This window comes from Bufo bufo, chromosome 1 (assembly GCF_905171765.1).
Source record: "Bufo bufo chromosome 1, aBufBuf1.1, whole genome shotgun sequence".
Classification (NCBI taxonomy): Eukaryota; Metazoa; Chordata; class Amphibia; order Anura; family Bufonidae; genus Bufo; species Bufo bufo.
Window position 1 is genome coordinate 571,371,121 of NC_053389.1, and position 538,271 is coordinate 571,909,391.

At 43.4% G+C, this 538,271-nt stretch overlaps 1 protein-coding gene across 1 annotated transcript; it reads right to left on the reverse strand.

Annotated features, from left to right (window-relative positions):
- Positions 1-27,807: 27,807 nt before the first annotated feature.
- CAMK1D (calcium/calmodulin dependent protein kinase ID) lies at positions 27,808-426,600 on the reverse strand. The gene is made up of 11 exons (XM_040413206.1): positions 426,012-426,600; positions 249,133-249,264; positions 115,083-115,157; positions 69,737-69,875; positions 68,416-68,542; positions 65,862-65,937; positions 61,641-61,753; positions 58,504-58,582; positions 42,788-42,875; positions 35,288-35,420; positions 27,808-28,157 (listed from the first exon to the last, which is right to left on the reverse strand). Exons 1-11 carry the CDS (start codon positions 426,101-426,103, stop codon positions 28,030-28,032), a joined length of 1,182 nt encoding a protein of 393 aa, XP_040269140.1. The 5' UTR covers positions 426,104-426,600; the 3' UTR covers positions 27,808-28,029.
- Positions 426,601-538,271: the final 111,671 nt, after the last annotated feature.

Below are 538,271 nucleotides of genomic sequence, written 5' to 3' on the forward strand. Positions count from 1 at the left end.
ACTTGCTTTGCTGTTCCCCAACTCTCTGGACATCGCACTCTCTGCTGCCCAGCATGCTCAACACAATCCCTCATGAAAAAGGGAGGGGGGATAAGGGTGTAGTGGAAATAACAGACATGTGTGACATTTAATATTCCAGAAAGAGGGAGATAACCATGTGTTCAAAGTACAAGATGTTACACAAGCAAAAGATAAACACCAGAAGCGTGGTCATTTGACTGCTTATGCGAGTGGGTTACAGAGGCATTTTAGCTACAGACTGTACATTGGTAAGCGACCAGTCTTACTGCATGTAACCCATTTGCACACAATCATTAAAACTGGGAAACCTGTTTTAATATATACCACTTAGTGTGTAGCTCCAACTATAATTTTACATTGGATTCATACATATTATAGTAATGGTGGCAGATCCTGCAATATTGTCAGAATCCACTGACAATCAAATGTGTATTGAGGGACTCCCAAATGTCACCTGATGGCAGATAACAGGGAAAATAACGATAGGGCATAAATAAACATGAATAATCTGTTTTCTATCCTTCCCTGGTCTACCTTACCCCATTAAAATAAACAAGCATGAGGCATTTATATCTATGGTGAAGTCTTCTATCCACATTAGAAGCCACCTAATCTATTTAGCCTACCACTTTGGCTGGTCTCTGGGATACTTACGGTAACTAATGGCAGTGCAGTCACAGAGATCTGCAGCCCATGGGGCACCGTCAAATCATAATATAACCTGCTGCTTTTATATGTCGGGTTACCGATAAGAGCTTGCCGCCATAACATATATTTGTGCGGCAGTAAGCAAAAGGTTAAAAATATACAGAGAACTTGTAAAGGCAAAGTAGAATTCCACAGATATAAGGAAACACATAAGCCATCTCAAGGCTGGACCATTTACCCCCTTCTCAACCAGATGTATTTAAGATTACATTTTGTATTGCTTTCTCCTCATATTAGCCCCAGTAACAGGAGGAAAACAGCCCTAAGAGGTTTTAAGAAGGCTGTTGCCCCCTGACCTGTATATATAGCGCTCATTGAGGTAAAAAATACAAATCTTTGTGTGACCTTGTTCAGGTAAGACAAGTTTAGCAGGCAGATTCAGTGGCTGGTAGCCATGTTAGTTCATAGAGAAAATTGGCACCCACATTTCAAAGGTCCTTGTGCCAGAATTGCACCTTCTTTTTTTGGTGCAAATCAATTTAAACAAATGTATTATTGACCTGAACCAGAAGCATAGATGGTTGCACCTTGCTTTAACAGTGCTTAACCCTTTCATGACCAAGGGTCATTGATCCTCGGCGCCGGGGTCTTTTCCACATGAGCATAACTAGGCCTGATGAAGGGCTACTGTTTAGCCCGAAACGTTGCCATTATCTGTTGTGCATCATGTCCGGCTGAATAAAACTCACAAATTACTTCATCATATCATTTGGAGTACCGTCTGATTATACTAAGTCCTCAAGGGTCATTGATGCCCCCGTGACCATGTCTAATTTTGCAAATCTGACATGTGTCACTATATGTGGTAATAACTTTGGAACGCTTTTACTTATCCAAGCCATTCTGAAATTGTTATCTCGTGACACATTGTACTTCATGATAGTCATAAATTTGAGTCTGTATATTTCCCCTTTATTTATGAAAAAATCCCAAATTTAAAAAATGTAGAAAAATTCACAATTTTCAAAACTTCTATGTTCTCTGCTTTTAAAACAGAAAGTGATACCTCATAAAATATTAATTACTTAACATTCCCCATATGTTTACTTTATGTTGGCATCATTTTGTAAATATCATTTTATTTTTTGGGAGACGTTAGAAGGCTTAGAATTTTAGAAGCAATTCTTAAAATTTTTAAGAAAATTTCCAAAACCCACTTTTTAAGGACCAGTTCAGGTCTGAAGTCACTTTGTGGGGCTTACATAGTGGAAACACCCATACATGACCCCATTGCAGAAACTACACCACTCAAGTTACTCAAAACTGATTTTACAAACTTTGTTAACCCTTTAGGTGTTCCACAAGAATTAAAGGAAAATGGAGATGAAATTTCTAAATTTCACTTTTTTGGCAGATTTTCCATTTTAATCCATCTTTTTCTTTAACACATCGAGGATTAACTGCCAAACAAAACTCAACATTTATTACCCTGATTCTGCGGTTTACAGAAACACCCCACATGTGGTTGAAAACTGATTTAAGGGCACACGGCAGGTCGCAGAAGAAAAGGAGCGCCATATGGTTTTTGGAAGGCAGATTTTGCTGGACTGGTTTTTAGATGCCATGTCCCATTTGAAGCCCCCTGATGCACCCTTACAGTAGAAACTCCCAAAAAGTGGCCCCATTTTGGAAACTAGAGGATAAGGTGCCAGTTTTATTGGTGCTATTTTGGGGTACATATGATTTTTAATTGCTCTATATTAAAAAAAATTGTGAGGCAAGGTAACCAAAAATGGCTGTTTTGGCACCGTTTTTATTTTTTACAACAATTATCTGACAGGGTAGATCATGTGCTATTTTTATATAGCAGGTTGTTCCGGACGTACTGATATCAAATATGCCTACTTTCTTTGTTTGTTTGTTTCAGTTTTACATAATAAAGCATTTTTGAAAAAAAATTATGTTTTTGTGTCTCTATTTTCTGTATGCCTTATTTTTTTTTATTTTTTAGCCGATTGTCTTGTGCAGGGGCTTGTTTTTTGCAGGAAGAGTTGACGTTTTTATTGGTACCATTTTTGGGTACATATGATTTTTGGATCGTTCATTATTACACTTTACAAGGCAAGGTGACCAAAAAATTGGTTGTTTTGGAACAGTTTCTATTTATTTATTTTTACAGCGTTCACCTGAGGGGTTAGGTCATGTGACATTTTTATAGAGCAGATCGTTTTACACAATAATAGCATTTTTTTAAACAAAAAAAAATGATGTTTTAGTGTCTCCATAGTCTGAGAGCCATAGCTTTTATATTTTTTAACTGATTGTCTTAGGTAGGGTATCATTTTTTGCGGGGTGAGATGATGGTATGATTGGTACTATTTTAGGGGGCATACACCTTTTTGATCGCTCGGTGTTGCACTTTTTGGCACTGTTTTTATTTTTTATTTTTTATGGTGTTCAGCTAACGATCATGTGATATATTTATAGAGCCGGTCGTTATGGACGCGGTGATATTCAATATGTGCAGTTCATTTTTTTCATTTTTTTTTATCTCTTAGAAATGAGCGGATATAGGAAAAGGCAATTTATTTTATTTTTTATTTACATTTTTATTTTTACTATTTTTTTTATTTTCACACTTTATTTTATCAAATCCCTCTTGGATCTTGAATATCCAGTGGGGCTGATGGCTGTACTATACTTTGCAATGCTCTTGCATTGCAAAGTGAAGTACTATCAGGTTTCCTGATAGATGGCAACACCGGACACCTTTGCAAAGCGTCCAGTAGCCATGGCAACCATCAGGCCACAGCTCGGCAGCCTGATGGTTGAGAGAGGGAGCCCTCTCCTTCTATTAACCCCATGCATACAGCTGACACTCTCTGTTGATGGCTGCAGCTTTCCTGAGCCGCCATCACATTCAGCAGGACCGCAAGAGGAAGGGGGCTCAGATGGGGCCAATGTTGTTAATTCCAGGGGCTAGCAGGTGCAGAGCACGGCTGGCAAAGTTAAAAGCAGGGGGCACAGATCGGCAGCTGGCGCTGATCGTGCAGAGGGCACGGAAGGGGTTGGCGGGACACATTACAGGGGACAGATGGGGGCTCAGATCGGGGCAGGGGGCATAGATGAGGGGCACATATTGGGGGCAAAGATCAGCTAATGCCTGATTTCAGGCTCTGATCTGCAGAGTGAAACCGGCATTTTTACACTGCTGCGCTCCAATTGGTTAGTCTGCATAGACTGACCAATCCGAGCGATTGCCAACAGGGGACCACTCTGGACTCTGCACTGTCCCTGACATCGGCAGTGCAGGGGCAGAAGCTTTAATCCAAGCGCTTTGCAGCGATTGGATTAAAGAGCTGCCATGACGTCTATACACGTGCTAGCTGCACGGGGCATGTGTAATTAGCACGTATATAGCCGTATGGCAGTCGGGAAGGGGTTAAAAAAGGGGGCATGGTTTTATTAAGTTGTAAAATATCCCAATTTATTACTGTTGTGCGCCAATATTTCCTCAAAGTGTTTAACTTTAATCAAGAGGAACTCTATCAAACTGTGTGCACCACTGTGATAAATTCAGCACCTGGTCTAAGTTGATGCTGTCCTAACTATTAAATTTGTTAGATGTGTACCATGGCTCAGCTGTCATATATGCCATATACTGTAGTATTACCTAATGTGCAACAAAAGTGAGTACACCACTCAAAGTTTTGTAAAAATGTTATTATATTTTTTCATGGGACACTGAAGATATGACACTTTGATACAATGTAAAGTATTCAGCGTACAGCTTGTATAGCAGTGTAGATTTGGTGTGCCCTCAAAATAACTCAACACACAGCCATTAATGTCTAAACCGCTGACAACAAAAGTGAGTACATCCCCAAGTGAAAATGGCCAAATTGCGCCCAATTAGCCATTTTCCTTCCCCGGTGTCATGAGACTCGTTATTGTTACAGGTCTCATGTGTGAATGGGGAGCAGGTGTGTTAAAATTGGTGTTATCGCTTTCACACTCTCTCATACTGGTCACTGAAAGTTCAACATGGCACCTCATGAAAAAGAACTATCTGAGGATCTGGAAAAAAGAATTGTTATTGCTATAATTAGATTGCCAACACCCTGAAACTAAGCTGCAGCATGATGGCCAAGAACATACAGCGGTTTAACAAGACAGGTTCCACTCAGAACAGGCCTTGCCATGGTCAACCAAAGAGTGCATGTGCTCAGCGTCATATCCAGAGGTTGTCTTTTCAAAATAGATATATGAGTGCTGTTAGCATTGCTGCAGAGGACAAAGGGGACGTACTGTACTATGGACATGGCTGTTTTGATTGCCTTTCCTTACTGACATTTCAATTTAATAAAAAGTAGTGTTTCCGTCTCTGCATGTGTACCAAACACATCTGTTCACCATCTGAAATAAACAGCTTTATTTCTGAAGACTTCACACAAACTGGATCTGCTTATGTTAAACCCCCTAAGGACCCGTGACGTACATGTACGTCATATCTGGACGTGACTTAAGGTCCAGTGACATCATGCTGATCGGGTGGGTGCAGCAGCTGCCCCCGCCCGATCAGTGGCACGGACCCGGCAATCACTGACAGCGAGATCCCTGCTGCATACGCCGGCATCTGTGAAAACACCGATGCCAGCGCATTAATCCTTGCACTGCCGCGGTCAGCGCTGACCGCGGCACGTGTGGTATCCTTCCGGGTATGGGGTGTCCATCAGGTCCCCGTGCTGCTGTGACGGGGACCCGATGGCAGGTAAGGCAGCCTGATGCCTTCCTTAGGCATCGTGGCTGCCTTCCGTGAGAGCCTGTGAGATCCAGGCCCCTGGATCTCACAGCAGGAAGCTGTAAGTGTATTAGAGTGGTAATACATAGGGATGAGCGAACCCGAACTGTATAGTTCGGGTTCGTACCGAATTTTGGGGTGTCCGTGACACGGACCCGAACCCGAACATTTTCGTAAAAGTCCGGGTTCGGGTTCGGTGTTCGGCGCTTTCTTGGCGCTTTTTGAAAGGCTGCAAAGCAGCCAATCAACAAGCGTCATACTACTTGCCCCAAGAGGCCATCACAGCTTTGCCTACTATTGGCATGGCTGTGATTGGCCAGTGCAGCATGTGACCCAGCCTCTATATAAGCTTGGGTCACGTAGCGCTGCACGTCACTCTGCTGATACAAGCGTCGGGAGAGGTTGCTGCTGCGACGTTAGGGCGAGATTAGGCAGATTAACTCCTCCAAAAGACTTTATTCAGTGATCGATCTACAGCTGTGGATCATTGAACTGCTGATATTGAATTGCTCACTTTTTTTAGGCTGCCCAGAGCGTTTTTATATCACTTTTTTCTGGGGTGATCTGCGGCCATTTTGTGGCTTGTGGTGCGCCAGCACAAGCTACCACCAAGTGCATTTAACCATCAATAGTGTGGTTATTTTTTGCTATATCCTAGATCAGGTGCAGGCTGAGCCTGTGTCACCCAAGTGCATTTAACCATCAATAGTGTGGTTATTTTTTGGCCATATACTACATCAGGTGCAGGCTGAGCCTGTGTCACCCAAGTGCATTTAACCATCAATAGTGTGGTTATTTTTTGCTATATCCTACATCAGGGTCAAGCTTTCATCAAGTGCATTTAACCATCAATAGTGTGGTTATTTTTTGGCCATATACTACATCAGGTGCAGGCTGAGCCTGTGTCACCCAAGTGCATTTAACCATCAATAGTGTGGTTATTTTTTGCTATATCCTACATCAGGGTCAAGCTTTCATCAAGTGCATTTAACCATCAATAGTGTGGTTATTTTTTGGCCATATACTACATCAGGTGCAGGCTGAGCCTGTGTCACCCAAGTGCATTTAACCATCAATAGTGTGGTTATTTTTTGCTATATCCTACATCAGGGTCAAGCTTTCATCAAGTGCATTTAACCATCAATAGTGTGGTTATTTTTTGGCCATATACTACATTAGGTGCAGGCTGAGCCTGTGTCACCCAAGTGCATTTAACCATCAATAGTGTGGTTATTTTTTGGCCATATACTACATCAGGGGCAAGTTGAGCCTGTCACCGAGCGCCTAAAAAATAGGCCTGACATTTCTATTCCTCCAAATCAGTACAGTTTTAGCTGGTCAAGTTATATTTAGTGACCGTAAAAGCACAGTTTTTGTTCTGGGTTGAAAAACTATTCCCAAATTTGCCATTCTCAAAATTAGTAGTTTCTGCTATATCAGGCCTACTTTAAATCTATCCCAAAAAGGATATCTTAGATTGAAGGTGCTGATAGTGTCATTCTGAAAAACTTAACACACACGCTACCGTGCAGATACAAGTCTAATTCTGTGATTAAAGGTATATCTGTCACACAGCGCGTAAAAAATAGGCCTGACATTTCTATTCCTCCAAATCAGTACAGTTTTAGCTGGTCAAGTTATATTTAGTGACCGTAAAAGCACAGTTTTTGTTCTTGGTTGAAAAACTATTCCCAAATTTGCCATTCTCAAAATTAGTAGTTTCTGCTATACCACGCCACAGCTAACTGCACCACCACCTGATACGGAACGTGTTAGCAGGAGGCAACATTTCACTAACATGGTGGAACAGTACCTGTGCACACCCCTCCACGTACTGACTGATGGTTCAGCCCCATTCAACTTCTGGGTCTCCAAATTGTCACGTGGCCAGAGCTAGCCTTTTATGCCTTGGAGGTGCTGGCCTGCCTGGCGGCCAGCGTTTTGTCTGAACGTGTATTCAGCACGGCAGTGGGGGTCATTACAGACAAACGCAGCCGCCTGTCTACAGTCAATGTGGACAAGCTGACGTTCATAAAAATGAACCAGGCATGGATCCCACAGGACCTGTCCATCCCTTGTGCAGATTAGACATTAACTACCTCCCCTTAACAATATATTATTGTACTCCAGGGCACTTCCTCATTCAATCCTATTTTTATTTTCATTTTACCATTATATTGCGGGGCAACCCAAAGTTGAATGAACCTCTCCTCTGTCTGGGTGCCGGGGCCTAAATGTGTGACAGTGGCCTGTTCCAGTGGTGGGTGACGTGAAGCCTGATTCTCTGCTATGACATGAAGACTGATTCTGTGCTGACATGAAGCCAGATTCTCTGTTACGCGACCTCTCTCCTCTGCCTGGGTGCCTGGGCCTAAATATGTGACAGTGGCCTGTTCCAGTGGTGGGTGACGTGAAGCCTGATTCTCTGCTATGACATGAAGACTGATTCTGTGCTGACATGAAGCCAGATTCTCTGTTACGCGACCTCTCTCCTCTGCCTGGGTGCCTGGGCCTAAATATGTGACAGTGGCCTGTTCCAGTGGTGGGTGACGTGAAGCCTGATTCTCTGCTATGACATGAAGACTGATTCTCTGCTGACATGAAGCCTGAATCTCTGTTATGGGACCTCTCTCCTCTGCCTGGGTGCCTGGGCCTAAATATGTGACAGTGGCCTGTTCCAGTGGTGGGTGACGTGAAGCCTGATTCTCTGCTATGACATGAAGACTGATTCTGTGCTGACATGAAGCCAGATTCTCTGTTACGGGACCTCTCTCCTCTGTCTGGGTGCCAGGGCCTAAATGTGTGACAGTGGCCTGTTCCAGTGGTGGGTGACGTGAAGCCTGATTCTCTGCTATGACATGAAGACTGATTCTGTGCTGATATGAAGCCAGATTCTCTGTTACGGGACCTCTCTCCTCTGTCTGGGTGCCAGAGCCTAAATGTGTGACAGTGGCCTGTTCCAGTGGTGGGTGACATGAAGCCTGATTCTCTGCTATGACATGAAGACTGATTCTGTGCTGACATGAAGCCAGATTCTCTGTTACGGGACCTCTCTCCTCTGTCTGGGTGCCTGGGCCTAAATATGTGACAGTGGCCTGTTCCCGGGGTGGGTGACGTGAAGCCTGATTCTCTGCTATAACATGAAGACTGATTCTCTGCTGACATGAAGCCTGAATCTCTGTTATGGGACCTCTCTCCTCTGCCTGGGTGCCTGGGCCTAAATATGCGACAGTGGCCTGTTCCAGTGGTGGGTGACGTGAAGCCTGATTCTCTGCTATGACATGAAGACTGATTCTCTGCTGACATGAAGCCTGAATCTCTGTTATGGGACCTCTCTCCTCTGCCTGGATGCCTGGGCCTAAATGTGTGACAGTGGCCTGTTCCAGTGGTGGGTGATGTGAAGCCTGATTCTCTGCTATGACATGAAGACTGATTCTGTGCTGACATGAAGCCAGATTCTCTGTTACGGGACCTCTCTCCTCTGTCTGGGTGCCTGGGCCTAAATATGTGACAGTGGCCTGTTCCAGTGGTGGGTGACGTGAAGCCTGATTCTCTGCTATGACATGAAGACTGATTCTCTGCTGACATGAAGCCTGAATCTCTGTTATGGGACCTCTCTCCTCTGCCTGGGTGCCTGGGCCTAAATATGTGACAGTGGCCTGTTCCAGTGGTGGGTGACGTGAAGCCTGATTCTCTGCTATGACATGAAGACTGATTCTCTGCTGACATGAAGCCTGAATCTCTGTTATGGGACCTCTCTCCTCTTCCTGGGTGCCTGGGCCTAAATATGTGACAGTGGCCTGTTCCAGTGGTGGGTGACGTGAAGCCTGATTCTCTGCTATGACATGAAGACTGATTCTGTGCTGACATGAAGCCAGATTCTCTGTTACGGGACCTCTCTCCTCTGTCTGGGTGCCTAGGCCTAAATATGTGACAGTGGCCTGTTCCAGTGGTGGGTGACGTGAAGCCTGATTCTCTGCTATGACATGAAGACTGATTCTCTGCTGACATGAAGCCTGAATCTCTGTTATGGGACCTCTCTCCTCTGCCTGGGTGCCTGGGCCTAAATATGTGACAGTGGCCTGTTCCAGTGGTGGGTGACGTGAAGCCTGATTCTCTGCTATGACATGAAGACTGATTCTGTGCTGACATGAAGCCAGATTCTCTGTTACGGGACCTCTCTCCTCTGTCTGGGTGCCAGGGCCTAAATGTGTGACAGTGGCCTGTTCCAGTGGTGGGTGACGTGAAGCCTGATTCTCTGCTATGACATGAAGACTGATTCTGTGCTGACATGAAGCCAGATTCTCTGTTACGGGACCTCTCTCCTCTGTCTGGGTGCCAGGGCCTAAATGTGTGACAGTGGCCTGTTCCAGTGGTGGGTGACGTGAAGCCTGATTCTCTGCTATGACATGAAGACTGATTCTGTGCTGACATGAAGCCAGATTCTCTGTTACGGGACCTCTCTCCTCTGTCTGGGTGCCTGGGCCTAAATATGTGACAGTGGCCTGTTCCAGTGGTGGGTGACGTGAAGCCTGATTCTCTGCTATAACATGAAGACTGATTCTCTGCTGACATGAAGCCTGAATCTCTGTTATGGGACCTCTCTCCTCTGCCTGGGTGCCTGGGCCTAAATATGTGACAGTGGCCTGTTCCAGTGGTGGGTGACGTGAAGCCTGATTCTCTGCTATGACATGAAGACTGATTCTCTGCTGACATGAAGCCTGAATCTCTGTTATGGGACCTCTCTCCTCTGCCTGGATGCCTGGGCCTAAATGTGTGACAGTGGCCTGTTCCAGTGGTGGGTGACGTGAAGCCTGATTCTCTGCTATGACATGAAGACTGATTCTGTGCTGACATGAAGCCAGATTCTCTGTTACGGGACATCTCTCCTCTGTCTGGGTGCCTGGGCCTAAATATGTGACAGTGGCCTGTTCCAGTGGTGGGTGACGTGAAGCCTGATTCTCTGCTATGACATGAAGACTGATTCTCTGCTGACATGAAGCCTGAATCTCTGTTATGGGACCTCTCTCCTCTGCCTGGGTGCCTGGGCCTAAATATGTGACAGTGGCCTGTTCCAGTGGTGGGTGACGTGAAGCCTGATTCTCTGCTATGACATGAAGACTGATTCTCTGCTGACATGAAGCCTGAATCTCTGTTATGGGACCTCTCTCCTCTGCCTGGGTGCCTGGGCCTAAATATGTGACAGTGGCCTGTTCCAGTGGTGGGTGACGTAAAGCCTGATTCTCTGCTATGACATGAAGACTGATTCTGTGCTGACATGAAGCCAGATTCTCTGTTACGGGACCTCTCTCCTCTGTCTGGGTGCCTGGGCCTAAATATGTGACAGTGGCCTGTTCCAGTGGTGGGTGACGTGAAGCCTGATTCTCTGCTATGACATGAAGACTGATTCTCTGCTGACATGAAGCCTGAATCTCTGTTATGGGACCTCTCTCCTCTGCCTGGGTGCCTGGGCCTAAATATGTGACAGTGGCCTGTTCCAGTGGTGGGTGACGTGAAGCCTGATTCTCTGCTATGACATGAAGACTGATTCTGTGCTGACATGAAGCCAGATTCTCTGTTACGGGACCTCTCTCCTCTGTCTGGGTGCCTGGGCCTAAATATGTGACAGTGGCCTGTTCCAGTGGTGGGTGACGTGAAGCCTGATTCTCTGCTATGACATGAAGACTGATTCTCTGCTGACATGAAGCCTGAATCTCTGTTATGGGACCTCTCTCCTCTGCCTGGGTGCCTGGGCCTAAATATGTGACAGTGGCCTGTTCCAGTGGTGGGTGACGTGAAGCCTGATTCTCTGCTATGACATGAAGACTGATTCTCTGCTGACATGAAGCCTGAATCTCTGTTATGGGACCTCTCTCCTCTGCCTGGGTGCCTGGGCCTAAATATGTGACAGTGGCCTGTTCCAGTGGTGGGTGACGTGAAGCCTGATTCTCTGCTATGACATGCAGACTGATTCTCTGCTGACATGAAGCCAGATTCTCTGTTACGGGACCTCTCTCCTCTGCCTGGGTGCCTGGGCCTAAATATCTGACAATGGACTGTTCCAGTGTTGGGTGACGTAAAGCCTGATTCTCTGCTATGACATGCAGACTGATTCTCTGCTGACATGAAGCCAGATTCTCTGTTACGGGACCTCTCTCCTCTGCCTGGGTGCCGGGGCCTAAATATATGACAATGGACTGTTACAGTGGTGGGTGACGTGAAGCCAGATTCTCTGCTATGGCATGAAGACTGATTCTCTGCTGACGCGAAGCCAGATTCTCTGCTATGGGACCTCTCTCCAATTGATATTGGTTTATTTTTATATATTTTATTTTTATTTTAATTCATTTCCCTATCCACATTTGTTTGCAGGGGATTTACCTACATGTTGCTGCCTTTTGCAGCCCTCTAGCTCTTTCCTGGGCTGTTTTACAGCCTTTTTAGTGCCGAAAAGTGACTTCAATGGGGTTCGAGTTCGCGACGAAGTTCGGGTCAGGTTCGGATCCCGAACCCGAACATTTCCGGGAAGTTCGGCCGAACTTCTCGAACCCGAACATCCAGGTGTTCGCTCAACTCTAGTAATACACTTACAGCCAATGCATTACAATACAGTAGTATTGTAATGCATTGTAAAGGGGATCAGACCCCCAGAAGTTGAAGTTGAAGAGTGGGACAAAAATAAAAAGTAAAAAAAGTTAAAAAAAACCCTGTGTTTTCCATAATAAAATAAATAAATAAAGTTCGAAGTAAAAAAAAACAAAACGCCCCTTTCCCAAAATAAAACACATAAAATTGAAAAAAAAAAAATGAAAAACAGACATTTGGTATTGGCACGTCCGTAAAGACCGGCTCCACTAAAAGTGCAACACCAAGCGATCAAAAAGGCGTATGCCCCCTAAAATTGTACCAATCTAACCATCACTTCATCCTGCAAAAAATGAGCCGCTACCTAAGACTGTCGCACAAAAAATAACGAATAAACTATGGCTCTCAGACTACGGAGACACAAAAACATTATTTTTTTTGTTTAAAAAATGCTTTTATTGTGTAAAATGCAAAAAAAAATAAACAAGTAGACATATTAGGTATCGCCGCGTCCGTAACATCCTGCCCTATAAAAATACCACATGACCCCTCAGATGACCACCGTAAAAAAATACATAAAATAAAAACGCTGTCAAAAAAGCCATTCTTTGTCACCTTACATCACAAAAAGTGTAATAACAAGCAATCAAAAAGTAATATGCACCCCAAAATAGTGCCAATCAAACCGTCATCTCATCCCGCAAAAAATTAGACCCTAATTAAGACAATCGCCCCAAAAATTTAAAAACTATGGCTCTGAGAATATGGAGACACTATAACATGATTTTTTTTTGTTTCAAAAATGCTGTTATTGTGTAAAACTTAAATAAAAAAAGTACACATATTAGGTATCGCCGCGTCTGTAAGTACCTGCTGTATAAAAATATTACATGACCTAACCCCTCAGATGAACGCCGTAAAAAAAAGTGTGTAAAAAAAAAAGCCATTTTTTGTCACCTTACATCACAAAAAGTGAAATACCAAGCGATCAAAAATTCATATGCACCCTAAAATATTACCAATCAAACCGTCATCTCATACCGAAAAAAAATTGGCCCCTACATAAGACAGTTGCCAAAAAAAATTTAAATAACTATGCCTTTCAGAATATGGAGACACTAGGAAAATATATTTTTTCCAAAAATGCTTTATTATGTAAAACTGAAACAAACAACCAAAAAAAGTCATATTTGCTCTATAAAAATACCACATGATCTAACCTGTCAGATGAACATTGTAAATAACAAAAAATAAAAACGGTGCCAAAACAGCTATTTTTTGTTACCTTGCCTCACAAAAAGTGTAATATAGAGCAACCAAAATTCATATGTACCCTAAAATAGTACCAACAAAACTGCCAACTTATCCCGTAGTTTCCAAAATGGAGTCACTTTTTTTGGAGTTTCTACTCTAGGGGTGCATCAGGTGGTCTTTAAATGTTACATGGCAACTTAAAATTATCCCAGTGAAATCTGCCTTCCAAAAACCATATGGCGTTCCTTTCCTTCTGCGCCCTGCCGAGTGCCCGTACATCAGTTTACGACCACATATGGGGTGTTTCTGTAAACTAAAGAATCAGGGTAATAAATATAGAGTTTTGTTTGGCTGTTAACCCTTGCTTTGTTACTGGAAAAATGGATTAAAATGGAAAATTTGCCAAAAGAGTGAAATTCTGAAATGTCATCTACATTTTACTTTAATTCTTGTGGAACACCTAAAGGGTTAAGGCTATTTTCACACTTGCGGCAGTGTGATCCGGCAAGCAGTTCCGTCTGAACTGTCTGCCGGATCCGCTGATCTGGATGTGACTGAAAGCATTTGTGAGACACATCCGGATGCGGATCCGTCTCACAAATGCATTGCAAGAACGGATCCGTCTCTCCGCTTGTGTGCTTATGCACACTTCGGTATCGCCCCACCCGGGTTTCGCTGTCACACTTCGTCAGGAGCGTAATAGCGAAACCCAGGTCGGGTGATACCGAAGTGTGCATACCATTGTTTTATGCGTTTTATCAGAGATACTGTTGTAGAAATTGAAATTTAGAAAGTTGCGAACTTTTAATTTTTTTTTGTACATTTTTTTTTTTTATAAAAATGAAAAATATTGACTGAAATTTACCACTATCATGAAGTACAATGTGTCACGAGAAAACAATCTCAGAATGGCTTGGATAAGTAAAAGTGTTCCAAAGTTATTACCACATAAAGTGACACATGTCAAATGTGGTCCTTAAGCTGAAAAATGGCAGGGTCCTGATGGGGTTAAAATCCAGTTACCTGTATGTGTCTACATTTCTCAAAATAACCTGTACATTTGTACTGATGCCCTCACCTAACCAGGAAACAATAGAACAAGAGGATTTCTTCATTCCACCAGACAAAGCATGTTAAATCAATTGTTACCAGCACAATCAAAAGGTTATGTTCAGGTTACATGACTCAGACCACGCAACTCAGTCTAGAAAAAGAACAATAAATATTGCTAAATGGCTGCAGCTTTCTTTTAAGAAATGCTATTTATTTTTTAACCACAAAGCAAAGCTTTATAAGCAAATGGGCATAAAGAGGAACCATCTCATGCTACAACTTAGATGCTGCTACTGACCATGGCATCTAAGGGGTTAAATGTTCAGGATCAAAGTTATCTACAATTGTAGCCACTAGAATAGGGTATTGGGTATATAACACAGCCAGCATCCACAAATAGTGGTGGAGACACATGGGGACATTTATTAAGGTTTCAACATCATTATTGTGGGTTAAACATATTGCAAGTTAAGATGTACGCCATATTTGTGCCATAATTTGCTATTTTTTTCAACTTGTCAACACCTTTCTGAATTGGCTGAAAATTTGGCAGGTCTTATAAGGTGGAGCCTGCCAGATTTACCACAAGTTGCACCAGAAACTGGCTTAAGTTATAGCTGAAGTCTACTACAGCTCCTGGGCGGTTTAGACTTCAGTTTCTAGTGCACAGGGGTACATCTTACACCATCACATGGGGGTCAAGACTGGTGTATGGGAATGTCTTGATATATGTCCCTCACAGTACTGCACCATCACTGTGCCATAATAGTACACCACGGTGAAAAGTTGATGATTTGGCTCACTAGTCAAGTGTCACTGAAAAGTATATAAATATGTATGCATGTATTTAACCTATAGATACCTCCTAGTTGACATCATATGGTATATCACAGTGTTCATATGTGAATGATCTTCCCATTAACATGGCAAACTGAGCCAATAGATCAGGGACATGTTTTAACATAGAAAAAAAACATGATTGAAGTGGTTGGCTGTAATCGGCCAATTACATCATAGATACATTGTTTCGGCTTTAGACTTGGCAAAAAAATTCAACTTGGCAGGCCTTCAGCCATATTAAATGTAAAGTTTTCAAATGAAGACTTGCTGAAGTGTTGTTTTTTTTTTACGTATATGCAAGCATCTCTTATCAGGGGTGATTTCAGGGCTGGCAGTAATAATCATATGAACTTCTTTGGAATCCAGGCATAGGGGTTAATTGACTCAGAAATAACTTTGGTCAGTCCCTAGTAGCTTAGGCTACTTTCACACTAGCGTCGGGGCTCCGCTTGTGAGCTCCGTTTGAAGGGGCTCACAAGCGGCCCCGAACGCATCCGTCCAGCTACTAATGCATTCTGAGTGGATGCGGATCCGCTCAGAATGCATCAGTCTGGCAGCATTCAGCCTCCGCTCCGCTCAGCAAGCGGACACCTGAACGCTGCTTGCAGCGTTCGGGTGTCCGCCTGGCCGTGCGGAGGCAAGCGGATCCGTCCAGACTTACAATGTAAGTCAATGGGGACGGATCCGTTTGAAGATGACACAATATGGCTCAATCTTCAAACGGATCCACCCCCATTGACTTTCAATGTAAAGTCTGGACGGATCCGTTCAGGCTACTTTCACACTTAGATTTTTTTTAAACTATAATGCAGACGGATCCGTTCTGAACGGATCCAAACGTCTGCATTATAGGAGCGGATCCGTCTGTGCAGACATCAGACGGACTCGCTCTGAACGGTAGTGTGAAAGTAGCCTAAGTAGTACATGCTTAGGTCAGTTATTTTTCACCTACTGGTATAAAAGGGCACTAATCCCTGGTGAAAGAGTGGTTACAGCACAGAGAGGCCACAGTGGCTGTCAAAAGGAGTCATAGCAATGTTCTTTTAAGCACCCTAGCACACAAAATGTCTATAAATACAGTGATCCCTCAAGATACAGTACAATTATTTCAACAAACAATGGTCTTTTTTGGCCATCGCAATTGGTTGTTATTGGTTGTCTAGTAGGTTGTCTGTGGTACTACATGCTCTGTACTGCCCCCTGTCTGTGCCAGGATGAGCTGCTCCCTTGGACACCAGTTTAGCTGTGACTCCATTTTATTTTTCTGGCACATCTATGTACGACCCTGAAGAAGCTCTCCATAGAAAGTGATTTACAGCTTCCAGTGTCTATCCCTGTCTGTGTTACTTAAGGACTAATTTTACATATCTTGCTTATCTGCTTATTTTTCTTAAAGTTTAAATTTTTCATATTAGGGGATGACATTTTTGGCTTTGGAACCAATTACTGGTTTTCCATAGAGTTATGGACTTAGGTTTCAATAGTTTCAACTTACAATGGTTGTCCTGGAAAGAACTAATAGTGTAACTTGAGGGACCACTGCACTAATAAATATACTGTAAAGCCCATGCTGTTGTTGTATATGGCTGTTTAATGAATATCCCTTAGTAACATAGCTCCTATTTTTAAAAAGGAAATAGTAATTACGGTAAGTAAAAAAAAGAATCATACTGTACTTCATACTGAGGTGATTAAACTGGATTTATTTGAGAAAACAGTCTGGCATCCCTTCAGCTTCTTGTAATGATGACAATTTTGATATGTAAATATGATTGTCAAGGCAGAAAATCATTTGCTACATAAAGCTTCATTACAGTGGCTAATTTTAATCATACTCGGAAGTTTGAAAGCTGGGTGTTATATTGGCATGCAGTTTAAAATACAACCCCCCTGTTAACTGAAATAGAGACTAAAAGGACACTTATTTCCTCTGCAACAGCAGCATTCATTTGGTAGTTTTCCATTTCATAGTTAAACATGCAACATATTGCGGTGCATGCTGCATCTTAATATTCTAAGCCAATGGTGTAATTGCCTTTCTAGTCGATGGAAACAAACCACAAAGTAACTGTCATGGCACACTCGTTGCTGTGGATTTAGATCTAGTCATATACCTTTTCATTTTTTGGAATATACATAACATGTTCTTTATAACATTTTGTGACAGTGTATGAGTACATCATTTGTTGATGGTACATAGGAAAACAACAGAAATAGACAACAGTGAAAACAATCTGTAAATGTTCAGCTTGTTCCTCAACTCTTATTACATACACATTTAAATTACTGTATCAACCTCCAATAACAATTCTCTTTGTATCAGAAAAAATATACTGTAATCTCCAGAAATACTCATTACACAGTCATGAGAGAAACAGACCACACCCTCTTTGGATTCTATGATTTATGTATCAGGGCATAAAAATACTGGTCCTTGGAAGGTCTTAAAATTAAAGGGGTATTCCTATCTGAGACAATGGTGGCATATCGCTAGGATATGCCCCCATTGTCTGATAGATGCGGGTCCCACCTCTGGAAATACATTTGCAACGCTCCTGTGAGCATCGCGGCCTTCTCTGTGCTCACCAAGCACAGCACCATAGATTGTACTGCGGCTGTGCTTGGTATCGCATCTCAGCCCTAGGCCAGGTGACCGATGAATGTGTCGTCACTGACCTAGGAAAAGCTGAGAGAGCCGCTGCCTTCTTAAACAGCTGATCGGCGGGGTCCCAGGTATCGAACCCCTACTGATCACATACTAATGACCTATCCTCCTTTAATGACAAGTGGAAAACATTTCAGACGGTTGACAAACTTCCCAGGAGTGGACATCCTAGCAATTTCACCACAAGGGCAGACCGTGTAGTTGTCAGAAAAACGGCAAAATTTTTTAATAAAAGCTACCTCTAAGGCCTGAGCTACATCTCTACAGGCCTGAGTTTCCATGTTAAATGTTCAAGTTCATGACAATGCAATAAAAAATAAAAAAAGACTAAACAAGTACAGCTTGTTTAGAAGGGTCGCCAGGAAAAAGCCTCTTCTTTCTAAAAAGAACATGGCAGCACAGCTTAATTTTGCAAATTGGCATCTCAACAAACCACAAGACTTCTGGAACAATGTTATTTGGACAAACAAGACCAAAGTGGAGACATTTGGCCATAATGCGTAGTGCTATGTTTGGCAAAAACCAAGCACAACAAATCAGCACAAACACCCATATCAAGTACCAAGCACGTTGGTGGAGGGGGTACAATTTGGGTTGGTTTTGCAGCCACAGGACATGGGCATCTTGAACCCATTGAATCAACTATGAATTACTCTGAACAGGCCATGTATCCAACAGTTAAAATTTGGCTGCAACTGTGTTATGCAACAGGACAGTGAATCCAAGCACACCAGCAAATCTACAACAAAATGGATGAAAAATAAAAGAATCAATGTGTGGCAGTGGCCCAGTCAAAGTTCAGACCTCAACCCAATTGGGTTGCTGTGGTGGGACCTTAAGAGAGCTGTGGGTAAATGAATGCCTTCCAACCCTTAATAAACTGAAGAAAAGTAGGCCTAGATTCCTGCAGATGTAAGAGACTGAAAAAACTCACATAGAAAATGAATACTTCAAGTTATTGCTGCTAAAGGCGGCTCATCATAGTTTTTCACACATGGCTTTTCCATTTTGGGTTAATTTTTGCAGAATAAATAATGAAACGGTGGAACCTGTTATATCATAATTGATATGTAAAACCATAGAATTCAAAGTGGGTGTTTTGCTCGTGACTTTGTGTAAAATAAAAAATGAAAATCACTCCGGCACACTGACTGTGCCACAGTAAAATGTTCCTTATGGAGACTTCTACTGACATTATTAGTTACTGTATTACATTATAGGTATACTATTGACTGCCGATGTTCCTCACCCAAATATACAGAGGGTGTTGAATACCAGATGCCAATTATAACTTATCATGTTCATGCATTTAAACTGTATACAAACTGTCATAAAATCAGTAAACATACATAGTAGTAGGGTGAGACAGCCACTGTGTCAGGACAGCGATACAAGGCATAAAAAGACACCGACATACTGAAACATGCATAGAAAACAGGAAACACATTGTCAACACACAAGAGTGACAAATTATGGCCAGAAAATCTAGCCCATTGACATACTGCATAGATAATAAGCACAGGACATTTGCCACAAGAGCTAGCTGCAACCCCTCAAGCCAAAACCATTCCATAAAGTTAGCCCTCAAAATGACAGTTCTCTTTAGAACAGACACTATTGAATTTTTGTGGATTGTTTCCACTGAGCAGTACTTTCGCCTAGAATTGTTCCAAAGAAAAGGAAAAGGCAACAGAAGTAGGGAAGAGACTGCTATATAGTGGATCATGCATTGTCGTTTTCATGCAATTGTATTAGTTTGCATTTCTTTTAACTGTTATTTCATATTAAAGTTCTTAATTCTTAATACCAGGTCTGCACTGAAGTTCAACCCAATATGCAGGTCCACTGGTGCAAAAGAGGTTAAGTTACTTAGGAAGCCTGCAACTTTGATCTTTTCTGTGTGCACTTTTCACTTTTTCTTTCCTTAAAATAACTAATGGACAAATAATGTATTTAATACCCAAATGAAAAGTTGCCAAGTGGATATTGCTGCCTTCTCACATCATTTCATTTTCTGGGAACAGACCTTCATTCAGTACATGCTTGTTTCTTTATTTGTACTTTTTAGGTTTAAATCAGTATTACCTTGTAGCATTGACAGTCTATTGATTTTACCCGTAGGACTGGACTGCTTGATTTTTTATTCTGCATAGCTATTTTTAGTAGTCAAGTCACTTTGGGATACATTATATTGATATGGAAAGTTTGCATTTAAAGAAATGTGTCACATTGAACTTGCAATGCCATGTCTAGACAGCATGTTAAAGAGCAGGAGAAGCTGAGCAGATTGATATATGTTTTTTGTAGAAAAGGGGTGAGAAACAAATAGAGCTGTGGTCTGTCATGTTGTAGATGAGGTGCCACGAGGGGGGACTATGTCCAATCTGTCACATTGAACTTGCAATGCCATGTCTAGACAGCATGTTAAAGAGCAGGAGAAGCTGAGCAGATTGATATATGTTTTTTGTAGAAAAGGGGTGAGAAACAAATAGAGCTGTGGTCTGTCATGTTGTAGATGAGGTGCCACGAGGGAGGACTATGTCCAATCTGTCACATTGAACTTGCAATGCCATGTCTAGACAGCATGTTAAAGAGTAGGAGAAGCTGAGCAGATTGATATATGTTTTTTGTAGAAAAGGGGTGAGAGACAAATAGAGCTGTGCTCTGTCATGTTGTAGATGAGGTGTCACGAGAAAGGACTCGTGATTGCAGATTGATCTAGGTTTTTTTGTAGGCAAGGGGTCAGTATAACTTAATTTATTGATTTAAATGGACACTCAAACAGATAGCCTTCCCTGTATGATACTGCATACAAAGATAGTTGTCAATCATTGAGTAGGACTACCCACTGGAGTCAAAAGTCCAGAATTAGCAAGGATTTAAATAACTTAAAAAAGTTATATTATATTTTTTTCCACAAAACTATACATTGAAGAAGAACGCAAAAAAATGTATTATCTGACCTGATGTAATCTGTAGTGAATGTAATCTTCTTACCAGTGTCTGTATTTGTGAGTTATAACCCACCTTCTGCTTCTCATCTGTGTCATGTGATCAGCAATCAGCATCCTATGTGTGGACAGGAAGTCAGTTTCTCCATGTATTCCTATAGGAGCCTCACTCTCAGTCTCATAGGAATGAATAGAGAAGTAACTGACTTCCTGTCCCGTGTCAGTTGGAGATCAGAGAGTTGGTCACATGGCACAGCTAAATATTAGAAGGGAGTGGATAGCTCACAAATACAGTTACTGATGAGAAGAGTACCTTTACTACAGTTTACATCATGTACCTTTCTAACAGTCAGAGAATAACATTTTTGTTGGAGTTCTACTTTAACTATATAAGTCTGCCTGTTCTGCTCTATAACATACTGCAAGCAGATCAGACAAATTTAAGGGGGTTATCCAGGGGGCCAACACAACCCCCGTTTCACATGACTGAAAGGACCATGGGCTGCCACACCCCACCCATTTGTGTTGGATTGTCATAACATCAACTAATTTGGCCGTACTGACATTTTATAGCCCCTTGTGGTCACATGATACCTGTAGTTACAGGACAATCTGGGTGCAAGGATGGAGTATGCAGGAGACTACCTTCTATTGAATAAAGTAGACAGATGTAATTTCAAGGGGCTGACACTTATCTTTCCTTAGCAATCATATTTATCTAACGTATATCTTCTTCTGCACATGCTAACCAAGTCTTCAATGTGTTTGGTGTGGCCATATTGTCCACCATCTTATATAATTTATATATTCTCGAACTTTGCAGACATTTATAGTGATTTTGTTTTTTTGTATTTTCACATGCATTTTGCAGTCTTTGACTTTGTTTTAGGTGGGTATGTAACCAAACCCTAATACAGATAATTATGTCTAAAAACTTGCCAGTCCAACACAAGACTAATACATTTATGCACCCATTTATGCACCCGAGTGACGTCACTACTAGTATCAACTAGCGTGGGTAGGGCTAAGCTCTGTTCACTTGAATGGAGCTTAGCCCCGCCCACGCTATTTGATACTAGTCGTGACGTCACTGGTCCCAGCGGTAAACAGTGAGAAGGCGCGGCGCTGCTGGAGCGCCGCTGCCTTCTCAAACAGCTGATCGGCGGGGGTCCCGGGTGTCAGACCCCCACCGATCAGATGCTGATGATCTATCCAGAGGATAGATCATCAGTTAAAACAAAGTGCAGAATCCCTTTAACTTATCTGCTAAAGGTCCATCTGTGCTTGCGCAGTGGATCTGGTCCCTAGGGTTTTTAGTCCTTGTCAGACTGGAAGTGATGACATCACATCCATTGTTCACATGACTGAATTATTACTGGCCTCAGTGGAACAGTGGATGTGACATCATTATTTCGGTCAGATGGGGACTGAAATTTCTGGGGACCAGATCCACAGTGCTGGAATTGAGGGACTGACATCAATGCGGGTCATACAGAAAAACTGTAATGCACAAAAACTGCTTTAGGCTCGATTTAAACAGTTGAGGTGTTTTTACCTACTTTTGCATCTTTTTACACTTCTTTTTGCATATATGCTTTTTGGTGTGTTTTCTCCTGGAATAGCATCAGCTCCAGATGTTAGCTGAAAGTCTATGGGAAACTTAGGACACATGTTTTTTGCAAGTTATGTTTTTTCAATTTGGGCGCATTATTTGTCTATGGTATTTTGATATAGTGTTTTTTTCAGTCTCTTTTTCCCTACAGAGCAGGGGATGGAAAGAAGAAACACAATTCAAATATGTATAAAAAAAAACATTAAAGAAAGCCCTGAAAAAACAAGTGACATGCAAAAAAAAGCATGGGGTTTTTAAGGAGTCTTTATTTTAACCTGTCATGCTGATAATGGTGTCTGACAAGACATGAAGCTGAGCAGAATGATATATAGTTTTGTGGAAAAAGACTCAGTATAATTTGCATTTTATTCATTTATATCCATGCTCATTCTGGGCTTTGAAATCAAGGAGCCTATCAGTGACTGACAGCCTACCAGTGAATGACAGCCTTTCCGCTATAATTGAGTATACAGCGATAGCTGTCAATCACTGATAGGGCCTCCTCCTTGACTTCAAAGCAAGAATGTGCTGGAATTTAGATGAATGAAATACAGATTACACTGAATCTTTTCCCATACAACTATGTATCAATCTGCTCAGCTCCTCCTGCTCTATAACATACTGCATGCTGATTACACTACATTTCCATGGTGACAGGTTCCCTTTAAAGCATGGCTAAGTAAAAAAAAAAAGTGTAAATAATGGCTGTGCTTCATTGTATAATCATAACTGTGAAGGAGTAGGTCTTTTTTGGGCTTCCTTAAAGTCTTCCTCAGCAAAGTTATTCCCTAGTTCGCATGCACAGCTAGATGCATTTATCATAGAAGCAGTGGGTATCTCCCTTCTATGCACATTTGCTAGTACTATATGGCAGTGACTTTCCACTATGTTTGTTTTCATCTACGAGCACACACATCAGGGGAAGGAAGGGAGAACACACAGGATGCTCTCCTGCTCTTGAAAAGCTGTGAGGAGGCAGTGATTTTATCAGGGCTCACAAGCTCAGCTAACTCTTATATACCACCATTTCCTGTGAGCCATCTCTTGTCTCTGTTGCTGGAGACACATCTTGCCCAACAACAGGCAATGCACTGCAAATTAGGTCGATGTAAGACCTCCCAGTGGCCATGATTTTACAGCTTTTTTTTCAGGAGGATAAAGGCAGATTTCTTAGATGCAGTGATTTAGAAATTAGCTAATTACACCATTCTCCATTTTCTTTCTTTCGTGATTTCTTTCTTTCATGATCCTGTCTGCTCCCTTGAGAATCTTAACAATGATACATTGATTGGAAGTACTATTAATTGGCCAGTTTCATTGTTAATTAATATCTAAATATTTTAGTTAAGATGTATTGCAATCAATAGCAGCACATTTACTGCAGTTGAAAAGCAACTTATCAAAATATATTGAAATATATTTTTGTCGGATACTAGTGACATTAAACGGGAAACTTTTACATTAATGCATGCAGTTTTTGTGGCCTTTTTTTTTTAGCCAAACACATTGTATAGAAAAGTATTACTTTTCCTTGAATACCATGCTCAGAGAGATAAAAGTGATGTACCTGTTATTTAAAAACTGGCTTATGATACAAAGAACAAAAGACTTCTAAATATAATTACCTTTATGATTTTACTTTGTTGTGTTGTTACTGCTCTCCAGCTTCCTTGCAGCATTGATGGTTACAATCCTGCGTAAGGACATCTGAACCATGGTGATGTCACTATGGAAGACATGTCACTGAGATTGGCAATATGTCATTACGCAGGGTCGTAAACACTGGAGCAGCATGGAATCTGGAACGAAGGAGAATCAGAAAGATGAGTATATGACCAAACATTCTTCTATTTTATGCTTTTGGGAAACTCTTGCCTGACAAACAGCTAGTTAGTATGTTTCACTAACTAGAACAAATTGCACTTATCTACATATAGAAACAAGGACATTATACACCAAAAGCCTACATACAAGCATATAACACTTTAGCCTACAATTATGTATTCCAGGAACTGCTAGAGAAAAATATCCAAGTCCTGCTGAATAGATAGAAAACACTCTAACTAGAAAACCATCTGCCTGCATATTCCCGATCTTAGTCACAAGATATTATTTAAAAAAATGGACACTTTTTTTTAAAGAAAAGGCAACAATGAAGATTATAACATTTGAGAAATGTATGTGAAACTGAAGTATTTTTAATTATTTGTAACTCAGAGATACTGTATCTTGATTTATAACTATAAATAGCATGCCTACAAATGATAAAGGAATTTTTAGAAATGGTTAATAGCAATTTGACTTGATTGATTAGTTGCTACTTAGTACACAACTAATAATGAAATCCATGAATTAAACTGTATGTAACTGGCATCTTTTTAGTAAAAAAAAACCTAAATTTTTATGCTCTTATGTGTCTTTCAAAGTTTTTGAATATGACACTTCTAGTTCCAGCATATACATTAGAGGAGATTTATGGAACTATCTAAAAGAAAAACCCATACTGACCAATCACAGCACAGCTCTCATTTCATATTCTGCTCTGTGCTATTCTTTTAGGCAGTTTTCATTAATCTGCTTCACTGTTTTAAACAATGTTCTTTTTAACTTGAAAATATATTATTTATATAGCCTTAATAATATAATTTTACATTTAGGTATTATCTCTATAGGTACCAGTGTTTCATCTGTATGAAAAGCTGAAACTTAAAATGGTATACGCTAGAATGTTAAAGGGATTCTGTGGGAAACCAAAAAATTCCTGTATGCCTTTGATAATTCATAATGGCTTGTTTTGTCTAGGCGGCCATCAGTAGAGAAATTAAAATGGCCACTATCAGATTCCTTCACATGGAATCTGTCCTAATGACAGCAGTCAGAGACGGGAGAAGAAAAAAAGAGGGTTAGTCGCTGGGCCTTCAAGAAGAGGGTCCGGGAATAACTTCGCAGGGTGCCAAAGGGAAGGCAGACAGTGTAAAAGGAAGGTTCTACTCGATTGGGCAAAGATATATATAGGACAAAATTATTGGTAGAGCAAAGGAGGGCAGGCTGCCAATGGTCTCAACCTAACCCTGATGCCCTCAGGGTAGGTGATAGGAAAGAAAAGTAGTGTTGCGTCGAAACGCTAAAAAGGACCTTTCTGGTCCTTTTTAGCGGTTTGACGCAACACTACTTTTCTTCCCTAATGACAGCAGGACCTGAGTTAGAATTCAGAGCAGGAGCTGTATGGAAGCTCTGTTCTCTGCTTTATCCGCTCTGTAAAACACTATATTGTCTGTAGATCACAGCTGTAATCTGTGCCTGCCTCGGAGCTCACTTCTCACCTGTACTCACAGGACTGAATGACCAGATGGGAGAACGGGTGAGAGGTGAGCTCCGAAGCGGGCACATATGACAACTGTGATCTGTAGATTATATAGTGTTTTACAGGGCTGATAAGAATGAGCTTCAATACAGCTCCTGCTCTCTCTTCTGCATTCTGACTCAGGCCATTCTGCTGTCATTAGGATGGATGTCATGTGAAGGAATCTGACAGCGGACATTTTAATTCTTCTATTGATCATCCATAGACAAAACAAGCAATTATAAATTATATAAAGGCATTTAGGAATTTATTCATATTAACAAATGTTTCCTTAATATGTATTTATTCCACTTATCTTCCAAAACACAGTAGTAGTGATAAAAAAAAATGCTAAAAAAGTAGTAGTATTTATAACAATAATTTTCTATTTCCCTACTACTACCTTTAGTTGTCATTTTCTAAATTGTGTAAATGTTCTATTGCACAAGTGTTTGGTTGTGAGCACTTAACAAAATCTATTACTAACAAAAATAATTTCCTTAGTTAAAGTATTTGCTGTGTCTACAATTTTCCCATATTTTCGATCCCTAAATACAAGATAATAGTAACAAAAATATATTAAAAATAGGATATTTTTAACCAAAAAAAAGAAAAACACAAAGTAAAATAAAGTTTTCTTAAATGATTCAAAATAATACATGACAAAGAAAAGGTATAAGTAATGACCTAAAGTATACTTAAATACTTTTGCATGACGTTCTGGAGATAGACGTTATATCATCTAACTTAACCAAATGAAGCTTATAAATCCTACTGTTTGCAATGAAAATATATCTGTCTGCTAATTATAACCCCCCCCCCATTATCTTTAACAACCCACACTGCAAGTTTTCAATAGATTATCTCTTATTTGTTTTTTTAAATCAAATACAATATGTGTAGGCGCATTTATTTTGTGCAGATTTAGAACTTCTAAACAAATAGGTGAAAGTCTAATTTTTGTAGTCCTAAATTATGGAACAATGTGAAATTGACTGCAAATAGCAACTTCTGTAAGAGCATAGTTTTGTGCAAAATAGCGGATAAAACATTTGACACAATTTCACAAATACTATATTTCAACTTTAGATTTTGATTCATTTTTTTCTTTTTGTAAAATATATTACCAGAGCAAGGTCCTTACAGCTAATTACAAAGCCCTTTTTAATACACTTTCATTTGCCCAGTCTTAGAAAGGAACCTGATTTTGGTGAATAAAAACTCATGTTTAGTGGCAGGTAACCAGAATGCAGGGAAAGTACATTAGTGGTATTACCACTGTAAATGTACGGTATGCACTTTTTAAGGAAATATCTGCACCTAGAAAAAAAATGTTTAGTGTAACAACCCCTTCACCAATTTTCAACACAAAGAAGTGTGTAATGTTTAGAGCAGCCATTAAAGGGTTTTCTGAGAATATATATCAAATAGTCTATTCTTAAGATCTATGGGGTACCCCACCACCAAACACAATGAAGGCAGCGCTTCGACCCTTTCAATGTTTATCCAGGCACCCTGGTGCTTCCATACATCCAGCTGCGTCTAACACTGCACCTCAGCCCCATTCAAGTGCAGGAGGAACACAGCCCTTCTATTCTGCTGATCAGTCAGGTCGGACTAGTGTCACATTGGGGCCTATTCCTAAAGATAGGCAATCAATGTGTTTTCCTTAAAGTTGGTGTTTTTTTTGAGAAATCAGGGGAGGGGCAAAATTGAATGTCATTTCTTAAAAAGATGTGATTGTGTCCACGCTGGAATATGTTCCAGTGTTGTCATTCACAAAATATGTTTTTTTCTTTCAGATTCTCATACTTTACTTACAATATTCTGTGCAAGAAAAAAAAAGAAAAAAAGAACACCATGATTTCAATGCAAAATATCATATTAGCATAAAAATATAAAGTAAACCACCAAAATCAGTAGTAATGAAATAATCCAGTTGAAACCTCAATTAATGAAAAAATACAACATATACAATACCGATACCCACGTTGAGAAAAAAGCAAATTATCAGAAAAAAGTAATGTCCAGTAGTAAGAATATTGCAAGACTCATGCAGCACCAGATACAGTCAAACTATTTTGCCTCATTGGAGCTGGAGCCATTGCAGTTTATTATACATGAAACCATCTCTGTTGAAGTATAAAATATGGCCATAAAAAATTCCTTTTATGTACTATGAGTCCATCCTGCAGTGCACAATTCAGAATTAAATCAAATGAAGAGAGTCAACTCCCTGACTCAATCTTTGGCTGCTTATTTGCTTCCAGAATGCACTGTTGTGATTGAGGCTGGTCTTGGCCTACGATCCCCACCTACTGCTGTAATAGCCGAAGATGAGGTTACTCCAGATAGGAAGCTATATGGGCTGGATGGAGACTTACCTGTGAAAAAAGTACAAATAAAGATGGAATTATACCAGGCACCATGGAACACAAACATAATCTCACATAATATAAGTTATAGTTCATATTTTTTAATTCACAAATGTCCTACATCAGTTTGATAAGCTTTGAATTTTGGCAAGTAAACACATAAATAAACAAGGAAAATGCATATGTTTAATTTCAAAGCATGAGAACAGCAAGTTAAGGCACCCAAAGTTCTCATTATGATCTTAAAGGGAACCTGTCACTTTGAACGCTGTGTCTGGGCTGCAGGCAGCATGTTATAGAGCAAGAGGAGATGACACATAAATAGTTTCATAGGAAAAGATTCAGTATAACTTGTAATTTATACATTTATATCAATGCTCTTCCTAGGCTTTGAAGTCAAGGAGGCGGTCCTATTAGTGATTGACAGCTATGTCTGCATGCACAGTCATAGGGGGAAGGCTGTCAATCACTGATAGGACTGCCTACCTGACTTCAAAGGTCAGAATGAGCAGGAATTTAAATAAATGAAATACATGTTATATTGCATATTTTCCCACAAAATTATGTATCAATCTGCTCAGATCCTCCTGCTCTATAACAGGCTGCCTGCTGAATATTTTGCATTGTCATGGTGACAGGTTCCCTTTAAAGAAAAGGATAGCATTTACATACCCTTGTTAGCTGCTTATTTACTATGTCATAAGGACTATGTATTCCAAACTGACTTACCCCTGCCAGAGGCATTACCTACCCACCTACCTACTTAATGTATTTAAAATGACATAAGTACCACACTTAACCCCTTGGATACCTGAGGTTTTTTTCTGTTTTATGCTTTCGTCTTTCTTCCCTGTTTTCCCGTAGCCATAACTTTTTTATTTTTCCGTTCTAATAGACGTATGAGGGCTTGTTTTTGCGGGATAAGTTCTACTTTTTAATGCCACCATATAATATGGGATACAATGGAGTGGGAAGCGGGAAAAAATTAAAAATGACCCCCATAACTTTTTTCATAGTTATGTCTACTGAGCTGTGTGGGGGCTCATTGTTTTTTTGCAGGACGGTCTGTAGTTTTTATTGATACCATTTTGCATTGTGTCTGACATATTATTCAATTTTTTTTGGTAATAGAAGCAATGAAAAAATGGCTAATCGGCCATTTTGATCCTTTTTTTTGTTAGCCATTTACTGTATGGGATAAATATTTTAATATTTTTAATAATACGGGCATTTTCAGACATTGTGATGCCCATGATGTTTATATTTTTTATTGTTCATGTATTTATTTTTTTAATCTCGGGAAGGGGGGTGATTGAAATTTTTATATTTCTTTATACTTTTAACAATTTTTTTAAACTTTTTTATAGCCCCTCTAGGAGGCTACAAAATACAGTACTCAGATTGATGACAACTTATACTGTATTCCCATTTATTGACAGTATGGGTTGATTTTGCAGATGTCCTATGTTGGCCTGCCACCTGCTGGTCAACATAGGAACTGCAGTTCCAATATGCTGGGTCTCTTCAGAGAAACTCAGCATATTAAAATGAATGACTGGCATCCCCGATCACTGCATGGGGATGCTGGTCTTCACCCAGACATGCGTGCTTCTGGGTTTATCGCTATTTAAATGCCGTGGTCGCACTTAACCACAGCATCTAAAGGCTTAAATGGCTGCGATCCGCATTATTGCTGGCCGCGGACATTACCCACGGACTTCTGCTGCTCGAAACAGAAAAGACCTGCCGGCTATGGCCCGCTGCATGCGCGAGTGGGCGCCATGTTTAAAGACCCTCCCAGGGTTAAAGAAAGGCACCCACAAAAATGTTTATTCTGTGGCTTATTAGAAAGGTACAAGATGTAAACTGTAGTGAAGGTAAATTTGGCTGTAGTTGTGAGTTATCCACTTTCTTCTAATCTACAGCTGTGCCATGGGATCAACACTCTTACTCTCCAAAGGGAAGACAGAATATTGGGACAAACATTGAGACTCTTACAGGATTGAATACTGACTTCCTGTCCACACATAAGAGTATGAGGGACATTTATCAAGACTGGTATTACCATACGCCAGTCCTGACCCCTGTGCGCCGGAGTGAGATGCTCCTAATTTGCTAAGTGGCAGATGCCTCTTAATAAATTAGACAAATCTCTGACAGTCAGTGCGGCAGAAAATGAAGTCTACGCCAGTCAGGTCCTATAGTATACATTAGCTATAACTTAGGCCAATTTCTGGGTTAAGTTATAGTAAATCCGGCAGGCTGTGCTAAGGCTACTTTCACACTAGCGTTTTTGCTGGATCCGGCAGGGTTCAGCAAAAACGCTTCCGTTACTGATAATACAACCATCTGCATCCGTTATGAACGGATCTGGTTGTATTATCTTTAACATAGCCAAGATAAATCCGTCATGAACTCCATTGAAAGTCAATGGGGGACAGATCTGTTTTCTATTGTGTCAGAGAAAACGGATCCATCCCCATTGACTTGCATTGTGGGTCATGACGCATCCCAGGACGGAAAGCAAACCGCAATCACCTTGGGTCACAAAAAATAATCAAGATAATGAAAATAAAAAACAGTGACAGGGGTGCACAAACAAGCATAAAACCTGGCCAATAAGCAATGCTTTTTGACGTTGAACCCTTATCGACAGACCGTCTGCAAAACACATTGCTTAGTAGTCATGTTTTATCCTTGTTTGTGGTGTTTTATGTATTCTAATAAATTGTGGTAGATCTAGTTCACCTGTCACAGTTTTTTTATTTTTACTATCTTGATAATTTGTGACTTTTTTATGTCACTATTCTGGCATAAAGAAATTTGTAAATGCCTTTCACTGTGTCAGTTGGAGAGTCAGAGTGTCGGACACAGCTGAGAACCAGAAGGGAGTGGATAACTCACAAAAACAGTCATTGGAAAAAAAGATTTTTTTTCTAATGGGACAGAGAATTGAAAAAAAGTTGTGGAAGTGTTCCTCTAATGGGGTTGTTCCAAGAAAAACTGGGATCCTCGCCGATCACAAAAACAGGGACCCTATATTCCCCCGTTGTTCCATTCAACCTATGGGACTGCCAGAGATAGCTGACATCTGTACTCAGCAGTCCCGCAGAGCTGAATGGAGTGGCAGCACGCAAGCGTAAATGAAGTACCATTCATATGGGTGCACGAGACCCTTATTATTGTGGTCAGCGGGGGACCCAGCAGTCACACCTATTCCAATCAGACAATTATCCCCTATCCTCTGAATAGGTTATAAGTGTTTGTCGTGAAGCAACAGCTTTGTCTTTGTACACAGGGAATAACACTGAAGCTTCTATATTACAACCATCCATGTCATTAATGATAGGTTCTCTGCATGTCTATGACATTCACTATAATATAAACTGTGCTACTGCAAGTTTGTGTGCAACCCTTTGGAACATTTTTTATTTCTTCTTTACTATAAATGCAACCAGCAACATTAATCACCTCAGCCATAGTTGGACAAGCAAGCTAATATACTGGTAATATTTTCCTATGTAGAGAAAAGTTATTGGAAAATTGTCTGGTTTCCTGTTGGCTAAGGTTTACATAGAGCACATTCAGAAAAGCCAAACAGCACTGTCTGTATTGTATTATTAATCCTACTATTTTAATGAGATTTCAGGACATATCGAAACCAATGTCCAATATAGTAAATTCATTATTCTAATATCTACAGTAAAATATCAGACAAGCGACATAAAATACAGATGGGCATATTGAAAGTGGTAACTGAAAGTTTTAAATCTAATGCTTATGACATGTTAAACATCAGATCAGTGTGTGTCTGTCTCCTGGCACTCCTGCGGATCAGCTGATTGAAGGGCTGGTGCCACTCGTGTGACTGCTGTGCAGTACCCTCGGGCAAAGGGTATCTGCAAATGCTTCATTATTTAAACGCCATCTGTCAAATGTCATGCTATGTAGGTCCCATTTTCATGTGTGTCCATATTGACGAGTAAAATGATGTTTTAATATATGCAAATGAGCCTCTAGAAAGAACAGAGCTACTTCTATACTTCCAGCATAGATTTGTATGACAAAAATCTAAGACAAGCCTCCAAAAGCCTAAAAAAAATCATGTTATACTCAATCCTTTCTCCAGCGCCATTTTCTGCATCACTGGTCTGGTCCTCCTGCCGCTGTTAGCAGTAATGTGCCAGTATACAACATGTGACTGCTGCAGCCAATGACGTTCTACCGCTGAGTAAAGTGATTGCCAGCAGTGGTCACGTACCATACACCTGCAGGTCACTGACATTGGGATGTGCAAAGTGATGTGCAGGTGTAACTGCTGCAGCGGAGGCATGACTGAACCAGCAACTGTAGAAAAGGGGTGAATATAAGATTTTTTCTTTTTGGTTTTTCTTTCAGCATACACTTTTACAAGGTTCCTTAAAACATGACTCCCAAAAGACATTTGCCTTATACTGTCATGATGACTGAACTTGTTTTGCATAAAAGCTTGTTTAGAGCTATGGTACACTAGCCCAAGGAGGTGGATAAAGTATTTACATCATACCGAGTTACTCTGGGTGTCACCTCATGTAATGGCTCCCTAGAATATAGCCTTGGGAAATTCACAACTCACTTTATATGGCATGCTGAATTTTGGATCTTTTTTCTTACTTTTGTGTAGATTTAGCATTAAAGCATATGAGCTTATAAGATAAGTCAGTAAGTTGAGTAGTTATATGTTTCTTAAGAGGACCATATACCTAAGTTGGTTTATGATTGAACAGCAGTTGAACAATCATCTGAAGAACGTTCATTTCGCAGACACGGCCATACACATTTTAGTTCATGTTAGCCGTTACAGTTGTTCCAACTGCCCATACAGTAGATGATCAATCAAACCGATGGATGATGGGCGACAGATCTTTCTGAGAATGTTCTTTCAAAGAAAGACTTTCCATCCATTAACGATCTTTCCTTGAACGAAAGATCTTTTGTCTGGCTTTTATACAGACGGTGATGGTCTGTTATCAGTTAGCTAAAATGATGTTAAATTTCACCAGATAGTTTGCAGTTCATGCTGATGATATTTCAGTTAGCTTTATCTAATGATTACAGCTGACCTGCTATTTGTACACTTGTTTAGACTGGTGCAAACCATATAGATTTGTTTGACTCCGATTTTGACAGTGTGGTTCACTGTGACAACGGTTGCTGTGTTCTCTCACATTGTTTGCTCTGGCATACTGGCTACGGTGGATGCTGTGTAGGCTGATTGGCATGAGAGTTTAGGCAGCCTTTGTTTGTCTCTCTGTGTCCAACACTAGGTAGTTCCTTACACGTAGCTATGTAGGCTGTCTGCATACACTGTTCTAGCTATGACGTTTCCCTCTGGCTGGTTGTGTGATGTGATGTGTGCTGGCTGCAGCTTTATGTGTGAACGTGGGCCTGTGTATTTGGATACTCTTTTACTTGTTGGTGTCTGGTTCGTTTGGGGCTTCCCTGTTCTTTCTGGGTGTGTCTGCTAGGTGGTCAGATTACCTCCTCACCCTGCTATAATACCCTGTTAGCTGTGAGCCTGGGGGTCAGTCTGTCTCCAGCCTTGCTGGGTGCAGGAGCTATGCACCTGACCTGGGTTATTCCATCTGCCATGTCTGTGTGGCCACCTAGTAAGACATCAAGGTCACCTTGTCTGTTCCGTGTCTTGTCTGTGGCCGCCATGTGTCGTCCTGCATGGGGTCCAAGCATCTGCTTGTCTGTCTGTGTCTATGCCTTCGGTGGGAGGGCTCCTGGGTTCCCCAGAGGGAGGACATCTGTCTTATCTAGATTTGTTCAGTGTCTAGGTCGATGTTATCCTGGCAGTGCTTACTGCTTCTGTCTAGTATGTTCTGCCTTCGGTGAGAGGGTCCCTGAGTTCTCCGGAAGTTCTCTGTGTGCAGCTCTACCTGTGACTGCTATGTGTCTTTCTGCATGGTGTCTAGGTATCTGCTTATCTGCCTGCTTGAGCATCTCTGCCTGAGGCCGCCATGTATCTGTTCCACATGGGGTCCAGACAGCTGCTTGTGTGCTGGTTCCTATTTGTATTGTCTGTACTGTATACTGTGCGGTTTGTTCGGGTTTCGGGTACGTGTGCTTGGGTTCCAGTCCTTGTTTGTGTAGACTGCTGGTGCTTGCATCAGCAGTCTCTGCAGGTAAGTGGCCAAGTGCACCAGGACCATCCTGCAGGTGTGACCAGTGAGCCTCGGCTAAGTTTATCCCCAACATCTGGGGCTCTGTGAAGAACGGGGCTCATTGAGTCTCTGCCCTCTGGGTTTGGTCCCAAGTAAAACCAGTGCACTTGGTCCAGTGGTATTTCCTGCCACTGGTCCCGTACCTGCTTATCCAGTTTCCAGCTCACTGTCATGTCTTTTCCTCGTGTTTGTTTGCTTGAGATGTTCTAGCGGTCAGTAGGACCTTAGCTAGAACATCATAGATTTGCTGACAGGCCATGTGACCAGTAAACTTTATGTCATTGGCCACAGCACTCACTGAAATTGTATAACGCAATTATTGAATAGCTCCAAAGAAAGACTTAATTTGTCAGTAACATTATTAAACTTAGAGGTTCTCCGGGCTTTTAATATTGATTACCTATTCTGAGGATAAGTCATCAATATCAGATCAGCGGGGGTCCGACACCCCCGCCAATCAGCTATAAGGAGATGGCGCATGCAGTGTGCACATGTCTTTTCCCTTCTCTCTTCCTGCTCGCTGCTGTATGTCTGTGGGACAGTCGGACAGGAAGAGAGAAGGGAGACAGAACGTACTCACTATGCGCACCGTCTCCTTATACAGCTGATCTGCAGGGGTGTTGGGTGTAGAACCTCCACCAATCTGATATTGATGACCTATCCTGAGGATAGGAAAAATCGAAAGAATATGTAGGAGCAGCACACAAAGGTCTCAGCGACCGCACCAGAATGCACCAGCCACGCCTGAGCATAGGAAACATCAAAATAATATGTAGGATCAGCACACAAAGGTCTCAGCGACCGCACCAGAATGCACCAGCCACGCCATTTACTTATTTATCTATCCTCAGGATAGGTTATCAATAGAAATAGCCCGGAGAACCCCTTTAATAAATTATATCAGTTATAATGGAGTGAAAATGTACTTACAGTCTTTGTGACTTGTTCCATCTGGAAGAGGGCTTGCAGGGCTGTGTCCACTGGACATACTTGAACTGTCTTGGCTGCTTCCAAGGTGCAATCTTCTCATGTGTCTCACTACTGCAGTAGCATTAAATGCTTGCTGAATGAGGACAGATTTACATGTCAGAAAAAAGATATTTGCCTGACATCTCAAATAGTTTCATGAACTCATTCACCCTTGAAGAACAGGTAAGTTTATTAATTAACCCACCCTCGAAATTACACTGTTAATAATAACACAATAAAATAACAAATGGCCTAGTAAGCTTTATACCTCATTACAACAGTATTTCAATATTTTTTTTATAAATTAGGGCTCATGCACATGGCTGGAGCTTCGGTCCACATCCGACTCCCATTTTTTTGTGGATTGGATGCAGACTCATTCATTTCAATGGGGCCGAAAAAGATGGAGACAGCACACCGGGTGCTGTCCGCATCCGCAGGTCTGTTCCAAGGCCCCACAATAAGATACAACATGTCCTATTCTTGTCCATTTAGGGAAATTTTTAGATGAATGTGAAAAAATGGAAGCATGCACTTGGCTGAGATCTGTGTTTTGCAGATCTGCTATTTAAGGACTGCAAAATGGATGTATTTGTGTTCATGAGCCCTTACAATGATTTGCTCTGTCCAAATCTGATATCAAACACACATTGAATATACCAAATTAAGACTAAGACAAGATGCCTTCTGTACTATACAGAGTAATGCTATTCAATACAACACCAGAATACCAATTATATGCAGTTTTTAACTACAATAGCATATGTGAATAAACATATATGGGGGTTATTTATCAAACTGGTGTAACGTAGAACTGGCTTAGTTGCCCATAGCAACCAATCAGATTCCACCTTTTATTTTCCAAAGGACCTGACAAAAATGAAAGGTGAAACCTGATTGGTTGCTAGGGGCAACTAAGCCAGTTCTACTTTACACCAGGTTGATAAATTACGCCAATACAGTAAGTCAAGTTGAAGAATCTATCTAAAAATGGTAACTGGCAAATGAGTATTTGGTTTTGTCCTGGAGTCAATATTTGGTGATAGGTGATAAGTATCAATCTTAGTACAACACCTTTAAGTTGACTCCATATCCTACCATGATGGGAAAATCATGACATTTATGTACTGTATATATCTTTTTATTACATTACTTTTCAGGCTTATGTAGTACTTAATGGGAGTGTATCATTAGAAAATGAACTACTGCTTCAATGAAGCTTTTATGTTAGATATACCTTTACATATCTTTTAATATTTCTTGTGATTCTTTTTAAATTTACCTGTCATTATATTTGTAAAAAAAATCCTGAAATCTTATAGTTTTCACTTTCACATAGGCTGACAATTCCTGTTCTGTGGAGATCACTTTTCAGCAGTCATCTCTTTATCATCTCAAGCAGGATTACAATGACAACACCACTGTATAGATGACACAGGATCCACCAATGGGTGATGGGCAGAGCTTATCTACTCCCATCTCAGCACAGTAACCTCTGCACAGGTCACATTGCATGTCTAGAAAACTGTCCTATATAAGGCGCTATGATCCGCTCCAGGGCTTTGGAAACTTTATCCACCCCCTCCCTCCAGCAGCACAGACATACACAGCAGGAAGGGAAAGACAACAGGCAGACAGACAGGGTGTACAGGTACACGCTAGAGATCCACACAAGGGACAGACGGAGAGAAGGAGACACAGCCAGCACTGGGAGTTATTGCAGACACTCTAATAGGAGGGGTGATTTAAAGCATGCCTTGCACCAATCCCAGTTCCAGTTGGAGCATTAATGAGGAACACTACTGTGTGGAGACACTAGGGGTCATAACTACTGTGAGGGGGCACTAATATGTGCCAGCAGTAAAGTGGCATAACTACTGTGGGGGCACTAAGGGGACATTACTAATGTGTAGGGGCTAGTGTTGATCGAGCACCGTAGTGCTCGGGTGCTTGGGCTGAACACATCGGGATGTTCGGGTTCTCGACCGAGCACCCGAGTATAACGGAAGTCAATGGGAGAACCGAAGCATTAAACCAGGTACCACCTGCTCTGAAGAGGGGAGGGTGCCTGGTTCATAGGAAAATGTCAGAAAATTATGGAAACACCACCAAAATGGTTCTGGAGCAGCATGGGGAGGATGTCTGAATGCATCTTGTACTCGCAGGTCGCTGCTCCGAATAGTACGCCACTTTTACAGACTGACAATAATACGCACAAAACCGAAGAAAAAATCGATGTTAGAGGAAAAATTGATAGGAAACATTCTGTCCTGTATATTTACTTGTATATAAAGTGCAAGTGCTGCCAAAAATTACAAGGAAGAGGCATTTCGATACAACTTGTATATCACATAAAGGAGGGCCTCATTCACATTGTGGTACAATTGTTCATGTAGTGGGACTCCTACACTCATAAAGCATATGCACTAAGTGAAAGGGTAGCCAAAAAGTACAAGGAACTGGCACTCCAATACACCCTTTGTTACACATAAAGGAGGGCATCATACACAGCCTTAAAAAATTATGATTGATGGCCTGCTGGTGACCCTCAAAAACATTTGAAGCAATGGCCTGTGGATCTGACCATCTAAAACATTATGGGCAAGGGCCTGCTGCCGCTTTGGTGACTCTAGATAACCTGGGGACGATAGCATGTCCCCGTGACAGCGATGATCCATTCGGATGTCTGCCCTATCAACTTTCGATGTTATTTTCAGCCCAAACCATTTATACCATGGGTAACGGGGGAATCATGGTTCAATTCCGGAGAGGGAGCCTAAGAAACAGCTACGACTACCACATCCAAGCAAGGCAGCATACGCACAAATTACCTATTAGGTATAATTAGGTGAGAGCCTGCAGGTGAGCTGACCCTGTAAAAGATTTTAGGTGCAGGCCTGCTGGTGAGCTGACCCTGTAAAAGATTGTAGGTGAAGGTGTGCTGTTGAGCTGACCCTGTAAAAAATTATATGCGAGCGCCTGCTGGTGAGCTGACCCTGTAAAAGATTTTAGGTGCCAGACTGCTGGTGAGCTGACCCTGTAAAAGATTGTAGGTGAAGGTGTGCTGTTGAGCTGACCCTGTAAAAAATTATATGCGAGGGGCTGCTGGTGAGCTGACCCTGTAAAAGATTTTAGGTGCCAGACTGCTGGTGAGATGACACTCTAAAACATTATATACCAGGGCCTTTAGGTGAGCTGACCCTGTAAAACATTATATGCGAGGGCATGCAGGTGAGCTGACCCTCTAAAAAATTAAATGCGAGGGCCTTCAGGTGAGCTGACCCTGTAAAAGATTTGCAGTACGGACCTGCTGGTGAGCTGACCCTGTAAAAGATTTTATGTGCGGGCCTGCAGGTGAGCTGACCATCTAAAAAATTAAATGCGAGGGCCTCCTGGTGAGCTGACTCTGTAAAAGATTTTAGGTGCGGGACTGCTGGTGAGCTGACACTCTAAAACATTGTATGCGAGGGCCTTCAGGTGAGCTGACCCTGTAAAACATTATATGCGAGGGCATGCAGGTGAACTGACCCTCTAAAAAATTTACCGCGAGGGTCTTCAGGTGAGCTGACCCTGTAAACGATTTCAGGTGCAGGCCTGCTGGTGAGCTGACCCTGTAAAAGATTTGAGGTGCAGGCCTGCTGGTGAGCTGACCCTGTAAAAGATTTCAGGTGAAGGTCTGCTGGTGAGCTGACCCTCTAAAAAATTATATGCGAGGGCCTGAAGGTTAGCTGACCCTGTAAAAGATTGTAGGTGAGGGCCTGCTGGTGAGCTGACCCTCTAAAAAATTATATGCGAGGGCCAGCAGCTGAGCTGACCCTCTAAAAAATTATATTCGAGGGCCTGCAGCTGAGCTGACCCTCTAAAAAATATATGCAAGGGCCTGCATGTGAGCTGACCCTGTAAAACATTATATGCGAAGGGCATTATATGTGACAAATAAGCATGTTGATATGATGGAAGAGGAGGAGGAGGATGAGAAAAGAAAGATTCAACCATATACCCTTGTTTGTGGTGGAAGGGGTGTATGAGAATACAGTGTATTCAGTACATTATAAAGAACACATTTAAAGTGTCTTTATGTTCAGCCGCTTTCCTCTGGTGGAGTTGAGAAGTCATAGTCAATACAGGCCTTCATTTTTATAAGAGTCAACCTGTCAGCATTTTCAGTTGACAGGCGGATACGCTTATCTGTTATAATGCCACCAGCAGCACCTCCAAGGCGTAGAACGCCAGTTCGTGCCACGTATCCAGCTTGGACACCCAGTAGTTGTAAGGCACCGAGGGATCATTGAGGACGCTGACACGGTCTGCTATGTACTCCTTCACTATCTTCCAAAATTTTTGCCTCCTTGTGACACTAGGCCGCGCATCAGGGTGAGGGTGCTGGCGGGATATCATGAAACAGTCCCAGGCTTTGGAGAGTGTTCCCCTGCCTCTGTTTGAACTGCTGTGTGTTCCCCTTGTCTCCCCTCCTCGGTTGGCCAAGGAAGTACAGACTCTGCCGCCAGCGTTGTCAGATGGAAATTTTTGGAGCAATTTTTCAACAAGGATCTTCTGGTATTGCACCGTTTTGCTTGTCCTCTTCACCAGAGGAATGAGAGATGAGAAGTTCTCTTTGTAGCGGTGGTCGAGAAGGGTGAACAACCAATAATCCGTGTTGTCTAAAAGGCGTATAACGCGTGGGTCGCGGGAAAGGCAGCCTAACAGGAAGTCAGCCATATGTGCCAGAGTACCAACAGGCAAGACTTCGCTGTCATCATCAGGAGAATCACTCTCAATCTCCTCATCCTCTTCCTCCTCTTCTGCCCACCCACGCTGAACAGATGGAATTAAACTTCCATTCAAATGCCTGGGGTAAGGACATTTGTACGCTACGCTGGAACACGGAAGTGGATGTGGTCGCTGATGGTGCTTGCGAAGGTGCAGGGCGGGATGCGCCTTCGACAGGGGATTGGCCAGCACATAACACAGGGGAAGAGGAGGCAGTGGTGTGTTTCCCGCAGACACATATTGTGGACCCAAGCGTTCGTCCCACTTATTACGGTGCTTGGATGCCATGTCGCGGATCATGCTGGTGGTGGTGAAGTTGCTAGTGTTCACACCCAGGCTCATTTTCGTATGGCACAGGTTGCAAACTACTATTCTTTTATCGTCCGCACTTTCCTAAAAAAATCGCCATACTGCGGAACATCTACCCCTTGACAAGGGAGATTTCCACAAGGGGTTGCTCCGTGGAACAGTTGCGGGCCTGTGTGGTGTGGACCGTCTTCTCCCTTTTTTCATCCCACTGCCTCTTCCAGCCTGCTGCAGTGCTGCAGATCGCTCGGCTTTCCACCTTCCCACGGTCGGTCAGTGACCTCATCGTCCACCACCTCCTCTTCCACTTCCTCACTCCATTCATCCACCTGATTTGTTGACCTAACCACAACCTAAGTGATTGACAACTGTGTCTCATCCTCTTCATCAACCTCTTGAGACAGTAATTGCGGTTGACTCATTGGCAACTGTGTCTCATCATCATCCACCTCATTAAAGACTAATTGCCGTTCCCCACAGTCATGTTCTTGCGACTGTGGATGTTCAAGAGGTTGGGAATCAGGGCACAAGATCTCATGTCCCTCTTTAAGTGTGCTTGGCGAGAGGGCCAAATCAAGTAATGGCGATGAAAAGAGGTCCTCGGAATATCCAAGTGTGGGATCACTTGTTTGGCCAGACTGTAAATGGTGGGAGGAAGGAGGATCAGGGTGAGGATTGTGTTGACCAGACTCCTGGCTACTGAGACTGGACTTGGCGGAAGACAGGGTGGTGCTTAACCGACTGGAAGCATTATCTGCTGCAATCCAACCGACCACCTGGTCGCACTGGTCTGACTTCAAGAGTGGTGTCCTGCGCGGCCCTGCAAACTGGGACATGAAGCTAGGTATCTTGGATGATTGTTTTTCTTGTGCTCTGGCAGCAGGCACTGTTTCTCCGTGCCCAGGGCCATGGCCTCTGCGTGCATCAGCATCACGAGCACTTCCCCATCCCTTACTGCTCGCCTTCTTCATTTTAAATGTGATATATGCTTGAAAGTATGTCACACGTACAGTAGCGTAGGATTTGGAAGTGTATGTGCAAAAAAATTTACAAAGGTATTTGTGATGAGAAAACGTTATACAGGTAATGTCACAGTTCGCAGTGCCTACGGAAAAAGTGTACTGGATGTCACTGATATTTTAGGGTTGCGCACACTTTAAACAGGAGATGTGGCACGGATAATTTAACTGTCCGCAGCGGACACCATTTACGGAAAAAGTCCACTGGATGTCACTGATATTTTAGGGATGCACACACTTTAAACAGGAGATGTGGCGGGTATAATTTAACTGTCCGCAGGGGACACCGTCTACGGAAAAAGTGTACTGGATGTCACTGATATTTTAGGGGTGCGCACACTTTAAACAGGAGATGTGGTGCAGATAACTTTACTGTCTGCAGGGGACACCGTCTATGGAAAAAGTGTACTAGATGTCACTGATATTTTAGGGATGCACACACTTTAAACAGGAGATGTGGCGCGGATAATTTAAGTGTCCGCAGCGGACATTGTCTACGGAAAAAGTCCACTGGATGTCACTGATATTTTAGGGATGCGTACACTTTAAACAGGAGTTGTGGCGTGGATAATAACTGTCCGCAACGGACACCGTCTATGGAAAAAGTGCATTTAACTGTTGCGCGAATAATTTAACTATCCGCAGAGGCCTATTACACGGTATTTTGTGCAGGATGCGGTAAAAATATATATTGCTGCTGTCACACACAATAGTCCTTAAAAGGACTTTTGCGTCCCTGAAAAGTTTTTTGTATAAAAATCTTCCTATTACACTCCCTACACTGTCTGTTCCTTCCTTAGCACAGCTCTCCCTAACACTGAGCAATTTAGCGCAGGTTGCGCTACAAACATATATTGCTGCTGTCACACACAATAGTCCTTACAAGGACTTTTGGGTCTATGAAACGTTTTTGTAGAAAAATTTAATTCAATTACACTCCCTACACTCTCTGTCCCTTCCTATGCTCAGCTCTCCCTGACTTAGAATGAGCCGAACGCGCGTCATCGGGTGCTAGATACGCGTTCCGGCAAGCCAATCACTGTAATGCCAGTAGCCAACATGGCTACTGGCATTACAGTGAGGGCAGTACTTACCTGCACGTTTATTGTCTGCTTAGCAGCCACAAAATGTGGGGGGGGAGACTTGAGGATTGCGCCCGAGCACATGCGGTACTCGGCCGAGTACCGCCATGTGCCGAGCATAGCGATGCTCGAGCCGAACTGGTATTCGGCCGAGCATACTTGCTCAACACTAGTGGGGGTCAAAAAAATTAAAATAAGAACAGATTAAATTTTAATTTGTAATAAAAATATAGATGACATATTTCCTTTAAAATAGCAGAAAAAAGTTATTTTGTAATACTTACCCTCCATTTGCTTTTCGCAAAGTTTTTACGGATTTGAGCGCTTACAGATTCATGTATGTTTTTACAGAGGGCTGTATCTCCAGCAATCCTGAAAAACAATCCAAATACAGATTTTGTATTTTAGCATTCACACTTTTATAAACAGTGATAAATCGTCTCAGTGATGGACTATGAAATTCAAAGGCAAAGTGACAACACCGAAGAACATCCACACATTTGCAGACGTCTCAGAGGTGTAATTTGAAGCTCCTAGGTCCCAGTCCAAATCTGTAATAGAGGCCCCACCTACAGGACATTCTCCCTCTCATTGCTTTGCCCATGTAACTCGCTGTCATCACTGTAGTTGTGGGGAGTGATGTGCTGAATATAATGTGGGGGGCCTAGAAAACCTCACTTAGGCCTCATGCACACGACCGTATTTTTTTGCGGTCCGCAAAACGGGGTTCCGTTTTCCCGTGATCCGTGACCTTTTTTTCGTCCGTGGGTCTTCCTTGATTTTTGGAGGATCCACGGACATGAAAAAAAAGTCGTTTTGGTGTCCGCCTGGCCGTGCGGAGCCAAACGGATCCGTCCTGAATTACAATGCAAGTCAATGGGGACGGATCCGTTTGACGTTGACACAATATGGTGCCATTTCAAACGGATCCGTCCCCATTGACTTTCAATGTAAAGTCTGGAGTCCCTTTTATACCATCGGATCGGAGTTTTCTCCAATCCGATGGTATATTTTAACTTGAAGCGTCCCCATCACCATGGGAACGCCTCTATGTTAGAATATACTGTCGGATATGAGTTAGATTGTGAAATCTCATTTCCGACAGTATATTCTAACACAGAGGCGTTCCCATGGTGATGGGGACGCTTCTAGTTAGAATATACTACAAACTGTGTACATGACTGCCCCCTGCTGCCTAGCAGCATCCGATCTCTTACAGGGGGCCGTGATCAGCACAATTAACCCCTCAGGTGCCGCACCTGAAGGGGTTAATTGTACTATCATATCCCCCTGTAAGAGATCAGGGCTGCCCCCCCCCCTCCCCAGTTCGAATATCATTGGTGGCCAGTGCGGCCCCCCCCCTTTCTCCCTCTATTGTAATAATTCGTTGGTGGCACAGTGTGCCCCCCCGCCCCCCCCTTCCTCCCTCTATTGTAATAATTCGTTGGTGGCACAGTGTGCCCCCCCCCTTCCTCCCTCTATTGTAATAAATCGTTGGTGGCACAGTGTGCGCCCCCCATTGGCCCCCCTCCCTCTATAGCATTAACAACATTGGTGGCCAGTGTGCGGCCTCCCTTCTACCCCCCCCCCCCCCGATCATTGGTGGCAGCGGGTTACTAGCAATAGTACAATAGTAAAAGATTCATACTTACCTGGGAGCTGCGATGTCTGTGTCCGGCCGGGAGACAGTTCATTTAGCAATGCGCCGCACAGACCTGTCACTTAACAGTAGGTGGAGCTCCCGGCCGGACACGAACATCGAAGCAGCCGGTAAGTATGAATCTTCTACTATTGTACTATTGCTAAGTAACCATGGCAACCAGGACTGTAGTAGCGTCCTGGTTGCCATGGTTACCGATCGGAGCCCCAGCGATTAAACTGGGACTCCGATCGGAACTCCGCTGCCACCAATGATGGGGGGGGGGGAGATGGGAGGCCGCACACTGGCCACCAATGTTGTTAATGCTATAGAGGGAGGGGGGGCCGATGGGGGGCGCACACTGTGCCACCAACAAATTATTACAATAGAGGGAGGGAGGAGGGGGGGCGCACACTGTGCCACCAACGAATTATTACAATAGAGGGAGGGAGGGGGGGGGGGCGCACACTGTGCCACCAACGAATTATTACAATAGGGGGGGGGGCCGCACTGGCCATCAACTGGCCACCAACCTATTATTACAATAGAGGGGGGGGGCCGCACTGGCCACCAATGATATTCAAACTGGGGAGGGGGGGGAGGGTCTGCCCCCTGCTGCCTGGCAGCACCCGATCTCTTACAGGGGGCCGTGATCAGCACAATTAACCCCTTCAGGTGCCGCACCTGAAGGGGTTAATTGTGCTGATCACGGCCCCCTGTAAGAGATCGGGTGCTGCCAGGCAGCAGGGGGCAGTCTTGTACACAGTTTGTAGTGTATTCTAACTAGAAGCGTCCCCATCACCATGGGAACGCTTCTGTGTTAGAATATACTGTCGGTTCTGAGTTTTCACGAAGTGAAAACTCAGCTTTGAAAAAGCTTTTATGCAGACGGATCTTCGGATCCGTCTGTATAAAAACTAACCTACGATCACGGACACGGATGCCAATCTTGTGTGCATCCGTGTTCTTTCACGGACCCATTGACTTGAATGGGTCCGTGAACCGTTGGCCGTGAAAAAAATAGGACAGGTCATATTTTTTTCACGGCCAGGAAACACGGATCACGGATGCGGCTGCAAAACGGTGCATTTTCCGATTTTTCCACGGACCCATTGAAAGTCAATGGGTCCGCGAAAAAAAACGGAAAATGGCACAACGGCCACGGGTGCACACAACGGTCGTGTGCATGAGGCCTTAATTGGTAGATTGTCTTTCATAATGTTCTTGTTTCAATTGATCTTAAAAGCTATAGACACCTTCAGAGCAATTTTATGATTGCATTTTACTCATTTTGGGCTAAAAATCATTTTTTCAATTGGTCTTTATTAAAAATGTTCAGCCATTTTTGAGTTACAAGGGTTAAAAATATGTTTGTAGATCAGAGATAAGGCTTCACATGAGGGGAGATGGGACTTAGAAGTGATACTCTACAAACAGACAGATTTGTATACCTTCTATCTCAGATATGGATGAACATTTTTAATAAAGACCAATTTAAAGAAATGATTTTTCGCCCAAAACGAGTAAAATGCAATCATTAAAAAAATTGCCCTGAAGGCGTCTATAGCCTTTAGCTGCTTCATTACCAGAGTGTTTACCCTTCTGCCAGGCCATTTTTCCAATTTTCGCAATGGGCCTATCTAACTGCAAATAACTACGATAATTCATTTCTGAGCCAACCTACATGCATTTAATTAGATTTTTTTCGCAGGACACATTTAACCTTTCTTTGTGCCATTAGATGACAGATATAATCTTTTTTTTTTTAAAATTAAAGGGACAACTGTGAAAATTATGAAAGAAATTTATATTTTTCCTTTCTTATCAATTTTCCTTTCTTGTCAACTACAAAAGATTTCAAGACAAAACATTTCTAAAACCATTACCGTATGTTTGTACCGTGAAAATGAATGCTACTTGTGCAATTTTTCTAGTGGCTGGGCCCACTGCAAGACTTCAAAGAACTGGATCACATTTTGGATTTTGGCAGCCTATTAGGCCCCTTTCAGACGAGCGAGTGTCACGCTCCGGACTCTCAGCGCAGCTCCCGTCCTGAACTTTCAGCAGTGACGGGGTCCCATAGTATTATATTGATTTATGATGCTATGTAACCCTTACAGTTCTGGAATGAATTGGATAACACTGACAACATTATGTCAGTGTTATCTAATACATTCCATAACTGTAAGGGTTACATAGCATCAGAAATCAATATAATACTATGGGACCCCGGCACTGCTGAAAGTTCAGGACGGATACTGCGCTGCGAGTCTGGAGCGTGACACTCGCTTGTCTGAAAGGAGCCTTAGAAAGTTCTTTAAAGTGACTATTTTTTTAATGCTAACCCCCTAAGCAATTTATCATGGGAAAGTTTGACAGTTTAAGCTTTTGTTTTTATTTTAATTGTTTTATAAATAAAAAAATGTGTGCTTTTGTATATTTTATACACACAAAGTCTGCTATACTATTGCTAATATATTTTTGATTAAAAAAAAATATTAAAGAGAAAGGGGAAAAAATGCGTGTATGTGTGTGTACGCAGTATGCTATACTATTGATACAGTCATGTGAAAAAATTAGGACACCCTTTGAAAGCATGTGTTTTTTTGTAACATTTTTAATAAATGGTTATTTCATCTCCGTTTCAACAATACAGAGAGATTAAAGTAATCCAACTAAACAAAGAAAACTGAAGAAAAGTCTTTTCAAGATCTTCTGTAAATGTCATTCTACAAAAATGCCTATTCTAACTGAGGAAAAAGATAGGACACCCTTGCCCCTAATAGCGAGTGTTACCTCCTTTGGCTGAAATAACTGCAGTGAGACGGTTCTTGTAGCCATCTACCAGTCTTCAACATCGGTCTGAGGAAATTTTACCCCACTCCTCAATGCAGAACTTTTTCAGCTGTGAGATGTTTGAGGGGTTTCTTGCACGTACAGCCCTTTTCAAGTCACCCCACAGCATCTCAATGGGATTCAAATCTGGACTTTGACTTGGCCATTCCAGGACTCTCCATTTCTTCTTTTTCAGCCAATCTTTGGTTGATTTACTAGTATGTTTTGGGTCATTGTCATGTTGCATGGTCCAGTTCCGCTTCAGCTTTAATTTTCTAACTGATGGTCTCACATGTTCTTCAAGCACCTTCTGATACACAGTAGAATTCATCGTGGATTCTATGATGGTGAGCTGACCAGGTCCTGCTGCAGCAAAGCAGCCCCAAACCATGACACTTCCACCTCCATGCTTCACAGTTGGTATGAGGTTCTTTTCTTGGAATGCTGTGTTTGGTTTACGCCAAACATGTCCTCTGCTGTTGTGTCCAAATAATTCAATTTTGGACTCATCTGTCCAAAGAACATTATTCCAGAAGTCCTGGTCTTTGTCAACTTTATCTCTGGCAAATGTCAGTCTGGCCTCGATGTTTCTCTTGGAAAGCAAAGGTTTCCTCCTTGCACACCTCCCATGCAAGTTAAACTTGTACAGTCTCTTTCTGATTGTAGAGGCATGTACTTCTACATCAACAGTAGCCAGAGCCTGCTGTAGTTCTCGAGATGACACTTTAGGGTTTTTGGAGACCTCTTTTAGCATCTTGCGGTCTGCTCTTGGGGTGAACTTGCTGGGGCAACCAGTCCTGGGCATGTTGGCAGTTGTTTTGAAAGCCCTCCACTTGTAGACTATCTTCCGGACAGTGGAATGGCTGATTTCAAAATCTTTTGAGATCTTTTTAAATCCCTTCCCAGACTCATAGGCTGCTACAATCTTTTTTCTGAAGTCCTCTGACAGCTCTTTTGCTCTCACCATGGTGCTCACTCTCACTTCAACAGTCAGGAGCACACCAAACTAAATGTCTGAGGTTTAAATAGGGCAAGCCTCATTCAACATGCAGAGTAACGATCTACTAATTATGTGCACCTGGTGTGAGATCTGAGCCAATTTAAGAGGGAATACATGTGAGGGTGTCCTATCTTTTTCCTCAGAATAGGCATTTTTGTAGAATGACATTTACAGAAGATCTTGAAAAGACTTTTCTTCAGTTTTCTTTGTTTAGTTGGATTACTTTAATCTCTCTGTATTGTTGAAACGGAGATGAAATAACCATTTATTAAAAATGTTACAAAAAACCACATGCTTTCAAAGGGTGTCCTAATTTTTTCACATGACTGTAACTAGTATATAATAGTATACTATTATCCGATACTATAATAGTATATAATAATTATAGCTTTACATGTTTTATTTTTTTATTTGAGTTTTGTAAATTTATTTATTTTTTCACTTTTATTTTTTCATGAAAAAAGTAAATTAACCACTTCCTGCCACAGTCAGAATTCACAGACAGCAGGCTCACAGTTCACTTAACAACCAGTAGGGGTCATGCTCACATTAGATCAGATGCCAGGGAGCTCTTCGGCTGGTCTCTGGGATCTTTACTGTGACTGCAGCTGTCTAATGACAGCAAGGCCACAGCAATCTGCAGTGCCACGGGTGCTGGCACATCATAATGGAACCCGATGCTTTTATATGGTGGGTTACAATTAACAGCTTTTTTTTATAAAACGGGCAGTAGTAAAATATAACTTTTAATCTAATATGTAAAATTGGAAGCCCACAATTCTGTTCATAGACACCACTACCATTGGGCGAGTGTCACCAGTGGTCCCTACCATCAAGGTATATTGCCTACAGATGGAGGGAGAAAAAAGGAGGTAAACTAACATGGAAAGGCAAACGCTTCTTACCAGATAGTAGATAGATAATAATAGATGTATGTGTCTCTACGCGTTTCTTCTAGTTTATAGCCCCAGAATCATCAGGGAACACGGGGCTGACACTACATCAATATGGACAGATTTGTCCTCAATGTGGGCATCAAGGGCGGTGTATGGTCCCACCTCCGGATCCAAATACCCCTTGTAAGATGGGGGGTGCTGTGGCAAGGGTTCTCTCCCAGAAGTGATGTCTGGCGTCCCTTATTTGCCTGTGGCGCATGATGATTCTGGGGCTATAAACTAGATGAAATGTGTAGAGACACATACATCTATTATTATCTATCTACTTGAGCACTTATATAGGTTTACTTGCACCCTTCATTATTAGTGGTAGAATCTACCCTGTGTCTGGTGTTGGTTGTCTCTTTCTGCTATATACACATACACGGACCAGGCGGTGATACAGCAGCGTGGTTCTGGTCAGTGGAATACAGCAGTTTCCCCCGCCTTTGGGGAGGAGAACAACCTGAAGGTGTGCAATACTTGAAGTAAGTCACCACCTGTGTAGACTATCTGGTAAGAAGCGTTTGCCTTTCCATGTTAGTTTACCTCCTTTTTTCTCCCTCCATCTGTAGGCAATATACCTTGATGGTAGGGACCACTGGTGACACTCGCCCAATGGTAGTGGTGTCTATGAACAGAATTGTGGGCTTTCAATTTTACATATTAGATTAAAAGTTATATTTTACTACTGCCCGTTTTATAAAATTTGCTCTGCACATTGCGGTAGTCTGCTTGGACCATATAGGCCCATAAAGCAGAACAGCTTTAGGCTGCTTTTTGATTGAATTAACAGCTTTTGCATCCTGATGTATAAAGTCATGCAGCGGTGAGCAAATGGTTTATCTTACTATTTTATTTTTAAAGGTATTTATATGTGTATTTCAAATTATGTCTATGTATTTATAATATTGTATAATTTTATGTAAGCATATAACTGAAACTGTTCAAATCCACATTTCTAACATATTTGAAACATCATACAGGGAAATTTTGCAGACGGTGATATGCTAGAAAATATTGTACATTATACTAAATAATCAGAATGGGAAAGCTAGGCGCCCATCTCCACGTATATGATATTTCATAAGTGAAAACATTTTGTTTTACATAAGCAAGAGAAATTCTGTTTATTTTGATATAGCTACAATGTAATATGCAGAAAATATGCAGAAAAAGTCTTACTGATAATATTCATTTGGGAAAGATCTATGTATTAGTGTTTCCTAGAAAAACAAACACGCGTGCTTAAATACATAATTACAATTACCACAAATTTATATGAATTCTGAAACATTTCAGAAGATTAAAATCACTTTCTCCTAAATAGTTTATCTGTTTTAATCTGCTATTCAGTTAGATCTGCAATAGTTTGGCACATAAAAATAATTGAAATTTTGTGGCAGAAGAAAACTGCTTACAGAATATATGGTATAAAATGCACGCCACACTTTTTCCACAATTTCATCATGTGCTTTCCTTTGCAAAGGGTGAAATTCTTACCTGAAATCTACAAATCGAAGGGAGAATTTATCATTGTACGTGTATTTGAAGTTATTTTTTAGATTAGCGTTGCTATATAAGCATCAGTGCCAAATTAGTTTTCTGCCAAATCTGAATGGGGCTTCGTACAAAACCCCGTTCACTTGCATTCTATGTATATGTAAATCTGCCATGAGTGAACATGGTTTCAGAGTTGTGTTGAAGGATACATTCCTATGATGGTGCCGGTTTAACCACCTCCGGACCGCTGTACGCACAGACGCGTCCTGGAGGTGGTTGATTCATTCCTCCTGGACGCATATACGCGTCATCTCGCGAGACGCGAGATTTCCTGTGAACGCGCGCACACAGGCGCGCGCGCTCACAGGAACGGAAGGTAAGAGAGTTGATCTCCAGCCTGCCAGCGGCGATCGTTCGCTGGCAGGCTGGAGATGTGTTTTTTTTAACCCCTAACAGGTATATTAGACGCTGTTTTGATAACAGCGTCTAATATACCTGCTACCTGGTCCTCTGGTGGTCCCCTTTGTTTGGATCGACCACCAGAGGACACAGGTAGCTCAGTAAAGTAGCACCAAGCACCACTACACTACACTACACCCCCCCCGTCACTTATTAACCCCTTATTAGCCCCTGATCACCCCATATAGACTCCCTGATCACCCCATATAGACTCCCTGATCACCCCCCTGTCATTGATTACCCCCCTGTCATTGATCAACCCCCTGTAAAGCTCCATTCAGATGTCCGCATGATTTTTACGGATCCACTGATAGATGGATCGGATCCGCAAAACGCATCCGGACGTCTGAATGAAGCCTTACAGGGGCATGATCAATGACTGTGGTTATCACCCCATATAGACTCCCTGATCACCCCCCTGTCATTGATCACCCCCCTGTCATTGATTACCCCCCTGTAAAGCTCCATTCAGACGTCCGCATGATTTTTACGGATCCACTGATAGATGGATCGGATCCGCAAAACGCATCCGGACGTCTGAATGAAGCCTTACAGGGGCATGATCAATGACTGTGGTGATCACCCCATATAGACTCCCTGATCACCCCCCTGTAAAGCTCCATTCAGATGTCCGCATGATTTTTACGGATGCACTGATAGATGGATCGGATCCGCAAAACGCATCCGGACGTCTGAATGAAGCCTTACAGGGGCGTGATCAATGACTGTGGTGATCACCCCATATAGACTCCCTGATCACCCCCCTGTAAAGCTCCATTCAGATGTCCGCATGATTTTTACGGATGCACTGATAGATGGATCGGATCAGCAAAACGCATCCGGACGTCTGAATGAAGCCTTACAGGGGCGTGATCAATGACTGTGGTTATCACCCCATATAGACTCCCTGATCACCCCCTGTCATTGATTACCCCCCTGTCATTGATTACCCCCCTGTAAAGCTCCATTCAGACGTCCGCATGATTTTTACGGATCCACTGATAGATGGATCGGATCCGCAAAACGCATCCAGACGTCTGAATGAAGCCTTAAAGGGGCATGATCAATGACTGTGGTGATCACCCCATATAGACTCCCTGATCACCCCCCTGTCATTGATTACCCCCCTGTCATTGATCACCCCCCTGTAAAGCTCCATTCAGACGTCCGCATGATTTTTACGGATCCACTGATAGATGGATCGGATCCGCAAAACGCATACGGACGTCTGAATGAAGCCTTACACGGGCGTGATCAATGACTGTGGTTATCACCCCATATAGACTCCCTGATCACCCCCCTGTCATTGATCACCCCCCTGTCATTGATCACCCCCCTGTCATTGATCACCCCCCTGTCATTGATCACCACCCCTGTCATTGATCACCCCCCCTGTCATTGATCACCCCCTACCTGTCATTGATCACCCCCTACCTGTCATTGATCACCCCCCTGTCATTGATCACCCCCCTGTCATTGATCAACCCCCTGTCATTGATCACCCCCCTGTCATTGATCACCCCCCTGTCATTGATCACCCCCCTGTCATTGATCAACCCCCTGTCATTGATCAACCCCCTGTCATTGATCAACCCCCCTGTCATTGATCAACCCCCCTGTCATTGATCACCCCCCTGTCATTGATCACCCCTCTGTAAGGCCCCATTCAGACATTTTTTTGGCCCAAGTTAGCGGAATTATTATTTTTTTTTCTTACAAAGTCACATATTCCACTAACTTGTGACAAAAAATAAAATCTCACATGAACTCCCCATACCCCTCACGAAATCCAAATGCGTAAAATTTTTTAGACATTTATATTCCAGACTTCTTCTCACGCTTTAGGGCCCCTAGAATGCCAGGGCAGTATAAATACCCCACATGTGACCCCATTTCGGAAAGAAGACACCCCCAGGTATTCCGTGAGGGGCATATTGAGTCCATGAAAGATTGAAATTTTTGTCCCAAGTTAGCGGAACGGGAGACTTTGTGAGAAAAAAATAAAAAATATCAATTTCCGCTAACTTGTGCCAAAAAAAAAAAATTTCTATGAACTCGCCATGCCCCTCATTGAATACCTTGGGGTGTCTTCTTTCCAAAATGGGGTCACATGTGGGGTATTTATACTGCCCTGGCATTCTAGGGGCCCCAAAGCGTGAGAAGAAGTCTGGTATCCAAATGTCTAAAAATGCCCTCCTAAAAGGAATTTGGGCCCCTTTGCGCATCTAGGCTGCAAAAAAGTGTCACACATCTGGTATCGCCGTACTCAGGAGAAGTTGGGGAATGTGTTTTGGGGTGTCATTTTACATATACCCATGCTGGGTGAGATAAATATCTTGGTCAAATGCCAACTTTGTATAAAAAAATGGGAAAAGTTGTCTTTTGCCAAGATATTTCTCTCACCCAGCATGGGTATATGTAAAAAGACACCCCAAAACACATTCCCCAACGTCTCCTGAGTACGGAGATACCACATGTGTGACACTTTTTTGCAGCCTAGGTGGGCAAAGGGGCCCATATTCCAAAGAGCACCTTTCGGATTTCACTGGTCATTTACCTACTTACCACACATTAGGGCCCCTGGAAAATGCCAGGGCAGTATAACTACCCCACAAGTGACCCCATTTTGGAAAGAAGACACCCCAAGGTATTCCGTGAGGGGCATGGCGAGTTCCTAGAATTTTTTATTTTTTGTCACAAGTTAGTGGAAAATGATGATTTTTTTTTTTTTTTTTTTTCATACAAAGTCTCATATTCCACTAACTTGTGACAAAAAATAAAAACTTCCATGAACTCACTATGCCCATCAGCGAATACCTTGGGGTCTCTTCTTTCCAAAATGGGGTCACTTGTGGGGTAGGTATAATGCCCTGGTATTTTAGGGGCCCAAATGTGTGGTAAGGAGTTTGAAATCAAATTCTGTAAAAAATGACCTGTGAAATCCTAAAGGTGCTCTTTGGAATATGGGCCCCTTTGCCCACCTAGGCTGCAAAAAAGTGTCACACATCTGGTATCTCCGTACTCAGGAGAAGGTGGGGAATGTGTTTTGGGGTGTCATTTTACATATACCCATGCTGGGTGAGATAAATATCTTGGTCAAATGCCAACTTTGTATAAAAAAATGGGAAAAGTTGTCTTTTGCCAAGATATTTCTCTCACCCAGCATGGGTATATGTAAAAAGACACCCCAAAACACATTCCCCAACTTCTCCTGAGTACGGAGATACCACATGTGTGGCACTTTTTTGCAGCCTAGGTGGGCAAAGGGGCCCATATTCCAAAGAGCACCTTTTGGATTTCACTGGTCATTTACCTACTTACCACACATTAGGGCCCCTGGAAAATGCCAGGGCAGTATAACTACCCCACAAGTGACCCCATTTTGGAAAGAAGACACCCCAAGGTATTCCGTGAGGGGCATGGCGAGTTCCTAGAATTTTTTATTTTTTGTCACAAGTTAGTGGAAAATAATGATTTTTTTTTTTTTTTTTTCATACAAAGTCTCATATTCCACTAACTTGTGACAAAAAATAAAAACTTCCATGAACTCACTATGCCCATCCGCCCATACCTTGGGGTCTCTTCTTTCCAAAATGGGGTCACTTGTGGGGTAGTTATACTGCCCTGGCATTCTAGGGGCCCAAATGTGTGGTAAGGAGTTTGAAATCAAATTCTGTAAAAAATGACGAGTGAAATCCGAAAGGTGCTCTTTGGAATATGGGCCCCTTTGCCCACCTAGGCTGCAAAAAAGTGTCACACATCTGGTATCTCCGTATTCAGGAGAAGTTGGGGAATGTGTTTTGGGGTGTCTTTTTACATATACCCATGCTGGGTGAGAGAAATATCTTGGCAAAAGACAACTTTTCCCATTTTTTTATACAAAGTTGGCATTTGACCAAGATATTTATCTCACCCAGCATGGGTATATGTAAAATGACACCCCAAAACACATTCCCCAACTTCTACTGAATACGGAGATACCAGATGTGTGACACTTTTTTGCAGCCTAGGTGGGCAAAGGGGCCCACATTCCAAAGAGCACCTTTCGGATTTCACTCGTCATTTTTTACAGAATTTGATTTCAAACTCCTTACCACACATTTGGGCCCCTAGAATGCCAGGGCAGTATAACTACCCCACAAGTGACCCCATTTTGGAAAGAAGAGACCCCAAGGTATTTCGTGATGGGCATAGTGAGTTCATGGAAGTTTTTATTTTTTGTCACAAGTTAGTGGAATATGAGACTTTGTAAGAAAAAAAAAAAAAAATCATCATTTTCCGCTAACTTGTGACAAAAAATAAAAAGTTCTATGAACTCACTATGCCCATCAGCGAATACCTTAGGGTGTGTACTTTCCGAAATGGGGTCATTTGTGGGGTGTTTGTACTGTCTGGGCATTGTAGAACCTCAGGAAACATGACAGGTGCTCAGAAAGTCAGAGCTGCTTCAAAAAGCGGAAATTCACATTTTTGTACCATAGTTTGTAAACGCTATAACTTTTACCCAAACCATTTTTTTTTTTACCCAAACATTTTTTTTTTATCAAAGACATGTAGAACAATAAATTTAGAGCAAAATTTATATATGGATGTCGTTTTTTTTTGCAAAATTTTACAACTGAAAGTGAAAAATGTCATTTTTTTGCAAAAAAATCGTTAAATTTCGATTAATAACAAAAAAAGTAAAAATGTCAGCAGCAATGAAATACCACCAAATGAAAGCTCTATTAGTGAGAAGAAAAGGAGGTAAAATTCATTTGGGTGGTAAGTTGCATGACCGAGCAATAAACGGTGAAAGTAGTGTAGTGCTGAAGTGTAAAAAGTGGCCTGGTCTTTCAGGGTGTTTAAGCACTGGGGGCTGAGGTGGTTAAAGTGTCAGCAATGGATGGTGCTAGGTGTGCTGACATTGGAAGTACCCTTTTTTAAAGGGTAACTAAACCTTTGCAGAAACAACAAAGGTGCAATAGTTCTTCTCAGAGCGCTGTGTACATTCAGGTTTCATCGGCTCTGCTCCGCTCTTCCAGTGTACAGAGTACGGATCCTAAATACTTTCTATGAATCCACACTCTGCATGCTAGAAAATCCAAGCAGAGCCGATGAACCCTAAGGTGCAAGCACTACTATTTGGGCATTCAATGATTTTTTAAAGGACTTGTCTGGGAATAAATCCTTTTTCCAGGATGCCCAAAGCCTGCCTCCACTAGGTAAAGAATCATACTTATCTACTCCCCACCGCTTCGGTCTTTCATGCTTGCTCCAGCATTTCCATCTTCAACTCTGCAGATTGTTTACTTCCTCCCCAACAACTGGCTTCAGCAGTGATGTGTCTCTTGTGGGCATGTGATCGCAGTGGTAGGCTGCAGCAAAGCAGGTGACCATGCCCATATTGCAGTGGTAGGCTGCAGCAAAGCAGGTGACCATGCCCATGCCCATGCCAGGTCGGAAGTAAGCAAGCCACAGACCAGTAGATGATTTATTCCTGGACAACACCTTTAAGGGTCCATACACACGTCCACAAATGGGTCCGCATCCGTTCCGCTATATGGGGAACGGGTGCGGACCCATTCATTCTCTATGGGGCTGGAAGAGATGCGGAGAGCACACTATGGCTTTCCTGGCTTTGGCCCCGAACTTCCGGGCTGCGGCTCTGCATAAAAATAGAACATGTCCTATTCTTGTCTGCAATTGCGGACAAGAATAGGCAGTTCTATGGGGCCGGCCGAGTGTATTGCGGATCCTCAATACACTACTGACGTGTGAATGGACCCTTAGTGTTACAAGTAATAGTTATAAAAATAATGAAATGAAAAATCAGATCAGAAAGTTGTTACAAATATCTACACAATAATCATAATAAAATAGGATTGTGCATAAATTATAAGGTTTGCGCTTTTGTTTTGCTACTACTCTGTTCTGACTTATGTTTGCATCTTTTCTTTAGGCTCCCTAGATCGTTTATGACATGGGGTGATGCACCACTACATATGGCATAAGACTGTGAAAGGATATGGCATGTTAGAAAAGTGTTTTATGGCATATAGTGGATGAGATTGCCTTGCAGTATAAGTGTCCCCATGAAATGCTACTTTATTTTGATCATTTACAAACAGTATATGTGAAGCAGAAAAAGTCTATGTGAAAGCAGCAAGGCAAGTGGGTGTACACCAGTTTTATCAATCTCGCTCCAGTAGCGGGGTGCAGTAACATCTCTAGAAAAGCAAGTTTTGTAAAGATGTGCCAGTAAGTCTCTTCATGCCGATTAAGGCGCTCTCTCCCCAAGGAGAGATAGTAACCCCAAAAAACTTTATCAAACAACATTACTGCAAATTATGGCAACACAGACTCGCAAGACTGACTTTAAAGGTTCGCGATATAATAAATCCCTCCCTATGTGTTTACTGAACAGCGGCTGTCCAGGCACATGCTGCGTAGTACAGGAAAGACAAAAAAATACAAGCTGCGTTACATACTACATTTATATACTGTAATGTGCTTCTTTAGGAAAGCAATTTAATGAAGCTCTCTAGATTACAACTGTCAATGAGATGGGACCATGTGTATTGGCTTTAAATTACATGATGAATCAGAAATTAGGAAAATATAACAAAATGGCTTTATCTTGTTATACAGTCAGGTCCATAAATATTGGGACATCTACACAATTCTAACATTTTTGGCTCTATACACCACCACAGTGGATTTGAAATTAAACGAACAAGATGTGCTTTAACTGCAGACTGTCAGCTTTAATTTGAGGGTATTTACATCTAAATCAGGTGAACGGTGTAGGAATTACAACAGTTTGCATATGTGCCTCCCACTTGTTAAGGGACCAAAAGTAATGGGACAATTGGCTTCTCAGCTGTTCCATGGCCAGATGTGTGTTATTCCCTTATTATCCCAATTACAATGAGCAGATAAAAGGTCCAGAGTTTATTACAAGTGTGCTATTTGCATTTGGAATCTGTTGCTGTCAACTCTCAAGATGAGATCCAAAGAGCTGTCACTACCAGTGAAGCAAGCCATCATTAGGCTGAAAAAACACAACAAACCCATCAGAGAGAGAGCAAAAACATTAGGCGTGGCCAAAACAACAGTTTGGAGCATTCTTAAAAAGAATCCGCAAAAAACGGAAGCCGCCCGTGTGCCTTCCGCAATTTGCGGAACGGAACGGACGGCCCATTGTAGACATGACTATTCTTGTCCGCAAAACGGACAAGAATAGGACATGTTATATTTTTTTTGCGGGCCACGCAACGGAGCAACGGATGTGGACAGCACACGGAGTGCTGTCCCCATCTTTTGCGGCCCCACTGAAGTGAATGGGTCTGCACCCGAGCCGCAAAAACTGTGGCTCGGATGCGGACCCGAACAACGGTTGTGTGCATGAGGCCTTAAATGTACTGGCTTTTCTGTTTTCTTTTCTTCATTTCTAATTAATGATATCCGCATGCAGCCAGTGCTGGGGAAATGCAGTATTAGAGGAATGGCCATCCGTTCCTTCTTAGCGGCTCTCTGCTCAGTTATTGGAGATCCAAATGTAGTCCCCTATATGACATCCATGTGCCCTATGCCTTGATGAAAAAATCATTATGCCTTATGCAGATAAGTTCAGTAAAGTATAATTACCATGGATGTCTCAGGGCTTGTTCACAAGTGTATCTCTTGTTTGGATCCTTTTCCATCAAATGGCTGATAAAGTCTTTAGCTGTTTGGATACAAAATCAAAAGTTTATATGGGACAGCCGCTAAATTCAGCTCTGTGATATAAGGCAGCTTGCTCTTGTGCAGTTGTAATTTGTCTGGGAATTGACAATTTTCCTGTAAATTTATTTTCACTTGTTGTGACGGAAGCCTGTGATTGGCTGCATTGTCACGTGTCACTCTGTCGACAGATGTTGATTTCAGAGCTGCAGGGAGAGAAAGAGACGCCCTGGGAGCAACAGAGACAGAACCCAGTAGTACGGAACATGTAAGTATGGTCGGCCAGTCTGGAAGGTCTGTATCAGTCTTGGATAACCCTTTTAATTCATAAAATCACATGCATAGTGAGCCGGGTTCACATCTCCACAATTATTTCCGTTATTCAACTTATTAGAGTGCAAACAACGGATATGACAAATGTGCTGGATAGGGCATATAACTGACCCGAATGGAGCTGAACAGACTCCATGGAATACAATGGAGTCCATTTAGTTTCCATTCGGAATCTTGTTTTTTTTAACTTTTTCGTCCAGTCTTTTTAATGGAATCTGTGACAGAGGCCCCAAATGGAACCTCCAACATAGATGTAATCTCACCCTTAAAAAATGGTTTAAAAGTGAAATTTTGAGTAATTGGTGGAGACTATTTAATCTTTAATTCCATAAATCTACATGTATCTCGCACTGAATTAAAGGGGTTGTCTTTATGAGACAGGTTAGAGAAGAACTACAGACCATTGAGCAGGCCACTCTGATAGCCTCAATACACCCATTTATTTTATGGTCATCTATTCATTTGAATAGTTTCTATGCAATACTCAATGTCCCCAATAGTTTCTATGTAATACTAAATGTCCCCAACATTTAGTATTACATGTGGAAAAAATGATAGGCTTTAAGCCAAACCCATAGCAGGCCACCATGACAGCCTAAATCTAAGAATTTTAGTTGTCACTTTTTGATACCCTTTCTTAAAGAGTTTTTTTTGTTTAATGTTAATAAGTGTTAGTCATTACATAATCAAAAGTACTGAAGCATTTGTTTAGTGTCTTCTCTCCTCTCTGCACGACACAAAGCGAAATGGACTCAATAGAAAGTCTATGGGCCCTTCTTGCACCTGCCTTGTACAGCAAAGAGAGAGAGCATGCTAGGTAAGCGCTTCTCTCCCCTCGTTCTAGAGATTGATGGGGGTCTCAGTGCTCAGACCTCCACTGATCTAAACTTTTGAGATGCCCCTATAAATAAATCAAAAGTTTACTGAATGTACAGTGCCGCTTTACAACATATTTTATGCTGATCATGCTGGACCGATGTACATAGCTTATTAAAGAGGACCTATCATTTTTCCTGAAATGTCTGTTTTACCAATTAGTGCCATTCCCCATTTAATACCAATTTTGGACCGTCATTATTTTCATAGAGCTCTATTTTGTGCCATTTCTCTATTATTCCTCTAGAAATTTATGAATGAATTGCCAGAAGTCTGCAATGAGGGTCGAGCTGGGTGTTACCAGTTGGAGGTGTCTCTGCACAGTCTGACACTGGCATTGCTGATTACATAGAGTCACACTGTGCAGGGACAGAATTGTTATTACATGTGGAATGCAAACTGTTACTAAAACTGATGTCAGGTCCTCTTTAAGAGGGCTCTATCTTTTAATAAGCTGAGACCCTGAGCTCCAATGGTCAGCATGAGGACAGGCTTTCAATCTCTAGATATTAAGAAAAATGTTTCCAATTTTTTAACTGAGAGCAAGAAGACATATTGAAAATGATGAAGAATTAAAACACAATGACTCACATTTACTAATGTGATTGCGCCTAGAATTTGGTGCATTTGTGGTACACTATGTTGCATTAAATGTGTTGTCCACCTTTGTAGTGCTTTTTTCAGACCCGCCAGTATGGCCAAACCCACGGTGGTCACCTGCTTACCTGACCAACTTCTGGGTTCCAACTCCATTGCTACCCTTTGTGCGCCACTGGTCCCAGGTGTATCCGCATCAACATCCTGTTCGATGGGGGTCACCTGACTGCCGCAGCCACTGACTGATCGTAGTGGTAACATGTTACCTATGTGTCACTTCACTAGGTCACATGACACATGAGTGAAACATCACCGCCGTGGCCAGTCATTGGCTGTGGCAGTCATGTGACTCACATCAAATAGGATGTTGACACAGGTACACAAGGAGGAATGAAGGAGCTGGAATCAGGGGTCAGGCCACCTTTAGGCAACACTGAAAGTAAACCAATAGTTGGTGTAAAGTTAGACAAAAGTGTCTTATCCATGCAGTAAATGTATCATCCAGTGTGAACCATGGTGATAGATTTAGACTAAATTAACACTGTCTGCATCTCTGACAAGATTAGTAAATCTGCCGCAGAGTGTTTTGTAAAGCTCTTTATTCTTAAATACTTATTTTTATTTTTATTTAACATCTTTATTACTATACAAGCAGTACACAAAAATATAATTGAAAATTAGTATACATTTTCAAACCCACTTATTTCCCCCCCCACCTCTTCTCCCCCCCAACCCCCCCCCCCAGCATGTGATGCATGCGCCCCCGCCTCCCCCTACTACCACCCCTAAAAAATTAAGGGAAGGGAGGAGAGAAGAGGGGGCAAGAAAAAAAAAATATATAAAAAAATATATATAATATAGAATAGTAGTTTTTACATTCATAGGGTCCTATCAGAGTTACCAGCCATCCCATATCTTAGACCATTTCTCAATTCCACCCCTCTGCTTATAGAGAATCCGCTCATAGTTTTTCACCTTATTGACCAGATTTATCCATTTATTTACTTCTGGGGCCTGACGTGCAAACCAACTCCGACTGATCAGGACCCTGGCCATTAATAGTATTCTACCTATTAAGATCTTTTGGGGTTTATGACTAGTTAATATCGAGAGATCGTTCAGTAAAAACAATTGTGGCTCAAGAGGAATCTGTGTTTTTAGTTTGTAAGTAAGAAACTGATTAATACCACTCCAATATGCCCCGAGTTCTGGACATTCTTAAATACTTAACATATACATTTCAGCATTTCTCTTACCTGAATCTGATATATCATCCCAATATGGAGAGTCGAATTCGTAATCTGCCTTCAGAATCTGTTCAAACAATTTTGAATCGTTTTCATCATAGAAAGGCGGATACCCACAAAGCCTGAAAGGATAGATACCAGTATATCTAATATTATTATGAGTGAACTGTTTTTCACTATTTCACACTAAGACAGATGAGTAGGTAGACGTTCCTTAATAATAATAAATTCACAGCCTGATGAACGTTTAAAAATGAACAAAACAAAACCTTTATTGAAGTCCGTTTAAAAGGGGGCAAAAAGCCTATATGTTACAGTCTGTGACCATCAGGCAACCAGTCTCAAAAATGCACAGAGAAGGGTAATAAATAAATCCTCTGTGCAGTTGAGGGACGGGGCTAGAAATATGGCTTGCTAGCTAGTAATTGTTGATAATATACAAGTCAGAAATTGGAGCACGGTACTCAGTGTAAAATGGACGCTAGTGTGTTTCTAGCCCGTAATCCTAATGATTGTATATAACAGGTGTGGTTGTAGAACCTAGTTCATAGGTCGCGTAATGCTAAATACAGTTGGTCGCACTGTCTCTACATAAGTGAAGTCTCTGTGGACATATATATACACTTTAATGTAGTGCAGTGTTCAGACCAGCCTATTTGTATAGCCTGCGGCCAAGATATGAGTCACAACCCTACACCTGTAGCCAGTGTATTTTGGCTATACACAATCACACGTAGCCAGTATATTTTGGCTCAATTCACACAGCTATAGCCAGTATATTTTGGCTCCATCCATACATCACATTCACACTCTAAGGCTTCAGGGTAACGTATCGCATCAAGTGCAACCCTGCCTAGAGAGCCGTGCTCGAATAAATAACAGCAGCTCTACGCGTTTCCACTTGACATGTGGTTGTCACGTATAATCAGGAGCTTATGTGCCTATGTCAGGACAAAGTGCCGCTCTGTAGCGTGTTATGGCTCTGGCGCTGTAATAGGCGCGCGCGGCCAGAAGTACACCGTCATCATATGGCCGAAGCCCCGCCTATCGGGAGGGGTGTGCCGGTTACACAACCAATCAGAATTAGGGGCGGACTGCATAGTTCCGTCCTCTGACCGGAGGAAGCCGTAATGATTCTTACCCCTCTCGGCAAGTATAGCGCATTAGCGCGATTAATGGGGGAATCTCAATCGCGGCCCATACATTATCAATTGATACAGAGACATGTCCGCTGATAGAGACCCACAAAAAATGGTGATAGGCCGAAAAAGCAGGTACCGATCCCCGTCTGGGCTATGTACTGCCAGCGGGGAGGGGCAACACCACTCAATACAGGCTGTTGCCTTGCTACTGTGGCCCACAGCTGAACATATCCATTATGCAACTAGTGTACATTAATGTCTGTAAGTATGTACACACGATAAGTGTACAGAAACAATGGAAAAAAGTCCTGATTGAATAATGACATAAAGCAGTACATCAGAGAGAAACGTGCAACCCTAATATAGGATACAGTGTATCCTACTGCTGTAGTGTAGCTGATACATCAGATAAAACTGGCATATGATATGGCCTCATTGAGCCCTTGTGGTTGAACTGTCTGCAACTTATAGGTCCACATTGCTTCTTTACGTAATAGGGGTATATCAATGTCACCTCCACGGATTGATATTTTCACTTGTTCAATCCCCTGTACTCGCAACACATCAGGGTTACCGTCATGCATCAGGGTTACCGTCATGAACTGTTTTTCACACAAACTCATGATATCGAAACAAATTATCTTTAATAATCATAATAATGAAATGTAAACATGAGCAGTGATCAAATTTGTTCATTTTATGCTGAAATAAAAAAAAACATTTGGGCAGCAATCCAATAGTGTAAGCCTGCAATGGGCATGAGAAGAGGTAAAGACAAGACAAAGTCTAAAACTTCTGTGTTGAGATGTCACTCCACTTTCTACACCATCCAATTACTGAAGTAAGATTGTGACCACAAAAATTCACAGTTGATAGATCCGACTTAGGCTACTTTCACACTTGCATTCGGAGCGGATCCGTCTGGTGTCTGCACAGACGGATCCGCTCCTATAATGCAAACAATGGTATCCGTTCAGAACGGATCCGTCTGCATTATATTTCACAAAGAAATCTAAGTGTGAAAGTTAGTCAGACGGATCCGTCCAGACTTTGCATTGCAAGTCAATGGGGGACGGATCCGTTTGAAAATTGCACCATATCGTGTCAACTTCAAATGGATCCGTCCCCATTGACTTACATTGTAAGTCTTGACGGATCCGTTTGGCTCCGCACGGCCAGGCGGACACCCGAACGCTGCAAGCTGCATTCGGGTGTCCGCCTGCTGAGCGGAACGGAGGCCAAGCGGAGTCAGACTGAGGCATTCTGAGCGGATCCGCATCCACTCAGAATGCATTGGGGCTGGACGGATGCGTTCGGGGCCGCTTGTGAGAGCCTTCAAACGGAATTCACAAGCGGAACCCCGAACGCAAGTGTGAAAGTAGCCTTAGAGAGTCACTGTACACACAATTCCATTTCATTCAATAAAGAATGGTGTAGCGAATTTCTAAATCACTTCATTTAAAAATATGCCTTCATCTACCTAAAAAAAAGCTGTAAAGTCAAGGGGTCTCACTTCCACTTAATTTGCAGTCCACAGACTGTTGTCAGGGTAGAGATGTGGGGGTGTCAGAGCTAGTTTCTGAACATCATAGCACCCTCCTGCCTTTCTGTGTGATTTATCCCTCCTTATCAGCATTCTGAGCTCCCTAGAAGAAAGCATAGTGGGAAGTAAGGGAACTGAGGTCACTGCATTCAGTGCTGGCAGAAGGGAGACGCCCCCTGCTTCTGAGAGAAATGCATCTAGCTGTGCAGCTTAAACAGGGAATAATAGGGCTGAAAGAGACTTTAGGGAAGCCTAAACATAACTGTTCCTTCACAGCTCTAACCACAGCCACTTCTCCACGCACTTTTCAAAACTTGAGTGAGTGATGTAAAAAGCAAAATGCTGCAAATAAGCCTAAAATGGCAAACTATATGTTTTTAAAGCCAGAAATCTTGAGTGCTGTGACTGGATAAATTCCATCTGTGTCTCCAAACTGTGTTAAATTATTACTATGAACACAACACAATATTTGTCCAGTGTAGTATATGCTATCCTTTTTAACAAAATGTGTACTATATTATTATAGAGGAGGTAGTATGTGACTTTACTAATACTGAAAGTGACTGTAGTTACATGTATACCTTTGACTGCAAGCAGGGGTCAGCAACCTCTGGCACTCCAGCTGTTGTGAAACTACCAATAAGTAGAAGTCTGTATAAACTGTCATAAACCAGCTGTGTAAAATATGCATATACTTGGTTTTCTACAATTTGACAAGGCAATGCAGACACTGTTACAAAAGAGCAATCTGTACAAAAAAGGCTTTTGTTATAAAATCACAGGAAATGTCATGGACTCAAAAGAACTCGTCTGACTAACATGCTTTGCCATCAATAGTGTATTGAATGCACAATAAAGCAAATAAAACAGTCTGGAGGTAATTATTATACATTACTGACTGGCACTTGTGCAAGACAGATACAAATATTCTTGGATTACAATGTGTTATATTTCTGGTAATGGCTGGTGTTCAGCTATTTCTTCTAAATATAGTCTGTTTCTCTCTATGAATGGCTGTACTTATTTGTAAATTATGTCATCGTCATCAACTCTATGGGGAAATAATGTTTTTGGGCAGCATACAGACTGCAGTTTTTATTGTTATATTTATAACATGTATGATTATTACTGAATCTGTCAGAAGTTTTGACCATGCTAAAATGCTGATTATGGTAGGTAGGCGTTTGGCAGCAAAAATGTTCAATGGGGGAACGTAAATATGTGGCGATCTTACAGACTGCATAATATTTATGTGAATTTATGTGACATGGTCAGGAAGGGGTTAACTACATTGATTATTGTACAATTACTACAATGGTGCAAAACTCTTTTACTATTATTTGTCAATAATTTATCATCTCTCTGTCACTTTGCGAAAGAGAAAAAGTTTTAGCAAACAAAAACCAGGTCCAATTTGGAAATGTACTCCATTTTACCAGACATGTACCAGAACAGTGCATACAGTTCCATCGTGGGTCAGCCTTGACAAGTCCCCCAATTCAAAATAATATGTGAAAGAAAGTTAGTGTGATAAGCAGTACTTACAGAATATATGCAATTACGCCAATGGACCAACAGTCTACTGCTTTACTATATGGTTTCTGGGCTAGGACCTCTGGAGCTGAAAATATGAAAGACATACATTAAGTGTACAACTCACGGACCGGTACTTATCAGACATTGGGGGCATATCCTAGCGATATGCCCCCAATGTCTGAGATGGGAATAACCCTTTAATAGCAAAACGAAATTACTAAGCAACAGATGTTTCACATGGTCCTCTGACTTTATCAAAAGCAAAGTAGCTTTTTGTAGCATTTTAACACATTTTTAGCTCCCATAGAGAAACCTATTGTAAAAATGCTACTGACTGAATAACAAATTTCATATTTCCACATAGACTCTTTCATGATCTACCTATACTCAGGACTGTAACGCTAACAAGGAACTTTCCTCTGTGTCCAGAGAAAGGAAGTTTCTGCACTAACATAGAAGATGATTCTTTACTGCAAGAGCAGTGAGACTCTGGAACTCTCTTCTAGAGGAGGTGCTTGGATAATTTTCTTAAGTGTAATAATATTACACTCTAAGTTAGAATTAATAGAAAATACTGTACAGGTAGCACTACTGCGTCAGGTCTCCTGGATGGGTGCTCTCAGCCAACAGATTTACTGAATCTTTAAAAAAGCTAAATGTCAAAAAGAGACTGGGCACTCGCTATACCTGGAGTAAGTGGCACTTTAATTTTTAGAATAGTCAGATACGATAAAAAACATATCTAAACATATACAATGTTTAAAAACTCACAGTAAATGTATACAATGGTCAGATTATTAGATATTTATAGGTTATATGCATTTACTGTGAGTTTCTAAACATTGTATATGTTTACATATGTTTTTTATCGTATCTGACTATTCTAAAAATTAAAGTGCCACTTACTCCAGGTATAGCGAGTGCCCAGACTCTTTTTGACACTAAGTTAGAATTAGTTAGAATTATTAGAGAAGAGTCCATGATCCAGGGAGTTATTCTGATTGTGTGATTAGAGTCAGGAAGGAAAAAATGAGCAAAATTGGCTTTGACCTTATGGGGTTTCTTGCCTTCTTCTGGAACAACTTTGCATGATGATAGGCTGAACTGGATGGACACATGTCTGTTTTGGCCATACCAACTGTGTTACTATGAACTTAATAACACATCTGGCTGCAGCAATTTGATTAAAAATATATGAGAAACAGCAGGAAATACACTGCTTTTCTTTATAATTATGTAAACCTTTTTTTCTGTTTTCTTGTTCCATAGGCTTCCCTATAAGACTCCAAAAAAGTATGTTTTAAACATTACAAAATAAAAAAAATGCCACTAAACTACTTGCAAATCTCAAAAAAAAAAAAAGTAGAGTGCAAATGAAGGTGCTCTAAGGGGGATAAATCATAAAATATAACAGATCAGAAATTATTATACAAAATCATGTACTCAATGAGTAACATCTCGTATTTAGATTTTTTTGGCTGGTTTGCATGTTTATTCATTTCTGAAAATGATTGTAAAGTCATTTGTCACAGTAAGCACAAATAGTGGCTTTTGTTCACTACGTTACATGAAGTCTATCTGCACTTTGCATATATCTAGATGTCAAGTCATTTCTACCAACTAAATAGATATTCTGGAGACATTGTAATGTCACAAGACATAATCACTGTTTACTGAATCTATTTTTAAAGTAAGGTTCACTTTTATACAGCTGTCATTTTTTGCTGCCTTTGGCAAAGTTCTGTGGTGGATTGTGCTGAACATTCATGCAATGCCACTTAAATAATGTCGCTGTGGCCTGAAGTTTCTGACTGTCCTTGTCACAGACTCTTGCATTATGTTAAAATTTTGTCTGAAGAGCCCTTCTAAAGCACAAACGATAAATGTGACCTACTAACAAAAATTACATCAAAACAGATTTGTAAGGTAGCATAAAGTAGTGACAGAGACCCTGATTTCAGTGCTGGGTCTCTGCCTCTCAATGTAAGACACGCACTGCCATGTCCTCAATATTCATGAGCTGAAGACTAACCCTGGTCTCCTGCTTCTGATTGACAGCTTTCTTCCTACATTATGCATAGGAAGAAGTCTGTCAATCAGAGGCTGGAGAGAGGGGTTAAGTCTCATTCACACGTCAGTGTTCAGTCAGTGATTTCCATCAGTGATTTTGGGCCAGAACCAGGTGCGGCTCTAAACACAGACTTGGTGCAGGTCTTTCCCTTATACCTCATGTCTGTGGAGGCTCCAATCCTGGTTTTGGCTCACAATCACTCATGGAAATCACTGACATGTGAATGAGACTTTAGTTTTGTTGACCTCAGAAACAAAATTTAGAAGCTGTAGCTGTCTCTGACAAAAAACAGACCACTTTTTAAATCCCAGACAACTCCGTTAATTTATTATACGGTATGTGGCCTGGAATACTATGAAATATTAATTTGGACATGCTTGGAGTTGTAGTTTCACAACAGCTGAACAGCTGGAATTCAGAAACCACTGCTTTATTATTACAGTAATAGGATTTATGTTTATCCGTATGACAGCTGAACAATGTGTCACTTACCAACATACCCAGGTGTTCCACAGGCTGTGGACATCACATCTCCTTTACCTTCCATCTTTGAGAGACCAAAATCACTTATCATAATTTTTGACTCTCCTTCTTGACTGAAATATAGTAGATTTTCCGGCTAAAAAGAAAGAAATACCAGAAAGAAATGATTTAACTGGTTAAGCTCACACCTTCCTGACTTTTAGCCTGTTAGTGATGCTAATTTCTGAAAAGATAGCATTTTCAATAGCAATCAGCTGTGAACTAACATAAGACATTTGAGGCCTTTCCTGGGAGATGACCTGGACATTGTCAGAAGAACAGCAGTGGAGAATAGTTGGAGGTGAATATCTCTTTTATGTTTTTAAGACCTTCGGACCAAGCTGCCAACCTTTTTATCTAGCTGGGACACCGGTTAAAAAGGACTGTCTTACTACAGTATTATATATTCTCCATTTCTCCATTAAGTCTTGTAAAACATAATTTTTCTACTGGAATTATTTAAAAAATATTTCTGTGTCTAGATAATTGGTGTTGATTTATGAGGGATGATGGTTTTATAAAAGCCAGTATCACAGTTGGCCAGACTATGGTATTTTCTCTTGCTCTGAATATAAAAGCTATTCAGTAAAAGGTAAGACCAGACAAATGATGCATTTTAACTATGGTGGTGGTGAAAACAAATATGTGGAAGTTCATGCAATCTAGTTGTTATAATAGGACAGAGACATGACAGGTTGGATACTTTATCCCACAGTACCTACATTTGGACATATTTGGGGATTACAAGCTTGATACTGGCGCCCAAATATTCTTGAACACATTCCTTCAGCTATACCGTAATTAAACATAGATCCTTTGGATATAATACTAGGAGGCATCCTACTTCTTTGTTGTTTTTGTTCTGCTATACGTTTGTTTCATAACAGCAACTTCAGTCTATAAGTCACTTTAGGCTTGCAGGGGGTCCTGTGAACCACTCTGGGGTCCTTGAGGCATTCATGTATTAAGTAGATGGGCTTTCATATGAATGGCCACCCTGAACATTTACCCTACAAGAGGTGACATTGCTGGGGCACTAGAAGCAGGCTGTAATCTGAAAGCGGCTGTCTCTGATTTGACAACCCTTCAATAGCTTTTCAAGCACAATATATCTTTCAGACATATCCACTGTATGGTGTGATCACTGAGGGTATCTTCGATACGGTGAGCAGAGCTGCCCGAGTCTCATTCCTGTGACGTAGATGTGTATGCTTTGTGTGAAGTCTGCTTTCATTCTATAATTTGCCAAATGATATTGATAAAACGTACTCTTTGTGATAAACTATCTTACCTTTAAATCTCGGTGTACAATGCCAAGTCTGTGAAGATAGAAGACAGCATCTAACACTTGTCGGATGAGCGTACTTGCGTCTTTCTCTGTATAAAACCCTTTTTCCACGATTCGGTCAAACAGTTCTCCGCCAGACACCCTGAAAAAGAAGATTTGATATTACCTACTGCACTAAATAATTATTCTGTTCCAATACCAGTGGAGTCTAAGTGATGCATTATTTATCAGTGTTTGCAGCCTTCCTTTTGTTTGCCTTAGAAACAAATTACAGTACGTCTTAGCTCCTGGTTTATAATGAAACCTTTACCTACTGTGATAACCGTGTACATATTAACAATAACTTTATTAACACCTGCAATAGTGATGGTACCAAATTAGTTTAGTGGTAAGGAATAGGAACAATTAATGTTAAAACATAATTAACAATTAATTAGAATGCTATGGACACCTCTGTCATGGGAAAATAATAAAAAAAAGTTGCAAAAAAGTTTCATTCTGCAATATTCAATATTCATTCATTTTCAGACCGGTTGATATTCACTTTGCTCTTAGTTTCAGACGTTTCTAATGGGAAGTGTCTCTCCCACAAATACATGCTGGATCTGTGGGTCCAGGTTGCTGCTTCCTTGCCTCTGCAAACTGCCCTGTGTGTGCTTCCCTCCCCATCTATAGAGGGAATAAAGAATATCCTGGACCAGCGCTATCCCAGTGGTACTTCTTTTATTTAAATGAATCAATCAACAAATGATGCGTTTTGAGGAAGCTGCCTCTTCCTCAGCTTCTGGACATGATTTCAATGTAGACCAAACAAACAAATACCGGTATATGTTACTTGATTAATTTAAATAAAAGAAGCATCACTGGGACAGCACTGGTCCAGGATCATTTTTCCTTCCTTCTCTTTATGATATTGAATGACCACATGTGTTTTACCTCGACGTTGATCCCCACGACCAAGCAGTATATCCACATCATCTTTCAACTATTATAGTTCTGGTTTTTCAAGGTGAGAAACCACTAGTCTCCACTCCCCCGTTATCCATTGTACTTGAGTATCACTCTATGCTGCTCTCTTATTATCTATAGTCTGTGTGAACTAACCTTCCTTGGATCTCCATACACATCTTCCCCTCTGCTGTTATCTTCAACACAGACAGAAGGGATAGAAAGAGCAGGGAGACCTGCCAGAAGCAAGATTAATGCTCTGACTGATTTATGTCAGATTCAGCAGCACCAGCAGCAAGGTGAAGGACACAGACTCTGCAGAAGGAAAATGGTAAGATATCTTTTAATAAAGACTATTCAGAAATTTGCTTAATTTTGCATTTGGGAAGCAAATGAATAAATTATTTTAAAAAAAGTGCAAAGGTGTCCATAGCCTTCCCCCTTAAAGACCAGGCTAATTTTCATATTTTAGCTTTCGTTTTTAACTCTATGCCTTCCTGGAGCCATAACTTTTTGGCCGGCATGGCAGGCAAGTGTAAAGTAAACTACAGAGATCACATCCAGAAACTCAGCCAGCAAACTTAAAAACTGCTACCAAACTTCCTACAGAAGATTATCAGAATCTAAGGCTACTGCTAGGTGTTCACCAGAGCCTGGTGCCTGGCCAAATGGACTTGGAACTACTGAGGCATGCGCCACTCCTGATCTTCCTCAGCACTAGTGCACGGACCAAAGCGGCTGCTACTGGGCAGAGAGACAGGCACTGGCAGATCACAGATAGGTAAGTTCATCATGACACAAATATATAGTTGCCATGGATGTCTGATGGAAGACAGGTAATGTGAATGTCGCTGGAGGTGCAGGTTGTAAAACATCCAAGCAAGCCAAAGTCCCATTGGGTGCATGGACATTCTCCTGATGACAATCTCCTTCCTGGGTGACTTGTACGTCAACTTGTAGCTGAGTCAGGAAAGTAGCCAGTTGTCATCAATGGAATATCAGTCAGAAAGCAGCAAGCCAGTAGATCAAAAAAAATTAAAGTCATGAGAAAAGAGAGTATTTGATATCAGTTCTGGAACCAAAATAACAGGGAAAATAAATCCAATGGAAGAGACAGGCTAAGATCAGGATCAGAAGTCAGTCAACATAACAAAGATGTTATGGACAGTGGATGTTAAACCACTGCGTCAACCAACCGGTTTGACTTTTGCCTAGACTTAAAAGGGTTTTCCAGGATCAGCTGTTTGAGAAGGCACTGGTGCTCCTGTGAGCGCCGCTGCCTTCTCACAGCTTACCAAGCACAGTGTCGTACATTGTATAGTGGTTGTGCTTGGTATCAAGCTCAGCCCCATTCAGTTGAATGGGGCTGAATGGGGCTGAGCTGCGCCTATGCCACGTGACCTTTGAACATATTGTTACTGGTCTAAGCGAAGCTGTGAGAAGACCACAGTGCTACTGCAAGCACTGCTACCTTCTCAAACCCCCACGGACCAGATACTGATGATCTATTCAGAGGATAGGTAATCAGTATTAAAATCGGAGAAAACCCCTTTAAGGTCGTTATCCTGTCAGTCCCCTGGTATTCACTCTTTAACCACTATACAGGGATCTGGACTTCACTTCGTTTTGGATAAGTCCTAGTGTGGTTGGCTGCTGACCCACAGTGACCAGAGTTGCAAAGCACAGAGGAATCAGACAATACTTGTAGTCAGGAAACAGTCACAGGTCAGGGCAGGCAGAGTTCCTGCAAATCAATGAAATTCGTTAGAGGACAGAGCAGGCAGCAAATAGTCAATGCAGTAAATGATCTAAGGTCAGGTCAGGCAGCAAAGGGTTAGAATCAGTAAACAAGCAGAGGTCTGTACACAGGCAGAGAAACAGAGCAGCACACCTTCACTAGGAACTAGCAAGCTAGATAACCTAAAGTTTAGGCACTCTCCCCTAGGGAACGGAAGAGCGATTGCAGGAATGGTCAAAGGAGATGATTGCTGCAGCTGTCATCTTCACTGCCAATCAGGCAGTTATTGGGAACATTCAGTTCATTCAAGTTAACAGTCTGGGCATCAGCCCCCTGTAAACTGGCCTTAAAGGGGTTGTGTCACTTCAGCAAGTGGCATTTATAATGTACAGAAAGTTAATACAAGCCACTTACTAATGTATTGTTATTATACATATGGCTTCCTTTGCTAGTTGGATTCATTTTTCCACACTGATCTCATGCTTGCACACTCTGGTGGCCGGGATCGTGGGAGCGCACATAGGCTGGTGCTTTTTATCTATAGAGTGCCGTCTAAATGTGCTGCCAACCACCCGATGAACGAGCAAAACGCTAGTTCATCAGGTGATCCTGTCGCTTGTGCAGGCCCCACAGATCATGGCTTCTGAGCAGCAGAGCGTGCTGTCTAAACAGCGATCTGCAGCTCAGAAGCCATGATTCTGTATGAGGACGAGGGATCGCTATAGCAATTCCCCGTCCTCAAACAGTGACGGAGATCACTGCATGTATGTGTCTCTACACATTGGTGTATGGCTAAACACCTTTGTCTAACTTGACCAACTATTAATTGGTTTAGTTTGAGACAGAATTGTATGCTGGAATTATGGTGACATTTTGGCACTAAATTTTGCATATTAGGTCACTCCCCTTCACACAAAGCCATACCCCTTTTCCATCAAGCCACACCCCTTATTAGGCTAGGCATAGATAATTTCTCTAAACCTGGATATGACAAATTGTGACACATGTCGGTGACATTTGCTCCAGAATCGAGGTGAAGAGTAGTAAATCTGGGCCAATAGACCGTATTTACTGTCTGGTGAGAGTTGTATGAACGCATCACAGTATTCTTATTAACAATCCTAGAAAACATACTTCGTTTTAGCTTTACTTGTGTTCTTGACATATTGAGATAAAAAGGCAGCAGAAACACCTTCCATCTGTTGAGAAGAGGTTTCAGTCTGTTAACATAACCGCATACAACAATTTTAGCTGAACTCCGACTTGTGTATGCAATGCAAGCATGGAGCCATCTGGTGGTCTAAATGCTTCGTCATTAAATTGTCCACACCGAGGGAAGACATTTCACAGTTCTAAACATCTTGAACATCTTTTGGCAAGCAGGTATAACATGTCTGTGCAGAGAAGGAGCAGAGATTCTTTATCCGTGAGCTGCAATTTTCATCTGAATTTTCTTATCATATTACTAGGATTCCATTTTTTTAACTCAACTTTTAGGAAGAATTTGAAAAACAGAATTTTTGGTTAAGGATTTACTAATTACATATAAACTAGTTTATTCCCATTCTTCGCCAAAAATATTCATGCAATATGACAGTATGAACAGGGCTGTACTACTGCTCTGTTGTGTTTCTGGCCATAAATGGGCTGCCATGGAAGTGCATGAAGCCTCTACTGCACCTCTGTATGGCTCTGGTTTCATAAGGCGTATTCCATAAGATTCCGACAGAAAAAACTGTGGCATGTTCATACAGGCTATTCCCTGCCGGACCTCTGCATGCGCTGGCATTGCCAGAGGTTTGTAAGGCTCCGTCCAGCCCTATTCACTGTAATTGGGACCGGCAGAGAGCTGGACGCATTCCAGCAAATATTCAGAGAATCGGCTGGAAGAAAACTGCTGGGTGACGGAATTTACTGCTGGATCTCTGACGCTAGTCTGCAACTAGCCTAAGGTCCCCTGCACACGAACGTGTGCACCCCGTGGTCGCGCTGCGGCCAGCAAAATGCGGGCCGCAATGCACGAACACAGTCTGTGGGGCAACCGCAGCGGATCGCGGACCCATTCACTTTATTGGGTCCGCGATCCGGCCGTTCCGCAAAAAGATAGGACATGTTCTATCTTTTTGCAGAACGGAAGTACGGGACGAAACCCCACGGAAGCACTCCGTAGTGCTTCCGAAGGGTTCCGTTCCGCACCATTCAGCATCTCCGGATTTGCGGACCCATTCAAGTGAATGGGTCCGCATCCGTAATGCGGAATGCCCACGGAACGGCACCCGCGTATTTAGGATCCGCAAATGCGGTCCGCAATACGGCAACGGGAAGCACACGTTCGTGTGCAGGGGGCCTAACACTGCTAAATATTGTATTCCACCCACTATAGCCACACTACTGGTTGATGCAAAATGCATCAGAGGTATGTGCATTTCCCAAAACACTATATTTCATGGTGTAGCTTTTACATTTCCATCATGCTTTCATAGTAGATCAGGAGATTTCTGCTGCCCTATCTGTGAAGTTGATCTGTGTGATATGTGTAAGGCCGATTCATTGGCCTGTATTTGTGGGAGGGGCTTGGCTGCCTACTTCAACGGCCAGCGCCCTCCCACAATCGTACGACGTGCAGAGTTTCGCAGGAAGCGTGCACTCGTACCTGGCACTTCAGTCCAGCAGGCAGGGTAAGTGGAAGTCCGGTTGGCGGTCGGCCCCTAGGTGAGTGGGGGCCCTCACGCTCCGGACCGCATCACGGTGGGGATCCAAGCCAGCGGGGGGCGGGACCTCGACGGAGGAAAGGCTCCCTCCTCCCCCGTCCACGTTGTGCGCTGTCTGTCTCCAGCGGGGGGGGGGGGGGGCGGAGTCGCGACGGAGACAGCGCTCCCCTCCTCCGCCGCTCGGAGAAATAGTGTGGCAGTCACCTACCGGCGGGGGGCGGGGCTTGTGATGGAAAGGACTCCCCCCCCCGCCGCCTCCGATATCTGGCCAGCGCTGCGCCGTTTCCCCACGTGGTGGGTGTGCCCAGCTGGCGGTGGGTCGGCCCCTCAAACGAAGGGGGGCACCCCCGCACTGGGCGCACTGCCAGGGAGCGGTGAGGCCCCCCACGCGGCAATATCCACTGACCGCGTTGTTTGGGAGCCCCCCCTACACCGGTTTCATGCCAGAGAGCCGCGCTACTCCCCACGCGGTAGAAGTGCTCAGCCGGCAGGCGGGTCGGCCCCTTGGGCAGAGGAGGGCACCCCCGCACTGAGCGCTCTACCAGGGAGCCGCGCTAGCTCTCCACGTGGCTCTCGATCCGTGTTGGTGTGGGGCGGGGGCCGTTGCGCAAGGGGTACCTCCCACTCTAGTCCACGGTGCCAGGGAGCTCTGCGCTCCCCACGCGGTTATCGTGGAGGGGTGCGGGGGACGCAATGGCCCCACTCCTCGCCTTCACTAAAGTCTGGCACGGGCCGCCGTGCCGCATAGATAGGTAGGGCTCCGTGACAACGCTAGGAACAGTCGGGGGGAACAATGTTAGTCAGCGGCTAACTCCCTTCCACCGGTCGCCCTTTAGCTTGCAGCTCACGTCCAGGTTGTGCTGTTTCACAAGCTTTCCGCGGTGGTCAGTGTGTAGATTTCTGAGTAGGTAAGTACATCATATCTCCCCTGTGTGCATTTCTGGGTGGCGGTTCCTGGCCACTCCCTCACGGTTCTTCTGGTGTTAGTGTGCGTAGCTACACGGGGGCAGTACACCCTTTCCATACGTTGCTAAACAGTTTCACGGATGCTGGTGGTCGTCCAGTTTAGCCTGTCACTTTACGTTACTGTTTCCACAGCTGTGATGTCACACGCATCAGACATCGTCGAGGCGTCTGTGGACGAGAACGTAGCAGGAATGTCCGAGGGGGGCAGTATACCGTCCCTGCGAGCATGGACCATCCCCAGGCTTATGTCGGAGCTGACGAAGAGGGGCATCCCTTTCCCGGCTTCCGCCAGGAAGGCGGAATTATATCAGCTGTGGAAAGACTCCTTGGTGCCCAGTAGTGATGATCCCCCCGCGACCACGATGCAAACGTCACTTGCTCAGTTGCACGCTATGCTGAACAGTCTGACATCTGCTGTCACTTCAATACAGGCGAGGTTGGAGTCAGTCGAGGCTCACGGCTCGGTCATTCCAGTTTCTTCCCCTGAGGTTCCGGTCGCTACCACCTCTGCTGTAGGGGAAATCCGTACTGTCCAGGCCATCCCCAATGTGGCTCCGTCTCATTTCGTCCCGATCAGCATCAGGAAAGACATCCTAGAGGGTAGGGATGTTAATCTCGCTTCATTGCTGATAGCCTCCAGGGACATATCTGACAACAAAGTCATAGCTTGCGGGGAAGTCTCGGTGGTGCTGAGAGGCCGTGACCACAGGCTTAACCGCAAGTTAACCATCCCGGAGTTCGTCATGGCGTTTAGCCTTTTCAGGGATGTCATATGTTCTGCCAGGCCGGACAGGAGGGAGGAACTCGATCTGTACCTCTTTCGGGTTACAGAGTTGGGTCATAGGTATGGAGGGAATTCGTTTTACGATTATCATTGTTCGTTTTCAGCCAAGGCAGCAGCTGCTCTCTCTCAGTTCCAACATGTCACAGATTGGTCCAACCTAGATACAGAACTATTCTGCAGGCATTTTGCAGGCCTGAAAGCTCCCTCCTGTTCCGCTTGTCAGTCCATCTTCCACTCCGTAGAGTGGTGCCACAAGTCAGCCGCCAGCACTTCCTCATACCCCTCCAGCTCGTCAGCTGGGCCACTCAATGTTTTCAGACCCCCCAGTTCGGTGGATAAGCTAGGCCGGCCCATTGTTCAGCTAGGAAGGGCCCAGATCTGTAACAATTACAATTACGCATCTTGTAATTTCGGGCAATGTCGTCTGTTACACATCTGCACCAACTGTTTCAGGGCTCATCCCAGAGTCGCATGCTCATTAAAATCAATGAAAAATTACATGAGTGTGGTCAATACCAGTTGTTTACAGGAGTACTTGCAAGGTCACCACAATCCAGGGTTCGTGCAGTTCCTGGTGTCAGGGTTTCACGAGGGCTTCCATACAGGGTTAATCACGACTCCAGAATTCACGTACGAGTGCAGGAACCTTCAGTCTGCCGAGAGGAATCCTAATTCTGTAGACACATTAATAGAGTCCGAGTTGAACAAAGGGTTCTTGATCGGTCCTTTCGAAGTGCCTCCTTTCCAACGGTGGAGAGTCAGTCCTGTGGGGGTGGTCACGGGCAAATTCAGCAAAAAGGAGAGACTCATCATTGACTTGTCAGCCCCACATGGTTCCCAGGTCCCCAGCCTCAACTCCCTTATTCCTTCAGAAGAAGTAGGCATGAGATATTCTTCAATTGACCAGGCTATTGCCATCATCATGAAGTCAGGTCCCGGGTCGATGTTGTCCAAGGCCGACATATCGGATGCCTTTAAGTTGCTTCCCATCATGCCTGCGCTCTGGCAGTGGCACGGCATCAAGTGGAAGGACCTATACTATTTTTCCACCAAACTCACCTTCGGTTCCAAGAGCAGCCCGTGCTGGGGAAGTTGTTGAGGTGTTTTTTCCAGTTAGGTGTCCCGGTCTCCCCCAAGAAAGTAGAGGGCCCGTCCACAGTTATCACCTTTCTGGGCATCGAACTAGACTCCCAGGACATGTTAGCTAGGTTACCTTCGGACAAACTAGTGAGAATTAGAGAAGTCATCCATAGGTTTGCAGTCACAACCGTGGTCACTAAGACTGATTTACGGTCACTACTGGGCATGTTGAATTTCGCCATGCGCATCATTCCGCAAGGCAGGTCGTTCATATCCCGCCTGCTGGCGCTCTTGGTCACTGCCCCGGAGCAGGACAGCCCAGTGTGTCTGGACAGTCAGGCCTTAGCTGATCTCCACATGTGGGATCAATTTCTTGGTCAGTGGAATGGGGTGTCCTTGTTCGTACCCGAGTTGTCATGTCAATCTCCTGTAGTCTTCTCAGATGCGGCTGCGAGCTCAGGTTTTGCCGCCAATTTTGGCACCCACTGGGTCGCAGACGAATGGCCTGCCGAGGTGAGACAGATCCCAGGGTTCCTCCAAACCTCGGCACTATTCGAACTGTACCCCATTGTGGTAGCCTTTCACGTATGGGGCAATCATTGGGTGAATCGGTCTGTTTTGTTTGTGACTGACAATACAGCAGTGGTAGACATTGTAAACAGTGGATTGTCAAAGTCAGCTCACTGCATGTGTCTCCTAAGACGGTTAGTGCAACTCTCCCTACATTACCATTTCCATATTTATAGTGCGCATGTGCCAGGTTCGCAAAACTTGGCTGCTAACGCCTTATCGAGGGCTAATTTCTCCCTTTTTTCGCAGGTCATGCCAGAGGCAGATGTAGCGGGCGCTACCGTCCCTCCTCACGAGTCCTTAATGCTAGCGTAACCAGTCACCTAGAGACGGCCCACGCTTTGATATTCCCTTTCACAAACACGACCAGGGCATATAACACCGGGTGGAAGGCGTTTTGCAGGTTTCAGGGGGAATGTCCTCGGGGAGAATCCAGTTTTGTAGAGTACATCTTGGCGTTCATTGGATACTGCCACTCAGAACTCAATCTCTCCCACAATACGGTGAGGTCATACTTGTCGGGAGTACAACATTTCCTCTCCGTCAGTCATCTCGAACGGGCGTCGGTGTTCTCCATGCATGCTGTCAAAGCAGCGCTTAAGGGTTTGAGCAAATGTGGGCCCCAAGGCCAAGTGCGTAGGCAAGCGATCACCAAGCTCCTTTTCCGTAGACTATCTGACGTCCTGGATAATAATCCTTTCAGGGTTTTGCCCAGCTTGGTACTCAAATCCGCCGTCTATCTAGCCTTCTACGGCTTCTTGAGACCTGGGGAGTTCACTTGTTCTCCTGGCAGTAGCAGGTTTCTCACAGTCGGCCAGCTGGTCCAAAATGCCGAAGGGTACGTGCTACTGCTGAGGACGTCCAAAACCTCACAGGTGGGCCCCCCAGTCCCGTTGTCCTATTTCCCCACGTCTCATCAATGGTGCCCCGTCACGGTTCTCCGTCAACTACGGTCAGCCTTGTCGGGGTCCGGGCCAAATAGTCCACTGCTGCCATTTGGGGTGGTTCCACTCACCACCCATCAGTTCGTGTCCCACGTACGTTCCCTTGTGGCCAGCTTGGGCGGCGACCCTGCCACAATCTCAGGACATTCATTCCGCATAGGTGCTGCGTCCGCGGCCTCCAAAAATCAGGTGCCAGCACATGTCATTCAGAAATTAGGGCGTTGGCGCTCCACGTGTTTTAGCCGTTACATACCTCACCCCGAAACTGAGATGTCAACGGCTTTTCAGAATTTGGTTTTGTAATTACGTTGTAATAAAATTACTCCTGCCAATCAGTATGTCTTTTTGCCCTCTTTCAGGCGTCCCTCCACGACGCGGTTGCGGCACAACTCTAACCGCTTAGGGGTAGGGTATCTCAGGTAGGACTGGGTATGTTTTTGGTTGCCACGACCACAAGTGTAAGGCCGATTCATTGGCCTGTATTTGTGGGAGGGGCTTGGCTGCCTACTTCAACGGCCAGCGCCCTCCCACAATCGTACGACGTGCAGAGTTCCCCCTCCCACCCACCCTTTTCACCTGTTACTCTCAAAGGGGATGCCCTCTTTCAGGCGTCCCTCCACGACGCGGTTGCGGCACAACTCTAACCGCTTAGGGGTAGGGTATCTCAGGTAGGACTGGGTACGTTCTTGGTTGCCACGACCACAAATGACTTTATATGACTTGAAGAAAGATTTCTAAGTAGAAATCACAGTCATTCCTGAAAGGGCTCCTATGAGAGACTGTAAGAGTCCTGATTACTCCACCCACACAGGATGACTGACAGCCTTCTCTATACACATACAGACACTGAGAGAGCTGTCAAACATCCTGTTTGGGCAGACTAAGCACAAAGCATCACTCCCTCTATCATATCCTGCTCTCAGGGCATCAAGAATCACCTACCAGGTTCTCTTTAAAGATTTCACCTCTCCTGACATGTCTGTTTTAGATTACATTACCCATGTAATATCAATTCTGGAGCATCTGTTCTTATGACTTTCTGTTGTGAGGTTCCTTTGTTATTCCATGTGTTATGAAAGAATTGCCAGAAGTTTGCAATGAAGGTCCAGTTGGGTGTTACCAGTTTTTTTTTTTGGGGGGGGGGGGGGGGGGGGGGGGGGGGGGGGTCTCTGCACAGTCTGACTTTATCCAATCAGTGCTGCCAAGGCAGACTGTGCAGAGACACACTCCCAACTGGTAACATCCAGATGGACCTTTATTATTATTATTAATTTATATCATGAATAATACGGTAATGGCACATAAAAGTCATAAGAATAAAGGCTCCATGGGGGATGCAAAACAGACACATCAGAAGTTACAGCCACATCGTCTGAATAATCCACTAAGCAAACCAGTATATTATTTCATTAGTTAAATAAGTTTACAGATTTCTGTACAGTAAGCTTGATACAATGAATAATAAATGAATACAATACCATATCATATAGTGCAGGGATCAGCAACCTCCAACGCTCCAGCTGTTCTGAAACTACAATTCCCAATATCCTCCTTTCACTTTTATGGGAGTTACAAGAACAGCTGAGTAAGTGTGTATGCTGGGAGTTGTAGTTTCACAGCAGCTGGAGTGCCGAAGATTGCTGATCCCTGATACAGTGTATATACTAGGTTATTCTAAAAACCCCTAAAGACCTGACATTTGTCACAGTTGAGATTTGGGTATTCAGGTATTCAATCTTGGCACCTGTGATGCGAACATCCTGGGGAAATTAACTGGTGTATGTTTCAAACTAAAGTCCCAAAGTATGCCTCTGTATTCCATACAATGGCATATGTTGCCCGAAGGATCAAATACAAAAGAAACATACTGTGCTGTAAATGTTCCTTTCCAGGATGTCGATCCTGAAAAACGTAGTCAACTTTGCTTTCCCATACAGCTGAAAAAGAGGTATGCAGATGCTTCCCCCCGAATATATGCTAAAAGGACACTCTCTTGGCATACATCGACACCATGTGAAATGTTCTCTTCTATTTCTGGTTGTGCTAATACAACTATACAGTAGGGGGAGCACTAACACCATGATGCCTTATTTAATTAACCATACTATAAATTTCCCTGTAAAAGCTGAGCTTCTGCTTTGGCTGGTGGCTAAAGAAACCAGTGACAATTTTGTGAAGACATGATTTCCCTAAAGCTGTCAGCATCTGTTACTGATAAATATGTGCATCTGGATTTGTCATGTTCATAGATAAATTAGGCACATGTTTTTGCACCAACAATTTTAATCAGAATTTGATGTAAATCCTGAAAAATATAATGTAACAAAAGTACAAAAAATATTTGTGGAAATGAACCAGCATAGATTTATTTATGACCTTCTTTAGTACATGCTGAAATTTGCGTAAAATAGGTAATTTTGTCTTCCAAAAAAGTGTGATCCAGCAGAGGTGAAAATAGTGCAATGGCACTTGCTGGAAGATAAATGTGCCACATCTTGCTGGACACTTTTCTTTGCTGCCTCTTGGTTCACTTACTTTATGGCACCATACAATGACAAATCTCCTCTTAAGGCGGGTTTACCTGGCCCGATGTTCAGGACAATTATCTGTAAGGAACGTTCCTACAAATGCTCATCGGCCCATATAAAGGTGGCGCATATCACCCGATGAATGAGCGAAGTGCTTGCTCCTTGGGTGAATCTATCTTTCATGCGGACATCTAAATCATTGTTTCTGGGCAGCATACTGTGCTGTTTAACAGTGATCTGCTGCCCAGAAACAATGCATATGTATGAGGATGAGCAGTAGCCGTCTCTCATCCCCATACAGTGGAGGTGATCGCTGTATATAAATGCAGTGCTTCACCTCCACTGATGAGCAGACAATTGTTGGGAAAGATCTCCCTTCCCGACAATCACCTGCTCCTTCGGGCAGTGTAAATCCAGCATTAGTCATGACCCCTTTTCTAGACAGTTTTCAAAATTGCTTTGTGCGGTGTCAAAAAGTGTTTAAAACTCATAAATTCAGTGCACATGTAAAATCTGAGGCAGAATTATGGCGCATTTTTCTTAGTAAATCTCTGTCATTGTTTTACTTAAAGTAGGACTAGTAATAAAGGAGGTTGAAGTCAGGAATAATAGAGATGAAACGAATCAGTACAGATTGAGCGTCGTTCTATCAACTGCACTGCATTTACTTTACAAGGAAATGTCAAACACAAGCTATAGATACTGTATGTATAAAAGATTTAGAATGACAGACTGTGGGGCAGACTTATTGGCTGCTCCACAGTTTTTTTGGTAATAGATAATTGTCTGTATTTGCCAGGACTTCTCCTTGGCTCTGCCACACACAACATCTTCACACTAACTAGTGTCAGGACGTCATTTTTGGCGGCACCAAAGAGAAGCCCCACCTGAAGAAGAGGAAATGGGAGAGGTAAGGGGGTGAAACCTTGAGATCTAGAATATGAATTATGGTATCTGGTCTGGGGTCTAAATGAGGCCTGGCTTGGGGTAAAGACTGAAGTGTGAATAGTGTTGTCTGGCAGTAAAAAGAGAATATTCAGAAACACGTGTATATTCTGTCAAACCCTGCTCCATGACAATCCATTCCAAAACCAACCCTACCCTCTGACCAACTCTGCCCAATAACAGGTCATGCCTCGAGAAATCATGCTTTGTCAAAGTTAAGGTGCTCCTAAAAATTTTAGCCTGAATTTTGGCACAGTGATTATAGAAATAAGCAAGTCTTGATTATGCTATTATCAGAGGAGTGTCCTTGGAAATAAGATCCATTACTGCTTCTGATAGAGACTCTCTGCTCTTCATGGTGCAATTATATGAATAAAGGCACAGCTAGTAGAAAATACCTCAAACACAATGCTAGAACGTTTCTACTTATCTGAAGGCTTTGATGGTGGAAAGAAAAGGTCCCATTAGTGTGTAAAACTAGCAATACAATCAACGTAGAGATACTGACAAAATAAGTAGCATGACTACCAAAATCTACTACCCCCCACCAAACATGAAAGAAAACGTAGCTAGCACCTGGTTCCATTTAATAAACTTTGGGAATAAAGAAATGTTCTATTCAGTACTGGCAATTATGTTGGTATCATGAGACATCGGACTCATGAACATCAATCTTCAATTCTGTGCACCCTTTCCTTTTTGGTGCTAAGTGCTAATGTTATCACTTCGCCTCTCCTTTTTCCATTGGCACAATACTGTGCCTGCAGCACATCTGTCTTTGCTTGCCTCCATTACTTTCCTACTGATAAAATACTTTAACCTTGTGGTAGCCTCTTGTTCTGATGTTTCCTCAAGTCTGACAAATGCTGTTCTATGGCATTCCCCCAGGAGGACTCTGAGACTCTCTGTCACACTGCCTTGTGACAGATGACTGCGACGAGCACTGTCCTCTCAACAATCTTTAGTGCTGAACAAGGAGGCTGGCCGCTGGAACTATTTAAGACATACTTGTGTTTTAAGAAATCATAGCTAATGAGAGGAGATGTATATACTCTATTGGGTTACTCAATTCCTTTCAAGGGATTTGTGGTTTTTGCTCTAAAAAGGGCAAGAAGAGCATAATTAGTCTTCTAAGATCAATATTTGGAGCTCTTATGCCAATTAGTAACTAAGACAGTGAGCTAAATGCTGATACAGAAGTCATATTCTTACAACACAGGAAATATGCAACATTTCCTCAGCTGCCATTCCAAAATGGCTCATTTCAATTGTTCTTTCATAAGAATATCATTTAGCTTTTTAAAAGACATTCTTAGGGTGCTTTCACAACTAGCGTTTTTCTTTTCCGGTATTGACTTCTGTCCTAGGGGCTCAATGCCGGAAAAAACTGATCAGTTTTATCCTAATGCATTCTGAATGGAGAGCAATCCGTTCAGGATGCATCAGGATGTCATCAGTTCAGTCCCTCTTACGTTTTTTGGCCGGAGAACATACCGCAGCATGCTGCATTTTTCTCTCCGGCCAAAAATCCTGAACACTTGCCGGAATGCTGGATTCAGCATTAATTTCTGTTGAAATGTATTAGTGCTGGATCCGGCATTAAAATTGACGCATTGACGGATCCGTTCTTTCAGTCCGCGCATGTGCAGACCTTTAAATCTGTGAAAAAAATAAATACCGGGTCCGTTTTTCCGGTATTTAAATATACAGTTTTTCCGGTATTTCAATGCATTTATTAGACGGATCCGCTCCTGGATCCGTCTGACAAATGAATCTGTTTGCGTCCAGATTGCCGGATACGGCAGGCAGTTTCAGCAAAGAAACTGCCTGCAGGAATCCTCTGATGCAAGTGTGAAAGTAGCCTTAGAGTAAAAAAATATCAAAATTTTAATGTTCCTGATAAAACAGCATTTTAAGTCCTTACAAGAGCTGTCTCATCATAGCTTCTTATGGGACCCCAGCAGTGGCTTAACTAGAAATGACTGGGCCCCAGAGCAAATATCTCAGAAGGTCCCCTTCCCCTCCTAACAACTTATTCCGAACCCCTCCTCTCATGCAACCTCCACTCATGTGGCTTGTCAAGATGTCGCTCTCAGATGAGGCCTGGCAGCCGTTCGGTCCGTTTCCTACAGTGTCACTGTATATTATGTCATAGTATAATACTGTTGAGGAGGCCCTGACAATAAAATCTTTTAGTCCTCATCCTGGGTGGGCCTCTTTGAAGTTCAGGCCCTAAAGCAGCCCCTTCTCCTTTAGCTACGCCCCTGGACCCCAGCAAATTAGGGTCATACACATTAGATAAAAGTTGGTTTATGGTCGAACAACTGCGAAATAAACAATCATTTAGGTGAATGATCGTTTTGCAGATGCCCCAAGTCCATACAGTAATTCATACTGGCTGTACATGTTCGATGACACCAGGGGAATAATTATCTTTCAGGCAATGTCCGATCTTTGAAAGATCTTTTTTTCCATCTATTACATAAAAATTTACAGAAAGCGTTAGAAAAAGTCTTTTCAGATGATGATGGTCTGTCATAGGTTATTATATTTCACCCGACAAACGATTGTTTTGGATGAAATCATCCATTTGATAAACTTTAGCCTAAGATGTATGGGCACCAATTGGGAACTTCCCTGGCAGACGCTGTAGTATGCAGATGACTGTAGAGTCTGCCCATTCAATCCAACCCTGTCTGCATAACAACCAATGATCCTATAAATATAGATAAATTTAAGGCCCATTTAGAGGCCAAATATGCCAAGAATCAGTATATTTGTTAGGTTGCGGCTGGTTCTCTGCTGGTCACCATTATAGTTAATGGGGCAAGAAGGAGACTTTCATGCTTCTGGCAATGCCGAAATGCAGAGAGATCTGCCAGGCTGTTCCCTGCCGGGTCGATAGCGCTAGTCTGAAACTAGCCTTAGACCTGTATTTTATGCAAAGCTGAGCTCTGTAGCATCTCAGTCTAGGTTAATCCATTTGAGCACAACTTAATTATGCTTGATTAGTTTATTGATTGCTTCTTATGGTGCTCTTGCATTCAGCAGTTCATGGCTGCGGGGCACACTGCTGCTATAATTAGGGGAATCCTTAGACACAGTATATTTGTCTAGCCATAGTTGGCTGACCATGTATTGATTGTTGAGAGGGGCCAGAAAGTGGAGAGTGATGACTTACATATTTTTTTTTTTTTTATAATTCTTTATTACTTTTCAACAGACAGACATCACATCCAGAGTGTATACCTCTGAACATAGAACAGCACAATGAGTGCAAGAAGAGCAATTCAACACATTACATAGGGGTATTATGCATATAAGAATAAAGTTCAGCCAATACAAACAGCCAAAATACATAAACATATTCAGGTAATCCTTCCATGTAACTAATGGGAGCTAGAAGGCTGGAGTAACAGGCGGCCCAACGTCCCCCTCAGTTGACCATCTAAGTACCACTCAGTGAGAGTGAACGGTTTCATAATTTGTTGTATTTCTTCATCAGAGATACAGTGAATAATAAAAGATTTCCATTTTTGGAACAATCCCTTAACTTGTCGTTCTTTCGCATCTAGGGTATTCAACCTTTCCATGTGAAATCCATTTTTTAATTGTTCTATTATGAACTGCAACCCCGGTGCATCTCCTTGAAGCCATTTTTGTAGGATATTTTGTTTCACTATCATACATATAGTATGAAATAAACGGGGTAGACCTCCTCGACCAACCTCGCCATTCTCATAATGAAATAAATACAATTGGGGGGTCAATATAAACTCCCTCCCCCAGAACCTTTGGACCAAATCTCCCACCTCTTCCCACAATCGCCTGCCATACGGGCACGTCCAAATGCCATGAAATAAGTCAGTGTATCCTGCACCACGCTTCGGACAGTTTGTTATTCGGTCTGGTTTAGCTGGATGTGGAGGGATATTTAAGCCATATATGGCCCTGTACATAAATCTGACCTGAGTGTCTCTTCACGACTCATTAATGACATGTCTCCTGACCTTTTCCCAGCCTTTCAATATCTTTTGTTCGATATCATTATCGTTTATCTGCTCAGCCCGACTTACATTGTTTGACTTACATTGTTTGTTCCGTTTCCATGACCAGACACAAAACCGCAGCTTGCGGCGGTTTTGTGTCTGGTCACAAAACGGAATGCTGATGGAACGGAAGACATCCTGAACGGTTCTCTTTCCATTCGGAATGCATTAGGACTAAATGGAATCTCAATGCCGGAAAGCAACAACGCAAGTGTGAAACAGGCCTAAGGTGTGTGATAGGCTGTCTGCACACTTATCCCTCATTGTTGTCATGGGTAAAAGGGGTGATTTATAAGAGCTGCAAAAAGGGATGATTGTTGGCTTTTGGGCCAAGGGTGGCGGTATTTCTGAAACTGCAGTTTGTGAACCGTTCATGTGCTGCTGTGGTGAAAGTGTATGGTAAGTGGACAAATGGCAGAATTGTGAATAAGCAAAGTTGAAACTGTGGAGCACCATGTGCCATTGATGTGGGAGGTGAACATCGGCTATGAAGGTGCGCCAGAGCAGACCGACACAAAACAGTGGAGCAGCTCACCTCCAAAATGAACCAGGGGCCACCAGACGTGTATCTAAAACAACAGTTCAGCAAACCCTGCTGTGTATGGGGTTCCGAAGCAGGCAGATGGTGACTGCATCTCTGCTAATGAAATTGCATCGACAGAAAAGGCTTCAATTTTCGCGGCAGTAGCAGAACCGATTGGCAGAGGGTTGCCATGTCTGATAAGTCACATGTTCTGCTTCACTGAATGGATGGACGTTGGTGTGTCAGGCAAGAAACATTAGAGAACAAACACCCTGAAACCACTGCTGGAAGAAAACAAGCTTGTGGCTGGGGAATGTTTCGTGGCAATCTCTGGGCCCACTGATACTCATCCATGTAGAAGACACTCTCAAATGATTTTGGCATGAATCCATCCTTGCAGAGCACATACACCCATACATGCTGATTGTCCTCTCTGGGGCAGATGGGATCTTCCAGCAAGACACTGCGACATGTCACACGCCTAGAAATGTCCGACATTGGTTGGAAGAGAATGACCAAGACTTCCAAGTGCTACCCTGGTCCCCTAATTCCCCAGACTAGAACCCAATTGAGCATCTGTAGGATCCCCTCGATTGTCATGTTCACTCTATGGATCCTACTCCACGCACCCTCCAGCAGCTGTGATACGCCCTGAAGTCAGCATGGCCCAGATACCTGTGACACCCTACCAGGATCTTTTAAACGAATGTGACAACATAATTGTATTGCTTATACTATATGAAATGTTTACTGCCTGCAACGTAAGCCCTAACCTATTAATTAATGATGGTTGCAGTGGAAGGCAATGCAAACTAGATTACCTCAATGGCATGAATATTAAAGAACCACCTGGTTCACTATCACCAGCATTTCTTCTATTTTTCTGTTACTAGTAGCTGTCAGTAATGATGGGTTCACATCACGTTTTATGCCTCTGTCTGATGTATATGAAAAAAAGGATACAAAAACGCAGTACACCATGTTCTTGTATCCTGCACAATCAGGTAAAAAAAAAGTTTTTTGTTTTTTTACAATGGTAAAGGAGTGATACTTTTTTTTTTTACAATGCAACTCTATTGTTAATGGATGCCACTGTATAGCATCAGTCTGAGGCATCCGTTTAACGTATACATTTTTTGTATATGTTAAATGGATGGGAAAAACGTGACGTGAACCCAGCCTAAGTCCTTAGTCTAAGGCATATAAATATAAATATAAAAATAAATAGCTACTTAGAGGGTTATCCCTGCCTCGACATTTATGGCACATCGCTAGGACACGCAACAAATATCGGATAGGTGTGGGTCCCACCTCTGGGACCAGCTCCTATCTCCAGAACGGGACCCCAGAAGTAAACAGGCGTCCTATCAAGTCACTGTTATGAGACTTCTGAAAATAGTCGAGCGAGTGGCGCACCCTAAGTCACACTCCTTTTCCCTTAAGACATATCATTTTCCACGCCCCCTCAGCTTACAAGGTATCGTGGATTTTTTTACTTACTTTCTTAATAAATACTTCTAAAATTAACTGTAGAAAATTGCTCAAAATTTTGACCCGGTATGCCCTTTTGTAGGCTTTATGTAGATAAAAAATGGGCGGCAACAAGAAATTTAATTTTTTTTTTCCTTCAAAGCCCTCATTTCAGTTTTAGATGATCACTCTCTCCAGGAGTTTTACAGGCAAATAAATCATAATTCACTTCAATTACACAATACAGAGTTGAAGACCACCCAAACTGATGTAACAGTGTGAACAATCAAGCAGTGCCATCCAAACGAGCAAGTAAAATGGCAAGGACTGCAACATTAGGACGGTAATATAAGTGGCAAATAGGAAAGGGTTAATAGCAAATTCCTTTCAGCCAAATATGTCTGCAATGTGTAACAGCTTTTCTCTCTCCTCCGATCTCACTCTGACAGGAGATGAGAAGAGAGAGGATTTTATGAAACACAGATCCTGGGAAAATGTGTAGCGCCATGATTTGTTGTCATGGTGACCATGTGATTAGGACCTTCCTCAATCGGGTCCACCTAGACCAGAGGTTGTTATGCCAATCCAGGTGTTAAATGGGTATTCCTGGCCCCTGCATAAAGGATTGCGTCAAAGTGTACATTCATATATTATTAATTTTATCCTTTTTCGTTTCCTCTAATTTTACAACCTTACTACACGTTAATGTACTCCACAAAACTTACATATTTACATTTCACCATCCACTAAACATTAATTTCTGGAAAACGCCCGTGGTTTCACACCGGTGGGGTCAAAATGCTCACTACACTCTCTACTCTGGAAAATTCCGTAAGTGGTGCAGTTTCCAAAAAAGGGGTCATTAGGGCTAAAGCAGCATTTTATTGTGAAAAAGGTAATTTTTCATTTTCACGGCCAAGTGTTTTTCAAATTCTATGAAACACCTGTTGGGTCAAAGTGCTCGCTACAGCCCTTGAAAAATTCTTTCAGGGGGTGTAGTTTCCAAAATGTGGTAATTTCTTGGGGGTTTCTAGTGTAGGGTACCTCAGGGTCTCTTGAAAGAACACCATTTCAGCAAAACCTGCCCTCCAAAAGCCATATAGAGCTCCTACAGCAAAGGGGTATTGCTGTATTCAGGAGAAAATGGGTAAGAAATTGCGTGGCGCTTTTTCTCCTATTACCACTTGTGAACACGAAAAATGTGGGCCAAAAGTGACAATTCATTGTAAAAATTGTAATTTTTCATTTTCACAGCCAAGTGTTTCTAAATTCTATATGACACCTGTTAGGTCAAAGTGCTCACTACACCACTTGAACAAATCCCTGAGGGGCATAGTTTCCAAAATTAGGTCTTTTTGGGAGGGTTTCCACTGCAGAGGTGCCTCAGGGTGTCTTCAAATGCAACATTGGAACTGGAAACTATTACAGGGAAATCTACTCTACAAAAGCCATATGGCACTCCTTCCCTTCTGCGGTGTGCCCATACAGCAGTACAACCACATATACACTCACCTGAAGAATTATTAGGAACACCTGTTCTATTTCTCATTAATGCAATTATCTAGTCAACCAATCACATGGCAGTTGCTTCAATGCATTTAGGGGTGTGGCATGGTTGTTGGTGCCAGACGGGCCGGTCTGAGTATTTCACAATATGCGGCAGTCCTGTGGGCAAAAATGCCTTGTGGATGCTAGAGGTCAGAGGAGAATGGGCCGACTGATTCAAGCTGATAGAAGAGCAACGTTGACTGAAATAACCACTCGTTACAACCGAGGTATGCAGCAAAGCATTTGTGAAGCCACAACACGCACAACCTTGAGGCGGATGGGCTACAACAGCAGAAGACCCCACCGGGTACCACTCATCTCCACTACAAATAGGAAAAAGAGGCTACAATTTGCACGAGCTCACCAAAATTGGACTGTTGAAGACTGGTCTGAATTTGGCGTAAACAGAATGAGAACATGTAGCCATCCTCTGATGGCTACTTCCAGCAGGATAATGCACCATGTCACAAAGCTCAAATCATTTCAAATTAGTTTCTTGAACATGACAATGAGTTCACTGTACTAAAATGGCCCCCACAGTCACCAGATCTCAACCCAATAGAGCATCTTTGGGATGTGGTGGGACGGGAGCTTCGTGCCCTGGATGTGCTTCCCTCAAATCTCCATCAACTGCAAGATGCTATCCTATCAATATGGGCCAACATTTCTAAAGAATGCTATCAGCACCTTGTTAAATCAATGCCACGTAGAATTAAGGCAGTACTGAAGGCAAAGGGGGGTCCAACACTGTATTAGTATGGTGTTCCTAATAATTCTTTAGGTGAGTGTAGAGTATTTGTGTGAATGGCAGGATCAGAGTAATAAATATTGAGGTTTGTTTTGCTGTTAACCCTTGCTATTTTACAGAAACAAATTGATTAAAATGGAAAATCTGTGGAAAAAGGGAAATTTTTAAATCTCACCTTTATTTTGCTTTAATTCCTGTGCACCTAAAAGGTTAACAAAGTCTGTGAAATCAGTTTTGAATAACTTAAGGGCTGCAGTTTCTAAAATGGGGTAATTTATTAGTGGTTTCTATTACGTAACCCCTCAAAGTGGACATTTTTGGGAAATTTCCTCAAAAATGTGAAAACTTGCTTCTAAAATACTATGTATACTAACATCCTAAAAAATAAAATAACATTTACAAAATGATGGGAAGATAAAGTAGACATATAGTAAATGATAATTTATAAGTATTTTCTGATTTAGAAATTGTAAATTTTTCCAAATCTTCTGTAATTTTTGAATAGTTTGTAAAATTAAAGGTAAAATATATTGACCCAAATTTACCACTAACATGCAGTACAATGTGTCATAATCGTTATTACGGCATAAAGTAACACATCAGGTTTGCAAAATTTAGCTCAGTCCTTAAAGGTGAAAACTTGATGTGTCCTTAAGGGGATAATCCGATTTTTTTTTTAAAGAATTCAATGTTATTTTGTTTTTAATCTTCTAGGTCAACAACTATATTTAAGAAGAATCCTAACACCCTGCAGTTTTCAAACTGTCCATTCAGCCTAATGATAATGTTAAAATGGTCATGGTCTATTGGTCTAGAGTCCACTTGATACTCCTTTGGCCCTAATGTTGCTGTCAATCTTTTATCATTATGCTGCTTTTAGGTGACCTGCTCCCTTTGTGTCACGACAACTAGTCACGTGACAATTCTGACTACTGTCATGACTACTGGTCATGTGACAATTTTGCTGACAATGAGGCACGTTGGTATTTATCTCATCATAACAGTAGATCATTCATGAGAAATTTAGAGGGATTTTAAGATTTAGTGGGATAGCAAAGTTCTAAACCTACATTCCTATGTATGGCAAGCATATGTAGAATATCCCCCAAGAACAGAGAGCCATCTTACTAGCGCCACCTTGCGGAAGTCACTCCCTATGTGTCAAAACCCAACTTTTTAACAAGCTTTTGTATATGACAAGGGAAAATAGCCAAGTCAAATATCCATCCGTAGACAGCTGTTTTGGTGTGCTTGCCCCTCATCAGTATGAAATGTGGATGCTGGATGGCTTGGCACAATATCTTGGATGCTGGGTACTGGTTCTCCTTAAAGAGGACGCTCACTGGAAGTGTTCCATGGTATCGAGACTTATTGGCAATGCTTCATGGGAAAACAATAAGCAAAGAGGGTCAAGCACTCTGAAACAGCTCTCTATGGAGGGATATTTGGCTTAGCTATTTTCCCTTGTCATATCCAAAAACTTGTTAAAATGTCTGAATTTAATTAATAGGGAGCCACTTCCATAAGGTGGTGCTAGCGACATGGTTCTCTTTCCTTGGGAGATATCTCTTTGTGTATTCTTTTCCCATGGAGCACTTCCAGTAAGTCTCCATACAGGGGTAGTCTCTTTAGGGACAAGCCAGTATCCTGCCTAAGCTGTACGGTAAGCATGTTACTTGTTTACAGAAAATAAATGTTTCTCAATTAACATACATTCAAGTGCAAAAAACAAACAATATGGACAAGACACAACATTTCAGAATCTTTTACCCAGCTGAAAAAAAACAATCTCTATTTAAAACACCCCACTAACACCTTCTCCCCAACTTGCAACTTGAGTGTAGGAGTAGCTACTTTTCATTCAAATCTCACATCCACATTCTCACCAATCCTTACTGTCTCTAACCATTTCTTGAATTTAATCTGTTTTTATTGCACAAGACAACACAAATTCCTGTCTATGCATCACTGTTTTTTAGTGTAAGGTAGATATTTTTCAAATGAGCTATTATATACAAAACACCAGATATCAACCTACAGTACATAAAATTTTTGCACTACCCATAAACATTTTATTTCTATCTATTCAGCTTCATTATGCTCTCATTGTGTGGCATTTTCATTTTTCATGACATCATCAGCTTTTAAATGTCTTGTCCTTTAGAACAACGTATCCCCTATCCACAGGAGTTGGCATGCAATCTGGGCCAAATTGAGAACATGAGGAAAGAGAACTTATATAATAATTAAACATCTAGACATCCCTAGATGTAACAGGTATCTAGTGCTGTAAATCAGGTATCTAGTGCTGTATGTTTAGTAGCTGTTAATGTAATGTCCATCCAAATATGAAATTAGCACTGGGGGAGGGAAAAAGGTTGGATCGGGAATAGATATGCACTGGGGTTCGGGCCCTGAATCTTCTGATAACCTAGCAACACCCCTGTTACTGGTATGGGGTCTGTAAACAGGGTCTGATCTGAATCCTGCATACTGGCCTGGGGATCATACATAGGGGGAATGCCCTATATAAATCAGTAAATATATCCTTAAAAAGTTGTCAAATATGGTCTATCCTAACTTCCAATATTGCCTGCTTCTAAGCTGTGGTTTCTGGAAATTTCAGATAAAATGCACACTATGCAGACAGGTAGAGTTGGTAAAGTATGTTTAAATGTGCCAGATTTGTTGCAGGAATTTCTGGACTGTTTCATTCACATGAACCGAACTTGCAGAAATCCATACACATGCTGCAGAAATATCCTCATTCAGATATTGTCACGATCAGTGTGGGGGGAAAACTCCACACTGAACACAGGAAGGAAGGGGAACAGTAACTGGGCCTGGAAACTAGGGAAGAAATAGGTCACCTCCTAGACAACCCTAATCCTAACTATCTATCAAAATATTCATATGCAGGATACCTAGGCCTTTATATCCCTATAAGGCCCTGGAAAAGGTTAGGACTAAAGACAACCCATTCCTCCCCAGATGGACGAATGGAAGTCTTTGTCTCAGGCCCAGATACAAACAACAGGGAATATAACAAACACAAACAAACACGACACTAAACTTAGAGACGGATGAGCAGGAACACCAGAGACAAACTCACACCAGCTCAGCCAAACCCAAATTAAGCTATCTACCGCATAGTCAGAAGGGTGGGGTCAGACTACAAAGGCTAGAAGTGATGACCACTGAGAAACAGCTGGAAAAAAAAGAAGTGGTCATTAACCCTATCAACACTGAATCAAGAGAAATCAAGGAGGCTGTTAGAGTCCTCAACACTCAGCCAATCTCTTTGATTTCCTGACATCAGTCACCTGAGGTACCATAACAGATGTATGGGACACCAATTCTGTTATATATGAGAAAATGTAGATTTTTTTTTACTTGGGTTTATTAGTTTTTTAAGTCATTTTTAGCCCCATAAGGGGATATGCAATCGTAGTGCAATGTACAGTGTTATGCCTTTCATTTTACACCAACATGCAGCTGATTAGACCCTACCTCTGGTATGGCCAGGGCTTCCCTACTTGGCAGACCCCAAGGTTATAGTTAAGCCACCAACTGCCATGTCCCATGGCTGCGTGGAGACGAAGGGGATTTAACAATAAACTGCATTGTTTTTATCTATGTGTTTGATATAAATGTAATACTTATAACAATTTAAAAGAAAATGCAGGCAGTCCCTATTTACTACATGTTACTTTCCAAAGGTCTGTACAAAGCAGTGGTCTCTACAGGCTGCTGGGAAGTCATAAAAAAATAGAGGTTTAAAAATAGATGAATGTTCTGTGTGGTAAGGCTTGCTTCTTGCTGAGTAACATCCTGCTTTAATAATTCTTCTCCCATTAAATGGCACATATGTTTTTTAGGTAACACAATTATAATGATGAAGTCCACATCATGCAGTTATGTTGGCTGAAATACATCTTGCCTCTGCTTCAGTGAACTGTAACGGAACATGCTGCCTGATTACTGTAAAGTTCATGCATTGCATATTAAGATGAAAGACTTTGAAATTCCAGCTTCAGCTATGGGTATCCAGCCCACCCCCTGCAATGCATGCTGACCACGACATGCACAACTTACACGTTCATGCTATCTCTGCTTGATTTGTACGAGTCGCTTACATGGGTTTTAGGAGTATTATTTTTGCACTATTCATACTCCTGATTCATAGGTATTAAATGGCTCTGCACGCTGCATTTTAACCTAGTTACATATAATGCTTGTAGGGAAAAAGTGTACAGGGCATCCTGTAGGCAAGGACAATCAGGCTGCAGAGTCAGATTTTGGGTGTGGTTGGTAGAAAGAGCCATTCGTGAAGAGTCAGAACCTGTCAGCATGAAAATGCAGTGTAATCTGCAGGCAGCATGTTATAGAGCAGTAAGAGCTGAGCAACTTGATATATAGTTTTATGGGAAAAGCTTTTATTTCATTCATTTATGTCCCTCCTATGAAGTCAAGGATGCGGTCCTATCAGTGATTGACAGCTTTCTCTGTATACATAGATTTCACACCAACCAGAAGATGGTGATGCCTGAGCCTTGCTATAAGCCAAAGGCCATGGCAAAATAAAAATAAAACTATCTGCTTTTTATCATCTGTATCTTGAACCCACTATAACATTCAAATAAAAAAGTTAATGTTAATATGTAGCTAAATGCGAGAATGGTACAAGGAGGGACTGCATCATATATAATCACTTATGTAAAAATTGTCTTCACAGAAGCATTGACTAATTAATACTGTTTGTAATTTGGGTCCACACACTAAGAGCTCATTCAGACGGTGGTATGCTGTCCGCAAAAATGCGGATTGTTTTTTTGAAGAAATTAGATGCAGACCTATTCACTTCTATGGGTCCCTTTTCTTCTGCTCTACGGCTCCGCCAAACAAATAAAACATGTCCTATTCTTGTCAGTGAAAGTCAGCACATGGCCCCATTGAAGCCTATGGGTCTGCAAATATGCAGAATGCAATCCGCATTTTTGCAGACAGCATACGGTCGTCTGAATGAGCTCTAACATTGTGACACAGGGGATTTATCTGGTAAGCAATTGTTCGTAACCCTTTGAATCATGGCACCATTTAATATAGTATACTATGTCATGGGAAGCCAACCCTCCCCCCTCGCCGGATGTTTTGATTCGCGCGACAGGGAGATGCAGCGGCAGCCATATGGGGAGCAGGGCAAAAAATTGCCCAATAAACCTAATAACTGGTTGTGCCACCCCTGGTGGCAACAACTGTCAATCAGTTGTTTTGGCCACGCCTAATGTTTTTGCCATCTCTCTGATGGGTTAGTTTTGTTTTTTCAGCCTAATGATGGCTTGCTTCACTGATAGTGACAGCTCTTTGGATCTCATCTTGATAGTTGACAGCAACAGATTCCAAATGCAAATAGCACACTTGAAATGAACTCTGGACCTTTTATCTGCTCATTGTAATTGGGATAATGAGGGAATAACACACACCTGGCCATGGAACAGCTGAGAAGCCAATTGTCCCATTACTTTTGGTCCCTTAACAAGTGGGAGGCACATATGCAAACTGTTGTAATTCCTACACCGTACACCTGATTTGGATGTAAATACCCTCAAATTAAAGCTGACAGTCTGCAGTTAAAGCACATCTTGTTCGTTTTATTTCAAATCCATTGTGGTGGTGTATAGAGCCAAACATGTTAGAATTGTGTCGGTGTCCCAATATTTATGGACCTGACTGTATATGTACTGTATATTACTAGAATACATGACAGTTTGCTATATAAAGGGGGCAGAATGATCAAACTCTTTATCATTAGAGGGTGAGTTGAAGGCTATGTACACTTTCGGAGGCAATTTTTGTTTATGATTGCATTTTATTCATTTCTGGCTAAAATCTTTTTTTCAATTGGCCTTTATTAAAAATATTGAGCTGTTAACTGTTTTTCTAGCTGTGTTACTGATACTTTCACTTTCACTTTGTGCCGGTCATCTAATAAACCGTTGGGGTCATTTATCAAACTGGTGTAAAGTAGAACTGGCTTAGTTACCCAGAGCAACCAATCAGATTTCTCCTTTCGTTTTCCAAAGGAGCTGTCAAAAATGGTGGAATCTGATGCTATCGGCCACTAAGCCAGTTCTACTTTACACCAGTTTGAAAATGACATATTCTCTGACATAAAGTAGTCCCTCGAGTTACAATATTAATTGGGTTCCAGGACGACAATTGTATGTTGAAACCATTGTAACTTGAGTAATTGGTTCCAAAGCCCCAAAATGTCATCCAAGGTAAGAGAAAATGAATATTTAAGAAAAATAAGCAGATAACTAAGATAGATAAAACTAGTCCTTACATATAACAGTCAGGAATAGCTGCTAACTAGCAACTAATACAGCTATTTTACCAGAGAAGTAGCCTTGATTGGTTGGATTTGAGTCTGAGGGTTTGCATGTTGAGTCTAGTTTCAACTTACGATGGGTCAGAAAAGACCACTGTATGTTGAAAATATTGTATCCTGAGGCCATTCTATCTTGAGGGATCACTGTATATGCATATACACATATATACATATCTATGACATATATAGTCAACCTATGAAAAGTAGACCTCAGTTCCAATAAATGTAACACTGTGAGGCCAAATAAAGTAACAACAAAATCAACAAAACCAACAAAAAGGCACACACCACAAAGTCTCATCACAAAAAAGCTTTGATAAATCACTCAACAGAAAGCGACAGCTACTAGGTCACATATTTCAAAATTATAAGTAGTCAAGTAATATATGACTACGTAGCTAAAAATAAATATTCCCTAATCAGGATACCAAAGTCAGTGAGTTACATAAAAATAAAAATATATATATAAAAGGTATAAAAGGTATACAGTCCCCCTCCGATTGCAACCACATGCCCAACAGACATTTTGGTGTTGTTTCTTCTTGAGGCATAAGTGCTCTCAGAGTATATAAATATAGTATAGCCAATAAAACAAAGGGTAGGCACCAGCCGAAAAATATCACAATTATTAACTCAGCAAAGTATAATAATTCCTGATGCATGATACACCTGAAAACTCTCCCCCAAACAGCGCCTTCAGAGGTGAAGAGTGAATATGCTTATAAAACTGGAAGTTTTTAGCCATTTTAATGCACAATTTAATTTTTTACCCCTTCCAGTCATTTTTTTACCTTCCTGGCACAGCTTAATTTTGCTGATCTGACATATGTCACTTTATATATTAAAGGGGTATTCCCACTTCGCATTTTCATACTTACCTGCTGCCTGCGCGCAGTTCACTTCCTGGATTCTGGCTGGGGGCGGGCTTCATCTTCATTGAAGTCTTCTCCCGGCTGGGCCGCGCGCTGGACTGAATGCGCACGCCGCCGCGCATGCGCCATCGTGACTTATTCCTGGCCAGTATAGTACAGAGTCGGCGTGCGCGTTTGCGGCTCTGTACTATTCTGGCCAGGAAGAAGTCACCATCGCGCATGCGCGGCAGCGTGTGCGTTCAGGACAGGGAGCGGCCCGGCTGGGAGAAAATAAGGAGTCTTCTGCGCAAGCGCGGCCACCGGGATTCCGGAGAAGATTGGTGGCCGTAACCAGGGGAAACCGAATGACAACAATGAGGTAGGTGGGGATGAATTTTCTCCTAAACGTTGGGAATTGGTTAATCAAATATATTTACAAAAATGATCACTGTCAAATCATTAACAGATTGAACAGTGATCATTATGATGGGAATACCCCTTTAATAACTTTGAAATGCTTTTACTCTACGCGATTCTGAGGGCCCCTTCACATACAGTACAGACCAAAAGTTTGGACACACCTTCTCATTCAAAGAGTTTTCTTTATTTTCATGACTATGAAAATTGTAGATTCACACGGAAGGCATCAAAACGATGAATTAACACATGTGGAATTATATACATAACAAACAAGTGTGAAACAACTGAAAATATGTCATATTCTAGGTTCTTCAAAGTAGACACCTTTTGCTTTGATTACTGCTTTGCACACTCTTGGCATTCTCTTGATGAGCTTCAGGAGGTAGTCCCCTGAAATGGTTTTCACTTCACAGGTGTGCCCTGTCAGGTTTAATAAGTGGGATTTCTTGCCTTATGAATGGGGTTGGGACCATCAGTTGCATTGAGGAGAAGTCAGGTGGATACACAGCTGATAGTCCTACTGAATAGACTATTAGAATTTGTATTATGGCAAGAAAAAAGCAGCTAAGTAAAGAAAAACGAGTGGCCATCATTACTTTAAGAAATAAAGGTCAGTCAGTCAGCTGAAAAATTGGGAAAACTTTGAAAGTAAGGGCTATTTGACCATGAAGGAGAGTGATGGGGTGCTGCGCCAGATGACCTGACCTCCACAGTCACCAGACCTGAACCCAATCGAGATGGTTTGGGGTGAGCTGGACCGCAGAGTGAAGGCAAAAGGGCCAACAAGTGCTAAGCATCTCTGGGAACTCCTTCAAGACTGTTGGAAGACCATTTCAGGGGACTACCTCTTGAAGCTCATCAAGAGAATGCCAAGAGTGTGCAAAGCAGTAATCAAAGCAAAAGGTGGCTACATTGAAGAACCTAGAATATGACATATTTTCAGTTGTTTCACACTTGTTTGTTATGTATATAATTCCACATGTGTTAATTCATAGTTTTGATGCCTTCATAGTCATGAAAATAAAGAAAACTCTTTGAATGAGAAGGTGTGTCCAAACTTTTGGTCTGTACTGTATATCAGGTGATCTGGTTCAGTTTCCCACTGGTGTGAGGCAGAAAACGCTGGTGGGGAACTGAAGCTAGAACTGATCCCATAGTTTTCTTTGGGATCGTTCTCATACATCCAGTGCATAATTTGTGATGCCGGATATCAAATAGTGCTGGAGAGAAAAATATTGCATGCTCAGTTTACACGCTATCAGTCTATAGATCTGTGCACCAACATGCAGTTACACATATATTAGCTGTGTCTGGCTGAAGTAGCTACCCGGACACAACTGATATAAAATATGTGAAGTGGGCCTGAGTGTTTTTTTTTGTGACACATTGTTAGTGGTAAATTTGGGTCAATATGTTTTACCCTTATTTTTTTGCATCAAATTTGGCAAAATGTAGCAATTTTCTAAATTTTTATTTCTCTGCTTTTAAGACAGATAGTGATACAGCACATCATTAAATAGTTAACATTCACCACATGTCTACGTAATGTTAAATTTTTTTACTACCTTAAAAGCCTTTGAATTTTAAAAGGAATTTTTCTGATTTTCAAGAAAGTTTCCAAAACCAACCTTTTTAAGAATCAACTCAGTTCTAAAGTGAGTTTGAGTGGCTTTCATAATAGAAATGACCCATACATTACACCATAGTAAGTGGTGTCAAGATCCACCTCTATTACAAGCCTTAAGGATGTGGCAGGGAAAGACCTAAGCCAGTCATCCATCCACAGACAGCTGTTTTGGGGTGTTTCCCCCTCATCCATCAGTGTGAAGTAGGATTCTGGTTAACCAATTCCTTGGAGACTAGGCAAACAAAACAATAGCTGATCTTAGAGAGACCAACTAGGGAGAATGAAGACTCTTAAATGAGGCTCCATGGTGTTTTTTGTAGTTGGTCTCCGTAACATCAGCTATTGTTTTGTTTGAGTAGTCTAAAAGGCATTGCTCCCGGTTAGCCAGAATCCTACTCCACACTGATGAGGGGGCAACACCCTGAAACAGCTGTCTGTGAATGGATGACTGGCTTAGGTCTTCCTCTGTCACATCCTTAAAGCTTGTAATAGAGCTAGATCTTGACATAGGGGCCACTTAATATGGTGGATATGGTGATCTCTATAATGGGGAAACACCTTTGCTTGGTTTTCCTTTCCTGGAGGGATAACTGGCTTTCACTGTGTTGAAGACCCATAGCAGTTATTTTCCATGTACTGCTAAGGGCAGTGACTGGCTACAGGGTGATCTGTGTGCACAGAATGTCACCACTGCAGCCAGGAAGATAACGTCAGCAGCAAGCAGGACCAGAGCTCAGAGCTGGAAGTAGCAGGGGTACGGCATACATATTAGGACATCCTCAGACATCATCCACAACTCCCTCCTCCGTCAGACAAAACTCCATCCTCCGTCAGCCCAAACTCCCTCCTACCTCAGATGTCAGCCAAAACTCCCTCCTCCCTCATCCAAAACTCCCTCCTCCCTCATCCAAAACTCCCTCCTCTGTCAGGCAAAACTCCATCAGTCCTCCTCCCTCAGACCAAACTCCCTCCTCCGTAAGGCTAAACTCCCTCCTTCGTCAGCCCAAACTCCCTCCTACCTCAGACGTCTGCCAAAACTCCCTCGTCCCTCAGACATCAGTCAAAAAATACCTCCTCCATCAGCCCTCAGCCCAAAATCCATCAGCCGTCAGGGCTTAAACATCAGGTGTCAGCCCTCAGCCTAAACTTCATCAGCTGTCAGGGGTCAGACATCAGGTGTCAGCTCTTAGCCTAAACTCCATCAGCCGAAGTAATAGAATGTAAAATATGTTTACAGCAAGCGCAGGCACCACAGACCATTGTTTTCACACATTATATATATATATATATATATATATAAAATGAACACTAATACCAGGCACCAGTCCTGGATACAAGTTTCCTTGGTGTATAATGGAGGCACGCTGTGTTCAGCCGCTGACATACACAGGCTTCTCTCCAGCACACGTTACATCAACAGCTGCTAAAGACTGGTTCGCTTACAAGTGAATGAGATTCCTTTTCTAACAACAAATGGCTCCATAGTTCAGGGGTTAGAGTGCTGGTCCTGTAAACCAGGGGTCGAGAGTTCAAATCTTGCTGGCACCTTCACAAATTATATTTTTTTGTCTGTTAATATTTGTACTATTGCTTGCTTGTACGTCAAACCCCAGTTGCATTGAGCTGTGCCCCCAGAACAGTAAAAGAACCAAATCATGACATATATGCCATCATCCACCCATCATTTCATTTATCATTTATCTCTCTATCTATCCTGAATTATGTGTAAGCAGACCTGTCATATTTATTTGATAACGGAAAGCATATTTCATATGATAAATTGCGCTAAAATGTTCTTTGCTTACTAAACGGAATAAGTAATAGTACAAATATTTACAGACAAAAAGAAAAAAAAAAACTGTGGAGGTGCCAGCGAGATTTGAACTCGGGGCCCCTGGTTTACAAGACCAGCGCACCAACCTCTGAACTATGGAGCCATCTGCTGTTAGGAAAGGAATCTCATTCACTTGTAGGCGAACCAGTCTCTAGCGGCTGCTGATGTAACTTGTGCTGGAGAGAATCCACTGTATGTCAGCGGCTGAACACGGCGTGCCTCCATTATACACCAAGGAAACTTGTATCCAGTACTGGTGCCTGGTATTAGTGTCCATAATATATATAATGTGTGAAGACAATGGTCTATGGTGCCAGCGCCTGCTGTAAACATATTTTACATTCTATTACTACGGCTGATGGAGTTTAGGCTGAGGGCTGACACTTGATGTCTGACCCCTGACGGCTGATGGAGTTTGGGCTGAGGGCTGATGGAGGAGGAATTTTCTGACTGATGTCTGAGGGACGAGGGAGTTTTGAGTTAGAGGGGAGGGATTTTTGACTGACGTCTGATGGAGGAGGGAGATTTGGCTGACAGAGGAGGGAGTTTGGTCTGAAGGAAGAGGACTGATGGAGTTTGGGGTGACGGAGGAGGGAGTTTTGCCTGACGAAGGAGGGAGTTTTGCCTGACGTCTGAGGTAGGAGGGAGTTTTGGATGAGGGAGGAGGGAGTTTTGGCTGACGAAAGAGGGAGTTTAGTCTGACGGAGGAGGGAGTTTGGTCTGAGGGAGGAGGACTAATAGAGTTTGGGCTGACGGAGGAGGGAGTTTAGTCTGACGGAGGAGGGAGTTTGGTCTGAGGGGGAAGGACTGATGGAGTTTTGCCTGACGGAGGAGGGAGTTTTGCCTGACGGAGGAGGGAGTTGTGGATGATGTCTGAGGATGTCCTAATATGTATGCCGTACAGGGAATAAGGAGTGAGTATTACTTATTTGTTATTTTACCACAGTTATAGGGGCTGCCTAAGTTTTTATTAATTCGTACAGCCTCTTTAAAATGACCACTCTACTATAAAAAATGATTTCCAAAAGAGGTTAGAAACCTCGGAAAAAAAATAATCAGAAGCTGTTATATTACAAAGATACATGTTTACATGGAAGATGAGATCCAGAAAACAGGAACAGGTTTCACTGTTTACACCTTTTGTGAAGTAATTCCTGTCAGTGGTGCATTTGTCTTATTAGAAGGACATGTGTGCTCGGCAAAAAGGATGTTATTAAAGTAATTTAGACTTGTAAGGCAGGAAATTAATAGACAATTGTCAGATGGTTTGGAAAGTACCACCATTAACCCTAGCACTGCTAGGACACTGCTAAAATGGATAAATAAAAAGCAGAGGCCATCAGTCTATGGGCTGGACAGTGTCAATGAGAGCGGTATCTAATGAAGATGATTAGCAATGAGAACACTAGTGTGTATTAATAGGTACAGTACAGCCAACATGTGGAACGTCATTCAATGCAGTTTTTATAGTACCATATTATTCACTGGCATGATGCTAAAAAACTATAGTTATTACAATTAGTGCTATAGAGTCACAAAGCAATATTACATTTATTAACCAGTTCAGCCAAGGGTATTTTGGTTCTTGAAGATTATACACAGTCGGTCATTCTTAGTATATGATCATTTAACTATAAATTTTTTATTGTCGATTTGTTTCTTTTATCACTTTACTATATATATATATATATATATATATATATATATACATACATACAGTACAGACCAAAAGTTTGGACACAACTTCTCATTCAAAGAGTTTTCTTTATTTTCATGACTATGAATGCATCAAAACTATGAATTAACACATGTGGAATTATATACATAACAAACAAGTGTGAAACAACTGAAAATATGTCATATTCTAGGTTCTTCAAAGTAGCCACCTTTTGCTTCGATTACTGCTTTGCACACTCTTGGCATTCTCTTGATGAGTTTCAAGAGGTAGTCCCCTGAAATGGTCTTCCAACAGTCTTGAAGGAGTTCCCAGAGATGCTTAGCACTTGTTGGCCCTTTTGCCTTCACTCTGCGGTCCAGCTCACCCCAAACCATCTTGATTGGGTTCAGGTCCGGTGACTGTGGAGGCCAGGTCATCTGGCGCAGCACCCCATCACTCTCCTTCATGGTCAAATAGCCCTTACTTTCAAAGTTTTCCCAATTTTTCGGCTGACTGACTGACCTTTATTTCTTAAAGTAATGATGGCCACTTGTTTTTCTTTACTTAGCTGCTTTTTTCTTGCCATAATACCAATTCTAACAGTCTATTCAGTAGGACTATCAGCTGTGTATCCACCTGACTTCTCCTCAACGCCACTGATGGTCCCAACCGCATTTATAAGGCAAGAAATCCCACTTATTAAACCTGACAGGGCACACCTGTGAAGTGAAAACCATTTCAGGGGACTACCTCTTGAAGCTCATCAAGAGAATGCCAAGAGTGTGCAAAGCAGTAATCAAAGCAAAAGGTATCTACTTTGAAGAACCTAGAATATGACATATTTTCAGTTGTTTCACACTTGTTTGTTATGTATATAATTCCACATGTGTTAATTCATCGTTTTGATGCCTTCCGTGTGAATCTACAATTTTCATAGTCATGAAAATAAAGAAAACTCTTTGAATGAGAAGGTGTGTCCAAACTTTTGGTCTGTACTATATATATATATATATATATATATATATATATATATAAAAGAAAAAAGGCAGCACTCCAGATTAGTGAAGAAAAGTGGATGGTTTATTCACCCATCTAGCAGCTAGATGGGTGAATAAACCATCAACTTTTCTTCACTAATCTTGAGTGCTGCCTTTTTTCTTTTGTATGCATTTGGGACCTTGGTCACAGGCCCCCAAAAGGAATTGCACCCGTGTTTGATGTGTGCTGCTTTTTTCTTTTCTTTTGCTATATATATATATATATATACACTGCTCAAAAAAATAAAGGGAACACTTAAACAACACAATGTAACTCCAAGTCAATCACACTTCTGTGAAATCAAACTGTCCACTTAGGAAGCAACACTGAGTGATAATCAATTTCACATGCTGTTGTGCAAATGGGATAGACAACAGGTGGAAATTCTAAGCAATTAGCAAGACACCCCCAATAAAGGAGTGGTTCTGCAGGTGGTGACCACAGACCACTTCTCAGTTCCTATGCTTCCTGGCTGATGTTTTGGTCACTTTTGAATGCTGGCGGTGCTTTCACTCTAGTGGTAGCATGAGACGGAATCTACAACCCACGCAAGTGGCTCAGGTAGTGCAGCTTATCCAGGATGGCACATATATGCGAGCTGTGGCAAGAAGGTTTGCTGTGTCTGTCAGCGTAGTGTCCAGAGCATGGAGGTGCTACCAGGAGACAGGCCAGTACATCAGGAGACGTGGAGGAGGCCGTAGGAGGGCAACAACCCAGCAGCAGGACCGCTACCTCTGCCTTTGTGCAAGGAGGAACAGGAGGAGCACTGCCAGAGCCCTGCAAAATGACCTCCAGCAGGCCACAAATGTGCATGTGTCTGCTCAAACGGTCATAAACAGACTCAATGAGGGTGATATGAGGGCCCGACGTCCACAGGTGGGGGTTGTGCTTACAGCCCAACACCGTGCAGGACGTTTGGCATTTGCCAAAGAACACCAAGATTGGCAAATTCGCCACTGGCGCCCTGTGCTCTTCACAGATGAAAGCAGGTTCACACTGAGCACATGTGACAGACGTGACAGAGTCTGGAGACGCCGTGGAGAACGTTCTGCTGCCTGCAACATCCTCCAGCATGACCGGTTTGGCATTGGGTCAGTAATGGTGTGGGTTGGCATTTCTTTGGAGGGCCGCACATCCCTCCATGTGCTCGCCAGAGTTAGCCTGACTGCCATTAGGTACCGAGATGAGATCCTCAGACCCCTTGTGAGACCATATGCTTGTGCGGTTGGCCCTGGGTTCCTCCTAATGCAAGACAATGCTAGACCTCATGTGGCTGGTGTGTGTCAGCAGTTCCTGCAAGACGAAGGCATTGATGCTATGGACTGGCCCGCCCGCTCCCCAGACCTGAATCCACTTGAGCACATCTGGGACATTATGTCTCGCTCTATCCACCAACGTTGCACCACAGACTGTCCAGGAGTTGGCAGATGCTTTAGTCCAGGTCTGGGAGGAGATCCCTCAGGAGACCGTCAGCCACCTCATCAGGAGCATGCACAGGCGTTGTAGGGAGGTCATACAGGCACGTGGAGGCCACACACACTACTGAGCCTCATTTTGACTTGTTTTAAGGACATTACATCAAAGTTGGATCAGCCTGTAGTGTGTTTTTCCACTTTAATTTTGAGTGTGACTCCAAATCCAGACCTCCATGGGTTAAAAAATTTGATTTCCATTTTTTTATTTTTGTGTGATTTTGTTGTCATCACATTCAACTATGTAAAGAACAAAGTATTTCAGAAGAATATTTAATTAACTCAGATGTAGGATATGTTAGTTTTGTGTTGCCTTTATTTTTTTGAGCAGTGTATATACACTCACCTAAAGAATTATTAGGAACACCTGTTCTATTTCTCATTAATGCAATTATCTAGTCAACCAATCACTTCAATGCATTTAGGGGTGTGGTCCTGGTCAAGACAATCTCCTGAACTCCAAACTGAATGGCAGAATGGGAAAGAAAGGTGATTTAAGCAATTTTGAGCGTGCCATGGTTGTTGGTGCCAGACGGGCCGGTCTGAGTATTTCACAATCTGCTCAGTTACTGGGATTTTCACGCACAACCATTTCTAGGGTTTACAAAGAATGGTGTGAAAAGGGAAAAACATCCAGTATGCGGCAGTCCTGTGGGCAAAAATGCCTTGTGGATGCTAGAGGTCAGAGGAGAATGGGCCGACTGATTCAAGCTGATAGAAGAGCAACGTTGACTGAAATAACCACTCGTTACAACCAAGGTATGCAGCAAAGCATTTGTGAAGCCACAACACGCACAACCTTGAGGCGGATGGGCTACAACAGCATAAGACCCCACCGGGTACCACTCATCTCCACTACAAATAGGAAAAAGAGGCTACAATTTGCACGAGCTCACTAAAATTGGACTGTTGAAGACTGGAAAAATGTTGCCTGGTCTGATGAGTCTCGATTTCTGTTGAGACATTCAAATGGTAGAGTCCGAATTTGGCGTAAACAGAATGAGAACATGTATCCATCCTCTGATAGCTACTTCCAGCAGGATAATGCACCATGTCACAAAGCTCGAATCATTTCAAATTGGTTTCTTGAACATGACAATGAGTTCACTGTACTAAAATGGCCCCCACAGTCACCAGATCTCAACCCAATAGAGCATCTTTGGGATGTGGTGGAACGGGAGCTTCGTGCCCTGGATGTGCATCCCTCAAATCTCCATCAACTGCAAGATGCTATCCTATCAATATGGGCCAACATTTCTAAAGAATGCTTGTTGAATCAATGCCACGTAGAATTAAGGCAGTTCTGAAGGCAAAAGGGGGTCCAACACCGTATTAGTATGGTGTTCCTAATAATTCTTTAGGTGAGTGTATATATTCTAATTTTTATGTTTTTGTTATATCACGTCTATTTTAGGGAAACTAGAGTATCTAGTTAGACCCAGCATTAGCCTCCTACTACCTGCATCATTGAGATTACATGACCAGTCATAACTTCAAGGGACATTGAGTGACAAAAAAAAACCATTGAGACAAAGTACACAAGGAAATCAACTAAAGAAGAATGGCCAATTCAGAGTTCTTACCTTAAAGGGGTTGTCTGGGTTCAGAGCTGAACCCGGACATACCCTTATTTTCACCCAGGCAGCCCCCCTGAGGCTCTTTTGTTTTCAATAACACACTGCCGGGCGGAAACTTCCGCCCGGCAGTGTGTTCGGTGACGTCACCGGATCTGATGGGCGGGCTTTAGCACTGCCCTAGCCATTTTACTCGCTAGGGCAGCGCTAAATCCCGCCCATCAGTGCCGGTGACGTTACCAGGCTTCCTGGCAGCCCCTTGGAGAGCCCCAGTACGTCACCAGATCTCCAAAAAACGCCTTTGCCCTGCGTGATTTAGTGCATGGCAAAGGAGAGCATCGGAGCATGAACTGCTCCGATGCTCAAGTCAGGGGGGCTGCCGGGGTGAAAATGGAGGTATGTCCGGGTTCAGCTCTAAACCCGGACAACCGCTTTAAAACAATCAAAATGCTCTCACAAACCTTAAGAGGGCTGTTCGTGCAATCCCAGAAATATTGCTGAACTAAAACACATTGGCAGGGAAAATGGTGTAAAATTCCTCCTCAACATTGTGCAGCTACAAGAAATGTGTTGTGTTGTGTAGTGATCTGTCTGTCTCTCAGAATGATTGATAGAAGCAGGGGCATAGCTATAGGGGAAGCAGCTGCTTTGGGGCCCAGGAGGAGGAATAAAAGATTTTATTGTCAGGGCCCCTTCAACAGTGTTATACAATAACATTATATACAGTTTGTATACCTACAGTATGCACAGTATTTGGCATTACATATGGACACTGTACTATAAGGCAATATTGTTTGGTTAGTGTATCACACTAGTGTCAATTAAGTGGTGACTTTTTCTTAAGGCTTATATCTCTGCTCCCGATCATGTTTCATTGTATAAACTGGCTGAGAGTTTTCTGTCTGAGCTCTGGATTCAGATGGCCATTCTGTTTTCTGCCCACAAAACACAGACATAGACATTTTCTTTGGTGTCCAGGTGCGTCCATTTTTTTTCTGGACCCATCCATTTGAATGAAAGGGCTTTTAACATAAGTGGAGAAGAGTATTGAATGTTAAGAGTTTCCAAAAAACAAAGCATGAACTGCACCATTTTATTTTTACGGGTCTGTGTAATATGCGGGTACAGCACATGGAATGAAATTACTGTCATCTGAATCAGGATTAAGCATATTGATATATTTTTTATAATTTGAACTGGAGAGTAAAAACACATGGCGAACTAACAGGATCCACAAAAACTGCTCCACGCACGTTGGGAGGTCAATGTGTATATGTGTGCATATTGATATATGAGAGTGAACCATAATTGTGAGTGTGTCTGACCACACTTATCAATGTCTGAGTGAATGATCTATTGCATAGCTGGATGTCCAAGAAGGTAGTTCACACAGATGCAAACAGCTGGCCATGGTTACTGGATGAATAAATGTATGCCTAACTGGATGAGTGAGCAAGAGATCACTGGTGAACGAGCTAATGTGTGTCAGGGGAGGAGGTAACAATGCATAGTACAGAACAGGGCACAATACCTGGGCCACCAGTTAGAAATAACAGATGTAGAGAACAAGAATATATATAAAACCCTTATGGGCAAGTCATGGGCACAATCAAATCAACTAGTAAAAGGTAAAACATGCGTAGAAAATGATAAATGAGACAGGCCTGTTGGCCCGCCCGCGCTACGTCCTGCCGTGAGTGGGGAAAAGTCACAGATATAGTCACAGATATACACCACAAAAAGTGGTGTATATCTGTTAGTAAATGACCCCCTGTTCTAGGAAACGTTCTTAGAAATGTTTCCTTTTGAAACTACATGCGCACCTCTGGCAGCACATACTCCTGGGGACCTGGTGTTAAACAAATACGACTAATATCTTTCTGCACATCTTTCTGATTTTGTCTTTTTCTCTTTCATACCTGTTGTATTGCCTGAGGATGTGCGCATGATGACTAAATATTATCATTGTTAACCATATAAAATGCGCTGAGTGTCAGATTATAAGTGTTACAAAGAGATTTCGAAGCAAGATGAAACAGATTTTTTCAGACGGCGCTGGCAATCTAGTAGTATAATGAGAGACTGACATGCACAGCAGGAGTGAAAGTGTACTGAAGTGTGCTGATGAAACAATTCATTGCCGAGCAGTCAAGAGCTTCTGCAATAACTTGTGTGGGTGGAAATCATTTTAATAAGTGCTTCTGGATGGCAAATATTTTTGATGGACGCTGCAAATATGAATATGTACTCAAAACAAGTGTTCAACTGCCCTGAAAGCTACCACAATTATGTTTTCATTACTCGCAGCTACTGACATTCTGCTCAGTACACTAGAATAAGAGTAGGTTTACACGTTGAAGCCACGGTGCAGTTTTTGCCGCGGTTTCCTGTCATCCCGGAAAAGCGTTGCCCACAGTGTGTGAACCCAGCCGCAGAGGGCAGGTTTGCTAATCCTGTAGATGACATAAGCAGGGTGTAACAATAACCATGGAGCGCACCCCAAAACGTGCTACTGGTCCCTCAGCGAGTTCAGAAAAGCTTATGACTGGTCAACCTACAGCAAAGGGATAATGCACACAGTGATGTCACAGTACAGGGAAAATGTACAAAATGATGTCACCATACAGGGATAATGCACACCGTGATGTCACAGTACAGAGATAATAAACACAGTGATGTCACAGTACAGAGATAATAAACACAGTGATGTCACAGTACAGAGATAATAAACACAGTGATGTCACAGTACAGAGATGTTGCGCATAGTGATGTCACAAAGGTTTTTCTACTCATTGTTGATGCAGCATAGGGATTATACAAACAGTGATGTCACAGTACAGGCATTTAACGCACTACATTGCATTGCACAGTAGTAACACAGAAAATATCACCATGTACCTGTTTCATCAAAAAAAGCATACAATAATGTCACATGTAGGTATAATGTACACATGATGCCCAACACAATACAAGAATAATATAGTGAAGTCTCAATGCAAGAATAAGGCCCCTTGCAGATGAGCGGGTCCGGATTAGGTCCGGATGCGTCCCATTGCATTGCGTCAAACCCGCTCGAGTAGGTACGCGATTGCGTTCCGTTGTTCAGTTTTTATCGCGCGGGTGCAATGCATTTTGCACGCGCGTGATAAAAAACTGAATGTGGTACCCAGACCCGAACTTCTTCACAAGTTCAGGTTTGGGTTCAAGGTTGTGTAGATTGTATTATTTTCCCTTATAACATGGTTATAAGGGAAAATAATAGCATTCTGAATACAGAATGCATAGTACAATAAGGGCTGGAGGGGTTAAAAAAAAAATATATATAATTTAACTCACCTTAATCCACTTGTTCGCGCAGCCGGCATCTCTTCTGTCTTCTTTTGTGAGGAATAGGACCTTTGATGACGTCACTACGCTCATCACATGATCCATCACCATGGTAATGGATCATGTGACGGACCATGTGATGAACGTAGTGATGTCATCAAAGGTCCTATTCCTCACAGAACAAGACAGAAGAGATGCCGGTTGCGCGAACAAGTGGATTAAGGTGAGTTAAAAAATTTTTTTTTAACCCCTCCAGCCCTATTGTACTATGCATTCTGTATTCAGAATGCTATTATTTTCCCTTATAACCATGTTATAAGGGGAAATAATAATGATCGGGTCCCCATCCTGATCGTCACCTAGCAACCGTGCTTGAAAATTGCACCACATCCGCACTTGCTTGCGGATGCTTGCGAGTTTCATGCAACCCCATTCATTTCTATGGGGCCTGCGTTATGTGAAAAACGCACAATATAGAGCTTGCTGCGATTTTCACACAACGCACAAGTGATGCGTGAAAATCACCGCTCAGGGCACAGCCCCATAGAAATAAATGGGTCCGGATTCAGTGCGGGTGCAATGCGTTTACCTCACGCATTGCACCCGCGCGGAAATCTCGCCCGTGTGAAAGAGGCCTAATGCAAAAAATGTGATGTCATAGAGAAGGGATAATGCATAAGGCAGGGCAACCATGTGTGCTCTGTACTAAAACTTGGATGGTAGTATTCAATGTTTCATCTCAACTTCATTACTAACGGCACCATATGTTTGACTGGCTATATTCCCCCTTTGCTTTTGGGGCCCCACAGCAGCTGCTATGCTTGCTATTCTGTATTAATAAGAAAAAATTATTTCAGGCTGGAAAGGATAACAAAGAAATTTCTATGGTAAGACTCTGGCACTTCAGAATCACAGTTACAGACAAGCAATGAACGAATCGATTTGTCTCATCAACCAAAGTTCTACACTTGCGAGGGACTGTCCCCACAGCCGAAGACACCCCTCTGCCACTTGACTGACAGGGCCAGACATCTCGCCTGTCCCTGACAATCTCATGCCTGGCCCTGACAATCCTGTGCTTGCGCTGCTGCTCCAAGTAGCAGCACAAGTGATGAGGCTCTGCAACTGTTCCTGTGCTGCATCATCAATGAGTAGAAAAACTTTTGTGACATCACGATGCGCAACATCTGTGTACTGTGACATCACTGTGTTTATTATCTCCGTACTGTGACATCACGGTGTGCATTATCCCTGCACTAGCCCTGTCCATCAAGCAGGCCGGGGAACATCTTTGGCTGTGGGGACAGCCGCTCGCAGGTGTAGAACTTTGGTTGATGAAACGAATCGATTGATACAAATTGATTTGCTCATCTTTATGACAGACATTATTTCTCTCCTAATACAGAAGCAAAGCTGAATATTCTCAGGGGTGGCTTACCAGCCCCAATGAATCCATATTTTCAGAAATAGTAAAATAGTATTTTATTTTTTTTTACCAATTTTAGATCTCTAAATAAATTTCACCTATTTACAACGTAAAATTAGACTTTTAATAGATATATAAAATACTCCAGCCAAAATGACATACAAGAGAAATGTCTAGGACGAGCCACACAATTGTACATATAGGTACTGTAATCACAGTGGTAATGGGGGAAAGAATAGAATAATGGCTGTGTTTTATATGGACATTCACAGTACCGACTATAACCCGTCGAAGGGTAGTACGGTATATCTCATGATGGTCTTCAATTCAAATATATTCACAGAAAACCATCGTACAACTTAAAACTTAGCCTTTATTCATGTTAATCAAATAAAATTGCCCCAAATAGACCATAAGTTAGCAAAAATAAACAAATACACACAAAAGGAGAAAGAAAAAAATTCCTAGTGGACAATGTAGTAACAGGATCTCATAGGGTAGGTTGTACTTGAATAGTCTTTCCCTATCAATGACCCTATTCATCTATATGCCCTGCCTACAATGGAATGGCCGCCCTGATAGGGGCGATCCCGTATCAGGAACCTCTTAGGGACCCTAGGAAAGCCCTGACCGGGGAATCACCACTTCCCTGACCAAACGCATTTCGCCTGATCCCTTGGGGGGGGGGGGGGGGGGGGGGGGGCTCTTCAGGGGACACTAAACAAAGATTGTGGAAAATATTCCCAATCACTACAAATGCTAAATCAGCTCATAGGCATATTAAGCCTAGAGTTGAGAAAAGATGTATTAACAGTGATCACTTGATAGGACCACAAACCCCTCCTATATACATATGTGATCTCTACTTGCGTGTAAGGGGCGGTAATCATACGATACCCTGCCAGCTGGGTGTCACATATGGGCTTAGCCTTATATGAGAGGCACCTATATAGAATTTCCTAGGAGGGCAAGGGAGCAGATGACCCTAATGAGAGGCAGCAGCAGCGCCCCAACGATGTTGCTATGATGGCGCTGGTGTCCAGACGTCCTCTGTGTTTTATATGGTCAGGTACACTGCAACCTGTCGATGGTTAATGGAAGACTCCCCAATTCAATCATCAGTCAAATCCTTGTCTGCTTTGAGGAGTTGGTTCAAGCAGCGTTGCTCCCCTTGAAGTTAATAGTATCAGCCCTGCAGTAACCAGCTCCGTCCCCTTGACACCACTGATTGGTGGGGATGCCTGACGTCTGACACAGCAAATTCTGACATTGATGGCCTTTCCTAGGGAAACCTTTAAAGGCTGTGGCATGTAATGGGCTAAACAGCTGGCACGAGAGGTAACTGTAGTCTTGGCTGTCCTAGAGGTAGGCTGGCTTAATATTCCAAGCTGCCAATGCCATAGGCACAGCTCCTTTGCCATCTACTGGAGGAACCATTGTGTCTTAGGCTACTTTCATACTCGCGTTTTGGCTTTCCGTTCGTGAGATCTGTTCAGGGCATTCTGAATCTAAAAGGATCCGCTCAGAATGCATCAGTTTGCCTCCGTTCAGTCTCCATTCCGCTCTGGAGGCGGACACCAAAACACTGCCTGCAGCATTTTGTTGTCCGCCTGACCAAGCAAAGCCAAACGGCACAATCTGGCACATTACAAAACGGATCCGTCTCCCATTGACTTTCAATAAAGTTAATGACAGATTCATCTTGGCTATGTTACAGATCCGTTCATGACGGATGCATGCGGTTGTATTATTGTAACGGATCGTTTTTGCAGATCCATGACTGCAATTAATGAACACTGCAATTAATGTCCATTTGCGGGAAGGGGTTAAAGAACAGAAACCAGTTAGTGTGACGAATCTGCAATTTATAAAGGATATCTGGAAAGGAGGATGAATGTTTTTCATCATAATGTTCTTGGGCTATAACTTAAACGCACTGATTTCTAAGTGGTTAAAAATTGTGAATCTAAAGAAAAAAAATTGCGCAATTATGTTTGCTAATTATCTGTATAATGAAATATGATATACAGTATTTTGGTTGTCATAGTAACCTAGCAAATTATACCTGCAGGCTATGACACCAGCACAGTACATGTTTATCAAACAGTACCTCTGTCGAAGAGCTATTTGAGGGATCAGCAGGGGACAACACTTGGAACTTGTAATTAATGACTACTCACAGCTGCATGACCAGATACAAATGACTTGGACTCTCATAGATGTCTTCCAAGGCAACGATGTTCTCGTGTTTGATCCTGAGGAAAACAGAAAAATAGCAAATTAGCTGCTGGATAAATCATTAACTATACCAGACTGATCTAGCTGGAAATGCCCTATGGAACACATACTGAAATACAAATAAAAAGAATGCAGCATTAACCCCTTCAAGACACTGTTCACCTTCCTGACCAGGACTAAATTTTACTTTTTATATGTCAGTGGTAATAACTCTGGAACGCTTTTACTTATCCAAGCCATTCTGAGTTTTCTCGTGAAACATTGATGTCTCACGATGGGAGATTTAGCAAAACTGGTGTAAAGGAAAACTGGTTCTGAAAAATGAAAAGTGGAATCTGACTGCTTGCTATGGACAACTAAACGAGTTTCCCTTTACACCAGTTTTCGGAATGCTTGTGTTTATTTATAAAAAGAAAAAAATGACAAAATGTGGAACATTGCTGTTTTCTAAATTTGATTTTATTTGCTTTTAGGACAGATAGTGATACCTCAAAAATAGTTAAAGGGGTTCTCCGGGAATTAAGAAAAGGAAAAGACCTCAAATATTACTTTATTATAAATATATTCCCAAATGCCTTTCATTAGTTATAATGGCTTGTTTTGTCTAGAGAGCAATCATCAGCAGAAACAAAATAGCCGCCGTCCTATTAGTGCATACAAAACCTGTCCTAATCACACAGGAGGATAAGTTACTTCACAACATTAAGATAGAGGAAGCTGAGACAGCTCTTTCCTACTTGTCAGGGATTATGATCCTGAATACAGATGATAAGAATGTTAGCTGAATCTCTGTAGGGATGGAGTTCATGAAGAGACATGAAGCACAGAAAGGACTATAGGTCAGTGTTGTGAAGTAACTTGTCCTGCTGTGTGATTAGGGCAGGTTTTGTGTGTACCAATAGGACGGCGGCCATTTTGTTTCTGCTAATGATTGCTGCCTAGACAAAACAAGCCATTATAACTAATAAAAGGTACGGTATTTGGGAATATATTTATAATAAAGTAATATTTAAGTATTTAAATTTTCTTAATTCCCGGAGAACCACTTTAATTAACATCCACCATATGTCTACTTTATGTTGGCATCATTTTACATTTTTTCAGGATGTTAAAAAGCTTAGAATTGTAAAAGCAATTTTTTTAATTTTCAAGAAAATTTCCAAAACTCCCTTTTTTTTTAACCTGTTCCTGACTGCCATATGACCATATACGTCATCGGGACTTTAAAGATGGCTCCCAATCGCAAGCGCAGCGGGTGCCATAGCCGCCGGGGTGTCCTGTTGTTTTAAACAGCAGTCACCTGTGATCAGTGTATGTGATCAACGATAACATTGATTGCACACATTTAGCCCCTCAGATGCCGTGGTCAAATGTGACCATGGCATCTGAGCGACCAAAAAACGGGAGCACGCTCCTGACTGGGCACCGGCTCTCCCTAGTGAGGATCAGGGGGGCACATGACTGCTGGGGCTAGTGAATGGTTGTAGTGGTGCAATGATGGACATTGGAGACAGTGGACCAGAAGCAACAGGGAAATAACCTTCAGGGCTGGATTGAGACACTGGTGAATAGGTAAGTGGCTTTTTTTCTTTAGTCTGAGCACTTTTGAGGACATAAGTAAAATTGCTGTGGGTGTTGGACAACCACTAACTCTGGCTGTGTCAAGCGGAAGAGATGATTTGGATCTCTGTAACAGAACAGTCGGGATCCAAACCCTATAAATATACCGTACATTATGAAAGTAATCATCAGAGTGTTCTGGACCTATATAAAACAATATAAGAATGATATGATACATTTGAATGTGTAGAGGAGCTACAGGACCTCTGATGTAAGAGTGCTGCACTGGTACAATGAACATTGAATGTTGGGCTCATATGGGCAAAACTTTCACCTAACATTTCCTTTTAGGCGTCAGCTATATTGTGGTTTTATACACGCATAAATATTGAATCCTATACGTTTGCAGAAGGTGATGGCACCAAATAAATATACGGTATATAAATGATATGCTTCTCTACTGTTGGCCTGTAAGTCTGTCCACTAGGAATGTGGAAGAGGTCTCTAAAAAGACGTCTAAAGTTATAAAGCTTTTAATGGACATTTCAGTTTTATACTTTTATTGACTTTTTCATAAACCTTGAACTGTTTAATTTACAATTTACAAATGGAAGTAAATTACATTTGCAGGTTTTATTTGTCATGAATTTGCACCTTCAAATATATAATACCTCATTCACACGTCAGTGTTCGGTCAGTGGTTTCCATCAGTGATTTTGAGCCAAAACCAGGTGTAGCTCTAAACACAGACTTGGTGCAGATCTTTCCCTTATACCTTATGTCTGTGGAGGCTCCAATCCTGGTTTTGGCTCACAATCACTGATGGAAATCAGGCTTAAGAGTGTTACAATAATTTTGCCCAGTGAGCAGATGAGGATCGTCCTATAGAGCAAGAAACAAACAAAATAAATGGCTCACAAGACACTGAATAAAACATGCTCAGGCTACTTTCACACTGCTGTTTCTGGGTCCGCCTGTGAGATCCGTTTCAAGGCTCTCCCAAGCGGCCCAAAATGGATCAGTTCAGCCCCAATGCATTCTGAATGGATAAGGATCCGTTCAGAATGCATCAGTTTCCCTCCGTTCAGCCTCCATTCCGCTCTGGAGGCGGACACTGCTTGCAGCGTTTTGATGTCCGTCTGACGAAACTGAGCCAAACGGATCCGTCCTGACACACAATGTAATTCAATGGGGACGGATCCGTTTTTACTGACACAATATAATGCAATTGAAAACGGATCCGCCTCCCATTGACTTTCAATGTAAGTCAAAACGGATCTGTTTGCATTATCATGAACAAAAAATAAATACTTTTTTTTTTTTGTTCATGGTAATGCAAACGGATCCGTTCTAAACGGATACAAGCGTTTGCATTATAGGTGCGGATCCGTCTGTGCCGATACCAGACGGATCCGCACCTAAACGCAGGTGTGAAAGTAGCCTAATATGTACCAGTTTTGGCACTGGAATATAACAACATTTGTTTACCATGCTCTAAGCCTCACTGGCAGGCATATAGAAATCCAAATGTGTTTTCAAATGCTGCATCTCGGTTAGGAGAAACTGCCGGCCCATATTCTGTATATAGCTGCGAGGATGAGATACATGCAGTGCTATTCATGAGACATAAAATGGTCCACCCACAAGTGCAGAAAGGGTAATCACTTTATGGGGAAGAATCAATACCAGAAAAATAGATCTGCCATAAGCTGTACTTGGCATCTGAAGAAAAGAGGCAGCAGTGACTGACTATTTTTAAGCACAAAGGAGATTATAATACTCCATCACAACCAGCACAGCAGATCTATCTACACAGACATACATTTCTGTGACACAGCTGAATTCATCTTTTTGCTCTTAGTTCAGATACCAAAAATGTTTTTTCTCTTGAGATAGATATATATATATATACTTTAGGTGTGTGGGAGCTCCCAACGTCAGGGCTTCATTAAAATTAGATCTCGTCATTTGTCCGCCTCTTATTTAAATATTGTGAAAGCAAGGATGTGCATTTTGCGTCTGCAGCTCATATACAGGTGCTCCTTGGACTTGAATAGAGCCACTGAGGCAAAAACAATCTAATATTAAACCAGTAAATGGGTTGGGTGAGGGCTGCAGCGTACACACCCCACACATGCTCAGCCACCAGTTAAAACGCTGAGGGGTGCCATGCTGAGCATTAGAGGTAAAGATCTTTGTAACAAGGCTTTCCTTTTAATAGGCATTAATGGCAAAATTTCTTAAAGGGGTTTTCCAAGTGTTTTTTACTGATAAGCTATCCTTTAGATAGGTCATCAATATCTGATCAGTGGGGGTCCGACACCTAGGATCCCCTCTGATCAGCTGTTTGTGAAGGCACCAGTGCTTGCAGTAGCACCACAGCCTTCTCTCTGCTTACCAAGCATGGTGCCATACATTATATAGCAGTTGTGCTTGGTATCGCAGCACAGCCCTATTCCCTTCAATGGGGCTGAGATGCTCCAAGGCCATATGACCGATGAACGTATCATCACTGGCCTAGGAAAAGCTGGAGAAGGTCGCAGCGTTACTGCAAGCGCCGCTGCCTTCTCAAACAGCTGATCGGTGTTGGACCCCCACAATCAGATACTTTGACCTATCCACTCTCGAGGCTGTGTTTTCTAGATAGGAGTGGGTCCCAGAGGGGGACCTGCACCTATCTCACAGTGACTGCATACTCTAGAGAAATGCCATCAACGTCCCAGATGAGCTGAACCCTTTAACCCTTAGCCTACCAGCGCCGTACATGTACGGCGCTGGTGCAATGTGTAAACATGACGCCCGCTCGCACGTGCAGCGGGAGTCATGGCCGGCAGATCTCTGCTGTTTCATACAGCAGACACCTGCGGCTAATTACCATGACCGGCAATAATGCCGATCGCGGTAATTAAATGCTTTAGATGCCGTGATCAAGTGAGATCACGGCACCTAGATGAGTAAAAACCTACCTATGCTCCGTGTGTCCAATCATAGGGCATAGGTAGTTGCGCTGAATACTGTAAGCCTTACTGAGTAGGCTAACAGTATTCAAACTGCAATTCTTATTTTGGCCACCATATGGCAGGCCAGGATAAGAAATGAGCAAAAGTGAGCAAAATAAGCTAATAATTAAAAAATAAATACCTAAATAACAATAAATATAAACATCATGGGTATCACCGCAACCAAAAATGCCCATACTATTAACCACTTCAGCCCCCAGTGCTTAAACACCCTGAAAGACCAGGCCACTTTTTACACTTCTGACCTACACTACTTTCACCGTTTATTGCTCGGTCATGCAACTTACCACCCAAATGAATTTTACCTCCTTTTCTTCTCACTAATAGAGCTTTCATTTGGTGGTATTTCATTGCTGCTGACATTTTTACTTTTTTTGTTATTAATCGAAATTTAACGATTTTTTTGCAAAAAAATGACATTTTTCACTTTCAGTTGTAAAATTTTGCAAAAAAAACGACATCCATATAGAAATTTTGCTCTAAATTTATAGTTCTACATGTCTTTGATAAAAAAAAAATGTTTGGGTAAAAAAAAAATGGTTTGGGTAAAAGTTATAGCGTTTACAAACTATGGTACAAAAATGTGAATTTCCGCTTTTTGAAGCAGCTCTGACTTTCTGAGCACCTGTCATGTTTCCTGAGGTTCTACAATGCCCAGACAGTACAAACACCCCACAAATGACCCCATTTCGGAAAGTACACACCCTAAGGTATTCGCTGATGGGCATAGTGAGTTCATAGAACTTTTTATTTTTTGTCACAAGTTAGCGGAAAATGATGATTTTTTTTTTTTTTTTTTTTTTTCTTACAAAGTCTCATATTCCACTAACTTGTGACAAAAAATAAAAACTTCTATGAACTCACTATGCCCATCACGAAATACCTTGGGGTCTCTTCTTTCCAAAATGGGGTCACTTGTGGGGTAGTTATACTGCCCTGGCATTCTAGGGGCCCAAATGTGTGGTAAGGAGTTTGAAATCAAATTCTGAAAAAAATGACCTGTCAAATCCGAAAGGTGCTCTTTGGAATATGGGCCCCTTTGCCCACCTAGGCTGCAAAAAAGTGTCACACATCTGGTATCTCCGTACTCAGGAGAAGGTGGGGAATGTGTTTTGGGGTGTCATTTTATATATACCCATGCTGGGTGAGATAAATATCTTGGCAAAAGACAACTTTTCCCATTTTTTTATACAAAGTTGGCATTTGACCAAGATATTTCTCTCACCCAGCATGGGTATATATAAAATGACACCCCAAAACACATTCCCCACCTTCTCCTGAGTACGGAGATACCAGATGTGTGACACTTTTTTGCAGCCTAGGTGGGCAAAGGGGCCCATATTCCAAAGAGCACCTTTCGGATTTGACAGGTCATTTTTTTCAGAATTTGATTTCAAACTCCTTACCACACATTTGGGCCCCTAGAATGCCAGGGCAGTATAACTACCCCACAAGTGACCCCATTTTGGAAAGAAGACACCCCAAGGTATTCCGTGAGGGGCATGGCGAGTTCCTAGAATTTTTTATTTTTTGTCACAAGTTAGTGGAAAATGATGATTTTTTATTTATTTATTTTTTTCATACAAAGTCTCATATTCCACTAACTTGTGACAAAAAATAAAAACTTCCATGAACTCACTATGCCCATCAGCGAATACCTTGGGGTCTCTTCTTTCCAAAATGGGGTCACTTGTGGGGTAGTTATACTGCCCTGGCATTCTAGGGGCCCAAATGTGTGGTAAGGAGTTTGAAATCAAATTCAGTAAAAAATGACCTGTCAAATCCGAAAGGTGCTCTTTGGAATATGGGCCCCTTTGCCCACCTAGGCTGCAAAAAAGTGTCACACATCTGGTATCTCCGTACTCAGGAGAAGGTGGGGAATGTGTTTTGGGGTGTCTTTTTACATATACCCATGCTGGGTGAGATAAATATCTTGGTCAAATGCCAACTTTGTATAAAAAAATGGGAAAAGTTGTCTTTTGCCAAGATATTTCTCTCACCCAGCATGGGTATATGTAAAATGACACCCCAAAACACATTCCCCACCTTCTCCTGAGTACGGAGATACCAGATGTGTGACACTTTTTTGCAGCCTAGGTGGGCAAAGGGGCCCATATTCCAAAGAGCACCTTTCGGATTTGACAGGTCATTTTTTTCAGAATTTGATTTCAAACTCCTTACCACACATTTGGGCCCCTAGAATGCCAGGGCAGTATAACTACCCCACAAGTGACCCCATTTTGGAAAGAAGACACCCCAAGGTATTCGCTGATGGGCATAGTGAGTTCATGGAAATTTTTATTTTTTGTCACAAGTTAGTGGAATATGAGACTTTGTATGAAAAAAAAAAAAAAAAAAAAAATCATCATTTTCCACTAACTTGTGACAAAAAATAAAAAATTCTAGGAACTTGCCATGCCCCTCACGGAATACCTTGGGGTGTCTTCTTTCCAAAATGGGGTCACTTGTGGGGTAGTTATACTGCCCTGGCATTTTCCAGGGGCCCTAATGTGTGGTAAGTAGGTAAATGACCTGTGAAATCCTAAAGGTGCTCTTTGGAATATGGGCCCCTTTGCCCACCTAGGCTGCAAAAAAGTGTCACACATGTGGTATCGCCGTATTCAGCAGAAGTTGGGGAATGTGTTTTGGGGTGTCATTTTACATATACCCATGCTGGGTGAGAGAAATATCTTGGCAAAAGACAACTTTTCCCATTTTTTTATACAAAGTTGGCATTTGACCAAGATATTTCTCTCACCCAGCATGGGTATATGTAAAATGACACCCCAAAACACATTCCCCAACTTCTCCTGAGTACGGCGATACCAGATGTGTGACACTTTTTTGCAGCCTAGATGCGCAAAGGTGCCCAAATTCCTTTTAGGAGGGCATTTTTAGACATTTGGATACCAGACTTCTTCTCACGCTTTGGGGCCCCTAGAATGCCAGGGCAGTATAAATACCCCACATGTGACCCCATTTTGGAAAGAAGACACCCCAAGGTATTCAATGAGGGGCATGGCGAGTTCATAGAAAAAAAAATTTTTGGGCACAAGTTAGCGGAAATTGATATTTTTAATTTTTTTCTCACAAAGTCTCCCTTTCCGCTAACTTGGGACAAAAATGTCAATCTTTCATGGACTCAATATGCCCCTCACGGAATACCTGGGGGTGTCTTCTTTCCGAAATGGGGTCACATGTGGGGTATTTATACTGCCCTGGCATTCTAGGGGCCCTAAAGCGTGAGAAGAAGTCTGGAATATAAATGTCTAAAAAAATTTTCGCATTTGGTTTCCGTGAGGGGTATGGGGAGTTCATGTGAGATTTAATTTTTTGACACAAGTTAGTGGAATATGAGACTTTGTAAGAAAAAAAAAAAAAAAATTCCGCTAACTTGGGCCAAAAAAATGTCTGAATGGAGCCTTACAGAGGGGTGATCAATGACAGGGGGGTGATCAATGACAGGGGGGTGATCAGGGAGTCTATATGGGGTGATCACCACAGTCATTGATCATGCCCCTGTAAGGCTTCATTCAGACGTCCGGATGCGTTTTGCGGATCGGATCCATCTATCAGTGCATCCGTAAAAATCATGCGGACATCTGAATGGAGCTTTACAGGGGGGTGATCAGGGAGTCTATATGGGGTGATCACCACAGTCATTGATCATGCCCCTGTAAGGCTTCATTCAGACGTCCGGATGCGTTTTGCGGATCGGATCCATCTATCAGTGCATCCGTAAAAATCATGCGGACGTCTGAATGGAGCTTTACAGGGGGGTAATCAATGACAGGGGGGTGATCACCACAGTCATTGATCATGCCCCTGTAAGGCTTCATTCAGACGTCCGGATGCGTTTTGCGGATCGGATCCATCTATCAGTGCATCTGTAAAAATCATGCGGACATCTGAATGGAGCTTTACAGGGGGGTGATCAGGGAGTCTATATGGGGTGATCACCACAGTCATTGATCATGCCCCTGTAAGGCTTCATTCAGACGTCCGGATGCGTTTTGCGGATCGGATCCATCTATCAGTGCATTTGTAAAAATCATGCGGACATCTGAATGGAGCTTTACAGGGGGGTGATCAGGGAGTCTATATGGGGTGATCACCACAGTCATTGATCATGCCCCTGTAAGGCTTCATTCAGACGTCCGGATGCGTTTTGCGGATCGGATCCATCTATCAGTGCATCCGTAAAAATCATGCGGACGTCTGAATGGAGCTTTACAGGGGGGTAATCAATGACAGGGGGGTGATCACCACAGTCATTGATCATGCCCCTGTAAGGCTTCATTCAGACGTCCGGATGCGTTTTGCGGATCGGATCCATCTATCAGTGCATCTGTAAAAATCATGCGGACATCTGAATGGAGCTTTACAGGGGGGTGATCAGGGAGTCTATATGGGGTGATCACCACAGTCATTGATCATGCCCCTGTAAGGCTTCATTCAGACGTCCGGATGCGTTTTGCGGATCGGATCCATCTATCAGTGCATCCGTAAAAATCATGCGGACGTCTGAATGGAGCTTTACAGGGGGGTGATCACCACAGTCATTGATCATGCCCCTGTAAGGCTTCATTCAGACGTCCGGATGCGTTTTGCGGATCGGATCCATCTATCAGTGCATCCGTAAAAATCATGCGGACGTCTGAATGGAGCTTTACAGGGGGGTAATCAATGACAGGGGGGTAATCAATGACAGGGGGGTGATCAGGGAGTCTATATGGGGTGATCACCACAGTCATTGATCACGCCCCTGTAAGGCTTCATTCAGACGTCCGGATGCGTTTTGCGGATCCGATCCATCTATCAGTGGATCCGTAAAAATCTTGCGGACATCTGAATGGAGCTTTACAGGGGGGTAATCAATGACAGGGGGGTAATCAATGACAGGGGGGTGATCAGGGAGTCTATATGGGGTGATCAGGGGTGATCAGGGGCTAATAAGGGGTTAATAAGTGACGGGGGGGGGGTGTAGTGTAGTGTAGTGGTGCTTGGTGCTACTTTACTGAGCTACCTGTGTCCTCTGGTGGTCGATCCAAACAAAGGGGACCACCAGAGGACCAGGTAGCAGGTATATTAGACGCTGTTATCAAAACAGCGTCTAATATACCTGTTAGGGGTTAAAAAAAAACACATCTCCAGCCTGCCAGCGAACGATCGCCGCTGGCAGGCTGGAGATCAACTCTCTTACCTTCCGTTCCTGTGAGCGCGCGCGCCTGTGTGCGCGCGTTCACAGGAAATCTCGGCCATCGCGAGATGACGCGTATATGCGTGACTCTGCGCAGGGCTGCCACCTCCGGAACGCGATCCTGCGTTAGGCGGTCCGGAGGTGGTTAAAATAGTATTAAAATAAAAAATGGTATCAATTAAAAGTACAGATTGTTCTGCAAAAAATGAGCCCCTAAACAGCTCAGTAGACATAAGTATAAAAAAGTAATGGGGTTCAGAATATGGTGATATAAAAAAAAAAATCTCAAAGTTTAAATTAATTTTTACACTATTTAGACATAAAGAACCTATACATATGGGATATTGTTGTAATTGTATTGACCCAGAGAATGAAGGGCATGGGTCAGTTTTGCCATAAACAAAACACAGTGGGAACAAAACCCGTAAAACGGTGGAGGGATTGCGTTTTTTTTCCACTTCCACCCCATTTGGAATTTTTTTACTGCTTTCCACAACATTTTATGCCATAATTAATGGTGGCATTAGAAAGTACAACTTGTCCCGCCAAAAATAAGCCCTCATACAGCTATGTGACCGGAAAAATAAAAAAAGTTATGGCTCACGGAAAATAGGGAAGAAAAATAAAAACGCAAAAACGAAAACACCTTCGGTAGCCAAAGGGTTAAGAATAAATGAATAATACTTACCTAGCTTCCATATCTCCACAGCTCTTTTTTTCCAGCCAACTGCTTCAACATGGCGTGGACCAGCAATATATACACACTTCCAAACGTATCCACGTATTTGCACCTCTTTCTGGCACATTTTACTCCAGAATTGTGTCTGATCTGTGTCAGGGTAAGGGGGACTGAAAACTGTCTATGGCTTGTTGCTAAGCCAAGATTTAGCCACACATATGAATCTAACAAAACATTGTGATACATTTGGAGCAAATAAAGGCCACATTGCCCCAGACAAAACTGACTTCAAAAATCCCCCCATAATAAATTCACCCCTTTACGCATTTTATCTATTACATCCTTTGAAGCCAGTGGATGGGGAGGGGGTGTCACCTAACTTAACAAATTATGCAATTAGACTGGATGTACATAAAGTAGGAAAATGTTCCTTACAAACATTACTTTTCATGCCTTAAGGTCTGGTAACTTGCCAAAGATCTGAGGAACCAGACACTTAATCTGAAATTGCAGCATCTGACATCAAAGACCAGTACTGCCCTAAAGAAAATAACTGGGTTAATCCCTTCACTCTGTAAAAACCATATAAATCTAATCTGAATATATTCGTGGGCAATTCTATTTACATTTTCTAGGATGAGGGACATTTAACCTAGGCCAGTGATGGCGAACCTTTTACGGACCGAGTGCCCAAACTGCAACGCAAAACCTACTTATTTATCACAAAGTGCCAACACTGCAATTTACCCTGAATACCAATACAGTATATCTTCCATGTACTTTATCATTTAGCTATAATAGCCTGCCTACATTCAGTGCGCTGCCTGTGCCGTTCATAGTGCGTCCTGTGCCGATGAATGGCAGGAAATGTCTAAGGCATACTGGTACACCAGGGTGCGGGTGCCCACAGAGAGGGCTCTGAGTGCCGCCTCTGGCACCCGTGCCATAGGTTCGCCACCACTGACCTAGGCATTTGACCAATGGCCTCAACGGCGTCAGAATGGCACAGCGCTCACGTGGTGTGCTTGCACAAGTTGTCACTGTTGCAGTGACATGTGTGCTAACGGGATGTCACCCTTCCAGTCCAGCTGGCACCGGAAGCAGCGGAGACGGGAGCTCGGCAAAAGAGCAGAAAAACTAAACAGTTGAGTGTTTAGTTTTTTGTTTTTTACATTGTGCCCTGCCCTACAGAATTTAGTTTTCACCCTCAGACAATCCCTTTAAAGATGACCTGTCAGCTCTCCTGACATGTGCAATTCACAATAGGTGATATCACAGCTTATCTACTCCCTCCTGACCTCTGCACACAGCATGCCTAGAAAACTCTCCCACAGAAGTCAACAAGGTTCCCCCTGTCCATTGTGTCTATGGCCCATGTGGCTGCTCTCAAAGAACAGGATGACATATTTTAGGTCTAATAGCCAATGTGAAAATGTCATGATTTTAGATTTTTTGTTTTGTTTTGTTAATACAGGTAGGTAGTATTACCATTAAGGAAGATAATCTAAAGTATACGTCTACAGTATGCGCTAAACATGGTATTTATAGGGCTTACACAGGATGCCCATTCTGTAAATGCAGGTTTACGATCAAGTGAAGATCAACGTTCAATAGAAGCCTTGTCTGAAGTACACTTACACTGACAAGAGGGGAGGAGGACAGAAATACTGTGATAAAACACAGTAAATAATGGTGCTTAATATCACAGTGGAGCAGAACATCGGGCAAAGCAGCAGACGGTCTGTTATCTAGAATTCAGACAACACAGACACAGATCACACATATTACCCACGTATAAAGCACATAGGTTCCAATGACTCATGCTGAGAATGCTGCCACCATGCCTACAGAAAAATAAAGCTTAGCTGCCAACTACTTAGCATTTTATCTGATCATATCCAGTGGGATATAAGTAGACTACAAATACATCTACAGTTTGGAAAAGGAAACTTGATCCCACACTTGGATGATAGACCAAAAAAACTGAAATATTTCAAGATTTTCAAACCTTTAACTGTACCTAAAAAATTAAAGATGTCAGTTTTAACATGTCAGTTTTAGTAACTCTGGAGAGTCTTTTCTTATAACTTTGAGTTGCGCCGTTCCTCTATTACTCCTGTTAGAAGTATAAGGCCCCTTTCACACGGGCAAGTTTTCCGCACGGGTGCAATGCGTGAGGTGAACGCATTGCACCCGCACTGAATCTGGACCCATTCACTTCAATAGGGCTGTGCAGATGAGCGGTGATTTTCACGCATCACTTGTGCGTTGCGTGAAAATGTTCTATATTCTGCATTTTTCACCCAAAGCAGGCCCCATAGAAATGAATGGGACTGCGTGAAAATCGCAAGCATCCGCAAGCAAGTACGGATGCTGTGCGATTTTCACGTATGGTTGCTAGGAGATGATAGGGATGAGCAACCCAGGACCCCATTAAAGTAAATTCACTGTATTATTTTCCCTTATAACATGGAAATAATAGCATTCTTAATAAAGAATGCTTACTAAAATGCCGATTGAGGGGTTAAAAAATCTAAAAAATTAACTCACCTTATGCATTTGATCGCGCAGCTGGCATCGTCTTCTTTCTTCTTCTTTCAGGACCTGCAAAAGGACCTTTGATGACGTAATCGCGCTCATCACGTGGTGAGCGTGGTGACGTCTGCACAGGTCCTGCTGAATAAAGATTTCCTGTGGAGGATGTGCTGCCACAGTTTGGCAAAATTATTTTTGGGGACAATATGGTGGTTGGTGACTGGCTCATGCAGCTTATATCTGCTCCCCTATTTTTCCAACATTACTGGACCATTGTACAAAACAAGCACTTTTACCTTTTGTGTCACCCCTATCTCCTCATAGATTGTAAGCTCTTACGAGCAGGGTTCTCACTTCTCTTGTTCTAATGAATGACTTGTCTGTTTTTATTCTATTTAGGACTGTAGTATTACTATCAGGGGCACAGTTCTGAGGGTACTGTGTGGCAATAATTATTGAAGGGGCACTAACTGTGTGGTACTAGTATTTTCAGGAGGACTATCTGTTTCTGCAGTATGGTTTTAGGTGGCATTGGGGAGCACAAGCGGCACAGTATTAAGGGCGGCAGCAGGATGATACTGTGGTGGTACCAGGATGGGAAGTTTGTGTTGGGATATTTGGGACGATGATGGAAAAGTTATGAACCTAAGCTGTCTGTGTGGCAAACTCTTCAGAGATGAGATGTGGTTAGAAGATGTCATCATGGCAGTCTGGCCCAAATGGAGAAGAGGAAAGAAAACGTCTACTTCAGAGAAGACGTCTACGGATGTAATATGTATGTAGAGGTGTATTCTCCTGTATGTTTGGTAGTGTCAAATGTAATTTAAAAAGTAATAACCATCCAGCATGGGTCCCAATGTGGTGGAATGTAGTAGGAAAATTAGCACTGCACTATTCTGTCAGTCAAATCTGAACTGCTGACAGCGAATATCCATAATGGGTCCAAATGTCTGTCATTCTGGTTGGAAAATTAGCATTGGATGTCACTGATTAATTTCTTGGGGGTCACCAGAGGGTATTGGTGTGAAAAGGTCGAGAAACATTGCCTTAGATTGCTGATGCTATTATTAAAGGGGTTGTCTCACAAAATTGAAAAACTCTTTTACTTAAAATATCTGGAGGACTTTTTTTTCTTTCTCTTGGGGGCAGCCGCTTATTAAGCATCTGCATCCTCGAAAATGCATTGCATTTCGCTCTTGTCAACTCCTTCCTTACCCACATAAAAAATAGTCTCTCCTGTATAGCCCCAGAGATACTGTACATGGTATGTAATTCCCCCACATATTTCTTCTCCACTACAGCTATATATTTCTATGAATATCGAAGTAGGGCTGAGAGAATGAATGGTGTCTGGACTGCATTAACTGCTTAAAGGGGTATTCCCACCTCAGACATTGATGACATATCACTAGAATACAGAAAGGTGCAGGTTCCACTCAGAAATCATGGAGGGGTCTGAAATTCACATTGTAGCTGCATTCCCACTGTAAGAGACAGAATAAAATAAATAAAATCTGGAAATCACATTGTATGATTTTTAAAGAATTTATTTGTCTTGCACTGCGGAACATAAGTATTTGAACACCTGAGAAACAGCAAGAATTCTGGCTCTCAAAGACCTGTCACTGTGCCTTCAAAAAGTCCACCTCTACTCCACTCATTAATCTAACTTATTAGCACCTGTCTGAGCTCTTTAAAGACACCTGTCCACCCCAGTCAGTCAGACGCCAACTACTACCATGGGCAAGACCAAAGAGCTGTCAAAAGACACCAGAGACAAAATTGTGGACCTCCACAAGGCTGGAAAGGGCTACGGGGCAATTGCCAAGCAGCTTGGTAAAAATAGATCAACTGTTGGAGCAATTGTTAGAAATCTTTGTGCAGCGGTATTTGTTTGGCTGAATAGCATATTTTCCGGGTACTGGTCAGATCTCCACTGGACCCCATTATAGTCAATAGGGCTGGTGGGTAATCCAGTATCGTCCAGCAATCCCGATTCCTGCCACAAATGTCTAGAGAATATCTAGAAGTTAAAGAATCCACTTTAGCTCTATTTTATCATTTACCTACAATTAATAAAAATCTTGATAAACCTGGTATTGGGCTGCCTGATATTAAACTGTACTATCAATCAATCCACCTAGCTAGAATCATGGATTGGCTTCGCTAATCAAAACATAAATACTGGGTGTCAATAGAAGAAGACATAGCCCGTATATCTCTCAGGTGCTTAATTCTGTATAACTTGCCCCCCAAACCAACTAGCCAATTGCCTAAACTATTCACTCTACACTCATGAAACATATGGCAACATCACAACAAGGTACATAAATTTGTGCCAGAGAACTCGCTTCTGCTACATGTCAGAGATATAGACAACTCAGACATAGGTCAGTTAATAACCGCTACCCTACTGATGCACTCATTACTCTCTCAAGGGCTTTTACCAACCATAGAAGAAGTTAGGACTCTCCTAAATATGCCCGAGATTACTTTTCTGTTATAGTCCACACTATTATGCGCCCTTAAAACTCTGGTTAAAACAGAAGACCCAAAGAGGCCCTTGACTCGTTTTGAAACCATGGTCCAACAAATTGTACTTCCCAAAAACTAATCTCCTTCTTTTACCAAACCCTTTTAACGCAACATATAGTGAACCCACTGGACCTCTCTTTTATCAAAGATTGGGAAGCGGACCTACAAACAAAGTTTAATGAGAATCAACTCAAACTGCTTCTGAAATCTCCTAAGGTCACCTCAAGGTGTGTTCGCACCCAAGAAAATGGTTTCAAAATTCTTGCTAGGTGGTACATGACCCCAGCAAGAATTCACAAAATAGATACCTCATACCTGCTGGACATGTAAGTGAGCCCCGGGATACTACTTTCATATGTGGTGGTCATGTAGCAAAGTTTCCCCTTTTTGGTCACTAATTAGAGATACCATAAACAAAGTTTGCGCTACATCAATAGGAAAATCCACAGAGGTTTTCTTGCTGCTCCTATTGCCCGAGGATATCCCAAGTAATATTAAGCTTCTCCTACGCCCTCTGATAGCTGCTGCCAGATTGATCCTAGCAGCATCATGGAAGTCAACTAAACGACCGTCCATTGCTGAATGGATTGCTAAAGTGGATCAAATTTACAGACTAGAAGAATTATCCCATTGGGAGTTTTGCAATCATACTAAATTTGATATAATCTGGCGCCCAATTAATCAGGGTAATTAGAATGCTTTAGAACAGCTTGGACTATTTGGAATGGTATAGAACTTTTGATTTTCCCACAGACTGTGACAGTTTGTGAAGGGTATGAATAATTTTGGGCTGGAAACCTTTTTGCTCAAATGTAAATAAAAGCTAAGAAATTGTTTTTTTTTCCACAATAATGCCTCTTGTACATCGTTTTATTATCTTTTGGGAGACACCTATGTCATTTCCCGTCAAAAAATTACTTGCTGGTTGAATAAAAGTAACTTTAAGTCAAAATTTGCCAGGGGTATGAATAATTATGGGCAGCACTGTATATCGACAAATTAGGGGTACTGCAATGGGCACGAGATTTGCGCCTAGTTTTGCAAATCTGTTTAAGGGGGCCTTTGAGAGAAATTATATCTATGACACAGATTTTTGGATAGAAAAAATAATTTTCTTTAAAAGATATATTGATGACCTGATTTTTATATGGAAGGGTAACGAAAATTCCATAAATCAGTTTCTTTCCCATCTCAATAATAACGACTGGGGGTTGGCATTTACAGGGTCATTCAATCAACACAGAATTGAATATTCAGATCTAGAGGTTTACTCAGAGGAAAGTAATATTTGCACACGTTCTTCTTTTAAGACCGTTGATAGTAACAGCTACCTCAATTATAGAAGCACCCATTACAACAAATGGAAACGAAATAGTCTTTTTAGCCAGTTTAAAAGAATTTGTCGTAATTGCACTAGCGAGGGAACAAAGTGCTATACTATCAACTAGGTTTACTGATAAATGATATCCATTTGATCTCATTTCAGGAACTCTAAAGAAAGTATCATCACTTGCACAATCAGAATGTTTATTACCACAGAAAGAAAAATTCCTTGAAAAAACCAACACCTTTGAATGGAACTTTCTCACTACATATAATCAAAACCACAATGTCATCAAATCGGTTTTGGCTAAATACTGGTCAATCCTGAAGAAGGATCCAGTATTGAGCAAAATCATTCCCAAAACACCCCATCTCACATATAGATGGGCACGTACCTTGAAAAATATGTTGGCCCCTAGTAAGCTTAAAGGAACAATTAAGATTGAGGGCATAGAAGGTATACGTACAGGAAACAACAAATGTGGTCAACCAAAATGTTTATGCTGCAACTCTATATGTCTAAAAGAGTTCTTCTCTAAACAGAAAGATGGGGTACTGTTTCCTATTAAAGGGTCTCTAAATTGTAATTCTACACATGTGATCTATATCCTTGAATGCCCAGGCAATTTACAATACGTAAATATGCACAGCAGTCTGGGGAAAGAAAAGGGCATAAGAAGCAGTCTGTGTGGACCACATGGAGGAACCTTTGTGAGAGGAGGACCATGGAGAGCAGTCTCGTCTGTGTGTCTTTTTTTGCCAATGTTTTTTTTTTACTTGCGTTTTTTTTGGTGTGTTTTTTTTCTTTTAAATACCACCTCCAGAAGTTAGCTGTAAGCGGGCTTGCACTGAGTCACAGGGGAACAAGTGAACAGGTGGGCCCCTGAGCAAGGTGGACCCTCAGTCTATCACCCCCTGCCCAAATGGCAAATGTCATAGAAGTCTGCCTGCACTACATACAGATGGGCAGTGTACAGCATCTCCACCAGCCTACGTCCATATGAATAACTGGGTAGATTAGTTAATAAGTTGCCCAATTTATTACTATAGATACATCTGGTGGTTGAAATTATTTCTAGGCACAGAGGCAGGCCAACCAGTATCCTCTTTCATCAGGGACCTGCTTTCTCGGTGTTACTGCAGGTTCCCCATAATCAATCATCTTTAGCGTCTTCCCATGGCATGCTGTAGCATTTGTTTAGGCGTTCTGCCATACACTTGGAGAAAAAAAGAAAGACAACAGAAAAAGATGCATGCAAAAAAAAAACACTGAAAACTTGTGTCAAAAAACATTTTTACCAGGGATAAATCTCCTAGTATGTCCTCTTAGTCAGCTCTCTTCTCTTTTCCAGTCTCCCATTTTCCTCCTGATAATTATTTACACCCAATTCCTCACTAGTCCTCTGTAGTCTCAGATAACTCATGCTACAGTCTGCCTTTCTTCTCAACAAGGTGTCACTGATAACAGCAGAAGATTAAATTCAGATCCAAAAAATGAATAGGTCCCTGTGCATCCGATGTGCTGAGGCTGGTAAGGTACTTGTAATCATTGCCACCGAGTGCTGCAGCAGAATGTCACATGCATGCTGCCCTCCTTCCCCCATCCAGTACTGCAGCACAGCTTCTGCAGTCATCAGATGCAGTCCGATTAATAAAATGGCTGTATGTGTCTGCACATCTACCTATTGCAATTATTACTTAAAGGGGTTGGCCACTTTCTGACTACTTGTGACCAATGTGTTTGTGAGATGATTATATGGGACTTACTAATATAGCCTTTGTTGAAATTCTGCACCATTTTATATTATTCATAAGGCATGCCCTCTTGTTTGCTAAGTCTTCTGTGCTGTCCACACAGAGGTCCTGTCCATAAAATGGTTGCTGATGGAGGGTCATGTGACCAGGCAACTCACCTTCATGTAATGTCTCCTCCATTCAAATACATTGCACATTTCATAAGCACTTGACCTACTGGTAGTTTAGTGCAGGTGCAGTGTGTTAGAATGGAGGAGACATCGCATGAAATTGAGTTGCCTGGTCACATGACCCTACATCAGCAGCCATCTTATGGACAGGACCTCTGTGTGGACAGCACAGAAGATATGACCAACAAGGAACATGGCTTATGAAGTATGGCAAATGGCACAGAATATCAACAAAGGCTATATTAGTAAGTGCCTTACCTACAGATTGGTCACAAGTAGCCAGTAAGTGGCCAACCCCTTTAATCTAGTGCGACGGTGTACCAGACCCTGTCCCATGCTCAGCTTTTCTGGGTTCTGATGCCAATCTGGCTGTAATACATGGTCTCCTATGCAAAATATTTCACACACTGTCCACTACAGAACACTGCTGGTAGGAACTGCTAAATATCATCCAACAGATTTGATATGTTTAATAATATTTAATAATGTCTCCATTCACATGTGCTTGGCTGTTTTTTAGAAGTCCTACAGAAGTGAATCGAGAGAGTCGTGAATGCATGTCCTCCTTTCAATTCACAGCAGTGACCCTTTCTTGAGATAGGAATGGGACACAAATGGGTTTCCAGCATGGATATATTGACTGCCTATCCTTAGGTTAGGTCATCAATATCAGATCGGCGAGGATCCAACACACCACCAGTCAGTTGTTTCCGGCAGCTGCCAGCGGCAAAAATGAAACAATGGATGGAGTCAGAAGCAAGGATAGGTCATCAATATCACTTGGCTGAAAAACCTATTTAAGAAGCTCACAAGTTGTTTTGTGGTATGTTTTGGTCATTACCCATCTGCACAAGCATACATTTATAGCTCTATACACATCAGAATTTATCTAGCTACAGATTTCACCAGTCATGTCAGCTGTAAACACCATTGACTCCTTTGGAAGCCATACTTTGCCCCAGATAATATGGTAGGCTTGGATTATAAGCTCTTTAATTTTTCATAGAATTGGAAAAAATTCCTACACAGTTTAATGGGTTTTGTTTTTAGTTCGTTTCCTATGAGGTAAAACTGAACAAATACCACATTTGTATAGTTTTTCTTGTGTTTTAATACTTTAAAAAAATGTATATATTTTTTGGGGAAAAAATTTCTTATCAGTATTATGACCCACATAACTTTAGGTCTATGGAGCTGTGTGGAAACTCATATTTTGAACTGTACTTTTCATTGATACCATTTTGGAGTGTGTATGACTTTTTGATTACTTTTTATTTTTGGGGGGAGGTGAAATAATGAAAAAATTTACCATTTTTGTTTTCTTTTTCATTATGCAGCTCACCGTATGGGATACATATTTTAAAATTTTAATAGCACAGATGTTTTGGGACACAGTGATGCCTATGACATTTCACTATGGCACCTGAGGGTTAAAATTTCTGCGAGTGGCATTATCGCTGATCACAGATTACCTAAGGTGCCTGCTGTGTGAGACAGCAGGCACCTGGCAGCTACGCCTCTTGCTCTGCTCTGGAGTGGGAGCCATCTTTAAAGAGACGACATGTACGGCGGATGTCGTCAAGGGGTTAAATATATCTAGCCAAGTAAATGTTACTCCTGGCATTGCTATTTAGTGTCTTGTCATGCTTGCTTGTTCTTCTATATTATTTATTTTTTATGTATATTTTTTACCCTTCATGATCATGACATTATACAAATACAGAAAGACAGCTCTACAGTACACATATTATTCACAATGAAAAAAGTCACTTCGATACGTAGCTGTACTTATCGCGCTGCAGGTTCTCGATGTGATGTGGGCTAAAATCACAGAATCCAGTAAGTCGCTGTATAAGAAGACCGCGCTGCTGCTCAGTCCTCTGAGCCTCCTCTTTTTTCGGTACAGAGCAAATATCTGGCATGGAAACGGACCATCAAGCTCCACAGATATGTATCTCTCCTCTACCCAACCTTCCTGTAGGTAATCAAGGAATCGCAACCATAGTGAAGCACTGACTTCCTCCGTACATTAAAAATGTTTTTATTATACCTAACAAGCAGAAACTTATGTATAAAATCACAAAGGTGCACAATCACAGGTATCGCCCGACCCGGGTTTCGCTTACGCGCTTCTTCTCCTGAAGAGAAGAAGCGCATAAGCGGAACCCCGGTCGAGCGATACCTGTGATTGTGCACCTATATGATTTTATACATACGTTTTAATCAAGTTTCTCCTTGTGAGTATAATAAAACATTTTTAATGTACAGAGGAAGTCAGTGCTTCACTATGGTTGCGATTCCTTGATTACCTACAGGAAGGTTGGGTAGAGGAGAGATACATATCTGTGGAGCTTGATGGTCCGTTTCAATGCCAGATATTTGCTCTGTACCGAAAAAAGAGGAGGCTCAGAGGACTGAGTAGCAGCGCGGTCTTCTTATACAACGAAGTACACATATTATGCACACACACAAAGACATAGCAGTGCAGTACGGACATTAGACACACATAGCTCTGCAGCACACATTATACATACCCACAAACACATTATATAAAAACTCACAGCACTGCTGCATGCAAATCACGTCTTTATGTTTAACATATTTTTAAAGAATTTTTGATTATGTTATTTTTAATTTTTAATGTCAATATCAATATTTAAACAAAAAAAACATAAACTCCTGTCTAATGGCCAATAGAGATTGATTTACATCAGGCAGATTATCAAGAACCACCTTTCCTGTGAACGCTCGTTCAAACAATCTGGCCATCTAAATGAGCGGCCGAGCACCTGATGAACAGGTAAAATGCTTGTTCATCGGGTGAACTTATTGTTCGTGCAGGACCATCAATCATCGTTTCTGGGCAGCAGATCGTGCTGTCTAAACAGCAATAGCTCATACTGTGAAGGAGATCGCTGCATGTAAATGCAGAGGTCTCCTTCACTGAGTGAGCAGCCAACTGTCAGGAAGGAGCCCTTCCTTCCCAACAATCGGCTGTAACATCGGTACGTGTAAAAACGCTTTAAGCCTAAGAATGGGCACCACTTCTTGGTCTGTACAGATTACTTTACTGCAGTTACCTGCTTATCTGTCATTCTAATCCTGCCTGTAATGATAACACCTCTGTGTATAGATATGACAGGACCCACCATTCACAAGTCATTGTCAAAGCTTACCTATTCTTTCCTTGTACAATGACTTCTGCAAGGGGCATGCCTAGAAAACTCAATACGCTCCCCTCCTGACCACTGTGTCGATTGCCCTTGTGCTGCTATAAAGCAATTTTCTTAATGATTTCTAAATGCTGTTAAGAACAACTCAGGCAAGGTGGGTTCCCCTATTATCATATTCAGGAAATAGAAAATATCTGTAGTCAGAAAATAAAAACAGATTAGAAAAAAAGGATGTGTGTTATGTGTTACTATCTGGTTTTAACTAGCAGATAACATTTTTGATGACACATTGGGGGAGATATATCAAAACTGGCACATCCACCATCTGCCAGTCTTCATCTCCCTGCACTGGCATGAGAGGTTCCTAATTTATTAAGAGGCAGAAGCCTCTTAAATCAGGCGCATCTCTACCATGCTATGTGACAGAAACTGAAGTCTACGTCAGCTACAGACTGGTGTAGACTTCAGATATAACTTCTGCCACTTTTTGGCGAAAGTTATAGTAAATGTGGTGGGTGGCATGAAGTCCCACCCCCTTCTTCTAAGCCCCACCTCTTTTGTTCGACACTTCGGAAAAGTGTTGAGAAGCCTAAAATGTCACAAATTATGGCGCACATATGGTGTGCTATTGTGACGTAATTAGCTTAATAAAGGTCCCTCATTTCCTTTAAGAACCAGGCCAAATTTTGCAACTCTGGCATGTGTCATTTTATGTGGTAATAACTTTGGAATGCTTTTACTTATCCAAGCCATTTTTATTTTTTTTCTTGTGACACATTGTACTTCATGTTTATGGTAAATTTAAATCGATGTTTTACCTTTTTTCTTTTTTTTAACCCTTTCATGACCAAGGGTCATTGATGCCCCAGTGTCCAGGTCAAAATTTACAAATCTGACATGCGTCCTTTATGTGGTAATTGCTTTGGAACACTTATTTATCAAAGCCATTCTGAGATTGTTTTCTCGTGACATATTGTACTTCATGATAGTCATATATTTGAGTCAATATATTTCACCTATATTTATGAAAAAATCCCAAATTTATCAAAATTTTTGAAAAATTCACAATTTTAGAAATTTTCATTTCTCTGCTTCTAAAACAGAAAGTCATACCTAATAAAATATTTATTACTTAACATTTCCCATATGTCTACTTTATGTTCGCATCATTTTGGAAATGTCATTTTATTTTTTTAGGACGTTAGAAGGCTTAGAAGTTTAGAAGCAATTCTTAAAATATTTAAGAAAATTTCCAAAACCCACTTTTTAAGGACCAGTTCAGGTTTGAAGTCACTTTGTCGGGCTTACATAGTGGAAACCCACCATAAATGACCCCATTGTAGAAACTACACCCCTCAATTTACTCAAAACTGATTTTACAAACTTTGTTAACCCTTTAGGAGTTCCACAAGAATTAAAGGAAAATGGAGATGAAATTTCAAAATTTCACTTTTTTGGCAAAATTCTTTTTCTTTAACACATTGAGGGTTAACAGCCAAACAAAACTCAACATTTATTACCCTGATTCTGCGGTTTACAGAAACACCCCACATGTGGTCATAAACTGATGTAAGGGCGCACGGCAGGGCGCAGAAGGAAAGGAACGCCGTATGGTTTTTGGAAGGCAGATTTTGCTAAACTGGTTTTAGATGCCATGTCCCATTTAAAGCCCCCCTGATGCACCCTTACAGTAGAAACTCCCAAAAAGTGACCCTATTTTGGAAACTAGGGGATAAGGTGCCAGTTTTATTGGTACTATTTTGGGGTACATCTGATTTCTAATTGCTCTATATTAAGTTTTTTGTGAGGCAAGGTAACTGAAAAATGGCTGTTTTGGCAGTGTTTTTTTTTTTTTACAAGATTCATCTGACAGGGTAGATCATGTGCTATTTTTATAGAGCAGGTTGTTACGGACGCAATGATATCAAATATGTCTACTTTCTTTGTTTGTTTGTTTCAGTTTTACATAATAAAGCAATTTTGAAAAAGAAATTATGTTTTTGTGTCCATTTTCTGAACACCATAGGTTTTTTATTTTTCTGCCGATCGTCTTGTGCAGGGGCTCGTTTTTTGCAGAAAGAGTTGGTTCTTATTGGTACCATTTTTGGGTACATAGGATTTTTTGATCATTCATTATTACACTTTATGGGGCAAGGTGACCAAAAAATTTGCTGTTTTGGAACAGTTTTTATTTATTTATTTTTACAGCGTTTATCTGAGGGGTTAGGTCATGTGACAGTTTTATAGAGCAGATCGTTACGGACGTGGCAATACCTAATATGTATACTTTTTCTTATTTATTTAAGTTTTACACAATAATAGCATTTCTGAAACAAAAAAAATGATGTTTTAGTGTCTCCATAGTCTGAGAGCCATAGCTTTTATTTTTTTTGGGCGATTATCTTAAATAGGGTATCATTTTTTGCGGGATGAGGTGACGGTTTGATTGATACTATTTTGGGGGTCATAAGCCTTTTTGATCGCTTGCTGTTGTACTTTTTGTGATGTAAGGTGACAAAAATGGCTTTTTTTACACAGTTTTTATATATATTTTTTTTATGGTGTTTATCGGACGGGGTCTATCATGTGATATATTTATAGAGACGGTCGTTACGGACGCGGTGATACCTAATATGTGTATTTTATTTATTTTTATTATTATTTTTTTTTAATTTTTAATTTTTATTTATTTATTTATTTTTACTTTTATTATTTTCACTTTTTTTTAATCAAGTCCCTAATGCTCTTGCATTGCAAAGTATAATACAATCAGATGCCCTGTAGGTGTCAACAGCGGACGCTTTTGGAAAGCGTCCGGTTGCCATGGCAACCATCGGGCGCTGCCATCACAGAGCGGCAGCCCCGATGGTGGAGAGAGGGAGCCCCCTCACTTTATTAAACCCATGGATGCCGCTGCCACAGCATCTATGGGGTTACAGCAGAGTGTCAGCATAAAGCTGACACTCTCTGCTGATGGTGGCGGCTTAGGAATGGAGCAGGGGGACCGCACGGCATGGGGGCAGCCTTGAAAATGGGGGCGGGGGGGTACGGCCAGCATTGAGGGGCAGCGCAAATGGGGGCAGGAGGCGGACCGCATCAGGGCACTGGGCAGGCTGCAGGAATGTGGATCGGAGCGGGGGGGGGGAATTTCATAAGGGGCAGGCGGGGACAAGGGGGGGCTTGGCGCACAGATCGGGGGGACACGAGGACACTATCGGATTTCAGGCTCTGATCTGCATTTTTTCACTGCCGCGATCCGATTGGTTAGTCTGCACAGACTAACCAATCGGATCGATTGCCGGCAAGGGGCCACTCTGATTGGTCCCTTGCCGGCATTACTGAACTGTATGCTGTCCGTGACAGCACCAGGGCAGGGGCAGAAGCTTTAATCCAAGCGCTTTGCAGCGCTTGGATTAAAGAGCTGCCATGACGTCTATACACGTGCAGCTATCACGTATATATACGGATTGCGGTCATGAAGGGGTTAAAGAATCCAAAATAAAATTTGGAAAAATAACCAATTTTCAATAATTGAATTTTTCTGCTTTTAAGATATAGTGATACCTCATAAAATTGTTATTTAACATTCCAATATGTCTACATTATGTTGGTATCACTTTGTAATTGTCATTTTATTTATTTTGTAATTATTTAGTACATTACAAGGCTTAGAATTTGAAAAGCAATTTTTTTAATTTTCAAGAAAAATCCCAACATTGGCTTTTTTCAAGGACCAGTTTAGTTCTGAAGTCACTTTGAGGGGCTTATATTATTGAAGCCACTCATAAATCACAGCATTTTACAAACTACACCCCTTGAACTATTCAAGACTGATTTTAGAAGTATTGTTAATCCTGTTCCACAGGAATTAAAGCAAAATAGAGGTGACATTTTAACATTTCACTTATTGGCAGGTTTACAATTTCAATCCATATTTCCTATAACACAGCAAGGGTTAACAGCAACATAAATATGTTAAACATAAAAACGTGATTTAAACAATAGATCATTTGCTGAGGACACGTTCCCTTTAAAGTGGAAAATGACTTGGTCCTGCAGGGGTTAAAGAGTTTTTACAAGTGAAAGCGAACAGAAAGAGAAAAAGGTCAAAAGCTTTGATATTGCTCAAGTACTGAGCAAAGGGCTAAAATAAAGTATTTGTACAATGAAGCTTAGGGATTCCTCCAGGCTAAATATAATAAAAGCACATTTTGATCTCCATGTCTTAGTGATGTGAGCACATTTAGTGACAGTATCATTTTAGTGGTGATTTAATACCTATAGTATATGTATCAAATAGTGTATGTACTCAGTGAGCTGAAAGTACAGAATTATTATTAGAACCTTGTGAATTGCTAGCAGATCAAAAAGCTTTTTAGAATTGAAATCAGTTAATTTATCATGTCGCCTTGAAATGATATCTGGAATTGTAATTTAATATTCTAAATACAACACCATTCGCAGTTCTAGGTAAGCATTTTTAACTGAGAAATACTGTATTACAAAGTGACATGCAAACATTTGGGCACCCCTGGTCAAAATGACTGTTACTGTGAACAGTTAAGCAAGTTGAAGATTAAAGGGGTTCTCCGGGAATTAAGAAAATGAAAATACTTAAATATTACTTTACAATAAATATATTCCCAAATACCGTTCATTAGTTAGAGTGGCTAGTTTTGTCTACGGAGCAATCACTGGGAGAAATAAAATAGCCGCCGTCCTACCAATACACACAGAACCTGTCCTAATCACACAAGAGGACAAGTTACTTTACAACACTGAGGTAAAGAGTTGTCTCATCCTCCTCCCTGCTCTGTGGGAATGGAAATGATGAGGAGACATGAAGTACAGATAGGAGGGTGGGGGTAATGAGCAGCATCAATTATTACCCCCACTCATTAAACACTTTTTGCAGCCAGACAAGAGTCTTTCAATTCTTGTTTGAAGGATTTTCATCTGTTCTTCGTTGCAAAAGCTCTGTAATATTCCTTGCATGCACTGCTCTTTTGAGGTCTATCCACAAATTTTCAATGTTCAGATCAGGGACTGTGAGGGCCATGGTAAAACCTTTTGATGTAGTCTATTGTGGATTTTGAGGTGAGTTTAGGATCATTATCCATTTGTAGAAGCCATCCTCATTTCAACTTTGGCTTTTTTTAGTTGGTGTTATGTTTGGTTCCAGAAAATGCTGGAATTCCATTGAATCCATTCGACCCTCTACCCGTGAATTGTTCTCCATGCCAGTGGCAGCAAAACAACAACAAAACATGATTGATCCACCCCCATGTTGAAAGAAGTTGGCCACTTTCTACCTGCGTTTGACCAATGTGTAGGTAAGGTGACTATATGACACTAACTAATATAGCATTTGTTGATTTTCTCTGCCGTTGGCTATATTTCATATAATATTTCCCCTTGTTGGGCAAATCTGGTGCTGTCCACACAGAAGACCTATCCATAAGATGACCACTGACAAGGCAAAAATAACTCCAGACACATTACTTAGCATTCTCCATGTAAATACACCACATCTGCCATCTGCACTTGCAATGTTGAGAGTTTTATTGCAGATGCAGTATGTTTAACTAGAGGAGACAGAGTGACATACAGAGTTACATGACCCTTCATTAGCAGCCTTTTTATGGACAGAACCTCTTTGTGGACAGCATAAAAGACTTGACCAACAAGGGAGAATACATTATGAAATGTAGAAATGTAGAAAATGGTGCAGAATATCAACAATTATATTAGTATAGTCATCTTACAAACACACTGATCAACAGTAGAGAGAAAGTGGCGAATCCCTTTAATGGTTGGAGAGGTGTCCTTTTCATGGAATTCTGTGCCTTATTTTCTCCAAACATACCTTTGCTCGTTGTGGCCAAAGAGTTTTATTTTAACCTCATTAGTCCACAGGACTTGTTTCCAAAATGCATCAGGCTTATTTAGATATTCTTTTGCAAACTTCTGACACAGAATTTTGTTGTGAGGACACAGGAAAGGTTTTCTTCTGATGACTCCTCCACGAAGGCCATATTTGTGCAAGTGTCACTGAATAGTAGAACAATGTACCACAATTCCAGAGTCTACAGAATTTTCCTGAAGGTCTTTTGCCGTCAGTGGGGTTTCTGATTTGGCTTTTTCTATGACTTCCAGACCTTCTCTTACCCTCCATTGCACTCAACTCAACTGTTATTTCTAAATTACATTTCAAACTGAGGAAATGGCAACCTGAAAATGCTTTGCTATCTTCTTGTAGCCTTCACCTGCATTGTGGTGTTAGGTAGCTACTTAGAAGAACCCTTGGCTGTTGTTTTTAAGGAGCGCAACTGTTTTCTTACGGCCGACTCTCGGCATATTTGACAGGTTGCGGCCGAATCTCAGCCAGTCCCCATTATAGTTAATGAGCCTAGACCGAAACGCTCAAGGTTCCAGCAATGCAGATGCAGAGAGATCCTGCTGGAACAGCCTGCTGGATCCCTAGCGCTCGTGTGAAACTAGCCTTACAGGAGTCTGGGTATTTATAAAGCTTTAAAATTGGCATCACCTGGCCTTTCCTAACAATGATAATGATCAAGCCATAACACTTACAGGCTATTTAAGGTCTGAGACCTTGTTCAAAGTTGTCTGGACGCTAAAATCTCAGTGGGTTACCATTCCTGTTTTCACTCTAAAATTGTACAAAACCAAAATAAAACACTGATATTGCTTAAAATGTTGAAAAGAGTGCTTCCTCTTTAACTTGCCTTTCCTCTTTAAAGGGATTCTGTCATGAGATTTGAGCCCTATAAGCTAAACATATGGCCAGGTCTGTACTAATAACATGAATCCTAAACTGCCCTTATTAAACCTGCTTGTGGCTCTATTAGCCCAAAAAACTGGTTTTTATAAGCTGTCACTCACCTACCTAAGGTGCCCAAGGGGTTTTACGTTAACCCAGGGTGCCCACCCGCACCCCTCGCCGTCTGGTTCCCAGCGCTGCCTTCCTCACCTCAGCCCCGCCTCCGCAATCCTCCCGTCCCTCTGCTAGATCCGGCGCCTGCGCACTAGACTCAGCCTGATGCGCCGCAGACTCCTGGCAGCGGCTTCGTTAAGCGGAGTGCGCATGCGCCACCTGATGCTCATGTGCCGCCTGATGCGCATGCGCACTTCGATCAACGAAGCCGCTGCCAGGAGTCCGAGGCGCATCAGGCTGAGCCTAGTGCGCAGGCGCCGGATCTAGCAGAGGAACGGGAGGATTGCGGAGGCGGGGCTGAGGTGAGGAAGGCGGCGCTGGGCACCAGACGGCGAGGGGTACGGGTGGGCACCCTGGGTTAACGTAAAACCCCTTGGGCACCTTAGGTAGGTGAGTGACAGCTTATAAAAACCAGTTTTTTGGGCTAATAGAGCCACAAGCAGGTTTAATAAGGGCAGTTTAGGATTTATGTTATTAGTACGGACCTGGCCATATGTTTAGCTTATAGGGCTCAAATCTCATGACAGAATCCCTTTAACTATGCTGTTAGAAACATAGAAACATAGAATGTGTCGGCAAATAAGAACCATTTGGCCCATCTAGTCTGCCCAATATACTGAATACTATGAATAGCCCCTGGCCCTATGTTATATAAAGCCTTATGCCTATCCTATGCATGCTTAACCACCTCCGGACCGCCGAACGCAGCGACGCGTCCTGGAGGTGGTTGATTCATTCCGAGTGGACGCGCCGGCGCGTCCTCTCGCGAGACGCGAGATTTCGGTCACAGCCGGCCCGCGCATGCGCATCGTGGGCCGGCAAAAGTTCGAGAACAATTGCATCAGCAACCTGCCAGCCAATGATCGTCGCTGGCAGGTTGCTGATTTTTAAAAAATCTAATCACAAGCCATATAACAGATCATATTAGTAAATATGATCTGTTATATGGCTTCTCTGCTCCTCTGCTGGTCCTTTTCGTCGGTTGGATCCAGCAGAGGAGCAGACTTCACAGTGAGAAGCACCAACATTACACCTTAGCCCCAGATCACCACCCTGCACCCCAATTAACCCTTTGATCACCCCTTTGATTGCCCCTGTCAATCACTAGTGAAAGACAAAAAGTGATCAGTGTAAACTGTCACTTTTTTTTTTCACTAGTATTGGCTGTTAGGTTTTAGGGATAGTTTAGGCCCCTTGGTTAGGTAGTTAGCGTCAGTTAGCGCCCACCCCACCGCACCGCAGTCACTTTTATTCGCTGATTAGCGTATCGCTAATCAGCATTTGTACTTTTATAGTATCTGTAAGTGATCAAAACTGATCACGGTCAGATCTATAATTGTATTAGTGTCACCTTAGCTCGCCCTCCACCCAAAACGCAGTGTTTGCCCGTTCAGGCCTGATCGGTCGCCCACACGTGCGTTCACCCACGCCCGCCCCACCGCAGTGACAAAAAATTATTATTTTTTGATCCCTGCACATTCACTTTACACGCACTGCGGCGATAAAAAAATCAGTTTTGATATTTTTTATCAACCGCAGCGGCCTCCGGTACTTCGCTAGCCTCCCCTTTGTAAGACAGGTTTGCTTTTTTTCTTGGGTAGTCTCAGGGAATACCCCTAAATTTAGTAGTCCAAAATGTCAAACAGGGGGTATTCTTCTGAAGAGGCCTACAGGATTCTGACCCAGTCGGATGAGGAATGGGAACCCTCATCTGACGAATCTAGCGGGTCAGAATATGAACCTGTGGAAAGCAGTGGCTCTCTGACCCAAAGTTCGGACGAGGAGGTGGAGGTCCCTGATAGAACCAGGCGTACCCGGCCCCGTGTCGCTAGACCACAGGTTACGCAGGATCCGCTTCAAGAGCAGCAGAGTGGGGCTGTCGGTGGCGTATCACGTGGTGAGGCATACACCAGCAGCGCAGCCCTTCCTGGACCTAGTACCAGCACTGCTGTACAACCTGGTGAAGTAGCGAGCACCAGAAGGGCAGTTGAAGCTGGTACGGTGGCACGTGCAGTAGTTACCCCGTCGCAGCCACCGCACAGACAGGCCCGTAGAGCCCCTAGAATCCCTGAGGTGCTGGCAAACCCTGATTGGCAGTCACCAACTTCAGCCGCACCATTAGTTCCCCCTTTCACCGCCCAGTCTGGAGTTCGGGTTGAGACGGCTCAAATCGGTTCGGCCCTGGGATTTTTTGAGCTGTTCTTGACTGCGGAGCTCTTGGACTTAGTCGTGGCAGAGACAAACCGGTATGCCACACAATTTATAACCGCAAACCCGGGAAGCTATTATGCCCAGCCTTTTCGGTGGAAACCAGTCCAAGTTTCCGAACTTAAAATTTTTCTGGGCCTTCTCCTCAACATGGGTCTAACTAAAAAGCATGAATTGCGGTCATATTGGTCCACGAACACAATTCATCACATGCCCATGTTCTCTGCTGCTATGTCCAGGACACGATTTGAGACCATCCTGCGTTTTCTGCATTTTAGCGACAACACCACCTCCCGTCCCAGAGGCCACCCAGCTTTTGACCGGCTCCACAAAATTCGGCCCCTCATAGACCATTTCAACCAGAAATTTCCAGATTTGTATACCCCTGAGCAAAACATCTGCGTAGACGAGTCCCTAATACATTTTACCGGGCGCCTTGGCTTCAAACAATACATCCCAAGCAAGCGTGCCCGGTATGGGGTCAAATTGTATAAGCTCTGTGAAAGGGCCACAGGCTATACCCACAAATTTCGGATCTATGAGGGAAAAGATCAGACCCTGGAGCCGGTCGGTTGCCCTGACTACCTGGGGAGCAGTGGGAAGACAGTCTGGGACTTGGTGTCACCCTTATTCGGCAAGGGGTACCATCTTTATGTGGACAATTTTTACACAAGTGTGGCCCTCTTTAGGCATTTGTTTCTAGAACGGATTTGCGCCTGTGGCACCGCGCGAACTAGTGGCGTGGGCTTCCCCCAACGGCTCGTTACCACCCGTCTTGCAAGGGGGGAGAGGGCTGCCTTGTGTAATGAAGAACTGCTCGCGGTGAAATGGAGAGACAAGTGTGACGTTTACATGCTCTCCTCCATTCACGCAGACACGACAATCCAAATTGAAAGGGCAACCCGTGTCATTGAAAAGCCCCTCTCAGTCCACGACTATAATGCGCTCATGGGAGGGGTGGACTTCAATGACCAGATGTTGGCTCCCTATTTAGTTTCCCGCAGAACCAGACGCTGGTATAAGAAGGTGTCTGTATATTTAATTCAATTGGCGCTGTATAATAGTTTTGTTCTCTACAGTAAGGCTGGGAGAACACGATCCTTCCTCAAATTCCAGGAAGAGATCATCGAGAACCTCCTGTATCCAGAAGGTTCCTTGGCCCCATCCACCAGTGTAGTTAGCCGTCTACACGAGCGACATTTCCCCAGTGTCGTTGCTGGTACCTCAACCCAACCGCCACCCCGAAAAAAATGTTGTGTCTGTAGCAGGAGTGGAATAAGGCGTGACACCCGCTATTTCTGTCCTGACTGCCCTGACCACCCTGCCCTATGCTTAGGAGAGTGTTTCCGGAAGTACCACACACAGGTACACCTAGCATAGGGATTGCATCTCACAGGACAGGCACACAGGGCTATTAGGGCCCTTTCACACACAGCTGCCTCAAACCTCTCCTTTCACCTGGGATAAAGTGCATAACGTACTTCGCCACATCTTTGGGCAATTTGCGCTTTGCACATTGTCCCATGGGGAAGGAGAGGTTTGTTCTATAAAGGTAAAAAAAACGAAACAAAAAAAAAATTACCGGTAAGTAAAAAAGTTAAAAAAAGTTAAAGGGCTTCTGTCACCCCACTAAAGTCATATTTTTTTTTTGGGCTAGTTAAATTACTTATCCTGCGATATATGAAAATATAATGGTGTTACTTACTTTGATTCAGCAGTTTCTTCTAAAAACGAACTTTTATAATATGTAAATTAGGTCTCTACCAGCAAGTAGGGCGGCTACTTGCTGGTAGCAGCTGCAGAAAACCGCCCCCTCGTCGTGTTGATTGACAGGGCCAGCCGGGATCTCCTCCTCCGGCCAGCCCTGTCGGCATTTTAAAAATCGCGCGCCTGTGTTCATTCTGCACAGGCGCTCTGAGATGAGGAGGCTCGCCTCCTCAGAACTCCCTCAGTGCGCCTGCGCCGATGACGTCTTCTATTTCGGTGATGTCATCGGCGCAGGCGCACTGAGGGAGTTCTGAGGAGGCGAGCCTCCTCATCTCAGAGCGCCTGTGCAGAATGAACACAGGCGCGCGATTTTTAAAATGCCGACAGGGCTGGCCGGAGGAGGAGATCCCGGCTGGCCCTGTCAATCAACACGACAAGGGGGCGGTTTTCTGCAGCTGCTACCAGCAAGTAGCCGCCCTACTTGCTGGTAGAGACCTAATTTACATATTATAAAAGTTCGTTTTTAGAAGAAACTGCTGAATCAAAGTAAGTAACACCATTATATTTTCATATATCGCAGGATAAGTAATTTAACTAGCCCAAAAAAAAAAAAAGACTTTAGTGGGGTGACAGAAGCCCTTTAAACTCCTTCACTGTATTTGTAGCTACCACTTCCGCAGGAAGGCTATTCCATGTATCCACTACTCTCTCAGTAAAGTAATACTTCCTGATATTACTTTTAAACCTTTGCCCCTCTAATTTAAAACTATGTCCTCTTGTAGCAGTTTTTCTTCTTTTAAATATTCTCTCCTCTTTTACCTTGTTGATTCCCTTTATGTATTTAAAAGTTTCTATCATATCCCCTCTGTCTCGTCTTTCTTCCAAGCTATACATGTTAAGGTCCTTTAATCATTCCTGGTAAGTTTTATCCTGCAATCCATGTACCAGTTTAGTAGCTCTTCTCTGAACTCTCTCCAAAGTATCAATATCCTTCTGGAGATATGGTCTCCAGTACTGCGCACAATACTCCAAATGAGGTCTCACTAGTGCTCTGTAGAGCGGCATGAGCACCTCCCTCTTTCTACTGGTAATGCCTCTCCCTATACACCCAAGCATTCTGCTAGCATTTCCTGCTGCTCTATGACATTGTCTGCCTACCTTTAAGTCTTCTGAAATAATGACCCCTAAATCCCTTTCCTCAGATACTGAGGTTAGGACTGTATCACTGATTTTATTTTCTTCTCTTGGGTTTTTATGCCCCAGGTGCATTATCTTGCACTTATCAACATTAAATTTTAGTTGCCAGATTTTTGACCATTCCTCTAGTTTTCCTAAATCCTTTTCCATTTGGTGTATCCCTCCAGGAACATCAACCCTGTTACAAATCTTTGTGTCATCAGCAAAAAGACACACCTTACCATCGAGGCCTTCTGCAATTTTGCTGATAAAGATATTAAACAATATGGGTCCCAGAACAGATCCCTGGGGTACCCCACTGGTAACAAGACCATGGTCTGAATATACTCCATTGACTACAACCCTCTGTTGTCTGTCCCTCAGCCACTGACTAATCCATTCAACAATATGGGAGTCCACGCACAAAGACTGCAATTTATTGATAAGCCTTCTATGTGGGACAGTATCAAAAGCCTTATTAAAGTCTAGATAAGCGATGTCTACTGCACCTCCGCCATCTATTATTTTAGTCACCCAATCAAAAAAATCAATAAGATTAGTTTGACATGATCTCCCTGAAGTAAACCCATGCTGCTTTTCATCTTTCAATCCATGGGATTTTAAATGTTCCTGTTTGGAGATCATTTCATCTTTAACTTGCTTAACTGTTCACAGCAACAGTAATTTTGACCAGGTGCGCCCAAACTTTTACATGCCACTGTATATAAATCAACTGGTAGATGTAAGTACAAATATAATTAAATGACAGTACACAATACCATTCTCCTCCAGCAGCAACTGTAGGAATAAAGAGTTTAAATCAAACATGACTAAATCTTCTTTCCCTGATATATGCCACTGGGGGAGAGTCAGGGCACCTACACACATAAAATAGATGTCCAATTAGGGCAATCTACATCTAATGTGTATGGGCCCTTTAACATTCTACTGTGGAGGGAACTAGGATACTGGGGTCTCTCCTTATCAGTCTCTTTCTACAATGGGGCTCCCAATCTAATATACCTATTCTGTACACACTAGGGCTAACACCATAGCCGACCAATTAACATATTAGAATGTTTTGGAGTGTAGGAGGAAACCAGAAGAACCTCACACCACACAAACAGTTATAGCCCATGCACACAGTATTTTGTCTGCTGAATTTGGTGTCTCGCCAAAGACTGCCAGGGAGCCATATGGAAACCGCCTCCAATTGTTTTCAGTGGGAGGCCATGCAACCATTCATATCCTTTCTTTGCGCAGTCATGGTCAGAGGTCATCTGTGACCTCCCTTTGAAAGCAATGGAGGGCAGTCTCTGCACGGCTGCCCTGGGGTTTGTGGCGCAGTATCCGCTCCAAATTCAGCAGACACAATAGTCCATACGGGCCTTTGGTGCATACACACTGCAAACAGATTTTGCCCTAGGTTGGATCTGAATCTGGGAAACCAGTTTTACAAGGTAACAGTGCTAAACACTGAGCCATTGTGCTTCCGATATTTCATTAGGTCACAGGGATACAAAGGTATGCAGCCCAATTACCATTCCATTACAAAAAAATTATTCTAACATATGCTGCTTACTCTTTTGTGCTGAAACAAAGTTAAAGGGGTTGTCTCACTTCATGCAATTATATTTATGTAAAGTTAAGATAATCAACTTACTAATACAGTCTTGAATTCTTTATTGTCTCCTCTCCAGGATATTTTTCCATTTCTGTCCATTGTAGAATGCTCATTGTAAGGGGTTACGGCCACCACTGCAATCCAGCAGAGGTGGCTCAATTGCACACTGCAGAAGAAAGCAACGGCCTCTTTGGCAGATGGTTTGGCAAGAGTGTGCATAGGCACGCATCTGCAGTAGCTCCGGTCCCCGGCCACCTTGTATTTGCAGTGTTAGTTTGTGTAGAATATCTCCAGGGCAATGCCAATAGCCGTGGAGCTGTTTGACACAAGTAGGGCAAATCCCACCATGGCAGGGACAGAAGTAAAGGCAGGAGAGGTTGGTAAAACAAGGTACAGATTGTGGCAACCATGCTTACCATAATTAGCAGGTTGCCACAATCTGCAAAAGTTCTGGAGTGCCAAGGCTGCTAAAGAAAATCATTCACTAGCAGCCTCGGGAGCGCGCATGCACAGGGGGTGATTAGATCATCCTAGGGCTGCCTGTGCCATCAATCAAGTAAAGAGTCACCATCCCCTGACTCAGTAGAAAGTTCAGGGCTAGGGATCCATGCCAGGGCTAAACTTGGTGAGACAACCCCTTTAAGAACTAATACATTTACCAAATTATTAGATACTAAATAAAAACACAGTTTTTTAGGGAACAATTCTATTTATACATCTGTATATTGCCTTTTTAATACCCATCAGCGACTACTATTAACTTGAATTCCAATTAAAAATACCTACTGTCACAAGCGATGAAACTGTAGTCACTGGACAGAAGAGTATAGAGGTTAGTAGACTTGTATGATAGACACAAGCAAAGGCTGCTCTTAATGAAACCCTTCTTAGTTTTAATTTAAAGTCGAAACACATATTTAGATGCTTGAGGTATGGTTTAGAGAATTTTAATTACGATACATGAAAGTGTTTCATAAAGTACAGCATGTTCATATAGCTGCAGTGAACTTTTGATAGAAGCTAATAGAAGATTGATTCATTTTTACAAGAAAATCATCACATTGATTAATGTGTGCATCAAAAATGCAAGTGATTAATGGTTGGAAGAACTGAAGAAAGGCCAAAGAACTGTCAAATACACAGGGAAACAGACTTATCTGGGTGTGGACTATAAAATCATATTCTACTGACTTTAATTGATGGAATTCTGACACATATTAAAGGGGTTTTCTGGCTTCATAATTACATTTTTAATCTGCCCAGAGCACCCAAAACACTACTTATTTATGCCTCGTAAATCTGCATTTATATCAGAACTTTCCTTCCTCTTTTCTCGGGTTCTCTGCATAGAAGGATAGAACTTCTTGCTTTCATCAGATCCCTGCTGAGTTTTCTAACCAAACCCAGCGTCATGCCCACAGCAGTTTCTGCCATAGCGCCATATAGTGGCTGTTTGTGCAAACAGTTCTTAGCTAGCCAGTATTTAATCCTTGGTATGCCCCATGTTAGCCATTGGTGACATCATCTACTCAGCTCATAAAGGATATCTTTTCTAAGATCAACTGAAGGACAAATCATCCAGGCTTAATGTGGCATCGCTGGTAAGTTAAGGTTATTTGCGTTGCAGGATGTGTATTCATGTATATTGATATTCTATACTGAATGTACCCTGTATTTTATGCATATGTTTATGTTTGCATAGCTTGGTACAGTAATGTGTTAAACCTATTGTCATATTTTCTTTCTGTTCCTCAGTTTCACCCTATTCTTACAATAAAAGTTGAAGTAGATGTTACTCCTGTGTCAGTGAGTTACTTGTCTGCTCCACTAACACACACAACACCCTGCTCTGTAATGTTTCTTGCTCCCATATCTAACATGGAGAGGGGAGAAGTAGCGGACGTGACTACTCCAGAGGGAACAGTATGGCAAGCGGAGGAAGATCTAGGAAACATAACAAAGCAGAGTAGTTAGTTAGAAAACCCAGCAGAAGGAAAGATGAAAAAAGGAAGTCCTACCTCTAAACATTCTTCCCAAAAGAAACGATGCCGACAAATTGGGGAGGAAAGTGCTGTCATAAAAAACAGGCATATGGGGGAAAAATATGCCGTTTTTGGCGTACACTGCGCACATAACAAAACAATTCATTATGAAACTGGAAAACCCTTTGATGAATGTCGGCCAAACCTCACAACAAGGACAGCTGACTCTTTAATGTGAATGGGGACAACCTGGCTCTTCCTCAACAGAAAATGTCAGAGGTAAGAAGGAGCGGGGATCTTGAATTTTAAAATACCCATTTCTTTGTTCTCATAGGTGAGAAACCGCCACCAGAGGTGTCTGGCAGCTGTTTCCTTCACTCTCCTCACTGAGAAAACACATGCACACTTAGTCAAGCAAAGAAGTCTTGTGTATTGGGGAGTTAGCAGTAATAGCTTTTGGCGTGTGTGACCACCTATATATATGTAGACTAATGTAAATTTACAAATTAATTTACTTTATCCTGTTTATGACAATGGGATGTGAGCTTAAAGCACCTGCATTCTAGCAGGAGCAGGTCAAGTGCCCAGCTGTCACATCTGTATAGTATTTTGTTCTGGCATAGGAACAGAGAAACTGAACCAAACGATCCAGCATATGCCAATGGCGTCCAACAGATTCACTTGACTATAATGATGTCTATTGAGTTGCCAGTATGGATTCCAACATGGGTTCACACTTTTTTTTTAAGAATCAACCAAAACCTCCATAGACCATAAAATATGGAAAAACTGAGAAGGTGGTGATGGTGAATTCACTAAAAGAGTTCAAAAGTGGCCTGGATGTATTTCTGGAGTGTAATAATATTACAGGCTATAGCTACTGGAGATGGGTTGTTCATAAAGGGAGTTATTCTGATTCCCTGATTGGAGTCAGGAAGGATTTTTTTTACCCCTAAAGTGAGGAAAATTGGCTTCTACCTCTCAGGTTTTTTTTTGCCTTCCTCTGGAACAACTTGCAGGATAACAGGCTAAACTGGATGGACAAATGTCTATTTTCAGTCTTATGAATTATGTTACTATGTAAGGTGCAGAAACATCTCAAATATGATCAAGAGAAATGGGAGGCCCCCAGAGCAAAATTTCAAGTGTCACAGCAATGGGTGTTAATACTTATGTACAAGCATAATTTTTGTTTTTCTTTTTTGATAAATTTGCAAATATTTCTAAAATTTCACTTTAGCAAAAGGCCACAATGTGAAAAAGTGAAAGAGTCTGAACACTTTTCACAATGAAAATCTGCATCAGAAACGGACATGCTGCAGATTTATAATCTGCATCACATGTCCATTTCGATGTTCAGTTTTTTTCCGCGCAAGTGCAGTGGGTTTTGCACGCGTGTGAAAAAAAAATGAATGTGGTACCCAGACCCGAACCCGGACTTCTTCACTGAAGTTCAGGTTTGGGTTAGGTGTTCTATTAATTTTATTATTTTCTCTTATAACATGGTTATAAGGGAAAATAATAGCATTCTTAATACAGAATGCTTAGTAAAATGTGGATTGAGGGGTTAAAAAAATAAATAATATTTACTCACTTTATCCAATTGATCGCGCAGCTGGCATCGTCTTCTTGCTTCTTCTTTCAGTACCTGCAAAAGGACCTTTGATGACGTAATCAAAGGTCCTTTTGCAGGTCCTGAAAGAAGAAGAAAGAAGACATGCCGGCTGCGTCAACAAGAGAATGAGGTGAGTTAATTTTTATTTATTTTTTAACCCCCTCAAGCCACATTTTAGTAAGCATTCTTAAGAATGCTATTATTTTCCTTTATAACCATGTTATAAGGGAAAATAATACAGAAAATTTACTTTTAGCAATTTATTAACATCATCTCCTAGCAACAATGTGTGAAAATTGCATTGCATCCACACCTGCTTGCGATTTTCACACATACCCATTCATTTCTATGGGGCCTGCGTTGCGTGAAAAACACTAAATATAGAACATGCTGCAATTTTCACGCAACGCACGAGTGATGCGTGAAAATCACCGCTCATCTGCACAGCCCTATTGAAGTGAATGGGTCCGGATTCAGTCCGGGTGCAATGTGTTCACCTCACGCATTGCACCCGTGTGGAATTCTCGCCCGTGTGAAAAGGGCCTAAATCTCCACATCTATCAAGGCTAGTTATCTTCCTTTTATAAAAGTGTAGACAATGTAAAAATTACAGTACAATAAAAAAAAACTAATTAATCATGTAATTTTATATGTGTCTATGGTATACCCATTAGTAATGTGGTTTACTTACCCTTTTCTTCCCTCTGTCATTCCCTTTTTTTTAGATGTATTAAGATGTTCAATGGCTTCAGTGAACCCACCATTTCAACAATCAATACAGTTTCCATCTTAAACTACAGTCGTATTCACTCCCATACCTCACCTTTCCATCCCTTCATCTCTTTATTTTTCCTTTTTTTTCTTCTCATCTATAGTTTTGTATATACAGTCATGTGAAAAAATTAGGACACCCTTTGAAAGCATGTGGTTTTTTGTAACATTTTTAATAAATGGTTATTTCATCTCCGTTTCAACAATAAAGAGAGATTAAAGTAATCCAACTAAACAAAGAAAACTGAAGAAAAGTCTTTTCAAGATCTTCTGTAAATGTCATTCTACAAAAATGCCTATTCTAACTGAGGAAAAAGATAGGACACCCTCACATGTATTCCCTCTTAAATTGGCTCAGATCTCACACCAGGTGCACATAATTAGTAGATCGTTACTCTGCATGTTGAATGAGGCTTGCCCTATTTAAACCTCAGACATTTAGTTTGGTGTGCTCCTGACTGTTGAAGTGAGAGTGAGCACCATGGTGAGAGCAAAAGAGCTGTCAGAGGACTTCAGAAAAAAGATTGTAGCAGCCTATGAGTCTGGGAAGGGATTTAAAAAGATCTCAAAAGATTTTGAAATCAGCCATTCCACTGTCCGGAAGATAGTCTACAAGTGGAGGGCTTTCAAAACAACTGCCAACATGCCCAGGACTGGTCGCCCCAGCAAGTTCACCCCAAGAGCAGACCGCAAGATGCTAAAAGAGGTCTCCAAAAACCCTAAAGTGTCATCTCGAGAACTACAGCAGGCTCTGGCTACTGTTGATGTAGAAGTACATGCCTCTACAATCAGAAAGAGACTGTACAAGTTTAACTTGCATGGGAGGTGTGCAAGGAGGAAACCTTTGCTTTCCAAGAGAAACATCGAGGCCAGACTGACATTTGCCAGAGATAAAGTTGACAAAGACCAGGACTTCTGGAATAATGTTCTTTGGACAGATGAGTCCAAAATTGAATTATTTGGACACAACAGCAGAGGACATGTTTGGCGTAAACCAAACACAGCATTCCAAGAAAAGAACCTCATACCAACTGTGAAGCATGGAGGTGGAAGTGTCATGGTTTGGGGCTGCTTTGCTGCAGCAGGACCTGGTCAGCTCACCATCATAGAATCCACGATGAATTCTACTGTGTATCAGAAGGTGCTTGAAGAACATGTGAGACCATCAGTTAGAAAATTAAAGCTGAAGCGGAACTGGACCATGCAACATGACAATGACCCAAAACATACTAGTAAATCAACCAAAGATTGGCTGAAAAAGAAGAAATGGAGAGTCCTGGAATGGCCAAGTCAAAGTCCAGATTTGAATCCCATTGAGATGCTGTGGGGTGACTTGAAAAGGGCTGTACGTGCAAGAAACCCCTCAAACATCTCACAGCTGAAAAAGTTCTGCATTGAGGAGTGGGGTAAAATTTCCTCAGACCGATGTCGAAGACTGGTAGATGGCTACAAGAACCGTCTCACTGCAGTTATTTCAGCCAAAGGAGGTAACACTCGCTATTAGGGGCAAGGGTGTCCTATCTTTTTCCTCAGTTAGAATAGGCATTTTTGTAGAATGACATTTACAGAAGATCTTGAAAAGACTTTTCTTCAGTTTTCTTTGTTTAGTTGGATTACTTTAATCTCTCTGTATTGTTGAAACGGAGATGAAATAACCATTTATTAAAAATGTTACAAAAAACCACATGCTTTTAAAGGGTGTCCTAATTTTTTCACATGACTGTATGGGAACTTTTCACAATACACTTTGGGCTGAATTTTAAAATACTGCATTTATTGAATTAGGACTGAAACGATTTATTGAATTAATCAATTAACTCAACACAAAAAAATCCTTGATGCAAAGTTTTTGCATCGATGATACGTTTGTGCCATGTAACCACAGAGTGTGAGTGAAGAGCTTGCTATTACTCACGCTCCATGGTCACCTGCCTGCCCGCACAGTATCCTGACGTACACACTTCGTCAGGACATAGTGCACGTAAGCGCATACTATGACCTGATCCTATGTGATGTCAGGTCCCAGTATAGCACGAGAAGAAGATGATGGAAGATCTCTGGAGTGTCGGCAGCACCCCTACAGGAAAGGTAAGTATTTTCGTTCACTGGAGCTGCAGCTGGGCATTGATGGCTAGGAGGGGGAATGGCAGGGGGGGCAGCTGGTAGCACTGGGGGGAGCTGGTAGCATTGTGGGAGGAGCTGCTGGCATTGGAGGGGGAGCTGATGGCTCTGGGAGGGGAAGCAACTGATGACATGGAGAAGCTGGTGTCACTGGGGGAGCTGGTGGCATTGAAGGGGGAACTGGTGGCACTGGAGGGGGAGCTGGTGGCACTGTGGGAGGAACTAATTGCATTAGAGGGGGAACTGACGACACTGGAGGGGGAACTGGGGGGGCAACTGATGGCACTGGGGGGAGCTGGTGGCACTGGGGGAGGAACTAATGACACAAGGGAGGGGGAACTGATGGCACAAGGGAGGGGGAACTGATGGCACAAGGGAGGGGGAACTGATGGCACAAGGGAGGGGGAACTGATGGCACAAGGGAGGGGGAACTGATGGCACAAGGGAGGGGGAACTGATGGCACAGGGAGGGGGAACTGATGGCACAGGGAGGGGGGAACTGATGGCACTGGGGGGGAGACTGATGGCTGGAGGGCTGATGAGTTTTTATAGAAAACATTCTTTTAATTAGTTTTTCCTTTTAGAGTACTCGATTAATCTTTGGATTAATCGATAGAATACATGATTACTAAAATAAATCGATAGCTGCAGCCCTATATTGAATGACAGTTTAGTTTGCTGCACATACTTTTCTTCAGGTAAAAACCCAGAAGACACATTATCATTTCTGTACCTCAAAGTTAGCAATCAATTTAAAACCACACCATTTTGTTCTAAAGCCCCATTTCGTCTCTGTTTCTGGAAGAATCCTGGCCACTGCGACGCTACGTGTGCCTCTACCCTCACTGAAAGAACTCTATGCACAAATTCAGCATGACATAAACAAACTTAGAAAATGCCTGTCTTGATAAGTTTCCCCATAGTTGGATTTATCAAGGTATCTGTGCCTTGCTGTTGAATATGCTACACACTGTATGGACAAAAGATACTCATCGAACACCAGCATTAAAGAGTCTCCCACAGAGAGGCTCTTTGCTACCACCTCTGCCCTGCCAGTTACTATATGCACATAACTATTTAAGTTTAGCAGGAATTGGTTAAAATTTCAGCGCAAAGTTACAGTGATGTTCGCATTAAATCATTTTCTCTACAATGAGATGGAACCAGTAAAGCGAGAAATAAATAGTTTCTAGCTGTCTTGTTTTGGTAGGATATGATACTTGGGCTGGGTTATAACATGCACACATATAAAATCTTCACAATAAACTTTTTATCATTTTGGTGGGTAATTACCTTGCTTCCTAACATCCACACCTATTCTTTTAAGCTTGGAGACGTGAGGATTAAAGTTTAATATTTTACAACAAAAGTTTGGGCTTTTTTTTTTACTATTATTCTACAGATGAGTGAAGTTCTCAAATTCGATTCGGTCGCTTTGCCAAATTTCTCCAAGAAATTCGCTTTGTGACAAATTAATTTGTCACGAAGCATGTTAAATCAGGTCTATCCCGGGCTGCAGGTGAACTTTAGGGAGAATGTATTTCGGTGTACCTCACTGTGCAGTACATAAACATGCATAGCTAGTCCTTTCTGGTAGCAAAACAGTTACTGTATGTCAGAGTGACAGGCAGGTCACATGTATGGACGTGCACATCATCCTGCTGGCCACCAACAGTCCTAGCTAACCCCTAGCTAAACCAAGAGAAAAGCATACAGCAGCCTTCAGTAAAGCAAAAAAAAAAAAAAAAACGCCGCGCGCCCCCTGCAGGAGCTGTATTCCAATGACTTTTTAATGGAACAAAACAAGAACATGGAGGTGGTGCCAAAAGTAGTGGATAAAAAAAAGGTTCTTTTAATCCATGTTGTGGCAGTGCAAATACATGCTTTTGAATGCCTTCTGTTAGTTGTAGAATTACTATGCGTCACTATTAGGCTCAGTTCACACTTCAATTATTTGGTCAGTTACTCACATCATTTATTGTCTGCCAAAAGCAGGTGCGAGTCAAATCCACAGAAAGGGTGTAGATCTATTCATGAAACCTAATCTGATAATAGGCTTGGTTCCTGAATTTGGCTCACAAAAACTGATAAAAATAAGTGACCAAATAACTGAAGTGTGAACTCAACATTACAGGTCAATAATTCCAAAGAACAATCAAATCCTGATGCAAAATACTGATCGTATGATAAAGGCTTTTTGGATTCTGAAATGACAGGACCCATTATATGATGGATCAGAAGAACGGAAAAATAAATGGTGATGTCAACACAACCAAACAGGGACACTAATGTCCCCAGAACAGAGAGGTGAGGGTGGCAACAGCATGAAGTGTCACAATAGTGACACTTCATGCTGGATAGTTTATCCTAGCAACCAGGAGGATTCCCCCTGCAGGAAGGATGGGAAAAGGAGTGCAGCAAAGGTTAGACAGATGCTGGTGGTAGGGGACTCTATTATTAGAAGGACAGACAGGGTCATCTGTCGCCGAGACAGTAAATGCCGAACAGTGTGTTGTCTTCCGTGTGTTCGGGTTGGGCATATTGCGGATTGGATTGACAGATTGCTGGGTGGGGCTGGGGAAAACCCAGAGAGACAACGGGAGCTTAGGGCGTTAAATAAGTGGCTCAGAAGCCGGTGCAGGAAGGAAGGGTTTGGGTTCATGGAGAACTGGGCCGACTTCTCTGTCGGTTACAGGCTCTACAGTAGGGATGGGCTGCACCTTAATGGGGAGGGTGCAACTGCCCTGGGGGAAAAAATGGTTAGACGGCTGGAGGAGCTTTTAAACTAGGATCTGCGGGGAGGGTGGGAGTTCATACTAATAAGGGGGTAGATAGTGTAGATAGAGAGTGGGATATAGGAGGGGACAGTGAGGATTTAGTGGGGGCTGGGGTTAGTGAGGAACGTAGGGAGAAGACTGGGCAGAACTATACACGGAAGAAAAATAGAACTGCTGATAACAAGAACCTGTTACATACAAACATCAACCAAGGTAACCCAAAGACATGCACTTTACAGGCAATAGCAATTTTAAATGTATTTTCACAAATGCCAGAAGTATAGCTAGCAAAATGGGGAGCTGGAGGCTATGGTACTAGAAGAACACATAGATGTAGTTGGTGTGGCTGAGACATGGTTGGACTCTTCGCATGACTGGGTTGTAAATATTGAGGGTTTTACACTATAGAAAAGGTGGTGGTCAATAGAAAAGGTGGTGGTGTGTGCCTGTATGTGAGGAGTGATCTGAAGAGAAGTGTGAAAGAGGCAATTGTGAGGATGGTGAGGATGTGAAAAACTTATGGGTGGAAGTTCAAAGGGATATAAACACTGAAAAAATTATACTTGGTGTAATCTATAGACCCACATCATAGACCCACAACTGTATAACCAAATAGAGTGGGCTGCACAGGCTGGTAGAGTGGTCATAATGGGAGATGTTAACTTCCCAGACATTGACATGGGGTCATGATTCTGCCTCAACTACAAAGGGGACAAAATTCCTCAACTTGCTGCAGGTCCGCTTTATGGGCCAGTTTGTAGAAGCTCCCACTAGGGGCAATGCTCTGTTGGATCCGGTAATTTCTAATGATGCAGAACTTGTTGGAAATGTTACTGTTTGAGAAACACTAGGTAATAGTGACCACAATATAATTATATTCCCCCTAAACTATAAGAAGCAAACTCTGTCAGGCAGAGCAAAGACACTGAATTTTAAAAAGGCCAATTTCCCTGGGTTGAGGGCAGTATTTCAGGGCATAGACTGGGGACAGCTATTGTCACATAATAATACTGAGGATAAATGGGAGAGTTTCAAATCCACATTGAGTAATTGTACTAAAAAATGTATTCCTTTAGGTAACAAGTATAAACGGCTAAAATTAAACTCCCCATGGCTTACAGCTACTGTAAAAAGGGCAATAAAAGACAAAAAAAAAGGGCATTTAAAAAATACTAATCTGAGAGGTCAGCTGAAGCGTTTGAAGATTACAAAGGCCTTAATAAAATCTGTAAAAAGGAGATAAAATTAGCAAAAATACAAAACGAACAGCAGGTGGCAAAAGAGAGAGAAACAAATCCCCAAAAATTCTTTAAATATATAAATGCTAAAAAACCAAGGTCCGAGCAGGTAGGTCCACAAAATAATGGTAAAGGGGAGTAGTCACTGAAGATAAGGAAAAGGCAGAGTTACTAAATGTTTTTTTTAGTTCTGTATATACAAAAGAAGAGAAAGCAGCTGATATCTGTGGCGCCGGGGTCTTTAGTACATCCAGTAATATACTCTATTGGCTAACTGTAGATATGGTACAAGAGAAGTTAAATAAGGCAAATGTGAACAAGGCTCCGGGTCCAGATGGATTACACCCAAGAGTGCTTAACCCCTTAAGGACTCAGGACGTACCGGTACATCCTAACTTTAAATCGCGAATGTGGCGCGGCGGGGTTAATCGCAACAAGATGTCCGGGGGGGTCCCGTGACCCCCCCATGTCGGCGATCGCCGCAAACCGCAGGTCAATTCAGACCTGCGGTTTGCGGCTTTTACCTGCGGTTGCGGCTGTAGATGGGACCCCATGCGGCTGTAGATGGGACCCGATGGCATGGAAGGCAGCGTGATGTCTAAGGAAGGCATCGCGCTGCCTTCCGGTGACGAGCCTGTGAGATCCAGCCCCCTGGATTTCACAGGCCGGAAGCTGTTTGAGTAATACACACAGTATTACTCATACAGCCAATGCATTCCAATACAGAAGTATTAGAATGCATTGTAAAAGGGATTAGACCCCCAAAAGTTGAAGTTCCAAAGTGGGACAAAAAATAAAGTAAAAAAAAGTTGAAAAAATAAAGTTTCCCCCCCCCAAAAATTTAAAGTTTCAAGTAAAAATAAACAAAAACGTCATTTTCCCCAAATAAAGTAAAAAAAAAATTGGTAAAAAATAGGGTAAAAAAGTGTACATATTAGGTATCGCCACGTCCGTATCGACCGGCTCTATAAACATATCACATGACCTAACCCCTCAGATGAACACCGTAAAAAATAAAAACTGTGCTAAATAAACAATTTTTTTGTCACTTTACATCACAAAAAGTACAACAGCAAGCGATCAAAAAGGCGTTTGCCCAGCAAAATAGTACCAATCTACCGTAACTGTCACCTCATCCCGCAAAAAATGAGCCCCTACCTGAGACAATCGCCCAAAAAATAAAAAAACTATGGCTCAGAATATGGAGACACTAAAACATAATTTTTTTTGTTTCAAAAATGATATTATTGTGTAAAACTTACATAAATTAAAAAAAAGTATACATATTAGGTATCGCCGCGTCCGTATTGACCGGCTCTATAAAAATATCACATGACCTAACCCCTCAGATAAACAACGTAAATAAAATAAAAAATAAAAACTGTGCTAAATAAACCATTTTTTGTCACCTTACATCACAAAAAGTGTAATAGCAAGCGATCAAAAAGTCACACGCACCCCAAAATAGTGCCAATAAAACCGTCATACCCTACCCAAGGTAATCACCCAAAAACTGAAAAAATTATGGCTCTCAGACTATGGAAACACTAAAACATGATTTTTTTTGTTTCAAAAAATAAATCATTGTGTCAAACTTACATAAATAAAAAAAGTATACATATTAGGTATCGCCGCATCCGTGACAACCTGGTCTATAAAAATATCACATGATCTAACCTGTCAGATGAATGTTGTAAATAACAAAAAATGAAAACGGTGCCAAAACAGCTATTTCTTGATACCTTGCCTCACAAAAAGTGTAATATAGAGCAACCAAAAATCATATGTACCCTAAACTAGTACCAACAAAACTGCCACCCTATCCCGTAGTTTCTAAAATGGGGTCACTTTTTTTGGAGTTTCTACTCTAGGGGTGCATCAGGGGGGCTTCAAATGGGACATGGTGTAAAAAAAAACAGTCCAGCAAAACCTGCCTTCCAAAGACCGTATGGCATTCCTTTCCTTCTGCGCCCTGCCGTGTGCCCGTGCAGTAGTTTACGACCACATATGGGGTGTTTCTGTAAACTACAGAATCAGGGCCATAAATATTGAGTTTGGTTTGGCTGTTAACCCTTGCTTTGTAACTGGGAAAAAATTATTAAAATGGAAATCTGCCAAAAAAGTGAAATTTTGAAATTGTATCTCTATTTTCCATTAATTCTTGTGGAACACCTAAAGGGTTAACGACGTTTGTAAAATCTGTTTTGAATACCTTGAGGGGTTTAGTTTCTTAGATGGGGTCACTTTTATGGAGTTTCTACTCTAGGAGTGCATCAGGGGGGCTTCAAATGGGACATGGTGTAAAAAAAAACAGTCCAGCAAAACCTGCCTTCCAAAAACCGTATGGCATTCCTTTCCTTCTGCGCCCTGCCGTGTGCCCGTACAGCGGTTTACGACCACATATGGGGTGTTTCTGTAAACTACAGAATCAGGGCTATAAATATTGAGATTGGTTTGGCTGTTAACCCTTGTTTTGTAACTGGAAAAAAATTATTAAAATGGAAAATCTGCCAAAAAAGTGAAATTTTTAAATTGTATCTCTATTTTCCATTAATTCTTGTGGAACACCTAAAGGGTTAACAAAGTTTGTAAAATCAGTTTTGAATACCTTGAGGGGTGTAGTTTCTAGAATGGGGTCATTTTTGGGTGGTTTCTATTATGTTAGGCCTCTTTCACACTTGCGTTGTCCGGATCCGGCGTGTACTCCACTTGCCGGAATAACACGCCTGGTTGCCATAGTAGGAGCGGGGAGCGGGGGAGCGGTATACTTACAGTCCGTGCGGCTCCCGGGGCGCTCCAGAATGACGTCAGAGCGCCCCATGCACATGGATGACGTGTCCATGCAATCACGTGATCCATGCGCTTGGGGCGCCCTGACGTCACTCTGGAGCGCCCCGGGAGCCGCACGGACGGTAAGTATGCTGCTCCCCCGCTCCCCGCTACACTTTACCATGGCTGCCAGGACTTTAGCGTCCCGGCAGCCATGGTAACCATTCAGAAAAAGCTAAACGTCGGATGCGGCAATGCGCCGAAACGACGTTTAGCTTAAGGCCGGATCCGGATCAATGCCTTCAATGGGCATTAATTCCGGATCCGGCCTTGCGGCAAGTCTTCAGGATTTTTGGCCGGAGCAAAAAGCGCAGCATGCTGTGGTATTTTCTCCGGCCAAAAAACGTTCCGTTCCGGAACTGAAGACATCCTGATGCATCCTGAACGGATTTCACTCCATTCAGAATGCATTGGGATAATCCTGATCAGGATTCTTCCGGCATAGAGCCCCGACGACGGAACTCTATGCCGGAAGAAAAGAACGCAGGTGTGAAAGAGCCCTAAGCCTCGCAAAGTGACTTCAGACCTGAACTGGTCCCTAAAAATTGGGTTTTTGAAAATTTCTGAAAAATTTCAAGATTTGCTTGTAAACTTCTAAGCCTTGTAACATCCCCAAAAAATAAAATATCATTCCCAAAATGATCCAAACATGAAGTAGACATATGGGGAATGTAAAGTAATAACTATTTTTGGAGGTATTACTATGTATTATAAAAGTAGAGAAATTGAAACTTGGAAATTTGCTATTTTTTTTACAAATTTTTGGTAAATTTGGTATTTTTTATAAATAAAAATGATTTTTTTACTTCATTTTACCATTGTCATGAAGTACAATATGTATTGAAAAAACAATCTCAGAATGGCCTGGATAAGTCAAAGCGTTTTAAAGTTATCAGCACTTAAAGTGACACTGGTCAGATTTGCAAAAAATGGCCAAGTCCTTAAGGTGAAATAGGGCTGAGTCCTTAAGGGGTTAAAGAGCTGAGTTCAATCATTGCTGTGCCTCTGTTTATAATTTTTAAAGATTCTCTAGGTACTGGTACAGTGCCAAGTGATTGGCGCAAGGCAAATGTGGTGCCCATATTCAAAAAAGGATCTAGGTCCTTTACAGGTAATTATAGACCTATAGGCTTGGAAAGTATAGTTTGTAATTGGATTGAAAACTGGCTGAAGGGCCGTGTCCAGAAAGTTGTGGTCAATGATTCCTATTCAGAATGGTCCCAGGTTATAAGTGGTGTACCCCAAGGTTCAGTGCTGGGCCCTCTATTATTTAATTTATTTATTAATGATATCGAGGATGGGAGTAATAGCACCATTTCTATTTTTACAGATGACACCAAGCTATGTAGTACTGTACAGTCTATGGAAGATGTCCATAAACTACAAGCTGACTTGAACACTCTGAGTGATTGGGCATCAACTTGGCAAATGAGGTTCAATGTGGATAAATGTAAAGTTATGCATCTTGGTAGTAATAATCTCTGTGCTTCATATGTCCTAGGTGATGTAACACTGAGAGAGTCACTTATAGAGAAGAATTTGGGTGTCCTTGTAGATGGTAGATTAAATAACAGCACACAATGTCAATCAGCTGCTTCTAAGGCCACCAGGATATTGTCATGCATTAAACGAGGCATGGACGAGGGATGTAATACTACCACTTTACAAAGCGTTGGTGCGGCCTCATCTGGAATATGCAGTTCAGGTCTGGGCACCAGTCCACAGAAAGGACGCACTGCAGCTGTAAAAAGTACAGAGGAGAGCGACTAAACTGATAAGGGGCATGGAGGGTCTTAGTTATGAAGAAAGATTAAAAGAATAGAATTTATTTAGTCTTGAGAATAGACGTCTAAGGGGAGCCATGATTAACCTATACAAATATATAAATAGGCCATACAAAAAATACGGTGAAAAACTATTCCATGTAAAATGCCCTCAAAAGACAAGGGGGCACTGCCTCCGACTGGAGAAGAAAAAGTTCAGTCTCCAGAAGCGTCAAAGCTTCTTTACTGTAAGAACTGTTAATCTGTAGAATAGACTTTCTCAGGACATGATCACAGCAGGAACAGTGGACAGTTTTAACCCTTCCAACCCCGGGCCAGATTTCACCTTCTTGCCCAGGCCATTTTTTGCAAATCTGAAATGTGTCAGTTTGTGTGGTAATAACTATAAAACGCTTTTACTTATCCAGGCCATTCTGAGACTGTTTTCTCGTCACATATTGTACTTCATGACAGTGGTAAAATTCTGTCAAAATATTTCATTTTTATTTATGAAAAAAAATAATAATTTACCAAACATTTGGAAAAATTAGCAAATATCTAAATTTCAATTTCTGTACTTTTATAATAGATAGTGATACCTCCAGAAATAGGTATTACTTTACATTTACCATATGTCTACTTCATGTTTGGATCATTTTGAAAATTACATTTTATTATTTTGGGACGTTAGAAGGCTTAGAAGTTTAGAAGCAAATCTTGAAATTTTTAGGAAAATTTCCAAAACCCACTTTTTAAGGACCAGTTCAGGTCTGAAGTCACTTTGTGAGACTTAAGCCTTATTTACATGTCAGTGCTTTGGTCAGTGATTTCCATCAGTGATTGTGAGCCAAAACCAGGATTGGAGCCTCCACAGACATAAGGTATAAGGGAAAAATCTGCACCTGTTCTACAGTCATGTGAAAAAATTAGGACACCCTTTGAAAGCATGTGGTTTTTTGTAACATTTTTAATAAATGGTTATTTCATCTCCGTTTCAACAATACAGAGAGATTAAAGTAATCCAACTAAACAAAGAAAACTGAAGAAAAGTCTTTTCAAGATCTTCTGTAAATGTCATTCTACAAAAATGCCTATTCTAACTGAGGAAAAAGATAGGACACCCTTGCCCCTAATAGCGAGTGTTACCTCCTTTGGCTGAAATAACTGCAGTGAGACGGTTCTTGTAGCCATCTACCAGTCTTCGACATCGGTCTGAGGAAATTTTACCCCACTCCTCAATGCAGAACTTTTTCAGCTGTGAGATGTTTGAGGGGTTTCTTGCACGTACAGCCCTTTTCAAGTCACCCCACAGCATCTCAATGGGATTCAAATCTGGACTTTGACTTGGCCATTCCAGGACTCTCCATTTCTTCTTTTTCAGCCAATCTTTGGTTGATTTACTAGTATGTTTTGGGTCATTGTCATGTTGCATGGTCCAGTTCCGCTTCAGCTTTAATTTTCTAACTGATGGTCTCACATGTTCTTCAAGCACCTTCTGATACACAGTAGAATTCATCGTGGATTCTATGATGGTGAGCTGACCAGGTCCTGCTGCAGCAAAGCAGCCCCAAACCATGACACTTCCACCTCCATGCTTCACAGTTGGTATGAGGTTCTTTTCTTGGAATGCTGTGTTTGGTTTACGCCAAACATGTCCTCTGCTGTTGTGTCCAAATAATTCAATTTTGGACTCATCTGTCCAAAGAACATTATTCCAGAAGTCCTGGTCTTTGTCAACTTTATCTCTGGCAAATGTCAGTCTGGCCTCGATGTTTCTCTTGGAAAGCAAAGGTTTCCTCCTTGCACACCTCCCATGCAAGTTAAACTTGTACAGTCTCTTTCTGATTGTAGAGGCATGTACTTCTACATCAACAGTAGCCAGAGCCTGCTGTAGTTCTCGAGATGACACTTTAGGGTTTTTGGAGACCTCTTTTAGCATCTTGCGGTCTGCTCTTGGGGTGAACTTGCTGGGGCGACCAGTCCTGGGCATGTTGGCAGTTGTTTTGAAAGCCCTCCACTTGTAGACTATCTTCCGGACAGTGGAATGGCTGATTTCAAAATCTTTTGAGATCTTTTTAAATCCCTTCCCAGACTCATAGGCTGCTACAATCTTTTTTCTGAAGTCCTCTGACAGCTCTTTTGCTCTCACCATGGTGCTCACTCTCACTTCAACAGTCAGGAGCACACCAAACTAAATGTCTGAGGTTTAAATAGGGCAAGCCTCATTCAACATGCAGAGTAACGATCTACTAATTATGTGCACCTGGTGTGAGATCTGAGCCAATTTAAGAGGGAATACATGTGAGGGTGTCCTATCTTTTTCCTCAGTTAGAATAGGCATTTTTGTAGAATGACATTTACAGAAGATCTTGAAAAGACTTTTCTTCAGTTTTCTTTGTTTAGTTGGATTACTTTAATCTCTCTGTATTGTTTAAACGGAGATAAAATAACCATTTATTAAAAATGTTACAAAAAACCACATGCTTTCAAAGGGTGTCCTAATTTTTTCACATGACTGTATGTTTAGAGCCGCACCTGGTTTTGCCTCAAAATCACTGATAGAAATTACTGATCAAACACTGACTGTGTGAAAGAGGCATTACATAATAGAAACCACCCATAAATGACCCCATTTTGGAAACTACACCCCTCAAGGTATTCAAAACTGATTTTACAAACTTTGTTAACCCTTTAGGTGTTCCACAAGAATTAAAGGAAAATGTAGATGAAATTTCTGAATTTCTTTTTTTTGGCAGATTTTCTATTTTAAACAATTTTTTTCCAGTAATAAAGCAAGGGTTAACAGCCAAACAAAACTCATATGGGGTGTTTCTGTAAACACGGCAGGGCGCAGAAGGAAAGGAACACCATATGGTTTTTGGAGGGCATATTTCACTGGGATAATTTTAAGTTGCCATGTCACATTTGAAGATGCACCCCTAGAGTAGAAACTCCAATAAAATTACCCCATTTTGGAAACTACGGGATAAGGTGGCAGTTTTGTTGTTACTATTTTAGGGAACATATGATTTTTGGTTGCTCTATATTACACTTTTTGTGAGGCAAGGTAACACATTATAGCTGTTTTGGCACCTTTTTATTTTTTGTTATTTACAATAATTATCTGACAGGTTAGATCATGTGGTATTTTTGTAGATCAGGTTGTTACGGACGCGACAATACCATGATTTTTTTGTGTCTCCATATTCTGAAAGCCATATTTTTTTTTTTTGGGCGACTGTCTTATGTAGGGGCTCATTTTTGTCGGAATGAGATGGCGGTTTGATTAGTACTATTTTAGTGTGCATATGACCTTTTGATCGCTTGGGATTACGTTTTTTGTGATGTGAGGTGACAAAAAAATTTTTTTTTACAAACTTTTTATTTCGTTTTTTTACGGTGTTCACCTGATGGGTTAGGTCATGTGATATTTTTATACAGCAGGTTATTACGGACGTGGCAATACCTAATATGCATACTTTTTTTATTTAAGTTTTACACAAGTTTTGAAACAAAAAAATATCATGTTTTAGTATCTTCATATTCTGAGAGCAATAGTTTTTACATTTTTTGGTCGATTGTCTTAGGTAGGGTATCATTTTTGCGGGATGAGAGGATGGTTTGATTGGCACTATTTTGGAGTGCATATGACTTTTTGATCACTTGCTATTACACTTTTTGTGATGTAAGGTGACAAAAATGGCCTTTTGTACACAGTTTTTTATTTTTTACAGTGTTCACCTGAGCGGTTAGGTCATGTGGTATTTTTATATAGCAAGTTGTTACAAACGCGGCGATACCTGAAAAGTCTACTTTTTTTTAGTTTTACATTTAACACAATAAAATCTTGTTTGAAACAAAAAAAATCATGTTTTAGTGTCTCCGTAGTCTGAGAACTATAGTTTTTATTTTTTGGGCGATTGTCTTAGTTAGGGGCTCATTTTTTGCGGGATGAGGTGAAGGTTAGATTGGTACTATTTTGGGGGGCATACGCCTTTTTGATCGCTGCCTTGGCCACAGAAGGAGCAGATGGCCATAGTGATGACAGGCATGTGGCATCAGGTGGTTGGCAGCATCAGAATAGTGGCAGTAGCACGTGGCTAGAAGTAACAAGCCATTTGTCACAATGTTCTGGTGTGGCAGCAGCACACTACAGTCACATCATTACTGCCAGAATGATGTAGTCTGTTGCATCAGGCACTGGTGTCTGGAAAGCCTGGTTGATCTAGGCCTGATTCATCTTTATAAAGATTAGTCTCTCAACATTTTGTGTTGAAAGGAGAGTTCTCTTTGGGGTAACTATGCCACCCGCCACACTAAACACTCGCTCTGTTGCCACATTACTGGCCAGGCAGGAAAGCTTGCCAAAGCATACAGTCGGTCTAACATGTGGAGCGTGGAGTTCCAACATGTGGAAACAGCGTATATGAGGCGATGTAGGGGTGTCCGTCTGATGAAACTGAGCCAAATGGATCCGTCCAGGCACACAATGTAAGTCAATGGGGACGGATCCGTTTTCACTGACACAATCTGGCACAATAGAAAACGGTTCCGTCCTCCATTGACTTTCAATGGTGTTCAAGACAGATCCGTCTTGGCTATGCTAAAGATAATAGAAACGGATCCGTTCTGAACGGATGCAGACGGTTGTATTATCTGAATGAATCCGTCCATGACGGATCCGCACAAAACGCGAGTGTGAAAGTAGCCTTAGAGAGGCTGAAGTGCATGCACAGTTTCCTTGACATTTTCAAGACGTCTTGAAGACGTGCACTGTGCATGGTGCATGCGTCAGCCCTCCCTGACGCAGCGCAGAACCGCGTGACAACACGTGGCATCAGTGCTCCAGACTAAAAAAAAATACCTAGTAGCCATTGGCTCCTGAACTGAAAAATTTAGGAGCCAAATCAAATTTTTAGTCGCCAAATCGAAACCAAATCAAAATTTGGGTATCGTGACAACGCTACGCCGATCAGATCGGCGTAGGGTTGTTTTGATAGCAAAATTTTGATTCGCTTTCGTCACCATAAAAAAGTATTGCGATACTCAATACCGCGCAAAAAAAAAAAAAAAAAACACCAAAGAAAGCCGCGTGCATTTTGCATTTTATGAAACATTCGGCCCATAATAGAACAGTCCTATCCTATTTTTTGGGGTGGCAAGGTGACAAAAAAATGGCGAATGCTCATCGCATAGGAGATATTTTTTAATAATTTAATAGTTTGGACAGCGCTGTGTAATATGTTTATTTATTTATTGTTTATATATTTTATATGTAAAATTGGGAAAGGGGGGATTTAAACTTAATATTTTAGGGTACTTTCACACTAGCATTTTTCTTTTCCGGCATTGAGTTCCGTCCTAGGGGCTCTATACCAGAAAAGAACTGATCAGGCATATCCCCATGCATTCTGAATGGAGAGTAATCCGTTCAGGATGCATCAGGATGTCTTCAGTTCAATCATTTTGACTGATCAGGCAAAAGATAAAATCGCAGCATGCTACGGTTTTATCTCCGGCGAAAAAAAACGAAGATTTGCCTGAATGCCGGATCCAGCATTTTTCCCCATAGGAATGTATTAGTGCCAGATCTGGCATTCAAAATACCGTAATGCACCCGCACTAAATCCGGACCCATTCACTTCTATGGGGCTGTGCACATGAGCGGTGGTTTTCACACATCACTTGTGCATTGCGTGAAAATCGCAGCATGCTCTATGTTGTGCGTTTTTTACGCAACGCAGGCCCCATAGAAGTTAATGGGCTGCGTGAAAATTGCAAGCAAGTGTGGATGCGGTGCGATTTTCACGCATGGTTGCTAGGATGAAAGTCTATTCACTGTATTATTTTCCCTTATAACATGGTTATAAGGGAAAATAATAGCATTCTTTAATACAGAATGCATAGTAGAAGGTCAATATAATAAACATTGGTGGCGCAGTGCGCCCCCCCCCAACACCCCAGTATAATAAACATTGGTGGCGCAGTGCGCCCCCCAATATAATAAACATTTGTGGCGCAGTGCGCCCCCCCCAATATGATAAACATTGGTGGCGCAGTGTGCCCCCCTCAATATAATAAACATTGGTGGCGCATTGCGCCCCCCCAATATAATAAACATTGGTGGCGCAGTGCGCCCCCCCAACACCCCAGTATAATAAACATTGGTGGCGCAGTGTGCCCCCCCTCAATATAATAAACATTGGTGGCACATTGCGCTCCCCCCAATATAATAAACATTGGTGGCACATTGCGCTCCCCCCAATATAATAAACATTGGTGGCACAGTGCGCCCCCCCAATATAATAAACATTGGTGGCGCAGTGTGCCCCCCCCCCAATATAATAATCATTGGTGGCGCAGTGGTAAGTGCCAATGAGGGTTAAAAAATAATAAAAAAATTAACTCACCTCCTCCAATTGATCGTCTCCTGTTCTTTCTTCAGGAACTGTCAAAGGACCTGTGGTGACATCACTGTGCTCATCACATGATACATCACATGATCCATCACCATGGTAATGGACCATGTGATGAGCTCAGTGACGTCACCACAGGTCCTGAAGAAAGAACAGGAGACCGGCAGCTACGCGATCAACTGGAGGAGGTGAGTTAATTTTATTATTATTTTTTAACCCTGATTGGCACTTCCCACTGAGCCACCAATGTTTCTTATACTGGGGTGATGGGGGGGGCGCACTGTGCCACCAATGTTTCTTATACAAATACAGGAGGCGGGTGCTGGAATCAAATAGCCGGCACCCGACCTTTGTGACAGGGAGCTGCGATCAGCGGCAGTTAACCCCTCAGGTACCGCACCTGAAGGGTTAACTCAACTGCAGCTGATTGCAGCTCCCTGTTACAAAGGTCGGGTGCCGGCTATTTGATTCCAGCACCCGCCTCCTGTATTTGTATTAACAGGTCAGTTATCTTCATTGGTGGCGCAGTGGCCACAGCCCCTCCCCTCCTCCTCCCGCCTCTTCTCATTGGCGGAGGCGGCGGCAGCAGCACAGGGGGGAGGGAGAGACTCCTTCTCCACTGCGCTGCTGAGAATTTTAGAGTCTGACTCACGGTTCTTTTAACTCAAAGAATCGAATGAGTCACTAACTAAGTCGGATCTTTAGATTCTTTTAACCTGTGACTCATTCGATTCATTTCTACTTAGACTCCCTCCTGTACTTGTGTCAGTGACTCAGACTCAGAGCTGCTAGTGCTTGCATTGCCTCAGCTCTGATTGATGGTGGGCGGGGAGGGGAGGGGCTGGCAGAAGCTGCTTCCACTCTAGGATCAGATTACACTCCTCCCGAGTCCCTCCCCTCCCTGCTGCCAGCGTCTTTGCTATTGTGTGCTGTGACTCACTGACTTAGACTGATAAGAACATCGGCGGCGGGGCAGAGAACTATCATCTCCTGTGCCTGCCGCTGTTCAACTGCAGAGCTGCGGCGGCGGGTCTAGTCGCAAATGGCGACAAGACTAAAAAGTCTTGTCGCCATTTGTAAATTCTAAGTCGCATTGGCGACCATTTTGGTCGACATCTGGAGCCCTGGGTATGCTGGAGTACTACTCTGAAATGTGCCTACAATGGAAGCTGAGGAAAAGGTGAAGGATAAGGATGCAGAGGAGGACACTGCCTGCCGGAATCCTCTGCTGCAAGTGTGAAAGTATCCTTAGTGAGCACTTCTCCTTTGCCGAGATAATCCATCCCACCTCACAGGTGTGGCATATCAAGGTGCTGATTAGACAGCATGAATATTGCACATGTGTGTCTTAGACTACAATAAAAGGCCACTCTGAAATGTGCAGTTTGATCACACAGCACAATGCCACAGATATCGCAACATTTGAGGGAGTGTGCAATTGGCATGCTGACTGCAGGAATGTCTACCAGAGCTGTTGCCCGTGCAATGAATGTTCATTTTTCTACTATAAGCCGTCTCCAAAGCCGTTTCGGAGAATTTGGCAGAATATCCAACCAACCTCACAACCACAGACCACGTGTAACCACACCAGCCCAGGACCTCCACATCCAGTATGTTCACATCCATGATTGTCTCAGACCAGCCGCCCAGACAGCTGCAGCAACAATCAGTTTGCATAACCAAAGAATTTCTGCAGAAACCGTCTCAGGGAAGCTCATCTGCATGCTCGTCATCCTCATCGGGGTCTGGACCTGACTGCAGTTCGCCGTCGTAACTGACTTGAGTGGGCAAATGCTCACATTCTATGGCATCTGGCACGTTGGAGAGGCGTTCTGTTCACGGATGAGTCCCGGTTTTCACTGTTCAGGGCAGATGGCAGACAGCGTGTGTGGTGTCGTGTGGGTGAGTGGTATGCTGACGTCAACGTTGTGGATTGAGTGACCCATGGTGGTGGTGGGGGTTATGGTATGGGCAGGCGAATGTTTTGGACAATAAACACAGGTGCATTTTATTGATGGCATTTTGAATGCACAGAGATACCGTGACGAGATTCTGAGGCCCATTGTTGTGCCATTCATCCACGACCATCACCTCATGTTGCTGCATGATAATGCACGGCCCCATATTGCAAGGATCTGTACACAATTCCTGGAAGCTGAAAACATCCCAGTTCTTGCATGGCCAGCATACTCACCGGAAATGTCATCCATTGAGCATGTTTGGGATGCTCTGGATCGGCATATACTACAGCGTGTTCCAGTTCCTGCCAATATTCTGCAACTTTGCACAGCTATTGAAGAGGAGTGGACCAGCGACAGAGATGTGTTGCACTGCGTGAGGCAAATGGTGGCCACACCAGATACTGACTGGCTTTCTGACCCCCCCACATTTCAGAGTGGTCTTTTTTTGTGGGCAGTCTAAGGCACACCTGTGCAATATTCATGCTGTCTAATCAGCACCTTGATATGCGGTGGGATGGATTATCTCGGCAAAGGAGAAGTGCTCACTAACACAGATTTAGACAGATTTGTGAACAATATTTAAGAGTAATGGGTCTTTTGTGTATGTAGAAAATGTTTCAGATCTTTGAGTTCAGCTCATGCAAAATGGGAGCAAAACCGAAAGTGTTGCGTTTAGATTTTTGTTCAGTGTATTAGAGCACCTGTTGAGACTAAGTCTGATGCACAGTAAATCTATGTATAACAGAACAGATTCAGTATTAATGGTGCAGTAAGCGAATTACATAAACGCGCCTATATATTAGTCCGCCTGTTGACAATGAGTCTGATGCACAGTTAGTCTATGTATAATAGAAGAGATTAAGTATGAATGGCGCAGCAGATGAACTAGAAAAATGCACCTGTATATTAGATCGCATGTTGACAATGAACCTAATGTTCAGTAAGTCTATGTATAACAGAACAGATAAAATCTTAATGGCGCAGTAAGTGTACTAAATAAATGCGCCTATATATTAGACCGCGTGTTAACAATGAGTCTGACGCTAAGTAAGTCTATGTATAACAGAATAGATTAAGTATTAATGACACAATAAGCGTACTAGATAAGGGCGCCTATATGTTAAACCGCCTGTTGAGAGTAAGGGTGCATGCACACAACCGTAGTGTTTTGCGGTCTGCAAATTGGGGATCCACAAAACACGGATAACGGCCTGTTTGTGTTCCACAATTTGCTGACTGCACATGGTGGCCACTATGATAAGATATTATTTTAGTGCATGTTGAATAAATATAAAAAATATAAAAATATAAAAGAATTGCATAAAAAATGATTATAGATGTATAAAGCCGTCTTATTCAATTGATATAATAGTTGTGTCGATATTCAAATATCCCTTTAATAATGCCAATTAGGGTTGTTGTAATACTAAAATTTTGATTCGATTTCGATACCATAAAAAAGTATTGCGATACTCGATACCATTCGATACCATGCGAAAAAAAGAAACACCAAAAAAGCAGCGTGCATTCCGTATTTTATGGAACGTCCGGCCCTAATCGAATAGTCCAATCCTATTTTTTGGGGAGACAAGGTGACAAAAAAATGCTGAATCGCGCGTTGTTGTTTTTTTTTCTGTTACAGCGTTCACCGCATAGGAGATTTTTTAAAATATTTTAATAGTTCGCACTTTTTTGGGTGTGGCGATATGTAATATGTTTATTTATTGTTTATATATTTTATATGTAAAATTGGGAAAGGGGGTAATTTAAACTTAATATTTTGGTGGAGGGGTTTGAAACTTTTTTGAAACTTTTACTTTTTATTTAATAACTATTAGCCCCCTTAGGGGCTAGAACCTGGGGTATTTTAATCCCTTGTCCTATTCACCCTGATAGAGCTCTATTTGGGTGAATAGGACTTCACACTCTCCCTGCTGCCCTGTGCACACAGCAGCAGGGAGCTTACCATGGCAGCCAGGGCTTCAGTAGCGTCCTGGCTGCCATGGTGACCGATCGGAGCCCAGGATTACACTGCTGGGGCTCCTATCAGAAGCTGCCACTGCACCACCAACGAAGGAAGAGGAGGGGAGGGGACCCTGTGGCCACTGCCACCAATGATTATAATACTGGGGGTGTTGGGGGGGGGACACCGCACTGCGCCACCAATGTTTTTTTTTTTAAATCAGATCATTTTTATTAAACATTTTACAGTGTAAATACACGTTTTTTCACAATACATACAAGGATGACATAGAGACATATTGTCCATAGGACTAATAACAAAAAGGACACCAAACTATGTGTATTAATCCAGTTTCAATCCAACCTCCCCACCCCCCCATCCCACCCCACCCTAACCTACAAAATACAAAGGCACATTGTTAAACATTTCTATTCAGACGTCGAAACGACAGCCATGGATCCCACAATTTTTCAAATTTCGCTGGGCATCCACGCTTCTGGTACACCATCCGTTCATAACTCAGCATTGTGTCAACCGCACTTAGGAATTCGCCTAGGATTGGCGGAGCTGTCTGTATCCAATGTAGGGCTATTAACTTCCTAGCGACATATAACATTCTCCCTATAGCTTTTTTTTTTGCACCTGCCCAGTGGCCAATTCAGAGACATATCCTAACACACACACTTTCGGGTCAGAGGGTATTCGTACTTTGTAAACTTCCTGTGTTGTCTGACGTACCAACTCCCAGTATCTCCCTAACCTCTCGCACGTCCACATCATATGCAACAAATCTGCAGACACCACAGAGCATCTTGGACACTCATCCGTAGGTCTGAACCCTATACGGAACAAAAAAAACTGTGTTTTGTAGACCCTATGGACAATAAACAGCTGCGAGAGTTTACGTCCTTCACTCAAGGAAGAGAGAGGTATCGCCTCCAGTATGTCAGACCATTGGTCATCAGTTAATTCGCCAACATCTTTCTCCTATTTACTTAGCCGTAAGTGGATGCGACATTAGAAACTTATCAAGCAGCAGCTTGTATATACAGGAAATCATACCTCTCCTCGCCCCACTGGACAGAATCTGGTGCAATGCAGCATCTCTCCCAGCCACCATATTCGTACCTTTAAATGTGGAGTTGTATGCATGTCTCACCTGAAGGTACTTATAAAAGTGAGTTCTAGGCAGAACATACTTCTCTTAAAATCTGGCAAATGACATGAACTTCTTTTCCTCCAAAAGATGTCCCAACCTCAGAATACCCTTCCTTTTCCATGCCCCAAAATCAGACAGGGAGAGGAATTCCGGCAGCACAGGATTGCCCCACAGTGGAGTGTATTCCGTATTGCCGAAAACCCCCCTCAGGAGCTTGACCTTATTCCATACGGACTGCATCAAGTGTCCCAAATCGCCCATCGGACCACTCTTTCCAGCCCCCCTAGTCTCAAGGATCAGCAGTAGGTCATTAGAGGACAAGCAATGTTTAAACAACTGACACGACATCTCACTCGACTCCAGTTCCATCCACCCCTTAAAATGTTGGCATTGTGCAGCCAGGAAGTACACCCAGGGGTTTGGCACTGCAAGGCCCCCTTCTGTTTTAGGATATTGCAACGTTTCAAGCTTAATTCTCGGTTGCCCCTTCCGCCATATGAGCTCCCTGAAAGTAGCATTGATAGGAACAAATTTGGATTTTGACAGCCAGACCGGGGAGTTATGTAGAACATAGAGTAGCTGGGGCATCAACACCATTTTAATGAGATTAGCTCTTCCCGCCACCGACAGATATAGTTTACACCATGCCTTAGTCTTATTACGAAATTTGATAACCAACGGGTCAAAGTTAAGGCGCCCAAAGTCTCGGATTCTCGGAGATATATGGATACCCAAATACTTAAAGGTCGCTACACATGGAATATTTCTGTCTCGCACTGTCTGTGATTGCACTTGCCCGTCAAGCAGCATAATCGCCGACTTACTCCAGTTAATAGTCAGACCCGACAGATCCCCGAAGCAATCAATGATTTTCATAGCCGCTTCCAACGATGGACCAGTATCTCCCAGAAAAAGCAAGGTGTCATCTGCATACATCGCCACTTTATTATTAACTGTCCCATATTGGAACCCCCGGATGTCCATTGATTTACGAATTGCTGCGGCTAATGGCTCAATCGCAACTGCAAATAGCAGAGGCGACAACGGGCACCCCTGTCTAGTACCCCGGCCCAGACAGAATTTGCGGGACACCCCTCCATTCGCCCTGATACATGCTTCGGGTTTAGAGTATAGCACCCGGACCCAGGATATATACTCATCTCCAAATCCCATATACGCCATAACTCTCCACAAGAATCGCCACTCAATGCTGTCAAAGGCCTTGGCCGCATCCAAAGAAAGGATAGCTCTATCTCCAACATTATCAGCTGGAAGTTGAATACTGGCAAACACTCTTCTAATATTAAATGACGTTGATTTCTGAAGCATGAAGCCAGTCTGGTCAGAGTGTATGATAGACAAAATCACCTTAGACAGACGCATGGCCAAGACCTTTGCAAGCAACTTAACATCAGTGGAGAGTAACGATATCGGTCTATATGAGTCAGGGAGAGAGTGATCCTTGTCCGGCTTAGGAATGACTACTATTACCGCCTCCTGCATAGACGGAGGTAGCTCCCCCCTCTCCTTGGAACAATTGAATACCTTCAGAAGTTCCGGGAGCAACACTTCCGCAAAGGACTTATATACTTCCGCCGGAAGCCCATCCAAACCCGGAGCCTTGTCATTAGCCATAGCAGCCAATGCCGCCCTCAACTCTTCTAGCTCAATCGGCTCCTCTAACCGCATACTGTCTTCCCTGGAAAGCTTAGGAAGATCTAATGTGGCCAAAAAGGTGTCAATCTCTTCATCCGAGCATGTCACCCTGGAAGCATACAGAGAGGAATAAAAATTATTTAGTATATTCAAAATGTTATCCGTATCACGCCTGAGGACGCCGCCACCATCTAACAGGCCAGATATACATTGTGATCCTTGCTGCGCTTTTGCGATAACAGAGAGCATATGGCCTACACTCTCACCTTCAGTAAAAAATTGCTGCTTGTAAAACAGTCGTTTCCTCTCTGCTACCTCCAAAAGGTGACACCTCAACTCCTCCTGCCTAGTCTTTAAGGTATTACTTGTCATGATAGAAGGATTTAACACAAAAGCTTCCTCCGCTATCTTCATATTATCATGTTTCTGCCGATCAAGCTCTCTAGATTTAGATTTAATCCGACTGACTGTTTTAATAAAGGATCCTCTGAGGAAGGCCTTCATCGCTTCCCAGACGACTAACGGAGACGCAGTCCCTTCATTTATACAAAAATATTCCCTAAGGGATTGAAGCATATCGGACGGATCACCCATCAGTTTTAACCAAAAGGAACAAATGTACTTAGTGAACAACTCCAAGAATTTGCGGAAGAGTATTTAAACTAGGAAGGGGGGCAAAAGAGTGAAAATAAAAGAGTCCAATTGCCCCCCGAAACAATGCCAGAACAGGTCAGAAGCACAGAGGTTAAGAAATGATAAGCTCAGAGTCCTGTCTACAAATGCTCGCAGTTTAGGTAAAAAAATCAATGAACTTGGGTCAATAATGGCATCTGAAAATGTAGATTTAGTGGCTGTTACGGAGACATGGTTTAATGAAAGAAATGACTGGGACATAACCATACCAGGGTACTCTTTATACAGAAGAGACAGAGAAGGCAAGAAAGGAGGAGGAATGGCCCTGTATGTGAAAGATAGCATTAAATCTAACCTAATACAAGTTGGTGAGGCCAACATAGAGTCAGTTTGGGTTACGTTGCAGTTTGCTAACCATGCAGTAACTCGTGTAGGTGTGATATATAGACCACCTGGTCAAGTTAAAGAACTAGATGATCTACTAGTTGAAGAAATAGCTAAAATGACAATGAAAGGAGAAGTTATCATTATGGGAGATTTCAATAGACGGTGGAGGTGCAGTAGACATCGCATATCTAGATTTTAGTAAGGCTTTTGACACTGTCCCACATAGAAGACTTATCAATAAACTGCAGTCATTGATCATGGACTCCCATATTGTTGAGTGGATAAGGCAGTGGCTGAGTGACAGACAACAGAGGGTTGTAGTCAATGGAGAACATTCAAAACAAGGTCATGTTACCAGTGGGGTTCCACAGGGATCTGTACTGGGACCGATTTTGTTTAATATCTTCATAAGTGATATTGCAAAAGGCCTCGATGGTAAGGTTTGTCTTTTTGCTGATGACACAAAGATATGTAACAGGGTTGATGTTCCTGGAGGGAAACGCCAAATGGAAAAGGATTTAGGAAAACTAGAAGAATGGTCAGAACTCTGGCAACTGAAATTTAATGTGGATAAGTGCAAGATAATGCACCTGGGGCGTAAAAACCCAAGGGCAGAATATAGAATATTTGACACAGTCCTGACCTCAGTATCTGAGGAAAGGGATTTAGGAGTAATTATTTCAGAAGACTTAAAGGTGGGAAGACAATGTAATAGAGCAGCACGAAATGCCAGCAGAATGCTTGGATGTATAGGGAGAGGTATAAGCAGTAGAAAGAGTGAAGTGCTTATGCCGCTGTACAGAACACTGGTGAGACCTCACTTGGAGTATTGTGCGCAGTACTGGAGGCCATATCTCCAGAAGGATATAGATACTCTAGAGAGAGTTCAGAGAAGAGCTACTAAACTAGTACATGGATTGCAGGATAAAACTTACCAGGAAAGGTTAAAGGACCTTAACATGTATAGCTTGGAAGAAAGACGAGACAGAGGGGATATGATAGAAACTTTTAAATACATAAAGGGAATCAACTCGGTAAAGGAGGAGAGCATATTTAAAAGAAGAAAAACTACCACAAGAGGACACAGTTTTAAATTAGAGGGGCAAAGGTTTAAAAGTAATATAAGGAAGTATTACTTTACTGAGAGAGTAGTGGATGCATGGAATAGCCTTCCTGCAGAAGTGGTAGCTGCAAATACAGTGAAGGGGTTTAAGCATGCATGGGATAGGCATAAGGCCATCCTTCATATAAGATAAGGGCCGGGGGCTATCCATAGTATTCAGTATATTGGGCAGACTAGATGGGCCAAATGGTTCTTATCTGCCGACACATTCTATGTTTCTATGTTTCTAGTCGCCAGTATCTAACCCCCGGCCTGGCTGTCACAGATATATCAAGGGTGATGCTAAATAAGGAATGGTCAGATAGGGTCCTAGAAAGATACTCTGAGGTCTGTACAAACGGGAACATATGAGCATTTACCAGACCCAGATCTATACGCGACAGGGAGCCATATGTCGAGGAGCAACACGAGTACTTCCTGTCCAGGGGGTGGGTCTCTCTCCATACATCCATCAGACCTACTTCCCTCAGTATTCTTGCAAACGAGGTTTCACCCGTACTACTACCACTAGGTGTGATCTGGCATCTATCAAGCGAACTGTCAAGTACATTATTAAAATCTCCCACTATTAACATTGGAAGTTCAGAAAATTCTGCCATGAATTCTATAAGCTTCCTTAAAGGTACCGAGGAAAATGGTGGGGGTATATAGATTGTCGCTAACACCATTCTCATCCCTTGGACCACACAATGCATTCCTATAAACCTTCCCTCTTCATCCACACATACCCTAAGGCATTCAAATATGATATTCTTATGAACTAGGATACTAACCCCCCTGGAATGCGAGGAGAAGACGGAGTGCACCGAATAACCCAACCACGGCTTTTGCATGACATGTATAGATTGTTTGGTCATATGCGTTTCTTGCAAGCATATTATTGCCGGCTGATATCTAGATAGGTAACGGAACAGACCGTGTCTCTTTGTAGCATCCGCCATTCCCCTCACATTCCAGCTAAGTATTCTCGCAGCAGGTCCCATAAGAATGCATACATATATAAAAGTACATTTGAGATCTACAACTTTCCACCTCCCAGCAGCCGCAGGGAAAAACAATGTTAAATACCAGATTACAGATTCCCATCTCTTCTCTTTTTCCCCCCCGGACAAAATATACCAGGACTGTACATTTCAGCATTTTAGAATTGCCATCATTAGCACCTTTGACGATAATAACCCCCGCTAATCCCATTCCCCCTCCCTCCCCCCACCCAACTATCCCTTCCCAGGCAATGAACATATGCAGCATAATTAGATTCAGTAATGAACTTGGGGCCAACATTGTGAACCAGGCCCAACAGCGCCTGAAGCAGCACAGCATCCAGCACGATACCGTACGCAGGCACATTAGGAAGGTGGGGAGCAACCTCGGGCGTATGCTCTACCCACAAAATTTCTTTAGCAACCGGCTAAAGAAAAAAGAAAATGTCCACAACGGTGGGTGGACGGTCCAGTGGACATCAGAACTTCAATCAGGAGCAGGAATGTCCAACAGTCTCAGGTGTCTGTTGATGGAATCCTAAGGCGACGCTCATTTTGATCCAGCCACTTGACCGCAGCGTCCGAGTCCTCAAAGAACACCGCGGATCCAAACGCCACCACCCTGAGCCTGGCCGGGAACATCATGGAGTACTGTACTTGCAAATCTCTCAGCCTCCGTTTAATCTCCACAAAGCGAGCTCTTTTTTTCTGTACATCCGACGAATAGTCAGGGAACAGAGACACCTGAACCCCATTGATTTTTAAATCAGGATGAGATCTTGCAGCCCTCAGTATAGTGTCTCTGTCTCGATAGTGCAGGATTTTAGCCAGTATTGGACGTGGCGGACGTCCTGGCGGCAAAGGCCTGGTGGGGACCCTATGTGCTCGTTCCACAGCGTAAAGTGCAGAGAGTCCTCTATCACGGAATTTTTCCGCAAGCCATTTTTCAATAAAATCAGTAGCCTCTGGGCCCTCAGATTTCTCAGGAATGCCCACCAGCCTTATATTATTGCGGCAAGAGCGGTTTTCTAGGTCGTCGGTTTTAGCATAGAGCGCCGCTATATCCTTTGACGCAGCCCGGCTCTCTCTCTGTAGGGTAACAGCCCCATCTTCCAGATCCGAGACCCTCCTCTCTACTTCTGAGGTGCGTTCAGCCACTTTATGCAGGTCATGACGGATAATGGACATGTCCGCTTTTAGACTTCCAATATTAATATTCATGTTCTGGAGGGTGGCGTTGCAGCTAGCAATAGCTGCCATCACATCTTTCAAGGTGGGCTCAGGGGCATTGATCACTGGCAGACACTTCCCAGTGCTGCACAGGCTAGCACTCGCCCCCCCCTCATGCTGAACTGGGGATTGCTGGTCGTCATTACAGGGGCCATCTTGCTCCCCTAAGCCTTCCTCCACTTGTGCCAGGGTGCCCTCTCCTTCTCCCCATACATGACTGGGGGACTGGTGTGACTTGTGAGCGAAGCGCTCTAGCCGCGCTGCCGCTCCCTGACTCACCGCCGCCCTCAGGTCAGGCCACTCTTCCTCCTCAGCGCCATCTTGGGATCTTGCCTCTCTGTCCTGCCGGCTCGGCGTTTTGCCTCTCTTTGCAGGCATAATGATTTTTCTCAGCACCGGACCGCTTGCTGGCTATGTCCCCCGCTCCTACGGCTGTTTTTAAGGAATATCTCCACCGTTGTAGGTATTTTAGTCAGGATTCTTGCCGGAGCTAGTGCGGCGTGCGTCCTACTCCATGCGCCGCTAGGCTCCGCCCCCCCACCAATGTTTTTAGTACTGAGGAAAGGGGGCACCACCAATGAAGATAAGTAACCTTTTAATACAAATACAAGAGGCGGGTGCCGCACCTGAGGGGTTAACTGCCGCAGATCGCAGCGCCCTGTCGCCGCCTATATTTGTAATAATGGGTGTTATCATCATTGGTGGCGCAGTGGCCACAGCCCCTCCCCTCTTCTGCCCCTCTCTCTTCATATTGGCAGCAGCGGCCCGGGGGGGGGGGGAGGGAGATACTCCTTCTCTACTGTGCTGCTGAGGGAACATGATGCACGCTGAGAGCAGCGTGCGACATGTTCTCTGATACTAGGCTGTGCAGTAGCGCAATCTAGTATCGGTAAATGTCAAATCCCGGTATCGAATTGATACTGGTACAAAAGTATCGATTGGGTATCAATAATTTGATACTCGCTACAACCCTATTGCCAATTATAAAAGAGTGCACTGTAACATGCTGTTACTTTAGCGCCCAGAAGAGATACTCAGCAGTTCATAGGAGTCGTCTCCTGTTTATATTTGCCCTGCTTCCAACTCTTGAGTTCCATGCTGCGACCGCTTGCCATGTTGTACTTGCTTCTCCCAGCGTCCCACGTTGTTGGGGGTTTGACCTTCAGTCAGCTTGAAGGATTAGCGGTATACTTGCAGGCTCAATATAAGTAGAATTTCTCTATATGCGCTGATCATAAAGTGGTAGTAAATTGGAGTCCAAGCTTCTATTTTCATGTATAGGCCAGAATTAAACACCAAACGCGTTTCGGAGCTGAAACTTGCTCCTTCAGTGGTTATGCATATTTTTTTCATATATCTCTTGAGCATATTCAGCAGAGGGTGGGCCGCAGGCAGAGCACCCGTATTATCAAATCTGACAGGGTGAGCCACTAATACTACTTATTATCGTGTCCTCATCATCATGCTGTTCACATTTTGACATCATGAGACCATGACGACACCTAACAAATGATCAACAGTACCTCGCCATTGCGAGGCTTCAAGCAGGATGTTCTCAGACGAAAGTGGCCACTGAGCTTAGAGTGTCAAGTGAGACTGGAAGAGTCACCGAAAGGCACATCCGACACTGATGACCGCTTAATTGTGAACAATGCCCTGCGGAGCCAGATGATGAATGCCACTCAACTCCAGGTACATGAGAGGCACCCAAATGTCACATCAGACATTTGTTTACACCAGTGTGGTTTGCGTGCTAGACGACCTGCAAGGGTACCTGACCAAAGGCATCCACGTCTTGCATGGGCTAGGGATCATCTATGTTAGACGAGGTGTGGGCATGTGTTTCTAGCCAATACAGAACTACCCTACACTTTGTGAATGGTACAGTGAGAATTCCATACTACTTGAATAACATCATCAATCCAGTCATTGTGCATGAACAACACAGTCCTCTTCATGGACGACAATGGGCCAGCTAATCGAGGTCGCATCATTAGGGAACGGCTGTTGAAGACTGGGGAACCTCAAATAGAGCGGCCTGCACTTTCCCCAGATTTGAATCCCATTGAAAACATATGGGATCAGCTGAGTCGTCGTGTAGAGGCTCGTAACTCTGTACCCCAGAAGCTCTTTTTACATTTTTCATAAATTTCACCTGAAAGCCAAATGTCTATGTATTACAGAACAGACTAAGCATGAATGGCACAGCAGATAAACTAGAAAAACATGCCAGTATATTAGACCGCCTGTTGAGACTAAGTCTGATGCACAGTATGTCTATGTATAACAGAACAGACTAAATATAAATGGCACAGCAGATAAACTAGAAAAACGTTCCTGTATATTAGACCGCCTGTTTAGACTAAGTCTGATGCCCAGTAAGTATATGTATAACAGAACAGATTAAATATAAATGGTGCAGCAGTTGAACAAGATGCACAGGGCAATTACACTGAGCCTGCACTATCCCTGCAGTCTCCCTATGCTCTCCCTGCAGTGTATAAAACTGTGACATCACAGGTAGCTATCTGTTGATTGGCTGGCTTCATGGCATTATGGGTCAAATCGCATTCTAAGGCTTCTTACTTTCACTTTGTAACACATGTAACTGCCATTTTAGGAAAAATAATAATTAGTTCCCACGAAGTGCGAGGAAATTCAGATTTGTGCCAAATCACATTTTTCCTGAAATTTGTATCAAAGTCAATTCAGTTGAATTCGCTTAACACCAATCTATTCTTTACACATCACTTTTACTTTCATTTGCTATCATGGTTTTCCTATTCAAACAAGTAAATCACATGCATTTAACTTTGCTATGAGTTCAGGCCTGACTGCATGAACTGTCTATACAATGTACATATGGCATCATGGCACTTCTTCAAAATTAAGAAAGTCATGTTTAAAGGATCTCCATATTCATGAGCTCACAGCTCTCCCAGCCCACCTGCCTATGATTGACAGTTTTTTTCCCAATTGAATCAGCAGCTCATGAATATTAAGGACCCATCATTATGAACTGGAGCTGTTCAATGCAAGATCTTGGCAAAACGGCTGGCTTAATTAAAGAAAGTGACCCAGCATTTTGCTAAGGGCATCTCTCCCTAGTTTATGTTGCCCTTAGGGTATTACACTGGCTGATGGTCAGCCAGATCATCGCTAATGAGTGTTTATAAAAACGATCATTAGCGATGATCTGGCTGTGTAATACAGCCCTAAAAGTACTGTCGATTACCCGATAAATGAGTCTAATTACGCTGTGTAATCACGATCTGCTGCTGGCAAACAATGATTTCGTATGGGGACAAGGGATGGCATTACCGATCGCTCCTCCCCATACTGTGGAGGAGATCACTGCATGTAACAGCATGGTCTCCTACACTGACTAGCAGGCGATTGTCGAATAGGAAGGCTTCCTTCCCGACAATTGCCTGCTAACTCTTTTAATATAATACAGCCCTTATGACACCATAAAACTGCTGACAGATTCACTTTAAGTTTATATAGTATGTTAGTGTGATTACTGTCATTTTCTAAAATTAAGTTGTACAGGGTTGGATTGATACACTATATCTAGGGTTTGATTGACCAGAGAAGTTCTGGCACAATAATGAGCCTGAATAGTTCAGATAAAGATCAACTTTCTCTATGATAGAGGAAGTAAAGCTGAGCTCTGTGATCTATAGGTTTATATGTGTTGGAGCTGGTTTTGTGAGAATAAAGCAGAGTATAGCTAAACTGGACTCCCAAGTAAGACAGTGAGAGTCCTGATTATCCCAACCACACTAAGCAATGGACAGCCTTCTGTATGCACACACTGATACAGGGAGAGCTGTCAATCACTGTGTATTGGAGGAGTAAGCAGGACTCTCTCTCTCTTCTAGGAGTCCTGCCAGGATTTACTCTGATTTTTACTCTAAAATCCTGCTACAAATGTAAACCTATAAATGCTTAGTGCTCAGATTCTCTACTCCATCATATCCTGCTCTCCGATAGAATGGCATGATTCACCTGCCAAGTTCACATTATGTGGTTTATCCATATTCAAGTTCACAAATGCTTAAAGGGGTTGTCTCATCATGGACAATGGGGGCATATCTCGATATAGGTGTGGGTCTCAGCGGTGGGACCTGCACCTATAAGACAATGGGGGGCATAACCTAACTATATGCCCCCATTGTCCATAATGAGACAACCCTTTAAAGTGTTGGACTCTATTTCTATGTAAAACATAACTTTTAGCTCTGGTTTCTTTATCCAACGTTTGAACATCTCACCTGCATTCATATGCGTATAAATGTTAAAGGATATAAAATATTAAATAGTTGGAGAAGTTACATAATACACAGTGAGTCTATAAGGGGAAATAAAGTCAAATTCTGGTCGTCCAAAGAGCCTTGTTAGAGACGATGCTTCAGGGACACATTTCTCTTTAATTAGTCCCACTTATAAGCTATAGTGTATTTGCTTTAATGAAACACAGAAAAGAAGTTATGTAACAGTGCTAATAAATGTCCAATTAGTCACAATAACACATACAATGTGACATTCTGGACATGTTAAAACTTTTTTACAGCAATTAAATTGTGCAAAATGACATATCTAGATTAATCCAGCAGTGTTTTAATGGGAAACTGTATTGTTGCTTTATAACTGTAACTCAAGAAGATGACCTATGAACAACAGCCACAGAAAATGTGAGAAATGTATGATCACTGGGGGTCCAGTGGCTGGTGCCCCATCAATCACAAAAATGAGGGTCCGCAACTCCATTCGCCTCTATGGGACTCTCTGAGATAGCCAAGCCTGCACTCGACAGTCCCACGGATAGTGCAGTGATGGTTACATCCTCGTTCTTGTGACTGATGGAGGTACCAGTGAAAATACATTTACCATGTATACAGTATGTATGTGATAAATTTGGTTGTGGGCCAACCCTTTTAAAAATACAATGGTACACAAGCTAGTTCGCTTTTGTGAATGAGCATGGATTACATGGCTGAATCTTAAAATGCTACGAGCATGCAGCACATTTTAAAACTTTCAAATATTAATATAATATTTTTTTTGCATTGTTCTTAAAGGGAACCTGTCACCTCCAAACACCACCCCAAACCGCCAGCAGTACCTGAGAGTAGCCCGCAGTGTGTTTCTAATGATCATTTTCTTTCAGCAGTCAGATGCAGCAAAAGCTCTGAAAACTTTCTTTTATCCCCTGCCTGCACTATTTTCTAGTCATGTTTGAAGTCAAGGGGGCAGCGGCCACCTTGCTTCAAGTCAAGGTAACCGCGTCCCTCGCCTGTGACTGACAGCCAGCTGTTTGGCAAAGCCAGCCGAACTCTCGTGCATAAGCACTGTCAGTCACAGAGAAGGGGCAGGGAAGCGGGCGCGGTTACCTTGACTTAAAGCAAGGAGGCCGCTACTCTCAGGTACTGCTGGCGGTTTGGGATGGTTTTTGGAGGTGTCAGGTTCCCTTTAATGGGAGACAAATTGCAAACAACTTTGCGTAACACATTTCTGCAACCAAGGAACGTACTTAGGCTATTAATTCAGAGAGTCTATATATTCCTGGAGGCAATTATTTTATCTCCTTCCTGGCCATACACATAAGATCAAAGTTAACTATTCCCCCTAGTTTTGGTGTAAATCAGCTGACAATCCAATGTGTACACAGGTAGCCCAACAGCCAAATCAGCATGGGAAATAAGTCACTATCAAAAGTACCTGGCAGGGGATTATTCCCTTCTCCATTAAAATAGAGACATGCTCACTCAGGCAGGCCAAGTATGCCTGTTTAAGTGACACTCGGGGCAGAAGACGGCTCTAAAGAGCATGGTGAGCCAGACTAAAAATGGGTCTAGGAGGCAGTGGAATCCTCACTGCTCTGACTACAGGTGACAAAAAGCAAAACTACTATAAAACACACTCCATTAGACTTTCTCCCGAACACACCAGTAGAAAAATGAAGAAAAACAGGATATAAAACAATCCTAAGCCATAAATGTGCAGCACTGCCTACTTACATGCCTATTTTTGTGAACAGTATTAGGCTTGAGCGAATCAACCTTTGGATCATAGATCCGAAGGTCGATTCGTCCAAAACTTCAATTTTAATGCTGTTTCAGTACAGCATTAAAATGTATTGGCTCCGCATGAGACTTAGGTGAAGTCCTACTGTATTCATATCTGCTTATTTAACCCCTTAGGGACCGGGCTCATTTTCACCTTAAGAACCAGGCAATTTTTTTGCAAATCTGACCAGTGTAATTTTATGTGGTGATAACTTTAAAACGTTTTGACTTATCCAGGCCATTTTGAGATTGTTTTCTCGTCACATATTGTACTTCATGACACTGGTAAAATGGAGTAAAAAAAAAATCTTTTTTATTTATAAAAAAATACCAAATTTGCCCAAAAATTTAAAAAATTTGCAAATTTCCAAGTTTCTATTTCTCTACTTCTATAATACATAGTAATACCTACAAAAATAGTTATTACTTTACATTCCCCATATGTCTACTTCATGTTTGGATAATTTTGGGAATGACATTTTATTTTTTGGGGATGTTACAAGGCTTAGAAGTTTAGAAGCAAATCTTGAAATTTTCAGAAATTTTCAAAAAGCCAATTTTTAGGGACCAGTTCAGGTCTGAAGTCACTTTGCGAGGCTTACATAATAGAAACCACAAAAAATGACCCTTTCTAGAAACTACACCCCTCAAGGTATTCAAAACTGATTTTACAAACTTTGTGACCCTTTACGTGTTCCACAAGAATTAATGGAAAATAGAGATACAATTTCAAAATTTCACTTTTTTGGCAGATTTTCAATTTTAATAATTTTTTTCCAGTTACAAAGCAAGGGTTAACAGCCAAACCAAACTCAATATTTATGGCTCTGATTCTGAAGTTTACAGAAACACCCCATATGTGGTCGTAAACCGCTGTACGGGCACAAGGCAGGGCGCAGAAGGAAAGGAATGCCATACGGTTTTTGGAAGGAAGATTTTGCTGGACTGTTTTTTTTTTACACCATGTCCCATTTGAAGTCCCCCTGATGCACCCCTAGAGTAGAAACTCCAAAAAAGTAACCTCATTTTAGAAACTACGGGATAGGGTGGCAGTTTTGTTGGTACTATTTTAGGGTACATATGATTTTTGGTTGCTCTATATTACACTTTTTGTGAGGCAAGGTAACAAGAAATAGCTGTTTTGGCACCGTTTTTATTTTTTGTTATTTACAACATTCATCTGACAGGTTAGATCATGTGGTATTTTTATAGACCAGGTTGTCACGGATGCGGCGATGCCTAATATGTATACTTTTTTTTATTTATGTAAGTTTTACACAATGATTTCATTTTTGAAACAAAAAAAATCATGTTTTAGTTTTTCCATAGTCTGAGAGCCATAGTTTTTTCAGTTTTTGGGCGATTATCTTGGGTAGGGTATGATTTTTGCGTGATGAGATGACGGTTTGATTGGCACTATTTTGGGGTGCGTATGACTTTTTGATTGCTTGCTATTACACTTTTTGTCATGTAAGCAACTTCGCTTTATTCAGGCATGGAGGAATAAAGCACAAAAGCGACACGTGTTTTTTTGGCTCGAATGCAAGCCTTTTTCAAGCATAGTGAGTCTCTACAGAACACAAATTTAAATAGTCCGCCTAGCCTTGGCGTAAAAGCGTGTTGACGTCACATCACCATGACAACAAAGGTATACAAAAACATTGATTGCAACAATTACAGACATCGATTGCAACAATTACAGACATTGTTGCTTTACAAATCAAACGCAGCAATTCCAAACATTGTTGTAACATGATTTCAATAAAAATAAACATTAAATTCATACTTATGGCTTTAAATAGAATAAGCTGTGGGAAATAAAAAAAAGGAGTCAGCAAACAACATGAGACACTAACAGGCAGCATAGACCAATATCAAAATAATTACCCTGATTCGTATATCATATACAGATATACAGGATAGCATAGCGACATCCATTCTTGTCATTTTTTCTGTGATTTAATCAAAAAAATTCTTTAATAATATATATATGGAATACAGTAGACCATTACTGTCTATCAAACAAAACTAACAAAATGCACTCAATTCGTATTCTCGATTAAGACCTCTTGGTTCAAGGGTTTGCAAAGTGTGGATCCAAAAACTTTCCAGTTTTTTAAGCATTAGCAACCTGTTGCCACCTCTACGGGGTGGCAGCACCTGCTCGATGATTTGAAATCTAAGTTGTGAGACATTGTGAGCACATCTATCAAAATGAAAAGGGATTGGCAACATTAGATTTTTCTTGCGTATAGTAGATTTATGGTTACTGAACCTGTCTTTCATTCTGGTAGATGTCTCACCAATGTACACAAGGCCACAAGGGCACTTTAACAGATATACAACATAATTGCTGTCACAGGTAAAAAAGCCCTGAACAGGAAATTTTTACCGGTGTGTGGATGAGAAAAGGATTCACCTTTGATGACCGCCGAACAATGAACACACTGCAAACAGGAAAAAGTGCCCTTCTTTGGTGTGGAAAGAAAAAGTTGACGTGGCATATTCATGGTGCCACCTATGTCTGCTTTAACAATAGTATCTCTAATATTTTTAGTTCTCTTATAGCAGTTCATAGGTACATCACGAAATTCACTAATGTCTGGGTAGGCTGCACGCATAATTCCCCAATGCTTATTTACAACGTGACGAAACTTGTTGATCCATGGGTGATATTTAACAATAAACGGTAACCTCTTGTTGTCACCACGAGATTTTACAATCTCAGGTTTGCTAATACACTTTTTTAATTCAGAATCCAACAAGGATCTGGGATAACCCCTGGAAGAGAACTTGTCTGCCATCTCAATCAATCTAGTTTCCCTGACTGATTCATCTGATACGATTCTTTTAACACGCTTAAACTGCGAGAAAGGCAATGATTTCTTGACAAAAGGTGAATGATTACTAGAATAATGTAAGAGACTGTTCTTGTCTGTTTTTATATATATATATATGTCAGTCTGTATACAATTATGACCTTTCATTACCAACGTATCCAGAAAATGTATCTGATGTGAGTGACTTTGGACTGTAAAGCATAACTCGGGCCATATTTTATTCAAATAGTGGGTGAATTGCTCGAGTGACTCAATGCCGCCCCGCCATACGCAAAAAATGTCGTCTATGAAACGACGCCAGAATATACAAGATTGTATCTATAGTGAATTATTGTATACGAAATTATCTTCGAACCATGCCATATAGCTATTTGCGTATGGCGGTGCGACATGCAAGCCCATCGCGGTACTCCGTTTCTGCTGGAAGAAGGTATCCTGGAATAAAAAATAGCTTTCCCGCAGAACTATCTCAAGTAACTGCAGAAAAAATTGTCTTTCCTGTAAAGTATAATTGGATGATTCCAGGATCCATTCAACCGCAGTAAGACCCTTTGTATGTTCAATTGATGTATACAGGTTGCATACATCATATGTTACCAAAAGATCACCTGTCTCAAGGTGTAAATCTTTAATATCAGACAAGAAATGATTTGTATCTAATAAAAATGATCTCTGTCAGAAAGCTGTGTCAAAATCTCCGAAATATAATACTCCCTGTCTAGCATAACTAAAGAGCCCCCTTTGTTGGCTGGCTTAAAAATGACGGATTTATCGTCAAGTAAGGAACGTAATGCCAATCTCTCGTCCTTAGATAAATTATGTGTGAAAGCCAAACCCTCATGTTGTATATCAGACATAATCACATCAAAATCTCTCTGAACTAAGGATATGTAAGTCTCTGCAGGATGATGTGTTTTGGGAGGCTGAAAATTACTTTTCAGTCTCAAACCAAATTGATTTAATGTCAAACCCTTATGTACAGGTGGATCCAATGCAGAGACTGACATATCCCGTGCTGCAAAATGAGCTTTCAATCGTATGCTTCTAAAAAATCGTCGACAATCCATGTCAAACTGAAAACTATCAAAGGATTCAGTTGGACTGAAGGACAAACCTTTTTCTAACAATTGTATCTGAATAGGAGTTCAATTTTTAGATGATATATTATATAATAAGGTCTCTTTTACACCTGGGACCTGGTCGCCATTGGTATTGGTGCCTCTCTTATGGTGACGTCCTGTTCTCCATGTGTTTTTCCTTTTCGGCGTCTTTGTCCTAAAAAAGAAGCCGGAGGGCGAGCATCGGTATGGTAATCACTGCCAGATCCTGACGACTGGGAGCCTGTTCGACGTATAAAGCGTCTTGTTAATGGAATAGCTGTACCCAATGGATCTTGCCATCTATAAATCTTATTGTTTTGATAGTCCTCCAAGTCCCTTGTATATTTCTTGCGCTTAGTGGCTTCAATATCCTTTTTCAGATCACTGCAGTTCTTGTCAATTTTTTCTTTCAAGGATACAAGATCTTCAGCTGTTAATGAATCCTTCAGCTGTTGCTCAATTGATATGATTTGAGCTTTAGTGTCAGCGATCGATGCGTTCAAATGTTCAATGGTCAATATCATCAGATCAGAAGAACATTTGTTCAAGATATTAGCGAATTGTGTGCAATATTGCAAGTCATTACAGAAAAAAGTAGGTCTCAAATTTACCCTCAATCCACGTGGAATTCTATGTTGTCTGCATGCAGCTCCCACGCTATTAGCTTTCTCGATTCCCTCTCCCAATCCTTGCTGCGTGACACAGCAGGTGGCGTCTTCAGGAACTCTGTGCTGGTGGTGACCTCAGACACAATTTCTCGTGCTCTTTCCTCAGACACAATTTCTCGTGCGTCAGGGTAGGAAATCCCACTTGAAACAATAGGAAAAGACCGGCACTCGGATTTTTATTGAAAGCAACTTCGCTTTATTCAGGCATGGAGGAATAAAGCACAAAAGCGACACGTGTTTCGGCTCGAATGCGAGCCTTTTTCAAGCATAGTGAGTCTCTACAGAACACAAATTTAAATAGTCCGCCTAGCCTTGGCGTAAAAGCGTGTTGACGTCACATCACCATGACAACAAAGGTATACAAAAACATTGATTGCAACAATTACAGACATCGATTGAAACAATTACAGACATTTTTGCTTTACAAATCAAACGCAGCAATTCCAAACATTGTTGTAACATGATTTCAATAAAAATAAACATTAAATTGATAGAAATCATACAGAAGCATAAAGAGGCATGTTTTCTTGACGATAAGTTGTGTCAATTCTTAATTAATCAGCATCCGGTTACTCCTGTCCTATACACGTTGCCGAAAAATTCATAAATGCATGACAGCACCCCCTGGTCGGCCTATTGTGGCATCTAATGACTCTATTTTATCTGCACCTGCCATGTTAATTGAGAAAGTTTTAACTCCTTTGACAAAAAATTCACCATCATTTTTATTAGATACAAATCATTTCTTGTCTGATATTAAAGATTTACACCTTGAGACAGGTGATCTTTTGGTAACATATGATGTATGCAGCCTGTATACATTAATTGAACATACAAAGGGTCTTAGGCCCCTTTCACACGGGCGTTGCGGAAAAATGTGCGGGTGTGTTGCGGGAACACCCGCGATTTTTCCGCGCGAGTGCAAAACATTGTAATGCGTTTTGCACTCGCGTGAGAAAAATCGCGCGTGTTTGGTACCCAAACCCGAACTTCTTCACAGAAGTTCGGGCTTGGGATCGGTGTTCTGTAAATAGTATTATTTTCCCTTATAACATGGTTATAAGGGAAAATAATAGCATTCTGAATACAGAATGCTAAGTAAAACAGGGCTGGAGAGGTTAAAAAAAAATAAAAAATAATTTAACTCACCTTAATCCACTTGCTCGCGATGCCCGGCATCACGCATGCCCGTGAATCACCATGGTAAAAGATCATGTGACGTACCATGTGATGACCGGAGTGACGTCATCCCAGGTCCTTAAACTATAGCTCTCCACAGGTCCTATACAGTAAAAGAGTCAGACGGAGATGCCGACATCGCGAGCAAGTGGATTAAGGTGAGTTAAATTATTTTTTATTTTTTTTTAACCCCTCCAGTGCTATTTTACTTTGCATTCTGTATTCAGAATGCTATTATTTTCCCTTATAACCATGTTATAAGGGAAAATAATAAGGTTCGGGTCTCCATCCCGATCGTCTCCTAGCAACCGTGCGTGAAAATCGCACCGCATCCGCACTTGCTTGCGGATGCTTGCGATTTTCACGCAACCCCATTCATTTCTATGGGGCCTGCGTTACCGTGAAAAACGCACAAAGAGGAGCATGCTGCGATTTTCACGCAACGCAAAAGTGATGCGTGAAAATCACCGCTCGTGTGCACAGCCCCATAGAAATGAATGGGTCGGTATTCAGTGCAGGTGCAATGCGTTCACCTCCCGCATCGCATCCGCGCGGAATACTCGCTCGTGTGAAAGGGGCCTTACTGCGGTTGAATGGATCCTGGAATCATCCAATTATACTTTACAGGAAAGACAATTTTTTCTGCAGTTACTTGAGTTAGTTCTGCGGGAAAACTATTTTTTATTCCAGGATATCTTCTTCCAGCAGAAACGGGGTACCGCGATGGGCTCGCATGCCGCACCGGCATACGCAAATAGCTATATGGCATGGTTCGAAGATAATTTCGTATACAATAATTCACTATATATACAATCTTGTATATTCTGGCGTCGTTTCATAGACGACATTTTTTGCGTATGGCGGGGCGGCATTGAGTCACTCGAGCAATTCACCCACTATTTGAATAACATATGGCCCGAGTTATGCTTTACAGTCCAAAGTCACTCACATCAGATACATTTTCTGGATACGTTGGTAATGAAAGGTCATAATTGTATACAGACTGACATATATATATATATATATAAAAACAGACAAGAACAGTCTCTTACATTATTCTAGTAATCATTCACCTTTTGTCAAGAAATCATTGCCTTTCTCGCAGTTTAAGCGTGTTCGTATCAGAATCGTATCAGATGAATCAGTCAGGGAAACTAGATTGATTGAGATGGCAGACAAGTTCTCTTCCAGGGGTTATCCCAGATCCTTGTTGGATTCTGAATTAAAATAGTGTATTAGCAAACCTGAGATTGTAAAATCTCGTGGTGACAACAAGAGGTTACCGTTTATTGTTAAATATCACCCATGGATCAACAAGTTTCGTCACGTTGTAAATAAGCATTGGGGAATTATGCGTGCAGCCTACCCAGACATTAGTGAATTTCGTGATGTACCTATGATCTGCTATAAGAGAACTAAAAATATTAGAGATACTATTGTTAAAGCAGACATAGGTGGCACCATGAATATGCCACGTCAACTTTTCCTTTCCACACCAAAGAAGGGCACTTTTCCCTGTTTGCAGTGTGTTCATTGTTCGGCGGTCATCAAAGGTGAATCCTTTTCCCATCCACACACCGGTAAAAATTTCCTGTTCAGGGCTTTTTTTACCTGTGACAGCAATTATGTTGTATATCTGTTAAAGTGCCCTTGTGGCCTTGTGTACATTGGTGAGACATCTACCAGAATGAAAGACAGGTTCAGTAACCATAAATCTACTATATGCAAGAAAAATCTAATGTTGCCAATCCCTTTTCATTTTGATAGATGTGCTCACAATGTCTCACAACTTAGATTCCAAATCATCGAGCAGGTGCTGCCACCCCGTAGAGGTGGCAACAGGTTGCTAATGCTTAAAAAACAAGAAAGTTTTTGGATCCACACTTTGCAAACTCTTGAACCGAGAGGTCTTAATCTAGAATACGAATTGAGTGCATTTTGTTAGGTTTGTTTGATAGACAGTAATGGTCTACTGTATTCCATATATATATTATTAAAGATTTTTTTTTATTAAATCACTGAAAAAATGACAAGAATGGATGTCGCTATGCTATCCTGTAAATCTGTATATGATATACGAATCAGGGTAATTATTTTGATATTGGTCTATGCTGCCTGTTAGTGTCTCATGTTGTTTGCTGACTCCTTTTTGTATTTCCCACAGCTTATTCTCTTTAATGCCATAAGTATGAATTTAATGTTTATTTTTTATTGAAATCATGTTACAACAATGTTTGGAATTGCTCCGTTTGATTTGTAAAGCAACAATGTCTGTAATTGTTGCAATCGATGTCTGTAATTGTTGCAATCAATGTTTTTGTATACCTCTGTTGTCATGGTGATGTGACGTCAACTCACTATGCTTGAAAAAGGCTCGCATTCGAGCCGAAACACGTGTCGCTTTTGTGCTTTATTCCTCCATGCCTGAATAAAGCGAAGTTGCTTTCAATTAGAATCCGAGTGCCGGTCTTTTCTTATTGATTCAAGTGGGATTTCCTACCCTGACGCGAGCACCGGGATCCTTCGAGAGGAGTGCCGACTGCCTTTGTTACTTTTTGTGATGCAAGGATACAAAAAATTGCTTTTTTTACACCGTCTTTATTTTTATTTTATTACGGTATTCACCTGAGGGGTTAGGTCATGTGATATTTTTATAGAGCAAGTTATTACGGACGCGGCGATACCTAATATATATACTTTTTTTTTATTTATGTAAGTTTTACACAATAATATTATTTTTGAAACAAAAAAAATCATGTTTTAGTGTCTTCATATTCTGAGAGCCATAGTTTTTTCAGTTTTTTGGCGATTATCTTAGGTAGGGTCTCATTTTTTGCGGGATGAGATGACGGTTTTATTGGCACTATTTTGGGGTGCATATGACTTTTTGATCGCTTGCTATTACACTTTTTGTGATGTAAGGTGACAAAAAATGGTTTATTTAGCACAGTTTTTAGGTTAGGTCATGTGATATTTTTATAGAGGCGGTCGATACGGACGCGGCGATGTTTTAAAAAAGCTGTTATTGTGTAAAACTTACATAAATAAAAAAAAAGTATACATATTAGGTATACTTTTTTTTATTTATGTAAGTTTTACACAATAACAGCTTTTTTAAAACAAAAGCTGTCTCCATATTCTGAGCCATATTTTTTTTTTTTTTTGGGCGATTGTCTCAGGTAGGGGCTAATTTTTTGCAGGATGAGGTGACGGTTAGATTGGTACTATTTTGGTGGGCATACGGTTCCAATAGTCTAGCGACTATAATTCCTGTTTCTGGTCGTGTTTTTTAAAAATATAACTTTTATTTCTCTTTATTAAACAAACATTGCCACAAAAAACATAAAGTGAAAGTTTAAAAATACATATGGAGGGCTGAATATATTGGGGCTTGAGGGTATAGTATCTCTACTTAAATCAGTAGGTCAGTTGATATTGCTACATATCTCTCTGACAATAGGTGCAGGCGGTATAATAAATACGGTGTCTGTAGTGTCAGCCGACACCAAACACTCTGTGTTTAACCTGCACACAATCAGCTAGGTACCCTGCCTAAAGTGCTGTTAATATAGTGTCTAGCTCTGCCAGAATACAAAAGGTTGATAGTAGCTCCTTTTTCCCTGAAGACGCCGCATCTAGCGGTGAAACATGTCGGGGGAGCTGCATTCTTTAGACTTTTAAAAATTATGGCAGGGCAAAGAAACTAAGAGATGCCCGGCGAACTGCAGACGCCGCGTATATCATTATATTATAGGGGCAGTGCCGATAAATTGAAGTGCAAGTGTTTATCTGAGGGGTTAGGTCATGCGATATGTTTATAGAGCCGGTCGATACGGACGCTGTGATACCTAATATGTCTACTTTTTTATTTTCCCCTATTTTTTACCAATTTTTTTAAACTTTACTTGGGGAAAATGACGTTTTTGTTTATTTTTACTTGAAACTTTTAATTTTTTGGGGGGGAAACTTTATTTTTTCAACTTTTTTTTCAGTTTATTTTTTGTCCCACTTTGGGACTTCAACTTTTGGGGGTCTAATCCTTTACAATGCATTCCAATATTTCTGTATTGGAATGCATTGGCTGTATGAGTAATACAGTGTGTATTACGGTACTCATACAGCTTCCGGCCTGTGAGATCCAGGGGGCTGGATCTCACAGGCTCGTCACCGGAAGGCAGCGCAGATGCCTCAGGAAGGCATCGCGCTGCCTTCCATGCCATCGGGTCCCCCCTACAGCCGCATGGGGACCCGATGGCACTGCCACCCGCCGCCGCAATAGGTAAAAGCCGCAAACCGCAGGTCTGAATTCACGGGACCCCCCCCCCGCGCATTTACCCAAGGTTCCTGCTCAATGATTTGAGCAGGCACCTTGTTCCGATCACCGACCGCCAGGCGGTGGTGATCGGAAATACACAGGACGTACAGGTACGCCCTGTGTCCTTAAGAGGTTAAAACAATTAAAATATAAATTCAAAGCCTACTTCAGATTGCCATTTTATATTCTTTTTAAATACGAAGATATGAATACAGAAGGAATTTACCAAAGTCTCATGCAACTACGGGCAAAACGAACTTTGGCTCCACGATGCCGATATGTTTTAATGCTGTACGGAAACAGCATTAAAATGGAAATATTTGAACAAATCAACTTCAGGTCTATGATCCAAAGGTCGATTCCCTCAAGCCTATGTATATGTCTTCCTGTTAAAGTGAGTCAAATTTCATGATTCCCTTTTATAATAAAATTCTGCATGGCTGCAGCCACTGTTAGGGGGATTGCTCCAGGTCAACAGAAAATTCTGCAGTCACTCTATGGCTGTCTGAGAAAATGCTTTTTTCAGCATGATGGAGCACCATGTCACATGAAAACCCCCCAGATGTCAGTCCCATAGAGAACCTTGGTCAAACAAAAATATAGAAATTGTGATACACTCCAAGCACTGATTAGGCAAGAATGTGCTGCCATTATCAGGATTTGGCCTAGAAGCTGAAATGCAGAGGTCTTGAAAAAAAAAAAAACCTGTCAGAACCAGAATTCTTAAGTCTTTGCATAAACTTGATGGAATTGTCAATAAAAGTTAAAACATTTTTGAAATGCTTATAATTGTACTTCAGTACACACTAGAAACATCTGACAAAAAGGCCAGAAAACACTTAAGAAGCAAACTCTCACATTGTAGTTCACTGTGTCACTGGTTGCCGTGCAGGCTGGCTGCATGTGCTCTTGCGTTCTGTCTGCATGCTGTCTCCTGTGCATGCTGGTTGCTTGGGGGTGCGTCCTAGCTGCGGCCTTCTAGTGTGGGAAGTGTGGTCTGTGAATGTGTGTACTCCCCGTGTCTGCATTACAGTGTAGTTCCTGACATTGTTGCCATGCAGGCTGGCTGCATGTGCTCTCACTTATTGGCTGCAGGCTGTCTCCTGTAAATGCTAGTTGCTTGGGGCTGCGTGCTGGCTGCAGCCTTCTGTGTGAATGTGGATACTCTCAGTGTTTGGATCACAGGACAGTTTGCGGTTTACATGTCTTGCTGCCTCTGCCCTTGCATACTGGCTGTGGGACGACTCCCGCATATGTTGTTTGCTTGGGTGGTGCATGCTGGCTGTCACCTTCTGTGTGTCAACTGTGTCCTGTGTATCTGTGTATTCCCTGTTATTTGTATGCTCTGTGTTCAAGTAGGGTAAATGTTTCCCTGTGTGACCAATTGGCTTCAGAAGTCACCTTATTAGTAAATAGAGTCCACCTGGGTGTAATTTATTCGCGGTATAACTACAGCTGTTCTGTGAAGCCCTCAAAGGTTTGTTAGAGAACATTACTGATCAAACAGCATCATGAAAACCAAGGAATACACCAGACAGGTCAGGAATAAATTGTGGAGAAGTGTAAAGCAGGGTTGGGTTATGAATTGGGTTATAAAAATAAATATCCCAAGCTCTGAGCATCTCACAGAGCACTGTTCAATCCATCATCTGAAAATGGAAGGAGTACGGCACAACTGCAAACCTACCAAGACATGGCCGTCCACCTAAATTAAGACAGCCCAGGCAAGGAGGGCACTAATTAGAGAAGCAGCTAAGAGGTCCATGGTTATTCTGGAGGAGCTGCAGAGATCCACAGCTCAGGTGGGAGAATCTGTCCACAGGACAACTATTAGTTGTGTACTCCACAGATCTGGCCTTTATGGAAGAGTGGCAAGAAGAAAGCCATTTTTGAAAGCATGCCATAAGTTCCGTTTGCAGTTTGACACAAGCCATGTAGGGGACATAGAAAACATGTGGTAGAAAGTTCTCTGGTTAAATGAGACCAAAGTTGAACTTTTTGGCCTAAATGCAAAACGTTATGTGGGGCAGAAAACTAACTCTGGACATCACCCAGAACACATCATCCCCACCGTGAAACATGGTGGTGGAAGCATCATGCTGTGGGGATGCTTTTCTTCACCAGGGAAAGGGAAGCTGGTCAGAGTTGATAGGAAGATGGATGGAGCTAAATACAGGGGAATCCTGCAGGAAAACCTGGTAGTAGCTGCAAAATACTTGAGAGCAGAGGTTCACCTTCCAGCAGGACAACAACCCTATAAATACAGCCAGAGCTACAATGGAATGGCTTAGATCAAAGCATATTCATGTGTTATAACGGCCCAGTCAACCTCCAGACCAAAATCCCACTGAGAATCTGTGACAAGACTTAAAAATTGCTGTCCAGATGCTCTCCATCCATTCTGACTGAGCTTGTGATATTTTGCAAAGAAGAATGGGCAAAGCCTCTAGAATTGCAAAGTTGGTAGAGACATACCCCAAAGACTTGCAGCTGTAATTGCAGGGAAAGGTGGTCTTACAAAGTATTGACTCAGCCTCACTGAATACAAATGCATGCCACACTTTTCAGATTATTTTATAAAAATTTTCATTTTCTATTTAAATACCTGCTACTTTGTGTTGGTCTTCACATAAACCTCTGGCTGACTGTACAGATGGCTGTGGTCAATTCTTTTTACCTCTCTGCTCCCTCCTACATATTTCAAAATTAATGAAATGAATACCTGTATTATATACCGGTATATATATATATATATATATATATATATTTACTCCACCCTCCTGTCTCCCAGCTATTTTGACACTGATCGGCATGGCCAGCACTGAGTATACAATCCTTCTGTGTCCCGGCACACTGAATAACTAACCAGAGAGCGGGCAGTAAGAGCTTGCTATTGAGGAGTAGAGACAGGGAGAAGCTGATATACAGTATATAGGGACACTGTATATTGTAAATCTGCTTCTACCTGTCCCTGCTTCTTCTCAATAGCGACCCCTTCACGGTCAGTACTGCACTGTACTGTAAAGACGGATATGCCTTAGGAATGCTCATTGGGAGAGCGCTGCTAAGGGGAAACTTTACAGCAATTTTTCAAATAGAAAAGTAAAAAAATTAATACATGGAGTACTGGTATAATAGGAAAACATTTCCTATTCCTGTCCCTACCAATTGGAACAAAAATAAATAAATGTCAGTTACACTTAAAAAAAAAATACTAAATGCCATTCAAAAGAATTAAGCTAAGCTAAGATCATTCCCTATGGTAATTACCTAGGAGGCTTGCCGTAAGGTCACTGCAGCAATCTATTCCTAAAATAATTTCTGAGAAATACATCATAATCAGTTTGAGTGCTGACCTTCAGATAGAGCTTCATCAGGCAAAGGTTAACTAGTAATCCCTGTTTAACTCCAATCTTCCGAGGCCATGCAGAATGCAATGTGATGGAAATTGAACAAATGCTCACTCAATTTTATTGTTTTAAGCAAGCAGGAACTAATAGACAGTGTAACCCTGTATTCTTCTTTATGATAACGAAAGCCGGTCAAACACTGCACCTAGAAAAAGGCTAGCAGACGAATCAGAAGCCAGAGAGTAAAACAAGCCAGAGTCTGAACCAGGAGAGTCAACAGTAGCCATAACAACAGACAAGGGGTAAAACCAAAAACAATCTGAGGAGTCAAAGCCAGAAGAAACAATTAAAGCCTAATCAGTAAACGAGGGGTAAATCCAGAATCTAGCTGTCAATACACAGGTCATGTAAATGCAGCACATAGGAAAAGGCAACAGCAAATGGCAGTCTTAAATTCCTTGCCTAACTTTGGGATTGGACTTCTTGCCAGAATCCTGACTGGCTCGGTGTCCCGGCTAACAAATAGGTTGACCAGTCGGGGCTTGATTAATCAGCATAGCACCCCTCCAAAAACAGCCAGGCACTGGATCATGGCTAAGTAAGCTGCTGATATTAACCTTCCAATTTAGTTTCACCTTCTTGATGATTTTTTCATTGTTTTTCCTTCTGTGCGTGCGCAGGTCTAGGTCAAGTTGGCACTGCACCAGGATCAACTCTTCTGCGTTCCCTGCCCGCACTTGCTGTCAACTGACAAACAAATCCATATGGAAATAACCAACGTTCTGTCAGTGAAGGCAGACGTGCACACACAGGTCACAAGAAGACAACTACTGAGTAATGTATTCAGATTTCTCATGACAATGTTCATGGGATTTTTTGATTACTACATTAATACCACTTAGCAATGAGGGTTATAGGTATTCATTTAATCAATACAGAGACTAGAATTTTAATGACAGTATACTATGAAGTTATTATTTTACACAAGAAGAATTTCAATTATGATGAAAAAAGTTAGATGATAGTGACCCTTTAATTCTTCAACCTAATTTCTCATTTTCAATATAGTCAAATAATTTATCATTTTGGAAAACAGGCATAATAGGAGTAACTGGTTCCTCTAAATATAGGGAAATTGTATTCGTACTTCTAAAATGTATATCAGTATAATGCTAACATCTCAAACAAAAAAGAGGAATGCATTCGAATTGATTTCATTTCATTGTTTAGTTTCTATTTTCTTCACATAGCAGGCTATGCTATTCAGTCAACTGGAAACCAGACTGTTTGCGGCCAACATAGGCATTTGCTATCAGAAAATTCTAATTGAAATCGATGGAAATGTTAACAGAAAATGCATCTTTGCTTTTCTGTACAAAAGAATGACAAGAATATTCCCTCCCACTAGACACCACAAAAAGATATCCGGTGGTTATTTTTGGTTTTAGTCTAAAGGGGCCTATACACCTTCAATAGCTGTTGGCTGACGGTTCTCCTGACTCCCCCACACACATACACGCTCAGTTCGGCCAAACGTGTGTTGTCAGAGAGGAGAAAGCTGCTGTCTGACGCTTCTTCCCGACAGATCAAAAAGATTGGGTGGAAATGTAATGTGCCTGATCCTCCCCACCCTTGACAACATCTGTAGTGGGAGAATTGGGAACTCTCCATACACATTAAATTGTCAGCGGGGTCAGCCGTCATTACACTAATGTGTATCCTTCTGGCAAAGTCTGAGTCTGATCCATAGTTATGAACCTATGTGTCTTTTACTTTTCTGGCATTGCCTTGGAATAAACAGATATGTAAAGACATAGGATTGTACAAAATTCAAGCCACAATGTAACACTAATGTTTACTCTGGAATTAGGATTGGAAAAAAAGCGCCACTCTTGTCCATGAACTGTGCCTGGTATCATTCACATGGCATAACTACACTGAAAAATCTTTTGCATTATATTGATCGTTTTAGTAAGCGTGCGGCATGGGTTCAACAAAAGGTTGAATACACTGAGCTTTAAAAGAAAAGCCTACAAAAGAAGTGGAATTGGAGATCATAGAAACATACAGGAATAAGTCATACATCGCTAATAAATAGACAAGAATGAAGAAGAATCTCATTTCATCAAGTTTCGTTATTGACTTTCAGAATAAATAAATCCACATGTTAAATGGGTCATAGGTAGCACTGGAGTTGTATAACGGAGGTCGAGATAGGAGACATATACTAGTTGTATTCACCAGCATAAATGCTACCAAGTCTTTTATGTGCAGGTAAACATGATAAAATACTTGGGAAAGAAAGTGGCATTTGGTAGATTCCCATAGGGAAAAGACTTTATATGCTATTTAGAGAATTTACTGGAACCTGGTCAGGGCACAGAGTATCAGGCATTGTATAAAACAGAATGAAACAATTTATATGGTAGTAGAGTTCAAAATCACTAAAATCTCTGGAGACATTCAGGATACTAACAGTTAGTTTTGTTCTATTCTCTCAAGCATAACACACAGCTCTCATCTCAGTCAGAGATTTCTGTAGTCATAGGCAAATAAAAGAAAATGAACTTTCTTCTTAAAGTGGCCATGTCAGCATGATCAACCCTACTAAGCCAGGCATAGTGCCTTATGGGACTGGTCATGCTAATAAAAATGACGTGTTTCTTTATTTTATAGGTATTACTAATGCAGAGAAATCATTACTTTTATATAAATGCTAATTACTTTACTGGAGCCCCAAGGGGTAGTGCTACAGCTACACCCCAGTACTTGGAACACTCTGCCCTGACATTTGAATGACAGGGCAAGGCATCTTGTTTTGTCCTGTCTTCTGCACCTGTAAAAGTTGGCTTCAGATCACAGTGCACAGACACCGATGATGTCATTGAAACTGGAAGTGAAGACGCCCCTGGCTTCAGAGACAGAGGAGGAACACGTCCGAGATCAATGACATCATTGGTGCCTGCAGCAGATCTAGAGCGTAGGAGCTAGAAAGAATCTTCTCCTCAGTAGAAGACACATGAAAGCTTGCTCTGCACAAAAGCACCTAAATGACTCTCAGACTGGTGAGATAGAACCAAGATTGGACGTTTAGGCCTTTTTTCTTAGAATCATGTCTGGAGGAAAACAGGCAATGCCCAATACCATTCCTACAGTGAAGCATGGTGGTGGCAACATCATGCTGTGGGGATGTTTTTCAGCAGTTGGGACAGGGAGACTGGTCAAATTGAGGGAGAGCTGAATGGAGCAAAGTACAGAGATATTCTTAATGAAAACCTGATCCGGAGTGCAATTGACTTCAGACTGAACAGAAGGTTTATCTTCCAACAAGACAACAACTCTAAGGCTACTTTCACACTAGCGTTTTTACTGGATCCGGCAGGGTTCAGCAAAAACGCTTCTGTTACTGATAATACAACCGTCTGCATCCGTTATGAACGGATCTGGTTGTATTATCTTTAACATAGCCAAGACGGATCCGTCATGAACTCCATTGAAAGTCAATGGGGGACGGATCTGTTTTCTATTGTGTCAGACTGTGTCAGAGAAAAAGGATCTGTCCCCATTGACTTGCATTGTGGATCACGACGGATCCGTCTTGCTCCGCATCCCAGGATGGAAAGCAAACCGCAGCATTTTGGAACATTCCGTTCTGTTCAGTTCTGTTTTGTCCCCATTCACAATGAATGGGGACAAAACGGAAGCGTTTTTTTTCCGGTATTGAGACCCTATGATGGATCTCAATACCGGAAAATATTAACGCTAGTGTGAAAGTAGCCTAAGCACATAGCCAAGACAACACAGCAGTGGGTTAGGGACAATTCGGTGAATGTTTTTGAGTGGCCCAGCCACAGCCTTGGGGTTCTCTGAGAACCAAAAAATAAAATTAATGAAGATAACTAAGTATTACTTTATTATAAATATATTCCAAAATACCTTTCATTAGTTATAATGACTTATTTTGTCTAGGAGAAGAGGTTGAGACAGCTCTTTAGCTTAGTGTTCGGAAGTAACTTGTCCTGCTATTGTGATTAGGAGAGGTTTTGTGTGTACTAATAGGACAGCAGCCATTTTATTTCTCCTAATGATTGCTCCTTAGACAAAATGAGCCATTATAACTAATGGAAGGTATTTGGGATTATATTTATAATAAAGTAATACTTTCTTTGTATTTTCAGTTATTTAATTTTTTTGGTTCTCGGAAAGCCCAATTTTCTTAATTCCCGGAGAACCCCTTTAAACAAAATTGAACATCTCTTGAATGACGAATAAATGGCTGTCCACCGATGATCCCCATCCAACCTGACAGAGCTTCAGAGGATCTGCAGAGATGAATGGCAGAAAATCCCCAAATCCAGGTATGAAAACCTTGTGGCATCATATCCAAGAAGACTGGAAGCTGTAATCGCTCCCAAAGGTGCTTCAACTACATAAAGGGTCTGAATAATTATGTCAATGCAATATTTCAGTTTTTCCTTTACAATAAATCACTTTTGTTATTGGGTACTTAGTGCATATTGATGGGGGAAAAACATAACAAAATGAAAAAAACTGAAAAGGTCCAAATACTTTCCTAATACATTGTATGCTCTATATGTATTTTTATGTGTCAGGGTCATATAACAGACAGTTACACTGGCGAACAGCATCCACTGCTGCCCCGCTATCCCAGGAGAGCCAGAAGTCGCCCCACTTCACCCTGTGTATATTGGGGCTAGCATTCAGTGAAACTTCTCTGTAGTCCTGCAAAGGTTAACCTTCTCTGTTGCTTTCTGTTTGGCTGCTGATCAACCCTCCTAGTTATTCTGAGCTGTTTGTTCTACCCCTTTACCGGAGCTTTAGGTATTATAGTGTTTGCTAGTCCTACACTGCCTGTTTACCGATTCTGATCCTCCGCTGACCTCAGATTTGTTTTACAGATATGCTTGAACTCTGCCTGCCCTGACCTCGTACTGTTTCCTGACTATGAGTGTTGCCTTGACCCCTCGGTGCTTTGCAATGGTGTCCCTGTCTCCCGTGGGTCAGATGCCAACTACACCGGTACTCTGGTAAGAGTTAGAAGCCTGGTGGGTCCCCTGTAACGAAGGGGTTAAAGGTAGAAAACAAGGGGATCACCCCCTTAGGACAAGCTCAAACTCAAACAGGTTAGTTGGTACAGTGGGTCCATATCCACTGTCCATGACAGCCACATTAGGATCACAGAAACTGCAGTTTCCATGTCACCAGTGATAGCAATCATTCAATATAATGGAAATCCATGGCACTCACCATTAATAGCAGCAAACTTTATCTTTAGCGCTTTACTGCAGGTAATACATGGGAGGCAGACACTCTTTCTGCAGGCAGATCTACATGTGTTTGTCTCCCTTGTATTACCCACAATGAAGGAATAAAAATAAGAACTTCTGTCATTAATGGTGAGCTCCGTTGACTTCTCTTTCTTTTAATGGCTATTTATGTGTTTATAGCATATATATATAGTGTATGTGTATGTAGGTTTGGTGTTGCAAATATTTGTTGTAACACTGCACGTCCGTCATTCCCCGTTGAATCCCACTTCTGTGTATAGGAGCCTAGATGGAAGCTCTGCTCCACAATATTCCACATAACCATCTTTTGAATAAGAAACTACAAATTGCTGTAGTAGGTGACTGCTATCACTGCTAGTATTTGAAGCCTAAGGGTGCGGCATATTTTTGCTACATTTTTCCTGGTGTTTTTTTCCAGCTCTACTTTTTGGGTTGTTTCTTTGAGATATGGTGCATATTTTTGCTGCATTTTGCCAGCTTTTCTTTTTTCATTAGCTTTTTATGGAATGTGTTTACATAGGCTTCTCTATTTGAAAAATGCCTGAAAACGTGCACGTTAAACTTTATCTTAATAACAAAACCCCCCCCAAAAAATTGTGAGAAATCTAATGGCATTTTTTAAGACAAAAATAAAAACACTGTATGAAAGAAGCCTAACAGTGTTTTCTACTTTCAGCTAAGTTTTATAAAGGTTTCCCTCACCCTACTCTGGGGCAAGAGGTCCCTGGCACACATTTTTGGGTAAGGATCATTGACATCAATTGATGGAGATAGCTCAGCTTTTTCTTCCTCCAACACACTTACCCACACAGTGACAAGTTCATAACTCTCTATCATAAAAGTCAGTGATTCATTTTCTTACATCTACAACTGCTGGCAAAAAGTACAGAGCCACCACAATGAAAGGATGTTGACGAAGCTTTTTCATCAGGGGCGGACTGGAAACTTAAAGTGTCCCTGAAAAAAAAACCTAAAAGTGGCTCCATGTTGTAGGCGAGTCCAGCTTCCTTGCTGGCTTAAATTTAGACCATTTTCTACGACTAAAACAGGTGTAGAAAATGGTAAGTGAGACAAGCCTACCGGCCCGTCCCCTTCCCCACACACACCACTCTTATTTAGACCTGGCATAAGCGGGGAAAAGTTGTAGATTGCGCGTCAATCTGCACCAGGTATACACCAGAAAACTGACATATATCTGATGGTAAATGACCCCCATATTCTCTCAATTAATGAGTGCTTATTCATTAAGTGATTGCTGGCACTTTTACATGGGCCAATTATCAGGAACGAGCATTTCTACAAAAGCTCGACCCTGATAATTGTCCCAATTATCGATCAGTGTAAAAGGACCTTTAGTTATTCTGGTTCCCTTATGCTCTTTAACAAACTACATCATTTACAGGTGTAAATAGGCTCTGCAGACATTAATTGGCTTATTTTACAGCTGCGTGTGGATGTAGGTTGTTTTAGTCTTATATTCTTAAAATAAACCTATAAAACAAAGGTTCTGAGCTTAAAAAAAATGTCTTTCACATTGAGGAATGATTTATTTGGAGGGTACGAATTATATTAAACAGGATTTGTATTTTTATTAAGCTGCTTAAATAACAGCAGGCAGCGGAAAAGAAGCAGATCAGCTATGCTCCTATGTCAATAAAATAATATTTTAAGCCATAATTTCTGCAAAAATAAACAGGAACTTATTAGTATAACGAGGTTTAGATTGTCCTATTTGTTGTTGTAGAATCCATAGAATTACAACGCAAAATTTGGAGAATGGAAAATTTATGCAACTGGTGATAAAAATAAGTCATTTTAGCTAAAGTCATGCACCAATGTTCAAATTAGGTAATTGGAATATAGTGCAAACTATATACAGTAGAGGATGATATATCCTCAGTATAGATCATTAGTATCTGATTGGTGGGGGTCCGCACCCCCACTTATCAGCTGTTTGCAGAAGCCACTGCACTCCAGTGACGTAGCTTACCCTAGGTCAGTGATGTCATTGGTCACCTGGCCTAGGTGCAGCTCAGTCCCATTCAAGTGAATGGGGCTGATCTGCTATAGAACATTGTGCTTGGTAAGCTATGAGGACACTAGCCTCCTCAAACAGCTAATTGGTGGGGGTCCCTGGTGTTGGATGACCTTTACTGAGGATAGATCATTGGTATAAAACCCTCAGAAAACCCCTTTAATTAATCTGAGGATACGACAATAATAACAGACACACTGCAATCACATGCAACTAAATTTTTGGGAAACTATATAAACGAACATTGCATGAACAATTGTTTATGCTCCAATCATCCTTTTTGCACTTCTCTTCATTCCTGTTCCACAGACATTTTAAACGAGAGCTGTGAATGTGGTGAGAATAACCAGCTCACTAATGCTAATCCTCTTGAAATGTATGTTGACTCAGTGACTCATCAATATAAGAGAGAAAATGTTTTGGTAGGAAAAATAAGTATCGTAAGCCTGTTTATTAGTGTTGGTCGAGCACCAAAGTGCTCATGTGCTCGAGTAGAACACTTCCTGATGATCGGGTGCTCAGAGCACCCGATCACAATGGAAGTCAATGGGAGAACCCGATGTCACGACTGTGACTGATCCAGACAGGTCTGGGAGGAGAAGGTCGCAGCGACTTGCTACTCGCGATAGCTTGTGAGTTTGCTCCGTGGTTCAGGGTATGTCATCTGGGTTTTGCCTTGTGAACCTTTTTGTCCTGACTGGGAGTTTGTAGGCATCCTTCTCAGGTGAGTCCTGTCTGCCACTCCCAGCTACTATATTAGTTTCACTTTCACTTGCAGTCATTGCCATATATAGTCCTTACTTCCAGTGCTACTCTGACCTTGGAAGGAGATCGTTTGATGGTGTTGCTGTGGAGCTCTTGTCCGGCGTAGACTGTCGTGTTTGGGATCGCCTTCTCTGCTCGTGACTGGATAAGTCTATCTCTGCTGTTGTTTGTTTGTTGCTGTCTTCCCCTGTTGTTTTCCTAGACGTAAGTGATGGTGACTAGCGCTCCCATCGGCCTTTCCCCAGTCCAGTCTTGTTAGGGCGACTGAGGGTTTAGGCATCCTGCTCGCCGCATGGGTTCACACCCCGTCTAGGGTATCAGGGCAGACAGGTGCCAGCTTAGGGTTAGTCAGGGGTAGCCATTCTATTTCCCATCCGTAGATAAGGGTCCCCCTTCCCCTCCGTCTGGTGCGACACGACTGCTGCTGGGTTAGCGGTCGTGACACCCGAGCATTAAACCAGGCACCCCCTGCTCTGAAGAGGGGAGGGGTGTCGGGATTCTAATTCGGTTTAGGAGTCCCTGCTCTGACTCCATATATAGCTATGTCCATACATGGAGTCAGTGCTTGGGGACACCCCAGTGTATTTAAATCTAATTTAGCCTCTATTTCTGAAAAGTTTCTGGCGAGATTCAAACTCACAACCTTCTACATTACAGCCAAGAATCTTAATCACTACACTATACAGCTGCATTGCCTGTTACTTTAAAAAATAAAATAAAATATGAGACTTCTGCTGTTACTAGTTGTAAGTATTCCTATACAGCAGAAATCTCATTATTTTATTATATATATATATATATATATTTATTTATTTTTTTTTTTTTTATCAAAGCAACTGGCCATGCAGCTGTATAGTGTAGTGTTTAACATTCTTGGCTGTAATGTAGAAGGTCGTGAGTTCGAATCCCACCAGAAACTTTTCAGAAATAGAGGCTAAATTAAATTTATATATTTTATATATTTTTTTGGGAATTGTAAAAAATGTGTAGTTACAAAAAAAAACTATGTATATATATATATATATATATATATATATATATACACATATGTAGAAAAGAGAGCAGCACTTCAGTATAGGATAAAACAAAATCCAAAAGATTTATTCACCCAAAATGTGGCAACGTTTCGGCTCTACAATTACTTTAAAAAAATGAGACTTCTGCTGTTACTAGTAGTAAGTATTACCAAACAGCAGAAGTCTCATATTTATTTATTTTTTAGCAACTGGCCATGCAGCTGTATAGTGTAGTGTTTTTTTTATTAGTAACTACACATTTTTTACAATTACAAAAAAATTTAATAAAATATATAAATTTAATTTAGCCTCTATTTCTGAAAAGCTTCTGACGGGATTCAAACTCACAACCTTCTACATTACAGCCCAGAATGCTAACCACTACACTATACAGCTGCATGACCAATTGCTTAAAAAAAGATATACACTCACCTAAAGAATTATTAGGAACACCATACTAATACGGTGTTGGACCCCCTTTTGCCTTCAGAACTGCCTTAATTCTATGTGGCATTGATTCAACAAGGTGCTGATAGCATTCTTTAGAAATGTTGGCCCATATTAATAGGATAGCATCTTGCAGTTGATGGAGATTTGAGGGATGCACATCCAGGGCACGAAGCTCCCGTTCCACCACATCCCAAAGATGCTCTATTGGGTTGAGATCTGGTGACTGTGGGGGCCATTTTAGTACAGTGAACTCATTGTCATGTTCAAGAAACCAATTAGAATGATTCGAGCTTTGTGACATGGTGCATTATCCTGCTGGAAGTAGCCATCAGAGGATGGATACATGTTCTCATTCTGTTTACGCCAAATTCGGACTCTACTATTTCAATTGTCTCAACAGAAATCAAGACTCATCAGACCAAGCAACATTTTTCCAGTCTTCAACAGTCCAATTTTGGTGAGCTTGTGCAAATTGTAGCCTCTTTTTCCTATTTGTAGTGGAGATGAGTGGTACCCGGTGGGGTCTTCTGCTGTTGTAGCCCATCCGCCTCAAGGTTGTGCGTGTTGTGGGTTCACAAATGCTTTGCTGCATACCTCGGTTGTAACGAGTGGTTATTTCAGTCAACGTTGCTCTTCTATCAGCTTGAATCAGTCGGCCCATTCTCCTCTGACCTCTAGCATCCACAAGGCATTTTTGCCCACAGGACTGTCGCATACTGGATGTTTTTCCCTTTTCACACCATTCTTTGTAAACCCTAGAAATGGTTGTGCGTGAAAATCCCAGTAACTGAGCATATTGTGAAATACTCAGACCGGCCCGTCTGGCTCCAATAACCATGCCACGCTCAAAATTGCTTAAATCACCTTTCTTTCCCATTCTGACATTCAGTTTGGAGTTCAGGAGATTGTCTTGACCAGGACCACACCCCTAAATGCATTGAAGCAACTGCCATGTGATTGGTTGACTAGATAATTGCATTAATGAGAAATAGAACAGGTGTTCCTAATAATTCTTTAGGTGAGTGTATATATGAGACTTCTGCTGTATAGGAATACTTACTACTAGTAACAGCAGAAGTCTCATATTTTATTTTATTTTTTAAAGTAACAGGCAACTGGCCATGCAGTTGTATAGTGTAGTGGTTAACATTCTTAGCTGTTATGTAGAAGATTGTGAGTTTGAATCCCGCCAGAAACTTTTCAGAAATAGAGGCTAAATTAGATTTAAATACACTGACTCGAGCACACACGATATTCAGCCGAGCATAGCGATGCTCGAGCCGAACTTGTGTTTGGCCGAGCATGCTCACCCAACACTACAGTTTATACAAACTGAGCGCAATACAACACAAAGGACCTAATTTCAGACCACAACAGCTAGGATATGCCCCAATTGTCTGTTAGGTGCAGGTCCCGCTGGGACCCGAACCTGTATTGGGGACGGGGCCTGCAAGTTGGTGGCTGGAGGACTTCAGTCCGGCCACCACCAAGCGTGCTTCCAATAGAAGAGAATGGGAGCACACTGCGCATGACTGGCCATCGCTCCCATTCACTTTAATGGGCCCGACGGAAATAACCGAGCCAGTGCTCGGCTATTCTCGGAGGCCCCATAGAAAATGAATGGAGGGGGGCTGCGTATGCGCAGTGTGCCCTCCAACACTTTAGGGGCTCCGTTCTCGATATAGGTGCCCTATATGGGACCCACACCTATCAGACAATGGGAGCATATCTTAGCGATATGCCCCGACTGTCCATGATGAGACAACCCCTTTAAGTCTGGCGTTTTAGACTCCGTTCTTAATAACCCCTATATCAGGCGGTAGATCTGTCAAAGTTATGAAAAGGCGCAGGCCTCTTCATAAATTCGGCGCATCCAGGGTCAGTCTAAATGTAAGACAGCTTCCTTGCTGTCTTACATTTAGACCATTTTCTATGCCTAAAACAGGTGTAGAAAATGATGAATAAGATGTTTCCGGCCCGTCCCTTTCCCTGCCGACACCACACCCACAATTTTAGACCTGGTGTGAGCAGGCCGCCGCCATTAGCGCCTGAAATATGCCTAATGTAGGCATATTTCCAGATAATGAACGACCCCCATTCTTTCCTCACTGACAAAATGCCAGGTAGTGGGTATGAAGACCCTGGGGAGCATAACATGTCATGTCATTGTAAAAATCTGTTCCCATACAAATAACTAATTGATTCATTTATTTTATTCATCATTTAGGGAGAGAATAAAAATATAAATGCTGCCATCTTATATTTTTTACACTATTTATGGTACGGTTTTAATAACATTTTTACTTTATCCTACAGGTGGTTACATATACACTAATACTGTACAGTATAAGCATATTTTTATACATTTTACATTTGCACTATAGAAAAAATATTTCATTCAACAAGAGTGTACCGATAGACAAACACCATACCTAAATACTGACAGAACCAAAGATACATAAGTTAATAAGAATATATTACAATATGTCTATTTACATGTAAAATGCTACATTATCAAATAGAGTTAAGGGACCATTTAATCCTTTTACAACATTACTGAGATTGTTTAACCCAGTATATCTTTGTGAGCACCAGCAGTGACGTTGCATCTCTCTTACTTGGCATGTTCTGCTCTTAGCACCTTTCCTCACAGTATAGATCTAACAAACACATTTAATTCAGTTAGGATCTTAACCCCTTCAGGACTCTGCCATATTTCACCTTAAGGACCAGGCCATTTTTTGCAAATCTGACATGTGTCACTTTATGTGGTAATAACTTTCGTGTCACATATTGTACTTCATGACAGTGGCAAAATTGAGTCAAATAAATTATTTTTTATTTATAAAAAAAATACCAAATTTACCCAAAATTTGGAAAAATTAGCAAATTTCCAAATTTCTATTTCTATACTTTTATAGATAGTAGTACCTCCAAAAATAGTTATTACTTTACATTCCCCATATGTCTACTTCATGTTTGGATCATTTTGTGAATGCCATTTTATTTTTTGGGGATGTTAAAAGGCTTAGAAGTTTAGAAGAAAAATTTTTAATTTTTCAGAAAATTTTCAAAACCCACATTTTAACCACCTCAGCTCCCCTAGCTTAAACCCCCTTAATGACCAGACCACTTTTTACTATTCTGCACTACACTACTTTCATGGTTTATTGCTCGGTCATACAACTTACCAATGAATTTTACCTCCTTTTTACATGAACTCGCCATACTCCTCACGAAATACCTTGGGGTGTCTTCTTTCCAAAATGGGGTCACTTGTGGGGTATTTATACTGCCCTGGCATTTTAGGGGACCTAAAGCGTGAGAAGTAGTTTGGAATCCAAATGCGTAAAAAATGCCCTGTGAAATCGTAAAGATACTCATTGGAATTTGGGCCCCTTTGCGCACCTAGGCTGCAAAAAAGTGTCACACATGTGGTATTGCCGTACTCAGGAGAAGTAGGGCAATGTGTTTTGGGGTGTATTTTTACATATACCCATGCTGGGTGAGATAAATATCTCTGTAAAAGACAACTTTTCCCATTTTTTTATACAAAGTTGTCATTTTACAGAGATATTTCTCTCACCCAGCATGGGTATATGTAAAAATACACCCCAAAACGCATTGACCTACTTCTCCTGAGTACGGCGATACCACATGTGTGACACTTTTTTGCAGGCTAGGTGCGCAAAGGGGCCCAAATTCCAATGAGTATCTTTACGATTTCACAGGGCATTTTTTACGCATTTGGATTCCAAACTACTTCTCACGCTTTAGCCCCCAAAATGCCAGGGCAGTATAAATACCCCACAAGTGACCCCATTTTGGAAAGAAGACACCCCAAGGTATTCTGTGAGGGCATATCGAGTTCCTAGAATATTTTTTTTTTTGGCACAAGTTAGCGGAAAATGATTATTTTTTCTTCTTTTTTTTCTTACAAAGTCTGATTCCACTAACTTGTGACAAAAAATAAAATTTTACATGAACTCGCCATGCCCCTCACAAAATACCTTGGGGTGTCTTCTTTCCAAAATGGGGTCACTTGTGGGGTATTTATACTGCCCTGGCATTTTAGGGGACCTAAAGCGTGAGAAGTAGTTTGGAATCCAAATGCGTAAAAAATGCCCTGTGAACTCAATATTTATGGCCCTAATTCTGTAGTTTACAGAGACACCCCATATGTGGTCGTAAACTGCTGTGTGGCCACACGGCATTGCACAGAAGGAAAGGAATACCATATGGTTTTTGTAAAGCAGATTTCATTGGGATAATTTTAAGCTGCTATGTCCCATTTGAAGAACCTGATGCAGTAGAAACTCCAAAAAAGTGACCCCATTTTGGAAACTACGGGATAAGGTGGCAGTTTTGTTGGTACTATTTTAGGGTACATATGATTTTTGGTTGCTCTATATTACACTTTTTGGGAGGCAAGGTAACAAAAAAATAGATGTTTTGGCACCGTTTTTACTTTTTGTTATTTACAACGTTCATCTGACAGGTTAGATCATGTGGTATTTTTATAGAGCAGGTTGTTTCGGACGCGACAATACCAAATATTACTTTTTTTGTTTGTTTGTTTGTTTCAGTTTTACATAATAAAGCATTTTTGAAAAAAAATGATTTTTTAGTGTCTCCACATTCTGAAAGCCGTATTTTATATTTTTTTTTGGGCGACTGTCTTGTGTAGGGGCTCATTTTTTTCGGTATGAGATGACGGTTTGATTGGTACTATTTTAGGGTGCATATGACTTTTTGTTCGCTTGCTATTGCAATTTTTGTGATTTGTATAAGGTGACAATAACTTGCTTTTTTGACACAGTTTTTATTTTTATTTTTTTACGGTGTTCACCTGAGGGATTAGGTCATGTGATATTTTTATAGTGCAGGTTCTTACGGATGCGGCGATACCAAATATGTCTACTTTTTTAAAATTTAAGTTTTAGACAATGATAGCATTTTTGAAACAAAAAAAACATGTTTTAGTGTCTCCATAGTCTGAGAGTCATAGTTTTTTCAGTTTTTGGGCGATTGTCTTACGTAGGGTATCATTTTTGAGGGATGAGATGATGGTTTGATTGGCACTATTTTGGGGGGCATATGACTTTTTGATCGCTTGCTATTACACTTTTTGTGATGTAAGGTGACAAAAAATTGCTTTTTTGACACCGTTTTTTGGTTGTTTTTTTACGGTGTTTACCTAAGGGGTCAGGTTATGCAATATTTTTATAGAGCAGGTGCCTTTAGACGCGGCAATACCTAATATGTCAACTTTTTTTTATTTATGTAAGTTTTACACAATAATATTTTTTAAACAAAAAAATTAAGCTTTAGTGTCTCCATAGTCTGAGAGCCATAGTTTTTTTTTTTTTTTGGGCGATTGTCTTAGGTAGGGGCTCATATTTTGCAGGATGAGCTGACAGATTGGTACTATTTTGGGGGGCATATGCCTTTTTGATCGCTTGGTGTTGCACTTTTTGTAATGTAAGGGGACAAAAAAATTTTTTAGAGCCGGTCGATACCGACGTGGCAATACCTAATATGTCTATTATTTTTTTGCTAATTTTTTTTTACTTTATTTTGGGAAAAGGACAATATTAATTTTTTTTTGTAAAACTTAATTTTTTCACTTTATTTTTTGTCCCACTCTGGGACTTCAACTTTTGGGGGTCTGATCCCCTTTACATTGCTTTACAATACTTCTGTATTGTAAAGCATTGGCTGTAAGTGTATTACCAGTGTAATACACTTACAGCCTGCTTGCCTGTGAGATCCAGGGGGCTGGATCTCACAGGCTCTCCCGGAAGGCAGCCACGATGCCTAAGTAAGGCATCGGGCTGCCTTCCATGCCATCGGGTCCCTGTCACAGCAGCGGGGGGACCCGATGGCAGCTCCGATCCCCGCATGGACAGCGCATGTGCCACGGTCAGCACGGGCCGCGGCACATGAAGGGTTAATGCGCTGGCATCTGTGTTTTCACCAATGCCGGCGCATGCAGCAATGGTCCGGCTATCAGTGACTGCTGCGGATCGGGCGAGCGCAGCTCCTGCACCCGCCCGATCACCGCGCAGTACATGTATGGCGCTGGTCCTTAAGTCATGGACATCTGCGTGTACGGTGTGGATCCCCTACGGGTTAATGCTCCCCAAACCACAGACAACTTGAAATCCCATCATGTTCTCTAGTTAGAAATTATTGTGCTTTACTCTTTAGGGGGTATTATCTCTCCTTGGGGAAAGAGCGCCTTAAAGGGGTTCTCCGGGCTTTTAATATTGATGATCTATCCTAAGTATAGGTCATCAATTTAAGATCGATGGGGGTCCGACACCCGGCACCCCCGCCGATCAGCTATATGAGGAGACGGTGTGTGCCGTCTCCCGTCTCTCTTTTTATTCGCCGCTGCTTTGCCATAGACAGCAGCGGTGACCTTTTTCTATGCTTAAGGCTACATTTACACAAATGTATTTCGGATTGGATGAGGACTCATTAATTTCAATAGGTCCGCATCCGTATGTCCGTACCGTAGCCCCGCAAAAAATATAGAACATATCATGTTCTTGTCCGTTTTGCGGACAAGGATAGGCATTGTTACAATGGATCCGCAAAAAAAGGATGCAATACAGAAGCCAAAAGGACGTCATCCGTATTTTTTTGCTGATCAGTGTTTTGCGTAAATGTAGCCTAAAACAGACCTTTATCAATTTTATACCTGATGTGTGCTAGGTAAAGTCACAGATTGCGGCAAATCTGAGCCTGAAATACACCTAATATAGGTGTATTTCAGCTTCATAAATGACCCCCATAAATCATAAAACTATGGCGGAATTGCATTTTTTTTTTTCAATTTCATCCCATTTACCCTCAGTCCATATATAAATAAATAAACATGCATATGCAGATTCAATCACATCAATTAGACAGACGGTAGCTATAAAATGTAAAAAATATAAAAACAGCTGAAAAGGACCGCAATAAGTCAATGTTAGCAATCAGTAGCAATAAGTCAATGTTAGCAATCACAAGTCACAATTTTGAGGTACCCTTTGCTCAGGGGGTATGGATTAATTAGCTGACTAGAGTGTGACACTTTGAGCCTAGAATATTGAACCTAATTTTTCGAGTTTCACCTGTAGAACTACCTTCTTTTTATATATAGAACTACCTTCTTTTGTATACAAAACACCCTGTTGTGGAAACATTTTTTTTTTCCCTTCAAGACCTGGATTTTGGGTACTTGCAGGTACCAGTCTCTTACTTCTTAGGCCTCATGCACACGACCGTTATGTGCATCCATGGCCGTTGTGCCGTTTTCCGTTTTTTTTCGCGGACCCATTGACTTTCAATGGGTCCGTGGAAAAATCGGAAAATGCACCGTTTTGCAGCCGCATCCGTGATCCGTGTTTCCTGTCCGTCAAAAAATATGACCTGTCCTATTTTTTGGACGGACAACGGTTCACGGATCCATTCAAGTCAATGGGTCCATGAAAGAACACGGATGCACACAAGATTGGCATCCGCGTCCGTGATCCGTGGCCGTAGGTTACTTTCATACAGACGGATCCGAAGATCCGTCTGCATAAAAGCTTTTTCAGAGATGAGTTTTCACTTCGTGAAAACTCATATCCGACAGTATATTCTAACACAGAGGCGTTCCCATAGTGATGGGGACGCTTCTAGTTAGAATATACTACGAACTGTGTACATGACTGCCCACTGCTGCCTGGCAGCACCCGATCTCTTACAGGGGGCTGTGATCCGCACAATTAACCCCTAAGGTGCTGCACCTGAGGTGTTAATTGTGCATATCATAGCCCCCTATAAGAGATCAGGGGCTGCCAGGCAGCAGGGGGCAGACCCCCCTCCCTCCCCAGTTTGAATATCATTGGTGGCCAGTGTGCGGCCTCCCCCCCCGATCATTGGTGGCAGCGGAGATTCCGATCAAAGTCCCAGTTTAATCGCTCTGGGGCTCCGATCAGGAAACCATGGCAACCAGGACGCTACTGCAGGCCTGGTTGCCATGGTTACTTAGCAATATTACAATATTAGAAGCATCATACTTACCTGCAGGCTGCTGCGCTGTCTGTGTCCGGCCGGGAGCTCCGCCTACTGGTAAGTGACAGGTCTGTGCGGCGCATTGCTTAATGATCTGTCACTTACCAGTAGGAGGAGCTCCCGGCCTGACACAGACAGCGCAGCAGCCAGCAGGTAAGTATGATGCTTCTAATATTGTAATATTGCTAAGTAACCATGGCAACCAGGCCTGCAGTAGCGTCCTGGTTGCCATGGTTACCAATCACTGGCCACCAATGATATTACAATAGAGGGGGGGCGGGGGGGGGCACACTGGCCACCAATGATATTACAATAGAGGCGGGGGGGCGCACACTGGCCACCAATGATATTACAATAGAGGCGGGGAGGGTGCACACTGGCCACCAATGATATTACAATAGAGGCGGGGGAGCGCACACTGGCCACCAATGATATTACAATAGAGGGAGGGGGGGTGCACACTGGCCACCAATGATATTACAATAGAGGGGGGGCCGGGGGGGGCGTACACTGGCCACCAATGATATTCAAACTGGGGAGGGAGGGGGGTCTGCCCCCTGCTGCCTGGCAGCCCCTGATCTCTTACAGGGGGCTATGATACGCACAATTAACCCCTTCAGGTGAGGCACCAGAAGGGTTAATTGTTCTGATCACAGCCCCCTGTAAAAGATCGGGTGCTGCCAGGCAGCAGGGGGCAGTCATGTACACAGTTTGTAGTATATTCTAACTTGAAGCGTACCCATCACCATGGGAACGCCTCTGTGTTAGAATATACTGTCGGATCTGAGTTTCACGATGTAACTCAAATCCGATGGTATATTCTAACATAGAGGCGTTCCCATGGTGATGGGGACGCTTCAAGTTAAAATATACCATCGGATTGGAGAAAACTCCGATCCTATGGTATATTAACGCCTGACTTTACATTGAAAGTCAATGGGGGACGGATCCGTTTGAAATTGCACCATATTGTGTCAACGTCAAACGGATCTGTCCCCATTGACTTGCATTGTAATTCAGGACGGATCCGTTTGGCTCCGCACGGCCAGGCGGACACCAAAACGACTTTTTTTTCATGTCCGTGGATCCTCCAAAAATCAAGGAAGACCCACGGACGAAAAAACGGTCACGGATCACGGAAAAACGGAACCCGTTTTTGCGGACCGCAAAAAAAAACGGTCGTGTGCATGAGGCCTTATACAGACCAAATATTGCTCTTATGGTCATTTTTGCTGCTACTAGAAACGTATATTTTGAAGAGCTTCTTGGGATTCCAGCCATTCCTGACGTCACCCATTTATTGCTACTGATTGCTAACATTGACTTATTGTGGTCCTTTTCAGCTGTTTTTATATCTTTTAGATTTTATAGCTCCTGTCTGTCTAATTGATGCGATTGAATCTGCATATGCATATTTATTTATATATTTATATATGGACTGAGGGTAAACTCCTCCTCTTCCCCTTTTCATATATGAATTATTAAGTCATAGACCCAATCAATATATTTATATTCTTTTTACATTGATATATATACTCATACCATTTTAGAGGACTACCCTTTTTCTTTGTTTCCCCTTTTCTAGAATCTTTTTAATTAAAGTTTGTTTTAATTATTAATAAATTAACATTATATTCATGCTTAACAAATGTTTAGAGTGCCATCCATCTGTTTTTATATATACAGTTGCTGGCATGATTCACAGTTAGATTTGCAGAGGCGGTTATCACTATTTCTTTGTACACATTAAGGGCTCATGTACACAAACGTATTTTTCTTCGGTTTTGTTCCGTTATTTTAGGCTACTTTCACACTAGCGTTCGGAGCGGGTCCGTCTGATGTTTCATCAGACGGATCCGCTCCTATAATGCAGACGTTTGCATCCGTTCAGAACGGATCCGTCTGCATTATAACTTAGAAAAAATTTTAAGTGTGAAAGTAGCCTGAGCGGATCCGTTCAGACTTTACATTGAAAGTCAATGGGGGCGGATCCGTTTGAAGATTGAGCCATATAGTGTCATCTTCAAGCTGGATCAGTCCCCATTGACTTCCATTATAAGTCTGGACGGATCAGCTCGCCTCCGCACGGCCAGGCGGACACCCGAACGCTGCAAGCAGCGTTCAGGTGTCCGCTCACTGAGCGGAGCGGAGGCTGAACGCTGCCAGACTGATGCATTCTCAGTGGATCCGCCTCCACTGAGAATGCATTAGGGCCGGACGGCTGCGTTCAGGGCCGCTTGTGAGCCCCTTCAAACGGAGCTCACGAGCGGACACCTGAACGCAGGTGTGAAAGTAGCCTTACAGGTCCGTAAATGGAACCATTCATTTCAATGGGGCTTAAAAAAAACTGTATTTACTCTGTGTGCATTCCGAGTCCGTATGTCTGCGTGTCCGTTTCGTAAAAAAAATAGAACATGTCTTATTGTTGTCCATTTTGCAGACAAGAACAGGCATTGCTACAATGGATCCACAAAAAAGCGGATCCTTGTCTTGAGCATGAGCCCTTAAAAGAAGTCACCCTACCAATATTTTCTATATTTTCTGTAAAGCTACCTTTAGTAGCAGGTAAAGAATAAAGAATTTAAGAAATTACAGATTTCCCAAAAGACATTATATTTGTCACAACTGGTCAAATACACGTTGCTGTTATGACACCAGACGGAATATCATGTTAAAACATAATACTAGCAAATTATTTCTAAGAATTTTACTGCCAAAAAAATAGATTAAAAGGTCTGATAAGTTAAAATATGCGAAGGCGTTTAAGGTTATGATTGTGCTTATTATCTTATGGTACGCAGCGACTGACTCAAGGAATTACAAAACCCACAGTGAGTGCCTTGTAGAGGCCGCAGTCTGCTGGGAAGCTATTAAATAAAGCGCAGTTCTTTCTGCCACTAATTCAAATAAGAGCGAAGGAAAGAAAGATGCATGTGCATCTGGCAATCATGGTTTAAAATATTAGATAAAACTGACACGATTCACTCAACATTTTCATTCTATTAAGGCCTCATGCACACGACAGTATTTTTTCACGGTCCGCAAAACGGGGTTCCGTTGTTCCGTGATCTGTTTCCGTTTTTGTTTCCGTGTGTCTTCCTTGATTTTTGGAGGATCACCCTACATGAAAAGTGAAAAAAAAATCTAAGTCAAGTTTGCCTTGAAAATGATAGGAAAAAAACGGACACGGATCACGGACGCGGATGACAATCTTTTGTGCCTCCATGTTTTTTTACGGACCCATTGACTTGAATAGGACCGCGAACCGTTGTCCGTGAAAAAAATAGGACAGGTCAAATTTTTTTGACGGACTGGAAACACGGATCACGGATGCGGATGACAAACGGTGCATTTTCCGAGTTTTCAACGGACCCATTGAAAGTCAATGGGTCTGCAGAAAATCATGGAAAAAACGGAACAACGGACACGGAAAACAACAACGGTCGTGTGAATGAGGCCTAACTAATATGATTTTTCCAATGATGCTTTCCTAATAACAGCAACTAGCACAATCAGAGGGGGAGGTCATGGTGACATATGTTAGACTTTCACTTTCCTCCAGTGGTAACATGGAGGGAATGGTGGTCTAAAAACTATATATATTTCACCTTTATTTATGAAAAAAATCCCAAATTTACCAAAAAAAAATTTTTTCTAAATTTCAATTTCTCTGCTTTTAAAACAGAAAGTGATACCTCATAAAATATTCATTACTTAACAATGTCATTTTTTTTTTTTTAAGATGTTAGAAGGCTTAGAATTTTAGAAGCAATTCTTCAAATTTTTAAGAAAATTTCCAAAACCCACTTTTTAAGGACCAGTTCAGGTCTGAAGTCACTTTGTGGGGCTTACATAGTGGATACCCCCATAAATGACCCCATTGTAGAAACTGCACCCCTTAAGTTACTCAAAACTGATTTTACTAAGGCCTCATGCACACGACCGTTTTTTTTTGCGGTCCGCAAAACGGATTTCCGTTGTTCCGTGATCTGTGACCGTTTTTTCTTCCGTGGGTCTTCCTTGATTTTTGGAGGATCCACGGACATGAAAAGTGAAAAAAAAAACTAAGTCAAGTTTGCATTGAAAATGATAGGAAAAACGGACACGGATCACGGACACGGATCACGGACGCGGATGACTATCTTGTGTGCATCCGTGATTTTTCACGGACCCATTGACTTGAATGGGTCCGTGAACCGTTGTCCGTGAAAAAAATAGGACAGGTCTTATTTTTTTCACGGACTGGAAAAACGGATCACGGACGCGGAAGCCAAACGGTGCATTTTCCGATTTTTCCACGGACCCATTGAAAGTCAATGGGTCAGCGAAAAAAAACGGAAAACGGAACAACGGCCGCGGATGCACACAACGGTCGTGTGCATGAGGCCTAACTTTGTTAACCTTTTAAGTGTTCCACAAGAATTAAAAGAAAATGGAGATGAAATTTCTAAATTTCACTTTTTTGGCAGATTTTCCATTTTAATCAATTTAACAGCCAAACAAAACGTAATATTTATTACCCTGATTCTGCGGTTTACATAAACACTCCACATGTGGTCATAAACTGATGTGAGGGCACAAGGTAGGGCGCAGAAGAAAAGGATGGTTTTTGGAAGGCAGATTTTGCTGAACTGGTTTTTAAAAGCCATGTCCCATTTGAAGCCCCCCTAATGCACCCTTACAGTAGAAACTCCCAAAAGTTGACCCCATTTTGGAAACTAGGGGTTAAGGTGCCAGTTTTATTGGTACTATTTTGGGTACATATGATTTTGAATTGCTCTATATTACGTTTTTTGTGAGGCAATGTAACAAAAAAAGGCTGCTTTGGCACAGTTTTTATTTTTTACAACATTCATCTGACAGGGTAGATCATGTGCTAGTTTTATAGAGCAGGTTGTTACGGATGCAATGATATCAAATATGTCTACTTTCTTTGTTTGTTTCAGTCTTATATAATAAAGCATTTTTGAAAAAAAAATTATGTTTTTGTGTCTATTTTATGAACATCATATTTTTTTATTTTACTGCCAATCGTCTTGTGCAGGGGCTCGTTTTTTGCAGGAAGAGTTGATGCTTTATTGGTACCATTTTTAGATACATATGATTTTTTGATCATTCATTATTACACTTTATGGAGCAAGGTGACCAAAAAATTGGTAGTTTTAGCACAGTTTTTATTTATTTATTTTTACAGTGTTCATCTGAGGGGTTAAGTCATGTGATATTTTTATAGAGCAAGGTTGTTACGGACACGGCAATACCTAATATGTATACTTTTTATTATTTATTAAAGTTTTACACAATAATAGCAGAAAAATAGATTAGAAGGTCTGATAAGTTAAAATATGCGAAGGCGTTTAAGGTTATGATTGTGCTTATTATCTTGTGGTATGCAGTGACTGACGCAAGGAATTAGAAAACCCACAGTGAGTGCCTTGTAGAGGCCGCAGTCTGCTGGGAAGCTATTAAATAAAGCGCAATTCTTTCTGCCACTAATTAAAATAAGAGCACAGGAAAGAAAGATGCATGTGCATCTGGCAATCATATTTACAGGTTTAAAATATTAGATAAAACTGACACGATTCACTAAACATTTTCATTCTATTAAGGCCTCATGCACACGACCGTTGTGTGCACCCGTGGCCGTTGTGCCGTTTTCCGTTTTTTTTCGCGGACCCATTGACTTTCAATGGGTCCGTGGAAAAATCGGAAAATGCACCGTTTTGCAGCCGCATCCGTGATCCGTGTTTCCTGGCCGTGAAAAAAATATGACCTGTCCTATTTTTTTCACGGCCAACGGTTCACGGACCCATTCAAGTCAATGGGTCCGTGAAAGAACACGGATGCACACAAGATTGGCATCCGTGTCCGTGATCCGTGGCCATAGGTTAGTTTTTATACAGACGGATCCGAAGATCCGTCTGCATAAAAGCTTTTTCAAAGCTGAGTTTTCACTTCGTGAAAACTCAGAACCGACAGTATATTCTAACACAGAAGCGTTCCCATGGTGATGGGGACGCTTCTAGTTAGAATACACTACAAACTGTGTACAAGACTGCCCCCTGCTGCCTGGCAGCACCCGATCTCTTACAGGGGGCCGTGATCAGCACAATTAACCCCTTCAGGTGCCGCACCTGAAGGGGTTAATTGTGCTGATCACGGCCCCCTGTAAGAGATCGGGTGCTGCCAGGCAGCAGGGGGCAGACCCTCCCCCCCCTCCCCAGTTTGAATATCATTGGTGGCCAGTGCGGCCCCCCCCCTCTATTGTAATAATAGGTTGGTGGCCAGTGCGGCCCCCCCCTCCCTCTATTGTAATAATTCGTTGGTGGCACAGTGTGCGCCCCCCCTCCCTCCCTCTATTGTAATAATTCGTTGGTGGCACAGTGTGCGCCCCCCATCGGCCCCCCTCCCTCTATAGCATTAACAACATTGGTGGCCAGTGTGCTGCCTCCCATCTCCCCCCCCCCCATCATTGGTGGCAGCGGAGTTCCGATCGGAGTCCCAGTTTAATCGCTGGGGCTCCGATCGGTTACCATGGCAACCAGGACGCTACTACAGTCCTGGTTGCCATGGTTACTTAGCAATAGTACAATAGTAGAAGATTCATACTTACCTGCTGCTGCGATGTTCGTGTCCGGCCGGGAGCTCCACCTACTGGTAAGTGACAGGTCTGTGCGGCGCATTGCTAAATGAACCGTCACTTACCAGTAGGAGGAGCTCCCGGCCGGACACGAACATCGCAGCTCCCAGGTAAGTATGAATCTTTTACTATTGTACTATTGCTAGTAACCCGCTGCCACCAATGATCGGGAGGGGGGGGGTCGGGGGGGGGGGAGATGGGAGGCCGCACACTGGCCACCAATGTTGTTAATGCTATAGAGGGAGGGGGGGCCAATGGGGGGCGCACACTGTGCCACCAACGATTTATTACAATAGAGGGAGGAAGGGGGGGGGGCGCACACTGGGCCACCAACGATTTATTACAATAGAGGGAGGAAGGGGGGGGGCGCACACTGTGCCACCAACGATTTATTACAATAGAGGGAGGAGGGGGGGGGCGCACACTGTGCCACCAACGATTTATTACAATAGAGGGAGGAAGGGGGGGGGCGCACACTGTGCCACCAACGAATTATTACAATAGAGGGAGGAAGGGGGGGGCGCACACTGTGCCACCAACGAATTATTACAATAGAGGGAGGAAGGGGGGGGCGGGGGGGCACACTGTGCCACCAACGAATTATTACAATGGAAGGGGGGGGGCCGCACTGGCCACCAATGATATTCAAACTGGGGAGGGGGGGGGGTCTGCCCCCTTCTGCCTGGCAGCCCTGATCTCTTACAGGGGGATATGATAGTACAATTAACCCCTTCAGGTGCGGCACCTGAGGGGTTAATTGTGCTGATCACGGCCCCCTGTAAGAGATCGGATGCTGCTAGGCAGCAGGGGGCAGTCATGTACACAGTTTGTAGTATATTCTAACTAGAAGCGTCCCCATCACCATGGGAACGCCTCTGTGTTAGAATATACTGTCGGAAATGAGGTTTCACGATCTAACTCATATCCGACAGTATATTCTAACATAGAGGCGTTCCCATGGTGATGGGGACGCTTCAAGTTAAAATATACCATCGGATTGGAGAAAACTCCGATCCGATGGTATAAAAGGGACTCCAGACTTTACATTGAAAGTCAATGGGGACGGATCCGTTTGAAATGGCACCATATTGTGTCAACGTCAAACGGATCCGTCCCCATTGACTTGCATTGTAATTCAGGACGGATCCGTTTGGCTCCGCACGGCCAGGCGGACACCAAAACGACTTTTTTTTCATGTCCGTGGATCCTCCAAAAATCAAGGAAGACCCACGGACGAAAAAAAGGTCACGGATCACAGGAAAACGGAACCCCGTTTTGCGGACCGCAAAAAAATACGGTCGTGTGCATGAGGCCTAACTAATATGATTTTTCCAATGATGCTTTCCTAATAACAGCAACTAGCACAATTCCAGGGGAGGTCATGGTTACATATATTAGACTCCCACTTTCCTCCAGTAGTAACATGGAGGGAATGGTGGTCTAAAAACTATATATATTTCACCTTTATTTATGAAAAAATCCCAAACTTACCAAAAAATTAAAAAAATTAAAAAATTTCTAAATTTCTATTTCTCTGCTTTTAAAACTTTTTTTTAAGACATTAGAAGGCTTAGAATTGTAGAAGCAATTCTTCAAATTTTTACAAAAGTTTCCAAAACCCACTTTTTAAGGACCAGTTCAGGTCTGAAGTCACTTTGTGGGGCTTACATAGTGGAAACTTCCCATAAATGACCCCATTGTAGAAACTGCACCCCTCAAGTTACTCAAAACTGATTTTACAAACTTTGTTAACCTTTTAGGTGTTCCACAAGAATTAAAAGAAAATGGAGATGAAATTTCTAAATTTCACTTTTTTGGCAGATTTTCCATTTTAATCAATTTAACAGCCAAACAAAACGTAATATTTATTACCCTGATTCTGCGGTTTACATAAACACTCCACATGTGGTTGTAAACTGATGTAAGGGCACAAGGTAGGGCGCAGAAGAAAAGGATGGTTTTTGGAAGGCAGATTTTACTGAACTGGTTTTTAAAAGCCATGTCCCATTTGAAGCCCCCCTAATGCACCCTTACAGTAGAAACTCCCAAAAGTTGACCCCATTTTGGAAACTAGGGGTTAAGGTGCCAGTTTTATTGGTACTATTTTGGGGTACATATCATTTTGAATTGCTCTATATTACGTTTTTTGTGAGGCAATGCAACAAAAAAAGGCTGCTTTGGCACAGTTTTTATTTTTTATTTTTTACAACATTCATCTGACAGGGTAGATCATGTGCTAGTTTTATAGAGCAGGTTGTAACGGATGCAATGATACAGTCCTGATCAAAAGTTTAAGACCACTTGAAAAATGGCAAAAAATCATATTTAGCATGGCTGGATCTTAACAAGGTTCCAAGTAGAGCTTCAACATGCAACAAGAAGAAATGGGAGTGAGACAAAACATTTTTTGAGCATTCGATTTAATGAAAACAACGAATAAACTGAAACAGGCTGTTTTTCAGCTGATCAAAAGTTTAGGACCACACCTCCAAAAAAAAACTAAATCCCCCCAAAACAGAAATCCAACTTCCAAACATGAACTCAGTAATGACCCCATTGTAGAAACTGCACCCCTCAAGTTACTCAAAACTGATTTTACAAACTTTGTTAACCTTTTAGGTGTTCCACAAGAATTAAAAGAAAATGGAGATGAAATTTCTAAATTTCACTTTTTTGGCAGATTTTCCATTTTAATCAATTTAACAGCCAAACAAAACGTAATATTTATTACCCTGATTCTGCGGTTTACATAAACACTCCACATGTGGTTGTAAACTGATGTAAGGGCACAAGGTAGGGCGCAGAAGAAAAGGATGGTTTTTGGAAGGCAGATTTTACTGAACTGGTTTTTAAAAGCCATGTCCCATTTGAAGCCCCCCTAATGCACCCTTACAGTAGAAACTCCCAAAAGTTGACCCCATTTTGGAAACTAGGGGTTAAGGTGCCAGTTTTATTGGTACTATTTTGGGGTACATATCATTTTGAATTGCTCTATATTACGTTTTTTGTGAGGCAATGCAACAAAAAAAGGCTGCTTTGGCACAGTTTTTATTTTTTATTTTTTACAACATTCATCTGACAGGGTAGATCATGTGCTAGTTTTATAGAGCAGGTTGTAACGGATGCAATGATACAGTCCTGATCAAAAGTTTAAGACCACTTGAAAGATGGCAAAAAATCATATTTAGCATGGCTGGATCTTAACAAGGTTCCAAGTAGAGCTTCAACATGCAACAAGAAGAAATGGGAGTGAGACAAAACATTTTTTGAGCATTCGATTTAATGAAAACAACGAATAAACTGAAACAGGCTGTTTTTCAGCTGATCAAAAGTTTAGGACCACACCTCCAAAAAAAAACTAAATCCCCCCAAAACAGAAATCCAACTTCCAAACATGAACTCAGTAATGAGTAGCTCCGCCGTTATTGTTGATCACTTCAAAAATTTGTTTCGGCATGCTTGATGCAAGCGTTTCCATGAGGTGAGTGGGAAAATTTCTCCAAGTGGTGAAGACAGCCGCACGAAGGCCATCTACTGTCTGGAACTGTTGTCCATTTTTGTAAACCTCCCTTGCCATCCATCCCCAAAGGTTCTCAATTGGATTTAGATCAGGAGAACACGCGGGATGGGCCAAAAGAGTGATGTTATTCTCCTGGAAGAAGTCCCTTGTCCTGCAGGCATTGTGTATTGTAGCGTTGTCTTGTTGAAAAACCCAGTCATGAGACGAGGGTCCTCAGTCATGAGGAATGCTCTCTGCAACATCTGGACATAGCCAGCGGCCATTTGACGCCCCTGCACTTCCTGAAGCGCCATTAGACTATTATGGCGCCCCCTCCACTGTGGCGCGTTGAAAACATCTCAGGTGGGATCTGCTTGTCATGCCAGTAACGTTGGAAACCATCAGGACCATCAAGGTTACATTTTTTCTCATCAGAGAATAAAACTTTCTTCCACCTTTGAATGTCCCATGTTTGGTGCTCTCTTGCAAAGTCCAAACGAGCAGTTCTGTGGCGTTGAAGGAGACGAGGTCTTTGAAGACGTTTTTTTGTTTTTGAAGCCCTTCAGTCTCAGATGCCGTGTGATGGTTATGGGGCTGCAGTCAGCACTAGTAAGGGCCTTAATTTGGGTCGAGGATCGTCCAGTGTCTTAACGGACAGCCAATTGGATCCTCCGGCTCAGTGCTGATGAAATTTTTTTGGGTCTTCCACTTAACTTTTTTGTTCCATAACCCTCAGGATCATTTAAGAAATTCCAAATGACTGTCTTACTGCGTCCCACCTTAGCAGCGATGGCGCGCTGTGAGAGACCCTGATTATGCAGTTCAACAACCTGACCACGTTCAAAAAGGGAGAGTTTTTTTGCCTTTGCCATCACAACATGTGACTACCTGACAGAAAATGACAATGAATCCACATCTTTGCACAGATTTGGACTTTTAAAGGCATGTGGTCCTAAAATTTGGATCAGCTGAAAAACAGCCTGTTTAAGTTTAATCGTTATTTTGAATTAATTGAATGCTCAAAAAATGTTTTGTCTCACTCTCATTTCTTCTTGTTGCATGTTGAAGCTTTACTTGGAACCTTGTTAAGATCCAACAATGTAAAATATGATTTTTTCAAGTGGTCTTAAACTTTTGATCAGGACTGTATCAAATATGTCTACTTTCTTTGTTTGTTTCAGTTTTATATAATAAAGCATTTTTGAAAAAAAAATTATGTTTTTGTGTCTATTTTATGAACGTCATATTATTTTTATTTTACTGCCAATCGTCTTGTGCAGGGGCTCGTTTTTGCAGGAAGAGTTGATGTTTTTATTGGTACCATTTTTGGGTACATATGATTTTTTGATCATTCATTATTACACTTTATTACACAATAATAGCATTTTTTAAACCAAAAAATGATGTTTTAGTGTCTCCATAGTCTGAAAGCCATAACTTTTTTATTTTTTGACCGATTGTCTTAGTTAGGGTCTTATTTTTTGCGGGATGAGGTGATGGTTTAATTGGTATTACTTTGGGGAGAATACGCCTTTTTGATCGCTTGGTGTTGCACTTTATGTGATGTTCGGTGACCAAAAATAGCTTTTTTTGGCACTGTTTTTATTTTATTTTTATTACGGTGTTCATGTCAGTGGTTAGGTTATGTGATATTTTTACTATCAGCTGGTTGTTACGGACTCGCCAAAACTCAATCACACAATCATAGCATTTTTGAAACAAAAAATGATGTTTTTATGTGTCCATGTTCTGAGAGCTATAGTTTTTTTTATTTTTAGAGTGATTTTTTTTTTATGTAGGAGCTCATTTTTTGCGGGATGAGTTGAGGGATGTATTAGTACCATTTTGTGGAACATACGCCTTTTTGATCACTTGGTGTTGCACTTTTTGTGACAAAAGGTGACAAAAATGGCTTTTTTACACAGTTTTTATTTTTATTTTCTTATGGTGTTTATCGGACGGGGTGGATCATGTGATATATTTATAGAGCCGGTCATCACGGATGCGGCAATACCAAACATGTCTATTTTATTTTATGTTTATTTTTTCTAGTTTTAAAATTTTTTTTAAATTACTTAATTGGGGATTTATTTATTTTTACATGTGAACCCTTTTTTTTAAAACACTTTATTTATTTATTTTTTATTTTATACTTTGCGTCCCCCATAAGGTCATACAAGACCTCTGGGGGACATTTAACTTCACTTTTTTTTTTTTTTTACTCTTGATTTCTCCTGTAACTGGGGCTGACATAGTAGCCCCAGTTACAGGGGAAATACACTCCCCAGAGAGGCTGTACAGCAGAATACAGCGCTGTACAGCCTCAGTGCAGGGCTGATCGAGGTCTATGGAAGACTCAACAGCTCCTGCACTCTCTCGGCCCCGACGGTCACATGACCACCGGGCTGGGACAGAAAGCGCATAGCGCTTCCTGATCTGTATACACAGCGCTCGTTGAGCGCTGTGTATACAGCGATCTAGAAGGCAGGGACACCTGGGAACTGTACCTGCCTTCTCTCTGGGTTGCCCTGCTGTCACTGACAGCAGGCCCCCCGCTCGGCAGCTGCACGATTATTATAGGTGATTTTAATAAACTAATCATCTCTATTTAAGATACTCCACTAAATTACAGTAATCAGTAAATTGCTTAAAGGGGTTGTCCCACCAAAAATATTCTACAGTTTTAAACCAGCACCTGGATCTGAGTACTTTTGTAATTGCATGTAATTAAAAATTTAGCACAGCCACTGAGCTATTTAATAAAATATATCTGTATAGTGCCACCTGCTGTTCGTTCTTTTTCTTATTTCATTGTCCTGCTCACTGAGATGGCCGCACATGCTCAGTTTCATCCTTCAACTGCCTCCTGAGCTGTGATAGGGAGAGCTGAGACACGCCCCCTTATCTGCAGCAGAAAAGACACTCCCCTTGAGCTTTCAGCTTGCTATAAATCTAGCAGAGCAATTAATGTGGAGATCTCTGGATCCATGTGAGGTACAGGGCTGGTTCTAGCTTTGTTACAAAGAGGTTGTTTAAAGGGATTTTGTCACTTCAGCAAATAGCATTTATCATGTAGACAGAGTAATTCAAGGCACTAATGTATTGTGAATATCCACATTGCCTCCTTTGCTGGCTGGATTCATTTTTCCATTCCATTATACACTGCTCTTTTCCATGGTTACGACCACCCTGCAATCCAGCAACAGTGGCCGTGCTTGCACACTACAGGAAAAAACACCGGCTTCTCTAGTGGCCAAGACAGTGGGAGCAAAGGAGTGAATATGGACAATCACAATACTTTAATAAGTGCCTTGTATTAACTTTCTCTACATGATAAATGCCATTTGCTGCGATGAGACAACCCCTTTAAAAGATGCTGATTTCATATCTGACTTTTTAGATGCTGATTTTATCTTTCTATTCACTTTCATTCCCCCGCAAACAGGCTATGTGGTGCATCCTGATGCATTGAGAGGACTCCTAAGCTCATACAATATAAAGCCTTATGTACCAACCGTATATGTTTTGCCGTCCACAAACCGCAGATCCGCAAACACGGATACCAGCCATGTGCATGCCGCCATTTCTTTCACGTCTATAGAAATGTCCTATCCTTGTCTGCAAAATGGACAAGAATAGGACATGTTCTATCCTTTTTGCAGGACAGCAGAATGGACATACAGAAGTGGACAGCACACCGTGAGCTGTCCGCATTTTTAAGGGAACCATTTGAATGAACGGTTCTGCATCTGATCCACAAAAAATGTAAATCAGATGCAGAAAAACAACACAGTCATGTGCATGGGGCACACTCGTTCATCAGCGTGCAGCGCACAGCCTGTTTGTGGGCACACAGCAGAAAGATAAAAATGACAGATTCAGAATCAGCATTTCTTAAACAGATACTTCCATCAAAATAGTTTTCATCACATATTAACAACCTATACAGGACAATTTTGTACTTAGTTTTCAATGGCATAGTAGTACTGGACTGAAAAAGAAAAAACAACCAAAAATTCTAAAAGAAAGATTTATCAAAACTGATGCAAAGGAAAATTGGCTTAGTTACCTATTGCAACACCTCCGATTTCACCTTTCATTTTTCAGAGCTCCCTTGGAAAATGAAATGATCAATCTGATTGGTTGCCATGGTCAACTAGACCAGTTTTGAGAAATGTCCCCCTATTTAATAATGTGATTTTATGAATATGGAGTTAAAAAATATCCCTTTCTGACGAAGCGTCCATTTAAATACCTGTAAATAAGATAAAAATTATATAACATATCCTTTATCTACAGTAGTCAATTACTGAATATTCATAACCTATGAAATAATATGATGTACGACAGAGGAGCTCTGACATAAAACTGCAGAAAAGGCGGACAGTCACGTATAGACACTCTGTTCATACTGAGCATCTGCAGAAGTGGGAGATTCTGGAAGAAGATATGTAAATAAGCACTCGCTCGGATTCTTGTGCTTATGTTCCCATTTTTACATAAATCCAATTGAGCATATGCACTCTGGCTAGCCATGCTTTTATAAAACAACATGAGTCCAACCTGTCAAGCCAAGAAAAACAGATTTTCAGTGTAGGGGGTCTTTGATATGAGACATGTTAAAGTGTTTGAATATTAGGCAAAGACATTAGTTGAATATAATGTGCCCTGTAATGTGGTGATGCTCTATTTCTAGCTGAAAATCAATTATAAGGAATATTTACAGCACAACAGCCAGTCTTGTGGGGTGCAGTCAGTATTCAGAGGTCAGTACATACCTAAAGAGGCCCAAGGAAGCACAACAACTACTGAACCATCGACATGGTCAACACTTAATCTACACCAGGAAATTATACACCTGATTTCAGTTCTGACGCACAGACTTGTACAGATGCATCCCAAATATTACGAGGCACCCAGGGGTGTGACTAGAAATGGTTGGGCCCCATAGCAAATTTTTGAACAGGCCCCCCTCCCCATCCCAGTAACTTCCCCCCAACCCCACCTCCCACAGCTAGTCAAGAGTGCCACTGCTCGCCATATAACCCCCATACCCAGTCATGTAAAGATATGAGACTAAAATGCTTACTATGTGAAAAAAAAAAAGAAAATATATGAAAATAAAACACTTACTAGTGCTGGAAGGAAGAGAAGTCAAGAGTTTACTTTACAGTATGCTGCCGGGCCTATGCCCTGTACCATAATTTCAGGCTCGAGTCTGGCTGCTGTGTCTGTCATCCAATGCGGGTTTGGTCTTACTTTGTATGTATTGGCAGGCGAGGCCTGGGCAGTAATGGATGATGTCCGTTTTTTTGCGGATCCATTGTAACAATGCCTATGCTTGTCCGCAAAACTGACATTTTTTGCGGACCCATTGAAATGAATAAGTCTGCATCCTATCAGCAAAAAAAACGGAACGTACACGGAAACAAAATACGTTCGTGTGAATGTAGCCTTAGGGAAAGGGTGTGTAGAACATGATTTCTATACATTGTCATAAGCCTCAATGTTATTTTGAATTAAAAAGTAATCTAAACCTTTTTTGAAGCCATCTACTGTATTTGCCGTGACCATTCAGTTGGCCTTAGAGGCAGCTGACTGGCATTGCAGGCTGTTATTTAGTCTATGATCTACTAAAACACCCAGATCCTTCTCAACAAGCGACTCTCCCAATTTTACTCCCCCTAGGACATAGGCTGCATGCAGATTATTAGCCCCCAAGTGCATAACTTTACATTTATCTGTATTGAACCTCATTTGCCAAGTGGAGGCCCAAACAGTAAGTTTGTCCAAGTCAGCTTGTAACCTATTATCATCTTCCATAGACTAGACTGTATTACAAAGTTTGGTGTCATCTGCAAAAATAGAAACAGCACTATTAATCCCATCCTTTATGCCATTAACCCCTTAAGGACCCTGCAATATTTCACCTTAAGGACCAGGCCATTTTTTGCAAATCTGATATATGTCACTTTATGTGGTGATAACTTTAAAACGCCTTTACTTATCCAGGCCATTCTGAGACATTCTGAGTTTTCTCGTCACATATTGTACTTCATGACAGTGGTAAAACTGAGTAAAAAAATGTAATTTTTATTTATGAAAAATGACCAAATTTAGAAAAATTTCCAAATTTCTATTTCTCTACTTTTATAATAGATAACAATACCTCCAAACATAGTTATTACTTTTCATTCCCCATATGTCTACTTCATGTTTGGATCATTTTGTGAATGCCATTTTATTTTTTGGGGACGTTAAAAGGCTTAGAAGTTTAAAAGCAAATCTTGAAATTTTTCTGAAAATTTCCAAAACCTACTTTTTAAGGACCAGTTCAGGTCTGAAGTCACTTTATGAGGCTTACATAATAGAAACCACCCAAAAATGACCCCATTTTAGAAACTACACCCCTCAAGGTATTCAAAACTGATTTTACAAACTAACCCTCTAGGCCTCTTTCACACGGGCTTACGGATTTGCTCCGGATGTGTCGCGTGTGCATTGCGGGAAACCCGCACGAGTAGGTACGCAATTGCAGTCAGTTTTGACTGCCATTGTGTTCCAATGTTCAGTCTTTTCCGCGCGAGTGCAATGCATTTTGGACGCGCGTGAGAAAAAATCTGAATGTGGTACCCAGACCCGAACCCGGACTTCTTCACTGAAGTTCGGGTTTGGGTTAGGTTAGGTGTTCTATTCATTTTATTATTTTCCCTTATAAAATGGTGGTGAGCGCGATGACGTCAGCGCAGGTCCTGCTGAATGAAGATCCTTTCGCAGGTCCTGAAAGAAGAAGCAAAAAGACGATGCCAGCTGCACGATCAAGTGGATGAGGTGAGTTAAATTTTTATATTTTTTAATCCCTCAATCCACATTTTAGTAAGCATTCTGTATTAAGAATGCTATTATTTTCTTTTATAACCATGTTATAAGGGAAAATAATACAGTGAATTTACTTTAATGGGGTGCGGGGTTGCTTTCATCCCTATCATCTCCTAGCAACCATGCGTGAAAATCGCACCGCATCCGCACTTGCTTGCGGATGCTTGCGATTTTCACGCAGACCTATTCATTTCTATGGGGCCTGCATTGCATGAAAAATGCAGAATATAGAACATGCTGCTATTTTCACGCAACGCACAAGTGATGCGTGAAAATCACCGCTCATCTGCACAGCCCCATTGAAGTGAACGGGTCCGGATTCAGTGTGGGTGCAATGCGTTCACCTCACGCATTGCACCCGCACGAAATTCTCGCCCATGTGAAAGGGTCCTTAGGTGTTCCACAAGAATTAATGGAAAATGGAGATGAAATTTGAGAATTTAACTTTTTTGGCAGATGTTCCATTTTAATCATTTTTTTCCAGTAACAAAGCAAGGGTTAACAGCCAAACAAAACTCAATATTTATTGCCTTGATTCTGTAGTTTACAGAAACATCCCATTTGTGATCGTAAACTGCTGTACGGGCACACGGCAGGGCGCAGAAGGAAAGGTGCGCCATATGGTTTTTGGAGGGCAGATTTTGCTGGACTGGTTTATTGACACCATGTCCCATTTGAAGCCCCCCTGATGCACCCCTAGAGTAGAAACTCCAAAAAAGTGACCCCATTTTGGAAACTACAGGAAAAGGTGGCAGTTTTGTTGGTACTATTTTAGGGTACATATGATTTTTGGTTGCTTTATATTACACTTTTTGTCAGGCAAGGTAACAAAAAATTGATGTTTTGGCACTGTTTTTATTTTTTGTTATTTACAACATTCATCTGACAGATTAGATGATGTGGTATTTTTATAGAACAGGTTGTTTATGGACGTGACAATACCAAATATGACTACTTTTTTTGTTTGTTTGTTTCAGTTTTACATAATAAAGCATTTTTGAAAAAAAGGATTTTTTTTGTGTCTCCACATCCTGAAAGTCGTAGTTTTTTTAGTTTTTTTGGGCGACTGTCTTATGTAGGGGCTCATTGTTTTCTGTATGAGATGACGGTTTGATTGGTACTATTCTGGGGTGTGTATGACTTTTTGATCGCTTGGTATTACACTTTTTGTAATGTAAGGTGACAAAAAATGGCTTTTTTGACACACTTTTTATTTTATTTTTATTACGGTGTTCATCATGTAATATTTTTATTACGGTGAGGTCATGTGATATTTTTATACAGCAGGTTCTTACGGATGCGGCGATACCTAATATGTCTATTTTTTTAATTTAAGTTTTACACAATAATATCATTTTTTAAACAAAAAAATAATTTTAGTGTCTCTATAGTTTGAGAGCCATAGTTTTTTTTATTTTTTGGGTGATTGTCTTAGGTAGGGTATCATTTTTGCGGGATGAGATGACGGTTTGATTGGCACTACTTTGGGGTGCATACGACTTTTTGATCGCTTGCTATTACACTTTTTGTGATGTAAGGTGACAAAAAATGGCTTTTTTTAACACAGTTTTTATGTAAAAAAAAAATATAGTGTTCATCTGAGGAGTTAGGTCATGTGATATTTTTATACAGCAGGTTCTTATGGACGCGGCAATACCTATTATGTATACTTTTTTTTATTTACTTAAGTTTTACACAATAACAGCATTTTTTAAACCAAAAAAATTATGTTTTAGTATCTCCATAGTCTGAGAGCCATAGTTTTTTTTATTTTTTGGGCGATTGTCTTAGGTAGAGTAACATTTTTTGCGGGATGAGGTGACGGTTAGATAAGTACTATTTTGAGAGGCATATGCTTTTTTGATCGCTTGTTGTGTTTAGTGATATAAGGTGACAAAAAATGTTTTTTTTTTAGCACAGTTTTTATTTAATTGTTTTGACGTTGTTCATTTTAGGGGTTAGGTCATGTGATATTTTTATAGAGCCAATCGATACGGACACGGCAATACCTAATATGTCTACTTTTCTTTTTTCACTATTTTGAACCTTTTTTTTTACTTTATTTTGGGAAAGGGACGTTTAAATTTTTTTTCTACTTGAAATTTTTTTTTTTTTGTAAAACTATTTTTTAAACTTTTTTTTACACTTTATTTTTTGTCCCACTCTGGGACTTCACTTTTTGGGGGTCTGATCCCCTTTACAATGCATCACAATACTTCTGTAAGTGTATTACAGACTGTAATACACTTAGGCTCCATTCACACGTCCGTGGTGTGTTGCGGACCCGCAAATTGCGGATCCGCAACACACCCGCCCGGCACCCCTATAGAAATGCCTATTCTTGTCCGCAAGCTGCGGACAAGAATAGGACATGTTCTAACTTTTGCGGAGCTGCGGACCTGAGGATCGGGGCCACGCTCCGCAAATGCGGATGCTGACAGCACACTGTGTGCTGTCCGCATCCATTCCGTCCCCATAGAAAATGAATGGGTCCGCACCCGTTCTGCAAAATTGCAGAACGAATGCGGACCCATTTGCGGACGTGTGAATGGAGCCTTACAGCCTGTTTTCCTGTGAAACAGGCTGTCACGTAAGGCAGCCATGATGCCTAAGGAAGGCATCGGGCTACTTTCCCTGCCATCAGGTCCCCGTCACAGCAGCGCGGGGACCCGATTGCTGCTCTTTCCCACCCTCCACACATCGCACTTGCCACGGTCAGCGCTGACCGTGGAACATCAAGGGTTAATGCGCCGGCATCGATGCCGGCGCATGCAACAGGGGCTATTAGTGACTGCCAGACCCCGCCGCTGATCGGGCGGGCGCAGCTCCTGCACCTGTCTGATCACAGCACATGTACGGTGCAGGTCCTTAAAGGGTTAATGAATAAGTTAAATAATAACTGACCCAGCACAGAACCTTGGGGTACACCACTTATAACCGGGGACCATTCAGAGTAGGACTCATTGACCACAACTCTTTGGATACGATCTTGAAGCCAATTTTTCAATCCACTTACAAATTATATTTTCTAAACCAATAGACCTCAATTTACCCATTCTGTGTGGGACAGTATCAAACGCATTTGCAAAGTCCAAAAACACAATATTGACAGCCTTCCCTCTGTCCAGGCTTCTACTCACCTCCTCATAAAAAACAAATCAGGTTAGTTTGACAGCTTCTGTTCTGTTCATGTTGGCTATCACTTATTATATAATGTACAGTTACATAATCCTGTATGTAGTCCTGTAGAAGGCCCTCAAGCATTTTTCCCACAATCGATGTTAAGCTTACTGGTCTATAATTTCCTGGTGACGACCTAGCACCCTTTTTGAAAATGGGCATCACATTTGCCTTGCTACAATCCCTTGGCACAATGCCTGTCAAAGAATCTGTAAATATTATGATCAGAGGCAAAGCAATAACTGAACTAAGTTCCTTTAGAACTCTAGGGTGTAATCCATCTTGTTCACTTTTACTTTTTTTTTTTGCATATTAAGGACCATACCTACAGTAAGTATGTTATTTGAGGTATTTACACCAATGGCACCACCCTCATAAGATAAGATGCCCTCTCTCCTTCTGTATATACAGAGCTAAAAAAACATTTAGGAGCTCTACCTCTCTTGGAGCCCACTGACCAACACCCCATTACCCAGGGCCGGCTCCAGGTTCACGTGGGCCCTTGGGCGATAAAGCCTCAGTGGGCCCCCTTGTGGTATTTTGTGGTATTTTGCACAACAGACACAGCAATGAAGCTGCATGTGTTATAGATACAATAGACAGAACCCACTACAGAGCGGATATATATGAATCAATCCTTATACCCCTACTTTTTATTCCCTCAGGTCTACTCAGTATTCCGTTTTTACTGTACACCCTCTAAAGAGAAACAGATATTGAATATAAAAATAAATTTCAATATGAACGCTGATAGCACTATGCTGCTGCCTGCCCCCGTGCCCCCAATGCCCAATAAATATCAATATGATGATATTTTAATTTGGAGCACAGCAGGGCAGGCTGCAGCAGACTAGGGTTGTCACGTTACCAACATTTTGTTTAGATTTCTATACCATAAAAAAGCATTGCGATACTCGATTCCATTTGATACCACGCGAAAAAAATAAAACACCAAAAAAAAGCCGCATGTATTCCGCATTTTATGGAACGTCCGGCCCATAATCCAACAGTCCTATCCTATTTTTGGGGGGAACAAGTTGACTAAAAAAAATGTGGAATCGCGTGTTTTTAGTTTTTTTTCTGTAACGGTGTTCACCACATAGGAGATATTTTAGATATTTTTATAGTTTGGACTTTTCACACGTGGCGATATGCAATATGTTTATTTATTTATTTATTTTTTATATATTTTATAAATAAAATTGGGAAAGGGGGTGATTTATACTTAATATTTTGGTGGGGGTTTTCAGTAGCGTCCTGGCTGCCATGGTAACTGATCGGAGCCCCAGGATAACACAGCTGGGGCTCCGAGCAGAAGCTGCCACTGCCACCAATGAGGAGGGGCGGAGGGGACCCTGTGGCCACTGCCACCAATGATTTTAATACTGGGGGGTTGGGGGGGGGGGCGCACTGCACCACCAATGACTTTAATACTTGGGGGGGGCGCAAGGATGCACTGTGCCACCAATGTTTTTAATACTGGGGTGGGGGGGAGGGTGCACTGCGCCACCAATAATAATTAACCTTTAATACAGATACAGGAGGAGGGTGCAGCAGAACCACAAAGCCAGCACCCGACCTCTGACAGAGAGCTGCGATCAGCGGCAGTTAACCCCTCAGGTGCTTCACTGCCGCTGATCTCAACTCCCTGTCAGAGGTCGGGTGCCAGCTATGTGATTCAGCCGCACCCGCCTCCTTTATCTGTATTAAATAATAATTATCATTGGTGGCACAGTGGCCACAGCCCCACCCCTCCTCCGCCCACTCTCTCCTCATTGGCGGCGGCGGCAGCACAGGGGGAGGGAGGGACTGCTTCCTTCTCCCCTGTGCTGCTGAGGGAACATGGAGCGCGCTGAGAGCAGCACGCTCCGTGTTTCTCGATACTAGGCAGGGACAGGGTGATATTTAAAGGGACAGCGACTGCCGGACTGGGCCCCCTAAGGAACAGTGGGCCCCGACACTTGCCCGGGTATGCCGGGTGCTGACGCCGGCCCTGCCATTACCATAATTTAGGGGCCCCACATGTTCTGACCTTGTTTTTTTTGCATTTATGTATTTGAAGAATGTTTTGGGGTTGTTCTTACTTTCTTTGGCCACCTGTATTTCATTGTGTATTTTCACTGATTTTATTACCCCCTTCCATAATTTATTTAGTTCTTTATACTTTCTAAAGGCTACAGCTGACCCCTCAGATTTGTAATTCTCAAAGGCCCTCTTTTTGTCATTTATTGCCCTTTTTACATTATTTGTAAGCCGTGTGTGGTTTAATTTTATTCGCTTGTACTTGTTACCTCTAGGAATGTATTTATACTGCATATACAATATAGTTATCCAAAGTAGAATAAGCACTCCCATTCAGTAGTTCTGTTAGCTTTGATACATCTTGCAAGTTCTATACATCTGACAAACTCCACACTGCTGCATTGATAATTTCAACTTCAGTTTGTTAGATTTCACAAACTCAGTGCTGCTATACCTGTCATAACATAGTAACATGGTAACATAGCTTATAAGACCGAAAAAAGACCTCACAACACAGTACTGGGAACTAGGCCTCCTTTCCCTAGAGCTTGCATTCAGGTTGAACTTCATCTGCATGATGATGGCCAGTGATGGTCAGTTTGCAGTGTTCGCCAGCGAACACATGCGGGCTGCCATCTTTAGTAAGGTAGACTCACCCGTCCGGCAATGCACAGGTGAGCCCTTACCTGTGTCTGTGCTGGGAGCCGGTCTGAAATCAAATGCAGTCAGTTCCGAGAACAGCCGCCGGAGGCCTTCATTGGGCTGTTCTCGGAACTGCCTGCTCCCAGTGACTGCATTTGATTTCAGACCGTCTCCCGGCACAGGTAAGGGCTTACCTGTGCATCGCCGGACGGGTGAGTCTACCTTACTAAAGATGGCAACCCGCATGTGTTCACTGGCGAACACTGCGAATTGATGGCTATTTTGTACCATAAGTACCTAATCTAATCCTGTCCACCCTGGTCTTCTCTGTGTGTCACACTGCACTGTGTCCTGACTGCATACAGCGTCAGGACCTAGTGTGCACTAGGACCTGACGGTGTGCAACTGCAGGTCACAGCACAGCATGCAGCACCAGCAGAAGACCTGGGGGTGGTGAGTACAAGAAAAGCACGCTGGATCTCCCAAGCGGCAGCACCATCCGGAGCTCAAGAGGTAAGTTCATTTATTTTTGGTCTAATGGTGGTCTGATCTGAGGTCCAAGGAGAAATGATGGTCTGATCTGAGGTCTGAATGAATGGGGGTCTGATCTGAGGTCTAATAATTAATGAGGGTCTGATCTAAGGTCTAATAATTAATGGGGGTCTGATTTGGGCATGTGATCTGAGGTCTGATGAAGATTGACGAAAAATATTTTTTTTCTTATTTACTTCCTCTAAATCCTAGGTGTGTCTTATAGTCCGTTGCATTTTATAATGTGAAAAATACGGTATCTGAATAAGGTCCCCCTGTGTGCAATCATGGTGTCACATGATCTGTCTAATGATGTGAGTATAAATACACCTGTTCTGGAAGGCCTCCTCAGTCTCCAACAAAATGAAGCAAGCCACATGAAAACCAAGGGGTTCTCCAAAGAGGTCAGAGACAAAGTTGTGGACGAGTATAGATCAGGGTTGGGTTATAAAAAAAATATCCCAAACTGGAGCATTATTAAATCCATTATAAAAAAAAAAAACTGAAAAAACTCCAAACCTGACAAGAGAAGGCCACACACCTAAACTCACAGGCCAGTAAAGGAGGGCATTAATCAGAAATTCAACGTGTAGTGGACGGAGCTGTGTAGTTCCCATTTGCAGTGCCATAGTTACTCAGGAAAGGCAGATGTGCAGAGGTGTGGGGTGTCAAACCCCCATGGTTGTATACTGATGGCTTATCCACAGAATAAGCCATTAATTAAAAAAAAAAAATCTGGAAACCCCTTTAACCCCTTAAGGACGCAGGGCGTATCGGTACGCCCTATTTCCCGAGTCCTTAAGGACTCAGGGCGTACCGGTACGTCCTAACTTGAAATCAGTATTCCGGCGCCCGAGGGGTTAAACGGAACGGGATTTCGGCTGAAATCCTTCAGCCGGCATCCTGTGACAACGCCAGGGGGGGTCATGTGACCCCCCCGTGTCGGCGATCGCAGCAAACCGCAGGTCAATTCAGACCTGCGGTTTGCTGCGCTTTTTGCAGTTTCTGATGCCCGCGGTCCCTGACCGCGGGGATCAGAAACTTTTGAGTGCCTATAATCAATATTTTTCACCCCCCCCCTGCACCCCTGCACGATTTTATGCCGGCGGGTGGTGCGGGGGGGGGGTGTCGCATGCGGTGGGGGCGGTGCGGGAGGCGGGCGGTGCGGCAGGCGGGATCGCGATCCCCCGCCCGCCTCCCCATGAAAGATCGTTGGCTTCTAGTGGGGATACCAGGGTGCCAGCACATTGCTGGCACCCTGGTATAAACGGCTGACATCTGTGCAGATGTCAGCCGTTTAACCCTTTCCATACCGCGGTCCGTACGGACCGCTGTATGGAAAAAGTTAACTGTCGTCGGTCAGGGAGCTCCCTCCCTCTCCATCGGGGGGCTGCTGTGCCTTTGCAGCCCCCCGATGGAGAGGGAGAGAGCCCCCAGAGAGCCCCCCTCAGCCCTGTGCTTACCCTTCCCCGTCTGCGAAGTTCTGAGCAGACGGGGAGGGTACCCATGGCAACAGGACGCCTGCTCAGGCGTCCTGCTGTCCATGGTGCTGAACAGATCTATGCTGAAAGCATAGATCTGTTCAGTGTAAGTAAAATACAGTACAGAACAATATATATTGTACTGCACTGTATTATACAGACATCAGACCCACTGGATCTTCCAGAACCAAGTGGGTCTGGGTCAAAAAAAAAGTTAAAAAAAGTGAAAAAAGTTAAGATAAAAAAAAAAACATTCATCACTGAATAAAAATTAAAAAAATAAACTACACTACACATATTAGGTATCGCCGCGTCCGTAACGACCTGATCTATAAAACGGTCATGTTAATTTCCCCGCACGGTGAACACCATAAAAAAAAATAAAAAAAAACTATGAGAAAATTGAAATTTTGCCCACCTTACTTCCCAAAAAAGGTAATAAAAGTGATCAAAAAAGTCACATGTACGCCAAAATAGTACCAATCAAACCGTCATCTCATCCCGCAAAAATCATACCTTACCCAAGATAATCGCCCAAAAACTGAAAAAACTATGGCTCTCAGACTAAAGAAACACTAAAACATGATTTTTTTTGTTTCAAAAATGAAATCATTGTGTAAAACTTACATAAATAAAAATAAAGTATACATATTAGGTATCGCCGCGTCCGTATCGACCGGCTCTATAAGAATATCACATGATCTAACCCCTCAGGTGACCACCGTAAAAAATAAAAAATAAAAACGGTGTAAAAAAAGCCATTTTTTGTCATCTTACGTCACAAAAAGTGTAATAACAAGCGATCAAAAAGTCATATGCACCCCAAAATAGTGCCAATTAAACCGTCATCTCATCCCGCAAAAATTGAGACCCTACTCAAGATAATCGCCCAAAAACTGAAAAAACTATGGCTCTTAGACTATGGAGACACTAAAACTTTTTTTGGTTTTAAAAATGAAGTTATTGTATAAAACTTACATAAATAAAAAAAAAGGTATACATATTAGGTATCGCCGCGTCCGTGACAACCTGCTCTATAAAATTACCACATGATCTAACCTGTCAGATGAATGTTGTAAATAACAAAAAAAAAAAAAACGTGCCAAAAAAGCTATTTCTTGTTACCTTGCCGCACAAAAAGTGTAATATAGAGCAACCAAAAATCATATGTACCCTAAAGCTGCCACCTTATTCCGTACTTTCTAAAATGGGGTCACTTTTTTGGAGTTTCTACTCTAGGGGTGCATCAGGGGGGCTTCAAATGGGACATGGTGTCAAAAAAACCAGTCCAGCAAAACCTGCCTTCCAAAAACCGTATGGCATTCCTTTCCTTCTGCGCCCTGCTGTGTGCCCGTACAGCGGTTTACGAACACATATTAGGTGTTTCTGTAAACTACAGAACCAGGGCCATAAATAATGAGTTTTGTTTGGCTGTTAACCCTTGCTTTGTTACTGGAAAAAAAATATTAAAATGGAAAATCTGCCAAAAAAGTGAAATTTTGAAATTGTATCTCTATTTTCCATTAAATCTTGTGCAACACCTAAAGGGTTAACAAAGTTTGTAAAATCAGTTTTGAATACCTTGAGGGGTGTAGTTTCTTAGATGGGGTCACTTTTTTGGAGTTTCTACTCTAGGGGTGCATCAGGGGGGCTTCAAATGGGACATGGTGTCAAAAAAACAGTCCAGCAAAATCTGGCTTCCAAAAACCATACGGCGCACCTTTCACTCTACGCCCCGCTGTGTGGCCGTACAGTAGTTTACGGCCACATATGGGGTGTTTCTGTAAACGGCAGAGTCAGGGCAATAAAGATACAGTCTTGTTTGGCTGTTAACCCTTGCTTTGTTAGTGGAAAAAATGGGTTAAAATGGAAAATTAGACAAAAAAATTAAATTCTCAAATTTCATCCCCATTTGCCAATAACTCTTGTGCAACACCTAAAGGGTTAACAAAGTTTGTAAAATCAGTTTTGAATACCTTGAGGGGTGTAGTTTCTTAGATGGGGTCACTTTTATGGAGTTTCTACTCTAGGGGTGCATCAGGGGGCTTCAAATGGGACATGGTGTCAAAAAAACAGTCCAGCAAAATCAGCCCTCCAAAAACCAAACGGCGCACCTTTCACTCTACGCCCTACTGTGTGCCCGTACAGTAGTTTACGGCCACATATGGGGTGTTTCTGTAAACGGCAGAGTCAGGGCAATAAAGATACAGTCTTGTTTAGCTGTTAACCCTTGCTTTGTTAGTGGAAAAAATGGGTTAAAATGGAAAATTAGGCAAAAAAATGAAATTCTCAAATTTCATCCCCATTTGCCAATAACTCTTGTGCAATACCTAAAGGGTTAACGAAGCTTGTAAAATCAGTTTTGAATACCTTGAGGGGTGTATTTTATAGAATGGGGTCATTTTTGGGCGGTTTCTATTATGTAAGCCTCGCAAAGTGACTTCAGACCTGTTGTGGTCCCTAAAAATTTGGTTTTTGTAAATTTCTGAAAAATTTCAAGATTTGCTTCTAAACTTCTAAGCCTTATAACATCCCCAAAAAATAAAATATCAATCCCAAAATGCTACAAACATGAAGTAGTCATATGGGGAATGTAAAGTCATCACAATTTTTGGGGGTATTACTATGTATTACAGAAGTAGAGAAACTGAAACTTTGAAATTTGCAAATTTTTCAATTTTTTTTTGAAAATATGGTATTTTTTTATGCAAAAAAATTTACTTTTTTGACCCAATTTTAGTAGTGTCATGAAGTACAATATGTGACGAAAAAACAATCTCAGAACGGCCTGGATAAGTCAAAGCGTTTTAAAGTTATCAGCACTTAAAGTGACACTGGTCAGATTTGCAAAAAATGGCCAAGTCCTTAAGGTGAAATAGGGCTGAGTCCTTAAGGGGTTAAGGTGTTAATGAAGTGTAAACTTCATTTTTACAGTTCTTCCTTAAAAAATGGAAAATAAGATTACACCACAAACTATATTGTCAGCCATCAGTGAAATTCTTAATCAGTATTTATCTTTAATGCTTACTTTATGTACACTAAGGCCAAGTGCATGCAGGATGGAAATGCTGCAGATTTTACCAGCAGATTTACAAAGGTAAATTACAGTACCAGTACCAGGTGGATTACAGTACCAGGCATGTGGATGAAACTTTAACAAATCTCACCCCATGCTACTACATTGTTCTGCAGAGAAAATGACCTGCGGTGAAATCCGGGTGAAATCCATGCTGAATGTGCAGCAAAATCTGCATGTCACACAGTAGGCGGATTTGCAACAGGAAAAATCCACTGCATGTGAACCTATCCTTAGGGTGGTTTAACATAGAATTTTTAGGAAAAATTATGCATTTTTTCCTGCTATTTTTCCAATATGCTTTTTTGCAAAAATGCTGGGGCTAGATGTCTGCTGAAAGTAAATGGTGAAATATAAAACTTTTTTTATAGGTGTTTTTCTTAACTTTCCTGGGTCTAATGCTTTTTTTTTTTTTTTTTTTTTTTTAAACACGGCATGTTCTAGCTACTGTATGCAGGCTTTTTACAGGTGTTTTCCCATAGGCTCCTCTATAGAACTTGAAAAGCGCCTGAAAAAATAAATGTTAAAAATTGTCTGAATAAATAATACCACCCAAAAAATCTTGCAAAATGCATGAAAGTCATGGTGTTTTTATCAGCCAAGTATGGAAAGTTTGGGAGTTCGGGGCAGCTTTGGAGATTTATGACACTATTACAGAACATACTCACTTTTTCAAAACTGTAATTTCATTTTCTATGCTGCTTTCTTTCCCCTTTAGTGCTTTCTTTGGAATACACTTCACAGCAAAAAGTTTACCGGTCTGTTTCTCTTGAGCTAGAATGACTTCTGAAAATGCTCCCCTATAGAGAAATACAAAATCATAAAGTTAGTTATTTTGGCAGAGATGTCTATTATATATAAATAGACTTGAACCATTCACATCTCATCACATTTAGGGAATCAAAACCACAGAAAGTATTCTTTACAACCTTGGGATAAAACAGGTCCCGCTTTTTTATAGGGGTTGCTTGCTTTACTTTTGTAAAATGGGGATCTTTATGATAAGTAATCTAATGTAGGATAAGTACTCTGTGTAGGAACCAACTCAATGGGCTGTCCATATAACACACTGATATGCCAAGTCTTCTAAAACAACACTCTTTGGGCTTGTTCACATGACCGTTGACCCTCCGTGCCCATGTTGTGGACCGCAAATTGCATGAAATGTAAAGTCAGGAGTCCCTATTAATATACCATCAGATCGGAGTTTTCTCCAATCCGATGGTATATTTTAACTTGAAGCGTCCCCATCACCATGGGAACGCCTCTATGTTAGAATATACCATCGGATTTGAGTTAGATCGTGAAACTCAGATCCGACAGTATATTCTAACACAGAGGCGTTCCCATGGTGATGGGGACGCTTCAGGTTAGAATATACTAAAAGAACTGTGTACATGACTGCCCCCCCTCCCTCCCTTGTATGTAACACATTGGTGGCCAGTGCGGCCGGCCCCCCTCCCTCTCTTGTATTTAACACATTGGTGGCCAGTGCGGCCGGCCCCCCCTCCCTCCCTTGTATTTAACACATTGGTGGCCAGTGCGGCCGGCCCCCCCTCCCTTGTATTTAACACATTGGTGGCCAGTGCGGCCGGCCCCCCCCTCCCTCCCCCCCTAATTAAAATGACCGACCCCCCATCATTGGTGGCAGCGGAGAGTTCCGATCGGAGTCCCAGTTTAATCGCTTGGACTCCGATCGTTAACCACCACCAATGTGTTAAATACAAGGGAGGGAGGGGGGCCGCCGGCCGCACTGGCCACCAATGTGTTAAATACAAGGGAGGGACGGAGGGAGGGGGGGCGGCCGCACTGGCCACCAATGTGTTAAATACAAGGGAGGGAGGGGGGGGCGGCCGCACTGGCCACCAATGTGTTAAATACAAGGGAGGGAGGGGGGGCCGGCCGCACTGGCCACCAATGAGTTAAATACAGGGGGGGAGGGAGGGGGGGTCTGCCCCCTGCTGCCTGGCAGCACCTGCCAGGCAGTAGGGGGCAGTCATGTACACAGTTCTTTTAGTATATTCTAACCTGAAGCGTCCCCATCACCATGGGAACGCCTCTGTGTTAGAATATACTGTCGGATCTGAGTTTTCACGAAAAAAATCACATCTAAAAAGCTTTTATGCAGACGGATCAGCGGGTCCGTCTATGTGAAAGTAGCCTATGGACAAGGATGACGGACGCGGATGGCAATCTTGTGTGCATCCGTGTTTTTTCACAAACCCATTGACTTGAATGGGTCCGTGAACCATTGTCCGTCAAAAAAATAGGACAGGTCATGTTTTTTTGACGGACAGGAAACACGGATGACGGATGCGGCTGCAAAACGGTGCATTTTCCGATTTTTCCACTGACCCATTGAAAGTCAATGGGTCCGCGAAAAAAAACGGAAAACGGAACAACGGCCGCGGATGCACACAACGGTCGTGTGCATGAGGCCTAAGGCTAAGTTCACATATGTGCTTAGATTCCAGTATTCTGTTTCAGCATAGGAACAGAATACTGGAACTGCCAGATCCAGCATATGATGGACACTGCTGGCATCCAACGGATCCCATTCACTATATTGTGGTCCGTCAAGTTTCCGGCAAAAATACATGCATTTTGCTGGACAGAATCTGCAATGGAAACATTTGTTGCTTATGAACCTAGCTTAAAGGGAATCTGTCAGCTCCAAAACACCCCCCAAACTAGAATAAACAGGGTTATAGTTTTTGTGGTGCTTTCTGGTTATGTAATTTTTATCTTCATACTCACTTGTATTGTGACGTTGTGTACCTACAAACCAGCAGTAAAATGCATTTAGAGGACACCTCTTTGGGTATTCTCCATTATGTCCGTGAGCTTGGGAGTCCTCTCAATGCATTTTACTGCTGCATTGTAGGAGCATAGAAGTGAGTATCAAGATAAAAAATACATAAATGGACTCAACACCACTTATACTATACAACTCTTATTCTAGTTTGGGGTATATTTCAGAACTGATAGATTCCCTTTAGGGATCGACCGATATTGATTTTTTTTAGGGCCGATACCGATACCGATAATTTGTGAACTTTCAGGCCGATAGCCGATAATTTATACCGATATTCTGGGAATTTTCATTTTTGAGAAAAAAAAAAAATTCCTACACAAATCTGCTAAAAATTTATATGTTTATTGTTAATGTGTATTTTTAATTTTTTTGTAAATCTTTTTCATTTATACATAATATTTTTGTGTTTTTTTTGTTGTTGTTTTTTTTACTAACTTTTAGCCCCCTTAGGGACTAGAACCCTTGTCCCATTCACCCTGATAGATCTATCAGGGTGAATAGGAGCTCACACTGTCCCTGCTGCTCTGTGCTCTGTGCACACAGCAGCATGGAGCTGAACATGGCAGCCAGGGCTTCAATAGCGTCCTGGCTGCCATGGTAACCGATCAGAGCCCCAGGATTACACTGCTGGGGCTCCGATCGGAGGAGCAGGGGAGAGGGGATCCTGTGGCCACTGCCACCAATGATTAATACTGGGGGGGCGCACTGCGCCACCAATGTTTTTACTATTGGGATTGGGACGGGGGTGGGGGGCGCACTGCGCCACCAATGATTAATACTGGGGGGCTTGGGGGGGGGGGGGCGCACTGCGCCACCAATGTTTTTACTATTGGGATGGGGGTGGGGGGCACACTGCGCCACCAATGATTAATACTGGGGGGCTTGGGGGGGGGGCGCACTGCGCCACCAATGAAGATAAGTCTCTCAATCATTCATATACAGGAGACAGGAGCTGGCTGCAGAATCACATAGCCGGCTCCCGACCTCTATGAGTGGTAGCTGCGATCCGCGGCACCTGAGGGGTTAACTACCGCGGACCGCAGCTATTGCTCATAGAGGTCGGGAGCCGGCTATGTGATTCTGCAGCCAGCTCCCAGCTCCCGCCTCCTGTATATGAATTAATGAAAGACTTATCTTCATTGGTGGAGCGGTGGCCACAGCCCCTCCCCTTCTTTTGTCCTCTCTCCTCTAATTGGCGGCAGCACAGGGGGAGGGAGACACTGCTTCCTTCTCCCCTGTGCTGCGGAGGGAACACAGAGAGCGCTGAGAGCAGCGCGTTCTGTGTTCCCCATACATTATCGGTATATCGGCAAAATAGATGCCGATACCGATAACGTTCAAAATCCTGAATATCGGCCGATAATATCGGTAAAACCGATAATCGGTCGATCCCTAATTCCCTTTAAGGCTCGCGTTTTGACTTTCCCTTTGTGAGATCCGTTCAGGTGCAGATGACAAAAGCGTGCACGTGATTGAATATGGGGAACAAAGGAAAGATCTGAGTCAAACTTGGCCCTAAGACAGCGGGCATGTTGCACAGAAGTTATGATAGTGCTGCAGACCGAAATTTAAATATCAAGTTTAGGTGGGTTAGTAGATGGGTGAAAGACAGGAAGTTCAGTTTTTGAGAGGTTCAGTTTTAGATACAGAGAGGACATGATGTTAGAGACAGCTGCCAGACAATTACTAGTGTTTTGGAGTAAAGCAGGGGTGATTTCAGGGGATGAAGTGTATAGTTGGGTGTTGTCAGCATAGAGATGGTACCGAAAGCCAAATCTACTGATAGTCGGGAGGGTCAGATTGATACTGGAGATGCTTCATCTAGGGTGGTTTTGAGGGTATGGTTTTAATGATTGGCAGCCAGGTCTGCACAGGAGAGGGAAGAGATTGGGGTAAGAGCTAACTGTAGGGTGTCAATAAGTTGCTGGCAGTTAATGGTGTGTAGGTTTCTACAATTGTGAAAAGTAGGATTGTCATGAGAAGAGTGATAGGTCTTAATAGTAAATGAAAGGAGATTGCAGTCAGAAAGTGGTCACCATAATTAAACCCAAAAAACAATGGTGGCATTTTCTTAATTTGAAACCACAAAGAATCTATTTCCTGTTTTTTTAATACAAAAAATATAACTTGTCCCACAAAAAAAAAAAAAAGACATCATATGGCTTTGTGAACAGAACATTTTAAAAGTTATGTCTTTTGAGAAGGGGGAGGAAAAAAAGAAAGCATGAAAATGAAAATTGGCCTGGTCCCGAAGGGGGTTAAATGAAACGGCTCACAGATCACATTTACAGTGTATTCTAGCTGGATATCGGTGTTAAAAAAGGATTGTGAAGGGTGAACAATACAACTATGTTGTGGCATATGGTAAACTCAGATGCACCTTCTGTACTTTGAATCCTGCCAGGTCAAGTCATAGCTGAAGAGTTGGCTTTGGTTTACCTAATAAATCCAAACATCATATCTTATATGAAGAAAATAGCATCTACGAAATCTCATTCAACTACATAAAATTTAAGCTACTTTCAGTGAGTTTAGAAGTTTACTGCATTTTGTACTATTATTGAGTTTAATGTGTGTGTGTGTGTTTGTATTCACTTTATGTTCATAGAGGGACTTTGCAGTAATTATTGCTGCAGAATTGCCAGATCCAAAGTTGAAATCTATAGCAAATCCCTGACATGATGGTTTGAAATTCTTCAGAATGCCCTCCAATCAGCAGTGGAATCTGCACTGGAAATTCTCAACTAAAATACAATGAATGAACATACCCTTAAAGTGTCCCTGTAATTTGAAAAAACTTTTGATATGTCAGATCGGTGGGGGTCTGACTGCTGAGAACCCCCCTGATTTCTAGAAAGAGCAGGAGACAGGCTCAACAGAAAGTGTATGGGCCCTTCTCGATTCTGGATCCTTCGGGAAGGGGAGAGCCCGTGCTATGTAAGCGCTTCAAGCGACTGGCAAGAGTCTCAGTATTCGGTCCACACCGAACAAAATCTTTCACATTTCCTTTTTTGTCAAAGGACAGGGACACTTTAGGGTGTACCTTACAGCTTTCAATAATGGCAGATAGACCTACAGTTGCATGTGTTTGCACTCCTTTTTACACTCTTCTGGCTTGTAATTTTTTAATTTTAAAACAGATGTATGCTGTGTTCTAGAAAACAAGTGAATAACAATCATGTTGCTAAGAGATTGCATTTTCTATCAGGTCTTTTTTTTCTAAACTTATGGCCAAATGTGGTATAAAATCTTCTCTTACAATGACAGGACAGACAGCCATTGCTTTAGGTTTGCCATCTGTGAATCATTCGCAGATGGCGCAACTCAAATCAATGTAGGATGAAGTCTCAGTTGAGTAGCTTAAAGTCATGCCTGGTAGGGATGACGTGGGTCGGGCTGTAATTTATCAAACTAGATGATGCTACATGCAATAGTCACACATGCAAAAACAATGGTGAAAATCACTGGCGTACATCTGCGAAGAGCTTGGCTGCAAATGTTTTCAGTCTTAGGTCACAGAAGAGAAAAAGGTCTTGTAAGATTACTTGACATCTGAATCACACTGCAGTATATTCCATGTTGTGTTAAGCTTTGTTCGCCATTCAATGTGCATGAAAGTATGAACAGAAAATTGCACTGTGTTGATATAAAGATGAATACCACTTTCCAACAAAACCAATGCCAATCTGTGTTCTTTTGGTTGCTGAGTGACAAAGAAATGATAAGGTACTGAACTCACAGTCATGAGGCATTCGTTCCAAGCCTTCTCTGCATTGATCTGTTTACTGATGATACAGCAATTGCCTGCACTTCAACAATTTTACAAGGGATATTTCTATGTCATTTTAAATAAAAATAATTTGTATTCAGACTTCAAAAAGATATATTTACTCACAGATGCTAAAGTGGTCCAAATAGTACAGCATAATGTTCTAGATCTTAAATGAATTTTATATACACACCAAATTATAAACCAGCGCGTCATTGAATACATAAATAGGAAGAAACAAAGTATACCTAGAAACCCCACCAAAGAAAAATTTCCTCCATCAGAATTGAAAAACGTATATATACTTAAGGCTACTTTCACACTTGCGTTCAGAGCGGGTCCGTCTGGTATCTGCACAGACGGATCCGCTCCTATAATGCAAACGCTTAGATCCGTTCAGAATTTTTTTTTATTTTTATTTTTTTGTTCATGATAATGCAAACGGATCCGTTTTGACTTTACATTGAAAGTCAATGGGGGACGGATCCGTTTGAAAATTGAGCCATACTGTGTCAACTTCAAACGGATCCGTCCCCATTGACTTACATTGTAAGTCTGGACGGATCCGTTTGCCTCCGCACGGCCAGGTGGACACCCGAACGCTGCAAGCAGCGTTCAGGTGTCCGTCTGCTGAGCGGAGGACAAACGCTGCCAGACTGATGCATTCTGAGCGGATCCGCCTCCACTCAGAATGCATTAGGACTGGACGGATCCGTTCGGGGCCGCTTGTGAGAGCCTTCAAACGGAGCTCACGAGCGGAGCCCCGAACGCTAGTGTGAAAGTAGCCTTATTTGATTCACACAATACATATAAAAAGATGTACATAGAATAGCAGCAAAAATGTATATATTTGGCTTAAAGGGGTTATCCCATGATTAATGTGAACAATGAAGATCAGACATCATATAGTACATGACAATCTCTTTCTGACAAAGCTAGAACCAGCCCTGGACCTCACATGGATCCAGAGATCTCACCATTCATTGCTCCTATTGTTTTGGTAGATTTATTTCAAGCTGGAAGCTTAGGGGACATGTCCTTTCTCAAGCTGCAACTAGTAGCAGTTGAAGGATAAAACTGAGCATGTGCTTCCGCCCCCATGAGCAGGACAGAGAAATTAGAAAAAGGGCAAACAGCAGGTGGCGCTATACAGATAGATTTCATTGAATCACTCAGTAGCTATAATATATTTGTATGCACATGCAATTACAAAAATATTCACATCCAGGTGCTGGTTTGAAAACTGTAGAATATTATTCATGGGACAACACTCTTAATGCAGAATATACTGTAAATCCAAATAACCATCCTTGGACCATCCGGCCTCAATTTACTGTATGTCTTGAGAATTATATGCTCTGATTTTAAAGGGGTTGTCCAAGACTATAAAATGCCCCCTCATATGCCGGGCCCCTCACACTGAATATACTTACCTGGCTCCCTGCTCCCTGCGCTGCTCCTGGTCCCCGAATTGCCTCTGCTGCTTCTCCCCATGCGCAGATGAAAACATCCGGTGTCAGGGGGGATGGGGGGGAGGGGAGCAGCCAATGGCAGGCGGGGACGAGCCTCACTAGCATCGCAGGTGACACTAGGGAGGCTCGTCCCCGTATTCGCCTGCCATTGGCTGCTCATCCGCACACGGGGAGATGCAGCAGCGTCGGTGCGGGGACCAGGAGCGGCGCAAAGAGCGGGGCGCCAGGTAAGTATATTCAGTGTGAGGTGACCAGCATATGAGGGAGCATTTTATAGTCTTGGATAACCCCTTTAATCTCTCGGTTGTCAAGGATTCATTTGATGACCTAGGTTAAGCGTCTCCAGCTGTTATAAAACAGTCCACTGTCCTGACAGTAGGCTGGGAGTTGTAGTTTTGCAGGAGTTGGAGAGCCACAGATTGGAGACCACTGATCTATTGCAGGTCATATCAAACAAGACAAAGATTTGAGAAATGCAACATATACAGTATGTAACTAATAACAAAACATTGTCAACTTCCACTCCTTCAGTCTGCATTGATGAAACTAAGGATGCCAACCCACCCTAAGTTTATGGACAGATCACAAAAACAGTTTTTTGTTCTGTTGTCTGTAACCTTCCAGCAGAAAAAACACTGAAAATAATCCCCTAGTTTTCTGAATGTTTTCTTTGTGGTTGCATCACATGCACAGTTCAAACAAGTGGCTGGCGGCTCAGACACATATAAACAGGGACTGACACTGAAGACAGGGAGAAGCCCAACTCCCAAATTCCATCTTGGGCCAGTAGGTGCAGAGTATGTTATTGTCCCCCCATCTGCAGCACTGTTTTGTATCAGTCTCTCTCCTCACCAAGTTGCAGCCCGCAGCATCTTCCAATGACCTGTATGGGAGGAGTGGTCACAAATTGTGACTCACAATTTGAGAATTGGATGGTGGTCTGATGGAGGGATGAAGCCGTGCCATAGCAAAGATCATAATGTTCTGCCACATTCAACTGAAGGGCTTTTTGTCCATTTACCTTTCAAAACCATTTCTGTAAACCATGAGCAATTACTCATCTTATTGCTTGCTAGAAACATAGTTTCTCTGGAGAGGGGAGTCCTTAAAGGGAGTCTGTCACCAGCATTTCACTTTTTTAACCCTTCCCACAGCTCCCTAGCATGCTTACAGTTAATAAAAACGTTACCTCTGGCATCAATCCTGGACTTATAGAACCCTCAAAAACGATCTTTATAAGATATGCAAATGAGGGCTCGCAAGTGCCCAGGGCGGCGTTACTCTCTTAGGTGCCCTGCTTGCTCAGCCTTCTCATTGCGTCCCCCCGCCCCTTCCTACCCTCTGCCCGCCCATCCTTTCCCGCATGCGCAATAGTTACTGTGATGCCGTACAAGGAATGGGCATCGCAGTGCGCAGCGCGTGATATCGGCAGCATAACAAGTTAGTACAAAGGCGGTCAGAGGGAAAGGATGGGCGGGCAGAGGGTAGGAAGGGGCGGGGGGACGCGATGAGAAGGCTGAGCAAGCAGGGCACCTAAGAGAGTAACGCCGCCCTGGGCACTTGCGAGCCCTCATTTGCATATCTTATAAAGATCGTTTTTGAGGGTTCTATAAGTCCAGGATTGATGCCAGAGGTAACGTTTTTATTACCTGTAAGCATGCTAGGGAGCTGTGGGAAGGGTTAAAAAAGTGAAATGCTGGTGACAGACTCCCTTTAACCACCTCCGGACCGCCTAACGCAGGATCGCGTTCCAGAGGCGGCAGCCCGGCGCACAGTGACGCATATACGCGTCATCTCGCGAGACGCGAGATTTCGCTCAAAGCCGGCCCGCTGGCCGGCAAAAGTTAGAAGAGTATTTCGTCACCAGCCTGCCAGCCAATGATCGTGGCTGGCAGGCTGGCGATTTTCAAAAAATCAAATCACAAGCCATCTAACATATTATATTAGTAAATATGATCTGTTAAATGGCTTGTCTGCTCCTCTGCTGGTCCTTTTCGTCGGTTGGTTCCAGCAGAGGAGCAGAGATCACTGTGAGTACCCACCAACACCACACTTAGCCCCAGATCACCCCCCATCACCCGAATTAACCCCTTGATCACCCCTTGATCGCCCCTGTCAATCACCTAGTGAAAGGAAAAAAGTGATCAGTGTAAACTGTCACTTTTTTTTCCCACTGGTATTGACTGATAGGTTTTAGGATAGTTTAGGCCCCTCGGTTAGGTAGTTTAGCGTCAGTTAGCGCCCAGCCCACCGCACCGCAGTCACTGATTCGCTGATTAGCGTATCGCTAATCAGCATTTGTACTTTTATAGTATCTGTAAGTGATCAAAACTGATCACAGTCAGATCTATAATAGTATTAGTGTCACCTTAGTTCGCCCTCCACCCAAAACGCAGTGTTTGCCCGATCAGGCCTGATCGATCGCCCACACGTGCGTTCACCCACGCCCGCCCCGCCGCAATGACAAAAAATATATATTTTTTTGATCACTGCACAATCACTTTCCAAGCGCTGCGGCGATAAAAAAAATCAGTTTTGATATTTTTTATCAACAGCAGCGGCCTCCGGTACTTCGCTAGCCTCCCCTTTGTAAGACAGGCTTGCTTTTTTTTTTGGGTAGTCTCAGGGAATACCCCTAAATTTAGTAGTCCAAATGTCAAACAGGGGGTATTCTTCTGAAGAGGCCTACAGGATTCTGACCCAGTCGGATGAGGAATGGGAACCCTCATCTGACTAATCTAGCGGGTCAGAATATGAACCTGTAGAAAGCAGTGGCACTCTGACCCAAAGTTCGGACGAGGAGGTTGAGGTCCCTGATAGAACCAGGCGTACCCGGCCCCGTGTCGCTAGACCACAGGTTGCGCAGGATCCGCTTCAAGAGCAGCAGAGTGGGGCTGGCGCTGTCGGATCACGTGGTGAGGCATACACCAGCAGCGCAGCCCTACCTGGACCTAGTACCAGCACTGCCGTACAACATGGTGAAGTGGCGAGCACCAGAAGGGCAGTTGAAGCTGGTACGGTGGCACGTGCAGTAGTTACCCCGTCGCAGCCACCGCACAGACAGGCCCGTAGACCCCCTAGAGTCCCTGAGGTGCTGGCAAATCCTGATTGGCAGTCACCAACTTCAGCCGCACCTGTAGTTCCCCCTTTCACCGCCCAGTCTGGAGTTCGGGTTGAGACAGCTCAGATCGGTTCTGCCCTGGGATTTTTTGAGCTGTTCTTGACTGCGGAGCTCTTGGACTTAGTCGTGGCAGAAACAAATCGGTATGCCACTCAATTTATATCCGCCAACCCGGGAAGCTTTTATGCCCAGCCTTTCCGGTGGAAACCAGTCCAAGTTTCCGAAATTACAATTTTTCTGGGCCTTCTCCTCAACATGGGTCTTACCAAAAAGCATGAATTGCGGTCATATTGGTCCACAAACCCGATTCATCACATGCCCATGTTCTCTGCTGCTATGTCCAGGGCACGATTTGAGGCCATCATGCGTTTCCTGCACTTTAGCGACAACACCACCTCCCGTCCCAGAGGCCACCCAGCTTTTGACCGGCTCCACAAAATTCGGCCCCTCATAGACCACTTCAAGCAGAAATTTGCAGATTTGTATACCCCAGAGCAAAACATCTGCGTAGACGAGTCCCTAATACATTTTACCGGGCGCCTTGGCTTCAAACAATACATCTCAAGCAAGCGCGCCCGGTATGGGGTCAAATTGTATAAGCTCTGTGAAAGGGCCACAGGCTATACCCACAAATTTCGGATCTATGAGGGAAAAGATCAGACCCTGGAGCCGGTCGGTTGCCCTGACTACCTGGGGAGCAGTGGGAAGACAGTCTGGGACTTGGTGTCACCCTTATTTGGCAAGGGGTACCATCTTTATGTGGACAATTTCTACACAAGTGTGCCCCTCTTCAGGCATTTGTTCCTAGAACAGATTGGCTGCTGTGGCACCGCGCGAACTAGTCGCGTAGGCTTCCCCCAACGGCTCGTTACCACCCGTCTTGCAAGGGGGGAGAGGGCTGCCTTGTGTAACGAAGAACTGCTCGCGGTGAAATGGAGAGACAAGCGTGACGTTTACATGCTCTCCTCCATTCACGCAGACACGACAATACAAATTTAGCGGGCAACCCGTATCATTGAAAAGCCCCTCTCAGTCCACGACTATAATGCGCTCATGGGAGGGGTGGACTTCAATGACCAGATGTTGGCTCCGTATTTAGTTTCCCGACGCACCAGACGCTGGTATGAGAAGGTGTCTGTATATTTAATTCAATTGGCTGCATATAATAGTTTTGTTCTCTACAGTAAGGCTGGGAGAACACGATCCTTCCTCAAATTTCAGGAAGAGATCATCGAGAACCTCCTGTATCCAGGAGGTTCCGTGGCCCCAACCACCAGTGTAGTTAGCCGTCTACACGAGCGACATTTCCCCAGTGTCGTTCCTGGTACCTCAACCCAACCGTCACCCCGAAAAAGATGTCGTGTCTGTAGCAGGAGTGGAATAAGGCGTGACACCCGCTATTTCTGTCCTGACTGTCCTGACCACCCTGCCCTATGCTTTGGAGAGTGTTTCCGGAAGTACCACACACAGGTACACTTAGCATAGGGATTGCATCTCACAGGACAGGCACACAGGGCTATTAGGGCCCTTTCACACACAGCTGCCTCAAACCTCTCCTTTCACCTGGGATAAAGTGCATAATGTACTTCGCCACATCTTTGGGCGATTTGCGCTTTGCACATTGTCCCATGGGGAAGGAGAGGTTTGTCCTATAAAGGTAAAAAAATTTTTTTTAAAAACACTAGTAAGCAAAAAAGTTAACTTCAGTTCAAAAAGTTAAAAAAAAGTTTATATGTTCTGTTCCAAAGTGATTATAAAGTTAATAAAATTTATTGCGTTGCGGCCTGGTTTTTTCTTTTTTCTTTTGTTTTTTTTACCATCCAGGTGGACCAACCGATCGACTAGCTGCAGCACTGATGTGCATTCTGACAGAGGCATTGCGCTGCTGTCAGATTACACACAAGTCGGTGTATGCGCGCTGCAAGACGAGATTTCTCCTCTGCAGTAAAAGATACGTTTGCCGAGGCATATGAGCTGAGGAGGTGGCGGTGCTCATATGCTTTGGCAAACACTTTGTATTAGGGCTGCACGATATGGGAATTTTGTGCGATTGCGATTAGGGCCCTAAAAATTGCGATAACGATGTGCGATGCGATATTTTAAGGGAATTGTGCTAGAGGTCTATTTGCTTGGATTTTCCCATATGAGCCGCTGACGCGGCTGGGTATGACATAGTTATGGGGGATCTGTGGATGGCGCTGTTATGTGGGGGATCTGTGGATGGCGCTGTTATGTGGGGGATCTGTGGATGGCGCTGTTATGTGGGGGATATGTGGATGGCGCTGTTATGTGGGGGATCTGTGGATGGCGCTGTTATGTGGGGGATCTGTGGATGGCGCTGTTATGTGGGGGATCTGTGGATGGCGCTGTTATGTGGGGGATCTGTGGATGGCGCTGTTATGTGGGGGATCTGTGGATGGCGCTGTTATGTGGGGGATCTGTGGATGGCGCTGTTATGTGGGGGATCTGTGGATGGCGCTGTTATGTGGGGGATCTGTGAATGGCGCTGTTATGTGGGGGATCTGTGGATGGCGCTGTTATGTGGGGGACATGTCGATGGCGCTGTTATGTGGGGGATCTGTGGATGGCGCTGTTATGTGGGGGATCTGTGGAGGACGCTGTTATGTGGGGGATCTGTGGAGGACGCTGTTATGTGGGGGATCTGTGGAGGACGCTGTTATGTGGGGGATCTGTGGAGGACGCTGTTATGTGGGGGATCTGTGGAGGACGCTGTTATGTGGGGGATCTGTGGAGGACGCTGTTATGTGGGGGATCTGTGGAGGGCACTGTTATGGGGGACCTGTGGAGGACGCTGTTATAGGGGATGTGTGCTATAACACATGGGGCCACGATGGGGGCCAGCATAAGACACACATATAGCATCTTATGCTGGTCCCCCTCATGGCCCTATGTGTCCCTTCATGTGTCCTAAACTGCGCACACTGCGCCACCAATGAATGTAATTAAAGAGGACCTTTCATAGGTCCAAAGAATATGAACTTATCAGCAGGCTGCATAGAGCGGCGCCCAGGGATCTAAGTGCACTTACTATTATTCCTGGGCGCCGCTCCGTTCGTCCGCTGTGGCCCCCGGTATTTTCAACATTCAAAGCAAGGAGGAGGAGACGCCAGTGAGTCTCCGTCTCCATGACAGCAGCGCTGTCCAATCACAGCTCAGAGCTCAGAGCCAGGGAGTTTTTTTTCTCCCTGGCTCTGAGCTCTGCGCTCTGATTGGACAGCGTTGCTGTCAGGGAGACGGAGAGACACTGGCGTCTCCTCCTCCTTGCTCTGAATGTTGAAAATACCGGGGGCCACAGCTGACGAACGGAGCGGCGCCCAGGAATAATAGTAAGTGCACTTAGATCCCTGGGCGCCGCTCTATCATAAAATGGCCAGCCTCTGTACTTTCACTATGAATGCACTGCAGTGCAGAGAGCGGCAGAGAGCAAGCCGGCCGGCGCGTGACTGACGTGACTGTCACGCTCCTCCCACTTAATTCAGGAAGCAGGAGCGTGACTAAGTGACGTCAGTCACGCGCCGGCCGGCTGCCTCGCTCGCTCCCGCTCGTCGCTGCAGTGTATTCATCGTGAAAGTAAGTACAGAGGCTGGACCTGTTATCAATAGGACAGAGGACTTTTTTTTATCAATAGGGGCCCCTTCATATATAATAATCGCGGCATTTTCGGCTCGGCCGAATCGCCAAACCGCATTTTCCGTTTATCGCGATTCGATTACTTTTGCGATATATCGTGCAGCCCTACTTTGTATATATATATAAAAAAAATAATAATCCCGGCAATGATTTATTCATCCACATCGATTGATGTGAATGGATAAATCTGGTTTGCCAGGGCATACGGGCTAAGTGGGTATGGATGTTGGGCGGAGCTCCTATGTCCTGGCAGACGCCTTTCCCCTCCTTTTTTTTTTTTTTTGGCAGAGATTTTTTCATCCACATTGATCGATGCGAATGAAGAAATCTGTGCCGTTCATTTTTTTCTTTCAGCCCAGAGGCTGAACGGAAAAAAAAAATCTCATTACCCGTATGCTTAATATAAGGAGAATGGCAGAAACTCCTAATGCTGGCCATACATGTAATGACTGCGGAGACCCTCAAATGCCAGGGCAGTACAAACACCCCACAAATAACACCATTTTGGAAAGAAGACACCCCAAGGTATTTGCTGAGGGGCATATTGACTCCATGAAAGATTGAAATTTTTGTCTCAAGTTAGCGGAAAGGGAGACTTTGTGAGAAAAAAAACAAAAAAATCAATTTCCGCTAACTTGTGGCAAAAAATTTTTTTTTATATGAACTCGCCATGCCCCTCATTGAATACCTTGGGGTGTCTTCTTTCCAAAATGGGGACACATGTGGGGTATTTATACTGCCCTGGCTTTTTAGGGGCCCTAAAGCGTGAGAAGAAGTCTGGGATCCAAATGTCTAAAAATGCCCTCCTAAAAGGAATTTGGGCACCTTTGCGCATCTAGGCTGCAAAAAAGTGTCACATATGTGGTATCGCCGTACTCAGGAGAAGTTGGGGAATGTATTTTGGGGTGTCATTTTACATATACCCATGCTGGGTGGGATAAATATCTTGGTCAAATGCCAACTTTGTATAATAAAATGGGAAAAGTTGTCTTTTGCCGAGATATTTCTCTCACCCAGCATGGGTATATGTAAAATGACACCCCAAAACACATTGCCCAACTTCTCCTGAGTACGGAGATACCACATGTGTGACACTTTTTTGCAGCCTAGGTGGGCAAAGGGGGCCACATTCCAAAGAGCACCTTTCGGATTTCACCGGCCATTTTTTACAGATTTTGATTTCAAACTACTTACCACACATTTGGGCCCCTAGAATGCCAGGGCAGTATAACTACCCCACAAGTGACCCCATTTTGGAAAGAAGACACCCCAAGGTATTCGCTGATGGGCATAGTGAGTTCATGGAAGTTTTTATTTTTTGTCACAAGTTAGTGGAATATAAGACTTTGTAAGAAAAAAAATAAAAAAAATAAAATCATTATTTTCCGCTAACTTGTGACAAAAAATAAAAACTTCCATGAACTCACTATGCCCATCAGCGAATACCTTGGGGTGTCTTCTTTCCAAAATGGGGTCACTTGAGGGGTAGTTATACTGCCCTGGCATTCTAGGGGCCCAAATGTGTGGTAAGTAGTTTGAAATCAAAATCTGTAAAAAATGGCCGGTGAAATCCGAAAGGTGCTCTTTGGAATGTGGGCCCCTTTGCCCACCTAGGCTGCAAAAAAGTGTCACACATCTGGTATCTCCGTACTCAGGAGAAGTTGGGCAATGTGTTTTGGGGTGTCATTTTACATATACCCATGCTGGGTGAGAGAAATATCTTGGCAAAAGACAACTTTTCCCATTTTTTTATACAAAGTTGGCATTTGACCAAGATATTTATCTCACCCAGCATGGGTATATGTAAAATGACACCCCAAAACACATTGCCCAACTTCTCCTGAGTACGGAGATACCAGATGTGTGACACTTTTTTGCAGCCTAGGTGGGCAAAGGGGCCCACATTCCAAAGAGCACCTTTCGGATTTCACCGGCCATTTTTTTACAGATTTTGATTTCAAACTACTTACCACACATTTGGACCCCTAGAATGCCAGGGCAGTATAACTACCCCACAAGTGACCCCATTTTGGAAAGAAGACACCCCAAGGTATTCGCTGATGGGCATAGTGAGTTCATAGAAATTTTTAGTTTTTGTCCCAAGTTAGTGGAATATGAGACTTTGTAAGAAAATAAATAAATAAAAACAAATCATCATATTACACTAACTTGTGACAAAAAATAAAAAGTTCAATGAACTCACTATGCCCATCAGCGAATACCTTAGGGTGTCTACTTTCCGAAATGGGGTCATTTGTGGGGTGTTTGTACTGTCTGGCCATTGTAGAACCTCAGGAAACATGACAGGTGCTCAGAAAGTCAGAGCTGCCTCAAAAAGCGGAAATTCACATTTTTGTACCATAGTTTGTAAACGCTATAACTTTTACCCAAACCATTTTTTTTTTACCCAAACATTTTTTTTTATCAAAGACATGTAGAACAATAAATTTAGAGAAAAATTTATATATGGATGTCGTTTTTTTTGCTAAATTTTACAACTGAAAGTGAAAAATTTCATTTTTTTGCAAAAAAAATCGTTAAATTTCGATTAATAACAAAAAAGTAAAATTGTCACTAAATGAAAGCTCTATTAGTGAGAAGAAAAGGAGGTAAAATTCATTTGGGTGGTAAGTTGCATGACCGAGCAATAAACGGTGAAAGTACTGTAGGTCAGAAGTGTAAAAAGTGGCCTGGTCATTAAGGGTGTTTAAGCTATGGGGGCTGAGGTGGTTAACATTTTCTCGCTACCCAGTAGCAAAGAAAATTATACCAAACAGGGCTGAGACCTCTCTCCCCATGGGCCTATAGCAATTGCAAGGGCTGTCGCTATGTTGTGTATGCCCTTATGTACAGTATAGAACTTTTCATTAATAGATTATAATTTCACAGAATAGTCAGGTCCATAAATATTGGGACATTGACACAATTCTAAAATTTTTGGCTCTATACACCACCACAATGGATTTGAAATGAAACGAACAAGATGTGCTTTAACTGCAGACTGTCAGCTTTAATTTGAGGGTATTTACATCCAAATCAGGTGAACGGTGTAGGAATTACAACAGTTTGCATATGTGCCTCCCACTTGTTAAGGGACCAAAAATAATAGGACAGAATAATAATCATAAATCAAACTTTCGCTTTTTAATACTTGGTTGCAAATCCTTTGCAGTCAATTACAGCCTGAAGTCTGGAACACATAGACATCACCCCCCCAGGGTTTCATCCCTGGTGATGCTCTGCCAGGCCTCTACTGCAACTGTCTTCAGTTCCTGCTTGTTCTTGGGGTATTTTCCCTTCAGTTTTGTCTTCAGCAAGTGAAATGCATGCTCAATCAGATTCAGGTGAGGTGATTGACTTGGCCATTGCATAACACTCCACTTCTTTCCCTTAAAAAACTCTTTGGTTGCTTTTGCAGTATGCTTTGGGTCATTGTCCATCTGCACTGTGAAGCGCTGTCCAATGAATTCTGAAGCATTTGGCTGAATATGAGCAAATAATATTGCCCGAAACACTTTAGAATTCGTCCTGCTGCTTTTGACAGAAGTCACATCATCAATAAATACAAGAGAACCAGTTCCATTGGCAGCCATACATGCCCACGCCATGACACTACCACCACCATGCTTCACTGATGAGGTGGTATGCTTAGGATCATGAGCAGTTCCTTTCCTTCTCCATACTCTTCTCTTCCCATCACTCTGGTACAAGTTGATCTTGGTCTCATCTGTCCATAGGATGTTGTTCCAAAACTGTGAAGGCTTTTTTAGATGTCATTTGGCAAACTCTAATCTGGCCTTCCTGTTTTTGAGGCTCACCAATGGTTTACATCTTGTGGTGAACCCTCTGTATTCACTCTGGTGAAGTCTTCTCTTGATTGTTGACTTTAACACACATACACCTACCTCCTGGAGAGTGTTCTTGATCTGGTCAACTGTTGTGAAGGGTGTTTTCTTCACCAGGGAAAGAATTCTTTGGTCATCCACCACAGCTGCTTTCCGTGGTCTTCCGGGTCTTTTGATGTTGCTGAGCTCACCGGTGCGTTCCTTCTTTTTAAGAATGTTCCAAACAGTTGTTTTGGCCACACCTAATGTTTTTGCTATCTCTCTGATAGGTTTGTTTTGTTTTTTCAGCCTAATGATGGCTTGCTTCACTGATAGATTTTCTTGGATTTACCTTGTTTTTATCTTTTGATGTGTTTTAAGGTGTTATCTGATACCCACTATGCATTTGGATTCTTATTAGACAATACTATATTCTATTTATTATTATTATTTATTATTATTATTATTATTATTTTTATTCATACACCACGTTACAGGGTTGGCGCCCTCAAGCTCTTTGGATCTCATCTTGAGAGTTGACAGTAACAGATTCCAAATGCAAATAGCACACTTGAAATGAACTCTGGACCTTTTATCTGCTCATTGTAATAGGGATAATGAGGGAATAACACACACCTGGCCATGGAACAGCTGAGAAGCCAATTGTCCCATTACTTTTGGTCCCTTAACAAGTGGGAGGCACATATACAAACTGTTGTAATTCCTACACCGTTCACCTGATTTGGATGTAAATACCCTCAAATTAAAGCTGACAGTCTGCAGTTAAAGCACATCTTGTTTGTTTCATTTCAAATCCATTGTGGTGGTGTATAGAGCCAAAAATGTTAGAATTGTGTCGATGTCCCAATATTTATGGACCTGGCTGTATATGCACAGAACATCTTCCCATTGTTTTTATATTTTTATGCATTTTATTTGCAAGTATACTTCCTAATCAGAGAAAAAAGCTTGTAGAGAGTGAGTAAACTTAATTAATATGGCCTGAAAGGGGTTGTCCCACCTCACCACTTATGGCATATCACTAGGATACACCACAAATGTAAAACAATAGCAGGTCCCAGCTGAGATCTTCTCCTATCTCTAAAATCTGCCTGCGAAATGAAGGGAGAAGAGCTGCGCATATGCAGCCACCTTCCATTCACCGCTATGGTAATTCTGAAAGCAGCCAAGTGCTGGCTTTGATACTTCCAGCAGTCACATAGCAGTGAATGGTGAGGTGCTCACACTTGCTCTCCAGTCACTGCTATGGGACTTCAAAAAATAGCTAAGCATGCTTATTTTGCTATTTTTGGAAGTCCCCTAACAGTGACTGGAGAGGAAGGATACTACGCATGTGCAGTGTGCTCATCCTTCAGTTTGGGGTACCTGATCTGTAGAAAGGAATGCGATCTGCATCTGATATTTGTGACATATCCTAGCAATGTGCCATAAATGTTGAGGTGGAACAACCCATTTAATAGCAGTTACATAAATTCTGTAGTTATAACAGGCATTGCTTAGGTAAGGCTACTTTCACACTTGCGTTTACATTTTCCGGTATTGAGATCAGTCATAGGGGCTCAATACCGGAGAAAAATGCTTCCATTTTGTCCCCATTCATTGTCAATGGGGACAAAACGTAACTGAACAGAACGGAATGTTCCAAAATGCATTCTGTTCCATTTGGTTGGGTTCCCATACCGGAGAGAAAACTGTTTGTCTTTCCGTCATGGGATGCAGAGCAAAACTGATCCGTCCTGGCACACAATGCAAGTCAATGGGGACAGATCTGTTTTCTCAGACACAATAGAAAACTGATCCGTCCCCCACTGACTTTCAATGGTATTCATGACGTATCCGTCATTGCTATGTTAAAGATAATAATATAACCAGATCCGTTCATAACGGATGCAGTCGGTTGTATTACCAGTAACGGAAGCGCTTTTGCTGATCCCTGCCAGATCAGGCAAAAACTCGAGTGTGAAAGTAGCCTAACGTAGGATTGGGATCAATAAACCTTTGTGCTCCCCACAAAGTATTTCATGCTGGACTGGAATGGGTAAACTTGTAGACTGTAAAAACATGTCCATAGAAAATCTCCAAAGTCATAATTCTACAACAGTGGGCGAATCATAGGTGCAAACTTGATTATGCAGATATTATTTCATAGCATAACAGCCAAATTTGAAGCTTATAAATATGTCAGAATTTTACAGGTGATTTGGAATTAGAATAAATACTAGATAAGAGATAAGAGAACAGATCAGGAAAATCTATTTACAAGAAATGGACACTTATGAATAGCAAATAATGGATATAAACACTGCAAATGGGTACTTAGTTATGTTTATGGGCTCATGGTTTGCTTTTTGGCTGACATTTCCAGTAATTGTATTTTTAATAATGATGTTCTTTCCAGACGTTCTATTTGTAATCACATTGTACTTGCTTTATGGAAGAAATGGAAATGTTTGTGCGAGCAAATAATCCACAAAGTAATCAAATAGCTGCATATCCAATTTGCACAATGTTTTAGATTTGAGAGATATACCGTATTAAGAATGTAAGTGCTTATTGCATTGCAATATGTGCAGAATGGTAAATCTAAATGATTTATGAAATGTATATCAAAACCTGCAATAATATATGTTAAAGTAGGTCTCTAGAAGTTTCAAAGCTACAGGTGAAACTCGAAAAATTAGAATATTGTGCAAAGTTCATTTATTTCAGTAATGCAACTTAAAAGATGAAACTAACATATGAGAGACTCATTACATGCAAAGCGAGATATTTCAAGCCTTTATTTGTTATAATTTGGATGATTATGGCTTACCGCTTATGAAACCCTAAAGTCACAATCTCGGGTCCCCTTTGCTCAGGGGGTATGGATTAATTAGCTGACTAGAGTGTGACACTTTGAGCCTAGAATATTGAACCTTTTCACAAAATTCTAATTTTAAGCTGCATTAATGCAATTCCTTTTAATTTGCATTACTGAAATAAATGGACTTTTGCACGATGTTCTAATTTTTTGAGTTTCACCTGTATAAAACATGCTGTATTATCAAATATGGGCAAAGGGACTTTTAAGAAATATTATACTATATCTGGTGATTATGACGCTTGTATCTGCCATTTTTAGCAGTTTCCCCTCTGCAGTCTCTGTAATGCCTCCTGCACAAAACCATATCTGTATTGCAGTCCACAAACTGCGCATCCGCAAAATACGGATAACTTCCGTGTGCAATCCGCATTTTTCTTAGTCCCATTTAATTTGTGGAACAGCCACACATATGTGGAAAAATGCAGATGTGTGCATGGCCGCATAGGAAAGGATGGATCAGTGTGCTATCCACAAAACATATGGATAGCACACTGAAGAAAAATACGGTCATGTGCATGAGCCTTAATTCCACATTTTTTCTGAGCTAGTGGATAGCGACTAGCTGATCTCATGTCTGCCCATAGACTGCACATGTAATCTGATCTGTATACTGCTAAATCGTCTTCATTGAAAATTGATTTGAGACGTGAATTGATAGTGAAGCAGTGGAAGCAGGAGTGCAGCCTGAGAGGAGAAAGAAGCAATTTTCTGTAAAAAGATATAACACAAAGTTCTTAGTCTCGCTTTTACTACTGATTTATGGGGAAAAAAATTGTAAATCTCTAAATAAATGCTATTCTGTATGGGCCACATCCCCAATGTGATAGACTACTGCATTGGAAAATCACTTTAGAAAGCCACCATCCTCTGGCAGGGTCGGTCACTGGGGTCCTAGGTCTCTTTTCCTGTCCTGTAGTGTGTGATGTGCCTCTCGACTCTTAGAGGGCCAGAACACCTGTTCTGTACTTTAACCAGCCAATGGCTGATATCTGTGGGTACTTAAAGCACCTTTTACCAGGCAGAATTGCCTGAGCAATAGGTTTCTAGTTTGCTAGTTACCAGTGAAGGGGAGCTATTCTGACCGTCTGCCGTGTACCAAATCTCTACCTGTAGGAACATTGTCAGGCTGGAAGAAAGCTAATTAATCAAATAAATGTATCATGCAGCCCTACTTAGCAGTAATAGCTGCAAAGCAAAAAAAAATAATTATTAATAATCAAGGGTAATATCATTTTGAAGGCTGTAAATGTGATAGTATACAGTCTGTGTATTTTCTGGTTACTATAAGTATATATTGATGTCAACTAGGGATAACACCAAGAAGCATTCACCAGGCACACTAGTTAGCTTCTGAATCTCTGGCCTAGAATAAAAGCAGTACATTTGTACTCATATCTGTGTGTACCACCAGTAGTCCATATGGCCTTTCTGCTTCACAACTGATTTAGTGCTTGTGAATAGTACTCATGGGACAGTATAAATCCACTTATCGATCAAACATACCTCTGACCTGCTTTCAAATCTACTCAGAGGTTGCCTCATGTTGTTTGCATGTAACAAAGGTTGAAATCACCAGCCAAACATGTTTTTTCAAACAGCTATTCCATACAATGTTATGCAACAAAATGTATTCTTATTGCCCAAATGTGATTATTTTTCCAAGTGCACCTGAAAGTAAACTTTTTTCCTTTACATTATACACTGCTCGTTTCCATGGTTACACCCTGCAATCCATCAGCAGGGGCCGTGCTTGCACACTATAGGAAAAAGCACCAGTCTCTCTAGTGGCCAGGACCATGGGAGCTCACATAGGCTGGTACTTTTTCCAAAAATGTGCAATCATGACCACTGCTAATGGATTGCAGGGTGGTCGTAGCCATGGAAAGGAGCAGTGTATAATGTGATGGAAAAATGAATCCAGCCAGCAAAAAAAGTAATATGGATCGTAGCAATACATTAGTAAGTGCCTTGTGATAACTTTCTCTACATAATAAATGTAATTTGCTGAAGTGACACAACCCCTTATACCACTACCACACAAAAACCACAGCAAAGTATGTTAATACATGTTGTTGTGCCTGTAGTTTTGCCATGTGTTTAACATTATCTTTTTTAATTAATGGGTGTCAAGAATATGGAAAATAAATACAAAAGAACAGAATGTCTCTCGCTCTGGAGAACGCTGCATATTCATGCAGTATCTGAACATCCTACAGATTATCCTATTCGCTACAGAACCACGGATGGTGCTGTGGTTCCACATTACAGCTGATCTTCTGTTGTCTTAGGCTCAATTCACACCTGAGCGTTTTACAGCGCGTTCCTACGCGCTGTAAAACGCTCAACAAGGAGAAACCAATGCTTCCCTATGGGAATGGTTCTCACCTGGGCGTTTTACAGCGCGTACGATCGCGCTGTAAAACGCCCGACGCTCACACAAGTACAGGAGCGTTTTTTTTGGGCGCTTGTCGCGCGTTCCCGTACTATAGACTTTCGGGAACGCGCGACACTGTGTGTACGCTTGTCTCTGTATGCGCGTTTGTAAACGCCCGTACAATCGCGCATACAGAGCGCTCCTTTGAGAACGCTCAGGTGTGAATTGAGCCTTAGGCTGGGTTCTGTCAGGGTCCCTCAGGTGACTGATGTCAGGAAATTAAGGAGATTGGCTGAGCGTGGAGGAATCTAACAGCCTCCTTGATTTCTCTTGATTCAGTGTTGATAGGGTTAATGACCACTTCCCTTTTCTCAGCTGTTGCTCAGTGGTCACCACTTCTACCCTTTATAGTCTCACCCCACCATTCTGACTATGCGGTTGATAGCTTCATTTGGGTTTGGCTGAGCTGGTGTGAGATCCTCTCTGGTGTTCCTGTTCTTCCATCTCTACAGAAGTTAAGTGTCGCGTTTGTTTGTATTTGTTATATTCACTGTTGTTGTATCTAGGCCTGAGACAGAGACTTCCATTCATCCATCTGGGGAGGAATGAGTTATCTCTGGTCCTATACTTATTCCAGGGCCTTATAGAGAAATCTGAGCGGTATCCTGCTTATGAATATTCCTACCTTCAAGGTCTATTTATATTGATAGGTAGTCAGGGCCCGGATTAGGGTTGTCTAGGAGGTGACCTGTTTCTTCCCTAGTTTCCAGGCCCTGTTCCCCTTTCCTTCTGTGTTCAGTGGTTCAGTGTGGAGTCGTTGCCCCCCCCCCCCCCCGTCGCCCCCCCACACACACACACACTGATCGTGACAGGTTCACACCAGTTTTAGCAAAATTTCTGTTTTTTTGCTCTGTTAGAGCAACAGAACAACAAAATAACAGAAGTGCTGGATTAAGCATATGACTGAACTGAACAGATTTGAAAAGACCATCACGTATTATGATGGGGTCCATTCAGTTCCCATTCAGGAATCAGTTTTTTAAGTGGACAAAAAGGTCCTGCATGTAGGACTTTTTTTTCCACTCTTCTTTAATGGAGCCTCCAACGCAGATGCGAACAAGTCCTTTGCAGCAAGAATCTCTCTGATCAGTTTCACAATCAGCTGGATGCTGGAGTAGGGTCCCAACCCCATAGAAGCTTTGAGGATAACTTCACAAACTAAATTGATTAGCTGCTTCAAAGATGTGCTACTTTGCAGACAATTCAAAATAAAAAATTTTGGTCCTCAAATTATAGACCTTTCTCAAACACACTTGCTGCTTAGTAATACGGTTGCACCAGGTATTGAACTTCCGATACCCAATTAAAACTTTTACACCTGGATTGATCTAATACCGAAATTTGCTATTTTACGATACTAGGCTGCGGTACTGCACAGCCTAGTATCAGATGGAGAACATGTCACGCGTTGCTCTCAGCGCACACCATGTTCTCATCAACTGGCACAGTGGAGAAGGAGAGAGTCCCTCCCCACTGTGTGGCTGCCGCTGGCCACCAATGAGAATATAACACTGAGGAGGTGGGGAGGAGCTGTGGCCACTGTGCCACCAATGAATATAATTAACCCGTTAATACAAATGTGGGCAGCAGGTGCAGGCTGTGTAATCCCTCCTACCCTCAATGCCTCCCCGCGAACCCTGTCAATTAACCCCTCAATTGAAGTGGTTCGGCGGGATCTCTGTCATTGAGGCCGGGCCATATCACACAGCTGGCACCCTCCACACAGATTTGTATTAACAGATCAATTATAATTATTGGTGGAGGAGTGCCCCCCTCAAGTATTATAATCATTGGTGGCGCAGCGGCCTCCGCCCCCACCCCAGTATTATCTTCATTGGTGGCAGTAGTCCCCTCCCCTCCTCCTCTGTATCTTCATTGGTGCAGTGGCAGTGAAATCGGAGGGCTCCGATCAGTTACTATGGCAGCCAGGACGCTACTGAAGCCACCCATGGCTGCCATGGTAAGTTCCCTGCTGCTGTGTGCACTATGCACAGGGCAGCAGGGACAGTGTAAAGTCCTATTAACCCTAATAGAGCTCTATTAGAGTGAAAAGGACAAGGGTTCTAGCCCTCTAGGGGGGCTAATAGTTATAAACAATAAAAAAAAACATATTAGGTATCGACGTGTCCAAAAAAGTATGAACTATTAAAATATTAATAAATATCTCCTATGCAGTGAACGCCGTAACAGAAAAAAAGCAAAAAACACGCGATTTGCTATTTTTTTTGTCACCTTGTCCCCCCAAAAAATAGGATAGGACTGTTCTATTATGGGCCGGATGTTCCATAAAGAGCAGAATGCATGCAGCTTTTTTGGTGTTTTTATTTTTTTGGCGTGGTATCAAATGGTATCGAGTATCGCAATACTTTTTTATGGTATCGAAATCGAATCTAAATTTTGGTATCGAAACAACCCTACTTGGTAGTAGTGAAAAAGAACTCAACAGTATATGAATGCTGGCTTCTGTTAAAAAAATCTATGCAGCAAATAAATAATTTTGTGCACAGACTTCTCCTTGGGCGTTACAGTGACTATAAATATATGAGCCTTCTTTTAGCTACTCTTTGCCTCTGCTAATAAATGGCAAACCTGACCATGGTAGTCTTCTGTATAAATTATTACAGATGATGAGAATAAAATTGGGGTAATTTTATATATATCTAGCTATCCACGCTAACGCCGAAAGGCGTCATTGCGGCGGCTCTCCCAGGTCACACTAACGCCGATTGGCGTCATCTCGCGTGAGCCGAGATTTCCTGGGAACGCGCGCACACAGGCGCGCGCGCTCACAGGATCGGAAGGTAAGCGAGTGGATCTCCAGCCTGCCAGCGGCGATCGTTCGCTGGCAGGCTGGAGATGCGATTTTTTTTAACCCCTAACAGGTATATTAGACGCTGTTTTGATACCAGCGTCTAATATACCTGCTACCTGGTCCTCTGGTGGTCCCCTTTGCTTGGATCGACCACCAGAGGACACAGGCAGCTCAGTAATAAGTAGCACCAAGCACCACAACACTACACCCCCCCCCTGTCACTTATTAACCCCTTATTCACCCCTGATCACCCCATATAGACTCCCTGATCACCCCCCTGTCATTGATCACCCCCCTGTCATTGATCACCCCCTTGTAAGGCTCCATTCAGACGTCCGTATGATTTTTACGGATCCACTGATACATGGATCGGATCCGCAAAACACATACGGACGTCTGAATGGAGCCTTACAGGGGGGTGATCAATGACGGGGTGATCACCCCATATAGACTCCCTGATCACCCCCCTGTCATTGATCACGCCCCTGTCATTGATCACCCCCTGTAAGGCTCCATTCAGACGTCCGTATGTTTTTTACGGATCCACTGATACATGGATCGGATCCGCAAAACACATATGGACGTCTGAATGGAGACTTACAGGGGGGTGATCACCCCATATAGACTCCCTGATCACCCCCCTGTCATTTATTACCCCCCTGTAAGGCTCCATTCAGACGTCCGTATAATTTTTACGGATCCACTGATACATGGATCGGATCCGCAAAACACATACGGACGTCTGAATGGAGCCTTACAGGGGGGTGATCACCCCATATAGACTCCCTGATCCCCCCCCCTGTCATTGTTCACCCCCCTGTCATTGATCACCCCCCTGTAAGGCTCCATTCAGACGTCCGTATGATTTTTACGAATCCACTGATACATGGATCGGGATCCGCAAAACACATACGGACATCTGAATGGAGCCTTACAGGGGGGTGATCAATGACAGGGGGGTGATCACCCCATATAGACTCCCTGATCACCCCCCTGTCATTGATCACCCTCCGTCATTGATCACCCCCCTGTCATTGATCACCCCCCTGTAAGGCTCCATTCAGATGTCCGTATGTGTTTTGCGGATCCGATCCATGTATCCGTGGATCCGTAAAAAACATACGGACGTCTGAAAGGAGCCTTACAGGGGGGGTGATCAATGACAGGGGGGTGATCACCCCATATAGACTCCCTGATCACCCCCCTGTCATTGATCACCCCCCTGTAAGGCTCCATTCAGATGTCCGTATGTGTTTTGCGGATCCGATCCATGGATCCGTAAAAAACATACGGACGTCTGAATGCAGCCTTACAGGGGGGCGATCAATGACAGGGGGGTGATCACCCCATATAGACTCCCTGATCACCCCCCTGTCATTGATCACCCCCTGTCATTGATCACCCCCCTGTAAGGCTCCATTCAGACATTTTTTTGGCCCAAGTTAGGGGAAATTTATTTTTATTTTTTTTCTTACAAAGTCTCATATTCCACTAACTTGTGTCAAAAAATAAAATCTCACATGAACTCACCATACCCCTCACGGAATCCAAATGCGTAAAAATTTTTAGACATTTATATTCCAGACTTCTTCTCACGCTTTAGGGCCCCTAAAATGCCAGGGCAGTATAAGTACCCCACATGTGACCCCATTTCGGAAAGTAGACACCCCAAGATATTCGCTGAGGGGCATATTGAGTCCATGAAAGATTGAAATTTTTGCCCCAAGTTAGCGGAAAGGGAGACTTTGTGAGAAAAAACAAAAAAAAACAATTTCCGCTAACTTGTGGCAAAAAAAAAAAATTTCTATGAACTCGCCATCCCCCTCATTGAATACCTTGGGGTGTCTTCTTTCCAAAATGGGGTCACATGTGGGGTATTTATACTGCCCTGGCATTTTAGGGGCCCTAAAGGGTGAGAAGAAGTCTGGGATCCAATTGTAAAAAAATGCCCTCCTAAAAGGAATGTGGGCCCCTTTGCGCATCTAGGCTGCAAAAAAGTGTCACACATCTGGTATCTCCGTACTCAGGAGAATTTGGGGAATGTGTTTTGGGGTGTCATTTTACATATACCCATGCTGGGTGAGAGAAATATCTCGGTCAAATGCCAACTTTGTATAAAAAAATGGGAAAAGTTGTCTTTTGCCGAGATATTTATCTCACCCAGCATGGGTATATGTAAAATGACACCCCAAAACACATTGCCCAACTTCTCCTGAGTACGGCGATACCACATGTGTGACACTTTTTTGCAGCCTAGGTGGGCAAAGAGGCCCACATTCCAAAGAGCACCTTTCGGATTTCACCGGCCATTTTTTACAGATTTTGACTTCAAACTACTTCTCATGCATTCGGGCCCCTAAAATGCCAGGGCAGTATAACTACCCCACAAGTGACCCCATTTTGGAAAGAAGACAACCCCAGGTATTTCGTGATGGGAATAGTGAGTTCATGGAAGTTTTTATTTTTTGTCACAAGTTAGTGGAATATGAGACTTTGTAAGAAAAAAAAAAAAAATCATCATTTTCCGCTAACTTGTGACAAAAAAAAAATAATTGTAGGAACTCGCCATGCCCCTCACGGAATACCTTGGGGTGTCTTCTTTCCAAAATGGGGTCACTTGTGGGGTAGTTATACTGCCCTGGCATTCTAGGGGCCCTAATGTGTGGTAAGTAGTTTGAAATCAAAATGTGTAAAAAATGACCTGTGAAATCCTAAAGGTGCTCTTTGGAATGTGGGCCCCTTTGCCCACCTAGGCTGCAAAAAAGTGTCACACATGTGGTATTGCCGTACTCAGGAGAAGTTGGGCAATGTGTTTTGGGGTGTCATCTTACATATACCCATGCTGGGTGAGATAAATATCTTGGTCAAATGCCAACTTTGTATAAAAAAATGGGAAAAGTTGTCTTTTGCCAAGATATTTCTCTCACCCAGCATGGGTATATGTAAAATGACACCCCAAAAAACATTGCCCAACTTCTCCTGAGTACGGCAATACCAGATGTGTGACACTTTTTTGCAGCCTAGGTGGGCAAAGGGGCCCACATTCCAAAGAGCACCTTTCGGATTTTACCGGCCATTTTTTACAGATTTTGATTTCAAACTACTTACCACACATTAGGGCCCCTAGAATCCCAGGGCAGTATAACTACCCCACAAATGACCCCATTTTGGAAAGAAGACACCCCAAGGTATTTCGTGATGGGCATAGTGAGTTCATGGAAGTTTTTATTTTTTGTCACAAGTTAGTGGAATATGAGACTTTGTAAGAAAAAAAAAAAAATCATCATTTTCCGCTAACTTGTGACAAAAAATAAAAAATTCTATGAACTCACTATGCCCATCAGCGAATACCTTAGGGTGTCTACTTTCCGAAATGGGGTCATTTGTGGGGTGTTTGTACTGTCTGGGCATTGTAGAACCTCAGGAAACATGACAGGTGCTCAGAAAGTCAGAGCTGCTTCAAAAAGCGGAAATTCACATTTTTGTACCATAGTTTGTAAACGCTATAACTTTTACCCAAACCATTTTTTTTTACCCAAACATTTTTTTTTTATCAAAGACATGTAGAACAATAAATTTTGAGAAAAATTTATATATGGATGTCGTTTTTTTTTGCAAAATTTTACAACTGAAAGTGAAAAATTTCATTTTTTTGCAAAAAAAATCAGTAAATTTCGATTAATAACAAGAAAAGTAAAAATGTCAGCAGCAATGAAATACCACCAAATGAAAGCTCTATTAGTGAGAAGAAAAGGAGGTAAAATTCATTTGGGTGGTAAGTTGCATGACTGAGCAATAAACCGCTAAGTTTGTGGAGTGCCGATTTGTAAAAAAGGGCCTGGTCACTAAGGGGGTATAAACCTGTGGTCCTTAAGTGGTTAACATCTTGTTGGACTACAAACTTAAAGGGAACCTGTCACCGGGATTTTGTGTATAGAGCTGAGGACATGGGTTGCAAGATGGCCGCTAGCACTTCTGCAATACTCAGTCCCCATAGCTCTGTGTGCTTTTATTGTGTAAAAAAAACGATTTGATACATATGCAAATTAACCTGAGATGAGTCCTGTATGTGAGATGAGTCAGGGACAGGACTCATCTCAGGTTAATTTGCATATGTATCAAATCGTTTTTTTTTGCACAATAAAAGCACACAGAGCTATGGGGACTGGGTATTGCGGATGTGCTAGCAGCCATCTAGCAACCCATGTCCTCAGCTCTATACACAAAATCCCGGTGACAGGTTCCCTTTAAGGTTGGTTTGCTTGATGATGACATTTTCACATTGAGGAGACTTTATTCCTCTCTTCTACTTTCCATTAAAAAAAAATATTATTTTTTTATTTGGAGTGGCAAAAAGTCTTTAGTGTCTGTGTCTTATGTCATTAAACAGGTAGAGGTCCAGGTGTCTGTGGTTGTGCTGACTCATATAATGAATCTAACATCTCTTTCTTATGTTCCTTTTCTTAGCTACTGTTGACCACTTTGTTTCATGCAGAGGGATACCCACCCTTTTGATAGGTGGTGGCCGCTGTAAGGGAAATACCTGGATGGTCATGTCTTCTAACAAAATCTCCAGTTTGCCATGAGTGCTGAAGTGCTGAAGCAGACACATTTACAAAGGGGTTGTCTGTAATGAGACAACATTAAAGCCCTACATATGGATGTAGCCAACATTAGAAGAGAAGTGTTTCAGTTTTACATTGGTAATCACAAACAAAGCAAGCCCTGGCAGTATAACACTATGGAGCTACACAAAGCAGGGCAAAATACTAAAAATTAAAAATAAATAGAGCATTGTAGCATCATCTAGTGAGCACCCAGGTACTATTCTTCATAATAGGCTCAGAAAACTCAATCAAATAAACTTCCAAAAAAATATCCACTGAACCTAAGGGCTGATGCACACAACCGTTGTTGTTTTGCGGTCCGTTTTTCACGGATCCGTTGTTCCGTATCTGATTTAAGTCTTCTTCCGTTCTGTTATTCCACAAAACATATCCGTATGGTTTCCGTATGCGATCCGTTTTTTTGCGGATCGGAAACGGAAACAGTAACTTATTAATCACCAAACACATGAGCAATATGGGCTGGGCATAGCATTTCTACAGTAAGGATCCGCAAAATACGGATGACATACGGATGTGTTCTGTGTGCGTTCCGTATTTTTTGCGGACCCATTGACTTGAATGGGGCCTCAGACCGTGATTTGCGGAAAATAATAGGACATGCACTACTTTTTTGCGGAACGGAAATACGGAATGCACACGGAGTACCTTCTGTTGTTTTTGGGGACACATTGATGTAAATGGTTCCGCATACAATTCGCAAAAAAACGGAACAGAAGCGGAAAGAAAATACATTCGTGTGCATGAGCCCTAAATAAAGGATCATTTAGAGGAGTTGTTCATCTGGACATTTTTTTTTCCCACATTCCCTATCAGGACAAAAAAGTGCTCCCGTTTTGGTGGATATGATGTACCCATGTACAGTGATGGCCAGTTCGCCGTGTTCGCCTTCGAACACATGCGGGCTGCCATCTTAACTCACAAGTCCGGCGATGCACAGGTAAGCCCTTACCTGTGCCTGTGCCGTGAGCCGGTCTGAAACAAATGCGGTCACCGGGTGCAGGCAATTCCAAGAACAGCCCGATGAAGGCCCCCGGCGGCTGTTCTCGGAACTGCCTGCTCCCGGTGACCGCATTTGTTTCAGAACGGCTCGCGGCACAGGTAAGAGCTTCCTGTGCATCGCCGGACTTGTGAGTTAAGATGGCAGCTCGCATGTGTTCGAGGGCGAACACGGCGAACTGGCCATCACTGCCCATGTATTACTTTTTGATTAGTCCCAGCTCTGACTGCACAGAGATTCCCTCCAGCAATACCAGCTGATCAGTGAGGGCTAGAAATTCTTAATGTCTCTGTATGGTATGATATTTTTAAGAAATAAAAAAGGATGTAAATTAATATTGTAAAAAGTAGTCGACAACCACATACAATCAAGACCGGCATCTAAAACTGGCAGAGGATCCACCGAAGTTATGAAGAGGCGCCGTCTGTCTTAGGCCTCTTGCACACAAACGTTTTTCTTTTCCGTTTCCATTCTGTTTTTTTGTGTTCTGTTTGCAGTCCGTATGCGGAACCATTCACTTCAATGGGTCCGCAAAAACAGCGGAAGGTACTCCGTATGCATTCCATTTCCGTATTTCCATTCCGTTCAAAGATAGAACATGTCCTATTATTGCCCGCAAATCACATTTCGTGGCTCCATTCAAGTCAATGGTTCCGCAAAAAAACGGAATTCATACGGAATGCATCCGTATGTATTCCATATCCGTTCAGTTTTTGCAGAACGATCTATTGAAAATTTTATGCCCAGCCCAATTATTGTGAGGTGAACGCATTGCACCCACACTGAATCCGGACCCATTCATTTCTATGGGGCTGTGCACATGAGCGGTGATTTTCACGCATCACTTGTGCGTTGCGTAAAAATCGCAGCATGCTCTATTTTGTGCTTTTTGACGCAACACAGGCCCCATAGAAGTGAATGGGGCTGCGTGAAAATCGAAAGCATCCGCAAGCAAGTGCAGATGCGGTGCGATTTTTACGCATGGTTGCTAGGAGACGATCGGGATGGGGACCCGATCATTATTTTCCCTTATGACATGGTTATAAGGGAAAATAATAGCATTCTTAAAGGGAACCGGGATTTTGTGTATAGAGCTGAGGACATGGGTAGCTAGATGGCCGCTAGCACATCTGCAATACCCAGTCCCCATAGCCCTGTGTGCTTTTATTGTGTAAAAAAATTAAAGCAAATTAGCATAAAAGAGTCATATCTTACTTATGTGACCAGAGAAGAGTCATATTTTTAAGCTCTGACTCATCTCAGGTTAATTTGTATATGTATCAAATCGGTTTTTATACACAATAAAAGCACACAGAGCTATGGGGACTGGGTATTGCGGATGTGCTAGCGGCCATCTAGCAACCCATGTCCTCAGCTCTATACCCAAAATCCACGTGACAGGTTCCCTTTAATACAGAATGCTTAGTAAAATAGGGATGGAGGGGTTAAAAAAAAAAGAATTTAACTCACCTCATCAACTTGTTCGCGCAGCCCGGCTTCTCTTCTGTCTTCTTCTTTGATGACCAGGAGGAAAAGGACCTGTGGTGACGTCACTGCGCTCATCACATGGTCCGTCACATGACCCATCACTATCTTATCCGGCTCTCACACACAACGCCCGTGTGAAAGAGGCCTTAGCAACCATCAGTGAAAAACGAATTGCATCCGCACCTGCTTGCGGATGCAATGCGTTTTTCACGTAGCCCCATTTACTTCTATGGGGCCAGGGCTGCGTGAAAAACGCAGAATATAGAACATGCTGCGATTTTCACGCAATGCAGAACTGATGTGTGAAAAAAAAACGCTCAGGCACACAGACCCATTGAAATGAATGGGTCAGGATTCAGTGCGGGTGCTATGCCTTCACGTCATGCATTGCACCCGCGCTGAAAACTCGCTCGTGTGAAAGGGGCCTAACAGTAAAGTTTGCCAAATGTTTTCTGGATTAGAGCTGTTGAGAGTGAATGCCAAGTCTACATGCTATACTGCCATAAAATATTAAGGCAGCAAAAATTCTAATGAATAAATAAACAGTTTTCAGTAACAATGGTTTGTTTAACGTGGAGTAGATATGAGATTGAAGCAAGCCATTGAGAAGTGAATAAGTGATGACTGACTGATGAAACACGAGCCAGTTTACACACAGCACAGAGCTTGTGGGTCAGTGCAGTGGAAAATGAGAGCCTCAACTCAGCACATTTTACGCTGACAAGTCAGCACTTTAGGAACATATACAACAACGTAGACGTATACTGTTAGCCGTTTTCTGCCTCAGTGACTTCAATGCAACTAAAAAGGAAAAGATGCCCACTAGATTTGATCAACGGGTTGTAAAAAATATATAATGCTGAGAACAGCCCAAACGGTTCAATATACTAAACACACCAAAAAAAGGAAAAGAGTTGCAGTCGCCAATTTACAAATTAAATGTAGATTTTAAAAAGAACCTATCAGCATAAAATGCAGTGTAGTCTGCAGGCAGCATGTTATAGAGCAGAAGAAGCTGAGCAGATTGATATATAGTCTTGTGGGAAAAGATTCAGCAACACTTGTACGGTCATTTATTAATTAGAATCTCTGCTCTTCCTGAGATGCAGACAGCACACATTTTTTGCAGCCCCGCTAAAATTAATGGGTTTGCATCCGATCCACAAAAAATGCGGACCGGATACGGAGCAAAATTTATATGGTTGTGTGAATGGGGCCTTAGTGTGTATATATAGATCGCTGTCAGTCACTGATAAAATGGCCCACTTAGGCAACTGAGCTCAGGAAAAGCAGAGATTGTAAGCCCTTCTGAACCTACGTTCTACATGTAAGTATTTCTGCATCCTTAATGACCTGCTCTATAAAAATATTACATGACCTACCCTATTAGGTGAACCACAGTAAAATAAATAAAAACGGTGCCAGAACAGCCATTTTTGGTCACTTTGCTTCCCAAAAATCATACTATCAAGCTATCAAAAAGTCGCACGGTATGTATCCCAAAATTGTACCAATGAAAGTCGCCTTATCTCGCAAAAAAGAACCCTCTCGCATGTTAAAACATATATATATATATTGATATCTCTTTAATCTTACTAACCAACAGAATAAAGTAAACGTCGTTTTTTGAGGGTTTTGAAGTGTCTAAAGTCATGTTACACAGTAGTCCAGGAATGGAGGTTTTGAAGATACTTCTTAAGAACAGTTCTAAATATCGAGAATTAGAATCGAACCCGAGTTCGGGAAATGTTTTTTTACAGTAAAAATTAATTTATGAAGTTATTATGCGAAGTCTTGCGAGAATAACTTTGCCTCATCTGAGCCAATACATTCTAATACTGAATGGAACGCTCGCTGCGTACAGTATTCAAAAGAAGTATTATGCAAATCGACTTCGGATGTGTCCGAAGTCAATTCGCTTATCCTTGATACATTTTTGTAATATACTTTAATTACTGAAATTGCACATTTCTATTAGAAAATGGCCCCAAAGTGGCCTCTTTTAATCCTTAGCAACGCTTCTCTGTCTTCTGATCAGATAACAGTCAGTGTTCAGCAAGTCTCCCCTGTTATGTAACAGAAGACAGAAGAGCGTCACTAAGGCTCAAAATGGGCCACTTTAGAGCTATTTTTCTAATAGAAATGTACAATTTCAGTAATTAAAGTAAATTACAAAATTTGTCACTATCACTGCCCCTACACATTACAAAAGTAATAAAAATAATGAGTTACACTTTAATTTCTCTGGCAGCAAAACTGCTGTCCCATCCATAAATCAGTGTTATAATTTTCCTTCCGTTTTTTTCTTTCTTTATGGATTGAGGGAAAAAGAAGGCAAATTCCACATATATGTGAGAAAACAAAAATGTAGTCTACGAAATAACATTTATCTTAAAGCAAAATGATATATAATCTAGAACTCTCTCATCTCTGTCTGTACAGATTATTTAGATTTTAGGAAAAAAATAGCATTTCTGTCAAAATGCACTGCAATGTTTCCATCAAATAAGGCCCCCTGCACACGAACGTGTGCTCCCCGTGGTCGTGCTGCGGCCCGCAAAATGCGGGCCGCAATGCACGAGCACAGTCTGTGGGGCAGCCACAGCGGATCGCGGACCCATTCACTTGAATGAGTCCGCGATCCAGCCGTTCCGAAAAAAGATAGGCTATGTTCTATCTTTTTGAGGAACGGAAGTACGGGACGAAACCCCACGGAAGCATTCCGTAGTGCTTCCGTTCCGCACTATTCCGCATCTTCGGAACGGCACCCGTGTATTGCGGATCCGCAAATGCGGTCTGCACTACGGCAACAGGGCGCACACGCCCGTGTGAAAGAGGCCTTAATGGGCCCGCGATCTGGCCTTTCCGCAAAAAGATAGGACCGTAGCTCTTCCGTAGGGTTCCGTTCCGTTCTTCCGTTCCGCACCATAGAAGTAAATGGAGTAGAGGACCAACATGTGCACTATTGCTCTATTCAGAGAGAGGACAAGGGATCGCGGGGAGTCCCAGTGGTCAACTATTGATATTTATCTGATATTTACATTTTTTGTGGAATAACCACAAGATTGCTATGTACAATCTCAAATTTAGACAGAAGGCTTTGCGTACCCACACTGCTTCACATGTCTGTATCAGTCATGTAATAATCAGATAGTAACCATGAGCCTGGGAATCACAGATGCTACAATGAAATGTTCACCATATGTTCTTTTAGTGTCAGTATAAAACTAGAACAAGTTTGCTCATCATCATATGTGAGAGTTTAGAATGCTTTAAGTATTTTATTAAATAACATCTTAAATTATAAGGTACAGCTTACAAACGTCTTGCCATGGAAATGGCCAGCTCCTGGTGAACTATGGTACATGCTGTGATGTCCATAGCTATGAAGAATAGTTCATACTGTTGTCATTAGAAGTTTTTTTATTGGCTTTTTGTTTGTATGTTTATTTGAAAGTATACATAGTTATTTAGATGGGTTCACAGGGTTTTAACTTATTATATATTTAACCTTAAGGACTGGACCCCTTTTTAAAGCTTATTTTTTGTGGGATAAATTGTATTTTTTAATCGCACCATTTAATTTACTATGTCTTGCATTAGAAATCTTTTGTGGGGTGAAATTGAAAAAACGAAACAAAAAAACTCTGCCTAACTCCAGAGATGCCGCAATTGCTACTGACTGCTGCATTTGAGGGGTTAAATTATTGGATTTGGCGTCATCACCGATCCTGGTCATTACAGCTGAGTGCCAGCACAGCAGCCCGCTTCATACATTCCCTCAGTCACAATGACATACAGGTATGTCATTGTGGCTAAAGGAGCTAAAGTGGTTTACTGGGCATATTTTTTAAGTTGGTCATAAAAGATTTAAAATAACAAAGAAGCTTTACTTGCCTTCACCAATGCCATTCTAAGGCCTCTTTCACACTTGCGTTGTCCGGATCCGTCGTGTACTCCATTTGCCGGAGGTGCCCGCCGGATCCGTAACACCGCAAGTGAACTGAAAGCATTTGAAGACGGATCCGTCTTCAAAATGCGTTCAGTGTTACTATGGCAGCCAGGACGCTATTAAAGTCCTGGTTGCCATAGTAGTAGTGGGGAGCAGGGGAGCAGTATACTTACAGTCCGTGCGGCTCCCGGGGCGCTCCAGAATGACGTCAGAGCGCCCCATGCGCATGGATGACGTGATCCATGCGATCACGTCATCCATGCGCGTGGGGCGCCCTGACGTCACTCTGAAGCGCCCCGGGAGCCGCACGGACGGTAAGTATGCTGCTCCCCCACTCCCCACTACACTTTACCATGGCAAACAGGACTTTAGCGTCCTTGCAGCCATGGTAACTTGTGGCAAGTGTTCAGGATTTTTGGCCGGAGCAAAAAGCGCAGCATGCTGTGGTATTTTCTCCGGCCAAAAAACGTTCCGGTCCGGAACTGAAGACATCCTGATGCATCCTGAACGGATTTCTCTCCATTCAGAATGCATGGGGATAATCCTGATCAGGATTCTTCCGGCATAGAGCCCCGACGATGGAACTCTATGCCGGAACAAAACAACGCAAGTGTGAAAGAGTCCTAAAGCTGGTCTTGTGGGTCACCACTAAGACCAGTGGTGTTCTGACATTTCCCAAATGGCAAGCTGGGACCAGGAAGTTAAAAACTGGACTAGTGTCAGAAAGGCATTGAAGTAGAATAAGTAGAGATGAGTAATGATTATGTGTGAGCTTCGCATGTAGAAATATTAGAAGAGAGTACATATTTTATTTTTTATTGTTTTTATTGAAACACTGTTTTATAATACAGTCTAATTGATTTAGTAAAAATACCATATACAAATGAACTCTGAGCTAGAAAATTTGTATATATATGTTTGCCTCTTTCTAACAAAGCTAGAACCAGCCCCGAACCTCACATGCATCCAGAGACCTGCCCATTTATTGCTCCAATTGTTCTGCTAGATTTACACCGCTCAAAAAAATAAAGGGAACACAAAAATAACACATCCTAGATCTGAATTAATTAAATATTCTTCTGAAATACTTTGTTCTTTACATAGTTGAATGTGCTGACATCAAAATCACACAAAAAAAAAAAATATGGAAATCAAATTTTTTAACCCATGGAGGTCTGGATTTGGAGTCACACTCAAAATTAAAGTGGAAAAACACACTACAGGCTGATCCAACTTTGATGTAATGTCCTTAAAACAAGTCAAAATGAGGCTCAGTAGTGTGTGTGGCCTCCACGTGCCTGTATGACCTCCCTACAACGCCTGTGCATGCTCCTGATGAGGTGGCGGACGGTCTCCTGAGGGATCTCCTCCCAGACCTGGACTAAAGCATCTGCCAACTCCTGGACAGTCTGTGGTGCAACGTGATGTTGGTGGATAGAGCGAGACATGATGTCCCAGATGTGCTCAGTTGGATTCAGGTCTGGGGAACGGGCGGGCCAGTCCATAGCATCAATGCCTTCGTCTTGCAGAAACTGCTGACACACGGCAGCCACATGAGGTCTAGCATTGTCTTGTATTAGGAGGAACCCAGGGCCAACTGCACCAGCATATGGTCTCACAAGGGGTCTGAGGATCTCATCTCGGTACCTAATGGCAGTCAGGCTACCTCTGGCGAGCACATGGAGGGCTGTGCGGCCCTCCAAAGAAATGCCACCTCACACCATTACTGACCCAATGCCAAACCGGTCATGCTGGAGGATGTTGCAGGCAGCAGAACGTTCTCCACGGCGTCTCCAGACTCTGTCACGTCTGTCACATGTGCTCAGTGTGAACCTGCTTTCATCTGTGAAGAGCACAGGGCGCCAGTGGCGAATTTGCCAATCTTGGTGTTCTCTGGCAAATGCCAAACGTCCTGCACGGTGTTGGGCTGTAAGCACAACCCCCACCTGTGGACATCGGGCCCTCATCTCACCCTCATGGAGTCTGTTTCTGACCGTTTAAGCAGACACATGCACATTTGTGGACTGCTGGAGGTCATTTTGCAGGGCTCTGGCAGTGCTCCTCCTGTTCCTCCTTGCACAAAGGCGGAGGTAGCGGTCCTGCTGCTGGGTTGTTGCCCTCCTACGGCCTCCTCCACGTCTCCTGATGTACTGGCCTGTCTCCTGGTAGCGCCTCCATGCTCTGGACACTACACTGACAGACACAGCAAACCTTCTTGCCACAGCTCGCATTGATGTGCCATCCTGGATAAGCTGCACTCCCTGAGCCACTTGTGTGGGTTGTAGACTCCGTCTCATGCTACCACTAGAGTGAAAGCACCGTCAGCATTCAAAAGTGACCAAAACATCAGCCAGGAAGCATAGGAACTGAGAAGTGGTCTGTGCTCACCACCTGCAGAACCACTCCTTTATTGGGGGTGTCTTGCTAATTGCCTATAATTTCCACCTGTTGTCTATCCCATTTGCACAACAGCATGTGAAATTGATTGTCACTCAGTGTTGCTTCCTAAGTGGACAGTTTGATTTCACAGAAGTGTGATTGACTTGGAGTTACATTGTGTTGTTTAAGTGTTCCCTTTATTTTTTTGAGCAGTGTATTTCAAGCTGGCAGCTAGTGGCAGTTGAAGGATAGAACTGAGCCTGTGCTTCCATCTCAGAGAGCAGGACAAAGAAATTTGAAAAAGTGCAAACGGCAGGCGGCACTATACAGATAGAATTCACTGAATAATGGAATAGTAATTATAATACATTTTTAATTACATGCAATTACAAAAGTATTCAGACCTGAGTGCTGGTTTGAAAACTGTAAAATATTATATGTGGAACAAACCCTTTAAAGTCTTTCTGACGTTTGTTAGTTTTTTTCACAAAATTATCTAGTCAAGAAAGCCCCTTTAACCTCTTCAGGACACAGGGCATACAGGTAAGCCCTGATGTCCTGGTACTTAAGGACACAGTGTTCCTCCTGTTCCTCCTTGCACAAAGGCGGAGGTAGCGGTCCTGCTGCTGGGTTGTTGCCCTCCTACGGCCTCCTCCACGTCTCCTGATGTACTGGCCTGTCTCCTGGTAGCGCCTCCATGCTCTGGACACTACACTGACAGACACAGCAAACCTTCTTGCCACAGCTCGCATTGATGTGCCATCCTGGATAAGCTGCACTCCCTGAGCCACTTGTGTGGGTTGTAGACTCCGTCTCATGCTACCACTAGAGTGAAAGCACCGTCAGCATTCAAAAGTGACCAAAACATCAGCCAGGAAGCATAGGAACTGAGAAGTGGTCTGTGCTCACCACCTGCAGAACCACTCCTTTATTGGGGGTGTCTTGCTAATTGCCTATAATTTCCACCTGTTGTCTATCCCATTTGCACAACAGCATGTGAAATTGATTGTCACTCAGTGTTGCTTCCTAAGTGGACAGTTTGATTTCACAGAAGTGTGATTGACTTGGAGTTACATTGTGTTGTTTAAGTGTTCCCTTTATTTTTTTGAGCAGTGTATTTCAAGCTGGCAGCTAGTGGCAGTTGAAGGATAGAACTGAGCCTGTGCTTCCATCTCAGAGAGCAGGACAAAGAAATTTGAAAAAGTGCAAACGGCAGGCGGCACTATACAGATAGAATTCACTGAATAATGGAATAGTAATTATAATACATTTTTAATTACATGCAATTACAAAAGTATTCAGACCTGAGTGCTGGTTTGAAAACTGTAAAATATTATATGTGGAACAAACCCTTTAAAGTCTTTCTGACGTTTGTTAGTTTTTTTCACAAAATTATCTAGTCAAGAAAGCCCCTTTAACCTCTTCAGGACACAGGGCATACAGGTAAGCCCTGATGTCCTGGTACCTAAGGACACAGGGCGTGCCTGTGTATTTCCGATCACCGCCGCGCGGTGGGCGGTGATGGGAAGCCGATGCCTGCTCAAATCATTGAGCAGGCACCTTGGCTAAATGCCCGGGGGTGTCCCGTGACCCCCCCATGTCGGCGATCGCTGCAAACCGCAGGTCAATTCAGACCTTTGCGGCTTTTTATTGTGCGGGCGGCGGCGGTGCCATCGGGTCCCCATGGGGCTGTAGGGGGGACCCGATGGCATGGAAGGCAGTGCGATGCCTTCCTGAGGCATCGCCGCTGCCTTCCTGTGACGTGCCTGTGAGATCCAGCCCCCTGGATCTCATAGGCCGGAAGCTGTATGAGTAATACACACAGTATTACTCATACAGCCAATGCATTCCAATACAGAAGTAAAGGATCAGACCCCCAAAAGTTGAAGTCCCAAAGTGGACAAGATTTGCTTTTAAACTTCTAAGCCCAAAGTGGGATGAAAAAAAAGTTTAAAAAATAAAGTTTCCCCCCCAAAAAATTAAAAGTTTCAAGTAAAAATAAACAAAAATGTAATTTTCCCCAAATAAAGTAAAAAAAAATTGGTAAAAAATAGGGGGGGGGAATTGACATGTTAGGTATCGCCGCGTGCGTATCGACAGGCTCTATAAACATATCACGTGACCTAACCCCTCAGATGAACACCGTAAAAAATAAAAAATAAAAACTGTGCTAAATAAAAAAAAATTGGTCATCTTGCATCACAAAAAGTACAACAGCAAGCGATCAAAAAGGCGTACGCCCACAAAAATAGTACCGATCTAACCGTCACCTCATCCCGCAAAAAATGAGCCCCTACCTAAGACAATCGCCCAAAAAATAAAAAAACTATGATTCAGAATATGAAGACACTAAAACATAATTTTTTTTGTTTTAAAAAAGCTGTTATTGTGTAAAACTTACATAAATAAAAAAAAAGTATACATATTAGGTATCGCCGCGTCCGTATCGACCAGCTCTATAAATATATCACATGACCTAACCCCTCAGATGAACACCGGAAAAAATAAATACTGTGCTAAATAAACAATTTTTTGTCACCTTACATCACAAAAAGTGTAATAGCAAGCGATCAAAATGTCATATGCACCCCAAAATAGTGCCAATCAAACCGTCATCTCATCCCGCAAAAAAGACCCTACCTAAGATAATTGCCCAAAAACTGAAAAAACTATGGCTCTCAGACTATGGAGACACTAAAACATGATTTTTTTTGTTTCAAAAATGAAATCATTGTGTAAAACTTACATAAATAAAAGAATTGTATACATATTAGGTATCGCCGCGTCCGTGACAACCTGCTCTATAAAAATACCACATGATCTAACCTGTCAGATGAATGTTGTAAATAACAAAAAAATAAAAACGGTGCCAAAACAGCTATTTCTTGTTACCTTGCCTCACAAAAAGTGTAATATAGAGCAACCAAAAATCATATGTACCCTAAACTAGTACCAAAAAAACTTCCACCATATCCTATAGTTTCTAAAATGGGGTCACTTTTTTGGAGTTTCTACTCTAGGGGTGCATCAGGGGGGCTTCAAATGGGACATGGTGTCAAAAAACCAGTCCAGCAAAATCTGCCTTCCAAAAACCATATGGCATTCCATTCCTTCTGCGCCCTGCCGTTTGCCCGTACAGCAGTTTACGACCACATATGGGGTGTTTCTGTAAACTACGGAATCATGGCCATAAATATTGAGTTTTGTTTGGCTGTTAACCCTTGCTTTGTTACTGAGAAAAATGGATTAAAATGGAAAATTTGCCAAAAAATTAAAATTCTGAAATTTCATCTCCATTTGCCAATAACTCTTGTGGAACACCTAAAGGGTTAACGACGTTTGTAAAATCTGTTTTGAATACCTTGAGGGGTGTAGTTTCTTAGATGGGTCACTTTATGGAGTTTCTACTCTAGGGTTGCATCAGGGGGGCTTCAAATGGGACATGGTGTCAAAAAAAACAGTCCAGCAAAATCTGCCTTCCAAAAACCGTATGGCATTCCTTTCCTTCTGCGCCCTGCCGTGTGCCCGTACAGCGGTTTACGACCACATATGGGGTGTTTCTGTAAACTACAGAATCAGGGCCATAAATATTGAGTTTGGTTTGGCTGTTAACCCTTGCTTTGTAACTGGAAAAAAATTATTAAAATGGAAAATCTGCCCAAAAAGTGAAATTTTGAAATTGTATTTCTATTTTCCATTAATTCTTGTGGAACATCTAAAGGGTTAACAAAGTTTGTAAAATCAGTTTTGAATACCTTGAGGGGTGTAGTTTCTAGAATGGGGTCATTTTTGGGTGGTTTCTATTATGTAAGCCTCGCAAAGTGACTTCAGACCTGAACTGGTCCCTAAAAATTGGCTTCTAAACTTCTAAGCCTTGTAACATCCCCAAAAAATAAAATATCATTCCCAAAATGATCCAAACATGAAGTAGACATGGGGAATGTAAAGTAATAACTATTTTTGGAGGTATTACTATGTATTATAGAAGTAGAGAAATTGAAACTTGGAAATTTGCCATTTTTAAAAAATTTTGGTAAATGAGGTATTTTTTTATGCATAAAAATAAATTTTTTGACTTCATTTTACCAGTGTCATGAAGTACAATATGTGACGAAAAAACACTCTGAGAATGGCCTGGATAAGTCAAAGCGTTTTAAAGTTATCAGCACTTAAAGTGACACTGGTCAGATTTGCAAAAAATGGCCTGGCCCTAAAGGTGAAATAAGGCTGTGTCCTAAAGGGGTAAAATCAACAGTTTTCTGATTTATAATGAACATTATTGGAATTATTCAATTAAAGGGGTTTTCTGAGGTTGAAAAAAAAGAAAAAGATCTAAATGTATCTAAAGTTATCTGAGTATTTTTCATTTCCATTATTTTTGCCCAGTTCTGTGCAGCGCACTTTTTCGTGCTGTGGACACTATCCCCAATGTAAAGGACTACAGTTTCTATGATTCCTCTCCCATACCACAGATATTGCCTCTATAGACAGCTTTACATGCCCCTCTCTATTACAAGGTGTTAGGTTTTCACAGAGAACACAAGCTCTGCTACTGAGACACTGCTTTGCTGCTTAGATACCCAGCATGTGAACTATGTCCCCTCCAGATACAGGAAAGAAGGCTAGACAGGGAGGAGAGGAGATAGCAGGCAAAGGTAGGAGAGAGGGAAAACATCCCTTGTGGGTTTCCTTCACTGCTAAGTTTTATTCAGGAGTGAAGGAGTCTGATAGAGACTCAGGGCCAGATTTATCATGACTCTGACAGCTCACTCCACTTTAACATATGGCTAAAGTCAGTTTTAGCTACGTCAGATTTATGATCGGCCCTTTAAGACTGTAATAAATGTGGTATGACGGTAGCAGTTTATCCGTCAGTAAGCAGTTTTACAAAAGTCGCACATCTTTACGAAAAAGTCGCACGTTTTTATGAAAAAGTCGCATGTTCTATTAAAAAGTCTCATAAGATAAGCATGGTCCTCACTGGAGTGAAATTGCGACTTTTTTGCGACTTTTTAAATAGTCCAAATAGTAAATCTGTCTAGAGATTAATTTACATAAGAAAACACGCCCACTTTCAGAAAACTGGCGAGCATAGTGCAGAGCAGAAAAAAGTCGCAAATTTGTGCGCAGTTTTAGCGTTTGGGACTTTTTTGGGGACTTTTTCACTCCATTATTCTGACCTGAGCTAATGATAAATCTGGCCCTCAGAGTTCTCTGAAAAGTAGAACTTCAATGTGGGTTCATTTCAAGAAAGAAAATAGAGCAAAAAATTTCAATATATCACTAGAATCCACTATGAAAACTGCTTTCTACATGCAGATTTTTTTTATATGTTCTATATTTTTTATATTCTGGTTTTACTGAGTAGATGGGAAAGATAATGAAGGTATACCATATGTGTATTTGGAGCGGAGAACCAACAATTCCTTCCCAATTACTGGCTGCTTACATTCTTTTCATCTGAGACAAAATAATGTAAATTAGCCACAAAGGGGCACAGTTATTAAGACTGGTGTTTTAGAGCCCTATACCTGGCAGTGGATCCGCAGAACCTGATATTCAGTTTCACCATTGAAGTTATTGAAAGGAACAAAGAAAGAAAGCATCCGTTATTGAAAACTGCTCCCTTCCCCAGTAGCAATCTTCACCTTTGGAAAGCAGTTTCCCTGATTTATGACAGCTGTAAAGGTAAAGTGTCCATTGATATAGTAGGGAATCAAGCAGTTTGAGATGAGTGACTATATTTTACTGGCTGATCAATTCTTTATATTACTATATTTTATAAATCAGTTAGCATTAATTGGAGTATGTTTGAAGTGTAATATCATTTTACCAGTAAATTGACTCGATGGAGCCTATTGTCTTCTAGAAAATCTAATTTACAATCAAAACCACTAAATCAGATAATACAAATGGCATTCAGCAGAAAAGAGAGATTATTTCTGTAAAATAATTGTATTTCAAGGCATTAGGACTGCTACTGTACTGTTTTCCCAGAAGTATAAAGAGGGCAAAAATGACAGAAGTGCATGAGGCTCACAATGTGAATTAAAACAGATATGAGCACTGGCAAGACTGGGAGAATCTGTTCAACATGGGCATCACTTTACTGCCACTTCTGAAGCAGTACCTGCTCTGTAAATCCTCATTCACACCTCAGTGCTCCACGGACGTGCGCTGTATGTGTTTTCCTGTTCATTTTAATGTGTGTATTCACACATCAGTGTTTTAGCATGGTCCGTGTTTGTAGCACAGATGCATACTCTATTTTCTCCGTGTTCACAGATCCATCACGCCGATTATAGTCTAAGGTCCCTTGCAGATGAGCGTGTCCGGATAAGGTCCGGATGCGTTGCAGAAAACCCGCGCGAGTAGGTACCCAATTGCAGTCAGTTTTAATTGCGATTGCGTTCCGTTGTTCAGTTTTTATTGTGCGGGTGCAATGTGTTTTGCACGCGCGTGATAAAAAACTGAATGTGGTACCCAGACCCGAACTTCTTCACAGAAGTTCAGGTTTGGGTTCAAGGTTGTGTAGATTGTATTATTTCCCCTTATAACATGGGTATAAGGGAAAATAATAGCATTCTGAATACAGAATGCATAGTACAATAGGGCTGGAGGGGTTAAAAATATATTTTTTTAAAATGTAACTCACCTTAATCCACTTGTTCGCGCAGCCGGCATCTCTTCTGTCTTCTTCTTTGAGGAATAGGACCTTTGATGACGTCACTGCGCTCATCACATGGTCAATCACATGAACTTTTACCATGGTGATGGATCATGTGATGGACCATGTGATGACCGCAGTGACATCATCAAAGGTCCTTTTCCTGTGCACAGCAAAGAAGACAAAAGAAGAGAAGCCGGGCTGTGCGATCAAGTGGATTAAGGTGAGTTATATTATTTTATTTATTTTTTTAACCCCTCCAGCCCTATTTTACTATGCATTCTGTATTAAGAATGCTATTATTTTCCCTTATAACCATGTTATAAGGGAAAATAATAATGATCGGGTCCCGATCGTCTCTTAGCAACCGTGCGTGAAAATCGCACCGCATCCGCACTTTCGCGCAACCCCATTCACTTCTATGGGGCCTGCGTTGCGTGAAAAACGCAGAATATAGAACATGCTGCGATTTTCACGCAACGCACAAGTGATGCGTGAAAATCATCGCTCGTGTGCACAGCCCCATAGAAATGAATGGGTCCAGATTCAGTGCGGGTGCAATACGTTCACATCACACATTGCGCCCGTGCGGAAAACTCGCACGTGTGAAAGGGGCCTAAGGGTGCAACATGGATGTTTCACGGATCATTAGGAAGAGATACTTTGAAAATTATTTTTCAACTGTGCAGTGTCAGTGAAAAACGGATGGCACATGGACAGCAAAAAACAGACACACGGACCCAACACGGATCCTTCATGGATGCATCACTGACCACCTTCTCACGGATTTGAGCATGGACACGGACGTGTAAAGGAAGCTCTATAAGACTTGTGCTTTATTGGAAATGCTGGTTCATGGTTCTTGTCTGATTTATTAAAATGCAAGCTAATCTGGTTTCTGATTGATTGGCTACAGTATATGGACGCTGATTATTTATAATGGCTTTTCTTTTATTTGCCATTTGTTCATCTCTGTAATATATTTTACAGTGTAGCACAAAAACTCTGGTTGGCATCCAAGAAAAAAAGAACACAAAATGGAAATAGCTGAGATTACTTGGATGAATTGGCAATAACTCCAGGGCTGAGTGAAATGCTGAAAGTTGTGGTACAAGGAGAACACAAGGGTAAAGGCTTGCAGAAATGTACATTAGACCTGATTATTCTCTCCATTCAGCAAATGTCTCCTAGCTTTTTACACCAGGATCCAAAGGTAAAAGACACTGTTCCTTCAACAGTTATAGTGAAGGGCTGTCCATCAAGTCCTCAGAGTAAGGTCTTGTGTACCCGATGCTCTATCAAGTGCATTATGTTGAGGAAAAAAACTCTGTAATAAAAAATGTGATGAACCATTTTATTTCAGATTTGTACAGCATTCATAAAATACCCTGAATATGAGGCCTCATGCACATGGCCGTCGTGCGGCCGTTCCGTGCATTGGGGACCGCAATTTGTGGTCCCTAATGCATGGGCAACGTCCGTGCGGCGGCCGGGACGTATGGAGACCCAGTCAATTTGAATGGGTCCGTGAACCATCTGCACCGCAAAAAAAAATAGAACATGTTCTATTTTTTGGGGATAGAAACACCACGGAAGAACAGCTGGACCTCCATCAATCTTGATAGCTGAGTGAACTACTGCTCCATTGAGACCAAAAACTCAAGTTCTTGAGATTAATGGGGGTCACTGCTGTCAGACCCAGAGCAATTACCCATTTATCACAAATTGTGTCGAAAAATCCCTTTAATGATATCTATGGGTGCCCTATTAGGCTAGGTCTACACGACGACATTTGTCGCGCGACATTTTGTTGCACTAATGTCGCGCGACAATTTTTATAATGGCAGTCTATGGTGTCCCACTGCAACATGCAACATGCTGCGACTGCGACGCAACAGTCGCAGAAAATCCATCGAGTTGGATTTTTCTGCGACTGTTGCATCGCAGTATGTTGCATGTTGCAGTGCGACACCATAGACTGCCATTATAAAAATTGTCGCGCGACATTAGTGCAACAAAATGTTGCGCCCTATCTGTCGCGACTTATTGTCGTGCGACAAATGTCGTCGTGTAGACCTAGCCTTATGGCTCGGGTGTATAAGGTGTGAATACACAAAGAACATAGGTGCATTGCATTAAAATGTTTATCTGATAGCTTGTTGCTCCCTTCCTGACACAGCCTAATTTTCCCACTCTGACATGTGTCGCTTTATGTGGTAATAACTTTGGAACGCTTTTACTTATCCAAGCCATTGACACTGCTTCATGACACATTATACATCATGTCAATGGCAAATTTGAGTCAATATGTTTTCACTTTATTTATCAAAAAAATCCAAAATTTACTGACAATCTGGAAAAAAAAAAACTATTTTCTAAGTTTGAATCTCTCTGCTTTTAAAATACTTTAAAAATTTACCATATTATATTTCTACATTATGTTGGCATAATTTTGGTAATGCTATTTTAATTTTTTAGGACGTTAGAAGGTGTAGAATTTTAGAAGCAATTTTTTAAATTTTCAAGAAAATTTCCAAAATCTACTTTTTTAAGGATCAATTCAGTTCTCAATACACAGCATGCAATTGATCTAAGACAATACTTTATTCATCTCATATTAGGAAATTAAATACATTAAAAGTGGTAGCGGCATACATATTGTCACGGTCTCTCCCATGACAGGGGTCAGAAGATCTAAGAGACTGGCTGAACGTGATGGGATCTGACAGCCTCTTTGGTTTCACTTGTTTCTGTGTTGTTGCCGGGTATGACCACACCTCTTGTCTCAGGTGTAGCTTAAGTGGTCATTCCTACTCCTCTATTTAGTCTGGTCTCGCCCATCATGCTATGCGGTTGATAGCTCCTTTCTGGTTGTGGAAGTTCTGGTGTTGGTTCTCCTCTGAGTTCCTGCTCGTCCGCGAACTTGGGAGTTAAGTGTCTTTTCCTTATTTCTTGTTTGTTGTATTCCCCTATATTTTGATATTAGGCCTGAGGGAGTCTCCTGTTCCTACAGCTGGGAAGGAACAGGACATCTTTTGTCCTGACACTATTCCCAGGGCCCTTTAGGGTCAGATAGGGCTTTAGGTTCCAGCGTATGAACATTCCTACCATGGAGGTCTGTTCATACTGTTAGTAGTCAGGGCTCAATTTAAGGATTCACTAGGTGGTAACCTTTCCCCTTTCCCTAGTTTCCAGGCCTAGTACCTTTTCCCTTCCCTCTTGTGTTCGGTTGCGCCGTGACACATATACAGGAAACAAATAAGAACCACAAATAATATGTCAAATATCAAAAATCCAAACCCCAAGACAAATAGTGCTGGTATTGAAACTCCATTGCCCACAAAAGAAGGTAAAAACAATATAACAAATCCTAAAGTACAACTTTGGCATGTAATACATTTCTAGTGGAAAAACAGGCAAATACTGGGAGAAAAACCAATTACCGCACACATTATATAATTCTAAAGTGTCTAGTGCCATACATACTCCATCAAGGAGTAGAAAATCGAACAAATAATACCAATCAGTGTGGTTCAGACCTTGACGCATGTTTCGCTTCCTCAGCTGTAGTTTTTATTGGGATACATTTAACTTTCTGCTCGCTTTTTATCTCATTTTATGGGAGGTGAGGTGGGCAAAAAAAATTATTCTGTCAGTGTTTTTTTTTTTTTATGAGGTTCACCATGTAGTGTATATATGATAACTTTATTCTGCAGGTTGATACGATTATGGTGATACCAAATGTATATAGTTTTTTTTTCATGTTTTACTACTTTTGCATAATAAAATAATTTTTTATTAAGAATCTTTTATATTTTGCATTGCCACATACTAACATCCATAACATTTCTATTTTTATGCCAACGTAGATGTCTGAGGGCTTGCCTTTTGCAGGAAAGACTCTACTTTTTATTGGTACCATTTTCGGGGACATAAGACTTTTTAGGGAGACGAGATGATATTTGGCGTTTTTATTAAGATATTTTTTATGGCGTTCACCTGATGATCATGTTCGCCGTGCCGCTGTGCACTGTGCGCTCGTGCACTCAGCAGGACGGCAGGACAGGTTTTCACGGACCATGGTCCTTTAAAATCCACATATGTGTGAATGCGGCCTTATTATGCTATGGTCCTACTCTGTTGATCCAAAGGAAGACAAAAGCCACTATGACGGAGATGCCAATTGGCCTATATTAGCAGGAAAAAATTCTCCCTGACTCCAATTATAGTAATTCTAACGGTCGTCTGGTAGTTTTCTTTCTCTTGTGATCAGTTATAATTAATAAATAAATGATAATGAATAAATGACAGTAACATAAAATATTAATCACCATTTTGTCATTTTGTTTAGGGTTGAAGGGAGACAAATAGTATGAGAGCACCTGTCTTGATAAATCTCCTCCAGTGTACATTAATTCTGTAAGTTAAAGGGAACCTGTTGTCAACTTTATGATGCCCATACTACGGCAACATAAAGTAGAGACAGGTGAGTTGATTTTAGCGGTCTGTCATTTAAAAGTTAAACGTAAGTGGTTGCCGAAAACCAACATCACAATCATTCCAAACTGGGCCTGGAGAAGAGTCACGGCCTCCTGAGAAGAGTCCTGGTTATTCATGAATTCCTGCTCTCCTGCCCACCTACTGATGACTGACAGGCTTCTACCTAGTTTTCTCCCTTTGTCTCTAGGAGAGAACTGCCAATCATCAGTAGATAGAGGAGAGTACAGGAGATTATGAATAACCAGGACTCTTCTCAGGTAGATTTGACTCTTTTCCAGGCCTGGGCTGCAATGATTATGATGTTGGTTCTCAGCAACCACTTACGTTTAGCTCATGAGTGACACACCGCTGAGACCAGGAATTCTGTCACTATTTCATGCTACCCTCAGTGAGGTCAGCATAAAGTTGATGACAGGTTCCCTTTAAAGCAATGTATTGGTAGATGTAGTATTTTGTGTTAATCTGCTGCCTGTGATTCAGAGAAACAAATCAGTTCTGTTGATGACAGTGACCAAAAGAAACAGCTTTGATCTCTGACTCTAGAACCTGCTAATCTGACTTATCTTCCATAGGGTGACGAACTCAAGAGCTTCTGTTATGCACCTGCCTGATAATCTTTCTAAGCTTTTTAATAATCCTGATTTACACTAACATAGATTTGGATCTGGATTAGCATTCACATTTTAGAATTGCAGTGGATAAAAAGGATTGTTAAAGTGACCCTCCAGTTGAAAAAAAAAAATCACATTAAGGGTCCATTCACACATCCGTGTGTGTTTTGCGGATCCGCAAAACACGGACACCAGCAATGTGTGTTCCGCATTTTGCGGACCGCACATTGCCGGCACTTAATAGAAAATGCATAATCTTGTCCGCAATTGCAGACAAGAATAGGACATGTTCTATTTTTTTCGGGATCGGAATTGCAGACCCGGAAGTGAGGGTCCGCATTTCCAGATCCTGTGCGGCCCAATATAAATGAATGTGTCCGCAATTCCGTTCCGCAAAATGCGGAACAGAATTGCGGACGTGTAAATGGACCCTAAAGGGCTGAACCCAGACATACCCCTGTTTTCACCCCTCCGGCATCCTGACATGGGGATCAGAGCATTTCATTGGGGCAGACATACTAAAAATGTCAATCTTAGTATAATGTTCGTATGCGCAGAGTGTGCCAAATTTATTAAGAGGCACATGATATAAGTGAGGGACATGAACATGTGGAGTCACTGTGGGTAGAAATACATGGAGGCAAAAATAATAATAAATTACTAATGGGAGTTTATTATAAACCACCTAATATACCATAGTCCACAGAAAATCTGCTACTAAACGAGATAGACAAGGCGGCAGATCATAATGAGGTGGTTATTATGGAGGACTTCAACTACCCAGATATAGACTGGGAAACTGAATGCTGTACATCTCATAAAGGAAACAGGTTCTTGGCAATAACCAAAGACAACCAAAGACAATTACCTTTCCCAACTGGTTCAGGACCCGACTAGAGGGACGGCCATACTGGACTTAGTGTTAACCAATAGACCTGACATAACAACAGACGTGCAGGTTGGGGGACACCTGGGAAATAGTGACCATAAAGTAATAACCTTCCAATTATCATTCAAAAGAGTGTTTCTTCAGGGAGGAACAAAAATACCAAACTTCAAAAAAGCTAAATTTAGCCAACTAAGAGAGGCCATAGGCCTAAGTAACTTGGACAAAGTCCTCAAAAATAAAAATACCGCCACAAAATGGGATATTTTTAAAAGCATCCTAAAATCAAGTTGTGAGAGGTACATACCTTATGGGAATACAAGGTTAAGGAACAAGAAAAAAAACCAATGTGGATAAATAGAAATGTAAAAAAAAACAACAATAAATGGTAAAAAGAAAGCATTTAAATCACTAAAACAGGAGGGTAGCGAGGAAGCACTGAAAGACTATAAGGGAAAAAATTGAATATGTAAAAAACTAATAAAAGCTGCCAAACTAGAGACCGAGAGATTCAACTAACCCTAAAATATTTTTCAATTATATAAATGGTAAAAAGTATAAATCTGAAGGTGTCGGCCCTCTACAGAGCAATGAGGGGGGAGTTGCAGAGAGCGATGAGGAGAAAGCAAAGCTAATAAATATTTTTTTCTCCACTGTATTCACTGAAGAAAATAAACTGTCAGATGAAATGCAGAATGTAAAAGTAAATTCCCCATTAAAAGTGTCCTGTCTGACCCAGGAAGAAGTACAGCGGTGTCTTAAAAATATTAAAACAGACAAATCGCCAGGACCGGATGGCAAACACCCCCATATTCTAAGAGAATTAAGTAATGTCATATCCAGACCCTTATTTCTGATATTTGAGGACTCCATACTGACAGGATTGGCGCATAGCAAATGTAGTGCCAATATTCAAAAAGGGTCAGACTTCCGCTTCCGGCGCGCTCCCATGAGGAGGTAGTGAAAGACAGCTCCGAGTGCCCGCATACAACTAGTTGGGGTATCTGTCGCAAAATGGGACGAAAGCTCCCATAAAACACCTCCGGCAGTGGAGACCCTGCAGATGGAAAAATAAATCGTGCGCGGCGGCACCCCGACATCAGTAACTCCGCTCTCACAATGAGACGCATCGCCCTGCAAGGTACAGAGCAAGATGGCGGACCGGCGCCAAAGACCCACCCGCTCTTCTTCTCAGCCTCCAATACAGCCAGCAGAAAGTGAGGTACATCTTCCGAAGACCCAGACCCTTTCTCAGGGGCAAGGGCTGGAGCTCCCTTGTAAAGAGCTGGCTATAGAAGTGGCGAACTTGCTGGCGGCTGACATTAAGGCGTCCCTTGAAGCTACGGTGGCCACATGTCTTCAGCATATACAGGGGAGATCGCACAACATACGCTCCAATTGCAGGAGCTAGAGCAGAGGGTAGGAGATATGGAAGACAAGCTTGATAAAACACAGAGCTTGGCGGAAAACACCCTCAAGGAGAACCAGATCTTCAGAAATAAAATCGACGATCTGGAGAACCGTTCACGACTGAATAATCTGAGAATTGTGGGACTTCCTGAATCGAGATCCCCTAATCAGTTAGTTCAAATTTGCACGGTGGAATTACCGCAGGCCTTAGGGCTGCAACAGCAGATGACCGTTGAAAGAGCACACCGCATCGGTCCTATGAGAGAGTCTCCTAAAGAGGGATTAGGTCAAAGACCCAGAGCTTTGATAGTAAAATACCTTAATTACGCCGAGAAAGAAGTCCTCCTAAACAACTACAGAAAGGCAACTCGCCCGACACAAATTCGTGGACATAAGATCTTATTGTTTGGAGATTACTCGGCCGGAGTCGCTAGGAAAAGAAGAGCATTCTCCACGATCTGCACACAGCTTGCTCAGGATAAAGTGAAATTTGCGCTAATTTATCCAGCTACCCTCAAGATTTTTAGAAAGGAGGGCACCATTCAAACGTACCACACTCCGGCAGAAGCCAGAAAATGCTTGGATGACCAGCCTGAATCTACTTCAGTCTACACCTCTCAGAGGGGGAATCACCATCAAGGACTCCCTCGCAGACACCGTCCTGGTTCCTCTCCAGCTACTCAACGAAGAGAGCAAAGTCAAGCGTCAAGCCCGGAATAGGACTGAGACATTCATAAGTAAAGGTAAATTGTTAAAGATTCCTTAGCAGGACTTTGATTAAATGTAGAAAAACTTACTATCGGTAAACAGAGAGACGGACTATTACCTTTGCATTGAAGGGCACTAAAGTCAGAATGTTATTTAGATGAATATGTATTCTGGTTATGCGTATACAAACAAACCTAGCCAGAAGGGGGCGAAAAAAGTGAAGTCTAAACTACTATATTGTTGGTTTGTTTTACCTCCTAAAAGGAGAGTTATTGTTGGGATGTTGGGGAAAGGGGGGGAAGGTGGGTTTTCTTTGTTTAGTTCTACTCCACAAATGCAAAGATATGCCTCAAAATGTATTACTCAGAAGGGATCGGCGTCCTCCGGGTGGGTCTCCTGACATGATCAAAGTTACTACCAGGTTATGAAAATTGTGACTTGGAATGTTAAAGGCCTAAAGACCCCACATAAGAGAATGTCCATTTTATGACATTTAAAGAAACTTGATGCGGACATTGCTCTACTACAGGAGACACACCTGGGAGGCAGATTTTTGGCAGATGAAGCGCCTGTGGGTGGGTCAAGTATATGGTTCACCTGCACAAGGGAGGAAGGTAGGAGTTCTGACCTTAATACACAGACGTTTACGTCATAAACTAACAGCAAGTCAGAGTGATGATGAGGGAAGGGTGTTGATGACTAAAATGGAGACAGATGCAGGTGAACTGACCGTGTTTAATATATATGGTCCTAACGTGGGACAGTCAATCTTTTACAGGACATTGGTTCCAGTTATTTTGAAGGAGGGCAGGGGGCAGATACTGGTGGCAGGGGATCTTAATGCGGTAAGAAAGTTGGAAGAAGATCGTAAATACTCCTACACTGATGTATTACCTAAAACTCAGGGAAACTTTACTTTAGAACCCTTTTTGGAAGCCACTGGTATGAATGATGTGTAGAGATTTTTCAATCCGATGGAACGGGAATTTACCCACTTCTCCCATGCTCAGCATTCATGGTCAAGGATTGACTATATTCTGTCCTCACAATTGCTTATGCAGAGGGTAGAAATGGCGGAGATTGCAGATCTAATTATTTCAGATCACGCCCCAGTCGTTGTTCATATATGAGAGATAACGCCTAGAGGTACCGACTACACGTGGCGGATTCCCAATCACTTGCTCTCGGACGAAGACTTTCATGATAGGTTGAAGGTCTGGTGGTGGGAGTTTCAAGAGAATAACAAATCACACACGGAAGACAATGTCCTATTTTGGGAGACAGCCAAGTCTGTTCTCAGGGGAAATATAATTTCATATGCAACAGCAAAAAGGAAAAAAGTACAAGATCAGTATAGACAGGCCACTGAAAAGGTACGACAAGCGTATACCTCTTTCCTGGCGGACCCATCGTCCATAAATAGGATCAATTAGGTCACGGTAAAGCATTCATACGATCATTATCTAGAACTGAAAACGAGAATGTTTTTAGATCAAAAGTCGACGGAATTCTTCAAGTTTGTAAATAAGCCGGGTAAATTGCTAGCTAATCTAGTTAAAGCTCAGAGAGGGAGTGCGGGACCTAATAAAATTATAGAGGAAGATGGAGGGGAAATAAGAGACTTAAAGGGCTTCTGTCACCCCACTAAACTGTTTATTTTTTTTTTGGTTAGTTATAATCCCTATACTGCGATTCAGTAGATTATGTTAAAAACTTATTTTTAAAATATGCAAATTACCTTGCTACCAGCAAGTAGGGCGGCTACTTGCTGGTAGCAGCCGCATCCTCCTATCCTAAAGACGCCCCCTTCGCATGTTGATTGACAGGGCCAAGGGACAGGATCGTCCTCTGGCTGGTCCTGTCTGCTATCAAGATCTCGCGCCTGCGCCGTAACGGTATTCAGTCGGCCCAGGCGCACTGAGAGGAGGACGCTCACTTGGCCGCTCCATCCTCAATGCGCCTGCGCCGATGACGTCATCAAGTACACCCGGAAGAGATTTATTATTAATAATCGTTGGTGGTATAGTGTTAATAACTGTCATTTTTATAAAATTATTTATTCCCATTTCGTTGGTGTTTTTTGTGGCAGCATGCTTATTACGTACATACTTACCTGATTCGAGCATCCAGCGACGTCACCAGACTCTCCGCCTCCTTCCAGCGATGCCGGCGTCTTCTCTTCCGGGTGTACTTGATGACGTCATCGGCGCAGGCGCATTGAGGATGGAGCGGCCGAGCGAGCGTCCTCCTCTCAGTGCGCCTGCGCCGACTGAATACCGTTACGGCGCAGGCGCGAGATCTTGATAGCAGACAGGACCAGCCAGAGGACGATCCCGTCCGTTGGCCCCGTCAATCAACATGCGGAGGGGGCCTCTTTAGGATAGGAGGATGCAACTGCTACCAGCAAGTAGCCGCCCTACTTGCTGGTAGCAAGGTAAATTGCATATTTTAAAAATACGTTTTTAACATAATCTACTGAACCGAAATGATTAATTACAGTATGTATGAAAAAATCCCAGTATAGGGATTATAACTAACCAAAAAAAATAAAAAATGTTTAGTGGGGTGACAGAAGCCCTTTAAAAACTATCACGAAATGTTTTGGGAAATTTTATAAAAAACTGTACTCGCAGGAACCCTGTGAGGGATCTCGTGATAAGGAGCTTTTGGGGAAGGTCCAGTTGCCCCGACTGACAGAGGAAGCACCATCACATTTAAATACTCCTATTACGGAAGGAGAGGTGAAACTAGCTGTAAATAACCTAAAAAACGGTAAGGTTCCCGGCCCTGATGGGTATACAGGGGAATTTTTTAAATCACTGACTCCAGAAATCACACCAACTTTGACGAGATTGTTCAATTTTTTCATGGAAAGTGGGGCTATGATGCCTACAGGGAACATGGCCTACATCAAAGTTATCTTAAAACCAGGCAAGGATCCGAGTTTAACTAGTTCATACAGACCAATATCGCTAATCAATCAAGATTAGAAAATCTTTTCTAAGATTCTAGCAAGTAGATTGGCAAATTATATGCCAGACCTCTTGGGTCCACACCAGGTGGGCTTTACTAGAAGAAGAGCGGCGGTGACTAATATTAGAACTGTGCTTGCTGTGCAGGATTATCTAACCCATAACAGATCGAGCAATAACCAACCAGCCTTTTTATCGCTGGACGCTGAAAAGGCTTTTGATAATGTTAATTGGAGGTGGTTGGGATGGGCTCTGGATGCCTTTGGAGTCAGGGGTCCGTTCCAAACGGCACTGGATGGTATGTACAGCAGGCCACAGGCAATAGTCAGTCTTTCGGGATTCCTTTCTGACCCATTCGCACTCGCGAGGGGAACCAGGCAAGGATGTCCCCTCCCACCCCTTCTTTTTAATTTAGCCTTAGAGCCATTGGTAGCATATCTGATCCAATCGGACACTTTTGAGGGAGTTAGGGTGGGTGGAAGGGAAGTGAAACTGATATGTTTTGAGGATGATGTCCTGATATTCATGTCTGATCCCCAGAAACATTTGAGAAAAATAGTGGAGACTATACTTTACTTTGGCGGGATACAAGATTAATATCAGTAAAAGTCAACTGTTAATACTATCTGAGAAGACGTCCCAATCTAATAAATTCGAGGGGGTGGAAGTGGTCCCACATTGACATACCTAGGTATTAAAATAGGTAAATTGACAGCCTCTTTATACTCATTGAATTACATACCTCTCATACAGAAGATCGAAAAGGAATTAGATAGATGGTCTAGCCTCCCATTATCTCTATTTGGGAGGGCTCATCTGATAAACATGATTAGCTTTGCAAGGTTATTATACCCAATGCAGACAATTCCTCTGCTAATTAAACACACAGACGTGAGTAGATTAAATAAAAGTTTCACCCGATTTTTATGGAATAAAAAACGCCCAAGAATTAGCTATGAAAAACTAAGCCTGACAAAATACGAAGGGGGAATTCACCTCCCAAATATAAGAAACTATAACCTGGCAGCCCTAGCTAGACATATTAGGGATTGGATCTGGAACACCTCTTTTTTCTCAAATATAGAGTTGGAGAGTGCTTTGGTTGCCCCTTGGGATCTGGTGGCACTTCTACATTCTAGAGTAAGAAATTTGCCTACAGGGGTGAAATCTTATATCCTGATTAAAGACAATATAGATGCATGGAGAGCTATTAGGAAAATATACAGATTGCCGATGTATATTACTCCCCACATGCCTCTCTGATCGCTCCCGGCTTTCCCTTCTGGATAGGAGTCTAAAATGTTCCATAAATGGAAGGAAAAAAGGTTGGTCAGGTTAAGGGACTTGTTGACTCCTTCGGGATTGGAGATAATGTCCTGGGAAGAAGTTCAGCACAAATTCTCATTTCCAGATTTCCACATTCTACCATATAAACAGATTAAATTGTTTTGTACGCAACAAGCAACAAAATTAAAAGACAGTGACAGATTGGCTTGGTTCGAGGGGCTAATAGGTAGGGTGGGAGTAGCTAGCTCGCTATCGGATCTATATCATCGAATCCAAAGTACCCAAGCCATAGCTTTGGGGAAGACAGTTTTTTAAAAATGGGAGAGAGAACTACAAGATGACTCCTTGACTGCGAAGATTAGGGCAGGTATGGAGAGAGTGAGGCAGGCAATCAGCAGCGAAACCTGGAGAGAGATGCAATTTTGTATTATCCATAAAGCAACATACGCTTTTGATATCTCGTATAGGGATGCCCCTGCTCACTACCTTAGGTGCTGTCCGAAATGTCAACTCCCAAGGGCTAATCTATTACATGGCCTATGGGAATGCCCCAATATCTCCCAGCTTTGGAGACAGGTAAGGGATTTTATTAAAGAAGTCTGGGAAGTGGAAGTGAGTCCTTCTCCACAACAATGCATATTTCAATGCATTCCGAGAAGTCAGGAGGGAGATCAAACTCAACAATGGGAGTTAAAGGCGTACATCTGTTTTTTTGGCTATGAAAAAATGCTTATTAAGGCACTGGCTATATCCCACCATCCCTACAATAGATGAGGTAATCGGTACTATGAAACATATTCTATATATGGACCGATTAGAGGCAGAGAAACATAAAGGAAAAACTACAACAGCCTTTTTTCATAAGTGGAGAAAATTGGCAATCCGTGCACTACCTTCAGAAGAATTGAGAGAATTGATGCTTCCATTTCAGAACACACTATGGTATTTGGGAGAGCAGGCTAAAGGCACTTTAGGAAAACTGTCCGTTAGTTAGAAGAAAATACCGATCCACATTGAAGGGTATCATTTCAAATGTATACAAATGGGGATGAGTATTTATGGAGTAGATATTGTTATACTTTCAGATCATTATTGTTTGGGACAGGGAGGGAAGTTGGGGGGGGGAATAATAACAAAATGGGGAACAATGACGTGCTATTTTTATTTCATTGATGATGGATTGTACAAAAAGCTATAAACATATCTTGTTAAACCAAGAGAAGTAACACCAAATGTTTGTAACTAGCACTATGTAAGAATCTCTCTGATCTATGCGATGTGTACATCCATTTTTCTCCCTCAATAAAGTTTATTTTTTAAAAAAAAGGGTCCAAAAACAGACGCCGGAAACTATAGGCCGGTAAGTTTAACATCTGTCGTGGGTAAACTGTTTAAAGGTTTTCTAAGAGATGCTATCACCTCAATGAAAATAAGCAAATAACGCCATATCAGCATGGCTTCATGAGGGATTGGTGATGTCAAACTAATTTAATCAGTTTCTATGAGGAGGTAAGTTCTGTAATATCTGGACTTCTCCAAAGCATTTGACACTGTACCGTATAAAAGGTTAGTATATAAAATGAGAATGCTCGGACTGGGAGAAAATGTCTGTATGTGGGTAACTAACTGGCTCAATGATAGAAAACAGAGGGTGGTTATTAGTGGTACACACTCAGATTGGGTCACTGTCACTAGTGGGGTACCTCAGGGGTCAGTATTGGGCCCTATTCTCTTCAATATATTTATTAATGATCTTGTAGAAGGCTTGCACAGTAAAATATCAATTTTCGCAGATGACACTAAACTGTGTAAAGTAATTGACACGGAAGAGGACAGTATACTACTACAGATAGATCTGGATAGATTAGAGCAGCGGTCGCCAACCGCCGGGCCACGGCCCAGGACCGGGCCCTGGAAGATGGTTTGCCGGGCCGCGGCGATCAGGGCAGTCTTTAACTCTGTACTAATGAAGCGCTTCCATTATGGAAGCGCTTCATTAGTACAGAAGGACCAGGAAGGGGTGAAGGAACTCACCGCTTCCTGGTCCACGGCTCGGCTATCGGCTTTGCAGGGCTGCGCACAGCGTGAGGTCGCTCTGTGACCTCACGCTGTGCGCCGCTATACACAGCCAGCCGACAGCAGAATGAAGAGGATCGCGATGGTGACCAGGAGCAGGAGAGGTAAGTGTTTTTTTATTTTATTTTATTTTATTTGCACTGGGGGCTGATGGCTGACCTGGGGGACATATGGCTGACATGAGGGGCAGACATATGGTTGACATATGGCTATGGCTAACATGGGGGGCTGACATATGGCTAACATGGGGGGCTGACATATGGCTGACATGGGGGGCTGACATGGTGGGCTGACATATGGCTGACATATGGCTATGGCTAACATGGGGGGCTGACATATGGCTGACATGGGGGGTTGACATATGGCTGACATGGGGGGCTGACATATGGCTGACATATGGCTGACATGGGGGGCTTATGGCTGACCCCATTGGGGGTCTGATCTGAGGTCTGATTAACATTGGGGGTCTGATTGCTGGTCTGACCTGAGGTGTAATGAAAAATATTTTTTCTTATTGTTCTCCTCTAAAACCTAGGTGCATCTTATAGGGCGAAAAATACGGTACAGTGCAGCAGAGACGAGTGCAGCAGAGACGAGTGCAGCAGAGACGAGTGCAGCAGGAGACCAGTGCAGCAGGAGACCAGTGCAGCAGGAGACCAGTGCAGCAGGAGACCAGTGCAGCAGGAGACCATGGTCAGTTTATATAGTCGTTATATAGTGTTATATATTTTAATATGCACCTTGTGTTTTGTTATGCGCATGAATCAGTCAGCCCCCCTAAGCTCTGCCCCAGAACCCCCACCCCATTCCCACCCTCCCCCAGCCGGTCCCTGGGAAAATTGTTTTGCATGAAACTGGTCCTTGGTGCAAAAAAGGTTGGGGACCACTGGATTAGAGGATTGGGCAGAAAAGTGGCAGATGAGGTTTAACACTGACAAATGTAAGGTTATGCACATAGGAAGGAATAATGCAAGTCACCCGTACATACTAAATGGTAAAACACTCGGTAACACTGACATGGAAAAGGACCTAGGAATTTTAGTGAACAGAAAACTAAGCTGTAGAAACCAGTGTCAAGCAGCTGCTGCCAAGGCCAATAAGATACTGGGTTGCATCAAAAGGGGCATAGATGCCCGTGATGAGAACATAGTCCTACCACTTTACAAATCACTAGTCAGACCACACATGGAGTACTGTGTACAGTTCTGGGCTCCTGTGAACAAGGCAGACATAGCAGAGCTGGAGAGGGTACAGAGGAGGGCAACTAAAGTAATAACTGGAATGGGTCAACTACAGTACCCTGAAAGATTATCAACATTAGGGTTATTCACTTTAGAAAAAAGACGACTGAGGGGAGATCTAATTACTATGCATAAATATATCAGGGGTCAGTACAGAGATCTCTCCCATCATCTATTTATCCCCAGGACTGTGACGAGGGGACATCCTCTGCGTCTGGAGGAAAGAAGGTTTGTACACAAACATAGAAGAGGATTCTTTACGGTAAGAGCAGTGAGACTATGGAACTCTCTGCCTGAGGAGGTGGTGATGGTGAGTACAATAAAGGAATTCAAGAGGGGCCTGGATGTATTTCTGGAGTGTAATAATATTACAGGCTATAGCTACTAGAGAGGAGTCATTGATCCAGGGAGTTATTCTCATTGCCTGATTGGAGTCGGGAAGGAATTTTTTTTTCCCCCTTAAGTGGGGAAAATTGGCTTCTACCTCACAGTTTGTTTTTTTTGCCTTCCTGTGGATCAACTTGCAGGATAACAGGCCGAACTGGATGGACAAATGTCTTTTTTCGGCCTTATATACTATGTTAATATGAACCTATGTCTTTTCATCAATTTTTAACATTTCCAGGCAGTCCGTGCACCAGGCTTTCAAATCTACACCAGCTTAGGCTGCTTTCACACTGGCATTTCTATTTTCCGGTATTGAAATCCATCATAAGGTCTCAATACCGGAAAAAAACGCTTCCATTTTGTCCCCATTCATTGTCAATGGGGACAAAACGTAACTGAACAGAACGGAGTGCTCCAAAAAGCATTCCGTTCCGTTTGGTTGCGTTCCCATACCGCATGCTGCAGTTTTCTTTCCGTCCTGGGATGAGGAGAAAACTGGATCCGTCATGACCCACAATGCAAGTCAATAGGGACGGATCCATTTTCTCTAACACAATCTCACACAATAGAAAACGGATCCGTCCTCTATTGACTTTCAATGGAGTACATGACGGATCCGTCTTGGGTATGTTAAAGATGATACAACCAAATTCGTTCATAACGGATGCAGATGGTTGTATTATCTGTAACGGAAACTAGTGTGAAAGTAGCCTTAGACCTAGCTTAGATTTGAACTATCATTTACACCAGTTTCTGGTATAAATGATAGTAAAGTGGTCGGGCTGCGGGGGCCCCACCCTACCAACTTTACTTGCCACTTTTAAAAAGTGGAGAGAGAAGTTAAAAGTTGCAAATTAATGAGCAAATATGGCATTCACCATAACTGCAACAATAGAGGCATAAATTGTTTCAAAATCTGCACAATTTTTTTCACCACAGGGTTGTCTAATTCTCCATCCACAAATGGAGCTGAACTTTCTCCCCTGCTTATAGATGGATTATATGCATAGGAAATAACAGAACTGCAAATCCATCACAGAAAATCTAGTCTGGATAAGGGGTGTGCTTTCAAAGAAGATGCTTTGTAATGCTGAGTACTGTGTGCACTTATCTCAAAGTACCTTGGAGTATACCAAAACCTTCCAGTAAGGCCTCATGCACACGAACGTCTCCCTGCTGGGCCTGTGCTTCCGACCGTAAATTGCGGTCCGCAATGCACGGGCACAGATCGTAGGACTGCCACATGCGGGTGTGGACCCATTCACTTGAATGGGGTCCACGGTCCGCATCCGATGGTCCGCACCGCAAAAAGTAGCGCATGCACTACTTTTTTGCGGTGCGGAGGCACAGACAGAAACCACAAGGAAGCACTCCGTGGTGCTTCTGTGGGGTTCCGTGCCTCTGTTCCGCACCAACCTTCTGGATTGTGGATCCATTCAAGTGAATGGGTCTGTATCCATGATGCGGGGTGCACACGGCCAGTGCCCGTGTATTGGGGACCCACTGCTCGCGGGCCTCAATATGGCCAGTACCATCCAGAGTCGGCTGCTCAGCTTAACATTTCCCTCGAGAAATGTTTAATCCAGGGTACCTGTTGCTCCCAGTAGCTTCTCCATGTCTCCATACAGTGAGATTTCTGACCTAAAATAAGCAGTCATAGAAAATGAACATATAAGAAATCTTTCTCCCACCATGTATGCACCCGAGGTATTCACAACCTTTGTAAAAATAACATTGAGTGTTTTTCCCATACAAGGATCCCTCATTGAGTCCCTGTGAGAAAAATGCATTACAAATTATTGTCATTGTCATTATGTTGTCTGTCAGGTTTTTAAAGATGGCAGGCATCATAGTTGCCATATGCCTATGTTTTGTTTAGTTTTTTTTATAATTCTACCACATTAGAATTTTTTCACCGCTTCCCACTACATTGTATGGAACCGTAAATGGTGCCATTACAAAGTACAACTTGTCCCGAAAAAAAACAAGCCCCCATATGGCTATGTAAACAGAAAAACGAAAAAGTTATGGCTCTGGGAAGGCTGGGGTAAAAAGAAAATTAAAAAAGCGGAAAATGGCCTGGTCCTGAAGGGGTTAAGCGCTTGTAGTTAATACTCTGCACTGTAATAATACATCATGGCAATGACAGGAGCTCAGGAGCTGGACCCACTCCATCACTTCCAAGTGCCAGCTCTATTATACAGCAAAAGAGATAAACATAATGGTAACAGTAACAGCATACAATTCTTTCACCAATATCAGAATTGTTGTTTTTTGGTTACCTCTACATTCCTAAAAAGAAATTGAACAAATGATGATCAAACGGATCCATGTATCTCAAAATAGTATAGATATAATTTATAGCTTGTCCAATAAAAATATTAGCCTTCACACTGCCCCGTTGGTAGAAAAGTAAAAATGTTAAGGATGTGAAACTATGGCAACATAAAACAATATTTTTTCATTTTTTAAAAATAGTCACACAAAAGAAAAGCCATATAAATATGGTATCTCCTTAATCATACTGACCTATGTCATTTTACCACCCAGTGAACACTATACAAATAAAATCCCCAAAACAGTGGCAGAATGGCATTTGTTTCACACTGTCATCCCAAAACCTTTTTAAGTTATACAATTCACTTCATGTCTCCCAAAATGGTGCCATTTAAAAATACAAACTGCTCCGCATAAATCAAGTAGTCATACAGCTAAAAAGGTAAGGATCAGCAATTTTTTTTGCACTACTCAACATTGAAATTGCAACACCAAAAAGGACAAGCCTTAGGCCTCTTTCACACGGGCGTCATGTTTTTTGCCCGGATAAGATGCGGGTGTGTTGCGGGAAAATGCGCAATTTTTCTGCGCGAGTGCAAAACATTGTAATATGTTTTGCACGCGCGTGAGAAAAATCGGCATGTTTGGTACCCAAACCCGAACTTCTTCACAGAAGTTCGGGTTTGGGTTAGGTGTTCTGTAGATTGCAATATTTTCGCCTTATAACATGATTATAAGGGAAAATAATAGCATTCTTAATACAGAATGCATAGTAAAATAGGGCTGGAGGGGTTAAAAAAATAAAAATAAAAAATTTAACTCATTTTAATCTACTTGATCGCACAGCCGGCATCTCTTCTGTCTTCTTCTTTGCTGTGCACAGGAATAGGACCTTTGATGACGTCACTGTGCTCATCACATGGCCTAATCACATGGTTCATCACCATGGTGAGGGACCATGTGATTGGATCATGTGATGTGACGTCACCACAGGTCCTTAGCTGGCAGCTCAACATTACAGAAGAAGACAGAGATCCGCAACTACGCAATCAAGTGGACTCGGTGAGTTAATTCTTTTTTCTTTTTAACCACTCCATCACTATTTTACTTTGCATTCTGTATTCAGAATGCTATTATTTTCCCTTATAATCATGTTATAAGGGAATATAATACAGATCGGGTCCCCAGCCCGATCGTCACCTAGCAACCATGCTTGCGATTTTCACGCGGCCCCATTCACTTCTATGGGGCCTGCGTTGCGTGAAAAACGTAGAATATAGAGCTTGCTGCGATTTTCACGCAACGCACAAGTGATGCGTGAAAATCACTGCTCATGTGCACAGCCCCATAGAAATTAATGGGTCAGGATTCAGTGCGGGTGCAATGCGTTCAACTCACGCATTGCACCCGCGCGGAATACTCGCCTGTGTGAAAGGGGCCTTAAAGGTATGGAAATTAGGAAGTGACAGGTGTCGCTAAGGCTAGTTTCACACCTCTCTGGGATCCAGCCGCATTCCGGCAAACAATGCATTGTCTGCTGGAACAGCCTGCCGGAATTTAAACCAAAGGTGTAAAATAATCTAAGATTTGCAGATGATCAAATTTTCCAGCACTTATTGTAGCTCCAATCTGCGGCATGTGGGAGGGGTGTAAAAGATAGATTAAAAGCAAAGTTTTTAAGCCAAATGAAATCTCAATAACTTGATCAAGTCATGTGGGATAATTGTGCAATGCTCCCTGTTTGTCAATGTGCCAGTGATCACCACTGTACTGCAAGTGAAACTAGATGTCACACCAAACCTAAGGCCCCTTTCACACGAGTGAGTTTTCAGCGCGAGTGCAATGCATGACATGAACGCATAGCTCCCGCACTGAATCCTGGCCCATTCATTTCAATGGGTCTGTGTACATGAGCGGTTTTTTTCACGCATCAGTTCTGCATTGCGTGAAAAACGCAGCATGTTCTATATTCTGCGTTTTTCACGCAGCCCCATAGAAGTGAACGGGTCCTCAGTAAAAAACGCATTGCCTCCGCAAGCAGGTGCGGAGGCAATGCGTTTTTCACTGATGGTTGCTAAGAGATGTGTTACGCTGAGCGCTCCGGGTCCCCTGCTGGCCTCGGAGCGCTCACAGCGTATGCCCCCAGGCAGCACTCCAGCGTCTCGGCGTGTGCGTCCTCGCTCTCTAGGGGGCGCGCGCGCCGGGACTCTTAGATTCAAAGGACCAGTGCACCGGTGATTGGTGCCTGGTCCAAAGGGGTTATTAAGGGTTAAGGTTGTGAGAGGCAGTGCTGACTTAATTAGGCTGCACCTGTGCACTGCCCATTTATACCTTCTCCTCCCACAGCTTTCTGCTGGATCTTTGTGCCTTGTGCCTCAGAGAAAGCGGTCCTTTCTATGTTAGTTTGCCTTACCTGTTGCTACCGTCCACTCGCCTTTGAACCTTTGCCGCCTGCCCTGACCGCTGCTACGTCCGACTTCGCTCTTGCCTTCTCCCTGTGTACCACGCCATATCACCAGCCAGAGAGGTCGAGTTGTTACTAGGGGACACGACCTGGTAGTTACCGCCGCAGCAAATCCATCCCGCTTTGCGGCGGGCTCTGGTGAAGACCAGTAACTGCTTAGAACCGGTCCTCTAGTACAACCTGCGCCATCTCCTCTCTGGTCCAGAGGATCCACTACCTGTCCTGCCGGTACGTGACAAGATGTTTGTAAACCTTCAGTTTTTTATCATGTGCGCGAAAAACGCATCAAAACGCATTGCAACCCACGTGGAAAAAACTTGGTTATAAGGGAAAATAATAGCATTCTTTAATACAGAATGCTTAGTAGGTGTTTAATTGAGGGTTAAAAAATAATTAACTCACCTTCTCCTCTTGATCGCGTAGCTGCCAGTCTCTTCTTACTATTTTAATCATGAGCTGCCGGCTAAAGGACCTGTGGTGACGTCAGATCACATGGTCCAATCACATGGTCCATCACCACGGTGATGGACCATGTGATGTGATGTCACCACAGGTCCTTTAGCCGGCAGCTCATGATTAAAGTAGTAAGAAGAGACTGGCAGCTACGCGATCAAGAGGAGAAGATGAGTTATATCTTTTTTAACCCTCAATTGACCACCTACTAAGCATTCTGTATTAAAGAATGCTATTATTTTCCCTTATAACCAGGTTATAAGGGAAAATAATACAGTGAATAGACTGTCATCTTAGCAACCATGCGTGAAAATTGCACCGCATCCGCACTTGATGCGTGAAAATCACAGCTCATGTGCACAGCCCCATAGAAATGAATGGGTCCGGATTCAGTGCGGGTGCAATGCGTTCACCTCCCGCATTGCACCCGCGCGGAAATCTCGCCCATGTGAACTCAGCCTAAGGAAGCAAACAGTGTCTGCACAGACCATCAAAAGGCTCTTGCTCCCCATTGGGCTACAAGCCAGATGTCCAGTGACAGGTGTTCTATTGACCTCACCTCACTGCTCTCAAAGGCTATCATGGTGCACAGTAATATACCAATGGAAGCTAGAATGGAGGTCTATCCTCTTCAGCGAAGAGTGCCGCTTTAGTCTCAGACACATTGGTCTGGAGACCATGTGGACAAAGCCATGAAGAGGCATTCAGAAGGGAACATTACACTGCTTCATCTCCTGGGATTATGGCGTGGGGTGGCATATGGTACGGTAGTCAGACCCCTTTAGTCTTCATTTCAGGTATACTACCTGCTTGGCATTACATTGATTTGGGTGTGGAACCAGTGGTAGGGCATTTCTCCAAAGTGTCCCAGAAGCTGTTTTTAAACAGGACACCAGTCCTCCTGGTGCTCTTGCTACTTGCTTGAAAATGGCTGATACGCAGCCGAAACGTTGCACCCGGAATAAATTCCACCTTCTGCACCTTTTGGACGTGCTGTCTCAATTTTTTTATTTTTCTGGATATCTACAAGTTGCTTTACTAGGGGCCTGTTACCACCCCTCCTGGAGACGAGCACCCGACACATCATTACTTAAGAGTGCTGTCCACCCATATTTTTGCTCTTGCTACTGTCAGCAGCCTGCATGCCCTAAACATGCTACTACAGTGTTTCTGGCCATGTCTCCCATCGAGCACATCTGGCATGTCATGGGATGGCAGTTCCAAAGGGGGCTGCCAGCAGGTGATCTGCGTGCCCAAGTGCAGTCAGTGTAGCAGAACATTCCTCAGAGAACCATTAATAAGCTCACTGATAGCGTGCCAAGACATGTAAGTGTGTGTATTTCCACATGTAGCTTTAATACACGACTCTGAATAAATCAAGATATTTTGAATATTTTGTTAAATTTTTTGTCATTTGCATATCATTATGTATCTATGTCTATCGATCCTGTGATTTCTTTTCTTTCTACAACAGAAGTTCAAGTCCTTAATCTGTGATGTATTTATTTGGATACATCAGAAAAAAGGACAAAAAGCATTTTACTTAGGGCTCATGCACACAACCGTGTACCGGCCGTGCCCGCAAAAACCGGGTCCGCAAAATAGGGGCCCCGGCCGTTCTGGCACCCTATGACTGATGTGGACCCATTCACTTGAATGGGTCCGCAATCCAAAAGGTCGGTGCGGATCGGAGGCACGGAACCTCCGGAGTGCTTCTGTGGGGTTTCTGTGGGAGCCTCCGCACCGCAAAATAGTAGGGCATGTAGTGAATAGGCCCGCAATCCTCATGCGGCGGCCCCACGGTCGGTGCCCGTGCATTGCAGACTGCAATTTCCGGTCCGCAGCATGGGCCCGGGCCGGCACACAGTCGTGTGCATGAGCCCTTAGGTAAAGAAACACTAAACCTAGAAATGAATGGTAACAAAAAGCAAACGATAAATGTCTCCACACTATGTCTGTAGGTCTTTCTGCACATTCTGGATATAGACATTTTGAAGACAAGGCAAGGGAGGAAGTTCTTTTTTTTATGTATACCCGTATTTTTCGCCTTATAAGACGCACCGGCCCAAAAGACGAACCTAGGTTTTTGAGGAGGAAAATAAGAAAAAAAAATTTTTAACCAAAAGGTGTGCTTTTGGTGGGTTTTGAACTAATGGTGGTCTGTGGATGACACTATTATGGGGGATCTGTGGATGACACTGTTATGGGGGATCTGTGGGTGACACTGTTATGGGGGATCTGTGGGTGACACTGTTATGGGGGATCTGTGGGTGACACTGTTATGGGGGATCTGTGGGTGACACTGTTATGGGGGATCTGTGGGTGACACTGTTATGGGGGATCTCTGGATGGCTCTTATTGGGTCTCTGGATGGCACTGTTATGGGGATCTGTGGATGGCACTGTTATGGGGGGGATCTGTGGATGACACATATATAGCATCTTATGCTATGTGTCATCCACAGATCCCCCCCATAATAGTGTCCCTGCGGTGTGAATGACCCCCAATACAGGGGTTGGGGGTTGCATCTGGTTTTATAATGACAGCGGGGCATGTGCAGTGACTGTATTCTACTACACGGGCCCCGCTCACTGTATATAATCTTATCTATAATTGTAGGCATTGTTAATATATAAAAGTTCAGGGTAATCAGCGCCTGTATACCATACTTACAAGCACTCGTAGCAGAGAGGAGGGAGGAGGCAGGCGGGGAGGACGGGCGCTGGCAGCGTGAGTCACTACGTCATGCGCCCACGCCGCCTGCTTCATTCATAAAGTGGGCAGCGCAGGCGCGTGACGTAGTGACTTACGCTGCCAGCGCCCGTCCTCCCGAACTGCCTCCTCCCTCCTCTCTGCTACGAGCGCTTGTAAGTATACAGGCTGATTACCCTGATCTTTTATATATTAACAATGCCTACAATTATAGATAAGATTATATACAGTGAGCGGGGCCCGTGTAGTAGAATACAGTCACTGCACGGGCCCCGCTGTCATTATAAAAGCAGATGCCGGCCCCCAGCCCCTCCTCCCCCTCAGCTGATACACCCGCCGCGCGGCATCGTGGCGTATCATTGAAAATTCGGAAAAATGCAGCTTTCGCCCCATAAGACACACTGCTATTTCCCCCCCCCCCCCACTTTTGGGGAGAAAAAGGTGCGTCTTATAGGGCGAAAAATACGGTAAGTATATGGTTAGTTTTTTTAAACTATTCTTACCTAATCTATGCATGCTGCTGCCGGCAGGTCATTTTCTGAGATATTACACATTCACAATTTCAATTGCATATGCTTCTACACAGCAGAGCTATAGAGCCACACTTATTATCTGATTTGTATACACTGCGATTGCTACAAAAGTCTGATTTATATTTCTCATTATTTTAGAAAGAGCTCTAAAATTAAACCAATTCACTGGTGGCAGGGAAATCAATCTCTGCTAGAGACGCTTTCAATGAGGCAAGAGCCCACCAGCAATTGATGTGTTTTCAATAGGAAAATTGCCTAAAGTGCACACTTTAAAAATGTATTATGTTATGACTGATCAGAGTTAAGGAATATGCAGTGGCCTGGGAACGCCCGTTCTATGTGGTGTAAAGGTGCCAATGAGCTCAAGCAATGTAAACAATTTCTATGTAAAAAGAGAGCACATTGTTATCACTGTATACACCCAAAAGGAAAGTCCTGTATACACCCATGGCACACCTCAAACCAATACAAAGACATGTAAATGGGACAGTATATGACTGATGAGCAGATACTGTAGATTTGATATGACAGCATTAGGCCTCATGCACACGACAGTTGTTTTTTGCGTCCGCCCCAAAAAACTTATGCGGCATCCGTTTTTTTGGAGGATCCGTTTTTTTCCACAGATCCCTTGTAATAAATGCCTATCCTTGTCCGCAAATGTGAAAAAAGTAGGACATGCACAATTTTTTTTGCTGAAGGGAAACACTGACGTGGAACACAAACGGATGAACTATCAGCATTTTTTTGCTGACCCATTGAAATGAATGGGTCCCCATCCTATCCGCAAAAAAAAACGGAACGGAGGCTGAGAAAAACAACTGTCGTGTGCATGAGGCCTGAGAAGCATTGTGCAATCAGACTAAAAATGACCGCATGTAACCATAATGGTAGTGTCACAGGACTGATACTCGGTGTCCTCCCTCCTGCAGCAGATTACAAATGGGTCATTTACAATCAGAAATACTCCTATATTAGGCATATTTCTGGCGCAGATTGTGGCGCAAAGGTTATTTGCGCCGCAATCTGCAATTTTTCCCCGCTCACGCCAAGTCTAAAAAAGGGGTGTGGTGTGGGCGGCAAACTGCCAGCAGGCTCGTCTCATTCATCATTTTCTACGTCTGTTTTGGGTGTAGAAAATGGTCTAACTTTAAGCCAGCAAGGAAGACGGCTTACATTTAGACCAGCGGTGGTTACGCCAAAGTTATGTAGAGGCCGGCGCCTCTTTATAACGCCGGCGAATCTACCGCCAGCTAAACCACTTAAGACCGGTGTCTGAAATGCCAGTCTTAATAAATGACCCCCAAAGTTTATAAAAATGAATTATGCAGCTCACCACCATGTAGAGAGATAATAGTTTGGATAGTATCACACATTCAGCATCTTCAGTTGACAGATGACGTATTTGAGGTTAGTAAATGGCCCCCATAGGTCTTGTGCGTCAGGTCGAGTGCTAATGGTACCTCACTATGCTGCATCTTGCTTCCCTTTCTAAGATAAATGCTGCATGTCATACATCAGAAGTTGCCCTTAACAACAAGAAGTGGTGATTGACTGTGGATCCAAAATAGAACTAAAATGCAGAGTGTGAGATACTATCTGAACTAGTGTCACAGGACATTTCACACATACATGAAATGCTGAGTTTCCACCACATTTACAGGCTTTATAAGACGCACCTGATGATAAGACGCACCTAAATTTTTGAGGAGGAAAATAAGAAAAAATATATTTTGAAACCAAAAAGCGGGATTTTGGTGGGTTTTGAACTAATGGTGGTCTGTGGATGACACTATTATGGGGGATATGTGGATGACACTATTATGGGGGATATGTGGATGACACTATTATGGGGGATCTGTGGATGATACTGTTATGGGGGCATCTGTGGATGACGCACTGTTATGAGGGATCTGTGGATGACACTGTTATGGGGATCTGTGGAGGACACTGTTATGGGGATCTGTGGATGACACACTGATATGGGGGGAGCTGTGGATGACACTGTTATGGGGGAAACTGTGGATGACACACTGTTATGAAGGATCTGTGGATGACACTGTTGTGGAGGGGGTCTGTGGATGATGCACTGTTATGGGGGATCTGTGGATGACACTGTTATGGGGGCATCTGTGGATGACGCACTGTTATGAGGGATCTGTAGATGACACTGTTGTGGAGGGGGTCTGTGGATGATGCACTGTTATGGGGGCATCCGTGGATGACGTACTGTTTTGGGGATCTGTGGATGACACTGTTATGGGGGATCTGTGGATGACACTGTTATGGGGGATCTGTGGATAACACTGTTATGGTGATCTGTGGATGACACCCTGATATGGGGGAAACTGTGGATGACACACTGTTATGAGCGATCTGTGGATGACACTGTTGTGGAGGGGGTCTGTGGATGACGCACTGTTATGGGTGCATCCGTGGATGACGCACTGTTATAGGGGATCTGTGGATGACACTGTTATGGGGATCTGTGGATGACACTGTTATGGTGATCTGTGGATGAAACTGTTATGGCGCCAAGTTGGCGCTTGGTAGGCGGGCTTAGATGTGTTTTGATCAAAATATATTGACTAAGTGTCTCAGATATTATCATATCAGAGTGAGGACTTTGTCCATATAAAATACTTGCATCTACTTTGCTAAGTGCATTATTATCTTTATGTGGTTTTCTTCAATAATATGGCCAGGGACATCCGCACATTTGTATATCATACCGTGCAGGATGTTTTTATCTTAGTTTTTTCTGTGAAGTTATTACAAGCCACTTACTAATGTATTGTGATTGCCAATATTGCTTCCTTTGCTGGCTGGATAAATTTTTCCATCATATTATACACTGCTCGGTTCCATGGTTACAGACCACCCTGCAATCCATCAGTCGATCGTGCTTGCACACTATAGGAAAAAGCACTATCCTATGTGAGCTCCCATGGTCCCAGCCACCAGAGAGGCTTACGCTTTTGCCTATAGTGTGCAAGCATGACCACCACTGCTGAATTGCAGGGTGGTCTGTAACCATGGAAACTAGCAGTGTATAATGTGATGGAAAAATGAATCCAGCCAGCAAAGGAAGCAATATGGAGAATCACAATACATTAGTAAGTGCCTTGTATTTACTTCCTCTACATGATAAATGCCACTTGCTGAAGTGAGACAACCCCTTTAAAGTAAAATGTTATTTTATCCTTTTAGGGTAATTTGACACTTGCGTTGTGAGGATCCGGCAGTTCCGGAAATCCGTGGGCAAGCGGATAGCATTTGTAGACAGATCCGGATGCGGATCCGTCTCACAAATGTATTGCAATACCAGATCCGTCTCTCTGGTGCCATCCGGGAAAACGGATCCGGTATTTTTTTCACATTTTTAACCCCTTAAGGACCGGGCTCATATTCACCTTAAGGACCTGGCCATTTTTTTAAAATCTGACCAGTGTCACTTTATATTTTTAAACACTTTTACTTATCCATGCCATTCTGAGATTGTTTTCTCATCACATATTGTACTTCATGACAGTGGTAAAATGAAGTCAAAATTTTTCATTTTTATTTATAAAAAAATATCAAATTTACCCAAAATGTTGAAAAATTTGCACATTTCCAAATTTCTATTTCTCGAATTTTATAATAGATAATAATACCTCCAAAAAAAGTTATTACTTTACATTCCCCACATGTCTACTTCATGTTTTGATCATTTTCTAAATGCCATTTTATTTTTTGGGGACGTTACAAGGCTTTTAAGGAGCAGTTCAGGACTGAAGTCACTTTGTGAGGCTTATATAATAGAAATCATCCAAAAATGACCCCATTTTAGAAACTACACTCCTCAAGGTATTCAAAACTGATTTTACAAACGTTGTTAACCCTTTAGGTGTTCCACAAGAATTAATAGAAAATGGAAATGAAATTTCAGAGATTCACTTTTTTGGCAGATTTTTCATTTTAAACATTTTTTTTCCGCTAACAAAGCAATGGTTAACAGCCAAACAAAACTTAATATTTATTGCCCTGATTCTTTAGTTTACAGAAACACCACATATGTGGTCATAAACTGCTGTACGGGAACACGGCAGGGCGCAGAAGGAAAGGAACGCCATTTTTTTGAGTTTCTACTCTAGGTGTGTATCAGTGGGGGGCTTCAAATTGGACATGGTGTCAAAAAAAACAGTCCAGCAAAAGCTGCCTTCCAAAAACCATATGGCGTTCCTTTCCTTCTGCGCCTTGCCGTGTGGCCACACAGCAGCTTACGACCACATATGGGGCGTTTCTGTAAACTACAGAATCAGGGCAATAAATATTGAGTTTTGTTTGGCTGTTAACCCTAGCTTCGTTACTGGAAAAAATGTATTAAAATTGAAAATTTGACAAAAAAAATAGCTGTTTTGGCACCGTTTTTATTTTTTATTTACCACGTTCATCTGACAGGTTAGATCATGTACTAATTTAATAGAGCAGGTTCTTACTGATTCAGGGATACCTAATATGTTAACTTTTTTTAATTTACACAATATCATTTTTTAAACAAAAAAAAATCATTTTAGTGTCTCCATAGTCTGAGAGCCATAGTTTTTTTTTTTTTTTTTTTTTTGGGGGGGGGGGAATTGTCTTAGGTAGGGGCTCATTATTTGCAGGATGAGATGACGGTTAGATTGATACTATTTTAGGGTGCATATGCCTTTTTGATCGCTTGCTATTACACCTTTTGTGATGTAAGGTGACAAAAAATGGCTTTTTTGACACCGTTTTTATTTAATTTTTTTTAACGGTGTTCATCTGAGGGGTTAGGTCATGTGGTATTTTTATAGAGCAGGTTCTTACAGACGCGGCAATACCTAATATGTCTACTTTTTTTTATTTTTTTTATGTTTAAAATAAAAAAGCATTTTTGAAACAAAAAAAATCATGTTTTAGTCTGAGAGCCATTGTTTTTTTAATTTTTTGGGCGATTGTCTTAGCTAGGGGCTCAATTTTTGCGGGATGAGGTGACGGTTAGATTGGCACTATTTTGGGGGCATACGCCTTTTTGATCGCTTAGTGTTGCACTTTTAGTGATGTAAGGTGACAAAAAAATGGTTTATTTAGCACAGTTTTATTTTTTCGACAGTGTTCATCTGAGGGGTTAGGTCATGTGATCCGTTTATAGAGCCGGTCGATACGGACGCGGCAATATCTAATATGTCTACTTCTCTTTTTTTGCCTATATTTTACAAATTTTTTTTATTTATTTTTTGTGAAAAGGACGCTTTTTTTTTATTTACTTCAAACTTTTATTTTTTTTGGTAAAACGTTACTTATTTAACTTTTTTTTACACTTTATTTTTTGTCCCACTCTGGGACTTCAACTTTTGGGGTCTGATACCCTTTACAATGCATTCCAATACTTCTGGATTGGAATGCATTGGCTGTATGAGTAATACAATGTGTATTACTCATACAGTTTCCTGCCTGTGAGATCCAGGGGGCTGGATCTCACAGGCTCTCCACCGGAGGGCAGCCACGATGCCTAAGGAAGGCAGTAGCACGGGGACCCGATGGCTTCCACAATCACCGCCGGAATGACCCGGAAACGCAGCAAACCGCAGGTCTGAATTGACCTGCGGTTTGCTGCGATCACCAATACCCCTTGGCATTTTCACAGAGTGCCTGCTGAATGATTTCAGCAGGCACTCTGTTCCGATCACCGCCTGTCGTGCGGCAGTGATCGGAAATACACAGGGCGTACAAGTACACCCTGTGTCCTTAAGGACTCGGACATCAGGGCATACGTGTACCGCAAGAGGTTAAAGGTCTGCGTATGCCGGATCCGTTTTGCAGGAAAATTTGGTACCGGATCCGGCATTAATGTATTTCAATGGAAATGAATGCCGGTTCCGGCATTCCGTCAAGTATTCCGGAATTTTGGCCGGAGAAAAAACAGAAGCCAAATACCGTAAGAGTGACTGAGCTGAAGACATCCTTATACATACTGAACGGATTGCTCTCCATTCAGAATGCATTAGGATAAAACTGAAGCGTTTTTTTCCGGTATTGAGCCCCTAGGACGGAACTCGATATCGGAAAACATTGACGCAAGTGTGAAAGTACCCTTAGCAAAACTGTTTTTATTTTCTGATTGCAGATTTCTTTATTCTGTTTTCTGCACATGATTATGGGGGTGACCATCCTGCCAGAGCCCTTTTAAACATTAAGAAAATTGCTTTGACCCTATTGATATATGGGAAAGTTTTCTAGGCATTAGTGATGGACGAAAAACGGGCAGGCCAATTCGCGAACACAATCAAATATTCACGAACCGCAAGTTTGCGGCAGGTCCCATTCACTTTAATAGAATGCGAACCTGAAAATCCTTCAGGTCATATTTGCAGCCACCAAATACATACCAGATGTATTATGCGAATTTGCGATCTCCATTCATTATTTCTTTAATTGCAAAATATCGGCAATGTAATTTCCGCTTATGCGCATGCGCAAAATAGGCTTGGCCTACTACAGCAACTGGTTTCCACCGACCCAAAGTAGGATGCGATCAGAAAAGCTATTTTCACAACATTGAGGAAGAACTCCTGATTACTGTAAATAATTTCACATTAAAGCACTGTATTTGATTACATTTCACATGCATGTCAGAAAAATCGCTCTCTATGCAGATAGTGTTTTAAAAAATGTGCCATTGTGAAAATACCCCCAAAAATTTCCGCAGTACACACAACTTCAATTTATAAGGTCTCAGTAGATATTAGTGATTGGTGTACTAAGTATTGTTGTAACATCACAACACTATGTCTGTAGCATGTATGTATGGACAGCAGAGAAATATCTCTCACATGCACATTGAACATCCATTGTATTGCACCCCTCAATCAGTATTTTGTGGAAACAGGTATATGGCACCCCTCAATCAGTATTTTGTGGAAACAGGTATATGGCACCCCTCAATCAGTATTTGGCGGAGACAGGTATATAGCACCCCTCAATCAGTATTTTGTGGAAGAAGGTGTATCGCAGCTCTCAATCAGTATTTTGTGGAAGGTATATAGCAATAGCACCCCTCAATCAGTATTTAGTGGAAGAAGGAATATGGCACCCCTCAATCAGTATTTGGCAGAAACAGGTATATAGCACCCCTCAATCAGTATTTGGGGGAAACAGATATATGGCACCCCTCAGTCAGTATTTTGTGGAAGAAGATGTATCTCAGCCCTCAATCAGTATTTGGTGGAAGAAGGTATATAGCAATAGCACCCCTCAATCAGTATTTACTGGAAGAACGTATATGGCACACCTCAATCAGTATTTGGCGGAAACCGGTATATAGCACCCCTCAATCAGTATTTTGTGGAAACAGGTATATGGAACCCCTCAATCAGTATTTTGCGGAAGCAGGTGTATCGCAGCCCTCAATCAGTATTTGGTGGAAGAAGGTATATAGCAATAGCACTCCTCAATCAGTATTTAGTGGAAGAAGGTATATCCCAGCCCTCAATCAGTATTTGGTGGAAGAAGGTATATAGCAATAGCACCCCTTAATCAGTATTTAGTGGAAGAAGGTATATGGCACCCCTCAATCAGTATTTGGAGAAAACAGGTATATAGCACTCCTCAATCAGTATTTGGCGGAAACAGGTATATGGCACCCCTCAATCAGTATTTGGTGGAAGAAGGTATATAGCAATAGCACCCCTCAATCAGTATTTGACGGAAACAGGTATATAGCCCCCCTCAATCAGGATTTTGTGGAAGAAGGTATATCGCAGCCCTCAACCAGTTTTTTTGGGGTATATCACACCTGTTGCAATTACTTATTCCAATAGCGTTTGTCCCTCTATATAGCTGCGGTATCTCACCAGAACCGCACACAACTGCTGCACAAAACGAATGCACTATATTATACTTTCTATGTTAGAAGGCATATTAAAGATATATCACACCCCTTAATCATTTATTATTTTTTTTTGGGGGGGGGGGCAACAGGTATATCACACCAGTTGCAATTAGTTATTCCAATAGCGCTTGTCCCTCTGTATAGCTGCGGTATCGCAGGAGAACCGCACACAACTGCTGCACAATACAAATGCCCCTATATGCCTCTCACCAGCCTCTCTTCAGCCCCCATTACCTCTTATTAGCCCCCAGCAGCCTCATATCAGCCCCCACTGCCTCTCTTACGCCCCTAGCCATGTTATATTAGCCCCCAGCAGCCTCTTCAGCCCCATCCATGTTATATTAGCTCCCATCAGCCTCTCTTTAGCCCCCAGCAGCCTCTTCAGCCCCCAGCAGCCTCTCTTCAGCCCCCCTAGCCATGTTATATTAGCCCCCATCAGACTCTCTTCAGCCCCCAGCAGCCTCTCTTCAGCCCCCAGCTATGTTATATTAGCCCCTCAATAAATAAAATAAAAAAACACTTGCCTCTCCTGCTCCTGGACGCCGCTCCTCACCTACATCGCGATCCTCTTCCTCCTGCTGTTGGCTGTGCTGTGATCTGATGCGCACAGCGTGAGGTCACAGAGCACCCTCACGCTGTGTGCAGCCTTCACAGCCGAGGACCAGGAAGCAAAGTAGAGAGTCTTCAACGCTTCCTGGTCTTCCGGTACTAATGAGCGCTTTCATAATGGAAGCCCTCATTAGTATTCGTCCTATAAGATGCAGGCGCATTTCCCCCCCACTTTTGGGGGGAAAAATGTGTCTTATGGGGCAAAAAATACGGTATGTTTTTGTGTCTCCATTTTCTGAACACCATATTTATTTATATTTTTTCCGCCGATCGTCTTGTGCAGAGGCTCGTTTTTTGCAGGAAGAGTTGATGTTTTTATTGGTAGCATTTTTGATCATTCAATATTACACTTTATGGGGCAAGATGACCAAAAAAATTGTTGTTTTGGCACAGTTTTTATTTATATATTTTTATAGTTTTCACCTGAGGAGTTGGGTCATGTGATTTTATAGAGCAGGTCGTTACGGACACGACAATACCTAATATGTACACTTTTTCTTAATGTGTAATTTAAGTTTTACACATTAATAGCATTTTTGAAACAAAAAAAATTATGTTTTAAGTCTCCATAGTCTGAGAGCCATAGCTTTTTTATTTTTTGACGGATTGTCATAGGTAGGGTCTCATTTTTTGCGGGATAAGGTGATGGCTTGATTGGTACTATTTTAGGGGCGTACGCCTTTTTGATCACTTGGTGTGCACTTTATGTGATGCTAGGTGACAAAAATTGCTTTTTTCGACAGTTTATTTATTTGTTTATGGTGTTTATCGGACGGGGTGGATCATGTCATATATTTATAGAGCCAGTTGTTACAGACCTGGCAATACCTAATACCGTATGTGTGTTTTTTCTTTTTTTTTCTTTTTTTATATTATAAAATCTGGAAAGGGGCATTTTTTCATTTTTTACTGGAAACTTTATTTTTTTTATTAAAAACACTTTTTTTTTTAAACTTTATTTCTGTCCCACGCAAGGCATTGGGCAGCCTCTGCATGGCATCGGGCTGCACTGTCACCCATCGGGTCCCTGCCACAGCAGTGCGGGGACCCGATGGGTTCCCTCACCCGCCGCAAACCCCTTCTATGCCGCGGTCAGCGCTGACTGCGGCATAGAAGGGGTTAATCCGCCGGCATCGGCTTTTACAGCGATGCTGGCGGATACAGCATGGGCCCTGCTATTATAGACTGCCGGGCCCCTGCAGTGATCGGGTGTGCACCACTCCGGTGCCCGCCTGATCACCATGACATAATAGTAAGTCACAATGCGGGAAGTCACTTGCCGCCATGACGTATGTGTCGGGAAGGGGTTAATGTCTCCAAGATCCTTTGCAATAAACACAATATCAAAAAATGGCAATGTTAAAAAATTTAAAAAAAATTCAGTCCTCGCTCCGCTATTCATCCTGGGCCAGGACAAGAATAGGTGAGAAGCAGGGATTGGAATAACATTAGAAGGGCAGCAGCAGATGATTGGTGGAAATGAGTAATGCTTCTATGTTATTTTCAATCTCTCACCCAAATTTTAGTTTTTTTACAAAAGTTTCTTCCTGGAAAAGCACAGCATTTCTCCCTTTAACCCCTTAGTGACCAGCCTGTTTTTGGTCTTAATGACCAAGCGTTTTTCTTCCTTTTTTCATCGTCGCGTTCCAAGAGCTAAAACTTTTTTTTATTTTTATCGTCTATATAGCTGTATGAGGGCTTGTTTTTTGTAAAATTGTAATTTTTAATGGCGCCATTTTGGGGTACACATAACTTTCTGATTAACTTTTATTAACTCTTTCTGGGAGGGAGATGGGAAAAACAGCAATTCTGCCACTGAGTTTTTACGTTAGAAAATTTACGGCGTTCATTTTTCGGTATAAATAACATAATATCTTTATTCTCTGGGTCCGTATGATTACATTGATACCAAATACATATATTTTTTTTTTTACGTTTTACTACTTTTTTGCAATAAAACCCCTTTTTTTAAATGATAAAAAGGTTTTTGCATCGCTGCTTCCCAAGACCCATAACTTTTTTCTTTTTCTTTTGATGGAGTTGGTCATGGTCGTGACTCCTGATCCGCATGCAGTTGCCTGCGGTTTGGTTTTTGTCAATCACATTGTGAGGGCGGCTGGATTGTTGCCTCGCATGTGGTTGCCGCTGGCAACATGTTTGTAGTTGGCAGTATAGCAGCCTGAGCTGTTGCTAGGCAGCTTGCTGCAATCTGCATGCGGTTGCACCTGGCAACCTGTCTTTGTAGGTGTGCCTTTTTATATGTTTGGTGTGCACGAGGTTTGGGTGTGTGCACTGTGACATTTTCCCTTCACTTGTGACTGCCCGAGGCAACGTGTTGTATTGTGTACATGTGGTGGCAGTGTCTCGGCCTTCTGGCTGACTCCCAGGACACGGTTGCCACGCATGTCATTGCCTGCGGTAACAGCTGCAGTGTGATAAGTGTTTGTACACTTCCCCTGTATGTGGCTGTTTTCTCTTGCCTGGTGTAGGAAGGGTTAACTCCCTTCTACGTGTGTGAACACTGGGTGTGTCTGTGTGGGTGTGGCTACATGGGCTATTTAGCCTCTGCTGAGAGCAGTAGTCAGAGGGGTACTTCAGTCATGGTCTGCTGGAGTCGTCCTCCTACCTAATACCATCTGCCAGTGAGGGCCACCCTTCTGGTCATAGCAAATGTTATGTGATGTTTTGTCGATGTTGTTTTCCTTTTGTTATTTAATGCAGCTATGGATCTGGGTTCCTGTCTGTATGTGTGTTGGCTGTGTCCTTTTAAGTATGGTGTGGACGTCAGTGTGTCAGCACAGGGATCCAGTCAGCAAGGCTGTGGCAGGTAGGTGGAACTAGTGCAGTTCACCTGCCATATCCATAGGTCTGTTTTTGTACCCCTTTTCCTTGCAGCTTGGCCAGTGAGACTCCTGTTCCTAAGTGTCCAGGAGGAACGGACTGTCTACCCAGCTCCTAGCTCAGGGATCGGCGGAGGGTCAGTAGGGATCCGAGGTTCCTGAGCATGAGCCCTCCTACCTTCAAGGTCGGCTCATGCAGCTAGGAGTCAGGGTCAGATGAGGGAAGCTCTAGGAGGTGACCTGCTCCCTATTTCTGTCGTCCTGGCCGAGCAGCCACTAACATCTTCTGGCATCGCACGGCTGAGGGTTTCCCCCATCCTCAGCCGTGACACCTCCGTTGCACCGCCATGGCCCCCACTCTGTTCTGGTGCCTAAAATGCTAATGTATAGCAAAAGTACAGAGAGGAGGAGACGTCGGCTCTCCTCAGTGGTGTATTCTTCTCCCTGTCGCTGCGGACCGCTTCACAGACAGTTAGAAATGAGCTGTTCTTGGTATATCTCGCAAGAATAGGCTATGTAAGAGAGTACAGCGAGTGCTATGTTCACATCAGACCATGGGATGTCATCTAAAAGAGGACCTGTCACTTCTAACATATCTGTTTAATAACTACCTGCATTCCCCATGTGATAACAATTCTGGAGCATCTATTCTTACAACTTTATGTTGTGTCATTCCTCTACTATTCCAAGACATTTATGAATGAGCTGAGTTGAAATAGTCTGCCATAACGGTCCATGTGGGTGTGTCCCTGCACGATCTGACACAATCCAATCAGTACTGCCAGTGTCACATTGCGCAAGGACACATCCCCAAATAGTAACACCCAGTTGGACATCTGACAATTCATTCATAACCTTCAAGTAGAAGTACTACCATAACCTTCAAGTAGAAGCAAAAAACTATCATTCAAATGGATAGAAGAATAGCCAAAATGGCAAGGACTCAGCCAACAATCAGATCCAGGAAGATCAAAGAAGGTCTAAAGTTATCTGTGAGTACTGTTACAATTAGAAGACGCCTATGTAAAGCCAGGCTATCTGCAAGATGCCCCCGCAAAGTCCTACTGTTGAAAAAAAGACATGTGCTGAAGAGGTTATAATTTGCCAAAGAGCACATTGACTGGCCTAAAGAGACATTTTGTGGACTGATGAAAGTAAGATTGTTCTTTTTGGGTCTAGTGGCCAGAGACAGTTTGTCAGATGACCCCCAAACACTGAAATCAAGCCACAGTACACTGTGAAGACAGGAAAGCAACATGACATGGGGATGTTTCTCATACTACGGTGTTGGACCTATTAATCGCATACCAGGGATCATGGATCAATTTGAATACATCAGAATACTTGAAGAGGTCATGCTGATTTATGCTGAAGAGGAAATGCCCTTGAAATAGGTGTTCCAACAAGACAACGACCCCAAACACACCAGTAAACGTGCAACATCTTGGTTCCAGACCAACAAGATTGACGTTATGGAGTGGTCAGCCCAAACCCTGGATCTTAATCCAATAGAAAACTTGTGAGGTGACATCAAAAATGCAGTTTCTGAGGCAAAACCAAGAAGCAGAGAAGAACTGTGGAATGTAGTCCAATCATCCTGGGCTGCAATACCTGTTCACAGGTGCCAGAAGTTGGTTGACTCCATGCAACACAGATGTACAGCAGTTCTCAGAAACAGCGGTTATACAACTAAATATTAGTTAAAGGTTTTCTGTCACCAGGATTTCACTTACTGAGCTGTTAACATGACCACATCAGTCTTCACGATTTATATTACAATATACTAGTATTACTGCCCTGTGTCTTGTAATTTGTCTATAAAATCGCTTTTATTAATATGCAAATTACCTAAATAATGTCCCTCTGTCTATTGGAGCCCAACCGCACCCCTTCTCCTTGAACCCAGCACCGCCCTACTGCTAATTTATTCACTCCTCATCGCCAACCTCATATGCCTGGCGCGCCGTAATCTCGCGCATGCGCCGTGGAAAGACCTGTCAGCGCCCGCGCAGTGTCCTGGCATCGCCTCACAGAACACATTGCGAATGCGCTGACTGGTCTTTCCACGGCGCATGCGTGAGATTATGGCGCACCAGGCATATGAGGTCGGCGATGAGGCGTGAATAAATTAGCAGTGGGGCGGTGCTGGGTTCAAAGAGAAGGGGTGCGGTTGGGCTCCAACGGACAGAAGGACAACCCCTTCGGCTCCTTAATTAGGTAATTTGCATATTAATAAAAGCGATTTTATAGACAAATTACAAGACACAGGGCAGTAATACTAGTATATTGTAATATAAATCGTGAAGACTGATGTGGTCATGTTAACAGCTCAGTAAGTGAAATCCTGGTGACAGAAAACCTTTAAGTGATGCAAAGGAAAGCAAAATCTTCAAACATTTTTCAGTTTATATAGAGAATGTCTGAGTTTGTAATGAAGAATACAAACACTGCTATTTTTTTGAACAGTCTAAGGCCTCTTTCACACTTGCGTTGTTGGGATCCGGCATGCACTTCCATTGCCAGAGGTGCCCGCAAGTGTACTGAAAGCATTTGAAGACGGAACCGTCTTCCAAATGCTTTCAGTGTTACTATGGCACCCAGGACGCTATTAAAGTCCTGGTTGCCATAGTAGGAGCGGGGAGCAGGGGAGCGGTATACTTACAGTCCGTGCGGCTCCCGGGGTGCTCCAGAATGACGTCAGAGCGCCCCATGCGCATGGATGACGTGATCCATGCGATCACGTGATCCATGCGCTTGGGGCGCCCTGACGTCACTCTGGAGCGCCCGGGGAGCCGCACGGACGGTAAGTATGCTGCTCCCCCGCTCCCCGCTACACTTTACCATGGCTGTCAGGACTTTAGCGTCCCGGCAGCCATGGTAACCACTCTGAAAAAGCTAAATGTCGGCTCCGGCAATGCGCCGAAACGACGTTTAGCTTAAGGCCGGATCCGGATCAATGCCTTCCAATGGGCATTAATTCCGGATCCGGCCTTGCGGCAAGTGTTCCGGATTTTTGGCCGGAGCAAAAAGCGCAGCATGCTGCAGTATTTTCTCCGGCCAACAAACGTTCCGTTCCGGAACTGAAGACATCCTGATGCATCCTGAATGGATAAAACTGATCAGGATTCTTCCGGCATAGAGCCCCGATGACGGAACTCTATGCCGGAAGACAATAACGCAAGTGTGAAAGAGCCCTAAGGGTACTTTCACATTAGCGTTTTTCTTTTCCGGCATAGAGTTCCGTCACAGGGGCTCTATACCGGAAAAGAACTGATCAGGCATATCCCCATGCATTCTGAATGGAGAGTAATCCGTTCAGGATGCATCAGGATGTCATCAGTTCTGTCATTTTGACTGATCAGGCAAAAGAGAAAACCGTAGCATGCTACGGTTTTATCTCCGGCGAAAAAAACGGAAGACTTGCCTGAATGCCAGATCCGTCCTTCCGGCCTGCGCAGACCGGTAAAAATGTGAAAAAAGATACAAGACGGATCTGTCTGTCCGCATGACAAGCGGAGAGACGGATCCGTCCTTGCAATGCATTTGTGAGACGGATCCGCATCCGGATCCGTCTCACAAATGCTTTCAGTCAGCGGCAGATCGGCGGATCCGGCGGGCAGTTCCGACGACGGAACTGCCCGCCGGATCACACTGCCGTAAGTGTGAAAGTAGCCTCATATTCACTTTTCTTCAATTTTTTTTAGAGGAACAACACAAATTTGATATATTTTTCTTCATGTTTTGATTTGGAATAGAATGTGTAGTGTTCCCAATGCATTTGTATGTATGAAAATAAAAGCTATTAGAAGGATTTTGAGCTTTATTCCCTTTTTTAAACACACTGCTATTTTTTTTTAACACAACTGTACACTCCCTCTACCCCACTGAAGTGAATGTACCTGTCGCTGTATACTGTGCGTTTGAAGAGCTTGACATTAGTGTAAACCCAGGATAAATATTACAATTTAGGTGTATTTATAAATCAGAATAGCTAATGAATGTTTTTCCACAGGGTTACTTTATATAGTGAAGTAAATAGGTGCTATATATTACTTATCCTTATAAACCCTTTCTCTTGTACAGTATGACATAAACCCAAAGTAATACTTAATGCCCTGGCCTTGCATCTATTTTCAGATACCTAATGCAGAGCTTGTTAGGCAACTTTCACAGCAGGGAAAAGGTTTAACAGAATAGAAATAAGTCACGCAGGATCCCCAACAGAAAGAATGTGGGTGACAACAATGGCTTCCGCTGAGACAGTTATTCTCCAAGCCATTTTTACCATACGGACCTCCTATTCTTTACAAAAGAATCCAACAATCACACACTGAAATAACATGAAAAGCACAGTGTGTTAAATTTGCTTTTGTAGGCTTAAAAATGTATAAACACAAAAATGCCCATGTAATGAATGAAGAAATGTTTAAAGGACTTTACTGTATGGGACACACTAATATGGTGCCGACAGCACGATATATACTTACATTAAAAATATACAAGTATGTCTCTACTTTACTTAAAGGGGTTGTGTCACTTCAGCAAGTGGCATTTATCATGTAGAGAAAGTTAATACCAGGCACTTTCCATCACATTACACACTTCTCGTTTCCAGAGGCTATGATCACCCTGAAATCCAGAAGTGGTGGACGTGCTTGCACATTATAGAAACAAGCACCGACCTCTCTGGTGACCGGAACCGTGGGAGAACACATAGGCACGCATGCGCAGCGGTTCCCATCCCTGCCACCTTGTATCTGCGCTGCAGCCATGCCCGTAACCCCTGAAAAGGAGCAGTGTATAATGTGATGGAAAAATGAATCCAGCCAGCAAAGGAGACAATATGGACAATCATAATACATTAGTAAGTGCCTGGTATTAACTTCCTCTACAGGACAATGTCATTTGCTGAAGTGAGGCATATAATATAGTGTTTTAAAGAGCCATTGAATACAATATTCAGCTATACCGTTAAAACTACCTTGCTCATATTACGTCGGTCTGACCCACTGAAGCATGGATTCCATATGGGCTCTAAGGCTAAATGCACCCGATCAGGATTGCGTGCGGAAAATCCGCACTGTAGGTCATGTACATTTTATTCTATGAGAATTTGAAATTCTCAGTGCACACAATACAAATTTTTTCTATTTATTTTATTTTTCCTGACCGGATTTTCTTCATTCACTTAGTAAAATCCGCATGCGGAAAATCCGCACAGAAACCGCACGCAAATCTGCACCAATTGATGCGGATTGACCGCACAGATTTGCCTGCGAACACCTGCGGATTTCAGTGCGGATGCTCCACACATGAACCCTGAACGTGTGCATGTACCCTTAGGGTCTTTTAAGTCCTGCAAAATGCAATATCCATGGATCACACTTATTTTTTTCAGCACATTAAACAGATGCTCCATAGGACTGTAATCTGGGAGATCAACTTTTAAATAGAATCCGTCAGCAGTTTTATGGTGTCCTAACTAAGGGCAACCTAAACTAGTGATTGATCCCCTGAGCAAAATGCTACCCCAGACATTTTTCTAAAATCTTGTATTGAACAGCTTTAGTGTATAATGATGAGTCCTGATATTCATGAGCTGCTGATTTTCTCTGTCAATCAGTGGCAGGGGGTGCAGAAAGCCGTGAGCTCATGAATATGAGGACTTAGGCCTCATGCACACGACCGTTGTGTGCACCCGTGGCCGTTGTTCCGTTTGACGTGATTTTCTGCGGTCCCATTGACTTTCAATGGGTCCGTTGAAAACTCGGCTGCTGCACCCGTTTTGTCACCCGCGCCCGTGACCCGTGTTTCCTGCCGTGAAAAAAATATAACCTGCCCTATTTTTTTCACGGCTAACGGTTCGCGGCCCCATTCAAGTCAATGGGGCCGTGAAAAACGCGTTTGCACACCCGTTTGACAGCCGTGCCCGCGTCCGCGTCCGCGCCCGTTTTATTTATTTCTTTTGCCATGTTCAAACTGTTTGCCAAACTTTGTGCCAATAAAATTTAAAAAAAATATGTACAGGAAGTTTAAGGTCACAGGTTATGCTAATTTCTAGCCACTTGTGCCTGGAAGCTTCTGTGTGGTGAGGCAGACGTTTAGGATAGTTTCCTGGCACCATGCCACGCTGGAATGTGGAGAGGCTCATCACCCTGGTCCAGGAGAGGCCAGTGATTTGGGATTCACGCTCCAATGACTATTCGGACCGCCTAAAAAAGGATGCTGCGTGGGAGCAAGTTGCCCGGAGCCTGAGAAAAAACGAATGGGCCAAGGCGGATAGCCGAGGCCGGGCCGATTTACGTAAGTGCTAGCAATGCAGTTGTGCTGTCCTTGGCCTGTGTGTGCCCAAAAATATAATGTTTCTAACTCCCTCTGGTCCCATTTTTGGAATTGGGGTGGTCCTGCTTTTTTGGCCAGGAAGGCCTGGACTTGGTTTACCAAAGTGACGACTATTAAATTGCATCCCCCCCCCTTTTTTATCGACAAATGGCTTTGGCTCCTTTTGCACAGTATACAGTACTCATGTCTAATCACATGTCTATGACCTTTTTTTGGCCTGCGCCATGTGCCATTGTAATTGAGCATCTTACAGTTGTCACCTTCACATATATTGCAAATTGGTTTGGACCAAATGGCTTGCACGACTAGTCTCCTCCACCTTGTTCTTCTTCATTAGTATACACACACCAGCTGCACTGTTCCATGTGCTGTTGAATCTCTCCATTTTATATATTTTGTTCTTAGTTCCTATTTTTTTACCATTTTTGTAAAGTTAATGGAGAATTGGTTTGGCAAATTTGGGACTCACAATTGTTTGTTATGTTTTATTTTTTACAGTAAAACTAACTAAAACCCGCTGGGCCAGTTGCCGGGACCAATTCCGGCGGGAGGTCACTAAAAAAGGACGGAGTGGAGAGGGGACGTCAGGGAAGCGCCCCTACATCTACACTGCCCAGTTGCAGTTCTTAAGACCGGTCATGGATATGAGGACGTAAGTTTCATTTTTTGGTTTATATGCATCACAAATTTGAATTATACACTTGCATTTAAATCTTGGTGCCCGAAAGTGTACACAAAAGTAATGGGTTGAGTGAAGTAGGAGAATGGAAGACAGATACTTACAGTAGGCCTGGCATGTCATAACTGACTTCTCCTAGCTCGTTTAAAATTTAAACACCAAGCATGCCAGAATAGCTGTAAGCTAACCAGTCCTGCTTGGAGTTGTAGTTGGGCATCAGATGGTGGGCAAGAGTTTGTACATGCCTGGTGTTGGTTGTCTACATGACTGTTTGTCAACTAGTGTGCCTCCAGCAGTTGCAAATCTCAAACTCCCTGCATGCCCACACAGCCAAAGGCTGTCGGGGCATGCTGGGAGTTGTAGTTTTGCAACAGATTGAGCCACACTGGTTTGTCACACCAGGCTCCACCGCTGAAGAGCTGTCTGATGAGACGACACGTGCCGTGCGCAGACAGCGCCTACCCTCTCTGTTTTGTTCCTGATGAATCAATTCTTTGCTGGTTCGGGAACATTGATGTTTGCAATCTGACCTAGAATAGAGATGCGAGATGACATGTGTGCACTGCATGCATTATCTCTGCAGACAGATGTTCAGTGTGTTTGACGGCTGTTGCTCCCACACCAATTTATGTTTTTAGGGGATTTTTGTTGTTTTGGTTTTCGAATTTGGAGAAATGTGTGTCCAACTAACTTTTTAATGGTAGTTTTGAAAAATATGATTCGTAAAGGGTTTCATAGGGTGTCCATATTTGGCCCATGTAATCTACAGATTTATGCCCTTTTGAAAGTTTGGAAAAATGGGACACATTCGGGATTTGCACAGTCAACTATAATGGTTTAATGTAATAGCACCAACCACGACAGGGATGCCTTACTTAGCACATATAAAATGTCAATACCATAATCCATGGAAAATGGGTATAAAAGATGTTCCACCAATGCTTGCCCAGCCGCATTAAAACTACTACTCTCCATGCTCAAGTGTGGCCTAGTTTTTTTTTATATTCAGAAGAAACTGAGGTGCTCCAAGGGTTAAACCTTACAACATGTATGTTTGGATGGTTGAAGCAGGCCACAGACTATTGAGTTGGCCAAAATATCCACACTGGTTTTATCCCTTGAATGTTTGTTCCTCTACTGGCGCAGGCCAGCCTCAAACGGCAAACAATGGTTTACCATGACATTAACATTAGCCCACGACAAGACTTGGCCATTCGTTGCATTTCCAAGGTATTTTTTAAACGAACTGCACTATTCCACCAAAAGAGGACGGTCATTGTGTTCAGTCAAATATCTGATGTATGATGCTACTCTCTCTACATTATTTTAAGAACACGCCTGGTTACACCTAATATAAATGATGTACTTTAGAAATGTTGAAAGCAAATGCTCTAATTTTTACTTTGGGTTATTTCAAATACAGAACTGTGGACAGTCTGGATCCTACGGAAGATTCCGACTCAGGTGGGAGTGAAAGCCCAGCCGTCTTTTCACCTGAACCAAGTCCAGCACCTACGCCGGCGGAGGACGTGGACGACTCCACACTGGCCCAGGCCCCCCTACCACTAGCCAGTCCATCGCGGAATCCTCAGCCGCAGCCAAGACGTCGCCGCCAAGTCCCTCCTGCCACCTCTGAGCAAGAGAGTCGTGCGGCAATTGATGCACGCCTCATTGAATTTCTTGCTCAGAGGCGGAGTGATGGTGTGGAGGACAAGATGCTTAGGGGACTTGGGCCCCTATTGAAGCTTGTTTCGCCAAATGACCAACACCAGTGCCTGGCTTCTTTGATTGTGGTCCTCAAAATGTTCACCCTTCCTAATCATGGTGACATTCTAGCGCAATTAAATAACATGAGGAGGGAAATAGAGGATGCCGCACAGCCCCCACCTCCTGACCCCTTTCAATTTGCTCCACAACACACCCAGCCACCTTCTTTCCCCCCACACCACCAGTATGGCCTACCCCAGGGCCAAAGGCAAGGTGTGGCTCAGCCCCTTTACCCGGGCAGTTTGCCACCATGTCCACCACAGCAGGCCCAAGGAAGGCCACGGTCATCCTATCCAGTGGGTTCCTTCACGCAGGACCTGCTGAATATGTGATTTGTTTGATTTTAAGTTTTGTTTATGTTTGTAAAATGTTTGGCCCTTAATTTGGGCAACTTAGTATATCGTTCTTGAACGTGCAGGCCATTTGTTTTGATAAAACAGTGTTTGTGGCCCAAAATTGTGGTCTGTTTTGTTTTTTTGCACAATACACCAAACAGTTTCCATGAACAAAAGTAATATTTTGTAAAATTACACGCACAGGAGCTCACAAAACAACACTTTATTTGTATTGACAAAAACTTTATTTAGGGCAACTTTGGAGTCGAGGTATTAGAAGATTTTTCGGACAATATACTACACAAAAAAAGATGTTTTAATCAATTTGACCAAAGCATCGTTTCCAAATAGTTATATGCAGAATTCAATATGATCTGTCCAAAAAATCTCAGCCCGCAAGCCCACGTCAAGGGTCCTCTTTATCTTGCGAGTCCCTACACTCAACTATCACAATATTTTTACGTAATCTATCTACAAAAAAAAAAAAAAACTAAAGAGCCCAGAAGATTTCAAATACTGCCACGAATAGCGTCCCTCTGCCATGGCACGGACCCCTCTGAGCTGAAAAAGTAGTCTGCATAGAGTTCCCGAACTGCAATGCCAGCAGTCCCAGGTCGTCTATGCAGGGTCCTTTCCAAACCCAAATCTGAAGACGTAGGAAGATCTGCCAGGTCAACAGAAGAGGAAGCCTCGTGAATCCTGGTGAAGTTGTGGAGAACAATACAAGCTTGAATCACCAGGGTAACATTATCCGGATCCATCTGTATGGATGACAAAAACACCCTCCACTTGCTAGAGAGAATACCAAAAGCGCACTCCACATACCGACGGGCACGAGTCAACCGGTAGTTGAATATACGCCTCCTGACATCCAAACCACGCTTTGGAAAGGGCCGCATAACATGGGGAGTCAATGCAAACCCTTCATCCGCCACGATGACAAATGGAGCCGGCGGACCTGCATATCCGGGCAGTCTTCTGGACTCGGGCAGGGCAAGCTGGTTGTCACGAAGCCGCTCACCCATTCTAGAAGCACTAAAGATGCGAGCATCCGCAGTGCTTCCATAGGCCCCGATATCAACCATTATAAACCGGTAATGACTGTCAGCAACAGCCATCAGCACTACCGAAAAATATTGCTTATAATTGAAGAAACGGCTCCCTGAGTGAGGCGGCTTCTTCACACGGATGTGCTTGCCATCCATTGCCCCGATGCAGTTTGGAAACTGCGCAGAAATTTGGAAGCCCTCAGCGATCCGAACCCAATCGTCCGCCTTGGGCTGCGGCATCACCGTCTCTCGGAGTTGCTGCCAGATGACATGGCAAGTGTGTCGTACAATCCGAGATATCGTCGAGGTTCCTAACAGAAACTCAAAATGCAGGGATGCAAAAGAGTTTCCAGAGGCAAGGAATCTGTTGACAAAGGAAAAAGGCATCAGTAAATGCAAGGAAACCACAGATTCATGATTCTAGTCGAATTTTGAATACACTACATGATTGTAAACACCCTATGTGTAGAGAAGCGGAAACCTATGGGACAGGTTCCAGAGGCCCTCTGTGTGGGCACCCCCAACCATTGAAAAGTCTAGGGCTTTCCAAAAAACTCCATAGACTTTCAAAAGCATTCATCAGCACAGGGCACACTATGAAAACGACAGGCAGCCTGGAATTACACTAGGCATTTAGGGCACAATGCGAAAAGGCTTAATCGCTAAACTATATTGGACTACAGTATTCCTGCAAATTGGCCGTGTGTACATTTTGCATTAAACTGGAAGGATCGGGATTGATATTTCGCATCCCGGGCGCAAAACGGCTCGCCATCACTGCCCCTTGACCATGATTGCTTAAACTCCCGTTACGGTTTAAAATGCAAAGGGCAAACCCAAATCAGCAAATGGGGTGTGGCCAGGACTACCACAAGTAAGTTCCAACAACTGTGTTTAGCCCCTTGGAAATGGAGATAGTCATGCGCAAGTCCAAAAAGATGAGAACATTAGGCATAAAGAGTACAATAGCAGACAATCGCAGGTGTTGACAGCAGCACAATCCTCAATAATATGGAACAGACTGGTATCTAGACTTCAAATAGGGTGGTGCACGCAGCTACATATCCTGACCGAGGAACCCAATTCTTATAGACACTACAAAAATCCAAGGCACCCAACAGCATTTGTAAAAAAAAAAAAAAAAAAAAAAAAAAGGTTACAGCCTGCTGGAACATGGCTGACTGACTGACTAAAGCAACCTTTTACAAAACCTACTGGCGAGTGCAGAGGATTCATGGAGTGTCTGGAGGCCGTTAGCTGAACACACGTTTAAAACTTGCACAAAATAAACTAAAAACTGCAATAATGGATTCTTAGGTGGCAGGGAATAAAGGGGTAAAGCAAAAAACAGCTCTAAAAAGTTTTAAACAACAAATAGAAACGTTAACAAAGCAAACAGTAGCACATGTTTCACAGCAGCCATTTTCAAGCACATGTTACTCCTGACACAAGCACTGCACATTACTGGGTAAAGTTAAAATGTTCAATATTGCTTACCTCAACGTGACAATGAGCCTTTCCGTAGGAGAAATGCTGCGCCTCATATTGGTGTCCATAAAGGTAAGGACAGTACGTAGAGACGACAGCAAGCGATCAAATGTACCCACTGACATCCGACAGAAGGAATAGAACTTCTCAGGATGCTGCCGCAGATCATTGTAGAGGGTATGGAAGTGTCCTTTCCGGTAGCGTTGGGAAACAATCGGATGGACCCAAAATCGTCGCCGTCTAACAGGTTGCTCATTCAACAAAGGAGTGCGCGGTCCCCATTGCCGACAAACAACCCAATGCAGTAAGAACTCTTCCTCTGAATCCGACATGGTGAAACAGCAAAGAGAAGCAGCCAAAATAACCTCTGTACTCTGGAAAGACTACAGAAAATGGCCACAAAACCAAACTCAGGTGCCCTTCATTTATACCAGTATCCAGGGTGGAGCTATTAAAATCACATTCTTTAAACCATCCCATGTTTTATGACGGGCCGCAAAAAAAACGGGAACACGGACACACGGAAGCACAACGGTTGCAAAAACGGTCACGGATCACGGACCAACGGAACCCCGTTTTGCGGCCCGCAAAAAAATACTGTCGTGTGCATGAGGCCTTAGTGGTATGCGCTGGAGCTGTTAGATTAAAACCTAGCAGCATAAAACTGCTGATAGATTCCCTTTAAGGCCCCTTTCACACAGGCGAGTATTCCGCGCGGGTGCAATGCGTGATGCGAACCTATCTGGACCTATTCATTTCGAATGGGTCTGTGTACATGAGCGTTGGTTTTCACACATCACTTGTGCATTGTGTGAAAATCGCAGCATGTTCTATATTCTGAGATTTTCACGCAACGCTGGCCCCAAAGAAGTGAATGGAGCTGCGTGAAAATCGCATCCGCAAGCAAGTGCGGATGCGATGCGTTTTTCACGGATGGTTGCTAAGAGATGTTGTTTGTATACATTCAGTTTTTTATCACGCGCGTGCAAAACGCATCAAAATGGATTGCACACGCGCGATAAAAACTGAACAACTGAATGTGATCGCAGGCAAAACTAAATGACTTTGTCTGTGAAATTGCGCATTTTTCACTGAACGCATTCGAAACGCATCCGGACCTAATTCGGACACGCTCGTCTGCAAGGGGGCTAACTCTTGAGCACTTTGAGCTCTTTGTTATGTTCCTTAGAGTTTAGACCATGCCAAGATTTCTGCAGAGTAGTAGGGTGCATTATCCTGTTGAAAGAAGCCACTGCCATAAGTAATACTATGAAGGGGTGTACTTAGTCTACCTACAATATTTAGGCAGGTGGTATATGCCAAGGTCACATGAATGCAAGGACCCAGTGTCTCCCAGCAAAAAATTACCCAGAGTATCTTACTGCCCCCACCTTGTACTCTTTCCATAGTGCATCTTCTTCAAACATTCCTGGCCATCCACATGACATAAAAGAAAATGTGATTCATCAGACCAAGCTACCTTCTTCCCTTGCTCTAAGGTCCAGGTCTGATGCTCACTTGCATTTTCGGCAGTGGACAGAAGTCAGTATCGGCACTCTGACCGGTCCTGGCCTACGCAGCCGGAATGAATTAACTTCTGTCCAGCAATTTGTGCTAAAGCAGCTCTTTGCGGGATCACACCATGTACGCTACCCTTTGTCCCCCACCTGCATCAGTATGTAGCTGGTTCACCAGTTGTCCTTCCTTGGACTACTTTTGGTCTGTACTATTGCATAACAGGAACACCCCACAAGACCTGCTTGTTTTAGTGATGTTATAAAGTATTGTAAGGCAGAGCCCTAGACAAACCAAACATCCAAAAAATAAAGCATTGGATGTGCAGAGTTTGTAATTTTTTTCTATATCTACCTGAATGAATCTTCACATAATCACCAGAACTTCTGAAGAGACCAAAATCTGTCATGATCCAGGTGCCAGCAAACATTAGAGTTAGAGACGCAAACAGTCTGCTTCCGAGCAGTGAGTGATTAGAAGTGCTTACTATAGTAATGTGATAATCAGAGGGCACATATCCTTCCTGATTGACAGGAAAGTCCATGTACCCACCACCATCCGTACACACTCAACTGAAGATTGTACAGGATGACAGATACCAGTTCAGGCTGTGGAGCACATTTATCATAGTCTTGCGGCGTACGCTGGGCTATGAGAACCAGGCGCACTGCTGGATGCTGCACCTGATTTATGGTGAGGCGTGCAGAACAAAATTGCAAACAAAGTGGCGTTTCTGTATAATGTGGTCCTGGTTCATTCTTCCTGATGCAGCTTCTGCTTCCCACCTCTCCCTTACATACGCCCAGAACCAAGAAGTAAAGCTTTCCATGCTGCTCTCTGACGTAAAACAAGTTCTACATCCAGAATATTGTTAAGACCAGCAAGACTGCTCCACGTGACCTACTCCCTCTGAGGTCAATGTCTGAGCACAACCCCTCGTTCTTCACACAATACTTCTGATGGTGAGGAGAGACTTTCCCGAGGGGAGGAATTGGAACATGATGGAATCGGGACCTGAGTGTGAACCCAGTAGACTGACCTCCAGGTGACACAATACTCCCAGTGGAAGCTGGGAGGCTAGAGGCTGATCAGACAGAGGCGCAGTCAGGGTACGAAGGCAGAGGTCAGGGCAGGCGGCAGTCAGGCAAGGTCCATAAACGTAGATCAGGGTCAGGGCAGGAGGCAATCAGGCAAAGTCTGTAAAACGTAATCCAAAGTCGGGTACAAAGAATGACAAGAACCAACAGAACACCTTTGCTCAAACAGGATCCTAGACAAGCTAGGAACCTAAGTTGCTCAGGCGCCTTCCTGTAGAAGGAGGCGCCTTTAAATACCTCCTGCAGACTAGCAATAGGCTGGGGAAGATAGAAGGCATGCGCAGGCTGCCTCACAAAGGGAGGAGAGACACGCGACCTCCCTATCCAACTGTTTGCATGGACAAATAGCCGTGTTTCACCTGATTAAAACGCTGTTTGTCTTTCGTTGATCTGAAGTTCCATTCCCAAGATACTTTTTCTTAATATATGAATTAAAGGGGATGTCCGGGATCAGAGCTGAACCCGGACACATCCCCCATCTTCACCCCTCCGACATGAAATGCTCCGATGCTGATGTTAGGGGGGCTGCCTGGGTGAAAATGGGGGTATGTTCGGGTTCAGTTCTGAACCTGGACAACCCCTTTAAGCCTTTGGTGCAATGAGAGATGTCATTGTTGCTCTTGTTCAATCTAGGCTCCACTTATTTCTGTGGTCAGCCTCACCCTGACTGCTTTGCCACTGCCTGGCCCTGTAAATCAAAGCAGCCAGGGAGGGTCTCACCACAGAATGTAGTGGAGCTTGGGTGAAACAAGAGCATTGCACCAAAGACCTAATTTGTATATTAAGAAAAAGTATCAGAATTCGTGAATGGAGTTTCAGAAAAACAGTGTTTAATCAGGTGAACCACAGATATGTGTCTATACAAACAGGTGGACATCGAGGTCACTGGTGACTGATTCCCTTTAAAGAATAAATGCCTAGTTCTAATGGGTGGCATAATTCTGAAATGATATATTGTTAATAATCTGTGAAGTGACTGTCTCTCTGTACAAGGTCGTGCTGTAGCATGCAGCTGATTCCAATTTGTTACTTTTAATTACTTAATTACTTTTCCTCAACACTGTTGATTACAATTTACAGAGATTAAGACAAGTCTGGTAATGCATCTCCATTCGGTCATGCTATCACTGATGACTAGTGCTATCATGTTAATAACTGTGTAGATAAACATGTACTGCAATATGTAAGTCTCATAACATTAATGAGGATCCATTAAAGGCTTGTTCCAACCGCTTAGGCCATCGATATCTGAATGGCAGGGGTCCCACAACTCACACATAAGAATAAGCCATCAATAATAAGATCCTAGAACACCCCTTTAAACTTCTGCAGCACACATGCCTAATTTCCACCACAAGAGAAATTAAACAAATAGGATAAAACTAACATCTTATACATGATATAATATAAAACGACCATGAGCCGACATTCTGCAGACCAGCATAACGCTACATGGTCATTTTGTATGATACAGGATATCCAATAATCCCTATAAACAGCAAATTACCAAATCCCTTTGCTGTGGATCTTTCATTACAATCCAATACTTAGTCTTATCACATGAAATGAATGCTTAGTAAAATTTGCAATATTTAGGCTGGGCTGTCACACATACTGTAGTGCAACGGCTCCAAATTCAACTTTTGGGAGGGGATGTTACATTACAAGATTTATGAGTGACTTGTTCATGTACTTCTAACGACTGGAGATCAGCTACTCGGATGAGCTTTTTCCCCCCAGATTCCTTTGTTCATACAATACTCAGTTCTGTTCCAAAAGCAAGTGCCGAAACTGGTGAGACTTCATGAACACATACACAAATAAGGAATTCCCAAATTAATGAAGTGCTTATATCAAGTAATGTGGGGTGTTCATGGTTACATGGTTTGCAAAGTATCTACTAAAAGTGGTCCAAAGAAGGGCAACCAGCGAACCAGTGACAGGGTCTGAGCCAACAGAACATCTACTATAGCACAAACTGCCAAGTTAAAGGGTCTGTGCAAGAAGGGCAAACTCCCCCATTCTACCGAACCTGCAAAGGGAAGATGACATGCCTGCTTCCCGGAGCAAAGGGAGCCAGTCACCACCACGGCCAGTGATTGGCTGCAGTGATGTCAAACCGGATGTTGACATCACTGGACACCAGCGGAGCATTGCAGGCTTGAAGGACAAGGAGCGGAGAGCGGGCTACCCCCCCATTCTTGCACAACCCCTTTACTGTGGACTATTATAAAAAGTTGTCAGAACATGCATTGCGTCACAGCTTGTTGCTTATGGGGCTGTACCACAGTAGACAATATTAGTTAGGTTGTTTTAGTGTTATGCCTGATCAGGTTGCTTTAATGTTATGGCTGATCAAGTTGCTTTAATGTTACGGATGATCAGTGAACATTATCCCTGGCTAACAAGTTGTGTCATGGAAGAGTCCCTCTTTTGTGCACAGACTGCATATAAAGCTAAAGAAGAGAGATGTGTCTAAAACTAAACTGAGTTGTTATCGGTTATATACTGATGCCTTACGCTTTATACAGAACAAAGGGTTGCAAATGATCTCCTAACAAGCTCTGCCTCTAATGCCACCAGATATAAGGCAGCTATCCTATAAGTCAATGTTCAACTCTTTAAACAGGCCTTGAGACGTGACCTGAATAGTAAATAAGCCAGCGTCTCATCTGCAGACAGCTGTTTCGGGGTGATTGCCCCTTAATAATGCACAGCAGTGAGTACTGGCTTAACTGGGTGAGAGGCCTTGCATGTGCCTTGCTATGGATAGGAGATTGATTAATTTTGTGGCATATATTACTTATGTTTTACCCAAAAAAAGCAATATTCAGTTTCCCAGTTCCACTGATCCATAAATGGATGGTAACTTTGCAGAGTTGCTAGACTGTATACGTTCATTTGCTTCAGACTTTCATACTGTCAGGTTTTCTGATTAATAGGGTGTGAAACTAGCGCAAGGGTATATTCACATGTCATTTGTTGCAGCAATGTTCACGACTGTTCCATTTATCTGGATATTACCTCCAGAAATCCACGCACCACATGATTCAGATCTATGGAAGAGATTTTCAGTTACAGAACTTTCTGCAATAAATCTGCCGCATGTGAATACTGCTATACAATTTTACAAGGCATTGATGATTATAACTAATGACTATAATAAACCATTATGTGCTATTACATAATGACTAACAATTTAGAACAGTTAATGTTCTGATATGATTATTATTACTGCGTACCATATCCATCACAAAGCACTATTTGTCACAAGTGTGGGAAAATATCTCTGAAAAAAAACGATCTGAGATAAGGAAAACTTGCAGGCAGCCCCCTGGCATCATATTGCACTCTGCTGCAGACACACATAAAAATGATGGGAAACTCCATAAATAGGATTGATGGGGACTGTTAATGACAGTTACTGCTGGCCAGAAACATATTCCTCTGAGGCCTCATTCACACAACCATATTTTCAGTCCGTGCCCTATCCGCAGATCGCGTGCTGACCCATTAATTTCTATGGGGCTGCAAAACATGTGGACAGAACACAGATGTCATCCGTGTGCCGTCCACATCCATGTGGCCAGTCCTCAAATTATACACCATGTCCTACTCTTGTCTGTTTTGCGGAGAGAATAGGCATTTAGACAACAGGGCCCACAAAAAGTGCCGGATGCACACGGTCGGTATCCACACTTTATGGACCACAAAAAGGATACGGCTATGTGAATGTAGCCTGAGATTGTAAAAGGGATATCATATACCCACATCATACCCATGTCATATTCATCTACGTGGCACATGGATGTGGGCTGTCTTGCAGAAATTCTGCAGAAATTTCTGCGCGGACTTCTGTACATTTTTGCTCCAAATCCACACAAAAAAACTCATGTGCTTGTGCTTTTTGGTGTGGATTTGATGCATTTTGCTGCAGCTCTTACCCTTGTTTTAGAAAGGGTAAAATCCACAGAAAAGAACTGCACAAAGAAATGACATCACGGAATGAAAAAGCGAAGTGTACATGAGATTTGTCTACTCTCATACACTATGCTGGTACTGTATTACGCTGCGTTTTTTCCAAACAATAATCAGCAAAGAAAAAAAAACAAGTGTCATCTGCAAAATATGCAGGTAGTTATAGATTTCCAAGGCAAAAGCACCAGAAAACTGTAAACGCATTACTGCAATAGTTAAAAAATAGATACATATTGTATAAATGTTTACATAATCCCATAGAAAAACGACAGATATTGCAAATGTCCATGCACCATATAATACGTTGGCCGCAAGTGACGTGTGAACTTTTGAGGTACTAGTACGTCATGCTGATCGGGCAGGCACCGTTGCTGTGCGCGCCCAATCAGTGCACGATCCTGGCTATGACTGACAGCCAGGCTCCTGCTGTATATGGCGGCATCTCTGTAAACGCCTTGGCCAGCGGATTTAACCACTTATATGCCGCGATCAACGCTGACCGTGGCTTAAACAAGGATGCCTCTCCAGTGGCCCCATGCACTGCAGTGACAGGGGGCTGTTGGCTGTCATGGAAACCCCAGGCCTCGCAAAGGCCTGGCATGTGCGGAAACCTGTGAAAAACAGGGATCAGACCCTGAAATGTTGAAGTCCCTGTTCTAGGACAAGAATAAAAAGTGAAAAAACATAAATAAAAAGTGGTGTATAAAAATAAAAAAATTAAACTTTACAGCAAAAAAGTGCCCCTTTCCCTTCATCAAGCAATTTTTAATAAAAAAAATAAAAAAAGATGTAATAAAAAAAAATTAGATAATGGCTCTATAAAAATATCACATGACCTACCCCCTCAGGTGAACACCGTAAAAAAAAAAATTTCATAAAAACTGTGCCTAAACATAATATTGGACAATCAAAAAATCTTATGTACTCAAAAATAATATCAATAAAAACGTCAACTCTTCCCACAAAAAACGAGCCCCAATACAAGACGATCGGCAGGAAAAAATATATATGGCTTTTAGAAAAAGGAGCCATGATACAAAAAACATGATTTTTTTTTAAAAAAAAGCTTAATTATGTAAAACCAAAATAAAAAAAATTAAAATAGACATATTTGGTATTGTTGCATCCATAACAACAGTGAAATGGCAAGGTTTAGTGCGTAATCACAATAATGCGCTACATAGGTTGAGTAAGCCCAGGAATTACCTGTATAAATAATACTCCAAATAGAGGCTCCCCTTGTGTGGTTGTGCTGTGATAGGCACAATGCTATTGTAAGAGTATAAAGATCCAAATCTGTGAGGTATGCAGCCATCGTTTCGGGGAACATAGGCCCCCTTCTTCAGGTAAATTCAATTCTTTTACCAGAAGAAGGGGGCCTATGTTCCCTGAAACAATGTTTATTGCTGAAATAAAACAAAAATAATTAATCGACTCTACCCCCTGTGATGGTTTTTTGCACTAAAGGGAAAATCTTCTGACGTGATCTGTACTGTCAGGTGAACGCCATAAAAAAAATTAAAAAAATAAAACAGTGCCAGAACAGCCATTTTTTTGTTACAATGCCTTACAAAAATGTAATATCAAGCAATCAAAAATCATATGTACCCCAAAATAGTACCAATAAAACTGTCACCTTATCCCGTAGTTTCCAAAATGGGGTAATTTTTTGGGAGTTTTTAATGTAGGGGTACATCAGATGGTCTTCAAATGCAACATGGCAACTTAAAATTATCCCAGCGAATTCTGCCCTCCAAAATCCATATGTTGCTACTTCCTTTCTGAGTCCTGCCATGTGCCTATACAGCTGTTTATGACCACATATGGGGTGTTTCTGTAAACTTCAGAATCAGGGTACTAAATATTGAGTTTTGTTTTGCTGTTAACCCTTGCTGTGTTACAGGAAAAAATTTATTGAAATTGAAAATCTGCAAAAAGTGAAATTTTAACATTAGCCAGCCGCGATCTCCTCCTCCGGTGGCCCTGTCAGCATTTCAAAAATCGCGCGCCTGTGTTGATTCGGCGCAGGCGCTCTGAGATAAGGAGGCTCGCCTCCTCAGCACTACCTCAGTGCGCCTGCGCCGATGACGTCTTCTCTTTCAGTGACGTCATCGGCGCAGGCGCACTGAGGGAGTGCTGAGGAGGCGAGCCTCCTTATCTCAGAGCGTCTGCGCCGAATCAACACAGGCGCGCGATTTTTGAAATGCTGACAGGGCCAGCCGGAGGAGGAGATTGCGGCTGGCCCTGTCAATCAACAGAAGGAGGGGGCGGTTTTCTGCGGCTGCTACCAGCAAGTAGACGCCCTACTTGCTGGTAGAAAGGTAATTAGCATATCATAAACGTACGTTTTTGCTAAATCTACTGAACGAAAATTATTAATAACATAATGTATGGCAATATGGCAGGATAAGCATTATAAGTGCACAAAAAAAAAAAAGAGTTTAGTGGGGTGACAGAAGCCCTTTAAACTAGACAGTCTATAGGTGTGCCAGATGTATCTCCTAGCATCAGCCACTTGTGATAGATCTGGCGTGTTTTTAGACTGTGCAGTCTAAGGGCCCATTTAGATGGGCAGAATACGGGGACAATTATCATGAACGGTCTGTATGAAAGCACATTCCCATGTTTATATGCCACTTGTGCCCCAACTGAGTAAATAGGGATGTGCTGCCAACAAAGAATCTGCAAGGAGATTAACAACATAGTAATGACCGTTCATCCCCATACAAAAGAGATGTCCCATGTACACGACCATAGTTTTGGTCTACGGTCAATCAGCATTTTTTGCGGATCGCACATGAACCCATTCATTTCTATCGGTCCGCAAAAAATGTGGACAGCACATGGATGTCATTCATGTTCTCATGCAGCCATTCCGCAAATTATAAAACATGTCCTATTCTTGTCTGTTCTGCAGAAAAGAATAAACATTTCTAATGGTGTGGTGAGAAAATTGTGGAATGCACACATCCGGTATCTGAATTTTGCAGATCTGTGGTTCACAGACCACAAAATGAATGCATTTGTGTGCATGAGGCCTAAATGCAGCTTAAAGGGGTTGTCTCACTTCAGCAAGTGGCATCTATCATGTAGAGAAAGTTAATACAAGCCACTTACTAATGTATTGTTATTGTTCATATTGTCTCTTTTGCTGGCTTGGCTCATTTCACATTATTTACTGCAATCAAGCAGCGGTGGTAGTGCTTGAACGCTATTGGAAAATGCGCTGGCCTCTCTGGTGGCGTGGAAATGTATGAGCTCACATAGGCTGGTGCTTTTTTCTATAGTATGCAGGCATGGCCACCGCTGATGGATTGCAGGGTGGTCGTAACCATGGAAACGAGCAGTATATACTGTGATGGAAAAATTTAACTAGCCAGCTAAGGAGGCAATATGGAGAATCACAATACATTAGTAAGTGCCTTGTATTAATTTTCTCTACATGATAAATGCTATTTGCTGAAGGCAATATGGAGAATCACAATACATTAGTAAGTGCCTTGTATTAATTTTCTCTACATGATAAATGCTATTTGCTGAAGTGATACAACGGGCACTGATCGGGAATTGCACTGACACCATATGATGAAATCTACCCCAGTAGACAAGCTTGGTTATAACAGTAACATACAGTAAAGCTGGACCACATGCATACATAAGCATATACATTTTCACATTTTTTACAACATGAAAAAGCTGCAGCCTCATAAAAAAAACTAAATACACCTTTTTATGTTTGAATGGCTATCCACAGCGCTGGTGTCAAAAATGTTATCAGTTACTTAACACTTCTTGTCTGAAGATGTGCAGCGATAATGGATTCTCCCGGCTGGGAAGTGTGCGCTAGAATGCATATTTATTCAGGGCTATCATTTTATAAGATCACTCTTCATACCTAACAGAACTGGGAAGCGCTGAAATGCTTTACTAACTGGTGTAATTCTCCAAGAAAAAGAGAATGTTACAAAGGATTCATCAATCATATTACAATACAACACATCCATTAATGCAGTTATACACTTCACAGGGTTCAGGTTAAGGCCATCTCCAGAAACCTAATCATTTTACAAGAGGGTCTGCAGTAGAAGTCTGATGCAGATGTGCCATGGATCCGCATGAGGTTTGGCCCCATAGTCATTCAATAGGGCCAACCCATGGCTTTTCCATGCTGAACATGCAGATTCTGCGACGAGAGTATGCAAATGATCTCTTAACAAGCTCTGCCTCTAATGCTACCAGATGTAAGGCAGCTATCCTATAAGTCAATGTCCCTCTTTTACAAAGGTCTTGAGACATGACTTAGAGAATAAATAAGCCAGCATCTCATCTGCAGACAGCTGTTTCGGGTGATTGCCCTTTATCAGTGTAGACCTTACATCTGGAGCCTTAGAGGCAGAGCTTGCCAAGAGCTCATTTGCATACCCTCTTCCCAGAATTCCTAGAAGATGGTTGCCTGGCCTATAAGACTCCTCACGCCGTTTAAGCACTCTCCAAAAGGAGAAACAGTATTTTCGGGATTATACGTTTTTTCCCCCATTGGATGTGAATGGGGTATGAAATGAAACCTTTGGTACACCGGCGGCTGCGAAATTACAGCTTTATTAAAACTGGCATAAAGGAAAACTGGCCCAGCTGCCGAGAGCAACCAATCAGATTCCATCTTCCATAGAAGCTCTGAAAAATGAAAGGTGGAATCTGATTGGTTACTATGGGCAACTGAGCCAGTTTTCCCTTACACCAGTTTGGATAAATCTCCCCCTCTGTGTTTGACTTTTTAACTGCAACTTTTAAAAAAAAATCTTTCATCTCCCAGTTTTTACGCTGCCCTTGCGACTTTTCAGAAAGGGGGTGTGGCAAGGCTTGGAAGGGGGGTTGACCAGCAGCCACAACAAATTTAGGCTACTTTCACACTAGCGTTCGGAGCGGGTCCGTCTGATGTCTGCTCAGACGGACCCGCTCCTATAATGCAGACGTCTGCATCCGTTCAGAACGGATCCGTCTGCCTTATAACTTAGAAAATTTTCTAAGTCTGAAAGTAGCCTGAGCGGATCCGTCCAGACTTTACATTGAAAGTCAATGGGGGACGGATCCGCTTGAAGATTGAGCCATATAGTGTCATCTTCAAACGCATCCGTCCCCATTGACTTACATTGTAAGTCTGGACGGATCCGCTTGCCTCCGCACGGCCAGGCGGACACCCGAACGCTGCAAGCAGCGTTCAGGTGTTCGCTCACTGAGCGGAGCGGAGGCTGAGCGCTGGCAGGCGGATGCATTCTCAGTGGATCCGCCTCCACTGAGAATGCATTAGGGCCGGACGGCTGCGTTCAGGGCCGCTTGTGAGCCCCTTCAAACGGAGCTCACGAGCGGACACCTGAACGCAGGTGTGAAAGTAGCCTTATCTTTATCTTGCAAATGAAGCCAGAAATTTACAGCAGCTCAAAGCTGCCATAGATTTCTGTTTAGGCGCACGGACTGCTGGAGCATGAGCCTCATCATAAATTAGGCGCACCCTCCGACAGTGCAGAGGACACCAAGACCAGCACAGAAAGTGTCAGTCGTAGGGGTAACTTAGCAGCATACTGCAGAAATGCTTCTTCCTGCTTCACTGAGCAGAAGGACTATTATGTAACATGGTGGAAGATCAGAAACATTCATTGGAATATTAGACTCTCCAGATCTGTCTTTGGCCATTAGTCTAAGCTGCATTAGGGTGAGTAGAACAGCTGGTAAAACGGCAGAGATTAGCTAAATATAGCCAGAGAGGGCTCCAGCGACGCTGCCATGTTTTACAACTTGTTCCGCATTAACAGATAAGGCACTGACCTGCCTGACATGCTATTTCAGCTTAGCAACATCAAGGGAGCAATTTACTATCTGCTGTACAAAAAATAGGAACACGCCTGGCCTCTGTATAAGCCAGGACGTATACAAAGGTGCCGGTGGTGAACACCATACAGTGGCATTATTCATAGTGTATTCTATTCCATTCTCTTTTTTATCTGTATACTGGCCAGACAAAGATCCAAAGAACACAGAAACTCTAAATTGTGATGACCCAATGTTATATAGATGGACCATTCTTTCTATGATAGGCAATCAGTTGATTCTGCATGTTTATGTCTGTAATTATTTTTGAGAAATGCAGGATTTTGACATTGGTCATAAGAAGCTGTATGCGTGTTACATGTCAAACCAAATTTCTGCTATAAAAGCCTTAAAAGGGTTGTTCTATGAAAAATATTCTACAGTTTTTAAACCAGCACCTGGATCTGAATACTTTTGTAATTGCATGTAATAAAAAATGTTACATAGCCTCTGAGTTATTCAATATAATGTATCTGTGTAGCGCCACGTGCTGTTTGTTTTTTTATTTTAATTCTTTGTCCTGCTTACTGAGATTGCCGCACATGCTCAGTCTGAGCCTTCACCTGTCTGCTGAGCTGTAATAGGGAGAGCTGAGACACTCCTCCTGAGCTGTGATAGGGAGAGCTGAGACACACCTCCTGAGCTGTGATAGGGAGAGCTGAGACACACCTCCTGAGCTGTGATAGGGAGAGCTGAGACACTCCTCCTGAGCTGTGATAGGGAGAGCGTAGACACTCCTCCTGAGCTGTGATAGGGAGAGCTGAGACACACCTCCTGAGCTGTGATAGGGAGAGCTGAGACACGCCCCCTTATCTGCAGCAGTAAAGTCACTCCCCTTGAGCTATCAGCATGATATCTAACAGAGCAATGTATGGGGAGAAATCTGGATCCATGTGAGGTACAGGGCTAGTTGTAGCTTGGTTAGAAAGAGATTGTCATGTACTATATGATGTCCGATTTTAATTTTTTACATTAGTGAAGTGATAAACCCTTTTAACCACCTCCGGACCGCCTAACGCAGGATCGCGTTCCGGAGGTGGCAGCCCTGCGCAGAGTCACGCATATATGCGTCATCTCGCGATGGGCGAGATTTCCTGTGAACGCGCGCACACAGGCGCGCGCGCTCACAGGAACGGAAGGTAAGAGAGTTGATCTCCAGCCTGCCAGCGGCGATCGTTCGCTGGCAGGCTGGAGATGTGTTTTTTTTAACCCCTAACAGGTATATTAGACGCTGTTTTGATAACAGCGTCTAATATACCTGCTACCTGGTCCTCTGGTGGTCCCCTTTGTTTGGATCGACCACCAGAGGACACAGGTAGCTCAGTAAAGTCCCACCAAGCACCACTACACTACACTACACCCCCCCCCCGTCACTTATTAACCCCTTATTAGCCCCTGATCACCCCTGATCACCCCATATAGACTCCCTGATCACCCCCCTGTCATTGATCACCCCCCTGTCATTGATTACCCCCCTGTAAAGCTCCATTCAGATGTCCGCATGATTTTTACGGATCCACTGATAGATGGATCGGATCCGCAAAACGCATCCGGACGTCTGAATGAAGCCTTACAGGGGCGTGATCAATGACTGTGGTTATCACCCCATATAGACTCCCTGATCACCCCCCCTGTCATTGATTACACCCCTGTCATTGATCAACCCCCTGTAAAGCTCCATTCAGATGTCCGCATGATTTTTACGGATGCACTGATAGATGGATCCGATCCGCAAAACGCATCCGGACGTCTGAATGAAGCCTTACAGGGGCGTGATCAATGACTGTGGTGATCACCCCATATAGACTCCCTGATCACCCCCCTGTAAAGCTCCATTCAGATGTCCGCATGATTTTTACGGATGCACTGATAGATGGATCCGATCCGCAAAACGCATCCGGACGTCTGAATGAAGCCTTACAGGGGCGTGATCAATGACTGTGGTGATCACCCCATATAGACTCCCTGATCACCCCCCTGTCATTGATCACCCCCCTGTAAAGCTCCATTCAGATGTCCGCATGATTTTTACGGATGCACTGATAGATGGATCCGATCCGCAAAACGCATCCGGACGTCTGAATGAAGCCTTACAGGGGCATGATCAATGACTGTGGTGATCACCCCATATAGACTCCCTGATCACCCCCCTGTCATTGATCACCCCCCTGTAAAGCTCCATTCAGATGTCCGCATGATTTTTACGGATCCACTGATAGATGGATCGGATCCGCAAAACGCATCCGGACGTCTGAATGAAGCCTTACAGGGGAGTGATCAATGACTGTGGTGATCACCCCATATAGACTCCCTGATCACCCCCCTGTCATTGATTACCCCCCTGTAAAGCTCCATTCAGATGTCCGCATGATTTTTACGGATGCACTGATAGATGGATCGGATCCGCAAAACGCATCCGGACGTCTGAATGAAGCCTTACAGGGGCGTGATCAATGACTGTGGTGATCACCCCATATAGACTCCCTGATCACCCCCCTGTCATTGATCAACCCCCCTGTCATTGATCACCCCCCCTGTCATTGATCACCCCCCCTGTCATTGATCACCCCCCTGTCATTGATCACCCCTCTGTAAGGCTCCATTCAGATATTTTTTTGGCCCAAGTTAGCAGAATTTTTTTTTTTTTTCTTACAAAGTCTCATATTCCACTAACTTGTGTCAAAAAATAAAATCTCACATGAACTCACCATACCCCTCACGGAATCCAAATGCGTAAAATTTTTTAGACATTTATATTCCAGACTTCTTCTCACGCTTTAGGGCCCCTAGAATGCCAGGGCAGTATAAATACCCCACATGTGACCCCATTTCGGAAAGAAGACACCCCCAGGTATTCCGTGAGGGGCATATTGAGTCCATGAAAGATTGAAATTTTTGTCCCAAGTTAGCGGAACGGGAGACTTTGTGAGAAAAAAATTAAAAATATCAATTTCCGCTAACTTGTGCCAAAAAAAAAAATTTTCTATGAACTCGCCATGCCCCTCATTGAATACCTTGGGGTGTCTTCTTTCCAAAATGGGGTCACATGTGGGGTATTTATACTGCTCTGGCATTCTAGGGGCCCCAAAGCGTGAGAAGAAGTCTGGTATCCAAATGTCTAAAAATGCCCTCCTAAAAGGAATTTGGGCACCTTTGCGCATCTAGGCTGCAAAAAAGTGTCACACATCTGGTATCGCCGTACTCAGGAGAAGTTGGGGAATGTGTTTTGGGGTGTCATTTTACATATACCCATGCTGGGTGAGAGAAATATCTTGGTCAAATGCCAACTTTGTATAAAAAAATGGGAAAAGTTGTCTTTTGCCAAGATATTTCTCTCACCCAGCATGGGTATATGTAAAATGACACCCCAAAACACATTCCCCAACTTCTCCTGAATACGGCGATACCACATGTGTGACACTTTTTTGCAGCCTAGGTGGGCAAAGGGGCCCATATTCCAAAGAGCACCTTTAGGATTTCACAGGTCATTTACCTACTTACCACACATTAGGGCCCCTGGAAAATGCCAGGGCAGTATAACTACCCCACAAGTGACCCCATTTTGGAAAGAAGACACCCCAAGGTATTCCGTGAGGGGCATGGCGAGTTCCTAGAATTTTTTATTTTTTGTCACAAGTTAGTGGAAAATGATGATTTTTTTTTTTTTTTTTTTTCATACAAAGTCTCATATTCCACTAACTTGTGACAAAAAATAAAAAGTTCCATGAACTCACTATGCCCATCAGCGAATACCTTGGGGTCTCTTCTTTCCAAAATGGGGTCACTTGTGGGGTAGTTATACTGCCCTGGCATTCTAGGGGCCCAAATGTGTGGTAAGGAGTTTGAAATCAAATTCTGTAAAAAATGACCTGTGAAATCCGAAAGGTGCTCTTTTGAATATGGGCCCCTTTGCCCACCTAGGCTGCAAAAAAGTGTCACACATCTGGTATCTCCGTAATCGGGAGAAGTTGGGGAATGTGTTTTGGGGTGTCATTTTACATATACCCATGCTGGGTGAGAGAAATATCTTGGCAAAAGACAACTTTTCCCATTTTTTTATACAAAGTTGGCATTTGACCAAGATATTTATCTCACCCAGCATGGGTATATGTAAAAAGACACCCCAAAACACATTCCTCAACTTCTCCTGAATACAGAGATACCAGATGTGTGACACTTTTTTGCAGCCTAGGTGGGCAAAGGGGCCCACATTCCAAAGAGCACCTTTCGGATTTCACAGGTCATTTACCTACTTACCACACATTTGGGCCCCTAGAATGCCAGGGCAGTATAACTACCCCACAAGTGACCCCATTTTGGAAAGAAGAGACCCCAAGGTATTCGCTGATGGGCATAGTGAGTTCATGGAAGTTTTTATTTTTTGTCACAAGTTTGTGGAATATGAGACTTTGTATGAAAAAAAAAAATTAAAAAAAAAATCATCATTTTCCACTAACTTGTGACAAAAAATAAAAAATTCTAGGAACTCGCCATGCCCCTCACGGAATACCTTGGGGTGTCTTCTTTCCAAAATGGGGTCACTTGTGGGGTAGTTATACTGCCCTGGTATTCTAGGGGCCCAAATGTGTGGTAAGGAGTTTGAAATCAAATTCAGGAAAAAATGAGGAGTGAAATCCGAAAGGTGCTCTTTGGAATATGGGCCCCTTTGCCCACCTAGGCTGCAAAAAAGTGTCACACATCTGGTATCCCCGTACTCAGGAGAAGTTGAGGAATGTGTTTTGGGGTGTCTTTTTACATATACCCATGCTGGGTGAGATAAATATCTTGGTCAAATGACAACTTTGTATAAAAAAATGGGAAAAGTTGTCTTTTGCCAAGATATTTCTCTCACCCAGCATGGGTATATATAAAATGACACCCCAAAACACATTCCCCACCTTCTCCTGAGTACGGAGATACCAGATGTGTGACACTTTTTTGCAGCCTAGGTGGGCAAAGGGGCCCATATTCCAAAGAGCACCTTTCGGATTTCACTGGTCATTTTTTACAGAATTTGATTTCAAACTCCTTACCACACATTTGGGCCCCTAGAATGCCAGGGCAGTATAACTTCCCCACAAGTGACCCCATTTTGGAAAGAAGAGACCCCAAGGTATTCGCTGATGGGCATAGTGAGTTCATAGAACTTTTTATTTTTTGTCACAAGTTAGTGGAATATGAGACTTTGTAAGAAAAAAAAAAAAAAAAAAAAAAAATCATAATTTTCCGCTAACTTGTGACAAAAAATAAAAAGTTCTATGAACTCACTATGCCCATCAGTGAATACCTTAGTGTGTGTACTTTCAGAAATGGGGTCATTTGTGGGGTGTTTGTACTGTCTGGGCATTATAGAACCTCAGGAAACATGACAGGTGCTCAGAAAATCAGAGCTGCTTCAAAAAGCGGAAATTCACATTTTTGTACCATAGTTTGTAAACGCTATAACTTTTACCCAAACCATTTTTTTTTTACCCAAACATTTTTTTTTTATCAAAGACATGTAGAACTATAAATTTAGAGCAAAATTTCTATATGGATGTCGTTTTTTTTGCAAAATTTTACAACTGAAAGTGAAAAATGTCATTTTTTTGCAAAAAAATCGTTAAATTTCGATTAATAACAAAAAAAGTAAAAATGTCAGCAGCAATGAAATACCACCAAATGAAAGCTCTATTAGTGAGAAGAAAAGGAGGTAAAATTCATTTGGGTGGTAAGTTGCATGACCGAGCAATAAATGGTGAAAGTAGTGTAGGTCAGAAGTGTAAAAAGTGGCCTGGTCTTTCAGGGTGTTTAAGCACTGGGGGCTGAGGTGGTTAAGGTCTGCCCTACTCTTTTTTTATTGATGCAGAGAGATGTCACTGTTAATTCTATAGTAAAATATCAAAAACTCTACACTCACAGGGTCATATTTATTATACAGAAAAGCCAAAGGAGAAAACAAATGCCTCACCTAACAAAAATGTCACTGACCCCTAGAAAAATGCTAAAAATTTAAACACTGTGGGGGACAAATATGTGTTTAGGCTGTGAATATGCTATAGGTGTGTGGTGTGTATACACGCTCTATACTGTATTTGTCTATATATTCTGTGTGTATAAATGCTATGTATGTGTGTACTTCTTACAAGTGTAAGTCTGTCCCACATTGTCCCTCTAAGACAATGCTGTCCTTCTCCCTGGCGCTACAGCCAGGGAGAAGGAGACGCCCATTGAGAAACAGAGCAGTCTCCTCCTCCCTGTACCGATGCTATTCATTAGCATACCAGGCGGGAGAAGTGGACGGGGGCCACAGCGGGGGAACGGAGCGGCGCCCAGAAAAAATTGTATGCGATCTTACATCCATGGACTATGCCTTACATAACCTGCTACTTATTTCATAATGTCTGGACCCATGAAAGGTCCTCTTTAACCTCTTCACTAATAACCACAATAGATGATACTCAGTGGAAGTTTTGTTTTTAGGACAAGCTCCAAAATTTGCAGCAAAATCTGAATGTTCTACATGGGGTTTGACCATAGATTTTACCTGTTATATTGCAAAGTCTAAAATCTAAGGACAGATCTGCAACATTGATTGGAGGTCTGCAACATTTTTTTTGAGTGGTGTGTGGAGGCATCATTTCACCCGTTGCCTCAGGCAGCAGAAAGGCTAAGTGTACCCCTGCCTCTAGATTTATGAGATCTCATTTGGCGCCCATGGAAAGGATGGCAGAATAAAATTGGAACTTTAGGGTGGTGCTGCCTAAAAGAACACTCTGGTTTCCGTCCTGAAACATGCAACGCATTTCAGGACCCTTTGTCAGGTACTTCACAACAAAATCCACCATGTAAACGGCTCTTTAGGAAGGAACAATGAAATAAGGAACTGCAAACAATGCATTTTATGGTGTTTTTCTTTTACTTTTGTGGTATTTTTCAAATTTTTTCATATGTTTTCCCATGAGCTCCTCTATAGGACTGGAAAAATGCATGTAAAATTTTTTGAAAAGATGGCAAAAATGCTATTAAAAGATGTTTCCAATTCACAGCAACATTCAAGTAAAGAAAAAAGTAAAGACAAACTCAAATCAATTAAGGCAATTTGTATAACAAAATATTTTCACCACTGTCATGCTAGACAGTGCCGCTAATGGAACGTGTCAGAGTGACCTTTTTACAGAAAAGCATTCAACCAAAACAAAATAACCAACTTGGCCTCATGAGAAGACATATTTAGTTGAATTCTGTTGAAGACTGCTTAAACTGCAATCTTTTAGTCAACCGTATGTAGAGGCTATATAACTAAATAAATCACCATGGGATATATCATGTAAAAGTATATCATGTAAAAAGTCACCAAGCTTTCCAGAAGATTTTCTTTGGGGTCAGTAATATTGCACTTTAAATGAGTTATAAAAATCCGTAATGAGCGTAGCATTTTCACACCTTACCCTACCAATGCTAGGAAAACACACATCTTGCATCTCAGGGTACCTTTAGCCGAAGTATTCAACAATGCAAAAAATATATATATAAATGCATAAGGAGCAAACAAAAAGATAAAGTTAAAAAAACTAACAAAAACACTCCATGTCAAATAAAAAATAAAGCAATTGTCACGAGGGTGTCGAGGACCACGCCTGATTCCGTTATACCCGGGGTCAGGAAGTCGCAGCGGTTGGCTGCACGCTCTATTTAAGATAGGGCTGTTTTCCTTATGGTAGCTTTCTGGGTTTGCTTAGCAAACCCTTTTGGCTCACTCAGGGATCCGTAGCTCCTTCTCCTCAGCTGTTCCTTGTCCAGCACTCCCAGACCTCCTTATATTTCTCTCTCACACTTCTCTGGTTGCCAGAGATAGAGCTTCCTGCCTGGACATCTATTCTGACCTTCTGGAGCTGTGTTGCTGCGTTCGCTGGTAGTTGGTCCAGTACGCTACCCTCCAGATCCCTGTTGGACCTTTTTGGTTTATTGTGGTCGCCCACCTGGGTGTATGTGTTTGTATGTTTTGTCTGTCCTCTCCCTGGTGTTTCCCTCTTAGTGATAGTGGTGTGGACTAGCGATCCCACCGGCCTGTTCACTATCCAGGGCTCATATTAGGGAAAGCCAGGGTTTAGGCACGTGATCGCCGCACGGGTGAGGAACCCGTCTAGGGACGTCAGAGCAGTCAGGTGCCAGCCGCAAGGTGAGTTAGGGGTCACCACCTTTCCCTCTCCCTTGGGCAGGGCTTTCCCTGTTTTCCTCCCTGTGCGTGTCGTCGGTCATTACAGCAATTTAGACCACAAAACAACTATCAGACAGAAGCTGTAAATCAATGCAGATTAGCTGATACCTAGCTAGACATTTCACACTGAAGTTATTCTACATCATCATTAACGCTGTGTGCTTTCTAAATGGCGTAACACCAGTTGTGACAGAAGTAAGCTAATTCCATGGACGAGCACACATGATATGTCAACATGATCTCAAATCTGGTCTATCAGCGAGGAAACAAAATGCTGTGCTTTAGGTAACGTTCTTTGGATTACAAGCAAAAAAATTAGAATTTTAAATATCACTATTCAATAGGTTTTATTTAATATGGTTCAATCGACTTCAGAGTGATAAGTTTTATGTAACACTATATATATATATATATATATATATATATATATATATATACACACTCACCTAAAGAATTATTAGGAACACCATACTAATACAGTGTTGGACCCCCTTTTGCCTTCAGAACTGCCTTAATTCTACGTGGCATTGATTCAACAAGGTGCTGATAGCATTCTTTAGAAATGTTGGCCCATATTGATAGGATAGCATCTTGCAGTTGATGGAGATTTGAGGGATGCACATCCAGGGCACAAAGCTCCCGTTCCACCACATCCCAAAGATGCTCTATTGGGTTGAGATCTGGTGACTGTGGGGGCCATTTTAGTACAGTGAACTCATTGTCATGTTCTTTCCCATTTTGACATTCAGTTTGGAGTTCAGGAGATTGTCTTGAACAGGACCACACCCCTAAATGCATTGAAGCAACTGCCATGTGATTGGTTGACTAGTAGAACAGGTGTTCCTAATAATTCTTTAGGTGAGTGTATATTGTAAGAAGGAACAAGGAGCCTTCATTGACGAAGATGCGTGTCACCGAGGTTCCTGGTCTCGGTGAGGTAAGAACCGTTTTTTTTTACTGAAGTGTCAGTTCTGTAGTGCAGTCTGACATTTCAGCTGTTAGTATGGCTTTAAAGCCGATCCGGGAAGGTTCTTATTGGGAGCAGCCAAAGAGCAGGGTGGGTGGCTGTTCCCCGCGGTTCCAGGCTGGGTTTTGGCAGAGATATAAAAACCCAGCCAGCACATTCAACTGGAAAATTATCCTCCATGACAGAGAAGCTGTGAAGCTGTGAGAGCCGTATGCTGGGGGAAACAGGCCTCTAAAGCCTGCTACCTCTTGAAGCTCATCAAGAGAATGCCAAGAGTGTGCAAAGCAGTAATCAAAGCAAAAGGTGGCTACTTTGAAGAACCTAGAATATGACATATTTTCAGTTGTTTCACACTTGTTTGTTATGTATATAATTCCACATGTGTTAATTCATAGTTTTGATGCCTTCATAGTCATGAAAATAAAGAAAACTCTTTGAATGAGAAGGTGTGTCCAAACTTTTGGTCTGTACTGTATATATATACACTACGAAGATATACATGTTCTACACATAAATACACTCACACAAGAATAATAGTGTGGGACTGTTTTTAACAGTATCAAGGGAAATATTAGGCTCTGTTCACATTATTTTCAGGGCTTACGTTCAACATGCCTGTTTGAAGAGGGCTGTTAAACATATTCCCCAAAAATATAAATCTTTATGATAATTCAGTTGCATACTTAAAGGACATCTGTCAGCAGATAGTGTAATGTATTACGTTTATAGTATGGGTTGTTACAGATGTAGCGTATCTAGGGATGCCACCTTTCCCAAAAAACATGGTCAAGTTCACACGGATAAAAAGAGATTGTAGATTCCGGGCTGTGGCTTAGTACAGGCTGTTATTTGACAACAATGGTTTCTTTGAGTTTTGCAGCATTCTTGCCTCACTGAGACCCGTTTCCAACAGCTGTATTTTGTGCTGTATGGGAGTTAGCACAGAATCCTGGTCTTTTAAGGGGTTCACTGGGAAATAATAAAATAAAACATAGAAACATAGAATGTGTCGGCAAATAAGAACCATTTGGCCCATCTAGTCTGCCCAATATACTGAATACTATGAATAGCCCCTGGCCCTATCTTATATGAAGGATGGCCTTATGCCTATCCCATGCATGCTTAAACTCCTTCACTGTATTTGCAGCTACCACTTCTGCGGGAAGGCTATTCCATGCATCCACTACTCTCTCAGTAAAGTAATACTTCCTGATATTACTTTTAAACCTTTGCCCCTCTAATTTAAAACTATGTCCTCTTGTAGCAGTTTTTCTTCTTTTAAATATTCTCTCCTCTTTTACCTTGTTGATTCCCTTTATGTATTTAAAAGTTTCTATCATATCCCCTCTGTCTCGTCTTTCTTCCAAGCTATACATATTAAGGTCCTTTAATCTTTCCTGGTAAGTTTTATCCTGCAATCCATGTACCAGTTTAGTAGCTCTTCTCTGAACTCTCTCCAAAGTATCAATATCCTTCTGGAGATATGGTCTCTAGTACTGAGCACAATACTCCAAATGAGATCTCACTAGTGCTTTGTAGAGCGGCATAAGCACCTCCCTCTTTCTACTGGTAATGTCTCTCCCTATACACCCAAGCATTCTGCTAGCATTTCCTGCTGCTCTATGACATTGTCTGCCTACCTTTAAGTCTTCTGAAATAATGACCCCTAAATCCCTTTCCTCAGATACTGAGGTTAGGACTGTATCACTGATTTTATATTCTGCTCTTGGGTTTTTTATGCCCCAGGTGCATTATCTTGCACTTATCAACATGAAATTTTAGTTTTGACCATTCCTCTAGTTTTCCTAAATCCTTTTCCATTTGGTGTATCCCTCCAGGAACATCAACCCTGTTACAAATCTTTGTGTCATCAGCAAAAAGACACACCTTACCATCGAGGCCTTCTGCAATTTCGCTGATAAAGATATTAAACAATATGGGTCCCAGAACAGATGCCTGAGGTACCCCACTGGTAACAAGACCTTGGTCTGAATATACTCCATTGACTACAACCCTCTGTTGTCTGTCCCTCAGCCACTGCCAAGCACAAAGACTGCAATTTATTGATAAGCCTTCTATGTGGGACAGTATCAAAAGCCTTACTAAAGTCTAGATAAGCGATGTCTACTGAACCTCAGCCATCTATTATTTTAGTCACCCAATCAAAAAAATCTATAAGATTAGTTTGACATGATCTCCCTGAAGTAAACCCATGCTGTTTTTCAGCTTTCAATCCATGGGATTTTAGATCTTCCACAATCCTCTCCTTAAGTATAGTTTCCATTAATTTCCCCACTATTGATGTCAGGCTTACTGGCCTATAGTTGCCGGATTCCTCCCTACTACTTTTCTTGTGAATGGGCACAACATTTGCTAATTTCCAATCTTCTGGGACGACTCCTGTTACCAGTGATTGATTAAATAAATCTGTTAATGGTTTTGCTAGTTCACCAATAAGCTCTTTTAATATCTTTGGGTGTATCCCATCAGGCCCCTGGGACTTATTCATATTCATTTTAGACAGCTGACTTAGAACCTCTTCCAAAGACATATGCATCAAAAGATTCATTAGTCTTCCTCCCTAACTGAGGTCCTTTTCCTTCATTTTCCTTTGTAAAAACTGAACAGAAGTAATCATTGAGGCAGTCAGCTAGTTCTTTATCTTCTTCCATATACCTTCCTTCTTTTGTTTTTATTTTTGTAATTCCTTGTTTTAGTTTCCTTTTTTCATTTATGTATCTGAAGAATGTCTTATCACCTTTTTTTCCCTGACTGAGCTAATTTCTCTTCTGCCTGTGCTTTTTTTTATAATTACTAAATGCTATCTTTTAGTTTTTAATGATTTTGGCCACTTCTGCTGAGTACCACAGTGGTCTCTTCCTTCTTTTTGCTTTTACTGACTAGCCTAATGCACTTATCTGTTGCCTTCAATAGTGCCACTTTTTAAGTAGTCCCATTTCTCCTGGACTCCATTGAAACTGTTCCAATCTGATAGGGACTCGTATACCTCTAATCTAATTTTAGAAAAGTCAGTTTTTCTAAAATCTAAAACTTTTGTTTTTGTGTGGTGTGACTCAGTCACTGTACTTATAGTAAATCACACTGACTGGTGATCACTAGATCCCAAGCTTTCCCCTACAGTAATATCAGATACCAAATTACCATTTGTGAATACTAAATCTAAATTGGCCTCCTTCCGGGTTGGCTCCTCCACTACTTTCTGTAAAGATAATCCCAGTAGGGAATTTAGAATATCTGTACTCCTCACAGAACTAGCTATTTTGGTTTCCCAGTTTACATCAGAAAGATTAAAGTCTCCCATAATGATAACTTCCCCCTTCAATGTCATTTTAGCTATTTCCTCAACTAGGAGATCATCTAATTCTTTGACTTGGCCAGGTGGTCTATATATCACACCTACACGAATTACCTTATGATTATCAAGCTGCAACGTAATCCAAACTGACTCTAAATTGGTCTCGCTAACTTGTATTAAATTAGATTTTATGCTATCTTTCACATACAGGGCCACCCCTCCCCCTTTCTTGTCTTCCCTGTCTTTCCTATATAGAGAGAACCCTGGTATTGTTATATCCCAGTCATTACTCCCATTGAACCATGTCTCAGTAACAGCCACTAAATCTATATTCTCAGATGCCATTATAGACTCAAGTTCATTGATCTTATTCCCTAAACTGCGAGCATTTGTAGACAAGACTCTGAGCTTGTCATTTCTTAACCTATGTGCTACTGGCATCTTCTGGCATTGTTCCGGGGGGCAGTCGGACTTACGATCCACATACAGCTGATAATATATTCAGCCGTTAGAAACAAAGCGAAGTGAAAGAACAAAGATAACGGACAAGACTGCTGTAATGTAGCAGAGTGTACACAAGGGCTGCTGCTCATTAGCCACATCTCCCACTATCTGTCCTCTCTGCACTTTCACTTTTCTTGTTCCTACACACAACTGAATATCTTATCTGCTGTGTATAAGATCATAATTCATAACAGCAAGAACAGTGAGGAGAGCTGAGACAGCCCTTAAGCTCACTGCTTTCAAGAAACTTGTGCTGTTGTGTGATTAGGACAGCTTTTGTGTGTGCTAATAGGGCAGCGGCCATTTTATTTCCCCTGATGATTTCCCACTAGAGAAAACAAGCCATTAGAAAAAAATTAAAGCTATTTGGGAATGTGTTTAGAATAAAGTAATATTTAGGTATTTTCAGAAATTTTATTAATTCCCAGATACCCCTTTAAAGCACAGATTGTCAGCTTTAAAATAAGACCAGTGTTGTGGCTCTAGCTGAATTGTAACCTAAGACAGAGCCTTCAGAAGTGTTCCCCATTCTCTAGCAAACATATTAGCTCAAAACAGTACTGTCCTTTTCTGTCTGAAATACTGTGTTTGAGCTGATCAGTGGGTTGGGTTAAAAAGAAGCAGCACTCGCACACATTAGACTAAAATTGATCAAAATTTACAATTTCAACCAAAATTATTGCTTGTCAGGTGAAAGATCTTTTATTCAAATAAATATTATTCACAGACAAAAATGTTTCTTTGAAAAAACATTCCCAGAACCATCTGTTGTCCCCTGCCCAGTATGACTGATGATCAGTTAGTCTGAACGAATTTAACAAACAATATGGGCTGAAATATGTATGCTTGCTTCCAGAAAACATCATACACCAAAGAATCGTTCATTTCAGGGCTCATGCACACAAATGTATTTTTTTCCGTGTCCGTTTTTTTTTTGCGGCCAATATGCGGAACCATTAACGTAAATAAGGCCGCAAAATAACGGAAATCACTCCATGTGCATTCCTTGTCCGTATGCCCGCATAGCCGTTCCACAAAAAAATAGAACATGTCCTATTATTGTCCGCATTATGGACAAGGATAGTACTGTTCTATTAGGAGCCAGCTGTTCCGTTCCGCAAAATACGGAATGCACACACCTGGTATCCGTGTTTTGCGTATCCGCAATTTGCGGACCGCAAAACATCCAACGTTCATGTGCATGAGCCCTAACAGTTGTTAAACCATCAGCCTACTTCCATCTAACATGTGTGCCTACATTTGGGGCTGCAAATAATAGCAGGAGAGTTAAATTGTGGATGTGTGGATGGATTAGATAGATGGATGGTCCCTCTGCCACACAAGAAAACACCAGTATTAGTAATAGAATATGGTAGGGGCCCTGTTACATCTTTATGCTACCCCTTCGATCTTAGATAGGCAACCAACAGATTAGGATCTACTGACAGGTTCTGAGTATACCACCATGGCTGAGCAGCTGCATGTAAGCCTTCCATCACCAAACACAATACCAAGCGTCAGATGATGTGGTGTAAAGCACACTGCCACTGGACTCTAGAACAGTGGAAACATGTTCTGTCTCTATCTGGCAGTCTGATGGACGAGTCTGGATTTTGTTGAATGCCAATATAACGTTACCTGCCTGACTGCACACTGATACGTTTGGTGGATGGAGTTTTGGTGAAGGAGACTATGTTATAACATGTAAAATATAAGAATGAAACTGGATCGCACATCCTCAATACTATGCTTTTATCTAACAACTGCTTCTCAGCATAATTAACATCGTTTCTCAGCGCAATATATAGTATACCTACCCCTATGTTGCATACTGTACATGAGGCATTGGTATACAATTTGATCATAAAGTGATTTCATTCGATAGGCCCACTCACCACGACAAGGTTGCCCCCTCAAGTGGGAACCTACTCTAAAATTGGCGCGGCGCTGCACGACTACCGGAGCCACAGTACTGCACCAATAGGCAGCGGGACCCAGCAGCCAAACAAAGACACCCTGGCACTGGGCGGTGCGGCCATTGTTGCTTTGGTGTTGTGCTGGTGGGGCCCAGGGCCAGGGTGGCTTTGTCAAACAGCGGGGGCGGTGGTCGCCACGCCAATTTTAGAGTAGGTTCCCACTCGAGCAGGCAACCTTGTCGTGGTGAGTGGGCCTATGCTTTTGGATCAAATTGTATACCAATGCCTCATGTACAGTATGCAACATAGGGGTAGGTATACTATATATTGTGCTGAGAAGCGATGTAAATTATGCTGAGAAGCAGTTGTTAGATAAAAGCATAGTATTGAGGATGTGCGATCCAGTTTCACTCTTATATTTTACATGTTGTGTAGAATCTGTTCTTTTTCCCCCCTCTGGTATCAGCACTCCTCCCCATTGGCCCAGGTGATTTTAATCAGCAGGAGACTGCATAGGGCTGTATAAATTCCTACCACCTCTCAGTTGGAGTTCCTGAGAGCATGTGATAAGGTGAGCTCTGACAACTGTTCACACGGTGCGGTGCTGTGCGGCGGCCATTGTTGCTTTGATGCTGTGCTGGTGGGGCCCAGTGCCAGGGATGGCTTTGCCAGACAGCAGGGGCGTTGTTTGGCTGCTGGGTCCCGCTGCTTATTGGTGCCGTGCCGATTTTAGAGTAGGTTCCTACTTGAGGAATCAACCTTGTCGTGGTGAGTGGGCCTATGCTTTTTGATCAAATTGTATACAAATGCCTCATGTACAGTATGCAACATAGGGGTAGGTATACTATATATTGCTCTGAGAAGCGATGTTAATTATGCTGCGAAGAAGTTGTTAGATAAAAGCATAGTATTGAGTATGTGCGATCCAGTTTCATTTTTATATTTTACAGACTATGTGATAACAGTTTGGGGAGAGCCATTTTATGTTTGAGCATAACTGTGCCCCAGTGCACAAAGCAAGTTTCAAAAGGACATGGTTGGGTGAACTAGATTAGAAAAAAAATTCATGGAAAAAGATACAAAACATCCTGCACGATATGATAGTCATATTGTGCAGGATGTTTTGTATCTTTTTCCGTGAATTTTTTTGATTAGTCTTGAAGGAGTGGCACCATCAGGTAAGAATGCGCTTCTATCCTGGGAGTAGCATTCCTATGCACTTTTGCCCCTCCTATCTAACAGACCGCCTTGATTAGGTGGTACATATAGCTGTGCGTGCTCCTCCTCTCATCGGTTGCTGGATGCACATAGAGGTGACTAGGAGCAGCACACTATATGTGCGGAGTCTGCGCTCCTGAATATAGATGCCCAATGGCATAGGTAGGTTTAGAGTAGGACCTGCCTGACTGAAACCACAACGGGGAGGGTACAGATGTGTTTTACTCAAAATATATTGGCTGAGAGTCTCAGATTTTTTATTAGAGTGAGGGCTTAGTCCATATATTATGTATGCATCTATCAACTAGATTGGCCCACATAGAGGCCTGAACTCAACGACATTGAACACCTTTGCAATTGAACTAGTATGAAGATTGCAGGCCAGACCCTCTCGTCCAGCATCAGTGTCTGACCTCACAAATACCCTTCTGGATAAATGGGCAAAAAATGTCCACAGACACACTTCAAAACCTTGGGGACCAACGCCATATTAGTGATGTCATAAAAACTCCTGTAGGTGTAACGTGTAGATGTCCCAATACTTTTCTCCACATAGAGTCTGTGTGAAAAAAACAGGCAAAAACATCATGTTTTTGTCAAAGTAAAAAAAAAAAACATTTAAAATAGTGAGCAACTTGTGTAAGTGTACCCTGTGAACTACTGTAACCATTCTGTTCTGTGTGGAAAAAAAGATGTTTTAATCATGGTATTGTACTTCTACATCACTAAAGAAGATCTTTAAAGGGCCTCTGTCACCAGGTTTATGAGCATAAATCCCACTGACATGTGAGATGTGCGCATGTCAACTGAATGTTCTTAATCCCATTTCTTTATGTGGGTTCAATGTGCAGAAAGACTATTTTATAAAATGTGAATGAGCCCCTGGGTGCAATGAGGGAGATGCTGTTGCACCCAGAGCCTCCGCTCCCTGCCTGCTTTGCCATGCCCCCACTGCTAAGACTGACAGGCCATGAAGTGATAACATATTCATGCCTGGCCCTGAAGTCTCATGGAAGTGCGTTCAGCGCTTGTGCTGTAAACGGATAGAGACTGGGACATAGGCACTACATTCAGCTAACATGTGCACATCTCACCTGTCAACTGGATTAATGCATATAAATCTGGTTTAACTCACCTACCCTGCCTTAAATACATACACAGAGAGGGTGGTGAATGGATAAGGGAACATTCACACGACCGTAAGTGTTTTGCGGTCCGCAAATTGCGGATCTGCAAAACACGGATATCGGCTGTGTGCGTTCTGCATTTTGCGGACCGCACATGGCCGGCGCTATATAGAGAATGCCTATTCTTGTCCGCGGACAAAAATAGGATATGCTTTATCTTTTTTGCGGGGCCACGGAACGGAACAACGGATGTGGAAAGCACACCGTGTGCTGTCCGCATCTTTTGCGGCCCCATTGAAATGAATGGGTCTGCACCCGTTCCGCAAATTTGCGGAACGGATGTGGATCCATTTATACGGTCGGGTGAATGCTCCCTAAATGGAAGGAAAGGCAGAGGGATGAACAGATATGAGATAGATACGAGAGACAGACCGACAAATGGATAGATAGATAGATAGATAGAATTCTGCTTGTGTTACAGCACTATAATGGATTCTGGTACTGACTATTGTTGAGTAATATAAGACGTCAGGAGAGAAATCAGCCTTTCTTGTGTATGGTGATGACTACAGACATGGCTGAGGGTTGGCTGAAGTGCTGTGGCCTCACAAGGAAAGCTGCATATGAAAATCAGTACAAGTGAAGTTTAATATTAACCCGGCGATCTTATGTTACTGCGTTATATTGTTTCCCTGGAGGCATTTAAAGGGAACTTGTCATCAGCTTTATGATGACCTCACTGAGGACAGTATAAAGTAGTGACAGAAATGCTGGTCTCAGTGGTGTGTCACACATGAGCTAAAAGTAAGTGGTTGCTGAGAACCAGCATCATAATCATTGCAGCCCAGGCCTGGAAAAGAGTCAAATCTACCTGAGAAGAGTCCTGGTTATCCATAATCTCCTGCTCTCACCCATCTGCTGATGATTGTCAGTTCTCTCCTAGAGAGAAAGGGAGAAAACTAGGTAGAAGCCGGTCAGTCATCAGCAGGTGGGCAGGGAGAGCAGGAATTCATGAATAACCAGGACTCTTCTCAGGAGGCCGTGACTCTTTTCCAGGCCCAGTCTGCAATGTTTGTGATGTTGGTTCTCAGCAACCACTTACCTTTAACTTATAAATGACAGACCGCAGACCTGTCTCTACTTTATTCTGCCGTTAGTATGGGCAGCATGAAGTTGATGACAGGTTCCCTTTAACACACCCTGTATTTATGGAGAAATAAAGGCCAGAAAACTGAAACCCTTTTAGTGTTACATTCTCGTTGTAATTACCGAACACAACCCTGGGGTCTGTCAAATCTGCAAATCATTTTCTTCTCTCTTCGGGATGAATGAAAAGATTAGTGATGACTGGGGGAAAACCTGAGCATTCTTAGCGAGAGATAATTCCCATCTCTAAGCAAACAGTGCGCGGAGTAGTTACGTCGCAATCCATTAGCTGAACAAAAGCAGATACGCATTGTAAAGATGGGCCTATTCATTAAGCTATCTGCCTCCCTTTAAAACGATAACGGTTCAGTCTTTCACTGATAGCAACAGCACATTGTTATCTCTTGCACTACAAATCAATCTGAAAGAAGTGAATTGCATGCAATATCCAGATAAAAATCACCTCCGTGTATAAATAGTGATGCAGCCAGTCAGTGAGAGGATCACGTGAGCTCTGTATGTTTCCTGGAAGACAGGCTTTATTTTCCAAGAAATCTGTACAATGAGCAAAAAAACACTGGAGGCACATTGACCCTTACTGAACAAACATTTCACTGACACCCCCCATACACATGCATGCCCAGTTTGGACGAGCGTGTATGTGTTCTGAATAGATGGAGGAATCCAAAAGCCTTACCTTCAACTTTCCTGACACCTGGCGTTAAGAAGCCCCCATACACATTAGCTCATTGCTGGTCCCCAATGGGCTCAACCGATATACATCTAGTTTTCTATGGCCCACTGTATTGATGAACTGTGTCACTGTGAAAATGGGCATGTCATAGTGATGGTGATTCATTTCTGTCTTTTACTCCACCAGTTCCTACAGGGCTCTGAAAAAATAGAAGCTGAGCTCAGATTGGCTGATTGCCTAAGACAGATTTACTATTAGGCAGTTTGATTTGGAGATATTGGAGGCGGCCTACTTTTTCGTGGGCCACCCTGTATCACCACAGTGACCAATCAATGACTGCAGCAGCACACATAACCCCCACCCTGGTCATGCAGGAAGTTTACAAGAGTGGACTGGAGCGTGGCCATCGCAGCAGTGGACCATAGGAACTGGAATCTCGCAGCAGGGAGCAGGTAAGTATGCTTCCCTCTAGCAAAGAGTGGGGGAGCCAAAATTTGATAAAAATGTGAAGATTTTTTTTTAAAAAAAGCTGGAGAACCCCTTTTAAGTAGTATTTACTACATTGCAAGTTGTTTTGCATGAGAAGTATACACAGTAATAAAAAATGTATTTTAATTACAACCCAACTATATGTATTTTCCAGTTATTCCCTATCAACAGGATACGGGATAACTAACTGACCACTGGGAGCCCCAGAAATCCCCGATCCCGATAGAGCGGCAGACCACTCTATTCATTCCCTATAGGATTGCCGGATATATCCAAGTATTGGGTCGGACAATATCCCGCAGTCCCATAGGGAATAAATGGAGTGGCAGGGTGCATGAGTGGCCTGCTGCTCCATCAAGAAAGTGGTACAGTACCCCTGTTCTTGGGATTGCTGGGGTCCCAGAAGTCAGAACCCCCCCCCCCCCCTTGCCCCACGATCAGTTAGTTAGGTATCTATAAAGTAGATACCTTTCTGTAATTTGTAGTACTTGTCCATGGAGGTAGCAGGAGCCATTTCCTGAAGTTGAAGCAGGCGCCAGTTTGTGACTTTTTACCCTTTTTTTTATCCCCTTGCCACTCTCCAAAAAAGTAGGTGAGAGTAGGTTTCAGTTGGTGCATGGACAGTAGAAGATGCAACAAATTTATTAAGAGGCATGGTTGCATCATCCTAAGGCCTCATGCACACGACCGTTGTTTTGGTCCACAGTTTTTGCGGCTCGGGTACGGACCCATTCACTTCAATGGGGCCGCAAAAGATGCGGACAGCACTCCGTGTGCTGTCCACATCCGTTGCTCCGTTCCGTAGCCCCGCAAAAAAAATAGAACATGTCCTATTCTTGTCCATTTTGCGGACAAGAATAGGCATTTCTACAATGGTCCGCCCGTTCCGCATAAATTGCGGAAGGCACACAGGCAGCTTTGGTTTTTGGCGGATCCGCAGTTTGCAGACCGCAAAAAATGGAACGGTCGTGTGCATGAGGCCTAAAGCAGAGTTTTTACTGGCGAAACATCAGTTTTTGGCAAATGACCTCCAGTGTTATCTTTTTTGAACGACAGACTAACAGAAGAAAGAAAACATATCCATACGGCATACTTCTGAGGCTATCTGTGACGTATTCCACTTTAATGTGAACAAACTGTGAAAGCTTGAGGCACATAATACACAGAGACACCCAGAGGCAAAGGGACTGCAGTGCAGGCTCACACTAGGAACCAGCATGTCCACTTTGGGGCCACTGAATAATGCAAAATCAAACATATTTGAATATATTCCAGTAAATGAGGACTAAATTATATTTAGGAGAATAAGAAGGATTTGAGGGCCAGGGCTGCAAATAGACATTGCCGTTTTCCTTCATGCAAACCAAGAGATTTGTTGACTCCAAATGCAAATGCTGACAAAATGTATTAAAATATATACTTACTGAATAGATCATTCAGCAAGAGTGAGGATTGGGTTTCATCAAGGACCATCCATTTGTCACCAAACTCCAGGCGGTAGCAGTAGAACAAGAACAGCGCTCTAGGGAGAGAAGCAGCATAATCACATTCACCCAGGGTCTTCTGACCTCCCATGGGTGTGATTTGCTTCCAATAAGCACATTTTCCTGCCCGTCTACCGCCTAATGCAAAGGTTTGGTTTATTTCAAAATCACCGCCTAAGGGACCACACATCATCTGTAATAATGATCCCTAGAAACTTGCTAGAATATATTCAATCATTTCCTTTATTCGCTGTCTCAAAGAGAACAGTGAACTGGGTAAATATGTACATTAGATCGCCCTGTTACTTTATATCAGAGCCCCTAAAAACAGCTCTGTGGTGTGAAGTAAAGCTTAAAGGGGTATTCCCATCTCAAAAGCTGAGGGTGATTGTGAGGGTTTGACCCCTTCTCTGCAGCTCCTTCATTCTCAAGAACAAGGGAGCCCCAGAAATAGGACCCCCTAGCACTATGCCACCACTTTGGTCAAACTATTCCTAGGTATTTGGACTATTTAAAAAGCGATCGACACAAGCTACTTTCCAAACCCAGTGGCTGGGGAGACATGACAAATGATTCAATTACTTCACCTCCTTCAGTTACAGAAATATATCACTGGGAAGAGGATGTTTTCGAACATTACACTGGATTAAGGAGTTTCATTAAACCTCTGCTAAAGTTTTCAGAAATAGTAATAATGTATATGTTTGATATAGATAAAAAGTATGATAATATGTGCAACGAAAGAAACCTGAAAAAAACAAGCACAAAATGATTGCCATTCATATTATTCTGCCATCCTATAGTCAAAAAAGGAATAGCACAGTGAAAAGAACACAGCAAAAGTCTGTGCTTATTCTGATATAAAAAAATAAATACAAGGAATTGGTAGCTATAACACATGGTATAATAAAAAAAAAAACATTGTTTTTCTGGCTGCGGCTGTGACATTCTGTGTCACAAGTCACCACTGCAGCCAATCAATGGCCTTAGCAGAGATGCCCCATGCATGGCTGAGGCCTGTAATTGGCTGCAGCGGAGATTTGTGCATGGAACTTCACCGCTGCAGCCAAGAGGACATCAGCATTGGAAGGACTGGAGATCAGCACTCGAAGAAGTGTGAGCATTGTTATTGTAGGCCATTTACAGGGGCTGCTTGAATTTATATATCACTCGGACACCCCCTTCTCAAATTCTACAATGTAATTACTAACAGAAGGGACACCAAGTCAGCTGTTTGTCCTAGTAAAGGAAATGTGTAATAAGAAAATGACATATTGCTTTAAACATTTTTCCATGTTGCTATCTATATTTGACAAAATTAAATAAAATCATGCCGTTTTCACACTGACCACTAGGCCTAAAATATGTTAATACTTCCTGTCTTTTGAGAACAGCTACAGGGGCCATAGACACAATGAACAGAAGCTGACTCATTGACTTCTAGGGAGACCTGTGCAGAAGTCAGGAGGGAGCTGATATGCTGCTATATCACCTACTGTGAATGGTGAATCCTGTGTTATCCATACACAGGTGTTACTTGTCATTGTAATTCTGCCTGTTGTGACAATGATAATAGCTACTGAAAAGTTACCCAGACAGAACAAGAAATCCTGACCTATTATATCTAGTGGCCAGTATGTAAATTGCAGGATTATATAAAAAAAAATTAATATAGTGACATGGAAAAATAAAAATAAAATATTCTAAAAACAAAAAAGTTTAATATAAAAACATGATTTAAACAAAAGGTCATTTTCTGATGGCATTTTCCCTTAAACTGCTGGTGCTGTATGTCTTCCACCCAGATAAATTAAATTGTACAGAATGTTCCTAAACTACTCTGTGTGATGTCATAGAAACCTTAATTCTGTACCTAAGGATAGAGTCAAAGATTAGACTCCTTTTTAGCATAGTTTCTTGATCTATCTAATTAACTTATTTGTCTGGGTCAAAAAAGTAAAAGAAAAAGGGATGTTGAAGGAACAGCCCATTAAAGGGCAGCTATCAGTGTCTGAATAGTGGGGTCTGAACCATAGCACCTTGGGTGATCAGCTGTTGTGTAGTGGCTCCATTGTGTGTTCTGGATGGAGCTGGTTACTGCAGCACAGCCCCCACTGAATGATGGAGCTGGTTACTGCAGCACAGCCCCCACTGAACTGAGTAAGAGCAGAGGTGCAATACCCAACTCTGTCTACTGAAGAACAGAGGATCGGCAGAGGTGCGGGTGTCAAGCGCTTAAGGATCAGATATTGATGGTCTGTCCTGGAAATAAAAGAAGCTGCTGCACCTCTTCCTCTTTTGTATACTCTGTATGTTTAATATAAAGAAGATCAGACCAGTATAAAATGTGGCACTTTGTTTGTGGATGCAGTTGCGATGTGGATACCTTTGGGCCCATTTTATTAATTTAGATTTATATAATTAATACATTTTGATTAAAAATGTTGCTTCTTTGGCTTCTACAGCTGTCATGTATTCATACACTACATAGCAGCTGCAGAAAGCTCATTCTCCAGCTTCACTCTCACCTCTCCTGAACGGACTTCTAAACTGATTTGTGGCTGGATCAAAGCTTTGATTTGGTTATAAATCAGCTTGGAAGATCATAGTGTATCACATACATGCCAACTGCAAAGGCCAAATGACGCCCCTAGAGCTATCCACAGCCTTTAAAACCAACAGCAAGACAAATATTATAATAGAAAAGTGTTCTACAGTAACACGATATGCGCTTTCTCAGAGTGAACTATTCAACTTCTAAACACATATTGATTTAGCCAAGAACTGTATAACATGTACATTTTGAACACACCAAAGGTTTCCATAACAGAAAAGAGACTACTAAAAGAACCTCCTCTGAGAAACCTCCATTTCCTGGCCACCACATAATGCGATAAAGACATGTGACTGCAGGCTTCTGTTTGCTGTAGAAATACCGATCTCTGACCCACATCACATATAGATTGTATAGAGCATAATGTACATGAGGAACTTTCTGATGTGCTTTTTTATGCAGTTGGTTATTACAGATACAGTAAGACAAGCACTTTTACATTTACCAATCCGTCCCTGCAGTTGGTTATGTTATAGACATAAATTTGTGTTCCAAAATCGTGGTTATTTGGATGGGATCTAAAAAGCCTGGCAAAGGGCCCTCCATAGTCTGCATCAGGCAAAATAATATGCCAGGCCAGATTTTCATAATTTCTCTCCTGACAGCAGCGTATCCCCATGAAATATGCATTTTAGGCCAGATGTGCATGTTCGTTGAGGAGTTGTGTCGAACAGTTGAATGGCCAGCTATGGGGAATTTACTAAGACAGGCAATTTACACGTTTTAGTCCAAACTGCATTAAAATAGGATGCATCAAATTTATTAAGATGCAGAGGTCTCTCGAAAAATTTGTTACTTCTTTTGCCTGTCCGTGCTCCAGAAAATTAAATATACACCATCTATGTGCTTATGGACAGTTTCACTACAATTTATGCCAGTTTCTAGCGTAAAAATATAAAGAGAATGCAATATTTGATTTAGCATTATCCTATGATAGGCCTAAGATTCACATGTGTGCTTTTAATTCCGTCAGTGTGTGTTCCAGCGGAGGAACAGGCTGCCGGAATTTACTGTATCCGGCGTACATGCCAGGTTTCAACCACACAATAAATACTACACGCAGCGTTTTTTGTCTGGCTGAAAGCCGGCATATATGCTGGAAAGTGGCCGGATCCCCGCCGGATTCCATTACAGTGAATGGGCATCTGGCAAAGCACAGTGGTATCCAGCTGTGCACTGCCGGAACAGACTGCCAGAGTAAGGATTTCACATCTGCTTTTTTGCTGGATCTGTCATGGATCAGCAAAAACGCTTCCGTCATGATAATACAACCGCCTGCATCCGTTATGAACGGATCGGGTTGTATTATCTGTAACGCATCCGTCTTTAAAACCATTGTAAGGCCTCCTGCACACGACCGTGTGGCTTTTTCAGTGTTTTGCGGTCCGTTTTTCATGGATCCGCTGTTCCGTTTTTTGTTTCCGTTGGCATATACAGTATACAGTAATAACATAGATAAAATTTGGGCTGGGCATAACATTTTCAATAAATGGTTCCGCAAAAAACGGAACAGAAACGGAAGACCTACGGATGCATTTCCATATGTGTTCCGTTTTTTGCGGACCCATTGACTTGAATGGAGCCACGGAACGTGATTTGCAGGCAATGATAGGACATGTTCTATCTTTAAATGGAATCCCGGCTGGCCCTGTCAATCAACAAGAGGAGGGGGCGGATTTCTGCAGCAGCTACCAGCAAGTAGACGCCCTACTTGCTGGTAGAGACCGAATTTGCATATCATAAAACTTCGTTTTTTGAATAAACTGCTGGATCAATGTAAGTAACACAATTATATTTTCAGATATCGCTATATAACTAATTTAACTAGCCCCAAAAAAAAAAATCACTTTAGTGGGGTGACAGAAGCCCTTTAAGACAAGTAACTATTTCTTCCTCAAGATGTAGGCTTTCTTTTCACCTTAAGACTGATCAGATAAATTGTGCTCAGTATTATAGAGCCTCTTTCACACGGGCGAGATGTCCGCGCGAGTGCAATGCGTGAGGTGAACGCATTGCACCCGCACTGAATCCTGACCCATTCATTTCTATGGGGCTGTGCAAATGAGCGGTGATTTTCACGCATCACTTGTGCGTTGCGTGAAAATCGCAGAATGCTCTATTTTATGCGTTTTTCACCGCGGTGCGATTTTCACGCATGGTTGCTAGGAGACGATCGGGATGGGCATGGTTATAAGGGAAAATAATAGCATTCGTAATACAGAATGCTTAGTAAAATAGTGATGGAGGGGTTAAAAAAAAAAAAATTAAACTCACCTTAATCCACTTGTTCGCGCAGCCCGGCTTCTCTTCTGTCTCCTTCTTTGATGCCCAGGAGGAAAAGGACCTTTGGTGATGTCACTGCGCTCATTACATGGTCCATCACATGATCCACCACCATGGTGACAGATCATGTGATGGACCATGTGATGAGCGCACTGACGTCACCACAGGTCCTTTTCCTCCTGGGCATCAAAGAAGAAGACAGAAGAGAAGTCGGGCTGCGCGAACAAGTGGATAAGGTGAGTTTAATAAAAAAAAAAAATTAACCCCTCCATCCCCAATTTACTTAGCATTCTGTATTAAGAATGCTATTATTTTCCCTTATAACCATGTTATAAGGGAAAATAATAAAATCTACACAACACCTAACCCAAACCCGAACTTCTGTGAAGAAGTCAGGGTTCAGGTCTGGGTACCAAACATGCTGATTTTTCTAACGCGCGTGCAAAACGCATTAAAATGCTTTGCATTCGCGCGGAAAAATTGTGCATTTTTCCCCGCAAAGCACCTGCATCCTATCCGGCCCTCACACGCGACGCCTGTGTGAAAGAGGCCTAAGAAGTAATGAATTTCTTCATACAGCTATGAAAAGTAACCAGAATCAAGCAAAAGCACTACTGTATCTGATACTGAAACAGCTCCCTAGATCAATGGAGCAATGCATGTTATCTGAAATGCATAGTAGATCCAATTACTTTTACTCATCAGCCAAATACTGTTATAAAGCTGAAAGCATGTATATGGAACAGTATATGAATGTAATACTATATCATACTGATTTCCTTTAGCGATTTCTACATTTTATACCATTAATATAGCACCAGCTCGCTCTGTTTAATCATACACAAGCCACCATTATTCTGTATATAGCAATTTACTTCCTTCCTTAACATTATCTGATGCTACTATAGCTCAACCTGAAGTTACCATGGTAACGCACTATACTAATCCAGGAAGATTTCTTGCAAATGTCTCAGATCCAGTCCACAACCAAGGAGGAATATCATGACATTCCAATGTTATCACAGGGTCGATACTTAAAGGGAACCTGTCATGTGGATATTTGATTATAATCTAACTAATTATATACAATCATTAACTACTAAAAAGTACCTTAGATGTATTCATTTACTGTTGTGACAGATGGCTACCTCATAATATACACACAAAGATGCCACATGCCGTATGCTAATGAGCTGATTTGAGTCCAGCGTGATGTCATTGAGTCCAGCGTTTTTTTTAAATTCAGAGCTATAAACACTCCCCTGCCCACCTGCTGCTGATTCATATGGAAAATAACTGTCAATCAGCAGCAGGTAGGCGGGGAGAGTCAGGAGCTCATGAATATCCAAAATTTCTTTGCATTGCCATATTCTGACAGCCATAACTTTTTAAATATATCAGTCTGCAGAGCTGTATGAGGGCTTGTTTTTTGCGTAAAAAAAAACCTGTATTTACTTTCATTGGTACCATTTTTGTAGTATCTTTTTGGTCACTGTTATTCAATTTTTTTTGGGGGACAAGATGACAAAAAAAATGTGGAATCGCGTGATTCTAATTTTTTTTCCGTTACAACGTTCACCGTACAGGAATTTCTTTTTTATAGTTTAGTAGTTCAGACATTTTCGGACACAGTGATACCTAATATGTTTATTTTTTTACGTTTTATATATTTTTATATGTAAAATTAGGAAAGGGGGGTGATTTAAACTTTTAATATATTGGTTTTTTAACTTTTTTTTTTATATAACTTTTCCCCTTAGGGGCCTAGTACATGCAATCTTTTGATCCCCTCTCCTATTCACCCTAATAGATCTCTATTAGGGTAAACAGGATTTTTACACTCTCCATTCTGAGCTATGGCTGGCCTGGAGCGCTTCAGCAGCATCAAGGCTGTCATGGCAACCGATTGGAGTCCCATGAGTTCAGATCGGAAGGCAGAGGGAGCCGCATCCCTCTGCCTTCACTCACAGGTGCCGCGATCAGCGTTGACAATGGAGACACTTGAAGACTGTTACCTGAGGGCTGCCATTTAGGCCTCATGCACACGACCGTTTTTTTAAGGTCCGCAAAACCAGGGTCCGTAGGTTCGTGACCGTTTTTTCGTCCGTGGGTCTTCCTTGATTTTTGGAGGATCCACGGACATGAAAAATGAAAAAAAAATCTAAGTCAAGTTTGCCATTGAAATGATAGGAAAAAAAAGGACACGGATCACGGACGCGGATGACAATCTTGTGTGCATCCTTGATTTTTCACGGACCCATTTACTTGAATGGGTCCGCGAACCGTTGACCGTGAAAAAAATAGGACAGGTCATATTTTTTTCACGGCCAGGAAACACGGCTCACGGATGCGGCTGCCAACAGTGCATTTTCCGATTTTTCCACGGACCCATTGAAAGTCAATGGAGCCGCGGAAAAAAACGGAAAACGGACCCACGGACGCGGATGCACACAACGGTCGTGTGCATGAGGCCTTAGAGAAAGCAATAGGATGCAGTTTTGCTGTCCTATTGTGATGTTTATCCTGGAGATAAATTACCCCAAAGAGGTATTATAACCCCTTAATGCTGTATTAGACCTGCAGATTAGCAGGAGATTGTCGGAGAGGCAAGCGTTCCTTCCTGGCAATCGCCTGCTCAGTAGCTGAGGAGACCACTGTTATTACATGCAGAGATCTCCTCCACTGTATGGGGAGGAGGAACCATTGCTCGTCCCCAAGCTGATCACGGTTTGCTGGTGGCAGATAGTGATTAGACAGCACAATCTGTGGCAAATAATGACTTTTAAACCTGTAAGACTCCGATTACCCGATGAACGAGCAGTTGCTGGTTCATTGGGCAATCAGTGGCAGTATTACACTGCAAGATGATCGCTATCTGCCTGTCTAATACAGGCTTTACAGTTATGTCCAAACATTTACAGACTTATACAAGATGGATACAATGTTACAAAGCTGCATAGTTAACCACCTCCGGACCGCTGTACGCACAGACGCGTCCTGGAGGTGGTTGTTTAATTCCTCCTGGACGCGCCGGCGCGTCCTCTCGCGAGACGCGAGATTTCGGTCACAGCCGGCACGCGCATGCGCATCGCGGGCCGGCAAAAGTTAACCACCTCAGCCCCCAGTGCTTAAACACCCTGAAAGACCAGGCCACTTTTTACACTTCTGACCTACACTACTTTCACCGTTTATTGCTCGGTCATGCAACTTACCACCCAAATGAATTTTACCTCCTTTTCTTCTCACTAATAGAGCTTTCATTTGGTGGTATTTCATTGCTGCTGACATTTTTACTTTTTTTGTTATTAATCGAAATTTAACGATTTTTTTTGCAAAAAAATGACATTTTTCACTTTCAGTTGTAAAATTTTGCAAAAAAAACGACATCCATATAGAAATTTTGCTCTAAATTTATAGTTCTACATGTCTTTGATAAAAAAAAAAATGTTTGGGTAAAAAAAAAATGGTTTGGGTAAAAGTTATAGCGTTTACAAACTATGGTACAAAAATGTGAATTTCCGCTTTTTGAAGCAGCTCTGACTTTCTGAGCACCTGTCATGTTTCCTGAGGTTCTACAATGCCCAGACAGTACAAACACCCCACAAATGACCCCATTTCTGAAAGTACACACCCTAAGGTATTCGCTGATGGGCATAGTGAGTTCATAGAACTTTTTATTTTTTGTCACAAGTTAGCGGAAAATGATGATTTTTTTTCTTTTTTTTTTTTTTTCTTACAAAGTCTCATATTCCACTAACTTGTGACAAAAAATAAAAAGTTCTATGAACTCACTATGCCCATCAGCGAATACCTTGGGGTCTCTTCTTTCCAAAATGGGGTCACTTGTGGGGTAGTTATACTGCCCTGGCATTCTAGGGGCCCAAATGTGTGGTAAGGAGTTTGAAATCAAATTCTGTAAAAAATGACCTGTGAAATCCGAAAGGTGCTCTTTGGAATATGGGCCCCTTTGCCCACCTAGGCTGCAAAAAAGTGTCACACATCTGGTATCTCCGTACTCAGGAGAAGGTGGGGAATGTGTTTTGGGGTGTCATTTTATATATACCCATGCTGGGTGAGAGAAATATCTTGGCAAAAGACAACTTTTCCCATTTTTTTATACAAAGTTGTCATTTGACCAAGATATTTATCTCACCCAGCATGGGTATATGTAAAAAGACACCCCAAAACACATTCCTCAACTTCTCCTGAGTACGGGGATACCAGATGTGTGACACTTTTTTGCAGCCTAGGTGGGCAAAGGGGCCCATATTCCAAAGAGCACCTTTCGGATTTCACTCCTCATTTTTTCCTGAATTTGATTTCAAACTCCTTACCACACATTTGGGCCCCTAGAATACCAGGGCAGTATAACTACCCCACAAGTGACCCCATTTTGGAAAGAAGACACCCCAAGGTATTCCGTGAGGGGCATGGCGAGTTCCTAGAATTTTTTATTTTTTGTCACAAGTTAGTGGAAAATGATGATTTTTTTTTTTTTTTTTTTTTTTCAAACAAAGTCTCATATTCCACAAACTTGTGACAAAAAATAAAAACTTCCATGAACTCACTATGCCCATCAGCGAATACCTTGGGGTCTCTTCTTTCCAAAATGGGGTCACTTGTGGGGTAGTTATACTGCCCTGGCATTCTAGGGGCCCAATGTGTGGTAAGTAGGTAAATGACCTGTGAAATCCGAAAGGTGCTCTTTGGAATGTGGGCCCCTTTGCCCACCTAGGCTGCAAAAAAGTGTCACACATCTGGTATCTCTGTATTCAGGAGAAGTTGAGGAATGTGTTTTGGGGTGTCTTTTTACATATACCCATGCTGGGTGAGATAAATATCTTGGTCAAATGCCAACTTTGTATAAAAAAATGGGAAAAGTTGTCTTTTGCCAAGATATTTCTCTCACCCAGCATGGGTATATGTAAAATGACACCCCAAAACACATTCCCCAACTTCTCCCGATTACGGAGATACCAGATGTGTGACACTTTTTTGCAGCCGAGGTGGGCAAAGGGGCCCATATTCAAAAGAGCACCTTTCGGATTTCACAGGTCATTTTTTACAGAATTTGATTTCAAACTCCTTACCACACATTTGGGCCCCTAGAATGCCAGGGCAGTATAACTACCCCACAAGTGACCCCATTTTGGAAAGAAGAGACCCCAAGGTATTCGCTGATGGGCATAGTGAGTTCATGGAAGTTTTTATTTTTTGTCACAAGTTAGTGGAATATGAGACTTTGAATGAAAAAAAAATAAAAAATAAGCATTTTCCACTAACTTGTGACAAAAAATAAAAAATTCTAGGAACTCGCCATGCCCCTCACGGAATACCTTGGGGTGTCTTCTTTCCAAAATGGGGTCACTTGTGGGGTAGTTATACTGCCCTGGCATTTTCCAGGGGCCCTAATGTGTGGTAAGTAGGTAAATGACCTGTGAAATCCTAAAGGTGCTCTTTGGAATATGGGCCCCTTTGCCCACCTAGGCTGCAAAAAAGTGTCACACATGTGGTATCGCCGTATTCAGGAGAAGTTGGGGAATGTGTTTTGGGGTGTCATTTTACATATACCCATGCTGGGTGAGAGAAATATCTTGGCAAAAGACAACTTTTCCCATTTTTTTATACAAAGTTGGCATTTGACCAAGATATTTCTCTCACCCAGCATGGGTATATGTAAAATGACACCCCAAAACACATTCCCCAACCTCTCCTGAGTACGGCGATACCAGATGTGTGACACTTTTTTGCAGCCTAGATGCGCAAAGGTGCCCAAATTCCTTTTAGGAGGGCATTTTTAGACATTTGGATACCAGACTTCTTCTCACGCTTTGGGGCCCCTAGAATGCCAGGGCAGTATAAATACCCCACATGTGACCCCATTTTGGAAAGAAGACACCCCAAGGTATTCAATGAGGGGCATGGCGAGTTCATAGAAATTTTTTTTTTTTGGCACAAGTTAGCGGAAATTGATATTTTTAATTTTTTTCTCACAAAGTCTCCCGTTCCGCTAACTTGGGACAAAAATTTCAATCTTTCATGGACTCAATATGCCCCTCACGGAATACCTGGGGGTGTCTTCTTTCCGAAATGGGGTCACATGTGGGGTATTTATACTGCCCTGGCATTCTAGGGGCCCTAAAGCGTGAGAAGAAGTCTGGAATATAAATGTCTAAAAAATTTTACGCATTTGGATTCCGTGAGGGGTATGGTGAGTTCATGTGAGATTTTATTTTTTGACACAAGTTAGTGGAATATGAGACTTTGTAAGAAAAAAAAAAATAAATTCCGCTAACTTGGGCCAAAAAAATATCTGAATGGAGCCTTACAGAGGGGTGATCAATGACAGGGGGGGGGTGATCAATGACAGGGGCGGTGATCAATGACAGGGGGGTGATCAGGGAGTCTATATGGGGTGATAACCACAGTCATTGATCACGCCCGTGTAAGGCTTCATTCAGACGTCCGGATGCGTTTTGCGGATCCGATCCATCTATCAGTGCATCCGTAAAAATCATGCGGACATCTGAATGGAGCTTTACAGGGGGGTAATCAATGACAGGGGGGTAATCAGGGAGTCTATATGGGGTGATCACCACAGTCATTGATCACGCCCCTGTAAGGCTTCATTCAGACGTCCGGATGCGTTTTGCGGATCCGATCCATCTATCAGTGCATCCGTAAAAATCATGCGGACATCTGAATGGAGCTTTACAGGGGGGTAATCAATGACAGGGGGGTAATCAGGGAGTCTATATGGGGTGATCACCACAGTCATTGATCACGCCCCTGTAAGGCTTCATTCAGACGTCCGGATGCGTTTTGCGGATCCGATCCATCTATCAGTGCATCCGTAAAAATCATGCGGACATCTGAATGGAGCTTTACAGGGGGGTGATCAATGACAGGGGGGTGATCACCACAGTCATTGATCATGCCCCTGTAAGGCTTCATTCAGACGACCGGATGCGTTTTGCGGATCCGATCCATGTATCAGTGCATCCGTAAAAATCATGCGGACATCTGAATGGAGCTTTACAGGGGGGTGATCAGGGAGTCTATATGGGGTGATCACCACAGTCATTGATCATGCCCCTGTAAGGCTTCATTCAGACGTCCGGATGCGTTTTGCGGATCCGATCCATCTATCAGTGCATCCGTAAAAATCATGCGGACATCTGAATGGAGCTTTACAGGGGGGTAATCAATGACAGGGGGGTGATCACCACAGTCATTGATCATGCCCCTGTAAGGCTTCATTCAGACGACCGGATGCGTTTTGCGGATCCGATCCATGTATCAGTGCATCCGTAAAAATCATGCGGACATCTGAATGGAGCTTTACAGGGGGGTAATCAATGACAGGGGGGTGATCAGGGAGTCTATATGGGGTGATCACCACAGTCATTGATCACGCCCTGTAAGGCTTCATTCAGACGTCCGGATGCGTTTTGCGGATCCGATCCATCTATCAGTGGATCCGTAAAAATCATGCGGACGTCTGAATGGAGCTTTACAGGGGGTTGATCAATGACAGGGGGGTAATCAATGACAGGGGGGTGATCAGGGAGTTTATATGGGGTGATCAGGGGTGATTAGGGGTGATCAGGGGCTAATAAGGGGTTAATAAGTGACGGGGGGGGTGGGGTGTAGTGTAGTGTAGTGGTGCTTGGTGCTACTTTACTGAGCTACCTGTGTCCTCTGGTGGTCGATCCAAACAAAGGGGACCACCAGAGGACCAGGTAGCAGGTATATTAGACGCTGTTATCAAAACAGCGTCTAATATACCTGTTAGGGGTTAAAAAAAACACATCTCCAGCCTGCCAGCGAACGATCGCCGCTGGCAGGCTGGAGATCGACTCTCTTACCTTCCGTTCCTGTGAGCGCGCGCGCCTGTGTGCGCGCGTTCACAGGAAGTCTCGCGTCTCGCGAGATGACGCGTATATGCGTGACTGTGCGCAGCGCTGCCACCTCCGGAACGCGATCCTGCGTTAGGCGGTCCGGAGGTGGTTAAAGGACTATTGCATCAGCAACCTGCCAGCCAATGATCGTCGCTGGCAGGTTGCTGATTTTTAAAAAATCGAATCACAAGCCAGATAACAGATCATATTAGTAAATATGATCTGTTATATGGCTTCTCTGCTCCTCTGCTGGTCCTTTTCGTCGGTTGGATCCAGCAGAGAAGCAGACATCACTGTGAGTACACACCAAACACTGCCCTTAGCCCCTGATCACCATCCATCACCCCCATCATCCAAATTAACCCCTTGATCGCCCCCTGTCAATCACTTAGTGAAAGACAAAAAGTGATCAGTGTAAACTGACACTTTTTTTTTTCACTAGTATTGGCTGTTAGGTTTTAGGGATAGTTTAGGCCCCTTGGTTAGGTAGTTAGCATCAGTTAGCGCCCACCCCACCGCAGTCACTTTTATTCGCTGTTTAGCGTATCGCTAATCAGCATTTGTACTTTTATAGTATCTGTAAGTGATCAAAACTGATCACGGTCAGATCTATAATAGTATTAGTGTCACTTTAGTTTCCCCTCCACCCAAAACGCAGTGTTTGCCCGATCAGGCCTGATCGGTCGCCCACACGTGCGTTCACCCACGCCCGCCCCACCGCAGTGACAAAAAATTATTTTTTTTTGATCACTGCACATTCACTTTACACGCTCTGCGGCGATAAAAAAATCAGTTTTGATATTTTTTATCAACCGCAGCGGCCTCCGGTACTTCGCTAGCCTCCCCTTTGTAAGACAGGCTTGCTTTTTTTCTTGGGTAGTCTCAGGGAATACCCCTAAATTTAGTAGTCCAAATGTCAAACAGGGGGTATTCTTCTGAAGAGGCCTACAGGATTCTGACTCAGTCGGATGAGGAGTGGGAACCCTCATCTGACGAATCTAGCGGGTCAGAATATGAACCTGTAGAAAGCAGTGGCTCTCTGACCCAAAGTTCGGACGAGGAGGTTGAGGTCCCTGGCAGCACCAGGCGTACCCGGCCCCGTGTCGCTAGACCACAGGTTATGCAGGATCCGCTTCAAGAGCAGCAGAGTGGGGCTGTCGCTGCCGGATCACGTGGTGAGGCATACACCAGCAGCGCAGCCCTTCCTGGACCTAGTACCAGCACTGCCGTACAACCTGGTGAAGTAGCGAGCACCAGAAGGGCAGTTGAAGCTGGTACGGTGGCACGTGCACTAGTTACCCCGTCGCAGCCACCGCACAGACAGGCCCGTAGAGCCCCTAGAATCCCTGAGGTGCTGGCAAACCCTGATTGGCAGTCACCAACTTCAGCCGCACCAGTAGTTCCCCCTTTCACCGCCCAGTCTGGAGTTCGGGTTGAGACGGCTCAGATCAGTACGGCCCTGGGATTTTTTGAGCTGTTCTTGACTGCGGAGCTCTTGGACTTAGTCGTGGCAGAGACCAACCAATATGCCACACAATTTATAACTGCAAACCCGGGAAGCTTTTATGCCCAGCCTTTCCGGTGGAAACCAGTCCAAGTTTCTGAACTTAAAATTTTTCTGGGCCTTCTCCTCAACATGGGCCTGACAAAAAAGCATGAATTGCGGTCATATTGGTCAACGCACCCAATTCATCACATGCCCATGTTCTCTGCTGCTATGTCCAGGACACGATTTGAGGCCATCCTGCGTTTCCTGCACTTTAGCGACAACACCACCTCCCGTCCCAGAGGCCACCCAGCTTTTGAACGGCTCCACAAAATTCGGCCCCTCATAGACCATTTCAACCAGAAATTTGCAGATTTGTATACCCCTGAGCAAAACATCTGCGTAGACGAGTCCCTAATACATTTTACCGGGCGCCTTGGCTTCAAACAATACATCCCAAGCAAGCGTGACCGGTATGGGGTCAAATTGTATAAGCTCTGTGAAAGGGCCACAGGCTATACCCACAAATTTCGGATCTATGAGGGAAAAGATCAGACCCTGGAGCCGGTCGGTTGCCCTGACTACCTGGGGAGCAGTGGGAAGACAGTCTGGGACTTGGTGTCACCCTTATTCGGCAAGGGGTACCATCTTTATGTGGACAATTTTTACACAAGTGTGGCCCTCTTTAGGCATTTGTTTCTAGAACGGATTTGCGCCTGTGGCACCGCGCGAACTAGTCGCGTGGGCTTCCCCCAACGGCTTGTAACCACCCGTCTTGCAAGGGGGGAGAGGGCTGCCTTGTGTAACGAAGAACTGCTCGCGGTGAAATGGAGAGACAAGCGTGACGTTTACATGCTCTCCTCCATTCCCGCAGACACGACAATACAAATTCAAAGGGCAACCCGTGTCATTGAAAAGCCCCTCTCAGTCCACGACTATAATTTGCTCATGGGAGGGGTGGACTTCAATGACCAGATGTTGGCTCCCTATTTAGTTTCCCGCAGAACCAGACGCTGGTATAAGAAGGTGTCTGTATATTTAATTCAATTGGCGCTCTACAATAGTTTTGTTCTCTACAGTAAGGCTGGGAGAACACGATCCTTCCTCAAATTCCAGGAAGAGATCATCGAGAACCTCCTTTACCCAGGAGGTTCCGTGGCCCCATCCACCAGTGTAGTTAGCCGTCTACACGAGCGACATTTCCCCAGTGTCGTTGCTGGTACCTCAACCCAACCGCCACCCCCGAAAAAAATGTCGTGTCTGTAGCAGGAGTGGAATAAGGCGTGACACCCGCTATTTCTGTCCTGACTGTCCGGACCACCCTGCCCTATGCTTAGGAGAGTGTTTCCGGAAGTACCACACACAGGTACACCTAGCATAGGGATCACATCTCACCAGGACAGGCACACAGGGCTATTAGGGCCCTTTCTCTCACAGCTGCTGCAAACCTCTCCTTTCACCTGGGATAAAGTGCATAACGTACTTCGCCACATCTTTGGGCGATTTGCGCTTTGCACATTGTCCCATGGGGAAGGAGAGGTTTGTTCTATAAAGGTAAAAAAAAATAAAAAAATTACCGGTAAGTAAAAAAGTTTAAAAAAGTTAATATGTTCTGTTCTAAAGTTAATAAAGTTATTGCTTTGCGGCCTGGTTTTTTCTTTTTTGTTTTGTTTTTTTTACCTTCCAGGTGGACCAACCGATCGACCAGCTGCAGCACTGATGTGCATTCGGACAGAAGCATTGCGCTGCTGTCAGATTACACGCAAGTCGGTGTATGCGGCGCTGCAAGACGAGATTTCTCCTCTGCAGTAAAAGATATGTTTGCCGAGGCATATGAGCTGAGGAGGTGGCGGTGTTCATATACTTTGGCAAACACTTTGTATATATAAAAAAAAAAATCCCGGCAATGATTTATTCATCCACATCGATTGATGTGAATGGAGAAATCTGGTTTGCCAGGGCATACGAGCTGAAGTGGGTATGGATGTTGGGCGGAGCTCCTATGTCCTGGCAGACGCCTTTCCCCTCCTTTTTCTTTTTTTGGCAGAGATTTTTTCATCCACATTGATCGATGCGAATGAAGAAATCTGTGCCGTTCATTTTTTTCTTTCAGCCCAGAGGCTGAACGGAAAAAAAAAATCTCATTACCTGTATGCTCAATATAAGGAGAATAGCAGAAACTCCTAATGCTGGGCATACATGTAATGATTGCGGAGACCCTCAAATGCCAGGGCAGTACAAACACCCCACAAATAACACCATTTTGGAAAGAAGACACCCCAAGGTATTCGCTGAGGGGCATATTGAGTCCATGAAAGATTGAAATTTTTGTCCCAAGTTAGCGGAAAGGGAGACTTTGTGAGAACAAAATCCAAAAAATCAATTTCCGCTAACTTGTGCCAAAATTTTTTTTTTTCAATGAACTCGCCATGCCCCTCATTGAATACCTTGGGGTGTCTTCTTTCCAAAATGGGGTCACATGTGGGGTATTTATACTGCCCTGGCATTTTAGGGGCCCCAAAGCGTGAGAAGAAGTCTGGTATCCAAATGTCTAAAAATGCCCCCTAAAAGGAATTTGGGCCCCTTTGCCCACCTAGGCTGCAAAAAAGTGTCACACATCTGGTATCTCCGTACTCAGGAGAAGTTGAGGAATGTGTTTTGGGGTGTCTTTTTACATATACCCATGCTGGGTGAGATAAATATCTTGGTCAAATGCCAACTTTGTATAAAAAAATGGGAAAAGTTGTCTTTTGCCAAGATATTTCTCTCACCCAGCATGGGTATATGTAAAATGACACCACAAAACACATTCCCCACCTTCTCCTGAGTACGGAGATACCAGATGTGTGACACTTTTTTGCAGCCTAGGTGGGCAAAGGGGCCCACATTCCAAAGAGCACCTTTTGGATTTCACAGGTCATTTACCTACTTACCACACATTAGGGCCCCTGTAAAATGCCAGGGCAGTATAACTACCCCACAAGTGACCCCATTTTGGAAAGAAGACACCCCAAGGTATTCCGTGAGGGGCATGGCAAGTTCCTAGAATTTTTAATTTTTAGTCACAAGTTAGTGGAAAATGATGATTTTTTTTTTTTTTTTTTTTTTTTCATACAAAGTCTCATATTCCACTAACTTGTGACAAAAAATAAAAACTTCCATGAACTCACTATGCCCATCAGCGAATACCTTGGGGTCTCTTCTTTCCAAAATGGGGTCACTTGTGGGGTAGTTATACTGCCCTGGCATTCTAGGGGCCCAAATGTGTGGTAAGGAGTTTGAAATCAAATTCTGTAAAAAATGACCTGTGAAATCCGAAAGGTGCTCTTTGGAATATGGGCCCCTTTGCCCACCTAGGCTGCAAAAAAGTGTCACACATCTGGTATCTCTGTACTCAGGAGAAGGTGGGGAATGTGTTTTGGGGTGTCATTTTACATATACCCATGCTGGGTGAGAGAAATATCTTGGCAAAAGACAACTTTTCCCATTTTTTTATACAAAGTTGGCATTTGACCAAGATATTTATCTCACCCAGCATGAATATATGTAAAAAGACACCCCAAAACACATTCCTCAACTTCTCCTGAGTACGGAGATACCAGATGTGTGACACTTTTTTGCAGCCTAGGTGGGCAAAGGGGCCCACATTCCAAAGAGCACCTTTCGGATTTCACAGGTCATTTTTTACAGAATTTGATTTCAAACTCCTTACCACACATTTGGGCCCCTAGAATGCCAGGGCAGTATAACTACCCCACAAGTGACCCCATTTTGGAAAGAAGAGACCCCAAGGTATTCGCTGATGGGCATAGTGAGTTCATGGAAGTTTTTATTTTTTGTCACAAGTTAGTGGAATATGAGACTTTGTATGGAAAAAAAAAAAAAAAAAAAAATCATCATTTTCCACTAACTTGTGACAAAAAATAAAAAATTCTAGGAACTCGCCATGCCCCCTCACGGAATACCTTGGGGTGTCTTCTTTCCAAAATGGGGTCACTTGTGGGGTAGTTATACTGCCCTGGCATTCTAGGGGCCCAAATGTGTGGTAAGGAGTTTGAAATCAAATTCTGTAAAAAATGACCTGTGAAATCCGAAAGGTGCTCTTTGGAATATGGGCCCCTTTGCCCACCTAGGCTGCAAAAAAAGTGTCACACATCTGGTATCTCTGTATTCAGGAGAAGTTGAGGAATGTGTTTTGGGGTGTCTTTTTACATATACCCATGCTGGGTGAGATAAATATCTTGGTCAAATGCCAACTTTGTATAAAAAAAATGGGAAAAGTTGTCTTTTGCCAAGATATTTCTCTCACCCAGCATGGGTATATATGCTGTAAAAAGTGGCCTGGTCTTTCAGGGTGTTTAAGCACTGGGGGCTGAGGTGGTTAAAGGGAACCTGTCACCTCCAAAAACCATCCCAAGCCACCAGCAGTACCTGAGAGTAGCCAGCAGAGTATTTCCAACGATATTTTTCTTCCTGAAGCCAGATGCAGCAAAAGCTCAGAAAACATTCTTTCATCCCCTGCCGGCGCGGTGGCGTGGTTAACCTTACTTGAAGCAAGGAGGCCGCTGCCCCCTTGACTTCAAGCATGTGTGGAGAAGCGCACCGGGAGGGGATGAAAGAATGTTTTCTGAGCTTTAGCCGCATCGGCCTTCAGGAGGAAAATTATCATCGGAAACACGCTGCTGGCGGCTTGGGATGGCGTTTGGAGGTAACAGGTTCCCTTTAAGTATTGTTGACTATGTAACATTTTATAGATATAAAAAAAGATAATTTCCCCATGCCAATTACACTGGCAATGAGTGGCTATCACTGAGGGAAGCACCAGACAGCCGCCTGTTTTCCCTGTAGGCATATGTACAGGGTGATTCATAAAGGATGGTGCAAAAGTAAAGGCCTGTACGTCAACAAATCCCGCTCTTGTGAAAAATGAAAGCTGCGCTGGGGTTGTTTGCTATGGGCGACAAGTTTTCTTTTAAAGCTTTTTGCGTGTTGGAATTTGCAAGAACCAGGTCAACGACTGCATAAAAACTTGCATTTTGCGTTAGGTGAAACTATTTGAAACCACTGGCTGTTTATATCATGAGAACAGCCAGGGCCACACTTCAGAAGAAAAATCTGTGCCATGTACGACTACAGTCCTAGAAAGTCAACCAGGCTGACAAGTATGGAACTACAAGTGCCACACACCACGGTATGGTGTATCTTATGAAAACATCTGCGTTCAAGCCATACAGATGACGAATTCTCCAGGAGCTGAAACCAGACGACAAACCAGGTTTGCAGCGGATTTACCCCTTTGGAAACTGAACTGTGGAATCTGATTAGTTGCCGTGGGCACCATTTTTGATCTGATTTTTGCATTGCCTTGCAGGGCCGACAGGAAGAGGATGAACTCACTGACAGGCTGGTGTTCAGTGATGAGACTACCTTTCACCTCACTGAGAAGGTCAACCTTAGAATCTGGGGCTCAGAAAACCCACCTGCCCTAATTGAGCACATGAGGGACTCGCCCAAAGTAAGCGTGTTCTGTGCAATGAGCCAGCGCAAAGTCTACCCTTCCCTTACTGCCAATTTCTACTGGGAAATGCTAAGGGAATGGCTTGTGCCACAGATAGAGGAAGATCAGCCAAACGTAGTCTATTAGCAGGATGGTGCTCCTCCTCATTTCCAGTTGGATATTCCCAATACCTGAATGAAATTCTACCGGAATTTGGATTGTCTGCACTGAAATAAACAATTCACCAATGTTGCGCAGGCCTCCATAATCACCAGATCTAACACCCAGTGACATCTTTCTGTGGGGCTATATAAAAAAACTCAGTGTATCCGCCCCCCGGCCACAGGATCTGAACGCCCTGAGGCGACGCATCACTAAAAAAAAGTAGAGTCCATACCAGAGGATATGCTGGCACGTCTTTTGGCCCCTATTGGAAACTGGAATCCGTGCACAGGTCATGTGAAATTACTGCTTTCAGTATTGCATTATCATTTCATAGAAATGCTATCAATTGCAATAAGCATTATTAAAAGCTTACAGTGATGTCTTTGCAAGAAACACATAATTTTAAATGGCATAAAAGCACTCCAAGAAACCGTGTTTCTTCTTTTCCACTCGTGAATCCTCTTGTATTTCAGTTGTACTTTATGAAGCATAGCTTTTGTTCATAGCAGTATTAGATCTACTGAAATGTCAAACAAAAGCTGCACAGCGGGGAATCTTGATAAATATTAGATCGTATCACAGACACACCGCAGTTCAGTTTGTAGAAAAAAGTATAAATGTTGTATGCCATGTATAATATATAACCTAGACATATAAAAGCTCAGAGGCATATAATAGCAAAGCACTGTTCAATACAATGCAAATCCATGCCTGCATGTAAGAAACATCTTCCTTTTCATTGGTTGAAGGTATATGTCCTTATTGTGTAAAAGAAACATAGGTACGAAATCCCTTGATGCAACGGCGAGCAGGTAAATAGAGAAGAGAAGGCAGCTGCTATCTCTTCAAACAGCTGATCGGTGGGGGTGCTGGAATCGCAATCTGATATTGATGACCTATACTGAGGATAGATCATCAAGAGAAAAAAACAGCATTGAGTTACCCCACACACTATTCCCAGAAACAAAAAGTAACACTCTACTGTACAATGTAGCCCTCCAAGGGACACATACATGACCATATACATTTGCAAATCTTCTGCTGAAAAATATTGCCACTGGCTTTTTGATTTGGAATCTTTTTCATTACAACCAATGAGGAATGAAAAAAGAGAATGGCTGTTATTTCAGCTGAATAATTTATAATGTCAAATTACAGAGATATTAAACAAGCAGAATTTTAGCGGACGTCTCAGCTCCGTCCAATATGGACTCTGTGCGCCCCTGTACAATGCTGCTTTGTGCATATGTATGAAACCATTCTGCTCCTTACATATGGCGTCTGATGGGGCATGCACAATTTTTTGTATCAGGTTTAAACAGAATCTTGGAGAAAGAAATTTAGATTTTTCTATATGAAATCAGAGGTATATGGCAGCAACGCAAAGGCCACATGCACCTTTATGGATGCCCAAGGGGCAGGGCCTAGCCTCTCTGTGCACCTCAGCTCCTCCGCTTTCCAGTGCTGACCACATCCTTCAGTGCCCTCAAGCCCACCCCTCTTTTTATAAAAAAAAATAAGTGGCTGATCCTGGTGACAAGTGCTCTTTAGGGTGTATCAGAAGGAAACCATGAAAAAATAGTCATACATACAATACAATTATAAACATCAAATAGTCCAGTTCACCTCACCACAGTTCAGGTGACCCCCGTGCACGGAAACAAAATTGGAGATATTGTGTTAGGAACAAGTCAAAACCGATATATCCAGCACTGTAGGGGGATAAAACGACCCCTTTACTTATCCAGCATGCTATCCAGTGTGCTACAATCGCCAGCAATTACCATGTTGGACTATGTATTAAACTGAAAGAACAGAAAGGACATGTTATCGGACTTCCCTTTTTAGGGCTCATTCAGACGGCCATATGGTTTGTTCCGCATTTTTGCAGAACGGGAGCGGACACATTCATTTCAATGGGACCACAAAAGATGCGGACCGCATCTGTTGTTCCGTTCCGCGGCACCGCAAAAAATATAGAGCATGTCCTATTCTTGTTCGTAATTGCAGACAAGAATAGGCAGGTATCCGTGTTTTGCGGATCTGCAATTTGCGGACCGCAAAACACATATGGCCGTCTAAATGAGCCCTTACAGTGATAAGCATACAGCATAGATCTATCTCTATCATTGTAGTTCATCATTTTTATCGATATCTTTTGAAAGACTGTTCTCTAAGACCAGATTTATTTATCCCAGGCTTCACACTTAGGACCAGTTCAGTCCAGTTTTTTGGCGATAATTTTGGCACGTTTCCACCTGAAAATCTGCTATAAAAAAAACCACTTCAAAACAGACTCCCAATCACTTCAATAGTAAACAGCGCCTGCTCTTTGTTAGTTCCACGTGGAAAAAAGAAGCAGCAAGATCTATCTTGGGGCAGAATCTGACCTGAATCTCCCAATGAAATAAATGGGAAGCGTCAAAAAACATCTCTGCATGTATTTGCATGTTTTCTTTTTGGGTTTTTGGCACGGATCAGCGTAAAAAACCATGAGCTGAATATACATTTTTGTATTGAAGTAAACTGCCACTGGTTTAAAGAAAAATAAGTCGAAAAATACGTCGAAAAAACTCGTCAAAAAGCACACAAAAAGTGTGAACTTTGTAGGCAGATGTTCAAAATCCATTGTGTGAACATACCCTTATGTTATTATACAGTAGAAGTTGCTGAACAGAATAGAGTGTTATAGAGTCTTAGCATGTAGTTCACTAAACATTTTTATTTGACATACAAGATCTAGAAAAGAATTGCAAATAACAATTTATAATATTGCTGAAGACTACAGAAAACAAACCAAAAACCACAGGTATAGGGATGAGTGAACTTCTGTTTTCAAGTTCGGCATACAAGTTTCGGGCTCAGGTTATGTAAGAACTCCATAACTTATGGTCTGTGGTAATTGAATCCATAACTGAATTCTTAGGCCTCTTTCACACTTGCGTTGTCCGGATCCGTCGTGTACTCCATTTGCCGGAAGTGCCCGCTGGATCCGTAACACCGCAAGTGAACTGAAAACATTTGAAGACGGATCCGTCTTCAAAATGCGTTCAGTGTTACTATGGCAGCCAGGACGGTATTAAAGTCCTGGCTGCCATGGTAAAGTGTAGTGGGGAGCAGGGGAGCAGTATACTTACCGTCCGTGCGGCTCCCGGGGCGCTCCAGAATGACGTCAGAGCACCCCATGCGCATGGATGACGTGATCCATGCGATCACGTCATCCATGCGCGTGGGGCGCCCTGACGTCACTCTGAAGCGCCCCGGGAGCCGCACAGACGGTAAGTATACTGCTCCCCTGCTCCCCACTACACTTTACCATGGCAAACAGGACTTTAGCGTCCTGGCAGCCATGGTTACCATTCAGAAAAAGCTAAACGTCGGATCTGGTAATACGGCGAAACGACGTTTAGCTTAAGGCCGGATCCGGATTAATGCCTTTCAATGGGCATTAATTCCGGATCCGGCCTTGCGGCAAGTGTTCAGGATTTTTGACCGGAGCAAAAAGCGCAGCATGCTGCAGTATTTTCTCCGGCCCAAAAACGTTCCGTTCCGGAACTGAAGACATCCTGATGCATCCTGAACGGATTTCTCTCCATTCAGAATGCATGGGGATAATCCTGATCAGGATTCTTCCGGCATAGAGCCCCGACGACGGAACTCTATGCCGGAAGAAAAGAACGCAGGTGTGAAAGAGCCCCTAGATAACCGGAACCTTGTACACTGAGCTTGAAAACAGAAGTTCGCTCAACACTACACAGGTACACAAAACTTTACTAAAAACTTCTGTGTGAAGAACCCATCCTTAAAGGGACGCACCCCGGACAAGTCCTATTAACTACAGTAGTACATTGACTCAAAATCAGTGATATGTATTTCAATACTCCCCCACGCAAACCAGCTGTGGAGCACGTTGGCTCCTGAGGGCACACATATTTGAGAAGACTCCAGGAAGAGAACTCTATGCATTTTATGGTTGGTATGCAGGGAAACTAAGGAGAGTATTGAGACACAAGTTACTGATCTGGAGTCAGCGGCTGGTGTATTATTCATGTTACACTGTAGGGACACGACTTGTCTGCGGTGACAGATTCCCTTTAAATTCAAAGCATGAAATGGTCCTGAGTGGAGAAGAGCGTACTTGTGTTCTGCAGTAACAGTCCATACCAAAGAACAGAAACACTGAGTTAGGCCTCATGCACACGACCGTTGTTCTGGTCCACATCCGAGCCGCAAGTGCGGATCCATTCACTTCAATGGGGCCGCAAAAGATGCAGACATGTCCTATTCTTGTCCATTTTGCGGACAAGAATAGGCATTTCTACAATGGGCCGCCTGTTCCGTTCCGCAAATTGCGGAAGGCACACGGGCAGCTTCCGTGTTTTGCGGATCCGCAATTTACGGACTGCAAAAAACGGAAAGGTCATGTGCATGAGGCCTTATTGTGAGGAATGGTGGAAGAGACTTGGGAATGTCATGGTAGTGTGACATGAGAACATTTACCGCATCACCGTTACACACATTAATTGTGAAAAAAAGGCTTCATGCACACAACCTTTGTGTGTTTTGTGGTCCGCAAATCGCAGATCCGCAAAACACGGATGGCGTCCGTGTGCATTCCGCAATTTGTGGAACAGCATGGACAGCCTTTAATATAACTGCCTATTCTTGTCCGCAAAGCGCAGACAAGAATAGGACAGGTTATATTTTTTTGGGGGACCACAGAATGGAGCAACGCATGCGGACAGCACATGGAGTGCTGTCCGCATCTTTTGCGGCCCAACTGAAGTGAATGGGTCCGCATCCGAGCCGGATGCGGACCAGAACAGCGGTCGTGTGCATGAGGCATTAATAACATGATATGTAATTATATTATAACATTGAGGTTGTCGGTTATCAATATAGAGAAAGATACAAAGAACAGAAAATGTGAATAGGAAAACACATAAATGCATCTGGTGACTCCACAAAAATACTTGGTAGCAATCTAACTATAAACTGAATGTAATCAATTTGACATTTCCAGTGCTCATACACCGACTAAAAAGAGGAACACAGCAGCCTTCAGCTATAAGCATAGAACTGATGTAGGTCACAGAAATGCCAATCCCTCATTGATTTCTACACCACAAGACGTAGGGCTCATTCAGACGACCATATACTGTATTTGTGTCCGCATCCGTGATTCGGTCCAATTGATTTTAATGTGGCCACAAAAGATGCGGACAGCACACCGTGTGCTGTCCATATCCTTACTTCCGTTCCGCAGCCCCGCAAAATAGATAGAGAATGTCTTATTCTTGTCTGCAATTACGTTTAATAACTGGTAGACACTGTTATACACGTAATAATCCTCCCAAAATGCCATAAAAGCAATACACTGTATGTACGTCCTGGAAATGCAGAGAATCATGTGCAAGTCTAAAAGCCAATAAAAGAAACATGTAAAAAGTGGAGCTGCCGTATTCAGGGCTGCCAGGAAAGGGCTGTCTGGGAATAAATAACTTTGCACAGGTGCCCGCTATCTGCAGCTCCGGTCCTGCGCACTCCCAGCCTGCGGCTTGATTACTTCGTCTGCAGCATGGGCATCTGCTCTGAAGTAGTCAATGGCTGTATTCTGCAGTTATTGGCTGCAGCGGAGCAGGTGATCAGGCCCATGCTATGGATGAATTATACGAGCTGAGGACTGGAAGATGGACACATGGGACCCAGCACACAGGATGAGAGCATTTTTCCATAGCTGAGCAAGGCTGTGAGCACCTGACTTCACTCAAAACTAGCTTTGACTCCAACGTCACGACCCTGACTCTACGCCCCTGGTTAAAAGGGTATTTTGATGTAGACTTTTTAGGCATAGGCAATAAATGTCTGGCAGGCGTGGGTCCCAACTCTGGGAGTCCTAGCAAAGTGTGTGGCTTCCTCTATTCACACCTATGGGACTTCATTCAGCACTCGACTATTCTCAGAAGTCCAGTAGCAGTGAATGGAAAAAGCCACGCATGCGTTGCTTGCTGCCCATTCACGTTGGGGTCCCATTCGTGAGATACGATTTGCAACTATCAGATATCTATGGCATATTCTAACTACAGTATATATGTACAGGTGGGAATACCCCTCTAAGAGAAACTGAGATCATATTTACCTCATAATATGCATCATAATAGAAGATAAAAGAAGATAAAAGCTCAGCTTTATATAGGGTGTCCCACCTCAGAATCAGTGACATGCTGATACCTTTTAGAAGGAAGAGTATGTTTATCTGCAGGCATATCCACTCCACTTCTGATGCATGCCTGTTTTTTCTTCGATGATTAGTCAGCTCTAGGCGATTCAGTGAAGTCAGAGTGAATTACAGATACACAGAGCATGATGTGCAAAGTGCAGGCAAATATAAACATGGGATGCTTCACTGGATAGGAAATCAGGATGTCAGGACCTGAAATAGCAACAACGCTACCGTTTTACTGCACAACAACCATGACGTTCTACATGTACATAAAACAGACTTCCCAAATCATGCTATTCACATTGTCCTGACCTCCAGCTATACAGGCTGGGAGAGACTCGGTAAGGTCCTGGTAGGTTGTCAGCTGCTGGAGGGTGCATAGGAGAGGATCCAAAGAGCGATCAGGGTGGTCCCACAGATGCTCAATTGGGTTCAAGTCTGGGGAAAAAGGGGGCCAGGGTAGCATTTGGAAGTCTTGGTCATACTCTTCCAACCAATGTCAGACATTTCTAGCCATGTGACATGATGCATTTTCTTGCCGGAAGATCCCATCCTCCGCAAGGAAGGCAATTAGCATGTACAGTGTAAGGGATCGTTTACCTCTTAGGGGGTCACCATCACAGATTACTTCACCAGACACCAAGGTTAAGGTCCAAACGGTGCATTTATTCGGCAATCTTCACACACCAGCATAAACAAAGCAAAATAAACAAACACCTGCCTGTCTAAGCACTACCTATTACACAAATAACGTATCCCTGTCTCACCTTGTATCAGGTACGGAGAGAGAGGGAAACCACGGCGGCACTGCCCCCACTGATGTGACCACTGTTAGCAGTTTACATGCGGTATAAAGATCTCCAGTACGCGGTGCTCAGCAACAAAAAGTCATCAAGTGGAGGTTCACAATACAAGGAGAAGAAAGAAGCAGAGTTGCGGCACTCACCAGGATGCAGTCGGTAACTTTATTAAAGCTTCCTTAGAAGTAGATACATTGAGGATCCAGGGGCGGACACACTGTTGCAGGCGGCGACGGCCGTTTCGCGCGTGGGATCGCGCTTCCTCAGGCCGCTCAATACGTCATGGCGCAAGTGCGCACTTTATAGAGGCGGACAGGGAACGGCCGGCGCCGTCATACACAGCTGTTCGCCCCTGAAATAAATGACATATATTAAAAACATGTGCACAGCAGTGACAGTGCAAATATAATCAAATAGCAAAATAGATACAGGATCAAACAACATTGACTTGCTAATACCCCCACGCAGTGGGACATGTACGCAAGAACCTGGATAAGTTGGAAAGACATGATACAAAGACAATGTATACAGTGTCCCTGTAAACAGAGGGGGGATGCGCGCAAAATTAGCATACTCAAAACAGGCACGTAACAAAGGATTCAGTGGACAGAGGCACCTGATGCCAAGTAAAAGGTGACAAAAATGCCTGACGCGGGACATATGGAGCAAAAAACCTTGTATAACACAGTTCACACACTGTCTCAGGTGCGGCTTTCTCAGCCAAACGTCCAGCAGCCTCCAGGCTGTCACTACACCACGCACAGTTCCCCACAGGGAAGAGATTTGGCTACACAGCCTCGTGGCCCCTCCGTCCTCCTGACTGAGACCACACACAGAGCCTCTGCATGTCTCTGCTTCACAATCACTCTCTTTCCCCAAGACTGACATACTGAGAGGTGCTTTATGCCAGCCTGATTACAGCAGGCCTCACCTGCGTTCACCTCAGGTAGAAGGGAATACCCCTGTCGGAAGGGTGTGGATTGGCAGATCCCACTTCCAAGCCTACCCGCCAATCCAATTAAAATCCAGCCCAGAATTAATAAACAAAACTGTCTCAGCAAACTATGCTCTCTCTGGATTTTAGTTGTCTCACCCATCTGAGGTACCTGAGTGGGACATACACGCCTTCCAGCACTGTTCACATTACCACAACAGGTATAAGTGATCTGCAAGGATAGATTCTGGGCAGCCTGGCTATAGACCCTACAGGGAAATTTCCTAGTGCGCCAATGCCCAGGGGGCCACCAAGTCCTCCTCATGGCTGCCAGCCAGGTACATAAAGATCTGATGCTTTCAGCCAGTGGCTGCACGTGTCCTCCTGAATTCAACTGTATTGTTGTCTTCAGGACGATGATACAGTTTCATACTGTGGTGCTGGCAGCAGTATTTTGTGCTGCACTGTGGTATTTTGTTCTGCACTACAGTATTGCAGGCCCTGCCTACTTCTGTTGTCCATGCTTAAATACGGTGGCCCTGCCTTCTTTCATTTTGGACCAACCTACAACATAGAGCCACTTTTATGTTTTTTTTGCAGGATGTTTGTTCTCTGATGTTTCTCGTCTGACATGCCAACGTCTATCATTTCAATGATGCAAAAAAAGTGACTCAGGCAAACCAGAATTTTTATTTTTTCTGGACAACTTGTCCCAAAATTACGGACATTTTTTACGAGCAAACTGGAAAACGATAATGAATGCTAAAGATTAGGAGTAATCCATGTCTATAGCTCAATATACTGATAACACCCCATTACCAGTGTTTACTGTGAGTTGTAAAATTAAGATCATTACCACCATAATAATCAAGTACCACCAGCCTAAAAAAAATCATGGACACATCTGGTTTTTTTCACGGACATAGGAAAAAAGTTGCCTATTTTTACGGACTCTTCAGAAAATCGAAGCCTTCTCTGCCGATACAACTTGGTTAGCAGAGGTGCAGTGACCATCTGTATTCTTCTGCTTTGGAGTTCAGCAGGCTTCACTGAAATGTTATTTTAGACACACGTCAGGTAGCCCCCTTACCGGGCGCTCCTCCTACTGGTAAGTGAAAGGTCTGTGCGGCGCATTGCCTATAGCACAGACCTGTCACTTACCAGTAGGAGGAGCGCCCGGCCGGTCACAGACATCGCAGCTCGCAGGTAAGTATAATGCTTCTAAAAATTGCTAAGTAACCATGGCAACCAGGACTGCAGTAGCGTCCTGGTTGCCATGGTTACCGATGGGAGCGCCAGCGATTAAACTGGGACTCCGATCGGAACTCTCCACTGCCACCAATGATGGGGGAACGTGATTTTAACTAGGGGGGGGGAGAGATGTGAGGCCGCACAGGGCCCCCAATGATGGGGGATTCGGAACGTGATTTTAACTAGGGGGGGGGGGAGAAGTGAGGCCGCACTGGCCACCAATGATGGGGGATTCGGAACGTGATTTTAACTAGGGGGGGGAGATGTGAGGCCGCACTGGCCACCAATGACGGGGGATTCGGAACGTGATTTTAACTGGGGGGGGGGGGGGAGAGGGGAGGCCGCACTGGCCACCAATGAATATAATATTGGGGAGGAAGTGAAAACTCATATCTGAAAAAGCTTTTATGCAGACGGATCTGCAATCCGTCTGTGTGAAAGTTGCCAACGGCCACGGATCACGGACGCGGATGACAATCTTGTGTGCATCCGTGTTTTTTCACGGACCCATTGACTTGAATGGGTCCGTGAACCGTTGTCCATCAAAAAAATAGGACAGGTCATATTTTTTTGACGGACAGGAAACACGGATCACGGCCGCGGATGAACAACGGTGCAGAAAATCACGGAAAACTGAACAACGGCCACGGATGCACACAACGGTCGTGTGCATGAGGCCTTACTCATGACACTAACGAGGGATAAGTGTGCAAACAGCCTATCACACACCTTATATACTCACCAAGCCATCTCATCACATGTGACTTCCATCATGAGCTACATGTTACCCACATCAAAAGTAGGAAGTGGTCATAATAATGGGACTTTTATGTAAACTAACAAAGCCAGATCGGTCCCACTGGTCCACTGTGTTTCCATTAGGGAGTCCAGTATTTTACAGGACAAATTAGTCCTACATGAAGGACTATTTTGTTTGACATTTTTATGGAATCAGTGGAGACCTCTAGTGAAGCCTCTGATGCAGATGTGAACATAGCCTATGGACAATCTACCGTACCCCATGTACAAAAACAAGTACAGGAAAAAATAGAGCAGTTACTCATGGCAACCAATTAAGTGGTTTACTTAATTTCCTAACCATCATAAAAAGAAAGAGTCTTTGATTTCTTGCAATGGGCACCAGGTATTACTGCAGATAACAGTCCAGAACTGTGGTAACAGATCCCCATTAAATAACATGTTATCTTTATTATATCTTTGCAGCAAATGGGGTGGTACTGTGTGTGTGTTTTACCATTTTTTACAATATAAAACATTTTATGGCGGGGGGGGGAAATGGTTATATATACACTCCTCAAAAAAATAAAGGGAACACAAAAATAACACATCCTAGATCTGAGTTAATTAAATATTCTTCTGAAATACTTTGTTCTTTACATAGTTGAATGTGCTGACAACAAAATCACACACAAATTAAAAATGGAAATCAAATTTTTCAGCCCATGGAGGTCTGGATTTGGAGTCACACTCAAAATTAAAGTGGAAAAACACACTACAGGCTGATCCAACTTTGATGTAATGTCCTTAAAACAAGTCAAAATGAGGCTCAGTAGTGTGTGTGGCCTCCACGTGCCTGTATGACCTCCTTACAACGCCTGTGCATGCTACTGATGAGGTGGCGGACGGTCTCCTGAGGGATCTCCTCCCAGACCTGGACTAAAGCATTTGCCAACTCCTGGACAGTCTGTGGTGCAACGTGACGTTGGTGGATAGAGCGAGACATGATGTCCCAGATGTGCTCAATTGGATTCAGGTCTGGGGAACGGGCGGGCCAGTCCATAGCATCAATGCCTTCGTTTTGCAGGAACTGCTGACACACTCCAGCCACATGAGGTCTAGCATTGTCTTGCATTAGGAGGAACCCAGGGCCAACTGCACCAGCATATGGTCTCACAAGGGGTCTGAGGATCTCATCTCGGTACCTAATGGCAGTCAGGATACCTCTGGCGAGCACATGGAGGGCTGTGCGGCCCTCCAAAGAAATGCCACCCCACACCATTACTGACCCAATGCCAAACAGGTCATGCTGGAGGATGTTGCAGGCAGCAGAACGTTCTCCACGGTGTCTCAAGACTCTGTCACGTCTGTCACATGTGATCAGTGTGAACCTGCTTTCATCTGTGAAGAGCACAGGGCGCCAGTGGCAAATTTGCCAATCTTGGTGTTCTCTGGCAAATGCCAAACGTCCTGCACGGTGTTGGGCTGTAAGCACAACCCCCACCTGTGGACGTCGGGCCCTCATATCACCCTCATGGAGTCTGTTTCTGACCGTTTGAGCAGACACATGCACATTTGTGGCCTGCTGGAGGTCATTTTGCAGGGCTCTGGCAGTGCTCCTCCTGTTCCTCCTTGCACAAAGGCGGAGGTAGCGGTCCTGCTGCTGGGTTGTTGCCCTCCTACGGCCTCCTCCACGTCTCCTGATGTACTGGCCTGTCTCCTGGTAGCGCCTCCATGCTCTGGACACTATGCTGACAGACACAGCAAACCTTCTTGCCACAGCTCGCATTGATGTGCCATCCTGGATAAGCTGCACTCCCTGAGCCACTTGTGTGGGTTGTAGACTCCGTCTCATGCTACCACTAGAGTGAAAGCACCGTCAGCATTCAAAAGTGACCAAAACATCAGCCAGGAAGCATAGGAACTGAGAAGTGGTCTGTGCTCACCACCTGCAGAACCACTCCTTTATTGGGGGTGTCTTGCTAATTGCCTATAATTTCCACCTGTTGTCTATCCCATTTGCACAACAGCATGTGAAATTGATTGTCACTCAGTGTTGCTTCCTAAGTGGACAGTTTGATTTCACAGAAGTGTGATTGACTTGGAGTTACATTGTGTTGTTTAAGTGTTCCCTTTATTTTTTTGAGCAGTATATACAGTACAGACCAAAAGTTTGGACACACCTTCTCATTCAAAGAGTTTTCTTTATTTTCATGACTATAAAAATTGTAGATTCACACTGAAGGCATCAAAACTATGAATTAACACATGTGGAATTATATACATAACAAACAAGTGTGAAACAACTGAAAATATGTCATATTCTAGGTTCTTCAAAGTAGCCACCTTTTGCTTTGATTACTGCTTTGCACACTCTTGGCATTCTCTTGATGAGCTTCAAGAGGTAGTCCCCTGAAATGGTCTTCACTTCACAGGTGTGCCCTGTCAGGTTTAATAAGTGGGATTTCTTGCCTTATAAATGGGGTTGGGACTATCAGTGGCGTTGAGGAGAAGTCAGGTGGATACACAGCTGATAGTCCTACTGAATAGACTGTTAGAATTTGTATTATGGCAAGAAAAAAGCAGCTAAGTAAAGAAAAACGAGTGGCCATCATTACTTTAAGAAATGAAGGTCAGTCAGTCAGCCGAAAAATTGGGAAAACTTTGAAAGTAAGGGCTATTTGACCATGAAGGAGAGTGATGGGGTGCTGCACCAGATGACCTGGCCTCCACAGTCACCGGACCTGAACCCAATCGAGATGGTTTGGGGCGAGCTGGACAGCAGAGTGAAGGCAAAAGGGCCAACAAGTGCTAAGCATCTCTGGGAACTCCTTCAAGACTGTTGGAAGACCATTTCAGGGGACTACCTCTTGAAGCTCATCAAGAGAATGCCAAGAGTGTGCAAAGCAGTAATCAAAGCAAAAGGTGGCTACTTTGAAGAACCTAGAATATGACATATTTTCAGTTGTTTCACCCTTGTTTGTTATGTATATAATTCCACATGTGTTAATTCATAGTTTTGATGCCTTCATAGTCATGAAAATAAAGAAAACTCTTTGAAAGAGAAGGTGTGTCCAAACTTTTGGTCTGTACTGTATATATATATATATATATATATATATATATACCAATGCATTATGACCAATCACTGTAAGTGATAGGAAGTCTATTAGGCTAAGCGTATGGCAGGCTGCTATGGCAATGCACTGGCACCTGGGGCTGATGTGACAGAGGCAGTGCCGAATGCCACTGTTGCTATTGAAGCTCTGATCCCGGACAGCTGGGGCCTGGCTTCCGTCAGTGCCATGCTCTGTTCAGTTTTTGCCGCATGGGCCAGGATAAATGGTGTGGGCGGCATGAAGGGAACATACTTTACAACGCCTGCGCTGACACAGCGCTCAGGACTAAAATAAGTCTCATGTGTTTGTCCACTTGTTGACTCTGATCGCTGCTCTGTTTACTCCGGGCAATGATCAGGAACGACTGGTTGGTGTAGGATGGTGTAAAATGGAAAAAAAGCTCCTTAGGTGCACCTAGTGAATGCCCTCCATGTCCTCCTATCTACTACAGGAGCCAGCAACCATTCACATGTTTTAGGATAGCACCCACTTGCTTGATATCAGCTCATCTGAAAAATGAGTGTAAAATGAGCTGGACAAGATGCCAACTCTTGGGCAGAGAAAGGGTTAAAGCAGCAGCCGCTGAACAGAAGATGTTTGCCCCATACTCATTTCCTGCTTTTAAAAAAAGTGAGATATTGTTTGTTTAATCTGCTGCTTCTAGGGTTACAGTGATAACCGCAGACTGTACGGGTGCTGAGAAAGCACCCCCCCCCCCGTCCACCTGTTCACGCCAAGAACTCAGTAAGGCCGCATCCTGACAAGGTGCTTTTCAGAAATAAAGATGATCCAGGTTGTTTTCTATAGTGCTCAGAAGGTGCTGTGCTGGGTGCTGTGGAAGTACCGCAACTGTCCTATAGTAAAAGCCAATGGGGCCATTTGTTAAGATCAGCATTTTAGACGCCGGTCTTAATAAAGCCCCTGCGCTAGCGGTGGTCCGCCGAAGTTATGAAGAGTTGTCTGCCTCTCCATAACTTCAGCGCATCCAGCCCCAGTCCTAAATGTAAGACAGCTTCCTTGCTGGCTTACATTTAGACCTTTTTCTACGCCTAAAACAGGCGTAGAAAATAAAGAATGAGGCGGGCCAGGACCTGGGAAGAAGTCGCAGATTCTGCCGCAATATGGCATGTGACAAAATCTGCGCCAGATATACGCCACAAAAGTGGCATATATCTGTTCGTATATGACCCCCTAAATGCTTTTTAAATTTCATACACATAATACGGTATATTAAGTCCTTTAAACTGAAGACAAAAAAAACTACAGTTTTAAGCCCTTAAGGCCATATGAAATCAGAAAGGAGGGTCTCCCACCGAGAACGGCTGCCATGTAATACTACATTTCCCATGGCAAAAATTTTGGCACAAAGTAGGCCAACCAATAGATGGTGTAAATTTAGACAGTCTACAGAGGCACCAAATCTATCACCAAGCGGGTCACTGTAGCGGCCACTGACTGGCAGAATGGGCAATGCAAGCCATTCCCCGAGTGTTGAGCCCAGCACCAGGAAGTAGAGGGCAGCGGGTGGCGGAGCAGCACCTCTATGGCAGGGGGAGGGGGGGGGGGAACGGGTCCAGTTGTATATCCTGACAATGCTTTATCAGAGGTTAACACAACTAAAGGCTTCAAGCTTACCCGGAAATATATATTTTACCCCAGATCTCTGGCAATGAGCAGTTATTTCCATGGTACCTGAAGAAGTAAAGCCAGAGGCTAGCCTGGCTCCCAGGGGCCGCAGTTCTGCCGTCTGCTCATTCGCTTCATTTTGCAGCACATGTCGCTTTCTCTAGCTCTATAGGCAATGCACCTGATCCAGGTTTCGAATCTTGTCAAATAAAAGCAATAGCTTTCTAATCTGTTTCAGACAGTGTGGGGCATGTGAGCTCATCGTCAGGCTGGAAAGTCCAAGGTTACGGAAATTACCACTGAAACAAACTACAAATTCATATTTCCAAACAAAATTATAGACAAACCATTTAATTACAGCCCTGTCTGTGCTGTCCCTCGCTGTGCAGCCTGACGCGCTGTAGTACTACCAGTCATACAGATATGTTTATCCAGATATAGTGAGGAAACGAGGCAAAGATAATTATACAGGTACCGCCAAACCGGGCGGATTTTCCACCATCATTCCATGGCAAAAGCTGAAACAAATCCACCGCAAAATCCACATGTCTATTTGTTTCTGATTTTGCTGCATATTTGCCAAGGAATTTGTCCATGGTGAAAATCCACAGAGTAAATTGACATGCTGTGGATTTAAAAATCCCCACACTGCGGAAACATGCCCTAAATCTCTTCCTCAAATTTAGACTTTAATCCCGAGTTTAACTTTGACTGTAAATCAGCTTAGAATCTCATTCTGAAGAAGAGAGAGGGGCTGGGGCAGCCTTCTGTGTAGTGTATAGACATGCCAGCTGCAGAAGCAAAAAAGCAAAACTGTTATATCACACAATGCTAAAATAAAAAATACATAGAAGTCAATAGAATTGTCTCCTAGAAGAATAAGATAGCACAAAGTCTAGCAGCCAGTTCTTCACCCATCTCTTCGCTACAAAGACTTAGGCTACTTTCACACTTGCGGCAGAGTGATCCGGCAAGCAGTTCCGTCGATCCGGCAATCTGCATGCAAACGGACAGCATTTGTAGATAGATCCGGATGTGGATCAGTCTTACAAATGCATTGCAAGAACGGATCCGTCTCTCTGGATGTCACCCGGAGAAACGGATCCGTTATATATTTTTGTCACATTTTTACCCGTCTGCCAGATGGATCCGGCATTGCAGTATTTTTAATGCCGGATCCGGCACTAATACATTTCAATGTAAATGAATGAATGCAACTGATCCGGAATTTTGGACGGAGATAATACTGCAGCATGCTGCGGTATTTCCTCCGTTCAAAACGCCGTTCAGTGACTGAACTGATGCATCCTGAACGGATTTCTCTCCATTCAGAATGCATGGGGATACGCCTGATCAGTTCTTTTCCGGTATTGAGCCCCTAGGATGGAACTCTGTGCCGGAAAAGAAAAACGCTAGTGTGAAAGTACCCTTAGGAGTGAGATCTTTTGCAAAACTGTTGAAGTCCCAGGCGACCTTAGGGCTGTTTCACACGAACGAGTCCATTGCGGGAATCGCGCTTCATGCGTGATCCCCGTTCTGGGCTTTCAGGGGCGTACGGCATTATCATGATGTATAATGCTATGTGCTTCTGCTTGACCGTCTACAGAATCATACTGACAGCTTTATGTCACGGTGAGACTGTCAGATCCCTATACTGTACGTTACAAACTTCTCAGGCCATTGGACAGTAATATTTTTAAACCATGCAGGCAGCTGTGTTCTTTGGTGAGGCCCACAGGCCACTGCCCGGCACAATAGAAAAAATGAGGATAGAGTTTTAAAAACACAGTGGATTTCTCTCTGAAGGATTTGAGAATTATGTTGCAGATTTGGAAAAGAAAGATGAAACCTGCAGCCAATCTGCATGTAACACACTGACTAGAATCTCCTTCAGACTTTACATTCATTTTCTTTAACTTTTGAGAAAACATCATAAGCAAGCACAGGTCAGATGGAAGCAAAGATCTGTTTCTCTTTTAGTTGTACATAAAGGTAGTGGTATGTGTTAGGGTGCATTCACACTTGCGGCAGAGGAATTCGGCAGGCAGTTCCGTCCCCGGAATCCAGCAAAACGTATGCAAACTGATGGCATTTGTCAGATGGATCCGTCAGACAAATGCATTGAAATGCCGGATCCGTCTCTCCGGTGTCATCCAGAAAAACGTATCCGGTATAAAATCCGTTTTGCCGGAACACTTAAAGGGGTATTCCTATCTTCACTTTTTATACTTACCCTTGTTGAGCGCGACGTTCACTTCCGCTTCCGCAGAAGACTGAAGATTTTCTCCCGGCCGGGCCGCGCAATGTCCTGAACGCGCACGCCGCCGCGCATGCGCCATGGTGACTTATTCCTGGCCTGTATAGTACAGAGCCGGTGTGCACGTTCGCGGCTCTGTACAATACTGGCCAGGTAGAAGTCATCATGGTGCATGCGCGGCAGCGTGCACGTTCAGGACATTGCCCAGCCGGGAGAAAATCTTCAGTCTTCTGCGCAAGCGCGGCCCGGCAGGATTCGACAGGAGAGGTGGCCGTAACCAGGGGAGACGAAAGACAACGATCAGGTAAGAGGGGACTTATTTTCTCAAAAAGGGTGGGAATTGGGTAATTAAATGTATTTACAAAAATGATCACTGTCAAATCATTAACAGATTTAACAGTGATCATTGTGATGGGATAACCCCTTTAATGCCGGATCTGACACTAATACACTTTAATGTAAATTAATGCCGGATCTGGCATTCCAGCAAGTGATCAGTCTTTTTGGCCAGAAATAAAACTGCAGCATGCTGCGGTATTTTCTCCGTCCTGAAATGGTAAAAAGACTGAACTGAAGACATCCTGATGCATCCTGAACGGATTGCTCTCTATTCAGAATGCATGGGGATATGCCTGATCAGTTCTTTTCCGGTATTGAGCCCCTAGGACGGAACTCAACACCGGAAAAGAATAACGCTAGTGAGAAAGTACCCTTACCGTCATATAAAAGACAGAACTAGTCATAGCTAGGCTTTTCTTTAGTTCCCTGTGGCTTGTTAGAGCTCCTCCTGGCACCCAGAAGCCATTCCCCATTGATAACATTGATATTACATTGATGGCGCCAACTGCTGAAATCTTCATTGAGTAACCAGCACACATCAACCAGGGGTGGGGCTGACCACTGCAGCCAATCACTGGCTACAGCATTCAAGGGGCAGGGGAGGAATAACCATCGCAGCCAATCACTGGCCACAGCGCTGAACTTGCTTCATGTGACCATTTGTTGTGACTCAAGGGGAGCAGGCCACCGCTGCAGCAGTCACGTGTCAACCCCGATATCAGAGCACCAGGGAGATGAAAAGCCGCCCAGAGAGCAATAGAGACGGGACCCAGTGGCGGGGACCAGCTGCCAGTCGGTAATTCTGTGAGGTCTGATATAATGTTGAATAACCCCTTTAAAAACATAGATATCACATTTTTCTCAAGTAAGATATTACTTACACATTATTTTTTTTAAAGTGTGTTTTATATAATGAGGTCTTCTATCTCAGGGCCAGTGTTTGTAAAGGTAGCGTGAGAACACTAAACTACGCAGCAGCTGCACAATGACCGTCACTATGTCTACAGTACTTCGTACACATCCAAAACTGAGCCTTCTGCCTTTACTACGTCACTGATGTCAGTCTAACAGAATGATGGCTCAATCAAGACACTGCTCATCCTCAGTCTTGGCAGGTACCACAGACCTGTCCCATCTCACACTATATCATGTAATGTGCTTCCTGACTCACCTCATGTGCCACACCACTGTCCTCCATCACCTCATGTGCCACACCACTGTCCTCCATCACCTCATGTGCCACACCACTGTCCTCCATCACCTCATGTGCCACACCACTGTCCTCCATCACCTCATGTGCCAAACACTATCCTCCATCACCTCATGTGCCACACCACTGTCCTCCATCACCTCAAGTGCCAAACACTATCCTCCATCACCTCATGTGCCACACCACTGTCCTCCATCACCTCATGTGCCACACCACTGTCCTCCATCACCTCATGTGCCAAACACTATCCTCCATCACCTCATGTGCCACACCACTGTCCTCCATCACCTCATGTGCCACACCACTGCCCTCCATCACCTCATGTGCCACACCACTGTCCTCCATCACCTCATGTGCCACACCACTGTCCTCCATCACCTCATGTGCCAAACACTATCCTCCATCACCTCATGTGCCACACCACTGTCCTCCATCACCTCATGTGCCACACCACTGTCCTCCATCACCTCATGTGCCACACCACTGTCCTCCATCACCTCATGTGCCACAACACTATCCTCCATCACCTCAAGTACCACGCTATTTTGATCCATCATCTCATGTACCACACCACTGTCCTCCATCGCCTCATGTACCACACCACTGTCCTCCATCACCTCATGTACCACAACACTGTCCTCCATCATCTCATGTGCCACACCACTGTCCTCTTTCATCTCATGTGCCACAACACTATCCTCCATCACCTCAAGTACCACGCTATTCTGATCCATCATCTCATGTACCACACCACTGTCCTCCATCACCTCATGTACCACACCACTGTCCTCCATCACCTCATGTACCACAACACTGTCCTCCATCATCTCATGTGCCACACCACTGTCCTCTTTCATCTCATGTGCCACAACACTATCCTCCATCACCTCAAGTACCACGCTATTCTGATCCATCATCTCATGTACCACACCACTGTCCTCCATCACCTCATGTACCACACCACTGTCCTCCATCACCTCATGTACCACACCACTGTCCTCCATCATCTCATGTGCCACACCACTGTCCTCCATCATCTCATGTGCCACACCACTGTCCTCTTTCATCTCATGTGCCACAACACTATCCTCCATCACCTCAAGTACCACGCTATTCTGATCCATCACCTCATGTACCACACCACTGTCCTCCATCACCTCATGTACCACACCCACTGTCCTCCATCACCTCATGTACCACACCCACTGTCCTCCAACAACTCATATGCCACACCACTATCCTCCATCATATCATGTGCCACAACACTGTCCTCCATCAACTGATGTGCCACACCACTATCTTCCATCACCTCATGGACAACACCACTGTCCTCCATCACCTCATGTATCACATCACTGTCCTCCATTACCTCATGTACCACTTTCTTACATTACCTCATGTACTACACCACTTTCTTACATTACCTCATGTACAACAGTACTGTTCTCCAACACCTCATGTGCCACACCACTGTCCTCCATCATCTCATGTACCACCCTATTGTCCTCCATCTCCTCATGAACCACACCACTATCCTCCCTCACCTCATGTACAACACCACTGTTCTCCATCACCTCATGTACCACACTATTGTCCTCCATCACCTCATGAACCACACCACTATCCTCCCTCACCTCAAGTACCACACCACTGTCCTCCATCACCTCATGTGCCACACCACTATCCTCCATTATATCATGTGCCACAACAGTGTCCTCCATCACCTGATGTACCACATCACTGTCCTCCATCACCTCAAGTACAACGCTATTCTCCTCCATTACCTCATGTACCACACCACTGTCCTGCATCACCTCATGTACCACACCACTGTCCTCCAACACCACATGTGCCACACCACTATCCTCCGTCATCTTATGTACCACACCACTGTCCTCCCTCACCTCATGTACCATACCACTGTCCTCCATCACCTCATGTACCATACCACTATCCATCACCTCATGTACCATACCACTGTCCTCCATCACCTCATGTACCACACCACTGTCCTCCCTCACCTCATCTACCACACCACTGACCTTTCCCTACTCCAGGAGCCACCCACTGTCTTCCCTGAAAGTATCAAGCCAATGTCCTCCCTCACATCATATACCATACTACAGTTATATTCCACCCACTGTCCTCTCTTACCCCATGTGCCACACTATCATTCGCCTTCACTTGATGTACCACACCGCTGTTTTCCTTCACGTTACATACCATATAAACCACTGTCCTTCCTCATTTCATGTACACTACCAATGCTTCCCCCTCCATGTACCACACAATGTCCTGTCTCACTTTATATACTTGACCAAACCACTGTCCTCCCTCACCTCATGTAAAACCCCGCTGCCCTCATATAATTCATGCACCACACCAATGTCCTCCTCACCCTGTGTACTGCCACACCACTGTCCTCCTTACCCAATTTACTACCACACCACTGTCCTCCTCCGTGTATCACATCACTGTCCTCCTAAGTATACCACACCACTGTCCTCCTATGTGTACTACCACACCACTGTCCTCCCTTTGTGTACTACCACACCACTGTCCTCCTACGTGTACTACCACACCACTGTCCTCCTACGTGTACTACCACACCACTGTCCTCCTACGTGTACTACCACACCACTGTCCTCCTCACCCCATGTATTACCACACCACTGTCCTCCTCCGTGTACTACCACACCACTGTCCTCCTCAGTGTACTACCACACCACTGTCCTCCTCCGTGTACTACCACACCACTGTCCTCCTCCGTGTACTACCACACCACTGTCCTCCTCCGTGTACTACCACACCACTGTCCTCCTCCGTGTACTACCACACCACTGTCCTCCTCCGTGTACTACCACACCACTGTCCTCCTCCGTGTACTACCACACCACTGTCCTCCTCCGTGTACCACCACACCACTGTCCTCCTCCGTGTACCACCACCACTGTCCCCCTATGTGTACCACACCACTGTCCTCCTCCTTGTACCACACACTTGTCCTCCTCCTTGTACCACACCACTGTCCCCCTATGTGTACCACACCACTGTCCTCCTCCGTGTACCACACTACTGTCCTCCTCCGTGTACCACCACACCTGTCCTCCTCCGTGTACCACACCACTGTCCTCCGTGTACCACACCACTGTCCCCCTATGTGTACCACACCACTGTCCTCCTCCTTGTACCACACACCTGTCCTCCTCCTTGTACCACACACCTGTCCTCCTCCTTGTACCACACCACTGTCCCCCTATGTGTACCACACCACTGTCCTCCGTGTACCACACCTGTCCTCCTCCTTGTACCACACACCTGTCCTCCTCCTTGTACAACACCACTGTCCTCCGTGTACCACACCTGTCCTCCTCCTTGTACCACACCACTGTCCTCCGTGTACCATACCTGTCCTCCTCCTTGTACCACACACCTGTACTCCTCCGTGTACCGTGTACCACACACCTGTCCTCCTCCTTGTACCACACCACAGTCCTCCGTGTACCACACCTGTCCTCCTCCTTGTACCACACCACTGTCCTCCGTGTACCACACCTGTCCTCCTCCTTGTACCACACACCTGTACTCCTCCGTGTACCGTGTACCACACACCTGTCCTCCTCCTTGTACAACACCACTGTCCTCCGTGTACCACACCTGTCCTCCTCCTTGTACCACACCACTGTCCTCCGTGTACCACACCTGTCCTCCTCCTTGTACCACACCACTGTACTCCTCCATGTACCACACACCTGTCCTCCTCCTTGTACCACACCACTGTCCTGCTCCTTGTACCACACCACTGTCCTCCGTGTACCACACACCTGTCCTCCTCCTTGTACCACACCACTGTCCTCCTCCTTGTACCACACCACTGTCCTCCGTGTACCACACCTGTCCTCCTTCTTGTACCACACCACTGTCCTCCTCCGTGTACCACACCACTGTCCTCCGTGTACCACACCTGTCCTCCTCCTTGTACCACACCACTGTCTTCCGTGTACCACACCTGTCCTCCTCCTTGTACCACACCACTGTCCTCCTTGTACCACACCACTGTCCTCCTCCTTGTACCACACCACTGTACTCCTCCATGTACCACACCTGTCCTCCTTGTACCACACCACTGTCCTCCTCCTTGTACCACACCACTGTACTCCTCCATGTACCACACCACTGTCCTCCATGTACCACACCTGTCCTCCTTGTACCACACACCTGTCCTCCTCCTTGTACCACACCACTGTCCTCCTCCTTGTACCACACCACTGTCCTCCGTGTACCACACCTGTCCTCCTCCTTGTACCACACCACTGTCCTCCGTGTACCACACCTGTCCTCCTCCTTGTACCACACCACTGTCCTCCGTGTACCACACCTGTCCTCCTCCTTGTACCACACCACTGTACTCCTCCATGTACCACACACCTGTCCTCCTCCTTGTACCACACCACTGTCCTGCTCCTTGTACCACACCACTGTCCTCCGTGTACCACACACCTGTCCTCCTCCTTGTACCACACCACTGTCCTCCTCCTTGTACCACACCACTGTCCTCCGTGTACCACACACCTGTCCTCCTCCTTGTACCACACCACTGTCCTCCTCCTTGTACCACACCACTGTCCTCCGTGTACCACACCTGTCCTCCTCCTTGTACCACACCACTGTCCTCCTCCTTGTACCACACCACTATCCTCCTCCTTGTACCACACCACTGTCCTCCTTGTACCACACCACTGTCCTCCTCCTTGTACCACACCACTGTACTCCTCCATGTACCACACCTGTCCTCCTTGTACCACACCACTGTCCTCCTCCTTGTACCACACCACTGTACTCCTCCATGTACCACACCACTGTCCTCCATGTACCACACCTGTCCTCCTTGTACCACACACCTGTCCTCCTCCTTGTACCACACCACTGTCCTCCTCCTTGTACCACACCACTGTCCTCCGTGTACCACAACTGTCCTCCTCCTTGTACCACACCACTGTACTCCTCCATGTACCACACCTGTCCTCCTTGTACCACACCACTGTCCTCCTCCTTGTACCACACCACTGTACTCCTCCATGTACCACACCACTGTCCTCCATGTACCACACCTGTCCTCCTTGTACCACACACCTGTCCTCCTCCTTGTACCACACCACTGTCCTCCGTGTACCACACCTGTCCTCCTCCTTGTACACCACTGTACTCCTCCATGTACCACACCTGTCCTCCTTGTACCACACCACTGTCCTCCTCCTTGTACCACACCACTGTACTCCTCCATGTACCACACCACTGTCCTCCATGTACCACACCTGTCCTCCTTGTACCACACACCTGTCCTCCTCCTTGTACCACACCACTGTCCTCCTCCTTGTACCACACCACTGTACTCCTCCATGTACCACACCTGTCCTCCTTGTACCACACCACTGTCCTCCTCCTTGTACCACACCACTGTACTCCTCCATGTACCACACCACTGTCCTCCATGTACCACACCTGTCCTCCTTGTACCACACACCTGTCCTCCTCCTTGTACCACACCACTGTCCTCCTCCTTGTACCACACCACTGTCCTCCGTGTACCACACCTGTCCTCCTCCTTGTACCACACCATTGTACTCCTCCATGTACCACACCTGTCCTCCTTGTACCACACCACTGTCCTCCTCCTTGTACCACACCACTGTACTCCTCCATGTACCACACCACTGTCCTCCATGTACCACACCTGTCCTCCTTGTACCACACACCTGTCCTCCTCCTTGTACCACACCACTGTCCTCCGTGTACCACACCTCTCCTCCTCCTTGTACCACACCACTGTACTCCTCCATGTACCACACCTGTCCTCCTTGTACCACACCACTGTCCTCCTCCTTGTACCACACCACTGTACTCCTCCATGTACCACACCACTGTCCTCCATGTACCACACCTGTCCTCCTTGTACCACACACCTGTCCTCCTCCTTGTACCACACCACTGTCCTCCTCCTTGTACCACACCACTGTCCTCCGTGTACCACACCTGTCCTCCTCCTTGTACCACACCACTGTACTCCTCCATGTACCACACCTGTCCTCCTTGTACCACACCACTGTCCTCCTCCTTGTACCACACCACTGTACTCCTCCATGTACCACACCACTGTCCTCCATGTACCACACCTGTCCTCCTTGTACCACACACCTGTCCTCCTCCTTGTACCACACCACTGTCCTCCGTGTACCACACCTCTCCTCCTCCTTGTACCACACCACTGTACTCCTCCATGTACCACACCTGTCCTCCTTGTACCACACCACTGTCCTCCTCCTTGTACCACACCACTGTCCTCCTCCATGTACCACACCACTGTCCTCCTCCTTGTACCACACCACTGTACTCCTCCATGTACCACACCACTGTCCTCCATGTACCACACCTGTCCTCCTTGTACCACACACCTGTCCTCATCCTTGTACCACACCACTGTACTCCTCCATGTACCACACCACTGTCCTCCATGTACCACACCTGTCCTCCTTGTACCACACACCTGTCCTCCTCCTTGTACCACACCACTGTCCTCCGTGTACCACACCTGTCCTCCTCCTTGTACCACACCACTGTACTCCTCCATGTACCACACCTGTCCTCCTTGTACCACACCACTGTCCTCCTCCTTGTACCACACCACTGTACTCCTCCATGTACCACACCACTGTCCTCCATGTACCACACCTGTCCTCCTTGTACCACACACCTGTCCTCCTCCTTGTACCACACCACTGTCCTCCTCCTTGTACCACACCACTGTCCTCCTCCTTGTACCACACCACTGTACTCCTCCATGTACCACACCTGTCCTCCTTGTACCACACCACTGTCCTCCTCCTTGTACCACACCACTGTACTCCTCCATGTACCACACCACTGTCCTCCATGTACCACACCTGTCCTCCTTGTACCACACACCTGTCCTCCTCCTTGTACCACACCACTGTACTCCTCCATGTACCACACCACTGTCCTCCATGTACCACACCTGTCCTCCTTGTACCACACACCTGTCCTCCTCCTTGTACCACACCACTGTCCTCCGTGTACCACACCTGTCCTCCTCCTTGTACCACACCACTGTACTCCTCCATGTACCACACCTGTCCTCCTTGTACCACACCACTGTCCTCCTCCTTGTACCACACCACTGTACTCCTCCATGTACCACACCACTGTCCTCCATGTACCACACCTGTCCTCCTTGTACCACACACCTGTCCTCCTCCTTGTACCACACCACTGTCCTCCTCCTTGTACCACACCACTGTCCTCCTCCTTGTACCACACCACTGTACTCCTCCATGTACCACACCTGTCCTCCTTGTACCACACCACTGTCCTCCTCCTTGTACCACACCACTGTACTCCTCCATGTACCACACCACTGTCCTCCATGTACCACACCTGTCCTCCTTGTACCACACACCTGTCCTCCTCCTTGTACCACACCACTGTCCTCCTCCTTGTACCACACCACTGTCCTCCGTGTACCACACCTGTCCTCCTCCTTGTACCACACCACTGTACTCCTCCATGTACCACACCTGTCCTCCTTGTACCACACCACTGTCCTCCTCCTTGTACCACACCACTGTACTCCTCCATGTACCACACCACTGTCCTCCATGTACCACACCTGTCCTCCTTGTACCACACCTGTCCTCCTTGTACCACACACCTGTCCTCCTCCTTGTACCACACCACTGTCCTCCGTGTACCACACCTCTCCTCCTCCTTGTACCACACCACTGTACTCCTCCATGTACCACACCTGTCCTCCTTGTACCACACCACTGTCCTCCTCCTTGTACCACACCACTGTACTCCTCCATGTACCACACCACTGTCCTCCATGTACCACACCTGTCCTCCTTGTACCACACACCTGTCCTCCTCCTTGTACCACACCACTGTCCTCCTCCTTGTACCACACCACTGTCCTCCGTGTACCACACCTGTCCTCCTCCTTGTACCACACCACTGTACTCCTCCATGTACCACACCTGTCCTCCTTGTACCACACCACTGTCCTCCTCCTTGTACCACACCACTGTACTCCTCCATGTACCACACCACTGTCCTCCATGTACCACACCTGTCCTCCTTGTACCACACACCTGTCCTCCTCCTTGTACCACACCACTGTCCTCCGTGTACCACACCTCTCCTCCTCCTTGTACCACACCACTGTACTCCTCCATGTACCACACCTGTCCTCCTTGTACCACACCACTGTCCTCCTCCTTGTACCACACCACTGTCCTCCTCCATGTACCACACCACTGTCCTCCTCCTTGTACCACACCACTGTACTCCTCCATGTACCACACCACTGTCCTCCATGTACCACACCTGTCCTCCTTGTACCACACACCTGTCCTCCTCCTTGTACCACACCACTGTACTCCTCCATGTACCACACCACTGTCCTCCATGTACCACACCTGTCCTCCTTGTACCACACACCTGTCCTCCTCCTTGTACCACACCACTGTCCTCCGTGTACCACACCTGTCCTCCTCCTTGTACCACACCACTGTACTCCTCCATGTACCACACCTGTCCTCCTTGTACCACACCACTGTCCTCCTCCTTGTACCACACCACTGTACTCCTCCATGTACCACACCACTGTCCTCCATGTACCACACCTGTCCTCCTTGTACCACACACCTGTCCTCCTCCTTGTACCACACCACTGTCCTCCTCCTTGTACCACACCACTGTCCTCCTCCTTGTACCACACCACTGTCCTCCTCCTTGTACCACACCTGTCCTCCTTGTACCACACCACTGTCCTCCTCCTTGTACCACACCACTGTACTCCTCCATGTACCACACCACTGTCCTCCATGTACCACACCTGTCCTCCTTGTACCACACACCTGTCCTCCTCCTTGTACCACACCACTGTCCTCCTCCTTGTACCACACCACTGTCCTCCGTGTACCACACCTGTCCTCCTCCTTGTACCACACCACTGTACTCCTCCATGTACCACACCTGTCCTCCTTGTACCACACCACTGTCCTCCTCCTTGTACCACACCACTGTACTCCTCCATGTACCACACCACTGTCCTCCATGTACCACACCTGTCCTCCTTGTACCACACACCTGTCCTCCTCCTTGTACCACACCACTGTCCTCCGTGTACCACACCTCTCCTCCTCCTTGTACCACACCACTGTACTTCTCCATGTACCACACCTGTCCTCCTTGTACCACACCACTGTCCTCCTCCTTGTACCACACCACTGTCCTCCTCCTTGTACCACACCACTGTCCTCCTCCTTGTACCACACCACTGTACTCCTCCATGTACCACACCACTGTCCTCCATGTACCACACCTGTCCTCCTTGTACCACACACCTGTCCTCCTCCTTGTACCACACCACTGTACTCCTCCATGTACCACACCACTGTCCTCCATGTACCACACCTGTCCTCCTTGTACCACACACCTGTCCTCCTCCTTGTACCACACCACTGTCCTCCGTGTACCACACCTGTCCTCCTCCTTGTACCACACCACTGTACTCCTCCATGTACCACACCTGTCCTCCTTGTACCACACCACTGTCCTCCTCCTTGTACCACACCACTGTACTCCTCCATGTACCACACCACTGTCCTCCATGTACCACACCTGTCCTCCTTGTACCACACACCTGTCCTCCTCCTTGTACCACACCACTGTCCTCCTCCTTGTACCACACCACTGTACTCCTCCATGTACCACACCTGTCCTCCTTGTACCACACCACTGTCCTCCTCCTTGTACCACACCACTGTACTCCTCCATGTACCACACCACTGTCCTCCATGTACCACACCTGTCCTCCTTGTACCACACACCTGTCCTCCTCCTTGTACCACACCACTGTACTCCTCCATGTACCACACCACTGTCCTCCATGTACCACACCTGTCCTCCTTGTACCACACACCTGTCCTCCTCCTTGTACCACACCACTGTCCTCCGTGTACCACACCTGTCCTCCTCCTTGTACCACACCACTGTACTCCTCCATGTACCACACCTGTCCTCCTTGTACCACACCACTGTCCTCCTCCTTGTACCACACCACTGTACTCCTCCATGTACCACACCTGTCCTCCTTGTACCACACACCTGTCCTCCTTGTACCACACACCTGTCCTCCTCCTTGTACCACACCACTGTCCTCCTCCTTGTACCACACCACTGTCCTCCTCCTTGTACCACACCACTGTACTCCTCCATGTACCACACCTGTCCTCCTTGTACCACACCACTGTCCTCCTCCTTGTACCACACCACTGTACTCCTCCATGTACCACACCACTGTCCTCCATGTACCACACCTGTCCTCCTTGTACCACACACCTGTCCTCCTCCTTGTACCACACCACTGTCCTCCTCCTTGTACCACACCACTGTCCTCCGTGTACCACACCTGTCCTCCTCCTTGTACCACACCACTGTACTCCTCCATGTACCACACCTGTCCTCCTTGTACCACACCACTGTCCTCCTCCTTGTACCACACCACTGTACTCCTCCATGTACCACACCACTGTCCTCCATGTACCACACCTGTCCTCCTTGTACCACACACCTGTCCTCCTCCTTGTACCACACCACTGTCCTCCGTGTACCACAACTCTCCTCCTCCTTGTACCACACCACTGTACTCCTCCATGTACCACACCTGTCCTCCTTGTACCACACCACTGTCCTCCTCCTTGTACCACACCACTGTCCTCCTCCATGTACCACACCACTGTCCTCCTCCTTGTACCACACCACTGTACTCCTCCATGTACCACACCACTGTCCTCCATGTACCACACCTGTCCTCCTTGTACCACACACCTGTCCTCCTCCTTGTACCACACCACTGTACTCCTCCATGTACCACACCACTGTCCTCCATGTACCACACCTGTCCTCCTCCTTGTACCACACACCTGTCCTCCTCCTTGTACCACACCACTGTCCTCCTCCTTGTACCACACCACTGTCCTCCGTGTACCACACCTGTCCTCCTCCATGTACCACACACCTGTCCTCCTCCTTGTACCACACCACTGTTCCTCGCCACTCACACAATGTACCAGACATTTGTGTACTTACGAGCCAAGAACCTCCTTGAATTGAAAAATCTTCTTGATGTCCTCCACCTGCTTTTTCCAGGACGTGCTGTTATCTCCATTCTCCCGAGCCATGTCAACAAGTCAGACTTCGGATGTCACCCACAAAGCAAGAGTTCACCTCTCGATGCCCCGTCCTCTTCTCAATTCCTCTTTCACTAAACACTTCCTGCTTGTTTAAGCCCCAAATAAGTAGCGTCAAGCGGTCTTAGGAAATGACCGGACGGTTATCCTCGGCGCTGAGCAGCCTCTCCAGCCTGGCACACGTCCTGCACCGACTGAACAGCAGGTATCCCCTGTCACACAGAGCTCCCTCTCCACAGACAGCAGTGCATGGCAGTGTTATCACACACGAGCAGGGGGTGGTGCTGCCAGGCTGGGCTCCCCCTACAGCTACTGTGCTACCAGGGGAGGATTAGCGCATGTTGTTATGGGGACAGCACCCTGTGGCCGGGGGTGAGCTCCTGCTCAGCCTGACCGCACTAACTCAATAATGACTTCAGAGATAATTCGCATTGCACCAAAACCCCATGCGCGTCAATGAGGCTCCTTTCCTGGGCAGCGAGCACAAAGCAGACGAGCAGCGCTCCAGCAGCACTTCTGGAAGCGCGCCACCTGCTGGCAGCTACAGGCTCTGCATCGCCAATAAGGCTGACACACCTTTCACTTTGAAAGTTATATGAAATTATCAACGGTTGTGTCTGCAAACAGCAAAGCACTGATAGCCTATTATTAGGATAGGAAAGTAATGTTGGGTGGTGGTCTTAGAAGAATTAGAGAGCCAAAGCCCCTTTATGGTTTAGGGTGAATTCTCACTGGGGCAGATTTACTATTGAAAATGCCCCAGTTTTTTGGTGCAATTTATGCTTTGCACGACATTTATCAACTGTTTTATACTTCTAACTTTTTTACTCCTGGTCCATCAAGGGGACATTGCTTCAGTTAGGCTACTTTCACACTTGCGGCAGAGAGATCTGGCAAGCAGTTCCGTCGCCAGAACTGCCTGCTGGATCCGGCAAAACGTATGCCAACTGATGGCATTAGTAAGACTGATCAGGATCAGTTTAAAAAATGCCTGATCAGTCAAAAAAATGCATTGAAATGCCGGATCCGTCTTTCCGGTGTCATCAACAGATCCGGAATTTACTTTTTTCGCCCGGAAGGACGAATCCGGCATTGCGGTATTATGGAAAAAAATGCCGGATCCGGCATAAAGGCAAGTGTTCCGGATTTTGGGCTGGAGATAAAACCGTAGCATGCTGTGGTATTATCTCCGTCCTGAACAGTCAAAAAGACTGAACTGAAGACTTCCTGATGCATCCTGAACGGATTGCTCTACATTCAGAATGCATGGGGATAAAACTGATCAGTTCTTTTCCGGTATAGAGCCCCTAGGACGGAACTCAATACCGGAAAAGAAAACCGCTAGTGTGAAAGTACCCTTAGAGGGGACATGACTTGACCACAACTCCATGTGGCAAAAAATGTGGCAAAATTTTGCTGCATTTTTGGAGTAAAGCTACACCAACTTATAGATGCTGTAAACTTAGACTATACAATTCCAAAGATGCACCAAAATAATTCAACTCACCTTAATCCACTTGTTCGCGCAGCCGGCATCTCTTCTGTCTTCTTTTGTGAGGAATAGGACCTTTGATGACGTCACTACGCTCATCACATGGTGATGGATCATGTGACGGACCATGTGATGAACGTAGTGACGTCATCAAAGGTCCTATTCCTCACAAAAGAAGACAGAAGAGATGCCGGGCTGCGCGAACGAGTGGATTAAGGTGAGTTTAATTCTTTTTTATTTTTTTTTAACCCCTCCAGCCCTATTGTACTATGCATTCTGTATTCAGAATGCTATTATTTTCCCTTATAACCATGTTATAAGGGAAAATAATAATGATCGGGTCCCCCCCGATCGTCACCTAGCAACCGTGCGTGAAAATAGCACCGTATCCGCACTTGCTTGCGGATGCTTGCGATTTTCACGCAACCCCATTCATTTCTATGGGGCCTGCGTTACGTGAAAAACGCACAAAGAGGAGCATGCTGCAAGTGTAAGTGCATGCTGCAAGTGATGCGTGAAAATCACCGCTCATGTGAACAGCCCCATAGAAATGAATGGGTCCGGATTCAGTGCGGGTGCAATGCGTTTACCTCACGCATTGCACCCGCGCGGAAATCTTGCCCGTGTGAAAGGGGCCTAAATGTGCCGCTGATAACTCGATGAACTAGCAAAACGCACGATCATTAGGTGATCCTGCTGTTTATTAACTGCAAAACCAGTGGCATTGTGTATTTGGCAACATGCTAATGTGGGATGCAATATGTGGGAAAAACGATCCGAGAATTTCGGAGACGGATCGGTGAACACCTAAATGATATCCGGAATGGTGCAGATACCCCAATTGCACGGCATGTTGCTGTTGTCCATAGCAATGAAGCATATCCAATCCACTTTCAGGGGATTGAGGCAGTAAGAAGATCTGTGAGAGGGGGTGAATTTGATAAAAAAGTATTGCAAAAAGAGGCACAATGGACCTTCAGGTTACGGACAGTGCGCCCTGAAGGGTTAAATGAATACATCTCTTTTGCCTGCTTTATATATAGTTCTATTGGATTTGATATGACAACATGGGACCACTGTAATTCAGTATGGATCCTATGTAATCTCCGATATTTCATCACCCCCTACACAATATACCAGTCTGATGTACATCAATCAGTCTTATCAGTGGTTGCTCTGGATTCAATGCCGGTTCCTTGATATCCCTATTGTTTAATATGGGATTATAATATGGAACCAGTATATACTTAGGGCTCATAAAAAAGCGTCCTAACTCTACGTAGTATCTGTTAGATTAATTAGTCCGCTCTCAATATATACGTATGTACCTGCTTATGGTCTATGAACTGCCAAATTATTCCTATGTGAATTACAGTGTGTTGACACTGGTGGTGGATCGTCCCTGGAGTGGGCAGCAGTGAGGGGGGCGGTGGTTTACTGAGGTAACCGCATTTCTAGCCCCACCATTTGCTGCCTCGGGGATTGTGTCCGCCCTGTGTGGGAGTGGCTTCCGCCCTTTGCGGGAGTGGCTTCCACCCTTTGTGGGAGTGGCTTCCGACCTTTGTGGGAGTGGCTTCTGCCCTTTGTAGGAGTGGCTTCCACCCTTTGTGAGAGTGGCTTCCGCCCTTTGTGGGAATGGCTTAGATGATTTAATCAGCTATTTCAAAGGGCAGACACCAGAAGCTAATATGTCAGTGAAAATGCCAATGGCAAGCATTTAATCCCTCAGATGCTGTCAGGGGTGCACCACCAATGAGGCCAGGTGAGGCAGCACCAGGTAGGGGCAGGAGGGGGGGGGGGGGGGCAGCCAAAGTGCCATGGGCTGAAAAGAAGGGGTTAGGTTAAGAAATTGGCATTGGGGAGGGGGGGTGCTGTTTCAGTTTTCGCCTCAGGCAGCAAAAAGGCTAGGTCCTGTAACGGCTCCTCTATGTGGCAATCAGGTGATGCGTTCATTGCCTGTGAAAGGCCAAGACCTGCTGAGGGTCCGTTGCCTTTTACAGGCATATTCCAATGTAGACTTGCAGGTGGCAGCATTACATTACAATATACTGAGTCTTCTATTTGTCAATGGATTTACTTCCATTGATATACAGAAGTAGTAATCTATCATGCCCTAGGAAGGGCCTAAAAGAATGAAGAAAAAAAAAGTGAAATTATACTTTAAAAAGTATGAAAAAAAAAAATATATATATATATATATATACAGTATATGAAAATTAAAATCTTCCCCTTTCCCCAGAATAAAAATAAAAATAAATAAACTGAAAATGATAAACATCATAGCGATCACCACTTGCAAAAATGCCTGTACTATTAAAATATAAAAATATTTATCCCATAGAGCGAACAGCGTAACAGTTTTCTCAAAATGGCCAATTTGCCCTTTTGGCGTCACTTCACCTCCCAAAAAAATGAGCCCTCACACAGCTCTGTAGACATAACTATAAAAAGGTATGTGGGTCAAAATAGGGCAATGAAAAGAAAAAAAAATGAATATTTCCAAAGTCTATTTTTTTAAAGTATTAAAATGCAAGAAAAACTATATAAATGTGGTATCACCATAATCATACTGACCTGGAGAATGAAGGTCATTGGTCAGTTTTACCGCATAGGGAACACTGTAGAAACAAAACCCATAAAACTGTGGCAGAATTGTGGGGGGTTTCTTTTCAATTTCACCAATATGGAATTTTTCTCCAGCTTTCCACTACATTGTATGTACCCCTCTGTGAAGGCAAAATCGCTGGGGGTAGAAGGGGTTAAGTAAAGAAAGTATACCATGCAGTATACAATTTTTGGGATGTCTCTGTAGCATGCTGAGCAGTTTTATGTATGTATATAAACTGTATGTTAATCGTTGAATTCAGATGTTTCATTCAGTCCCATTACCACAGGTGTATAAAATCCAGCACCTAGCCATTCAGTCTACCTTTACAAACATTTCTGAAAGAATTCCAAAGAGTCCACTGAATTCAGGGTGGTCCTGTAATAGGTTGCCACCATTGTAACAGATCAGTTTGTGAAATGTCTTCCTTTCTAGTTATACCACAATCAACTATAAAGTGGAAGCATCTATGAACCACGACAACTTAACCACAAAGTGGCAGACCATGTAAAGTTATAGAGCAAAGTCGACAAATGTAGAGGTGCGTAGTGCATAAAAGTCTCCAATACTCTGCTGACTCAGCAACTGCAGAGTTCCAAACCTGCTCTGGCATTAACATTAGCCCAAAAATTGTGCATCAGAAGCATCATGGCATGGGTTTCCATGGCTGAGCAGGTGCATTCAAGCCTTACATCACCAAGCACAATACTATGCATCAGATAGAGTGGTGTAATGCACACTTCCACTAGACTCTAGAGCAGTGAAACGTGTTCTCTGGAGTGATTAATCACCAGGAAATTATAGACCAGTAAGCTTAACATCCATAGTGGGGAAAATGTTTGAGGGCCTTCTACGGGACTACATGCAGGGTTATGTAACTGTCAATAATATAATAAGTGATAGCCTACATGGTTTTACTAAGAACAGAAGCTGTCAAACTAACCTGATTTGTTTTTATAAGGAGGTGAGTAGAAGCCTGGACAGAGGGAAGGCTGTCCATATTGTGTTTTTGGACTTTGCAAAGGCGTTTGATACTGTCCCACACAGACTAATGGGTAACTTGAGGTCTATTGGTTTAGGAAATATAATTTGTAATTGGATTGAAAATTGGCTTCAAGATCGTATCCAAAGAGTTGTGGTCAATGATTCCTACTCTAAATGGTCCACGGTTATAAGTGGTGTACCCCAAGGTTCTGTGCTGGGTCCGCTATTATTTAACTTATTCATTAATAACATAGAGGATGGGATTATTAGTGCTATTTTTGCAGATGACACCAAACTTTGTAATACAGTCCAGTCTATGGATGATGTTAATAAGTTACAAGCTGACTCGGACAAACTTACTGTTTGGTCCTCCACTTGGCAAATGAGGTTCAATACAGATAAATGTAAAGTTATGCACTTGGGGGCTAATAATCTGCATGCAGCATATGTTCTAGGGGGAGTAAAACTGAGAGAGTCACTTGTTGAGAAGGATCTGGGTGTTTTAGTAGATCATAGACTAAATAACAGCATGCAATGCCAATCAGCTGCCTCTAAGGCCAACATAATTTTGTCTTGTATTAAAAAAGGTATGGACTCGCGGGACAGGGATGTAATATTGCCACTATACAAAGCGCTGGTGCGGCTTCAATTAGAATACACAGTTCAGTTCTGGGCACCAGTCCATAAAAAGGATGCCCTGGAGTTAGAAAAAGTACAGAGGAGAGCAACTAAACTCAAAAAATTTGGAAGATCTTAGTTATGAACAAAGATTAAATTAACTGAATTTGTTTAGCCTTGAAAAAAGATGTCTAAGGGGGGAAATTATTAACCTGTACAAATATATAAACGGACCATACAAAAAAATCAAGGGAAGATATTCTGTGTTAAACCCCCTCCAAAAACAAGGGGCCACTCCCTACGACTGGAGAAAAAAAATATTCAGTCACAGATCTTATCAATAAGATCTGTGAATCTCTGGAATAGCCTGCCGCAGGAGCTGTTCACAGCAAATACAGTAGATGGCTTCAAAAAAGGTTTAGATTCCTTTTTATTTCAAAATAACATTAAAGGCTTATTCAGAGGGCCATATGCTGTCCGCAAAAATGCGGATCCGTTTTTTTGCGGACAGTTCAGCATGTCCGGAAAAAAAACGGATTGCATTCTGTTTTTTTGCTGATCCATAGACTTCAATAGAGCCATGTCCTGATTTTCACTGACAAGTATAGGACATGTTTCATTTTTTTGCTGAGCCGTGCAATGGAAGAAAAGGGCCCCATAGAAGTAAATGGGACAGCATCTAATCCGCAAAAAAAGATCCGCATTTTTGCAGACAGCATACGGCCGTCTGAATGAGCCCTAAGGCTTATGACAATGTATAGAAATCTTGTTCTGCACACCCTTTCCCTTGGCCCAACCCCTTTTTAAAAGGAAGATGGACATTGATCCAGGGATCGATATAGCAGGATTACAGGTTGGACTTTTTTCCAACCTTAACAACTATGTATACTATGTATGTAACTTCTCTGTCTGATGGATAAGTCAGGGATTGGCAAATGCCAGGAAAACATCACCTGTGCAAACTTTAAAGTTTGGTAGAGGAGGCAAAATGTTAGGAGTTGTTTTTTAAGGGATGACCTAGAGCCCTTAGTACCTGTAGAAACATTTTTTGGAAGCACCTTTTCTGTTCTAGCATGACTGTGCTCCAGTGCACAAAGCAAGGTCAATAAAGGGATAGTTGGATGAGTTTGGTGTGGAAGAACATGACTGGCCCGTACAAAGCTCTGACCTCAACCCCACTAAACTTTTGGGATAAGGTAGATCAAAGTTTGTGAGGCAGAGCCTCTCATCCAACATTCAGGGTTCACAAATCCTGTTCTGGATGAATGGTCAAAAATCCCACAGACACACTCCAAAATCATGTAGTCTTCCCAGAAGAGTGATATGTGTTTTAGCTGCAAAGGATGGGCCAACGCCATATTAATGCCTATGGATTTAGAATTGGATGTCATAAATGCTTCTGTACATGTAATGTGCATGTGTCCCAATTCTCTCTCTCGCTCTCCCCCTCCCTCTCTCTCTATCTCTCTCCCCCTCTTATTCCTGGTCCCAAGTATGAATGTCTTCTCATTCCTGGTCTCCAGCATGGGCCATCTCTTATTTCTAGTCCCCAACATGGTTCCCCTTTCCATTCCCTTCCCCTCACTACTAACATTGAAACCTTAGTGACAGTCACTCTTCGGGCTTGCTTGTTCAGCAGTCATGTGGGCTGTTCAGTGTAGCGTGATATGGACCGCACAGTTCCCTGGCACCCTTTTATGATGCTCATGGGTGCTAGACAATACTTGTGCTATCTCTTCTGTAATGATGCACTGCAGTGCTGGCAGCTTCTCTACCCTTGTGTCCTTTGCAAGTCTTCTGCTCATGCTCATTCATTTTGGTGATGCAGTGCAGTGGCAATCCTCATCCAGACAATTCACAGCACATGTACATTTAATGTATTGTCTTTTCAAAGAGGTGTCCACTGAAATTTTTTATATAAAATGTAGTCTTTGGTTAGACAGGGTCTGCTTATAGAGGGGCAACTTCCATTGAACTAATAGGGAGGAAAATCAATTCCTACTTACAACTTAGGCTACTTTCACATTAGCATTTTCAATTCCGCTATTGAGATCCGTCATAGGATCTCAATAGAGGAAAAAAAACGCTTCAGTTTTGTCCCTATTCATTGTAAATGGGCACAAAACTGAACGAAATGCACCAAAATGCATTCCGTTCCATTTGGTTCCACTCCCATCGCGGACAAAATAACGCTGCAAGCAGCGTTTTTCTGTCCGCGATGTGGTGCGGAGCAAGACAGATCCGTCCTGACACACTATGTAAGTCAATGGAGACGGATCGATTTTCTCTGACACAATAGAAAACGGATTCGTCCCCCTTTGACTTTCGATGGTGTTCATGACGTCATGGCTATAGAAGACATAATACAACCGGGTCCGTTCATGACGGATGCATGCGGTTGTATTATGGTGAATAGGACAAGGGATTAAAAGATCCCAGGTGCTAGCCCCTACTTTTTATTTAATAGTTATTAAATAAAAATTAAAAAAAATAAAAACACATTGAAATATTAAGTATAAATCACCCCCTTTCCCAATTTTACATATAAAATATATAAACAATAAATAAATAAACATATTACATATCGCCACGTCCGAAAAGTCCAAACTATTAAAATATTAGAAAAATCTCCTATGTGGTGAACGCCGTAAAAGAAAAAAGAAAAACCGCGCGATTCGCCATTTTTTTTTAGTCACCTTGTCCTCCCAAAAAATTGTATTGGACTGTTCGATTATGGGCCGGACGTTCCATAAAATGCGAAATGCATGCAGCTTTTTTTTGCGTTTTTTTTTTTTTGGCGTGGTATCGAATGGTATCGAGTATCGCAATACTTTTTTATGGCATCTAAACCGAATCAAAATTTTGGTATCGAAACAACCCTATTCCAGAGGCAGATTGGCCATAGACCTTGCAGGGAAATTTCCTGGTGGGCCGATGCCCAGGGGGCCACCTGGGCCCTCCTCACAGCTGACCAGTGGAGGTTTTTGGGGACATATATTGTGCTGCTGGCAGTATTTTGTGATGGACTGTGGTATCTGGCTCTGTTGGGGTGGTATAATGTGCTGTAATATGGTATTGCTGGCCCTGCCTTCCATCAATTTGGACCCAACTGCAAAACAGGGCCACTTTTAGCATTTTTTCCAGGGCCACTTTAAGTTTCCAGTTGTAACACCCCAGAGTGGTGTTACCACTTCTGCACCTTGCTACTGTCTTTATTAGTCTAACCTCATGTCATCTTGTGTATTTATTCCAGGTCCTCCACAATGTGCATTCCTATTTTGTTATGCAACTGTTATGTTCACATGTAATGTGCCTGGTTCACCAGCAGGTGGCAGCAAACACAGCAGAGTTGTACTTAGGTAGAATGGAGCTTTCCATTCCATTCTAACCCTCCTCTGTGGAGAAGTGGGCTAGCCCTATTTCCTGCAGGAAGGGTGGGGACCAATTAGTTCTAGTCTAGTTTACCCCCTGCTAGGGGACAGGTGTGCAGGGGCACGTCTCTGCTGGACATGCCCTTGCCAGCAGAGCACATTAAGCTCTGCTGGCCATGGAGGCCAAAGCTTGAAGCCTCAGGAGCCAGGATGAAAGTTTCCTGGCATCACCTAGAGTCAGACTACAGAGAGAAAGTGCAGCATCAAGAAGAAAGCAAAGATTCTATTTAAGCCTGTCAGTACAGCAGAGTCAGAGAGAAACAGATATAGCAGAGTGGATTTTGCCTGCCAGTTTCATGCTAAAGCCTGCTGGGACCAAGACAAAGCTTGAAGACTGTTTCTGATGAACGTTTATTCAAGTAAAGCTGCTGTTCAACTACATACAAGGTCTGGGCTCAATCTTTCTTTCAAATCCCTTAATTATTCCCCCTGTTTATTGCTTCAGAGGCAAGGCCTGGGATCCAGCCGTGTCCCTGTTGGAGCACCGTGACACACATAGAGAGACATTTGTGCCGCACCACGCCACTCGGCAATTCCTACACCTGGAACGCTCGTTATATGGAGGGCCCTAGGGGGAGGCTGCCCGTTGCACAGTCCGCCCCTGATGTGCTCTGTGCTGTTTCAGTATCTCCCATAGAAGTGAATAGAGAAGCACTGGAAACTTTCTGTTTCTGTAAGTCCAGCCTTTAATACATTCTGAAATTATTTTCATTCCATATTTACAAAATGTGGCTCAGTGGGATTTCACTTGCGACATTAAGAGCAATTACCTGATAGAATGAAACTATCCTATTTATTTGTAAATTTTTTATTTGCTTTCAGTATTCATTCAATGCCAGATAATAATGGTTTTCTCTTTTGAACATTTTTGTAGCCAAAAGGGAGAGATTAACCCACAGTGAGGGAAATGTATGCTTGAAATATTTATGAGTCTCCTATTTTTATTGTATATTTTATCTTTTTTTGCCTAAAAACCACATGTAAGAATAATAATAATACTTTAAAATGTCAATTTAACCTCGCTGGGACTCAAACGTTGAACATGTTTCAGTTGTCATTTAGGTCCTGAGCCACGAAGTCAAGTACCCCATTATTACACAGTTATGAGAATGCAGTAATGTCTATGGCTGTGCTGTGTTTTTAGACTTGCATATGCCTACATGGAAGTTGAAATATTTCTATTTTGAGTCCTAGAGAACCCCTTGAAAAAAAATGAATACAGTAAACTTATGAACTCTGAATGTATGGGCATTAATTGTTGACACGGTCTGAAAATTGTGTTGGGGTAGTGAGTGCTCTGTCACAGCTGGTTTATTTGTTATTTTGTTTTGCATTGTATTTGCTGGTATCCATGTCTGTCCAGATATTTTGTTACCTCTAGGTTCCTGGTGTCATGTAACACAGAGGTCTATGTGGGCATGTTCATATGTATTGGAATGATTTTAGTGTGATACCAATATCCATTGTAGGTAATTATACCGGCCAGACATTACCTTTCTATTGTAGATGTCTCTCTCTATTTTAACCCCTTCCAGACCTGTGCCATATATATATATATATATATATATATATAGTGTGCCAGCAGGGAGTTCCAGACCAGCAGCGTACCTGTACGTCACGCAAATCAAGTAGGAGCAGAGGCTGCACTCTCTCGATCAGCAGCAGGGCCCAACTGTTGCTGACAGCCAAGCCCCTGCTGTATCCACTGGCATCAATAAAAACTCAGATGTTGGCCATTGACTCCTTAGATACCACCATCGATGCTGACCGTCGCATCTAAGGGCTTTAACAGAGGGCCCCTAGCTTTATCCCTGGGGGCCTAGCAGCTATGGAAGCCTATGAGGTCCAGCCTCCAGTCTGGGTCTCATAGGCAACTGTCAGTGTAATACTGACAGTTCCAATGCAGTACAATACAGCATGCTTTAAAGTACATTGGAAAAGGGATCAGACCCCCAAAAGTTGTAAAGAAAAAAGTGTTTTATAAAAATAAAAAAAGATTCTGGTAAAAAAAGCCCTTTCCCTTAATCAACCCATTTACAATTTAAAGAATTGACACATTACATAATGCTGTGTCTATAATGACTGGTTCTACATCAATATCACTTCATCTCAGATGAACACTATAAAAAATAAAAACCGTGCCACAATGCCTATCCCATCAGGTAAATTAAATTAAAAATAAATAAAAGCTGTGCCAGAACAGCCATTTTTGGTCACTTTGCTTAACAAAAAAAAACAATTTCAAGCTCTCAAAAAGTCGTATGTACTGCAAAATAGTACCAATGATAATGGCAACTCAATCCGCAATAAATAAAACCTTACAGCTCCATCAAGAGAAAAATAAAAATATATGGTTCTCAGGAAATGGCTGTATTGGTAACCCAGAGGCTGTACAATGGTAACATGGTGTTCATAGACCGATCCATCAAAAATCTGTTCTACAAAAGCCAAAAGTCATTGCTTTTGGCATGTGACAATCATTCAGTGGCACCTGATGTGCCGTTTGATTAATCAAAGGCCCATTTAGAAGACGTTCACATAATTATGTTTATTGCCATGCATGTGCTCATACCTGTCTTTGTGCAAACATAGACAGGAACTAATGAGTTCTCACACATGTCTGAAGAATTGCTAAAATACAGCCAAAATGATGTCAGAAAGCAAGTCTAAACAACATTTTAAAGCTTGTCTCCACCCGTAAATGCTTTTACACACACATTTTAGAAGCCCAATTATAAAACTTAATGATTTTAGGTTTGCATTCCTCATGATTTCACTGAGAGCTGCTCTGTGTATTAGTTCACTGGAAAATTTTATAAACTATACAAATTTTTACCACCTTCAACGTGGCTGGTTTATCGAAAAAAAACATAGACATGTTTTGTGTTTGAATGTCACATTAATTATCACTAGCATAATCAAAATCTGTTTTGTCACTGTTCTTTGTTGTTTGGTAGTCTTGATTAGACAGTTTTTATAGAATTTTTATGATACAGTACAAACAATGTGCAAAACACCTTCCTTCAACCTAACTGACAAGAGTGTCTACATACAATGGTAAGTATATCCCTTTCAGGTCTTTACATAAAAGACTAAAAAGAAAAATGTGACCTAAGCTTTGGATGGATTATATAGAAAACGTCTATCTATCTATCTTTATCTATCTACAGTATTAGTTGTGGAAAAATGCTGCAAAGAATGCAAAAACAAGTGTTATAAGCAAAAGATAAATCTAAATCAAATGCATATTTGGCGTGAACACCACTTGCCTTCGTAAAAACATCACTTCTTCTAAGCACACAGTTTTTGAAGGAACTCGGCAGGGAGGTTGTTCCAAGCATCTTGGAGAGCTAACCACAGATCTTCTGTGGATGTAGGCTTGCTCAAATCCTTCTGTCTCTTCATGTAATCCCAGACAGAGTCGATGATGTTGAGATCAGGGCTTTGTGGCGGCCATATTATCTCTTCCAGGACTCCTTGTTCTTCTTTACGCTGAAAATAGTTCTTAAAAGGAGTCTGTTGCCTACTTTACACATATTAAACTGTCATCATTGCCCTGTAGGTGATATAAACAGTTAACAGATCATATTTTTCATCTGTCTATCTGATTCTGAAAAAAAAGTTTGGTAAAATATGCTAATGACTTGCAAGTGTCCAGGGTCGTTGACCAATTACGTCACTGACTCCCTGAAAATCTGCGCCTGTTTGCTATACGGCCGGGCCCAGGCATACGCTGTACAATGAAAGTTTAATATGTGTAAAGTAGGTGACAGACTCCCTTTAATAACATTGTATGTTCATGGTCGTTGTCCTGCTGCAGAATAAATTTGGAGCCATCAGATATCTCTCTGATGGTATTGCACACATCATTTCAAGTTACATGCAGATTTTGTTGCAGAAAAATGTCCACAGTTGTGGATGCAATTTCTTAAAGTATTATCCACTTTACTGCTACTGCAAACACTGTGGATTTTCTGTATAGCAGAGGAAGAAATACGCAGCATAGACTCCACATGTGGACATACCCTAAGAAGTTAATTTATTTCCACTCAATTAATCTTCCACACACATTCCACTCAGGCTGCTTGCATATAAGTGCTCTTTGGTGAGTCTTCGTATCAATGTTTGGTGGTCTCAACTAGGAGTAGAACACAAATGCGGAAAAACTTTGTATATCTTCCATGTTCTGACCCATTTCTCATATATTACATATGTGGAATAATGACCAATACCACAGTGTGAAAGCATCCTACATCTCACCTCAACACATCCCACATATCGTAAACACAGAACTTGCTGGCCCCAAGTACCAAGTTCTATGCCAGTAGGTACCCAACATCTGTAAAGAGATGTATGAAAACACGCACAGTTCTCAACCAGTCAAAGGGTTAGCACAGTCTAAGGCACATGGACTCTTAACAGCATAGATTGAGAAAGCTCAAAAGGGACCTGTAACCATGAAGTGCAAAACAATCTGCAGACAGCACATTATAGAGCAGGAATAGTTGAGTGGATTCATATATATTTTTGTGGGAAAAGATTCAGCAAAACTAGTAACTTATACACTTAAACTATACTTTCTGAAGATCACACTCATGCACAAATGTTAGTGACTAACTGCTATCTCTATACACATTTAAACAGAGAATGCTATCAATCACTGATAAGATGGTCCCTGTGAAGTCAGAAAGAGCAGAGATTTAAATGTATTAATTACAAGTTTTATTGAATCTTTTCCCACAAAACTACCATAGTTTTCACTTTATAAGATGCACTTTTTCCCCCCAAAAGTGCACGATGACCTGACGCTGTGCGACGTCAGGTCATAGTACAGTGCGACGCTGGCAGAAGATAAGGGATCGGTGAATGCAGGAAGAGCACTTCGTCCAGAGCAAGAGAGGTAAGTTGTTTTATTTATTTTACTGTCTGATCTGAGATCTGATGAAGACTGGGGGTCTGATTGGAGAGTCTGATCTAAGGTCTGATAAAGATTGGGGGTCTGAAGGATTGGGGGGGGTGTCTGAACTGAGGTCTGATGAAGATTGGGCATCTGAGATCTGATGAAGACTGGGGGTCTGATTGGAGAGTCTGATCTAAGGTCTGATAAAGATTGGGGGTCTGAAGGATTGGGGGGGTGTCTGAACTGAGGTCTGATGAAGATTGGGCATCTGAGATCTGATGAAGACTGGGGGTCTGATTGGAGAGTCTGATCTAAGGTCTGATAAAGATTGGGGGTCTGATGGATTGGGGGGGTCTGAACTGAGGTCTGATGAAGATTGGGGGGACTGATTTGGGCATCTGATGAAGACTGGGGGGGGTGATTTGGGAGTCTGATGAAGACTGGGTGTCTGATTAAGGGTCTAATCAGAGGTCTGACGAAAAATATTTTTTGTTTCTTATTTTTCTCCTCTAAAACCTAGGTAAGTCTTATAGAGTGCAAAATACAGTATATATAAATCTGCTTAGCTCCTTCTGCACTGTAACATGCTGTCAGCAGACTGCACTGTATTTCAGGGTGACAGGTTCTCATTAAAGGAGTTGTCCCACCAAAAGAGCTTGGCCTATCCACAGGATAGAGGACAACTGATTCATGGAGGTCCAACCGCTGGGAACATCACCAAGCACAAGAATGCAGGCGAGTACAGGGCTTGGCTGTCTCTGACAGTCCCACATTGTTGAATGGAGAAGTAGAGTGCATGCATGACCAACGCCTATTTCATTTCCTAGGACACTGGCACCTCATTCTCGTGATCAGTGAGGTTCCTATTCTGTGATAAGTTCTTATGGTGCTGTTTACGGGTATCGCTACACGGCGATATTTGGTGCAACATGTTTTGTGCGCACAAGTATCACAGTTTCACAGTGTAGCGGAGCTGCCATAGTAATGAATAGGGTTGCAGGTTTACTACGACTATGACATGCAAATCGCAAAAAATCCAGCAGTGTTGGATTTTTTGTGGCTCACATGTTGCAGTCTTGGCAAACCTTTGAATCCCACTGCGACCACATTCATTCCTATGGCAGTCCTGCCACACTGCAATACTTGGGAGTTTGACACATGTTGCACCCAAAATCACTATGTAGCCAAAGGAATTGTCATAGTATTTTAAAAAAAATAGGAGCAGAAAATGTTTTACAATATTTAAAATAATGAAACAAAGAACATACCTCTTCAATCTTGTACAAATTCAATACAGAGGTTCTGATGGTCACCCCCATTTTACTACAGGCTTAGAGCGATGATGTGCTATACCAGCTCATGATTGGTGCTGCTGATCAGTAGCATTTGCAGTCACATGCCATACTTACTGGCATCACCAAGCTATGATGCCATAGGGCAGAGGTGTAGCTAAGCAATCTTTCTCTCTGGCAAAGATTACGTTTTGATTGCTCTTACAGAACTATCTGCTTGTGCAGCTTCTTATGGGTGCCCTTAAAGGGAACCTGTCACCATGAAAATGTAATGTAAGTTACAGGAACTAACTTATGGAGCAGGAGAAGCTGAGCAGATTAATATACAGTTTTGTGGGAAAAGATTCAATATAACCTGTATTTCATTCATTTAAATTCCCGCTCATTCTGGACTGTGAAGTCAAGCAGGAGGTCCTATCAGTGATTGACAGCCTTCTCTGTATACAGTCATAGAGGGAAGTTTTACTGACTCTTTTAACACAAAACTATATATCAATCTGCTCAGCTCCTCCTGCTCTATGACATGGTGTCTGCAGCTCAGACACCATGGTCAATGTGACAGGTTCCCGTTAACAGCACCCAGTACACAATTTCACTTGCATCCCAAGCCATGCTCCTGCATAGAAATATAATGGCTGCCAGTGGCAGTTAAAGACGTCTCATCTAAAAAACTAGGCACATGTTACATGGTTTTCATAACCGTTGACTGTAAAAAGGTTTAGTGTTGTAGTAAACATTTTAATTGAAAAAAGTCAAAGGTTTCCTTGAGCTATGCTACTAGAAGTAAATCTGAAGACAGGTCAACAAGGAAGTAACTTCATAGTTCAGCCCTGCTGGTCTTCTCTGTGCAGAGAGAATTGGGAAGCTGTGGTTTCCATGGTCAAAAAACTAATGTGACAAGATGAAGCAAGCCACAAGCTACATAGATATCAAGAAATTGTATTCTTTTATCATTCTTTTTAGTTATATACTTGAGTCTTTTATTTTACTAGTTTATAGACTGCAAACTTAACCGCTTTATTACCAGAGTGTTTATCCCCCTTCCTTACAAGGCCAGTTTTTCAGTTGTAGCTAGGGATGAGCGAATTGACTTCAGATGAAACATCCAAAGTTGATTCACATAAAACTTAGTTCCAATACTGTACAGAGCAGGAGCTCCGTACAGTATTAGAATGTATTGGCTCTGATGAGCCAAAGTTATAGTAATAACTTCATAAATTAATTTGTACTGTAAAAAAACATTTCCCAAACTCTGGTTCGGTTCCAAGTATAGATGAGCGAATTTCTTAAAAGTTTGATTCTGCTGATTCGCCGAATTTCACCCAAAAAAAATCAGCGACAGCGTCACCCCCGTCATTGTACCCCCCGTCATTGTACCCCTCAGATGCCGCGTTAATACATGATCGCTGCATCTGAGTGTAAAATTTATCAAACTTACCGCCTCCATTTGCTTGCGACAGGCCGGCCACCGCCATCTTGCTCAAAAATCTCGGCCGAAATTCTGTGCAGTGCGAGATTACGTCATTACGGTGACGTATGAATTTTTTATTTTTTTATACTATTTCAGGTTAAATCGATTCGCTGACACGAAGCACGAGGAAATTCAGCTTCTAGGCGAATCGAATTTATCTTCGTGGGATTTGATTCGCTCATCTCTAGTTCCAAGGTACCCCTTGGAACTGAACCCGAGTTTGGGAAAAGTTTTTTTACAGTACAAATTAATTTATGAAGTTATTACCCGAAATATCGCGAGACTTCACCAAAACATTATATTACTGAAAATAAGCGCTACTTATGTAATTTATCTACTAGCTGGGCCCACCACAAGACTTCAAAAGACTGGAGCGCATTTTGGATTTTAGAGGCCTATTTTTCTATTGCTGGTTCTATGGCACTGTACTGCCAGAAACATTTTGTACAGCGTCAAAACGCCACAAGCCCCTTCAAAGTGACTTTTTTAATGTTATTCGCCTTGGGGAAATTTGGACATTAAAATTTTAATTTTAATTTTTTAAAATTTTACTTGCGTTTGTATATTTTACGCAGAAAAAACCCTGCTATACAAAATAAAGCTAGGGGCTCTTTCACACTTGCGCTTTTCTTTTCCGGCATAGAGTTCCATCGTCGGGGCTCTATGCCGGAAAAATCCTGATCAGGATTATCCCCATGCATTCTGAATGGAGAGAAATCCGTTCAGGATGCATCAGGATGTCTTCAGTTCAGGACCGGAACGTTTTTTGGCCGGAGAAAATACTGCAGCATGCTGCGCTTTTTGCTCCGGTCAAAAATCCTGAACACTTTCCGCATCGACGGATCCGGAATAATAGCCCATTGAAATGTATTAGTCCGGATCCGTCCTAACATCTTCAGTTGTTACGACGCAACGACGGATCCGGCGCCAGGAAGTAGGAAGGGCTTGGCTGGTGAGAAAACTTCCACTAGACAGCCCGCGCGTGAGAAGACAGGGCGTGAAAGAAGCTCCTGGAGGTGAGTATTGTGTGTGTTTGTTCCTTGCATATTTTATTTTGTAAAACAAACTAGAAATTTTCTGATAAGAAATAATTTACATACCGGATCCGCTCATCAGTACACAACGGATCCGCTGTTTTGATGGATCCGTACGACGGATCCATCGAAACAGCACTTGATGTTGGCTTCAGGATTTCCGGATCAGTATCTTACCAAAAAAGCCGGAAAGACGCATCCGGAAAGAAAAAATTATGTGTTCTTACGCGTTTTTCCGGATCCGGCGTGTAATTCCGGCAAATGGAGTACACGACGGATCCGGACAACGCAAGTGTGAAAGAGCCCTAAAACAAATACCTACAGTACAGACCAAAAGTTTGGACACACCTTCTCATTCAAAGAGTTTTCTTTATTTTCATGATTATGAAGGCATCAAAACTATGAATTAACACATGTGGAATTATATACATAACAAACAAGTGTGAAACAACTGAAAATATGTCATATTCTAGGTTCTTCAAAGTAGCCACCTTTTGCTTTGATTACTGCTTTGCACACTCTTGGCATTCTCTTGATGAGCTTCAAGAGGTAGTCACCTGAAATGGTCTTCCAACAGTCTTGAAGGAGTTCCCAGAGATGCTTAGCACTTGTTGGCCCTTTTGCCTTCACTCTGCGGTCCAGCTCACCCTAAACCATCTCGATTGGGTTCAGGTCCGGTGACTGTGGAGGCCAGATCATCTGGCGCAGCACCCCATCACTCTCCTTCATGGTCAAATAGCCCTTACTTTCAAAGTTTTCCCAATTTTTCGGCTGACTGACCTTCATTCCTTAAAGTAATGATGGCCACTCGTTTTTCTTTACTTAGCTGCTTCTTTCTTGCCATAATACCAATTGTAACAGTCTATTCAGTAGGACTATCAGCTGTGTATCCACCTGACTTCTCCTCAACGCAACTGATGGTCCCAACCCCTTCTTTTATAAGGCAAGAAATCCCACTTATTAAACCTGACAGGGCACACCTGTGAAGTGAAAACCATTTCAGGGGACTACCTCTTGAAGCTCATCAAGAGAATGCCAAGAGTGTGCAAAGCAGTAATCAAAGCAAAAGGTGGCTACTTTGAAGAACCTAGAATATGACATATTTTCAGTTGTTTCACACTTGTTTGTTATGTATATAATTCCACATGTGTTAATTCATAGTTTTGATGCCTTCAGTGTGAATCTACAATTTTCATAGTCATGAAAATAAAGAAAACTCTTTGAATGGGAAGGTGTGTCCAAACTTTTGGTCTGTACTGTAGATTTTTAAAATAAACAAATGTGTGTATGTTTGTATATTTTATACATACAAATTCCACTATACTTTTGCTAAAATGAATAAATATAATAAATATATTTTTTATTTAAAAAAATTATGAACGAAAAAGGGTCGGGATGTTTTGTATGGGTGTGTACGTAGTCTAATTACTATTGCTAATGCTAGTAACTATTGCTATATCTTTTTTATTTTTGAATTATTTTTTTATTATTATAATTTTTTATTAACTTTTTTTTTTTTAAAGTGAATTAACCCCTTTCTGCCACAGTCAAGTCAGGAAGAGGTTAATTCCCAGCCTGCAGGCTGACATTTTAAAGCCAGCAGGTGGCGCTCTTGCATAAGAAAAAGCACTCCCTGCCGGCTTTCAACTTCTTCAATGTAATACACACTTGTAGCAGAGTGCTACAAGCGTGTACGCTGCAGCTGGTTCTGGACTTCTCCCTGTGACTGCAGCTGTCTAATGACAGCGCGGTCACAGCGATCTGCGGCAGTACGGGCCCGTCGGCAGATCGCGAGGTAACCTGGCGCTTTTATACGTCGCGTTACAGATAAGAGCCTACCGCCACGACGTAGAAAGTCGTTCAGCGGTAGGAAAGTGGTTAAAATATATGTTGAAATTGTGCTGTATGCAAAACAACGTGCAATATCCTAAACTGATATAGTAACTATAGTATTTCAGTTGCTTAAAGGGGTATTCTCATCTTCCCTTTTCATACTTACCTTCCTTGAGCGCGACGTTCACTTCCTGGATCCTTCTCCCGGCCGGGCCGCGCTTGCGCAGAAGACTGAAGATTTTCTCCCGGCCGGGCCGCGCAATGTCCTGAACGCGCACGCCGCCGCGCATGCGCCATGGTGACTTATTCCTGGCCGGTATAGTACAGTGCCGGCGTGCGCGGCTCTTCAGTCTTCTGCGCAAGCGCGGCCCGGCGGGATTCGACAGGAGAGGTGGCCGTAACCAGGGGAGACCAAAGACAACATCAGGTAAGAGGGGACTTATTTTCAAAAAAGGGTGGGAATTGGGTAATAACATGTATTTAGAAAAATGATCACTGTCAAATCATTAACAGATTTAACAGTGATCATTAAGATGAGAATACCCCTTTAATATCTAATGTATCACAAATACCTCCTAATAAATTACTGTTACAGTAATTAGTAAAGGTAAATGCCTGGAGATCCCTACTCAGTCAGTCACTGGTTGAGGTGGCCCTCCATTGTAGCCAGTGACTGCTGAGCAGGCATCTTCTGTGTGTCAAGCTGGGACCAGAAAGTGGAGGCCAGTGGGAACTCAGTAGGCATCAGAACAAGTAGTGCCCTATATAGAAAAAAAAATGTAATCCTTCTGGACAAACCCTTTAATTATTGATAAATGTAGGCTTTACCCAATTTGCCTAAAACATTACTGCTAATGGTAATTATTTTCTTGTGAGATCCGAATAAATTCAAGATTTCAATGCAAAGGTAGCTAAACACATGTAGTCATAACTCAATGGTAACTAATGCCATTTCTTCTCTGCTTCTAACATTGGTGGGGTTTCAGATTTTTGGAAAAGACATAATATGAATATGTGAAATATTACTGTAATTTTCTAAACTATTTGCGTTGGATATGTCATGTAAAAACTGTAATTATTGCTCTGGTCAGGGGCAGACACAGACTACAGAGGACCTCTGTGCAAAGAAAGAGCATGCTCAGTTCTAACAAAGTCACCCACACATACAGTATATACATGCACAGCCGGACAGTGGACGTTTTTGGGGATGTATTTTGTGCTGCTGGCAGTATTTTGTGATGGACTGTGGTATTTGGCTGTGTTGGGGTGGTATAATGTGACACAATGTGGTATTACTGGCCCTGCCTTCCATCAGTTTGGACCCGACTACAAAACGAGGCTACTTAAATTTTTTTTTCCAGGACCACTTTAAGTTTCCAGTTAGCTGCTAAGTAAAGGTGTTTTTTAATCGGTGCAAGGCTAAAACCAGAGACGGGTGGCATGGTTTTTATCGCCCTACGTGATATGTTTTAAAATGACTAAAAGTACTGTAGAATAAACAGTATATTCTCTTTTAAACAATTTCAGGGCTTCACTGTGTCATGATTGCAATTGATACTCAAAGCACTTGGGAGAGAAATCTTCAGGGTTAGGGCTCATGCACACGACCGTATGTATTTTGCAGTCTGCAAAACACGGACCACAAAAAATATGGATGACGTCCATGCGCTTTCTGTATTTTGCGGAACGGAACAGCTGGCTCCTAATAGAACAGTCCTATTCGTGTCCGTAATGTGGACAATAATAGGACATGTTCGATTTTTTTGTGGAATGGACATACGGAAACGGAATGCACACGGAGTCAATTCCTTTTTTTGCGCCCCATTGAAACATTGAAATACAGGACTAAATTTGTCTCAGGGTTTTATGACCTGCTACAACATCTGAGGAGAAAGAGGGGTCCTCTCCTCTCTAAACTCAGAGACAAACTTTCACACAGCTTATCTGTATACTAATTAACCTGTTCGCTACCAGCTACGGCGCTGTGAACTAGGTACAAAATACCAGCGCAGTACAGCTACAGTGCAGTGTTCACCCGGTCCCTGAGCGAAATCGCTCGGTGAGCGGGTGACGATGGCTGCTCAGGATGGTAGGCAGCTATCTTCCCTAGGGGTACAGGGAGGTTTTTGCACCCCCCTGCAACATCGATCGCTGTGATTAGCCGATTTTTGCAGACCGGCCAATCGCAGCTCCGGATGATTTTTTATTCATCCAGGAAGCTGCAGGGGGGTGGAACAGGGTTTGTACAGGGGGGACTGGCGCTGAACTTGTCAGCACCTGTCCCCCCTGGGTCAGGCAGGGGACACCAGTGTTTGGCGTCCCCTGCCAGCGCTGCTATTGGCTGGAACAACGCTCCAGCCAATGGCACGCTACAGCTGCACACTAAAGGGCTGAACTTCCCTGCATGCAGCTATTCTAGCTGGTGACTGCATGCAGAGAGGTTCTGTGCCCCTCTGTGCTGCTGGTTGGCTTGCTGCTCTGTGCACCACCTCTGCGACTTCAACTGTTCCTGCAAAGAAGAAAAGAAGAAGATCTGGAACTGCTGCAGTAATTTTTTTTCCATTTGCAGCAGTTCTAGATCCCTAAACCACCCTCCGTCACTGTCCCTTCCCGTCCCCCCTTCCTTTTTTTACGGACGCCATTTGGTCTGTGCATTTTTTTCAATTCTTTTTTACAATTTTCCAGTTCTGCACAACTTTTTCTGCGTGTGAGTTGTGACCGCCAAGTGCTGTTCAGTGCATACCTGCCTGATCAGCACCTGGGGATTTATTTTTTTTGCGCTTTCTTTTTTTTCCACATCTGTGTTCATTTTTTTGCTAACTTTTCTTTTTTTTGGGGTCAAAAAGAAGAAACTGTAGTTAGGGGTTTATATAAATATATAGAGAGCTCTATATTTCTATATATATATACTGTATATAAGTAAAATTTTTAGCCAGTGTTCACTTTTTAACCACTGTAGTGAATTTTTATACTACAGTTTTTGCACGCATGCACACAGGGCACCGATAACTAGTGTGCTCATTTATATCTGCACATTTAGTGTTTTTTTTTTTTTTCTATGAAAAAAGACCTGCAGTTAGTGGTAGGTAGTTAGTTTTATATATACAGTGCTGCCCATAATTATTCATACCCCCTGGCAAATTTTGACTTAAAGTTACTTTTATTCAACCAGCAAGTAATTTTTTGACGGGAAATGACATAGGTGTCTCACAAAAGATAATAAGACTATGTACAAGAGGCATTATTGTGGGGGGGAAAAAATTGCAGCTTTTATTTACATTTGAGCAAAAAGTGTCCAGTCCAAAATTATTCATACCCTTCTCAATAATCAATAGAAAGGCCTTTATTGGCTATTACAGCAAACGCTTCCTATAATTGCAGACCAGCTTTTTGCATGTCTCCACAGGAATTTTTGCCCATTCATCTTTAGCAATGAGCTCCAAATCTTTCAGGTTGGAGGGTCTTCTTGCCATCACCCTGATCTTTAGTTCACTCCACAGATTCTCAATTGGATTCAAGTCTGGACTCTGGCTGGGCCACTCCAAAACTTTAATGTTGTTGTCTGCTAACCATTTCTTCACTACTTTTGCTGTGTGTTTTGAGTCATTGTCATGCTGAAATGTCCACTGATGCCCAAGGCCAAGTTTCTCTGCAGACTGCCTGATGTTGTCGTTGAGAATCCTCATGTATTGCTCTTTTTTCATGGTGCCGTTTATAGGTTCCCTGGTCCATTGGCTGAAAAACACCCCCAAAGCATTAGGTTCCCACCACCATGTTTGACATCTTTAAATTGAAGGCTTCTCCTTTTTTACGCCAACTGGACACTTTTTGCTCAAATGTAAATAAAAGCTGAGAAATGATTTATTTCCACGATAATGCCTCTTGTACTGTACATCGTCTTATCTTTTGGGAGACACCTACAGTATGTCATTTCCCGTCAAAAAATTACTTGCTGGTTGAATAAAAGTAACTTTAAGTCAAAATTTGCCAGGGGTATGAATAATTATGGGCAGCACTGTATATATACACTGCTCAAAAAAATAAAGGGAACACAAAAATAACACATCCTAGATCTGAATTAATTAAATATTCTTCTGAAATACTTTGTTCTTTACATAGTTGAATGTGCTGACAACAAAATCACACAAAAATAAAAAAATGGAAATCAAATTTTTCAACCCATGGAGGTCTGGATTTGGAGTCACACTCAAAATTAAAGTGGAAAAACACACTACAGGCTGATCCAACTTTGATGTAATGTCCTTAAAACAAGTCAAAATGAGGCTCAGTAGTGTGTGTGGCCTCCACATGCCTGTATGACCTCCCTACAACGCCTGTGCATGCTCATAATGAGGTGGCGGACGGTCTCCTGAGGGATCTCCTCCCAGACCTGGACTAAAGCATCTGCCAACTCCTGGACAGTCTGTGGTGCAACGTGACGTTGGTGGATAGAGCGAGACATGATGTCCCAGATGTGCTCAATTGGATTCAGGTCTGGGGAACGGGCGGGCCAGTCCATAGCATTAATGCCTTCATCTTGCAGGAACTGCTGACACACTTCAGCCACATGAGGTCTAGCATTGTCTTGCATTAGGAGGAACCCAGGGCCAACCGCACCAGCATATGGTCTCACAAGGGGTCTGAGGATCTCATCTCGGTACCTAATGGCAGTCAGGCTACCTCTGGCGAGCACATGGAGGTAGCCTGACTGCCATTAGGCCCTCCAAAGAAATGCCACCCCACACCATTACTGACCCAATGCCAAACCGGTCATGCTGGAGGATGTTGCAGGCAGCAGAACGTTCTCCACGGCGTCTCCAGACTCTGTCACGTCTGTCACATGTGCTCAGTGTGAACCTGCTTTCATCTGTGAAGAGCACAGGGCGCCAGTGGCGAATTTGCCAATCTTGATGTTCTCTGGCAAATGCCAAACGTCCTGCACGGTGTTGGGCTGACAGACATAGCAAACCTTCTTGCCACAGCTCGCATTGATGTGCCATCCTGGATAAGCTGCACTACCTGAGCCACTTGTGTGGGTTGTAGACTTGTCACGAGGGTGTCAAGAACCACGCCTGACTCCGTTATACCCGGGGTCAGGAAGTCGCAGCGGTTGGCTGCGCGCTCTATGTAAGATAGGGCTGTTTCCTTATGGTAGCTTTCTGGGTTTGCTTTGCAAACCCTTTTGGCTCACTCAGGGATCCGTAGCTCCTTCTCCTCAGCTGTTCCTTGTCCAGCACTCCCAACCTCCTTATATTCCAGTCTCACACTTCTCTGGTTGCCAGATATAGAGCTTCTTGCCTGGACATCTATTCTGACCCTCTGGAGCTGTGTTGCTGCGTTCTCTGGTTGTTGGTCCAGAACGCTACCCTCCGGATCCCTGTTGGACCTTTGTTGGTCTGCTGTGGTCGCCCACCTGGGTGTATGTGTTTGTCTGTATTGTCTATCCTCTCCCTGGTGTTTCCCTCTTAGTGTTCTTAGTGTCAGTGGTGCGGACTAGCGATCCCACCCGTTCACTATCTAGGGCTCATTTTAGGGAAAGCCAGGGTTTAGGCACGTAATCGCCGCACGGGTGAGGAACCCGTCTAGGGACGTCAGGGCAGTCAGGTGCCAGCCGCAAGGTGAGTCAGGGGTCACCACCTTACCCTCTCCCTAGGGCAGGGCTTTCCCTTTTCCCTCCCTGTGCGTGACGCCGGTCATTACATTATATCTGGCCCTAATTTTGTGTAGGTAAAAAATAAAAAATAATTATTATTTTTTTACCTACTTAGAATCCAGTATGGATCAAATTACTGCTCTGTCCAAACAATTTCATGGCCTGTCTTTGGAGGTGGCAGGATTGAAGGCGTCGGTCCTCCAGCAACAGCAGCAATTACAACAGACCGCAAGCCCAGCGGTTGCTACTGGTAACCAGGTTGTTGCGGAACCCAAGGTCCCTCTCCCTGACAGATTTTCTGGGGGAAGGGACAAGTTTTTGACATTCCGTGAGGCCTGTAAATTATACTTTAAACTGCGCCCTTACTCCTCTGGTAATGAAGAACAGCGGGTGGGGGTTGTTATTTCCCTGCTGCAGGGGGACCCGCAGTCCTGGGCGTTCTCTTTACCTACTGATTCCCAGGCTCTTCGGTCAGTGGATGAGTTTTTCGGGGGCCTTGGGTTTCATATATGACGACCCTGACCGAGTCGCACTGGCTGAATCAAGATTACGGAGACTCCTACAAGGAGAGCGGCCGGTAGAGGAGTATTGCTCTGACTTCCGTAGGTGGGCTACGGATACCCAATGGAACGACCCGGCTCTCAGGAGTCAGTTCTGCTCTGGGTTATCCGAAAGGGTTAAGGATGCGCTTGCATTATATGAGACCCCCTTTTCCCTTGATGCAGTTATGTCCCTTTCTATCCGAATAGATAGACGCCTTAGGGACAAGTTGAAAAAACCGGAGCCATTGGTAACCCCTCCCAAGCAGCAATTAGTCTGTACGGACTTAGACGAGCCTATGCAGCTAGGAGGAACTACTCGTCAGGTCCGTCCTCCTGAGGCTCGCCGTAGGCGTGGGGTTTGTTTTTTTGTGGGGAGAGGGGTCATTTCATTAATGTCTGTCCTTCTTTCCTCAGAAACAAAAGATCGTCGGAAAACTACTAACCCCAGGCTGTGTGGAGGAAGTCAGGGGGTATACGTTTCCTCCATACGTACATCGCAATTTGTGTTGCCAGCGGTTATTGTTTTTGGTGATAAGACTGAGACTATTTCTTTCTTTCTAGACAGTGGAGCAGGGGTAAATTTGATAGATGCCCATTTTGCCCGCACTATGGGTTTGTCCCTCTGTACGCTACAGAGACCTGTTCCCATATTCGTTATTGATTCTGCTCCTCTGTCTCAGAGAAACCTCACCCACATTGTTCATAATTTACACCTTCGGGTAGGGGACCACCATAACGAGATGCTTTCATGTTATGTTCTGGAGGGGCTTCCCACTCCGGTAGTGCTGGGTCTTCCCTGGTTGGTAGCGCACAATCCAGTGGTGGATTGGCAGGCCAGGGAGATATTGGAGTGGAGTGAGCAGTGCAGAGAGAATTGCTTAAATAGCAATTGCTTAGTCACCTCCATAACTACCCTACCTACATTTATTTCGGATTTTGAGGACGTTTTTTCTGAAAAGGGTTGTCAGAAGTTACCACCTCATCGTCCTTATGATTGCCCGGTTAACCTTATTCCCGGCGCAAAATTACCCAAGACCAGGTTATATAATCTTTCAGGTCCAGAGAGACAAGCCATGAAAGATTATATCTCCGAGAGCTTGGCTAAGGGACACATCAGACCCTCTTCTTCACCCGTGGCTGCAGGGTTTTTCTTCGTTAAAAAGAAAGATGGGGGCCTGCGTCCTTGCCTAGATTTTCGCGAATTAAATCGGATAACCATCCGAGACCCATACCCTCTTCCTCTCATTCCTGACCTGTTTAACCAGATTGCGGGTGCTAGGTGGTTCTCCAAACTTGATCTTAGGGGGGCCTACAATCTGATTCGTATTAAGGAGGGGGATGAGTGGAAGACAGCTTTTAACACCCCTGAGGGGCATTATGAAAATCTAGTTATGCCTTTCGGTCTGACCAATGCTCCTGCCGTCTTTCAACATTTCGTTAATGACATTTTTAGTCATCTAATCGGCAGGTTTGTGGTCAGCTAAGCGTCTCACCCCTAGACAGGCTAGGTGGTCGCTATTTTTTACCAGGTTTAACTTTGTGATTACCTATCGTCCTGGGGCAGAGAATACCAAGGCTGATGCACTATCTCAGGCATGGCCAACCTGAGGCTCTCCAGCTGTTGTAAAACTACAACTCCCACCATGCCCTGCTGTAGGCTGATAGCTGTAGGTAGCCTGGGCATGCTGGGAGTTGTAGTTTTGCAACAGCTGGAGAGCCTCAGGTTGGCCATCCCTGCACTATCTCGTTGTTTCCCTGGAGGGGGTAATGTGAGTGATCCGGTGCCCATTCTTCAAAGAGGAGTGGTTGTTTCTGCGGTACACTCTGTTCTGGAGGGGAAGGTGTTAGAGGCCCAGGGGGACGCCCCGGTCTCTTGCCCCTCAGAGAAATTGTTTGTACCGTTGAACCTACGTTTCGAATTATTAAAGGAACATCATAATTCGGCACTTGCTGGGCACCCGGGTAGTAAAGCAACCTTGGAGCTATTGTCTCGTAGTTTTTGGTGGCCAAGGTTGCGTCAGGATGTATTGGATTTTGTGTCTTCTTGTTCTACCTGTGCGCGCGCAAAAGTTTCACATACATGTCCTGCAGGGTCTCTATTACCACTCATCATTCCCAATAGACCATGGATACATCTGTCAATGGATTTTATCACTGACTTACCTTTGTCTGCGGGTAAAACAGTTATTTTGGTAGTAGTGGACAGGTTTAGCAAAATGGTACACTTCATTGCGTTACCCGCACTACCTAATGCTAAGACTCTTGCTCAGGTATTCGTCAGTGAAATCGTGAAGCTTCACGGGGTCCCCTCCGATGTTGTTTCGGATCGGGGTACCCAGTTTATTTCTAAATTTTGGAAAGCTTTTTGTTCCCGTTTGGGGGTACACTTGTCCTTTTCCTCAGCTTTCCATCCTCAGTCGAATGGACAGACTGAGCGTACCAACCAAAACCTGGAGACATATCTAAGATGTTTTGTGTCTGAAAACCAAGAGTTGTGTTCATCATATTTACCGTTAGCTGAGTTTGCCATAAATAATCGTCGTCAGGAATCCACTGGCAAGTCACCATTTCTTGGTGCATATGGTTTTCATCCCCAATTCTGTACTTTCAAAGAGGGGGGGTCTTCTGGGGTTCCCGAAGAGGAACGGTTTTCGTCATCTCTTTCATCGGTATGGCAGAAGGTGCAAGCTAACTTGAAAAATATGGGAGGTAAATACAAATGCATGGCTGATAAGAGACGGTCGCCAGGTCCGGACCTAGGAGTGAATGACTATGTGTGGTTGTCTACTAGGAATATTAAATTGAAGGTTCCCTCTTGGAAACTGGGTCCTAGGTTTATTGGTCCTTACAAAATTGTAGCCATCATCAACCCCGTGGCTTTTCGCCTGGAGTTACCTCAGACTTTTAAAATCCATAATGTCTTTCATAAGTCGTTACTCAAAAAATATGTTCCACCTCTAGAACCGTCACCGCTGCCACCCCCTCCTGTTGTCGTGGATGGTAATCTAGAATTTCAGATATCCAAAATTGTTAATTCTCGTCGGGTCCGCCGCTCTCTTCAATATCTGGTGCATTGGAGAGGTTACGGTCCCGAGGAAAGAATGTGGGTTCCTGCGTCTGAGGTAAACGCCGACAGGCTAGTTCGGGTTTTTCATGCCTCTCATCCTGAGAGACCTGGTCCTGAGTGTCCGGAGGCCCCTCGTAGAGAGGGGGGTACTGTCACGAGGGTGTCAAGAACCACGCCTGACTCCGTTATACCTGGGGTCAGGAAGTCGCAGCGGTTGGCTGCGCGCTCTATGTAAGATAGGGCTGTTTCCTTATGGTAGCTTTCTGGGTTTGCTTTGCAAACCCTTTTGGCTCACTCAGGGATCCGTAGCTCCTTCTCCTCAGCTGTTCCTTGTCCAGCACTCCCAACCTCCTTATATTCCCCTCTCACACTTCTCTGGTTGCCAGATATAGAGCTTCCTGCCTGGACATCTATTCTGACCCTCTGGAGCTGTGTTGCTGCGTTCTCTGGTTGTTGGTCCAGAACGCTACCCTCCGGATCCCTGTTGGACCTTTGTTGGTCTGCTGTGGTCGCCCACCTGGGTGTATGTGTTTGTCTGTATTGTCTGTCCTCTCCCTGGTGTTTCCCTCTTAGTGTCAGTGGTGCTGACTAGCGATCCCACCGGCCCGTTCACTATCTAGGGCTCATTTTAGGGAAAGCCAGGGTTTAGGCACGTGATCGCCGCACGGGTGAGGAACCCGTCTAGGGACGTCAGGGCAGTCAGGTGCCAGCCGCAAGGTGAGTCAGGGGTCACCACCTTACCCTCTCCCTTGGGCAGGGCTTTCCCTTTTCCCTCCCTGTGCGTGATGCCGGTCATTACAAGACTCTGTCTCATGCTACCACTAGAGTGAAAGCACCGCCAGCATTTAAAAGTGACCAAAACATCAGCCAGGAAGCATAGGAACTGAGAAGTGGTCTATGGTAACCACCTGCAGAACCACTCCTTTATTGGGGGTGTCTTGCTAATTGCCTATAATTTCCACCTGTTGTCTATCCCATTTGCACAACAGCATGTGAAATTGATTGTCACTCAGTGTTGCTTCCTAAGTGGACAGTTTGATTTCACAGAAGTGTGATTGACTTGGAGTTGCATTGTGTTGTTTAAGTGTTCCCTTTATTTTTTTGAGCAGTGTATATATATATATATATATATATATATATATATATATATATATATATATATCAATTTCAGTTAGTGTCAGTTTAGGATTTTGCACGAACGCGTGCATGCATTTTAAAACCACCAAGCACTGTAGTGAATTTTTATACTACGGTTTTTGCACACACGTACCATCTGTGTGCGTGCGTGCTGCAGAGCACCGATAAGTAGTGTGCTTATTTTTGAGTTGTTTTTTTTAACATTTTTTGGTGGGAAAAAAAGAGTTGCAGTTAGTGGTAGGTAGCAAGGGCGTAGCTAAAGGCTCATGGGCCCTGGTGCAAGAGTTCAGCTTGGGCCCCCCTTTCCTCAGTGCTTTGTGGCCAGGGGCAGGGAAAAACATAGCCTTCGTGCTGCCTCAGGCAAAAATTGAAACTGCACCTCCCCAATGCCAAATTCTTGACCTAAACCCTTCCCTCCAGCCAGGGGTATAACTGCTGAACCAGTATGTACTTTCTATAATACTGGTGTCTTCTGCGGCACAAGGGTCTTTGGGCCCCTCAGGCTTCTGGGCCCGGTAGCGACTGCTACCTCTGCACCCTCCATAGCTACGCCCCTGGTAGGTAGTTAGTTTTATATATATATAAATAAAATTCAATTTGTGTCAGTTTAAGATTTTGCACGAACGCACCATCTGCATGCGTGCATTTTACAACCACTGATCACCAATCAGTAGTGTCCATAACTGATCACGTCTGCTCAGTTTTCACCGTTTTTTTTTTTGTGCAGAAGAGACTTTTTTTGTGCAGAAGAGACTTTTTCTGTGCAGAAATTTTTTTTAAATTTTTTTTGCTAATTTTTGTTCTCCTTTTTTTCTCCTAAATTTATTTTCCAATTTATTACAAGCCCCTTCACGTGTGAAAGCACTTCATGTACACCCCAGTCCCCATACTAAATAAAGTTTTACACATTTCACACATTACACCCCAATAAAATAAAAATGGCCTGTCCATCCCAACGAGTTTACTCAGCTGAAGAGGCATACAGATATATTGCCAGTGAGGGAGAAGAGGATGCCACTTTCCTCTACTCCTCTACCCCCTCATCATCATCATCATCATCATCATCATCATCCGGTGATGAGGGACCCTCTAGAAGGCGCCCCAGGGTAGCAGCGGAGGCGGCCCCCCAGAGTGACCCCATATGGACCCCACCCTCTGACGATTATCAGCCCCAAATTCCTGAGTTTGTGGGCAGCTCAGGAATTCAGATAGATTGTGCGGGCTTCACTGAAATTGAATTTTTTTAAATCTTTTTCTCTGAAGATTTTATAAATTTGATGGTAATCCCAAAAATTTATACACCCAGCAATTTATTTCTCAGAACCCCACATCGCCCTATGATAGACCCCTTGGTTGGACCCCAATAAATGCAGCAGAGATGATGAACTTTTGGGGGCTCTTTCTGCATATGGGCGTTGTTAAGAAACCATAGATTACTTATTATTGGAGTGTGGATGTCTTGTACCACACTCCATTTTACAGTAGTGCCATGGCCCGTAATAGATTCCAAGCAATCCTGAAATTTTTGCATTGCAACGATAATGCACAGTGCTCATCCCAGAATGACCCCTCATTTGACCGTCTTTACAAAATTAGGCCCATCCTTGACCACTTCAACGCAGTTTTCAGAAGTGTTTCCACCAAGAAAAAAATGTCTGCGTAGACGAATCCCTATTACTTTTCAAAGGGAGGATAAGATTCCGCCAGTACCTGTCGAGCAAGTGGGCAAGGTATGGCATAAAAATTTATAAAATCTGTGAGAGTGGCTCTGGGTACACTCACAAGTTCCGGGTTTACAAAGGGAGGGACACCCAGATTGAACCCCCAGAATGCCCCCCCTTCCCCTGTCCTAGGAGTTAGTGGTAAGATAGTGTGGGACTTGCTGCACCCACTGCTGGATAAGGGTTACCATCTCTACGTGGATAATTACTACATGAATCTACCACTGTTCCAGTCTCTAGCTTCCAGAGGTACTGTGGTGTGCGGCACAGTATGCAAAAATCAGAGAGGCCTTCCTAGATCCCTGGTAGGGCAACCACTAAGAAAAGGAGAAAGCCGTGCTCTCCTCAATGAGAACATGTTGGTGGTTAAGTACAAGGACAAGAGGGATGTTGTCCTTTTACTGACCACCATTCACACTAACACCAGCTCCCCTGCCGCTGTACAAGGTACCACAGCCACTGTCCCCAAGCCAGCATCCTGGACTACAATAAACACATGGGGGGGTTGATCTTTCAGATCAAGTTCTGAAGCCCTACAATGCCACACAAAAAACAAAAGTGTGGTACAAAAAGCTGGCCGTGCACCTCGTACAGATGGCGCTGTACAATGAGTTTGTGCTTTTTAAATCTAGAGGCCATCCAAGAACATTCCTACAGTTTCAAGAGGTGGCCCTCATTTTTTCTAACCAAGCAATCGAGAGCCCCAGTACTTCTGCAAGTTATAGTGCCCGAATTGTACCAGGGCAACATTTTCCTGGTGAAGTCCCCCAAACAGCAAGAAAGGGAAGGACCCAAAAAAGATGCATGGTTCCAAAAGGGGTATAAGGAAAGACACCATTCATCATTGTGAAACCTGCCCTAAAAAACCTGGTCTGTGTATCAAGGATTGTTTCAGAATCTATCACTCATCCATGGAATAATTTCATCCTTGATGTACCCTGTAATTTTACCACCTTATAACTGATTTTGTCCACAGAGCTTACATATCCACTTTTCACCAACCACTACATATTAATTTCTGTAATACACCTGTTTGGTCAAAAGTGCCCTTTCAACTCCTTAAAATGTTCGTACAAGGGTGCTCTTTCCAAAATGGGCTCACTTCTTGGGGTTTTTAATTTCTGGGGACCTCGGGAATTTTTTAACATGCGACATGGCACCTAAAATCCATGTCTGTTTATTCAGGCCTGCAAAAAACATTTTTTGCACTTTGCCTCTAGAGCCCTGCTGTGCGCCCATACAGCAGGTTACAAGCACATATGGAGTGTTTACTGAATGGGGAGAAAATGGGGAACATATGCTGGGGTGCATTTTCTCCTTTAACCCCTTGTGAAAGTGAAAATTGGTCTGCTAGTAATTATTTGTTTTTACAAATGTGTGCTTTGAAATGCTTAATCTAGTATTTCTGCCTTCTGTGGGTCACCTGTTTGCTGAAAAGTACCCTTTTTTCCACTTATAATGTTTGTATGGGGGTGTTCTTTCTGAAATGGGGTCACTTCTTGGAGTTTTTTTATTTCTGGGGACCTCAGGAAATTTATTTAATGCCACATGGCACCTACAATATTATACATGTCTGTTTATTCAGGCCTGCAAAAAACACTTTTTTAACTTTGCCTCTAGAGACCTGCTGTGCGCCAATACAACAGGGAGAAAATGGGGAACATATACTGGGGTGCATTTTCTCCTTCAACCCCTTGTGAAAGTGAAAAAATTGGTCTGCTAGTAATTTTTCATTTTTACAAATGTGTGCTTTGAAATGCTTTTTCTAGTATTTCTGCCTTCTATGAGTCACCTGTTTGCTGAAAAGTACCCTTTCCACCACTTAAAATGTTCGTACGGGGGTGCTCTTTCTGAAATGGGGTCACTTCTTGGGGTTTTTCATTTCTGGGGACCTCAGGAAATTAATTTAATGCCACATGGCACCTACAATATTATACATGTCTGTTTAATCAGGCCTGCAAAAAAACATTTTTTGCACTTTGCCTCTAGAGACCTGCTGTGCGCCAATACAACAGGCTACAAGCACATATGGGGTGTTTGCAAAAAGGGGAGAAAATGGGGAACATATGCTGGGGGGGACATTTTCTCCTTTAACCCCTTGTGAAAGTGAAAAATTGGGGTCTGCTAGTAATTTTTCATTTTTACAAATGTGTGCTTTGAAATACTTTCTCTATTATTTCTGCCTTCTGTAAGTCACCTGTTTGCTGAAAAGTACCCTTTCCACCACTTAAAATGTTCGTACGGGGGTGCTCTTTCTGAAATGGGGTCACTTCTTGGGGTTTTTCATTTCTGGGGACCTCAGGAAATTTATTGAATGCGACATGGCACCTAAAATAAATGTCTGCCAATTCAGGTCAGCAAAATCCATATTTAGCTGTTTTTTTTTCGTTTTTTTTTTAAAGGGTGAAAACCAGGAAGCCACCAGGATAATATCCTTATATTTAGCCCAAAGCCAAATCCATTGGTCAGCACACTGGTTCCACAACAACTGTCTGTAACAAAAATGCTATCCAATAAACCAATCTCCTTATGCTCTTATATATCAGAAGGAGATACAGTGCCTTGCAAAAGCATTCACCCCTCCACGTTTCTCGCACCTTGTTACATCACAGCCCTAAGTTCAATGTTTTGTTAGTCAGAATTTTATGTGATGGATCAGAACACAATAGTCTAAGTTGGTGAAATGAGAAAAATACGTAAATAAAACTATTGTTTAGCTGTTTGACTCTAGAGCCCTGCTGTGCGCCCATACATCATTTTCTGAGCACATATGGGGTGTTGGCATATTCGCGGGGAAATGTGGAACAACATGTGGGGTACATTTTGTCCTGTTACCCCTTTTGAAAGTGAAAACTGTGGGTGTAAAGCAACTTTTTATGGAAAAAAAATTAAATTTTTCATTTTCATAGCCAAGCGTTTCCTAAGGCTACTTTCACACTTGCGTTATTCTTTTCCGGTATAGAGTTCCGTCACAGGGGCTCTATACCGGAAAAGAACTGATCAGGTATGTCCCCATGCATTCTGAATGGAGAGTAATCCGTTCAGTTTGCATCAGGATGTCTTCAGTTCAGTCGTTTTGACTGATCAGGCAAAAGAGAAAACCGTAGCATGCTACGGTTTTATCTCCGGCTAAAAAAACTGAAGACTTGCCTGAATGCCGGATCCGGCATTTTTTCCCATAGGAATGTATTAGTGCTGGATCCGGCATTCAGAATACCGGAATGCCGGATCCGTCCTTCCGGTATGCGCATGCGCAGACTGAAAAAAAGGTGAAAAAATAAATGCCGGATCCGTTTTTGCCGGATGACACCGGAAAGACGGATCCGGCATTTCAATGCATTTTTTCGACTGATCAGGCATTTTTAAGACTGATCAGGATCCTGATCAGTCTTACTAATGCCATCAGTTAGCATACATTTTGCCTGATCCGGCAGGCAGTTCCGGCGACGGAACTGCTTGCCGGATCTCTCTGCCGCAAGTGTGAAAGTAGCCTAATTCTGTGAAATGCCTGATGGGTGCTCACTACACACCTTGAAATATTCTTTGAGGGGTGTAGTTTCCGGAAAACTTCCGGATCACTTTTTGGGGGTTTCCACTCTAGGGGTATCTCGGGGTGTGTTCAATTGCAAGATGGCACCTGTAAATTATTCCTATGAAATCTGCCTTCCAGAAGCTATTAGCTATTAGATGCTCCTTTCTTTGACTCCTGTGGTACGCCCATATAGCAGTATACAAGCACATATGGGGTATTGCTGTAATCAGGAGAAAATGGGCAATAAATTTGGAGGTGCATTTTCTCCAGTTCCCCCTTGTGAAAGTGAAAAATTTGGGCGTAAAGTCAATTTTTCTGGAAAAAATTTTTATTTTTCATTTTCACAGCCAATTCCATGAATCCCCTTTTGAGGACAAAGTTTTCACTACACATCTTGAAATATTTCTTGAGGGGTGTAGTTTCCAGAATGGGGTCACTTTTTGGGAGTTTCCACTCTAGGGGTACCTCAGGGTGTCTTCACATGTGACATAGCTCCCAAAAGCCAATCCAGCAAAATCTGTCCTCCTAAAGCCCTATGGCACTACTTGAACCCTGCCATGCATCCTTGCATACTTTTTTTGAGCACATATGGGATGTTAGCGTATTCGGGAAATGGGGAACGAAATTTGGGGTGCATTTTGTCCTGTTTCCCCTTGTGAAAGTGAAAAATGTGAAACGCCTGATGGGTCAAAGTGCTCACTACACACCATGAAATATTCCTTGAGGGGTCTAGTTTCCAGAACGGGGTCACTTTTTGGGGGTTTCCACTGTAGGGCCACCTCAGGGTGTCTTCATATGCAACATAGCTCCCAATTACCATTCCAGCTAAATCTGCTCTCCAAAAGCCATATGGTGCTCCTTCCACTCTGAAGCATGCTGTGCGCTCATACATCAGTTTTTGAGCACACATGGGGTGTTTCTGTAAACTCCAGATTCAGGGTAATAGATTCTGGGTTTTGTTTGGCTGTTAACTCTCTTGATGTGTTGCAGAAAAAAATAGATAAAATTTTTAAATCTGCTAAAAAAAGTTAAAAATCTTCACATTTTATTCCCATTTTCATTTAATTCTCGTGGGGCTTACCACATGCATAAACAAAAGGTTAATATTTTGCTTTTACATGAGACTCACTTTAGGATGGGACATGTGCCGACGCTTAGGAACAGGTATTTCTCTCAGTGGTATCATAAACCAAGCCCGGATTCCCAATCGAGGGGGGTCTCCATAGCACTACATAGATCCCTTCAGGGAGCTATGGTAGATGTTAGAATGGATGGAGAGGGTCGTTATATTTTTCTTAAACTGAGGATGAACTCAACCTTATCCACGATAGTAAATTGGTATCTGCCTAACGTGAAGCAGCTTTCTACCTGCAGATATTTTCTGAGCCAGCTAGAGGATTTCATGGAGGGTCAGTTGATTATCGGTGAAGATTTTAACTTCACTTTGAACCCAGCATTAGACTCCACGGCGGGTCGGAATACTGCCCTCTGTCGACAATTACGATCCTTACTTACCCGCTTCCACTCCCTCCAACTTATAGACGTTTGGAGGATCCTCCACCCACAAGGTAAGGATTACACTTTCTTTTCACCTCCTCACCAGTCATACAGCCGTATTGACCTCTTCCTTGTCAGCCACCATATTTTGGCTTGGGACCCCAGGGCCTTTATCGGAGATATTTTGTTTTCTGACCATGCACCCATATACTTTACAATAAAGTTGCCTGATTCGATGGCTAAACTGTGGAACTGGAGACTAAATAATAATCTTCTAAAGGAAGTGGCTTGCACGGCAGACATACAAAATATTACTGAAGAATTCCTACAGATACATTCCTCTGACCAAATTCCCCTCCCAACCCAATGAGAGGCGTTGAAATGCGTTCTTAGAGGAACCTTCATAAAACACGGTTTCAGACTGAAGAAAGAAAAAGCTATTACACTTACTAACTGACTCAAGCTCATGACCTAGAAACACTAAATAAACAGACACTCTCCACCTCCACGCATGTAGAGTTACTCAAAGTTAGGGACTCCATCAAAACCTTAATAGATCAGCAATTCAGGAAATATCGCGAATGTGGGAAAAGGCTCTTTTATGAATTGTCAAAATAATGTGGCAAGCCCTTAGCATGTTTACTGCACCCCAGGGGGCCACAAACTTTCATCCCATACATTAAAAATAGGAATGCCATTGATACACACAACCCAACGGAAATATTAGAAGTATTTAGAGAATATTATTGTAAACTATATAACCTCAAAGGCCAATTCTCGGACATGTCACCAACCTCATTGGGGAAGCGTATTGAAGAATATATCTCTGAAACAGCTTTGCCCACAATATCTGTAGCTGATAGGGAGCAATTGGATTCTGACATCACTGAGGGGGATGTTAAATATATTAAGAATTCTCCTTCGGGGAAGTGCCCAGGACCAGATGGCTTTACAACTGCTTTTTATAAGCAATTCAATGACCTCCTGTCTACCTTCCTTGCGAGGGTTTTTAATAGCATTGGTCCAGAATCCTCATTCAATAAACAATTACTAGAAGCTCATATCAGTGTGCTACCTAAGCCTGGGAAGGATCATTCACTCTCTTCTAATTTCCGGCCAATATCACTGATCAACATAGACATCAAACTGTACTCTAAGATACTCGCGGATAGATTAGCACCTATAATCCCAGATATAATACATACAGATCAAGTTGAGTTTGTAGGTGGGAGCGAAGCGCAGGATAACACGATTAAAACCCTAATTCTCACAAATATAGCAAGAGGTAATTCCTCCCCCTTTGCCTACTTTCAGTTGACGCTGAGAAGGCATTTGATAGGGTACATTGGTCCTTCTTAGACTCCACCTTACAGAAAATCGGGATTGGTCCCAAGTTTTTAAACGGTATCCGTGTTTTATATTCAGATCCTACGGCCAAAGTGAGAATTAATGGGCTTTTGTCTCCATCCATACCGATTCGGAATGGGACCAGACAGGGATGTCCCCTTTCCCCACTCTTGTATGTTCTAGTAATGAAAAATTTGGCCATTGTCCTCCGTAATAATCCGTCCATTCAAGGTCTTACAATTAAGAATAAACAGTATAAAACTGCATTATACGCAGATGACCTTCTGCTTTATATCAATCAGCCACATATTTCCCTCCCCTCAATACTAAAGAAATTTGAACAGTTTGGCTATTTAACCGCCTCACGTCCGCCCATAGGATATAAACGTCCTATGGGTGGACGTCTATTTCCGACAGCACGTTTTAAAACGTCCTGTCAGAAATAGCAGCTGCACGCTAATCGTGCAGCTGCTGATCGGGTTGCCCGCTGTCAGTGACAGCAGGGCAACCCTAAGACAAGGCAGGGACAGTGCCCAGGTGTCCCTGCCTTCACGATCGCTGCAGACACAGCGCTCACCGAGCGCTGTGTCTGCAGAGCAGGAAGCGCTGTGCGCTTCCTGTTCCGGCCCGGCGGTCATGTGACCGCCGTGACCGGAGAGGGCAGGAGCTGTGTGAGGTCTCTCAGAGACCTCGATCAGCCCTGCTGTGAGGCTGTACAGCGCAGGATTGCTGCTGTACAGCCTCTATAGGGGTGCATTTGTCCTGTAACTGGGGCTACTATGTCAGCCCCAGTTACAGGAGAAATCAACTGTGAAAAAAAAAAGAAAAAGTGAAGCAAATGTCCCCCAGAGGTCTTGTATGACCTTATGGGGGACGAAAAGTGTAAAAAAAAAATAAAAAAAATAAAGGGTTGAAAAAATAAAATAAAATAAAGTTTCACATGTAAAAAAAAAAAAAGTTCCCAAGTTAGGAATAAAAAAAAAAAATTAAAATAGAAAAAATAAAGTAAAATAGACATATTTAGTATTGTTGCGTCCGTAAAAACCAGCTCTATAAAAATATCACATGACCTAACCCCTCGGATGAACACCGTAAAAAATAAATAAAAAAAACTGTGTCAAAACAAGCAATTTTTGTCACCTTGCATCACAAAAGGTGCAACACCAAGTGATCAAAAACGCGTATGTCCCACAAAATGGTACCAATAAAACCGTCACCTCATCCCGCAAAAAATGAGCCCCTACATAAGAAAATCTCTCAAAAAATAAAAAAACTATAGCTCTTAGAACATGGAGACACTAAAACATAATTTTTTTGGTTTCAAAAATGCCATTATTGTGTTAAAGTGAAACAAATAAAAAAAAGTATACATATTAGGTATTGCCGCGTCCGTAAAAACCAGCTCTATAAAAATATCACATGACTTAACCCCTCGGGTGAACACCGTAAAAAAAAAAAAAAAAAAAACTGTGTCAAAACAAGCAATTTTTGTCACCTTGCATCACAAAAGGTGCAACACCAAGTGATCAAAAACGCGTATGTCCCACAAAATGGTACCAATAAAACCGTCGCCTCATCCCGCAAAAAATGAGCCCCTACATAAGAAAATCTCTCAAAAAATAAAAAAACTATAGCTCTCAGAACATGGACACATTAAAACATAATTTTATGGTTTCAAAAATGCTATTATTGTGTAAAACTTTAATAAATGAGAAAAAGTATACATATTAGGTATCGCCACGTCCGTAACAATCTGCTCTATAAAAATGTCACTTGACTGAACCCCTAAGGTGAACGCTGTAAAAATAAATAAATAGAAACTGTGCTAAAACAACCAATTTTTTGGTCACCTTGCCCCATAAAGTGTTATATTGAATGATCAAAAAATCATATGTACCCAAAAATAGTACTAATAAAACTGGCACCTTATCCCCTAGTTTCCAAAATGGGGTCACTTCTTGGGAGTTTCTACTGTAAGGGTGCATCAGGGGGCTTCAAATGGGACATGGCATCTAAAAACCATGTGGAGTTCCTTTCCTTCTGCGCCCTGCCGTGTGCCCATACAGCAGTTTACGACCACATGTGGGGTGTTTCTGTAAACCGCAGAATCTGGGTAATAAATATTGAGTTTTGTTTGGCTGTTAACCATCGATGTGTTAGAGAAAAAAATTGATTAAAATGGAAAATCTGCCAAAAAAGTGAAATTTAAAAATTTGATCTCCATTTTCCTTTAATTCTTGTGGAACGCCTAAAGGGTTAACAAAGTTTGTAAAATCGGTTTTGAATACCTTGAGGGGTGTAGTTTCTACAATGGGGTCATTTATGGGGGTATCCACTATGTAGGCCCCACAAAGTGACTTCAGACCTGAACTGGTCCTTATAAAGTGGGTTTTGGCAATTTTCTTAAAAATTTGAAGAATTGCTTCTAAACTTCTAAGCCTTCTAACGTCCTAAAAAAATAAAATGACATTTCCAAAATGATGCCAACATAAAGTAGACATATGGGGAATGTTAAATAATAAATATTTTATGAGGTATCACTTTCTGTTTTAAAAGCAGAGAAATTGAAATTTAGAAAATTGCGATTTTTTTAAATTTTTGGGTAAATTTGGGATTTTTTCATAAATAAAGGTGAAATATTTTGACTCAAATTTATGACTATCATGAAGTACAATGTGTCACGAGAAAACAATCTCTGAATGACTTGGATAAATAAAGGCGTTCCAAAGTTATTACCACATAAAGTGAGATATGTCCGTTTTGCAAAATTTGGCCTGGTCAGGAAGGGGGCAAAGGGCCCAGATGGGAAGTGGTTAAGTAATTTTAAAGTTAACTACACAAAATCTGAAATTCTTAACATAAATGTCCCCCAAGCTGAATTTGCCAGACTTTTGACCTCATTCCAATTCAGACACCAACCCACTGCTCTTGAATACTTAGGCATTTACATACCAGCTAATGGAAACCATGTATTCAAGCTGAATTATCTTCCCTTATTAGATAAGATATTGAAGGACCCTGCAGCTTTCAATAAGAAGGAGTTATCTTGGTTTGGCCGGATTAATGCTTTGAAAATTGACATTTTGCCCAAATTTCTCTATCTATTCCAAGCAGTCCCCTATACACCACCATCCTCCTTTTTTCGGAAAGTGAAGACGGCATTCTTCCGTTTCATCTGGGGACAGGGTAGACCACGGATAGGCTTTGCCACATTGGTTAGACCAAAGTCACAAGGAGGTGTAGGCCTTACGGACCTAAAGTTATATCATACGGCAGTGGCCCTTACTAGAATATTGGATTGGCAACACAACGAACGTATGAAACAATAGGTGGGTCTGGAGCAAACCTTGTGTTCTCCCCCTCTCAAACACATCCCGTGGATTTCATCAGAAGACCGTCCACTGCTAACTAGACAACACACGTTACTACGACAAACACTTAAATTATGGGAATCGTTGATCCAGAAGGGAATGAATATTAGAAGACTCAAACACTCCCATTCTACATAATCCAGATTTCCTGCAGTCATGAGGAGGGACTTTTTTCTAGGCATGAGGGTCGCAGACGATCCTTGCTTTTACCATTTTATGTCAGGTAACACATTCCCGTCTCTTCCCTCAATTTCTGCTAAATTCCCTGATATATGGATTTCATGTTTAGAGTATGAACAATTAAAATCCTTTGTCTTGTCCAGGGGAGCGCAGTGTTCCTTCGGAGCCACACTAACTGAGATTGAAAAGCTGTTCACTATGTCCTCTCCACCGACTCACCTCATCTCTCAGTTGTATCAGATTCTATTGACTGGTTCATACAAAGACCATCCAAATTTTATCGCTGGTTGGAAATTAGAACTAGGAATTACCATAGAAAGAGCGGATCTACAAAAAGCATTTCTATTTTCACATAAGCTTTCTATGGCTTGTGCCGCTCAAGAAAAAAACTATAAGATCTTATCCCGTTGGTACAGATACCCAGTGAGACTGCATAGAATGTTTCCTTCGGTATCAGAATTATGCTGGCGCTGCTACAAGGAAAGAGGTATAATGCTTCACGTTTGGTGGGGGTGCGACTTAATTAAACCCTTTTGGAACTCTATATTTAAAGCTTTTAACAAAATTTACGAAAAACAGTTGATAATTCCCCTCAAATAGCGCTCCTCTCCATCCTTCCAGGCTCTATTTCATCCCAAAAAGGGAACCTACTGATATTCTTTATCACGGCCGCTAGAACAGTGATTCCTAGGCATTGGTGTTCGGCACATGTACCCACCATGAAAGAGTGGTTCCAGAAAATGCAGCAGATAGCTAGAAGGAAGGAAATTGCGGCTGAAGCTTCAGACTTGTCTTCCAAATACTGCAAGACTTGGTCATGTTGGATAGATGCACTAGAATCTCCTGACTTCCTTCTCTTTATTGGCCGTCTAATCTGCTCTCAGTTGAGTTGAGATATCTAAATATAATTTACAATACTTAATTGAGACTTATCCCCCCCCTTTTCCTCTTCCCCCTTACTCCGCTTTCCCCTTTACCTTCCCTCTCTTTCTATCACTTTTCTTTCCTTCCATTCACTATCTTATCCTTTATTCTTCGTTTTCTAATATGTAAGCCCCAGAAAGTGACTTCATAACTGAACTGGTCCTGAAAAAATTGGGGTTTGAAAATGTTCTTAAAAATTTGCTTCTAAACTTCTAAGCCTTCTAACGTCCCAAAAAAATTAAATGTCATTTTCAAAATGATCCAAACATGAAGTAGACATGGGGAATGTAAAGTAATAACTATATTTGGAGTTATTACTATCTATTATAAGGCCTCTTTCACACGGGCGTCGCGTGTGAGGGCCGGATAGGATGCGGGTGCGTCGCGGGAAAATGCACTATTTTTCTGTCCGAGTGCAAAGAGTTTTAATGCGTTTTGCATGTGCGTGAGAAAAATCGGCATGTTTGGTACCCAGACCCGAACTTTTTCACAGAAGTTCGGGTTTAGGCACGGTATTGTGTAGATTTTATTATTTTCCCTTATAACATGGGACCTGGGAGGAAAAGGACCTTTAGTGACGTCACTGCGCTCATCACATGGTCCATCACCATGGTGATTGGCCATGTGATGGCTCCGCGCGCATCACATGGTCCATCACATGGTCAATCACCATGGTGATGGACCATGTGATGAGCGCAGTGACGTCACCAAAGGTCCTTTTCCTCCCAGGTCATCAAAGAAGAAGAAAGAAGACGAGCCAGGCAGCGTGAACAAGTGGATGAGGTGAGTTAAATTTTTTTATTTTATTTTTTAACCCCTCCATCCCTAATTTACTTAGCATTCTGTAAAAGGAATCCTATTATTTTCCCTTATAACCATGTTATAAGGGAAAATAATAAAGATCGGGTCCCCATCCCAATCGTCTCCTAGCAACCATGCGTGAAAATCGCACCGCATCCGCACTTGCTTGCATGAAAAAAGCACAATATAGAGCTTGCTACGATTTTCACGCAACGCACAAGTGATGCGTGAAAATCACCGCTCATGTGAACAGCCCCATAGAAATGAATGGGTCCGGATTCAGTGCAGGTGCAATGCGTTCACCTCACGCATTGCACCCGCGCGGAGAACTCGCCCGTGTGAAGGGGCCTAAAAGTAGAGAAATTGAAATTTGGAAATTAGCAAATTTTTCCCAAACTTTGGTTATCTCAGAATGGCCTGGATAAGTAAAAGCGTTTTAAAGTTATTACCACATAAAGTGACACATGTCAGATTTGCAAAAATCGGCCTGGGATTTAAGGTGAAAAAATGGCTCGGTAGTGAAGGGGTTAAGGACTCTTTCTCCAAGACCATTCCTCTGTTTGTTGGTGTTTTGCAATTTATTTCCATCAGCACAGTCAGGCTCTTCACAGAATGCAGCACCTCGCTGCAGTCTGAACAAAGCTCAGCCATCAGCACAGCATGCATCATTTCCTGAAGTTGGAGCAACCTTCTGCTGGCATTGCAGACTCCTCTGCATCCATCGACTATCATCCAGTCACAGGCAGGTTTTTTTTTGTGATTGACTCAGGGGACATAATGCATAAGGTTCACACCATGCAGTTGTATAAAACTTTATTCACAGGTTGCAGTATGCTGTGTTTTTTTTAACGGCTTTGCACTTTTGTAGAATTTTTTGCTGCAATTTTGTGTTGGGGAGGGGGTGCAGAAGGAGAAAAGGACAGGTAGGGGTGAGCTCCAGGTCCCGGCTGGTATTAAAATGCATCAAACCCGCTGCTGTGACTGAAGAATAGCAGCGCACAACATGCACTATGGTAAATTTTGGTCTACTTGGTCACATTCCTCTCTATTCAGACCAGGTATACAGTACACACAAACACTACACTACACATCAGAGAAACACACTTTACGCTAACACACTACTTACAACACACCAACAGCAAACATCTTTCAGCTCCCCATGATGTGCCTTCAGTGCACCCCCACATCACTAACAACAAAGCTGGGGATACACGGCGATGTGTATTGTGACAAGAAGATCATGATACTGCATTGTGACTGTACAGTACAGTCGTCTATAGAGTAGTTGTGCAACTTGGGATCAGCTGGGACTGCAATACAACCGATGCAAAAAATCCAATGTGCGACTCTGCTATGATCATAGACCACAATGCAAGCCAAGCACTGTGACTTGCCTGCAACCTTTTTGTGTTGACTGTGTTTTTGTTTTACAGCCAAATCATGGCTCTAAAATACTGTAGGTGCACGGCACAACAGCAAGTGGCAGACAAATCATAAAAATATTTTTTGTGACATGACTTTTCTGAGATTTGCTGTTGCACAACAGGTTGCGTTGTGGCCCCAGCCTTAATACTGCTCCCCATGTCACCTCTTTCGCACACAGACTATTGCCCACGCCACCCTCTTTCTCACTCTCACTGCTCCCCATGCCCACTTTGTCAAATACCGTCTTTAGTGGCGTAACTATAGGGGTCGCAGCGGGCGCAGTTGCGACCAGGCCCCTAAGCAAGTCCTAATGATCGCGGTCTCCACAGCCCCGCATGCAAGTGATTTAAAAAAATTTCATCTTACTTTAAAGGGAACCTGTCACCAGGATTTTGGGTATAGAGCTGAGGACATGGGTTGCTAGATGGCCGCTAGCACATCCGCAATAACCAGTTCCCATAGCTCTGTGTGCTTTTATTGTGTAAAAAAAACCGATTTGATACATATGCAAATTAACATAAAAGAGTCATATCTTACTTGTGTGACCAGAGAAGAGTCATATTTTCAAGCTATGACTCATCTCAGGTTAATTTGCATACGTATCAAATCGGTTTTTATACACAATAGAAGCACACAGAGCTATGGGGACTGGATATTGTAGATGTGCTAGCGGCCATCTAGCAACCCATGTCCTCAGCTCTATACCCAAAATCCCAGTGACAGGTTCCCTTTAATAATGGCCAGTCAGGTCATGCCTGACCGGCGGCACGGCACAGCACTGCGCTCTCACAGTGAATTACATCTCGCCCCAACCCCGGCCCCGCCTCCACCAATACGGCCCCGCCTCCACCAATCCGGCACTGCTTTCTTGCTGTGATCTCGCCGGATCACTCGGGCCCGCGGCGCACGCCGGATGACGGGAGTGGAGCAGTCTCTTCAGAGAAGGTGTGTAAATGTGCACACACCACTGGCTTCATAACTCACAGAGGGGCACCTGGCAGCGTGGCACAGTGGTAATACACAGAGGACTGGCATGGCAGCAAATCCTTCATAGGGGCCCAGCCTGGGGGACAAAATAATGACATATATAGGGGCAAAGTGAAAAAAAATTAAATATATACAGAGCGGGCAAAAAATTAAATATATACACAGGAGACAAATGTAATATATACAGAGGGGGCAAAATGGATTTATATAAAGGCAGAGGCGTAACGATCGCAGGCGCAGAGGGTATATATATACACATTTTGCCCCCTCTGTATATATTACATTTGTCTCCTGTGTATATATAAAAAATTTTGCCCGCTCTGTATACATTTCATGATTTTGCCCCCGAGGCCGGGCCTCTATGAAGGATTTGATGCCATGCCAGTCCCCTGTGTATGACTGGTGGGGGGGGCCCAATTCAAAGTTTGCCCCGGGGCCCATAGAACTCTAGTTACGCCTCTATGATGTTAAACGTCCCAGTGTTGTTTTTTTCCACAGTTTGCACAAAATTGCTGCAATCTGCACAGCAATGTGTCATTTCTAGCACAGTTCTGTGTAAATCACAGTAGAATTGTAGTGGTGTTGCTGCAAATTTCTGCAAATCGTGGCAAAACTGCTTTAATAGAGGTGAGCCAGGTGACCCACTAAATGAGTGACCCAGTGTGAATCTGCCAAATAGGGCACAAAGGCCAGTACAGTATTGGCGAGCTCCACTCATAAATACAGCAGTAACTATTCTGGATTACACATTCTATAATAGGCTCTATTAGCCAAATGCTTTAGTATTCTTTTGCTATATGTGCTATGTTCAGCGGTCCTGTCCCTACAATATGCTGAACTTAAATAAGACAGCATATTTTGTGGACTGACTTGCTTTTTTTCCAACTGCAGAATCCTCTATCTAAGGCTACTTTCACACTCGCGTTTGGTGCGGATCCGTCATGGATCTGCACAGACGGATCCGTTCTAATAATACAAACGTCTGCATCCGTTCAGAATGGATCAGTTTGTATTATCTTTAACATAGCCAAGAAGGATCCGTCTTGAACACCATTGAAAGTCAATGTAGGACGGATCAGTTTTCTATTGTGCCAGATTGGGTCATAGAAAACGCATCCGTCCCCATTGACTTACATTGTGTGTCAGAACGGATCCGTTTGGCTCAGTTTCGTCAGACGGACACCAAAACGCTGCAAGCAGCGTTTTGGTGTCCGCCTTCAAAGCGGAATGGAGACGGAACGGAGGCAAACTGAGGCATTCTGAGCGGATCCTTATCCATTCAGAATGCATTAGGGCAAAACTGATCCGTTTTTGACCGCTTGTGAGAGCCCTGAACGGATCACACAAACGGAAAGCCAAAATGCCAGTGTGAAAGTAGCAAATTACATGTTACTTTATATCAAAAGTAGATATTTTGCTAATATTAAATTATCTGCATTTTTTTTTCCTCTGCTTGTTTGCAGCAGGAAATTTCTAAGGGTTATTTCAGGATTAGCTTCCTGCTGATAATTTAGCATCCAAATTAATGAACTGTGAATCGATTTCATTTTCTACTCAAATTTTAATAACGGTTGAATAGCTCTTTCCATTTTAATAATAATTATAAAAATACTGAGATTTATATATATTTATTAAAATAGCATGTTCTACAATGGATGTGAATGGTCGTCAATTTTATTGCTTTTATTTTACTTTCTTGTTAACGGTACAGATGGTTTATTGTGAAAATAAAAATATAATGAAGCAAATAACATCAGCATAAATAAAATCATAAATGACTATAATTAGCAAAGAAACAAAAAGAGTCACAAAGGAGTCACTCTGGAAAATTCAATGGTGGGTGTCAGCAATCTGTACCTTGATCCAGAGTGTAATGTCTGTTCTGGATTGGTGCTTCCTCACACAACCTGTCCTGTTGCAAGTAATCTACATTCTAGGACAAAATAATGTCAATGGCCACTTTAAGTTACCACAATGATTACACGTTTTATTTATTTTGCTAATTAAAAGTAGTTATTATTTTAATAGTAACACATTATTTATTTTATTTTCCCAGAAAACCCCCTTAAATTGCTAGGTCCATCCCTGCTGAGAATCATTTGGATTTACACAGTCAAGTCACATTATTATGAAAACGTAGTACTTTCAACATCGGCAGCGAGTAGCTCAAGAAGGAAGTCACGTGTCATAAGCTAATAGTTTGTAGTGGATGGCACTCCTTGTGTAACCGTCGGTGCTCAGTGGTAATAATCAATATGAAATAGGTAAAGACCACGGCACTCGTATTTAAAGTGATTAGAAATGGTTCATTTATTGTCCATCCCAAGATTGACACAAGTCCACCCGATGCCTCCAGATTCACATTACTAAGGCCGTGAACAAGGTCCTGGTGGACCGAAACGTTGGCCAGTGTTATAAGATTCAATCTTGGGATGGACAACAAATGAACCATTTCTGATCACTTTAAATATGAGTGCCGTGGTCTTTACCTATTTCATACGTGTCATAAGCTAACTTGGTGGGTATATAAGGTGTGCAATAGGGAGGATTACTAGCTTTCAGTCAAATAGTGGCAGTATTTCTGAAATTGTGCAGTTTGTGAACTGTTCATGTGCTGTTGTGGTGAAATGGTATTGTGAGTGGACGAATAACACCATTGGGAATAACTGACATGGAAACTGTGGAGCACCACGTGCTATTTTTGTGTGAGGTGAACATCAGCTATGAAGGTGCGTGAGGGCAGACCAACGTGCTATGTATGGGGCTCTGAAGCAGACGAATGGTCACTGCATCTCTGCTAACAAAGTTACATCAGTAGAAACGACTTCAATTTCGCTGCAGTAACAGAATTGGACCTCCACTGATTGGCAAAGGGTTGCCATGTCTGATGAGTCACGGTTTCTGCTTCATCGAATGGATGGACGATGGCATGTCAGACGAGAAACATCAGAGAACAAACACCCTGAAACCATTTCTGGAAGAACACAAGCTGGTTGTGGCAGCATTATGGTCTGGGGAATGTTTAGTGGTATTCTCTGTGCCCCCTCATCTATATGGAAGGTGTGAGGAATATAGAATTATTGTTTAATGTCAGCCATGATCTCATTCCAGCCATATGCTGTCAGATAGCAGAGGTAGTGAACTCCACAGGGGTTCTGGCTTCAAGGAAGCCACATGCGTACAAATTCACACCTCAACCAGCCAGCACAGAGGCCAGCTAATCCTACAGGGGGTCGAAGTCATTCCTCAGAACAAAAGCAACTATCAGACATCATGGAACTGGCAATTCATAAGGAATTATGAATCACCCATCCATCACAGGCATAAACCAGATATATATTTGCGACCCTCTGGCCAAGATGGACAGGCTCCTGCTCGTAGTTGGGTGGTAGGATGCCAGGGAGGGGAGATACGGAGATCCCCCCACAGAAACCTAATAATGGTACCATGTGTGGACTCTACCTGTAACCGGAATTCTGGTCTGGAGCTATGGGCCCTAATGGGTTTTGTGGGTTGTTTGGCTGCCAGGACCAGGAGAGAGGGGGGACCCCTCCCAGAGGCAGGGAGGGGCGTGGCTGACTACAGGTGAAAAGACCCATGCAGGCAGAGTCCAGCGTCTTTTCTCTGAAGGGGAGTCACGCTGAGCATAGTGTTTGGAGGGACCTTTAAAACAGCTGACATCACTGCCTCCCATGTGATGACAGCCAAGGATTACAGGAACCCTCCATCTGGTAAACTGACTTTTTGCTCTGTTTAATCCTGTTTGTACCATACCACCTGTATTCTGCACATCGGACCACTGTATATATTCTCTATTATATTGTGTACTGTCTAGTGAGCCCTTAAGGGGATTAAATATATAATTTAATCTTGTGCTCTCCTGTATCTCGATTACGAATCCCCTCGTCCGTGTTTCGGTTTGGTTTCTCACCCTATATAATCCCGTTAGCGGACCGGGCTTATATCAAACGAGAAACTGCTGGCAGTATACCCAGGCTGAGGAAGCGCTGTTTCACTGGGGCAGTGAAAAGGCTCCCTCAGCTTGTTGCCTCTCTGTGCCCGTGTGGACAGGAGGAGTCTGTGAAAACTACCAGGCTGACCTTACCTGCTCCTCAGGGACGGTGTCATGCCTTGGTAAGCAGTGACTATACCGTATCTCGCTGACCCTACTTTCTAACATATTATAGTGCATTTGTATGCTTCCAGAAAATACTGTTGAGGGTTGCGATCTATCAGCTTCCACAAAGTAGTGATTGAGGTTTTCCATATACCTGCGTCCACAAAATTACTGCTTGAGGTTGATATACAGTCCTGATCAAAAGTTTAAGACCACTTGAAAAAATTGCAAAAAATCATATTTAGCATGGCTGGATCTTAACAAGGTTCCAAGTAGAGCTTCAACAAGCAACAAGAAGAAATGAGAGTGAGACAAAACATTTTTTGAGCATTCAATTTAATGAAAACAACGAATAAACTGAAACAGGCTGTTTTTCAGCTGATCAAAAGTTTAGGACCACACCTCCAAAAAAAAACTAAACCCCCCAAAACAGAAATCCAACTTCCAAACATGAACTCAGTAATGAGTAGCTCCGCCGTTATTGTTGATCACTTCAAAAATTTGTTTCAGCATGCTTGATGCAAGCATTTCCATGAGGTGAGTGGGAACATTTCTCCAAGTGGTGAAGACGGCCACACGAAGGCCATCTACTGTCTGGAACTGTTGTCCATTTTTGTAAACTTCCCTTGCCATCCATCCCCAAAGGTTCTCAATTGGATTTAGATCAGGGGAACACGCAGGATGGTCCAAAAGAGTGATGTTATTCTCCTGGAAGAAGTCCCTTGTCCTGCGGACATTGTGTACTGTAGCGTTGTCCTGTTGAAAAACCCAGTCGTTACCACACAGACGAGGGCCCTCAGTCATGAGGAATGCTCTCTGCAACATCTAGACATAGCCAGCGGCCGTTTGACGCCCCTGCACTTCCTGAAGCTCCATTGTTCCACTGAAGGAAAAAGCACCCCAGACCATTATGGAGCCCCCTCCACTGTGGCGCGTACAAAACATCTCAGGTGGGATCTGCTTGTCATGACAGTAACATTGGAGACCATCAAGGTTAAATTTTTTCTCATCAGAGAATAAAACTTTCTTCCACCTTTGAATGTCCCATGTTTGGTGCTCTCTTGCAAAGTCCAAACGAGAAGTTCTGTGGCGTTCAAGGAGACGAGGTCTTTGAAGAAGTTTTTTGTTTTTGAAGCTGTAAAGGGGGAATATTAATCCCTAATATTTATGCAAATATCAATAATTAATATTCATAAATGGGAGGACTCCGCCCATTTATACCTTTATATAACAATATTACAATACTTTGCCTTTACCTTACGCTAATCACTAAGCTAGCTGCATGCGCCTTACTAAACTATCGCTAATAAACACACATTACACAGATAGTTATAAATAAAACAGTATTTATTAATACCAAATCACGCAATACACTAACAATACGGCACTATAACACAGTACTAAACTACACTACACTACACGGTTCCCGAATTCCACCCACAAACTAACTATACAATACACTCACACATTTATATTAGCAGCCCACCCACCTGGTTCTACTTACTGTCCCTATGGGGTACGACGAGGGTAAATTACACAATTGTGGCACTGCAGGGGTTAATACCTGCAGGCCAAGGAACACAGGGTTCTGGGAAAGGCCGGGCAAGGGGTAACCCAAGAAAGGGTTAACACCTGTTATGGTAGGGGTTAACATGGATCAGGCAGTGAAGGGGTTAACACATGGAATGCAGAGGTTAATGCTCTGCAGGGACAGGACAGGGTTGATGCAAAGGTTAATGCTCTGCAGGGACTTGCAGGGGTGTTTGGGCAAGGCAGGGGGACAGGGCACTAAAGGGGTTAATGGGGAAGTGTTACTTAGGGCTCTTTCACACTTGCGTTCTTGTCTTCCGGCATAGAGTTCCGTCGTCGGGGCTCTATGCCGGAAGAATCCTGATCAGTTTTATCCTAATGCATTCTGAATGGAGAGAAATCCGTTCAGGATGCATCAGGATGTCTTCAGTTCCGGAACGGAACGTTTTTTGGCCGGAGAAAATACCGCAGCATGCTGCGCTTTTTGCTCCGGCCAAAAATCCGGAACACTTGCCGCAAGGCCGGATCCGGAATTAATGCCCATTGAAAGGCATTGATCCGGATCCGGCCTTAAGCTAAACGTCGTTTCGGCGCATTGCCGGAGCCGACATTTAGCTTTTTCAGAGTGGTTACCATGGCTGCCGGGACGCTAAAGTCCTGGCAGCCATGGTAAAGTGTAGTGGGGAGCGGGGAGCAGTGTACTTACCGTCCGTGCGGCTCCCCGGGCGCTCCAGAGTGACGTCAGGGCGCCCCAAGCGCATGGATCATGTGATCACATGGATCACGTCATCCATGCGCATGGGGCGCTCTGACGTCATTCTGGAGCGCCCCGGGAGCCGCACGGACTGTAAGTATACCGCTCCCCCGCTCCCCGCTCCTACTATGGCAACCAGGACTTTAATAGCGTCCTGGGTGCCATAGTAACACTGAACGCATTTGGAAGACGGTTCCGTCTTCAAATGCTTTCAGTACACTTGCGTTTTTCCGGATCCGGCGTGTAATTCCGGCAAGTGGAGTACACGCCGGATCCGGACAACGCAAGTGTGAAAGAGGCCTTAGCCATCAGAACTCAGCACACTGCTCGATTCCTTCTCCTTCCTGTAGCAGATCGATTGCTCAGTCTTCCCCTCCTCTGGACTGGTGGAGCTAATGCAGAGCAGCTAGTGAGTACTGCCTGCGTTCCTCTCTGTGTCCTTTCAATGCCGGAAGCTCTCTCCTTCAGGGGGGGATGTCGGGGGTCCTGTGTCCTAGCGCAGCGCAGCCCGGATGGCTGCCTGCGCTCTCCTCTGTATCGGGGGGAGGAAATGGATTCCGTACTTCAGCGCCGGATGCGCTCTCCTTCAGGAAGGGGGGGGGTTCGGTACGGTCTTCTCTGTGTGCAGGGCTGCCGGGCTTTATACCCTGCAGCCCGCACTCCCGGGCCGGCGTGCTTGCGCTGTGCGCGCGCGCGCCTATTCAGGACACGTGGGCCGGCACGGCGATATGACATCACCGCGCCAGCCCGCGCGCCCCTGCACGCGCACAGCGGGGCCGCGCTTCTAGCAGACAGGCGGGAGAAGCCTTTGATCTCCCGCCTGCAGCACCTGGCATTCCGGACAACGCAATAGTAATCGCACTTTCGGAATGTGCATAATGGAAGGAGGGGAGGTTTCTCCTTCTCTTCCAACATGCATAATCATCTCCAGCGGCGCTGGAGATGATTAGAACAAAGGCCTCAGATTCTGTTGAATCTGAGCTCTTTGTATCCATCAGGATGATCGGACCCTAGTCCGGTCATTCTGATGCAATTAGCCAGATTGCATCGGTGTGAATGCTTGGGGCCCATTCACACCGATGCACCTGGTTACAGCCTATGGAGATGGGGGGGGATATAAAAATTATATATATATATATATATATATATATATATATATATATAATGTACATGTGTATGGATGCTTGGGGCATATCCATACACATGTATACATTGATCATACATCAGGGGGCATATATGTTATGAAGGGGAATGTAAGGGGACATAGTTTCATCCTATAAGGGGGCACAGCCCCTATACTAGAAGAGAGCAGAGCCTCTACACTATAAGGGAGCACAGCCCCTATCTTATAAGGGGGCACAGATCTCCCACAGGGGCCACCATGAGCCCCTGTGGGCTACCAAGGGCAGATGTGCGCAGATGCTTGGCACATCTGCGCACATCACCCTATAGAGTGACCATTAATGCATGCATATATATCATATATTCACGCATGTGTTTGCATGCATATATGTATATATATATGCATGTGTCTCAACCCTTCCTCAACAATCCCCCTGTTGTCTAAATTTTACGACAATATCTTGGGGAAAAAGGGTTGAGATATTTGCCCCCCCCTCAACCCCATCCTTGGTGGAAGTTCATGAAGAACTGTAGTGCACACTGATCTTTAGGTACTTAGACATCCCTCATCCAGCTTCCTCCGACCTGCCCTTCACCGTAACCTACTCCTCCGTCCACAGGATACACCGTCTTCGGGAACTTTCTTGACATCTTAAGAGTCTTCCAGTGTCGGCAACTCCCCACGTTTGGAGTGGCCACACACCCACAGTCTCTCGGTAGTTGCCGATCTTCAGGTGTCGTCCACCCCCAATTCTGGAGCAGGTTCACCCTTGCAGTCTTTAACTGGCCTTTCTTTAACAGTCTTTTAGTGTCGGCCACCCCCACTTTGGAGTGACCACACCCCCACAGTCTCTGTAGTTCTGCCGATCTTCAGGTATGGCTCGCCTCCAAGGAATCTGGAGCGGGTTCACCATCACAACCTCAGTCCCAACTTTCTTTAATCACAACTTTCGTCCAACATCTGTTTCCATCTTGACGGGTGCGGTTCTCCCGTGGACAGATTAATAGGTCTTTACAAGGCAGGTCAGACTATTAAGCGGTGATGTCATAGTACCTAAATTCTACTGCGGAGAACACCTCCGCCACACTACACATCCAGCCCTTCCCTTAAGAACTTCACCGTTCCAGGGTTCAAGGTGGCAAATGGCAAAGGATGCCTGTCCCTATCGTGTCCTAATCTTATCCCCATTCACACAAAACCAGGTCACATCCCTCCCAACACCACCAAATTCCATTATATGTATGTGTACCCATAGAGACTCATGCAACTGGCATCTCTACCCCTCCAAAGACACAGGTAGGTCGCAGACCCCCGTGTCAATGGGAAATGACTATAGGATGCAAATGTGTACAGCCAAATAATAACTCACCACAGTGTGTTGGGCGAGTTTCCCTGGGTGTGGGCTGTCACACATTTGTACCTAGAGTGTCTATGGATACACCATCGACCGACAGACAAAATCAATAAATGTACAATGTGCTATGGGGTTTCAGAGTAGTACAAGTTATACGTCCCGAACCCTCATAGGAAACAAAGTGTGTCCATATAATATTTGGCTACAGGAACAATGTTTGAGTTATGTCCTGAGCCTCCTCCTTCGGTTAGTTCGGTAAAGTTCTGTCTGGTTCTGGTGTATTTGGTCAATAAGTCCCTTGACCCCCCGATACACAGTCTAATGTAGATGACGATGACCAGAACCAGAAGAAGTTTCACTGGGTGAAACAAGTGAAAATAAGCCCTTCCACCCAAACGTCTCCAAGTCTTCCTCCAGAGCCTGAGATAATGCTCCCGCTGGATTGTGGTACAGTCTTCCATCTCTAGAACACCTCTAGACAGAGGTCACTTGATTGCCAAAATCCAGTGGGATCCTCTGGAGCCTCACAAGAGAGTGTCAGGGGGAATAGCTGTGGCATCTCCTGGGTTTTTCTTCCGCTTCATACACCTATGGCAGAAGAAAATACCAGGCGCTCCCGGGGGAATCTCTCCCCTCACAGTGCAATTAAATGTCATAAATTCCCAGCACCAATGCCTTTGACCCATGGGTAGAGAAAGGTATTGGGCTGCCCTTTATCTCACAGGACCCCTCGTTATCCCAACACTGGTGTCTGAACACCCTACTTTCAGAGGATCGCGTCCTCTGCTGCACATCCCTCTGCACCAACAGATAAGGATGGCCGCCCTACTAGGTTAGGATAACTGAAGTGCTGTGGACAAAGCACCATCTTGTTATTGATGGCACCGTATCCCCGTCCACTCATGTGTACCCAGGCCGATTTCCCCCTGTGATCCCGTCTTGTGGAGGCCCGCAGAACCAATGGCATAGTCATGCCCTGGCTCCCCAGGACCCCACAACACAAGAACACAGTCCACACTCTGCTGCCAATCATTCTGTGCCCAATCCCTATCAGAGCTGTGCTACCTGCTCGGACTAGAATTAAGTGCGCAGCACAACATTACACCAATGTTGTCTGTCTGCCCCAGTCCCCAGTGTAACAAAGCCCTACCAAAAACCTTGAGCAAAACAGTGTCATCTGTATCGATCTGAGACCCTGGTTGCCCAGAAAAAAAAAAAAATCACATCATCCTTTGTGCAGGATTTCCCGTGTGAAATTATCTGCTCGCGAACCTATAAGTTCTCGATCCACAGTATAACACTGTTCCACTCCAAGGGGACACAGAATGAAACACAAACAGCAGACGGGACTTACAACAAACTACATAAATCAGCATGGTGGAACACATTCGTAGACAAGGACTATCACCATCAACATCAAGAAAACTTACAAACAGATAGCAAAAACACACAACATGGACATACACAGGGAACAAACTGTGTAACAAATAGTACAGGGGTGTCAAATGTTGCCTAGCCTAGCTTGGCCACTCTGAGCCTTCAGCAGCTGGTGATGCTGCCAAGAGGTAACCCCTTTATGGCCAGGCTGACTAGACCCCTCTGCACGATTTGTTACCCGAATCCCATCACTGGACACATTGCAATTACTTGCACAAGGGCAATTCCTTGCAATGTGTCCTTTGTTCCCACACCTGTAGCACCTGATTGGGCTTTCTGTTTTGTGCGTTTTGCAGTGTTTCGCTATATGTCCCAAGCCACCACACGCAAAACATTTGATGTTTGCCCGGCATGGCTTAGGTCCGTCCACACTGCATCCGTGCTCCCTGAATTGTTCCATCTTCAGGGAGGCGCTTTTCACAATCTTACTTTTCCCCAAAGTCAGGGAAAAATCTGTTAGTCTGGACAGGCTTGGTCTGGTGATTTGGCCTGTCAGACTACTCTCCCCCCTTTTTGCCCTGCATAGGGCAAAGTTTTGGGAGATTCCGACCCTGACTTTACGGGAAAAGAAAGGGCCGGCACCAACTTGGTGATGACCTGTTGCATGCCAGTCATTATCTGGGAGCTTACAGCAACCTGAGCCTTCAATTTGGCTACCGTCACATTAGTAGAGGCAGTCTGCTCCTTGAAGGCCTTGACCTCAGTATAAGACTGAGTCAACTTAGCCTCAATTTCCTCCTTCTGCCTCTGCAGCTCTACTAACTGTGACTCTATCCTAGCCACCTGCGCATCTCGGTCAACAGTAGACTGCACATTCTCTGCCAGCTGTGCCTGCAATGCCGAAACCTGGTCCGAATTACTGGTACAGCATGTCACGGCCATCGCTATGACCGTGACTCTTCAACCGCATGCGATTGTCAGCGGTTTGGTTTTGTTGTCAATCACAGGTGAGGGCAGTGGTATTTGCCTCACCTGTGGTTGCCGCTGACAACGCTTGCTTGTGGCAGCTTTCCTGCTGTGCATGCGGTTGCACCTAGCAACCTCTATGTTAGGTGTGTGTGTATTCACTGTGTTGTTTGTCTGTGTGCACTCTGTGTAGTGTGTTGTGTGCACTGACACTTTTCCTGCACTGTGGTTGCCCGTGGCAACGTTTGGCTCTCTGTACATGTGGTGGCTGTGTCCCGGCCTCTGGGCTATTCCCCAGGACACAGTTGCCACCCATGTCGTGGCCAGCGGCAACAACCACAGTGGTTTGCAACTGTTGGACACTTTCCCTTTAATGTTGTGTTTTCCCTTCCCGGGTGTTGGAAGGGTTAACTTCCTTCCCAGTGTGTGTGTGTGTCACTGGGTGTGTCCGACTGTGGGGTGTGGCTTCCTGGCCTTTATAGCCTCACTGTTAGCATGGCTCTGTGGGTTGTTTCAGCCATGCTTGCTGGAGCAGCCTCCTGTGTTACTATCTGCCAGTGAGAGCCACCCCTGTGGTCATAAAGATATTGTCCTTATGTTTATATCTGCTGTGTGTTGATGTTGTATGTTATGCACTGTTGGGACCTGTCTATGTGTTTGGTGCAGCTTACGTTTCTGGATTCCTGTTTGCGCAGGGATCCAGTCAGCAAGGCTGTGACAGGTTGGTGGAACTAATAGTTCGCCTGTCATTCCCGTAAGGCTGTATGTGTACCTCTTTTCCCAACAGCTTGGCCAGTGAGACTCCTGCTCCTCCGTGCCTAGGAGGAGTAGGTCGTATTACTCTGACTCCTAGCGCAGGGACCGGACGGAGGGTGAGTTAGGGATCCGAGGTTCCTGCGCATGGGTCCTCCTACCTTTAAGGTCGGCCCATGCAGTTAGGAGTTAGGGTCAGGGTAGGGACACTGTAGGAGGTGACCTGCTCCCTAACCTGTTCTCCTGGCCGAGTAGGCCTACAGTACATGTCAGCGCACGGCTGAGGATTTTCCCCATCCTCAGCCGTGACACAGCACTGGCAGTGAATGGCCGGAGGAATTGTTTCCGTTGACTGAGACACCAGCGCAACTTCCTTTGGCTTACAGATGCTAACCTCAAATGTTTGCACAAGTTTGGCCAGCATCGGAAGCCGTTTGGTGGCCTTGTTCAACCTGTCCGTTTGTTAACACATAGCTTGTCGTAACTACAAGCCTGTGCTAACAAATCGGACCACAGCATTTCTGCTGACTTGTATGTGGTGGGGAGGATGGGGTTAAATGTGCTGTGTCTGCTCAAGTGTTGCAGTGTGGGGACGTCCATACTCACCGTTTGCTGAGCGTCCATCTTCTCATTGGGGCCGTACATCTTCGTCCTAACAGCTGCTTGGAAGAAGTCCTTTTTCTCCCGGATCACTTCTTCCTGACCAGCCGGACTTGTACGCTGCTCCAACGAAGATGGATCTCTTTCAGTGACGTGTCCTCTTCTCCCTCGCAATCACTTGAGCGATGCAGTGACCGTGTAAAGCAAATAGCAAAATATTAGTTCACAGATAGACAATAGATTCTCTGCTAAAGGTTTTGATCTGCGTTTGGTGCTATAAGGAAGAGTCGCGTTACCTGTCTGAATTATCAGGTCCTAGACGCTCAGGCCACTGACCGCGTCTCTCTTGCCTGATAATTGACAGTGTAACGGACCTCTAGCCTCAAAACCAAACACAGATTTCAAAATCTAAGCAGTGGGCCTGGCTCGCTGTGTCTCAACCCTTCCTCAACAGAAGCCCTTCAGTCTCAGATGCCGTCTGATAGTTATGGGGCTGCAGTCAGCACCAGTAAGGGCCTTAATTTGGGTCGAGGATCGTCCAGTGTCTTGACGGACAGCCAATTGGATCCTCTGGCTCAGTGCTGGTGAAATTTTTTTGGGTCTTCCACTTGACTTTTTTGTTCCATAACCCTCAGGATCATTTAAGAAATTCCAAATGACTGTCTTACTGCGTCCCACCTCAGCAGCGATGGCGCACTGTGAGAGACCCTGCTTATGCAGTTCAACAACCCGACCACATTCAAAAAGGGAGAGTTTTTTTGCCTTTGCCATCACAACGTGTGACTACCTGACAGAAAATGACAATGAATCCACATCTTTGCACAGATTTGGCCTTTTACAGGCATGTGGTCCTAAACTTTTGATCAGCTGAAAATTTTTAGTTTATTCGTTGTTTTCATTAAATTGAATGCTCAAAAAATGTTTTGTCTCACTCCCATTCCTTCTTGTTGCATGTTGAAGCTCTACTTGGAACCTTGTTAAGATCCAGCCATGCTAAATATGATTTTTTGCCATTTTTCAAGTGGTCTTAAACTTTTGATCAGGACTGTATCTACAGTACGTCCACAAAGTACAGATTGCGGGTTTTGATATACCTGCTTCAACTAACTGATTGAGGCCTGCCATATATCAGCTTTCACAAAATAGTGATAGAGATTTTCCATATACCTGCGTCCATAAAAATACTGCTTGAGGGTGATATACCAGCTTCAACTAACAACTGATTGAGGCCTTCCATATATCAGCTTCCATAAAATAATGATAGAGGTTTTCCATATACCTGCGTCTACAAAATACAGATTGCGGGTTTTGATATACCTGCTTCAACTAACAACTGATTGAGGCCTGCCATATATCAGCTTCCACAAAATAGTGATAGAGGTTTTCCATATACCTGCGTCCACAAAATTACTGCTTGAGGGTGATATACCAGCTTCAACACACAAGGCCTTCCATATATCAGCTTCCACAAAATACCGATTGAGGGGTTTGACATACCTGTTTCCACAAAATACTGATTGAGGGGTGCGATATACCTGCTTCTACAAAATACTGATTAAGGGGTTCTATATACCTGCTTCCACCAAATACTGATTGAGGCCTGCGATATACCTGCTTCCACAAATACTGCTGTTCTCTAGGGACTTTGGCACAGGGTCATTTTGAAAATAACAGGCAGAGGAAGAGGCAGGCCGTTCCATGGGGGTGGTAGGGGTCGGGCAGGTGCACCAGGCCGTAGCCTAAGTGGGAGGTTGGAGAATGTGCGTGCGATTATGTCAAAGGACGCACCAGAGTTGGTTGAGTGGCTCACTTAGCCTTTCGCTTCTGCACCCTCCTTATCCTCTGTATCTGCACCCTCCTCAAACTCTGCTGTGTGCACCCCCAAAGACACCACCACCACCATAGCCCCCCCACTCGAGTCAGAGGAATTTTTTTTCCCCCATCTATTCCCAGACCTTACCGATGCGCAGCCATTCTTGGCATCAGATTAGAAAGAGGAGGTAGCAACAGCCGCCACCCAGCGGTCTGACGACAGTACCCAGATCAGCCCAAGGTGGGTGGTCCCTGCTGTTGCTGCCTACTCCGAGATGTCTAATGTCAGTGGTGGTGAAGGCGACGATGATAATGTGTTGATGGACGTCATGTGGGTGCCCACAAGCGAGGAAAAGGAGGGGAGTTCAGAGGGAGAGACGGAGAAGCAGATAGGGAGGAGAAGCAGGCAGAACTCGCCGTGCACAGGAGGCAAAAAGCAGACTGCAAATGTATCTGGAGCTAGCCATCCACCATGCACGGTCACACATCTTGCACTCCCAGGATGCCGGCACATGGCTCCGCAGTGTGGGCTTTTTTTTTTAATGTGTCAGCTGCTGACAATAGTGTTGCCATCTGCAGCCTGTGCTGTCAATGCATAAGTCGCGGTAAGCCCAACACTCACCTAGGGACGACCGCCTTAAGAAGGCACCTGGCCTCCCATCACCGAGCCCAGTGGGAGCAACGCCGTCAGAACCCACAAAGCCACACTCCCGGCGCTCCACGTCCTGCCTCTTCTCCTTCTCCTCTCTCCTCCCATTTGTCCTCCACTCCACCTTCCACCGTGCCGTCATCGTGTTCATCTGGCACAAGGCAGGCTACTGTGGCCCAAATGTTTGAGCGTAAAAAAATTATGACGCCGGATAATCCTGTTGCCCAACGGCTGACCGCTGGCTTGTCAGAACTGCTAGCCCGCCAACTACTGCCATATATATTGGTGGACTCGGAGGCCTTTAGAAAATTTGTGGCCATTGGCGCACTGCAATGGAAGGTCCCCAGAAGGAAATATTTCTCCCAGAAGGGAATCTCTGAACTATATGGCCACCTTCAGTGGTAAGTTAATATATCTCTGGCACACAGTGTTGATGCCAAGATACATCTGACCACAGACAGGTGGTCTAGCAAACACGGGCAGGGAAGGTACATAACTTACTGCCCACTGGGTGAATCTTCTGACGGCCATCAAGGTTAGACGTCTGATTTGTGACTGCCCAACGAGCTGGAACTCCGCCTTGTATATGCTTGATAGGCTGCTCCAGCAGAAACGTGCCGTTAACGACTACCTGTACGAACTCTGCGGCAGGACAAGTTCTGGGGAGCTTGTTTTTTTTTTTCTTCTGCGCAAGTGGCTGCTTATGCGTGACACATGCATACTTCTGTGGCCATTTAATGAGATCACCAAACTGGTCAGTCGCAGCCAGGGCGCCATCAGTGACATCGTACCTTATGCCTTCTTTCTGGAATGTGCATTGCGTCATGTCATTGATCAAGCTGTCGAGGAGCAGGAGCAGGAAGATGAGGAAGTCGCAATGCTGAAAGAATTCACAGGGGGGGCTACTCCTTCTGAGACATGTCAGCAGGAGTCAGAGGAAGATGGTGGTGGGAGGGAGGAAGAGAAGGAGGAGCAAGAAGAGCAGACTTTAAACTTTTCAGAGATCCCTGGTGTTGTCCGTGGCTGGGGGGAGGAGACCGAGGACGAAATTCTTCTGGTCGATGAGCCGGAGCCAGGGCACTCCACTGCTTCCAATTTAGTGCAAATGGGGGCCTTCATGCTCCAATGTTTGAAGAGGGACCCCCGTATAGAAAGCATAAAGGTCAAGGACCTGTACTGGGTGGCAACGTACTTAGACCCCCGGTACAAACACAAAATGGCAGACATGTTACCAGCATCATAGAGTGCTGTCAGAATGCAGCATTTCCTGCGAGAGATTCTGCATTCTGCTGTTGCGGGCACTGGCAGAGGAATTTCCACCCACAGTGAAACAGGTGCGGGTAACAATCCTACCGCGCCTGCAAAAAGAGGGCAGTTTGAAGATGTGTTGGTCACTTTGGATATGAGATCATTCTTGCAGCCAACCCATCGACAGCCGCCCTCCAGATCCATCCTCAGGGAACGCCTAGTCCGACTGCATCAGGTTAACGGCCCATGTGGACGCTCTGAGAAGCGAGGAACCCGTTGACTACTGGGTGTGCAGGCTTGACCTGTGGCCAGACCTGGCACAATTTGCCATAGAACTCTTGGCTTGCCCCTTGTCGAGTGTCCTGTCTGAAAGGACGTTCAGCGCAGCGGGGGGATCGTGACTGATAAGCGCACTCGCCTAGCTCATGACAGTGTGGACTACCTCACATTTTTTTAAATGAATGAGGCATCGATCTCGGAGGAATTCAACACCTATGATGACCACGTGTAATTGAATTTCCTCATGTCAGCCCACACATATCCGCCACCACCCAGAACAAAGAATGGTCCTTGCCTTATTTATATACAGCGGCATAAAAGGCCTATTATGTCAGCTGAATGCCTAATTTTTGGGGCCTGTACTGGCCGACAATTACATTTTTATCCTGTGACCGCCTAATGTACCTCGAGCCACAGAATCCAAAGTTCTTTACTGTCAGGTGAATGCCTATTGGCAAATTTTTGGGGCCTGTACTGGCAGACAGTTACATATTTATCCTGTGACCGCCATCCTGACAAAGGACAGCGTACTGCCCGAAACGCGTAGATAGGAATTTTGGTACCTACTACCAACCATAGTCTGCATAGTGATGTCACTATTCGCTTGAGACCAGCGCAAGGTACGAGTTATACAAACTGCATCGCGCCACCGGCCGGGGCGCGAGCCACAATATAGTTACCTTAGCTCAACACCCAGCAGTACGTAGGATTACACTAAGAAGGAAGGATTAGCCACGGAGCAAGCGCTACTCAACAGGTAACCTCTGTTTGTTACTTATTAGCAAAAGTGTCTGTGACGCCTCCACTGTGTAACAGTAGGCCGTTAGGAGCTAGGGAGAGCGCGGTGTCACATATATACAAATTTGCAGTTTACATTTTGGCAGCGGTTTGTACGGTTTCGCTGCGACACCAGCAGCCAAGTGTGTAAATAGGAGCATAGCAAGCGCCAGGGGAATTGACTGTTACTTAGTTACATATTTATCCTAATATTGCCTAATTTTTGGGGCCTGTACTGGCCGACAGTTAAAATTTTTTTCTCTAGCCACATAATCACACCCCTGTCTCACTCCTCTGCCTCTCATTATGGTGGCGTATGAATCGCATTCACCATAAGGACCTTCTAATGTCACAGGGTCATGTGACTGTGCCCCTCAACCTGTACTGTGCCCCCTTATACCCTGCATTGTGCACTCTTACCACACCCTGTGCAGTGCCCCTAGTCATTCCCTGTACTGTGCCCTCTTATACCCTTTTATTCGGTCACGGTATGGGGGTGTTATCCGGTCACTGTACAGAGGTGTTATCCGGTCAATGTATGGCGGTGGTATCCAATAACTGGATGGCCATAACTGTATCCCTTTCCCTGCCCATGCGATCCTTTTTTAGACCTGGCATGAGCGGGAAAAATATGCAGATTGCGGTGCTAAGGAACTTTGCGCCACAATCTGTTTCAGAAATAAGCCTAACAGACGTATTTCTATATAATAAATGACCACCTAATTGTATTATTATTATTAGGGGGTAGGGCTAATATCTTTATATTATATAGATTCTAGTGTATTATACTGTGCCCTGTATTTCCCAGTAGAAAATGATCCTTGGGAAACACAGTCCTCATCCCTGACCACCAGGACCAGGTAGCTCTCTGTCAGTACATGACGGCCTCCCATCTCCACCACACTGAGTACTGGTGCTTATTCTGACACTAGGGCTGGGTTTACATCCTATTTTTGCCATCCATTTAATGCATACCAAAAAATTTTGCGTTAACAGATGGCTGAGACCGATGCCGTACAGTGGCGTCCATTCACCATACAGTTCCATGGTAGAAAAAAAAATTACGTTAACGTATGCATTTTTTAAATGGACTCAGATAGGAAATAAAAATTTTCTAGGTTCCAGCAGGGCACATTTTTGAAGAGTTTCCCTTTAAGATGCATAAAAATGGCCCCCGATACATATATTTTGTGGGAATTTTTGCCAATGACCCCCTCGATGTTCGTCCACCACTACTTCTAAGTACTACCATGGCCCCCTATTTTCCCAGACTTGAACCCAGATAAGAATCTGTGGGACCATCTTGATCATTGTGTTCACTCTATGTATCCTCCCCCAGCAGCTGTGGGATGCACGATGAGCATGGTCAGCATGGTGGCAGACACCTGTGACAACCTACCAGGAACTTACTGAGTCACTCCTAGCCCGTCTAGCTGCTGTCCGTGCTGCATACGGTGGTTACGCTGGATGTTAGTGGGTGGTGTAGGGGGATCAGCTCTCTTTCGGGGGTCATTCTCACAGATATCTTCAGGACACCAAGTTTAAGATCCAAACACGGTGCTTTATTGCGGCACATCCACATAAACATAAACAATAATACAAAATAATAAAACACTCGCCTGGCTGGGCTCTAACTAAACAAACAGATCCCTAACTCACCTAAGTCCCTGTTCACACCCTGTGAACACATGCGGCTTTCTGAGCCAATGTCCCACAGCCTCCTGGCTGTACAGAGCACAGTACGCCCACTGTCTCCAGTCCAGTGTCTCTTGGGGAATCGTGGTCTCTCAGCCCTCCTGGCTTGGACCACACTGACAGAGCCTCCAGGCCTCTGTCCACAGGTAATACACTCCCCCCTTTCTGACACCCTGGGAGGTGCTTTATGCCAGCCTGATTACTTCCAGCTGGTCTCGCCTATGGTGGAATAGGTGTGTGGACCAAACTATCCACCCCTTCCTTGCCTCTACCCTGCGTGAGACCTGTCACTGTCTCACACCCCCCCCCCCCTTTGTTCAAGCCCGTGAGGGTAAACATCTGCATAACCACGGGAGGCTGGTGAGAGGGCATCCACCTGGCCTGGACGTGGGGAACAGCCACTCACCCTGCTCTTTGGCTGCTCCCAATAAGAACCAGCCCAGATTGGCTTTACAGCCACACTAAGTAACACAGTGTCAGTGAGCACTAGCTGCCGCTGACACAGAAAATTACCGGTTCTTATTTCACCGAGGACAGGAACCTCGGTGACACATACCTTCCCTTTGTTCTGCCAGACCCACGCCAGCAGAGCTTGGTTTATCACCAAAACTAACATCTTGCCCAATCTAAACTGCCTAAAGGCCTCATGTGCCCATCTCATGGCCAGGTACTCTTTCGCGGGTGATAATGATGCGCTCTCGCACATGCGCCTCATGTCCTTTCATGGACTGCTGCAGCTCTTGACTGAACTGTTCCCAGTCATGGTCCTGTCCCGACACTTTCTCCTTTGCTTTGCAGGGCTCCTTCAGCAGAGCACGCCTGCCCCTGCTCGCTTCTTTTTTACATGCATTTGGTTCACTTCTTCCTTCTTGCCAGCAGTAGTTACCCCAGTTATGGTGGCAGTTTCAGAGACCTCTGCTTTTTTTTAGTGGCTTTTTTTACTTCGACTGCCGCTCCCTTTGTCTTAACTTTGGTCTCTGCAGCACCTGGGGACTTCATGTCAACCAACACATCGGCCTTAACTTCTTCAGCCTTTGTCTTCTCGGAGTCTCCAGTCTCTTTGAGAGCCTTCTCAGACATGGCACCATATGCTTGCCCTTTTAACCCCTCCCCCTCTTTCTCATCAAGGCAGGAGGCACCGGGGTCTTCAGCATACTCCTCGTCTTCTGGCGTTTTCTCCAGAGGCTCACGCAGGACACTCGTCTCCTTTTGGGGAGGAGTCAGGAGAGACAGTCCATCGTAATAGCCTGGATCCAAAAACGGATCGTTCACCTCCTCGTACTTCTTCCCCAGCAGGCTGCTGGCTATTTGGAAGGCCTTGTAGGCAGAGGGGACGTCTTCCCGGCCTGGGCTACACTCTACCACGGGTCTGTGGTCTTCGGCATCCACATCAGCCCCATCAACTGGCTCAGCAGAAGCATCTTCCATCTTCTCTGCCGCAGCCAGCACTGCAGTGCCACCATCTCCAGACCCATTCTTAATAAGCTCTAACTTAGACTTCTCCAACTCATAGACGTTCTTCCCGACATCATCCTTTGAGCTCACAAGATCATCTATCTCAGCTCTGAGTTGCTTGTTCAGCCTCTCAAATTCAGCATGCTCCTCAAACGCTTCTTCAAGGGCTCTAGCCAAGGAGAGGGCCTTGGTCTCCTTTTCCCCAAGCATATCGAGCCGAGATGCATTTCCCTTCAGCCAGTCAAACTTCTTCTGTTTCTTCGTTAGGTTAGACATAATTTGCTTCTGGTGGTCCAGGCCCACCATTAGATCATCCAATTCTTGCTGAAGTTTGGTCTTGGTTTTCCCAAACTTTTCGTATGTCACACCCTTTTCCTCTGATAAAGACGCCCTAAATTAGGGCATTTTAGATACACTCTGGTGTTCCAGATCAATGTACCCCCCCCCCCCCCCAGGGGTTAATATCCACGCGTGGCTGAGAGACTGAACACTGACACAGAAGTTGGTCAAAGCAATCTCTAACTTTTATTACATGGGATAAGCCGTATATACATCTTCAGAAGAGGGCAGTCCTCTCTGAGGCTAAAACATTGTTTCATTGGTCAAAAAGGAAGAAGAGATAAGAGAAACAGAGATAACACTTCAACATCTGCGCAGTGACCACCACTTTGGAATGTGAACTAATGTAAACATCTAAGTGTTCGCCATTTTGTAATGGCGGACAATCTAACAATAATACTGCATACGTCATATGTGACACTTCAAAGAGGTGCTTCTCTATAGGCAGTGGATAATATATATCAAGTCATATGATTGGTCTACGCATTCCACCACACTCCATGGGACACCTGCAGAAAGATGAGAAATCAGATACTGCCCGCAGCACTTTGCCCCCCCCCCCCCCCTCCTCTCCTGCTTGAGACAAAGAGAAGGGTGGGGGGGAGGCACTTGGAGAAGAAAAAGTTTAACTCATTACAGTCCTAGATATACAAAATATAGAATAAAATTCACACATCTTTAACACCTCCATGCGCAGAACCATCAACTCCATGTTTTTCAACAGTTTCTTTTCAGCTTTTTGCACAAGCTTGTGGGAAGTGCCCCGCTTTTGGGCCTCCGGTTCCAGCTGCTCCTTGCTCGGCTCTGCTGCAGCAGATGTAGGAGTATCACCATTCTCTTTCTGGCTCTCCTCCTTTGCCCTTTCTGAAGCCTTCTTCAGTTGCTCTTTGAAGACAGCTAGTCCCTTCTCTAACGTTTCTAGGGAGCGTGAGGAGAGAAAGATCTTCCTCCTGTTTGCAGCTGTACTGTCGTGTCAGGTCATCTACAACTGCCTGGACATGGGCCTCAGACACTAGGCTGACGTCACACAACTTAATTCTCATCTCGTCAGATATAACTGTCTGGTCGCTACTAGTAACCACCTTTGTTTTGCAGGAGTTTTGTCACTCTGCAGAAGTGTCTCCATTACTTAAAACCTCCAAGCATAAGGGGAAATTACGGCCCACCATTCCCTCATGTATGAGCGTATTTGTAACATCAGGTTCACAAGTCCCAGTTCTCACCGGAGACTCTCCCTCAGTGAGAACCACCTGATAGTCCATATTATTCACATGTAACACTCTATCAGTCTCTGAGGCGGCCATCATGCTACCTCTTACCTGGGCTAGCATGGGATCTCTGACTTTCACCACGCCAAATCTAGCTTTGATCACAGGCTCTTTGGGCGACCCAAAAACCTTCTCCCCTGCAGGTTCCTGTGAGGGAGTATCCACAACAGGCGATTTTCCCAATGTCATACACTTCAGAGACGGTTTTTCGCCTCAGTGATTTTTTTTTCACTGACCAAGCCGGCTTCCACTGCGGCTAGCTCACGGTCACAGGATCTGCCACCCAACTATTAACAGAAACAGTCTTGCCGCCTGACGTCATGGATTCGGGAGACAACGATATTCCCAGGACATCTCTACCAAGATCACCAGCCTTCTCTTGGTTCCTGGTATTCCGAACACCGGCAGACTCCTTACTGCAAACGTTGCCACCGGAAACAGCATGGCCTGGAGTCCCGACTTTTCCTGGACGGTAACTCCAGCCGCACTCTTTAGGACTTTGCGCACACGTCTCCTGAGAGCCGCACCGCTCTCCACCTCCTTTTCTTCCCGACGGTTGCCCTTGGCAACGGCACACATCTTTTCCTCTGGAACTCCAGCCGCACAACTCGAAGCCTTTTTTCGCGCCATAGCTGCCAGAAGAACGGAAAGTTTTTGCCAAGCACAAACTCCTCTTCCAGGGTCTCACATTTTAAGAGCTCCCATTGCACAGGGCCATAGTCCGTGATAAAGGTCAGAGACACGGTGACATCTGTCTCTGGCCCCTTTAGAAAGACCAGTACATCGGGCTTAACCTGGGACACGCGTTGGTGGGCATCTAAAGTGATCCACAGCGGAATTCCCCCAATCACCAACTTGCAGGATCTTTCTGTATCAGATCTTCTGACTTCAAAATCACCTATTGTGTAGTCCTGCTGCAGGTGGGTCTGCACAGACCTCAGTGACAACAACAAAAAATTATTAATTACAATAATTTTTTTTTTTTTTCAATCAGTCTCTTCTCTGGGCTTCTGGCCCTTTAAATCTCTGCACCACAGCAAAAATAGTCCACAATAGCATGAGCAGCACCTGCTCCACTGAACAAACAGGCTTCCGGCCCTTTAACTCCAGAACAGCAGGATTCAGCAGCACCTGCTCTTTCTCGTCGTTGCCCCTAGCAACCGACCGTTGCCCTTCTCTAATGGACAACTTGCCCGCATCCGACACCAATTGTAGGGGATCAGCTCTCTTTCGGGGGTCATTCTCACAGATATCTTCAGGACACCAAGTTTAAGATCCAAACACGGTGCTTTATTGCGGCACATCCACATAAACATAAACAATAATACAAAATAATAAACTCTCGCCCGGCTGGGCTCTAACTAAACAAACAGATCCCTGACTCACCTTAGTCCCTGTTCTCACCCTGTGAACATATGCGGCTTTCTGAGCCAATGTCCCACAGCCTCCTGGCTGTACAGAGCACAGTACGCCCACTGTCTCCAGGGGGATCGTGGTCTCTCAGCCCTCCTGGCTTGGACCACACTGACAGAGCCTCCAGGCCTCTGTCCACAGGTAACACACTCCCCCCTTTCTGACACCCTGGGAGGTGCTTTATGCCAGCCTGATTACTTCTAGCTGGTCTGGAATAGGGGTGTGGACTGAACTATCCACCCCTTCCTTGCCTCTACCCTGCGTGAGACCTGTCACTGTCTCACAGTGGTCATAATAATTTGATCATTTGACTTGACTGTGTTACTTGGCTACATGGCAGCTCAGTTCCCAGGCCCAAAAAAATGAGAAAATAAAGAATCAGAATAGAGAAAAGTGAAAGAAATGAACAACAAAAAAAAAACAGAATAGAGAAAGATAAAAGGAATAATCAGATCCGAACAACAGAAAAATAAAAGCAATAAACAGACCCACAATACAACTGTTGCTGCAGCATTCTAATATACTTTTTCTCCCTTATTGCTTCCCTTCAGCTGCACATGCTCACTGCTGCTAAGCTGTTGTCATCCAGCAGCAGCGCCGCCTCACCACTGAACATGGTACACGTCCATAAGGCCTCATGCACACGACCGTTTTTTTTTGCGGTCCGCAAAACGGATTTCCGTTGTTCCGTGATCTGGGACCGGAAAACGGAACAACGGCCGCGGATGCACACAACGGTCGTGTGCATGAGGCCTTACACTGAGCTACATCAGGACACAATTCAGTGGTGCTGTGCAGCAGGATGGAGCAGAAGAGATGCCAAAACTCATAGGAAGATAATTATAAATGTGCTTCCTGCCTCCTGGGGTCCTGGAAATAGGAACTGACACTCTCTTCTCCACCTGCTACTACAAACAGGTAGGTGAACAGCAGTGCTAAAACAAGGGCACCTTTTGTGGTTAGAGCCCTCTCCCCTCAGCCCTGTCAAGATTATTGGTTTTATGTTTATAAACTGTAACAATTTAGTGTTGAATCTATTTTTATTGAATAGAAAAAGAACACAACAATCATACATAGCAACCAAGACATTGTATGAAAAGTATATCTCCAATTCCGTTTCCAAGACCATGTAAAACATAAAATAAAGTGCACAGATGGATTCAGAGACCACCATATTTCTCTGGGACGCAACCATGAAGACCAGAGAAAACAAATGCCATCAAATAAATGCTAAAGGAGAGGTTCAGCAATATTAGATACATACAGTACGATATGAAGAACCTTGACTACTGAAAGGGAAGGCAAAAGGAACTTAGGACACAATCCTGAGATACTCAGTGATGGCGTTTTGAACAAAGGGCTACTAATATGTAACTCTTAAGTGAAACAGATTAAATCGTTAACCTAGGAGAGACAGGGGGACAGACAAGAATAAACTGTAACAATTTATATAATGTAGAAAGTTACTGAACTTTCATGATGAATACATTATAAGCATAAAACCAGAAAACCCTATTAAAGAGGACCTTTCATCAGCATCAAGTATGTAAACTGAATATACATACATGGAGAGCGGCGCCCAGGGATCCCCCTGCACTTACTATTATCCCCGGGCGCCGCTCCGTTCTCCGGTTACAGGCTCCGGTAAAGTCATAGTTAGGCTCCACCCATTTGAGCCTGCCAGCGTCTCTTTCTCCTATGTTGTAGCGCTGGCCAATCGCAGCGCTCAGCTCATAGCATGGCTAAGAGCTGAGCGCTGCGATTGGCCAGCGCTACAGTATAGGAGAAGGAGACCGCGGCAGGCTCAAATGGGTGGAGCCTAACTATGACTTTACCGGAGCCTGTAACCGGAGAACGGAGCGGCGCCCGGGGATAATAGTAAGTGCAGGGGGATCCCTGGGCGCCGCTCTCCATGTATGTATATTCAGTTTACATACTTGATGCTGATGAAAGGTCCTCTTTAAGGCCTCATGCACACGACCGTATTTTTTTGCGGTCTGCAAAACGGGGGTTCCGTTTTTCCGTGATCCGTGACCGTTTTTTCGTCCGTGGGTCTTCCTTGATTTTTGGAGGATCCACGGACATGAAAAAAAAGTCGTTTTGGTGTCCGCCTGGCCGTGCGGAGCCAAACGGATCCGTCCTGAATTACAATGCAAGTCAATGGGGACAGATCCGTTTGACGTTGACACAATATGGTGCAATTTCAAACGGATCCGTCCCCCATTGACTTTCAATGTAAAGTCAGGGGTTAATAGTCATAGTGATGTCGCGAACATAAAATTTTCAGTTCGCGAACAGCGAACGCGAACTTCCGCAAATGTTCGCGAACTGGCGAACCGGGCGAACCGCCATAGACTTCAATAGACAGGCGAATTTTAAAACCCACAGGGACTCTTTCTGGCCACAATAGTGATGAGAAAGTTGTTTCAAGGGGTCTAACACCTGGACTGTGGCATGCCGGAGGGGGATCTATGGCAAAACTCCCATGGAAAATTACGTAGTGGACGCAGAGTCGGGTTTTAATCCATAAAGGGCATAAATCAACTAACATTCCTAAATTGTTTGGAATAACGTGCTTTAAAACATCCAGTGTGTGTATACGATCAGGTATGATGTTGTATCGATCAGGTAGTGTAAGGGTTACGCCCGCATCACAGACATTGACAGACCAAACTCCCCTTTTAATGCACCGCAAACAGTTCATTTGCACAACCGCAAACTCCCCATTTGCACAAGGTTGGATACCAAGCTAGCCACGTCCCGGTGATGTCATTGAAGGTTTCTTCCTCCACCCAGCCACGTACAACACCAAGGGTCCCCGAAAGGTCAATTGAATTGATTTTTCGAACGGGGAGATGGTTAAAAAAACGCTGGCTCCCTCCCCTTTGTTTTTATCCACGGTGACTGCGTCTGCGCCGTGCAATTTACTGTCACACCCGATATGAGTGGTATTTTCTGTAGTACTATTCTCATCAGTTTAATCCCTCTAACGTCCCCGACTCCCCAATCTGGGGGCCATTTATTAAACAGATTTTTCGGACGGGGAGATGGTTAAAAAAACGCTGGCTCCCTCCACTCTGTTTTAATCCACGGTGACTGCGTCTGCGCCGTGCAATTTACTGTCACACCCGATATGAGTGGTATTTTCTGTAGTACTATTCTCATCAGTTTAATCCCTCTAACGTCCCCAATCTGGGTGCCATTTATTGAATAGATTTTTCGAACGGGGAGATGGTTAAAAAAACGCTGGCTCCCTCCCCTTTGTTTTTATCCACGGTGACTGCGTCTGCGCCGTGCAATTTACTGTCACACCCGATATGAGTGGTATTTTCTGTAGTACTATTCTCATCAGTTTAATCCCTCTAACGTCCCCGACTCCCCAATCTGGGGGCCATTTATTAAACAGATTTTTCGGACGGGGAGATGGTTAAAAAAACGCTGGCTCCCTCCACTCTGTTTTAATCCACGGTGACTGCGTCTGCGCCGTGCAATTTACTGTCACACCCGATATGAGTGGTATTTTCTGTAGTACTATTCTCATCAGTTTAATCCCTCTAACGTCCCCAATCTGGGTGCCATTTATTGAATAGATTTTTCGAACGGGGAGATGGTTAAAAAAACGCTGGCTCCCTCCACTCTGTTTTAAACCACGGTGACTGCATCTGCGCCGTGCAATTTACTGTCACACCCGATATGAGTGGTATTTTCTGTAGTACTATTCTCATCAGTTTAATCCCTCTAACATCCCCAATCTGGGGGCCATTTATTAAATAGATTTTTTGAACGGGGAGATGGTTAAAAAAACGCTGGCTCCCTCCACCGATATGAGTGGTATTTTCTGTAGTATTATTCTCATCAGTTTAATCCCTGTTACGTCCCATATCAGGAATTGCCTTTTATGAAAAAAAATTTAGGCCGGGTACCTTCGACTGCCTTCACAGTGACAGACCAAACTCTCATACACTAAACTGAATTGATTTCAGGAACCGGGAGATGGAAAAAGCAGCTTGGTCGGTCCTCTTACTCCCAAATTGGGGCACTGCGCGTGCACAGAGCAATGTGCTGTGACACCCTATATGAGTGGTGTCTTAACTAGTACTATTGCTATCAGTTTAATCCCTGTTACGGACCCTATCCGGTCGAATTGATTAACCATTGTCGAATCCCCCATTGACATCCCCCTTATAAGCTGTGTAAAGCATATTTTTTAGTTTGGTTTTGAACTGCTGCATCCTTTCCGACTTTTGGTAATTTGGTAACATTTCTGCCACTTTCTGCTTATACCGGGGGTCTAGTAGCGTGGCCACCCGATCGCTTTTGGTCTGACCATAATGAAGCAACGGCCTTATCATCTGGGGTGTGGCAACATTGCCAACACACTTTTATAGAGGTGATGATGATTGCTTCATTGTGATACGCAAGCCCCTTCACCACAACAAGGTAACGATCACGAAGGGGAATTGACACTTGTATGTGCCTTTTTTTTTTGGTTTGTTTTTGCAGCCACAGTGCTGCACCATAGGACAGAAAAATTAGGCATGTACACATGCCTGAAAAATAATGGCACTGTTGCAGACGCTATTGTAGCAGCGGCCGGAAAAATTTATGTTTTCCAGGCAGAAAAGTGACTAAAACATTACGGCTTGAACCCTAGTTGGTGGTGGAGAATTCACGAAAGTCATCCGGTATGCAGACATTAAATACAGCAGCGTGGGGACCATTTTGAGGCCAAGGCATGTAATCAGGCCTTTTGTTAGTCAAACGTATCCCCCACTGTCAGTCCCTTCGGGATCCATGCCTCATTCATCTTTATGAAGGTGAGGTAATCAACACTTTTTTGACCGAGGCGACTTCTCTTGTCAGTGACAATGCCTCCTGCTGCACTGAAGCTCCTTTCTGACAGGACACTTGAAGCAGGGCAGGCCAGAAGTTCTATCGCAAACTGGGATAGCTCAGGCCACAGGTCAAGCCTGCACACCCAGTAGTGAAGGGGTTCATTGCTCCTCAGAGTGTCGATATCTGCTGTTAAGGCGAGGTAGTCTGCTACCTGTCGGTCGAGTCGTTCTCTAAGGCTGGATCCCGAAGGGCTGTGGCGATGAGTAGGACTGAAAAAGCTCCGCATGTCCTCCATCAACAACACATCTGTAAATCGTCCAGTCCTTGCCGCCGTGGTAGGAGGAGGATTACACTCACCTCTTCCCCTGTTAGATTCCCGTTGTGCTGTGACATCTCCCTTATAAGCTGTGTAAAGCATATTTTTTAGTTTGGTTTTGAACTGCTGCATCCTTTCCGACTTTCGGTAATTTGGTAACATTTCTGCCACTTTCTGCTTATACCGGGGGTCTAGTAGCGTGGTCACCCAGTACAGATCGTTCTCCTTTATCCTTTTTATACGTGGGTCCCTCAACAGACATGACAGCATGAAAGACCCCATTTGAACAAGGTTGGATGCAGAGCTTCTCATTTCCCGTTCCTCGTCCTCACTGATGTCATTGACGGTCTGTTCTTCCCCCCAGCCACGTACAACACCATGGGTCCCAGATAGGTGACAACAACGAGCACCCTGGGGTGCCTGCTGTGGTTGGTCTTCCTCCTCCTCAAAGCCGCCACATTCCTCCTCTGACTCCTCTTCCTCATACTCCTCTTCCAGCGTTGCTGCAGGTCCGGCAAGCGATGATGACAAGGCTGTTTCTGGTGGTGATGGTGACCACAACTCTTCCTCTTCCTCTTCACGCTCATCTACAGCCTGATCCAGAACTCTTCGCAGGGCACGCTCCAGGAAGAAAACAAATGGGATGAGGTCGCTGATGGTGCCTTCGGTGCGACTGACTAGGTTTGTCACCTCCTCAAAAGGACGCATAAGCCTACAGGCATTGCGCATGAGTGTCCAGTAACGTGGCAAAAAGATTCCCAGCTCCGCAGAGGCTGTCCTAGCACCCCGGTCATACAAATACTCGTTGACGGCTTTTTCTTGTTGGAGCAGGCGGTCGAACATTAGGAGTGTTGAATTCCAACGTGTCGGGCTGTCGCATATCAAGCGCCTCACTGGCATGTTGTTTCGCCGCTGAATATCGGAAAAGTGCGCCATGGCCGTGTAGGAACGCCTGAAATGGCCACACACCTTCCTGGCCTGCTTGAGGACGTCCTGTAAGCCTGGGTACTTAGACACAAAACGTTGTACGATGAGATTCAACACATGTGCCATGCACGGCACATGTGACAACTTGCCCAAATTTAATGCCGCCAACAGATTGCTTCCATTGTCACACACCACTTTGCCGATCTCCAGTTGGTGCGGGGTCAGCCACTGATCCACCTGTGCGTTCAGGGCGGACAGGAGTGCTGGTCCTGTGTGGCTCTCTGCTTTCAGGCAAGTCAACCCCAAGATAGCGTTACACTGTCGTATCCGGGATGTGGAATAGCCCCTGGGGAGCTGGGGGGAATCAGTTGATGGGCAGCCAGACGCCGCAGCAGAAGAGGACTCAGCCGAGGAGGAAATTAAAGAGGATGGAGTAGGAGTAGAGGAGGTGGCAGTAGGTCTGCCTGCAAGTCGTGGTGGTGTCACCAACTCCGCTGCAGAGCCACGCATTCCATGCTTGTCAGCCGTCAGCAGGTTGACCCAATGCGCAGTATACGTGATATACCTGCCCTGACCGTGCTTTGCAGACCAGGTATCAGTGGTCAGATGGACCCTTGCCCCAACACTGTATGCCAGAGATGCCATGACTTCCTTTTCAATGACATGGTAGAGGTTTGGGATTGCCTTTTTTGAAAAAAAATTTCGTCCGGGTACCTTCCACTGTGGTGTCCCAATAGCGACAAATTTTTTGAAGGCCTCAGACTCTACCAGCTGGTATGGTAAAAGCTGGCGGGCTAAGAGTTCCGTCAAGCCAGCTGTCAGTCGCCGGGCAAGGGGGTGACTTTGTGACATTGGCTTCTTATGCTCAAACATGTCCTTGACAGACACCTGACTGTGGGCAGATGAGCAGGAACTGCTGAAGGTGAGAGATGGAGTGGCGGGTGGTTGAGAGGGGGCAGGGAGGACAGCAGTGGTTGACGTGGCTGAAGATGCAGGACCAGGAGGAGCATGGTGGCTTTGAGTTTGTGTGCTGCTTGTACTCATGTGTTGATCCCATAGGCGTTTGTGATGTGAGATCATGTGCCTTCGCAAAGCAGTTGTACCAAGGTGGGTGTTGGACTTCCCACGACTCAGTTTCTTTTGGCACAGGTTGCAAATGGCATTGCTTTTATCAGAGGCAGACACACAAAAAAAATGCCACACTGCTGAGCTTTGCAATGACGGCATTCTAGTGGTGGCAACAGCATGCGTTGACTGGCGTGCTGTCTGGCTGACCCCAGGTGCCGATACATGCTGTCTGACTGTGCCACTAACTCCTTGCGACGACCTCCCCCTGCTTCCAACTCGTCTCCTCATTCTCTCTGTCTCCCCTTCAGAACTTTCCCCCTCTTCTTCTCTTCGAGCAGGCACCCACGTGGCATCCGTGGACACATCGTCATCATCAACCGCTTCACTTGTATCTGACACCTCAGCAAAGGAAGCAGCAGCGGGTACAACATCATCATCATCACACTGTACGTCCATGTGTGTAATCCTGCCTGACTGAGACATATCCCCGTAATCTACATCATCTGGCAATAATGGTTGCGCATCACTAATTGCATCCAACTGATGTGTAAATAACTCCTCTGACGGATCAAGTGAAGCGGCTGTGGTGGCTGTGGTGGTAGTGGCGACGGGCGGGTGCGTGGTAACTTGAGAGCAGGTGACCGAAGCTGAGTTGGAGGAGGATGGTGCGTCAAGGTTCTTAGCGGAAGCTGTTGAAGATTGGGTGTCCTGTCTAAGCCAGTCAACTACGTCCTCTGAATTTTTCGGGTTCAGGGTACGTGGCCTCTGAAAACTGGGCATTATTCCAGGGACAGTGGAAATCACAGCACCACGACCACGACGGCCCCTGCGGGGTGGCCTGCCTCTGCCTGTCATTTTTTTTTTAGATAAGTGGTACTACGCGTGCTAGGTACTGTGCCACCCGGTATGAGTGGTTGGCACTGGCAGTGGGCACACTACAGTCTGTGGAAGTGGGCCTGACACACACTGGCAGCAGGCAAGCAACTGAATTTAGACTACTGTCTAAAAATTAAATGCCTTATTTATCGGCAAGCTACTGTGCCACCCGGTATCAGTGGTTGGCACTGGCAGTGGGCACACTACAGTCAGTGGAAGAGGGCCTGACACACACTGGCAGCAGGCAAGCAACTGAAATTACACTAAAGTGTAAAAATTAAATGCCTTATTTATCGGCAAGCTACTGTGCCACCCGGTATGAATGGTTGGCACTGGCAGTGGGCACACTACAGTCAGTGGAAGAGGGCCTGACACACACTGGCAGCAGGCAAGCAACTGAATTTAGACTACTGTCTAAAAATTAAATGCCTTATTTATCGGCAAGCTACTGTGCCACCCGGTATCAGTGGTTGGCACTGGCAGTGGGCACACTACAGTCAGTGGAAGCGGGCCTGACACACACTGGCAGCAGGCAAGCAACTGAAATTACACTAAAGTGTAAAAATTAAATGCCTTATTTATCGACAAGCTACTGTGCCACCCGGTATCAGTGGTTGGCACTGGCAGTGGGCACACTACAGTCAGTGGAAGAGGGCCTGACACACACTGGCAGCAGGCAAGCAACTGAAATTACACTAAAGTGTAAAAATTAAATGCCTTATTTATCGGCAAGCTACTGTGCCACCCGGTATGAATGGTTGGCACTGGCAGTGGGCACACTACAGTCAGTGGAAGAGGGCCTGACACACACTGGCAGCAGGCAAGCAACTGAATTTAGACTACTGTCTAAAAATTAAATGCCTTATTTATCGGCAAGCTACTGTGCCACCCGGTATCAGTGGTTGGCACTGGCAGTGGGCACACTACAGTCAGTGGAAGCGGGCCTGACACACACTGGCAGCAGGCAAGCAACTGAAATTACACTAAAGTGTAAAAATTAAATGCCTTATTTATCGACAAGCTACTGTGCCACCCGGTATCAGTGGTTGGCACTGGCAGTGGGCACACTACAGTCAGTGGAAGCGGGCCTGACACACACTGGCAGCAGGCAAGCAACTGAATTTAGACTACTGTCTAAAAATTAAATGCCTTATTTATCGGCAAGCTACTGTGCCACCCGGTATCAGTGGTTGGCACTGGCAGTGGGCACACTACAGTCAGTAGAAGCGGGCCTGACACACACTGGCAGCAGGCAAGCAACTGAAATTACACTAAAGTGTAAAAATTAAATGCCTTATTTATCGGCAAGCTACTGTGCCACCCGGTATGAGTGGTTGGCACTGGCAGTGGGCACACTACAGTCAGTGGAAGAGGGCCTGACACACTGACTGGCAGCAGGCAAGCAACTGAATTTAGACTACTGTCTAAAAATTAAATGCCTTATTTATCGGCAAGCTACTGTGCCACCCGGTATCAGTGGTTGGCACTGGCAGTGGGCACACTACAGTCAGTGGAAGCGGGCCTGACACACACTGGCAGCAGGCAAGCAACTGAAATTACACTAAAGTGTAAAAATTAAATGCCTTATTTATCGGCAAGCTACTGTGCCACCCGGTATCAGTGGTTGGCACTGGCAGTGGGCACACTACAGTCAGTAGAAGCGGGCCTGACACACACTGGCAGCAGGCAAGCAACTGAAATTACACTAAAGTGTAAAAATTAAATGCCTTATTTATCGGCAAGCTACTGTGCCACCCGGTATGAGTGGTTGGCACTGGCAGTGGGCACACTACAGTCAGTGGAAGAGGGCCTGACACACACTGGCAGCAGGCAAGCAACTGAATTTAGACTACTGTCTAAAAATTAAATGCCTTATTTATCGGCAAGCTACTGTGCCACCCGGTATCAGTGGTTGGCACTGGCAGTGGGCACACTACAGTCAGTGGAAGCGGGCCTGACACACACTGGCAGCAGGCAAGCAACTGAATTTAGACTACTGTCTAAAAATTAAATGCCTTATTTATCGGCAAGCTACTGTGCCACCCGGTATCAGTGGTTGGCACTGGCAGTGGGCACACTACAGTCAGTTGAAGTCGGCCTGACACACACTAGCAGCAGGCAAGCAGCTGAAATTACATTAAAGTGTAAAAATTAAATGCCTTTTTTAAGCAAAGTCCTGTGCCAGCCGGTATGAGTGGTGGGCACTGGCAGTGGGCACACTACAGTCAGTGGAAGTCAGCCTGACACACACTGGCAGGCAACTAACCTTAGATTAAAGTGTAAAAATTAAGTGCCTATTTTTTAAGCAAAGTCCTGTGCCACTCGGTATGACAGGGGTGGGCACTGGCAGTGGGCACACTACAGTCAGTTGAAGTCGGCCTGACACACACTAGCAGCAGGCAAGCAGCTGAAATTACATTAAAGTGTAAAAATTAAATGCCTTTTTTAAGCAAAGTCCTGTGCCAGCCGGTATGAGTGGTGGGCACTGGCAGTGGGCACACTACAGTCAGTGGAAGTCAGCCTGACACACACTGGCAGGCAACTAACCTTAGATTAAAGTGTAAAAATTAAGTGCCTATTTTTTAAGCAAAGTCCTGTGCCACTCGGTATGACAGGGGTGGGCACTGGCAGTGGGCACACTACAGTCAGTTGAAGTCGGCCTGACACACACTAGCAGCAGGCAAGCAGCTGAAATTACATTAAAGTGTAAAAATTAAATGCCTTTTTTAAGCAAAGTCCTGTGCCAGCCGGTATGAGTGGTGGGCACTGGCAGTGGGCACACTACAGTCAGTTGAAGTCGGCCTGACACACACTGGCAGGCAACTAACCTTAGATTAAAGTGTAAAAATGAAGTGCCTTTTTTTTAAGCAAAGTCCTGTGCCACACGGGATGACAGGGGTGGGCACTGGCAGTGGGCACACTACAGTCAGTTGAAGTCGGCCTGACACACACTAGCAGCAGGCAAGCAGCTGAAATTACACTAAAGTGTAAAAATTAAATGCCTTTTTTATGCAAAGTCCTGTGCCAGCCGGTATGAGTGGTGGGCACTGGCAGTGGGCACACTACAGTCAGTGGAAGTCAGCCTGACACACACTGGCAGGCAACTAACCTTAGATTAAAGTGTAAAAATTAAGTGCCTTTTTTTAAGCAAAGTCCTGTGCCACACGGAATGACAGGGGTGAGCACTGGCAGTGGGCACACTACAGTCTGTGGGCCTGCAGCTCCTCACACACAGGCAGGCCAGGCAACTGCAATATGTATATAAAGGAAAAAAAAAAAGCAGACTAATGTTGCAGCCCTAAAAAGGGCTTTTTGGGGTGCTGTCAGGACGCTGTCCTTACAGCAGAGATCAGATGAGTCTTTCAGGACTGGAGTGGACACTGAATTCACTAGCCTAGCTATCGATTTCCCAATTAAATCAGCAGCAGTTACAGTCTCCCTCCTCTCACTAAGACTGCAGCTTCAGAATGAATCTAAAATGGATGCTGTGCAGGAGGTGGGAGGGTCTGGGAGGGAGGGTATGCTGCTGATTGGCTGGAATGTGTCTGCTGACTGTGAGGTACAGGGTCAAAGTTTGCTCAATGATGATGTATAGGGGGCGGACCGAACATCGCATGTGTTCGCCCGGCAGAGGCGAACGCGAACAAGCTATGTTCGCCGGGAACTGTTCGCCGTCGGATAGTTCGGGCCATCTCTATTAATAGACCATCGGATCTGAGTTTTCTCCAATCCGATGGTATATTTTAACTTGAAGCGTTCCCATCACCATGGGAACGCCTCTATGTTAGACTATACCGTCGGATTTGAGTTACATTGTGAAACTCAAATCCGACAGTATATTCTAACACAGAGGCGTTCCCATGGTGATGGGGACGCTTCAGGTTAGAATATACTAAAAGAACAGTGTACATGACTGCCCCCTGCTGCCTGGCAGGTGCTGCCAGGCAGCAGGGGGCAGCCCCCCCCCTGTAGTTAACACATTGGTGGCCAGTGTGGCCGCCCCCCCCTCCCTCCCCTGTAGTTAACTCATTGGTGGCCAGTGCGGCCGGCCCCCCCCTCCCCTGTAGTTAACTTATTGGTGGCCAGTGGGCCCCCCCATCCCCTGTAGTTAACTCATTGGTGGCCAGTGCGGCCGGCCCCCCTCCCTCCCCTGTAGTTAACTCGTTGGTGGCCAGTGGGCCCCCCTCCCTCCCCCCCTGTAGTTAACTCGTTGGTGGCCAGTGGCCCCCCCCTCCCTCCCCTGTAGTTAACTCATTGGTGGCCAGTGGGCCTTCTCCCCTCCCTCCCCCTCCTAATTAAAATCTCCCCCCTATCATTGGTGGCAGCAGAGTGTACCGATCGGAGTCCCAGTTTAATCGCTGGGGCTCCGATCGGTAACCATGGCAAACAGGACACTACTGCAGTCCCGGTTGCCATGGTTACTTAGCAATTTGTAGAACCATTATACTTACCTGCGAGCTGCGATGTCTGCGTCCGGCCGGGAGCTCCTCCTACTGGTAAGTGACATGACCTGTCACTTACCAGTAGGAGGAGCTCCCGGCCGGACCTGTCACTTACCAGTAGGAGGAGCTCCCGACCGGACGCAGACATCGCAGCTCGCAGGTAAGTATAATGGTTCTACAAATTGCTAAGTAACAATGGCAACCGGGACTGCAGTAGCGTCCTGGTTGCCATGGTTACCGATCGGAGCCCCAGCGATTAAACTGCGACTCCGATCGGTACACTCCGCTGCCACCAATGATAGGGGGGAGATTTTAATTAGGAGGGGGAGGGAGGGGAGAAGGCCCACTGGCCACCAATGAGTTAACTACAGGGGAGGGGGAGGGGGGGGCGGCCGCACTGGCCACCAATGAGTTAACTACAGGGGAGGGAGGGGGGGCCACTGGCCACCAACGAGTTAACTACAGGGGAGGGAGGGGGGCCGGCCGCACTGGCCACCAATGAGTTAACTACAGGGGAGGGAGGGGGGGGCGGCCACACTGGCCATCAATGTGTTAACTACAGGGGGGGGGGGCTGCCCCCTGCTGCCTGGCAGCACCTGCCAGGCAGCAGGGGGCAGTCATGTACACAGTTCTTTTAGTATATTCTAACCTGAAGCGTCCCCATCACCATGGGAACGCCTCTGTGTTAGAATATACTGTCGGTTCTGAGTTTTCACGAAGTGAAAACTCAGCTCTGAAAAAGCTTTTATGCAGACGGATCTTCGGAATCGTCTGTATAAAAGTAACCTACGGCCACGGATCACGGACACGGATGCCAATCTTGTGTGCATCCGTGTTCTTTCACGGACCCATTGACTAGAATGGGTCCGTGAACCGTTGTCCGTCAAAAAAATAGGACAGGTCATATTTTTTTGACGGACAGGATACACGGATCACGGTCTCGGCTGCAAAACGGTGCATTTTCCGATTTTTCCACGGACCCATTGAAAGTCAATGGGTCAGCGAAAAAAAACGGAAAACGGCACAATGGCCACGGATGCACACAACGGTCGTGTGCAGGAGGCCTAAGGCTGATTCACACTTCAGTTATTTCCATCAGTGATTGTAAGCCAAAACCAGGTGTGGGTCAAAAACACAGCATAGGTCCAAATCAGCATTTTGGCTCACAATTACTGATGGACACACCCAGTGCTCACATACTAGGAAGGGATTTAACCCTTCTCACACCAGGGAAGGGAAGACAGCCACTTAAAGGGGACGTGCACATATAAATAGACAAAGTGCATACACAAAACTACACGTTGCCAAAGACAACCGCATGCATGGACAGCGAGCCGCCCAGCAACCAGCTCAGGCTGCTCCACTGCCCAACAAACACAAGTTGCCAGCGGCAACCACACATGAGGCAAGATACTAGCCCTCACCTGTGGTTGACAACAATACCAGACCGCGGGCAAATGCATGCGGCTCCCAAGGAGTCACGACCATGACCATGGTCGTGACACCACATCTCTGATCTCTCCTCATCATCCGACGCTGAAAGAGCTAAGCGGGGAGTTTCTACCACCCAAGCAGCCCGAGAAACATCTGCGGCCTAGTCGGCAGGACAGATCCCCGACCTCGATTTCCAGCTCCAGAGCGCCGTTGCTCCACTTCAAAGGCCCTCTGACGGCCTACCTCTGGCATAACGTGGTGGAACCTACATTGCGTTCAAAGCGAGCATCAGACCTTAAGCGGGGACTCCCGACCCACTCACCAAGGACACCCGATCGGACTGACTCGCGGGATTGGTCTGGTGGCAGCGAGGAGACGTACCTGCAGTCCGAACCGTACATCACCGGGTCTGCTTGCCCAACCGGGCCTGCTTGCCCAACCGGGCCCTGGCCTGGAACGGACCACACCGCACTCACCACGGTCGCATGATCGGCTATGGGCGCAGGACTACCGATAAGAGACACCTGAAGGGCACTGGCCACCCACCCACACTATAGTCAGCAAAAGCGGCAGCTAGCCTAAGTCCCCACGGCCAAGAGCACAAGAGCCCATCTCAAAGCCACTATCCCCTACAGTGACCTACCTCACCCAGGGCTCGAACTTTTCTAGGTCTACGTGGTACAGCAGTCCGTGGAGCACACGACCCTCCTCTGGATCCCGGATCTGTGTATTCTCATAGCACCGATCTATGAGCTGCCCCTAGATATGTAGGGATAAAATCCGGGGACACAGTGCTGCAGCTAACTCTAGTGTACCCTCTTTCTCCCTCCCGTATATCTCTATAACCCCTGCCTCACTGAAAAACATGGTTAAGGTGGGAAAACACGAGGGAGCAATATCCAAGTCGCAGAAACTACCACAACCTGACATGGAAAAATATCTCCATAAGAAGCCTACAGGTTCTAATCCATCCAATCCATCTGCACCTCGCCCCACAGTGGCCTAGACGGAAGTGTCAGACAGAGAGAACTCAGACATGGAGGACAGTCAAAGGGGAGATCCCATCATTTCTACATCACAGAAATCGTTAAAGGGAATTGTTGAATCCGCTAAAGCCCCCGTCCTTAAAGAACTTTCAGATATAAAGTCAGACATCAGAGAGATTGGGGGCAGGGTCGAGCAACTTGAAGAGACCCAGACCTCTCTGCTGACCTTTGGGGGAGCAATTGCTACGGCCCTCTCGAATTGCCAATACCATATCAACAACTTGCTCTCCTATGTGGAAGACCAAGATAATAGGGGGAGGCGCAACAACCTCTGCCTGAAAGGGGTGTCGGAATCAGTACCCATACCAGCTGTGATGGAGGCCACCATAGACCTGTTGAAACCCTTGCTACCCTCCAAGCTCAGAGATCAATTTGTCTTGGAAAGGGCTCACAGAGCACTCAGACCGAAGCCCAAAGAGGGAGAACCCCCCCGGGATATCATCTGCAAAGTTCTAAATTCTCATCACAGAGACATGATTCTTAAAGCATCAAGAAACGGCCAAGACCTCACGTATGAGGGTGGGTCAGTACAAATTTTTCAAGACTTATCCCAGGTCACATTGTCCAAAAGACGTAAGATGAAATCTTTCTTAGAAGTTCTGAGGAACATGAACATTCAATACAGATGGCTGTTTCTGTTTGGGGTCGCCTTCAACTACCAAGGTTCACATAGAGTGATTCGCTCCCATTCAGACGTCCTCAAAATGTATGATCTCCTCCACCTGGATGCTTCCACAGCCCCGTCATGGGATCCAATCACGGACGTAGCGGAGCTTCCAGGCCTCCCCATTGCGGCTTCATGGTCCAGGAAGATCACCAAGAAAAGACCTGCGTCCAAACCGGACTGATGCCTAGCCTCATGACCTGAGGCCTGGAGCAACAGTCACGCTATATGTCTTGGCCCCACATGTTGGGCTATAAATTACCTGTCTTTACTCACACAAAAGACGCTCTCTTTCATTACACCATAGTTGAGGCAATTAACTCATTCTCCTATATTCCTACTTAGCTTGATTTCTCCTCATATTTGTTCCTCACCATGTCTCTTCCCTCTTTCTCTCCCACCTTCCCTCCCTTCCCACTCCCCTCCTAGCTCCCCCCCATAATTCCTCTTCATCTGTCCGCCCCCGGTAATATTTAAGGAAGCTGCAGCGCTACCATCTTCACCTTTGCTGTCCAGAAGCGCACCTAGAAAACAAACCCCTCTCTGTCCTCCTGCTCTTCGTCACAGTCTGCAATCTCTTTAACAGTCTATCCTCCCTCTAAGGCTCTATAACTACCCTCCTTTATATACTGAATTTGGAGATCCTGGTTTAAGACATCTACATCAAAGCATCGATTCTCCAACTCAGACCTCAACTCTGTACCTCCCTCTTCCCCCTTTTCAAGACGTATCTGTTTCTGATATATTGTTTCTAGTTGTTACCAGTCACGATAGTGTTAAATTGGATAACGCAATATTTCTACTGTTTTCTACTACTGTTTCAGAACTGATCGTTGTTTTGTTTTGTTGTTTTGAGTGGTTGGGGAGCAGGAATTATGTCAACAATCAATGTGGTATCGTGGAACGTGCGGGGACTAAACTCACCCACCAAGAGATCCAGGGTGTTCTCAGATCTTTGCATGCAGAAATTGCCATACTCCAGGAGACCCATTTTAAAGAGGGTAAGCTACCTACCTTACAGAAAACACACTTTTTTTTTGTTTCACTCCTGCTACTCTGCTTCCAAGACCAGGGGTGTAACCATTGCAATCAAAAAGTCACTCCCCTTCACTCACTGATATTGAGGCCAGATATCTGTTCTTGAAAGGACATATTGCCAATACTCCGGCCACAATTGCAGGCATTTACTCTCCAAACGTACAGCAAGTACCGTGGTTGATTGAGACACTGAGACGCCTGGAATCCTTCCAGGATGGGATTTGTATTGTAGGAGGAGATCTTAATATTACTTTAGACCCCATTCTTGACTCCTCCAACCCAAATCACTGCGTTTCCTACCAAAAACTCAAGGCACTTAAGATGGCCCTGTCATCATGCAAACTGCTTGATACCTGGAGAACACTCCACCCCAACGATAAGGACTTTACATACCACTCGACAGCGCACAACTCCCACCAGAGGATTGATTACACCCTTCTCTCTTCTATACACTTGCATGAAGTAATCAAATCCTCAATACATAATATTATTGTATCTGACCATGCCCAAGTCTCTTTGTCCCTAGCTATCAAATCCCTCCCCAGACGTGAGTACACATGGCGCATCAATGAGACAGTCCTCCAAGACCCATCCCACAAAACAAAAATAACAAAGGCGCTTCAAGATTATTTTGCACAGATTGCTCCAGGGGATACACCTAGAACGATGGTATGGGAAGCGCATAAATTGGTAATCCGAGGAGAGTTGATCTCCATGTGCTCATTCCTCAAAAAACAAAAGAAAAGGGATATAGAAAATACTCTTAATAGAATTGAAACTCTTGAGAGACAACACAAACGAACATTAGCTACCTCCGCAAAGGCAGAGTTGTCAGCGCAAAGGGAACACTTGTTAGACATTCTTAACTTGAAAGCTTCTAAAGCGTATCTGTACACTAAACACAAGATGTACACACATGGTAATAAGGGCTCTAAACTCATGGCTCTTATGGCCAAAAAAGCTAAAGAGAATACTTTTATTAATGCTATAAAGGCCCCTTCCAGACAACGATCTGTAGATACAGACAGCATTGCTGAACAGTTTACAAAGTATTACGAACCTTTATACAATCTGAGAGCAGATGAGTCAACGGCTGACCTCTGCTCCCGTCAACAGGATATAGCCTCCTTCCTACAAACCCTGTCTTTATCTTCACTCGACAACTCCCAAAGGGCACAAATAGCCGGCCCTATAACTCTCGTTGAATTACAACTAGCTACAAAAGAAACCCCTAAAGGCAAAAGCCCAGGCCCAGATGGCCTGACGGCCACATACTACACAGCGTTTCAAGATATTTTATTGCCCCATATGCTAAAATCCTTTAATTCATTATTGGATGGAGAATCCTTTCCTTCACAGACTCTGGAGGCCCATATCTCAGTCCTGCCCAAAGAGGGAAAAGATCCAGAGATGTGTGGAAGCTACTGTCCAATATCTCTGCTCAATGTTGATGTTAAAATCTTTGCTAAGATACTTGCAAACCACCTCAACCAGTTCCTGTCACTCCTGGTGAACACCGAGCAGGTGGGATTTGTGAAAACTAGGGAGGGAAGGGATAATACCCTTAGAGTGCTACAGCTGATTCAGCTCACCAGGAGGAAAAATTTACCACTAGCTATGCTATCCACCGACGCAGAGAAAGCATTCGACCGGGTTGATTGGTCTTACATGCGCGCGGCTCTGTGTAGGTTCGGATTGACCGACACATTCCTAAAATTAGTCTTGGCACTATACTCTAGTCCTTCAGCAAGGATAAAGATCAATGGCACCCTGTCTCCGCCGTTTCGCATTGCCAACGGCACGAGACAGGGATGCCCACTCTCCCCGCTTCTTTTTGTTTTAAGCATGGAAACCCTGAGCCAGGCTATTAGACAACATCCGGAAATAAAAGGTTTCAAAGCGGGAGGGACCGAACACTACACAGCGGCATACGCTGATGACCTGTTAGTTATCACATCGAACCCGGACACTTCCTTTAAAGCTTTATCTTGTCTCTTCGGCCAGTTCAATCAGCTGTCAAATTTTTTAATAAAATTGACAAAATCCGAAGCATTGAACATCACTTGCACAACCTCCACAGTAGAAGTGGCAAAACAGTCTACATCCTTCCCTTGGTCCTCTTCCTCCATTAACTACCTAGGTCTGCATATATCATCATCCCCAAAGGAATGGTACTCCCTAAACTATATACCCTTATTGAAATCTATAGAATCCACTCTCACCTCTTGGAGGATCCCATTTATATCCAGGCTGGGCAGCTCTAACCTCCTCAAAATGATACTCATTCCTAAAATTACCTACCTGATGCAGGCTCTTCTGATTTACCTCCCCCACTCCTTCTTTCTTAAGCTCCGCAGAATATTCCTGAGATATATTTGAGGATCCTCGCACCACAGAGTAGCATATAGCACTCTGACCAAACGAAGGAAAGGGGGATTGGATTGCCAGACATGAGGTCCATTTATGAAAACATACAACTCTTGAGAATCCTAGAATGGCATAAAAGACCTACCCCAAAACTATATGTCCCCATTGAGGAGGAAGCGAACAATTTTTCACTGACCCAAGCTCTAATCACATCTGTCACTCACACAAATCCTACCCTCCAACTTAATCTGTTGACGAAAGCCCCTCTGCTCACCTGGAAAAAGCTATCTGAGAAATACACATTATGGCCCATGCCCTCTCCTCTAACAAGCTTAGGAGACTTATTAGGCCTCCAAAGCCCAACTGCCTCGCAATGGCTTCCCTTACAGCAGAAACTTAGGGGCTACCTACTTGGGGACATACTACAAGATGGCTCATTCCCAGAGAGATCTTCTCTCCAGTCGATCATCTCGGGTGTCACGATTGATGACCTCTTGTATAATCATTTATATTTGAACTTAAATTTTTTATCAAAACAGGAGATATCCTGAGGGAATTAACCTGGCTAGAGAAACTGGCGGCGACGCGCTCAGGGATCAGGAGGGTTCTATCAAAAATCAACGAGGGTATGTGTTCAGATACCGGCAGCGTCGGGACTTTACCATACATCTCAGCCTGGGAGAAGGAGCTTTCGGTCACCTTCACAGACGCTGACGTCAAACTGATTTACAGGTCTTGCATGGGACCATCAAGTTGCGTCCTACTACAAGAAACTTCTCATAAATTGATCAGCAGGTGGTATAAGACCCCGGTGGTGCTGAACCGTATGAACCCATTGATCCCCAACAGCTGCTGGAGATGTAATGAAAATGTAGGAACATATAATCACCTGTGATGGGACTGCCCCAAAGTGAAACCGTTCTGGAACTTGGTTAAGGAAATCATAACTAAGATCTGCCTACACGCCCCTCCCTTATCCCAAAAGGTCATCTTCCTCAATCTCATACCGTCCTGGAAGGAGAAATACAATAAAACTCTTTGGAGACACCTGGTGTTATTGGCAAAAGCTATGATACCCTTATTCTGGAAACAAACTTCCACCCCATCAACTTCTCACTGGCTTAATAAAATAAGTGAAATAGCACGACTTGAAGAATTATGCTCATTTGCGAAAGGTAAACACCAGACCTACGAGAAGGTTTGGGCACCCTGGAAAGCCTTCGCCCAAAGTACAGAAATCGCCCCATACTGAGTTGACCATGGGGGGAACCTCCCTAATTGACCGGTCTCTGCTGACTTGAGTTCAATACAGCGGTGGTGGGTCCTCGCACGTTCCACATACCTCTTCCACATGCCTGTCCCCCCCCCCTCTACTTAGCTACTCATCTGTTAATACCATTTTCGTAAACAGTCGATATGTTATTTTATCAGTATCGCAGACTGACATTTGGGTCCAGTGCGAGCTTGGCTTCTATAACTTGGAGGGTGGCTCATATTGGCCTCTACGTGGTCGGTCTCTGGTCTGTGTATAGCAAGTTGCAATTTATTCACTGAATGTAATCATCTGAGATCCACATACCCTAATGCTATTGCATAACGTTGCTCAAGATTTATTCATCTGCTTGTGTTTAGATGATGCAACATGTGAGCATTGTTTTTATAAGATAAGAAAATTTAATAATAAAAAGAAAATTGACACAAAGCTAGTTTTGGGTCTGAAGAAATATACTGACTCCGATGCTTAAAAAAATATTATTTATTAACTTTCATATAAATTTAGAAAAGTTTAGAAATGTTAAATCATAAATATATTTTATGTTCTAACAACCTAAGGCCCTTATTTATTAAAAACAGTGCTAAGCAGGGTGTTCTAGTGGTGATAGAAAATCAGTTCTCATTTCTGCTGTGTTCTCCCCTGTCCCTTATACTAAGGTATCTATATGGTACTCCAATGCCTTAGTTACAATGCCTAAAACTGTGTATGCTAGACAGAAGACAGCATTAAAGGTGTTGTCCGGGATAAGTAACTTTTCACAGGTGCCCACAGCCTGTCTCTGCTATGAAAAGAATCATACTTAACTACTCCCCTGTGTACTGGCTCCTGTGTGTCCATCTTCCGGTCTGCAGCTTGTTTAATTCATCCCTGGCACAGGCATGATCATCTACTAACTTTTTCCAAAATCATAGATTTCTTGAAATTATTACATGTATAACAGTGTTTTCCAGTGTTTAAATACATAGTGGATTGCATATTGCATAGTTGATTGCATGGAATTAAGAACATTTCAGGAATTTCAGAAATTGTATTCCAATAAATATGGTTTAAGTTGTAAGTAGCCTCATTACTTACATGATAGTAAGAAACAGCAGGAGTCGTATTCACAACTTTGACTTACCGACTCCACAGCCCTGCTTGGTATTCGGTTGAGTACCATAGACTCTTCCTACAGCTGAAATTTCATGTTCATCGGTCACATGGCCTTTCTGCATCTATGTCCCATTCAAGTGAATGCAACATCCCTGCACCACATACTATTGAATTTCATGGAGAAAACAGCTGTCCACGTAGAGCTCTTTTAGGAGTCTTTCCTTTTTATAAGAGTCCCCTGGACATTTTACTTTAAAAGCAGGTAACATTGCACTGGGCTCTGCCATTAAAGAGATCAGGCTGACGTTGCGTCATTGCGACTCTCCTGACATAACAGGAAGCTGATATGACCAGATGCCTTTCTCAAACTAAAACACTAGCCACAGTGATGATAGTGTTTTTAGTACTGGGGGCTTCCTTAATGCATTTGAAGCATTTTTATGTAAACTAATGACATAACTATGACATCTTCTAACTGGATGAGGAAGGAGAGGAGCATGCTGGAAGGCGCAGATAAAGTACATTTCCTTGAATACAGATTACTGCTAATAGTGATTAAATACTCAGCAAGCATTAGGTCACTATTGTCCATGAATTGCATAAAAAGCAATGTTTTCCAGCTTTCTCCAACCCCAAGGTGATACGTGCAGGAAATAAATAAATATATATATATATATATATATACAGTTGCAAGAAAAAGTATGTGAACACTTTGGAATGATATGGATTTCTGCACAAATTGGTCATAAAATGTGATCTGATCTTCATCTAAGTCACAACAATAGACAATCACAGTCTGCTTAAACTAATAACACAAATAATTATATGTTACCATGTTTTTATTGAACACACCATGCAAACAATCACAGTGCAGGTGGAAAAATTATGTGAACCCCTAGACTAATGACATCTCCAAGAGCTAATTGGAGTGAGGTGTCAGCCAACTGGAGTCCAATCAATGAGATGAGATTGGAGGTGTTGGTTACAGCTGCCCTGCCCTATAAAAAACACACACCAGTTCTGGGTTTGCATTTCACAAGAAGCATTGCCTGATGTGAATGATGCCTCGCACAAAAGAGCTCTCAGAAGACCTATGATTAAGAATTGTTGACTTGCATAAAGCTGGAAAGGGTTATAAAAGTATCTCCAAAAGCCTTGCTGTTCATCAGTCCACGGTAAGACAAATTGTCTATAAATGGAGAAAGTTCAGCACTGCTGCTACTCTCCCTAGGAGTGGCCATCCTGTAAAGATGACTGCAAGAGCACAGCACAGACTGCTCAATGAGGTGAAGAAGAATCCTAGAGTGTCAGCTAAAGAGTTACAAAAGTCTCTGGCATATGCTAACATCCCTGTTAGCGAATCTACGATACGTAAAACACTAAACAAGAATGGATTTCATGGGAGGATCCCACAGAGGAAGCCACTGCTGTCCACAAAAAACATTGCTGCACGTTTACAGTTTGCACACGAGCACCTGGATGTTCCACAGCAGTATTGGCAAAACATTCTGTGGACAGATAAAACCAAAGTTGAGTTGTTTGGAAGAAACACACAACACTATGTGTGGAGAAAAAGAGGCACAGCACACCAACATCAAAACCTCATCCCAACTGTGAAGTATGGTGGTGGGGGCATCATGGTTTGGGGCTGCTTTGCTGCGTCCGGGCATGGACGGATTGCGATCATCGAAGGAAAAATGAATTCCCAAGTTTATCAAGACATTTTGCAGGAGAACTTAAGGCCATCTGTCCACCAGCTGAAGCTCAACAGAAGATGGGTGTTGCAACAGGACAACGACCCAAAGCATAGAAGTAAATCAAGAATGGCTTAAACAGAAGAAAATACGCCTTCTGGAGTGGCCCAGTCATAGTCCTGACCTCAACCCGATTGAGATGCTGTGGCATGAACGCAAGAAAGCGATTGACATCAGACATCCCAAGAATATTGCTGAACTGGAACAGTTCTGTAAAGAAGAATGGTCAAGAATTACTCCTGACCGTTGTGCACATCTGATCTGCAACTACAGGAAACATTTGGTTGAAGTTATTGCTGCCAAAGGAGGTTCAACTAGTTATTAAATCCAAAGGTTCACATACTTTTTCCACCTGCACTGTGAATGTTTACATGGTGTGTTCAATAAAAACATGATAACATTTAATTCTTTGTGTGTTATTAGTTGAAGTAGACTGTGATTGTCTATTGTTGTGACTTAGATGAAGACCTGATCACATTTTATGACCAATTTGTGCAGAAATCCATATCATTCCAAAGGGTTCACATACTTTTTCTTGCAACTGTATATATATACACATTCTGGTCCATAAATATTGGGACATCGACACAATTCTAACATTTTTGGCTCTATACACCACCACAATGGATTTGAAATGAAACGAACAAGATGTGCTTTAACTGCAGACTGTCAGCTTTAATTTGAGGGTATTTAGATCCAAATCAGGCGAACGGTGTAGGAATTACAACAGTTTGAATATGTGCCTCCCACTTGTTAAGGGACCAAAAGTAATGGGACAATTGGCTTCTCAGCTGTTCCATGGCCAGGTGTGTGTTATTCCCTCATTATCCCAATTACAATGAGCAGATAAAAGGTCCAGAATTCATTTCAAGTGTGCTATTTGCATTTGGAATCTGTTGCTGTCAACTCTCAAGATGAGATCCAAAGAGCTGTCACTATCAGTGAAGCAAGCCATCATTAGGCTGAAAAAAAAAAAAAAAAAAACATCAGACAGATAGCAAAAACATTAGGCATGGCTAAAACAACTGTTTGGAACATTCTTAAAAAGAAGGAACGCACCGGTGAGCTCAGCAACACCAAAAGACCCGGAAGACCACGGAAAACAACTGTGGTAGATGACTGAAGAATTCTTTCCCTGGTGAAGAAAACAGTTGGCCAGATCAAGAACACTCTCCAGGAGGTAGGTGTATGTGTGTCAAAGTCAACAATCAAGAGAAGATTTCACCAGAGTGAATACAGAGGGTTCACCACAAGATGTAAACCATTGGTGAGCCTCAAAACCAGGAATGCCAGATTAGAGTTTGCCAAACTTCACAGCCTTCACAGTTCTGGAACAACATCCTATGGACAGATGAGACCAAGATCAACTTGTATCAGAGTGATGGGAAGAGCAGAGTATGGAGAAGGAAAGGAACTGCTCATGATCCTAAGCATACCACCTCATCAGTGAAGCATGGTGGTGGTAGTGTCATGGTGTGGGCATGTATGGCTGCCAATAGAACTGGTTCTCTTGTATTTATTGATGATGTGAATGATGAATTCTGAAGTGTTATGGGCAATATTATCTGCTCATATTCAGCCAAATGCTTCAGAACTCATTGGACGGTGCTTTACAGTGCAGATGGACAATGACCCAAAGCATACTGCAAAAGCAACCAAAGAGTTTTTTAAGGGAAAGAAGTGGAATGTTATGCAATGGCCAAGTCAATCACCTGACCTGAATCCGATTGAGCATGCATTTCACTTGCTGAAGACAAAACTGAAGGGAAAATGCCCCAAGAACAAGCAACAACTGAAGACCATTGCAGTAGAAGCCTGGCAGAGCATCACCAGGGATGAAACCAAGCGTCTGGTGATGTCTATGCGTTCCAGACTTCAGGCTGTAATTGACTGCAAAGGATTTGCAACCAAGTTTTAAAAAGTGAAAGTATGATTTATGATTATTATTCTGTCCCATTACTTTTGGTTCCTTAACAAGTGGGAGGCACATATGCAAACTGTTGTAATACCTACACCGTTCACCTGATTTGGATCTAAATACCCTCAAATTAAAGCTGACAGTCTGCAGTTAAAGCACATCTTGTTTGTTTCAAATCCATTGTGGTGGTGTATAGAGCCAAAAATGTTAGAATTGTGTCGATGTCCCAATATTTATTGACCTGACTGTGTGTGTGTGTGTGTGTGTGTATATATATATATATATATATATATATATATAAAAGTTGTTGGAGTTACAATATTAGAGTAAATGTAACGTTCACGTCCACACACACAGGGGGAAGGATAGTGACCACTGCGCTCCACCCTCACCCCTGGCCCTGCCTACTTGCCTCACGAGTCCTGGTGACAGGGGACAACTGGACGACAGTCCCTAACTTAGGATATGTGCAGGGAAGACAGACAAGACAAAATACGGAACATGAACGGACCGGGTCAGAACCAAGAGAGCTACGCAGTACAAAGGAGTAAGCAAAGAATGGTCAGAAGAAGCCGGGGTCAAATACCAGGAGAGCAGAAAAGTACAAGAGGAGTCCTAAGAGAGTAGTCAGGTGGGAGCCGAGGTCACAATACCAGGACGGATGCGCAGTACAGGAGGAGCAGGCAAAAGGATGGTCAGGGAACAGGATCAGGTAAGTATTCAGCAGTCCAACAAATAGCCAGGAACCTAGAAATTAACAGGCAACCTGTAGCCAGCAGGCTGCCTGTATTTATAGTGGGGAGTGAGGGTCATGTGACGTGGCCAGCGTCACATGACCGACAGACCAACCAGTCGAGCACCGAGTGAACAGCTCGGCGCTCAAGGCAGACTAGGAGCAGGGAGCCACCGAGCTAGTAAAGCCGCCCTGGGAATGAGGTCAAACACAGATCCTCATTCCCAAAGCTAAGCAACAGGTCTGCGGGCAATGGGGGACCGAGTGCACCTTCGGAACCCCGTGACAGTAAAAGTTTATTGGAGAAACTTGTATCACTACTAGGGGTGATGACTGACGATGCGATGGCTCCCCTGTTAAAGAAGATACCGTGCCAGCCCATAGCACTCCTGGTTTCTCATCTACGACAACGCTATAAATGAAGGCGATGGTGGCTGGCTTTTAATGGCAGGATATTTTATGGGCATAATGACACCAAATCTCCTTCTGCTAAGCACCTGGAAATGTTCCGGGAAGAGACAGGTGAGTGTAATGAAGGTGCAACCTGTGTCTGGATGGTGGACAATGAGACTGTTGGAGTTGCTCATGCTTGTCAGTGGACCAATACTGGTGGTGTGTCTGGGCTGTCTAAAGCCTGCTCACCGTGTGTGTGGGTGCTCTCACGTAACCACTTCTCCCAACTCCTCCTAACACTGCCTAGATGGCAGGCAATGTTGAAACAATCACCCTGCTTCTCTTAGTCCAGTGATGTGTCCCCTCTCAAAGTTTGTCAGTTGGGCAAAATGTCTTTGAGTGCGTTGTAGAAGCATGTCTAGCAGTTAAAAATCTCTCACTAAGAGGTACACTACCCAAAAAAGTAGCTCATAGAGCCTTTTTATAGTGCAACGGGGGAAGTGCTATTACTCCCTCTTGTGGCAAGACCCAGTTTCTAATCATACCAGACCTGGAATCGTTTACATATCTTCCTGAGACTCGGAATGCTGAGTTTTGCAGAAATCTGACATTTCTATCTGGGTGGATTCTTTTTTTTGTCAATGAGTGTGTTTGTGTGTATGTATATATATATATATATTGTAAGGGATCGCTCTCTCACAGGGGGTCGCAATCACAGACTTCTCCTCTGACAACGGGCTTCAAGTCCAAATGGTGCTTTATTTTGGCACTTCAGCACCAGCACAAACATAAACATCAAAATAAACACCTGCCCGTCTAGGCACTAGCTAATACCTATGTCATCTCTACCTCATCTATAGAGCGCAGTTCACAAACAGGGTATCAGGTTTTGACACTCAGCCAGTCAGCTCACCAAACACAAGTCCAGGTGAGAGATCCGGCTTCACTAAGCCGTACGGTCTAGCAGCCACACAAGCCTCTCGGGCTTCCTTCTCTGTAGGGTCACTTCCTCTCCCCCCCAGACTCATGCACAGAGGGTTGATTTATCCCAGCTTGATTACCCAGGTGACCTCACCTGGGGCCAGGGAAACTGTAATGGACTAGGGGTGTGGAGTGGAAGACTCCTACTACCAACCTGTCTCCCAGTCCAAATAAATCCAGCCCATACAACTTTAAATAAAAAACAGCTCCAGCAACTATTCCTTGCTGAAGCTATACCACTTCTGGATTTCAGTTTTCACCCAGCTAAACTGAAAAACCAGGTGAGATACACCCCTCCCACCATACCTCTACCGTGCACTTTACTGTACACATTACCACAATATACACTACTCAAAAAAATAAAGGGAACACAAAAATAACACATCCTAGATCTGAGTTAATTAAATATTCTTCTGAAATACTTTGTTCTTTACATAGTTGAATGTGCTGACAACAAAATCACACAAAAATTAAAAAATGGAAATCAAATTTTTCAACCCATGGAGTGGAAAAACACACTACAGGCTGATCCAACTTTGATGTAATGTCCTTAAAACAAGTCAAAATGAGGCTCAGTAGTGTGTGTGGCCTCCATGTGCCTGTATGACCTCCCTACAATGCCTGTGCATGCTCCTGATGAGGTGGCGGACGGTCTCCTGAGGGATCTCCTCCCAGACCTGGACTAAAGCATCTGCCAACTCCTGGACAGTCTGTGGTGCAACGTGACGTTGGTGGATAGAGCGAGACATGATGTCCCAGATGTGCTCAATAGGATTCAGGTCTGGAGAACGGGCGGGCCAGTCCATAGCATCAATGCCTTCGTCTTGCAGGAACTGCTGACACACTGAGGTCTAGCATTGTCTTGCATTAGGAGGAACCCAGGGCCAACCGCACCAGCATATGGTCTCACAAGGGGTCTGAGGATCTCATCTCGGTACCTAATGGCGGTCAGGCTACCTCTGGCGAGCACATGGAGGGCTGTGCGGCCCTCCAAAGAAATGCCACCCCACGCCATTGCTGACCCAATGCCAAACCGGTCATGCTGGAGGATGTTGCAGGCAGCAGAACGTTCTCCACGGCGTCTCCAGACTCTGTCATGTCTGTCACATGTACTCAGTGTGAGCCTGCTTTTATCTGTGAAGAGCACAGGGCGCCAGTGGCGAATTTGCCAATCTTGGTGTTCTCTGGCAAATGCCAAACGTCCTGCACGGTGTTGGGCTGTAAACACAACCCCCACCTGTGGACGTCAGGCCCTCATATCACCCTCATGGAGTCTGTTTCTGACCGTTTGAGCAGACACATGCACATTTGTGGCCTGCTGGAGGTCATTTTGCAGGGCTCTGGCAGTGCTCCTCCTGTTCCTCCTTGCACAAAGGCGGAGGTAGCGGTCCTGCTGCTGGGTTGTTGCCCTCCTACGGCCTCCTCCACGTCTCCTGATGTACTGGCCTGTCTCCTGGTAGCGCCTCCATCAGTGGCGTAACTAGAGTGTTATGGGCCCCAGTGCAAACTTTGGATCGGGGCCCCCCCCCCCCCTTTTTACAAAGAAGCGGCAGATTTTCTTACGAAGGGCTCTTTCCCTTGTGGTTAGTCCGCTGCGTGAATGAGGGCCAAGCTCCATTCCGGACAGCAGAGACACGGAGCAGTAACATGATTGATAATGCTCCGTGCCTCTCTGTGACCTTTTTACTACAAAATCACAGTGAGATAAAGTTGTCACTGTGAGTTTGTAGCAAAACGATCATAGAGAGGCACAGAGCATTATCAATTATGTTACTGCTACGTGTCTCTGCTGTCCGGAGCGGGGCTTGGCACTCTTTCACACAGCGGATTAGCCACACGGGATCCGCTTGTGTTAAAGAGCCCTAAGCCCAATGCATGGCTACACTAACCCAGTCCTAATAAAATCTGGTCCTACCTCATCCAGGGTGTCGCTGGCTTCGGCGTGATATCCACTGGATCCAGAACAAGGTCCCTGTGGTGATAGAGAAAAAAATGAATAATCACATAAGGAAGGGATGGTGACTGCCCCTATGAAATCACCAGCAGGGGGCGCTGTGCTGGCCTGGTAGACTGAGCTATGCCAATGTATAGCAGGGTAATTTAGGACATTTCCCCTAAGTGCTACCACACAGTACTAATGCCCACATTGTGGCCCCTCACAGTACTAATGCCCACCTTGTGGCCTTTCACAGTAATTAAGCCCACCTTTGTTCCTGTCACAGTAGTTATGCCCAGATATGTGCCCCCTAACAGTAGATATGCCAAATATGTGCCCCCTAACAGGAGTTATGCCAAATATGTGCCCCCTCACGGTATTTATGCCAGATATGTGCCCCCTTCACAGTAGTTATGCCCAGATATGTGCCCCCTTCACAGTGGATATGCCCAGATATGTGCCCCTCACAGTGGATATGCCCAGATATGTGCCCCTCACAGTGGATATAGCAAGATATGTGCCCCTCACAGTAGTTATGGCCAGATATGTTCCCCCTCACAGTAGTTATGACCAGATATGTGCCCACTCACAGTAGTTATGCCAGATTATTTGCCCCTCACAGTAATGACCAGATACGTGCCCCCCTACAGTGGTTATGCTAGATTATGTGCCCCTCACATTAGATATGCCCACATATGTACCCCTCACAGTGGTTATGCCAGATTATGTGCCCCCCCTCACAGTAGTTGATATATGTGCCCCCTCATAGTAATGCCTTTATATGTGCCCCCCTCACAGTAGTTATGACAGATTAGGTGCCCCCTCAGTAGAGATGCACACTTTTGTGCCCCCCCTTCCACTTTGCCCCCAGTCTGCAAAAAAAAAAAAAAACATACTTACCCTCTTCCCTGATGTTTCACTGCCACACTCACATCGCGCTGCTGGCTGTACTGAAGGCAGTTTCCCGGGCCTTCAGAGCTCCTCCCACAGCCAGCAGCGCGATGTGCGGCAAGCAGAGGGAGCGCTAGAGCTCCTGCTTCACTGATGATCTGGAGACAGCCCGGCAGTGACAAGAACTGCCGGGCCGAGTGTATATGAGTGAGTGCGCGCGTCCCCCCTCTTCCTCCTCCCCCTCTCTGCGCAAACCTCCCCCACCTTGCCTCATAATATTAAACGTGTAATGGAGCGCCCTGACGGGGCTGGCATTGTCACTGTACTTCATGCCTGGTCCCGTCACAGCGCTTCATTACATGTTAGTACAGCGGGCCCCCTCCCCCCGCCGGGCCCGGTCGCAGTCGCACCCCCTGCGACCGCGATCGTTACGCCCCTGGCCTCCATGCTCTGGACACTACGCTGACAGACAGAGCAAACCTTCTTGCCACAGCTCGCATTGATGTGCCATCCTGGATAAGCTGCACTACCTGAGCCACTTGTGTGGGTTGTAGACTCCGTCTCATGCTACCACTAGAGTGAAAGCACCGCCAGCATTCAAAAGTGACCAAAACATCAGCCAGGAAGCATAGGAACTGAGAAGTTGTCTGTAGTCACCACCTGCAGAACCACTCCTTTATTGGGGGTGTCTTGCTAATTGCCTATAATTTCCACCTGTTGTCTATCCCATTTGCACAACAGCATGTGAAATTGATTGTCACTCAGTGTTGCTTCCTAAGTGGACTGTTTGATTTCACAGAAGTGTGATTGACTTGGAGTTACATTGTGTTGTTTAAGTGTTCCCTTTATTTTTTTGAGCAGTGTATATATATATATACACTACTCACAAGTACTACTACTACTATATACACTACTCAAAAGTTAGGGATATTTGGTTTGTGGGTGAAATTTTAGGATGAACCTAAAATGCACTTTAACCTTTACAGGTGAACTTAGTGTGACCTTCTCAAAAAGTTTGAATGCACATGTCCAACTTATACAATGTTTCAGTACTTTTTGCACAACTTTCTGTTCTCTAACAAGGGGATTATCAGCCAAATTCACAACAGGTGTTTGATCCATGAATCGCCCAATACATTTTCTGGTTCAATGAGAATTGGTATTTAAACAGTCCTCCTCATCATGCTGTTCACGTTTTGATATCATGAGACCAATGCGACACCTAACAATTGATTAACAGTAGCTCGTTATTGCGAGCCTTTAAGCATGATGTTCTCAGACGGAAGTGGCCGCTGAGCTTAAAGTGTCACAGAGTGTTATCAGCAGGTTGCAACAGAGATACAGAGAGACTGGAAGAGTCAAAGAAAGGCATAGAAGTGGATGTCCTTTGACCACATCCCACACTGATGACCGCTTTATTGTGAACAATGCACTGCAGAACCGGATGATGAATGCCACACAACTCCAGGCACATTTAAGGGAGGTGAAAGGCACCAAAGTGTCACGTCAGACCATTTGAAACCATTTACATCGGCATGGTCTGCGTGATAGACGACCTGTAAGGGTACTTGACCACAGGCGCTATTGTCTTGCATGGGCCAGAGAGCATCTACGCTGGACGAGGGACCAGTAGGCCTCAGTGCTGTTCACTAATGAAAGTCGATTCATACTGAGAAGAAATAATGGCCGCTAACGATGTTGGAGACATCAAGGAGAGCTCTACACATCAGCCACTGTTGTCACCAGACGAGCCTTTGGTGGTGGTGTTACAGTCAGGGCCGGATTACCATAGGGGCGGATGGAGCTGCAGCTCCAGGCCCCTGCGTGAAAATAGGTCCAGCAGCCCGCTAGGCGGCGGCAGGGCACAGGGAGATGAGCGTTTCCATTGTGGAAGCACTCATCTCCATAGTCATCTGTATCGCCGTCCTCCTGTGTTGTGGCGGGGCAGGGGAGGGAGAGGTGTGTCCCTTCCCTGTGCCTCTGATAGGCTGCCGGCCTAGTGCCAGCAGCCTATCAGAGGCCGGTGCAGGTGGCGCAATAACGTCATTGCACCGCCTGACTACCTACCGTACAGCGCGGGACACAGGCTGGAAGAGGCCTGCATCGCATCGCTGACATGGAGGTAAGTATAAGTGGTTTTTTTTATATGTAAGATTACAATACTTTTACTGGCACATGATGGGGGGGCTCTTGTTACTGGCACATGATGGGGGGCCTCTTGTTACTGGCACATGATGGGGGGGATCTTGTTACTGGCACATGATGGAGGGGCTCTTGTTACTGACATGATGGGGGGGCTCTTGTTACTGGCACATGATGGGGGGGCTTTTGCTACTGGCACATGATTGGGGGGGTTCTTGTTACTGGCACATGATTGGGGGGGCTCTTGTTACTGGCACATGATTGGGGGGCATTTATGGGGGCACATTTTACTGGCACATTATTGGGGGCATCTATGGGGGCACTTATTACTGGCACATGATTGGGGGCACTTTTTACTGGCACATTATTGGTGGGCACTATAGGGGCATCTACTGAGGCCACAAAGAAGGAGTATTTTATATGAGGGGCTCTGTACGGTAGCATTTTATACTGGGACACATTATGGTGGGTACTATGGGGGAGAGGAGAACTATGGGGTCAACTACGGGGGGCACTAAGAAGGGGTATTTTATACTTGCAAATTATGGGGGACACTGAGGGCATCTACTGGGACATTATATATGGGACATTTTATACTGGTACATTATGGGGGGCACTAGGAGGAAGGGGGGAGAGGAGCACTATGGGGGCATTTACTGAGGGCACTATATAGGGTTATTTTATACTGGCACATTATGGGGGCACTATGGGGACATTAGCTCACCTGGGGGCATTACAAGGTGGTACTTTTTGCACTGTCACATTATAAGGAGAATTATTTCCATGGGGGGGGGGCATTATGGTGGGCTTTATTACGGGGAGTGGTATGAAACCTCTAGTAGCAGCACCAACCTCTCCCTGCTCTGCTATCCCTCTGCCCCTTCTCCAAATCCTTATTATGAAATCTTTCTCATTAGGAGAAAATACAACATCAGCTCCACTGAGCCCCCCAGCCAAAGTGTTGAAGTGGTGTCCGAGATCCCCAAGGGCCAAGCCAAGTAATTGTAAGTTTTCATATGAAATATGTTTATGTTACACACATATAGCATATACTGTGCCACACAATATACAGTATACCTCTACTCTGTGTAATCTGTTCTATAAGCACCATTGTTTTTGCCCTGTGAGTTCATGCCTGCACTTTCTTTGACACACACACATCCCGTATGCGCTGTGAATGGGATTGCGGTGCATGCACAGTCTCAGGTCCCTACAGACTCCACATTTGTGTACCGCAATCCCCATTCACCCATTCATGGCACATGCGCAGGATCTCAACACGTCGCTGTCAAGTGAGCCGTTGGTGTCAACCAAAGAAGCGGGCGTGACTTCACATGGGAGAGCTTTTACGGTCTGGAGGGCAGAGAGGATCCCCTACCACACCTCTTTTGACACTCTGGGCCCCCATAAGTGTTTTACTTAAAATTATTTATTTTTTTAAGCTAAGTAAAGGCTAAAGAACAGATTCTATAAAGGTATGCAAGGTATCGATACATCAACATCTATTCAGCTATGCTGGTGATTTCATATGCTTAAAAAATTGCTCTGCGTTGCATCTTCATTTTCTATAAAAAGGCCCATTAAAATCTTCAGCACCAGGCCCATGATGCTATTAATCCGGCCCTGATTACAGTGTGAGCAGGTGTGTCTAGTCAATACAGAACTGCCCTACACTTTGTGAATAATACAGTGACAAGCCCATACTACTTGAATAACATCATTAATCCAGTCATTGTGCCTCTGCATTAACAACACAGGCCTAATTTCATCTTCATGCAAAACAATGCGCCAGCTCATCTAGGTCACGTCATTAGGAAGTGGCTGCTAGAGACTGGGGTACCTCGAATGGAGTGGCCTGCACTTTCTCCAGACCTGAATCCCATTGAAAACCTATGTGATCTGCTGAGTTGCCTTGTAGAGGGTTGTAACTCTGTACCCCAGAACCTCAATGACCTGAGCGACGCCCTTCAAGAAGACTGGGATGCCATGCCTCAGCAGACAATAAGTCGATTTGTGAACAGCATGATACGTCATTGTCAAGCTGTAATTGATGCTCAAGGCCACATGACAAGTTATTGAGACATTTTATGTGGGGGTATACCCACCACTGTTGTTGGCTTTTGTTTCAATAAGTTGTTTGCGATGAGGAAATCACCATTGCATGCTTCTACTGAAATGCTCTTTCATGATATAATATCACTGTAGCGTGAACTTTTTAAGATTCTCTTAAATTTCACCCGAAAGCCAAATATTCCTAACCTTTTGTGAGTAGTGTGTGTATGTGTGTGTATATATATATATATATATATATATATATATATTATATATGCTACATTGAGAGAGATTTATTAACATATATACGGCACAATAGTGACGTATTCGTCACAGATTTTCTGGCACTTTCAAAGTGGCGAGAAAAGGGGATCTGGCCGGGGAAGCAGGCGGCCAGCAGGCCCGGCTCATTTATAATTTTCCACGCCAGTTTTTTGAATGGAAAATAGTTTAAATCTACAACAGCAAGGGAGCTGGTATAGATTTAAGTCTGTCACATGGCCTGCTGGTAGAAGAGCCAAACTTATGTCGAGGCCTGTCTCTCTACATAACATTGGCGCTTTCTCCAGCAGTGCAGAGGGACTTTTTTTTAATAGTATCTTTTTATTTATTAATTTAGCAAAAAGCATAACAAACACATCAAATACAGACAATCATCAATTGAGTCCAGTACAAATCAAATACATGGGATCAATCATAACAGTTCCTCATGACCCAAGTTTGGGACAGAAGAAAAAGATATCACTTTCAGGATGAACAGTACCCAACATATCAATCCTAAGGAAGATTAAAAGTACTGCACACACACACACATTCACACACGCCTTCATTGGTCAGAACAGTCTTTTAGTCATCTATGGTACTAGAGTCTGGGCTCCAATCCAGGGGTCCCATATCTTCATGAAGCGATCAGGGGTCCCTCTTCTCTCATACACAAACTTGTATAATTCAAGATCAGCATTAACTAGATGTACCCATTGTTGCACAGTAGGATTCTTAGGAGGTTTCCAGTTGAGAAGGATAGTTTTCCTAGCATAATATAAGAGTATTCTATACAGCTTCCTGCCAAATTTGGTTGGAACAATCTCGTTGGCTACTCCCAACAGACTAGTAAGTTCAGTACAGACGTTAGGAAAGCCTAGTTTGTCATTAAAATATTTATGGATCTCTTCCCAGAAGCCATGAATAATCGGACACTGCCAAACCATGTGTATAAGACAACCGTTTTCATGTCCACATCTTGTACAATGAGGGTTCGGCAATTTACCCATTTTAAATAGTCTCACAGGAGTATAATAAATCCTATGAAGCCATTTAACTTGAATCAACTGATCCCTAGCACTTACCACTGTAGATCTCCATGTACAGCTAGATTCTTTAACATGAACATCTTCCAAACCTTCAATGTCCCTTTTCCACCTAACAAATGCCCTGTCTAGGGGGGAGTCCTGCAACGCCATCAACGACGCATACAGGGTCGACACTGGTTTGACCAACGGAACCCTCCTAATCGCTGCCTCAACTGTACCACACTCCAGCTTTAAAGGCTCTCTACCAAACTGAGCCTGACAGGCATCCCTGAGTTGAAGATATCTATACAAACAACGCTGGGGCAAATTAAATTCCTGTTTCAAACTATTAAAGGTTCTAAATAGGCCCTTATCATATAGTTGGGTAAGGTAGCGCACCCCCCTCTGAGGCCAAAATTCAAACTCCAGTAATGAGAACAGCTCTGGAAGCACTCTGTTTCTCCACAAAGGCAAATATGGCGACCAAGTAGTATCATTCTCATCAGGGTTACATTTCTGACCCCATTTGACCCACATCTGTACTGCAGCAGCCATCGATTGGGTGTAGTGTATTGTAGACCTAGCCCCCCTCCTATACGCCAAGTTCGTAAGTGCCTCATAGGACCCCAATAAAGCTGCCTCCAACACTACCGCCGGGTTACCTGAGTCAGCCCGTACCCACCACGCCACATAGCTCAGCTGCACCGCTACATAGTACATGTACAGGTTTGGCAAGGCAAGACCCCCCGCAGGTAAGACGCCTGGAGGGTGGATCTCGCTATGCTGGGAGAAGACTTATTCCATAGAAAGGGAGCGATTATTCTATCCAAAGTAGCAAAATGTCTCTTGGGGAGTAACACTGGGGCAGCCCTATATAAGTATAGCAATTTTGGGAGAAGAATCATTTTTACCACATTGATACGCCCAACCAGAGTTAAAGGAAGGTTTTCCCAAGCCTCTAGCTTTCGAGTAATGGATTGCATTGTAGGAGCAACATTCAAATCATAAAATTTTGCCACTTCTTTATGAACAATAATCCCCAAATATGTAAATTGCTCCACAATCTGAAGCTTATTGTTCACCGAAATGCGAGCGGGGTCAACATCATCAACCAGACATAGACTAGACTTAGCCCAGTTCACACGGAGACCCGAGAAACCCCCAAATTGATCAACAACACCTAAAAGGGTATCCAAGGATTTCCCTGAATCTGCTAGGTAAACCAGCATGTCATCAGCATATAATGAAAGCTTTTCTGATATTCCAGCTATTTCCCAGCCTTCTATACCTGAATTAGAGGATATGAGTATCGACAAAGGTTCCATAATTAATGCAAATAACAGGGGGGAGAGAGGGCAGCCCTGTCTAGTGCCTCTACCCAAGGGGAAGGAGTCCGATGTGTACCCATTCACCCTGACTCTCGCCGAAGGGGATCTATAAAGCATTTGTAACCAGCACAAAAATTTCTCCGGAAAGCCCATTTGAGTCAGCACTGCCCACATAAATTCCCATTCTACTGAATCAAATGCTTTTTCATTGTCTAAGGACGCAAGAGCCCTCATACCTCTGTTATCATGTTTGACCTGAAGATTAGTGAACAATCGCCTTAAATTAATATCTGTGGTTTTCCCTGGCATAAAACCTGATTGATCTACCCCAACCAAGGAGAGAATTACCCCCCGCAATCTTAACGCCAGTACCTTCTCAAAGATTTTGACGTCAAGATTCAGAAGTGAGATAGGTCGATAAGAGCTACACTGGTCAGATGGTTTCCCCGACTTGTGAATCACTACTATCGTTGCCTCCAGAAAGGACGGTGGCAACGAACCACTTTCCAGTGCATACCTCAACAGCTTCCCAAATCTACTAACCAGGTCTTTAGAAAATCGCTTATACCATTCAGCAGGAAATCCATCGGGTCCCGGGGTTTTCTTGGTTGCTAAGGAACTAATGGCCGTTTCAATCTCCAGGTCAGATATGTCTGCCGCCAGGGCTCCCCTGTCATCTCTGTCCAAAGAAGGAATATTAATACCTGCTAAGAAATTGACAATTTCCTCCGAAGTACACGTGATCTTGGGGGCATACAATGTCTCATAATAGGAGGCAAACTGTCGGCAGACATCTCTAGGCTCCCTCAATAAGATCCCTTGGTCATTCAGAACTCCCGCCACCACCGTTTGCTGTGTCTCAGATCTAGTCAAGTACGCCAAGGCCCTGCCACACTTATCACCATCTGAAAAAATAGTTTGCCTCTGATTTAAAAGTTTCTTCTCAGTATATTCAGTTAAATGCAAAGTAAACCTACGCTGCGCCTCAAGCCACAAAGTCTGCTTCTCAGGGCACGGATCTAGTATATATAACCTCTCCTTATCAGCTAGTTCCGTCTCTAGTTTTATCCGTTTGATACTCAGTTCCTTTCTATGAGTTGCAATAGCAGCAATCAATGCCCCTCTCATTACTGATTTGAAAGCATCCCATTCTACCAGAGGATTCGTAGACCCTTCATTTTCTGCCCAGTAGTTCCCCATTGCATCTAGACTCTCGCTCACCACAGGTAATACCTCGAGCCACATAGGGTTTAACCGCCACTGCTTATCAGTCGAAGCCAGCGGCTGTGACAGTATCAGAAGGATGGGGGCATGGTCTGAAACTCCTCTCGGTAGATAATCACTAGACTTGATATAGGGGGATAAGTCTCTGCTGACAAAGGCCAGATCTATACGAGAGAGTGAGCCAGTAGAAGCTGAATAGCAAGAGAATTGTGCATCGGTGGGGTGGAAATAGCGCCACGTCTCTACTAAATCATAAGTATTAGCCCAATGTGATAGGACATTGTTGTGTGAGGCCTGGGGAACCCTTCTGTCTCGTATAGGATCTAAAGTGGCATTGTAGTCACCCATAATAATATAAGGTATTGCTGGAAATTCTGCTATTTTAGCTGTAATTAAGTCTAGGACCTCTCTGCGGAATGGCGGAGGAATATACACCCTGTACAGAATTATTAGGCAAATGAGTATTTTGACCACATCATCCTCTTTATGCATGTTGTCTTACTCCAAGCTGTATAGGCTCGAAAGCCTACTACCAATTAAGCATATTAGGTGATGTGCATCTCTGTAATGAGAAGGGGTGTGGTCTAATGACATCAACACCCTATATAAGGTGTGCATAATTATTAGGCAACTTCCTTTCCTTTGGCAAAATGGGTCAAAAGAAGAACTTGACAGGCTCAGAAAAGTCAAAAATAGTGAGATATCTTGCAGAGGGATGCAGCACTCTTAAAATTGCAAAGCTTCTGAAGCGTGATCATTGAACAATCAAGCGTTTCATTCAAAATAGTCAACAGGGTCGCAAGAAGCGTGTGGAAAAACCAAGGCGCAAAATAACTGCCCATGAACTGAGAAAAGTCAAGCGTGCAGCTGCCAAGATGCCACTTGCCACCAGTTTGGCCATATTTCAGAGCTGCAACATCACTGGAGTGCCCAAAAGCACAAGGTGTGCAATACTCAGAGACATGGCCAAGGTAAGAAAGGCTGAAAGACGAACACCACTGAACAAGACACACAAGCTGAAACGTCAAGACTGGGCCAAGAAATATCTCAAGACTGATTTTTCTAAGGTTTTATGGACTGATGAAATGAGAGTGAGTCTTGATGGGCCAGATGGATGGGCTCGTGGCTGGATTGGTAAAGGGCAGAGAGCTCCAGTCCGACTCAGACGCCAGCAAGGTGGAGGTGGAGTACTGGTTTGGGCTGGTATCATCAAAGATGAGCTTGTGGGGCCTTTTCGGGTTGAGGATGGAGTCAAGCTCAACTCCCAGTCCTACTGCCAGTTTCTGGAAGACACCTTCTTCAAGCAGTGGTACAGGAAGAAGTCTGCATCCTTCAAGAAAAACATGATTTTCATGCAGGACAATGCTCCATCACACGCGTCCAAGTACTCCACAGCGTGGCTGGCAAGAAAGGGTATAAAAGAAGAGAATCTAATGACATGGCCTCCTTGTTCACCTGATCTGAACCCCATTGAGAACCTGTGGTCCATCATCAAATGTGAGATTTACAAGGAGGGAAAACAGTACACCTCTCTGAACAGTGTCTGGGAGGCTGTGGTTGCTGCTGCACGCAATGTTGATGGTGAACAGATCAAAACACTGACAGAATCCATGGATGGCAGGCTTTTGAGTGTCCTTGCAAAGAAAGGTGGCTATATTGGTCACTGATTTGTTTTTGTTTTATTTTTGAATGTCAGAAATGTATATTTGTGAATGTTGAGATGTTATATTGGTTTCACTGGTAAAAATAAATAATTGAAATGGGTATATATTTGTTTTTTGTTAAGTTGCCTAATAATTATGCACAGTAATAGTCACCTGCACACACAGATATCCCCCTAAAATAGCTAAAACTAAAAATAAACTAAAAACTACTTCCAAAAATATTCAGCTTTGATATTAATGAGTTTTTTGGGTTCATTGAGAACATGGTTGTTGTTCAATAATAAAATTAATCCTCAAAAATACAACTTGCCTAATAATTCTGCACTCCCTGTATAGTCCCACAAATAGGTACTGCAGGTCTCTGACACAAGCATGTAAAATCACATACCTACCATAAGGGTCTAGCTGCACAGATAGTATTTGAAATGGAAGACTTTTAGCAATTAAAATAGACACGCTCTAGCGTGGTTTGAGTAAACCACATGATATGTGGGGCCTATCCATGGGCGCCGCAAAGCTAGTACTTTCTGGCCCTGCAGGTGCGTTTCTTGCAATAACATTATGTCAGGGTTATACCTCTTCAGATAATTGAACACTAAAGACCGTTTAATCTTATCATTCAGACCCCGAACATTCCACGAAAGTAGCTTAATTACCGCCATTTATTCTTCCAAAGATAACATCTCCATAGTTTCCGACCAATGAAGGCACATTCACGCACACACACAATCCACATCAAAGAACCCCTCAACAGAGAAACTCTCTTCAACCCACCCATTCCCAACCTCCCTAACCCACCCTGCCCAAACCTCCCTAACATGGTTGAGCCTGACACCCCAAACTAGCAACTCCTGGGTACGATAACCTACCCTAACTCATTAGAACATATATACCATATAGGTACGTTGGTGATAGGAAGCAAGTATATACGTCTACCCACAACAGTGCATAGTCATACAGGGTGTTGCCACCCAGCATACCAATATGGGGTTAAACATCTGATCAATAGACAAAGTCAAAGAACAGGGAATCTAACAGGAGTAATAATGGTGCATTTAAACCAGATACTCGGGGGGAGTATCTGGCTCCCCCAACCATCTTGTCAGCAAAACAATTTAACATTTAATCAAGTACTATATGCTTCAGCTGCCAACACTATAGTATAAACCATCAGCGGTGAGGCCTTGCATTTAGATTTCTCTCAATCCATTCAGTAGCCTCTTCAGGAGTACTAAAAAAACGGACTGTTTCACCATCCTGCACCCTCAAGCGAGAAGGGTAGATCATGGCATATTTCACATTTTTGTCCCTCAGCCGCGCTCGGACCTCAGTAAACTGCTTCCTTTTCTTCTGGACCTCTGCAGTAAAGTCCGGGTAAAAGGACAAACGGACATTCTCATAGCTGACATTCCCCTTCTGTCGAGCAGCTAGCAAAATAGCGTCTCTGTCCCTGTAGTTCAGGATCTTCATGATGAAAGGTCTAGCAGGGGATCCCGGCGGTAAGGGCCTGGTTGGAATCCGATGCGCCCTTTCTATAACAAAGCAACTGGAAAGTGAGATGGGATGTAACACTTCTTTTATGAGCTGTTCCGCAAAAATTTCTGGGGTAGACCCTTCTGCTCGCTCCGGTAAGCCCAGGATACGGACGTTGTTACGTCTATTGCGGTTCTCAGCGTCCTCCGCCCTGGCTTGCAGCATCTGTACCTGTTGCAGCAGCTGCCTGGTGTCATTCCCAGCTGCTCTGGACGCATCTTCCACATCACTCACTCTTTGCTCCACTGCAGATGTTCTTTCACGTATTTTGTCAAAATCGTGTCGCAAACAGCTAAGGTCAGACTGTAGATGGTCTATCTTTGATGTAAGAGCAGCTTGACAGGCAGCTATAGCTTTCATAATTTGAGAGGCTTCAGCAGAGGAACCAGGGACAGGAGACCCCTCACTTTCCTGTTCAGTTTGACTCATGGCGTCCATGAATCGTTTAACAGATGATGGAGCCACAGAAGAAGTTTTGCGGCCCATAGAAATAGTCCACAGACACTTTAAAGATCTGCTGGGGTTTGTCACTCATGCAGCAAATCAAGATGAGGCTTTATTAAATTCAGCAAGTCCTGCCACACAGCCAAGTAGACTGCCAGATATCTTTACATTCCTCAGGGGGGAGGGGGATAAGTACACCAGCACCACCATTAAACTTTCATATAAACTGCGGTGAACTCTGCAGCTTTCATATATAAGGGCTCCTAAGAGGATTACCACTGCAGGACTTCAGGATAATAGTGGAAGTAGGGAGATACAGAGCGTTTCGCCGATCCACTCGGTTGGCTGGGGCAGAGAGGAGCGCCGCTGCACATACACTTAACGGCAAGATGGCGCCCACTGCGCGGCTTCTTCCCGCCTCGGTCTTCGGCTCAAGATTCCAGCAGGTATCGGCAGCAGTCCAAGGTAAGTTGTTAGCAACTTTCAGCAAGCCGTACCTGCTCTGTGTACCTTGTGGCGGATCGTGTCCCGGCCTCACTCCACACTCTCCTCAGTTTGCGTCCCTCTACTCCTCTCCCTCAATCCGTCGGCATCCACAGCACCACAGCCAAAACTCAGCAATCCAGCACCGGGCAGAGTGTCCCCAAGTATGAAGGGATCCAACATATGATGAATAAGCTCAAGAAACCACGATTATGCCAGGTGTATAAAGGATATTTCACAGGATTTTGTAGGAGCACTGTAATCCTGCTTCCTCACTCCATGCTGGCTCGGCCACCCGGTCCAGTGCAGAGGGACTTAAGCATGGAAAGCGCCGGTCTTATGAAACGTACCCCATAGTGTATATAAAATAATGACAAAAAGAAATATATGGAGTAATATAAATAAATAAAATCTATTCTCCTAAAAATTTTGCTAAAGTATAAAACAAAAAATTAAATCTTCATTTCAAAAGGTGAAATTTTGCTGTGGGAATTCCGGTATCTGAAAATGAAAAAATGAAAAAATGAAAATAAAGTAAATATCCTCTGTTCTTTTTTGTGAACTGGTCTAGTCTGTGATCAATTTGGGAACTAGTCTTGGGTCTGATTAATTTTGGGGTGTAAGAATAACATTTAAAATTAACTTCAGAGGGTGTTAAG

What these genes read in the sequence shown, in the direction of transcription:
- CAMK1D (XM_040413206.1), bottom strand. Translation starts at nt 426,103, where the DNA reads ATGGCTCGGGAGAATGGAGATAACAGCACGTCCTGGAAAAAGCAGGTG. An exon ending in TTCAAGGAGGTTCTTGGCTC is followed by an intron (nt 249,265 to 426,011) that starts GTAAGTACACAA and finishes ATTTCTCTATAG; the next exon opens with GGGAGCATTTTCAGAAGTCA. An exon ending in GGATGATATATCAGATTCAG is followed by an intron (nt 58,583 to 61,640) that starts GTAAGAGAAATG and finishes GTATCCAAACAG; the next exon opens with CTAAAGACTTTATCAGCCAT.